The sequence below is a fragment of the Dendrobates tinctorius genome, unplaced genomic scaffold, assembly GCF_039654945.1.
Source record: "Dendrobates tinctorius isolate UK_male_01 unplaced genomic scaffold, ASM3965494v1 ptg000083l, whole genome shotgun sequence".
NCBI classification, from domain to species: Eukaryota; Metazoa; Chordata; class Amphibia; order Anura; family Dendrobatidae; genus Dendrobates; species Dendrobates tinctorius.
Genome location: NW_027361751.1, coordinates 26,231,881 through 26,808,596, shown reverse-complemented (window position 1 = coordinate 26,808,596; position 576,716 = coordinate 26,231,881). Strand labels below are relative to the sequence as shown.

The window sequence follows — 576,716 nt, the reverse complement described above, 5'->3', positions numbered from 1 at the left end:
TTGCTGTTTGCACACTACTGTGCAAACTGATTTTTTAAAAGCAAAAATACTTTTCTTCCTCTTTTCTGCACAGTTACCAAGCGTTCTTTTTTCCACACTTTTGTGTGCAGCAGTCCTGCTTATTAGGCTGCCTGCTGCCATACTTGGACTGAGAGCATCATTGTCAGCCTTCTAAAATCTCTAGGAAGATTCAAATTCTCCCCAATACTATATACACCTTGTACCTTGTCATACACCAGCCAATTTCAGCCTGTTAAATTGAGGTGTAATCTATAGTGGGCCTGAGATAATAGTTCAGCCTCCTAAAATCTCTAGGGAGATTCAAATTCTCCCCGATACTATATACACCTTGTACCTTGTGATACACCAGCCTATTTCAGCCTGTTAAATTGAGGTGTAATCTATAGTGGGCCTGAGATAATAGTTCAGCCTCCTAAAATCTCTAGGGAGATTCAAATTCTCCCCGATACTATATACACCTTGTACCTTGTGATATACCAGCCTATTTCAGCCTGTTAAATTGAGGTGTAATCTATAGTGGGCCTGAGATAATTATTTAGTCTCCTAAAATCTCTAGGGAGATTCAAATTCTCCCCAATACTATATTAACACCTTGTACCTTGTCATACACCAGCCAATTTCAGCCTGTTAAATTGAGGTGTAATCTATAGTGGGCCTGAGATATTAGTTCAGCCACATAAAATTTCTAGGGAGATTCAAATTCTCCCCGATACTATATACACCTTGTAATTTCTCATACACCAGCATATTTCAGCCTGTTAAATTGAGGTGTAATCTATAGTGGGCCTGAGATAATTGATCAGCCTCCAAAAATCTCTAGGAAGATTCAAATTCTCCCCAATGCTATATACACCTTGTACCTTGTTTTACAGTACCATATAGCTGGTGGTATTTTGGGTACATTTTCCCAAAAATGAGGCAGTGGAAGTGGGCGGGGGTTGCCAGCTTGTACTGTTGGTGGTAGTGGTGCATCTGCTGGTAGTGACAATAGCACCTAAGGCAGGAGGTGTTAAGCCTGCATTATCGTCTGGCTCCACAAAGCCTTGAAGGCTCCCTTTTCTGGGAGTAGGTAAACCGCTTTTAAAGCCGGAGCTTCAGGAACAAGTTTTGGCTTACATTGCTGACACAGCCTCCAGCTCTATCTCCTCCTCTTCTGAAGTTTCAAAAAATAAAAGCACTGAGTCATCAGTGGAGGCTCCTGGTCAGGAACAACACCTTTCCTTGTGTCCTTCACCCCTACCAAAAGTGAAGGATGCGGCAGGCCACACTACAGATTACTCATACATGCAATCGTAGAGTTGGAAGGGACCTACTGGGCCATCTGGTCCAACCCCCTGCTCAAAGCAGGATTCGATAAATCATCCCAGTCAGATGTCTGTCCAGCCTCTGTTTGAAGACTTCCATTGAAGGAGAACTCACCACTTCTCGTGGCAGCTTGTTCCACTCATTGATCACTCTAACTGTCAAAAAGTTTTTTCTAATATCTAATCTGTATCTCCTCCCATTCAGTTTCATCCCATTGCTTCTAGTCTTTCCTTGTGCAAATGACAATAAAGTTGATCCTTCTACAATGTGACAGCCCTTTAGATATTTGTAGACAGCTATTAAGTCTCCTCTCAGTCTTATCTTTTGCAAACTAAACATTCCCAAATCCTGCAACCTTTCCTCATAAGACAGGGTTTGCAGACCGGTCACCATTCTGGTCACTCTTTTCTGAACTTGCTCCAGTTTGTTGATGTCTTTTTTAAAATGTGGTGCCCAAAACTGGACACAATATTCCAGATGAGGTCTGACCAAAGAGGAGTAGAGGGAAATAATGACTTCACGTGATCTAGACTGTATGCTTCTGTTAACACATCCTAGAATTGCATTTGCCTTTTTTGCTGCTGCATCACACTGTTGACTCATATTCAGTCTGTGATCTATTAGTATACCCAAGTCTTTTTCACATGTGCTGTTGCTTAGCCCTATTCCTCCCATTCTGTATATGCTTTTTTCATTTTTATTGCCCAGATGTAGTACTTTGCATTTTTCCCTGTTAAAAACCATTCTGTTAGTTGCTGCACACTTCTCCAGTTTATTTATATCTTTTTGAATCCTCTCTCTTCTCTAGTATTAGCTATCCCTCCTAGCTTTGTGTCATCACCAAATTTAATCAGTTTACCCTCAATTCCTTCATCTAAATCGTTGATAAAGATGTTGAACAATACAGGGCCCAGGACAGAGCCCTGTGGTACCCCATTTGAGACATTCTTCCAACTGGATGTGCAGCCATTTACGACCACTCTTTGGGTCCGATCACTAAGCCAGTTATGAATCCACCTAACAGTTGCCTTGTCCATTCCATACTTAGTCATTTTTTCAATAAGGATTGTATGCAGACAGCATTATATTCTTCTTTAGATATGCCTCCCTCTTTCCATTTTATAAACATTTTTTTCTTCCTATTTAGCATGTGCTTAAGTTCTGTGTTCATCCATCCTGGTTTCCATAAATGCTTCCTATTCTTCCCTCTTTTTGGAATTGTTAACAATTGTGCTTTGAGAATTTCATTTTTCAAGATTTCCCATCCTTCCTGGACATTTTTGTCTTTAAGGATATCCAGCCATTGGATCCCTCCAATTCTCTTTCTGAATCCCTTAAAATCTGCCTTTCTGAAATCTAACCTTGACGTCTGAGTCTTCACTGGTCTTCCTCCTCTAGTTATCCAAAATTCTAAAATAGCATGGTCGCTACCTCCTAGGGTCCCAGCCACTTTTACCTCCTCAACCATTTCCTCCCTTTTTATAAGGATTAGATCCAAGGTAGCAGTTCCCCTTGTTTTCTCCCCTACCTTTTGGAAGATAAAGTTGTCAGCAAGAGAGGATAAGAATTTCCTTGACCTGTTAGTCTTGCCTGAGAGAGATTCCCAACAAATGTCTGGATAGTTGAAATCTCCCATGACAACTATGTCATATTTTTTGGAGAACTTGGCCATTTGATGCATAAAGAGTTCATCCATATCTTCAGCTTGCACAGGCGGCCTGTAGGAAATGCCTACAATGGTGTCCTTTCCATTGTTCTGTCCTTGTATTCTTACCCAAACAGTTTCCACAGAACTCCCAGTCTCTGAAGCTTCAATCTCTATGCAGATATACGCGTTTCTAACATACAATGCGACACCTCCTCCTCATTTATCAAGTCTGTTTCTTTCAAACAAGTTGTATCCTTCTAGACTTGTATTCCAATCATGTGTATTGTCCCACCAAGTTTCAGTGATTCCAATGACATCATATTTCTTTTCCTGCGTTAGTAGTTCCAATTCTCCTTGTTTGTTGCCCATGCTTTGTGCATTAGTATAGAAACATTTTAGTTTGTGATTGGTTTCTCTCTCTCCAATTTTTTTATTAATTAGATTATTTTGTCTTTGTTCTTCCTTTCCACTTCTAATAGCAGAGTTCTCAATAGCATTTGTCAGGTGTATGGCTTTTTCTGGTCTTTTGCTTCCCTTCCCATGTTGTTCTAGTTTAAAGCTCTCCTTACTCCATGGAGCTCTTTTCACATACCATGCCTGGGTTATCAAGTCAAATCATGAATTCCCCCGTCCAAGATGAATCTGACATGGAGTGCACTGATGCACAGCCACTGCTAGATTTTTCAGCTGGTACATTCACTCAGAGCACTACATTGTCCTCGCAGTGTACTGAGCCAGAATCTGACCCTGATGAAACTCAGGTGCCCCTTCCCGCATACTATACCACCTTACACGGTGACACAGAGGAAGGTGCTCATGAAATTGAAGAGGAGGTGATGGATGACCCAGTTGTTGACCCAGATTGGCATCCATTGGGGGAAGAGGGTGCCGCTGCCAATAGCTCAGAAGAGTAGGAGGAGGATCCGCAGCAGGAATCGACATCGCAACAGCTGTTATCTGGCAGGCCCGGAGCAGTCCAAAAACGGGTTACAAAAAACAAAAGAGTTGCAGGACAGCTTGGCCAGCTGGTCAAATTAGCACAGCATGCAAGGCCTTAAAATGTCTTCCATAGTAGGAAGAGTGCAGTGTGGCACTTTTTTGAACAAAATCCTAATGATCAGGCAAAGGTTATCTGTAAGAAGTGCGCAAAGTCCTTTAGCCGAGGGAAAAATCTGAGAAATTTGAATACCAGTTGCATGCTTAGACATTTAACCACCATGCACTTGCAAGCGTGGACAGACTACAAAACCTCACGTAACTCATGTGCACCTGCTCTGAATGAAGGTAGTCAGCAACGCTACATCGCTTCCCCCACTGTAAGCCCACCGGTTAGCACACCACCAGCAGCAAATGTTGAGGTGTCGTCGCAAGGCCAAAGCAGTCAGGGAATCACAATGTTATTGCTATGAAAGACTGAATCTAGGCCATCAGCAAGACCATCAACACCATCACCATCACCAACCCTCTCTCAGTCCGCCATGTCCACCGCTAGTTCCACCATATGCAGCTCTCAAGTCCAGCTCACCCTACCAGAGACTCTGAGTAGGACTTGAAAGTACTTATCCTCTCATCCGCGTACACTGTGTTTGAACTCCCACATTGCCAAAGTAATCTCGTTAGTGATGATGCCCTACTGGTTGGTTGAAAGCGAAGCTTTCCGCGAGCTCATGGCCTACGCAGTACCACGCTATGACCTACCAAGTCGGCACTTCTTTTCGCGAAAAGCCATCCCAGCCCTCCACGTGCATGTGAAAGACCGCATTGTCCATGCACTCAAGCAATCAGTGAGTGGACAGGTGCACCTCACAACAGATGCATGGTCCAGTAGGCATGGCCAGGGCCGTTACGTTTCCATCACTGCGCACTGGGTTAATGTGGTGGATGCAGGGTCCACAGGGGACAGCGGCGGTGGGACAGTGCTGCCTAACCCACGGTATAGGAAACAGTTGGCTGTAGGTGTTCGACCCTCCTCCTCCAGAAGCGAAAGCTCATCCACAGAGCGCAGTCGCATGAGCACTCCATCCGCAGCTGCCAGTGTTGCACACGAGGTGTCCCACTATCGAACAGCTAGTGGTAAACGTCAGCAGGCTGTGTTGAAGATGATGTGTTTGGGTGACAACAGACACACCGCGGAGGTACTGGCCGACTACTTGCAGAGACAAACTGAGTCATGGCTGGGCGGTCTACATCTTGAGGCAGGCAAGGTAGTTAATGATAACGGCCGGAATTTTGTGGCAGCCATAGCCCTTTCAAAACTCAGAGACATACCTTGCCTGGCTCACACCTTGAACCTGGTGGTGCAGTGCTTCCTCAATTATTATCCAGAGTTAACAGCATTGCTCCATAAGGTGCGAAGACTGTGCTCGCACATCCGCCGGTCGCCCATACACTCCAGTCGTATGCAGAAGCTGCAGCGATTGCTCCACCTTCCCAAGCACCGCCTAATTATCGATGTTGCAACAAGGCGGAACGTCACCCAGCACATGGTTGAGAGGCTGTGCGAACAGAGGCAGGCTGTAATGGATTTGTGGGAGGATACACGGGCAGGCAGTTTGAGGGCAGACATGGAATTGTCGGGTGTGCAGTGGTCAAAGCTGAAAGACCTCTGTAAAGTCCTTCAGTGTTTTGAGGAATGCACACAGCTGGTAAGCGCAGACAACGCCATCATAAACATGAGCATCCCACTTATGCGTCTGCTCATGCAAACTTTGACGCACATTAAGGAGCAGGCGTCTGCAGCCGAGGAGGAAGAGGAGGAGGGAAGCCTTGATGACAGTCAGCCATTGTCTGCTCAGGGAACTCTCCTGGACGAGGTGGAGGAAGAAGAGGAGAAGGAGGATGATGGGGATGATTATTTAGGGGAGGAGGATGCTTCTCAGGGGGCAAGAGAAAATGATGGCGTCGCAAGGTCAGGTACAGGGTTTGTACGTGACTGGAGGGATGTGGATTTGCCAGAAAGTGCTCCTCCACCTAGCACTCACAGTGCATCATTGACACCTGGAACATTGGCCCACATGTGTGATTATGCCTTGCAGATCCTAAAAAGGGACCCCCGCATTGCTGGTTGGCCAGTATCCTGGATCCACGCTATAAAGGCAAATTCCAAAACATCATGCCACAGGAGAACCTAGAGCTAATAATGGCTAACAAACAAGCAACTCTGGTAACCCGTTTGTTTGAGGCATTCCCAGCACACAGCAGCGGTGATGTTTCTCCCACGAGCCGTAAGGGGCAACATGGAAGAGGTGTTCGTGGTGCACACATCTGAAGTGGCGTTGGAGACAGGGGTTTCATGACAATGTTGTGGACTGATTTTTCAAGTACCGCTCACACGACTGGAATTACTGCATCGATTGAAAGTGACAGGAGACAGCAGTTGTCAACTATGGTTACAAACTACTTCTCCTCCCATATCGAGGTTCTCCCTCACAGGTCATTCCCCTTTGACTATTGGGCCTGTAAACTGGACACCTGGCCTGAATTGGCACAATATGCCTTACAGGAGCTTGCTTGCCCTACTGCTAGTGTGCTATCCGAAAGAGTCTTCAGTGCTGCTGGATCAATCCTGACAGAAAAAAGGACCCGTCGGTTGACCCAAAATGTTGATGATCTAACCTTCATTAAAATGAACCATACATGGGTTTCAAAGGATTCTGTCCCACCTTCCCCTGATGACACATAGGTTGCCAGAAAAATGGCTCGCTTTTGTCCTCCTCTTGCTCGAACTACTCCAATTCCTCCATTTGCAGCTGTTGAATGTCCAACATCAACATATGCCATTTTTTCAACCTCCCTAACTGGGCTGCCTCCCCTACCAGGGCCGGGGTCACTACCTGGCGCACGCATCCGTGCGAGTGCAGTTGCCCTGCACAGGTGGGTGGGCCCACTCTTGGGCGACGGCAGTGGCAAAATGTTAGGCGTCGGATTTCTGTCGCTGCACAGCAAGAATCCCGAGCCTTGCCTCTGCCGGTCTCCCATTCCTCTCCAGCTGCAGATGAAGTTGTTCAGCAAACTCATCGGTGCCGGCGCTCTGCCCAGACCAGCTCCGTGGGTTTGCTTGCTGCTGCCACCTCTGGCACAGCTATGGCAATGCATGCTGCTCAGCAGCGAGATTCTCAGGGACTAAGTCCTCATGTCGGGCCACTGAGCATGCTCGTGGAGTGATCTCCCATTGGAGATCGAAGGTCACATGCTCAGGTCCTGCTCGTGTTTGGATTGGCCCATCCGAGAAGCAAGGAAGGTCCCGGACGCTCGCGGCTATAAAAGGTTTGCATGGCCGCTCGGCCATGCACTAGGATAGCCTGTATTTTCAGACTATAAGGAGTGAGTGGTGTATGCACTTATGAATATCTCTGGTGACTGACTCATTATGAAACCCCTACCCTTCGTACGCATGTGTTGTGCAGCCTAGCCTGCTAGCGCCCAGGCTTAGGTGTAGGTAGGTCAGAGTTGGAGTCAGGCTTTAGTCCACACCAGTGACTCGGCACGCCTCAGTGCGAGTGCTCCACATTCCATAGCCAGTGTCTTTAGCGGCGCTCATGGCAGCGATGCCGCCCGCTCAGTGTGCCTAGAGGGACTCTAACCCCGTGTCCTTGGGGTAGAGTTCTGTGGCCGTTTACTGTGCGCTCTTTTGGCCGGGCTCTGTGAGCTAAACAGGCTCTGGCATTTACTTTCAACGGTGGTGTGACTCTGTGAGTTAACAGAGTTCGCTACTGTTCACATTGGGTGACGTAACCCACGTGTGACTGTTTTCACACCGCTTAAGTCTCCCGCCATTATCTAGCAGCAGTGTACCACCTCTGTACGGTGGACCCCGGGCTGCGAACGCACTTACTACTATTTTATAAGTTGGTGCGTTCTGCCAGCCGTAACACACAGGGTCTCTTATGGTACAATCAAGTGTCTCTGATGGTGGGGGTGCACACCCGCCATCAGACACACTGGCGTACTATGAGGGGCCCTGTGTCAGTACCGCTGCCCACGAGTGAGCCCCCCCTGCTTGCTCAGGGCCTCTGCACTTGCAATACTGCTCCACCGCTGTGTAGTCTGGGCTGTTAAATCCTTCACTGGGACTGCCACTACAAATTTGGTGAAATGATAGATGATGGTTAAGACGTAGCCATGCCCTGTCCTGCTGGGTCTATCTTCAGATGATCAATGGCTTCCATTTGTTATGGATAGAGTTGAGCGAAACGGGTCGAAAAAATTCAAAAGTCGCCGACTTTTGGCAAAGTCGGGTTTCATGAAACGAAACCCGACCCTAGGATGAGGTCGGCCACGAGGTCGGCGACTTACGCGCCAAAGTCGCGTTTCAAAAGTTTGTTTTGCGCTCTTTTTCAGCCAATCAGGATCCACGGACACTGTGGGCAACGTGATGACATAGGCACGGGTCACCACCATCTTTCAGAAGGGCATGCAAGTGATTGGCTTGCTTTGGTGGGCGTCACAGGGGGTATAAAAGGGCGTGCACGCCGACCGCCATCTTACTTCTGCCGATCTTAGTATAGGGAGAGGTTGCTGCTGATTCTGTAGGGAGAGCGTTAGGCAGGGAAGAAGACAAAAAAACTGCTTCTGCTGCTAGCGATTTGGCCTGCACAACACACAAGTCACTGTGTGTGCAGTGCAAGGGGAGGCTATATTGTGGTGTATCAGTGGTGTTGGTTGTTGGGCTGCCTTTTAAGGCTTCCTGACACGCTGGCATTGCTGTTTACCCACTGCTCCGCAAACTGCTTTTTTAAAAGCAATCCAATCTCCCTTATCCTCTCGTCACTTTGGTCACAGGCAGCTGTGCCATCGAGCGTGTCACATAGCGCTCAGATATCAGTGGGCCTCACACCATCCACAAGTGTCCAGTGTCCAAAAGTGTACGCAGAGATTCAAAATCTCCATTATCCTCTCGTCACTTTGGTCACAGGCAGCTGTGCCATCGAGCGTGTCACATAGCGCTCAGATATCAGTGGGCCTCACAGCATCCACAAGTGTCCAGTGTCCAAAAGTGTACGCAGAGATTCAAAATCTCCATTATCCTCTCGTCACTTTGGTCACAGGCAGCTGTGCCATCGAGCGTGTCACATAGCGCTCAGATATCAGTGGGCCTCACACCATCCACAAGTGTCCAGTGTCCAAAAGTGTACGCAGAGATTCAAAATCTCCATTATCCTCTCGTCACTTTGGTCACAGGCAGCTGTGCCATCGAGCGTGTCACATAGCGCTCAGATATCAGTGGGCCTCACACCATCCACAAGTGTCCAGTGTCCAAAAGTGTACGCAGAGATTCAAAATCTCCATTATCCTCTCGTCACTTTGGTCACAGGCAGCTGTGCCATCGAGCGTGTCACATAGCGCTCAGATATCAGTGGGCCTCACACCATCCACAAGTGTCCAGTGTCCAAAAGTGTACGCAGAGATTCAAAATCTCCATTATCCTCTCGTCACTTTGGTCACAGGCAGCTGTGCCATCGAGCGTGTCACATAGCGCTCAGATATCAGTGGGCCTCACACCATCCACAAGTGTCCAGTGTCCAAAAGTGTACGCAGAGATTCAAAATCTCCATTATCCTCTCGTCACTTTGGTCACAGGCAGCTGTGCCATCGAGCGTGTCACATAGCGCTCAGATATCAGTGGGCCTCACACCATCCACAAGTGTCCAGTGTCCAAAAGTGTACGCAGAGATTCAAAATCTCTATTATCCTCTCGTCACTTTGGTCACAGGCAGCTGTGCCATTGAGCGGGTCACATAGCGCTCAGATATCAGTGGGCCTCACACAATCCACAAGTGTCCAGTGTCCAAAAGTGTACGCAGAGATTCAAAATCTCCATTATCCTCTCGTCACTTTGGTCACAGGCAGCTGTGCCATCGAGCGTGTCACATAGCGCTCAGATATCAGTGGGCCTCACACCATCCACAAGTGTCCAGTGTCCAAAAGTGTACACAGAGATTCAAAATCTCCATTATCCTCTCGTCACTTTGGTCACAGGCAGCTGTGCCATCGAGCGTGTCACATAGCGCTCAGATATCAGTGGGCCTCACACCATCCACAAGTGTCCAGTGTCCAAAAGTGTACGCAGAGATTCAAAATCTCCATTATCCTCTCGTCACTTTGGTCACAGGCAGCTGTGCCATCGAGCGTGTCACATAGCGCTCAGATATCAGTGTGCCTCACACCATCCACAAGTGTCCAGTGTCCAAAAGTGTACGCAGAGATTCAAAATCTCCATTATCCTCTCGTCACTTTGGTCACAGGCAGCTGTGCTATCGAGCGTGTCACATACCGCTCAGATATCAGTGGGCCTCACACCATCCACAAGTGTCCAGTGTCCAAAAGTGTACGCAGAGATTCAAAATCTCCATTATCCTCTCGTCACTTTGGTCACAGGCAGCTGTGCCATCGAGCGTGTCACATAGCGCTCAGATATCAGTGGGCCTCACACAATCCACAAGTGTCCAGTGTCCAAAAGTGTACGCAGAGATTCAAAATCTCCATTATCCTCTCGTCACTTTGGTCACAGGCAGCTGTGCCATCGAGCGTGTCACATAGCGCTCAGATATCAGTGGGCCTCACACCATCCACAAGTGTCCAGTGTCCAAAAGTGTACGCAGAGATTCAAAATCTCCATTATCCTCTCGTCATTTTGGTCACAGGCAGCTGTGCCATCGAGCATGTCACATAGCGCTCAGATATCAGTGGGCCTCACACCATCCACAAGTGTCCAGTGTCCAAAAGTGTACGCAGAGATTCAAAATCTCCATTATCCTCTCGTCACTTTGGTCACAGGCAGCTGTGCCATCGAGCGTGTCACATAGCGCTTAGATATCAGTGGGCCTCACACCATCCACAAGTGTCCAGTGTCCAAAAGTGTATGCAGAGATTCAAAATCTCCATTATCCTCTCGTCACTTTGGTCACAGGCAGCTGTGCCATCGAGCGTGTCACATAGCGCTCAGATATCAGTGGGCCTCACACCATCCACAAGTGTCCAGTGTCCAAAAGTGTACGCAGAGATTCAAAATCTCCATTATCCTCTCGTCACTTTGGTCACAGGCAGCTGTGCCATCGAGCGTGTCACATAGCGCTCAGATATCAGTGGGCCTCACACCATCCACAAGTGTCAAGTGTCCAAAAGTGTACGCAGAGATTCAAAATCTCCATTATCCTCTCGTCACTTTGGTCACAGGCAGCTGTGCCATCGAGCGTGTCACATAGCGCTCAGATATCAGTGGGCCTCACACCATCCACAAGTCTCCAGTGTCCAAAAGTGTACGCAGAGATTCAAAATCTCCATTATCCTCTCGTCACTTTGGTCACAGGCAGCTGTGCCATCGAGCGTGTCACATAGCGCTCAGATATCAGTGGGCCTCACACAATCCACAAGTGTCCAGTGTCCAAAAGTGTACGCAGAGATTCAAAATCTCCATTATCCTCTCGTCACTTTGGTCACAGGCAGCTGTGCCATCGAGCGTGTCACATAGCGCTCAGATATCAGTGGGCCTCACACAATCCACAAGTGTCCAGTGTCCAAAAGTGTACGCAGAGATTCAAAATCTCCATTATCCTCTCGTCACTTTGGTCACAGGCAGCTGTGCCATCGAGCGTGTCACATAGCGCTCAGATATCAGTGGGCCTCACACAATCCACAAGTGTCCACTGTCCACAAGTGTGTGCAGAAATTCTAAAACTCCCCTGTCCTATAGACACCTTGTACCTTGTTTTACATTACTATATACACTCACTGGCCACTTTATTAGGTACACCTGTCCAACTGTGTGTTAAGACTTAATTTCTAATCAGCCAATCACATGGCGGCAACTCAGTGCATTTAGGCATGTAGACATGGTCAAGACAATCTCCTGCAGTTCAAACCGAGCATCAGTATGGGGAAGAAAGGTGATTTGAGTGCCTTTGAACGTGGCATGATTGTTGGTGCCAGAAGGGCTGGTCTGAGTATTTCAGAAACTGCTGATCTACTGGGATTTTCACGCACAACCATCTCTAGGGTTTACAGAGAATGGTCCGAAAAAGAAAAAAAATCCAGTGAGCGGCAGTTCTGTGGCCGGAAATGCCTTGTTGATGCCAGAGGTCAGAGGAGAATGGGCATACTGGTTCGAGCTGATAGAAAGGCAACAGTGACTCAAATTGCCACCCGTTACAACCAAGGTAGGCAGAAGAGCATCTCTGAACGCACAGTGCGTCGAACTTTGAGGCAGATGGGCTACAGCAGCAGAAGACCACACTGGGTACCACTCCTCTCAGCTAAGAACAGGCATCTGATGGCTACTTTCAGCAGGATAATGCGCCATGTCATAAAGCTCGATTCATCTCAGATTGGTTTCTTGAACATGACAATGAGTTCACTGTACTCAAATGGCCTCCTCAGTCACCAGATCTCAATCCAATAGAGCATCTTTGGGATGTGGTGGAACGGGAGATTCGCATCAGGGATGTGCAGCCGACAAATCTGCGCCAACTGTGTGATGCCATCATGTCAATATGGTCCAAAATCTCTGAGGAATGCTTCCAGCACCTTGTTGAATCTCTGCCACGAAGAATTGAGGCAGTTCTGAAGGCAAAAGGGGGTCCAACCCCTTACTAGCATGGTGTACCTAATAAAGTGGCCAGTGAGTGTAGTTTGTTGGATTTTGTCTACATTTCTACCAAAAATGAGGAAGGCTGGTGGAAGAGGCCGTGGAATTGGGCGGGGGTTGGCAGCTGGTAATGATGGTGTTGGTGGTGGATCTGATGGTAGTGGCAAGAGCAAAATAGGACCGAATGCAGGAGGTGCTGACCCTGCGTCATCGTCTGGCTACATAAGGCCTCGAACGCTTAGTTTTCTAGGAGTTGGCAAACCGCTTTTAAAGGCAGAGCATCAGGAAAAAGTTTTGTCTTACATTGCTGACTCAGCCTCCAGCTCTATCGCCTCCTCTTCTTCAGTTGTAAAAAGTAAAAGCACTGAGTCGTCATTGGAGGCTCATGTTTATGAACCACACCTTTCCTTGTGTCCTTCACCCCAACCAAGATTGAAGGATGACGCAGGCCATACTACTGATTACTCCATGGAGCTGTTTTCACATACCATGCCTGGATTATCAAGTGAAATGGTGAATTACCCAGGCCAAGATGAATCTGACATGGAGTGCACTGATGCACAGCCGCTGATGGATGATTCTGCTGGTACATTCACTCAGAGCACTACATTGTCCTCGCAGTGTACAGAGCCAGATTCTGACCCTGATGAGACTCAGGTGCCCCTTCCCGCACACTATACCACCATACACGGTGACACAGAGGAAGGTGCACATGACATAGAAGAGGAGGTGATGGATGACCCAGTTGTTGACCCAGATTGGCATCCATTGGGGGAAGAGGGTGCTGCTTCCAATAGCTCAGATGAGGAGCATCCACAGCAGACATCGACATCGCAACAGCTGTTATCTGGCAGGCCCGGAGCACTCCAAAGACAGGTTCCAAACATCAAAAGAGTTGCTGGACAGCTTGTCCAGAGGGTCAAAAGATCACAGCGTGCTAGGCCGCAAAATGTCTGCCAAAGTAGGAAGAGTGCAGTGTGGCACTTTTTTGAACAAAATCCTCATGATCAGGCCAAGGTTATCTGTAAGAAGTGCGCAAAGACCTTTAGCCGAGGGAAAAATCTGAAAAATTTGAATACCAGTTGCATGCTTAGACATTTAACCAGCATGCACTTGCAAGCGTGGACACAACACCAAACCTCAAGTGCCACATGTGCAACTGATCACAACGAAGGTAGTCAGCAACGCTACATTGTTTCCCCCACTGTAAGCCCACTGGTTAGCACAGCAGCAAATGTTGAGGTGTCGTTGCAAGGCCACAGCAGTCAGGGAATCCCACTGTTATATCAACGAAAGACTGATTCTAGGCCATCAGAAAGAACACCAACTCCATCACCATCATCAACCCTCTCTCAGTCCGCCCTGTCCACCGCTACTTCCACCATATGCAGCTCTCAAGTCCAGCTCACCCTCCCAGACACTATGAGTAGGTCAAGAAAGTACTCAGTCTCTCATCCGCGTACACTGGGTTTGAACGCCCACATTGCCAAACTAATCTCGTTTGAGATGATGCCCTTTCGGTTGGTGGAAAGCACAGCTTTCCGCGAACTCATGGCCTATGCAGTACCACGCTATGACCTACCCAGTCGCCACTTCTTCTCTCGCAAAGCCATCCCAGCCCTCCACCATCATGTGAAAGACCGCATTGTCCATGCACTCAAGCAGTCAGTGAGCGGAAAGGTGCACCTCACAACTGATGCATTGTCCAGTCGGCATGGCCAGGGCCGTTACGTGTCCATCACTGCGCACTGGGTTAATGTGGTGGATGCAGGGTCCACAGGGGACATCGGTGGTGGGACAGTGCTGCCTAGCCCACGGTATAGGAAACAGTTGGCTGTAGGCGTTCGACCCTCCTCCTCCTCCTCCTCCTCCAGAAGCGAAAGCTCGTCCACAGAGCGCAGTCGTACGAGCACTCCATCTGCAGCTGCCACTGTTGCACACGATGTGTCCCCCTATCGAGCAGCTAGTGGAAAGCGTCAGCAGGCTGTGTTGCAGATGATGTGTTTGGGCGACAGACACACCGCCGAGGTGCTGGCCGAGTACTTGAAGCGACAAACTGAGTCATGGCTGGGCAGTGTACATCTTGAGGCAGGCAAGGTAGTTAGTGATAACGGCCGTAATTTTGTGGCAGCCATAGCCCTTTCAAAACTCAGCCACATACCTTGCTTGGCTCACACCTTGAACCTGGTGGTGCAGTGCTTCCTCAAAAATTATCCGGAGTTAACAGCCCTGCTCCAGAAGGTGCGAAGACTGTGCGCGCACATCCGCCGGTCGCCTGTACACTCCGTTCGTATGCAGAAGCTGCAGCGATTGCTCCACCTTCCCAACCACCGCCTCATTATCGACATTGCAACAAGGTGGAACTCCACCCTGCACATGGTGGAGCGGCTGTGCGAGCAGAGGCAGGCCATAATGCATTTGTGGGAGGATACACGGCCAGGCACTTTGAGAGCAGACATGGAGTTGACAGGCGTGCAGTGGTCGAAGCTGAAAGACCTTTGTAAAGTCCTTCAGTGTTTTGAGGAATGCACACGGCTGGTAAGCGCAGACGACGCCATCCTAAGCATGAGCATCCCACTTATGCGTCTGCTCATGCAAACTTTGACGCACCTTAAGGAGCAGGCGTCTGCAGCCAATGTTGATGAGGAGGAAGAGGAGGAGGGAATCCTTGATGACATTCAGCCATTGTCTGCTCAGGGACCTCTCCTGGACGAGGTGGAGGAAGAAGAGGAGGAGGAGGAGGAGGATGATGGGGATGATTACTTAGGGGAGGAGGATGCATCTCGTGGGGCAAGTGAAAATGTTGGCGTGGCAAGGTCTGGTACAGGGTTTGTGCGTGACTGGAGGGATGTGGATTTGCCAGAAAGTGCTCCTCCACCCAGCACTCGCAGTGCATCATTGACACCGGGAACATTGGCCCACATGTCAGATTATGCCTTGCGGATCCTAAAAAGGGACCCCCGCATTGCCAAAATGATGAACGATGACGACTACTGGTTGGCCAGCATCCTGGATCCACGCTATAAAGGCAAATTACAAAACATCATGCCACAGGAGAACCTTGACCTAATATTGGCTAATAAACAAGCAACTCTGGTAAATCGGTTGCTTGAGGCATTCCCAGCACACAGCAGCGGTGATGGTTCTCACAAGAGCCGTACGGGCCGGGGGCAGCTTGGTAGAGGTGTTCGTGGTGCACACAGCAGAAGTGGCGTTGGAGACAGGGGTTTCATGACAATGTTGTGGACTGATTTTTCAAATACCGCTCACACAACTGGTAATACTGCATCGATGGAAAGTGACAGGAGACAGCAGTTGTCAACTATGGTTACAAACTACTTTTCCTCCCATATCGATGTTCTCCCACACAGGTCATTCCCCTTTGACTATTGGGCCGCTAAACTGGACACCTGGCCTGAATTGGCCCAATATGCCTTACAGGAGCTCGCTTGCCCAGCTGCAAGTGTGCTATCGGAAAGAGTCTTCAGTGCAGCTGGATCAATCCTGACAGAAAAAAGGACCCGTCTGTCAACCCAAAATGTGGATGATCTAACCTTCATTAAAATGAACCACGCATGGGTTTCCAAGGATTTTGTCCCACCTTCCCCTGATGACACATAGGGTGACAGAAAAATGGCTTGCTTTGGTCCACCTCTTCCTGGTACTTCACCTATTTCGCCTTTTGCATCAGCTGAATGTCCAACATCAACATATGCCACTTTCTAAAACTCCATAACTGTGCTGCCTCCCCCCCCATGGCCGGGGTCACCACCTACCGCATGACACCGTGCGAGTGCCGTTGCCCTGGACAGGTGGGTAGGCCGACTCTTGGGCGCGGGCACTGGCACAGGGTCCCTCATAGTGCAATCAAGTGTCTCTGACGGTGGTGGTGCACACCCGCCGTCAGACACACCGCTGTACTATGAGGGGCCCAGTGCCAGTACCGACGCCCACGAGTGGGCCCCCCTTGCTTGGCCAGGGCCCCAGCATTTGCAATCTTTACCTCTCCCTGCTCCTCCGCTGTGTAATCTGGGCCGTCAAATCCATACTGTGCCTGACACCGTCTGAGCCTGCCTCCTGAGACATATATTTTGAATGTGTACGCTATCCATACATGTTATCCAGGGATACGGTACCCTTTCTAACCTTTGTGCAATGACGTGCAATCCATACTGGGCCTAACACCGTCTGAGCCTGCCTCATGCTGTATAGACATATATTTTGAATGTGTACGCTATCCATACATGTTATCCGGGGATACGGTACCCCTTCTAACCTTTGTGCAATGACGTGCAATCCATACTGGGCCTAACACCGTCTGAGCCTGCCTCATGCTGTATAGACATATATTTTGAATGTGTACGCTATCCATACATGTTATCCGGGGATACGGTACCCTTTCTAACCTTTGTGCAATGACGTGCAATCCATACTGGGCCTAACACCGTCTGAGCCTGCCTCATGCTGTATAGACATATATTTTGAATGTGTACGCTATCCATACATGTTATCCGGGGATACGGTACCCTTTCTAACCTTTGTGCAATGACGTGCAATCCATACTGGGCCTAACACCGTCTGAGCCTGCCTCATGCTGTATAGACATATATTTTGAATGTGTACGCTATCCATACATGTTATCCGGGGATACGGTACCCCTTCTAACCTTTGTGCAATGACGTGCAATCCATACTGGGCCTAACACCGTCTGAGCCTGCCTCATGCTGTATAGACATATATTTTGAATGTGTACGCTATCCATACATGTTATCCGGGGATACGGTACCCTTTCTAACCTTTGTGCAATGACGTGCAATCCATACTGGGCCTAACACCGTCTGAGCCTGCCTCATGCTGTATAGACATATATTTTGAATGTGTACGCTATCCATACATGTTATCCGGGGATACGGTACCCTTTCTAACCTTTGTGCAATGACGTGCAATCCATACTGGGCCTAACACCGTCTGAGCCTGCCTCATGCTGTATAGACATATATTTTGAATGTGTACGCTATCCATACATGTTATCCGGGGATACGGTACCCCTTCTAACCTTTGTGCAATGACGTGCAATCCATACTGGGCCTAACACCGTCTGAGCCTGCCTCATGCTGTATAGACATATATTTTGAATGTGTACGCTATCCATACATGTTATCCGGGGATACGGTACCCTTTCTAACCTTTGTGCAATGACGTGCAATCCATACTGGGCCTAACACCGTCTGAGCCTGCCTCATGCTGTATAGACATACAGTATATTTTGAATGTGTACGCTATCCATACATGTTATCCGGGGATACGGTACCCCTTCTAACCTTTGTGCAATGACATGCAATCCATACTGGGCCTAACACCGTCTGAGCCTGCCTCATGCTGTATAGACATATATTTTGAATGTGTACGCTATCCATACATGTTATCCGGGGATACGGTACCCTTTCTAACCTTTGTGCAATGACGTGCAATCCATACTGGGCCTAACACCGTCTGAGCCTGCCTCATGCTGTATAGACATATATTTTGAATGTGTATGCTATCCATATTAGGTTATCCGGGGATACGGTACCCTTTCTAACCTTTGTGCAATGACGTGCAATCCATTCTGGGCCTAACACCGTCTGAGCCTGCCTCATGCTGTATAGACATATATTTTGAATGTGTACGCTATCCATACATGTTATCCGGGGATACGGTACCCCTTCTAACCTTTGTGCAATGACGTGCAATCCATACTGGGCCTAACACCGTCTGAGCCTGCCTCATGCTGTATAGACATATATTTTGAATGTGTACGCTATCCATACATGTTATCTGGGGATACGGTACCCCTTCTAACCTTTGTACAATGACGTGCAATCCATACTGGGCCTAACACCATCTGAGCCTGCCTCATGCTGTATAGACATATATTTTGAATGTGTACGCTATCCATACATGTTATCCGGGGATACGGTACCCTTTCTAACCTTTGTGCAATGACGTGCAATCCATACTGGGCCTAACACCGTCTGAGCCTGCCTCATGCTGTATAGACATATATTTTGAATGTGTACGCTATCCATACATGTTATCCGGGGATACGGTACCCCTTCTAACCTTTGTGCAATGACGTGCAATCCATACTGGGCCTAACACCGTCTGAGCCTGCCTCATGCTGTAGAGACATATATTTTGAATGTGTACGCTATCCATACATGTTATCCGGGGATACGGTACCCTTTCTAACCTTTGTGCAATGACGTGCAATCCATACTGGGCCTAACACCGTCTGAGCCTGCCTCATGCTGTATAGACATACAGTATATTTTGAATGTGTACGCTATCCATACATGTTATCCGGGGATACGGTACCCCTTCTAACCTTTGTGCAATGACATGCAATCCATACTGGGCCTAACACCGTCTGAGCCTGCCTCATGCTGTATAGACATATATTTTGAATGTGTACGCTATCCATACATGTTATCCGGGGATACGGTACCCCTTCTAACCTTTGTACAATGACGTGCAATCCATACTGGGCCTAACACCGTCTGAGCCTGCCTCATGCTGTATAGACATATATTTTGAATGTGTACGCTATCCATACATGTTATCCGGGGATACGGTACCCTTTCTAACCTTTGTGCAATGACGTGCAATCCATACTGGGCCTAACACCGTCTGAGCCTGCCTCATGCTGTATAGACATATATTTTGAATGTGTACGCTATCCATACATGTTATCCGGGGATACGGTACCCCTTCTAACCTTTGTGCAATGACGTGCAATCCATACTGGGCCTAACACCGTCTGAGCCTGCCTCATGCTGTATAGACATACAGTATATTTTGAATGTGTACGCTATCCATACATGTTATCCAGGGATACGGTACCCCTTCTAACCTTTGTGCAATGACATGCAATCCATACTGGGCCTAACACCATCTGAGCCTGCCTCATGCTGTATAGACATATATTTTGAATGTGTACGCTATCCATACATGTTATCCGGGGATACGGTACCCTTTCTAACCTTTGTGCAATGACGTGCAATCCATACTGGGCCTAACACCGTCTGAGCCTGCCTCATGCTGTATAGACATATATTTTGAATGTGTATGCTATCCATATTAGGTTATCCGGGGATACGGTACCCTTTCTAACCTTTGTGCAATGACGTGCAATCCATTCTGGGCCTAACACCGTCTGAGCCTGCCTCATGCTGTATAGACATATATTTTGAATGTGTACGCTATCCATACATGTTATCCGGGGATACGGTACCCCTTCTAACCTTTGTGCAATGACGTGCAATCCATACTGGGCCTAACACCGTCTGAGCCTGCCTCATGCTGTATAGACATATATTTTGAATGTGTACGCTATCCATACATGTTATCCGGGGATACGGTACCCCTTCTAACCTTTGTACAATGACGTGCAATCCATACTGGGCCTAACACCATCTGAGCCTGCCTCATGCTGTATAGACATATATTTTGAATGTGTACGCTATCCATACATGTTATCCGGGGATACGGTACCCTTTCTAACCTTTGTGCAATGACGTGCAATCCATACTGGGCCTAACACCGTCTGAGCCTGCCTCATGCTGTATAGACATATATTTTGAATGTGTACGCTATCCATACATGTTATCCGGGGATACGGTACCCCTTCTAACCTTTGTGCAATGACGTGCAATCCATACTGGGCCTAACACCGTCTGAGCCTGCCTCATGCTGTAGAGACATATATTTTGAATGTGTACGCTATCCATACATGTTATCCGGGGATACGGTACCCTTTCTAACCTTTGTGCAATGACGTGCAATCCATACTGGGCCTAACACCGTCTGAGCCTGCCTCATGCTGTATAGACATATATTTTGAATGTGTACGCTATCCATACATGTTATCCGGGGATACGGTACCCTTTCTAACCTTTGTGCAATGACGTGCAATCCATACTGGGCCTAACACCGTCTGAGCCTGCCTCATGCTGTATAGACATATATTTTGAATGTGTACGCTATCCATACATGTTATCCGGGGATACGGTACCCCTTCTAACCTTTGTGCAATGACGTGCAATCCATACTGGGCCTAACACCGTCTGAGCCTGCCTCATGCTGTATAGACATATATTTTGAATGTGTACGCTATCCATACATGTTATCCGGGGATACGGTACCCTTTTTAACCTTTGTGCAATGACGTGCAATCCATACTGGGCCTAACACCGTCTGAGCCTGCCTCATGTTGTATAGACATATATTTTGAATGTGTACGCTATCCATACATGTTATCCGGGGATACGGTACCCTTTCTAACCTTTGTGCAATGACGTGCAATCCATACTGGGCCTAACACCGTCTGAGCCTGCCTCATGCTGTATAGACATATATTTTGAATGTGTACGCTATCCATACATGTTATCCGGGGATACGGTACCCTTTCTAACCTTTGTGCAATGACGTGCAATCCATACTGGGCCTAACACCGTCTGAGCCTGCCTCATGCTGTATAGACATATATTTTGAATGTGTACGCTATCCATACATGTTATCCGGGGATACGGTACCCTTTCTAACCTTTGTGCAATGACATGCAATCCATACTGGGCCTAACACCGTCTGAGCCTGCCTCATGCTGTATAGACATATATTTTGAATGTGTACGCTATCCATACATGTTATCCGGGGATACGGTACCCTTTCTAACCTTTGTGCAATGACGTGCAATCCATACTGGGCCTAACACCGTCTGAGCCTGCCTCATGCTGTATAGACATATATTTTGAATTTGTACGCTATCCATACATGTTATCCAGGGATACGGTACCCTTTCTAACCTTTGTGCAATCACGTGCAATCCATACTGGGCGTGAGAACGGCTGGCGAGCTGTTAAGCAAGCTACAGCACCTGTCCAGACAAGTACAGGGATTCCCTAGCGAGGAGACTTATTTGATTGTTTTCAATGTTGGGACAGCAATTTTTGGGGAGCACTATACTCTGGAGAATGATAGATGGGGCCCACCATACACTGGAACATTCCAAAGGTGGACATCAGACACTGGAGCAGCATTTACAGGGCCCATTATACACTAGAGCATTAGAAATGGGGCCCATTATGTTTGGAGCATTATTTGGGCCCATAAGACAGTGAAGCTTCATCCATGGGGACCAACATATACTGTAGCATTATGTGGAGCTCATCATATACTGTTTCAAACATTATATGGGACCAATGATTTTGTATGGAGAAATAGATGGGCCTCGTCATGAGATGTAAAAAGTGAGGTATTTTTCATTGTACTATACCGCTATTTCTCTGCCGTATCGGAGCATGATGAGTTGTGGTATGTGTTAAAGGGGCGCTCTTTCGCCCAGGGCACATGAAAACCTGCAGCCAGCCCTCCCCCCCCACAAATTTAGCCAAATAACCCCCATTTTTCAGTGCGTAACTTGTATTATGAAGTTAATTAAGGTTGACAAGCTTAAGTAAGAAGAATTGATGCTTTTGGCATTCAAATGGGCACTGTAGGTGTGTTTCCTGTCCTCCTCTCACTGCCGACTTTTATTCCCCATTGACTTACATTGGGTTTCGTGTTTCGGGACGACCCCGACTTTTCCCTATAATCGGACGATCTTGCTCGACCCGACTTTTGGAAAAGTCGGGTTTCACGAAACGAAACGCGACCCTAAAAAAACAAAAGTCGCTCAACTCTAGTTATGGATGTCGACTCACAATGAGATGCAGTGGTGGTTTATCATCAGCTTTCACAGTTTTCCTACTCACAGACGTGCGACATTCCTGCCCCAACAGTGTATACTGGCGCACGCTTCGAATACATTACCCTTTTTTCCACTTTTTAGATTCTTGTCTAATCCATACTGAGGCTGTGAGTGTCTTTCTCGGACTCCGGAAATATACATGGAGATTTTTAATGTTTAAACTATGCTATATATACCTGGTATCTGGTGATACTGTACCCTTTCTCAACTTTCTACAATCTACCGTCTGAGTCTGCCTCCTGATTAGAAATGAGCGGTGTTCGAGTCGAACTGTTTTTGCCAAGTTCAAATTCGAGCTGTTTTGGGCTGTGTTCGAGCCGTTCGTCGAAATCGAACACTTTGCTTAAAATTCAGCTGTTCGAGGTTCCGTTCGAGAACGGTTCGTTCACCAAAATCATAACTTTATTTTCACATTAATAATGGTTTTCAATGTTAATAGACAGTTTCATGGCATAGTAGCGGTGTCTGGTAGCCAGCGGTGTAGTACACCTGTCAAGGAGCTACACCGTGTGTGTTTCTACTAATTTTTTACCGCATCTTGTCCAGAAAATCCTTTTGGGCTTTGTAGCACTGTCTGCTACTCAGCAGAGGAGCCCACCCGTGAACCTAGCTATGCCGCCTGTTTATGAAAGAACCAGTTTTTGACTGCATTTAGCCCAGTTAATACTTTGGGCCTAGTAACTGTGTCTGCTACTCAGCAGACGAGCCCACCCGTGAACCAAGCTGTGCCGCCTGTTTATGTAAGAACCATTTTTTAACTCCATTTAGCCCAGTGAATACTTTGGGCTTAGCACCTGTGTCTACTGCTCAGCAGAGGAGCCCACCCGTGAACCTAGCTATGCCGCCTGTTTATGTAAGCACTGTCTGTTACTCAGCAGAGTTGCCCACCCTGAACAAAGCTATGCCGCCTGTTTATGTAAGAACTGTGTGCTACTCAGCAGAGGAGCCCAGCTGTTAAGCAAGCTATAGCACCTGTGGTTTGGACACTTAATTTTTTCACATTCTTTCTGGAATGCCAGTTAGGCCTAATTCCGGAATTCCAGTTGACCTGCACTTACTGGGAAATCCTTGTTCGCGGGGAAGAATTGGAATCCCAGATCCCCATCACTAACGGGGTTCAGCGGGTTATCCGCCCCTGTAAGCGACACACGCTGGTCCTTTCAGTGTAGCGCGAGTGCAGCCCTGGACATGTAAGGGCATGACAGACCTGTTATTGCTCGATCTCGCATGCCAGAGCCTCCCGTGTCCCTCTAGTAAGCTGGACGCAGACCGCGGGGGCATGCCGGAGTCTCATTCGTTAACGGAATTAAGCTGACAAATCGCTAGCACAACTAAAAACGGCCATGCACCACCACCCACAGAATCGAGAAAGCTTGCAATATGTCCATCCTTCCCATGTCTGGCATGGTTGAGGTTGCCCGTGTGGAGTCCAGTTAGGCCGCAGGCTCCACTCCTGGTGGTGCCCTTCTGGACATTCCTTTAAGGTTCAGCTTTGCAACCATACTGCTCCCGGAAACCAAACACTTTGCCTTCATGGACGCTGTTCGGAGGGTCATGGGAATAACGCCGCCCGATCGGCAGTTGGCTTAATTTATGGTGGGAAGTCCGACGGTATATGATCGTCTTCGATTTTAGAATTTTAGAATTTTTTTATTTTAGATTTTTATTCCTGCCTTTCTTGACTTTATAAGGGCATGACATGCCTATATCTGTGTCTCCTCCTCCTCCTTTTACTCCTCCACCTCTTTTCTATATGTAGTTGCCCTTTTCCATATGTTATTTGTGTCTTCTGAGCATTTTGTCTGCTTTGGGACACCTTTTAAGGTATTTTGTATGTGTTTTCTATGTGTTTGCATGTGTTTTTGTTTGCCTGCCATTGTTTTCAATGGGGTTCAACGGTGTTCGTCGAACGTTCGACGAGCATTCGACATACTTGCCTCCTGTTCGACGAACCGAACCGAACGCGAACACTAGCGGGGTGGCTCAACACTACTCCTGATATATAGATGCACATTTTTAATGTTTAAACTATGCTATATATACCTGGTATCTGGTGATACTGTACCCTTTCTGCCAGAAAGTCCTCCTCCACCCACCACTCTAAGTGTATCATTGACACCTGGAACATTGTCCCACATGTGTGATTATTTCTTGCGGATCTTCTTTTTATATTGTGGTGTGATCCATCCTCAGCATGTGAGAGTCTGTGGGTTACTCCTGCAATTTATATGTAGATTTAAAAATTACCCCAACACTGTATACAGCTCTACGCTTGTGATACATTACCCATTTACTGCTTTTTATATTCTGGTCTAATCCAAACTGACCAAGTGAGAGTCTGTTTCTGACTCTGGAAATAAATACTGAGATTGACAATGACCCCTACACTGTATACAGCTGTACGCTTCAGATCCATTACCGTTTTACGGCTTTATATATTGTGTTGCAATCCATACTGAGCCTGAGAGCGTCTGTGTCTGCCTCCTGAAATATATATGGAGATTTAGAATGTTTAAACTATACTATATATACCTGCTATCTGATGATACTGTACCCTTTTTCTACTTTTTATATTCTTGTCTAATCGATACTGAGCCTGTGAGCGTCTCTGTGTGACTCATGAAATATATATGAAGATTTACAATTATCCTTTGATTGTATACAGCTGTACGCTTCTGATACAGTACCATATATCTGAAGTTATTTTGGGTACATTTTCTCCAAAATTTGGAAGTATGGTGGAAGAGGCCGTGGATGTGGGCGTGGGGGGGTCAGCTGGTACTGATGGTGGTGGTGCATCTGCTGGTAGTGGCAAAAGCACAATAGCAGCTAAGGCAAGAGATGTTGAGCCTGCGTCATGGTCTTGCTCTGGAAGGCCTGGAAGGCTACCTTTTCTGGGAGTAGGTTAACCGCTTTTAAAGCCGGAGCATCAGGAACTGGTTTTGGCTTACATTGCCGAAACAGACTCCAGCTAATATGCCCTCCTCTTCTGAAGTTTCAAAAAATGCAAGCACTGAGTCATCAAGTGCTGGCTCCTGGTCAGGAAGAACCCCTTTCCTTGTGTCCTTCACCCCCACCAAAAGTGAATGATGCAGCAGTCCATGTAGCTCTTTCTCACATACCATGCCTGGGTTATCAAGTCAAATCGTGAATTCCCCAGTCCAAGATGAATCTGACATGGAGTGTGAGTCACCAGCCAGGCCAGTGGGGTTAATCGGTACCGGGCCGGTGTCTCACAGGGATGTGTCACATTGGTGGTGGTGACCCGTTCCGTGGCCCTGGGCGTCCATTCTAAGGGGTGAATAACGTTTATAGGTGAATGATACGTGATGCCACCTGTGGTTTCTGATCAGATTTACCAGCGCTGCAGTGTCGCTTCTCTGGGACAGATGTTGTGGTGCAGCTAAGATGTAGAAGCCCTGCACAGGTAGGGCCGTAGTCACAGGGCAGATGAAAGACTTGGTAGATGGTGTGCAGTGCAGGATGTAGCAGAGCCGTGCGCCAGGCGCAGGAGAAAGATGACAGACACAGTCGTGCAGCTCCTTTACCTGTACTTGGTAAGTGCCATCCAGGACCCAGAGTGCAGATGGAGAAGGAGTTGGTCAGCCTGGAAGCAAATTAGGAATTCTCTCTCCACAGAAAGGTAGTGTGGCCTCCGTTCTAGCGCTTATCTGAGGTACTCACAGTACTGAGTTCACTGAAGTTCCCCCTGTTGAATCTCTTTTGGAACTTTCTCATGTGGTAGGCAGCCGTAGCCTTTTTCTTCTGGCTCACCCACGTCGCTGCTGAGGCCTCCGAGCCTTAGTTGGGAGCAGAGCATTTGCAGCTGCTTCTTCCTCCGGTTTCTGCTGCAGGACCGTCAGTGTCCCTACAAACTCGGAGACCGGAATCCGGACCATGCGCTACAGCTAGGAGTGAGCCTTAACTCTGCTCATCCTCCAGCTCCCCTTCTCATGTCCACACACTTCCCTTCCTTTCACAGACTGCCCTAACTTCCCTCCTCCCGACCACAGAGAGCAGCTCCTCAGCAGTCAGGTTCAGAGCTCTCCCTGCTGGCCTGGAGTGGGAACTGTGTTGTGTGTTGGTTTAACTGCTAGAGACATCCTTCGTTGCTCCCAAGCATGACATCTCACTCCCTAGGAGGAAGGTAATGCCACTGTGGCGACCGTACTCCTGGGGGGCGCCACAAGTGCACTGATGCCCAGCCACTGCTAGATGATTCTGCTGGTACATTGACCCAGACCACTACCTTCACCTCGCACTCTGCACAGCCAGAATCTGACCCTGATGAAACTCAGGTTCCCCTTCCCGCATACTATACCACCTTACACAGTGACATAGAGGAAGGTGCAGATGAAAGTGCAGGTTCCTTGAGCAGGTGGGGGGGCATACTCATGGGCGACAGCACTGGCACAGGGCCCCTCATAGTATGCAAAAGTGTCTCTGCTGGTGGGAGGGCCCACCCACCGTCAGACACACGACCACACACCGCCGTACTATGAGGGGCCGTGTGCCAGTACCGTCACCAACGAGTGGGCCCCCCTACTTGCTCAGGATCACAGCACTTGCAAAGATGAAATACTTACCTCTCCCTGCTCCACCGCCGTGACGTCTTCCGCGTTTCCTGACAATGACATTCTGGTCAGAGAGCACGATGACATCACGTCTGTACGCCCTAAACAGTCCAAGTGCAGAGAGATGGAAGCTGGGGACGAAGAGGAGTTTAGAGTACAGGGATTCCCTAGCAAGGAGACTTATTTAATTGTTTTAAAGGTTGGGAGCAATTTTTGGGGAGCACTATACTCTGGAGAATGATATATGGGGCCCACCATACACTGGAGCATTCCAAAGGTGGACATCAGACACTGGAGCAGCATTTACAGGGCCCATTGTACACTGGAGCATTAGAAATGGGGCCCATTATATATGGAGCATTATTTGGGCCCATAAGACAGTGGAGCTTCATCCATGTTGACCAACATATACTGTAGCATTATGTGGAGCTCATCATATACTGTATCGAACATTATATGGGACCAATGATTCTGTATGGAGAAATATATGGGCCTCATTACTCTGTATGGCACACTATGCGGTGGCCATAATACTGTATGGAGTAATATACTGTCCATTTTTGGAGCATTTAAAATGGATATCAGTCATGTGATGCAAGAAGTGAAGTATTTTTCATTGTACTATACCGCTATTTCTCTGCCATATCAGAGGATCATGAATTGTTGCATGTGTTAAAGGAGCCCAGTGACACTGTTAGGCGTCGGGTTTCTGTTGCTGCACAGCGGGAATCCCGAGCCTTACTTCCAGCGGTCTTCCATTCCTCTCCAGCCACAGAGGAGGTTGCTCAGTATGAAAATCTCTGGGGACTGACTCATTATGAAACCCCAACCCTTGGTACGCATGTGTTGTGCAGCTTAGCCTGCTAGCGCCCAGGGTTAGGCGTAGGTAGGTCAGAGTCTGAGTCAGGCTTTAGTCATCATCAGTGACTCAGCACGCCTCAGTGCCCGTGCTCCACACTCCATAGCCAGCGTTTATAGCGGCGCTCGTGGCAGCGACGCCGCGTGCTCAGAGGGCCTAGAAGGACTCTAACCCCGTGTCCTTGGGGTAGAGTTCTGTTTCCGCATGCTGTGGTCTCTTTGGCTGGGCTCTGTGAGTTAAACAGGCTCCGGCATCCACGTTCAGCGGCTGCGCGGCTCTGTGAATTAACAGAGTCCGCTCCTGTTCACATTGGGTGACGTAACCCACGTGTGACTGTTTTTACGCCGCTCTATTCTTCCGCAATTTTCTAGCAGCAGTGTACCACCTCTGCACGGTGGACCCCGGGCTGCGAACGCACCCACTACTACTTTATAATTTGGTGCGTTCCGCCAGCCCTAACAGACACTCTTTGGCCCTGGGCCCACGAAAATCTGGAGCCAGCCCTATCCCCCCCACAACTTTAGCCAAATAACCCCCAGTTTTCAATGCCTAACTATTATTATAAAGTAAATTAAGGTTTACAAGCTTTAGTAATAAGAATTGATGTTTTTGGCATTAAAATGGGCACTGTAGGTGTGTTTCCTGTCCTTCACTCACTGACGACTTTTCTTCCCCATTGACTTGGTTTCGTGTTTCAGTCGGCCTTCAACTTTTCACGATAATCGGCCAATTGCGTTGGACCCGACTTTTGCGAAAGTCGGGTTTCAAGAAACCCAACTCGACCCGAAAAAAGGCAAAGTCGCTCATCTCTAACTGGCAGTGCAGCATTGACACCTGGAACACTGGCCCACATGTGTGACTATGCCTTGCGGATCCTAAAAAGGGACCCCCGCATTGCCAAAATGATGAGGGATGTCGATTACTGGTTGGCCAGCATCCTCGATCCACACAATAAAGGCAAATTACACAACATCATGCCACAGGAGAACCTAGAGCTAATATTGGCTAACAAACAAGCATCTCTGGTAAACCATTTGTTTGAGGCATTCCCAGCACACAGCAGTGGAGCTGGTTCTCCCACGAGCCGTAGTGGGCAAAATGGAAGAGGTGTTCGTGGTGCACACAGCCGAACTGGCGTTGGAGACAGGGGTTTCCTGACCATGTTGTGGTCTGATTTCTCAAGTCCCGCGCACACGACAGCTAATACAGAATCGATTGCAAGTGACAGGAGACAGCAGATGTCAACTATGGTTACAAACTACTTCTCCTCCCATATCGAGGTTCTCCCTCACAGGTCATTCCCCTTTGATTACTGGGCCTCAAAACTGGACACATGGCCTGAATTGGCACAATATGCCTTACAGGAGCTCGCTTGCCCTGCTGGTAGTGTGCTATCTGAAAGAGTCTTCAGTACTTCTGGATCAATCCTGACAGAAAAAAGGACCCGTCTGTCGACCCAAAATGTTGATGATCAACCTTCATTAAAATGAACCATGAATGGGTTTCAAAAGATTTTGTCCCACCCTCCCCTGATAACACATAGGTTGCCAGAAAAAAGGCTCGCTTTTGTCCTCCTCTTCCTATGACGTCTCCAATTCCTCCATTTGCAGCAGCTGAAAGTCCAGCCTACACATCAACATATGCCATTTTTTAAAACACCCAAAATGGGCTGCCCCCCCACCCCAGGCTCAGGGTCAACACCTGCCGCACTCGGGCAAGTGCTGTTGCCCTGAACAGGTGTGTGGCCCAATCCTTGGGCGACGGCACTGGCACAGGGCCTCTCATAGTACAATAAAGTGTCTCTGACGGTGGGGGGGCCCACTCGCCATCAGACACACTGGCGAACTATGAGGGGCCCTGTGCCAGTACCGGCACCCACGAGTGGGTCCCCCCTGCTTGCTCAGGGACACAGCACTTGCAATACTTACCTCTCAATGCTCCACCGCTGTGTAGTCTGCCCAGTTAAATCCGTCAAAGGGACGGCCACTACAAATTTGGTGTACTGATCGATGATGGTTAAGATGTAGCTATGTCCTGTCCTGCTGGCCTCTACCTTCAGATTACCAATGGCTACCATTTGTAATCGACGTCAACTCCCAGTCCGATGCAATGGTGCTTTATGATCACCTTTCACATTTTTCATAGTCACAGACGTGAGACATTCCTGCCACCATTTTTCAATGTGTCCTCTCATGGCAATCCAATAGAATCCCCTACGGCCTGTGGCTTGTGTGTTTTGCACTCCAAAGTGACCATACAGATCATGATAGGCAGTGAGGACCATGTCTACAGCTCTCCCTGTGATCATAAATTGATGGAGACGAGTTACGGTGATGGGATCGACGCAACTGCGATCCAGCAACCCTTTCTTCACTAATTTGCCTTTTAGCTCTATCTACAGTTAAAGTTACTGAGGGTCAGCATCGCCTCTGCGAATTCTCCTGGGAGGTTTTCCCATGATTACAAATTCAAAAACATCTAAAATCACTCGATTTTAAGTCTGTACTTTTATCCATCTACCTTCCTGTAGCGGAGAGTCTGGACTGGCAGACTGACACTGAAATATAAGCGAAGATTTCAAAGTACTCCAACACTGTACACTGGTGTACGTTTCGAATACATTTCTGTTGTGAGTTCATTTTCCCCTTCGTCACTGAGGTCTGGTGAACTCCCTATTCTGGTGAAGGAAGGTAATGAGCCTGATTATCAGGCACCTGAACCTGATGAGGATGACTGGCTGAGTGGAGTCACGGACTGGATATAAGGCTGCCGACGCCCTTCTGCCCTGCGGGTGATTTCTCTGTGGACTTCTAGGACACCAGTCTGATTCCTGCTCCTCTAAGCTAAGTTTTTCTGCTTTGCCTGTTTGCATTAGTGTTTTGTTTTTGTTTTCCTTGCTTTTCTGGATTCTGCCATTCCCTGCTGGGGTGAGCTGAATTTCCTTTTGCCTGTAGCTCTGTCTTCAGAATATTCCTGAGTACTGACATAGCTTCAGGGCCTTTTTCACTGTCAGTCTGTTGGCTCTTATTTTCATATGGTTTTTCACGGATTGCAGACAGCAGCCTTCCTGTCCTTTTCTATCTAGCTAGATTGGGCCCCGTCTTTGCTCAGTCTATCTTTCTGCCTGTGTTAGTGTTTTCATCTTGCTTCACCGTCATTATATGTTGGGGGCTGCCTATTGCTTTGGGGTCTGCTCTGGGGCAGTTTAGTTTTCCCCTTTCTTTCTTTAGGCCTGGCTATTTCTCCGGCTGTGATCGATGGGTCTAGGGCATCGTAGGAACCCCCCACGGCTACTGCTAGTTGTGTTGATAGGTTCAGGGGTCTGCAATCCAATAGCTGCCAACTTCTCTGGTTTTCTGGACTTAGCTAGCATTTCTGTTTTTGCCTCCTACGGTGACTCAATCATAACACATTTCCCTTTTTCTCATTTTTATAGTCGGGTGTAATCTATACTGAGCCTGTGAGAGTTTGTGTCTTACTCTGGTAAAATATAAGGAGATTTAAAACGACACCAACACTGTATGCAGCTGACTGATTGTAAAACATTACCCTTTTGCAAGTTTTTATATTCTTGTGTAATCCATACTGAGCCTGTGAACATCTGTCTGTAACTCCAGAAATATATTTGTAGATTTAAGATTAACCCAACACTGTATACAGCTGTACGCTTGTGATACCTTACCCATTTACTGCTTTTTATATAGTGGTCTAATCCATACTGGGCCAGTGAGAGTCTGTTTCTGACTCTGGAAATATCTACTGAAATTTACAATTACCCCAACACTGTATGCAGCTGTACGCTTCTGATCCATTACCCTTTTACTGCTTTTTATATTGTGTAATCCATACTGACCCTGAGAGCGTCTGTGTCTGCCTCCTGAAAAAAATAAGGAGATTTATAATGTTTAAACAATACTATATGTACCTTGTATCTGGTGATACAGTAACCTTTTCATACTTTTTATATTCTTGGCTAATGCATACTGGGACTGAGAGCATCTGTGTCTGCCTCATGAAATGTCTACGGAGATTTAGAATGTTTAAATATACTATATATACCTTGCATCTGGTCATACTGTACCCTTTTTCAACTTGTCACATTATTGTCAAATCCATACTGAGCATGTGAGCATATGTGTCTGCCTTCTGAAATACATATGGAAATTTTTTTCTATTTTAAGTAGACTATATATACCTTGTATCTGTTGATCCAGTACCCTTTGTGCCCGAAATTCATCCTACACCCACCACTAAAAGTGCGTCATTGACACCTGGAACATTGGCACACATGTGTGATTATTTCTTGCGGATCTTCTTTTTACATTATGGTGTGATCCATACTGAGCCTGTGAGAGGCTGTGTGTTACTCTTGAAATATATATGTAGATCGCCAAATGACCCCAACACTGTATACAGCAGTATGCTTAGGATCCATTCCCCTTTTACTGCTTTTTATATTGTTGTGTAATCCATACTGGGCCTCAGAGCATCTGTGTCTGCCTCCTGAAATAAATACGGAGAATTTGAATGTTGAAACTATACTATATATACCTTGGATCTGGTGATACTGTACCTTTTTTCTACTTTTTTAGTTTGCTGTCGAATCCATACTGGCCATGACAGCGTCTGTGTCTGCTTCCTCAAATATATACGTAGATTTATAATGTTGAAACTATACAATATATCCCTGTTATCTGGTGTTAAAATGAAACGCCACGCAGGGCCAGGGGTTACTCAGTTCCGGGCCTTTCAGGCTCTTTTAAGAGGGAAGTATGTCATGGTGGTGATTGGGACCCTGTCCATGGCCCTGGGTTTCCAATAAAGGAGATAACAGTTCAGATGAGGGGGAAGATGGTATGATAATTAATTTGGAAAAGGGGATCATGACGCCACCCTTGCTACTCGGCTAGGGTAGCCGATGCTGCAATGCAGATCCTCTGTGCCGGTGTTACAGCAGACAAGATGATGAAGCTCTCCACAGGCAGAGCTGTATCCCAGGGCAGTTGAGATGGTGTTTGTGAGCCGTTGACGGTGATGGTGAGTGTAGCGTGTGTAGCAGGCGAGATGTAAAAGCCACCAAGGACGCAGTTGGGTGCAGTTTCTGAGTTTTTCCTCAAAAGTTTTGTGCACAAGATGACCTGGTTGGTACTGTGTCATCCGAGTGAGGGGTCCGGCAAACTCAAAGGTAGATCTGGAACACCTGTTCAAGACTCCTCCTTGTGCATCCTTTCTAGGGCATGTCTGCGCTGATCTCTTCCTTCCTTCCCGCTGTGTGCCTTCGCAAACAGTGTCCCAAGCCGGCAGTCATGGATCACACTGGGCGACGTGAGTCAGGCTCCAGGGTCCTTTATTCCAACTGCTGCCTTTTTGAGTATTGAATGTGGCTGCGACTGAGGCACTTAAAGTTACCTCAGCTTCCGTCTTTCTAGCTGAGCCCTGTATTTCTCCACTACCTTCAGGAGCCACCTTCCCCAACGAGGCCTGGTCCTTCCTTCTCCAGAAACAGTCTTCACAGGTGGCTTCCTGTGCCCCAAGGACCCCTTCCTTCCAGTCTAGGAGCTTGGACAAGATTTTTCTCTCTTCTCTGACCCTTAGCCCCTCACAGCAATCCTCTTACTCTGTCCTGTCACCGACTGACAACTCTCTAGAAAGATCCATTTACCTCAGACTAGCTCCACCCATCAACTGTCAGCTTGCTCTCTCTGATTGGATGCCCACAATCCACTACCTAAGTTCCTCCCACTGTACCTACCTTCCACACTAACCCCCAACACCCTTTCCTAGTCAATCTGGGATGAGGCCATCCTCCCGCCGGGTACACACAGAAAGCACTGACTAACGTGTGTGTGTTGAGTGCAGGGTTAGGAGTCCTGAGTGGTGATCCCTCCTTACCTGAGGGTGGGATGCCACACCTTTGGATGAGGTGCAGTACCTCTGTGGCGACTGTACCCTCAGGGGCGCCATAGTACCCTTTCTCAACTTTCTATATTGTTGTCAGATCCATACTGGGCCTGAGAGCATCTGTGTTTGCCTCCTGAAATGTATACGGAGATTCAGTATGTTTAAACTATACTATATATACCTTGTATCTAGTGATACTGTACCTTTTTGCTAATTTTTATATTATTGTCTAATCCATACTGAGCCTGTGACCATCTGTGTCTGACTCATTAAATATATACGGAGATTTACAATTATCCCTAGACTGTATAGAGCTGTCCGCTTCAGAAACAGTACCATATATCTGCTGGTATTTTTAGCCCATTTTCACAAAAATTATTACGTATGGTGGAAGAGGCCGCGAACGTGGGTGTGGGGGGGCCAGCTGGTACTGAGGGTGGTGGTGGGGCATCTGCTGGTATTGCCAAAAGCACAATAGCAGCTAAGGTAGGAGGTGTTGAGCCTGCATCATCAGCTGGCACAAGAAGGTCTTTAAGGCTCCCTTTTCTGGGAGTAGGTAAACTGCTTTTAAAGCCGGGGCATCAGGAACTGGTTTTGCCTTACATTGCGGAAAAAGCCTTCAGCTCTATCGCCTCCTCTTCTGAAGTTTAAAAAAATGCAAGCACTGAGTCGTCAGTGCAGGCTTCTGGTCAGGAACCACCCCTTTCCTTGTCTCCTTCACCCCCACTAAAAGTGAAGGATGCGGCAGCCCACACTTCAGATTACTCCATGGAGCTATTTTCACAGGCTATGCCTGTGTTATCAAGTGAAATTCTGAATTCCCCAGTCCAACATGAATTGGAGATGGAGTGCACTGAAGCACAGCCACTGCTAGATGATTCTGCTGGTAAATTGACCCACAGCACTACATTCCCCTCGCACTCTACGGAGCCAGAATGTGACACTGATGAAACTCGGGTGCCCCTTCCCGCATACTATACCACCTTACATGGTGACCCAGAGGAAGGTGCAGATGAAAGTGCCGGTTCCCTGAGCAGGTGGGGGGGTCCTACTCATGGGCGACGGCAGTGGCACAGGGCCCATCATAGTACGCAAAAGTGTCTCTGCCAGTGGGAGGACCCACTCGCCGTCAGACATACCGTCGTAATATGAAGGGCCCTGTGCCAGAGCCGTCACCCACGAGTGGGCCCCCCATGCTTGCTGAGGGCCACAGCACTTGCAATACTTACTCCCTGCTCCACCGCCGTGACATCTTCCGCCTATCCTGACAGTGACATTCTGGTTACAGTGCACGGTGACATCACGTCTGTATGCCCTCTACCGAAACAGTACAAGTGCAGAGAGCTTTAAAATGGCAATGCTGAGGAGTCCAGAGTAGAGCAGTGCACAGTGAGGAGAGGTATTTTATTTTTTTAAATGTTGGGAGCATTTTTTGGGGAGCAATATACAGAGGAGAATGATATATGGGGCCCAACATACACTGGAGCATCATCCATTTGGCCCATCACATACTGGAGCATTCCAAATGGGGGACATCAGACACTGGAGCAGCATTTACGGGGCCCATTATACACTGGAGCATTAGAAATGGGGCCCATTATATATGGAGTACAGTTGAGCGAAACGGGTCGGTCAAATTCATAAGTCACCGACTTTCGCTAAAGTCGGATTTCATGAAAGGAAACCCGACCATAGCGTGAGGTCGGCCATGAGGTCGGCGACCAGAGCGCCAAAGTCGCGTTTCAAATTATGCTTCCAGCGCCCTTTTTCAGGCAATGATGGAGGACGTACACTGTGGGCAACGCGATGACATGGGCAGTGGTCACCACCATCTTTGAGAAGGGCATGCAAGTGATTGGCTTGCTTTGTGTGGCGTCACAGGGGCTATATAAGGGCGTGCACGCCGACCGCCATTTTACTTCTGCCGATCTTAGCATAGGGAGAGGTTGCTGCTGCTGATTCTGAATAAGGGAGAGCGTTAGGCAGGGAAGAAGAAAAAAAACTGCTTCTGCTGGTAGCGATTTTCACTGTACAACACAACAGTATGTGTGCAGTGACAGGGGAGGATATATTTTAGTGCATCAGCTCTGTTGGTTATTAGGCTGCCTTATAAGGCTCCCTGATAGTTGCATTGCTGTTTGCACACTGCTGTGCAAACTGCTTTTTTAAAAGCAAAAATACTTTTCTTCCTCTTTTCTGCACAGTTACTAAGCGTTAATTTTTCCACACTTTTGTGTGCAGCAGTCCTGCTTATTAGGCTGCCTGCTGCCATACTTGGACCGAGAGCATCATTGTCAGCCTCCTAAAATCTCTAGGGAGATTCAAATTCTCCCCAATACTATATACACCTTGTACCTTGTCATACACCAGCCTATTTCAGCCTGTTAAATTGAGGTGTAACCTATAGTGGGCCTGAGATAATAGTTCAGCCTCCTAAAATCTCTAGGGTGATTCAAATTCTCCCCAATACTATATACACCTTGTACCTTGTCATACACCAGCCTATTTCAGCCTGTTAGATTGAGGTGTACTGTAATCTATAGTGGGCCTGAGATAATTGTTCAGCCGCCTAAAATCTCTAGGGTGATTCAAATTCTCCTCAGCACTATATACACCTTGTATCTTGTCATACACCAGCCAATTTCAGCCTGTTACATTGAGGTGTAATCTATAGTGGGCCTGAGATAATTGTTCAGCCTCCTAAAATCTCTAGGGAGATTCAAATTCTCCCCAATACTATATACACCTTGTAACTTGTTTTACAGTACCATATAGCTGGTGGAATTTTGGGTACATTTTCCCAAAAATGAGGAAGTATGGTGGAAGAGGTCGTGGAAGTGGGCGGGGGTTGCCAGCAGGTACTGATGGTGGTGGTGGTGGTGCATCTGCTGGTAGTGGCAAAAGCACAATAGCACCTAAGGCAGGAGGTGTTGAGCCTGCGTCATCATCTGGCTCCTCAAGGCCTCGAAGGCTCCCTTTTCTGGGAGTAGGTAAACCACTTTTAAAGCCGGAGCTTCAGGAACAAGTTTTGGCTTACATTGCTGACACAGCCTCCAGCTCTATCGCCTTCTCTTCTGAAGTTTCAAAAAATAAAAGCACTGAGTCGTCAGTGGAGGCTCCTGGTCAGGAACAACACCTTTCCTTGTGTCCTTCATATCTACCAAAAGTGAATGATGCGGCAGGCCACACTACAGAATACTCCATGTAGCTCTTTCTCACATACCATGCCTGGGTTATCAAGTCAAATTGTGAATTCCCCAGTCCAAGATGAATCTAACATGGAGTGTGGGTCGCCAGCCAGGGCAGTGGGGTTAATCGGTACCGGGCCGATGTGTCATGGTGGTGGTGACCCGGTCCGAGGCCCTGGGCATCCATGCAAAGGGGAGAATAACGTTTATAGGTGAATGATACGTGACGTCACCTATGGTTTCAGATCAGATTGACCAGTGCTGCAGTGTCGCTTCTCTGGGACTGATGTCGTGGTGCAGCAAAGATGTAGAAGCCCTGCACAGGTAGGGCCGCAGTCGCAGGGCAGATGAATGAGTTGGTAGATGGTGTGCAGTGCAGGATGTAGCAGAGCACCAGGTGAAGGAGAAAGATGACAGACACATTCGTGCAGTTCCTTTACCTGTACTTGGTAAGTTCCGTCCAGGACCCAGAGTACAGATGGAGAAGGAGTTGGTCAGCCTGGAAGCAAATTAGGAATTCTCTCTCTGCAGATAGGTAGTGTGGCCTCCGTTCTAGCGCTTATGTGAGGTACTCGCAGTACTGAGTTCACTGAAGTTCCCCCTGTTGACTCTCTTTTGGAGCTTTCTCGTATGGCAGGCAGCCGTAGCCTTTTCCTTCTGGCTCACACATGTCGCTGCTGGGGCCTCCGAGCCTTAGTTGGGAACAGAGCATTTACAGCTGCTTCTTCCTCTGGTTTCTGCTGCAGGACCATCAGTGTCCCTACAAGCTCGGAGACTGTAATCCGGACCATGCGCTCCAGCTAGGAGTGAGCCTTAACTCTGCTCATCCTCCAGCTCCACTTCTCACATCCACACACTTTCCCTTCCCTTCACAGACTGCCCTAACTTCCCTCCTCTCAACCACAGAGAGCAGCTCCTCAACAGTCAGTTTCAGAGCTCTCCCTGCTGGCCTGGAGTGGGAACTGTGTTGTGTGTTGGTTTAACTGCTAGAGACATTCTTCGTTGCTCCCAAGCATGACATCACACTCCCTAGGAGGAAGGTAATGCCACTGTGGCGACTATACTCCTGGGGGCGCCACAAGTGCACTGATGCCCAGCCACTGCTAGATGATTCTGCTGGTACATTGACCAGACCACTACCTTCCCCTCGCACTCTACACAGCCAGAATCTGACCCTGATGAAACTCAGGTTCCCCTTCCCGCATACTATACCACCTTACATGGTGACAAAGAGGAAGGTGCAGATGAAAGTGCAGGTTTCTTGAGCAGGTGGGGGGGCATACTCATGGGCGACGGCACTGGCGCAGGGCCCCTCATAGTATGCAAAAGTGTCTCTGCCGGTGGGAGACCCACCGTCAGACACACCGCCGTACCATGAGCGGCCCTGTGCCAGAGCCGTCGCCAACGAGTGGGCCCCCCCTGCTTGCTCAGGATCACAGCACTTGCAAAGTTGAAATACTTACCTTTCCCTGCTCCACCACCATGATGTCTTCCGCGTTTCCTGACAGTGACATTCTGGTCAGAGAGCACGATGACATCACATCTGTACGCCCTCTGCCTAAACAGTCCAAGTGCAGAGAGATATAAAATGGAGATGACAAGGAGTCCAGAGTACAGGGATTCCCTAGCAAGGAGACTTATTTAATTGTTTTAAAGGTTGGGAGCAATTTTTGGGGAGCACTATGCTCTGGAGAATGATATATGGGGCCCACCATACACTGGACCATTCCAAAGGTGGACATCAGACACTGGAGCACCATTTACAGGGCCCATTATACACTGGAGCAAGAGAAATAGGGCCCATTATATATGGAGCATTATTTGGGCTCATGAGACACTGGAGCATCATCCATGGGGCCCATCATATACTGGAGCATTGTAAATGGGGCAGATTATATATGGATCATTATTTGGACCAATCGTACACTAGAGCATCATCCGTGAGGCCCATCATATTCTGGAGCTTTCCAAATGGGGGACATCAGACACTGGAGCAGCATTTACAGGGCCCATTATACACTGGAGCATTAGAAATGGGGCTTATTTTATATGGAGCATTATTTGGGCCCATAAGACAGTGGAGCGTCATCCATGGGGACCAACATATACTGTAGCATTATGTGGAGCTCATCATATACTGTATCGAACATTATATGGGACCAATGATTCTGTATGGAGAAATATATGGGGCTCATTACTCTGCATGGCGCACTATGCAGTGGCCATAATACTGTATGGAGTAATATACTGTCCGTTTTTGGAGCTATTGGAGAATTTAAAATGGATATCAGTCATGTGATGTAAGAAGTGAAGTATTTTTCATTGTACTATACCGCTATTTCTCTGCCGTATCAGAGGATCATGAATTGTGGCATGTGTTAAAGGAGCCCAGTGACTCTATTTGGCCCTGGGCCCACGAAAATCTGGAGCCAGCCCTACCCCCCCACAACTTTAGCCAAATAACCCCCAGTTTTCAATGCCTAACTATTATTATAAAGTAAATTAAGGTTGACAATCTTAAGTAATAAGAATTGATGTTTTTGGCATTAAAATGGGCACTGTAGGTGTGTTTCCTGTCCTCCACTCACTGCCGACTTTTCCTCCCCATTGACTTGCATTGGGTTTCGTGTTTCAGTCGGCCTTCGACTTTTCACGATAATCGGCCGATTGCGTTCTACCCGACTTTTGTGAAAGTCGGGTTTCATGAAACTCGACTCAACCCGAAAAAAGGCAAAGTCGTTCATTTCTAATATGGAGCATTATTTGGGCCCATAACACACTGGAGCATCGTCCATGGGGACCAACATATACTGGAGCATTCCAAATGGGGGACATCAGACACTGGAGCAGCATTTATGGGGCCCATTATACATTGGAGCATTAGAAATGTGGCCCATTAGATATGGAGCATTATTTGGGCCCATAACATACTGGAGCATCGTCCATGTGGACCACCATATACTGTTGCATTATGTGGAGCTCATCATATACTGTATGGAACATTATATGGGACCAATTATTCTGTATGGAGAAATATATGGGGCTCATTATTCTGTATGGCGCACTAGGTGGTGGCCATAATACTGTATGGAGTAATATACTGTCCGGTTTTTGAGCTATTGTAGAATTTAAAATAGATATCAGTCATGTCATGTATAACGTGGCACAGCTGTGTCGGTGCACAAAAGAAGGTTCCCACACCAGTATAGAATAATCAAAAAATTTTTGGCACTCAACTCGTTGCAAAGATGAAGAATTTTTATTTGCAGTCACAAATATAGACGTTTCGGCTGTATCAACTAGCCTTCATCAGTAAACTGGGACCTCGTTATCCTGTAGGAATCTGAGCCTCTTCATCCGTTGGCTGCGGCGGATCCTCTTCTGCGTGGACGTCTTTTTCGTTGATCTAAAAAATGTCCTGAACAATAGTCTCTTCTATCTGTTTCCGAACCCGATGTGGAGGGATCGTTTGAAGACTGTTGCTCAAACTCGTTGCAAAGATGAAGAAAACCCCAGGTGCCACACTAGCGGTGGATGCCGTGTTCACACAGGTCCTGCTGCCACCCACCAACAGTAAGCAAGCTGGCTTCATTAGTCTGCAAGAGTTCCTTGAGTACTCTATCAGTTTTAACCCCTCACTGTCCCTACAGAGACATTTGAAACTACAGCCAGCTGCTGTTCTTACAGCATGAAATTGAGGTTTTCTATGAGTCACAGGATTTAACAGTTTATATACCAGCTCTTACATGGTGGATGGTATCACCTCCAATAGCACCTAATTTACTATTGGTCATACAATATAATGCCCAGAAAATTATAGAGATAGGAGCAGTCTTGTTTACTGATGAAGGCTAGTTGATACAGCCGAAAAGTCTATATTTGTGACTGCAAATAAAAATTCTTCATCTTTGCAACGAGTTTGAGCAACAGTCTTCAAACGATCCCTCCACATCGGGTTTGGAAACAGATAGAAGAGACTATTGTTCAGGACATTTTTTAGATCAACGAAAAAGACGTCCACGCAGAAGAGGATCCGCCGCAGCCAACGGAGGAAGAGGATCAGATTCCTACAGGATAACGAGGTCCCAGTTTACTGATGAAGGCTAGTTGATACAGCCGAAACGTCTATATTTGTGACTGCAAATAAAAATTCTTCATCTTTGCAACGAGTTGAGTGCCAAAAATTTTTTGATTATGTCATGTAAGCAGTGAAGTATTTTTCATTGTACTATACCTATATTTCTGTGCCGTATCGGAGCATTATGAATTGTGGTATGTGTTAAAAGGGCGCACTGACATTCTTTGGCCCAGGGCACACGAAAACCTGGCACCAGCCCTACCCCCCACAACTTTAGCCAAATAACCCCCAGTTTTCAATGCGTAACTATTATTATAAAGTAAATTAAGGTTGCCAAGCTTAAGTAATAAGAATTGATGTCGTTGGCATTAAAATGGGCACTGTAGGTGTGTTTACTGTCCTCCACTCCCTGCCGACTTTGCTTCCCCATTGACTTGCATTGGGTTTCGGGTTTCAGTCGGACCCCGACTTTTCCCTATAGGCGGCCGATTTCGTTCTACCCGACTTTTTAGAAAGTCGGGTTTCATGAAACCCGACTCGACCTGAAAAAAGGAAAAGTCGTTCATCTCTGTTCAAGACCGTATCCCAATATGTAGTATGTGTAATAATGATAATATTGGCAAATTTCGCCAATTAGAAATTTAGTATAGTTCTTCAGATTCTTACCTCATGTTGCTTTCCTCATGTGCAGGCATTGCAGTAGCTTATTTATCCATGGATATCACCACTAAGAGCTGTCTTACTAACTGTCATAAGCATGGATATCTAAGCTACTGCAATGTCATTCACATGGAGTAGTGACATAGCGAATTAGAAAAACTATACTACATTTCTAATTGGAGGTATTTGCTAATATGTTTAATATTACACCTACTACATATTGGTATAGGATCTTGGAGATGGAAATACCTCTTTAACCCCTTTGTGACCTTGGACGTACTATTCCGTCCATGTGCCCTGAGCCCCTATGACCCTAGATGGAATAATACATCATACGTGATCAGCCGCACTCCCCCGTGAGCAGGTGTCAGCTGATTCTCACAGCTGACACCCAGCACTAAGTGCCAGGCATGGTTATGAACCACTCCCGGCACTTTAACCCCCGGCACACTGCGATCAAACATGATCGCAGTGTTCCGGGAGCAGGCAGAGGGGCTGTCAACTGTGACAGCCCCTCTGCCTTTGGATCGGAGACCCCTCGGCATGACGCGGGATCCCGATCGCTCCCATGGTAACCCGATGTCATCATAACGACATCAAATTACCAGAGCTCAGACACTTCCTGTCATGAGCAGTGCATGTCAGGAAGTCTCTGTTGTCAGTGTGCACAGAGTGCAGCGCAGTGTGCACAGAGTGCAGCGCTGACATCTTATATGGCATGCAGATCTGCATGCCATATAAGTGATCAGCCTGCACAAAATGAGTGTCACATAGAGGGATACAGTGTAAAAGTAAGAATGAAATTAAAAAAAATTAAATAATTGTAAAAATATTTAAAAAAGTAACAAAAAATAATAATAAAAAAACAATATTTATTCTATCATTAAATCAATGTGAATGAAAATAAATCTAAATAATAGTAGTACACATATTTAGTATCGCTGCGTCTGTAACGACCTGACCTATAAAACTGTCCCACTAGTTAACCCCTTTAGTGAACACCATTAAAAAACAAGGCAAAAAACCCAATGCTTTATCATCATACCGCTGAGCAAAAAGTGGAATAACACGCGATAAAAAGACAGATATAAAAAAGCATGGTACCACTGAAAATGTCATCTTGTCCCTCAAAAAATGAGCTGCCATATAGCTCCATCACTGGAAAATTAAAATGTTATAGCTCTCAGAATAAAGCGATGGAAAAATAATTATTTTTTCTATAAAATTGTTTTCATTGTATAAAAGTGCCAAAACTGCCTTATAAATTTTTACCACATGCGGAACGGTATAAACGCCCCCCAAAATAAATTCATGAATTGCTGGTTTTGTTCATTCTGCCTCACAAAAATTGGAATAAAAAGTGATAAAAAAATGTCATGTGCCCATAAATAGTACCAATAAAAATGTCAACTCGTCCCACAAAAAACAAGACCTCACATGACTTTGTGGGCCAAAATATGGAAAGATTATAGCTCTCAAAATGTGGTGATGCAAAAACTATTTTTTGCAATAAAAGCGTCTTTTAATGTGTGACAGCTGCCAAACATAAAAACCCGCTGTAAATAGTAAATCAAACCCCCCTTTATCACCCGCTTAGTTAGGGAAAAATAATAAAATATTTTTTTTTTTATTTATTTCCATTTTCCCATTAAGGTTAGGGTTAGGGCTAGAGTTAGGGTTGGGGCTTTAGTTAGGGTTAGGGTTGGGGCTAGGGTTAGGGTTGGGGCTAAAGTTAGGATTAGAGTTGGGGCTAAAATTAGGGTTTGGGTATAAAGGTAGGGTTAGGGTTGGGATTAGTGGAAGGGTTGAGATTAGGGATAGGGTTGGGATTAGGGTTAGGGGTGTGTTAGGGTTAGGTTTGTGGTTAGGGTTATGGTTAGGGTTGGGATTAGGGTTAGGGGTGTGTTTGGGTAAGGGTTGGAGTTAGAATTGGGGGGTTTCCACTGTTTAGGCACATCAGGGGCTCTCCAAACGTGACATGGGTCTGATCTCAAATCCAGCCAATTATGCGTTGATAAAGTCAAATGGTGCCCCTTCCCTTCCAAGCTCTGCCATGCGCCCAAACAGTCCAAAATTTTTGAGAAAACAGCCGCACTCAATTAATGCAAAAAATGAGAATTGCTTTATTTATGCATACAGATATCACCAGGTGCATAAAGGTATGAAATATATTTCAGTTGCAGGCGAAGAGGGTTAACGTCTCGACCAGTAATGGTCTTTCTCAAAACCTCACTGAAAAAATAAACATAAAATATATAAGTATGCTGTACATATGTACACGTGCAAGACCACAATAAAACAAAATGATGACCCCACGTGTAATAAATTACAAACAAATTATATACGTTATATACAAGGCATTGATATACAGTGGGGAAAAAAAGTATTTAGTCAGTCAGCAATATTGCAAGTTCGACCACTTAAAAAGATGAGAGGCGTCTGTAATTTACATCATAGGTAGACCTCAACTATGGGAGACAAACTGAGAAAAAAAAATCCAGAAAATCACATTGTCTGTTTTTTTTTCATTTTTTTGCATATTATGGTGGAAAATAAGTATTTGGTCAGAAACAAAATTTCATCTCAATACTTTGTGATATATCCTTTGTTGGCAATGACAGAGGTCAAATGTTTTCTGTAAGTCTTCACAAGGTTGCCACACACTGTTGTTGGTATGTTGGCCCATTCCTCCATGCAGATCTCCTCTAGAGCAGTGATGTTTTTGGCTTTTCGCTTGGCAACACGGACTTTCAACTCCCTCCAAAGGTTTTCTATAGGGTTGAGATCTGGAGACTGGCTAGGCCACTCCAGGACCTTGAAATGCTTCTTACGAAGCCACTCCTTCGTTGCCCTGGCGGTGTGCTTTGGATCATTGTCATGTTGAAAGACCCAGCCACGTTTCATCTTCAATGCCCTTGCTGATGGAAGGAGGTTTGCACTCAAAATCTCACGATACATGGCCCCATTCATTCTTTCATGTACCTGGATCAGTCGTCCTGGCCCCTTTGCAGAGAAACAGCCCCAAAGCATGATGTTTCCACCACCATGCTTTACAGTAGGTATGGTGTTTGATGGATGCAACTCAGTATTCTTTTTCCTCCAAACACGACAAGTTGTGTTTCTACCAAACAGTTCCAGTTTGGTTTCATCAGACCATAGGACATTCTCCCAAAACTCCTCTGGATCATCCAAATGCTCTCTAGCAAACTTCATATGGGCCCGGACATGTACAGGCTTAAGCAGTGGGACACGTCTGGCACTGCAGGATCTGAGTCCATGGTGGCGTAGTGTGTTACTTATGGTAGGCCTTGTTGCATTGGTCCCAGCTCTCTGCAGTTCATTCACTAGGTCCCCCCGTGTGGTTCTGGGATTTTTGCTCACCGTTCTTGTGATCATTCTGACCCCACGGGGTGGGATATTGCGTGGAGCACCAGATCGAGGGAGATTATCAGTGGTCTTGTATGTCTTCCATTTTCTAATTATTGCTCCCACAGTTGATTTCTTCACTCCAAGCTGGTTGGCTATTGCAGATTCAGTCTTCCCAGCCTGGTGCAGGGCTACAATTTTGTTTCTGGTGTCCTTTGACAGCCCTTTGGTCTTCACCATAGTGGAGTTTGGAGTCAGACTGTTTGAGGGTGTGCACAGGTGTCTTTTTATACTGATAACAAGTTTAAACAGGTGCCATTACTACAGGTAATGAGTGGAGGAAAGAGGAGACTCTTAAAGAAGAAGTTACAGGTCTGTGAGAGCCAGAAATCTTGATTGCTTGTTTCTGACCAAATACTTATTTTCCACCATAATATGCAAATAAAATGAAAAAAAAACAGACAATGTGAATTTCTGGATTTTTTTTTCTCAGTTTGTCTCCCATAGTTGAGGTCTACCTATGATGTAAATTACAGACACCTCTCATCTTTTTAAGTGGTGGAACTTGCACTATTGCTGACTGACTAAATACTTTTTTTCCCCACTGTATACATCAAATTGCATACAATACGCATCCAAATATGAGGGATACCTCATGTGGCAATATAAAGATATGCATGGAGCAGGGAAAAATCAGAGTAACGCAATTCCCTGAATAAAAAAAAATCACAGGAACGGTAGGCTAGATGATCAAACCGGCAGAGAAATGCACTAACCTTTATAGAGAAGAATGGGATGGCACTTATGTGCCCAAACAGTGGTTTACCCCCACATATGGGGAATCAGCATACTCTGGACAAATTGCACAAAAACTTTTGGGTCCCAATGTCTCCTGTTACCCTTGGGAAAATAAAAAATTGGGGGCAAAAAGATCATTTTTGTGAAAAAATGCAATTTTTTATTTTTACGTCTCTACATTATAAACTTTTGTGAAGCACTTGGGGGTTCAAAGTGCTTACCACACGTCCAGATACTGTATGTTCCTTAGGGGTCTAGTTTCAAAACGTTGTCACTTTTGGGAGATTTCGACTGTTTAGGCACATCAGGTTCTCTCCAAATGCGACATGGCGTCCAACCTCAATTCCAACCAATTTTGCATTGAAAAGACAAACGGCGCTCCTTCAAAACAAATTGAATCTGATTGAAATTTTTTATGAAAAAAAGGTAAATGTTCATTTTTTTTAATCATTCCAAAAATTCCTGTGAAGCACTTGAAGGGTTAATAAACTTCTTGAACGTGGTTTTGAGCACCTTGACGGGTGCAGGTTTTAGAATGGTGTCACTTTTGGGTATTTTCTATCATATAGACCCCTCAAAGTGACTTCAAATGTGATGTGGTCCCTAAAAAAATGGTGTTGTAAAAATGAGAAATCGCTGGTCAAATTTTAATTATAACTTATAACTTCCTAACGAAAAAAAAAATTGGCTACAAAATTGTGCTGATGTAAAGTAGACATGTGTGAAATGTTATTTAATATCTATTTTGGGTGACATGTTTCTCTGTTTTAAGGGCAAGAAATTTCAAAGTTGGAAAATTGCAAAATTTTCAAAATTTTTGCCAAATTTCCATTTTTTTCACAAATAAATGCAAGTCATATCAAAGAAATTTTACCACTATCATGAAGTACAATATGTCTCGAGAAAACTGTGTCAGAATCACCGGGATCCATTGAAGTGATCCAGAGTAATTACTTCATAAAGGGACAGTGGTCAAAATTGTAAAAATTGGCCTGGTCATTAACATGCAAACCACCTTTGGGGGTAAAGAGGTTATTGCTCACTCACAAAATAAAAGAACAACAACCATACAATCCCACAATGGGCAGTGCTACGCAATTGACCCAGATCCGTGCCTTGCTTCCCTCACCCTAGTTCTCAAAATTCTGTTGTACTTCACGTGAGGCTTTGCAGATGGTCCAGCGTGATACCATGTGATCATTTGTCTGGGCCTATATAAGGTTCACCAATAGTGTTGAGCAATACCATCCGATATCGTAAAATATCGGATCGGATTGGATCAGACCGATACTCAAAAAGTATCGGATATCGCCGATTCCGATACCGGAAACCAATGCAAGTCAATGGGACAGAAATATCGGAATTAAAAAAAACCCTTTCTTTCCTTGTAGGTTAATTCTACATGAAGAAAAACAACTAAGAATAATGTAGAATGTATTGGGGAGGTGGAGGAGACATTAAAGGCATAGAGATTTAGCCCAATCAAATGGAATAGCAGGAATACATTTTTTTTAAGACGTTCGGAGTTACAAAGATATTGACTATGTTAACCTTTTTTTATATTTTGTCAGATATGTATGTTTCACTACTTCCATGCTCTTCACCTTCTTTTTTACTTCTCCCACACTTTCTCCTTCATGATCCTCAGCAGCAGCAGCATCTTTTTCATCAACTTCTTCTTCACGTTATTCATCTTCTTCTTCTTCACCTTCTTCCTATTATTCTTTTTTTTACATTCTTCATATTCTTCTTATTCAACTATTATTCTTCTTCATATTCTACTTCTTCATCGTCTTCCTATTCTTCTTCTTCATCATATTCTTATTTGTGACGGTCATTCCTGTAGTTGTTATCTATAAAAGTTTGAAGATTACACCTTCCGTTCTGCCTGTCACAAAAGATTTACAACAGGATTTGTCCGCGTTCAGTTTGGCCTGCAGCAGCAGGCATTTTCCAGGGGCACCATGAGGAGGAACGGACTCACCCCCATACACTGCTTAGTCTTCTTCTGCTTATAATTTAGATAATATCTTTTGCTCTGATTTTTAGTCTTATGCTTAATGTTCTTCTGCTTTTTGTTCTTCTGCTTCTTGGTCTTCTGTCTCTTGTTGTTCTGTATCTTGGTGGTTGTCTTCATGTTCTTTGTCCTCTTGGTCATCTTCTTCAGGGTCATCTTTTTGGTCTTCTTCGGGGTGGTCTTCCTGGTCGTCGTCTTCAGGGTCATCGTTTTCGTGGTCTTCGTCTTCTTCGGGATGGTCTTCAGAGTTGTCGTCTTCAGGGTCATCGTCAGGGAGATCCAGAGTGATAACCAAAAACCATTTCCAAAAGCTTGAACTTGGAAATGTAGCAGAAGGTACAAGAAGCCTGAGGAACTGCCGAGAACCAGCTGACGGTACTGGGACCCAGAGGGGCAGCAGAAGGAACAAGAGCCAATGGCACTAGTGAGGACCAGCTGACGGTGCTGGAACCTGGTTACTAAGCAGGAGGTACCTGTGCTTGAAAGCACTACCAAGGACCAGCAGATGTTGCTGGAACTCGAATACCGAGAAGGAGGCACCTAAGCCAAAGGCACTGCCGAGAACCAGCTGACAGTGCTGGAACCCGGATGGGTAGCAGAAGCTGCAAGAGCCAATGGAACTGGCGAGGACCAGCTGACGGTGCTGGAACCTGGAGGGGCAGCAGAAGGAACAAGAGCCAATGGCACTACCGAGGACCAGCTGACGGTGCTGGAACCTGGTTACTAAGCAGGAGGTACCTGTTCTTGAAAGCACTACCAAGGACAAGCAGACGTTGCTGGAACTCGAATACCGAGAAGGAGGCACCTAAGCCAAAAGCACTGCTGAGAACCAGCTGACGGTGCTGGAACCCGGATGGGTAGCAGAAGCTGCAAGAGCCAATGGAACTGGCGAGGACCAGCTGACGGTGTTGGAACCTGGAGGGGCAGCAGAAGGAACAAGAGCCAATGGCACTACCGAGGACCAGCTGAAGGTGCTGGAACCTGGTTACTAAGCAGGAGGTACCTGTGCTAGAAAGCACTAACCAAGGACCAGCAGACGTTGCTGGAACTTGGATACCGAGAAGGAGGCACCTAAGCCAAAGGCACTGCCGAGAACCAGCTGACGGTACTGGAACCCGGATGGGTAGCAGAAGGTACCCATGAAAAACAAAGTTGCAAGGCCGCGAGCCGGCCGCAGTTACCGAAACCCACAGTCCTACAGGGGGTGCTTGTCCTATTGGCACTACGGAGCCAGCCTTTGTTGCCAGATCCCGCAGCCCACGTAGGAAGCCCATAAACTGCAGGCACCATAGACTCGGCTAACCCAAACGCAACATGAGAGGACTACGTATTGGTGGCAAAGTGACGTTGACACTATCCAGAAACAGCAGGCGTGCTGGAAGCAGGCTGGGCAGGAGGGAGTACCCGTGCCAAAGACACTGCCGAGAACCAGCTGACGGTGCTGGAACCCGGAGGGGTAGCAGAAGCTGCAAGAGCCAATGGAACTAGCGTGGACCAGCTGACGGTACTGGAACCCGGTTACTAATCAGGAAGTACCTGTGCTAGAAAGCACTACCAAGGACCAGCAGACGTTGCTGGAACTCAGATACCGAGAAGAGGCACCTAAGACAAAGGCACTGCCAAGAACCAGCTGACGGTGCTGGAACCGGGAGGGGCAGCAGAAGGAACAAGAGCCAGTGGCACTAGCGAGGACCAGCTGACGGTGCTGGAACCTGGTTACAAAGCAGGAGGTACCTGTGCTTAGAAAGCACTACCAAGGACCAGCAGACGTTGCTGGAACTCAGATACCGAGAAGGAGGCACCTAAGCCAAAGGCACTGCCGAGAACCAGCTGACGGTACTGGTACCTGGATGGGTAGCAGAAGGTACCCATGAAAAACAAAGTTGCAAGGCCACAAGCCGGCCGCAGTTACCGAAACCCACTGTCCTACAGGGGGTGCTTGTCATATTGGCACTATGGAACCAGCCTTTGTTGCCAGATCCCACAGCCCACATAGGAAGCCCATAAACTGCAGGCACCATAGACTCGGCTAACCCGACCGCAACACGACAGGACAACGTATTGGTGGCAAAGTGACTTTGACACTATCCAGAAACAGCAGGCGTGCTATAACCAGGCTGGGCAGGAGGGAGTACCTGTGCCAAAGACAATGCCGGGAAACAGCTGGCGGTGCTGGAACCCAGGGAAAATACTACAAACAGAGTGGAGACAGAGGCCTAATTGGAGCAAGTTTAAAATCTGTAGTTGTGTGAGTGTGGACAGAGCAGGAGAAATTGCCAGACACACAGCTGGGGATCAGATTACATTTCTGAACCCCAATAACACTCGAGCATATGTTGACTGTGCAGACGGCACTTCTGAGCAGCAACTGGCGATGTTGAAGCCCAGGGTCAATCAGGGTGTAGACTGAGGCCTAATTTCATCAAGTTTAGTATCTGTTGTAGACTACTGCTGATTTTAAACGTGCTCCAATTAGTCCTCTGGCTCCACTCTGTCTCTAGTAATTACCCTGGCCTCCAACACCGCCAGTTGCTGCTCAGAAGTGCCGTCTGCACAATCAACACTTGTTCCTTTGTTACTGGGGGTCAGTAACGTCAGCTGATCCCCTAATGTGTGTCCGGCAATGTCTCCTGCTGGGAATGTGGACAGAGCAGAAGACATTGCCGGACACACATCAGGGGATCAGCTGATGTTAATGAACCCCAGTAACACAGGAACAAGTGTTGATTGTGCAGACGGCACTTCTGAGCAGCAACTGGCGGTGTTGGAGGCCAGGGTAAATACTAGAGACAGAGTGGAGCCAGAGGCCTAATTGGAGCAAGTTTGAAATCAGTAGTAGTGTGAATGTGGAGGCAGCAGTAGACATTGCCGGACACACAGCAGGGGAGCAGCTGGCGTTACAGAACCTCACTAACACTGGAGCATGTGTTTTTCTCTGTGCAGACGGCACTTCTGAGCAGCAACTGGTGATGTTGGAGCCCAGGGTCAATCTGGGTTTAGGCTGAGGCCTACTTGGAGCAAGTGTAAAATCTGATGTAGTTTGAATGTGGAGGAGCAAGAGATATTGCCGGACACACAGCAGGAGAGCAGCTGGCGTTACTGAACCCCACTAACACAGGAGCTAGTGTTTTTCTCTGTGCAGACAGCACTTCTGAGCAACAACTGGCAGTGTTGGAGCCCAGGGTCAATCATGGAGTAGGCTGAGGCCTACTTGGAGCAAGCGTAAAATCTGATGTAGTTTGAATATGGAGGCAGCAGGAGACTTTGCCGGACACACAGCAGGGGAGCAGCTGGCGTTACTGAACCCCACTAACATTGGAGCATGTTTTTCTCTGTGCAGACGGCACTTCTGAGCAGCAACTGGTGATGTTAGAGCCCAGGGTCAATCATGGAGTAGGCTGAGGCCTACTTGGAGCAAGTGTAAAATCTGATGTAGCTTGAATGTGGAGGGAGCAGGAGATATTGCCGGACACACAGCAGGGGAGCAGCTGGCGTTACTGATCCACACTAACACTGGAGCATGTGTTTTTCTCTGTGCAGACGGCACTTCTGAGCAGCAATTGGCGATGTTGGAGCCCAGGGTCAATCAGGGTTTAGGCTGAGGCCTACTTGGAGCAAGTGTAAAATCTGATGTAGTTTGAATGTGGAGGGAGCAGGAGATATTGCTGGACACACAGCAGGGGAGCAGCTGGCGTTACTGAACCCCACTAACACAGGAGCTAGTGTTTTTCTCTGTGCAGACGGCACTTCTGAGCAACAACTGGCAGTGTTGGAACCCAGGGTCAATCATGGAGTAGGCTGAGGCCTACTTGGAGCAAGTGTAAAATCTGATGTAGTTTGAATGTGGAGGGAGCAGGAGATATTGCTGGACACACAGCAGGGGAGCAGCTGGCGTTACTGAACCCCACTAACACAGGAGCCAGTGTTTTTCTCTGTGCAGATGACACTTCTGAGCAACAACTGGCAGTCTTGGAGCCCAGGGTCAATCATGGAGTAGGCTGAGGCCTACTTGGAGCAAGCGTAAAATCTGATGTAGTTTGAATATGGAGGCAGCAGGAGACTTTGCCGGACACACAGCAGGGGAGCAGCTGGCGTTACTGAACCCCACTAACATTGGAGCATGTTTTTCTCTGTGCAGACGGCACTTCTGAGCAGCAACTGGCGATGTTGGAGCCCAGGGTCAATCAGGGTTTAGGCTGCGGCCTACTTGGAGCAAGTGTAAAATCTGATGTAGTTTGAATGTGGAGGGAGCAGGAGATATTGCCGGACACACAGCAGGGGAGCAGCTGGCGTTACTGAACCCCACTAACACAGGAGCTAGTGTTTTTCTCTGTGCAGACGGCACTTCTGAGCAACAACTGGCAGTGTTGGAACCCAGGGTCAATCATGGAGTAGGCTGAGGCCTACTTGGAGCAAGTGTAAAATCTGATGTAGTTTGAATGTGGAGGGAGCAGGAGATATTGCTGGACACACAGCAGGGGAGCAGCTGGCGTTACTGAACCCCACTAACACAGGAGTCAGTGTTTTTCTCTGTGCAGACGACACTTCTGAGCAACAACTGGCAGTCTTGGAGCCCAGGGTCAATCATGGAGTAGGCTGAGGCCTACTTGGAGCAAGTGTAAAATCTGATGTAGCTTGAATGTGGAGGCAGCAGGAGACTTTGCCGGGCACACAGCAGAGGAGCAGCTGGCGTTACTGAACGCCACTAACACTGGAGCATGTGTTTTTCTCTGTGCAGACGGCACTTCTGAGCAGCAACTGGTGATGTTTTAGCCCAGGGTCAATCAGGGAGTAGGCTGAGGCCTACTTGGAGCAAGTGTAAAATCTGATGTAGTTTGAATGTGGAGGGAGCAGGAGACTTTGCCGGACACACAGCAGGGGAGCAGCTGGCGTTACTGAACCCCACTAACAAAGGAGCTAGTGTTTTTCTCTGTGCAGATGGCACTTCTGAGCAGCAACTGGCAGTGTTGGAGCACAGGGTCAATCATGGAGTAGGCTGAGGCCTACTTGGAGCAAGTGTAAAATCTGATGTAGTTTGAATGTGGAGGGAGCAGGAGATATTGCCGGACGCACAGCAGGGGAGCAGCTGGCGTTACTGAACCCCACTAACACAGGAGCTAGTGTTTTTTTCTGTGCAGACGGCACTTCTGAGCAGCAACTGGCGGTGTTGGAGCCCAGGGATTACAGTTCAGGTGGTAGAAACATGAACACAACAGGAGACCAGGATACTGTTGCCAACCAATTATTTAATCTGGAAGAGGACTGGCAAATTCCAGCGAGATCCAGGCCTTGTTCATTTTCAGAAAAGTAAGCCGGTCGATGTTATCGGAGGATAGTCACGTGCGACGGTCTGTTAGTACACCACCTGCGGCACTAAAGACGCGTTCCGATAATACACTAGCAGCAGGGCAAGCCAGCAACTCCAATGCATACTGGCTAAGCTCTGGCCATGTATTCAGCTTAGAGACCCAAAACTTGAAGGGGGAAGAGCCGTCTGGGAGTACACTGACAGGGCAAGACATGTAGTCTGTCACCATCTGATGGAAACATTGCCTCCTGCTGACTGGAGCCGTCTGTGATGGTGTAGACATTTGTGGCGGGCACACAAAACTTTGCCACATTTGGGCCATACTGGTCTTGCCTTGTGCTGAGGCGCTGCCTCTGCTCCCTCTTTGTGCAGAGCTTCCTCCACTGCCTCGACGCACAGAGCTGCTTTGTAAAGCACTAGCAGCACTGCTCTCGGGTGGAATGGAGAACATGATGGAATGCACCTGTGTGTCTTGGTACTCCCGCATTTTACGCTCCCGGTTAAACGGTGTTATGAGGCTTTGTAAGTTGTCCCGGTAGCGAGTATCTAGGAGGGTGTACACCCAGTAATCAGCCATGTTGAGAATGTGGGCGATGCGGCAGTCATTTCTCAGGCACTGCAGCATGAAATCAACCATGTGCTGCAGACTCCCAACTGCCCAAGAAATGCTGTCCCCTGCTTGAGGCGTCATCTCTGCTTGCTCTGCATCACCCCACCCTCGCTGTACATACTGACTACTAGAGCATTGTGTACATCCCTCCTCTGGAGAGATGTCTTCCTCCTCCATTCACTCCTCCTCATCCTCCTCACAAAGTGTCCCCTGCCTAGGCCTTTGTGAGGAACCATGTTGCGCAGACTGTCCAGAAGCAGATAGTATTTGTGACTCCTCATCCTCCACCTCTTCCAAAACCTCCTCCCTTATTGCTTGCAGTGTTTTTTGAAGCAGGCAGATAAGGGGGACAGTCATGCTGACTAGTGCATCATCTGCACTCGCCATCCGCGTGGAATCATTGAAGGCACGCAAAATGTGGCAGATGTCCTTCATAGAGTCCCACTCAGTGGTGCTGAAGTGTGACCGGCACACAGTGTGACTTGTTTGCGCCTGATGCAGCTGGTACTCCATTACTGCTGCCTGCTGCTCACACAACCGCTCCAACATATGTAACGTTGAATTCCACCTGGTGGGTAGGTCACATATGATGCGATGTTCCGGAAGGCGGAATCGGCGCTGCAGAGCTGCAATGCGCAATCTTGCCATGCTGGAACACCGCAAGTGAGCGCACTCTATGCGGACCTTGTGCAGCAGAGAATCAAGATCCGGATAGTCCCTCAGAAAGCTCTGCACGACCAAGTTCAGCACATGTGCCAGACATGGGATAAGAGTGAGGTTACCTAGGCCCCGAGCTGCCACCAGATTTCGGCCATTGTCACACACTACCAAGCCTGGCTGGAGATTCGCAGGCACAAACCACACGTCGTTCTCCTGCTTGATGGCATTCCAGAGCTCCTGCGCTGTGTGGCTTCGATTCCCCAAAGAAATTAATTTCAGTACGGCCTGTTGACGTTTGGCCACGGCTGTGCTCATATCGGTCTTAACAGGCTCCTGCAGCGCTGATTCTGAGGAACTGGAGTATGAGGAGGAGTCAATGTGTACAGACTGGATTCCTGCAATCCTTGGAGTTGGCAGAATACGTACAGCGCCACTCTCAAGATCTGTACCCAGCTCCACAACATTGACCCAATGGGCAGTGAGGGAAAGGTATTGTCCCTGTCCATGGTTACTGGTCCACGCATCGGTGGTCAGGTGGACCTTGCTACTGATGGCGTTTAGTAGCGCATGTTTAATTTTTCCCTCCACATGCTTTTGCAGGGCAAGGATGGCTAGCCTGCTGAAATAAAAGCGGCTGGGCACGGTGTATTGTGGGACTGCCAATGCCATGAAGTTACGGAAGGTGTCAGTCTCCACCATCCTGAATGAGAGCATTTCAAGGGCCAGTAGTTTTGCAATGCCAGCATTCAGAGCCTGTGCTCGGGGATGGTTTGCCAAGTATGGCCGCCTTTTCTCCCATGCCTGTGCTACCAATGGCTGCAGAGTGGCCTGGGAGTGTGAGGATGACAGGGAACGTGGTGCTGTGGGTGGAATGTCACTGGGTCTCTGGACAACAGTGCCAGAGGTTCTTCCATGGCGATCCTGTGAGGAATCCGAACCAGCTGTGTGTGAGCTGGAGGAAGAGGCTACAACACGAGCTGAAGAGGTGGTAGGTGGTGCTGTAGGTTGGCCTATGTCTTCAGTGCGTCTTTGTAACTCCACCACATGCTTGTTCCGCACATGTTTCCACATATTTGTGGTATTGAGGTTGCTGACACTTTTCCCTCTTTTGACTATCTGATTACACAGCTTGCATTTGACAAAGCAAATGTCATCTGCAACGGTGTAAAAAAAAGACCCCGCACTGCAAGTCCTGGGAGCGCCCATTTTGGGTTTTGGAAGAGGAATGCTCCTAACGGGTGCCGAAGTGGAGGCTACAGGCAACCAAGTCTGCCCCGTCCCTCTCCCTCCTGTTTTGGCCGTTCGGGGAATCTCTTCCTCAGAGCTGCTCCCACCACCTTCCTGTTCCTCACGCCATGATGGGTCAAGGACCTCATCATCTACACTCCCCTCTTCAAACACCTCCTTCTCCTGGGTAGTCTCGCCAGCATAGTATGCACCAGAAAGTGGCACCTGAGTCTCATCATCTGATGCGTACTGAGGTGTGCTGACCATAGGCACTGGACCACCCGCCTCTTCAGATTCAGAGGGACAAAGCAGTTGCGCATCACTGCATACTCCCTCTTTTTCACATTCTAGAATGCTGCTTGGCTGGCCCACTGTTTCCAAGTCAAGAGATTCAGAGAACAGAAGTAGAGATGGCTCCTGTCCTGGGCTCTCTGACTGCCTGGGCAATTTGGCAGGTGGTGAAGAGACAGATGGTTGCTCTTCAGTGCTCTGGCCCTGAGAGGATGTGGAAGTAATTGAAGTCGATGCGTTAGCTGCCATCCATCCCACAACAGCTTCAATTTGTTCGTCCTGCAGCAGTGGGGTACGGCGAGGTCCTACAAAGCTGCGCATAAAGGACTGTTGCCTGGTAAAACTGGGGGATGCTGAGTCACTGTTGCCCGCAGCAGGCACAGAATCCCCATGTCCTCTCCCTGCTGAAACTCCACGCCCACGACCACGTGCCATACTCCCTGCCTTCTTCATCTTGGTAGACTGATAAAGATAGGCAGAAATGTACAAAGGGGGGCTTAGTGTGCTTATTCCTGAACAGCTGCTAACAGGTATAAGAAACACTAATTTTATAAAGTGTGTAGACTACACTTTAATATTGTCATGATCTCAGTGCGGGTTTGACTCACACACGTGGGGTTAATGTCTGGAACCAGTGCTGATGACTGGCATTTCTGGGGTTAAAGGTTGTGATCCGGGTGCAGGCTTACCTGCACACCTGGGGCTATGATTGTGGCCTCTCCCTGGTTCTGGAGGAGGCTTCTTATAGCCTCAGGACGCTCCCATCCCTGTCAGTTATACTTTCGCCCTTGGCATTGTGTGGTGACCCCTGAGTGTGTTAGTGCTGTGTTCTGGTTACTTGATTCTCTGTGTATGACTCGGTCTGTTCCCTGGATATCGCTTTGGATTCTGCCTGGTACCTTATATGTCTGTTTGGTTTTGATCTCTGCTTGGCCCTGATTATCCGCTCTGTCTCCTCCCTGGTACTGTACTGATATCTTGTGTATGACCTTTTGCTTTGTCTGACCTCCCGTCTGTTTATCCCTCCTGTACCTCGTTTGACTGTACTGTACATGACTTCTGCTTTGCCATAATCTGAGTTCTCTGGCTTCTCTGACGCTAAGCCCTGCCCCCTTTCAGTCACATGACCATAGGTCTTGTGCAAGCTTGCTCATTTTCAGTGTCCGCAGGTCCCGTGCCTCTTTACTTTCCAGCGCTGACTGGACCCTGACACTATTAGTTGAAGCACGCCTGGTCACCTCTGCTGCCCTGCTCCCCAGGTAACTTTTAGCACTGCTTCTGTACTCAGGACACGCGCACTGGCTCTATGAGCAAGTGTAGTGCGGTGTCTCTGACAAATATGAGCTAATGCGGTCTACACAACTGTCAAGTGGAGTGTTTGGTGACCTTTATTTACGTGTTTTTTTTCAAAAAAACAAAAAGGATGTGACCAAAGATGTGAAAGCGATAGTATCACAAACTTTTTGGAGCTATTACAATGCAGGAAGATAACCTACAATGCAATAGATGAGGCTCCAAAAAATAGGCTAATACTAATCTGGCTGCGGCTGCAGGGCACAAGCCAGCAAAAAGGCTCCTCTATCTACTCCTATATAGTGTTTGCAACCAACCAATGTAGATGGATACGGATGGAAGCACACTAATAGGAGAAAAAAATCAGGAAAAATGAGCTGCAATAAAACAAAAAAAGGACTATGTATGAGGCAGTGACGCATGCTGAGCAGACTACAACCAGAGGTGGCTGCAGTACACACTACAATGTGAGCTGCACTCAAACACAGAGACCTCACAGACAGCCGTGAACAGTTCAGAGAACTGGGCACTAGCACTGAAAGGCTGCAGAAAGGCTCCGCTGTCTACTCCTATAGTGTTTGCAACCAATGTAGATGGATACAGATGGATGCACACTAATAGGAGAATTAATGAACAATGAGCAGCAATAAAACAAAAATTTGTGACGCACGCTGAGCGGCCTACAACCAGAGGTGGCTGCAGGACACACTACAGCGTGAGCTGCACTCACACAGACCTTGCAGACAGCTGTGAACAGCGCTGCAAGGCAAAAGAAAGCTACAGTGATTGATAATGTAGCCTGGGTAAAGCATAATATTTTTTAGTAAATCGCTATCTCTAACTGTCCCTCAGAGTCTTGAACAGCAGCCTGTCCTTAACTGAATTCACAGCAGAGTGAACCCTAAATGGCGGCAGCGGTGGCTTTTATAGTGCATCATGACATCATTTCAGCAGCCAATAACAGCCATGCCATTAGTTAACAAAACTTAACATGCCTACATGCCTAACAGGATGTGCCCACACTTCTGAGGATTCCGCATTGGCTGAATCAAATCAAACTGGCTCATAGCATTATGGGAACTTCCGATTCCGGTATTTGATATGCACAAAGTATCGGAACTCAGTATCGGAATTCCGATATCGCGAATATCGGCCGATACCCGATATTTGCAGTATCGGAAGGCTCAACACTATTCATCAGGACATACACCTGTGTCTTGATATTAGGACTTCAGTGTGGCTAGACTCTGGTTGCTTTATACACCTGGACCTGCACTGCTTCCTGTCCGTGGTTCCCTCCTCCTGCTTGTCTGCATTCTCCTGGATGTCTCCCACCTGCCTGTGGTTTCCAGTATCCTGCCTGCTTACCTATGGACTCCTCGATGTGTAGAAGGGAAGACCGGGCTGTCAGAGCTGCTGAAGAACTGGGTCCGGAACTGCTGGGGCTGAACCTCCTGTTCCTGGGAGGAACTAGATTGCAGCCGGAGCGAGCCAGTCACCAGGGTGAAAGGGGTGTGGCCAGTCAGTGTGAGGTAAAATGGGTTGCGCGGCAACAGAAGCGGTCTTCCCGACAGAACTTTGATGAGGTACAGACCGCATGCAATGAGAGGGAAATGACAGGCCGTGGCGTGACGTGAAAAGGCGGCATAGTGAGGGACTCACCGATACAGGCGGGTGGCAGGGGAGCATGCACCTGATGGAGCATCACAGCTCTGACATCCAGAGAGGCACACACCAGGCAGGGCATTACAGCGCAGCCCTTCATGTGATGACGGCTGCTTAAAGAAACACGCATTGAGAGGAATCCTGCGGAGATCTTTATTCTTTTGCTCCACAGATATATGGACTAGGGGCTCAGAGGGCAAAACCGGAGACCGCCCACTGCCGCCAAAAGTAGGACCGTGTGCTGGGCATGGACGCCAGCAGACACCACACCAACCGCCACCAGCATCCTGCTACCCACGGGACCTTCAGCGAGTGACAGGCTGCGTAGCCACAGTAAGGGAACTGTTAACCAGAGACTGTTAGTTAAACAACCTGTTAACTTTAGTTAAACAACCATTTATTCAGTTTAGTTTTGTACCCTTTTACCCTGCTATCTCCCTACTGTTGACTAATTAAATATAGTTAACCCCTGCTCTGCAGCATTTGTATTACTGCATCCCAGCATCTGCTTATTACAGATTTATCCTGCCCACCTGCTTGCTTCCCCAATGTCACCTGCCTCCCTGCGCTTTTCAATATTCTGCCTGCCAGCCTGTGGTCTCATGGATGTCTTCCACCTGCCTGCAGTTTCAAGCACACTGCCTGCTCGCCTGCAGTCTCCTGGATGTCCCCCACCTGCCTGTGGTTACCAGCATCCCGCCTGCTTGCCTGCTTTCTCTTGAATGTCTCCCGCCTGCCTGTGGTTTCCAGCATCCAGCCTGCTTGACTTTTGAACTTGGATGTCTCTCGCCTGCCTGTGTTTTCCAGCTTCCATTGATGTCTGTGGCCAGTGTGCCCAATCGGACATTGAGCTTGGAGGATCCATCTCACCTGGTGACCCATACAACTCAACAATGCGTGTGCATTTCAACAATTTAACTTTCATAAGTTATAATTAGGTGTAGCAATTAAATAATATTCTGGTATTTTATATATAAATGCCAATAATAACTGTAGCATGAAGATGATAAACATATATAGTGTGATTTATTAGGATTCTTTCTCACAGAGTTGTTACATTTACCATATGTGCCAGGAAAACTCCCAGCAAATACATTACATACATCTACAGATCTCGATTTACCCAACATGGCTGACGGTTGCATACCTCCTGGTAAACATCTCTTTTTCTGTATGGAATAGTAGCCACAGATTCAGATGTTGCCGATGGTCAGATTTAATACCAAGACTTCAGTGTTCCAGGACAAGAATGCTAAATACTGAGGCACCAAGCTCTCCTTCGTGTATATTGTGTCCATTATTGTATTATTTTTATAATTCTGTATTTTTAACATTTTCTTGCATTTTTTTATACATTACTTATTTTTGCTCTGGGCAAATTGTGTTTTTTTATGAAGAAACACCAGTTCTTTGCTTTCATTAGAGTGTGGTGTTGGCCAGTTTCAAGAGGGATTTTATGTGTGTCTTATGAATATAAATAAATGCTTGGAATTTCTTTTTTATATAACACTGAGTGTCAAAAGGATTGTACTAAATCTTAATAAAACAGATGGTATAAGGCTAGACGAGGGAATTGTAGTTAGAAATTCAAGGATACCCTTGACCCTAAGTTTATTGCAGAGAATGTATTAAGCATTGCCTACAAAGTGAATATCATCAAGAACATCTAGTGCGATAGCTTCGATGTTTACAATGTGTTCACCAGGTAATATGAAAAATTCACAAGCCCATAGGAGATCAATACAGAAAAACAACAGTATATCAAATGTGTAAAAAATGTATATGAGTAGTATGCAAAACACAAAGGTATAAACTGATGCTCCAGTACATGGCTTCTACCTACCATGTACCATTTATACTAGAGACTTCTTTTCTGGTAGAAAGGTCTTTGGGCACCACCTTCCTAGTTTTGAGGGACCGGATTCAACTTTTATCTCTCTACCAACAATACCAATGGCCATGCTTAGCCCTTTCTTCTATGTAGCCAGAGAAAAGATATGTACAGACGCCATTAAAAAAAAAAAATTACTAGAAAACTTTTGAATTTATATTTGAAATATTTTAATGGGTATTTCCAAGTTAGTTAATGGGCAACATTGCAAAGCGGTTGTTAAAATCAACCTAACTTGAAAGTTACATTACTAAAAATCTTTTCCATTCTCAAAAATAGACGGATTTTTAATTGTATTGCTTGTTGCTCACTGGCTAGGCTATCAGCCACCACTGCAGTTTATAAATGTTGACTTGTCTCAAAGGAAAGGAGCACAGCGCTTACAAGCTCTATCCAATAGAACTTGTAAGCGCTACTCTGAAACTGGCTGGATTAGGCCACCTTCAGTACAACTGTGGTCCTCTGATGCTACAGAGGCAAAGCTGTCTGTGTTTGCAACGTCGAGGCTTGCACAGTTCTGACCAGCAGGCATTACCCATTCTGGGAAGGCAATATTGAGAAGACCCCTTTAAAAGGCAATGTCAATGAACTGCTAAATTGCAGAGTGAAAGGACCTAGAATTCAAAAGGTTACATGCACAGATGCCAAAATTTGTTCCGTTGGCATGAATAAATAGAAAATGATTCTATGATTTCTCTTTTAGGGTTTTCATGTTTTAGTTTGCTTTTTTCAGGATGAAGAAATGATGGATAAACATACAATGGACTGTATAATTATTTATACACAAAATCTGTACAAAGATCCAGAAATCCTCATATGCTGTTTTTAACAATTGTGTACTCCCATGTGATGCCATTGAGCCATATCAAGCACAAAGACCTAGGGGCAACCACAACATCAATGTTACGGTTGCACATGGGTCTTTATGTTTGATATGGCTCAATGGCACCACATGGGAGTACCCAAGTGCTATAACTGGTATATGATGAATTTTGACACTAGGTACAGGTTTTGTATCTCTGCCCAGGTGCCTTCAGTTATGTCCTCAGCAGTAAATTGAACACTTTGGTTTACTGTCCGTCTGATTGTGCCTGCTGAGTTTTTTTTTCATCAACGGTTGAGCACTTTGTCTTTTGTTAAACAGTATTTACCATATATTAAAATTCATGGTTCTTCATTTCACAACCGAAAAGAGCTGCACGGGTTTTTGTCTACTTTCCATGCACATCCTTTATTTAGTCTCAGTCCTTCTACTGTCCACTAACAAAGCAATGCCTAGCTCACCCCTGAAAGTTATGGGTTAAGCAGTTTCCAGTAAGTGGGCCATGCTTGAGGGTAATGCAAGTTCCATTTCTTCAGACTGATTAACATATCCTTTAAAGTAGAAGCATCAGGAGGAGATTAGCAGGAAAAAGAAAACTCTTTAAAAGCTTGATTACATCTCCTATGTTCAGTAATCTCTTTAAGAGTGTGCGAATGTAAGATTGTCCAGCTCTACAATTCTCATTTTCTACCATAGAAATTGCAGGAGAAAAGGACATATGGGGAACTCTTCAGTTTATAAGCGAGCCTTTCAAGATACAGCAATTTTATTGGCAATTATTTTTATCCATTACGGCAAAAATAATTTTTGCTAAGGTCAAATAGTGAATAGAAGACAATTGATAGCATATGGTCTTACAAATCTAAAATATTGACTGTAAAATGCCACCTTCATACTTTTCAGATTTTTACATTCTTCCCTTGATTGTGATGTAAATTGAATCTTTATCACATATTCTCTATACCTACCATTCTATTGCTATCCTGGGTGAAGGGAATTAAGCTCTGAATCTGAGATTAAGTGTTGACAGGCATAGAAGCATGGCTTCATTATTAATTTTAAATTAAAAAAGAGCTAATGCAACATTTTGACCCCTTGTTTGTACGATCCCCCTTTGTGAACAAGTAATTGAGTAGTAGTGATGGAAAGCAGATATGGAGTACATAGAAATAGGAAACAACAGGCTGTGTAGTGATTCTTTTCTCTCCTGTGGAAATAAGTCTTCCTGTCTTCAAAGAACTACACAGAGCAAGGGCTCAGATGAGACGATGCAGGATACCAGATGTGAGTATTGTAGATTTTGAGCCCTCTCAGACAGGGTCCTTTCTTCTCCTGTACCAGTCGTGACTTTTATTGTTTAAGATTACTGTACTTATTATTATGTATACCCCTCCTCACATGTAAAGAGCCATGGAATAAATGGCGTTATAATAATAAATAAAAATAATATTGTGTTTTTTGTGCACGGTATACGTTAAATAGTTATGGGAGACATATTTTGGCATTGTGGTGCAGTGACAAATACAATGGATTTATTTGCATCACTATGAGGTCTGTGCATCAGCCCAAAATTAATATCAGCCAGATGGATAAAGTTGTATATGCTATGCCTCATATCTATAGAAAGCGAAAATCATGATCAGAAATAAGGCATCAATATCTACCATTACTATCTCCCACCTGGGACTTCCAGGTGGGAGCTATCCTAAGATTGAGGAGCTCCTATTATTTTATACCTGAACCACATCTTATTTAACAGCCACCATCCGAGTTCATAAGGTATGATACCTGGATAAAGCGGCTTCTGACTTTGAGTCCTTGGAGATGCAGATGGCTGCATCTCCAATTAATCCAATTAGGAAGATCTGCACAATTTCTATGACAATAGGTCTAGTAATTTTCCTATGTTCATTCCTTTTATTTTTATGTGACTGTATATACTGAATTGTCTTGTTCATAAATTGAGTTACACTGACAAGCAAAAGGATGACAATGTTTTGAACTTTTGATTTTCAGACTCAATATTTCATCATCCACTACTGCTTTGAACGTGAGACATCCATCATTTTATAGACAATCATCTTGTCTCATACATAAATTTAACTTGCAACTATTAGTTATGTAGATTCTTGTCATGTCACTGCATTGTTACTGTTTTGCGCCTAAAAATCTAAATTTAAATTTTTATTTTTTCATCAGCATTTTGAAAATCCACCTTTGGATTTTCACACTGCCTGAATCCTTTGGGCATGCTCCCGATCAGATTAAAAAATGTTGACCGAAATCTGATCCTATGTCTCTTATACACATTTCCAAAGTTGGTGCATACTGGTCGACTCATTTGGATATGTATACAGTTTTTACTTCAACTCTACCCACAAGTATTTGATTGAGTTGAGGTCTGGGAACTGTAGGGTTCAATCCATTTCTTCACCAATCTCGACGAATGCTTCGGGTCATTAGTCATGGTTGAACACTATGTTGTCTTTTCTTACCCATAGTACTGGAATATACAAAGGAACTTGTCTTGCAGAATACTCATATATAACTCTGCATTGAGACCACTATCGATCCTGGTCAAGTATTCAACAACTTTGACTGTAAAACAACCCCAAATAATCAGGGATCCTCCACCTAACTTTACAGTTCCTTCAATTTCTTTCTCCATTAGTCCCTCTTTCCCTTGTTTCTTCCAGACGCATTTGAATCAGTCAGGTCCTAGTCTACTGACTTACATCTCATCGCTTCAAGTCAATCGTTTCCAATCTTTTACTGTCCATTTTTTGAAAATTTTTGCAAACTGAAGCCAATGTTTCTTATGACGATATTGAAGTCTAGGCTTCTTCACTTTTTTCAAGACACCATTCCAGACTTTTGTAACATGAGTCCCACGGTGCTTGAATGGACATCTGTGGTCTCACTAATACGAAGCATATGAACCACCTTCACTACCATGTTTGTCATGCCAGAACTGGGAGACCTTGTGATGAGCCCACTTGTTGACTCCGATATTTTGCCTAGATGTCCACCTCTTGGCTTTTGAATTTATGGACGGACTTCATTTCGTATTCTTGCAACTGTCATGGCACTTACATGCTGAAGTTTGACAATTTTCTTGATCAAGAGACCGCTATCAATGAGCCAGATGAGCCTGTTTCTCTTTTCTTGGGAAATCATCTACATGGCTGCTTCTCAATTTGAACTAGTGACCTTTCACTTGGGAATCAACCTAATAACACACTGAGTTATCAGGGAATGTGAAAACAGGTTGCATTTTGTTGTATACTAGAAGAAAAAGATTTCTCCACCACCAGGAGCAAATCAGTAACAATGCAGTGACATGACAAGAATCTGCATAACTAATCATATGCAAAACAGTTGCAAGTCAAATTTATTTATGATATAGCCAAGATGATTACCTATAAAACTATGGTAGTCTCACATTCAAAGCAAGCAGTAGTGGATGGTGAGATATGGAGCATGAAAGTCAAAAGGTCATAACATTGCTACCCTTTTTACTGTCAGTGTATGTGTAATAATGAGAAATGACACAGGTAAAGGTATTGAACACATGATGAAAGAGAGGTGCAAAAAGCCATGAAAAATCATCACACCAGTTGAAACCTATCAGTAATTAGAACGCAATCTGAGCTCTTAGTGAAAAATAATATCAGCTGGTTCAACTAATGGCCTATAAAAAGGTGTCTCTTTACCAAGATGTCATACGAGAAACATCTCTTGATGGGTAAAATCAGTGAGCTGTCTCAAGACATTCTTAGCCTTATTGTTGCAAAATCTAATTAGGCAAAGTTCACATTTGCGGTTGATTCTGCAGCATATCGTCCGCAACCACAAACAATGCAAAAACTCAAGCAAATGCATGGAACCGCAGCATATTCATCATCTTACACATCACGTCAAAAACGCAGTGTTTTATGCGTTTGCATGCGTTTTTGTATGCGTTTGTGGGTTTTTTTGTGCATGCGCTCCATAGGAAAAAAAATTTCCAGGAGATTTTCCTTGACACAAGCCACGCCCAATGGGTGTGTCTCATGGGATTTCTGTATATAGACCCTTGTACAGATGAAATCCTCAGATGCTGTATCCTGCGTCAAGATGGATCTTCGCATGGAGAGTTTCTATCGGAATCTGAATTTGGATATCAACTTGTTTCTTGCCTTTGCCTTTGTTTGTGAGCAAGAATAGAAAAGACAAAGATGGAGAAGGTGGCGTCGGCGCTTTTGGCAACACCTCATTGTTGAAGTCCAGGATAGCCGTGGAGCCTACCACTTCTTATTCAGTGAGCTCCGTGAAAACCTGGAGAAATATTTTGACTACACGAAGATGTCTCAAGAGAGCTTCCGGGATTTGCTGGGTCATGTACAAGGAGCCATCAGCAGGCAGGACACCCAGCTCCGTAGAGCGATTGCTGCTGAGGAATGTCTGCTGGTGACACTAAGGTGTGTAATATTTAAAAATAAATGCCTGTAATAATTATTATTGTTCTGCAATATACTTAATTTATTTCCTTTTATTTTTCAAAACCCCTGTTGTAAATATTATTATTCTGAATATTTTTTTTCTTTCTCTGTTTGCCAGATTCCTGGCTACCGGAGAGAGCCTATCATCTCTCCATTTCCAGTTCTGGATTGGCGTTTCCACCCTTTCTGGGATTGTTGCAGATACCTGCCGGGCTTTGTGGGACGTTCTGCATGAGGAATTTATCCCCCTACCCACCACCGAAATATGGCAGGAAATTGCAGAAAAATTCTGGGAAATTTGTAATTTCCCCAACTGTTTGGGAACAGTGGATGGAAAACATATTCTGATTAAAAACCGGCTTTAAGTGGATCTGAGTACTTTAATTATAAAAAATACTTCTCTATCGTGCTCATGGCGATTGCAGCTGCGGACTGTAGATTTCTCGCCATGAACATTGGTTCTTTTGGCCATGGTAATGACTCCCAGACATTTAAAAACTCTGACATGGGCCAACGGTTGTATGGTAATAATTTTAATTTTCCCCTGCCACGACCTCTTCTCAACACTGAAGGCCCGCCAATGCTATTTGTTGTGGTTGGGGATGAGGCCTTTCAGATGTGTGGAAACCTCCTTAAACCATATTCCAGTTGTGACTTGAACCACATAAAAAGGATTTTCAATTACCGACTGACCAGGGCACGAAAAACTGTTGAGTGTGCCTTTGGTATGCTTGTCTGGAAATGGCGCATTTTAGGGACAGCAATTAATCTAAAAATTGAGACAGTTGATGAGGTGGTCAAGGTGTGTGTGGTTCTCCACAACTGCATAATGACTAAGAGCGTCCAAACTTTGAACTTGATGAGCCTGTTTGTAACCTGTTGCCACATTGCCATCATCACCCTCTGAGGACAGCAAGGGAAGTTGCCCAAATGAGGGACACATTTGCAGCCTACTTTGTTCCTGAGATTGGACGTGTGGCATGGCAAGATGAAATGGTTTATTAAAATGTTTTTGTAATTTCATGTAATGTTATGGACCTGGAATGTTAAAATGTACCTTTAAGTTTTGATGACAATAAAAAAACTCTAGTGAAACACCTGTCCACTCCCTGTCTCATGCAGATTGGGTTATGTCACCCATGCTTTACACTACACCTGTTTTATCTGTCAGTACTATGGTAGGTGACTTCTCATTAGCTTCATCATCTCTTCAGTCTGCATTAATCTATAGTCCAATAGATATAGCACACTGAAGAGATGATGGAGCTAATCCACCTCAAATCTTTACTCACCTGCCCTGCCAGTATCCTGAGTCTACTAGTGCTGACACCTGGGCAGGTGAGTATTGCTGACCCCTGACCCTTTGTACTCTTATTACTTAATTTGTTTTTGGAGGATTTTCAGTCCTCTTTGTGTTTTTGCCACCTCATAGCTCCAGGACAGTGACATGAAGCAAAGCTGCAGTGTAAATCAAAGAAAGAAAAAGAAGAGAAGATTGTGTTTCATGGAGCTATGAGGTGGCAAAAAACACAGTATGTGTAGACGGCGATATGTGTGTTGACGCTGCACGGTGTGTGTTGACGGCGACGAAAGAGACAAAGAACAAGCAGTGACACGGGAAAAACAACACAATTTTATTTCCCCCAAAAATTAACTTTTTACAAAATGAGGGGGAAATGTTACAGACCTGGGGGGTGTGGAGATGGGAGGATTGGCTAGGGGTGGACAATGAAGGGGAAGGGCCTAATAAATGTGTGGGGTCTGGGAGGTCAAGGATGAAAGTAGACACATTAAGAGTGGAAACATGGGACAGGAGAGACACATTGGAAGGGAGAGACAAAGTGGAAAGCACAGACACATTGGGAGGTGAGGGAGGTGGAGGTAGCACAACAGTTCTTTTTTCATGCCTCGTTTCCCGTCTATTCCTCTTGTGTTTTCCATGACTTTGTTGATGACTTTTTCATCTCCTTGGAAGAGTGGGAGTGGTGGGTTCCTTAGGCAAGGTGGTGGTAGTGGACAACCATGCAGGAGCAGGACTCTGCATGTTGGTGGCAGTGGACAGCCATGCAGGAGCATGACTCTGTGTGCTGGTGGCGGTGGATGGCCGTGCAGGAGCAGGACTCGGTGTGGTGGTGCAGTGGCTTTCAACAGCACCCGGCATGGTGGTGGCGCTGTAGTGGTGTGAGGCAGGACTGGGCATGGTGGTGGCTGTACAGGGGTGTGCAGCAGAACTCGGTATTGAGATAAATTGTGTAATTGGTGGCACAGTTGGAAATGCCACATGTAGCTGCGGGTAGAACCGAGTCTGCTGCATAGCCTGAACGTAAGCAGCATTGCAGGCATGCATCACATTCAGCTGGAGTTCAGGTGTAAGATGTTCCGACATGCCCCGCTCTATCGCAGAAAAAAAATGGTGTGCTGGTCTCTCGAGGTTGGCTTCCAGATGGTCAAGGCGTTGGTAGACAGACTGGAAAAGTGTGTCAATTTGTTTCAAACCACTATCCAGTCTATATCCCACCGCCTTCAGGCTATTCTGGAAGACTGAGTTCAAGTGAAGAAACTCAGGCATGTGTGTCCTGTCCGAGGCCTTCTGCCACACCCAACAAAAAAAGAGGCAGAAGCCTTGGACAGGGGAACACCTGAAGGACCAGCTGCCTGTTTTCGCTCCCGGGTGTCCCACAAGGCAACTCGATCCTGCACTAATGAGATCAGGAGGTAGTTGTCCAGGTAAACATCCTCCCATTGTGGAACATAGAAATGAAAGAAAGACATTAATGTTGGAAAGATAAATAAAAAAAAAAAGAGAAAGATAAAACAGTCAAGAAAAAATATAGTCAAGGAAAAAAAAAAACTTACACGCCGTCTTGCCACCGGAACTTGGGCCTCCGTCTACTGCTCCTGCTCCTCTGCACTTTTTGAAGTGTTCTGTAAAAGAAAATACATGATTTTGTCAAATATGTACAGTGAATACTTACCAATCAGTTGCACATGTACTCACTTCATACTCCTGTCCGGTGTGCTCTGGGCTTGAGGCCAGGGTGACGAATGCTGCAAGAGACAGAAATGATTACAGACTGCAGGGAGAAAAACATACACACAGACATTAGCTTGCATACTCACATTTTGTTAAATTCTGTGTCTTCAAAGATCTCTTAAACAGTCTGGAGTCTTCCAATGTCTTCCACAGTTTGGAGAGTACTGGACAATAAGTGCCCATGCACTCTTTTTATACATCTTTGTGTGGGGGGTGGCTTAAACCAGTTCCTGGACATGTTTACTCAGAAAAGTACATACGTACGCAAACGCATGTGCTTGCGTACGCATGCGCTCCCATAGACTGTAATGCATTGTTTAGACGCGTTCCTTCCGCAAGTGTCCGCATGCGCATGGCAGCGGCAATTTGCCGCCTCCAAAATGGCAACATGTTGGGATAGACGCGATCGAAAACCGGTCGAACGCATACAAACACATGTACCTGCGTCCACAACGTAAAAGATAGGAAAACACGACGCATGTGGATGTATGCGTCAGAAACGCTGAGGACACAACCGCAAATGTGAAACCGGCCTTAAGTCATTGATAAGAGAAGAATTTTTTAAACTACTGAAGATCCCAGTGAACACTGTTGGGGCCATAATCTGAAAGTTGAAAGAAGATAATTTTACCATAAACCAGCTACAACCAAGTGCTCCCTGCAACATTTCAGACAAAGGAGTGAAAATAATTATCAGAAGAGTTGTCCAAGAGTCAAGGACCACGTGAGAAGAGCTACACAAAGACTTGGAATCAGCAGGTACAATTGTTTCAAAGAAAACTATAAGTAATGCACTCAACCTCCACGGCCTATATGCAGGCTCATCACGCAAGGCTCCATTGATGAAAAAAAAGCATGTTTAGGCATGTCTAAAGTTTAATCAACAACATTTCGATAAGCCTAAGAAATACTGGGAGAATATAGTCTGGTCAAATGAGACCAAAATTTAACTCTTTGGATGCCATAATACACACCCTGTTTGCAGTTCAAAAGGCACTGCTTATCACCCCCAAAGCACCGAACCAACAGTGAAGCTTACAGGTGGGAACATCATGGTGTGAGGCTGTTACGGCATACAGCACAGTCAAATTTCATATAATTGAAGGTAAGATGCATGGACAATTGTACAGAGTCATTCTTGATAAAAAAAATCTGCTGCCATCTACCAGGATGATGAAGACTAACTCTCATTTTCTGATGAGAATTTCATGTCAATAGCACCTTAAGAAATATATTTACTTAGAAAATTAGTGACGTGGTCAATACTTATTTCACCTGCTGTATATAAAATGTAATAGCTTTGTTCTTCTTGCTTTTTAAATCGCATCCTTGAAGCCTTGTGAGGCCACACATTAGCAGAGCAGCAGAATTATTACCATGATGTAGCACTGCTAGAAGCATAGATTATAAGAGTTGTACAGTGGGGCTTGATGTTGCATCAGTAATGGAATTACAGAATAGTAGAGTTGTTCTACTGAGGCTGATGTATCAGTGCTTGTCTTGAACCAAAGAAAAGCAGAGTTGTACAGTGGAAGAATTAAGTAGTGGGAAGATACTAATCACATGAATACTCAGGCAGCGTCCCACTCAGTGGGATGATATCACAAGAGCGTCAACCCAGCACGCAGCGGAGCGGAGAAACGAGGCCGAAAAGAAAGGAGGATAAAGTATGGAGCATTAGAGCCAGAAGTGGCGAGTAACAAGGATGTTGGGAGTGAAAAGGCTTGCTTTCATTTTCTATCTTCATGAGCACACTGCTCACCTGCCTCCTTTTCTTCATGCTTATTGCGGTGCGAGTGGTCTAGTTCTAGCTAAAAAAAATTCTTGAGCTGCTGGCAAAAAAAAAATGTAGAAAAAGACATGGATTGCACATTTAAAGGTTTTATATTGAACTATTGAGGCTAAGCAACATTTACAAAACTTAACACAAAGTTCTTATTTTAACATTCTGATCAGACTGTATTAAGTCATCTGTCAAGTAACAGCTAATATCTCAGTGGGACATTAACCTAAAAGGTGCAGCAGCATGCGCCAACCACCACAGAAGCAACTCCACACCATCAGAGTGAGCTCCCTGATGCTCCACAACACTCATGCCGAAAAGTTCTTATGGTTTACACAAAAGATCTTTGTTCTTGGCAATTTATCATCCTGTGCGAACAGAACCTGTGCTGCCAAGAACAATGGCAGCCTGTGCACACTGAACAATCCAATTACAGATCGTTCAGTGCCCTCCTGCTGCACGCGTGGTCTGTCTGTGTAACAGGCTGCTAAAAAACTGTCCATCAGCAATCAAGCAGTTGTGCAATGTAAAAGGATCTTAACAGGCAAATTGAAAAGTTGCATGTTTTTACTAGAACTTTGCAAATTTGCTCATTATAGTTGATGGGAAAAGCCTATTAACCCCTTCCTGACCTGTGACGCCACATAGTCATCATGAAAATCGGTGCCATTCAGACCTGTGACGCCTATGTGGTGTCATGGCGGGATCGCGTTCCTGCGGGACAGGTGACCAGGGCCACTGAAATGTCACCCGACCTGCAGGTATGTGGGGGCCTGTACTTTATCCCGTGGGGGTGGCTTTGCCCCTCCATGGCTACGATTGCTCTGATTGGCTGTTGAAAGTGAAACCGTCAATCAAAGCAATCGTAATATTTCACCAATGAAACTTGGTGAAATATTACAATACAGCAATGGCCGATACTGCAATACCATCGGCCATTGGCTGGAGCTAGGTGACCTCTGTGTCACCGCCCCCAGATCTGATTGGAGCTAGCGTCCACGTGACGCTATCCCACCAATCAGATGTGGAGGGGCAGTGTCAACTATGGCTGCCGTCCCCTGCCACTGCTGCTGACCTCGCTGCCAATGACCCCACTGCCGATGACCCCCCCACCGATGACCCCGCCGCTACCACCACCACCTCCGACCGCGATCTGCAGACCACGACCTGCCACCACTACTGCTGTTCACTGGTGCTCCCCTCTTTGCTGTTCTCTGCTCCCCCTGCCCCAGTGTTCACCCCCTCCCTGCCCTGGTGATCACCCCCTCACTGGCCCGACGATCTCCCCCTCAGGGTAAGGGTTAGGGATGGGATTAGGGTTAGGGGTATGTTGGGGTTAGGGTTGTGATTAGGGTTGGGATTAGGGTTAGGGGTGTGTTGGGGGTTAGGGTTGGGGTTAGGGATGTGTTAGGGTTTGAGTTAGAATTGGGAGGTTTCCACTGTTTAGGTACATTAGGGTTAGGGTTGAGATTAGGGTTAGGGGTGGATAAGGGTTAGGGGTGTGTTGGGGTTAGGGTTGTGATAAGGGTTATGGTTAGAGTTGGGATTAGGGTTAGGGGTGTGCTGGAGTTAGGGTCAGGGATAGGTCTCTGTTAGGGTTGGAGTTAGAATTGGGGGGTTTCCACTGTTTAGGTACATCAGGGGTCTCCAAGAGCGACAAGATTCCAGCCAATTTTTTGTTCAAAAATGCTTCTGAGCTCTGCCATGTGCCAAAACAGTGGTTCCCTCCATATATGGGGTACAAACTGGACAAACGGGACAACAACTTTTGGGGTCCAATTTCTCCTGTTACCCTTGAGAAAATAAAAAATTGCGGGCTAAAAAATCATTTTTGAGGAAAAAATGCTTTTTTATTTTCACGGCTCTACGTTATAAACTCCTGAGAAGCACTTGGGGGTTGAAAGTGCTCACCACACATCTAGATAAGTTCCTTGGGGGGTCTAGTTTTCAAAATGGGGTCATTTGTGGGGTGCTCCTATGTTTAGGCACACAGGGGCTCTCCATACGCGACATGGTGTCTGCTAACAATTGGAGCTAATTTTCCATTCAAAAAGTCAAATGGCGCTCCTCTTCTGAGCCCTGTCGTGTGGCCAAACAGTGGTTTATGACCATATATGAGGTATCGGTGTACTCAGGAGAAATTGCCCAACAAATTTTAGGATCCATTTTATCCTGTTGCCCATGTGAAAATGAAAAAATTGAAGCTAAACGAAAATTTTTGTGAAAAAAAAAGTACTTTTTCATTTTTACGGATCAATTTGTGAAGCACCTGGGGGTTCAAAGTGCTCAGAATCAATCTAGATAAGTTCCTTGGGGGATATAGTTTCCAAGATGGGGTCGCTTGTGGGGGAGCTCTAATGTTTAGGCACACAGGGGCTCTCCATACGTGACATGGTGTCCGCTAACGATTATACTCAGGAGAAATTGCGCAACAAATTTTAGAATCCATTTTATCCTGTTGCCCATGTAAAAATGAAAAAATTGAGGCTAAATTAACATTTTTGTTGGAAAAATTAAAATGTCCATTTTTTCCTTCCACGTTGCTTTAGTTCCTGTGAAGCACCTGAAGGGTTAATAATCTTCTTGAATATAGTTTTTAGTAACTTGAGGGGTGCAGTTTTGGGAATGGTGTCACTCTTGGGTGTTTTCTGTCATGTAGGCCCTCAAAGAGACTTCAAATGTGATGTGGTCACTAAAAAAAATGGTTTTGTAAACTTTGCAGGAAAAATGAGAAATTGCTGATAAACTTTGAACCCTTATAACTTCCCAAAATTGTGTTGATGTAAAGTAGACATGTGGGAAATGTTATTTATTAACTATTTTGTGTCACATAAGAATAAAATTTAAAAATTTGAAAATTGCAAAATTTTCAAAATTTTCGCCAAATTTCCGATTTTTTCACAAATAAATGCAAAAAATTGTCTACCTAAATTTACCACTAATATGAAGCCCAATATGTCAGGAAAAAACAATCTCAGAATTGCTAGGATCCGTTGAAGTGTACTTGAGTTATTACCTCATAAAGGGACACTGGTCTGAATTGCAAAAAATGGCCAGGTCATTAAGGTCAAAATAGGCTGGTCGTGAAGGGGTTAATAGAGGAGAGATGCTTATTTACAACATCTATTAATCTTTCTGCTCCGGATGACTGATCAGTGCTGTGTATTACACAGACAGATTTCAGTAGGAAGTATGCAATACTTTGTCCCCTTTGATGGCGCTATCGCTGATTACTTTGAGATAATCTGTGCTGATCTTTTATTATTACAGTGCATTTTGCTAGTACAGATTAATAGTGTAGCAGGCTAAAATGCCAATCCAATTTTGTAATATTTACATATATATATATGGTGACCTCCAACTGATTCAAGGATTTCGAAAACTGATCTCTGCCTTGTAAAGATAGTCAATAGAAATGTCCTACCAATTTCTCTGTTATAAGATCAGTCACTCCCATGAAAAACAATATATTAGGTTATGGCTGTTCATGCCATTCCTAAACTTCTAAATGTAATTTTTTTCTGTTATAAACCTTCATTTACTGCATGTTAATACACAAGAATCTTTACTACTTTCCAAGCCATGATTTATCCCATATCTCTTCTACATGAATTTCCACTATTGAGCAGAGCCGTCTTTAATTAATAGTTCAACCAAGTACAGTTAGAGTCAATGAATTAAAAATTAAAACAAGAATTCTATGACTTCTAGAGTCCATGTAATAGCATTTTAACAAATTCACACCTTTGTCTCTTCACTTTATGTCTGTTACACCATGACATGCATTGGCGTATATAGAAATCATAGCATCTCATAGCAAAAGTTCCAATTGGGGCACCCTCTCCAAAAAATCTCATAGATATATTTGGTGGGGTCATATCTCCAAATTTTTCTAAAGAGGAAATGGACATATATTGTGACACGTACAGAGTAATTAAGTCCCTGTTGAAGACCTTTTGTAAGGATTTCGGATGTTCCATGGAGCCTGTTTTGCCCTTGTTCATGATGGAGTCTGGTACTTCACCCTGTCCTGGAACTTTCTGTCTGTCCTGCTATTTAAGTCCAGGTCAGGAAATCCTCCTTGCCCGAGTATTTTGTTGCTGCCTGCTTCTGAGCTCCCTCCTGGCTTGCCTCTGGAGTCCCTGCTGCTGCTCGTTACTCGGTACTCTGCCTACTGCTCTTACCTATTGTCCTATTTCTAAGACTGTGTCTGTGTGGGCTGCTGTGCGGGACTTGAGCAAGACTTTTCAGCCCAAAAAGGTACTCTTAAGGATTTTCTCCTTGTAATGCTCCACCCGTGTTTTTCTGGACTTCCATGAAAGGTGTCGTCTCCTCTGTCTGCATAGTTCTTCCACACAAAAAGTGCCGGTCGCACTCTTACCTCTAATTACTGCTGGACTTCCACATATCAGTGTCGTCGCATTATAGCTTCTTATTATTGCTGGACTTCCACATATAAGTGCTGTTCGCACTATTTCTTGACTTCCACGTATCAGTGCAGTTCACACTCTCGCGGTATATCACTGCTGGACTTGTTTGCTTTAGCGGACGCGCACCACTATTATGTTTGCTAGTGATTTCTGTTGTGCTGTGCATTTCTCTGTATTTGCAGTAAAGCCTCTGGTAGTTTTTGTTGTATTCTTACTTTGTTAAAATACAGTTTATTTGTCTCAACTTTGGACTCAGATCTATTTTATCCCATGCTATCAGATTCCATAGTACCTATATAATTGTTACGGGATACTCAGGCCAATAAGGAATCTGCTGGGTTAATGTCGGCTGAGACAAAGTTGATTAACTCTTTACAAAGGGACATGGAGGCATTACAAAACAAGGTTGCTAACAGGGAAGCCCATTTTGGGCAGGCACTTCAGGACTTAGGTAATCAAATAACAGCACGGGCGCCTTCACTTCCGGGGCAGCTATCGCCAACTAGCCCTCCCAAGTTACCGCCGTTTAGATTTAATGGAGAATGCTACAAATTTCATGGGTTTATAAATCAATGCATTTTGTATTTTGATGTGCATGCTGCCATCTTCCATACAGATCGATCCAAAGAGTTATGTATAATCATGGTACTTACCTCATGAGAACTCGCTTGGGCAAATCCGCTAATTAAGACTCATGATCCTTGTCTCAATAACCTGGACGATTAACTAGCTGCAGTATCTATGATATTTGATGATCCTAATTGTCGAACTACAGCTGAAACCGCATTGTTGTCATTATGCCAGGGTAAGCGCTCTGTTGATGAATACGCCACTAAATTTAGACGGCTGGCGGTGGATACGGTTTGGGACTGTTATGCTAAATTACCTATTTTTAGGAGGGGACTTTCTAGTGTGATTAAGGATGAGTTAGCCCATGCAGATGCAACTCAAGAGTTAGAGGCATACAGCACTGCGTGTGCATTGACATACATATTGCAGAAGGTAGACAGGAGAAATTAGCTGCCTCTAATCGTGTCTCTATTAACTCTCCCCTTCCTCCTAAAGAACTTGTAGGCAAATCCTCTTGGGAAGTTGAACCAGTTCCCATGCAAGTGGATGCTTTACAGCGGCGTGAGATTAACAAGCGCAGGGAGCATCATTTTTGTGAGAGTTTGGGTTTTTACTGCGGTCAGTCTGATCATTTCCTTATTTTCTGTCCTAAGTGGTCTCGCAAGGTACTAGCCGCTGTAGGGGAGTATGAGAATCAGGATGATGAATCTGTTGATTCTGAGTCCAGTTTTTCTGTGAATTCTGTCTTTCATTCCCTATCTATGACTGCCACTATCAAGGCACGGAAGGATAAAGATACACACTGCTCCCTCCCCATTAAAATCTTGTTGTCGGGACATGGATCTTGTGTGCAGCTATGTTGGATTCTGGGGCGGGGGTAACTTTATGGACCTCACCTTTGCCAACGAACATGGCATACAGGTTCAACAGAGAGCCACCCCAGTAACCATGGAAACAGTGGATGGTTCCCCCTAGTCTCAGGAACGGTGGATCAGGAGACGGTACCTCTGAAGATTTGCATTGAATCCAATCATCAGGAAGTGCTTTCCTTTATGCTAATTTCTTCACATTTTCCTTTAATTCTAGGAATTCTCTGGCAGCAGGCACAGGACCCAATCATCAACTGGGAGACCAAGGAGATCACCTTTCCACCGAAGGATATACCAGTAACAGGTCAGGAAAGTTCTCGGGATATGGAATGTACCACTAAGGTATCTATGTTTCCACCCATTTACAATGAATTTTCTGAGATCTGTGATAAGAGAAAGGCAGATCAGCTTCCTCCTCACAGACCCTATGATTGTCCTATTGAGCTACTCCAGGTGGCAGCTATTCCATTTAAAAATGTCTACCCACTAGCAGCTCCGGAGCTGCAAGCCTTAAAAGAATACATTGACGAGAATCTAGCTAAGGGTTTCATTCATCCCTCCTCATCACGGGCAGGAGCACCCATCTTTTTCGTAAAGAAGAATGATGGAACTCTTAGACCCTGTATAGAATATCGGGAGCTCAACAAGGTAACCATTCGGAACCGGTATCCTTTGCCGTTAATTCCTGAATTGCGGGAAAGTGTACGACACGCCAAGATCTTTTCTATGTTGGATCCTCGAGGAGCTTATAACCTAGTTCAGATCTGCTCTGGGGATAAATGGAAGACAGCGTTTTGATGTCGATATTGGCACTTCAAGTACCTTGTGATGCCTTTTGGTCTCTACAACACTCCGGCAACCTTCCAACACTTGGCTAATAAGATTTTTAGAGATCTGCTAGATCATTTTGTCATAATCCATTTGGATGATATTTTGATTTTTTCCGATTCTTTGCAGGAGCATGAAGAACATGTTAAGACTGTCTTAAGATGCCTGAAAGAGAATCATCTTTACATCGAGCCTGAGAAATGTGAGTTCCATCACACAGAGATTAAATTTCTAGGTTATGTCATCTCGCCATAGGGGCTTGACATGGAGACAAGTAAGATACAGGCTATTCTTGATTGGCCCGTACCAAAAAATGTCAAGGAGGTACGTTTTATCCGGTTCGCTAACTTTTATAGAAGGTTTACTTGTAATTTTTCTGAGATCGTTAGACTCATTGTGCAACTAACCAAGAAGGCAAAAACTTTCTTATGGTGTACACAGGCTCAGGAGGCTTTTGATTGTCTTATATTGTCGCTTATATCTGCACCTTTGTTGATTCATCCTAACCCAGCACATCCTTTCATCGTGGAAGTGGATGCTTAGGATTGTGATCTGGGGGCCATCCTCTCACAAAGAACAAGGGAGAAAGGTCTGCTACTTCCATGTGCTTTTTTCTCTCGTAAACTTTCTGCTGCAGTGAAGAATTATGATGTGGGCGATAAAGAGCTTCTAGCCATCATCGCTGCATTTAAAGAATGGAGACACCATCTGCAGGAGGCAGTACAAGTTATTGTGCTCACAGATCATCATAACCTGGAATTTCTTAGGTCTGCTAGATGTCTTTCTCCATGTCAGGCTCGTTGGAGTTTGTTTTTGAATCAAATTAATTTTGTCATTTCTTACCGCTCAGGTTAACGTAATGGGAAAGCGGATGCTTTGTCCCGAATCCATGCCACGGATTCTGTACCTGGGAACCAATTCAAGACCATTTTGTCACATGCTAACTTTGTTGGAGTCATCCAGAATAAGGACTTATGGAAGACTATTAAGGAAGCCTATGACACAGACCCATTCCTGGCTAACACAACGGATGATGTGAACTTGGTTCTCAAGAACGGACTGTGGGTTTGGGATCAACGTCTTTACGTTCCGAAGGTCGTAAGGCTGCAAGTCCTCAAGATTGTCCATGACTCTAAGTTGGCTGGTCATCGAGGGGGTACAGAAGACACAGGAGTTCCTGAACCGTTTCTTTTGGTGGCCTACCTGTGTGAGGGACGTGAAGAGCTATGTTCACTCTAGTGAGGTATGTGCATGTTTTAAGACTCCTCATGTATCACCTACTGGTTTGCTACAGAAAAGAGAAAAAGAAACATTCCCAGAAAATGGGAACACCCAAATAATCAAAAGATGACAAACTTTATTATAAATACATGCAACAAAAAACAACACTCAATAAAAACATATAAAAACAGACTATGAAAAACTCCATGTATACATATTAGTCCTTAAAACCCAAAACCAACCATGGGTACATTCCGTAATGACAAATTAACACTAAATGCCAAATAATACATTAAGCGGCACAAGGAATGTGAAGTACAAAGTATAAATATTTTTATTCTTACTGAAATTCATATTACATACAATGACACATAGTAGCCTCAAAATATCAAAAAATCGCTGGCAGCTTAGGACAAAAAACACTTCCGCATCCACTACATAAAACATTAACCAGTGCATAAATGGCATAAAATACCCATAGTGTCGGGTAATGGTGGCCTTTGTGAGGTTGTTACCATGGTAGTGGACCATTATTTTAAACCATTGGTAAGGGATTTACCGTCCTACATTAAGGATACAAATTCAGCGTTATGCAGACTTGATGGTATTCAATTGAGTGATGGTGCTACAATGGTGACGGCCGATGTGGAGGCCCCATATATCTCGATACGTCATGAAGATGGTTTGTAAGCTGCATCATGGTATTTAAATGCAACCAATATGGATAAGGATTTGATATCACTGGTATTACAGCTGTTGGAGTATGCACTTACTCACAACATTTTTATTTTTAAAAATGTTGTTTACAGGCAATGTCAAGGGACTGCGATGGGGGCATGTTGTGCCCCATCGTATGCCAACTTATTTCTTGGCCTATGGGAACGCAGGATTTTTGTCACTGATCCTGTATCTCATTCTCGCATTTCACTCGCAAGTGTGACCCTGGCCTTATAGAAACAATCTGACATGTATAATCTGCTTCTGGGTTGACTGCCGGCAATACATGTAAAAATTACCTAAATATCCTATGTGTACCATTATGAGCTGCTGTAGCTCATAGATAAAGCTCCTGCTTACAAACATAGAAAAGTGAGTTGGAGACCTGATGACAGGAGAAGGGAATAAATTAGGTTTAAGTTAGGCACTGAGCAAAGAGGAGTGGCCCCGACTCAGAGGTAGAGCAAGGAGAGCTACGGAAGCCATGAAGATGTCAGAGAGTTGAGTATAGAAGTCGGGACAAAGTAACGAGGTGACGGGACTGAGCCCTCAAAGTGGGACAGTCCCACTGAATCTGGGATGGTTGGGAGCTATGAGTTAATATAATATTGATTTGGAATGAGCTCAATAATAGACAACTCTGTTGTACATTATCTCAATAGTATTTAATGATGGAGGACATTATTTTCTTTAAGAAGAGTGTGAGACAGGGACTGGTGTTACATGTGAGGGTCACTGTATGTTCCCCCAGGATGCACACGGAGGTGCATCGAGGCCATGAGAGGGCATTGCAGTCACAGGCATAGCTGTGGTTGCAATGCAGACTAAAGTGAGTATAGGTCTTGGACATGCTAGTTGTCCAAGCCAGATTTAGGGAAAACCTGCTCTGGGCTTTTGTGTTTGAAACAGACTGCAGTATGGTAGTGGTGCAGTCTGTTTCATTCCCGGCCTGGGTTTTCCAGATTGCTGAAGGCCACAGATTCTAGTTAAAAACCCTGCAGTATTGGGTTTGGGTGTGTCAGGTTGAGTGTCAGTCTGGTGTGTGCTAGAGGGCCGAGCAGTCGGCTCTGCGGTGCTCCAGCTGTGTGAGCCAAAACAAACAAGTGGAGCCAAAGCGGTTCAGGGGCCTGACACCCACAGCTTACACAGCGGTGCAGTCACCTACGGTAACAGGTGTCGGAGGTGGATGGTCTTGTGCCTGGCGGTGAACCGGAGGTAGACTGTCCTGTGCCTGAAGGAGGACTAGCATGTTTAGTGACTGTAAATTGGAGGATATGGTACCCAGCTGTGAACCGGGAGATATCATGTACTGTGTAATTCTGTGAGTAGAAAATGTACACGGTGGTGCAGTCACTCACAGCAACTGGTCTCAAGAGGAGGACTGGCATGTTTAGTGACTGCAAACTGCAGGATATCATGTGCTGTGTAAAGCTGTGAGTAAAGAGACATTAACACAGCGGTGCAGTCACCCACAGCAACAGGACAGAGGTGGACAGGCTTGTTTAGTGACTGAAAGCCAGAGGATATGTGCCCGGCTGCGATCCTGAGGATATTATGCTGTGTTTTTAGGAGTTGAACATTAATGCTGTGAAGTAAACGCATTAAAGAGACTTTTGATTGGAACTTTGCACAGAGCATGGCCGCGTGTGTACAAGGTGTACGGAGCAGAGCCGCATGTGTACGAGGTTTACGGAGTGAAGCCACGTGTGTACTGAGTGGAGCCGTGTGTGTACGATGCATAGAAAGCGGAACTGTGTGTGTATGAGGTGTGCGGGGCTATGCGTGTACAAGGTGTATGGTGGGGAGCATTCATACCTCCCAACCATCTCGATTTTGAGAGAGAGTCTTCCCTGGTCGGGAGCTTACTTTTCCCACGGACACAGGAGTACACGGCAGAGTCCCGAGGAGCACTTTAAAATTTGCACGTAACGTTCCACCGGAAGTGACATGCTGGAAGCTGACTGGAAATTAGGTGATTTCGGGAGGAGATTGTGACGGAACTGTGGAAGCACTTCAGGGAATACTTCAGATCCATCACAGTGTCTCCTCCGACAGGGCGGACAGTGGGATCGCCTTGGACTCGGGGATGTCGGCCATGTGAGCGAATCATGATATGTCCTGCTGTCATGATCCAAGGTGGATCTGACAATTTAAATGGACAAAGTTGAACTTTTTTTCCTTTGGCTAGGTGCCAAAGTGATGTGATTGCCCCCGGTGGCCATTAGAATTCTTACACGTGGTGTTTCATTCTAAGTTGCCCGGTGGTGGTGAGTGGTATCGCACCTTAGTTTTAGGGTTAATGTGCACGCAATTACAAATAAGGTGTTAGGCTCTATAAAAGGGAGCCAGGTGGGTTCAATCACTGTTGGTGATATTGTGTGTTAGTCATTCACAAGGAAGCCTGGGTGAATGAAGGAGCTGAATATGAGTCCTGTGCAGCCCAGCCAGAGGGGACGAGTGGCAGCTAGGTGGTCTGCAAGAAGGGCTGGCATGATGTGGTGGCGTCACAGTTTGTGGTGTCGGCAGGAAGTGCTTGCATGGCTTGGTGGAGTGACGACTATGGAGAGAGTTGCACTCAGCATGCGGGACTTGGTTGCTGAGAGCTTGACTCAGGCATGCTTGACTTTTTGGGCAGAAGCTGAACTCATCTTTGGGACTCTGTTACTGGACTTCTGCAACAGGTGGTGGACTCAGCTCCAAGGCTGCACTATGGTGAAGGATCCAGTTATGGTGATGGATCCGGGTGGAGGAGAAGATGCACACAGGTGGTGGGCTCTGTTGCTAGGAGCGTACGCAACAGAGCAAAGCTAAGTGGTGTTTCCCCTGTTTTGTCATCTTTCCCCATGTGTGTTTTAGTGCAGTGGTGGAATTAGTTTCCGCACCGACCAATTCCCTAGTGAGGGTTTAGGTCAGGACGAGCTAGGGTTTTTAGGTTCCTGTTGCACGCCCGGTGCAGAACCGGGATGGGGAACGTTAGGAGTGCAGGGACACTGGCTCAGGGGAGCTCGGGAGGTCTCCACTTCCCTATTCCCTATCGCAGGACCCACCATTGTTAATGTTACCCAGGTTCCCCTTTATTATTTAAATTCGCCTTACTGGAGGCGGGGTTTCCAGACTACTATATGTATAACGTGTAGTGCCTGAGTTCTCCAGTTGGAGGCGGCGTATCCAGCTGCACGTTTTATTATTTAAATTCGCCCCACTGGAGGCGCTGTATCCAGGGTCACGTGTGTCATATGGGTTCGCCTTGCGGTAGTCGCTGCGTCCAGACACACGTGACCGTGACACCTGCACATGGAGGCTCAGGTGAGCACTACAATGGGAGCCGGGCTGCTTTAGTATCTTTATAGAATCTTTCTTTCTTTCTCTGTTTCTTTCTCTCTCTGTTCTTTCTTCCTCTCTATTCTTTCTTTCTCTTTCTTTATTTCTTTCTTTCTCTCTGTTCTTTATTCTGCTCTGTTCTTTCTTTCTTTCCCCTCTTTCTCTCTAATCTTTCTTTCTTTCTCTCTAATCTTTCTTTCTCTCTCTGTTCTTCCTTTCTCTCTGTTCTTTCTCTCTCTCTGTTCTTTCTTTCTCTATAATGTTGCCCCCTTCATATGATATAATACAGCCCCCCCAAAGAATATAATGTAGCCCCTTCAGAATATAATGCAGCCCACCTCATGGGGTATCATGCTGCCCCCTCATGGGGTATCATGCTGCCCTCCCTTATATGGTTTAGAATCATAGAATCATAGAATCGTAGAGTTGGAAGGGACCTCCTGGGCCATCTGGTCCAACCCCCTGCTCAAAGCAGGATTCGCTAAATCATCCCAGTCAGATGTCTGTCCAGCCTCTGTTTGAAGACTTCCATTGAAGGAGAACTCACCACTTCTCGTGGCAGCTTGTTTCACTCATTGATCACTCTAACTGTCAAAAAGTTTTTTCTAATATCTAATCTGTATCTCCTCCCATTCAGTTTCATCCCATTGCTTCTAGTCTTTCCTTGTGCAAATGACAATAAAGTTGATCCTTCTACAATGTGACAGCCCTTTAGATATTTGTAGACCGCTATTAAGTCTCCTCTCAGTCTTCTCTTTTGCAAACTAAACATTCCCAAATCCTGCAACCTTTCCTCATAAGACAGGGTTTGCAGACCGGTCACCATTCTGGTCGCTCTTTTCTGAACTTGCTCCAGTTTGTTGATGTCTTTTTTAAAATGTGGTGCCCAAAACTGGACACAATATTCCAGATGAGGTCTGACCAAAGAGGAGTAGAGGGAAATAATGACTTCACGTGATCTAGACTGCATGCTTCTGTTAATACATCCTAGAATTGCAGTTGCCTTTTTTGCTGCTGCATCACACTGTTGACTCATATTCAGTCTGTGATCTATTAGTATACCCAAGTCTTTTTCACATGTGCTGTTGCTTAGCCCTATTCCTCCCATTCTGTAAATGCTTTTTTCATTGTTATTGCCCAGATGTAGTACTTTGCATTTTTCCCTGTTAAAAACCATTCTGTTAGTTGCTGCCAACTTCTCCAGTTTATTTATATCTTTTTGAATCCTCTCTCTCTTCTCTAGTATTAGCTATCCCTCCTAGCTTTGTGTCATCAGCAAATTTAATCAGTTTACCCTCAATTCCTTCATCTAAATCATTGATAAAGATGTTGAACAATACAGGGCCCAGGACAGAGCCCTGTGGTACCCCACTTGAGACATTCTTCCAACTGGATGTGCAGCCATTTACGACCACTCTTTGGGTCCGATCACTAAGCCAGTTATGAATCCACCTAACAGTTGCCTTGTCCATTCCATAGTCATTTTTTCAATAAGGATTGTATGAGATACTTTGTCAAATGCTTTGCTGAAGTCAAGATATACCATATCTACAGTATTTCCTTGATCCACCCAATCAGTGATTCCATCATAAAAGGAAATTAAGTTAGTCTGACATGACTTATTAGTTACAAACCCATGCTGACTCTGTTTAATCACTTCATTCTTATCCAGGTACTGACATACATGTTGTTTAATAATTTTGTCAGAAACACCGCACTGAACTTGCTCACTGAGCCAGTGCGCGTGCCCTGAGTAAAGCGAAAGCGTGCTCAAAGATACCTGTGGAGCGGGCAGCAACCGAATAGATGTGTACTTCAGACCCGCATAACCTGAAGCACGTGACTGCTAGAGGCGTGGCCTAAACTCCACAGAGCTAGGAGCTGCAAGACAATTCCTAGCAGAGTAACTGCGAGACAAAGTTACCAAGGGGCAAAGACAGGGAGAATAGTCAGGACGTAGCCAATGAGTCATACACAGAGATAGCTGCAGGGTACAAGAGGGGCGAGCAGAGAGTAGTCAGATCACAGGCAATGAGTCATACACAGATAATAACGCAGTACAAAATCAACAGGCAAACTCACAACAGGAAACAGAATCGTGTCAGAACCATATAAACAAGCTATAGCAATATACAAGCACACGGGGGTCAGCACACTAGGCCAAAGGCAAAAGTATAACTGGCAGGGATTGAAGCTACCCAGAGGTTTATGAAGCTCTCCCAGAACCAGAAAGAGGCCACAATCATTAACCCCAAGTGTGCAGGTCAAAACCTGCACAGAGCTCCAGACATTAACCCCCGGTGTGCAGCTCAAAAACCTGCACTGGAATCATGACAAATTTGTTCAAAGATCTTTCCTGGTATAGAAGTCAGACTCACCGGCCTATAGTTGCCTGGGTCCACCTTCTTCCCCTTTTTGAAGATAGGAACAACATTTGCTCTTCTCCAGTCTTCTGGGACTTCTCCTGTTCTCCAAGAATTTTCAAAGATTATGGAGAGGGGTTCAAAAATTTCTTCTGCTATCTCCTTCAGTACTCTGGGGTGTAATTCATCTGGACCTGGAGACTTGAATTCATTTAGGTTAGCTAAGTGTTTCCTCACTATCTTTCTGTTTATAGATATCCTGGATTCTTCTATTCCCTTAACAGGACAGTGAAGAACAGTTGATGTTACATTTCCTTTCTGAGAGAAAACAGATGCAAAATAGGAATTTAAAAGTTCTGCCTTCTCAACATCCTGTCTTACCATTTCATCATTTTCATCCTGTAAAAATCCTATGGCATTTTTGACTTTTCTTTTACTTTTGACATATCCCCAAAATCCTTTATTATTGCTTTTGACATCTCTTGCAAGCCTCAATTCATTTTCAGCTTTAGTTAATCTGATTTGTGCCCTGCAGGTTCTGCAGACAGCATTATATTCTTCTTTAGATATGCCTCCCTCTTTCCATTTTATAAACATTTTTTTCTTCCTTTTTAGCATGTGCTTAAGTTCTGTGTTTATCATACTACCTGTTAGGCGTCAGGTTTCTGCATCTGCTCTGCAGGAATCCAGACCTTTACATTCTACGTTCTCTTGCTGTTTATCTACTGCAGAGAAGATTGCCTTGCAGCAAATCTCTCCAGGGGCTAAGTCCCTCTGTCCTCCTACTGAGCATGCTCATGAGATGATTTCCCATTGGAGATTGGGAGTCATGTGCTCAGGTCCTGCTCCAGATCTCATTGGTCCATCTCGGAGATCTGGAAGCTTCCGGAAGATCCCGGCTGCTATAAAAAGCGCGCATGGCTGTTCCGCCATGCTCTAGTATAGTCTCTAGTTGCTACTGTGTGAATGATGATGGATGTATGATTCTGGTGAATGACTCATTTGAAACCCCTTCCCTCTGATATTACGTTTGTGGACAGGGGCTAAGCTTAGAGTCAGCGCCAGCGCGCCACTACTGCATCATCCACAGTTGCTGGCGTCCGACATTGCGCTTGTGTACTAGCTTTGTCATCTAGCGGCAGTGTCCTACGCCGCGCTGCAGTTGCAGCCCTCCTTGGCATCCGCAGTTGCGACGTCGCACACATGGTAGGTCTAGACGGACGCAGTTCCGCTGTCTTTGGCTCTGCTCCTGTGACCAGATACCGTGTGTGCATTTATTCTGAGTACTGTGACTCCAACAGGCTCAGCTTTATTGTATTTGTCTTTGTTAGCACCACTGTGACTTAACAGAGATTGCCCTGCGCACCTGGGTAACGTTTAACCCACGTGCGCATTTCCGCCATATTGCTTGCCTGCCACCACTTAGCAGCAGTCATATCATCTACTGCACGGTGGACCCCGAACGGCGAACGCACTTTATTATTATTTTTTTTTAGGGCGTTCCGCCGTTCCTAACATTATACTAGGGCCAGGGTCTGGCTAGTGATGGCAGAACAGCAGCAACTCTTACAGTATATTCAGCAGCTGGAGGGCCGGTTGGCTACTCGAGAGTGCCATCTCAGCTGCGAAATCCACTGAAGCTGCTGTACAGGCAATCGCAGACGCGGTTTCACGTATGTCCAAGTCCTCCCACGTGCCGACAGTTACCCGCCTCCCATTGCCCGATAAATTTTCTGATGATGGCGCCACCTGTAGGGCTTTCGTCAGCCAGTGCTCTATCCAGCTGGAGTTACAGGCTGCGCGATTCCCTACGGAATGGGCAAAGGTGGGGTTTATTGTTTCCCTTCTGGGAGCAAAGCGTTGGAGTGGGCTACGCCACTATGGGAGCGTGGTGACCCAGAGGTTTGGACCGCTGCTCAGTTTTTAACAACTATTAAGCAGGTCTTCCTAGGACCACGGGTCATGCACGACACCTCTCTTCAGCTACTTGCTTTGACTCAGGGATTTCCTCTCGGTTAGTCAGTATGCCATTTGTTTTCAGACACTGGCTTCCGAGCTGGAGTGGTCAGACAAAGCCCTCATCCCTGTGTTTTGGAGAGGCTTGGCGGAGCATGTTAAGGATGCTCTCTCTACCAGAGAGGTTCCTGCAAGTTTGGAAGAGCTGATTGCCATTTCCACCCGCATTGATCTCCGTTTTTTGGAGCGCGGCCTGGAGCGGGCTCAATCCAAACGGAAGGTTACCAACTTTTTTGAGCCTCTGGAACCACCCGAGCCAGTGACTCCACTCCCAGAGCCCATGGAGGTGTCTCGCGCCGTTCTCAAGGCGCATCCGGCGCAAAACTCCATTTGCGGTTACCATTGTCAATACGCTGTTTCTCAGGACAATAGTGCCCCACAATGGCCAAACTCTGTGCCTCCGGGCAAGACTTTTGTCCCTCCCCGCCTTCGGCCGAGGGTTCTCCTGTGGGCACATGCCTCCAGGAGGGGTGGTCACTGTGGCTATATGCAGACCACAAAACTCCTGGTGGGGTCGTATTGGTGGCCGCACAGGACTCGGGACGTTAAAAAGTATATTCGGGCCTGCGCCTTTTGTGCTCGGAATAGCTTCCTTAAACAGAGAGTGGAGACGCCAGCCAACACACTGTGGCATTCCACTTTAGCTTCTGCTCCTGGTGATTTTGCCACCTCCGTTGTCTCCCACGCGTCCCTTCTCAAACCTGGCGACTTTGCCGCCTCTGATGCCTTCCACGTGTCCCGGTTTTCCTTGTCACCTACCGGGACATCAGACTTGCCTTCGGACGGGTCTGAGGCCTATGCCCCTGATGGGCACAAGGTGGTGGATCGGAAGGCTCAGGGAGGAGGGGGCCCTAGGAGGGGGGGTAATGTTAGGCGTAGAGTTGAGCGACTTTTGGTTTTTTAGGGTCGAGTTTCGTTTCGTGAAACCCGACTTTTCCAAAAGTCGGGTCGAGCAAGATCGGCCGATTATAGGGAAAAGTCGGGGTCGTCCCGAAACACGAAACCCAATGTAAGTCAATGGGGAATAAAAGTCGGCAGTGAGAGGAGGACAGGAAACACACCTACAGTGCCCATTTGAATGCCAAAAGCATCAATTCTTATTACTTAAGCTTGTCAACCTTAATTTACTTCATAATACTAGTTACGCACTGAAAAATGGGGGTTATTTGGCTAAAGTTGTGGGGGGGTAGGGCTGGCTCCAGATTTTCATGTGCCCTGGGCGAAAGAGCGCCCCTTTAACACATACCACAACTCATGATGCTCCGATACGGCAGAGAAATAGCGGTATAGTACAATGACAAATACTTCACTTTTTACATCGCATGACGAGGCCCATCTATTTCTCCATACAGAATCATTGGTCCCATATAATGTTTGAAACAGTATATGATGCGCTCCACATAATGCTACAATATATGTTGGTCCCCATGGATGAAGCTCCACTGTCTTATGGGCCCAAATAATGCTCCAAACATAATGGGCCCCATTTCTAATGCTCTAGTGTATAATGGGCCCTGTAAATGCTGCTCCAGTGTCTGATGTCCACCTTTGGAATGTTCCAGTGTATGGTGGGCCCCATCTATCATTCTCCAGAGTATAGTGCTCCCCAAAAATTGCTGTCCCAACATTGAAAACAATCAAATAAGTCTCCTCGCTAGGGAATCCCTGTACTAGTCTGGACTCCTCGTCGTCCCCATCTTCCATCTCACTGCACAGTATTTCAACCTTGCAAGTGCTGTGATCCTGAGCAAGCAGGGGGGGCCCACTCGTTGGCGACGGCACTGGCACAGGGCCCCTGATAGTACGGTGGTGTGTCTGATGGCGGGTGGGCCGAACCTGCACTTTCATCTGCAGCTTCCTCTTTGTCACCGTGTAAGATGGAACTGTATATGGGAAGGGTAACCTGAGTTTCATCAGGGTCAGATTCAGGCTGGGTAGCGTGCGAGGGGAATGTAGTGGTCTGGGTCAATGTACCAGCAGATTCATCGAGCAGTGGCTGGGCATCAGTGCACTTGTGTCGCCCCCAGGAGTACGGTCGCCACAGTGGCATTACCTTCCTCCTAGGGAGTGTGATGTCATGCTTGGGAGCAACGAAGGATCTCTCTAGCAGGTTAACTGATTGGGCGGCGTTATTCCCACGAGTCATGACCCTCCAAACAGCGTTCATGAAGGCAAAGTGTTTGTTTTACGTGGGCAGTATGGTTGCAAAGCTGAACCTTAAAGGAATGTCCAGAAGGGCACCACCAGGAGTGGAGCCTACGGCGTAATTTGACTCAACACGGGCAACCTCAACCATGCCAGCTACAGAACAGATGCACACATTGAAAGCTTAATTCCGTTAACGAACGAGACTCCGTCATGCCCCGCGGTCCGAGTCCGGCTTACTAGAGGGACACGTGAGGCTCTGGCACATGAGATTGGCCAATAACTGGTGTGTCATGCCCTTACATGTCCGTGGCTGCATGTGCGCTACACTGAAAAGGCCAGCGTTTGTCGCTTACAGGTGCAGATAACCCGCTGAACAACGTTAGTGATCTGTGATTACAATTATTACCCGCGAACGATGATTTCCCAGTAAGTGCAGGTCAACCGCAGTTCCGGAATTAGGCCTAACCGTCATTCCTGAAAAAATGAAAAACTTACGTGTGCAAACCACAGGTGCTGTAGCTTGCTTAACAGCTCGCCAGCCGTTCTCTCGCCCAGTATGGATTACACGTGATTGCACAAAGGTTAGAAAGGGTACCGTATCCCCGGATAACATGTATGGATAGCGTACACATTCAAAATATATGTCTATACATCAGGAGGCAGGCACAGACGGTGCTAGGCCCAGTATGGATTGCATGTGATTGCACAAAGGTTAGAAAGGGTACCGTATCCCCGGATAACATGTATGGATATAGCGTACACATTCAAAATATATGTCTATACATCAGGAGGCAGGCTCAGACGGTGCTAGACCCAGTATGGATTGCACGTGATTGCACAAAGGTTAGAAAGGGTACCGTATCCCCGGATAACATGTATGGATAGCGTACACATTCAAAATATATGTCTATACATCAGGAGGCAGGCTCAGACGGTGTTAGGCCCAGTATGGATTGCACGTGATTGCACAAAGGTTAGAAAGGGTACCGTATCCCCGGATAACATGTATGGATAGTGTACACATTCAAAATATATGTCTATACATCAGGAGGCAGGCTCAGACGGTGTTAGGCCCAGTATGGATTGCACGTGATTGTACAAAGGTTAGAAAGGGTACCGTATCCCCAGATAACATGTATGGATAGCGTACACATTCAAAATATATGTCTATACATCAGGAGGCAGGCTCAGACGGTGTTAGGCCCAGTATGGATTGCACGTGATTGCACAAAGGTTAGAAAGGGTACCGTATCCCCGGATAACATGTATGGATAGCGTACACATTCAAAATATATGTCTATACATCAGGAGGCAGGCTCAGACGGTGTTAGGCCCAGTATGGATTGCACGTGATTGCACAAAGGTTAGAAAGGGTACCGTATCCCCGGATAACATGTATGGATAGAGTACACATTCAAAATATATGTCTATACATCAGGAGGCAGGCTCAGACGGTGCTAGGCCCAGTATGGACTGCACGTGATTGCACAAAGGTTAGAAAGGGTACCGTATCCCCGGATAACATGTATGGATAGCGTACACATTCAAAATATATGTCTATACATCAGGAGGCAGGCTCAGACGGTGTTAGGCCCAGTATGGATTGCACGTGATTGCACAAAGGTTAGAAAGGGTACCGTATCCCCGGATAACATGTATGGATAGCGTACACATTCAAAATATATGTCTATACATCAGGAGGCAGGCTCAGACGGTGTCAGGCACAGTATGGGTTTGACGGCCCAGACTACACAGCGGAGGAGCAGGGAGAGGTAAAGATTGCAAATGCTGGTGCCCTGCCCAAGCAAGGGGGGCCCACTCGTGGGCGTCGGTACTGGCACTAGGCCCCTCATAGTACGGCAGTGTGTCTGACGGCGGGTGTGCACCACCACCGTCAGAGACACTTGATTGCACTATGAGGGACCCTGTGCCAGTGCCCGCACCCAAGAGTCAGCCTACCCACCTGTCCAGGGCAACGGCACTCGCACGGTGTCGTGCGCTAGGTGGTGACCCCGGCCATGGGGGGGGGGGGGCAGCACAGTTAGGGAGTTTTAAAAAGTGGCATATGTTGATGTTGGACATTCAGCTGATGCAAAAGGTGAAATAGGTCAAGTCCCAGGAAGAGGTGGACCAAAGCAAGCCATTTTTCTGTCACCCCATGTGTCATCAGGGGAAGGTGGGACAAAATCCTTGGAAACCCATGCGTGGTTCATTTTATTGAAGGTTAGATCATCCACATTTTGGGTTGACAGACGGGTCCTTTTTTCTGTCAGGATTGATCCAGCTGCACTGAAGACTCTTTCCGATAGCACACTTGCAGCTGGGCAAGCGAGCTCCTGTAAGGCATATTGTGCCAATTCAGGCCAGGTGTCCAGTTTAGCGGCCCAATAGTCAAAGGGGAATGACCTGTGTGGTAGAACATCGATATGGGAGGAAAAGTAGTTTGTAACCATAGTTGACAACTGCTGTCTCCTGTCACTTTCCATCGATGCAGTATTACCAGTTGTGTGAGCGGTACTTGAAAAATCAGTCCACAACATTGTCATGAAACCCCTGTCTCCAACGCCACTTCTGCTGTGTGCACCACGAACACCTCTGCCAAGCTGCCCCCGGCCCGTACGGCTCGTGTGAGAACCATCACCGCTGCTGTGTGCTGGGAATGCCTCAAGCAACCGATTTACCAGAGTTGCTTGTTTATTAGCCAATATTAGGTCAAGGTTGTCCTGTGGCATGATGTTTTGTAATTTGCCTTTATAACGTGGATCCAGGATGCTGGCCAACCAGTAGTCGTCATCGTTCATCATTTTGGCAATGCGTGGGTCCCATTTTAGGATCTGCAAGGCATAATCTGACATGTGGGCCAATGTTCCCGGTGTCAATGATGCACTGCGAGTGCTGGGTGGAGGAGCACTTTCTGGAAAATCCACATCCCTCCAGTCATGCACAAACCCTGTACCAGACCTTGGCACGCCAACATTTTCACTTGCCCCACGAGATGCATCCTCCTCCCCTAAGTAATCATCCCCATCATCCTCCTCCTCCTCCTCCTCTTCTTCCTCCACCTCGTCCAGGAGAGGTCCCTGAGCAGACAATGGCTGAATGTCATCAAGGTTTCCCTCCTCCTCTTCCTCCTCATCAGCCTGCTCCTTAAGGTGCGTCAAAGTTTGCATGAGCAGACGCATAAGTGGGATGCTCATGCTTAGGATGGCGTCGTCTGCGCTTACCAGCCGTGTGCATTCCTCAAAACACTGAAGGACTTTACAGAGGTCTTTCAGCTTCGACCACTGCACACCTGTCAACTCCATGTCTGCTCTCAAAGTGCCTGGCCGTGTATCCTCCCACAAATGCATTATGGCCTGCCTCTGCTCGCACAGCCGCTCCACCATGTGCAGGGTGGAGTTCCACCTTGTTGCAATGTCGATAATGAGGCGGTGGTTGGGAAGGTGGAGCAATCGCTGCAGCTTCTGCATACGAACGGAGTGTACAGGCGACCGGCGGATGTGCGCGCACAGTCTTCGCACTTTCTGGAGCAGGGCTGTTAACTCCGGATAATTTTTGAGGAAGCACTGCACCACCAGGTTCAAGGTGTGAGCCAAGCAAGGTATGTGGCTGAGTTTTGAAAGGGCTATGGCTGCCACAAAATTACGGCCGTTATCACTAACTACCTTGCCTGCCTCAAGATGTACACTGCCCAGCCATGACTCAGTTTGTCGCTTCAAGTACTCGGCCAGCACCTCGGCGGTGTGTCTGTCGCCCAAACACATCATCTGCAACACAGCCTGCTGACGCTTTCCACTAGCTGCTCGATAGGGGGACACCTCGTGTGCAACAGTGGCAGCTGCAGATGGAGTGCTCGTACAACTGCGCTCTGTGGACGAGCTTTCGCTTCTGGAGGAGGAGGAGGAGGAGGGTCGAACGCCTACAGCCAACTGTTTCCTATACCGTGGGCTAGGCAGCACTGTCCCACCACCGATGTCCCCTGTGGACCCTGCATCCACCACATTAACCCAGTGCGCAGTGATGGACACGTAACGGCCCTGGCCATGCCGACTGGACCATGCATCAGTTGTGAGGTGCACCTTTCCGCTCACTGACTGCTTGAGTGCATGGACAATGCGGTCTTTCACATGATGGTGGAGGGCTGGGATGGCTTTGCGAGAGAAGAAGTGGTGACTGGTTAGGTCATAGCGTGGTAGTGCATAGGCCATGAGTTCGCGGAAAGCTGCGCTTTCCACCAACCGAAAGGGCATCATCTCAAACGAGATTAGTTTGGCAATGTGGGCGTTCAAACCCAGTGTACGCGGATGAGAGACTGAGTACTTTCTTGACCTACTCATAGTGTCTGGGAGGGTGAGCTGGACTTGAGAGCTGCATATGGTGGAAGTAGCGGTGGACAGGGCGGACTGAGAGAGGGTTGATGATGGTGATGGAGTTGGTGTTCTTTCTGATGGCCTACAATCAGTCTTTCGTTGATATAACAGTGGGATTCCCTGACTGCTGTGGCCTTGCAACGACACCTCAACATTTGCTGCTGTGCTAACCGGTGGGCTTACAGTGGGGGAAACAATGTAGCGTTGCTGACTACCTTCGTTGTGATCAGTTGCACATGAGGTTTGGTGTTGTGTCCACGCTTGCATGTGCATGGTGGTTAAATGTCTAAGCATGCAACTGGCATTCAAATTTTTCAGATTTTTCCCTCGGCTAAAGGTCTTTGCGCACTTCTTACAGATAACCTTGGCCTGATCATGAGGATTTTGTTCAAAAAAGTGCCACACTGCACTCTTCCTACTTTGGCAGACATTTTGCGGCCTAGCATGCTGTGATCTTTTGACACTCTGGACAAGCTGTCCAGCAACTCTTTTGATTTTTGGAACCTGTCTTTGGAGTGCTCCAGGCCTGTCAGATAACAGCTGATGCGATGTAGATGTCTGCGGTGGATGCTCCTCATCTGAGCTATTGTAAGCAGCACCCTCTTCCCCCAATGGATGCCAATCTGGGTCAACAACTGGGTCATCCATCACCTCCTCTTCAATGTCATGTGCACCTTCCTCTGTGTTACTGTGTATGGTGGTATAGTGTGCGGGAAGGGGCACCTGAGTCTCATCAGGGTCAGAATCTGGCTCTGTACACTGCGAGGACAATGTAGTGCTCTGAGTGAATGTACCAGCAGAATCATCCATCAGCGGCTGTGCATCAGTGCACTCCATGTCAGATTCATCTTGGCCTGGGTAATTCACCATTTGACTTGATAATCCAGGCATGGTATGTGAAAACAGCTCCATGGAGTAATCAGTAGTATGGCCTGCGTCATCCTTCAATCTTGGTTGGGGTGAAGGACACAAGGAAAGGTGTGGTTCATGAACATGAGCCTCCAATGACGACTCAGTGCTTTTACTTTTTACAACTGAAGAAGAGGAGGCGATAGAGCTGGAGACTGAGTCAGCAATGTAAGACAAAACTTTTTCCTGATGCTCTGGCTTTAAAAGCGGTTTGCCAACTCCTAGAAAACTAAGCCTTCGAAGCCTTATGGAGCCAGACGATGACGCAGGCTCAACACCTCCTGCATTCGGTCCTATTTTGCTCTTGCCACTACCATCAGATCCACCACCAACACCATCATTACCAGCTGCCAACCCCCGCCCAATTCCACGGCCTCTTCCACCAGACTTCCTCATTTTTTGTAGAAATGTAGACAAAATCCAACAAACTATATAGTAATGTAAAACAAGGTACAAGGTGTCTATAGGACAGGGGAGATTTTGAATTTCTGCAGACACTTGTGGACACTGGACACTTTTGGATTGTGTGAGGCCCACTGATATCTGAGCGCTATGTCACAGGCTCGATGGCACAGCTGTGACAAAAGTGACTAGAGGATAAGGGAGATTTTGAATTTCTGCAGACACTTGTGGACACTGGACACTTTTGGATTGTGTGAGGCCCACTGATATCTGAGAGCTATGTCACAGGCTCGATGGCACAGCTGTGACAAAAGTGACTAGAGGATAAGTGAGATTTTGAATTTCTGCAGACACTTGTGGACACTGGACACTTTTGGATTGTGTGAGGCCCACTGATATCTGAGCGCTATGTCACAGGCTCGATGGCACAGCTGTGACAAAAGTGACGAGAGGATAAGGGAGATTTTGAATTTCTGCAGACACTTGTGGACACTGGACACTTTTGGATTGTGTGAGGCCCACTGATATCTGAGCGCTATGTCACAGGCTCGATGGCACAGCTGTGACAAAAGTGACTAGAGGATAAGTGAGATTTTGAATTTCTGCAGACACTTGTGGACACTGGACACTTTTGGATTGTGTGAGGCCCACTGATATCTGAGCGCTATGTCACAGGCTCGATGGCACAGCTGTGACAAAAGTGACTAGAGGATAAGTGAGATTTTGAATTTCTGCAGACACTTGTGGACACTGGACACTTTTGGATTGTGTGAGGCCCACTGATATCTGAGCGCTATGTCACAGGCTCGATGGCACAGCTGTGACAAAAGTAACGAGAGGATAAGGGAGATTTTGAATTTCTGCAGACACTTGTGGACACTGGACACTTTTGGATTGTGTGAGGCCCACTGATATCTGAGCGCTATGTCACAGGCTCGATGGCACAGCTGTGACAAAAGTGACTAGAGGATAAGGGAGATTTTGAATTTCTGCAGACACTTGTGGACACTGGACACTTTTGGATTGTGTGAGGCCCACTGATATCTGAGCGCTATGTCACAGGCTCGATGGCACAGCTGTGACAAAAGTGATGAGAGGATAAGGGAGATTGGATTGCTTTTAAAAAAGCAGTTTGCAGAGCAGTGGGTAAACAGCAATGCAGCGGTCAGGAAGCCTTAGAAGGCAGCCCAACAACCAACACCACTGATACACCACAATATAGCCTCCCCTTGCACTGCACACACAGTGACTGGTGTGTTGTACAGGCACAATCGCTAGCAGCAGAAGCAGTTTTTTTTTCTTCTTCCCTGCCTAACGCTCTCCCTACAGAATCAGCAGCAGCAACCTCTCCCTATGCTAAGATCGGCAGAAGTAAGATGGCGGTCGGCGTGCACGCCCTTTTATACCCCCTGTGACGCCCACCAAAGCAAGCCAATCACTTGCATGCCCTTCTGAAAGATGGTGGTGACCCGTGCCTATGTCATCACGTTGCCCACAGTGTCCGTGGATCCTGATTGGCTGAAAAAGAGCGCAAAACAAACTTTTGAAACGCGACTTTGTCGCGTAAGTCGCCGACCTCGTGGCCGACCTCATCCTAGGGTTGGGTTTCGTTTCATGAAACCCGACTTTGCCAAAAGTCGGCGACTTTTGAAATTTTTCAACCCGTTTCGCTCAACTCTAGTTAGGCGTCAGGTTTCTGCATCTGCTCTGCAGGAATCCAGACCCTTACATTCTGTGGTCTCTTGCTGTTTATCTACCGCAGAGGAGATTGCCTTGCAGAAAATCTCTCCAGGGGCTAAGTCTCTCTGTCCTGCTACTGAGCATGCTCATGAGACGATTTCCCATTGGAGATCGGGAGTTATGTGCTCAGGTCCTGCTCCAGATCTCATTGGTCCAAGTCGGGGATCTGGAAGCTTCCGGAAGGTCCCAGCTGCTATTAAAAGCGTGCATGGCCGTTCCGCCATGCGCTAGTTTAGTCTCTAGTTGCTACTGTGTGAATGATGATGGATGTATGATTCTGGTGAATGACTCATTTGAAACCCCTTCTCTCTGATATTACGTATGTGGACAGGGACTAAGCTTAGAGTCAGCACCAGCGCACCACTACTACATCATCCACAGTTGCTAGCATCCGACATTGCGCTTGCATACTAGCTTTGTCGTCTAGCGGCAGTGTCCTACGCCGCGCTGCAGTTGCAGCCCTCCTTGGCATCCACAGTTGCGACGTCGCACGCACTGTATGTCTAGACGGACGCAGTTCTGCTGTCTTTGGCTCTGCTCCTGTGACCGGATACCGTGTGTGCATATACTATGAGTACTTGTGACTCCAACAGGCTCAGCTTTATTGTATTTGTCTTTGTTGGCACCTCTGTGACTTAACAGAAATTGCTCTGCGCACCTGGGTGACGTTTAACCCACGTGCGCATTTCCGCCATATTGCTTGCCTGCCACCACTTAGCAGCAGTCATATCATCTACTGCATGGTGGACCCCAAGCGGCGAACACACTTTATTATTATTTTTATTTAGCGAGTTCCGCCATTCCTAACACTACCCCCCTCATACAGGGTATCATGCTGCCCCCCATCATACGGGGTATCATGCTGCCTCCTCCTCATACGGGGTATATCATGCTGCCCCCTCATACGGGTATCATGCTGCCCCCCCATATGGGGCATCATAATCATGCAACCAGGACTCACTATATAAATAAATTTAAAAAAAAATATATACTCACCTCTCCTCCTCGCTCCCACGCTGATTTCGGCGGCGGCTCTGCTCGGATGTCAGGAGCTGCGCTGCAGTCAGACCGGCACACAGCGGGGACGCGATGAAGTGACGTCATCACGCACCCGCTGTGTGTCAGAGGAAGAGGGTAATGATGGGAGACGGAGTGTCATGTGACACTCTCTCTTCCACTATTGCGGCGCTCACTGGGGGGCCGGGCTGACGCCGCAATAATGGCATATATATATACACTCACTGGCCACTTTATTAGGTACACCATGCTAGTAAGGGGTTGGACCCCCTTTTGCCTTCAGAACTGCCTCAATTCTTCGTGGCAGAGATTCAACAAGGTGCTGGAAGCATTCCTCAGAGATTTTGGACCATATTGACATGATGGCATCACACAGTTGGCGCAGATTTGTCGGCTGCACATCCCTGATGCGAATCTCCCGTTCCACCACATCCCAAAGATGCTCTATTGGATTGAGATCTGGTGACTGAGGAGGCCATTTGAGTACAGTAAACTCATTGTCATGTTCAAGAAACCAATCTGAGATGATTCGAGCTTTATGACATGGCGCATTATCCTGCTGAAAGTAGCCATCAGATGTTGGGTACATTGTGGTCATAAAGGGATGGACATGGTCAGCAACAATACTCAGGTAGGCTGTGGCGTTGCAACGATGCTCAATTGGTACCAAGGGGCCCAAAGAGTGCCCAGAAAAAATTCCCCACACCATGACACCACCACCACCAGCCTGAACCGTTGATACAAGGCAGGATGGATCCATGCTTTCATGTTGTTTACGCCAAATTCTGACCCTACCATCCGAATGTCGCAGCAGAAATCGAGACTCATCAGACCAGGCAACGTTTTTCCAATCTTCTACTGTCCAATTTCGATGAGCTTGTGCAAATTGTAGCCTCAGTTTCCTGTTCTTAGCTGAGAGGAGTGGTACCCAGTGTGGTCTTCTGCTGCTGTAGCCCATCTGCCTCAAAGTTCGACGCACTGTGCGTTCAGAGATGCTCTTCTGCCTACCTTGGTTGTAACGGGTGGCAATTTGAGTCACTGTTGCCTTTCTATCAGCTCGAACCAGTCTGCCCATTCTCCTCTGACCTCTGGCATCAACATGGCATTTCCGGCCACAGAACTGCCGCTCACTGGATTTTTTTTCTTTTTCGGACCATTCTCTGTAAACCCTAGAGATGGTTGTGCGTGAAAATCCCAGTAGATCAGCAGTTTCTGAAATTCTCAGACCAGCCCTTCTGGCACCAACAATCATGCCACGTTCAAAGGCACTCAAATCACCTTTCTTCCCCATACTGATGCTCGGTTTGAACTGCAGGAGATTGTCTTGACCATGTCTACATGCCTAAATGCACTGAGTTGCCGCCATGTGATTGGCTGATTAGAAATTAAGTCTTAACACACAGTTGGACAGGTGTACCTAATAAAGTGGCCAGTGAGTGTATATATATATATATATATATATATATATATATATATATATATATATATATATATATTATAGAGATTATTTTTGGCAACAGCGCGGCCTTATGCTGAGGTTCTCTGGTTAGGGGTCACTTAGAAGTTTCATCTCCCCTGAAGCAAAACCCTAGCTACTCGTCTGCCAGAAACGCATGAAGTAAGTGGGAGAAGTATTGTGTAGTTTGGTGCGGATCCTGCAGAAAACAAACACAGTATTTCTGCAAAGTGTGAACAAGGCCTACAAACACAAAAAAAAGACAAATGTTACACAGTGAAGCTACACAAAGATGAGAAAGTTTTTTAGGCTCCAACAGTGAATGAAAGAACATAAATTAAATCTATAGGTCCCATCTAGAGATGAGCAGGAAGCACAGATGACGTCACGCTACCCGAACTAATCTCAAGTGGCACCGGGGATGCTAGAAGGTTAGAGATTTACGGCCTCCCATCAAGCCGCCAGGTAGTACTGACTTGCACGCTGAATCAGAGATCCATGAATCGATCCGCTCATCTCTAGTCCTAACCGTCCTGGATACAGCGAACAGTCCTGGATTTGGGTCTACACCTGGCGGTCTCGGGCATCTGCTGAATTTCCCTTTCTACCACAGCCCCTTTGACAACTCCTTCTGCCAGGGTGGAAAGAAATGGTAAACGGGTGTGGATTGGGATGTGGCACCGCATGATCTGTCCCACTGTTTGTTCTTCAAAGTTGGGAGGTAGGCCCTAACCTAATGGATATTGATTGAAGTATCAAGCCGTAACCACACATTAAACAATGTTAAGTGATAGATAATGCATTTCTATATTCATATATTTGTAGGCATGAGAATCAATACAGGACTCCAATTATACACCACAGGTAGCTATCCAGCAGCGATGGTCGACGCGGAGGCAGCATGGACATTAGGCTCGGTACAATTGTTCTATTACGTGCAGCAATATGTTCTTACACTGAGGAATTAACCAGACTGTGACATTAACAAGGCTGATTGGGGATAACAGTCATGTAATGCTTCGTTCATCTCACGTAGCTGGAATGTGCAGCCACGATCTCCAAGTGCCTATTCATAATTACTGTCATATGCAATCAACCATTGTTGCTATGAGTGCCTCTTCCAGGCTCTCCCCCAGCCATATGTAGATCTTCTGAACTGAAAAGTATGCCAATACATCCAGCCTCGCGTCCTAATCTCACTTTGACCGACTATGTGCAAAACTTTACTGTCCTAATTTTTTTAACTTGTTGTCATGGTTACTCTTAGCCAGCAAGATTGATGGGGGAGTAAAGAACTGGATGCAATAATCTACAGCGTACTTCTAGAAAGCGTATGGAATAAAATAAACAGTACAACTAACGAAACGCTATTATTCCTTCTGTTACATTGCTCTTCACCTGCTCTGGGCCCATACTGTAACTTTGCATTTCTAAGGGGGTATGTAGCGCCTCACAGAGGCACCATGTAACAACACATGGAGTCCATAATACAATGTATGTGGTATTGAAAATGTCACAGCTTTTCCATGCAGAGCTGTGGTCAGAAAATCCACACCAGAATATGTAGTGCCGTACTGAATTTTTCAACACGAAAATTGACCATTCATCTTACATCAGATTCTGTTGCAGATTTGAAGCCACCACAGACATCAAGCTACCGTCAGCCACATTCGGTGATGTCAGTGTATTGTGTATTGGGGACTCCGACTCTTCCCCGACAGATGATGGGGGAGATAAGGATCCGACATGTCCAATTTTTTTTGGACTGCCAATCCTTTTGTTCTCCCTGAGATAAGCCACTCGGGGATCTATAATGCCACCAGCTATTATGTATGGTGCCCCTTACACTATCGCTTTTCAATGTACAGCAGAGAAATCAGAAGGGAAATTTGCCACAAATCCACAGCCAAATTTGTTGGCCTTGTAAATTTTGCTAAATACATTCGATTTGTGGTGAAGTCCACAGGTGGATTTTTCTACCCTGTGAATCCACCCTTAGGGAATTTGTGTACCCTAACACCTGTGGTGTCCCTGAGCAGTTGAGTACACCTTCTCATCTACTTAATTTCCATCTATTGCTGCCTTTTTCCTTTTTTCCCTTGACTGATCGTTCTGTCTGTACAGGAGCTAGAAAAGGGCAGCGATAGATGGAAAACAAATGGAGGGAAGGTGCACTGAACTGCTTGGCAACGTCTAGGGTGCACCAAGTGCCTGTGCTAGATTTGAATTGTCATTTTGTGTTGACATTCTCCTTTAAGGTTGGACTCACACATTTCATACTTGTTGCTCTTACACTTTGATGTCAGTTGAAAGATGCTTTGGCCAATTTTTCGGACAACGGCCTTCTCAGCCAATTCTCCGACACACATGAGAGCTCATTTGGCCGAACGCCCTTGTGTTGTCTATGAAAAAAACATCGACTTACACACTCGGCAGCTTATCTCAGAGAGAACAATTGAATCAGCAGTCCAAAATCAGAAATACACAATAGACATCTCTCTCGACCATCAGTCTGCCAACGTCCTCATCCACATTAGACCATCGGCCAAACCAGTCAATATCAACGGGTGTATGGGGGCCTTTTCACTTTTCTCAGAGTTTACTTTTCATTAGCTATTTAATTAACAGGTGATGGAAAATGCAATTGGAATTCTGTAATAAAGACACCTTTCCCTGAAAAATGAAAGGGTTGTCCATATGAAAAAGGTTGACTCATATAAAACTATAACAGAAGTGATACTCTCACAGATCCAGGCAGCCCCTGTTCAGATGCGTTCTGGTCCTATCCCGACAAATGAGAAATGGTAGTGGATAAAAGCCTTGAGGAAAAAGACCCTCAAGAGTCACTTTTCAAAGCTACAGATAATGTAAAACCATACTGCATATTAAAAGAGAAAAGCCTATTAAAGATATGACTGAGTGATATGGGTTTTACCCTAGTGTTAACTGCCACTGATATGGTTTCCACCCTATTGCCAAGTTCTAGTAATGCTATGATGACATTGCAATATTATCAGCAGCTGTTAACAGCCATGGAGCCATATGCGGGAGTCCTGAGCCACTAGAAAGGGTGCACTGATATAGGGCATTGTAGAAATCTACGATAAGCTCTCACAATGAAATGAATGGTGGAATATTTTTGTTGTTCATGCATCGCTCTGTGATGCTGAAGCAGGTGACATACTCTAGGGCTTATCCCATATTTCCAAACCAGCAGCTAAGCTAAGATTCAGACAGATGGTAAAGGGTCATGAGAGCTACGGCAGTCATATATGCCAACCTACTTCATTAGTGCATATGGTCTTCCGCCAAACTCAGCCAGTATTCCGCTGCTGTTACTAAAGCAGTATAATAATGTTATCTGCTCAGCACAGCAGGCGGTATTGATATGGGATTTAATACACATGCCAACTGTAGGCATGAATATACATATACGATACATGCCAATACACACTGGATTGTCAAATTTGTGCCAAAACCATCATGGTAACATACAACGAGTAACATTAATTAAGTGCATTCATTACAAATGTATGTACATGCGTGTTATAGTCAGAGCTGAGGGCAACAGGTTCAAATTCTAATGTAACCCAAGGTCTTACCACCCCAATAGTCATGTATTTATAGAATCCCGAAATTAGAAGATCTTCCTGAATGTTTTCTCAGGGCTATTACTTTTAAAAGAACCAAAAAAAAATTAAAAAGAGTTTCATTACTTAGTCAAGGTGATATAATATACAAAGGCTATGTTTACACGTTGCTTTTTTTTGCTGCATTTTCTTCTGCAGTTTAAACCTGATCTCTGGGCAGTAAAAAAAGGTGCAGCCAATACGCAGGTTTTGCTGCATTTTTTTACTGCCTTTCTTGCTGCGTTTTTGCACTTACTCATTGCTTTCCATGGGTGAATAAATGTTACAAGAATTAACATGCTTCAGATTTCAAAAACCAAGGCAGTATTCCAATTCAGTCTGGAAAAAAAATAAGTTTGGGCATGAGATTTCTGAACTCACAGAGCTTTTGCTGATACTGCAAAAAGCAGCTTTAAATTTGTATTTAAAAAATGTAGAAAAAAAAACTTTGCAAACACGCAATGTGTGAACAAAGCCTAACAGTGATGTAGGATAGGCCTCACAGGGGTGGACATACCATTGTTGCAACCTGTAAATTTGCACAAAGGGTCAAGAAGTCACATCCATCTCCAAAGCAGCCCATGAAGGGGTGCATTATAATGAACTATTGAATTTTAAAGGGCCCACATACTGTTCTAGTAAAGTTCACATGGCTTCTTCTTGTGTCTGACATCACCCGGGCTCTTATTTGCCCTTACAGATTGGCCAATATCTCGGTAGAGTAGAAGAAAGTCAGATTATTGGACTTTACCATTAAAGTTTTTTTCCTGTCTCTCCCAAACAAACAAGCAACAACTCGGGCTTCTGTGGTTGTCACGATCCCACTGCTGCCACCAATATGTCACAGACCCACCGCTGACACCGGTATGTCACGGACGGAGGGATGTGACGCACTGCTGACACATGGCTATAACAGGCACAGGGGGGCTTATCTTAGTTATCCCACCGCTAGCACCATGTGATAAAAAACAGCAAGCTGGTCTTGCCCTAATAATTTATCGCAGGGGTTATTTTGGATGCCCCACCACTGCTTACAATCTTCCACAAACTGCGGGGATTTATGTTTATCGCACTTTCTCAGTTCCCCTTTGGAACTCGCAGCTCTCTGATGCCTCCCTTATCTTCAGGTCAGTCAGGGAACTACACCTAGGATAATTAGCCGCTGGACGGGCTGCTTGTTGTGCACGGGTGATTAGACCACTGCAGTGAGGGAATTATCAATGCTTTGGCAGCAGCCACCCAATCAGCTTATAAAACCCCTCTGTCACTGCCAGCTAGCCCAACCAACCAAAGCACACCATGTTGCCACCAGCTCCAGATTTCTCTGCTTACGTTATAGACTTAATAGAGGGGTTCGAAGCCAACCCAATCAGTAGCGTAATTATCTTAAAGGCACGTGTTCATTTTTAGAGCATGAAGACAGACTAATAAGTTTTAGAATTTATTCCCAAAAAAGGCAGGCAGTGATACACTGGTAAAAATGTTACAAAGTTGAGACATTAGATATGTACAATGCAAATATAAAATAAAAGGGATTAACATAGATCAACACTTACAGTTGCTTAGATGGTCTGTAGGCTAGCCATGTGGGGAGGAAGCAGGGCCACATGTTGCCCTGCATCTAGGGTCCTTTAGGCATGAAAACCTCCAGCTCGACTGACTAATTTCAGGGGGGGATTACCTTATTGATTTGGGTTTGTGACATCATAAAAGGGGCCATCTGGGGTCGGTCCTCCCCCCTTCTCTAAGTTACACTTCTGACTACAAAACTTAATGACTATATCTCGCAGAGGGTACCTCATATAAACACGTACATGGTATCATTCTTTTTAGTTTGTTGAATGCAATAATTCAAAACCAAACATGCAGTAATTATGACACACCATTTAGGATGAACCTATTTGTCAGTTTCCTGGGGTGCTAGACCCTTGAAAATTATGGGCCAGAATGCTGGTTTCGTGCATTTTGCAGAAATGTAATTTTCATGTTTTTATCATAAAAGCGCCACGTTTTATGACCGAATGATTAGATCTCACTTATTTTGTATGAGGGTAGCTGAGCACATGGTTCAGAGACAAAGAGACCCCCCACAGTTAGGCAGGAAGGAGCTCACACTAGGGATTCAGGTTAGACTGGTTTTGTGTGAGCCGAGGGGGTGGGAGAGGAAGGGGGTTTGCAGCTGCGTGACAGGCAGGGTCGCATCTGCAGTGTAACAATGGGAGATTCTGGAATGTTCCAGCAAAGCCATAACTTATCATTACAGTGGTTTCATACAATTTTCCTACAATATACTCTTTCAATGGGGAGAGGCCAATGCCAGACATTCCAGAACAAAAGAATAGGGTGTTGGCTTTTGAATCATTAAAGAAACTCTTTAGTCAAGAGGACATAAATCAATTAAGGACACTATCATTACAGTGTGCATAATATGGAGGAAGAGAATAAGATGTAGCCGTTCTGACAGAAATTTAGAAACTATGGCACATGAAGCGATATTACCTGATCACGTGGGAAAATAGAACTGGCCAATAATGGGAGCAAGATGTCCTTATACTCCCCATCGTTTCATTACTTAGTCACAATGATCTAATATATGAACAGATAATGGTTGTGTGATGTAAGGTATGCTTCCTGTGGCCAGTTCACATCTAAAACTGATTTTTGTACTCCTCTTCCTCTTTTCCATCATCAATTAACTATATCTGAATGTGTGGCCAGGCAATAACAATAGAAGCTTAGTCAACCTAAAGGGCTTGTCCAAATTTGGCACAAAAGTCTGTCTGTAGTCACTCATACCTTTTCAAAACATACTTGTCTATCCTCCTTGTTGGCCATGAACAAGGTCCACTGGCTGAAACGTTGGCATACTTGCACAGACCTGGTAATATGAAATAAATATGTTTTCTCCTGCAATTGGAAGTGTCATGGTATTTTCTTCACCTTTATTAGATTTAATTTACCATTGAGCACCCGTCTATATTCACCCTTGAGTGCCTACCATATTTACCTTGTGTATGTGACTACAGACTTGTGCATCCTCACATTCCATACTTGCGGTGACATAACTACCATCCAGTCTCGCACTGGAGAATCCTGGCAGTGTGCAGTACACATATCGTCTCATAAAAGTGACTGCAGACTTCCATGAAAAATCTGGAGAACCATTTTAAAGGGAACCCAATCAGCAGGATTGTACACATTTACCTAGACACAGTGTCAGGTTGGCGCCGTTATACTGTTTTGAGTTAATGATATGCTCGTGCTCCTGGGCGGCCTGTGGGGGGTCTTCATGTGGTGCTCTGATTAGGTATTCATAAGCATGGCTTCTGACAGGTCGCTGATCCGTCACTGACCTGCCCCCTATTTTATATAATGAATATTATATTTTTTTTTTTTTAAATCCCCATCTGCAGGCAGGCGCCAGCATTACAGCATTATTGCATCTATAATATGTATTTAATTTTAAAAAAATCGGTCTGAAAATGGCGCCGGCCGAGCTTGCGCAGTAGCAGCTATCGGCGATTTACAGTAAAGGAATCATCTCACCCAATTTCCTCATTTCCTCTTGGAGCTCAATACCAGGATACTCCAGTATTTCAGGGTATCCCCATTTCATAACCAGGGCAGTGGGACGCCCTCCCAGGGCTGTGGGGTACTCAGTACCGGGCCGGTATCAGCGGGATGTGTCACAGCAGCGGGGACCCGGTCTGTGGCCCTGGGCGCCCAAGTAATGGGGGAATGTAATGGTTTGGATGAATAGTTCATGACGCCACCTGTGGTGCTCAGCAAGGGAGATGTTAGGCCAACGCTGCATGCAGATCCTCTGGGACTGATGGTATGGTGCAGCAAAGATGTAAAAGCTCCCCCCAGGCGAAGATGTAGTCCCAGGGCAGTGTAGCAGTGTAGATGTGGTTGGCACGGGGATGTAGCAGTGCCGGAAGGGTAGGAAGCAGACAAAGACACAGCGGGGTGCAATTTCTGTACCTTTACTTGATAAATGCAGTCAAGGGTCCTGATTACAGATGGTACCGGAGCAGGCTAGCCTGGACGCAACTCAGGGATTCTCTCTCAGCAGATGGGCTGTGCAGTCTCCTTCCTAGCGCTTATTTGAGTGAAGTACTCCTAGTACTGAGTTACACTGAAGTTCCTCTCAATTCTCTTCTATTCTCACTCCTCGTATGGCAGGCAGCTGTAGCCGCTATTCCTCTCTTGGATCACTCCGTGCTGTTGTGGCTCCGAGTCTTAGATGGGGGTAGTGCATTTACAGCCTCCTACTCCTCTGGTGTCTGTTGCAGGACCGTTAGTATCCGTACAACCGTGGAGACTAGGCTCCAGTTCATGCGCTCTCACTGTGAGGGAGCTCTCTTTCCTCAGCTCAACCTCCAGCTTCTCTCCACACATCTGCACACGTGGACCTCCTCACACTAACTGACCACTCCTTCCTCTTGGCCCTCAGAGCGCACTCCTCCCCTTAATTCCAGTTCCGAGTCCCCCCTGCTGGCCTGGAGTGGAACTGTGTTGCATGTATAGGTTAACTGCGAGAGAGACCCTTCATTGCCTCCAAGCCTGGCATTACCCTCCCTGGAGGAAGGCAAAGCCACTGTGGCGGCCATACTCCTGGGGGCGCCACAGCAGCATCTGGCCAAATAAATGCACTATTATAGGATACACTTTATTAATCCCGAGGGAAATTATGGTATTACAGAGCTCTGTAATTATGCTCTGTAAGACTGGTTTCACACTTGCGTTTTTTTGCGCTGTTTTTTAGCGCAAAAAAACACATGCGTTTTTTTCCCTATACTTTAACATGGGTGCGCATAGTTGCGCATACACATGCGTTTGTATGTGCATGCGTTTTTTTGTAGCGTGTGCTCGGCGCACAAGATGCATCCTGTTGCATTTTTTGTGCGTCCGACTTGCCCCCCAAAAACGCATGCGCACGCAATGCGGTTTTTTTTACAGCAAAACACCCACTATAGTCTATGGGTGCACATACACATGCGTTTTTTGCGCATACATGCGCATTACAATGCGCACGTATGCGCAAAAAAAGCATGCTTTTTTTAAAAAAAGTACCAAAACCCGCAAAAAAACACACAAAAATGCATGATGCGTTTTTTCATGCGTTTGTGTGTGCAAAAAATGCGCAGCAAAAAAACGCAAGTGTGAAAGTAGCCTAAGAGCTGTTATAGCCCAGAAGACCCTAGATGCACTCACCCTTACAAGGACAGTCCACAAATGACCCAAAGGAAATCTTGCCCTATATACCCCTACTGGCTTCCCAAGGTGTTTCCTCCTGTGTGGTTTTATCAAGGGAGCATGCTAGGACCATATTGCTTTGGGAGGCTGGGTCTGTCTTAGTCACCCCAAATTAAGGTATAGGGAAAGGCTTGTTTGATACATAGCTGAGTTGTTATTAGATTACTTTTTAAAAACTTCAATAAACCAAGCTATCTACAGTATATTGAGAATCAATTTATTTGATATCTATGGCGCCCTTATAAATAATGGGCGGATATTAAAAAGTGTTCAATGAAAAGCTTTATTATGACTTGTGTTACATTTATATTTTCTGCCTCAGGTAAGAATAAGTAGTTAAAAAATGAAAAGGATAATCTTACTAATGTAACCTTCTTTAAAATAAAACTGTGGAGAACCGTGTCTGACCACTTATTTCTATAAAGGATGTGACGGAAATAGTCTATGACATCTTGCTGTCATCACATCCGTCATCTGCAGATGGGGCTCCTCATATACCACTTGCACAGGGGGCATATGTCACTGTTCACACCTGCTCTCAAAATGATTTTGTGTTATATAATTAAACTGAAGCTTGTATGATTAAAGAACTTATGACTTCTTAGGCTGCAAGTCCACGATTTATATTATATACTTCACCAATTTTGTACTGGAATTCAGTGGAAGCTGCTGAACCTCTTCATGTCTCTGCTTTCTTCAGGAAGAATTTTTGATAAAGATAATCATGACACCCTCCAACACGTGGATTACAGAAGCAGCATCCCCTAAAACCATTCTGTGACTCACAGAGATGTACATAGAGGCAGACATACTGTAAAAAAGGTCTTTACATGACCCCCTAGTGCTGTCTATATACCATGCGCATGACGCCTAAATGTACAGTATGCATTTAGAGGTTACTAGATGAAGTAAGTAGAAAACATTCATTAATCATGCTAAAGCAATTTTCCAGAATTTTACATTGAAAGCCTAGTTTTAGGACTACAACATTTCCAATGTATTAAAACCGGGTTGTGAAACCAAACTTACATGCATAGGAAGCAAATGTCAAAAGGATTTTTACTTAAACCCCTCCTTTAGCTTAAAAAGGACCTTTCATCATTTTTTTATGATGCACGATGTAATAGCGGCTTCAGAGGGGAATAAAACTTATATGTCTTTTTTTATATTGCTTCTCATTTGTGGATATATTGATATATTTGCAATTAAAGAAAAAATGCAATAGATAAGACAAGTGACGCGTAGCAGAATTGTCATTATGGGAGAGGGATAGACATAAATATTGGAACAGTTCATAGATAAGGAGTCTGGATATTTTATTGTCCTCTGATTGGGATCTGGTTCTGTGTTGTGATGCCCCTACAAAGTCTTAAGGGGGCTTTACACATAGCGATATCGCTAGCAATATCGCTAAAGCATCACCGATTTCGTGACGCAGCAGCGATATTGCTAGCGATATCGCTATGTGTGATACTTACCTCCAACCGGCTCCCCCGCTGGCTATCGCTGATCGCGCGAGATCGTCCAGGTTCATTTCTCGTCGGCTGCTTCCTGCTGGCGCCGAAGAGCGACGCGTGGACGCGGGCAGGAGGACGTCATCATCGCCGCGCCTGAAAGGTAAGTAAGGACCGCTGCTGCGTCGCTACATCGGTGGTGAGATCTGCCGGTTTGGCAGCTCACTAGTGACCATTTAGCGATGCAACAGCGATCCTGACCGGGTCGTATCGTTGTCGGGATCGCTGGTGCATCACTAAATGTAAAGGGGCCTTTAGGAGCAAATTGCTTAATTGATGTAAAAAGAACCAGCTCCCAATCAGAGGACAATAAAACATCCAGACTTCTTATGTATGAACTGTTCCAATATTTATCTCTATCCCTCTCCCATGACAATTCTGCTTCACGTCACTTGTCTTATCTATTGCATTATTTCTGTGCTGTGTTGTGCATAAATATGTGATTCTTCAGATTTTGTATTAGTCTATGCCTGATGAAGAGACCTGAGTAGTCTCGAAAGCTTGTAATTTGTTACCATCTTTTCAGTTAGCCATTAATAGGTATCAACCACTGAGGACTCTCAATTCTGAATATTTTTCTATCTACTGGCTAACACGGTACAAAGATATTCATCTTTCCTGAATCACATGCAAGGGAGAAATACCACCACACCATAACCAGACCACATATCACCACCACATAGTGACCGAACAATAACAAATACGATGATGGGGCTGATTAGCATATTTTAAGCATTTTTGGCCATCTTTTTTACAGGTCTTTTCATACTTTTTTATAAATTCATTAAACAATTAAGAAAACTCTTTTTTTAACGCAAAAACGATGACAAAACAATCAAATACACAACCGGGTAGCTTTGAGACATCTTTTTCTAGCCTTTTCCTTTGGGTTCAATTTCACTGCGCAACAACTTTCAGAGAAGTTCTTGTCCACTGAGAAAATGTTATTGTATCTTATAGATTTTGATATGCTGAACACAAATATGTGCTTCAAAAGTCTGTATCACATAAGGTTTTTAACGCCTTCATGACCAGATCTTTTTTCGATTTTTTGTTTTCATTTTACGCTCCCTTTCTTTCCAAAGCCATAACTTTTTTACTTTTCCATAAATATGGCCATTTGAGGGCTTGTTTTTTGTGGGACAAGATGTACTTTTGAACGACACCATTGGTTTTACCATGTCATGTACTCAAAACGGGAAAAAAATTCCAAGTGCGGTGACATTGCAAAATAAATGCAATCCAACACTTGTTTTTGTTTAGCTTTTTTGCTAGGTTCACTAAATGCTAAAACTGACCTGCCATTATGATTCTCCAGGTCATTATGAGTTCATAGACACCAAACATGTCTAGGTTCTCTTTTATCTAAGTGGTGAAAAAAATTCCAAAGTTTGCTAAAAAAATGCGCAATTTTCCAAGACTCGTAGCTTCTCTATTTTTCCTGATCTAGGGTTGGATGCAGGCTTATTCTTTACGTGCCGACCTGACATTTTTAATGATACCACTATTGTGTAGACACATTCTTTTGATTGCCCGTTATTGCATTTTAATGCAATGTCGTGGTGACAAAAAAAAAATAATGCTGGAGTTTTGATTTTTTTATCGCTACGTCATTTAGCGATCAAGGGTAATTTTTTTTTATTGATCGTGCAATACTGAATGCGGCGATACCAAATATGTGTAGGTTTGTTTTTTTTTATTGTTTTATTTTGATTGGGGCGAAATGGGGATGATTTGAACTTTTATGTTTTTTTGTTCTTTTTTATATTTTTAAACATTTTTTTTTACTTTTGGCATGCTTCAATAGCCTCCATAGGAGGCTAGAAACTGCAATAGCGTGATCTCCTCTGCTACATAGAGGTGATGTCAGATCACCTCTATGCAGCAGAATTAAATTACAGGCTTGCTATGAGCACCATCCACAGGGTGGCGCTCATAGCAATCTGCCATCAACAACCATAGAGGTATCGAGGAGACTTCTGGTGGTGATGGTAACACAGCGATGACCCCCGATCACGTGACGTGGGTCGTCGCTGCGTGTATTTCCGGACCGGCATCCAGAGGTGCATTTAAATGCCCGCTGTTGCAATTCCACTCGCGCCTATTGCGGGCACATGTCAGCTGTTAAAAACAGCTGACATGTCGCGGCTTTGAGGTGGGCTCACCGCCGGAGACCACCTCAAAGCGAGGGATACTGCCAGCTGACGTACTATTCTGTCAGCTGGCAGTAAGGGGTTAATAACAGTTTATAGTCTACATTATGATGTCCGAGACACTACATTCTTGTGCATCAAGGTCAGTATCAAAAGCAATTGTTCAAAAGTGTTTTGCAGACGACTTTCTTTTATAATCCGTGTTAGATGTTTCTCAAATAAGATTCCAGCAATAGTCAGCCAGCATTGACATACTCCACTTTCCCTGGTACCTTTTCTCCATCAGCGCAATGTCTTGGTGAAATCTTTCACCGTGTTCATCGCTAACAGCACCAAAATTGGCTGGAAAAAAGTCCAAGTGAGAATGTAGAAAATGCATTTTTAATGACATATTGCATTTCATTAAATGATATGCTGTGAGCATGTTATCCATGAGTTGTTCAAAGTTCGGTGCCCTGCTGTTGCCAAGGAAGTTGAAGGTCACTTCTTTAAAGGCTCTCCATGCCACTTGTTCAACACCTTGCAAAAGACCATCAAAACTACTGTCATTCATTATATCTCTGATCTGTGGGCCAATAAAAATAACTTCTTTAATCTTTGCATCACTTATTCTTGGAAGTTTCTGTCGCAAGTAAGAAAAGGCTTCTGATTCTTTGTTCATTGGTTTGACAAAATTCTTCATAAGCCCAAGTTTAATATGCAAAGGAGGGAGAAATATCTTTGCTGGATCAACGAGAAAATTATGTTTAACATTCTTTTGTCCAGCAACCAGGTTTTCACAGAGTGTCCAGTCCTTTCTGAAAGAGTGCATTTCTCATGCACCACTGTCCCACTCACAAATAAAACAACAATACTTGGTATATCCAAGCTGCAGTCCAAGAAGAAGTGCAACAAGTTTTAGATCACCACATATGTTCCAGTTATAATTTCTATAATTAATGTGGATCAACAGTAATTCCATATTCTCATACATTTCTTTCATGTGTACGGCATGTCCAATAGTTATAGAAGGATAGATATTTATGTTGTGTTAAAACAGCCTTCAGACTTAAAACTAACGAGACAATGAACAGTCGCCTTTCCTTCGGGTCATATTCGCATCCAAGAGCACCAAACAACCCCAATATGTCGTTGCAAAAGGTTAAACTGTTGACATGGTTGAAAAATTGATTAAGGTCTTCTTGACAACTGCGAAAAACAGAAACTCTTGTTCCTGGTAATAAGAGCTTCCTTTCTTGTAGACTTGGTCCCAATAATTCTGCCTTCCTCTTTGACAATTTCAAATATCTGACTAAGTCACTCAGATCAGCTTGACTGGACAGATGTGGATTAGATGTAGAAGGCTCAAAGTCTGGGTCTGCAGCAGTTTCATTTTCCACTGACATTGTTAGTTCATCTTCGTCATCCTCTATTGTCCATACTTTGGGCGGCTTTGGAACACAAAGATTTTCATTGTGTGGCACTGATCTTATGGATGAAGGAAGATTAGGATATTCTATTGATTTCTTGTTCTTTGCTGAATATCCTGTTACATTTGTAAGGCAGAACTAGCAATCTGTCACATGATCTCTCTGCTCTCTCCAAATTATTGGGACAGCAAATGGCATTGAATGTTGTGATCCATTCAGCCATGCGCTAAGTATTTCAGTATTGTCTTTTGATTCCTCCCCTGCCTAGGAGATGTGGTATGCTCCGTACACTGTCAGCCAAATGATTTACTGCACCTGCTCGGAATTTGCAGAATAATAAGTGCTTGCATATGTGTAGATCAGCAATTTATGTTATTTCAGTGGGAAATTCAGAATGTACTGCTTAAGAAAAAGTTCATATATGAGTTTTTAGAATTACAACAGAATATTATAATGTTTCGTATAATTTCTCAAAAACCTTACGTGATAAGAAAAATCTGAAGTCATTTCTGAAATCAGCATGGAAAAATTTATCAGACACACTCAAAATTGTCCGAGGGACAAAACCTTTGTAACACAGTGTTTTTAAATAGAACCTGCCAGGTCCTTCATGCCCTCCAACCCACCAGCATTTGTGTATTTATTGCTAAATTCAATGCCTAACCAGACCTTTTATCTTGTTAGTCTAGTCTAGACTAGTCTGGGGAAGCAAACGCCCCATCGACTAGTCAAAGGACTAATTTGCATAAGAAAAACAGAGGTTATAAATACTTTTCTTCAACATATGTTTAAGTGACTGACAGGATAAAGGGCTGGTTGGTCAGGGAATTTAGCAATAAATACACAAGTGCTGGTGTGGGTTAAAGGGTATGGGGAACCTGACAGGTTACCTTTAAGTATTCAGCGACTAACAGAATGCCAGAAAAATGTATGTTACCTTTTTTAAATGCTTGGCGTGCAGAAAATGACATAATGTAATGTGAGGTAGCGCTGTCATTCAAGGTTGGGGGACACTCGCTTGGCAGCCACACAATCAGATCCAGCTCGGGTTTTCATAAGCCATAAGATAGTCCATGAGGTTTATTTGTCATCATAAACCACAGCAATATAAACAGCATTACAGGATAGCGTCCATTACACAGGCTTTTCAGCCTCTTCCTTATCTCACCCACGTCATGGTTCCCACATGGCTGTTTCTCCAGGCTGCAGACATCCACTCACTCCTCAGGGACTCTCAGACACTGGCCACCATTACACACACAGCCGCTCCACAGGCTGTTAGAGAGGAGATCCTTCTCCTCACGGGACCTTCCAAACTGGACCAATCAGGTCCCAGCATTCAACTACATGTGACCTACCCTAGCCATATTATATGGTCTATAGCCATGCCCACCGGGTCACGTGACTGTGACCTCATCACAGGTCCTTCACACACTCACATAGCCTTTTAATACAGGCATTTTCAGACACACCCCTGGGTGGGTTTGTAGGTAACCAGAACCAGCCCATCTCTCTAGTTACTTGAAGACTTCTCCCTTATACTTAGAAACAACACCTCAGCAATGATATTGCTGATCACACATACACAAGCCTCCATCTCAAAGCCACCGACTTTGAGATACATAACTATCCTTCAGGATTCTGCCACTCATCCGTTCTCTTGGGACATCCACACAGTGCACCCTAGTGGACACAGTGGTCATTACACCACAGTAAACATAACCTTATATGCAAAATCCAGAACATTTTCTCTAAATGTCTAGATTTATTCTACTTATTAAAAACCTACGATGTTGTGGCGGTGAGGGTAAGGGGTAATTCTCAGTTATTATAATATTAAACTTTTCTGAAAACATCTTCAGAAAACAGAAACATTAATTTAAAATAATTGAAATACATTTACAATTAGTTCTAAGGATTTAAATCTATTAAAAATGGACGCTGTATTTTCCTACACAATCCAAGAGGTTGACATTATTCCCCTCAGCAAGAATATTCTAGATGAATTTATTGAAAAGGACGTAGCCACCAGCACTTTTGGCAGAAGGACATTGATGGGTGAAGAATTTCTAGATATATGGGTCATATGTGAGATTGCCCTATTCTAAGCAATAAGATATATCTTTAGGCTGTATGTGCAAATGAATAAAGCCTGGAATGAGTGAGGGAGATGCCTCCAAGAGGCTATATTACCAGGAAGAATTAATACATTATGAAAATCAGAAGTAGTAGCTATTTTCTGTAGCTTTGTAGAATGATATTAGACTATTGCTGTCAGTAAGAGTACATCTCATCAATGCTTAATTGTTTACATGCCCCGGAGCAACCATTTAATGGACACATGGGCGCTTATGCACTTTACACATTAGAGCTTATTGTTCTTGAATTAAGTCTGTCTTTTTCTAAACACTGCACCACATTGGAATGTGGGCCATTATGGCTGCAACTGGTTGGCACCTTAACATTGCAATGAAGACAGGATAGAGGACTGGAATGTGACCACATGGAGCCAAGGTCTCAGAGCAAATAGAGAAGAAATGCAAGTTCTACAAGTGTCTGTAGGGCAAGGCAGGAGCAAAGACAAGAGTGGGCTGAGGTCTACATCCGGATGTTAAACTACTGGCCACTGACACACTCAAGAGGCTAGTCAATGGGCAGAGTCCAGAAGTAGATCTAGGCTATCAAGCAAAAATATACCTGTCACGGTCACTTGTGTTTGGACGCAGCGAGTACTGCAAGGCGAACCCATGTGACGCACGTGACCCTGGATACACCGCCTCCAGTGGGGCGAATTTAAATAATAAACACATGCAGCTGGATACACCGCCTCCAACTGGCGAATTTAGATATTACACATATATAAGTCTGAAAACCCCGCCTCCAGTAAGGCGAATTTAAATAATAAGGGAAACCTGGGAAACATTAACAATGGTGGGCCCTGCGATAGGGAATAGGGAAGTGGAGACCTCCTGAGCTCCCCTGAGCCAGTGTCCCTGCACTCCTAACGTTCCCTATGCCGGTTCCGCACCGGGCGCGCAGCAGAAACCCTAGCTCGCCCTGACCTAAACCCTCACTAGGGAATTGGTCGGTGCGGAAACTAATCCCACCACTGCACTAAAACACACATGAGGAAAGATGACAAAACAGGGGAAACACCACTTAGCTTTGCTCTGTTGCGTACGCTCCTAGCAACAGAGCCCACCACCTGCGTGCATCTTCTCCTCCACCCAGATCCATCACCATAACTGGATCCTTCACCATAGTTCAGCCTTGAAGCAGAGTCCACCACCAGTTGCAGCTGTCCAGTTACAGAGTCCCAAAGATGAGTTCAGCTCCTGCCCAAAAAGTCCAGCATGCTTGTGTCCAGCTCTCAGCAAACAAGTCCCGCATGCTGAGTGCAACTCTCTCCATAGTCGTCACTCCACCAAGCCATACAAGCACTTCCTGCAAACACCATAAACTGTGACTCCATCACGCCATGCCAGCCCTTCTTGCAGACCACATAGCTGCCACTTGTCCCCTCTGGTTGGGCTGCGCAGGACCTATGTTCAGCTCCTTCCTCACCCAGGCCTGCTTCCCAAATGGCGAACACAATATCACCACCAGTGATTGAACCCACCTGGCTCTCTTTTATGGAGCCTAACACCTGATTTGTAATTAAGTGCACATTAAACCAAAGAAACTAAAGTGCACTACCACTCACCACCACCGGCAACTTAGAATGAACGACACCACGTGTAATAATTCTAATGGCCACCGGGGGCAATCAACCCACTTTGGCACCTAGCCAAAGGAAAAAAAGTTCACTTTGTCCATTTAACTTGTCAGATCCAGCCTGGATCATAAAGTCTGCACCTCCCAGGGATAGTTAATGGCGAGAGTTGAGATTTGTCCCTACTCCCCCGCAGCATACCTGCTGCACACACCTGGAGGAGAAGGGGACAGGAATATGGAGGAAATATACACTCGCTGGTCTCCTTCCTCCAAACGACAAGGAGGGGGCAGCCTCTTCGGTGGTATAGAAGATTTGGCATGAGCCCCGCGGACTATAACACCAGTCTGCTCACTACAGGGACTTACCCCTTCACCTCGGGGAACCCCAGACAGCACCATGGGGATCACCAACTCCACCCACTTGTCTGGTTACGTCCACCTGTATGAACAAGTCCCGCTCCCCAGCAGTGATTCTAGGGGGCTTTTACCAAAGCTGCAGGGACATGGAGAAAAATACACTCACTGGTTGCCTCCACATGACCAGGAGGGGGCGGCTTCTTCAATGGTATGGAAGATTTGGCGTGAGCCCCACGGACTATACACCAGTCTGCTCACTACAGGGATGTACCCCTTCACCTCGGGGAACCCCAGACAGCACCATGGGCTCACCAACTCCACCCACCTGTCTGGTTACATCCACCTGTATGAACAAGTCCCGCTCCCCAGCAGCGACTCAAGGGGCTTTTGCCAGACCCACAATTTGCCGAAGCCGCCATTTTGATTTCCTGGTTACCTGAGCAGAGGCCCCAGACCCTGATAACTGCTGCTGCAGCGGCTCTAAACACCTTGCCGCTCCCCACTCACCTCAGTGAGGCCCGGCAGCAATTACTCAGCGGTCTCCACATGGCCAAAGTTCACCAGAGAAAAAAAATGTAGGGTTGGTAATAATGTCATGGTCACGTGTGTTTGGGCGCAGCGAGTACCGCAAGGCGAACCCATGTGACGCACGTGACCCTGGATACACCGCCTCCAGTGGGGCGAATTTAAATAATAAACACGTGCAGCTGGATACACCGCCTCCAACTGGCGAATTTAGACATTACACATATATAAGTCTGGAAACCCCGCCTCCAGTAAGGCGAATTTAATTAATAAGGGAAACCTGGGAAACATTAACAATGGTGGGCCCTGCGATAGGGAATAGGGAGGTGGAGACCTCCTGAGCTCCCCTGAGCCAGTGTCCCTGCACTCCTAACGTTCCCTATGCCGGTTCCACACCGGGCGCGCAGCAGGAACCTAAAAACCGTAGCTCGCCCTGACCTAAACCCTCACTAGGGAATTGGTTAGTGCGGAAACTAATCCCACCACTGCACTAAAACACACATGAGGAAAGATGACAAAACAGGAGAAACACCACTTAGCTTTGCTCTGTTGCGTACGCTCCTAGCAACAGAGCCCACCACCTGCATGCATCTTCTCCTCCACCCAGATCCATCACCATAACTGGATCCTTCACCATAGTGCAGCCTTGGAGCAGAGTCCACCACCAGTTGCAGCTGTCCAGTAACAGAGTCCCAAAGATGAGTTCAGCTCCTGCCCAAAAAGTCCAGCATGCTTGTGTCCAGCTCTCAGCAACCAAGTCCCACATGCTGAGTGCAACTCTCTCCATAGGCATCACTCCACCAAGCCATGCAAGCACTTCCTGCAAACACCATAAACTGTGACTCCATCACGCCATGCCAGCCCTTCTTGCAGACCACATAGCTGCCACTCGTCCCCTCTGGCTGGGCTGTGCAGGACTCATGTTCAGCTCCTTCCTCACCCAGGCCTGTTTCCCAAATGACGAACACAATATCACCACCAGTGATTGAACCCACCTGGCTCTCTTTTATAGAACCTAACACCTGATTTGTAATTAAGTGCACAGTAAACCAAAGAAACTAAAGTGCACTACCACTCACGACCACCGGCAACTTAGAATGAACGACACCACGTGTAATAATTCTAATGGCCACCGGGGGCAATCAACCCACTTTGGCACCTAGCCAAAGGAAAAAAGTTCACTTTGTCCATTTAACTTGTCAGATCCAGCCTGGATGATGACAATACCTAACAAGAGACAGACAAAAAACTAAATCGACTAGATGGCTGGAGGCAAGGTCCCCAGGAGGAGAGGGGTGGACAAGGCTAGAATAGAAGAGAAAGGAAACCTGGGAAAGAACATGGTGGTATATGTAGAGATACTGTATTTATGACAAAATTCGAATTTGCTAAATTGCGTAGATTTTACTAGGAAATTTAATTTGCAGCAAAGTGATGCTCCACAAATTGAATGTTGCCTATTAGACTCTGGGGTCCAGACCCAGAACATAATAGACAGAGAATGTAAAAAATAAAAATATATGCCTAATACACACCTCACTGCTCTTCTGTCCAGTCACCCATGCTGCCTCCGATACCCACTGCCCGTCCGCCCACACCTCAGGGACTCTCCTTTCCGCAGTTACATGTCTGTGTTTTCACTCCAGAACAGGACTTCCATCCTAACCCATTATAACAAAAAGACACGTCACTCCGATAATTAGATGAGGGCTGCTCAGAACAGGATACCAGTCCCAATAAATCATATAAGAAAAAAATCCGGCACTCCCGAATGCAAAAAGAAGTTCCTTTTTATTTTTCACAGCTTAATAATCCACATGATGTACATTCAATAACGTTTCGGTCTCTATAATGGACCTTCTTCAGACATGTGGAGCTGTGAGGATCGCCATGTGCAGAAAAACATGCGCTGTCAGTTGTATGCTGCCATAATAAGAAGTGCGCACTTCTTATTATGGCAGCATACAACTGACAGCGCATGTTTTTCTGCACGTGGCGATCCTCACAGCTCCACATGTCTGAAGAAGGTCCATTATAGAGACCGAAACGTTATTGAATGTACATCATGTGGATTATTAAGCTGTGAAAAATAAAAAGGAACTTCTTTTTGTATTCCATCCTAACCCAGGCCATTGAGGTCATGGCACATTCTAGAGTGAAAATGTCAGCGCATATCTGCGATGATCAAAGGCCCTGAGAGCCACAGGGTGCGGATAACAGCACTAGGTGAGCAATGAAGTGAGTATTAGGTTCTTTATAATTTTTTAACTTTTTACTTTCCCCTTTCTGGAGAATATGGATTTTTGTAAAATTCAAGTAGAATTCAATTTTATTCAAATAAATTTGCTCATCACTAAGTTTAAAATGGCTCCATTTCATCACTTGCATTTATTTTTAAGTCATTTTAATTTTTTTCAGAAACAAACATTTTCGGGCCAATATATCATGATGGCACAAAAAATCATGAAGAGATCCAGTATGAGAATAAAATATCAAATTTTATTGAAAAAACATTAAAAATATTATAAAATTGCAAAAATGCCCAGCAGGAGGCGCTCAAAACATTCATACCATTAGTTATTATAGTCACACAGACAAATGTGAATTCTTGTACATCAGTAATTATAAAAAATTTCCAACAAGAGTATAATATCTCTATAAATGTAGAGAATATTCACACCACAGTATTGAAAAATACTGCAAAAAATGTCGAGATGCACCCGAGGGAGTACGTGTAGTACGATTTTGAGCATCATAAATATGCTCCAATAAACGTTTACGAAGCGAATGCGTGGTGTATCCCACGTACTGCAGACGGCATTGTTCGCAGCAAATGAGGTACACCAGATTAGTACTACTGCAATTCATGAGAAAGTTTATCACCATAGTGGTTTACCCCCACATGCGGGGTATCAGCGTACTCAGGACAAATTGCACAATAACTTTTAGGGTGCTGTTACCCTTGGAAAAATAAGAATTGAGGGTGAAAAGATCATTTTTTTGGAAAAAATATGATTTTTTAATTGTACAGCTTTATGTTATAAACTTCTGTGAAGCCCTTGGGGATTCAAAGTTCTCACCACACATCTAGATAAGTTCCTTAGGGGGTCTAGTTTCCAAAATGGTGTCATTTGTGGGGGGTTTCCACTGTTTTGGTACATCAGGGGTTTTCCAATCGCGACATGGTGTCTGTTCTCAATTCCAGCCAAAAACGTCAAATGGCGCTGCTTCCCTTCCAAGCTCTGCCATGCGCCCAAATAGTGGTTTACCCCCACATGTGGGGTATCAGCGTACTCAGGACAAATTGCACAATAACTTTTAGGGTCCTGTTACCCTTGGGAAAATAAAAATTGGGGTGAAAAGATCATTTTTGAGGAAAAAATATGATTTTTTAATTGTACCGCTGTACATTATAAACTTCTGTAAAGCCCTTGTGGGTTCAAAGTTCTCACCACATATCTAGATAAGTTCCTTGGGGGGTCTAGTTTCCAAAATGGTGTCATTTGTGGGGGGTTTCCACTGTTTAGGTACATCAGGGGTTTTCCAATCGCGACATGGTGTCCGATCTCAATTCCAGCCAAAAACGTCAAATGGCGCTGCTTCCCTTCTGAGCTCTGCCATGCGCCCAAATAGTGGTTTACCCCCACATGCGGGGTATCAGCGTACTCAGGACAAATTGCACAATAACTTTTAGGGTGCTGTTACCCTTGGAAAAATAAGAATTGAGGGTGAAAAGATCATTTTTTTGGAAAAAATATGATTTTTTAATTGTACAGCTTTATGTTATAAACTTCTGTGAAGCCCTTGGGGGTTCAAAGTTCTCACTACACATCTAGATAAGTTCCTTAGGGGGTCTAGTTTCCAAAATGGTGTCATTTGTGGGGGGTTTCCACTGTTTTGGTACATCAGGGGTTTTCCAATCGCGACATGGTGTCTGTTCTCAATTCCAGCCAAAAACGTCAAATGGCGCTGCTTCCCTTCCAAGCTCTGCCATGCGCCCAAATAGTGGTTTACCCCCACATGTGGGGTATCAGCGTACTCAGGACAAATTGCACAATAACTTTTAGGGTCCTGTTACCCTTGGGAAAATAAAAATTGGGGTGAAAAGATCATTTTTGAGGAAAAAATATGATTTTTTAATTGTACCGCTGTACGTTATAAACTTCTGTAAAGCCCTTGTGGGTTCAAAGTTCTCACCACATATCTAGATAAGTTCCTTGGGGGGGTCTAGTTTCCAAAATGGGGTCACTTGTAGGGGGTTTCCACTGTTTAGGTACATCAGAGACTCTCCAAACGTGACATGGCGTCCGATCTGAATTCCAGCCAATTTTGCATTGAAAAAGTCAAACGGCGCTCATTCCATTCTGAGCTCTGCCATGCGCCCAAACAGTCATTCCCCCCCACAAATCCAGTATCAGCGTACTCAGGACAAATTGCACAATAACTTTTGCAGTCCAATTTCTCCTGTTACCCTTGGTAAAATAAAAAAAATTGAACCTGAAGTATTTTTTTTGTGAAAAAAAGTTAGATGTTCATTTTTTTTTAAATATTCAAAAAAATTCCTGTGACGCACCTAATGGGTTAATAAACTTCTTGAATGTGGTTTTGAGCACCTTAAGGGGTGCAGTTTTTAGAATGGTGTCACTTTTGGGTATTTTCTATCATATAGACCCCTCAAAGTGGCTTCAAATGTGATGTGGTCCTAAAAATAAAATGGTGTTGTAAAAATGAGAAATCGCTAGTCAACTTTTAACCCTTATAACTTCCTAACAAAAAAAAATTTTGGTTCCAAAATTGTGCTGATGTAAAGTAAACATGTGGGAAATGTTAGTTACCAAGTTTTTTGTGTGCCGTATCTCTGTGATTTAAGGGCATAAAAATTCAAAGTTGGAAAATTGCGAAATTTTCAAAATTTTTGCCAAATTTCCGTTTTTTTCACAAATAAACACAAGTTATTTGAATGAAATTTTACCACTAACATGAAGTACAATATGTCACGAGAAAACAATGTCAGAATCACCGGGATCCATGGAAGCGTTCCAGAGTTATGACCTCATAAAAGTACAGTGGTCAGAATTGTAAAAATTGGCCCGGTCATGAACGTGCAAACCACCCTTGGGGGTGAAGGGGTTAAAACAAAAAAGGCACCAAATACACAAAAAAGGCAAAGATGAATCAGTTACAGTATGTGTTTAGTAAAGTGTTTTTGTATGTAATTGCCAAAATGTTGTCTTCTAGCTACTTCTGCAGCCAGGAGTCTTGTCATAGTATGTGAGCAGATCTTACTGTCCTGGCAAAAGCTGACTTGTCATTTTAAAGGGCGTTACCACACACCAGAAACACAGCAAATTTTAAAGACATCGAAATTACTGTGTTTTACATTATGGGAGGTCCATAACAGAAATGCAAAAGGAAATATACTTTAGGTATTAAAAACTACTCCAACAATACAAGGCTACGTTCCCAAGATGAGCTTCTCTGCACCTACTAAGTAAAATACTTGTGTTTTTTTCAAAAATATGCAACTCATGAGGGGAACATAGCCTTAGTGATCCCATTGTCCAAATCAATATTCTGTACATTTCAAAGTAGGTTTCTCTACATCTGGTGAGTTCCTTTCACTTTATTGCATATTACATATGGTTATTCCACTATGGAATATTGGCTTCGACAGGCCTTCCTGTATCTACAGTATTGATTTCTGAAATTATGGTCTCATACAGGTGAGCATATTAAACGGACAGTAAATTGATGAATGTTATTCAGTAGGGCTATTCAGATGATCGATTTTTCTCTTGACCAACTGTTCCGACCGTCCATCAGAAAAAGATCGCAGCATGCATTTTCCTCTGAGTCCCGGATGAGACTCATCCATTCAAGTCAAAGGGTGCATAAGAAAAATGGAATCCCACAAAGAACATCCGTAAGGCATCTGATTTTTATGAATACATCTCTTTTATAGACCTAGGAAACTGTATTTTATCATTTCCATTTTTGTAATGTAGATGTATAAAAGAGAAGTTCGAAAATAACCATAAATAAAAGGATTTATTAAAAGCAATTTACACAACATGTTTCAGGCTGCATCCAGACTTCATCACGTGTTACACCAGAAGAAGACTGGATGCAGCCGAAATAAGTTGTGTAAATTGCTTCTTTATAAACACTCTTATTTATGGTGAGTCAATGACTTTCCATTTTTACAGTCTGGGTGCGCCTATTATCTGGTTTAGTTTTCCTTGATTATTTCCTGTCGGAACTGATCGTAAAGAAGACTTCTGCATTTCTGCATTTCACCTGGATGAAATACTTACAAAGTACACTACATGGAGTTGTGCCCAAAACTTCAAAACCACATCAGTGAGAGTTTTCTGTTTCTTTCTTTTGGATTTATTTAGCAATATTTTCAATATTACAACACTCAGATAGCATTATATTATCTCCCCTTTTCCTTTAAGAAAAATCTCTCCACTATATGGACTTAATGTAAATGTATGAAAATGGATCGCACACGGATGTCACATGGATGTAAAAATCAGACACACAAGTGAAAATTAGTTGAAATTTGTCCAAGTTGAATGAAACGTGCACAAGTTTTCATGCTCTCATCTGCAGCCGACCTATAGGACACTCTTATTTCCATGAAAGTATTTTTATAATTAATTAATTTCACTGCTTCCATTCTACTTACCTGTATTATCCTAATTTTGGGGGGATATCATTATTGACTTATCATCGTAACCCAATGGTTGTGTTATATCAAACCTTATTTTTCATGCTACTGTGGCGCCCCTGGGGCTCAGTCGCCACAGAGGTACTGCACCTCCTCCTGAGATGTGGTGCCCCACCATCCAGTTAAGTTGGAGGCTCCTGACCACGCTCCAACACTCGCATCCCACACAACACAGTAGTTCATCAAAGCCACATTGCGGCTCCCTGCTTGGAGTGTAGCAGAGCACCTTTGGTGGCTCCCTGCTTGAAACACTAAACATGCTGGGAGGCAGGTGGAGTTAGAATACATAAGAGAGCGGGAAGGGATAGGATTTCAGGTCAGTCAGTTAGAGAGTCACTCAGAGAGGAGTGAGGAGAGAAGATCCCTGAGAGAGAGGGATGGAGGAAGGAGTGCTGCAGCTGCCTCAGTGATCTGAGCCAGCTGGCACAGGAAAGGAAAGAAGGAGAAAGACATTGAACAGAAACCTGATCTTCCATAAGAAGGAAAGACAAGTACGGAACGTAGGAGTAAAAGGGAACAGAGGACATGGGTAAGAGGAAGAACCCTGCCTAGAAGTTCTAAGCACAAGGCCGGGGCCTGGTCCCCAAGGTTGTATGGACACTAATGGTTCTGCAGCAGACACCGGTGGAGTAGTGGGCTGTAAATGCACTACTCCCATCTAAGACTTGGGGCACAACAGCAACATTGATAGAGAGCCGGGACTCAGGAGTAAGAAGTCCCCGAAGCAGGCTACAGCTGTCTGCCATACAATTAGAGTTCTTGGGAACATCTGTTAGGAGGCACTCCAGTGTAACTCAGTACTGGGAGTACTTCACACCTAAAGGCGCTAAAAGAGGAGACGTTCAGAAAGGCACACATTGGCTGAGTGTTGGAAGGGAGCATTCCATCTGGCCTGGAGGTTGATTGAGTCCCGGACCCGGAGGACACAGCACGGAGGCAGGCACCGGTGTGTACTACAGACTGTGAGTAAAGCTTTTGAACTGCAAGCCCTGGTGTCCTCCATTCATTCCAACGCCAACACCCCTGGTACTGCTACATCTGGGTACCAGCTTCTACACCATCTGCGCCTCTCCTCTACCCCTACATCTACACTGCCCTGGGGCCGCAGCTCAACCTGTGGGGAGCTTCACCATCTTGGCTGCAACACACCACCAGCCCCAGAGGATCTGCATGCAGCGTCGGCCTAACATCTCACTTGCCGAACACCACAGGTGGTGTCACAAACTATTCATCTAACTACATTCCACCACTATTGAAATCCCCCTGTTTGCCATGGAACCCCAGGGCCACGGGCCGGGTCACAGCTTCCGTGACAACTCCCATTGAGATCAACGGGCCCGGTACCGAGAACCCCGCTAGCCCTGGCGGGCGTTCCACTACTATGCATAATAGAGACAGAAACAGAAGTAATAGGTAATTATCTGCTATTTTTCCTCAACAGGGCATTGATATCAGTTTTATTCTAAATTTGATAGCTGGCACAGCGAGAGGTAAATGAATTCACTGATTAGCTTAGCCAGTACTTCATAAATATAAATTCACCAGTTCAGTGATATTTTTTTTTTAGTGTAAAATATATTTGATAGATGAATAAGTATGGAAACATTGTATAATGTAAAATAACACAACATGGTATAAATAAAGGAATATTTCATAAGATGATTTAATATAGAAGCGACTCACATAAGGAGCATCAGCTGTGAGACACAGGGAATGTATCAGCAGAAAATGACCTATTTTTAAATTAGGTTTTTGTATTTTATATTATTTTTTATTCATACCATTCATTTTATTTGACCATTTTATCAATAATAAGAAAAAACAGGATAGATGTCAGCTTACCAGCATAGGTGTGTTCTCCCCATGTAATCAAAAGCCACGCATGGATCAGGGTAATGCAGCCGCAGCATAATCCAGCCAAGAAAGGTAAGATCCAGCGAAAATACTAGTTTACTGCTATAAAATATAACTTTTAATCCAAGTTGATTATATATTATTTTAATCAGCTTGGATTAAAAGTTAAATTTTATACCAGTAACCTAGCCTATTCACTGGATCTCACCTTTCTTGGCTGGATTTTTATCAATAATGAGATAGATAGATAGATAGATAGATAGATAGATAGATGATAGACAGATAATAGACAGATGATAGTTGATAGATAGTCCAAAAGTTCAAAATAGAGAGTCCAAAAGAATCAGAGGCAGCACACCAGTCATGATGAAAAATGGAGCTATTTAATCAGCCCAAATTGGCGACGTTTCGGTCCCAACAATACGGAACTTTCTCAAGCAACTATTGTTAGGACCGAAACATTGCCACATTGGGATAATTAAATGGCTCCATTTTTCATCATTAATGGTGTGCTGCCTCTGATTCTTTTGGACTCCTATTATTAGGCTGTGTGCCCATGTAGCGTTTTTGATGCGTTTTTCGGGGTCAAACCGCATCAAAAACGCTTAAAAGAAGCATCCCATTCATTTAAATGCATTTTGGCCTTTTTGTGCCAATGGATGCGTTTTTTACCGCCAAGGAAACGCTTAGCAGTAAAAAACGCAGCATGTTCATTAATTTCCGCTTAGGTCCGCGTTTTTGGCTATTTCCTATAGTCCAAAAGACACGCGGAAAAAAAATGCATAAAAAAGTGCGTTTTTTGCACAAAAAACGTGCAAAAATCGTGGAAAAAACGTGCGGAAAAAACGCGCATTTTCTGGGAAGGAGAACCCGTTTCCTGAGCGTTTAAAAAACACTACGTGGGCACATAGCCTTAAGGATTGGTATTTGCCATGGGGGCCTTGCACCCACTTTTCTCTTTTTCTTCTTTTTTGTGCTGCTTTATTTTTTCCTATTTTAGATAGATAGAGAATTTTTCATTTTTATGAAGCATTTCTAATTATGATTTTTTATTCAAAACCTTCCAAATATCATTTTATGAATGTCTCAGAAATCACTCTTTACCACATGTATCTTACATAGCTCACTGGACAACATCACTTACTGGCATCAGAACGCAAAAAACACTGGTTTGAATCCAGTTTATACAAATATAGATTTTTATATTTACATATATATTTTTTTATTTCATTTTTTTAGATAATATAAAGAATTCTTGTTCTTGTAGCATGTTAAGGCAAAACAGTTTCATTCCACATAAATTCTTTTGTATATGAATATATCTTTATGGCTCTTTTAAAAAAAATTAGGGAGGTTGTTATAATGGTTAAAGGTGAATTTTAACATTTCCTGTGCCCCTTAGGCACCATTATTTGAATGAGACTCATTTAAAGATGTTTGACTGTTAATGTGTCTACATGTGGTTGCATCCTGAAGAAGAAGTATGTCAACTTTGAAACACACTTAATACAGTTCTGTGTATCCTGGAACAAATAATCAGTTTATAAGCAGCGCGGAAAATCTATGTTCTTCTTCCACTATCTTCCAGGTGTTTTTGATATAAGTGGTCGATTACGCTTGATGACAACAGGAACTCGAAAAGCAAGAGCAACAGAAGGGAAACACCTATTGGCCAGAATTTTGGAGTGATTTTTTTTTGGGGGGTAAGACAACATCAATTTTTGAGAAAGTGATTTACAAATGACTTATCCTATCATCTAGAAAATGAGATCAAGGTGTCTGAAAGTACAATAATCATTTAATGGGAAGTACAAATTGCTGTTATTCTACTAGAGAGTGTTTTACATTTTCATGAATCTGAGCTGCGTAAATTTGTAAAATATGAGCGCTTTTTTTAGGCAGAGGATCAGCAGGCTTTGTAATAGAAATGTCTATGTATCTTGAAATGTTTGCTTAGATTTACATCTCTATTTACCTTTATGACTCCAATGCTTGAATTTACGATAGTTTCAGCTTTTTATAGAGAAGCTATTTAGGCTCATGACAATAAAATGATATTTTTTAGATTGAAATTTGAAAGATGCTGCTTCATATAATGAATTAGTCCCGGTGCGTAATTACAGGATATAAGAAAATCATAATAGGCTAAACATATTATTTATTAGACTAACAAAGACAAAAGTAAATTAGCAGACAGAAGAATCAGATCAGCAGTTAAGTTACAGGAAAGAAGATAGACATTTCATAGATCTGTTAAATGTATAAAACAGTCATTTCAAACTCCATTTTAAAACTAGTAATTGGGCTAATTTTTATTAGTATTATGATGTAATGTGACCCCTCACAAATATATCACTTAATATTCCAAGAAAAATATGAATTTTTGCCTCCAAACCACCCTGTTTTTCGCAAAATTTTCATTTGAGGAAGATTCTTTAGGCGTTCCTCAGAAGTTGGGACTAAAAATTTCCTCGATATGGAAATTCAACATTTTGAAGTAATTCTCCATTAAAAATGTTAAATCTAATAAAAGGTTTACTTCCAGAATCAAAACTTTTTCCCTAGAAATCCCCAAAAATACAATTAAGAAGTACAGCCCCATCTTGAATGGAGAAAAGGGCCACATGTAAGATCTTAGCTCAATTCATTGTTGTTGGGACTGCAAGAGAAAGCTGAGTACAGCGTAAGGACTAAAGGACTTAAATAGAGTTTTCACAAGATTATTAGTTATGATCTATCCTATCGATTTGCTGGACCCAGTCCAAGTGACCTGGGCAGTCATTTCTGGCGCTGGACGGGAGCCCTAAGAATCACCTCCTATCCCCTTGCATCCACAGATTACTGACCTTGCTGATGGACTTGGTCCTGTGAATCAATTTTCACTAAACCTACTATCCACAGGTAATTAGAAATAGGCCCTTCTAATTGTGTGTGGGACTGCTGGAAAAAGCCGCATACTGTGATGGTCAACGTGTGGCTGGACACACCGCCTCCAGCAGGGGGAATTTCTCTTACACACGTGACCCTGGATACACCGCCTCCAGTAGGGTGAATTTAAATAACATAACGTGCAGCCGGATACACCGCCTCCAGCAGGCGAATTTCAGAATTACACGTGCAACTGGATACACCGCATCCAGCAGGGCGAATTTAAATAAGGGGAAACACCAGGGAAACTGATACAATGGAGGGCCCTGCGATAGGGAACGGGGACATGGAGACCTCCTGCACTCCCCTGAGCCAGTCTCTACACTCCTAACAGTCCCTATACAGGCTCCGCACCTGTCACCGAGCTGGAACCTAAAAACCCTAGCTCGCCCTGCACCTAACACTTTCTAATGAAATAGACGGTGCAGAAACTAATCCCACCACTGCACTGAAACACACATTGAAGAAAGTGACAAACAGGGAAATACCACTTAGCTTTGCTCTGTTGCTCTTGCTCCCAGCAACAGAGTCCACCACCAGAATGCAGCTTTCCTCCTGAATAGCTGCCACCAAGCTCTGTCAGAGCTACAAGGAAATCCCCTCAGTGACGCCTTCCACACCAGGACTCTGACTGTGCTGCAAAGAACTCTCTCTAGCTCCTTCCTCCACCAAGGATTGTTGCAAATGACCACTATCACCAACAGTGATTGCAACACCTGACACTCTTTTATAGGTAAGAGTCAGCAATCACACCTGCTTCATAATCACGTGCACTAAACTAAAGTAACCAGAGTGCAATGACCCTAACGGCCACCGGGGACAAAACTAAAACTGGAACCACCACAGTGCAATGACCCTAATGGCCACTGGGGGGCAAAACTATCTTTAAGCACACAGCTTAAGGGAAAAAAGGTTATTTGTGCATTTATCTGTCATAATCCAACCTGGATCATGACACATACAAGGCTTAATTATTTCCGGCCATCCCATAAACAATGAATGGAATGGAGGTTGAGCATGTTCCACTTTCGCTGTGTTCAATTGAGGCTCTGTAAAGGCTGTAAGGATTGTTAGATTGTTAGAGGTCCCATCAGCTGAAACTTTTGGGATCAATAAACTCAGGGGCAGACATATCATTGGTGCAACCTGTGCATCCACACAGGGACCCAAGAGCTAAGGGGGCCCATTTTGACCTTCAAAACAGGTGGAATTATACATTATTATGAGCTATTGGGCTGCGAAGGGGCCATATACTGTTCTTGCTTGTGTCCGCCAGTGAGTAAACTATTTGTCTATCCTATGGATAGGAGAAGACTTTTAATTTTGGAAAAAACCCTTTAATTTCTCGATATTTCCAGTAGTCCCATAGATAAGGAATGGAGCAGAGGTTGAGCTTGTTTTACTCCTGCTGTGTTAAAATGAGGCTCTGAGGTTTGCTTGGGGTCCCATCAGCCGAACTACTGGGGATCAGTAAGCTATTTGCCTATCTTTTTAATGGGGGATGACTTTCAATCTTGGGAAAACCTTTTTTAATAGGTATGAGCTTTGATTACCGTTCTTTCATTCTGGTTCTCGGAAACTAGGGCTAAAATATTGATGCCTACTAAGTCTGATAAAAGGGTCTTCCTGCCTACATTATTACGAATCTGCAACTCAGGACTAGGTTAGATAGGGGAGAAGCTGACCCTGCACTAGGACTAGGCTGTAACCGTATGATGGAGTGGGCAACCTATTCCTTGTGAATAGGCCCACCAATATTTCCTAGACTAAACTCAAATGAAGACCTATAGGTATGGGGAAGGGAATCCCTGAAGTCTAGGAACTGGGACCAAAAACAGGTAAGCTCATAGTAGGAAAATAGCAGGAGCTGCAGAAACGAGTGGAAAACCAAAACAAAACTGGCAGAACTAGAGAACCCAGAACTACACAAAATCACACACAGAAAGCAAACTAGGCACCTAGCCAGAACACTAGCAGATTAACACTGTTGTCCAGCGAGGACTGGGAGGCAGGTGCTGGGTAATAAAAGATGATACAATCACCTGACCTAAGACTAACCCAGCACCAGAGGAAAAAGACCAGCAGCTAGAAAACCACAACAAGATGGCGGATGGTCAAAATGAAATAGATTCTAACATAAATAAATTGTCACATACCCCACCGATCATCAGAAAAGTGATGCTTGCCATTCTTCCCTAGTTCTCTCCTCTCTTCTTTACTCCATTAAAGTCCTGCTTGCCATAGGATTGGTTGTGGGACATTACTCCACTGTTCTGGTGATTGGTTGGGTTCATTCAGTATATAATGAGAATTCATGTAGACTGGAATAGCCATCTACAGAGGACATGTCACCAAATGTTTGTTTTTTGGGGGTGTAGTTTTTTAGGGGTATAGATGTTTTTTACATTTAAATCCACCATCCATACAGTTCCAGAGATGTGGGTTTTTTATTCTACGATCTAATGTTTATGGTCTTATGGTTTAGCAAGGGGGCATGGCTCACAAAGTAATAATGTAGAGCGGCCTAAAGACACAACCCCAGAAAATCATGTGAGCAATGCCCTAAGATTTGCACTAAAGCAAAAATTATTAATAGATGAAAAATAAACTTATTTTTGGACCCATTTGCAGATTTTAAAAAAGGAAAAAAAGCCTAAAAAATAAAGCAAAAAACTGTCCACTTCTAACTTGGTAACAGGTCCTCTTCAGCTCGAGTCTTTTGCTGAAGATCTGAATCGATGAAAAGGAGAAGTATTCTTTTAACTTCTCTGGGGTTAGCTCATTATTTTTTTCAGCAATCCTCAGTTTCCAGTAATTGTGAAACATTTTATTACTATTGTCATATTCCAGAATATGAAATCTATTGATATTCAATTATACATGATAATATGAAGAAGTTTAATCCAATAACATTGAGGAGAATATTTTATTTGTCTTATTCCTTAAAATATTGCTCAGAGTATACAGACAGCATTCCAGGATGTCTCATGGAAGATATAAACAGCTGAAATTGCACATACTCAGTGTATCTTATAAAGATCATTTACAAGCAGAGGACAAGATAATTGAACAGTCATTCTTTATAATGTAATTGTTTTTTTCCAAAAGACACCAAAGAAAACTTTACAATGATGAAATTACAGTCTTATTATTTAATAAAAGGAAGCTTTTAGGCAAGCCGCAAGACGGTGCCAATGCTACATGACTGTCCAAAAGGTTTACAGATCAATCAGGATTTGCTCCATTGATTCTTAAGTAGAAGGAAATGTTCCTGTGGGCATTATTTCAACAGTACATATAAAAAAAACACATACATATTTCTTTCTTGACGTTAATACCGCAATTTCTAGATTTCTTTAAAAACGATACTCTGGGGCAAGTTGTAGAGTAATATTTTGTTACCACCTTTCATTCACCCCTAAGGGTATGTGCACATGCTGCGGATTCTGCTGTGGATCCACAGCAGTTCCGCAGGCATTGTACAGTACCATGTTAGCCAATGGGATTTCAAAACCGAAACCGCAGTGCTCACGGTGCGGATTTTTCCGCACGGATTTGCTGCAGTTTTAAATCCGCAGCATGTCAATTCTTTCTGCGGATTCCACAGAGGTTTGACACCTGTTCCATTGTCCAGGTGTCAAACCGCAGGGGAAAACCGCAGACTAAGGCGTCACACTAGAGAGGAATACGGACGAGTGAGAGGCGATAAAAAAACGCATTGCCCACGGACCAATGATTCTCTATGGGGTAGCTCCCATCAGCCGTATTTTTCTCGTGTATTTTCTACGGTCCATGCCAATCGCAGCATGCTGCGATTGTCAGCGTATCACAACCATAGTACGCCAATGCAAGTCTATGGGTGCGCTAAAAATATGCATTACACACGGACCACACGTGTGACTTGCGAGAAATACGCACCCGGTGTCTTTTAGAAAAGCCGGCAATTCAGTGGGCTGTACAGTAAAATTACACTGACAGGTTTAATAAAGAAACGAAAGAATAGATCTAGACACAAAGAATACATATATATATATATATATATATATATATACACGTCATTGAGACACATATATATTTATATATTGATATTTCACAGAGTTCTTCATAGCAGAATAGCCGCTAATTCAATTGTCGGCTTCTGTCAAATCATTCCCCAACCCGACATGAAATGACACATGGTTGTTATGATGAGTCACCGAAAGAGGAAAAAACAAAATACCAGCTAAGTCCAGAAAAACCAGAGAGGTTGGCAGCTATCGGATTGCAGACCCCTGGACCTATCCACAACAACTAGCAGTAGCCGTGGGGGGTTCCTACGGTGCCCTAGACCCCTCGATCACAGCCGGAGAACTAGATAGCCTAAAGACAGAAAGGGGAAAAACTAAACTGCCCCAGAGCAGACCCCAAAGCAATAGGCAGCCCCCAACATATAATGACGGTGAAGCAAGATGAAAACACTAACACAGATAGAAAGATAGGATGAGCAAATGATGGGGCCCAAGCTAACTACATAGGACAGGATAGGAAAGCTGCTGTCTGCCATCCGCAAAAACCCTATCAAAATGAGCCAACCGACTGATAGGAAAAACAGGCCCTGAAGTCGCTAGGCTTCAAAAGACTATATCAGCACTCAGGTATATTCTGAAGACAGAGCAAAAGATAAACAGATCAGAGACAAAAATGGAATTCAGCTCACCCCCGGCCGGGGATGGCAGAACTCCCAAAAAACAAGGCAAAACAAAACTGAAGAGTACAAAGCTGAGCAGAAAAACTTAGCTTTGAGAAGCAGGAATCAGACTGGTCTCCAAGAATCCAGCAGGAAAATCACCAGCCAGGAAGAAGGGCGTCGGCAGCCCTATATCCAGTCCTCAATTCCAGCCACCCAGTCATCATCTAGCTGCCCAGGTGTTTGATAATCAGCCTCACTACTTTCCTTCACCAGAGGAGGGAGTTCATCAGACCTCAATGGTGAAGGGAAAAATGAACTCACAACAGTACCTCCCCCTTGAGGAGGGGTCACCGAACCCTCATCCATGCCACCAGGGCGATCCGGGTGAGCCCGATGAAAGGCATGCACCAATCGTTCGGCATGAATATCAGAGGCAGAGACCCAGGAATTATCCTCCTGACCATAACCCTTCCACTTAACCAAATACTGGAGTCTCCGTCTAGCCAGACGGGAATCCAGTATCTTCTCTACCTCATATTCCATGTTACCTTCAACCAATATAGGGTCAGGAGGTGCCACCACAGGAACTACTGGTTCAACAAACCTCTTCAACAAGGACTTATGAAACACATTATGAATTTTAAATGTGACATGAAGAGCCAACCGAAAAGAGACCGGATTAATAATCTCCAAAATCTTGTAAGGTCCAATAAATCTAGGCTTAAACTTAGGAGAAGCCACCTTCATAGCGATATTTTTTGATGACAACCAAACCATATCGCCCACCTTAAACAGGGGACCAACGGTCCTATGCCGGTTGGAAAACCGCTGGGCCTTTTCCTGGGAGAGAGACAACTTATCCACTACTTGGTCCCAGATCTGGTGCATTCTCTCCACCACAGTGTCAACACCTGGGCAGGCAGAAGGCTCCACCTGCCCTGAAGAAAATCGAGGGTGAAAACCAAAGTTACTAAAAAAAGGTGACATCAAAGTGGCAGAACTAGCTCTATTATTTAAAGCAAATTCGGCCAAGGGCAAAAATGAAACCCAATCATCCTGATCAGCGGAAATAAAACATCTCAAATACGACTCCAAGGTCTGGTTTGTTCTCTCCGTCTGCCCATTGGTCTGAGGGTGAAACGCAAAGGGGAAGGACAACTGAATTCCCAGCTTGGAACAGAAAGTCCTCCAAAATCTAGACACAAACTGAACTCCTCTGTCAGATACAATGTTCTCAGGAATCCCGTGCAAGCGAACCACCTGTTGCAAAAACAAGGGCACCAACTCAGAGGAAGATGGCAACTTAGGGAGTGGTACAAGATGGACCATCTTAGAGAATCTATCACAAATCACCCAAATAACAGTCATTCTCTGAGAGACAGGCATATCAGAGATAAAATCCATTGAAATATGGGTCCATGGCCTCCTGGGCACCGGCAAAGGCATCAACAAGCCACTAGAGCGAGAAGAAGGTTTAGACCGGGAGCAAGTCCCACAGGACTGCACAGAATTCCTGACATCATGAGACAAGGCGGGCCACCAAAAAGACCGACTCACCAGATCTCTAGTACCAAAAATACCTGGATGACCAGCCAATGCAGAGCAATGAACTTCAGACATCACTCTCTTCCTCCACTGGTCAGGAACATACTACTTTCCACTGGGACAACGCTCAGGTTTGTCCTCCTGAAAATCTTCCAGAGCACGTCTCAAATCGGGCGAGATGGCAGAAAGAACTACCCCTTCGCCTAAGATGGTAGCAGGCTTAGTCACAACAGGAGAATCAGCAAGGAAACTCCTAGAGAGGGCGTCTGCCTTGACATTCTTAGTGCCCGGAAGAAAAGAGACCACAAAATCAAAATGTGTGAAAAACAAGGCCCACCTAACCTGTCTAGGATTCAAGCGCTTGGCCGACTCCAGGTAAATCAAAATTTTGTGGTCAGTAAGGACCACGACTTGGTGTTTGGTTCCCTTCAACCAATGTTTCCACTCCTCAATTGCCCATTTCATGGCCAACAGTTCCCGATTCCCCACATCATAGTTACGTTCGGATGGGAAGAACTTTCGGGAAAAGAAAGCACAAGGATTCTGTCAGAGACACCGCACTGAACTTGCTCACTGAGCCAGTGCTCGTGTCCTGAGTAAAGCGAACAGTGCTCAAAGATACCTGTGGAGCGGGCAGCAACCGAGTAGATGTGTACTTCACACCCGCAGGACCTGAAGCACGTGACTGCTAGGGGCGTGGCCTAAACTCCACAGAGCTAGGAGCTGCAAGACAATTCCTAGCAGAGTAACTGCGAGACAAAGTTACCAAGGGGCATAGACAGTGAGAATAGTCAGGACGTAGCCAATGAGTCACACACAGAGATAGCTGCAAGGTACCAGAGGGGTGAGCAGAGAGTGGTCAGGTCACAGGCAATGAGTCATACACAGATAGCTGCAAGGTACAAGAGGGGCGAGCAGAGAGTAGTCAAGTCACAGGCAATGAGTCATACACAGATAATAACGCAGTACAAAATCAACAGGCAAACTCACAACGGGAAACAGAATCGGGTCACAACCATATAAACAAGCTATAGCAACAAACAGGCACACGGGGGTCAGTACACTCGGCCAAAGGCAAAAGTATAACTGGCAGGGATTGAAGCTACCCAGAGGTTTATGAAGCTCTCCCAGAACCAGAAAGAGGCCAAAATCATTAACCCCAAGTGTGCAGGTCAAAACCTGCACAGAGCTCCAGACATTAACCCCCGGTGTGCAGCTCAAAAACCTGCACTGGAATCATGACACCCCCGGTGTGCAGCTCAAAAACCTGCACTGGGATCATGACAGTACCCCCCTCTCAACGGGGGGCCTCTGGACCCCCAGGCTTCCCCGGGTACTTGGCATGGAACGCCTGAACCAGGCAATCTGCATGTACCGAGCGAGCAGGGACCCATGAGCGCTCTTCTGGACCATATCCCTTCCAGTGGACCAGGTACTGCAAAGAGCGGCGCACCTGCCGAGAGTCCACAATATGTCCGACCTCATACTCCAATTGACCCTCCACCAGCACTGGAGGAACAACAGTCTCAGAGTTCTCTTTGACAGATCCTGCTGGTTTCAACAGAGACTTATGGAACACATTAGATATTTTTAAGGAGGCGGGGAGACGCAACCTATATGCCACAGGGTTGACTATCTCCATAATCTCGTACGGACCAATGAACTTTGGTCCCAACTTAACTGATGGTACCTTTAAGTTGATGTTACGCGTGGAGAGCCAAACCTTTTCTCCCACCTGAAAAATGTCTCCCGAAGCTCTCTTTTTGTCCGCAAAATATTTGTATCTCCCCTGGGCTCGAGAGATATTACGCCGGACTTCAGCCCAGAGGTTTTTTAACCGTTGAACGGACCCCTCTGCTCCTGGACAACCGGAATCCACCCGAGAAAACTCCCCAAAATGCGGATTAAAGCCATAGTTAATCAGGAATGGGGACATGTTGGTGGACTGACTCACCCAGTTGTTAAAAGCGAATTCAGCCAACGGTAACGCATCACACCAATCCTCCTTTCTGGCGGAGGTCAGACACCTGAGAATTTGTTCCAGGGATTGATTGGTGCGTTCTGTCTGACCATTACTCTCCGGGTGATATGCCGACGAGAAGGAGAGTGAGATGCCCAATTTCATACAGAACGCCCTCCAAAATTTGGCCACAAACTGCACACCTCTGTCAGACACAACATTCAGGGGTACCCCATGCAATCGGACCACATGCTGCACAAACAATCTTGACAACGTTTCTGCTGAAGGTAATGCTGCCAAGGGAATGAAATGGGCCTGTTTAGAAAACCTATCCACCACCACCCAGATCACGGTATTGCCCCTGGAAGGTGGAAGGCCGGTAATAAAATCCATGGAAAGATGAGTCCATGGCCTATCAGGAACCGGTAAAGGTATGAGTTCCCCAGCCGGTCGGTTATGCGAGCTTTTGGAACGGGCACATATGTCACAAGCAGAAACAAATTCCTTGACATCGGACCTTAATGAAGGCCACCAAAAACCCCTGGCTACTGCCTCTCTAGTGGCCATGATACCTGGATGAGCACTAAGCCTAGAATCATGAAACTCCTGCAGAAGTCTAGGCCGCAATGAATCTGGAACAAACAGTTTATCGCTTGGCCTGGTTGCCGGAGCTAGGGCTTGAGCCCTTAGGATTTCTTGTTCCAACTCAGTTGAGACCCCCGCCACTACCACCCCTGGGGGAAGAATGGAGGACGGCGGCTCAGGGGGAGACACTGGATCAAAACTTCTGGACAGGGCATCCGTTTTAACATTTTTGGACCCCGGTCGAAAAGTAATTGAGAACTGAAATCGTGAAAAAAAAAGTGACCAACGGGCCTGTCTAGGAGTAAGCCTCTTAGCAGATTCAAGGTATGCCAAATTTTTGTGATCCGTGACAACCGTGATAGGGTGAGCCGCCCCTTCCAAAAAGTGCCTCCATTCCTCAAACGCCAGCTTGACCGCAAGAAGTTCTCTATTGCCTACATCATAGTTTTTCTCAGCTGAAGAGAACTTCTTGGAGAAGAAGGCACAGGGTTTGAGATTGGTAAGGGTGGCCGGACCGTGGGACAGCACAGCCCCCACCCCCACTTCAGAAGCATCCACCTCCACAATGAATGGTTTGGACGGGTCAGGTTGCACCAACACGGGGGCAGACATGAAACATTTCTTAATCGCTGAGAAGGATTCCTTAGCGAGTACAGACCAATTTTTTACATCAGCTCCCTTCTGGGTAAGATCTGTGAGTGGTTTCACCACTTGTGAGAAACCTTTAATGAATCTCCGGTAATAGTTCGCAAATCCTAAGAAGCGCTGGAGCCCCTTGAGATCTCGAGGCTGAACCCAGTCAGCGATCGCCAGCACCTTCTTAGGATCCATACGAAACCCCTCAGAGGACACAATCAACCCCAAAAAAGACAGCTCCTGTACAAAAAATGAACATTTTTCCAATTTGGCGAACAATTGGTTCTCCCTGAGTCTCTGGAGAACTGTCTTTAGATGTTGCAAGTGAGATTGACTGTCAGGGGAATACACCAAAATATCATCCAAATAAATAATAACAAAACGGCCTATTAGATCAGAAAACACAACATTGATGAAATTTTGGAAAATAGCGGGTGCATTAGTTAAGTTGGGACCAAAGTTCATTGGTCCGTACGAGATTATGGAGATAGTCAACCCTGTGGCATATAGGTTGCGTCTCCCCGCCTCCTTAAAAATATCTAATGTGTTCCATAAGTCTCTGTTAAAACCAGCAGGATCTGTCAAAGAGAACTCTGAGACTGTTGTTCCTCCAGTGCTGGTGGAGGGTCAATTGGAGTATGAGGTCGGACATATTGTGGACTCTCGGTGGGTGCGCCGCTCTTTGCAGTACCTGGTCCACTGGAAGGGATATGGTCCAGAAGAGCGCTCATGGGTCCCTGCTCACTCGGTACATGCAGATCGCCTGGTTCAGGCGTTCCATGCCAAGTACCCGGGGAAGCCTGGGGGTCCAGAGGCCCCCCGTTGAGAGGGGGGTACTGTCATGATCCCAGTTCAGGTTTTTGAGCTGCACACCGGGGGTGTCTTGATTCCAGTGCAGGTTTTTGAGCTGCACACCGGGGGTTAATGTCTGGAGCTCTGTGCAGGTTTTGACCTGCACACTTGGGGTTAATGATTTTGGCCTCTTTCTGGTTCTAGGAGAGCTTCATAAACCTCTGGGTAGCTTCAATCCCTGCCAGTTATACTTTTGCCTTTGGCCGAGTGTACTGACCCCCGTGTGCCTGTTTGTTGCTATAGCTTGTTTATATGGTTCTGACCCGATTCTGTTTCCCATTGTGAGTTTGCCTGTTGATTTTGTACTGCGTTATTATCTGTGTATGACTCATTGCCTGTGACTTGACTACTCTCTGCTCGCCCCTCTTGTACCTTGCAGCTATCTGTGTATGACTCATTGCCTGTGACCTGACCACTCTCTGCTCACCCCTCTGGTACCTTGCAGCTATCTCTGTGTGTGACTCATTGGCTACGTCCTGACTATTCTCACTGTCTATGCCCCTTGGTAACTTTGTCTCGCAGTTACTCTGCTAGGAATTGTCTTGCAGCTCCTAGCTCTGTGGAGTTTAGGCCACGCCCCTAGCAGTCACGTGCTTCAGGTCCTGCGGGTGTGAAGTACACATCTACTCGGTTGCTGCCCACTCCACAGGTATCTTTGAGCACTGTTCGCTTTACTCAGGATACGCGCACTGGCTCAGTGAGCAAGTTCAGTGCGGTGTCTCTGACATTCCGGACCCAAGTTACCTAAGGCTCGATTGTTCAATTTGTCTGGGCCTGCAGCACCATCTTTGCACATGAGGAAAATTGTACCTGAAGGTCTGGGTAGCCTCCTCGATTACTACCCAGACCTAGTCGTTTCCCGCCATCTTGGAGGATGACGGACAGGAGGATGGGTGTGATGCGTTACCGTTGGCTGAATTCGCTTTTAACAACCGGGTGAGTCAGTCCACCAACATGTCTCCCGAAGCTCTCTTTTTGTCCGCAAAATATGTGTATCTCCCCTGGGCTCGAGAGATATTACGCCGGACTTCAGCCCAGAGGTTTTTTAACCGTTAAACGGACCCCTCTGCTCCTGGACAACCGGAATCCACCCGAGAAAACTCCCCAAAATGCGGATTAAAGCCATAGTTAATCAGGAATGGGGACATGTTGGTGGACTGACTCACCCGGTTGTTAAAAGCGAATTCAGCCAACGGTAACGCATCACACCAATCCTCCTGTCTGGCGGAGGTCAGACACCTGAGAATTTGTTCCAGGGATTGATTGGTGCGTTCTGTCTGACCATTACTCTCCGGGTGATATGCCGACGAGAAGGAGAGTGAGATGCCCAATTTCATACAGAACGCCCTCCAAAATTTGGCCACAAACTGCACACCTCTGTCAGACACAACATTCAGGGGTACCCCATGCAATCGGACCACATGCTGCACAAACAATCTTGACAACGTTTCTGCTGAAGGTAATACTGCCAAGGGAATGAAATGGGCCTGTTTAGAAAACCTATCCACCACCACCCAGATCACGGTATTGCCCCTGGAAGGTGGAAGGCCAGTTATAATGTCAGAGACACCGGACTGAACTTGCTCACTGAGCCAGTGCGCGTGTCCTGAGTAAAGCGAACAGTGCTCAAAGATACCTGTGGAGCGGGCAGCAACCGAGTAGATGTGTACTTCACACCCGCAGGACCTGAAGCATGTGACTGCTAGGGGCGTGGCCTAAACTCCACAGAGCTAGGAGCTGCAAGACAATTCCTAGCAGAGTAACTGCGAGACAAAGTTACCAAGGGGCATAGACAGTGAGAATAGTCAGGACGTAGCCAATGAGTCACACACAGAGATAGCTGCAAGGTACCAGAGGGGTGAGCAGAGAGTGGTCAGGTCACAGGCAATGAGTCATACACAGATAGCTGCAAGGTACAAGAGGGGCGAGCAGAGAGTAGTCAAGTCACAGGCAATGAGTCATACACAGATAATAACGCAGTACAAAATCAACAGGCAAACTCACAACGGGAAACAGAATCGGGTCTGACAGGGAATTCTGTATGTCCTTTTAATATCAATGTATTTCTGGGGTCTTACATGCATACTCTGTATATGAAAATGCTGTCTCATGATAATGATTACCTATAACCTTATTCTTCATAAGAAATTGTACGTGATGGATAAACTGTTTACTGCACCCAGTTGGACATTGAAACTACACGTCCACATGCTAGGTGTGACATCGGCGGCTATGCCCGCCGATGCCCCTTCCAGAGCAGCGCGCACCGCAGCGCTTCCCTACCTGCGCGCCCCGTCCGGCCTCGCGCCCGTCGTCCACGCTCCCTCACGGCGGCTCCTGGCTTCCGCTCTCTGTCACGCGCGCGCCCCCTCCCCTCCTCTGTCTCCAGCGGTGGGCGGCGCTGAGGGGTCGGCCTGGCACACGCACTTCCGGGGGCTGGTATATTTCAGGCGTCCTCGCTGTTAGGAGGACGCCTGATGATTGTGTAGCAATCTGGCCCCTACAGTTCTTCTGTAGTTAGTCCTATCTCTGCCCATTCTTCCTGCCTGTCTCTGTGTCGTCCTCCCCGCTCCCCCCAGTCGGTCCAGGTTCTCCGGTTCCTCCATTCCTCGTTCCGTCCCCTGTCTCCAGTTTGCCTTTTTTCCTCCTCTTGCCATTCCGTATCTAGCCCTTCTCTGAGCCACCTGTCCCTGTTAGTATATTGTCCGCTGCTTCTCTAGGCCTTTTGTTGGTGGAGCCGTCCCTCTTGGTTCCGGCTGTCGCGCCTCCGTCCTCTGTGGTCCTGCCCCAAACGGTCCCTGTATAGGGGTCGGTCTTCACCTGGCGTGCTCGACCCGGGGGCTCCGGATCCGCGATCCAGAGGGTCCACTCTCTGACATAGTTTTCGTCAGCACTACAGTATCATCAGGCCATGGACCCCGCCGGTGCCGCGGCGGCCACTCAAAAGGAACTGCTTTTCCTAAGGGAGAATCAGACCCGTATCATGTCATTCATGAAGTCCATGGACACCCGGCTCTCCGCCTTGCAAACCACTGACCCAGCGCATGCACCCCTCTTAGTCAGTCTCCAGCAGGAGCTCGCACAGCAGCGCGATGCGCAATCTCACATTTTGGGGTATATGGCGTCCGTGGATGATCGGCTGCTCTCTTTGCAGTCCTCAGCGGCCGCTTCTAACCAAGCCCGGGACGCTGTCTCTTTCCCTCCTCCCCGTCTTGGTAAGCCGCCTAGGTACTGTGGGGACCCAAAATTATGTAGGGGATTTTTAAATCAGTGCAGATTGCACTTTGATCTCCTTCCCCAACAATACCCCACGGACCGTGCCAAGGTGGCCTTTATTATCTCCCATCTAGAAGGGGAGGCGCTGGCTTGGGTGAATCCGTTGTGGGAGAGGGATGACCCGGTGGTGACTAACATCCAGAGTTTTTTGGAAACGTTCCGTAAGGTTTTTGATGAACCCGGACGCCTTGCTTCCTTGCTTCCTCTACAGAGGCCCTTTTTAACCTCTGCCAGGGGTCCCTTACTGTAGGGCAATACGCCATCCGTTTCCGGACCCTGTCCTCGGAGCTGGGGTGGAATAATGAGGCCCTGGTTGGTGCTTTTTGGAGAGGCCTTTTTTGTAAAATCAAAGACGAGTTGGCCGGGCGTGACCTCCCAACCACCCTGGAGGATCTCATCTCCCTGGCTACCCGTATTGACCTGCGTTTTCAGGAACGCGCTAGAGAGTCAGCCAGGGAGAGGAGGTCCTTTAGGTTATACCAAGCTCCCATTCCGCGCACCGTTGCCCTTCCTAGTAACCCTGTTCCCGAGCCTATGCAGGTGGATCGCATCAAGCTGTCCGAACAACGCCGTAAGGAGAGGATGACTAAGGGACTCTGCCTATATTGCGGAGGGGCCAATCACTTCGTTCGCACTTGTCCTGAGAGACCGGGAAACGCATCCGCCTAGGCCAGGTAGGAGAGGGCCCCCTAGGTAATCTGACCCCCTCTCTCCCACTTACTCTTTCAGCTCTGCTTATTGCAGGTCGGGGGCGTGGCTCTGTGGAGGCGTATGTGGACTCGGGCGCAGCAGGCAACTTCATCCGCCAGGAGGAGGTTGACAAACTCCAGATTCCCGTGGTCGTCCTAAGTAACCCTCGAGCAATCACCTCCGTCGATGGCAAACCTCTTCCTGGGCTCATTACCACGGTTACCATTGAAGTAAAGCTACAAATTGGCGCACTTCATTCTGAGAAGATTGCCTTCTATGTCCTGCCTCAATTATCCCATGCCATTCTCTTAGGACTTCCTTGGCTTAGGCGGCATGAGCCAGTCATCGACTGGCGCTCCGGAGAGATCCTACGTTGGGGGCACCCCTGCCATGCCAGCTGTTTACGTACCCTGGTTCGTTCCCATCCTCAGCTTAGGCCAACGGACCTCCCCGGCCTTCCTGCTCCATACCACGCCTACGCTGATGTTTTCTGCAAAAAGGAGGCGGATTCCCTGCCCCCGCACCGGCCCTACGACTGCCCCATCGACCTGATTCCTGGAGCGGTTCCTCCCAGGGGTAGAACTTACCCTCTTTCTCCTGCCGAAACCTCTGCCATGACGGAATATATCCAAGAAAATCTGTCCAAGGGGTTTATCCGGAAATCCTCCTCTCCTGCGGGCGCAGGTTTCTTCTTCGTCCGGAAGAAAGACGGATCACTGCGGCCTTGCATTGATTACCGGGGCCTAAACAATATCACCGTAAAAAATCGTTACCCCCTTCCGTTGATTCCTGAGCTCTTTGACCGTCTGAGAGGAGCCCGGATCTTCACGAAGTTGGATCTGCGGGGAGCCTACAATTTGGTCCAGATCCGTGCAGGGGATGAGTGGAAAACGGCCTTCAACACCCGTGACGGGCATTATGAATACCTGGTTATGCCCTTCGGCCTCTGCAACGCTCCCGCTGTATTTCAAGAATTTATCAACGAGGTATTCCGGGACCTACTCTACTCTTGTGTGGTCATCTATCTTGACGACATTCTCGTTTTCTCGCCTGACTTGTCCTCCCATCGCAAAAGCGTACGCTTGGTCTTGCACCGCCTTCGAGAGAACCAACTCTACGCCAAGATTGAGAAATGCCTCTTTGAGCAGTCGTCACTGCCCTTCTTGGGATATGTCGTCACCGATTCCGGCCTAAAGATGGATCCCAAAAAACTCAGTGCGGTACTCAAGTGGCCCCGTCCAGTGGGGATTAAGGCCATCCAGCGATTTCTTGGGTTCGCAAATTATTACCGTCAGTTTGTGCCTCACTTTTCTACGGTTACCAAACCCATCACGGCCTTGACCCGCAAGGGAGTGAAGCCCAACAGCTGGTCCCCTGAAGCTGAAAACGCTTTCCAAGCCCTGAAACGTTCCTTTGCGTCAGCACCCATTTTGCATCGGCCTGTGACCAGCAGGCCCTTCGTCCTGGAAGTGGATGCCTCCTCCACTGGAGCTGGAGCAGTCCTGTCCCAGCAGGCTTCATCCGGACGGTTGGTTCCTTGCGGCTTCTTTTCTAAAGTCTTCTCACCGGCGGAGTGCAACTACTCCATTGGAGACCGAGAATTACTGGCCATTAAGATGGCTTTGGCTGAATGGCGGTATTTACTCGAGGGGGCTGTACATCCCTTTACCATCCTCACTGACCACAAGAACCTGGCGTACCTACAGTCTGCCCAAAGACTCAATGCCCGGCAGGCCAGATGTGCCCTGTACTTCTCCCGCTTTGACTTCCAACTTCATTTTCATCCTGGTAATAGGAACATCAAGGCCGATGCCCTTTCCAGGTCATTACAGTCATCGGAGAAGGAAGAAGTCCCATCCCATATTATCGAGCCCACCAAAATGATCACCGTGGCCCCTGTGAATTTTGCTATTCCTCCGCCCGGTAAGACTTTCGTCCCTCAAAACAGACGTACGGAGGTGTTGGGCTGGGGGCATTCCTCCGAGATTGCAGGGCACGTTGGGTCTAAAAAGACTCTCCTACTGCTGTCTCGGTATTACTGGTGGCCCACGCTTCGCCAGGATGTGATGGACTATGCTGCCTCGTGCACAATCTGTGCCCAGAACAAGGTGGCTAGGACCTTGCCCGCCGGTCTTCTTCACCCATTGCCAGTTCCTGAGGCCCCCTGGCAGCAGATCGCCATGGATTTTGTAACTGATTTACCCCGCTCAGCCGGATGTACCACCATCTTAGTCGTAGCAGATCGTTTTTACAAAATGGCCCACTTCATTCCCTTACCAGGACTACCATCCGCTCCGAAGTTGGCCGAGATCTTCATCCACCAGATCTTCAGGCTGCATGGTCTTCCTCAGCGGATTCTGTCTGATCGGGGGGTCCAGTTCACCTCCCGCTTCTGGAGGGCTCTCTGCCGGCTTATGGGAACATCTCTCGACTTCTCCTCCGCATACCATCCTCAGACCAACGGGCAAGTGGAGCGAATTAATCAGGTGTTAACCACCTACCTACGTCATTTCGCCAACGCCCATCAGGACAATTGGGTCGCGCTCTTACCTTGGGCTGAATTCTCGCACAACAATCATCCCAGCGAATCTACCACCAAGTCACCTTTTTTTGTGGTAACCGGTCAAAACCCAAGTATTCCGTTACCTTTCTCCACGTCTACAGGAGTACCCGCAGCCGATTCTCTTGCTAAAGAATTCTCGCAGATTTGGAGAGAGACCAGGGACGCGCTCAAGGGTGCCAACAACCGAATCAAGAAGCATGCAGACAAAAGACGGAGGGACGTGCCTCCGTACCATCCAGGTGACAAAGTCTGGCTTTCAACTCGACATATCCGTCTGAGAGTTCCCTCTTATAAGCTGAGTCCTCGGTACATTGGGCCGTTTGAAGTAATTGGACGCATTAATGAGGTGGCTTACAAACTGAGGTTGCCTGCTTCGCTCCGGGTTCCCAACGCCTTCCATGTCTCGCTCTTGAAACCTGTAGTCCTGAATCGGTTCCAACCAGTTTCCATCGTCCCTCCTTCACCTGTTATCTCGGACAACGTCTTCGAGGTCAAAGACATCCTGGCTATGAAAAGAGTCCGGGGTAAGACCCTTTTTCTTATCGATTGGGTGGGTTTTGGTCCCGAGGAACGGTCCTGGGAACCCCGGGAGAATGTCAATGCTCCCCAGATTCTGAAAAGGTTTTTTGCCAATCTCAGTAAGAAGGGACGTAAGGAGAGGGGTACTCTGACATCGGCGGCTATGCCCGCCGATGCCCCTTCCAGAGCAGCGCGCACCGCAGCGCTTCCCTACCTGCGCGCCCCCGTCCGGCCTCGCGCCCGTCGTCCACGCTCCCTCACGGCGGCTCCTGGCTTCCGCTCTCTGTCACGCGCGCGCCCCCTCCCCTCCTCTGTCTCCAGCGGTGGGCGGCGCTGAGGGGTCGGCCTGGCACACGCACTTCCGGGGGCTGGTATATTTCAGGCGTCCTCGCTGTTAGGAGGACGCCTGATGATTGTGTAGCAATCTGGCCCCTACAGTTCTTCTGTAGTTAGTCCTATCTCTGCCCATTCTTCCTGCCTGTCTCTGTAGCAAAATAAAGAATGGAATCTCCAGCGCTGGACTTCAGTTAAAAATACATCATTTATTGTAAATTCTTAAAATAGAACAGAAAAAAATATGGATAAGGACATACAGGCAGATGGGGTCTCTGGTGGTCTCTGTGTCGTCCTCCCCGCTCCCCCCAGTCGGTCCAGGTTCTCCGGTTCCTCCATTCCTCGTTCCGTCCCCTGTCTCCAGTTTGCCTTTTTTCCTCCTCTTGCCATTCCGTATCTAGCCCTTCCCTGAGCCACCTGTCCCTGTTAGTATATTGTCCGCTGCTTCTCTAGGCCTTTTGTTGGTGGAGCCGTCCCTCTTGGTTCCGGCTGTCGCGCCTCCGTCCTCTGTGGTCCTGCCCCAAACGGTCCCTGTATAGGGGTCGGTCTTCACCTGGCGTGCTCGACCCGGGGGCTCCGGATCCGCGATCCAGAGGGTCCACTCTCTGACATAGTTTTCGTCAGCACTACACTAGGTAGATACTGGGGCCATGAATACTTAGTAAGACAGGTTAATGAGGCTAATGGAGCTATAACTGTCATGAGGCTAGATTAATGAGAATAATATTGGGGTCTTGTGTAATTTACCCAAGACCTATTAAAGCTTTCAGCACGTCTACACAAATACTAATAATTAACAGCCGAGTACAATCTGATTGGTTAACGAATATGAATATGATTGGTTGGAACCATTTATGCTTACTGTTGAATGATCAATTGTCCAATGAAATGTGATGATGTAATGTTACCGCCTACTCAAATGAGCATATAAGCTACCTAATTAAATCAGGAAAGGGGGAACATCCTGCAGATACATACCCTGTCTCTGTGTGTGTTTGTTCTCCGCTACTCGAGTAGGCTTCAGATCAAAATCTGGCAACCTTCCAGCATATCGATCTCCCATTGAGAGATAAAGATCAAATCACAAACTCATCAGTGGCGTCCCTGGGTGGGCTGGTTACAACAGAAGACCCCAGTATCCTGAAATCCGGCACCCGCAGACTGAAGGCCTAGAGGACACACAGATCAAAATCACCGGTGAAGGTAAGAGCCATTGATTCTTACAAATTCTGTGTCTCCCCTCTGCTACATGCTCTGAACCGGCTTTTGGGGTACAGTATAGTCTGTCTTCTTAAATACCAGCGCTAAGAACCGTAGAATATCCTTGTGATACATAATACGTATGCTGGAGGGAGAAACCTAAAAGCTGCTACGTATGATTGCGCATGAATGATTGAACCAACCTTGAGGGTACTAGGAATTCTTTACTGTGTTTTTGCCCCTTGGGAGCGTCTCTCCATGGTAACTGGCTTGCCAGGATTCATGTGAGGACACGTCTCTGGCGGCATACGCATAAAGAAGGCTGCGTACGTCCTCTTGGAGAGTGCTAGAGGTACTATTAAAACGCCGTTACAGACAGGATAGGTCTATCCACCTTCTATTCTGTCTGATACGCACAAACTGCCCTCTAATGGTGCTAAAGAACTTTGAGGTAGTAGGGATTACATTAGCCTGCATACTAATGATAGCTTTAGTCTTCTGGTTGATAAATAAGATCTCTGAGTATACAAGGCTCAGCAGGTTTAGTTGAGGGAAAAGATTTTTACTGGGCTAATAAGAAAATTTGGGTCATATTAGTCTGCCTATAGTTAATTGGATTTGCTCTCTGGTATATATAGGTTTATTATAACTGTAGAGAAGTGCCATCTCATACTGAGTACGTAGAGATTTAGTGTTAGGTGACCAGGTGGGTCACGAGGTCTGGCCGGACCACTAAATAGTTAACCTTCTTATCAAGGTTCCCATGGGTTTGATGCCTATCAACTGATCAGTTTCAGTTTAGGACACGCAAGTTCAAACAGTGAGCGGGAACCTCTTATAACAACGGGACGCAGTCTATGTATCGAATTGGTGTAGTACAGTCGGCATAGATATTGCTAAGCAGGAGTGATAATGAAGTAGACTTGTTGAGATGTGGGCACACAGTAATAGCGTATATTAAGAGAATAAGTGAATAGCAACCAGAGAAAGAGGCAGATAGAGAGATATGGTCTAGGTGCGGCCTGTACATTGAGTTAGCGAAGTGCAGTCAGTACGGGTCCGCAAGCCATAGGCATTTTACATTTTAGGACAAGCCAGGAGAATTTTTCGCCCCAATACAGTCAAGTATCAACCAGAAAACATAGATAGGATTTTTAGCAGGAGCACCAGGAGGTAATAAGCTTAAGGAGTTAACAGTTTACTGAATCTGTGTGAAGGAATGTGAATGACCTTTGAGACTCTCTGCTGATAAGTGGAAGTGCATGATCTCATGTGTGAAATTCTGTTGTATTGCTTGCCGTGTGTGTGTGTGTGTGTGTGTGTGCCAGATATTCCATGAGAAAATGTCGTGCCCTAATTGCACATTTGGATTAATGTTGATTATATCTCCTGAAGGTTGGAGAATTGTCAAAATTATACCAGGAGGGTATATCCAACAGCTCACTGGTTTTGGATTTCTGTCAGACAGATTTCCAGAGTATAAAGTATTTAGGCTCAATGTGCATGGTATTCCTGCAACTCCCTGGGTCGACGGAATTTCATTAAGTGACATAGAAAATTATAATCTTGTCAGATGTCCATTAAATAATGGGCAACCAGAGACGTACCTGGTTGAAGCGCAGCTTGCAGCTTTGCTCACTGGATTCACATTATAGCATAATACGTATTTGTAGAAGGTATACAGCTAGTTTTTCTTAATGTCAAGTTTTTTTTTTTTTTTTAGAATGCATGTTGATAAGAAGAAAAAGGAGAGGCAGATGGTTCAAGGTACAACGTTGCCTTTGACTTGAACCAGTGTTAGATATCCATGGAAGGCAATTGTCAGGTAGCAAAGATAAGGAATGCTTTTAGTATGTGTTAGAGAGAAGAAAAAAAAAAGAGGAAATCCCGTTATATGTGTAATGGAAATCCACCACTCTGCCCCCTATTCGGTATTAATATGGTGATTTCCAAAGGGGGGAGAAGAGAGGAGAGTCAGCTATTTTTAAATATTTTTAATCCATAAAGGTATCTCTCATTAATCTGGATTTTGAGTTTTTCTTTCCGGAAGGTCCAAGAACCTGGTTGTATGGCGATCACACAGCATGAGATAGTAGAAAGCAGAACCACTCCTCCCTCATAACTCTACAGGGGAGGTGGAGTTGACGGCACTCATTGAGGCGTTTAGGGGGCTTTAAGGTAAGCAAGACACCACATATACAAGTCATTGTTTTCAGGTGAACCCACAACTGCAGCCCCATATGGGGAGAAAAGGTCTTTTCTTACATCAACAGGCCCTGGAAGAGGTTGCCATAGTGGAAGTGAGGGTACATATGAGAAGGAACCCGTGGAGCACGAAGCAAACAAAGTGGCTGGGAATCAGCCAGAAGACCAAGGTACTGGGAGACCCCTGAGGCGCCTCCACTGGTCATGGTGAGCATTAAAGATAACCAGTTAGACTTAAGTATCTTACAGGCTCTGACTCGGTCACCAACCGGGGAAGAGACTGAAGTCTGGTCGGAAGCTGGAGCTCAGAACCGTGGATGGTGGGACAGTGGGTATGTTTGCCAAAATCCTTGCACCATGTGATGGCTCATGACTCAACGCACGTGAGTGAAGACAAAAACTATGTGCTCTGAAGAAAGATGCTGGGTCCACCTGTTTAGCTTTACATTAACATAGATTAGATGCGCACAACACAGATAGACTAGAAAGATGCCATAGACATACACGTGCGCCTGGGCCCTCCTATCCGTTTCAATGACTGCAGATTGACTTCATACAGGCTGCCCAAGGTAAGATGTATGAAGTATGTGCTCGTGTGTGTTGATCTCTTTTCAGGGGACTGGAGGCCTTCCTGATGTCAGAAGCTACCACAACTGAGGTACTCTCTTGTCCACATAGATGTTGTAACTATTTGACAACCCCTGCAGCAGGTCCGGAGTCCAAATGGGACTCCCATTTGTGTACAAATAAGTTTTTGATTCTATTTTAGTTAATCCAGACATTGGTTGCTGACCAAAAGACACGAAGACCACTGGAGCCACTGGTTGATGGTCCCCGCTAAGCCACATCCGTAGAGTTAAACGGAAGACCGGTCTACACAAGCTACTATGAGGTCCTGGAGTGGAAGAATATGGGTCCTGTCCCTGATGATGTTGGCAGCTCTACTGCAAGAAGGACAACTGGACGAGACACTTCAGAATAGCACATCAGTAACCTTGTGGTTTGACACCAAGGCAGCAACAGCTACATTTAGGGTGGACTTGTGTCGGATAGTGAAGTGTCAATGGAATCTTAAATTTGGGAAGAAGAGTAGCAACCCCAATTATAAATACCTAACAGGAGTTGAAGGGGCGGTGGTATATATCTGTGTAACTAGACCTGGAAATGAGAACTGTAATTCTTGGTCAGATGCAGCTTGGAACACGGGAACGTCATGGGGGTATAAGCCAGAGGAAGCCATGACTCGTGTTAGTTCATCAGGAAAGCCTCTCCTCAAGAGGATGAATATTGCTGTATCCATTCCAAAATGGGGTTGTGATCCAGAGGTTTTGGACTGGAGATTCTCTTGCAATCCTCTCCTTATAACACTGGATGAACCCTCTCTTGGAGATGAAGGTCTCTATGTATTGGGACTGTATACCCCAGGTAGACAGGTTCAGCAGGGAACATTTTGGTTAAAAGCTGTTCCTGCACAGGACAAGGAACAAGAGGAGGACAAACCCCAAAGGTCAGGAGAAATGTTGGATGTTGATGGAATTGGAGAATTAGGCTATGAGGAGAAGTTAGCCGTAGAAACAGGCTACACAGAGAGGAATGAATGGTTGCTATGGATGAAGTATACTACAGAGCAAAATAACAAAACTGATTGTATTGCATGTGCAACCGCTAGGCCCCATTTAGGGACTATTCCCCTCAGATATTCAGAACAGGATCAAGTAGACTTACAGTGTATTCTAGCTTTGTATAATGCCACATATGACCCTAGTGATAATGTTCTGTGTCAATCTCTATCAGTCCGGTATCCAATAGCAAAAATTGATCAGGTACCACCTAGAGTTTATGCATATCCAGGTGACTACACTTGCTTCCTGAGAACAGGACCAGGAAGATGGGTAGGAAATCTAACTTCAGAGTTTTGTCACAACACCATCCCAATAAATACAGATACAGGAGGTTTTAAAGCCAGTTGGTTTCAAAACCAAACTATAGCAAGGAGTGACATATGGTGGTTATGTGGAGATATGAAATTGAGGCCTAGGTTGCCACCAAGTTGGGTTGGCAGCTGTGCTCTAGTTCAAGTGCTCATGCCATTTAAAATAATTTCATCAGAAGAGATTAAAGGAGGTGGAATGAATGTTGAAACCCTACACAGAAATAGAAGGTCAGTACCTGCTGGGTCCTTTGATCCTAGAGTTTATATAGACAATATAGGGGTACCCAGAGGGGTACCGGATGAGTACAAGGCCAGGAACCAGATAGCAGCAGGTTTTGAATCAATTTTCTTTTGGTGGGTGACAATTAATAAAAATGTGGATTGGATAAATTATATTTATTATAATCAGCAAAGGTTTATAAATTACACAAGGGATGCAGTAAAAGGGATAGCTGAACAATTAGGCCCAACTTCTTTAATGACACATCAGAATAGGATGGCTTTGGATATGTTGCTAGCGGAAAAAGGGGGCGTGTGCAAGATGTTTGGAACGTTTTGCTGTACCTTCATCCCCAATAATACAAGTCCAGATGGGAGTATCACCAAGGCGTTGGAGGGTCTTACATCCCTGTCCGAAGAATTGGCAGAAAATTCGGGTATCAACAATCCCTTCATGGACTGGTTGGAATCCTGGTTCGGTAGATGGAGTCATCTTGTGTCCAGCCTCCTCATCTCTCTGGCAGTAGTAGCAGCAGTACTTGTGACCTGTGGATGCTGCTGCATACCATGTATCAGAGGACTACTTCAAAGATTGATTGATGCGTCTATTACTAAAACTATGTATATTACAATGAAACCTTACAATAATGATTATGAGCAAATGGTTTGAGGTTGAGAATTAGATATGATCTCCCTTTCCCTATGGGGAATTCGGCAGAAGAAGGGTTAGGAAGTCCGACACTGGCATTAGGCCTTTGAATGTACCTATATGTGAATGGTAGAGTCATATCTGTTCTCAAAAGGGGGGACTGACAGGGAATTCTGTATGTCCTTTTAATATCAATGTATTTCTGGGGTCTTACATGCATACTCTGTATATGAAAATGCTGTCTCATGATAATGATTACCTATAACCTTATTCTTCATAAGAAATTGTACGTGATGGATAAACTGTTTACTGCACCCAGTTGGACATTGAAACTACACGTCCACATGCTAGGTAGATACTGGGGCCATGAATACTTAGTAAGACAGGTTAATGAGGCTAATGGAGCTATAACTGTCATGAGGCTAGATTAATGAGAATAATATTGGGGTCTTGTGTAATTTACCCAAGACCTATTAAAGCTTTCAGCACGTCTACACAAATACTAATAATTAACAGCCGAGTACAATCTGATTGGTTAACGAATATGAATATGATTGGTTGGAACCATTTATGCTTACTGTTGAATGATCAATTGTCCAATGAAATGTGATGATGTAATGTTACCGCCTACTCAAATGAGCATATAAGCTACCTAATTAAATCAGGAAAGGGGGAACATCCTGCAGATACATACCCTGTCTCTGTGTGTGTTTGTTCTCCGCTACTCGAGTAGGCTTCAGATCAAAATCTGGCAACCTTCCAGCATATCGATCTCCCATTGAGAGATAAAGATCAAATCACAAACTCATCAGGTCAGAAACATATAAACAAGCTATAGCAACAAACAGGCACACGGGGGTCAGTACACTCGGCCAAAGGCAAAAGTATAACTGGCAGGGATTGAAGCTACCCAGAGGTTTATGAAGCTCTCCCAGAACCAGAAAGAGGTCAAAATCATTAACCCCAAGTGTGCAGGTCAAAACCTGCACAGAGCTCCAGACATTAACCCCCGGTGTGCAGCTCAAAAACCTGCACTGGAATCATGACACCCCCGGTGTGCAGCTCAAAAACCTGCACTGGGATCATAACAGATTCATTTTAGATGTCACAGGATCTTTTTGGGACAACACCGCTCCTGCACCAATCTCAGAAGCGTCCACCTCCACCTGAAACGGGAGTGAGACATCAGGTTGCTGCAAAACTCCTGAAAGGAAGAAACAGCCTCCGGAGACCAATTCAGCACATCAGCACCCTTCCTAGTCAAATCCGTCAATGGCTTGGCAATACCAGAAAAATTAGCTATAGATTTCCAATAAAAATTAGCAAAACCCAAAAACTTATGGAGGGCCTTCAAAGAAGTGGGCTGAACCCAATCATAAATGGCCTGTACCTTGGCCGGGTCCATTTCAATAGTTGACGGAGACAAAATAAATCCCAAAAATGAAATCCTCTGTACCCAAAAAGGCATTTCGATCCCTTGACATACAGGGAATTCTCCCTCAAAATCCGGAACACAGTCCGAACATGTTCCACATGAGAGTCCCAATTCTTGGAGAAGATCAAAATATCATCCAGATAGATAATCAAAAATGTATCCACAAAGTCTCGGAATATATCGTTCATGAAGCACTGGAAGACAGAAGGGGCATTAGTGAGCCCAAAAGGCATCACCAGGTACTCAAAATGTCCCTCCGGAGTATTAAACGCCCTCTTCCATTCATCCCCATGCTTAATGCGAATAAGATTATACGCCCCCCTGAGGTCAAGCTTGGTAAACCAGCAAGCACCTTTAACTCTGGAGAATAGATCAGAAATCAGGGGTAACGGATACTGATATTTAACAGTAATTTTGTTGAGGGCACGATAGTCAATACAAGGCCTTAATGAACCATCCTTTTTAGCCACGAAAAAAAAAACAGCACCTAAGGGTGAAGAGGATGGTCTAATATGACCCTTCTCCAATGCCTCCTTAATATAGGATCACATAGCCTCGTGCTCGGGTACAGATAAATTGAAAAGCCGACCCTTGGGGAATTTACACCCCGGGTTCAGCTCAATTGCACAGTCATAACTCCTATGAGGAGGCAAAGACGCAGACTCATTCTCACTAAATACATCATAAAAGTCAGCCAAATAGTCAGGAACATCATGCGACTGGGGAGAGGTGGAGAAAACAGGAGCATCACTAAGGGCACACCGACAACCCCAACTCACCACCGACAAAGATTTCCAATCCAGAACTGGATTACGGATTTGCAACCAGGGAAACCCCAGAACAATGGTATCATGCAAATTATGCAACACCAAAAATCTGCAATTTTCTTGATGGTCTGGGGCGACCCGCATTACCACCTGGGTCCAAAACTGAGGTTTATTCTTCGCCAAAGGAGTAGCATCAATACCCCTCAAAGGGATAGGCGTCCGCAGGGGTGTCATAGGAAATCCACAACGTTTAGCAAAATCCAAGTCCATTAGGTTCAGGGCTGCTCCCAAATCCACAAAAGCCTTGGCGGAAAATGTGGACAGGGAGCAGATCAGAGTAATTGCCAGAAGAAACTTAGGTTGAACACCACCCACAGAAAACGTGTGTGCACAACGTTTCTCTCGTTTAGGGCAGACAGAAATACAGTCATGGCCAAAAGTTTTGAGAATGACACAAATATTAATTTTGACAAAGTCTACTGCTTCATTTTTTATAATGGCAATTTGCATATACTCCAGAATGTTATAAAGAGTGATCAGCTTGACAGCAATTACTTGCAAAGTCAATATTTGCCTAGAAAATGAACTTTATCCCCCAAAACACATTTCAACATCATTGCAGCCCTGCCTTAAAAGGACCAGCTAACATCGTTTCAGTGATTGCTCCATTAACACAGGTGTGGGTGTTGATGAGGACAGGGCTGGAGATCAATCTGTCATGATTAAGTAAGAATGACACCACTGGACACTTTAAAAGGAGGCTGGTGCTTGGCATCATTGTTTCTCTTCTGTTAACCATGGTTATCGCTAAAGAAACATGTGCAGTCATCATTGCACTGCACAAAAATGGCCTAACAGGGAAGAGTATCGCAGCTAGAAAGATTGCACCTCAGTCAACAATCTATCGCATCATCAAGAACTTCAAGGAGAGAGGTTCGCTTGTTGCCAAAAAGGCTCCAGGGCGCCCAAGAAAGACCAGCAAGCGCCAGGACCGTCTCTTAAAAGTGTTTCAGCTGCAGAATCGGGCTACCAGCAGTGCAGAGCTTGCTCAGGAATGGCAGCAGGCTGGTGTGAGTGCATCTGCACGCACTGTGAGGCGGAGACTCTTGGAGCAAGGCCTGGTCTCAAGGAGGGCAGCAAAGAAGCCACTTCTCTCCAGAAAAAACATCATGGACAGACTGATATTCTGCAAGAGGTACAGGGAGTGGACTGCTGAGGACTGGGGTAAAGTCATTTTCTCTGATGAATCCCCTTTTCAATTGTTTGGGATATCTGGAAAACGGCTTATTCGGAGAAGACCAGGTGAGCGCTACCACCAGTCTTGTCTCATGCCAACTGTCAAGCATCCTGAAACCATTCATGTGTGGGGTGGCTTCTCAGCCAAGGGAATGGGCTCTCTCTTTGTCTGGCCTAAAAACACAGCCATGAATAAAGAATGGTACCAGAATGTCCTCCAAGAGCAACTTCTCCCAACTGTTCAAGAGCAGTTTGGCGATTAACAATGCCTTTTTCAACATGATGGAGCACCTTGCCATAAAGCAAAGGTGATAACTAAATGGCTCAGGGAACAAAACATAGAGATTTTGGGACCATGGCCTGGAAACTCCACAGATCTTAATCCCATTGAGAACTTGTGGTCAATCATCAAGAGACGGGTGGACAAACAAAAACCTTCAAATTCAGACAAAATAAAAGCATTGATTTTGCAAGAATGGACTGCTATCAGTCAGGATTTGATCCAGAAGTTGATTGAGAGCATGCCAGGGAGAATTGCTGAGGTCCTGAAGAAGAAGGGTCAACACTGCAAATATTGACTTGCTGCATTAACTCATTCTAACTGTCAATATAACCTTTTGCTACTCATAATATGATTGCAATTATATTTCTGTATGTGATAAAAACATCTGACAAACACAAATAAAAACCAGAGGGCAGCAGATCATGTGAAAATATAATATTTGTGTCATTCTCAAAACTTTTGGCCATGACTGTAATATGTGAGGCATCTCCACAAAAAAAAACACAGCTTATTACGCCTTCTGAACTCCTGACGTTGTGCCCTAGACAAAACTCTATCACATTGCATAGGTTCAGACATTTGTTCAACAGGTGGCAACATCTCTCGTGTAGTTTAGCGTTCACGTAAACGCCGATCCACCTGAATGGCTAATGACATAGAATTGTCAAGACCAGAGGGAACAGGAAATCCCACCATAGTATCTTTTACAGTTTCTGACAAACCCTTCCGAAAGAGGGCTGCCAAGGCACCATCATTCCAGGTAATAAGGACCGCCCACTTTTGGAATTTTTGACAGTACAACTCTGCCGAATCCCGACCCTGGCTTAATGCCAACAGGGTCTTTTCAGCCTGATCAATAGCATTAGGTTCATCATACAAGAACCCCAAGGCTTGAAAAAATGCGTTCACATTATTCAGAATAGGATCATCAGGTTTCAAAGAAAACGACCAATCCTGGGGATCGCCGCGCAGCAAAGAGATGACAATTTTAACCTGCTGCGCGGAGTTCCCCGACGAGTTAGGCTTCAAGGCAAAAAATAATTTACAATTATTCTTGAAATTCAAGAATTTAGACCGATCCCCAAAAAACACATCAGGAGTGGGAATCTTTGGTTCAGCCGCATGTGAATGAGAAAGATAGGCGGAAATTTTTTGTACAATTCTCTCCTGCTATTGAGTACCCTAGGATCTGCGGTATGGCTGGTGATTCTGTTATGATGAGTCACCGAAGGAGGAAAAAACAAAATACCAGCTAAGTCCAGAAAAACCAGAGAGGTTGGCAGCTATCGGATTGCAGACCCCTGGACCTATCCACAACAACTAGCAGTAGCCGTGGGGGGTTCCTACGGTGCCCTAGACCCCTCGATCACAGCTGGAGAACTAGATAGCCTAAAGACAGAAAGGGGAATAACTAAACTGCCCCAGAGCAGACCCCAATGCAATAGGCAGCCCCCAACATATAATGACGGTGAAGCAAGATGAAAACACTAACACAGATAGAAAGATAGGTTGAGCAAATGATGGGGCCCAAGCTAACTACATAGGACAGGATAGGAAAGCTACTGTCTGCCATCCGCAAAAACCCTATCAAAATGAGCCAACCGACTGATAGGAAAAACAGGCCCTGAAGTCGCTAGGCTTCAAAAGACTATATCAGCACTCAGGTATATTCTGAAGACAGAGCAATAGATAAACAGATCAGAGACAAAAATGGAATTCAGCTCACCCCCGGCCGGGGATGGCAGAACTCCCAAAAAACAAGGCAAAACAAAAACAAAGCTGAAGAGTACAAAGCAGAGCAGAAAAACTTAGCTTTGAGAAGCAGGAATCAGACTGGTCTCCAAGAATCCAGCAGGAAAATCACCAGCCAGGAAGAAGGGCGTTGGCAGCCTTATATCCAGTCCTCAATTCCAGCCACCCAGTCATCATCTAGCTGCCCAGGTGTTTGATAATCAGCCTCACTACCTTCCTTCACCAGAGGAGGGAGTTCATCAGACCTCAATGGTGAAGGGAAAAATGAACTCACAACACATGGTCTACATACAGTAAACCATTTCATTTCATGTTATTTTTTTATATGTCCCTGGCTAATAATTAGATGAGGGATTGTGTGCAAAATTTGGGAGGTGTAGGTGTTAACTTAAGGGGTTAATTCGCTGTAAAAAAATGCGTGGGCTCCCGCTGTAATTTGTCAACCAGAGAGGTAAAGCAGGTGAGTGAGGGCAGATTTTAATAGCCATGAGAGAGACCATTGTTTTTGCCCCCCCCCACCCCGGCTACAAAAATCTGGCCCCAGACTCCCCAGAAATGGCGCATCTATAAGATGTGCCAATTCTAGCACTTATCCACTCTATTCCCATTGCCCTGTAGCGGTGGCGAATGGGTTAATATAACAAAGGGTTAATGTCACCATTCGATTGTAAGGTGACATTAACCCCTTTCCAACAATGGACGTAATATTCCGTCCATGTGACCTGGGACCTAAGTCCCATGGACGGAATATTACATCATAGCTGATCGAGGCCAGGTGTCAGCTGATTATCACAGCTGACACGGGGCACAATGTGTCAGGGGCGCTCACGGACCGCCCCGACATGTTAACCCCTGGTACACCACGATCAAACACGATCGCGGTGTACAGGAGGTTAAAGGGAAGCATCGGCAGGGAGGGGGCTCCCTTCATGCTTCCCTGAGCCCCCCCCCCCACAGCAGCGCAATGTGCAGTGCTGCTGCGGGGGGGGCTCCATCCCTGCTGGTCCCCGAATCCAAGATGGCGACGGGGACCTTTGGGGGCCTGCAGGGAGCTGGCTTCCTCATGCCTGCAAAGCACAGGCAAGGAGGAAGCCTGCAGCACTGCCTGTGACAGATCGCTGATCTGTCACAGTGATCTGTGATGTGACAGATCAGCGATCTGTCACAGGACAGTGATGTCCCACCTGGGACAATGTAACAAAGTAAAAAAAAAAAAAGTGTAAAAATAATTTTTAAAAAATCGCTAAATAAATTGAAAAAAAAATATTCACTAATAAATTCATTTTTTGGAAATAAAAAAAAACAAAACAATGAAAGTACACATATTTGGTATCGCCGCATCCGTAATGACCCGCCCTATAAAACTGTCCCGTTAGTTAACCCCTTAAAAAATAAAAATAAAAAACGAAGCAAAAAATAATCATTTATTATCATACTACCGAACAAAAAGTGCAATAACGCACGATCAAAAAAACGCATATAAATATCCATGGTACCACTGAAAACGTCATCTTGTCCCGCAAAAAACAAGCCACCACACAGTGTCATCAGCGAAAAAATAAAAAAGTTATAGCTCGCAGAATAGAGCGATGCAAAAATAATTATTTTTTTATATAAAATTGTTTTCATTGCATAAAAGCGCTAAAACATAAAAAAAAGACATACATGAGGTATCGCTGTAACTGTACTGACCCAAAGAATAAAACCACTTTATCAATTTTACCACACGCGGAACGGTGTAGACCCACCCCCCAAAAGAAATTCATGAAACACTGTTTGTTCATTCTGCGTCCCAAAAATCAGAATAAAAAGCGATCAAAAGATTTCATGTGCCCAAAAATGATACCAATAAAAACGTCAACTCGTCCCACAAAAAATAAGACCTCACATGACTCGGTGGGTCAAAATATGGAAAAATTATAGCCCTCAATATGTGGTGATGCAAAAACTATTTTTACAATAAAAAGCGTCTTTTAGCGTGTGACAGCTGCCATGCATAAAAACTGCCATAAATAGTAAATCAAACCCCCCCGTTATCACCCCCTTAGTTAGGGAAAAATAATAAAATTTAAAAAATGTATTTATTTCCATTTTCCCATTAGGGTTAGGGCGAGGGCTAGAGCTAGGGTTAGGGCTAGGGTTAGGGCTGAGATTAGGGTTAGAGGTGTGCTGGGGTTAGGGTTGGAGTTAGAATTGGGGAGTTTCCACTGTTTGGGCACATTAGGTGCTCTCCAAACGCAACATGGCGTCTGATCTCAATTCCAGCCAATTCTGCGTTGAAAAAGTCAAATGGTGCTCCTTCCCTTCCAAACTCTGCCATGCGCCCAAACAGTGTTTTATCCCCACATATGGGGTATCAGCCTACTCAGAACAAATTGCAAAACAACTTTTGGGGTCCAATTTCTCCTGTTACCCTTAAGAAAATAAAAAATTGGGGGCAAAAATATCATTTTTGTGGAAAAAAAATGTTTTTTTTTTTATTTTCACGCCCGGGCGTTACAAACTTCTGTGAAGCACTTGGGGGTTCAAAGTGCTCACCACACATCAAGTTCAGTGGGGGGTCTAGTTTCCAAAATGGGGTCACTTGTGGGGAGATTAAATAGTTTAGGCACATCAGAGGCTCTCCAAATGCACATGACACCCGCAGACCATTCCATCAAAGTCTGCATTCCAAAAAGTCACTACTTCCCTTCCGAGCCCCAACGTGGGCCCATACAGTAGTTTTCTCCCACATATGAGGTATCAGCATACTCAGAACAAATTGGACAACAACTTTTGGGGTCCAATTTCTCCTGGTACCCTTGGGAAAATAAAAAATTGGCGACTAAATGATCATGTTTGTGGAAAAAATACGATTGTTTTATTTTCACGCCCGGGCATTATAAACTTCTGTGAAGCCCTTGGGGGTTCAAAGTGCTCACCACACATCTAGATAAGTTCCTTAGGGGGTCTAGTTTCCAAAATGATGTCATTTGTGGGGGGTTTCCACTGTTTAGGTACATCAGGGGCTCTCCAAACGCACATGACACCCGCAGACCATTCCATCAAAGTCTGCATTCCAAAACGTCACTACTTCCCTTCCGAGCCCCGACGTGTGCCCATACAGTAGTTGTCTCCCACATATGAGGTATCAGCGTACTCATGACAAATTGGACAACAACTTTTGGGGTCCAATTTCTCCTGGTACCCTTGGGAAAATAAAAAATTGGCGACTAAATGATCATGTTTGTGGAAAAAATACGATTGTTTTATTTTCACGCCCAGGCATTATAAACTTCTGTGAAGCCCTTGGGGGTTCAAAGTGCTCACCACACATCTAGATAAGTTCCTTAGGGGGTCTAGTTTCCAAAATGATGTCATTTGTGGGGGGTTTCCACTGTTTAGGTACATCAGGGGCTCTCCAAACGCACATGACACCCGCAGACCATTCCATCAAAGTCTGCATTCCAAAACGTCACTACTTCCGAGCCCCGACGTGTGCCCATACAGTAGTTGTCTCCCACATATGAGGTATCAGCGTACTCATGACAAATTGGACAACAACTTTTGGGGTCCAATTTCTCCTGGTACCCTTGGGAAAGTAAAAAAATTGGGGACTAAATGATCTTGTTTGTGGAAAAAATACGATTTTTCCAAAATGGTGTCATTTGTGGGGGGTTTCCACTGTTTTTGTACATCAGGGGCTTTCCAAATGTGACATGGCGTCTGATCTGAATTCCAACCAATTTTGCATTGAAAAAGTCAAACGGCGCTCCTTCCCTTCTGAGCTCTGCCATGCGCCGAAACAGTGGTTCCCCCCACATATCAGGTATCAGCGTACTCAGGACAAATTGCACAATAACTTTTGCAGTCCAATTTCTCCTGTTACCCTTGGTAAAATAAAAAAAATTGGACCTGAAGTAATTTTTTTGTGAAAAAAAGTTAAATGTTCATTTTTTTAAACATTCAAAAAATTCCTGTGAAGCACCTGAAGGGTTAATAAACTTCTTGAATGTGGTTTTGAGCACCTTGAGGGGTGCAGTTTTTAGAATTGTGTCACTTTTGGGTATTTTCTATCATATAGACCCCTTCAAATGTGATGAGGTCCTTAAAAATAAAATGGTGTTGCAAAAATGAGAAATCGCTGGTCAATTTTTAACCCTTATAACTTCCTAACAAAAAAAAATTTTGGTTCCAAAATTGTGCTGATATAAAGTAAACATATGTGAAATGATACTTATTAAGTTTTTTGTGTGCCGTATCTCTGTGATTTAAGGGCATAAAAATTCAAAGTTGAAAAATTGTGACATTTTCAAAATTTTCGCCAAATTTCTGTTTTTTTCACAAATAAACGCAAGTTATTTGAATGAAATTTTACCACTAACATGAAGTACAATATGTCATGAGAAAACGGTGCCAGAATCACCGGGATCCATGGAAGCGTTTCAGAGTTTTTACCTCATAAAGGGACAGTGGTCAGAATTGTAAAAATTGGCCCGGTCATGAACGTGCAAACCACCCTTGGGGGTTAAGGGGTTAACACCATCTGGCATAGGTGGTACCTTAAAACAATACTCCTGTAGACAATATTACCGCATATCTATACCATACTTGACAATGCTCCTCGAACAACTGGGTGACTTCTAAGACTCCCAGAGGAGATGGCAAATTATCACCTGTATCCATAAGATGCAGATACTGTTGAAAATCTATGGTGAAGCGTATAGGTTACTCTGTAAGGCTGCAGGCGGCCTATCAGAGGTCTGGAGCAACGGACGACATCATCTGGCGCTATATTATCACTAAAGTATACTATTACTGTGATACTGAATTGTGTATAAGTTTACTTGAGCAATTGGAATATATGTGCCAACAAAACACTATTTGAATGCTGAATGTGGCTAATTATTGTGCTTTGAAGAAACCACTATCTTGTAATCCGAACGCTGCTAACTTCTTATTATTATTCAGTTGATTTCCGCAATTAATGCGGCCCGGACCGCTACACGCACAGACTCCGTTGAGGTGTCGTTTCAAAGCCAGCGTCCACGAGAGGTGTGCTAAGTATTTTTCAATGGGGAAATGTTACCACAGTCAAAACGTGCCCTGAGGCGATTGAAATGGCAGTTGAGCTCATTGATATGTGCAGGCAGACCCAGTTACCATGCCAACGCCTACGAACTTCACATGACCTCTCCAGGACACAGTTTCTAGCAGATAATATCACCTTTTAAAGTGAAACCCACAGCACAAATGCAAATCTAGCTTCATCACATGACGCATGCCCTGAGAGAGAATGTGCGCCAAAGTGGATTTAGAAGCCCAGTGGGCAAAACTAGCTCTTAAAGGGACGACGCGCCAAAGTGATTCTTAAAGGGCCGGCGCGCCAAAGTGATTCTTAAAGGGCCGGCACGCCAAATCGAAAGCTGAGTGACCCCAGGCTCCAAATCGGAGGCTTAGCCACCCCGGCCTACAAATCAGAGGCGGAGCCACCCTGGCCTCCAAATCGGACCCAGAGTGGCCCCGCCCACCAAATCGGACCCAGAGTGGCCCCGCCCACCAAATCAGACCCAGAGTGGCCCCTCCCACCAAATCAGACCCAGAGTGGCCCCACCAACCAAATCGGACCCAGAGTGGCCCCACCCACCAAATCGGACCCAGAGTGGCCCCGCACAACAAATTGGACTGTAAGGGGCCCCGCCCACTAAATTGGACCCAGAATGGCCCCGCCCACTAAATCAGACCCTGAGTTGCCCCGCCCACCAAATCAGACCCTGAGGGGCCCCACCCACCAAATCAGACCCAGAGTTGTCCCACCCACCAAATCGGACCCTGAGGGGCCCCGCCCACCAAATCGGACCCAGAGTGGGCCCGCCCACCTAATCGAACCCAGAGTGGCCTTGCACACCAAATTGGACCGTAAGGGGCCCCACCCACCAAATTGGACCCAGAGTGGCCCCGCCCACCAAATCAGACCCTGAGGGGCCTTGCCCACCAAATCGGACCCCGAGGGGCCCCACCCACCAAATCAGACCCAGGGTGACCCCGCCCTCCAAATCAGACCCAAAGGTGCCCCACCCCCAAAATCTGACCCTGAGGAGCCCCGCTCACCAAATCGGACTCTGAGGGGTCCCATCCACCAAATCGGACCCAGAGTGGCCCCACACAGCAAATCGGACTGTAAGGGGCCCCGCCCACTAAATTGGACCCAGAATGGCCCCGCCCACTAAATCAGACCCTGAGGGGCCCCGCCCACCAAATCAGACCCTGAGGGGCCCCACCCACCAAATCGGACCCAGAGTGGCCCCGTCCAACAAATCGGACCCAGAGTGGCCCCGCACACCAAATTGGACCGTAAGGGGTCCCACCCACAAAATCGGACCCAGAGGGGCCTCATCCACCAAATCGGACCCCAAGGGGCCCCGCCCACCAAATCGGACCCCAAGGGGCCTCGCCCAGCAAATCGGACCCTGAGGGGCCCCACCCACCAAATCGGACCCAGAGAGGCTCCGCTCACCAAATCGGACCCTGAGGGGCCCCACCCACCAAATCGGACCCTGAGGGGCCCCGCACACCAAATTGGACCCTGAGGGGCCCCACCCACCAAATCGGACCCAGAGTGGCCCCGCCCACCAAATCAGACCCTGAGGGTCCCCACCCACAAAATTGGACAGTGAGGGGCACGCCCACAAAATCGGACCCTGAGGGATCAAATCCACCAATTCAAGCCCTGAGGAGCCAAGTCCACTGAATCGGACCCTGAGGGGCTGGGCCACAAAATCGAAGAAGCCCAGCTGTTAATCAAGCTACAGCACCTGTGATTTGGACACTTAATTTTTTCTGTAATGCCGGTTAGGCCTAATTCAGGAATTCCGGTTGACATGCACTTGCTTGGAAATCCTCGTTCGCAGGGAAGAATTGGAATCCCAGATCCCCATCACTAACGGGGATCAGTGGGTTATCTGCACCTGTAAGCGACACACGCTGGACCTTTCAGTGTAGTGCGCATGCAGCCCCGGACATGTAAGGGCATGATAGACCTGTTATTGATCATTCTCGCATGCCAGAGCCTCGCGTGTCCCTCTAGTAAGCTTGACGCGTACCGCAGGGGCATGCTGGAGTCTCGTTTGTTAACGGAATTAAGCTGACAAATCGCTAGCACAACTAAAAACGGACATCCACCACCACCCACAGAATAGACAAAGCTTGCAATCTGTCAATCTTTTCTGTAGCTGGCATGGTTGAGGTTTCTCGGGTGGAGTCGAATTAAGCCACAGGCTCCACTCCTGGTGGTGCCCTTCTGGACATTCCTTTAAGGTTCAGCTTTGCAACCATACTGCCCCCGGAAACCAAACACTTTGCCTTCATGGACGCTGTTTGGAGGTTCGTGGAAATAATGCCGCCAGATTGGCAGTTGGCCTAATTTATGGTGGGAAGTCCGACGGTATATGATCGTCTTCGATTTCAGATTTTTACTGTTTTTTGGTATTTTACATTTTTATTCCAGCCTTTCTTGAATTCATAAGGGCATGACATGCCTATATTTGTGTCTCCTCCTCCTTTTACTCCTCCACCTCTTTTCTATATGTAGTTGCCGTTTTCCATGTGTTATTTTTGTATTCTGAGCATTTTGCCTGCCATTCTTTTCATTTTTGTGTTCGACGTTGTTCGTCAAACGTTCGACAAACATTCGACGAACTTGCCTCCTGTTCGACGAATCGAACTCGAACACTAGCGGGGTGGCTCAACACTACTCCTGATATATAGATGTACATTTTTAATGTTTAAACTATGCTATATATACCTGGTATCTGGTGATACTGTACCCTTTTTGCCAGAAAGTCCTCCTCCACCCACCACCTTAAGTGTATCATTGACACCTGGAACATTGGCCCACATGTGTGATTATTTCTTACAGATCTTCTTTTTATATTGTGGTGTGATCCATCCTGAGCATGTGAGAGTCTGTGGGTTACTCCTGCAATTTATATGTAGATTTAAAAATTACCCCAACACTGTATACAGCTCTACGCTTGTGATACATTACCCATTTACTGCTTTTTATATTCTGGTCTAATCCAAACTGACCAAGTGAGAGTTATTTTCTGACTGTGGAAATAAATACTGAGATTGACAACAATGACCCCTACACTGTGTACAGCTGTACTCTTCAGATCCATTAACATTTTACGGCTTTTTATATTGTGCTGTAATCCATACTGAGCCTGAGAGCGTCTGTGTCTGCCTCCTGAAATATCTACGGAGAGTTATAATGTTGAAACTATACTATATATACCTGCTATCTGATGATACTGTACACTTTTTCTACTTTTTATATTCTTGTCTAATCCATACTGAGCCTGTGAGCGTCTCTGTGTGACTGATGGTATATATAGGGAGATTGACAATCATCCTTTGACTGTATAGAGCTGTACGCTTTTGATACAGTACCATATACTGTATCTGATGTTATTTTGTGTTCATTTTCTGCAACATTTTGAAGTTTGGTGGAAGAGGCAGCGGACGTGGGCGTGGGGGGGCCAGCTGGTGCCGATGGTGGTGGTGCATCTGCTGGTAGTGGCAGAAGCACAATAGCAGCTAAGGCAGGAGGTGTTGAGCCTGCGTCATGGTCTGGCTCCGGAATGCCTGAAAGGCTACCTTTTCTGGGAGTAGGTTAACCGCTTTTAAAGTCGGAGCATCAGGAACTGGTTTTGGCTTACATTGCCGAAACAGACTCCAGCTAATATGCCCTCCTCTTCTGAAGTTTCAAAAAATGCAAGCACTGAGTCGTCAAGTGCTGGCTCCTGGTCAGGAAGAACCCCTTTCCTTGTGTCCTTCACTCCCACCAAAAGTGAATGATGCAGCAGGCCACACTTCACATTAGTCCATGTAGCTCTTTCTATCATACCATGCCTGGGTTATCAAGTCAAATCATGAATTCCCCAGTCCAAGATGAATCTGACATGGAGTGTAGGTGGCCAGCCAGGGCAGTGGGGTTAATCGGTACCGGGCCGGTGTCTCAGAGGGATGTGTCACATTGGTGGTGATGATGACCCGTTCCGTGGCCCTGGGCGTCCATGCAAAGGGGTGATCAGATTGATCGTCACTGCAGTGTCACTTCTCTGGGACAGATGTTGTGGTGCAGCTAAGATGTAGAAGCCCTGCACAGGTAGGGCCGTAGTCACAGGGCAGATGAAAGAGTTGGTAGATGGTGTGCAGTGCAGGATGTAGCAGAGCTGTGCGCTCTGGCGCAGGAGAAATATGACAGACACAGTTGTGCAGTTCCTTTACCTGTACTTGGTAAGTGCCATCCAGGACCCAGAGTACAGATTGGAAAGGAGTTGGTCAGCCTGGAAGCAAATTTGGAATTCTCTCTCTGCAGATAAGTAGTGTGGCCTCCGTTCTAGTGCTTTTCTGAGGTACTCACAGTACTGTGCTCACTGAAGTTCCCCCTGTTGACTCTCTTTTGGAACTTTCTAGTATGGCAGGCAGCCATAGCCTTTTCCTTCTGGCTCACACACGTCACTGCTGGGGCCTCCGAGCCTTAGTTGGGAACAGAGCATTTACAGCTGCTACTTCCTCCGGTTCCTGCTGCAGGAACGTCAGTGTCCCTACAAACTTGGAGACCGGAATCCTGACCATGCGCTCCAGCTAGGAGTGAACCTTAACTCAGCTCATCCTCCAGCTCCCCTTCTCACGTCCACACACTTCCCCTTCCCTTCACAGACTGCCCTAACTTACCTCCTCCTGACCACAGAGAGCAGCTCCTCAGCAGTCAGGTTCAGAGGTCTCCCTGCTGGCCTGGAGTGGGAACTGTGTTGTGTGTTGGTTTAACTGCTAGAGAGATCCTTCACTGCTCCCAAGCATGACATCACACTCCCTAGGAGAAAGGTAATGCCACTGTGGCGACCGTACTCCTGGGGGCGCCACAAGTGCACTGATGCCCAGCCACTGCTAGATGATTCTGCTGGTACATTGACCCAGACCACTACATTCCCCTCGCACTCTACACAGCCAGAATCTGACCCTGATGAAACTCAGGTTCCCCTTCCCGCATACTATACCACCTTACACGGTGACAAAGAGGAAGGTGCAGATGAAAGTGCAGGCTCCTTGAGCAGGTGGGGGGGCATACTCATGGGCGACGGCACCGGCACAGGGCCCCTCATAGTACTCAAAAATGTCTCTGCCTGTGGGAGACCCACCGTCAGACACACCGCCGTACTATGAGGGGCCCTGTGCCAGTGCCGTCGCCAACGAGTGGCTTCCCCTGCTTGCTCAGGATCATAGCACTTGCAAAGTTGAAATACTTAACTCTCCCTGCTCCACGGCCGTGACATCTTCCGCGTTTCCTGACAGTGACATTCTGGTCAGAGAGCGCGATGACATCACGTCTGTACGCCCTCTGCCTAAACAGTCCAAGTGCAGTGAGATGGAAGATGGGGACGACGAGGCGTCCAGACTAGCACAGGGATTCCCTAGCGAGGAGACTTATTTAATTGTTTTCAATGTTGGGAGCAATTTTTGGGGAGCACTATACTCTGGAGAATGATATATGAGGCCCACCATACACTGGAGCATTCCAAAGGTGGACATCAGACACTGGAGCAGCATTTACAGGGCCCATTATGCACTGGAGCATTAGAAATGGGGCCCATTATATATGGAGCATTAGTTGGACCCATAAGACAGTGGAGCTTCATACATGGGGACCAACATATACTGTAGCATTATGTGGAGCTCATCATACACTGTTTCAAACATTATATGGGACCAATGATTCTGTATGGAGAAATATATGGGCCTCATTACTCTGTATAGCGCACTTTGTGGTGGCCATAATACTGTATGGAGTAATATACTGTCCATTTTTGGAGCTATTGTAGAATTTAAAATGGATATCAGTCATGAGATGTAAGAAGTGAAGTATTTTTCATTGTACTATACCGCTATTTCTCTGCCATATCAGAGGATCATGAATTGTGGCATGTGTTAAGAGCCCAGTGACACTCTTTGGCCCAGGGCCCACGAAAATCTGGAGCCAGCCCTACCTCCCCACCAACTTTAGCCAAATAACCCCCAGTTTTCAATGCCTAACTATTATTATAAAGTAAATTAAGGTTGCCAAGCTTAAGTAATAAGAATTGATGTTTTGGGCATTAAAATGGGCACTGTAGGTGTGTTTCCTGTCCTCCACTCCCTGCCGACCTTGGTTCCCCATTGACTTGCAATGGGTTTCGTGTTTTAGTCGGCCTTCGACTTTTCACGATAATCGGCCGATTTCGTTCGACCCGACTTTTGAGAAAGTCGGGTTTCATGAAACCTGACTCAACCCGAAAAAAGGCAAAGTCGCTCATCTCTACTGTTGGGTAGTCCTTGGTGCAAGTAACAAAAAAATGCAAAAACTGTCAAAACACAAAAATTAATGTGCACATTTAATATTTGTAAAAAAAATAGAAAACAATATGATATTACATAAACTACCAAATTCTAGTAAGGTAAATGTCATGGCTATTAATATATGTCTTTATGTTTCCCACCTACCACCGTTATAAAATTTCCATAAACGAGCACAATAAAATAAAAATGATTACAACAAAATATCGCAACAATTATCTTGTTTCTAGTAAAATGGTAAGAAGGTCAATGTCTGGCTCTTATGCGTTCAGGAATGTATTGTCGGATGGGGTTAGAAGCCAGAGTCGAGTGTTTATAGGGGATGGTGCTGGCAGAAGCTTTGCTTTACTTGAGCTTAAATTTGGTCTAAAATCGTATGAACAGATGTTTGGGAAGATAACAGGATATTTAGAAAGAGAGATTAAGGGCACTATTCTGCTCGAATGTTCCATGGCTTCTGTGCACGGACGCCCACAAACAGGCTTCTGCACCTGGTGACCTATTTTTATTAGAGCACTACAAAGGAAGAACCAATGAGAAGGATACTTATTTCACAGACCTATAAGTTTCATGACCATCTTCATATTCCAGGAAACTGTTCCGTGACGCGGAGTCGTCATTCTGTATAAACATATTTCCACGTATTCTCTGGCAGATGGCACTGCCACTTACTATGAATAGTTAATAAGACAGTGACATGGCAAAATTATACCAGGAACATGCATATATGACTGAGAAACATGGGCCAGATGTTGTGTAGTATCAAAACAGAAAGAAGAGGGGCGGCTGGACGTCTGGATTTCCTTTATCCAGATAATAGTACTGCATGTAAATCATGATCTTTTTTTCAGTAACAACTGCACAGTCTAGCGGAGGAAGGGGACACACAATGGGAATAAAAACACTTTACGTTTTTCATGTAAAGAACAAATATAACTAACGAATGAAACATTTATCTTAAGGTTTGTCTTGCGTACATTTACTGGGCACTTGCATATAATCTATTGTTTTCAGTTATCAGTCATTTAAAGCTGCTACAATTGTTCAGCGAAGGAGAATTCTACATAAATATTACTACTTTACATGACATATTTCTAGCTCTTATAACCTCCAAAATAATTGAGGCCCTATTCACAAGTGCATTTGTGCCCGTTTTGCTTCGTGTGTCCATTTATAACATCCGTGTGTCATCTGTTTTTCACATACTCTAGAAAAAAGCTGAGAGGCCCAAGAAGGATTTTGTAAATGGTCACAAGTTTTGTATAAATCAATAGTACAAGCGACTATAACAAATTTTGTAATATACTGTATCTTGAAGAGAAAACTGCTCCTTTCATCACTTATAGGCCACTTTTTCCCCACACCACTGCCTCCTGTATTCACAATCCACTCTAAGAAACTCAGAGCAAGATGGGCTGCCAGCACAGTGAAGTACCAGGTTACACATCCTACTTTACCCTATGTGGAGAGGTGGGGTAGGAGGAATAAGGAGCTCTGGCCAGTCTCCAGGCTGGAGACCAGGCCACCTATGATATTCTCATGGCAGAACATCGCAAATAAGCTGCAAAACATCAACGAGAGCACGAGCACAACAACAGATGCTTCAGCTCCAGCTCCAGCTGCAGACCCCAGCACATCGCAAGTCCCCTGAGATCCGGATCCTGAAGCTGGAGAACTTCCGTCTGCTGGATAAAGAACGGGACTTGGACACTTTTTTGCTGGCATTTGAAAAAACGTGCCATCAACACTGCCTGAAGACTAGTGGGTCCGGTTCTTAATCCCTCGCCTGGTAAGGTAAGGCCCTGGAAATCTTTGGATACCTGCTTAGCAAGACCACCCTTAGCCATGAGGATATTAAGCAGGCTCTGGTCCGGCAGTACAACTTGACCCCTGAGATGTACCAGAAGGAGCTCTGGTGAATGCAGTCAGGTCCTGCAGAGAACTGGGCCAATCACATGCAGGCCTTACTGAGAGCAGTTGACCAATGGACCACGGGGCTGGAGTTCACCATTGTCCAGCAGCTGAAGGAGCTCATCGCAACTGAGCAGTTTTTGTGGAACTGCCCGGAGAACTTCCAGCAGTACCTCCGTGACAATGGGATGGAGTAAGATGAACGCAGTGCCTCCTGTCCCTGCCCCCAAGCTCAAGTGGGCACCTGCCCATGCTTCCCTCTCCATGTCACTGGGGAACCTTCGACTGTGTCTCCTCTGCAGACAGCCAGGACACTTTAAAACCATGTATCTCCAGTGCCAGAAGTTTGGGTTCCCGTCCCAGAAACCATCCACTGTTGTGTGTGGGTGGGGGTGTTGGGAGGTCTCTTGACAACCTGCAGCCTGTTACCATAGGCCAGGCCATAGCCACCTGACTACGAGCCACCAGCGCTGAGAATAACTATTGTGCAGCCTGAGATGGTATCCCCACAGGATTTCATACTTGTTAAAACCTTCATCAACGGGATTGCAAGCATCGAACCAGCGCTGCCCGTCGCCAAGGTATATTTGGACTGGGGCGTTGGGAGGGGAGTGTGGAAGGTGGGGGTAACCTCGAATATTTCAGCAAGTGCTTTGCTTGGGACAAACTTGGGGTGGCTACTGTTCCAGTATGTGGTCGCTAAACCCCCAAGGCTTGATCCTCCTGACCAAAACATAATGTACACCCCTGTTGATGTCAATGTGAATAATGTGCCTACTGATTGGGATCTAGGGTGGGTGATGTACTGTGTCCTTCTCCCCTCCAGAGGGAGAAGATTAATCAAGCCAGCTGTGATAATGTCTCTAAGTGTGACCAGCAGGCTGGCTGGAACAGTTTGTTCAGTGAAGGTTGTCATAGAGGGGACAGACAGGGGGCAGACAGCGGAAGGGGGGGAGCATGCAATTGAGGGTGGGGCAGTCCCAGGGGAGGTAGGGCTCTCAGGTAAGACCTCATTGCAGGGTTCCTCCACAACCGGGATGTCAGAGGGCCAGGTTACTCAGTCTGGACAAGCGACTTAGTCGGAAGCAGAGAAGTGAGCGCTACCCGCGTTTGCAGCCACCGTGGCTGCTGTCACGTGCAGTGGTACAGCTTGGGGCCCCTGGTGGTCCGACAGCTTTCCCTCTTTCGACCAAGTGGCTGCTGGGTCAGATGGAGACCAGGGAACTGACTGAAGACGTGGCAGTCTTGTCTATTGTGGCCATATCCAGTTAGGGGTTTCAGGCGGCGTTGGAGGCCAACGACAGCCTAAAAGCTCTTAAGAGGCACAGCCTCCCTCGAACTCAGACCTCAAGTGGGTGGTCTGGGATTAAGGACGACTGTACAGGGTAACAGTCCAGCGTGGATTACCAGAGGTGTGGCCCAGGGACCGACAATTGACAGTACCCTATCCGTTCATGGCAGAGTTGTTGTAGATTGTGCATGAGATTGTGACAGCCGGACACCTGGGGGTCATCAAGACCAAGGACAGGCTTGTCCAGCATTTCTACTGGCCAAAGATGGGGGCCGATGTGGCTGCCTAATGCCGTTCGTGCGACACCTGTCAGAGGGTGGGGAAGGCGGGGCGGTGCCCCAAAGTCCCACTAGTAACTCTGCCAATCATTGAAGAGCCTTTCAGGAGAGTGACTGTGGATTTGGTTGACCCGATGGCCACTCTCAACAACTTCGGGAATCACTTTCGTACTGACAGTAATAGACTATGCCACCCGGTACCCCGTAGAGTAGCCTTATCATCCATTTGGGTGAACAAGGCGGCCACCGCCTTACTGAAGATTTTCTCCCAAGTGGGTTTTCCCCAGGAAATGCTCACCGACCGGGGGACCCAGTTCATGTCACAGCTGATACAGGTACAACATCTGATGACCAGCCCGTACTACCTACAGAACATTGGACTGCGAGAACGGATCAATCACACCTTGAAGCAAATGCTTAAGATGTTGGTTGACTCCCACGGGCGCGACTGGGAGCAGTACCTCCCAAAGCTGCTATTTGCCTACCAGGAGTTTTCACAGGCCTCAACAGGGTTTTCCCTCTTTGAGCTCCTGTATGGACAATGTGTATGGAGGGCCCTGGATCTGGTGAAAGAGATCTGGGAAGGAGACTTAGCCACTGGAGTGTTGGTCGTTGAGTATGCAGTGCACTTCCGGGACAAGATGCAGGTAATGATGAGCGAATATACTAGTTGCTCGGGTCTCCCTGAGCATGCTCAGCTGGTCTCTGAGTATTTTGACGTGCTCGGAGATTTAGTTTTCATCACCTCAGCTGCATGATTTGCAACTGCTGGACAGCTTGAATACATGTGTGGAATGCCTGTTTGTTAGGGAATTCCCACATGTATTCAGCCTGTCTACAAGTCGCAAATCATGCAGTTGAGACGACAAAAACTAAATCTCCAAGCACGCCAAAATACTTGGAGATCACCCGAGCATGCTCAGGGAGACCTGAGCAACAATGCTACTTGTCCATTGCTAGATGCAGGCCTTGGCACAGCTAGCGCATGATAATATGATGCGAGCCCAGGCCAATCAGAAGTGTTGGTACGATCAGAACGCTTATGAGAGGACCTACTAGATGGGTCAAAAGATGTGGGTACTATTCCCAGTACCCCAGGACAAGCTTCAGGCGGCCTGGGAGGGCCCATATCTCGTACACCAGCAACTCAATGCCTTAACGTACCTGGTCATCCAGGAACACACCTGGGGAAGGTGGAAGGTCTTACATGTGAACATGATGAAGGACCATCATGAGTGGGAGGCCTGTGCCCTCACCATGTGGAATCTGCCAGAAGAGGGAGAGGCTGAGACCCTCCCGGATATGCTCACCAAGGTTAAGGAGGGTGGGACCATTGAGGATGTGAAGGTTTGCAACCAGCTCTTGTCAGACCAAAGGTGCTAGCTGTGGGCAACTTTACACCCCTTACTGGATTTGTTGAGAAACAAGCCCAGAAGAACAAATTCGGCTATCCATCACATGGACATCGGGGATCACCCCCAATCCAACGTTCAGCATAATGGGTCTCGCTGGAGGTGCAGCAGAATATGCGCCAGGAAATTGATGAGATACTGAAGCTGTGGGTCATCCAACCATCCAACAATGCTTGGGCCTCGCCTGTAGTTCTTGTCCCAAAGAAGGACCAGACAACCCGGTTTTGTGTGGACTACTGGAGGGGTCAACGCTGTCACAGTCACCACTGCGTACCTAATGCCGTGCATCGATGATCTGCTACAACAGTTGCCTAGGGCCCAGTACCTGACCATCATGGATCTGAGCCAGGGATATAGGCAGATTCCCCTGACCCCCGAGGCACGAAAATGCTCTGCCTTTATTACCCCATTTGGAATGTATGAGTTCACAGTGATTCCATTCGGGATAAAGAATGTCCTTGCCACTTTTCAGCGGATGGTCAACACGCTTCTCAAGTGACTTGAAGGGTACGTGGCCGCGTACCTGGACGACATAGCCATCTTCAGTCCCACCACCTGGAAGGATCACTTAGAGCATCTGGCACAGGTGCTTGGGTGGATCCATCGAGCATGCCCAGTGCTGGCTGGGCATGATTGAAGTCCACCATCTGGGACACCGGGTTGGCAGGGGGCTCTAAAGCTGGAGGCTCGGAAGTGGATGCTATCGCATTCTGGCCCAACCCCAGGACCAAGAAACAGGTGTTGTCCTTCTTGGGCACCGCTGGATACTATAAGAGGTTTGTCCGACACTAGCCTGGCAAAGCCCCAACCAACCTCACCAAGAAGCTGCCCTCCGCAGTTGATTGGACCAACGACTGCCAGACGGCCTTCTGAGTACTAAATACCGCCATTTCCAGCTTCCCGCTACTACAGGCAGCCGACTTTAACACGCTGTTTTTAGTACAGACCGACACCAGTGACTTTTGCCTTGGTGATGTGCTCAGCCAGGTTGACACTATGGGCCATGAACACCCCGTTTTGTACCTGAGTCACAAGCTCTTGCAAAGGGAAGTGGCCTACTCCACGATGTAGAAGGAATGTCTGGCAATAGTGTGGGCCCTGCAGATTCTGCTGCCATACTTGTATGGACACCAATTCACTGTGGAAACGGACCACAATCCCCTCAGCTAGTTCCACAAAGTATCCAGATCCAAATGGGAGATTGCTACGCTGTACCACTTCACCATTCGTCACAAGAAGGGCCGTTACCACGGAAATGCCGACGGGTTATCATGACGAGGGGAGGTTGCGGATGGACGTGCGGGGAAACACCTGAAAGTGCTGCCCCATAGCTCCCTCTAAAGGGGGAGGTGTGAAGAACTTTGGAGATATAATTCCATGTCAATCATGGAATGGAATAAAAATCCTTCAGCACGTCCAATGGAAACATGACACCTGGTCAGCTTCAAACAAAGGATTCACACCCCAACCAGCTAGCTGGTATGCAACCTTCCACTGGTAGACCCCCTGTGGATCCAAGCCATGTGACCTGAGTCCTTTGTTCAGCCAGCTAGGGTTTCATAAAGCAGTTATGGAAATACTATACTTCCTAGCTGTACATCATGTATTTTTCCGAAATCTTGAGAACAGGACAAGTGCCTGCCTGGGTGTCAAGCCATTCTAACACACGGGAAAGGAGATGCATAGAACAGCCCATAGCAGCTATATATCAAAATTGTGTTTAATCTCTGTGAGTAGCAGGGGCTTGGTCAGATCCAATGGTGCAAAAACCGCTGGCCTAGGACCATCCAGAAAGGAGTTAGGATCTTTCATAAGTTTTGGGAGATTTATCTCCAAACTTCCAGAAGAGGGGATTTAGTTTCAGCCCAGAGGGCAGAAGGGGACTGATTCAGAGGGTTAAATGCTTGTGTGAAGCATATCTGTGGTGCCCCCAGGAGTATGGTCACCACACTGGCTTTGCCTTCCTCCAGGGGAGGGTAATGCCAGGCTTGGAGGCAATGATTTGTCTCTCTCACAGTCAATCCATACATGCAACACAGTTCCACTCCTGGCTAGCAGGGGGAGCTCTGACCCAGGATTCAGGGGAGGAGTGCTCTCTGTGGGCCAGGAGGAAGGGGAGGGAGTTAGTCTGTGGGGGGTGAAGTGTGCAGACGTGGAATGAGAAGCTGGAGGGTGAGCTGCAGAAGGTGAGCTCCCTCAGCTTGAGAGCGCAGAGAACTGGAGTCTGGTCTCCATGGTGGTACAGATACTAACGGTCCTGCCACAGATACCAGAGAAGTAGGAGGCTGTAAATGCCCTACTCCCAACTAAGACTTGAGGCACAACAGCAAACCGATAGAGAGCCGGGGATTCAGAGAGAGAGGAGTCCCAGAGAGAGAGAGGCTACAGCTGTCTGCCGTGCAAGTGGAGTTCTAGGAACATCTGACAGGAGTCACTTCAGAGTAACTGAGTACTGGAGCGCTTTACACTACACAAGCGCTAGGAAGGAGACTGCACAGCCCGTCTGTGAGAGAGAAACCCTGAGTTGCTTCCAGGCTAGCCTGCTCCAATACCATCTGTAATCGGGACCCTGGACTGCAGTTATCAAGTAAAGGTACAGAAATTGCACCCCACTGTGTCGTGTCTGCTTCCTACCCTGTCGGCACTGCTACATCCCCGTGTCAACCACCTGTACACTGCCCTGGGGTTACAGCTTCACCTGTGGGGAGCTACACCATCTTAGCTGCAACACACCATCAGCCCCAGAGGATCTGCACGCAGCGTTGGCTAACATCTTACTTGCCAAACACCACAGGTGGCGTCACGAACTTTCCTTATAAACTACATTCCGAACATCACTGCCATTGATATTGGGTGCCCAGGGCCACGGTCCGGGTCACTGCTGCTGTGACACACCATCTCCCTGACACCGGCCCGGTACCGAGTACCCCACAGCCCTGGGTGAAGTGAGGGCGACCCATATACTATTGCTTTTTTTCTTTGGAGGTCACGATGACAAGTCGTGTGAGAACAAGCCACACACAAATTTGACCACAAGCCTCCCATATGGCAGCCCCTCCCTTGCAAGTCAGGTCTTTCATCTAATTGTAACTGACCATTGTGTATATACTGTATAGTGTTCTCTTAAGGTGATTTAATGTATAATTTAACCTTGGGCTACTCTTTTATCTCTATCCACACATCCGTTACTCTGCCTAATTTCACATGCTACTGGAGGAGGGTTTCTGGCCCGATATAACTCTGTTAACAGACCAGGCATATATCAAACAAGGAACTGGTTGCAGTCCTACCGGACTGATAAGGCTCTATTTCACTGGTGCTAGTGAAAGGGGCCTCTCAGCCTGTCAGGGTTCTGGGCGAGTGTGGTGCCATGTCCGTGACTGTGTGGGCCACCTTCTATCACTCCCTGTGTCTCCTTGGCCCCATGTAGACAGGGGCGTGTCAGTGTAAAACTGTGCCAAGCTGACCATACGTGTCCCCTGGGGGTGCATAACATCACTTTGGCACAAGCTGGGAGGTCTTATCACGTGATCCTGCTAATGTAATAATGATGTCAGGGGGTGGCGTGGTGTGGATCCTTCATGTTTCATCACATGCATCATTGAACATCATGTGTGCATGTCGCTGTAACGATGACTTTGTGTTAGGCTAGGTTCACATTTAGACGAGCTGCGGAAGGCTGCAGACTTCCTCCGTGAAGCTCCGCCCACTGCCGCACCTCCTCTGTTCGGCTCCACCTACATCTGCATGTGGCCTGCAAACCTATCTTTAGCATTGGGTACGCATCAAAATTGCAACTTGATGCGTTCGACGCGGGTCGCCACATTGTCAAAACGACGTATGCGGAGGCATTCGTGTTATGAATGAGTCACCGTTAGTGTTGAGCATTCCGATACCGCAAGTATCGGGTATCGGCCGATATTCGCTGTATCGGAATTCCGATACTTAGTTCCGATACTTTTTTCATATCGAATACCGGAATCGGAAGATCCCATAATGCTAGGAGCCCGCTCGATTTGATTCAGCCAATGGGGATCCTCAGAAGTGTGGGCACATCCTGTTAGGCATGTAGGCATGTTAACTACTGGCATGGCTGTGATTGGCTGCTGAAATGATGTCATGATGCACTATAAAAACCGCAGCAGCCGCCATTTCGTTTTCACTCTGCTGTGAATTCAGTTAGGGACAGGCTGCTGTTGAAGACTGTGAGGGACAGTTAGAAATAGCGATCATCAAACATATCTATTGCTCTACCCAGGCTACATAATCGACCACTGTAGCATTTTTTTAGCCCAGCAGCGCTGTTTTAATAGCTGTCTGCAAGGGCTGTGTGAGTGCAGACCCACGCTGTGTAGTGTGTCCTGCAGGCACATCTGCTTGTAGGCCGCCCAGCGTGTGTCTCTGCCTCATACATATTTTTCTTTTATTGCTGCTTTTTTTTTCCTCCTGTATAGTGCGCTTCCATACGTATCCATATACGTTGGTTGCAAACACTAAAGGAGTGGACAGCGGAGCCTTTCAGCAGCCTATCAGTGCTATAGCCCATTTCTCTGCACTGTCTGATAGGTCTCTCTGTGTGTGAGTGCAGCTCACGTTGCAGTGTGTTCTACAGCCACCACTGGTTGTAGTCCGCTCAGCGTGCGTCACTGCCTCATACATAGTCCTTTTTTTGCAGCTAATTTGTCCAGATTTTTGCTCCTATATTAGTGTGATTCCATCCGCATCCATTGTCATTGGTTTGTTGCAAACACTATATAGGATTAGATAGAGGAGCCTTTTTGCTGGCTTGTGCTCTTCAGGGCCAGCCAGACTAGTATCACCCTATTTTTTGGAGCCTCATCAATTGCATTGTAGGTTAGCTTCCTGCATTGTAATCGCTCCAAAAAGTTTGTGATACTATAGCTTTCAAACTTTGGTCACATCCTTTTCTTTCCCCCCCCCCAAAAAAAAGGAAATAAAGTTCACCAAACACTCCACTTTAGAGTTGTGTAGGCCACATTAGATCATATTAAAGTGTAGTACACACACTCTTAGCCAAATTAGTGTTTCTTATACTGGTTAGCAGGTGTTCAGGAATAAGAACACTAAGCCACCCCTTTTTTACTTTTCTGCCTATCTTTATCAGTCTACCAAGATGAAGAAGGCAGGGAGTAAGGCACGTGGTCGTGGCCGTGGAGTTTCAGCAGGGAGAGGACGGGGCGATTCAGCAGGGAGAGGACGTGGGGATTCGGTGACTGCTGCGGCCACCAGTGACCCGGCATCCTCCACTTTTACCAGGCAACAGTCCTTCATGCGCAGCTTTGTAGGACCTGGCCGTACCCCACTGCTGCGTGACGAACAAATTGAAGCCGTTGTCGGATGGATGGCAGCTAACGCATCCACTTCAATGACTTCCGCATCCTCTCAGGGCCAGCGCACTGAAGAGCAACCATCTGTCTCTTCACCACCTGCCAAATTGCCCAGGCAGTCTGAGAGCCCTGGACAGGAGCCATCTCAATCTTTACTTCTGTTCTCAGAATCTGTTGGCTTGGAAAGAGGTGGCCAGCCAAGCAGCATTGTAGAGCATGAAGAAGAGGGAGTATGCAGTGATGCGCAACTGCTTTGTCCCTCTGAATCTGAAGAGGCGGGTGGGCCAGTGCCTATTGTCAACACACCTCAGTGCTCATCTGATGATGATGAGACTCAGATGCCAATTTCTGGTGCGTACGGTGCTGGCGAGACAACCCAGGACCAGCCGGTGCTTGAAGAGGGGAGTGGAGATGATGAGGTCCTTGACCCATCATGGCGTCAGCCACAGGAACGTGGTGGGAGCAGCTCTGAGGAAGAGATTCCCCGAATGGCCAAAAGAGGAGGGAGAGGGCGGGGGCAGACTTGGTTGCCTGTAGCCTCCACTTTGGCACCCGTGAGGAGCAATCCTCTTCCAAAACAGAAAACGGGCGCTCCCATGACTTGCAGTTCGTGGTCTTTTTTTGTCACAGTTGCAGATGACATTTGCTTCGTCAAATGCAAGCTGTGTCATCAGAAAGTTAAATGAGGGAAAAATGTGAGCAACCTCAATATCACAAATATGTGGAAACATGTGCGTACCAAGCAGGAGGTGGAGTTACACAGACACACTGAAGATATACAGGCCAACCTTCAGCAGCACCTACCACCTCTTCAGCTCGTGTTGGGGCCTCTTCCTCCAGCTCACACACAGCTGGTTCGGCTTCCTCATTGGAACGCCATGGAAGAACCACTGCCACTGTTGTCCAGAGACCCAGTGAAATTCCACCCACTGAACCACGTTCTCAGTCATCAGCACACTCCCAGGCCACTCACCAGCAATCGGTAGCTCAGGCATGGGAGAAAAAGCGGCCATACTCGGCAAACCATCCCCGAGCACTGGCTCTGAATGCCGGCATTGCCAAACTACTGGCCCTTGAGATGCTGTCATTCTGGCTGGTGGAGACTGACACCTTCTGGAACTTGATGTCATTGGCAGTTCCACAATACAATGTGCCCAGCCGCTTTTATTTCAGCAGGCAAGCCGTCCCTGCCCTGCAAAAGCATGTGGAGGGAAAAATTAAAAATGCACTACTAAACGCCGTCAGTAGCAAAGTCCACCTGACCACCGATGCGTGGACCAGCAGCCATGGACAGGGACGATACCTTTCCCTCACTGCCCATTGGGTCAATGTTGTGGAGCCGGGTACAGATCTGGAGAGTGGCTCTGTACGTATTCTGCCAACTCCAAGGATTGCAGGAATGCAGTCTGTACATATTGAGTCCTCCTCCTACTCTAGTTCCTCGGAATCAGCACTGCATGAGCCTGTTAGGCCAGATATGAGCACAGGTGTGGCCAAACGTCAACAGGCCATCCTTAAATTAATTTATTTGGGGAATCGGAGCCACACAGCACAGGAGCTCTGGAATGCCATCAAGCAGGAGAGCGATGTGTGGTTTGTGCCAGCGAATCTCCAGCCAGGTTTGGTAGTGAGTGACAATGGCCGAAATCTAGTGGCAGCTCTGGGCCTAGGCAACCTCACTCACATACCATGTCTGGCACACGTGCTCAATTTGGTCGTGCAGAGCTTTCTGAGGGACTATCTGGATCTTGATGCACTGCTGCACAAGGTTCGCCTAGAGTGTGCTCACTTGCGGCGTTCCAGCATGGCAAGATTGCGCATTGCATCTCTGCAACGCCGATTCCGCCTGCCAGAACATCGCATCATATGTGACCTCCTACCAGGTGGAATTCAACGTTACATATGTTGGAGCGGTTGTGTGAGCAGCAGGCAGCAGTAATGGAGTACCAGCTGCATCAGGCGCAAACAAGTCGCACTGTGTGCCGGACACACTTCACCACCACTGAGTGGGCCACTATGAGGGACATCTGCCAAGTTTTGCGTGCCTTCGATGACTCCACGTGGATGGCCAGTGCAGATGATGCACTAGTCAGCATGACTGTCCCCCTTACCTGTCTGCTTCAAAAAACCTTACAAGCACTAAGTGAGGAGGTCGAGGATGAGGAGTCAGAAATGCCATCTGCTTCTGGCAAGTCTCCGCAACGTGCTTCCACACAAAGGCCCAGGCAGGGGACACTTAGTAAGGAGGATGACGAGGAGTCAATGGAGGCGGAGGAACACATCTCTCCAGAGGAGGGAGGTACACAAGGCTCTAGCAGTCAGTGTGTACAGCGAGGGTGGGGTGATGCTGAGCAGGCTGAGATGCTGCCTCAAGCTGGGGACAGCGTTTCCGGTCCAGTTGGCAGTCTGCAGCACATGGTTGATTTCATGCTGCAGTGCTTGTTAAAGGACCGCCGCATCGCCAACATTCTCCATACAGCTGATTATTGGGTGTACACCCTCCTAGATCCTCGCTACCGGGACAACTTACAAAGCCTCATACCACAGTTGAACCGGGAGCGTAAAATGCTGGAGTACCAAGAAACACTTGTGCAGGCCATCACGTTCTCCATTCCCCCCGCAAGTGTTGCTGGTAGTGCTTTTCAAAGCAGCCATGTGGGTAGAGGCAGTGGAGGAAGCTCTGCACAAAGAGGTAGCAGAGGCAGTGCCGCAGGACAAGGCAAGGCCATTATGGCCCAAATGTGGAAAAGTTTTGTGGGACCGCCACAAACGGCTACATCATCACAGACGGCTGCAGTCAGCAGGAGGCAACGTTTCCGTCAGATAGAATCATAGAATCATAGAATCGTAGAGTTGGAAGGGACCTCCTGGGCAATCTGGTCCAACCCCCTGCTCAAAGCAGGATTCGCTAAATCATCCCAGTCAGATGTCTCTCCAGCCTCTGTTTGAAGACTTCCATTGAAGGAGAACTCACCACTTCTCGTGGCAGCCTGTTCCACTCATTGATCACTCTAACTGTCAAAAAGTTTTTTCTAATATCTAATCTGTGTCTCCTCCCATTCAGTTTCATCCCATTGCTTCTAGTCTTTCCTTGTGCAAATGAGAATAAAGTTGATCCTTCTACAATGTGACAGCCCTTTAGATATTTGTAGACAGCTATTAAGTCTCCTCTCAGTCTTCTCTTTTGCAAACTAAACATTCCCAAATCCTGCAACCTTTCCTCATAAGACAGGGTTTGCAGACCGGTCACCATTCTGGTCGCTCTTTTCTGAACTTGCTCCAGTTTGTTGATGTCTTTTTTAAAATGTGGTGCCCAAAACTGGACACAATATTCCAGATGAGGTCTGACCAAAGAGGAGTAGAGGGAAATAATGACTTCATGTGATCTAGACTGTATGCTTCTGTTAATACATCCTAGAATTGCATTTGCCTTTTTTGCTGCTGCATCACACTGTTGACTCATATTCAGTCTGTGATCTATTAGTATACCCAAGTCTTTTTCACATGTGCTGTCACTTAGCCCTATTCCTCCCATTCTATATATGCTTTTTTCATTTTTATTGCCCAGATGTAGTACTTTGCATTTCTCCCTGTTAAAAACCATTCTGTTAGTTGCTGCCCACTTCTCCAGTTTATTTAAATCTTTTTGAATCCTCTCTCTCTCTTCTCTAGTATTAGCTATCCCTCCTAGCTTTGTGTCATCAGCAAATTTAATCAGTTTACCCTCAATTCCTTCATCTAAATCGTTGATAAAGATGTTGAACAATACAGGGCCCAGGACAGAGCCCTGTGCTACCCCACTTGAGACATTCTTCCAACTGGATGTGCAGCCATTTACGACCACTCTTTGGGTCCGATCACTAAGCCAGTTATGAATCCACCTAACAGTTGCCTTGTCCATTCCATACTTAGTCATTTTTTCCATAAGGATTGTATGAGATACTTTGTCAAATGCTTTGCTGAAGTCAAGATATACTATATCTACAGCATTTCCTTGATCCACCCAATCAGTAATACCGTCATAGAAGGAAATTAAATTAGTCTGACATGACTTATTAGTTACAAACCCATGCTGACTCTGCTTAATCACTTCATTCTTATCCAGGTATTGACATACATGTTGTTTAATAATTTGTTCAAAGATCTTTCCTGGTATAGAAGTCAGACTCACCGGCCTATAGTTGCCTGGGTCCACCTTCTTCCCCTTTTTGAAGATAGGAACAACATTTGCTCTTCTCCAGTCTTCTGGCACTTCTCCTGTTCTCCAAGAATTTTCAAAGATTATGGAGAGGGGTTCAAAAATTTCTTCTGCTATCTCCTTCAGTACTCTGGGGTGTAATTCATCTGGACCTGGAGACTTGAATTCATTTAGGTTAGCTAAGTGTTTCCTCACTATCTTTCTGTTTATAGATATCCTGGATTCTTCTATTCCCTTAATAGGACAGTGAATAACAGTTGATGTTACATTTCCTTTCTGAGAGAAAACAGATGCAAAATAGGAATTTAAAAGTTCAGCCTTCTCAACATCCTGTCTTACCATTTCATCATTTTCATCCTGTAAAAATCCTATAGCATCTTTGACTTTTCTTTTACTTTTGACATATCCCCAAAATCCATTATTATTGCTTTTGACATCTCTTGCAAGCCTCAATTCATTTTCAGCTTTAGATAATCTGATTTGTGCCCTGCAGGTTCTGCAGACAGCATTATATTCTTCTTTAGATATGCCTCCCTCTTTCCATTTTATAAACATTTTTTTCTTCCTTTTTAGCATGTGCTTAAGTTCTGTGTTCATCCATCCTGGTTTCCTTAAATGCTTCCTATTCTTCCCTCTTTTCTGAATTGTTAACAACTGTGCTTTGAGAATTTCATTTTTCAAGATTTCCCATCCTTCCTGGACATTTTTGTCTTTAAGGATATCCAGCCATTGGATCCCTCCAATTCTCTTTCTGAATCCCTTAAAATCTGCCTTTCTGAAATCTAACCTTGACGTCTGAGTCTTCACAGGTCTTCCGCCTCTAGTTATCCAAAATTCTAAAATAGCATGGTCGCTACCTGCTAGGGTCCCAGCCACTTTTACCTCCTCAACCATTTCCTCCCTGTTTATAAGAATTAGATCCAAGGTAGCAGTTCCCCTTGTTTTCTCCCTTACCTTTTGGAAGATGGTGACAGACTACTTGTCTTGCCCTGTTAGTGTACTCCCAGACGGCTCTTCCCCGTTCAAGTATTGGGTCTCTAAGCTGGATACATGGCCAGAGCTTAGCCAGTATGCATTGGAGGTGCTGGCTTGCCCTGCTGCCAGTGTATTATCGGAACGTGTCTTTAGTGCTGCAGGTGGTGTGGTAACAGACCGTCGCACACGCGACTATCCGCCGATAATGTTGACCGGCTTACTTTTCTGAAAATGAACAAGGCCTGGATCTCACCTGAATTTGCCAGTCCTCTTCCAGAATAAATAATTGGCTGGCAACAGGATCCAGGCCTCCTGTTGTGTTCATGTTTCTATGACCTGAACTTTATTTCCTGGGCTACAGCAATGCACGTTGTTGCTCAGAAGTGCTGTCCACACAGACAAAACACTCGCTCATGTGTAAGTGGGGTTCGGTAACGTCAGCTGATCCCCTGCTGTGTGTACGGCAAACTCTCCTGCTGCCTACAACTTCTGACTACCTCTGATTTAATATGTTCTCTGATTTGCCCTCTGTCTCCACTCTGTTTTGAGTATTTCCTCCGGCCTACAACACCGCCTGTTTCTGCTCTCAAGTGCCGTCTGCACAATCAACACTTGTTCCTGTGTTACCTGAGTCCTGTAACATCTGCTCATCTCCAGAGGTGAGTCCGGCAATGTCTCCTGCTTTGTCTACATTCCCACTACTTGTAGTGGAAAAGTGGACAGAGCAGGAGACATTGCCTGACTCACCTCTATGGAGAAGCTGCTGTTACAGAACCCCAGTAACACAGGAACAAGTGTGGGTTGTGCAGACGGCATTTCAGAGCAGCAACTGGCGTGGTTGGAAGCCAGAGGAAATACTCGAAACAGAGTGAAGACAGAGGCCTAATTGGAGTACGTTGACAGTTAGTAGTAGTCTAGAAACAATCTAAAACTGCCACCAATGTTGGCCTCAACCTACTACCTGATTTTCCCTGGGCTCCGACAACGCCAGTTGGTGCTCAGAAGTGCTGTACGCACAGACAAAACACTCGCTCATGTGTAAGTGGGGTTTGGTAACGTCAGCTGATCCCCTGCTGTGTGTATGGCAAAGTGTCCTGCTCCCTCCACAGTCAAACAACCTCAGATTTACACCTGGCTCCAAGTAGGCCTCGGCCTACTACCTGATTTTCCCTGGGCTCCGACAACGCCAGTTGGTGCTCAGAAGTGCTGTCCGCACAGACAAAACACTCGCTCATGTGTAAGTGGGGTTCGGTAACGTCAGCTGATCCCCTGCTGCGTGTACGGCAAACTCTCCTGCTGCCTCCAAATTCAAACAACGTCTTATCTTAAACTGCCTCCAAGTAGGCCTCAGCCAACAAAATGACTATCTCTGGGCTCCAACATCGTCAGTTGTTGCTCGGAAGAGCTGTCCACACAGAAACAAACACTCGTTCATGCGTAAGTGGGGTTCGGTAACGTCAGCTGATCCCCAGCTGTGTGGAGGGAAAACTGCTGCTGCCTCCAAATTGTAACTACTTCAGATTTAAACATTCTCTGATTTGGCCTCTGTCTCCACTCTGTCTCTAGTATTTCCCCTGACCTCCAACACCGTCAGTTCCTGCTCACAGTTGCCGTCCACGCATTCCACACTTGTTCCTGTGTTCCTGGTGTTCTGTTACGTGAGCAGATCCCCCAATGTGTGTCCGGCACTGTCTCCTGCGCTGTCCACCTTCCCACTGCAAGTGGTGGGAATGTGGACAGAGCAGGAGACAGTGGCAGACAAACATCAGGGGATCTGCTGACATTACAGAACACAGTAACACAGGAACACGTGTGGATTGGGAAGACGGCTACTGTACGCATAAACTGGCGGTGTTGGTAGTCACATGAAATCCTGGAAACAGAGTGGAGACAGATGCCTAATTGGAGCACGTTGACAGTCTGTTGTAGCCTACAAACAATCTAAAACTGCCACCAAGTAGGCCTCGGCCTACACCATGATTGTCCCTGGGCTCCAACAACGCCAGTTGGTGCTCGGAAGTGCTGTCCACACAGAAAAAAACACTTGTTCATGTGAAAGTGGGGTTCAGTAGCGTCAGCTGATCCCCTGCTGTGTGGAGGGCAAAGTGTCCTGCTCCCTCCAAAGTCAAACTACCTCCGATTCACACCTGGCTCCTAGTAGGCCTCGGCCTGCACCATGATTGTCCCTGGGCTCCAACAACGCCAGTTGGTGCTTGGAAGTGCTGTCCACACAGAAAAAAACACTCGTTCATGTGAAAGTGGGGGTCAGTAACGTCAGCTGATCCCCTGCTGTGTGGAGGGCAAACTGCTGCTGCCTCCAAATTGTAACTACTTCAGATTTAAACATTCTCTGATTTGGCCTCTGTCTCCACTCTGTCTCTAGTATTTCCCCCGACCTCCAACACCGCCAGTTCCTGCTCACAGTTGCCGTCCACGCATTCCACACTTGTTCCTGTGTTCCTGGTGTTCTGTTACGTGAGCAGATCCCCCAATGTGTGTCCGGCACTGTCTCCTGCGCTGTCCACCTTCCCACTGCAAGTGGTACGAATGTGGACAGAGCAGGAGACAGTGGCAGACACACATCAGGGGATCTGCTGACATTACAGAACCCCAGTAACACAGGAACACGTGTGGATTGGGCAGACGGCTACTGTACGCATAAACTGGCGGGGTTGGTGGTCACATGAAATCCTGGAAACAGAGTGGAGACAGATGCCTAATTGGAGCACGTTGACAGTCTGTTGTAGCCTACAAACAATCTAAAACTACCACCAAGTAGGCCTCGGCCTTCACCATGATTGTCCCTGGGTTCCAACAACGCCAGTTGGTGCTCGGCAGTGTCTTTGGCACGGGTACTCACTGTTGCCCAGCCTGGTTCCAGCACGCCAGCTGTTTCTCGGTAGTGTCAAGGTCACTATGCCAACAATCCGTTGTCCTGTCGGGTTAGCCGACTCTATGGTGCCTGCAGTTTAGGTGACTCCTATGTGGGCTGCGGGAACTGGCACTGAAGGCTGGATCCGTAGTGCCAATGGGACATGGACCCCCTGTAGGACTGTGGGTTTCGGTAACTGCGGCCGGCTTGCGGCCTGGCTACTTTGCTTTGGATGGGTACCTTCGGCTACCCACCCGGGTTCCAGCACTGTCAGCTGGTTCTCGCCAGAGCCTTTGGCCTAGGTGCCTCCATCTCAGTATCCGAAGTCCAGCACAGTCAGCTGGTCCTTGGTAGTGCTTTTTAGCACAGGTACCTTCTGCTTAGTAACCGTGGTCCAGCACCGTCAATTGGTCCTCGGTAGTGCCATTGGCTCTTGTTCCTTCTGCTACCCATCCGGGTTCCAGCACTGTTTGCTGGTTCTCGCCAGAGCCTTTGGCCTAGGTGCCTCCATCTCGGTATCCGAGGTCCAGCACCATCAGCTGGTCCTTGGTAGTGCTTTTTAGCATAGGTACCTTCTGCTTAGTAACCGTGGTCCAGCACCGTCAGTTGGTCCTCGCTAGTGCCATTGGCTCTTGTTCCTTCTGCTACCCATCCGGGTTCCAGCACTGTCTGCTGGTTCTCGCCAGAGCCTTTGGCCTAGGTGCCTCCATCTCGGTATCCGAGGTCCAGCACCGTCAGCTGGTCCTTGGTAGTGCTTTTTAGCATAGGTACCTTCTGCTTAGTAACCGTGGTCCAGCACCGTCAGTTGGTCCTCGGTAGTGCCATTGGCTCTTGTTCCTTCTGCTACCCATCCGGGTGCCAGCACTGTCAGCTGGTTCTCGCCAGTTTCTCAGCCTTCTTGTACCTTCTGCTACATTTCCAAGATCAAGCTTTTTGAAATTGTCTTTGGTAATCCTTATTGATCTCCATGACGACGACCCTGATGACGACGACCCTGAAGACCACACCAAAGAAGACCAGAAATATGACCCAAAATAATAAGACCAAGAGGACAAAGAACATGAAGACAACCACCAAGATACAGAACAAAAGACAGAAGAACAAGAAGCAGAAGAAGCAAAAGCAGAAGAACAGAAAGCAGAAGAATATTAAGCATAAGACTAAAAATCAGCATAGAAGAAATCAAAATTATAAGCAGAAGAAGACTAAGCAGTAAATGGGGGTGAGTCCGATCCTCCTCGTGGTGCCCCTGGAAAATGCCTGCTGCTGCAGGCCAAACTGAACGCGGACAAATCCTGTTGTAAATCTTTAGTGACAGGCAGAACATAAGGTGTAATCTTATAACTTTTATAGATAAGTACTACAGGAATGCCTGTCACCATAAGAAAATGAAGACAAAGAAGAATAGGAAGAAGATGAAGAAATAGCATATTAAAATTAATAATAGCTGAATAAGAAGAATATGAAGAATGGAAAAAAAAATTAATGGGAAGAAGATGAAGAAGAAGAAGATGAATAAGGTGAAGAAAAAGTTGATGAAAAAAATGCTACTGCTGCGGATCATGAAGGAGAAAGTGTGGGAGAAGTACAAAAGAAGGTGAAGAGCATGGAAGTTGTGAAACATACAAATCTGACAAAATATAAAAAAGGTTAACATAGTCAATATCTTTTTAACTCCGAACGTCTTGAAAAAAAAAATTGGAATTAATGCTATGCCATGTGATTTGAATAAACCACTATGCCTTTAATGTCTCCTCCACCTCCCACAATACATTCTACATGATTCTTATTTGTTTTCAATTATATTAGCCAACAAGGAAATAAAGGGCTTTTTTAAATTCCGATACCGGAAGTCCCATTGACTTGAATGGGACTTCCGGTATCGGAATCGGCGATACCCGATATTTTTTTCGTATCGGGCGATACCATCCAATACGATATTTTGGGGTATCGAACGGTATCTCTCAACACTAGTCACTGTGGGAGGAAAAAATTGAAATACTAGCTAAGTCCAGAAAACCAGAGAAGTTGGCAGCTATCGGATTGCAGACCCCTGAACCTAACAACAACAACTAGCAGTAGCCGTGGGGGGTTCCTACGGTGCCCTTGACCCCTCGATCACAGCCGGAGAACTACATAGCCTAAAGACAGAAAGGGAAATCTAAACTGCCCCAGAGCAGACCCCAAAGCAATAAGCAGCCCCCAACATATAATGACAGTGAAGCAAGATGAAAAAACACTCACACAGATAGAAAGATAGGCTGAGCAAAAGATGGGGCCCAAGCTAACTAAATAGGACAGGATTGAAAAGCTGCTGTCTGCAATCTGCCAAAAACCCTATCAAAACAAGAGCCAACAGACTGATAGGGGAAAAAAGCCCTGAAGACGCTAGGCTTCAAAAAGACTATATCAGTACTCAGGTATTTTCTGAAGACAGAGCAAAAAGGAATTCAGCTCACCCCAGCAGGGAATGGCAGAAATCCAGAAAAACAAGGCAAAACAAACCAAAACACAAATGCAAAAAGCAGAGCAAAAAACTTAGCTTTTGAGGAGCAGGAATCAGACTGGTCTCCTAGAATCCCTCAGAGAAATCACCCGCAAGGCAGAAGGGCGTCGGCTGCCTTATATCCAGTCAGCAATTCCAGTCACCCAGTCATCATCATTCTGCTCAGGTGCTTTGTAATCAGCCTCACTACCTTCCTTCACCAGAAGAGGGAGTTCATCAGACCTCAATGGTGACGGGGAAAATGAACTCACAACACATTCGCATACATCCGCACGGCCTTTGTACCCAATGCTAAAGATAGGGTACGCAGGCGGCAGTCCGTTGTAGGCGGAGCTGAACAGAGGAGGTGCGGCAGTGGGCGGAGCTTCACTGAGGAAGTCTGCATCCCTCCGCAGGTCAGCCATCCGCAAATGTGAACCTAGCCTAAGACTTACTAAATCAGAAGTAATGCTATAGTATACCCATCTTTGATTGACAAAGGCACATAAACTACATAACTAATGATCACAACAGAAAACCATAGTATAGAGTGCCAAAATAAAATACAATTTATTTAAAGAAAATTAAAAATACATTCACAATAAAAATGTCCAAGGTAAGCTGCATTCCCAGCAGGGAAGACCATACAAGCTTAATACTATCCAATACCAAGAGTGTTGATATAGTTTAATATACTTAGAGCCTAAAGTGACTAGTGCAGAATAGAGGGATTGAATGTTCCCAAAGTATAAGGCTCATAATAAAGCAACTGTAAAAAGCACTTACATGGGTGGAGAGTCTCTATGCGGCGTCCCTGCTGCCCCAATGCACGTTTTGTTTTTTTGTCAGGAAAAATTATGGGAAAAATTATGTCACGTATGCCAGGAATTTTGGAAAACTGCAGCAAAAAGAGTGCCACTGTCACAATATGGTCACAAATGTGTAGACACATGTGAAATTGGTTATGACATACCGTACAAGCCTAAGGCCGAAAACAAACCATCAGAAGGCATTTTCAGAATGTCAGACGTCCAGCTACGGTACTACTGTAACCTCACACCACCGCTGTTGAAAGCTATCAATGTGCAGAAAAGCAAGGCAATGGAGGTCTACCCTCTTCAGCGATGGGTCCTGTGCTTTGTGTTAAATGCAAAGATAGCAAGAAATTGATTTGGTGAACACATGGACAACACCATGAAGAGGCCTTCACGAGGAAACGTTACATCTATCCATCTCCCAGGTTTATAATGTGGAGTGGCATAATATATGGGAGCCTTATCCTCATCTAACATATAGTACCAGCTAGGCAATATAGTGATTTGGTCATGCAACCAGTGGTACAGCCATTTTTCCAAAGTGTCTCAAGAATCCTTTTGCAACTTGACAACACGAGGCCAAATGTTGCTACTAAATATGCTACCACGACCTGCTGCGTCTGCGTATTTGTTTCCTATCAAGCACAACTGGAACAGAATTGGTAGGCAATTACAAAAGGAGCTGCAGCTGTGTATCTTGATGATTTACCCAAATGCATTCAGCGTGGCAGAACAATCCTCAGACAACAATTATCATCAATGATAGCAGGCAAGGCGTTTAAGTCTGTGTACTTCTGAATGTAGTATTCATACTCAAAACTTTTGTTTTCATTTTCTCCATCACTTGTATACCATCATCGTGTCTCTCAAAACCACGGATAGCAAGAAGAACAAATAAATCGATTTAGAAACAAATCAAGCCAGACATGTCAAGGATCAAAAAGCTATATCTTTCCTACTTTGGACACCTGATACGAAGAGAGCAATCGCTAGAGGAGGACATCAAGGACAGAAGAATAGAAGGAACAAGGCAAAGAGGTAGACCAACAACCTGCTGGCTAGACACTATAAAGATAACGGTGGAGAAGACCCTGGCGGACGTGTCTAGGCTTGCACAATATCGATCTTCCTATAGATTGTTCATCCAACAAGTTGCCATGGCTCGAGATTGAGCCAAAGACCATTAAAAAAACAAACAAAAAGTAAATAGTCTATCCATCCTGGGATTTCAATAATTCCACAACTTTTCCTTGTTGGTGTTGCAATTTCACTGTTTAGGAGTGTTATACTATGCAAAGCGAATACTTCATACCTTCCTCTTCAGATTTGAAGAGTAAAGTGTGAAGGTTGTATCAAATTATTATTATTTATTATTATAGCGCCATTTATTCCACGGCACTTTACATGTGAGCATCAAATGTAATGTTATAACAAAGTTTTGTCTCCATCCTTAGGGAGGCCTCTATATACACATATATACGGTACATTCATAGCATAGAAATGTTTACTTATCCGTTATTGGGGGATTAAATATCATGTGACCTTCTCCTAGCAGGAAGCTAAGCGCAGTGTGTGACTGTGCTGGGTAGGTGAAATCTAATATTATCGTAATTACTGAACTATATGCGTCTGTCCTCCTGTGGTTTCCCAAACAGCTGACGGCAGCTTTGCAAGAATAGGTACGTGTACATTGTTACGTCACCTGATCTGCAGGGCAAAATGCTTCGTTTTCCTATAAAATTCTGTAGAAATTCTAATAGAGACATGCAGAATTGTGACATAATGGGATATACATGTAGATATATGGCGGTGAGATGCCGTATGGAGCCCTGCAGCCCCATAGTTTACAATATACTAATATAGTAATACCTTCAGGCTGTTCCAGCATCAACCTGATGTGATCTGCAATGTACAGTTCTGCTGTGAAACTGCAAGTCCCAAAAATTGCACTACTCAGTAGACTGCTTGAAGTTGTAAGATTGGAACAGCTGGAAGCTGTAGGGCGCAGATCAGTGCTGCACGCTGCCTGAATATGGGAATCAGGAGGGCGAGATCTAGTGCTGCATGCTCTTCTGCTATACCGGTACATGAGAGGGCACAGGCAGCCACCATGGCCGCTTCTGAGATACAGCTCTGGCAAAAATTAAGAGACCACTTCCAAATGTTCAGCTTGTCTGATTTTCCTCTTTATAGGTATATTTTTGAGTAAAATGTAAATTGCTCTTTTATTCTATAAACTACTGACAACATGTCTCCGAATTTCCAAGCACTAAACTTTGTATTTATTTTCAGATAATGAGAAATCGTCAAAATAACAAAAAAAATGCAGTGCTTGCAGACCTCAAATAATGCTAAGAAAACAAGTTCATAATCATTCAGAAACAACAATACTATTGCTTTAACTCAGGAAGAGTTCAGAAATCAATATTTTGTGGAATAACCATGATTTTTAATCACAGCTTTCATGCGTCTTGGCATGCTTTCCACCAGTCTTTCACACTGCTTCTGGGTGACCTTATGCCACTCCTGGTACAAAAATGTAAGCCGTTCTTCTTTGTTTGATGGCTTGTGACTATCCATCTTCCTCTTGATTACATTCCAGAGGTTTTCAATGGGGTTCAGGTTTGGAGATTGGGCTGCCCATGACAGGGATTTGATATGGTGGTCTCTTAATTTTTGCCAGAGCTGTATGTCAGCATACATTAATATGCCCCAAGACCCCTATCATAAGTTCAATTTTCTTTAACATATACCCATCAAAATCTATGGGGCTCCGTAACTTTTGCAAAAAAAAAAAACAACAAACAAAGACATTTCCATTTTTGATCCAAGTCACTGATCAAACTCACCCATGTAAGTCTAGGAGTCGGTGAAAAACTAACAATGCTTTTATGGCACCCTAGCTACCTTTGTGGGCTGCCCGTCCGTTATTTTTTGCATGTTAAAAATGTAATAAAATACTATGCTAATTTAAAATGGTCGATTTTAATGGTAAAAGCTGACACACAGACCACACACTGCTGAAACTCTGATCTAAAACAATGATGGAGACCAGTTTTTCATATACAGGAAAAACGGACTCATTAAACTGTCCTAAGGCTAGATTCACACGATGCATCCACACCACGGCCCAGGCTGCCCTGCGATGCTGTCAGATTCTCAGTGACATGCTGATTGCGGTGATGGGCTGCAGCTGCATCAAGGGCACACCTCGACCATAAAGTCCTGTGTTCTATATGAAAAAAAACAGACTTACTAAAGGGATTCTCCAACTGACATTTTTTAACCCCTTAACCACCGGAGCTTTTTTCGGTTTTGCGTTTTCGTTTTTCGCTCCCCTTCTTTCCAGAGCCATAACTTTTATATTTTTCCGTCAATATGGCCGTGTGAGGGCTTGTTTTTTGTGCGACGAGTTGTAGTTTAGAACGACACCATTGGTTTTACCATGTCATATACTAGAAAATGGGAAAGAAATTCCAAGTGCCGTGAAATTGCAAAAAAAGTGCAATCCCACAGTTGTTTTTGTTTGGCTTTTTTATTACGTTCACTAAATGCTAAATCTGACCTGCCATTATGTTTCTCCAGGTCATTGCGAGTTCATAGACACAAAAAATGTCTAGGTTCTTTTTTTACTGAAGTGGTGAAAAATTTTTTTACAAACTTTGTTAAAAAAATTGCGCCATTTTCCGATACCCATAGCGTCTACATTTTTTGTGTTCTCGGGTTAGGTGAGGGCTTATTTTTTGTGTGCCGAGCTGATGTTTTTAATGATACCATTTTGGTGCAGATATGATCTTTTGATTGCCCGTTATTGCATTTTAATGCAATGTCGTGGCGACCAAAAAAACGTAATTCTGGCGTTTTTACTTTTTTTCTCGATACGCCATTAAGCGATCAGGTTAATCCTTTTTTATTAATAGATCAGGCGATTCTGACAGCGGCGATAAAAAAAAAAAAACAAGCATAGACATATTTTGTAATAGTTTTATTTTGAATGGGGTGAAGGAGGGGTGATTTGAAGTTTTATTTTTTTTATATATTTTTAAAATCATTTTCTTTTCTACTTTTGGCATGCTTCAATAGTCTCCATGGGAGACTAGATCCTGCCACAACCCGATCGGTTCTGCTACATAGAGGCAATGATCAGATCGCCTCTATACAGCAGATTTACTCACTTGCTATGCTGCTCATAGAAAACTGGCACTGATAACCATAGAGGTCTCCAGGAAACCTCCGGTTGTCATGGTAACACACCGGTGACCCGCGATCACATGACGCAGGTCACCGGTGTGCGTATTTCCTGCGCGATAGCCGGAAGCGCTTGTTAAATGCCGCTATCAGAGTTTGACAGTGACATTTAACTGGTTAATAGCTGTGGGTGGATCGCAATTCCACCCACGGCTATTGCGGGCCCATGTCAGCTGTTCAAAACAGCTGACATGTCCCGGGAAAAATGTGGGCTCACCGCCGGAGCCCACATCAAGGAGAGGGAGTCTGACATAGGTGTAAATGTATGCCCAATGTCGGAAAGGGGTTAAAGGTCTTAGACTGCCCCCAAGTCTATGTGCCTTACGCGCCTGCCATAGATGCCCCTTACCTGACACTACTTCACCCAGTTATGTGTACCTTCCATAGGTGCCTGAAAGCCATGATTATTCAATATTACGTCCCAAAAACAGCATTGACCTCAGAATCCCTGACAAGAATGACACAGTCACCCTCTAACACTGCCACCATTCCCCTCTAAAAGTGCCAAAGTAGCCGGAACGGGTCTTCACTGACGTAATGTTCCATGATGAGACGTTGTTACTCCACATCAGCCACCCAAGTAATGATATCAGTGTGGTAGCTGCCATGGGCATAGGCGGACATCATTTCATAACAACTTTATGCAAAGTCTACCTCATAGGTAGAAAACATGTAGATGCCTGCGGTGTCTCTTACTCTAGTGAAGTATAGCAAGTGGGCAGTTTCCACCAGAATAGCATGTCGCTACTTTTAACTGCTTCAAGGGTTGCAAACCCTGAAGTGGTTGAAAGCAGTGACATAACATAGAGGAAGGGCATTATGCTCATTTTATGAATCACTTTTCCAAGCAGATTTCACACGGAATCCGCCTGAAAATGACATTGTGGGCACATAGCCTTAGGATGCAAAATTTTGTAAGGCTACTTTCACATTAGGGTTTTTTTGCGCAGCGCATCGTGCACAATAGAAACACATGCAAAAAACGCATCATGCATTTTTGCATGCATTTGCGTTTTTTATGCGCATTCATTCTCTAGAGGTTAAAACCAGTGTCTACACATTTTTATGCCAAAAAGGCATGCGCACGAAAACGCAGACGAACGCATGTCCATGCGCACGCCTGTGTTCCCATAGACTGTAATGCGTTATTTTGTCGAATTCCGTGCCCATGCGTTTTTTTTATGCCTTTCAGCTGACCCAAAAATGCAACAGGATGTGTCTGGCGCACCTAAGCGCACACCTTGAAAAAACGCATGTGCATGAAAACGCATATGAACGAGTGCAAAGGCAAGACTATGCGCCCCCATGTTAAACATAGGTACGCATGATGCATGCGCATAGACGCACACGATGCGCTGCGCAAAAAAACGCTAATGTGAAACCAGCCTTAGTTAAAGTCTTTCATGAGATTTTACAATAGAAACTGTATACATAGATCTCTTAGACCAGATTAACTTTGCACTTCCAGTTTTACAAGGAAACTATTATAGTGGAGGACTCTGCAGTTCAATAATTTTTCTAAATCATTCTATTACACTTTTCTGCTGACAGCCTGCAGCATGGACCGCCTGAAATCTGGGTTGTGGCCTGCATTAAACTAGGCAGCATCCTGTTTGTCACATTAGCTGCTGTCTTCATTGCGTAAGCGGACTACAAGAAATACAGGGTGCACTACACAAATAGACGTAAATAGCCTATAGATGGGTGCAGCACCATGCATGAATGGGAATATACTAGAAAACAAAGAAAAGATCAATGCAAGGAAATAGCGCACTCCAGAAGAAAATTATGCAAAAAAAAAAATAATAATTTATTAGCTCAGTGGCATATAAAAACACGCAAAATGATTAAAAACATTTAAAAAACAGTACAAAAATGACACAACCACATCCCTAGGATAAATCACGTATATATAGGGGCTCTCCCTGGTCTCGGGACTATTCCCCCTTTTACTATAGACACGCTCGACTCTTTGGCTTGACCCTCTGACTGCTCGACATTGGTGATATACTGTACATTGAGGACATGTCTCATTTTTGATGCCGAGTGCCGACTAAAGTATACTTACCTCTATGTTGCTGATAACCTGCAGCATGAACCACTCAATGTCTTTGCTTTGGGCTACATTAAAATATGCAGCGTCCTTCTCCTGCTACTAGGCTAACGTCTTCAGTGCAAAAGCAAGCGTCATAGGATTCTACTGCGCTCACTTACGCAATGAACTAGAAAACAAAGAAAAGATCAATGCATGGAAAAGGCGCCCTCAATGGAAGAGCACATCCAGATATAATGAAAAGAACACCATGACACTTCCTTTAAAGCGAACCTGTCAGCAGGATATTGCTAAGTAAATTATAGGCATTGTCATATTGATATTTTTACATTGATTAAAATTATACATAGCAACCTAGTTAGCAAGGCCTATATTGCATCAGAATAAATCCCCAGATCTATGTCTTTCCAAAAAACCTAATAACTGTAAGATATAATATTGTTATGCTCCAGGAAGACATCCAGGCCTCTCTTCAACCCCTCGACAGAGCTAGCCATCACCTCCTCAGGCAAGGAATTCCAGATTCTCACTGCCCTAACAGTAAAGAATCCTCTTCTATGTGGATGGAAAAACCTTCTCTCCTCCAGACACAGAGAATGCCACCTTGTGACTGTGGCACCCCCAGGAGTACGGTCGCCACAGTGGCATTACCTCCCTCCTAGAGAGTGTGATGTCATGCTTGGAAGCAATGAAAGGGTCTCTATATCAGGTAGTCCAGCACACAGCACAGTTCCTACTCCGGGCCAGCAGAGGGAGCTATGAACCAAACTGCTGAGGATCTGCTCTCTGTGGTCAGGAATAGGAAGCTAGTTAGTTGATGCAGAGAGAGGGAAGAGTGTGGACGTGTGGAAATGAGCTGGGGACTGAGCTGGAGTCAAGCTCACCCCTAAGCTGAAGCGCATTGACCGTATGCCGGAGTCTGAGGCTGTGTAGATACTAAAGGTCCCACAGCAGAAATCGGAGAAGCAAGAGGCTGTAAATGCTCTGTTCCTAACTGAGACTCGACGACACAGCAGCATCGTGTGTGAGACAGAGAGGGCTACACCTGCCTGTTGTCAGGGGTGCTTCAGCAGCCCTGCCAGCTCAAGTAACAAGGACACAGATAGAGTGCACGTGAAGGACTCTTACCCGCAGCTACGGGAGTCCTGGCGTCTAAAATGGGTAGGAGCAGAGTAGCTTGAGGACCTGTGGGAGGTGGAGCAATGATGAAGAGCTAGGTGCGCACAGGACCTAAGATCATGTGACTGCAGGGGCCGGGCTTAGCGTCCTACTGCTGCAGATGATATAGTATACGCGCTACAGGAATACTGAAGTAGAGTAGAGGGGAACTCAGGTCAGGCAAGCCTGGAGGTCATACACAGGGCGGGCAGCGAGGTACAGGAGGGATAATCACAGAAAGGTCAATACGTAGCCAGGGGTCATACACAGAGCAGGCAGCGAGGTACAGGAGGGATAATCACAGAAAGGTCAATACGTAGCCAGGGGTCATACACAGGGCAGGCAAAGAGGTACAGAGTCAGAATACAAGAAACGTTAACCGTGACAGGACCGATTCAAACACCAAGCAAGCATACGAAGACAGGCATGAAGCACAGACAGAACAGGGTCAGGCACACTCAGCTAGGAGTATAAACGACAGGGGACGGCTCCTCCATGAGGCTATAAGAACCCTCCCCAGATCCATAGAGAGCCTTCCCAGATTAACCTCTGCACCGCTTAACCTGGAGCCTCGGTAAACCATGACACCTGTTATGCGAGTGGAGTTCTAGGTAACAGACAGAAAGAGGAACTTGTGTGGAGTTTAGAACCACAAGTACTTCAGAATAGCACTAGAAAGGAGACCTCACAACCCATCTGCATACAGAGATTCCCAAGTTGCTTCCAGGCCGACTAACTCCTATACCATCTGTAATATGAATCCTGGACTGTACCTACAAAGCACAGTAAAAGGTAAAGGAAACTGCATTCTGTTGTGTTCTTTGAATTCTCCCTGCAACCCCTTCAGCACTGCTACATCTCTGTGCCTGAATCCTACATCATCTACCTCAACATCTATTACAACTGCCCTGGAACTACAGCTCTGCCTGTGGAGAGCTATTACACCTCGACTGTATCATACCGTCCGTCCCAGAGGATCTGCACTGCAGCGCTGGTCCCCTTCTGACCAGATACCACCCGTGGCATCACGAATACTCTTTACAAAAACTTTTATCTTCATCATCCCCTGTAAACCCACTTCCATTGGACGCCCAGGACTACGGACCGGGTCACCACCGCTGTGACACTGTCCCTTTAAGATACCGGCTCGGTACCGAGTATGCCACTTGCCCTGGCGGGTGCTCCATGACCATCACATTCCTTGGTATAAACAGATACTCAGAGAGATATTTGTATTGTCCCCTTATATAATTATACATGGTTATTAGATCGGCCATCAGTTGTCTTTTTTCTAGACTAAATAATCCTAATTTTGCTAATCTCTCTGGGTATTATAGTTCCCTCATCCTTTTTATTAATTTTGTCACCCTCCTTTGTACTTACTATAGTTCCATTATATCCTTCCTGAGCGCCGATGCCCAAAACTATACACAGTACTCCATGTGCGGTCTAACCAGGAATTTGTACAGAGGCAGTATAATGCTCTCATCATGTGTATCCAGGCCTCTTTTAATGCACCACATGATCCTGCTTGCCTTGGCAGCCGCTGCCTGGCACTGGTTGCTCCAGGTAAGTTTTTCATTAAGGCTTTTTTTACACTTGCCGTGTTTTTCCCGGTCGTTTTTGCGGCCCCAATGCATTTCTATGTTTGATCTCAGTGTGCCAGAGGTTGATGTGCCCGGAGCGGTCCGTGACCGCCCCTGACACATAGTGCCAGGTGTCAGCTGTGATAATCAGCTGACACCCAGCCGCGCTCAGCGGCACCCCCCCGGGAGCGCCGCTGATCGCTTAGACATACTATCCCATCCCTGGTCATACGGGACCAGGTACCATGGATGGGATGGTATGTCTGATGTCAGAAAGGGGTTAATTTAGGATTTTCTTTGTCTCTCAGCATTTCACCTAGCATTTTATTTTCGACTGTGAATACCATGTAGAAGAAGGTGTGTAATATATTAGCTTTTTCCTCGTCATCTACAACCATTCTTTCTTCAATTATTTAAGGTGAAGAAATCAGTCTTGAGGTTCTTGTGTAGTGTTAGAAGTTTTCAGATAATGAAATGCTCATGCTGCGGGGAGAGTCTTATCTTCCTGCTCTAAGCCAAAGAAACCAAGGAAGGACAGGCCCACAGGCCGCCCCGAAGCACAAACGGTCTGTCTGTCTCTCGGTCTCTATTATGAGGATGGTTTCTCTGGCGTAGAGCAGGAAGATAAGACTCTGCCTACAGTCCTGCCCTGGAGCATGGGCATATCATTAACTGAAAACTTATAACACTGATTATACAAGAACCACAAGACGGATTTCTTCACCTTAGGTATCATTTCAATCAGTGTGATAGTGCCAACCTGACAGTGCCTGCAGTTTTCTTAGCAAAATCCTGGTTTGCTTTAAGTGATTAAATGAAGATTTATTTCACATCAGCAGGTCTGTGCAGGGCCAACGTTTTTGTCCATTAGACATTGTTCACAGCCTATGAAAATCGCATGAACACTTTTGTAAGCATATACTGTATACATGTAAATTATGTAATACAAATTAAAGAAAAAACAACATGCAGCCTATCAACGCTGGCTTCACTCCATTTTTGGATGAATCAGACATCAAAAGGAAATCAGAGCTGTGGCTGGCCACTCACTTCCTCTTTTCCTCTTAATGGTTGATTCGTTCGATAGTGGAGATTGGGAATCCAGCTGTAATCAGTGCGTGACTAGTTATCCTGCAGCACCAACACTTGGAAAATGCGATATAACATAGAGCTCATTCAAATCAATGTGTTGCCCGCGCAATACAGGACGGGACAAGTTCTCCAGAGTAAGAGATGCTCCTCAATCCCCTCTCGATTCTGATGAAGACATGATGATCTCTGAGAATTGTCTTATTGGGTATTTATAATGGGTTTTCACCATTGTTAATCCTGGATACTGATGGTATTTGCATTTTTGTTTGCTTTACAGAGTATATAAAGTAGTAAAATGAGCTACACCAACACAGCAGTCCTTTTACGTTGCTGGAAATGCAGAAAGTTTGTATCAAACTCAGCATGTATCATCAATGATGAAGAATGGACCCACATTCAGGTCAGTACTGGATTTACCATAATGTACTTCTCTAGTGCTGTTCTATAATTAATGAGCCATTGGACTCTACCTTCTGCTTTGAAGGAGTTTTTGGCAACAAAGGGCCATATTCTTCAAGGTATTTTTGCCAAAATTCTGCAGTAAAGCACTTTCAACCCCTTTACCCCCAAGGATGGTTTGCACGTTAATGACCGGGCCATTTTTTACAATTCTGACCACTGTCCCTTTATGAGGTCAAAACTCTGGAACGCTTCAACGGATCTTGGCGATTCTAAGATTGTTTTCTTGTGACATATTGTACTTCACTTTAGTGGTAAAACTTCTTCACTATAACTTGTGTTTATTTATGAAAAAAATGGAAATATGGCAAAAAGTTTGAAAATTTTGCAATTTTCCAACTTTGAAATATGTGACACAAAATAGTTACTAAATAACATTTCCCACATGTCTACTTTACATCAGCACAATTTTGGAAACAATTTTTTTTTTGTTAGGAAGTTATAAGGGTTAAAAGTTGACCAGCGATTTCTCATTTGTACAACAAAATTTACAAAACCATTTTTTTTAGCGACCACATCACATTCAAAGTCACTTTGAGGGGTCTATATGGCAGACAATACCCAAAAGTGACACCATTCTAAAAACTGCACCCCTCAAGTTACTCAAAACTACATTCAAGAAGATTATTAACCCTTCAGGTGTTTCACAGGAGCAGAAGCAACGTGGAAGGAAAAAATGAAGATTTAACTTTTTAGTCACAAAAATGATCTTTTAGCAACAATTCAACAATTTGTTCTGAGTGCGGTGATACCCCATATGTTGGGGAGAACCACTGTTTGGGCACACGACAGGGCTTGGAAGGTAAAGAGCGCCATTTGACTTTTTCATCCTAAAATTGGCTGAAATTGAGATTGGGCGCCATGCTCTGTTTGGAGAGCCCATGATGTGCCTAAACAGTGGAAACCCCCCCACAAATGACTCCATTTGGAAACTAGACCCCCTAAGAAACTTATCTAGTTGTGTGATGAGCACTTTGAACCCCCAAGGGCTTCACAGAAGTTTATAATGCCCAGGCGTAAAAAAAAAAAAATCATATTTTTTCCACAAACATGATAGTTTAGCCCCCAATGTTTTATTTTCCCAAGGGTAACAGGAGAAATTGGACCCCAAAAGTTGTTCTCCAATTTGTCCTGAGTATGTTTATACCCCATATGTGGGGGGGAACCATTGTATGAGTACATGGCAGGGCTCAGAAGGGAAGGAGCGCCGTTTGACTTTTTCAATCTAAAATTGGCTGAAATTGAGATCGAACGCCATGTTCCATTTGGAGAGCCCATGATGTGCCTAAACAGTGGAAACCCCCCACAAGTGACCCCATTTTGGAAACTAGGCCCCCTAAGGAACTTATCTAGATGTGTGGTGAGCACTTTAATTCCCCAAGGGCTTCAAAGAAGTTTATAACGCCCAGGCGTAAAAAAAAAAAAAATCCTATTTTTTAGCCCAAAAAATGATCTTTTAGTCCCCAATTTTCCCAAGGGTAAAAGGAGAAATTGGACCCCAAAAGTTGTTGTCCAATTTGTCTTGAGTACGCTGGTACCCCACATGTGGGAAAAAACTGTTTAGGCACATGTCGGGGCTCTAAAGGGATTTAGTGACGTCTTGGAATACAGACTTTGGTGGAATGATCAGCGGGCGTCATGTTCCGTTTGCAAAGCCCCTGATGTGCCTAAAAAAAAACCACAAGTGACATCATTTTGGATGCCCCCTTTGGAACTAATCTGTTTCCTGCAAAATAAATTAGTAGTGCATGGAGGTGTGGTACAATTTGAAGCAATCCTTCATACACAGGCCAAGTTTTTTGGGGCAGGTGTCGCAATGGTAAATGATGTCCTTGCGTACTCCCCTTTAGTAACACACTCGGCACCTTTTTTGCTGCTTACCTTTTCTACCAGTTGGAGGGACCACCCCCCAGAAAAAGCTGACCTGGTACGATACAGGCACCTTTAGTTACAGAAGTACTGGGGCCAGCTACTTCCCGAGTGCCAAACATCAGGGCCTAAACCACTACCTCCTGGAACTGAAGGTACGACGTATCGGTGTGGTGTGCACATCGTGACAGGAGGAATGCATTGAGCATTGCCATTTGTACGATATGCACGGCCAGCTTTTTTGTACCACACCCTGGCCTTTCTGAAAGCATAGTATGGTTGGAGGAGTTGATCGGAGAGATCAACGCCCCCCATGTTTTTGTTGTACCCCACTACACAGGTCGGTTTGCTGACCTGTGCAGAGGTACCCCATACACTGCTGAGGGCGCAGCCATCACCGTGTATGGTGGTCAAGAGAAGGATATCCCTCCTGTCCTTGTACTTGACCACCAGCAGGTGGTCGCTACATTGGGCTCTGCTCTCTCCTTTTCTGAGCCAAAGTAACATCTTTGGGAGGCCTCTCTGATTTTTGCGGACAGTACTGCAGGCTGCGGAACCTCGCGCAGAGAGGGATTTGTAGAGTGGGACGCTGGTATAAAAGTTATCGGTGTAGAGGTGATAACCTTTATCCAGCAGTGGGTGCACCAAATCCCTCACAATTTTCCCACTCACTCCCAGGTCAGGAGGACACTCAGTGGGTTCAATCCTGGTGTCCTTTCCTTCGTACACTCTAAACCTGTGAGTGTACCCTTAGGTACTCTCACAAAGTTTATAGAGTTTGATTCCGTACCTGGCCCTCTTACTGGGCAGGTATTGACGGAATCCGAGCCTTTCCTTGAAATGAACCAAGGACTCATCCACGCAGATGTCCCTTTTGGGCACGTACACTTCAGCAAACTTTTTGTTGAAGTGTTCGATGACCGGCTGAGCTTTGAGCAGACGGTCAAAGTTGGGGTCATCTCGTGCGGGACACTGTGCATTATCGGTATAATGCAGAAATTTGTGGATGGCCTCAAAACGCATCCGGGCCATGGCCATTCTGAATCCTGGAGTGTTGTATAAAATATCAACACTCCAATATTGCCGAATTTCCAGCTTCTTCAGTATCCCCATGTGGAGGACCAGGCCTCAAAACTGCATCATTTCAACTGCGTCCACAGGAGACCAGTTAGAATAGAATGAACCAGAGTTTTTGTACCAAAAATTGATGAGTGTACAAATTAGTTTGCTCCACCATGAGGTTAACAAAATCCTCAGAGAAAAAGACTTTGGGGGGGATGAAGCTAGATTATGGGGGTGAAGCTAGATTGGGCAGGGATCAGGGATCAGGCAACACTCACAGTTGTAGGGTTATTCTTTCTTCTTTCTTCAGCAGGGATTGTGGTACTACAGGCTGCTGTGGCATCACAATAACCAGCACACCAGGAGATCCAGCAGCAGTATGACCGCTCTGTAGGGAATCCTCAGCTAGTGTGAGGACCCCTGCAGAGCTGCCATACAGGTCATAGGCAGGTCAAGGACAGGTCACAGAGTGGTCACATTGCTGTTGTGACCTGTTATTGATGGGATCGAATGATTACATCGATGCCACCAATCCCTGCTTTGCCTGGTGACCATGGCAACCACCTAGGATCGGAGCTCACAGCTCTGATTCCAAGGCAAGTCATGGCCAGGTCACCAGCAGGGCACAGAGCGGTCACAGCGTGACCGCAGCTGTGCCCTGTGATTGGCACGATCGACGATGACATCGATCATGCCAGTCAGCTCCTATAGGCCCTGCTGGGCCTGTATCAGGCTCCAGCCTAGGATCCGTGCTAATACAGCACCGATCCATGCCAGTACTGGCAGGACACAGCAGCGGTATACCGCCGCTGTGCCCTGAGATTGATGCGATCGGCGATCGCGCCAATTTGGGGGGGGTTGCCGATGCCTGCATAGTTCTGGGTTATCTATGTCCCGGAACACAGCAAAATACTTCCAGGACATAGTTAACCAGTGCATGTGCAGTAATGCTTTTAGGCTTTGCTCGCAGTTGGGCAAAGCATACTGCGTGTGCGCGAGGCAAGATTGCATTGCACACGCGCGGACTATGGCGGACACCTACTCCAATTCCAGAAAATATTGTGGACGGCGGCCACGGATGGGGAGGAGGAATGGATAGGAAACACCACCCATCAGACCAGACTGAAGTCATTTAAATAGCCCACCAAATTCAGGTGACAGATTCCCTTTAAAGGTCCTAGGTTGACTCCTGAACAACAACCTCATAGCATTATCCCTTTTCCACCAAGCTTTACAGTTGGCACAATGCAGTCATGTAGGTAATGTTCTCCTGTCATTCTCCAAACCCCAGACTTTTCATCCATCAGATGCCAGACAGAGGAGTGTGATTCATCACTCCACAGAATATGTTTACACCGCTAGAGAGTCCAGTGGTGGCATACATTGCACTGCTCCATCCAAAGCTTGGTGTTGTGCTTGAAACCCTTTGTCATAAAGCTCCGGGGCTCAGTTTCTGCGTGGGTGATAATGTGAGAGGAGGTTTGGTCTATGCAATTTTTGAGTCAGCAGTGGCGACTTTTATGAACTATGTGCCTTAGCACTTGACCCGGCTCTGTAAATTTATGAGGTCTCAATTTTATGGATGAGTTACTGTGGTTCATAAACTCTCCCACCTTTTAAAAGCACCACTACTAGCAGACTGTGGACTATTAAAGAGGAAGAAACTTCATTAAGTGACTTGTTACAATGATGGCATCCTATTACAGTACCATGCTCAAATTAAGTAAGCTTTTTAGAATGAGCCATTTTAAAAAGGTTAGTAATGGCAGACGGCATGGTTAGGGACTGGATTTTATACACCAGTGGCAATGGGTAGGAGCAGACTGGACCAGAGGGCAGATGAATCCCAGGCCAGTTCCATAATAACTGTTTAGGGCTGTCTGGCCCCCGTGTGCCTTCTCAGCATGTATCTTGAACACATCATAATCTATAACAGGCGCGGCGCGATGTGGCTGCAGATGATGCAAAGCAAGGCACCTGACATAAGTCGGTCCTATACAGTTACTAGGCTAGCAGTTGTTTAGGGCCACGAAGTCCTTTATCGGTGTTGTATCTTTAAATCTGCATTTGCAACAAAATCTGTAGTATTTGTCCCACACAGCAGCACGCTATATTCATATGTTGAAGATGCCTTCTGCTATCCTCGACATAGGAGTGCGGGACTGAGAGGAGTGATGTATTGCAGGAGCAGGCTACACTGTATATTGAGGGGCTGAGGAAAGAGCTATACAGCGGCATATGGTTTTATATTGAGGTGCTGTGAGGAGGGATATACTGTAGGAGGGGGCTGCATATACTGTAGAGGGGCATGGAGGAGTTATGTACTGCAGAAGAAGAGTGTACTGAGAGGGGTTGAGAGGAGCAATGCTCTACAGGATAGGCTGTGTAGAGAAGGCTCTGAGAGGGGTAATTACTGCAGAATAGAGATGTATACAGAGATGCTGAGAGAAGTGATGTACTGCAGGATGGGGCTGTGTATAGAGGGGCTGAGAAGAATGTTTTACTGCAGGATGATATTGTACATATAGTGGCTGAGAGGAGTAAAAAATATCACAATCTGAAACACATACCCATGCTCAGAACACCTTTTCATGTTATAGGCTGGAAAGAAGGGCTATTGGGATGGGAGAAGTCATTATCCATGGCTGGGTGTGATGACAGGTGAAATCAATTATTTGTACAGTAATACTAAGGAATGTCAGTGTGCTATGGGCTGTCAGTGTGCTATGGGCTTATAAGATTCTCACACTTTCGGCAGCGATCAAGTGGTTAAGTATGTAATTATGAACTTGAAGTGTGTGACCCTTCCGCAGGATTTCACGCCAGCAAATTCAACTGGGAGCTAGAAAACCCTGCAGATATTTAATGCATTAACGCTGTCCTTGTCACATGTCATTAAGCACTAAGAAAATTACATTTGTATTAGCACCGCACATTAAAAACAAGTGTAGGCAGGCTTGAAAAGTGCGATTTCATGGATGGGACAGGCAAATAATCCACAAATACCGATACTCTGGAACAATGGAATCAGCGCTCATGCTTTAATTTGTTGTACTTATTGTTATTCCTATGCGTCACTGTGGCTCCTGGGGTGACTTAATTTATACCAAATTGCTCTTAGAAACAGATGTTTAAATGTACGTGAAAAATGACATTTTAGCTGCAAATGTATCTCTAGCAAGCTAAATATGGAAAGAACTATATGTATTATTACTATTGCAATTGCATGAATATTGAGTACAGAGGTGTAATGTAAAAAGTCGTTCAGATCTTTGATAGTAATGACCAATCCTTAGGATAGGAGAACAGTATCAGATCAGTAGTGGTCAAACACCCAGCAGCCCTACGGATCATATGGATCAGCTTTTAGCAGATCCCACAGTGGCCGAGTAACAACCAGTGTACAGTGCTGGAACAGCACAGCTCCATACACTGTGTAGTGGCCATTCTCAGTATTATAGCTGGGCCCTTACTGAAGTGAATAGGACCTGAGCTGCAGTACCCACGAATGGTCACTACACAGTGTACAAAGCTGTTCTGTTTCACTCTGTACAATGGTTCTTGCGGAGCATGGGCATATGTCAGGCACTGGCTTTATGATTTCAGCCATACAGTGGGGAAAATAAGTATTTGATACACTTGACGATTTTTCAAGTTTTCCCACCTGCAAAGAATGGAGAGGTCTGTAATTTTTATCGCAGCTACACTTCAACTGTGAGAGACAATCTAAAAATAAAAACCAGAAAATCACATTGGATGATTTTTAAATAATTAAAGAGGATTTTATTGCCTGAAATAAGTATTAGATCACCTACCAACCAGCAAGAATTCTGGCTCTCACAGACTTGTTAGTTTTCCTTTGAGAAGCTCTCCCACTCTGCACTCATTACCTGTATAAAAATAACACCTGTCCACACACTCAATCATACTCCAACCTCTCCACCATGGCCAAGACCAAAGAGCTGTCTAAGGACGCCAGATACAAAATTGTAGACCTGTACAAGGTTGGGATGGACAATAGGCAAGCAGTGTGGTGAGAAGGCAACAACTGTTAGTGCAGTTAATAGAAAATAGAAGAAACACAAGGTGACTGTCAATCTTCCATGGTCTGGGGTTCCATGCAAGATCTCGCCTCGTGGAGTAAGGATGATTCTGAGAAAAGTCAGAAATCAGCCCAGAAGTACACAGGAGGACCTGGTCAATGACCTGAAGAGAGCTGGGACCACAGTCTCAAACATTACCATTAGTAACACACTACTCAGTCATGGATTAAAATCCTGCAGGGCACGCAAGGTCTCCCTGCTCACACCAACACATGTCCAGATGCGTTTGAAGTTCGCCAATGACCATCTGGATGATCCAGAGGAGGCATGGGAGAAGGTCATGTGGTCAGATGAGACCAAAAGAACTTTTTGATATCAACTACACTTGCCGTGTTTGGAGGAAGAAGAAGGATGAGTACAATCCCCAAAACACTGTCAAAAACGTGAACAATGTTGGGGCGGATACATGATGCTTTGGGGGTGTGTTGTGAGTTCATTTTCTGGTCTACCAGTTGTGAGTTCTCCTTCCAGGCTCCCTTTGGTGGTAACAAGAGGTAGTTAGGCTGATTTAATCAGTAGAGATCTGCCACCTGATAATGAGGATGACGATTGGACCTCAGGAATCTCAGGTTCGATTTAAGACAGCCGACGCCCTACTCTGGTGCTGGTGATTCCTTCTGCTTGTCAGGTCTTGGTTCTCAGCTCTGTTCCAGTCAGCTCAAGCTAAGTTTCTCTGCTAATGTTCACACTTGATATTGTTGTTCTATTCAGTTTTTTGTGTGGTCAGCCAGCCCCAGCTGGGGCTGTGCTGAATTTCCACTCTTATTCATCTGTATTTACCAATTTGCTTTTTGTCCCTTATTAGATTGGCCTCTTTTTGCTCTGTCTCAGAATATTTCAGAGTGCTGATATAGTGGGAGAAGTCTAGTGACTTCAGGGTTAATTTTGTTATCAGAAGTGTTGGACATTATTTTGTAGGGTTTTGGGCAGATTGCAGACAGTGTCTTTCCTTTCCTCTCCTTTCTAGTTAGTTTGGGCCCCATCGTTTGCTCAGCCTATTTTCCTGCCTGTGTTTGTGTTTTCATCTTGTTTCACCGTCAATACATGTGTGGGGGCTGTCTATTCCTTTGGGGTCTGCTCTGGGGCAGCTAGTTTTCCCCTTTTCTTGCTTTAGGCTTATTTAGTCCTCCAGCCATGACGAGGCGTCTAGGTTCATCGTAGGTACGCTGCTGCTAGTTGTGTGGTTAGGATCAGGGATCTGCAATCTGCATAGTTACCAACCTCTCTGGTTTTTCTGGGCTTAGCTTGGTTAGGTTTTTTCCTCCTCGGTGACCCATTCATAACAGAATTACCAGCCATACCGCAGATTCTAGGGTACTCAAAAGCAGGAAAAAGTTGTTAAAAAAAAAAGTGGCAGAATTTTTTTTTTTTATATATGTATTTTTTCCTTTTTTTCTTTGGGGCCGTAGGAGGAATTTTTTTTTCCCTAATGGAGATTAAGCAATTGTCTGATCGTGTGGAGCAACTTGCTGCTGAAGTGCAGGGAATTTCCACCTACCTCATTCAGTCACATGCTGCTGAACCTAAGATCCCTACTCCTGATGTGTTTTCTGGGGAACGGTCTAAATTTCTCAATTTTAAGAATAATTGTAAATTATTTCTTTCCTTGAGGCCTAACTCATCGGGGAGCTCTGCGCAGCAGGATAAATTGTCATCTCCTTGCTGTGCGGCGATCCCCAGGATTGGGCTTTTTCTCTGACACCTGAAAATCCCATTCTGACTAATGTGGATGCATTTTTTCAAGCCTTGGGGTTGTTGTATGATGAACCTAATGCTGTTGATCAAGCTGAGAGAACCCTCTTGGCATTAAACCAGGGTCAGGTTTTTGCAGAATTATACTGTCAAAAATTCTGAAAGTGGGCCGTCCTTACTACATGGAATGATGATGCCTTGGCAGCTCTCTTTCGGAAGGGTTTATCAGAGACCGTAAAAGATGTTACGGTGGGATTTCCTGCTCCCTCTGGTCTGGATGATTCTATGTCATTAGCCAATCAAGTTGATTGGCGTTTATGTGAACATAAAACTACACGGGAGGCGCTGCCACCTTTTGAACAAACATCTGAACCTATGCAATGTGATGGGGTTTTGTCTAGGGCGCAACGTCAGGAGTTTAGAAGGCGTAATAAGCTGTGTTTTTTCCGTGGAGATGCCTCTCATACTATTTCTGTCTGCCCTAAATGAGAGAAACGTTTTGCACACACATTTGCTGTGGGCAGTGTACAACCTAAGTTCCTTTTGGCAATTACTCTGATCTGCTCCTTATCCACGTTTTCCACTAAGGCTTTTGTGGATTCAGGAGCAGCGTTGAATCTGATGGATTTGGACTTTGCTAAACGTTGTGGTTTTTCCATGACGCCTCTGCGGACGCCTATTCCTTTGAGGGGTATTGATGCTACTCCTTTGGCGGAGAATAAACCTCAGTTTTGGACCCAGGTGATAATGCGAGTTACCCCAGACCACCAAGAAAATTGTAAATTTTTGGTGCTGCATAATTTGCATGATACTATTGTTCTGGGTTTTCCCTGGTTGCAAACTCATAATCCAGTTTTGGATTGGAAATCTGGGTCTGTGGTAAGTTGGGGTTGTCAGTGTGTTCTTAGGGACGCTCCTGTTTTCTCCACCTCTCCTCAGTCTCATGATATTCCTGATTATCTGGCCAATTTTTCTGATGTATTTAGTGAGAGTAAGTCTGCATCTTTGCCTCCTCATAGGAGTTATGACTGTGCAATTGAGTTGATGCCTGGGTGTAAATTTCCCAAGGGTCGGCTTTTCAACTTATCAGTACCCGAACATGATGCTATGGGATCCTATATTAAGGAGTCATTGGAGAAGGGTCATATTACACCATCCTCGTCACCTTGTGCTGTTTTTTTTTGTGGCCAAGAAAGATGGTTCATTAAGACCGTGTATTGATTACGTTCCCTTAACAAGATGACGGTTAAATATCACTACCCGTTACCTCTGATGTCTGATTTATTCACCAGAGTTAAGAGTGCCTGCTGGTTTACTAAGCTTGACCTCAGGGGGGCGTATAATCTTATTCGCATCAAGCACGGGGATGAATGGAAGACGGCGTTTAATACTCCGGAGGGACATTTTGAGTACCTGGTGATGCCTTTTGGGCTCACTAATGCCCCTTCTGTTTTCCAGTCCTTTATGAATGATATTTTCCGTGACCTTGTGGATAAGTTTTTGATCATCTATCTGGATGATATTTTGATCTTTTCTAGTGATTGGGATTCTCATGTGGAACACGTCCGGACTGTGTTCCGGATTTTGAGGGAGAATTCCCTGTGTGTTAAGGGATCGAAATGCCTCTTTGGTGTACAGAGGATTTCATTTTTGGGATTTATCTTATCTCCATTGACTATTGAAATGGACCCGGCCAAGATACAGGCCATTTTTGATTGGGTTCAGCCTACTTCTTTGAAGGCCCTCCAGAAGCTTTTGGGTTTTGCTAATTTCTATTGTAAATTTATAGGCAATTTTTCTGGTATTGTCAAACCACTGACTGATCTGGTCAAGAAGGGTGCTGATGTGCTGAATTGGTCTCCTGAGGCTGTCTCAGCATTTCAGGAGCTTAAGCGGAGATTTACTTCAGCTCCGGTTTTACGGCAACCTGATGTCTCACTTCCATTTCAGGTGGAGGTAGATGCTTCTGAGATTGGTGCAGGAGCTGTTTTGTCCCAAAAAGACCCTGTGACTTCTAAGATGAATCCCTGTGCCTTCTTTTCTCGAAAGTTCTCCCCATCTGAACGCAACTATGACATGGGGAATCGGGAATTGTTGGCCATGAAATGGGCATTTGAGGAGTGGAGACATTGGTTGGAGGGAGCTAGACATCAAGTTGTGGTCCTCACCGATCACAAGAATTTGATTTATCTGGAGTCGGCCAAACACTTGAATCCTAGACAGGCTAGATGGGCCTTGTTTTTCACGCGTTTTAATTTCATAGAATCATAGAATCATAGAATCGTAGAGTTGGAAGGGACCTCCTGGGCCATCTGGTCCAACCCCCTGCTCAAAGCAGGATTCGCTAAATCATCCCAGTTAGATGTCTGTCCAGCCTCTGTTTGAAGACTTCCATTGAAGGAGAACTCACCACTTCTCGTGGCAGCCTGTTCCACTCATTGATCACTCTAACTGTCAAAAAGTTTTTTCTAATATCTAATCTGTGTCTCCTCCCATTCAGCTTCATCCCATTGCTTCTAGTCTTTCCTTGTGCAAATGAGAATAAAGTTGATCCTTCTACAATGTGACAGCCCTTTAGATATTTGTAGACAGCTATTATGTCTCCTCTCAGTCTTCTCTTTTGCAAACTAAACATTCCCAAATCCTGCAACCTTTCCTCATAAGACAGGGTTTGCAGACCGGTCACCATTCTGGTCGCTCTTTTCTGAACTTGCTCCAGTTTGTTGATGTCTTTTTTAAAATGTGGTGCCCAAAATTGGACACAATATTCCAGATGAGGTCTGACCAAAGAGGAGTAGAGGGAAATAATTACTTCACGTGATCTAGACTGTATGCTTCTGTTAATACATCCTAGAATTGCATTTGCCTTTTTTGCTGCTGCATCACACTGTTGACTCATATTCAGTCTGTGATCTATTAGTATACCCAAGTCTTTTTCACATGTGCTGTCACTTAGCCCTATTCCTCCCATTCTATATATGCTTTTTTCATTTTTATTGCCCAGATGTAGTACTTTGCATTTCTCCCTGTTAAAAACCATTCTGTTAGTTGCTGCCCACTTCTCCAGTTTATTTAAATCTTTTTGAATCCTCTCTCTCTCTTCTCTAGTATTAGCTATCCCTCCTAGCTTTGTGTCATCAGCAAATTTAATCAGTTTACCCTCAATTCCTTCATCTAAATCGTTGATAAAGATGTTGAACAATACAGGGCCCAGGACAGAGCCCTGTGGTACCCCACTTGAGACATTCTTCCAACTGGATGTGCAGCCATTTACGACCACTCTTTGGGTCCGATCACTAAGCCAGTTATGAATCCACCTAACAGTTGCCTTGTCCATTCCATACTTAGTCATTTTTTCAATAAGGATTGTATGAGAGACTTTGTCAAATGCTTTGCTGAAGTCAAGATATACTATATCTACAGCATTTCCTTGATCCACCCAATCAGTAATACCATCGTAGAAGGAAATTAAATTAGTCTGACATGACTTATTAGTTACAAACCCATGCTGACTCTGTTTAATCACTTCATTCTTATCCAGGTATTGACATACATGTTGTTTAATAATTTGTTCAAAGATCTTTCCTGGTATAGAAGTCAGACTCACCGGCCTATAGTTGCCTGGGTCCACCTTCTTCCCCTTTTTGAAGATAGGAACAACATTTGCTCTTCTCCAGTCTTCTGGCACTTCTCCTGTTCTCCAAGAATTTTCAAAGATTATGGAGAGGGGTTCAAAAATTTCTTCTGCTATCTCCTTCAGTACTCTGGGGTGTAATTCATCTGGACCTGGAGACTTGAATACATTTAGGTTAGCTAAGTGTTTCCTCACTATCTTTCTGTTTATAGATATCCTGGATTCTTCTATTCCCTTAATAGGACAGTGAATAACAGTTGATGTTACATTTCCTTTCTGAGAGAAAACAGATGCAAAATAGGAATTTAAAAGTTCAGCCTTCTCAACATCCTGTCTTACCATTTCATCATTTTCATCCTGTAAAAATCCTATAGCATCTTTGACTTTTCTTTTACTGTTGACATATCCCCAAAATCCTTTATTATTGCTTTTGACATCTCTTGCAAGCCTCAATTCATTTTCAGCTTTAGCTAATCTGATTTGTGCCTTGCAGGTTCTGCAGACAGCATTATATTCTTCTTTAGATATGCCTCCTTCTTTCCATTTTATAAACATTTTTTGCTTCCTTTTTAGCATGTGCTTAAGTTCTGTGTTCATCCATCCTGGTTTCCTTAAATGCTTCCTATTCTTCCCTCTTTTTGGAATTGTTAACAATTGTGCTTTGAGAATTTCATTTTTCAAGATTTCCCATCCTTCCTGGACATTTTTGTCTTTAAGGATATCCAGCCATTGGATCCCTCCAATTCTCTTTCTGAATCCCTTAAAATCTGCCTTTCTGAAATCTAACCTTGACGTCTGAGTCTTCACAGGTCTTCCGCCTCTAGTTATCCAAAATTCTAAAATAGCATGGTCGCTACCTCCTAGGGTCCCAGCCACTTTTACCTCCTCAACCATTTCCTCCCTGTTTATAAGGATTAGATCCAAGGTAGCAGTTCCCCTTGTTTTCTCCTTTACCTTTTGGAAGATAAAGTTGTCAGCAAGAGAGGATAAGAATTTCCTTGACCTGTTAGTTTTGCCTGAGAGAGATTCCCAACAAATGTCTGGATAGTTGAAATCTCCCATGACAACTATGTCATATTTTTTGGAGAACTTGGCCATTTGATGCATAAAGAGTTCATCCATATCTTCAGCTTGCACAGGCGGCCTGTAGTAAATGCCTACAATGGTGTCCTTTCCATTGTTCTGTCCTTGTATTCTTACCCAAACAGTTTCCACAGAACTCCCAGTCTCTGAAGCTTCAATCTCTGTGCAGATATACGCATTTCTAACATACAATGCGACACCCCCTCCTCGTTTATCAAGTCTGTTTCTTGCAAATAAGTTGTATCCTTCTAGTCTTGTATTCCAATCATGTGTATTGTCCCACCAAGTTTCAGTGATTCCAATGACATCATATTTCTTTTCCTGTGTTAGTAGTTCCAATTCTCCTTGTTTGTTGCCCATGCTTTGTGCATTAGTATAGAAACATTTCAGTTTGTGATTGGTTTCTCTTTCTCCAATATTTTTTTTAATTAGATTCTTTCGTCTTTGTTCTTCCTTTCCACTTCTAATAGCAGAGTTCTCAGTAGCATTTGTCAGGTGTATGGCTTTTTCTGGTCTTTTGCTTCCCTTCCCATGTTGTTCTAGTTTAAATCTCTCCTTACAAGTGTAGCAAGGCGACTTCCAAATACCTGCTTTCCAGTCTTCGTAAGGTGCACCCCATCTCTAGCAAGTAGTCCATCGTATAAGTAATTCACTCCGTGATCCAGAAATCCAAATCGTTGCTGACGGCACCATCGACGTAGCCAGTTGTTCACCTGCAGAATCTTATTCCACCTCCTTGTTCCATGGCCATCCACTGGGAGGATGGAAGAGAAGACCACCTGCGCTCCCAGTTCTTTCACTTTCTTGCCTAAGTCTTCAAAGTCTCTGCAGATGGTTTCCAGGTCGTTTCTTGCGGTGTCATTTGTCCCCACATGTAGTAGCAGGAATGGGTAGTCATCTGTAGGTCTGAAGAGTCCGGATATCCTGTCAGACACATCTTTAATTTTTGCACCTGGAAGACAGCACATTTCTCTTGAAGTTATATCCGGTCTGCAGATAGCGGCCTCTGTTCCTCTCAACAGGGAATCCCCCATGACCACCACTCTCCGTTTCTTCTTCACAACATTTTTCTTTCTCCATCCAGGAGGACTCTGAGGGCGTACAAGGTTGCTGTTTGTTGGCAAAGTCTTATCCTGATGTATTTCTTCATCGTTTTCCTGCGTGAGAGCCTGGTACTGGTGGTCTCTTTTCTTCCGGTCACTAAGAATGTTAAGGCAGACGCCCTTTCTAGGAGTTTCTTTGCCGATTCTCTTAATGTGACCGAGCCTACTACCATCCTCGGTGAGGGGGTAGTTCTTTCTGCCATTTCGCCCGATTTGAGACGCGCCCTAGAGGAATTTCAGGAGGATAAATCTGAGCGTTTCCCAATGGGAAAATTGTATGTTCCTGACCAGTGGAGAAGAGAGTGATGTCTGAAATTCATTGCTCCGCATTGGCTGGTCATCCAGGTATTTTTGGTACCAGAGATTTGGTGAGTCGGACCTTTTGGTGGCCTGCCTTATCTCGTGATGTCAGGAATTTTGTACAGTCCTGTGGGACATGTTCTCGGTCTAAACCCTGTTCTCGTTCTAGTGGGTTGCTGATGCCCCTGCCGGTGCCCAAGAGGCCATGGACCCATATCTCAATGGATTTTATTTCTGATCTTCCTGTCTCTCAGAGAATGACTGTTATCTGGATGATTTGTGATAGATTTTCGAAGATGGTCCATCTTGTACCACTCCCAAAGTTGCCATCTTTCGCTGGGTTGGTGCCCTTATTTTTACAACAGGTGGTTCGGTTACATGGGATTCCTGAGAACATTGTGTCCGACAGAGGAGTTCAGTTTGTTTCCAGATTCTGGAGAGCCTTTTGTTCCAGTCTGGGAATTCAGTTATCCTTCTCCTCCGCGTTTCATCCCCAGACCAATGGACAGACTGAAAGAACAAACCAGACCTTGGAGTCTTATTTAAGATGTTTTATATCTGCTGATCAGGATGATTGGGTCTCATTTTTGCCCTTGGCCGAATTCGTGCTGAACAATAGAGCTAGTTCTGCCACTTTGATGTCACCCTTTTTCTGTAATTTTGGGTTTCATCCTCGATTCTCTTCAGGGCAAGTGGAATCTTCATCCTGCCCAGGTGTGGACACTGTGGTTGAGAGAATGCAGCAGATATGGGACCAAGTGGTGGATAAGTTGTCACTCTCTCAGGAAAAGGCCCAGCGATTTTCCAACCGGCATAGGACCATTGGTCCCCGGTTTAAAGTGGGTGATATGGTTTGGTTGTTGTCCAAGAATATTCCTATGAAGGTTGCATCTCCAAAATTTAAGCCAAGATTTATTGGACCTTATAAGATTTTGGAGATTCTTAATCCTGTTTCTTTTCGATTGGCTCTTCCAGTTACGTTCAATATCCATAACGTATTTCACAAATCTCTGTTGAAGAGGTTTGTTGAGCCAGTGGTTCCTATGGCAGCACCTCCTGACCCTGTGTTGGTTGAAGGAAATGTGGAATATGAGGTAGAGAAAATATTGGATTCTCGTTTGGTTAGACGGAGACTCCAGTATTTGGTCAAATGGAAGGGTTATGTCCAGGAGGATAATTCTTGGGTCTCTGCCTCTGATATTCATGCCAATAGATTGGTTTGTGCTTTTCACTGGGCCCATCCTGATCGGCCTGGTGGCGTGGATGAGGGTTTGGTAACCCCTCCTCAAGGGGGGTACTGTTGTGAGTTCATTTTCTTATCTACCAGTTGTGAGTTCTCCTTCCAGGCTCCCTCTGGTGGTAACAGGAGGTAGTGATGCTGATTTAATCAGTAGAGATCTGCCACCTGATAATGAGGATGACGATTGGACCTCAGGAATCTCAGATTGGATTTAAGAAAGCCGACGCCCTACTCTGGTGCTGGTGATTCCTTCTGCTTGTCAGGTCTTGGTTCTCAGCTCTGTTCCAGTCAGCTCAAGCTAAGTTTCTCTGCTAATGTTCACACTTGATTTTGTTGTTCTATTCAGTTTTTTGTGTGGTCAGACAGCCCCAGCTGGGGCTGTGCTGAATTTCCACTCTTATTTATCTGTATTTACCAATTTGCTTTTTGTCCCTTATTAGATTGGCCTCTTTTTGCTCTGTCTCAGAATATTTCAGAGTGCTGATATAGAGGGAGAAGTCTAGTGACTTCAGGGTTAATTTTGTTATCAGAAGTGTTGGACATTATTTTGTAGGGTTTTGGGCAGATTGCAGACAGTGTCTTTCCTTTCCTCTCCTTTCTAGTTAGTTTTGGCCCCATCGTTTGCTCAGCCTATTTTCCTGCCTGTGTTTGTGTTTTCATCTTGTTTCACCGTCAATACATGTGTGGGGGCTGTCTATTCCTTTGGGGCCTGCTCTGGGGCAGTTAGCTTTCCCCTTTTCTTGCTTTAGGCTTATTTAGTCCTCCGGCCGTGACGAGGCATCTAGGTTCATCGTAGGTACGCTCCACAGCTGCTGCTAGTTGTGTGGTTAGGATCAGTGATCTGCAATCTGCATAGTTACCAACCTCTCTGGTTTTTCTGGGCTTAGCTTGGTTAGGTTTTTTCCTCCTCGGTGACCCATTCATAACAGGGGTGCTTTCTGCAGAGGGGACAGGATGACTGCACCGTATTGAAGGGAGGAAGGATGGGGTCATGTTTCTCGAGATTTTGGCCAACAACCTCCTTCCCTCAGTAAGAGCATTGAAGATGGGACGTATCTGGGTTTTCCAGCCTGACAATGACCCAAAACATACAGCCAGAGCAACTAAGGAGTGGCTCCGTAAGAAGCATTTCAAGGTCCTGACCTGAATCCAGTAGAAAATCTTTGGAGGGAGTAACTCAGTATTATCCAGCGACAACCCCGAAACCTGAAAGATCTGGAGAAGATCTGTATGGAGCAGTGGGCCAAAATCCGTGCTGCAGTGTGTGCAAACTTGGTCAAGAACTACAGTAAACGTCTGACCTCTGTAATTGCAAACAAAGGTTTCTGTACCAAATATTAAGTTCTGTTTTTCTATTGTATCAAATACTAATGTCATGCAATAAAATTCTAATTAATTATGTAAAAATCATAGAATGTGATTTTCTGGATTTATTTTTAGATTCTGTCTCTCACAGTTGAAGTGTACCTACGATAGAAATTACAGACCTCTCCATTCTTTGTAGGTGGGGAAACTTTCAAATTTGGCAGTGTATCGAATACTTATTTTCCCCACGTTTAACTCTGAAAAGCTGCAATTTTTCAGATAATAACATGATTCAAAAATCACCGGGGACCAAGCTGCATGAAATATTTGTCAGACTGGTGGGTCCCTTTCCCCTGTGAGTTCTCCCCACCTGCTCCCCTGAAGTGACAAGTCTCTTCATGCGTGTGCACACGGTTAGAGACCTGTCAGTCACTGGCAGCTTGTGGGGAGAAGCCACAGGGGACCCGCCTGTCTGACTGTTCTATCGTGCATCTCAATCCATGTCTGCTTCTAAACTATGATTTGGAACGCTGGAGTGTTTCAGAGTTAAACCTATATGACTGAAATCATGCCGCCAGCACCTGCCTATGGATCGGGTAGCATGTATCAGCTCTCAGGTTCTTTTTAAGACTGACAAAGTACACTATGCTCATTCCTTCTAAAATGGTCACAGGTTTTTATGAGTAAAACCATCAACACCTACATAATTAGATATTGTGACTCTTGATGGTGTAGCATCTAGGAATCCACTAAACAAACTTTGAGATTTGAGAACCAGGGAGATTTGACAACTATTCCATTAGTCCTGAAGTTCTCCCTATTCCAGGAGTATTCACAACTATGCTTATAGAACACAGAGCATTGTACAATATATATATAAAATATATAATAGTCCTGAGGCCTATGAAACCAGTGTTATGTACTAAAAGTAAAAGAACACTATTAAAACATCTTTCAGGCATCTTAAAAAAAATCATAAACAGTGTTCCAGAAACTGCCACATTGATATTTGTGGTATGAGTTTCATCCATATGTCACCAGAGTGTGGTACGAATTTCATCAGTGAGTCAGCAGAGTGTAGTACGAGTTTTAGCAGTGTGTCAGCAGAGTGTGGTACGAGTTTCATCAGTGTGTCAGCAGAGTGTGGTACGAGTTTACTGATTGTGTCAGCAGAGTGTGGTATGAGTTTCATCAGTATGTCAGCAGAGTGTGGTGTGAGTTTCATCAGTGTGTCAGCAGAGTGTGACACGAGTTTCATCATTGTGTTAGCAGAGTGTGGTACGAGTATCATCAGTGTGTCAGAAGAGTGTAGTACCAGATTCAGCAGTGTGTCAGCAGAGTGTGGTACGAGTTTCTCCAGTGTGTCACCAGAGTGTGATTCGAGTTTCATCAGTATGTCAGCAGAGTGTGGTACGAGTTTCATCAGTGTGTCAGCAGAGTGTAGTACCAGATTCAGCAGTGTGTCAGCAGAGCGTGATGTGAGTTTCATCAGTGTGTCAGCAGAGTGTGATGCGAGTTTCATCATTATGTCAGCAGAGTGTGGTACGAGTTTTATCAATGTATCAGCAGTGTTCTACGAGTTTCATAGGTGTGTCAGCAGAGTGTGGTACGAATTTCATCAGTGTGTCAGCAGTAGTGTTGAGCGATACCATCCGATATCGTGAAATATCGGATCGGTTTGGATCGGACCAATACCCAAAAAGTATCGGATTTTGCCGATTCCGATACCGGAAACCAATGCAAGTCAATGGGACAGAAATATCGGAATTAAAATAAACCCTTTCTTTCCTTGTAGGTTAATTCTACATGAAGAAAAACAACTAATAATAAAGTAGAATGTATTGGGGGAGGTGGAGGAGACATTAAAGGCATAGAGGTTTAGCCCAATCAAATGGAATAGCAGGAATATTTTTTTTTTTTTAAAGACGTTCGGAGTTACAAAGATATTGACTATGTTAACCTCTTTTATATTTTGTCAGATATGTATGTTTCACTACTTCCATGCTCTTCTCCTTCTTTTTTACTTCTCCCACACTTTCTCCTTCATGATCCTCAGCATCAGCAGCATCTTTTTCAATAAATTCTTCACCTTATCCATTTTCTTCTTCTTCACCTTCTTCCTATAATTCTTTTTTTTTTACATTCTTCATATTCTTCTTATTCAACTAATATTCTTCTTCAACTATTATTCTTCTTCATATTCTACTTCTTCATCTTATTCCTATTCTTCTTCTTCATCATATTCTTATTTGTGACAACAGGCATTCCTGTAGTTGTTATCTATAAAAGTTTGAAGATTACACCTTCCGTTCTGCCTGTCACAAAAGATTTACAACAGGATTTGTCCGCGTTCAGTTTGGCCTGCAGCAGCAGGAATTTTCCAGGGGCACCACGAGGAGGAACGGACTCACCCCCATACACTGCTTAGTCTTCTGCTTATAATTTAGATAATATCTTTTGCTCTGATTTTTAGTCTTATGCTTAATGTTCTTCTGCTTTTTATTCTTCTGCTTTTTGTTCTTCTGCGTCTTGGTCTTCTGTCTCTTGTTGTTCTGTATCTTGGTGGTTGTCTTCGTGTTCTTTGTCCTCTTGGTCATCTTCTTCAGGGTCATCTTTTTGGTCTTCTTCGGGGTGGTCTTCCGGGTCGTCGTCTTCAGGGTCATCGTTAGGGAGATCCAGAGTGATAACCAAAAACCATTTCCATAAGCTTGAACTTGGAAATGTAGCAGAAGGTACAAGAAGGCTGAGGAACTGCCGAGAACCAGCTGACGTGCTGGAACCCGGATGGGTAGCAGAAGGAACAAGAGCCAATGGCACTAGCGAGGACCAGCTGATGGTACTGGAACCCGGTTACTAAGCAGGAGGTACCTGTGCTAGAAACCACTACCAAGGACCAGCAGACGTTGCTGGAACTCGGATACCGAGAAGGAGGCACCTAAGCCAAAGGCACTGCCGAGTACCAGCTGACGGTGCTGGAACCCGGATGGGTAGCAGAAGCTACAAGAGTCAATGGAACTACTGAGGACCAGTTGACGGTGCTGGAACCCGGAGAGGCAACAGAAGGAACAAGAGCTAATGGCACTACCGAGTTCCAGCTGACGGTGCTGGAACCCGGTTACTTAGCAGGAGGTACCTGTGCTAGAAAGAACTACCAAGGACCAGCAGACTTTGCAGGAACTCGGATACCGAGAAAGAGGCACCTAAGCCAAAGGCACTGCTGAGAAACAGCTGACGGTGCTGGAACCCAGATGGGTAGCAGAAGGTACCCATGAAAAACAAAGTTGCAAGGCCACGAGCCGGCCGCAGTTACCGAAACCCACAGTCCTACAGGGGGTGCTTGTCCTATTGGCACTGCAGAACCAGTCTTTGTTGCCAGATCCCGCAGCCCACATAGGAAGCCCATAAACTGCAGGCACCATAGACTCGGCTAACCCAACCGCAACACGACAAGACAACGTATTGGTGGCAAAGTGACATTGACACTACCCGGAAACAGCAGGCGTGCTGGAACCAGGCTGGGCAGGAGGGAGTACCTGTGCCAAAGACAATGCCAGGAAACAGCTGGTGGTGCTAGTCCTAGTAGTGGGAATGTGGACAGAGCAGGAGACATTGCCGGACACACATCATGGGATCAGCTGACGTTACTGAACCCCAGTAACACAGCAACAAGTGTTGATTGTGCAGACGGCACTTCTGAGCAGCAACTGGCAGTGTTCGAGGCCAGGGTAAATACTAGAGACAGAGTGGAGCCAGAGGCCTAATTGGAGCACGTTTAAAATCAGTAGTAGTGTGAATGAGGAGGCAGCAGCAGACATTGCCGGACACACAGCAGGGGAGCAGCTGGCGTTACTGAAACCCACTAAGACTGGAGCATGTGTTTTTCTCTGGGCAGACGGCACTTCTGAGCAACAACTGGCGTTGTTGGAGCCCAGGTTCAATCAGGATTTAGGCTGAGGCCTACTTGGAGCAAGTTTTATATCTGATGTAGTTTGAATGTGGAGGCAGCAAGAGATTTTGCCGGACACACAGCAGGGGAGCAACTGGCGTTACTGAACCCCACTAACACTGGAGCATGTGTTTTTCTCTGTGCAGACGTCACTTCTGAGCAACAACTGGCGTTGTTGGAGCCCGGGTTCAATCAGGGTTTAGGCTGAGGCCTAATTGGAGCAAGTTTTATATCTGATATAGTTTGAATGTGGAGGCAGCAGGAGACTTTGTCGTACACACAGCAGGGGAGCAGCTTGCGTTACTGAACCCCACTAACACTGGAGCATGTGTTTTTCTCTGTGCAGATGGCACTTCTGAGCAACAACTGGCATTGTTGAAGCCCAGGTTCAATCAGGGTTTAGGCTGAGGCCTAATTGGAGCAAGTTTTATATCTGATGTAGTTTGAATGTGGAGGCAGCAGGAGACTTTGCCGGACAAACAGCAGGGGAGCAGCTGGCGTTACTGAACCCCACTAACACTGGAGCATGTGTTTTTCTCTGTGCAGATGGCACATCTGAGCAACAACTGGCGTTGTTGGAGCCCAGGTTCAATCAGGGTTTAGGCTGAGGCCTAATTGGAGCAAGTTTTATATCTGATGTAGTTTGAACGTGGAGGCAGCAGGAGACTTTGCCGGACACACAGCAGGGGAGCAGCTGGCGTTACTGAAACTCACTAACACTGGAGCATGTGTTTTTCTCTGTGCAGACGGCACTTCTGAGCAGCAACTGGCAGTGTTGGAGCCCAGGGTCAATCATGGAGTAGGCTGAGGCCTACTTGAAGCAAGTGTAAAATCTGATGTAGTTTGAATGTGGAGGGAGCAGGAGATATTGCCGGACACACAGCAGGGGAGCAGTTGGCGTTACTGAACCCCACTAACACAGGAGCATGTGTTTTTCTCTGTGCAGATGGCACTTCTGAGCAACAACTGGCGTTGTTGGAGCCCAGGTTCAATCAGGGTTTAGGCTGAGGCCTAATTGGAGCAAGTTTTATATCTGATGTAGTTTGAACGTGGAGGCAGCAGGAGACTTTGCCGGACACACAGCAGGGGAGCAGCTGGCGTTACTGAAACTCACTAACACTGGAGCATGTGTTTTTCTCTGTGCAGACGGCACTTCTTAGCAGCAACTGGCAGTGTTGGAGCCCAGGGTCAATCATGGAGTAGGCTGAGGCCTACTTGAAGCAAGTGTAAAATCTGATGTAGTTTGAATGTGGAGGGAGCAGGAGATATTGCCGGACACACAGCAGGGGAGCAGTTGGCGTTACTGAACCCCACTAACACAGGAGCTAGTGTTTTTCTCTGTGCAGATGGCACTTCTGAGCAACAACTGGTGGTGTTGGAGCCCAGGGATTACAGTTCAGGTGGTAGAAACATGAACACAACAGGAGACCTGGAAACTGTTGCCAACCAATTATTTATTCTGGAAGAGGCCTAGCAAATTTCGGCGAGATCCAGGCCTTGTTCATTTTCAGAAAAGTAAGCCGGTCAACGTTATTGGAGGATAGTCACGTGCGACGGTCTGTTAGTACACCACCTTCGGCACTAAAGACGCGTTCCGATAATGCACTAGCAGCAGGGCAAGCCAGCACCTCCAATGCATACTGGCTAAGCTCTGGCCATGTATCCAGCTTAGAGACCCAAAACTTGAAGGGGGAAGAGCCGTCTGGGAGTACACTGACAGGGCAAGACATGTAGTCTGTCACCATCTGACGGAAACGTTGCCTCCTGCTGACTGGAGCCGTCTGTGATGGTGTAGACATTTGTGGCGGGCACACAAAACTTTGCCACATTTGGGCCATACTTGCCTTGCCTTGTGCTGAGGCGCTGCCTCTGCTCCCTTTTTGTGCAGAGCTTCCTCCACTGCCTCGACGCACAGAGCTGCTTTGTAAAGCACTAGCAGCACTGCTCTCGGGTGGAATGGAGAACATGTTGGAATGCACCAGTGTGTCTTGGTACTCCCGCATTTTACGCTCCCGATTCAATGGTGTTATGAGTAGAGTTGAGCGATACCAGCCGATACTTGAAAATATCGGATCGGAATGGATCGGCCGATCTTAAAAAAAAGTATTGGTATCGCCGATTCCGATACCGGGAACCAATGCAAGTCAATGGGGCCAAAATATCGGAATTAAAAAAAACCCTTTCTTTCCTTGTAGGTTAATTCTACATGAAGAAAAACAACTAAGAATAATGTAGAATGTATTGTGGGAGGTGGAGGATACATTAAAGCCATAGAGGTTTAGCCCAATCAAATGGAATAGCAGGAATTAAACTTTTTTTTTAAAGACGTTAGGAGTTACAAAGATATTGACTATGTTAGCCTCATTTATATTTTGCCAGACATGTATGTCTTCTTCTTCTTTCTTCTTCTTTCTTATTCTTCTTCCTTTTTTAACCTTCTTCTTATTCTTCTTATTCCTTTTTTTACCTTCTTCTTCTTCTTCTTATTCCTTTTTTTACATTCTTCTTCTTCTTCCTTTTTTTACATTCTTCTTCTTCTTCCTTTTTTTACATTCTTCTTCTTCTTCCTTTTTTAAATTCTTCTTCTTCTTCCTTTTTTTAAATTCTTCTACTTCCTTTTTTTACATTCTTCTTCTTCTTCCTTTTCTTACATTCTTCATATTCTTCTTATTCAACAATTATTATTCTACATATTCAACTTCTTCATCTTCTTCCTATTCTTCTTCATCATATTCTTATTTGTGTCAGGCATTCCTGTAGTTGTTATTTAGAAAAGTTAGAAGTTTACACCTTCCGTTCTGCCTGTCACAAAAGATTTACAACAGGATTTGTCCGCGTTCAGTTTGGCCTGCAGCAGCAGGCCTTTTCCAGGGGCACCACGAGGAGGAACGGACTCACCCCCATACACTGCTTAGTCTTCTTCTGCTTATAAATAAGATAATATCATTTGCTCAGAGTATTAGTCTTATGCTTAATGGTCTTCTGCTTTGTTTTTTTATGCTTCTTTGTCTTCTCTCTCTTGTTGTTCTGCATCTTGGTGGTTGTCTTCCTGTTCTTTGTCCTCTTGAACCAGCAGACGGTACTGGCACCCGGAGGGGCAGCAGAAGGAACAAGAGCCAATGGCACTACCGAGGACCAGCTGACGGTGCTGGAACCCGGTTACTAAGCAGGAGGTACCTGTGCTACAAAGCACTACCAAGGACCAGCAGACGTTACCGGAACTCGGATACCGAGATGGAGGCACCTAGGCCAAAGGCTCTGCCGAGAACCAGCTGACGGTGCTGGAACCCAGATGGGTAGCATAAGCTGCAAGAGCAAATGGAAATAGCGAGGACCAGCTGACAGTGCTGGCACCGGGAGGGGTAGCAGAAGGAATAAGAGCCAATGGCACAACCGAGGACCAGCTGACGGTGCTGGAACCCGGTTACTAAGCAGGAGGTACCTGTGCTACAAAGCACTACCAAGGACCAGCAGACGTTGCCGGAACTCGGATACCGAGATGGAGGCACCTAGGCCAAAGGCTCTGCCGAGAACCAGCTGACGGTGCTGGAACCCGGAGGGGCAGCTGAAGTTACCCCTGAAAAGCAAAGTTGGCATGCCGCAAGCTGGCCGCAGTTACCGAATCACACAGTCCTGCAGGGGGTGCTTGTCCTACTGGCACTACGGAACAAGCCTTTCTTACCAGAACCCGCAGTCCACATAGGAAGCACCTAAACTGCTGGCACCCTAGCCTCGGCTAACCCAACCGCAACACGACATGGCAACTTGGGGTGGCAAACTGACATTGACACTTCCCGGAAACAGCAGGCAGGGCTGGAACCAATATATAAAACAAAACCATACGGAACCAAATGTATATCCCAGTAGAGTCGCCCACTATGTAGTGCCGTCTCAATGGGAAATGGACACTCCAGCATAACATATTAAACAGAGAAAAAAAAGGGGAGTACAAGTCCAATATCATAAAAATAAGCAAAGTTTATTAAACATGTAGTACTGACAGTTACATAAATGACAAAAGATATATAAAGGATCAGATAAGTATCTGCTGCTTGTTAGTCCTAAGAATTGACAAAATAAAGTGCTTAGTGCCTGTAACAAATATGGGCCATACTTGAGGGATATAAAGGTAAGAGAGATCCTAACAGGTGCGCATCCTGAAAAAATCACTATCCCAAGCCATAGTGCTTACCCATATTGAACTCTGCCAAGGACCACAAGCAGCGCCGCCACCGACGCGCGTTTCGCCTCTTTTTCAAGGTGCAAACTTCAGACGGGCCCGGACATGTACAGGCTTAAGCAGTGGGACACGTCTGGCACTGCAGGATCTGAGTCCATGGTGGCGTAGTGTGTTACTTATGGTAGGCCTTGTTACATTGGTCCCAGCTCTCTGCAGTTCATTCACTAGGTCCCCCCGCGTGGTTCTGGGATTTTTGCTCACCGTTCTTGTGATCATTCTGACCCCACGGGGTGGGATTTTGCGTGGAGCACCAGATCGAGGGAGATTATCACTGGTCTTGTATGTCTTCCATTTTCTAATTATTGCTCCCACAGTTGATTTCTTCACTCCAAGCTGGTTGGCTATTGCAGATTCAGTCTTCCCAGCCTGGTGCAGGGCTACAATTTTGTTTCTGGTGTCCTTTGACAGCTCTTTGGTCTTCACCATAGTGGAGTTTGGAGTCAGACTGTTTGAGGGTGTGCACAGGTGTCTTTTTATACTGATAACAAGTTTAAACAGGTGCCATTACTACAGGTAATGAGTGGAGGAAAGAGGAGACTCTTAAAGAAGAAGTTACAGGTCTGTGAGAGCCAGAAATCTTGATTGCTTGTTTCTGACCAAATACTTATTTTCCACCATAATATGCAAATAAAATGAAAAAAAAAACAGACAATGTGATTTTCTGGATTTTTTTTTCTCAGTTTGTCTCCCATAGTTGAGGTCTTCCTATGATGTAAATTACAGACGCCTCTCATCTTTTTAAGTGGTGGAACTTGCACTATTGCTGACTGACTAAATACTTTTTTGCCCCACTGTATATTTCAAGTATGATACGACCGAAGGATAAGTGTGTCTCTTAGGGCTCCATCTTCTTCTTGGTAGCTGTGCAAAACCGCTGAACCTAGATATTTCTCCCGAAAAGGATTCTGTGATAGCTGGACAATGAGGAAACAAAACTCCAAGTAGCAAGATTCACAGGTAGATGACTACGGGCAAAAAAGAATATAGAAAGCATTAAAATCATACAAATATATACAATAAAAACAAAAATGAATTTAAAAAGGGTGGATTTTTTTGGGGAATGCAGAGAAGCAGGAAAAAAGAAGAAAAAAGGCCAAAAAGAGTCTCATAAGAAAGACGCGAAACCCAGGGACTCATTGAGTCCCTGCGGGGTCATGGTACCAAGGATAGTTATCCATCTACACTCATTCTGGGCAAGGAGACGTCTAATGTCGCCGCCCCTGATCCCAGTCTGAATGTGCTGGATACCCCTCACCATGAAAGTTTTTGGATTACAGTCATGATGAGATTTATAGTGTCTCGGAATAGTTTTTAATTGAGATATATCTTGTACATCTGCCGCCGCCATAATGTCACGGACATGTTCTCGAATTCGCACCTTTAGCTGGCGAGACGTCAAGCCAATATATATTTTTGGACATCCACAGGTGGCATAATAGACCACCTGGGTAGTATTACATGTAATATACTGGCGAATAGAGAAAGTGCGTGTTCCGTCCGCTGACTGAAACGAGGAAGTCCGCAGGACATTCCTACAGGCGATACAGTGTCCACAGGGAAAACACCCCTGTGGCGGTCCACGAGAATCAAAGAAGTTCTTTCTTTGGGGAACATAGTGGGAATGTGATAGTATGTCTCCTAGATTAGGACTCCTCCGATGTGTCATCACTGGGCGCCTTGACACAGATCCTTTCAAACTGGGTTCAGATTGTAGAATATCCCAGTGTTTCTCGAGACATTGTCTCATCGTGTCCCACTCACCATTAAAAGTTGAAACAAATCTTACTGTGTCACATGATTTTTTTTTCTTTGATGGAGGATTTAAAAGAGTAGATCGTACTGATTTTTTCGCTCTGTTATAGCCCCTTTTTAGACTCCGATGGCTATAACCCCTTATAAGAAATCTTTCTTTAAGATCCTCAGCCTGCCGTTCAAAACTAATGTTAGAAGAGCAAATGCGCCGCATGCGCAGAAATTGTCCAATTGGGATGGCCCTTATTGTGGAATAAGGATGACAAGACCGTGCATGCAGCAGTGAATTGACGGAAGTGGGCTTCCTATAGACATCTGTCTGCAAATGTAAGTGGGAATCCACAACAATTTTGATGTCAAGGAAGTCCACCTCCGCTTGGCTGCAATTATAAGTCATTTTAATGTTGAACCTATTCAAATTCAACTCTTCCATGAAACATTGGAGCTGATGTTCTGACCCCTGCCAGATGATGAACACATCATCTATATAGCGAAGCCAGCACTGCACACCGTCCGCGGCCTGAGCGCCCTCCCCCCCGAAAATCTCCCTCTCCCAGAAACCCAGGAATAGACCCGCGAAAGAAGGCGCACAGGCCGCGCCCATGGCAGTGCCGCATCGCTGAAGATAAAATGTTTCTTTAAAGATAAAAAAGTTGTGGGACAGAATATACTCCAACAGCTCCAAGATCAAATCACACAAAGGGCCATCCCAATTGCTGCCCCTCAAGAAGAAACGACAGGCTTCGAGACCAGAGACCATCATGATGGCGTATGCACGTGTATAGAGACTCTATATCAGCTGTAACAAGTAGCATATTGGGTTCAAGAAACATCCCATCAATCCTAGCCAGGACATCCATCGTGTCACGGGCAAAGGAGGGCAGTGCTTCTACCAAAGGTTTGAGGTAATGATCGATAAATTTGCAAACTGGTTCACACAGCCCTCCAATCCCCGACACGATTGGGCGTCCCGGTGGATCTAAGGGATTTTTATGAATTTTAGGCAAGAAGTAGATGGTGGGGATTTTCGGAAATTTTGTCAGTAACCCGTCATGAACTTTTTTGGGGATAATACACTTATCCAACGCCACAGAGAGGATTTCCGCCAGGCCGGCTGAGAAGTCTTTCACGGGATTATGATCTAGTCTAGAGTAAGTTCTCCCATCCCTCAGCTGTCTAAAGGCCTCCTTTTCATACATGGCACTAGGCCATATTACTATGTTCCCCCCTTTGTCCGCTGATTTAATCACTATGTCTTGGTAAGATCGTAATTCATTCAAAGCTATACGTTGTTTGGCGGTCAGATTGTCGGATCTCCGCCTAGTGGAGATCTTTTTAAAATCTTCGACAACTAACCTAGTGAATATATCCACTGATGGACAGAGGGACAAAGGGGGGAACCTAGTGGAGCGGGGCAAGACAGATGAAGGAAAATTAACTGTGGGACCAACCTCCTGTTCCCTTAGTAAATCCTCCAAAACTGCCAATGCTTCATCCTCCATCTGGCTGTTGGTGATGGGCTCCTGCCTTTCCCCACCATACAGCTTCTTGCAAACCAATTTCCGTGAGAATAAATAAAGATCCTTTATGGCTGTAAAGAGATCAAATTGATTGGTGGGTGAAAAAGTAAAATCTTTTGATAGCACCTCAATCTGAGCTGGAGTGAGATTATGGGTGGAGAGATTGATTACCTGAGGGATCTGATTCTTAACCTTTTCTGTTTTTTTGGAAGACACAGTGCCCTTAGGCTTATTAGTTTGGGAATCACGATTGACCCCAAGACGTGCCTCCACAGACTTGGAAGTTGATCTTACAGATCCATCACTTGAAGTAACCGAAGTGGTTGATGTAGATCTCTTTCGATAGTAATTTCTAGGTCTTTTGGGTTTACGATTCCATCGATAGACGGAGTCAGATTGATAATCACTCATATCTCTCTGGAACTTCTGGGTTTTTACTTCACAAATCTCCTTTTCCCATTTTATAAATTCTGTATCCAGCTCTCGGTTGAGGGCCGTCAATTCATCTCCTGTCATATCCTTTTTGAGTGAATTTTGTAAGTCCTCGATTTCACTGTCGAGGGTTGCAATGGTTTTCTTATTTAATTGGATTAATAACTCCATAAAACCATTAGAGCAACCACTGGCTAAATCCTCCCACTTCTGTCGTATATTGATATCCTCAACCAAAAAAGAGGGAAAAACTTGAACCCGTAGGCCACGTGGAATCAAGCCCTTCTCAATGTATTTGTTCAGGAAGGCACAGTTCCACCAAACCTTGGTGCGTCTATTCAAAAGAGATTTTAACCTTCTGCCTGCCTCTCTGACATCCCTACCACCACATGCCACATTTGCTCCGGTATTCTCTTTGAAAACTTCATCAATATGAGATAACCATGCCTGCTCCCGTGCCTTATAGTCCATATGGGGCTTTGAACGGGTTGCTGTGAAAAACACAGAAACAATTAGAGCAAAGAAAATACCCTTAAAATACATAATAATTTAGGCCTGTGGCTTCATGGGAATGTGGACAGAGCAGGCGACATTGCCGGACACACATCAGGGGATTAACTGACCGGACTGAACACCTGTAACACAGGAACAAGTGTGGATTGTGCAGATGCCACTTCGGAGCTGTAACTGGCAGGGTTGGAGGACAGGGGAAATACGAGAGACAGTGGAGCCACAGGCCTAATTGGAGCACGGTTAAAAATCAGTAGTAGTAGGACTGTGTAGGCAGCAGGAGACTTTGCCATCCACACAGCAGGGGATCAGCTAGCGTTACTGAACCCCACTGAGACACGGGAGCAAGTGTCTCTTTCCGTGTGGACGGCACTTCCGAGCTACAACTGGCTGTGTTGAAGCCCAGGAAATAGGAGGGTGTAGGCAGAGGCCTACTGTCTTTGGAACGCGGAGACAGCAAGAGAGACTGCCATCCACACAGCAGGGGAACAGCAGACGTTACTGAACCCCACTGAGACACGGGAGCAAGTGTCTCTTTCCGTGTGGACGGCACTTCCGAGCTACAACTGGCTGTGTTGAAGCCCAGGAAATAGGAGGGTGTAGGCAGAGGCCTACTGTCTTTGGAATGCAGAGACAGCAGGAGAGACTGCCATCCACACAGCAGGGGAACAGCTGACGGTACTGAACCCCACTGAGATATGGGAGCAAGTGTCTCTTTCCGTGTGGACGGCACTTCCGAGCTACAACTGGCTGTGTTGAAGCCCAGGAAATAGGAGGGTGTAGGCAGAGGCCTACTGTCTTTGGAATGCAGAGACAGCAGGAGAGACTGCCATCCACACAGCAGGGGAACAGCTGACGTTACTGAACCCCACTGAGACACGGGAGCAAGTGTCTCTTTCCGTGTGGACGGCACTTCCGAGTTACAACTGGCTGTATGAAGCCCAGGAAATAGGAGGGTGTAGGCAGAGGCCTACTGTCTTTGGAATGCGGAGACAGCAAGAGAGACTGCCATCCATACAGCAGGGGAACAGCAGACGTTACTGAACCCCACTGAGACACGGGAGCAAGTGTCTCTTTCCGTGTGGACGGCACTTCCGAGCTACAACTGGCTGTGTTGAAGCCCAGGAAATAGGAGGGTGTAGGCAGAGGCCTACTGTCTTTGGAATGCGGAGACAGCAGGAGAGACTGCCATCCACACAGCAGGGGAACTGCAGACGTTACTGAACCCCACTGAGACACGGGAGCAAGTGTCTCTTTCCGTGTGGACGGCACTTCCGAGCTACAACTGGCTGTGTTGAAGCCCAGGAAATAGGAGGGTGTAGGCAGAGGCCTACTGTCTTTGGAATACGGAGACATCAGGAGAGACTGCCATCCACACAGCAGGGGAACAGCTGACGTTACTGAACCCCACTGAGACACGGGAGCAAGTGTCTCTTTCCGTGTGTACGGCACATCCGAGCTACAACTGGCTGTGTTGAAGCCCAGGAAATAGGAGGGTGTAGGCAGAGGCCTACTGTCTTTGGAATGCAGAGACAGCAGGAGAGACTGCCATCCACACAGCAGGGGAACAGCTGACGTTACTGAACCCCACTGAGACACGGGAGCAAGTGTCTCTTTCCGTGTGGACGGCACTTCCGAGCTACAACTGGCTGTGTTGAAGCCCAGGCAAAATCTGGGTGTAGGCTGAGGCCTACTGTCTTTGGAATGCAGAGACAGCAGGAGAGACTGCCATCCACACAGCAGGGGAACAGCTGACGTTACTGAACCCCACTGAGACACGGGAGCAAGTGTCTCTTTCCGTGTGGACGGCACTTCCGAGCTACAACTGGCTGTGTTGAAGCCCAGGAAATAGGAGGGTGTAGGCAGAGGCCTACTGTCTTTGGAATGCAGAGACAGCAGGAGAGACTGCCATCCACACAGCAGGGGAACAGCTGATGTTACTGAACCCCACTGAGACACGGGAGCAAGTGTCTCTTTCCATGTGGACGGCACTTCCGAGCTACAACTGGCTGTGTTGAAGCCCAGGAAATAGGAGGGTGTAGGCAGAGGCCTACTGTCTTTGGAATGCAGAGACAGCAGGAGAGACTGCCATCCACACAGCAGGGGAACAGCTGACGTTACTGAACCCCACTGAGACACGGGAGCAAGTGTCTCTTTCCGTGTGAACGGCACATCCGAGCTACAACTGGCTGTGTTGAAGCCAAGGAAATAGGAGGGTGTAGGCAGAGGCCTACTGTCTTTGGAATGCAGAGACAGCAGGAGAGACTGCCATCCACACAGCAGGGGAACAGTTGACGTTACTGAACCCCACTGAGACACGGGAGCAAGTGTCTCTTTCCGTGTGGACGGCACTTCCGAGCTACAACTGGCTGTGTTGAAGCCCAGGCAAAATCTGGGTGTAGGCTGAGGCCTACTGTCTTTGGAATGCAGAGACAGCAGGAGAGACTGCCATCCACACAGCAGGGGAACAGCTGACGTTACTGAACCCCACTGAGACACGGGAGCAAGTGTCTCTTTCCGTGTGGACCGCACTTCCGAGCTACAACTGGCTGTGTTGAAGCCCAGGAAATAGGAGGGTGTAGGCAGAGGCCTACTGTCTTTGGAATGCAGAGACAGCAGGAGAGACTGCCATCCATACAGCAGGGGCACAGCTGACGTTACTGAATCCCACGTGAGACACGGGAGCAAGTGTCTCTTTCCGTGTGGACGGCACTTCAGAGCTACAACTGGCTGTGTTGAAGCCCAGGAAATAGGAGGGTGTAGGCAGAGGCCTACTGTCTTTGGAATGCAGAGACAGCAGGAGAGACTGCCATCCACACAGCAGGGGAACAGTTGACGTTACTGAACCCCACTGAGACACGGGAGCAAGTGTCTCTTTCCGTGTGGACGGCACATCCGAGCTACGACTGGCTGTGTTGAAGCCCAGGAAATAGGAGGGTGTAGGCAGAGGCCTACTGTCTTTGGAATGCAGAGACAGCAGGAGAGACTGCCATCCACACAGCAGGGGAACAGCTGACGTTACTGAACCCCACTGAGACACGGGAGCAAGTGTCTCTTTCCGTGTGGACGGCACTTCCGAGCTACAACTGGCTGTGTTGAAGCCCAGGCAAAATCTGGGTGTAGGCTGAGGCCTACTGTCTTTGGAATGCAGAGACAGCAGGAGAGACTGCCATCCACACAGCAGGGGAACAGCTGACGTTACTGAACCCCACTGAGACACGGGAGCAAGTGTCTCTTTCCGTGTGGACGGCACTTCCGAGCTACAACTGGCTGTGTTGAAGCCCAGGCAAAATCGAAGGGTGTAGGCAGAGGCCTACTGTCTTTGGAATGCGGAGACAGCAGGAGAGACTGCCATCTCCACAGCAGGGGAACAGCTGGCAGTGCTGAACCCCACTAACACTTGAACGAATGTGTTTGGCTCTGTGGAGACGACACTTCTGAACACCAACTGACGCTGTTGGAGCCCAGGATTAGGCAAGGAGCAGGCTGGGGCCTACTGGATTTTGGCAGGTGTAGGCAGCAGGAGACTTGCCATCTCCACAGCAGGGGAACAGCTGGCAGTGCTGAACCCCACAAACACTTGAATGAATGTGTTTGGCTCTGTGGAGACGACACTTCTGAACACCAACTGACGCTGTTGGAGCCCAGGATTAGGCGAGGAGCAGGCTGGGGCCTGTTGCTTTTGGCAGGTGAAGGCAGCAGGAGACTTGCCATCTCCACAGCAGGGGAACAGCTGGCAGTGCTGAACCCCACAAACACTTGAACAAATGTGTTTGGCTCTGTGGAGACGACACTTCTGAACACCAACTGACGCTGTTGGAGCCCAGGATTAGGCGAGGAGCAGGCTGGGGCCTGTTGCTTTTGGCAGGTGAAGGCAGCAGGAGACTTGCCATCTCCACAGCAGGGGAACAGCTGGCAGTGCTGAACCCCACAAACACTTGAACGAATGTGTTTGGCTCTGTGGAGACGACACTTCTGAACACCAACTGACGCTGTTGGAGCCCAGGATTAGGCGAGGAGCAGGCTGGGGCCTGTTGCTTTTGGCAGGTGAAGGCAGCAGGAGACTTGCCATCTCCACAGCAGGGGAACAGCTGGCAGTGCTGAACCCCACAAATACTTGAACGAATGTGTTTGGCTCTGTGGAGACGACACTTCTGAACACCAACTGACGCTGTTGGAGCCCAGGATTAGGCGAGGAGCAGGCTGGGGCCTACTGGATTTTGGCAGGTGTAGGCAGCAGGAGACTTGCCATCTCCACAGCAGGGGAACAGCTGGCAGTGCTGAACCCCACAAACACTTGAACGAATGTGTTTGGCTCTGTGGAGACGACACTTCTGAACACCAACTGACGCTGTTGGAGCCCAGGATTACGCATGCCGCATGCAGAGGCCAATGGGCAGCGGTTTTTATGGAGGTTGTTGACTACTACTGATTCTAACCATGCTCCACTTAGGCCTCTGGCTCCACTGTCTCTACTATTTACCCTGGCCTCTAACCCCGCCAGCTACATCTCTGAAGTGGCGTCAGCACAATCTACACTTGTTCCTGGGTTACTGGTGCGCAGTCCCGTCAGTTGATCCCCTGATGTTTGTCCGGCAAGTTCGCCAGCTCTGTCCTCATTCCCACTACTGGTTATGGGAATGTGGACAGAGCAGGAGACCTTGCCGGACACACATCAGGGGATAAACTGATGGGACTGAGCCACAAGAACACAGGAACAAGTGTAGATTGTGCTGACGCCACTTCAGAGATGTAGATGGCGGGGTTGGAGGCCAGGGGAAATAGTAGAGACAGTGGAGCCAGAGACCTAAGTTGGGCACGGTTAAAAATCAGTAGTGGATTGAATGTTGATGGAGCTGGTGACTTTGCCGTCCACACAGCAGGGGATCAGCTGGCGTTACTGAACCCCACTAACACGGGAGCTAGTGTGTTTCTCTGTGCAGACGACACATCTGAGCGACAACTGGCTGTGTTGAAGCACAGGGATTATAGTTCAGGTGGTAGAAAAATGAACACACCAGCAGACCTGGATACAGTTGCCAACCACTAATTTAGTCTGTAAGAGGAATGGCAAAGTCTTTTGAGATCCAGGCCTTGTTCATTTTCAGAAAAGTCAGCCGGTCAACATTATCGGAAGATAGACGCGTGCGACGGTCTGTTAGTACACCACCTGCGGCACTAAAGACGCGTTCCGATAATACACTGGCAGCAGGGCAAGCCAGCACCTCCAATGCATACTGGCTAAGCTTTGGCCATGTATCCAGCTTAGAGACCCAAAACTTGAAGGGGGAAGAGCCATCTGGGAGTACAGTGACAGGGCAAGACATGTAGTCTGACACCATCTGACGGAAGCGTTGCCTCCTGCTGACTCGAGGCGTCGCTGATGGTGTAGACAATTGTGGTGGACACACAAAACTTTGCCACATTTTGGCCATAGTGGTCTTGCCTTGTGCTGCGGCGCTGCCTCTGCTCCCTCTTTGTGCAGAGTTTCCTCCACTGCCTCGACGCACAGAGCTGCTTTGTAAAGCACTAGCAACAATGCTGTCGGGTGGAATGGAAAACATTATGGACTGCACCAGTGACTCTTCGTACTCCCGCAGTTTACGCTCCCGGTTCAACGTTGGTATGAGCCTTTGTACGCTGTCCCGGTAGCGAGGATCTAGGAGGGTGTACACCCAATAATCAGCCGAGACGAGAATGTGGGCGATGCGGCGGTCGTTTCTCAGGCACTGCAGCATGAAATCAACCATGTGCTGCAGACTCCCAACTGCCAAAGAACCGCTGTCCCCTGTTTGAGGCGTGACCTCGGCCTGCTCTGCATAACCCCACCCTCGCTGTACATACTGAGTAGAGGTTTGTGTACCTCCCTCCTCTGGAGAGATGTCTTCCTCCTCCATTGACTCCTCCTCATCCTCCTCACAAAGTGTCCCCTGCCTAGGCCTTTGTGAGGAACCACGTTGCGCAGACTGTCCAGAAGCAGATGGCATCCTCCACCTCATCCTCCACCTCTTCCAATACCTCCTCCCTTAGTGCTTGCAGTGTTTTTTGAAGCAGGCAGATAAGGGGGACAGTCATGCTGACTAGTGCATCATCTGCACTAGCCATCCGCGTGGAATCATCGAAGGCACGCAAAAGGTGGCAGATGTCCTTCATAGAGGCCCACTCAGTGGTGCTGAAGTGTGACTGGCGCACAGTGTGACTTGATGCAGCTGGTACTCCATTACTGCTGCCTTCTTCTCACACAACCGCTCCAACATATGCAACGTTGAATTCCACCTGGTGGGTAGGTCCGGAAGGCGGAATCGGCGCTGCAGAGCTGCAATGCGCGATCTTGCCATGCTGGAACGCCGCAAGTGAGCGCACTCTATGCGGACATTGTGCAGCAGTGCATCAAGATCCGGATAGTCCCTCAGAAAGCTCTGCATGACCAAGTTGAGCACATGTGCCAGACATGGGATGTGAGTGAGGTTGCCTAGGCCCAGAGCTGCCACCAGATTTCAGCCATTGTCACACACTACCACGCCTGGCTAGAGATTCGCTGGCACAAACAACACGTTGCTCTCCTGCTTGATGGCATTCCAGAGCTCCTGCGCTGTGTGGCTTTGATTCCCCACAGAAATTAATTTCAGTATGGCCTGTTGACGTTTGGCCACGGCTGTGCTCATATCGGTCGTAACAGGCTCCTGCAGCACTGATTCAGAGGAACTGGAGTATGAGGAGGAGTCAATGTGTACAGACTGGATTCCTGCAATCTTTGGAGTTGGCAGAACACGTACAGCGCCAATCTCAAGATCTGTACCCGGCTCCACAACAATGACCCAATGGGCAGTGAGGGAAAGGTATCGTCCCTGTCCATGATTACTGGTCCACGCATCGGTGGTCAGGTGGACCTTGCTACTGACGGCGTTTAGTAGCGCATGTTTAATTTTCCCTCCACATGCTTTTGCAGGGCAGGGACGGCTTGCCTGCTGAAATAAAAGTGGCTGGGCAGGGTGTATTGTGGGACTGCCAATGCCATGAAGTTACGGAAGGTGTCAGTCTCCACCAGCCTGAATGAGAGCATTTCAAGGGCCAGTAGTTTTGCAATGCCAGCATTCAGAGCCTGTGCTCGGGGATGGTTTGCCGAGTATGGCCACCTTTTCTCCCATGCCTGTGCTACCGATGGCTGTAGAGTGGCATGGGAGTGTGAGGATGACAGGGAACGTGGTGCTGTGGGTGGAATGTCACTGGGTCTCTGGACAACAGTGCCAGAGGTTCTTCCATGGCGATCCTGTGAGGAAGCCGAACCAGCTGTGTGTGAGCTGGAGGAAGAGGCTACAACACGAGCTGAAGAGGTGGTAGGTGGTGCTGTACGTTGGCCTACGTCTTCATGTGTCTTTGTAACTCCACCACGTGCTTGGTCCGCACATGTTTCCACATATTTGTGGTATTCAGGTTGCTGACACTTTTCCCTCTTTTGACTTTCTGATTACACAGCTTACATTTGACAAAGCAAATGTCATCTGCAACTGTGTCAAAAAAGGACCACGCACTGCAAGTCCTGGGAGCACCCGTTTTGGGTTTTGAAAGAGGAATGCTCCTAACGGGTGCCAAAGTGGAGGCTACAGGCAGCCAAGTCTGCCCCCTCCCCCTCCCTCTCCCCCCTGTTTTGGCCGTTTGGGGAATCTCTTCCTCAGAGCTGCTCCCACCACCTTCATGTTCCTCACGCCATGATGGGTCAAGGACCTCATCATCTACACTCCCCTCTTCAAACACCTGCTTCTCCTGGGTAGTCTCGCCAACACAGTACACACCAGAAAGTGGCACCTGAGTCTCATCATCTGATGCGTACTGAGGTGTGCTGACCATAGGCACTGGCCCACCCGCCTCTTCAGATTCAGAGGGACAAGGCAGTTGCGCATCACTGCATACTCCCTCTTCTTCACATTATAGAATGCTGCTTGGCTGGCCCCCTGTTTCCAAGCCAAGAGATTCAGAGAACAGAAGTAGAGATGGCTCCTGTCCAGGGCTCTCTGACTGCCTGGGCAATTTGGCAGGTAGTGAAGAGACAGATGGTTGCTTTTCAGTGCTCTGGCCCTGAGAGGATGTGGAAGTAATTGAAGTCGATGCGTTAGCTGCCATCCATCCGACAATGGCTTCAATTTGTTCGTCCCGCAGCAGTGGGGTACGGCGAGGTCCTACAAAGCTGCGCATAAAGGACTGTTGCCTGGTAAAACTGGGGGATGCTGAGTCACTGGTGCCTGCAGCGGGCACAGAATCCCCACGTCCTCTCCCTGCTGAAACTCCACGCCCATGACCACGTGCCTTACACCCTGCCTTCTTCATCTTGGTAGACTGATAAAGATAGGCAGAAAAGTACAAAGAGGGGGCTTAGTGTGCTTATTCCTGAACAGCTGCTAACAGGTGTAAGAAACACTAATGTGGACAACACTTTAATATGAGCTAATGTGGCCTACACAACTGTCAAGTGGAGTGTTTGGTGAACTTTATTTACGCGTTTTTTTTTCAAAAAGACAAAAAGGATGTGACCAAAGATGTGAAAGCGATAGTATCACAAACTTTTTGGAGCTATTACAATGCAGGAAGGTAACCTACAATGCAATAGATGAGGCTCCAAAAAATAGGCTAATACTAACTAATCTGGCTGTGGCTGCAGGGCACAAGCCAGAAAAAAGGCTCCTCTATCTACTCTTACAGTATATAGTGTTTGCAACCAACCAATGTAGATGGATACGGATGGAAGCACACTAATAGGAGAAAAAAATCAGGAACAATGAGCTGCAATAAAACAAAAAAAGGACTATGTATGAGTCAGTGACGCACGCTGAGCGGACTACAACCAGAGGTGGCTGCAGAACACACTACAACGTGAGCTGCACTCACACACAGAGACCTCACAGACAGCCGTGAACAGTGCAGAGAACTGGGCACTAGCACTGAAAGGCTGCAGAAAGGCTCTGCTGTCTACTCCTATAGTGTTTGCAACCAATGCAGATGGATACGGATGGATGCACACTAATAGGAGAATTAATGAAAAATGAGCAGCAATAAAACAAAAATAAATATGTATGAGGCAATGAGGCAGTGATGCACGCTGAGCGGCCTGCAACCAGAGGTGACTGCAGGACACACTACAGCGTGAGCTGCACTCATAAAGACCTTGCAGACAGCTGTGAACAGTGCTGCAATGCAAAAGAAGCTACAGTGATTGATAATGTAGCCTGGGTAAAGCACAATATTATATAGCAAATTGCTATCTCTAACTGTCTCTCAGAGTCTTGAACAGCAGCCTGTCCCTAACTGAAGTCACAGCAGAGTGAACCCTAAATGGCGGCGGCGGCTTTTATAGTGCATCATGACATCATTTCAGCAGCCAATCACAGCCATGCCATTAGTTAAAATGCCTAAATGCCTAACAGGATGTGCCCACACTTCTTAGGATTCCTCATTGGCTGAATCAAATCAAACTGGCTCATAGCATTATGGGAACTTCCGATTCCGGTATTCGATATGCAAAAAGTATCGGAACTCAGTATCGGAATTCCGATACCGCGAATATCGGCCGATACGCGATATTTGCAGTATCGGAATGCTCAACCCTAGTCAGCAGAGTGTAGTACGAGTTTTAGCAGTGTATCAGCAGAGTGTGGTACGAGTTTCCTGAATGTGTCAACAGAGTGTGGTATGAGTTTCCTCAGTGTGTCAGCAGACTGTGGTACGAGTTTAATCATTGTGTTAGCAGAGTGTGGTACAAGTTTCATCAGTGTGTCAGCAGAGTGTGGTACGAGTTTCATCAGTGTGTCAGCAGAGTGTTCTACGAGTTTCATCAGTTTCTCTCAGATGAGAAAAAATTTTTTTTCTCCAGCTTCTCCTATGAACAAGTCCATGATTTTTTTCCACAAGTCAATAGATCAGTATTAGGGATGAGCAAGTAGTGAAATACTCGGACTCGCTGTACTCATTACGAGTACCTCCTAATACTCGGGTACTCGTAATGAGTAGCGAGTCCAATGTAAGTCTATGGGAAATGAGAGTAATGGGCTGTGTGTGTGTGCTGGGCGGGGAATGTGCGAAGACTGTGTCGGGCTGTGCGGGACTGTGCCGGGGTGCGGGACTGTTCTGGGCTGTGCAGGTACTGTGCGGGGACTGTGCAGGGCTGTGCGGGGACTGTGCTGGGCTGTGCAGGTAGTGTGTGGGGACTGTGCCGGACTGTGCGGGACTGTGCATGGCTGTGCGGGACTGTGCTGGGTTGTGCAGGTACTATGCTGGCCTGTGCGGGGACTGTGCTGGGCTGTGCGGGGACTGTGCCGGGCTGTGCGGGGACTGTGCCGGGCTGTGTGGGGCTGTTCGGGACTGTGCAGGACTGTGCTGGGCTGTGCGGGGACTGTGCTGGTCTGTGCGGGGACTGTGCTGGTCTGTGCGGGGACTGTGCTGGTCTGTGCAGGTACTGTGTGGGGACTGTGCCGGGCTGTGCGGGACTGTGCAGGGCTGTGCGGGACTGTGCTGGGTTGTGCATGTACTATGCTGGCCTGTGCGGGACTGTGCTGGGCTGTGCGGGGACTGTGCCAGGCTGTGCGGGGACTGTGCCGGGCTGTGCGGGGACTGTGCCGGGCTGTGTGGGGACTGTGCCGGGCTGTGCGGGACTGTGCAGGGCTGTGCGGGACTGTGCTGGGTTGTGCACGTACTATGCTGGCCTGTGCGGGACTGTGCTGGGCTGTGCGGGGACTGTGCCGGGCTGTGCGGGGACTGTGCCGGGCTGTGCGGGGACTGTGCTGGGCTGTGCGGGGACTGTGCTGGGCTGTGCGGGACTGTGCGGGACTGTGCCGGGCTGTGCAGGACTATGCTGGGCTGTGCGGGGACTGTGCTGGGCTGTGAGGGGACTGTGCTGGGCTGTGAGGGGACTGTGCTGGGCTGTGCGGGGACTGTGCTGGACTGTGCTGGGCTGTGCCGAACATTGCGAGGCGAGCAGTGAAATATTCGCGAGGATTGGAGTACCACGAGTACCGCATTACTCGCCGAGTACCGAATCCTAACGAGTATACTCGCTCATCCCTAATCAGTATCAGTAGATTGACTTTTTCACAACTCCCCCATCAATATCGGACATGCCTCAGTGATATTGTGCGGACCACTCAGCCCAAAGAAAAAACTGGACCTGTGACCTACCTCAAAGGCCATCATAGGTGCAAGTGTTATCTGTGAAAAACACGGACAGCTCTGGTATGATAAAATTTGACGTCTGAATGAGCAACAAGTCATGAGTTTTGCAATTTGCAAGGGATCTTTGCAATATGGCTGTTTATTTGGGGTTTCATTTTTACACCAAAAATAAGACCTCTATAATTACATCAATACACACACTTGTTTTTTGACATCAGGCAGTCATAGCCTTTATTTTTTAATGGGATACTAAAAGAATATCTGTCCAATGTATGTGTAGTAACCGAAAAATGTAACAAATTTCCACGTAGACCTCTCAGTTGTGTGTGCATCCAGCCTTCAGCTGTAATAGTCTTTCTTTTAGTGCTGTTCTATTACACCGAGGGCATTGATGTTTAAAATAGCCCTATGTCAGGTTTTCTCGCTGAAATGACTGTTTATGAAGTGGCTTGTTGGCAGATAAAAGGACATATTTTTCCTTACAGTCCTATTCATTGAGCAGAGCGGGTCACGGTTCCCTTAGTTATGCCTGACCTGACAAAAACTTACTCATTCTTTTCATTGTACCCTATAAAATGGACGATTTCTGCCTACGCAGCCGTCTCATACTGTCTGCCACTGATCTGATTCCACCAATAGTCTGAAAGAACAGCTGTTTTCTATTGATACTAGAAAGCAAATCACGTGTTTCCCCTTTATTTCTCCTGACTGACGTTGAACCATCTAATTTTCTCCTAATATTGTATTTAATGACAAACTTAATTAGATGTAATCAGAACAATGCCGTTTCCATTGTAAATGCCAATTAGTGATATAATTAAATTATATTAATTATGTTCTTTTTGTAGAAATCCCACAAATCAGACGAGCCAGCCCTTTCATCATACTCCAGCTTAGCTGAGCTATGGCCACCTCTCTCTGATTCTTATCCCTTGTAGTTTCATATCCCAAGAACCGCAAATCCATCTCTAATTAGGTTTAAAGTCAAAACTTCTCAAACAATACAAGAGAACATTAGAAAAACAGGGACTTTTGGGATTAGACTGCCTGGCATGCTTATCTTTAAAGTGCTTAATTATATGATGCGGCTGTGATAGGGACTTGTCGTTTTTCAGAACTGCTTTATTGAACTACATCTAAAAGATTATTTTTCCCTTTTTTGCACTTCTAGGAACTTTTGGATCAATCTGTACATCAGAAAACCTGTAATATATGGCACCTGGAGGCTGACGCAAGCCCTGACTGGATAAAAAAGGAGATGGAAAAGGTAGTGTGTGTATATTTGCTTCGTTAGTCTTAGGGCTGCAATATATCCAAATGGTAATCAACTGATCCACCCTGCATGTATTCACTCCATTCACTGTTAGCAAGCAGCCTGAATGGTACAACTCCCCAACTCTGCTGGCTGTCATTTCTGGTGCAATATATCCAAATGGCAATCAACTGATCCACCCTGCATGTGTGGCGCCCCCAGGGGTATGGTCGCCACAATGGCATTGCCTTCCTCCTGCGAGGGTGATGTCAGGCTTGGAAGCAAGGAAGGGTCTCTCCAGCAGTTTATCTATACATGCAACACAGTTCCCACTCCAGACCAACAGAGGGAGCTCCGAACCAGGATTGGGGGAGGAGCGCACTCTGAGGGCTAGGGAGGGAACAGTAGTTAGTGTGAGGAGGGTGAAGTGTGCAGACGTGGAGAAGGAGCTGGGAGATCGAGCAGAGAGGAAAGGCTCATCTTCAGCACAGCGCATGATCTGGAGCCTGGTCTCCATGGTTGTATGGATGCTAATGGTCCTGCAGCAGACACCAGAAGATTAGGAAGTTATAGATACTCGACTCCCACCTAAGACTTGGAGGCACAACAGTACGGTGTGAGCCAAGAGAGAAATATCGGCTACAGCTGTCTGCCATACGAGGAATTCTGAGAGACGATAATAAGGAGGAACTCCAGTATAACTCAGTACTGGATGTACCTCAAGTGAGTGCTAGGAAGGAGACTGCACAACCTACCTGCTGAGGGAGAGAGCCCTGAATTGCTTCCAGGCTAGCCTGCCCTTGTACCATCTGTAATCAGGACCCTGGACTGCATTTGCCAAGTAAAGGTAAAGAAATTGCACCCTGTTGTGTCCTTGCCTCCTTCCTGCTACTTCCCCGGCACCACTACATCCCTGTGCCTACCACTGCACCCTTCCCGCAACGCACATCTACACTGCCCTGGGGCTACAGCTTCACCTGTGGGGAGCTTTAACAACTTTGCTGCACCATACCATCCATCCCAGAGGATCTGCATGCAGCATCGGCTTAACAACTCCCTTACCGAACACCACAGGTGGCGTCATGAACTATTCATCTAATCCACCACATTCCACTATGCAAATCCCCCTTTCACTTGGGCACCCAGGGCCACGGACCGGGTCACCGCTGCTGTGACACCTTCCCCTCTGAGTTACCGGCCCGGTTCCGAGTACCCCACAACCCTGGGAGGGCGACCCACATGTATTCACTCCATTCACTGTTAGCAAGCAGCCTGAATGGTGCAACTCCCCACCTTTGCTGGCTGTCATTTCTGCCGCAATATATCCAAATGGTAATCAACTGATCCACCCTGCATGTATTCACTCCATTCACTGTTAGCAAGCAGCCTGAATGGTACAAGTCCATACTTCTGCTTGCTGTCTGTCTTCTGCTGCTTTACCATTTTGCTAAATATTTTATTGTGCCTGCTAAAGCTCTGGTAAAATTCATTTGTTGCACTGTATTTAATACTTACTGCTTTATATCCATGACTGGGGCCTCTCTAGATCTTATCAGGTGGAAGGCGCTATAGCATATTTATGCAGTCTGGTCTAGTGCCTTTGATCATCTATCCACCCCATGGTGTGCTGGCCACAGCTGCCAAATTATCCCAAAACAGCTCCCACAATCCCTCTCTTCTGATCCTTTGGCCTATATATGTAGTTATTCCTAAGGGGAAGCACGCAGTGTGGGGTGCAGCATGCAAGCATCCCATAAGCAAAGCATCACAGAAGCTAAGCATCAAGAAAATGGCAGTTATCCATGGCAGTTAATCAGGGCAAGAGTCAGGTAACCCACACTTTGCTCTCCCCTTTAACCATGTGCTTTACTTCTATCCTCCTGTGCTCCCTTGCCATCCACATTCACAACCCCATCCCTCCTCCATCACCACTCATGCACATCAACCCCTCTATATTACCCTCTCCCATGTACAGCTCCCATGCACTCCTCACCTTCCTGAGAAACTTCAGCCCATCTTGCCCAAACACATCGCAGAAAAAAACTACTTATAATTCCAACAACTATTTGCTCTTTATCTTCCTACTTCTACTGATTTCAGGGGACATCTCCCCCAACCCTGTTCCACCATCCCCCAACCTCAACCACTACCCTACCTCATATCAAAACCATAATAATTTTATTAAGATTACTTGCATGCCCTCATCTCCATCTTTTAATTGTGCCCTCTGGAATCCACGGTCTGTTTGTAACAAGCTTCCTTTCCTGCACAATTACTTTCTGAACAACTCTCTTAATCTGTTGGCCCTCACTGAAACCTGGATTCAGGATTGTGACACTGTTTCTGCTGCTGCCATTTCCTATGGTGGCATACAATTTTCTCATTCCCCGACACCCACAAACAGACATGGTGGTGGAGTCGGCATACTCCTGTCCCCACAATGCACTTTCCAGGTCATTCCCCCAGTTCCATCACTCATATTCCCTTCTTTTGAGGTCCACACTATCAGGCTCTTCCATCCCTTCTCCCTCAGAGTAGCGGTCATATACCCCCCAGGCTCACCCACCCACTTCCTTGACCACTTTTCAGCCTGGCTGCTGCACTTCATGTCCTCAGAACTACCAACTCTAATCCTGGGAGACTTCAACATCCCCATTAACAGCCCTACTTCCACATCTGCATCCCAGCTTCTATCACTAACCACCTCTCTAGGCCTCTCGCAGGTTTCAACCTCTGAGACACACAAGGACGGTAACACCCTTGATCTGGTCTTTGTTCGGCTCTGTTCAATCTCCCACCTAAATAACTCACCGCTTCCACTCTCTGACCACAACATTCTCTCCTTCACACTCAGAAATCTTCACCCACTCCAGCTCACTCCTACCTACCACACAGTCAGAAATCTACAAGCCATTAACCCTCAGACACTTTCAGACTCCCTACTCTCATCACTGTCCCTAATCTCTTTTTCCTGTCTGATCTGGCTGTTCATCACTACAGCGACACTCTTAGAAGCACCCTTGACCAAGTAGCTTCCCTCACTCTCAGAACCTCCAAGCACAGAGTAAAACAGCCCTGGCTCACATCACAAACTCAACTTCTCCAACGATGCTCTAGGAGTGCTGAACGCCTATGGAGAAAAACCCGCACACCAGAAGATTTCATCCACTTCAAATTTATGTTAAGAACCTATAACGCTGCCCTTCACCTCGCCAAACAGACCTACTTCACCACCCTGATCTCCTCACTAGCCAACAACCCCAAGAAACGTTTTGACAACTTTCACTCACTCCTCAGGCTGAATGCACAAGCCCCTATCACAGACATTTGTGCTGATGACCTGGCCTCCCACTTTTCAGAAAAAATAGATAATATCCGTCAGGAAATCTGCTCCCAACCACCAAGTGCTGTGACTCCCATCCCTTCCTGCATCTCCCCTGGCTCACTTTCCACATTTGATCCCATCACAGAAGAAGACGTCTCCAGACTCCTCTCTTCCGACCACATGCACTACCGACCGCATTCCCTCACATCTCCTCCAGTCTCTCTCTCCAGTCGTCACAACTCACCTAACTGCAATCTTTAATCTTTCCCTCTCCTTGGGCATTTTCCCATCCTTCAAACACGCCATCGTTACTCCATTACTAAAGAAACCCGCTCTCGACCCATCCTGCATAAACAACTACAGACCAGTCTCCAATCTCCCCTTGATCTCTATACTTTTGGAGTGCCTTACCCGTTACCTCTCCACTCACTCCCTTCTAGACCCTTCACAGCCCGGCTTCCGCCCCCTACATTAGACTGAAACTGCACTCATCAAAGTGACCAATGACCTTCTGACAGCAAAATGTAACCATGACCACCCTCTGCTCATTCTTCTCGACCTACCTGCAGCTTTTGACACTGCTGACCACCATCTCCTACTCTCTAGGCTCCAGTCACTAGGCATTAAGGACACTGCTCCCTCCTGGCTTTCTTCCTATCTTTCTGACCGCTCCTTCAGTGTTTTGTTCTCTGGCTCCACGTCATCTCCTCTTCCTCTCGCTGTCGGGGTACCTCAGGGCTCAGTCCTTGGCCCCCTTCTCTTCTCTCTCTACACAGCCCCAATTAGACAGATCGTTAGCAGATTTGGCTTTCAGTATCATCTTTATGCTGATGACACATAACTATATACGTCATTCCCCGACCTTACCCCCGCTGTACTACAGAATGCCAGTGACTGTCTGTCCGCAGTCTCCAACATCACGTCTGCTCTCTATCTGAAACTCAATCTCTCCAAAACTGAACTTCTGCTCCTGCCGTCTACTAACCGGCATGCTGTCTGGGTGTTATGTTTGACACCAATCTCTCCTTCACATCCCATATACAATCTCTTGCCCGCTCTTGCCACTTACACCTAAAGAACATCTCTAAAATCCGCCCTTTTCTCACCATGGAAACAACAAAAGCGCTCACTGTAGCATTGATCCACTCCTGCCTGGATTACTGCAATGCTCTATTAATTGGCCTCCCCATTACTCGTCTATCCCCTCTCCAGTCCGTACTTAATGCAGGAGCCAGGGTCATCTATCTGGCTAAACGGTACTCGGACACGTCTGCTCTTCGTCAGTCCTTACATTGGCTGCCCATTCATTATAGGATCCAATTCAAAGTACTTGTTCTCACCCACAAAGCTCTCCACAGTGCAGCACACCCCTACATCTCCTCCCTCATTTCTGTCTATCGGCCTAACCAACCGCTGCGCTTTGCAAATGACTTTCGACTAACCTCTGCACTAATCTGTACCTCCCACTCCCGACTCCAAGACTTCTCCCGCGCTGCGCCAATCCTCTGGAATGCTCTACCTCATGAAATTGGGACTATCCACAATTTTCATAGTTTCAAGCGCTCCCTCAAAACACATTTGTTTAGAGCGGCCTATGACGTTCACTAATCAAAGTCATTCTATGTGTAAGTGTGCATGTCCAGTGAATGGGCTATCTCCATCCATCCCTCACTCCCTCAAGATGGTTGGACCATCATTGTAAATACACCATTGTAAATACACACCTGTACTTTGTATCTCCCCCACCTCATTGTAGATTGTAAGGTCTCACGAGCAGGGTGGTCTTATTTTGCTTTAATTATTGTATTGTTAATGTTGTTACTCATGTCTTGTGTTTTGAAACTGTTAAACTGTAAAGCGCTGCGGAATATGTTGGCGCTATATAAATAAAGATTATTATTATTATTAGGGCTCATGCAAAAAGATTGTATTTCAGTTCCACAGAATCTCTGAGCTATACAGAGCTATAATATAGCATACCTAATAATAATATTTTTTATTTCTATAACGCCTTATCCAAGCACGTTCGCTCATCAATAATAGTTAGATTAGTGAAGTGAGATTATAAACTAGTCTAAAGTAATGTGTTATTAGGGCACGCTTGAAACTTTAAATGAAACAGATTTTCTGGGGTAGTGCATTCCGACAGCACGAGAGAAGTTCTAGAGACAGAAGTGGGAAGTTCGGATACAGAGAAAGTTACGGGCCCCTCTGTATATCTCTGACTCTCTGACACAGAGTTTTCTTCTGTTTTTTTTTGTGCCATTTTCTGCTAATTCCAATATGATATCTTTCTCCAGAAGCATTGCTTTCCAGGAAACAATATCTCAAGGATATAACGCCTTACCTGTGTATTACCCTGCAGTATATGGTGCTGGGACTTTGTGTGCTTTTTAGTACCTGGTTCTGACAAAGCTTCATGCTAACTTTACACATAGCAAAACTGATAAAGCATGCATTAGGCTGCTGGGCATCATAGGCCCACGTGAATGTGCCACTGATATGCCTAAGAACAATGTAAAATCTTCTTCGGTTGATGGGATCAGTTACATTGGATCTAAAAATCATAATTTATGGCATTGTCTCTCTCCTTGTATGAATGTGCTGCCAACATAGTGTACTAGGACCAAATGATCGCATTGATGATATTCGGTCCCATATAGCTCGAATCTGCCCATGTGAAAATGCCATAAATGATTGTAGATTTACTAATTATATTGTTAATATCTGCTTGAGTCATAATAAAAATAGGCTAGTTGAGTGAAATTAAATATCCCCACATGAATATAAAGATTTTTTATTTAGAAATAACTAAAAATACAAAAAAAATTAAAAAAGAGCAAGGTAGTTTTGAAAAAGGAGGGATGGATGACAATGAAGAAAAAGTAGTCCAACTCCAGACACAAGTCTGATAGCAGCCTGATTATAATGGGTAATATAGAATTAGCCTTGCTATAAAGACCTACACATAAATGCATGTATATATCATCTAAAAGTCTATAGTATAACATAGCAATGAGCAGTATTGGAGATACATACACATCCAAACATAAAATACCAATAAAAGGAAGTGTATACAGTTGTGGCCAAAAGTATTGACACCCCTGCAATTCTGTCAGATAATACTCAGTTTCTTCCTGAAAATGATTGCAAACACAAATTCATTGGTACTATTATCTTCATTTAATTTGTCTTAAATGAAAAAACACAAAAAGAATTGTCCTAAAGCCAAATTGGATATAATTCCACACCAAACATAAAAAAGAGGGTGGACAAAAGTATTGGCACTGTTCGAAAAATCATGTGATGCTTCTCTAATTTGTGTAATTAACAGCACCATTAACTTACCTGTGGCACCTAACAGGTGTTGGCAATAACTAAATCACACTTGCAGCCAGTTGACATGGATTAAAGTTGACTCAACCTCTGTCCTGTGTCCTTGTGTGTACCACATTGAGCATGGAGAAAAGAAAGAAGACCAAAGAACTGTCTGAGGACTTGAGAAACCAAATTGTGAGGAAGCATGAGCAATCTCAAGGCTACAAGTCCATCTCCAAAGACCTGAATGTTCCTGTGTCTACCATGCGCAGTGTCATCAAGAAGTTTAAAGCCCATGGCACTGTGGCTAACCTCCCTAGATGTGGACGGAAAAGAAAAATTGACAAGAGATTTCAACGCAAGATTGTGCGGATGTTGGATAAAGAACCTCGACTAACATCCAAACAAGTTCAAGCTGCCCTGCAGTCCGAGGGTACAACAGTGTCAACCCGTACTATCCGTCGGCGTCTGAATGAAAAGGGACTGTATGGTAGGAGACCCAGGAAGACCCCACTTCTTGCCCCGAGACATAAAAAAGCCAGGCTGGAGTTTGCCAAAACTTACCTGAAAAAGCCTAAAACATTTTGGAAGAATGTTCTCTGGTCAGATGAGACAAAAGTAGAGCTTTTTGGACAAAGGCATCAACATAGAGTTTACAGGAGAAAAAAAGAGGCATTCAAAGAAAAGAACACGGTCCCTACAGTCAAACATGGCGGAGGTTCCCTGATGTTTTGGGGTTGCTTTGCTGCCTCTGGCACTGGACTGCCTGACCGTGTGCATGGCATTATGAAGTCAGAAGACTACCCACAAATTTTGCAGCATAATGTAGGGCCCAGTGTGAGAAAGCTGGGTCTCCCTCAGAGGTCATGGGTCTTCCAGCAGGACAATGACCCAAAACAAACTTCAAAAAGCACTAGAAAATGGTTTGAGAGAAAGCACTGGAGACTTCTAAGGTGGCCAATAGTGTTGAGCGATACCATCCGATATTCAGAAATGTCGGATCGGATTGGATCGGCCCGATACCCCAAAAAGTATCGGTATCGCCGATTCCGATACCGGAAGTCCCATTCAAGTCAATGGGACAGAAATATCGGAAGTAAAGAAAACCCTTTCTTGCCTTGTACATCCTGTTCGGGAGGGGGGAAGATTGTGGGCGGTGCGTGGGCAGACACTGTGCGTTTCTGTGTGTGTGTGCGGGCGGGGTCTGTGCGGGCCTCTCGGGGGTCTGTGCTGACTGTCGGGGGCCTGTGCCGGCTGCCGGTGGTCTGTACGGGCCTCTCGGGGGTCTGTGCCAACTGTCGGGGGCTTGTGCCAGCTGCCGGGGGCCTGTGCCGGCTGCCGGTGGTCTGTGCGGGCCTCTCGGGGGCCTGTGCTGGCTGTCGGTGGTCTGTGCCGGCTGCCGGGGACCTGAGCCGGCTGCCGGTGGTCTGTGCGGGCCTCTCGGGGGCCTGTGCTGGCTGTCGGTGGTCTGTGCCGGCTGCTGGGAGCCTGTGCCGGCTGCCGGTGGTCTGTGCGGGCCTGCCGGGGGTCTTGTGTGTGTGCAGGCATCGTCCAATGGGACTACAAGTCCCATCGGGCGATGCCTGCTACAATGACAGTGATTGACACATTAGCCAATGATGGGACAGTAGTAGTCCCATCATCCGGCTAATGTGTTGAATGTGTTGAACAAAAAAAAACATACTACATACATACTACATACAGTCATATGTTAAAGTTTGGGCACCCCTATTAATGTTAACCTTTTTTCTTTATAACAATTTTGGTTTTAGCAACAGCTATTTCAGTTTCATATATCTAATAACTGATGGACTCAGTTATATTTCTGGATTCAAATGAGGTTTGTTGTACTAACAGAAAATGTGCAATCTGCATTTAAACAAAATTTGACCGGTGCAAAAGTATGGGCACCCTTATCATTTTCTTGATTTGAACACTCCTAACTACTTTTTACTGACTTCCTGAAGCACTAAATTGGTTTAGTAACCTCATTGATCTTTGAACTTCATAGCCAGGTGTATCAAATCATGAGAAAAGGTATTTAAGGTGGCCACTTGCAAGTAGTTCTCCTACTTGATTCTCCTATGAAGAGTGGCATCATGGGCTCCTCAAAACAACTCTCAAATGATCTGAAAACAAAGATTATTCAACATAGCTTTTCAGGGGAAGGATACAAAAAGTTGTCTCAGAGATTTAACCTGTCAGTTTCCACTGTGAGTAACATAGTAAGGAAATGGAAGAACACAGGTACAGTTCTTGTTAAGCCCAGAAGTGGCAGGCCAAGAAAAATATCAGAAAGGCAGAGAAGAAGAATGGTGAGAACAGTCAAGGACAATCCACAGACCACCTCCAAAGACCTGCAGCATCATCTTGCTGCAGATGGTGTCACTGTGCATCGGTCAACCATACAGCACACTTTGCACAAGGAGAAGCTGTATGGGAGACTGATGCGAAAGAAGCCGTTTCTGCAAGCACGCCACAAACAGAGTCGCCTGAGGTATGCAAAAGCACATTTGGACAAGCCAGTTACATTTTGGAAGAAGGTCCTGTGGACTGATGAAACAAAGATTGAGTTGTTTGGTCATACAAAAAGGCGTTATGCATGGAGGCTAAAAAACACAGCATTCCAAGAAAAACATTTGCTACCCACAGTAAAATTTGGTGGAGGTTCCATCATGCTTTGGGGCTATGTGGCCAATGCCGGCACCGGGAATCTTGTTAAAGTTGAGGGTCGCATGGATTCAACTCAGTATCAGCAGATTCTTGACAATAATGTGCAAGAATCAGTGACGAAGTTGAAGTTATGCAGGGGATGGATATTTCAGCAAGACAATGATCCAAAACACCGCTCCAAATCTACTCAGGCATTCATGCAGAGGAACAATTACAATGTTCTGGAATGGCCATCCCAGTCCCCAGACCTGAATATCATTGAACATCTGTGGGATGATTTGAAGCAAGGCTGTCCATGCTCGGCGACCATCAAACTTAACTGAACTGGAATTGTTTTGTAAACAGGAATGGTCACAATTACCTTCATCCATGATCCAGGAACTCATTAATAGCTACAGGAAGTGACAAGAGGCTGTTATTTTTGCAAAAGGAGGATCTACGAAATATTGATGTCACTTTTATGTTGAGCTGCCCATACTTTTGCACCGGTCAAATTTTGTTTAAATGCAGATTGCACATTTTCTGTTAGTACAATAAACCTCATTTGAATCCAGAAATATAACTGAGTCCATCAGTTATTAGATATATGAAACTGAAATAGCTGTTGCAAAAACCAAAATTGTTATAAAGAAAAAAGGTTAACATTAATAGGGGTGCCCAAACTTTAACATATGACTGTATATACTACATTTATACAACATACATACATACTACATACATGCTACATATATACTACATTCATACAACATACATACATACGACATACATACTACATACATACTACATATATACTACATTCATACAACATACATATGTACTACATACATGCCACATATATACTGCATTCATACAACATACATATATACTACATACATACTACATATATACTACATCCATACAACATACATATTACATACATGCTACATATATACTACATTCATACAACATACATACATACATACTACATACATGCTACATATATACTACATTGATACAACATACATACACACTACATACTACATACATGCTACATATATACTACATTCATACAACATACATACATACTACATACATGCTACATATATATATATACTACATTCATACAACATACATATATACTACATACATGCTACATATATACTACATTCATACAACATACATACATACTACATACATGCTACACATACAGTGGGGAAAAAAAGTATTTAGTCAGTCAGCAATAGTGCAAGTTCCACCACTTAAAAAGATGAGAGGCGTCTGTAATTTACATCATAGGTAGACCTCAACTATGGGAGACAAACTGAGAAAAAAAAATCCAGAAAATCACATTGTCTGTTTTTTTTTCATTTTATTTGCATATTATGGTGGAAAATAAGTATTTGGTCAGAAGCAAAATTTCATCTCAATACTTTGTGATATATCCTTTGTTGGCAATGACAGAGGTCAAACGTTTTCTGTAAGTCTTCACAAGGTTGCCACACACTGTTGTTGGTATGTTGGCCCATTCCTCCATGCAGATCTCCTCTAGAGCAGTGATGTTTTTGGCTTTTCGCTTGGCAACACGGACTTTCAACTCCCTCCAAAGGTTTTCTATAGGGTTGAGATCTGGAGACTGGCTAGGCCACTCCAGGACCTTGAAATGCTTCTTACGAAGCCACTCCTTCGTTGCCCTGGCGGTGTGCTTTGGATCATTGTCATGTTGAAAGACCCAGCCACGTTTCATCTTCAATGCCCTTGCTGATGGAAGGAGGTTTGCACTCAAAATCTCACGATACATGGCCCCATTCATTCTTTCATGTACCCGGATCAGTCGTCCTGGCCCCTTTGCAGAGAAACAGCCCCAAAGCATGATGTTTCCACCACCATGCTTTACAGTAGGTATGGTGTTTGATGGATGCAATTCAGTATTCTTTTTCCTCCAAACACGACAAGTTGTGTTTCTACCAAACAGTTCCAGTTTGGTTTCATCAGACCATAGGACATTCTCCCAAAACTCCTCTGGATCATCCAAATGCTCTCTAGCAAACTTCAGACGGGCCCGGACATGTACAGGCTTAAGCAGTGGGACACGTCTGGCACTGCAGGATCTGAGTCCATGGTGGCGTAGTGTGTTACTTATGGTAGGCCTTGTTACATTGGTCCCAGCTCTCTGCAGTTCATTCACTAGGTCCCCCCGCGTGGTTCTGGGATTTTTGCTCACCGTTCTTGTGATCATTCTGACCCCACGGGGTGGGATTTTGCGTGGAGCACCAGATCGAGGGAGATTATCAGTGGTCTTGTATGTCTTCCATTTTCTAATTATTGCTCCCACAGTTGATTTCTTCACTCCAAGCTGGTTGACTATTGCAGATTCAGTCTTCCCAGCCTGGTGCAGGGCTACAATTTTGTTTCTGGTGTCCTTTGACAGCTCTTTGGTCTTCACCATAGTGGAGTTTGGAGTCAGACTGTTTGAGGGTGTGCACAGGTGTCTTTTTATACTGATAACAAGTTTAAACAGGTGCCATTACTACAGGTAATGAGTGGAGGAAAGAGGAGACTCTTAAAGAAGAAGTTACAGGTCTGTGAGAGACAGAAATCTTGATTGCTTGTTTCTGACCAAATACTTATTTTCCACCATAATATGCAAATAAAAGGAAAAAAAAACAGACAATGTGATTTTCTGGATTTTTTTTTCTCAGTTTGTCTCCCATAGTTGAGGTCTTCCTATGATGTAAATTACAGACGCCTCTCATCTTTTTAAGTGGTGGAACTTGCACTATTGCTGACTGACTAAATACTTTTTTTCCCCACTGTATACTACATTCATACAGCATACATACTTACTACATACTACATACATGCTACATATATACTACATTCATACAACATACAAACATACTACATACATGCTACATATATACTACATTCATACAACATACATACATACTACATACTACATACATGCTACATATATACTACATTCATACAACATACAAACATACTACATACATGCTACATATATACTACATTCATACAACATACATACATACTACATACTACATACATGCTACATATATATACTACATTCATACAGCATACATACATACTATAGACATGCTACATATATACTACATTCATACAACATTCATACATACTACATATATACTACATTCATACAACATACATATATACTACATACATACTACATATATACTACATTCATACAACATACATACATACTACATGCTACATATATACTACATTCATACAGCATACATACTTACTACATACGTGCTACATATATACTACATTCATACAACATACATACATACTACATACATGCTGCATATATGCTACATTCATACAACATACATACATACTACATACTACATACATGCTACATATATACTACATTCATACAACATACATACATACTACATACTACATACATGCTACATATATACTACATTCATACAACATACACATATATATATATATACACACATATATACTACATACAGACTACATATATGCTACATTCATACAACATACATACATACTACATACAAGCTACATATATACTACATTCATACAACATACATACATACTACATACTACATACATGCTACATATATACTACATTCATACAACATACATATATACTACATACATGCTACATATATACTACATTCATACAACATGCATATATACTACATACCTACTACATATATACTACATTCATACAACATACATTCATACTACATACTACATACATGCTACTTATATACTACATTCATACAACATACATACATACTACATACATGCTACATATATACTACATTCATACAACATACATATATACTACATACTACATACATGCTACATATGTAGTATGTATATATGTTGAATGAATGTAGTATATATGAAGCATGTATGTAGTATGTAGTAGGTATGTATGTTGTATGAATGTAGTATATACGTAGTATGTATGTAGTATATATGAATGTAGTATATATGTAGCACGTATGTAGTATGTATGTATGTTGTATGAATGTAGAATATATGTAGCATGCATGTAGTATATAGTATGTATGTATGTTGTATGAATGTAGTATATATGAAGTATGTATGTATATATATGTATGTTGTATGAATGTAGTATATATGTAGCATGTATGTAGTATGTATGCATGTTGTATGAATGTAGTACATATGTAGTATGTATGTATTATGTAGTATGTATGTTTGTTGTATGAATGTAGTATACATGTAGTATGTATGTAGTATGTATGTTGTATGAATGTAGTATATATGTAGCATGTATGTAGTATGTAGTATGTATGTACTGTATGTTGTATGAATGTAGTATATATGTAGTATGTATGTATTATGTAGTATGTATGTATGTTGCATGAATGTAGTTTATATGTAGCATGCATGTAGTATGTAGTATGTATGTATGTTGTATGAATGTAGCATATATTTAGTATGTATGTAATATGTATGTATGTTGTATGAATGTAGTATATATGTAGCATGTATGTAGTATGTAGTATGTATGTTGTATGAATGCAGTATTTATGTAGCATGTATGTTGTATTAATGTAGTATATATGTAGTATGTATGTAGTATGTAGTATATATGTATGTTGTATGAGTGTAGTATATATGTAGCATGTATGTAGTATGTAGTATGAATGTATGTTGTATGAATGTAGTATATATGTAGTATGTATGTAGTATATATGTATGTTGTATGAATGCGGTATATATGTAGCATGTATGTAGTATATATGTATGAATGTAGTATATATGTAGCATGTATGTAGTATATATGTATGTTGTATGAATGTAGTATATATGTAGCATGTATGTAGTATGTATGTAATATGTATGTATGTTGTATGAATGTAGTATATATGTAGTATGTATGTAGTATGTTTCTTTTTTTTTTTTTACATTCAACACATTAGCTGTATGATGGGACTACTACTTTCCCATCATTGGCTAATGTGTCATTCACTGTCATTGTAATAGGCATCGCCCGATGGGACTTGTAGTCCCATCGGACGATGCCTGCACACACACAAGACCCCCGGCAGGCCCGCACAGACCACCAACAACCGGCACAGGCCCCCGAGAGGCCCGTACAGACCACCGGCAGCCGGCACAGGCCCCCGAGAGGCCCGTACAGACCACCGGCAGCCGGCACAGACCCCCGAAAGTCGGCAAAGACCCCCCGCAGTCAGCACAGACCCCCCGCAGTCGGCTCAGACCGCGCATCATGATGCGCACAGACCGCGCATCATGATGACATTATTTCAGCAGCCAATCACTGCCACAACAGTGGCTCATTGCATTATGGGGACTTCCGATACTGGTATCCGATAATGAAAAATTATCGGTACTCGGTATCGGAATTCCGATACAACGAATATCGGCCAATACCCGATATTTGCAGTATCGGACTGCTCAACACTAGTGGCCAACAATGAGTCCAGACCTGAATCCCATAGAACACCTGTGGAGAGATCTAAAAATGGCAGTTTGGAGAAGGCACCCTTCTAATATCAGGGACCTGGAGCAGTTTGCCAAAGAAGAATGGTCTAAAATTCCAGCAGAGCATTGTAAGAAACTCTTTGATGGTTACCGGAAGCGGTTGGTCGCAGTTATTTTGGCTAAAGGTTGTGCAACCAAGTATTAGGCTGAGGGTGCCAATACTTTTGTCTGGCCCATTTTTGGAGTTTTGTGCGAAATGATCAATATTTTGCTTTTTTCTTCATTCTCTTTTGTGTTTTTTCATTTAAGACAAATTAAATGAAGATAATCATACAAAAGAATTTGTGTTTGCAATCATTTTCAGGAAGAAACTGAGTATTATCTGACAGAATTGCAGGGGTGTCAATACTTTTTTGCCACAACGGTATGTAATATTTTTTCAATATATGATATGGTAATACAGGGTGAAAAGATACATATGCAAGTATAGAAAAGGAGGCATGTTCCGGTATAAGTATATCCATGCACTGGAAAGTACCTGATAATAAGGAAAAAAAGCCTCCTAAAAACTATAACAGACACAATGTTAGGGCTGGTGGAACGCACCAAATAATAAAAGATGATAATAAGGTGCGTTTGCAGCCCGGGGTCCACCATGCAGAGATGGCAAACTGCTGCTTGATAATGGCGGACGCTGTTTGGCAGTATAAAAGAAGAACACACGCAGATTAACATTACCCGATGTGTACAGGAGCGGACTCTGTTACCTCACAGAGCCGCACTACCGAGGAACATAAATGCCGGCGCCTGTTTAAACTCACAGAACTCGGCAAGGGAGTGCTCAGTAAACGGTCACAGAACTCAGCCCCAAGGACACACGGTCAGAGTCCCTCTAGACCTACCAAGCGTGCGGCGCCGCACCTGCGGAAGCCACTAATGGACGCTGGCTACCGTGAAGTGCCGACCATGTGCACTGTGGCGTACAAACAAAGCCACCGGTGGACTCTGATGCCAGTTTCTCACTCTGCACCCTACCTGCACTTCAGCTTGGGCACTTAACAGGCTAGGCTACACAACACATGCGTACCAAGGGTAGGGGTTTCATAATGAGTCATTCACCAGAGACATTCATACATGCATACAACAATCACTCCACATGGTCTATAATCTTTCTATACCTTTTATAGTTGCAGCCTTCCGGGAACTTCCTGGTGGTCCAATCGGAGCAGCAACAGGACCTGAGTATGTGACCTCTGACCTCCAATGAAAGGTCGTCCCACGGGCATGCTCAGTAGGAGAAAAGCAGGACTTAGTCCCAGGAGCGTCTGCTCGCTGCTGACTCATGCATGGTACAATAGCTGAGCCTGGAGGAGCAACCAGACGCCTAGCTGTTGAGTTCATTTTCCCCTTCACTACTGAGGCCCGAGGAACTCCCTCTTCTGGTAAAGAAAGGTAGTGAGCCTGATTATCAAACACCTGAGTCTGATGATGATGACTGGCTGAGTGGAGTTACTGACTGGATATAAGGCTGCCGACGCCCTTCTGCCCTGCGGGTGATTTCTCTGTGGGATCCTTGGAGACCAGTCTGAATTCCTGCTCCTCTAAAGCTAAGTTTTCTGCTCGGCTTTTTGCATTTGTGCTTAGACTTTGTTTTGCTTTGTTTTTCTGGATTTCTGCCATTCCCTGCTGGGGTGTGCTGAATTCCTTTAGCTCTGTCTTCTGAAAATACCTGAGTGCTGATTTAGTTTTTGAAGCCTAGCTGCTTCAGGGTCTTTTTCATATCAGCTTGTTGGCTTATGTCTTTGATAGGGTTTTGGCAGATTGCAGACAGCAACCTTCCTTTCCTGTTCTGTTTAGCTAGCTTGGGCCCCATCGTTTGCTCAGCCTATCTTTCTATCTGTGAGAGTGTTTTTTCATCTTGCTTCACCGTCATTATATGTTGGGGGCTGCCTTTTACTTTGGGGTCTGCTCTGGGGCAGTTTAGATTTCCTTTTCTGTCTTTAGGCTATTTAGCGCTCTGGCTGTGATCGAGGGGTCTAGGGCATCGTAGGAACCCCCCACGGCTACTGCTAGTTGTGTTGATAGGTTCAGGGGTCTGCAATCTGATAGTTGCCAACTTCTCTGGTTTTCTGGACATAGCTTCTATTTTTGTGTCTGCCTCCTACGGTGACTCAATCATAACACCTAGCATTTGCCTGGGTAAGACACAGGGACTGACGTCTCTGCTGAGCAGGAACCTCTGCGGCTGCAGAAGAATGGGAGACCGCAGAGGACATGGCTCGAGATTCCCCTTTTGCAGGGGGGAAACTCAACGCCTAACATTACCCCCCTCCTAGTGCCCCCCCCAGGGACCCCCTTGCTCAAAAGCTGCAATAAGCTGAGGAGCACAAATGTGTTCTACAGGCTCCCAAGTCCTGTCCTCTGGACCATGTCCCTTCCAGTCCACTGTTGTGAATTCATTTTCCCCTTCACTACTGAGGCCCGAGGAACTCCCTCTTCTGGTAAAGAAAGGTAGTGAGCCTGATTATCAAACACCTGAGTCTGATGATGATGACTGGCTGAGTGGAGTTACTGACTGGATCTAAGGCTGCCGACGCCCTTCTGCCCTGCGGGTGATTTCTCTGTGGGATCTTTGGAGACCAGTCTGAATTCCTGCTCTTCTAAAGCTAAGTTTTCTGCTCGGCTTTTTCATTTGTGCTTTGTCTTTGTTTTGCTTTGTTTTTCTGGATTTCTGCCATTCCCTGTTGGGGTGTGCTGAATTCCTTTAGCTCTGTCTTCTGAAAATACCTGAGTGCTGATTTAGTTTTTGAAGCCTAGCTGCTTCAGGGTCTTTTTCATATCAGCTTGTTGGCTTATGTCTTTGATAGGGTTTTGGCAGATTGCAGACAGCAACCTTCCTTTCCTGTTCTGTTTAGTTAGCTTGGGCCCGGTCTTTGCTCAGTCTATCTTTCTATCTGTGTGAGTGTTTTTTCATCTTGCTTCACCGTCATTATATGTTGGGGGCTGCCTTTTACTTTGGGGTCTGCTCTGGGGCAGTTTAGATTTCCTTTTCTGTCTTAAGGCTATTTAGCGCTCCGGCTGTGATCGAGGGGTCTAGGGCATCGTAGGAACCCCCCACGGCTACTGCTAGTTGTGTTGATAGGTTAAGGGGTCTGCAATCTGATAGTTGCCAACTTCTCTGGTTTTCTGGACATAGCTTCTATTTTTGTGTCTGCCTCCTACGGTGACTCAATCATAACAGAATCACCCGCCATACCGCAGATCCTAGGGTACTCAATAGCAGGAAAGAATTGTAAAAAAAAAGTGTATATTTTTTCCTCTATATCTCTGAGGCCGTAGGGGGAATTTTTTTTTTTTTCTCAATGGAGATAAAGCAATTGTCTGATCGTGTGGAGCAGCTCGCTGCAGAAGTGCGGGGAATTTCCGCCTACCTTGCTCATTCATATGCTGCTGAACCAAAGATTCCTACACCTGATGTATTTTTTGGGGATCGGTCTAAATTTTTGAATTTCAAAAATAATTGTAAATTATTTTTTGCCTTGAAGCCTAACTCGTCAGGGAGCTCCGCGCAGCAGGTTAAAATTGTCATCTCTTTGCTGCGTGGCGATCCCCAAGATTGGGCGTTTTCTTTGAAACCAGATGATCCTATTCTGTCTAATGTGAACGCATTTTTTCAGGCCTTGGGGTTGTTGTATGACGAACCTAATGCCATTGATCAGGCTGAAAAGACCCTGCTGGCATTGAGCCAGGGTCGTGATTCTGCAGAATTGTACTGTCAAAAATTCCGAAAGTGGGCAGTACTTACTACCTGGAATGATATTGCCTAGGCTGCTCTCTTTCGGAAGGGGTTGTCAGAAGCCGTAAAAGATACTATGGTGGGATTTCCTGTTCCCTCTGGTCTTGACGATTCTATGTCATTAGCCATTCAGGTTGATCGGCGTTTGCGCGAACGCAAAGCTGCACGAGAGGTGTTGCCACCTGTTGAAGATATGTCTGAACCTATGCAATGTGATAGAGTTTTTTCCAGAGAGCAGCGTCAGGAGTTCAGAAGGCGTAATAAGTTGTGTTTTTTCTGTGGAGATGCCTCGCATATTATTTCTGTCTGTCCTAAACGAGAGAAACGCTTTGCACACACGTTTTCTGTTGGTGGTGTTCAACCTAAGTTTCTTCTGGCTATTACTCTGATCTGCTCCCTGTCCACATTTTCCGCCAAGGCTTTTGTGGATTCGGGAGCAGCCCTAAACCTAATGGACTTGGATTTTGCTAAACGTTGTGGATTTCCGATGACACCTCTGCAAACGCCTATCCCTTTGAGGGGGATTGATGATATTCCTTTGGCTAAAAATAAACCTCAGTTTTGGACCCAGGTGGTAATGCGGGTCGCCCCAGACCATCAAGGAAATTGCAGATTTTTGGTGTTGCATAATCTGCATGATACTATTGTTCTGGGGTTTCTCTGGTTACAAATTCATAATCCAGTTTTGGATTGGAAATCTGTGTCTGTGGTGAGTTGGGGTTGTCGGAATGCCTTTAGTGAGGCTCCGGTGTTTTCCACCTCTCCTCAATCGCATGATGTTCCTGATTATTTGGCGGACTTTTATGATGTATTTAGTGAGAATGAGTCTGCGTCTCTGCCTCCTCATAGGAGTTATGACTGTGCAATTGAACTGAGCCCGGGGTGTAAATTTCCCAAGGGTCGGCTCTTCAATTTATCTGTACCCGAGCACGAGGCTATGCGATCCTATATTAAGGAGGCGTTGGAGAAGGGTCATATTAGACCATCCTCGTCACCCTTAGGTGCCGGGTTTTTTTTGTAGCCAAAAAGGATAGATCATTAAGACCTTGTATTGATTATCGTGCCCTCAACAAAATTACTGTTAAATATCAGTATCCGTTACCCCTGATTTCTGATCTATTCTCCAGAGTTAAAGGTGCTTGCTGGTTTACCAAGCTTGACCTCAGGGGGCGTATAATCTTATTCGCATTAAGCATGGGGATGAATGGAAGACGGCGTTTAATACTCCGGAGGGACATTTTGAGTACCTGGTGATGCCTTTTGGGCTCACTAATGCCCCTTCTGTCTTCCAGGGCTTCATGAACGATATTTTCCGAGATTTTGTCGATAAATTTTTGATTATCTATCTGGATGATATTTTGATCTTCTCCAAGGATTGGGATTCTCATGTGGAACATATTCGGACTGTGTTCCGGATCTTGAGGGAGAATTCCCTGTATGTCAAAGGATCTAAATGCCTTTTTGGAGTACAGAGGATTTCTTTTTTGGGATTTATTTTGTCCCCGTCAACTATTGAAATGGACCCGGCCAAGGTACAGGCCATTTACGATTGGGTTCAGCCCACTTCTTTGAAGGCCCTCCAGAAGTTTTTGGGTTTTGCTAATTTTTATCGGAAATTTATAGCAAAATTTTCTAGTATTGCCAAGCCATTGACTGATTTGACTAAGAAGGGTGCTGATGTGTTAAATTGGTCTCCGGAGGCTGTTTCTTCCTTTCAGGAGCTGAAGCGAAGATTCACCTCCGCCCCGGTTTTGCGGCAACCTGATGTCTCACTTCCGTTCCAGGTAGAGGTGGATGCTTCTGAGATTGGTGCAGGAGCTGTTTTGTCCCAAAAGGATCCTGTAACATCTAAAATGAATCCCTGTGCTTTCTTTTCCCGAAAGTTCTCTCCATCTGTACGTAACTATGATGTGGGGAATCGGGAACTGTTGGCCATGAAATGGGCATTTGAGGAGTGGAGACATTGGTTGGAGGGAGCTAAGCATCAAGTAGTGGTCCTCACTGACCACAAGAATTTGATTTACCTAGAGTCGGCTAAGCGCTTGAACCCTAGACAGGCTAGGTGGGCCTTGTTTTTTACACGTTTTGATTTTGTGGTTTCTTTTCTTCCTGGAACTAAGAATGTCAAGGCAGACGCCCTCTCTAGGAGCTTCTTTGCTGATTCTCCTGTGATGACCAAGCCTGCTACCATCTTAGGCGAAGAGGTAGTTCTTTCTGCCATCTCGCCCAATTTGAGACGTGCTCTGGAAGAGTTCCAGGAGGACAAACCTGAGCATTGTCCCAGTGGAAAGTTGTATGTTCCTGACCAGTGGAAGAAGAGAGTGAGATGTCTGAAGTTCATTGCTCTGCTTTGGCTGGTCATCCAGGTATTTTTGGTACTAGAGATCTGGTGAGTCGGTCTTTTTGGTGGCCCTCCTTGTCTCGTGATGTCAGGAATTTTGTGCAGTCCTAAATCGTGTTCTCGCTCTAGTGGGTTGTTGATGCCTTTGCCTGTCCCCAAGAGGCCATGGACCCATATTTCAATGGATTTCATCTCTGATATGCCTGTCTCTCAAAGGATGACTGTTATTTGGGTGATTTGTGATAGGTTCTCTAAGATGGTTCATCTTGTACCACTCCCTAAGTTGCCGTCTTCCTCTGAGTTGGTGCCCCTGTTTTTACAACAGGTGGTTCGCTTGCACGAGATTCCTGAGAACATTGTATCTGACAGAGGAGTCCAGTTTGTGTCTAGATTTTGGAGAACTTTCTGTTCCAAGCTGGGAATTCAGTTGTCCTTCTCCTCTGCTTTTCACCCTCAGACCAATGGGCAGACAGAGAGAACAAACCTTGGAGTCATATTTGAGATGTTTTATTTCTGCTGATCAGGATGATTGGGTTTCATTTTTGCCCTTGGCCGAATTTGCTTTAAATAATAGAGCTAGTTCTGCCACTTTGATGTCACCTTTTTTTTGTAACTTTGGGTTTCATCCTCGATTTTCTTCAGGGCAGGTGGAGCCCTCTGCCTGCCCAGATGTTGACACTGTGGTGGAGAGAATGCACCAGATCTGGGACCAAGTGGTGGATAAGTTATCTCTCTCCCAGGAAAAGGCCCAGCGGTTTTCCAACCGACATAGGACCATTGGTCCCCAGTTTAAGGTTGGTGATATGGTGTGGTTATCATCAAAAAATATTGCTATGAAGGTGGCTTCTCCTAAGTTTAAGCCTAGATTTATTGGACCTTACAAGATTTTGGAGATTATTAATCCGGTCTCTTTTCGTTTGGCTCTTCCTGTCACATTTAAAATCCATAATGTGTTCCATAAATCTTTGTTGAAGAGGTTTGTTGAACCTGTTGTTCCGGGGGTGGCACCTCCAGACCCTGTATTGGTTGAAGGTAACATGGAATATGAGGTAGAGAAAGTACTGGATTCCCGTCTGGCTAGACGGAGACTCCAGTATTTGGTTAAGTGGAAGGGTTATGGTCAGGAGGATAATTCCTGGGTCTCTGCCTCTGATATTCATGCCAAAAGATTGGTGCGTGCCTTTCATCGGGCTCACCCTGATTGCCCTGGTGGCGTGGTTGAGGGTTCGGTGACCCCTCCTCAAGGGGGAGGTACTGTTGTGAGTTCATTTTCCCCTTCACTACTGAGGCCTGAGGAACTCCCACTTCTGGTAAAGAAAGGTAGTGAGCCTGATTATCAAACACCTGAGTCTGATGATGATGACTGGCTGAGTGGAGTTACTGACTGGATATAAGGCTGCCGATGCCCTTCTGCCCTGCGGGTGATTTCTCTGTGGGATCCTTGGAGACCAGTCTGAATTCCTGCTCCTCTAAAGCTAAGTTTTCTGCTCGGCTTTTTGCATTTGTGCTTAGACTTTGTTTTGCTTTGTTTTTCTGGATTTCTGCCATTCCCTGCTGGGGTGTGCTGAATTCCTTTAGCTCTGTCTTCTGAAAATACCTGAGTGCTGATTTAGTTTTTGAAGCCTAGCTGCTTCAAGGTGTTTTTCATATCAGCTTGTTTGCGTATGTCTTTGATAGGGTTTTGGCAGATTGCAGACAGCAACCTTCCTTTCCTGTTCTGTTTAGCTAGCTTGGGCCCCATCGTTTGCTCAGCCTATCTTTCTATCTGTGTGAGTGTTTTTTCATCTTGCTTCACCGTCATTATATGTTGGGGGCTGCCTTTTACTTTGGGGTCTGCTCTGGGGCAGTTTAGATTTCCTTTTCTGTCTTTAGGCTATTTAGCGCTCCGGCTGTGATCGAGGGGTCTAGGGCATCGTAGGAACCCCCCACGGCTACTGCTAGTTGTGTTGATAGGTTCAGGGGTCTGCAATCTGATAGTTGCCAACTTCTCTGGTTTTCTGGACATAGCTTCTATTTTTGTGTCTGCCTCCTACGGTGACTCAATCATAACACCTAGCATTTGCCTGGGTAAGACACAGGGACCGACGTCTCTGCTGAGCAGGAACCTCTGCTGCTGCAGAAGAATGGGAGACTGCAGAGGACATGGCTCGAGATTCCCCTTTTGCAGGGGGGAAAACTCGACGCCTAACATTACCCCCCTCCTAGTGCCCCCCCCAGGGACCCCCTTGCTCAAAAGCTGCAATGAGCTGAGGAGCACGAATGTGTTCTACAGGCTCCCAAGTCCTGTCCTCTGGACCATGTCCCTTCCAGTCCACTGTTGTGAATTCATTTTCCCCTTCACTACTGAGGCCCGAGGAACTCCCTCTTCTGGTAAAGAAAGGTAGTGAACCTGATTATCAAACACCTGAGTCTGATGATGATGACTGGCTGAGTGGAGTTACTGACTGGATATAAGGCTGTCGACGCCCTTCTGCCCTGCGGGTGATTTCTCTGTGGGATCCTTGGAGACCAGTCTGAATTCCTGCTCTTCTAAAGCTAAGTTTTCTGCTCGGCTTTTTCATTTGTGCTTTGTCTTTGTTTTGCTTTGTTTTTCTGGATTTCTGCCATTCCCTGCTGGGGTGTGCTGAATTCCTTTAGCTCTGTCTTCTGAAAATACCTGAGTGCTGATTTAGTTTTTGAAGCCTAGCTGCTTCAGGGTGTTTTTCATATCAGCTTGTTGGCTTATGTCTTTGATAGGGTTTTGGCAGATTGCAGACAGCAACCTTCCTTTCCTGTTCTGTTTAGTTAGCTTGGGCCCCGTCTTTGCTCAGTTTATCTTTCTATCTGTGTGAGTGTTTTTTCATCTTGCTTCACCGTCATTATATGTTGGGGGCTGCCTTTTACTTTGGGGTCTGCTCTGGGGCAGTTTAGATTTCCTTTTCTGTCTTTAGGCTATTTAGCGCTCCGGCTGTGATCGAGGGGTCTAGGGCATCGTAGGAACCCCCCACGGCTACTGCTAGTTGTGTTGATAGGTTCAGGGGTCTGCAATCTGATAGTTGCCAACTTCTCTGGTTTTCTGGACGTAGCTTCTATTTTTGTGTCTGCCTCCTATGGTGACTCAATCATAACAGTCCACCATGTAGTTCTTTTTACCTAGTACCATCTTGCACCGAATAATGGCATTCACCTCATAATCTTCCGTAGATGAGCCCGATGTCACGGCAGTTGACTCGGAAAACCAGGACCTGTGAACAGGTTTTAGAAGGGACACGTGAAAGGTGTCGGTGATACCAAGGCATGGAGGAAGAGCCAGGTGATGTACCACAGGGTTAGCCTGCTCCAGGACCTTGAAGGGACCTATAAAACGAGGCCAAAACTTATTGAACTCAACTCGCAGCCTGATATTCCGGGCGGATAGCCACACTAGGTCACCAGGAGCAAAGGTCGGAGTGGGTTGCCAGTGAGCATCGGCTGAGGCCCTCATTCTCTCCTTGGAGGCCTGGTTGTTATCCTCTGTGCGGTCCCAAATCTCACGTGCCTCCACCACCCAGTCTGCCACCCTAGAGTCAGTGGAAGACATGGGCATTGGCACAGGAACCTGCAGATGCTGGCCGTAGTTAAGGAGAAATGGGGTCGGCTACGGCGTTGTTCAGCACAAACTCTGCTGACGGTAGCAAGGACACCCAGTCATCCTGCCTGGCCGAAACAAAATGTCGCAGGTGTGTGACCAGGGGCTGGTTGGCCCTCTCTACCAACCCATTTGTCTCGGGATGGTAAGCTGAAGAGAGATTCAGCTCAATGCTGAGTAGCCGGCAAAGTTCTCTCCAGAACCGAGACGCAAACTCAGGACCCCGATCACTGACAATTTTGTCTGGCATACCATGTAGGCGTAAAACATGCTTTATAAACAATGCCGCTAAGGCCCATGCAGAAGGTACCCGAGGGAGAGGCACCAGGTGCACCATTTTGGAGAAATGGTCAGTGACTACCCAGATAATGGTGCAGCCACGAGACTTGGGTAAGCCCACCACGAAGTCCATTCTGACAATCTCCCAGGGCCTGTCTGCCACCATCCATTGACGAGAACAATTCTTGGCGCAGGAGACACACGCCCAAATATAATCTCCATCATCACGGGCAAAATGCAGCCACCAGTACGTCCTCACCAGGAGCTCAGAAGTCCTCTTGGTCCCAAAATGTCCACCCACCCTGGACGAGTGAGCCCAAGAGAGAACCTCCGGTCACAAATTAGCTGGAGCGAAAGTCTTTCCCGGGGGCACAGACTCTAGCGAAATCGGGGCCACAGTTCTCTGGCTCTCTGAAGGGACAATTAACCGAGGCTCCTCCTCCTCTGATGACGCTATGGAGGGGGAGAGAGCGTCGGCCCGAATGTTCTTCTCCCCGGAGAGAAAATGGAGCAAGAAATGGAACCGGGAGAAGAACAGGGACCATCTAGCCTGGTGAGAATTTAGCCGCTGGGCGGTTTGTAAATAAACCAAATTTTTGTGGTCAGTGTAGACTTGGAAGGGATAGCGAGCCCTCTCCAGGAGGTGTCTCCATTCAGAAAAGGCCAAATTCATGGCTAGCAACTCCTTATCCCCGATGGAATAGTTCCTCTCCGCCGGTGAGAAGGTCTTAGAAAAGAAGAAGCAAGGATGCTTCCGACCTTGAGCATCCTTTTGGAACAGGACTGCTCCAGCACTGACAGACGAGGCATCCACCTCCAAAATAAATGGTTTATCTACATCAGGGCGATGTAAAATGGGAGTGCTAGCGAAGTGAACTTGATGGAGAGGAAGGCCTTGGAGACCTCCTCCGACCACAATTTAGGATTCACTCCCTTCTTGGTGAGGGCAACCAAGGGAGCTACCAAAGTTGAGAAGTGGGGAATGAATTGGCGGTAGTAGTTAATAAATCCCATAAAGTGCTGCACCGCTTTGAGGGAATGAGGCTCCTGCCAATCCATCACCGCCTGTAGCTTGGCAGGATCCATGGCCAATCCCTGAGCGAGGATGATATAGCCCAGGAAAGGCAAGGACTCCTGCTCAAACACACACTCTCCAACTTGGCGTAGAGGGAGTTTGCCCATAGGAGTTCGAAGACCTTGCAAACATCACTTCGGTGGGAGTCTATATCTGGAGAGTAGATGAGGATATCATCCAGAGAGACTACAACCGAGGTAGTGAGCATATCCCGGAAGATGTCGTTCAAAAAGTCTTGGAAGATGGCAGGAGCATTACAGAGCCCAGAGGGCATCACCAGGAATTCATAATACCCATGCCTGGTGTTAAATGCCATCTTCCATTCGTCCCCCTCACGGATGCGAATCAGGTTGTATGCATCCCGCAGATCTAGCTTAGTAAAGACCCTCGCTCCCTGCAACCTATCAAAAAGCTCTGATATCAGGGGCAAAGGGTACTTGTTCTTAACGTGATGGCGTTAAGACCCCTGTAGTCTATGCATGGACGTAGTTTTCCGTTCTTCTGCACGAGGAAAAACCACGCCCCTGCAGGTGACTCTGACTTCCCAATAAAGCCTCTTGCCAGATTCTCCCAGATGTACCGAGACATTGCCTCCTTCTCTGGGAGAAAGAGAGGATAAATTCAACCCCGGGAGGCTCAGCACCAGGAAAGAGATCAATAGGGCAGTCATAGAGGCGATGAGGTGGAAGGGTCTCCGCCGCCTTCTTGGAGAACATGTCCGCATAGGACCAATAGTGTTTGGGAAGAGGAAAGATATATGAGTACCACAGTATTAGCAACCTGGACGCACGCCCTCTGACTTCTACCCACACAGGATTTACTCCATCCCAGAATTCTCCCTGAGGACCACTCTATATGAGGGGAGTGATAACGTAGCCACGGCATCCCTAAGAGGACCTCATCAATTCCTTCGGGAATGACTAGCAGGGAGATGATCTCCTGATGGGAAGGAGACATGGATAAAGTAAAATGGATGGTCTGATGGGTTATCTGTGATGGTAGTGTCAACCCATTTATCACCTGTATTGTCACTGGCTTGGCGAGCATAACTAGTGGAATTGCGAGCCGTAGGACGAAGGCAGAAGACATGAAATTGCCCTCTGACCCGGAATCCACACAAAGCTCTACCACGTGGGTGGATGGGCCAATAGAAACTGTCCCCTTAAAGGTCAACTTAGAAGAAGGTGCTGCTGTGTTTAGTGAACCAGCTCCCAAGGTCACCAAATGAGGACGCTCTCCCAGTTGCCGAGGACATCTGAAGGCAAGATGTCCTGACTGCTGGCAGACATGACAGACCATGCGTGCACGAGCGGTCCGGGACTTGGGTCCCGCTCGAGACGTCTCATTGCCACAATGCCTGGACATGAGATTCCAGAGGTTTGGCGAAGGTAGTAGCCAGACGAAACCTCTGCCTACACTTGGCTCGCTCCAACCTTCGCTCGTTAAAGCGGAGGTCGATGAGAGTAGATACTGCTATCAACTCCTTCAGTGTGGTGGGAATCTCCCTAGTGTCCAGGGCATCCTTCACATGGTCAGCCAGCCCCTTCCAAAATTAGGGTTTTATCCGGCCACTCCAGCTCAGAAGCTAGAGTCCGGAAGTGGATGGCAAAATGACTGACCATGGACGCCCTGTCCGACAGGAGGGATATTATAAACCCTGCCTGAGCCCGCTCTGAGGGGAAACATGCAGCCAGGAGCTCAAGCTGTATTGCACACTGGCTCAGAAATCCCCTACATGACTTACTATCACCAGAAAATGTATCTGGCAGTGGGAGGCGGGATAATGTCGGAACAGGGGTAGCAGTGGACAAAGTAGCTGCAGCCACACTAGCAGCCTGAACAGCTACTGAGGTAACATCCACGGCTGAGGTTGTGGGCTTGAGGGCTGCCAACCTGCCCTCCAGCTGCTGGATGTACCGCTGCAGTTGCTGTTCGTCCACCATTACTAGCCAGACCTTGGCTCTAATATAATGTTAGGGCTGGTGGAACAGACCAAATAACAAAAGATGATAATAAGAAGAAGTGGAAAGGAAGAACAAAGACAAAAGAATCTAATTAATAAAAATATTGGAGAAAGAGAAACCTATCACAAACTAAAATGTTTCTATACTAATGCACAAAGCATGGGCAACAAACAAGGAGAATTGGAACTACTAACACAGGAAAAGAAATATGATGTCATTGGAATCACTGAAACTTGGTGGGACAATACACATGATTGGAATACAAGACTAGAAGGATACAACTTATTTGCAAGAAACAGACTTGATAAACGAGGAGGAGGTGTCGCATTGTAAGTTAGAAACGCGTATATCTGCACAGAGATTGAAGCTTCAGAGACTGGGAGTTCTGTGGAAACTGTTTGGGTAAGAATACAAGGACAGAACAATGGAAAGGACACCATTGTAGGCATTTACTACAGGCCGCCTGTGCAAGCTGAAGATATGGATGAACTCTTTCTGCATCAAATGGCCAAGTTCTCCAAAAAATATGACATAGTTGTCATGGGAGATTTCAACTATCCAGACATTTGTTGGGAATCTCTCTCAGGCAAAACTAACAGGTCAAGGAAATTCTTATCCTCTCTTGCTGACAACTTTATCTTCCAAAAGGTAGGGGAGAAAACAAGGGGAACTGCTACCTTGGATCTAATCCTTATAAACAGGGAGGAAATGGTTGAGGAGGTAAAAGTGGCTGGGACTCTAGGAGGTAGCGACCATGCTATTTTAGAATTTTGGATAACTAGAGGCGGAAGACCTGTGAAGACTCAGACGTCAAGGTTAGATTTCAGAAAGGCAGATTTTAAGGGATTCAGAAAGAGAATTGGAGAGATCCAATGGCTGGATATCCTTAAAGACAAAAATGTCCAGGAAGGATGGGAAATCTTGAAAAATGAAATTCTCAAAGCACAGTTGTTAACAATTCCGAAAAGAGGGAAGAATAGGAAGCATTTAAGGAAACCAGGATGGATGAACACAGAACTTAAGCACATGCTAAAAAGGAAGAAAAAAATGTTTATAAAATGGAAAGAGGGAGGCATATCTAAAGAAGAATATAATGCTGTCTGCAGAACCTGCAGGGCACAAATCAGATTAGCTAAAGCTGAAAATGAATTGAGGCTTGCAAGAGATGTCAAAAGCAATAATAAAGGATTTTGGGGATATGTCAAAAGTAAAAGAAAAGTCAAAGATGCTATAGGATTTTTACAGGATGAAAATGATGAAATGGTAAGACAGGATGTTGAGAAGGCTGAACTTTTAAATTCCTATTTTGCATCTGTTTTCTCTCAGAAAGGAACTGTAACATCAACTGTTATTCACTGTCCTATTAAGGGAATAGAAGAATCCAGGATATCTATAAACAGAAAGATAGTGAGGAAACACTTAGCTAATCTAAATGAATTCAAGTCTCCAGGTCCAGATGAATTACACCCCAGAGTACTGAAGGAGATAGCAGAAGAAATTTTTTAACCCCTCTCCATAATCTTTGAAAATTCTTGGAGAACAGGAGAAGTGCCAGAAGACTGGAGAAGAGCAAATGTTATTCCTATCTTCAAAAAGGGGAAGAAGGTGGACCCAGGCAACTATAGGCCGGTGAGTCTGACTTCTATACCAGGAAAGATCTTTGAACAAATTATTAAACAACATGTATGTCAATACCTGGATAAGAATGAAGTGATTAAACAGAGTCAGCATGGGTTTGTAACTAATAAATCATGTAAGACTAACATAATTTCCTTCTATGACGGTATCACTGATTGGGTGGATCAAGGAAATGCTGTAGATATAGTATATCTTGACTTCAGCAAAGCATTTGACAAAGTCTCTCATACAATCCTTATTGAAAAAATGACTAAGTATGGAATGGACAAGGCAACTGTTAGGTGGATTCATAACTGGCTTAGTGATCGGACCCAAAGAGTGGTCGTAAATGGCTGCACATCCAGTTGGAAGAATGTCTCAAGTGGGGTACCACAAGGGCTCTGTCCTGGGCCCTGTATTGTTCAACATCTTTATCAACGATTTAGATGAAGGAATTGAGGGTAAACTGATTAAATTTGCAGATGACACAAAGCTAGGAGGGATAGCTAATACTAGAGAAGAGAGAGAGAGTATTCAAAAAGATATAAATAAACTGGAGCAGTGGGCAGCAACTAACAGAATGGTTTTTAACAGGGAGAAATGCAAAGTACTACATCTGGGCAATAAAAATGAAAAAAGCATATACAGAATGGGAGGAATAGGGCTAAGTGACAGCACATGTGAGAAAGACTTGGGTATACTAATAGATCACAGACTGAATATGAGTCAACAGTGTGATGCAGCAGCAAAAAAGGCAAATGCAATTCTAGGATGTATTAACAGAAGCATACAGTCTAGATCACGTGAAGTCATTATTTCCCTCTGAAAAGAGCGACCAGAATGGTGACCGGTCTGCAAACCCTGTCTTATGAGGAAAGGTTGCAGGATTTGGGAATGTTTTGTTTGCAAAAGAGAAGACTGAGAGGAGACTTAATAGCTGTCTACAAATATCTAAAGGGCTGTCACATTGTAGAAGGATCAACTTTATTCTCATTTGCACAAGGAAAGACTAGAAGCAATGGGATGAAACTGAATGGGAGTAGACACAGATTAGATATTAGAAAAAACTTTTTGACAGTTAGAGTGATCAATGAGTGGAACAGGCTGCCACGAGAAGTGGTGAGTTCTCCTTCAATGGAAGTCTTCAAACAGAGGCTGGACAGACATCTGACTGGGATGATTTAGCGAATCCTGCTTTGAGCAGGGGGTTGGACCAGATGGCCCAGGAGGTCCCTTCCAACTCTACGATTCTATGATTCTAAGGTGCGTTCACAGCCCAAGGTCCACCGTGCAGAGATGGTAAACTGCTGCTTGGTAATGGCGGACGCTATATGATGGTATACAAGAAGAACACACGCGGGTTAACCTCACCCGGTGTGTACAGGAGCGGATTCTGTTACCTCACAGAGCCGGACTACCACGGAACATAAATGTCGGAGCCTGTTTAAGCTCACAAAGCTCGGCAAGGGAGCGCTCAGTAAACGGTCAAAGAACTCAGTCCCTCTAGACCTACCAAGCGTGCGGTGCCGCACCTGCGGACGCCACTAATGGACGCTGGCTACCGTGGAGTGCCGACCACGTGCACCGTGGCATACAAACAAAGCCACCGGTGGACGCTGATGCCAGTCTTTGACTCTGCCCCCTACCTGCACCTCAGCCAGGGCGCTTAACAGGCTAGGCTACACAACACAAGGGTAGGGATTTCAAAATGAGTCATTCACCAGAGACATTCATACATGCATACAACACTCACTCCATATGGTTTATAATCTTTTTCTATATTAGCGCATGGCCGGGAGGCCATGCGAACCTTTTATAATTGCAGCCTTCCGGGACCTTCCTGGTTGTCCAATCGGAGCAGCAACAGGACCTGAGCATGTGACTTCCGACCTCCAATGAGAGGTTGTCCCACGGGCATGCTCAGTAGGAGAAAAGCAGGACTTAGTCCCAAGAGCGTCTGCTCGCCGCTGACTCATGCATGGTATAATAGCTGAGCCTGGATGAGCAGCCAGATGCCTAGCATTAGTCTGGGCAAGACACTGGGACCGACATCTCTGCTGAGCAGGAACCTCTGTGGCTGCAGAAGAATGGGAGACCACAGAGGACATGGCTCAAGATTCCCCTGGTGCAGTGGGGGAAATTTGACACCACACACACAGCCAAAGGAAAAAAAACCCTAATAATAATACTTAGTGACATACTCAGTAGCTGTATGGAGTCATCATTTCTGTGCCTAAAATATGCGCTTCGTCAGGAGATGTCATTGATTCACAATAAGATAGAAATCAAATACACCTGTGATCTTCTTAACTTAGAATAAATATAGTATTTCATTTTACCCGTTCAAAAACTCCATTTTCTTCCATTCATGGCCAGTAGCATTCTGTTTTGAGAGCTCTAACATTTTTTCTCATTCAGATATTCAAATGATTTTTGCCTCTATGCAATATATCTTATCAGAGAAATATGCTTCTTTCTCCACTTTGATCCACTTCTCTTCTCCTCTGCCACTAAGCATAGTGATTCAGAAGAGGTTGTCTGAGTATTTGATTACCCCTTTAACTTGCTCAACATTAATGCGGTTATTCTTACACATGAGCCCAGGGTTTATTTATGAACAGATGCAGTATCATGGCCTATGTAGATATGTTGAAGGATATTGTTCATTTTGGTCATATATTTAGCATATTACACATGGAAGGTTATTACCTTGCTGTAGGACATGGCCACTACTAACATTGTAATGCTTTTTCTGGCAACTTCTATGTGGTTAAGTTCTTCTCTTGAAGCTCATTGAAAAGTGGGCTGTTTGCTGACCAGCTTGCGTTTCACATAAAGCACATCAGGAAAGAGGATTGTTTTGTAGAAAAACAAAGCATCAATGTAGCTCTATTATGTTGTAGTATAGGATGACCTGCCCAACTCTTCTCTACTTTCAGGAAAACTGGACGACGGGTAAGCTGCACTGTCCATACTGCAGAACACGTCTCGGGGCCTTTAACTTTGTTGACAGCACCAAATGCTCCTGTGGCAGGCTCGCAGTCATTCGTCTTTGCAAGAGCAAAATTGATGTGGACATTACTGTGAAAAAACTATGCCAGGCTTCATCTGCTTCTAAATGTTTTACACATTTTGACAAGAAATTTAGACGTGGAATGGCGGAACATCAAAGCAGAAATTGGATCATGGGCAGATTTATGACTGTCCCTGGAACATTAGTGGATGCATTGTGCCTTGAAGTGTCCGAATATGTCAAGCCAAGGTTTAGAAAACCTTACATCACCTTCAGTGTTAAGAATGATAATTCAGCGTTATGGGATCAAAAGGTAAATTTTAGTAGAAATATGCTCTATAGGAAATCAAATAGTTTGGATTTGGACAGAACAGAAAAACTTCCCGTCACAAAAGAGACCTTTATTGTAAAGCGAAGACCACCAGGAGTTTCATTATTGAGCTCAGTTGGAGCTGGTGATAATAATACCAATAACAACTCACATATGTTCGACATTTCACTAAGATTTGCAAAGCCACAGTCAAGAAATGCCGAAACATTTTACAACAGAGCAAGTCCTGGTGTTTCAGGTGTTGAAGAAACCATAGGACTGTCTTCATCTCAAGTGACAATCATTCCTGTAGAACCATCAGATGGTGATGAGGGTGTTGTGAACCCAGTAGATGTTTCCACTCTGATTATGGAGCCACCGCTCCCATCATCAACTCCTGCTAATCAACGCTTAAGCAAGAGAGAAATGAACAGACTGAAGAACCTGAGAAGAAAGCAGAAGAAGCGTGAGAAGTGGTTACTTGGGCAGAAACAGGTGAGTACGGTATAATCCATGAACATACCGTAATGCTTGAAGCAATGTAGCAGATACAAACTTTGGGGGCTATATTGTTCATATAGTCTTGATCATTCTCTGAGTATTTTGATCCATATCCTCCAATGTAAAACTAAAAGCCATTCCCAGTGGCCATTGTCTTACATGGTGGTCATTCAGATAAATCGTTACCTGTGTAATGGATGGACAGCTTGAGCACGCCTGAATAACAGCCACTCATACATAGAAGTTAACTTTTAATTGTGGCAATAACCCTTTATCATTCATCAATAAGATAGGTGATAAATCGTAAATTACTGAAGGTCCAACTGCTGAGATCCCCCCTCCGACCCCTCCAAATATGCAGAGAATGGAGCTCTAAAATGCCCCATCCGAATGGAGCGGTGTCCGTGCTTAGGTGTAACCACTTTATTTATTTTCTAATGGGACTGCGGGAGATAACTGGGTCCAGCACTCAGCTTTTTTCAGCACTCCCAAAAATAATGAGTAGAGCAATTCAGAGTCCCATAGGATAGGGGATATGTTTAAATTATGTGAGTAGCCCTTTACGATAAGTAGAAGGTATCTTCACATCAGCACGCTCATCATCTTGCACATCTGCAATGGCAGCAGATGAAATAGCCTTGGAAAATAAGATCTGAGTACTGGATGAGAGACAAGTACCAGATACAATTCTTTGCCAAGACTCTTAGGGTATGTGCACACGCTGCAGATTGGGGTGCGGATTTGGCCGCGCGGATTTTGTAAAATCCGCAGGTAAATCTGCAGGTCAAAAGACCTGCGGATTGCTCCTCGATTTTGCCCTACAGTTTCTCATCTCCACAATGGAGGAGATGGCAAACCGCAGCGGAATCCGCAGAAAGAATTGACATGTCAATTCTTTCTGCGGTTTCAAAACCGCGGAAAAATCCGCACCATCTGCACTGCTTTTTTTATTCCCATAGGGAATAATGGTACTGTACACCGCAGCCAAATCCGCTGCGGAACCGCAGCAGAATCCGCAGCGTGTGCACACACCCTTACACTACACAGCAGTTCACTGTTCTGCTAGAGGGGGTTCTCAAGTAGGACATCCGTTCAATAATATCTGTAGGTAATGCAAGTCCTTTAAATGTTGTCGTTAGGGTGAATTAAGACGTCCATGATACACGGATATTTCATACATGAGGCTGTTAAGTTTCGGTCAGGAGATTCGGGCCAAGTCTGTGCATCACGCTGTATATATGGACTGTGTTTCATGAACGTCAAAATTCGCCCTAAGCCCATAAAAAACAAAGTTGAAATATTACTGATAATAATGCAACAGCCTTGGTATGGGGCTATTCCGTTCACTGTTATGCACCCCCACGCAGTGTCCACAGCCGATTGAATAACCACAGACAACAGGTCTCTGGGATAACAGCTGCTTTACTTCAGCAGAACGGGGAGAAATAACATGGAGTTATGGTAACAGTTCACATGGGGAATCCACGGCCAATACAGTTCAGGATTGGATTCTGACATAGAATTGAGGTTCTGGAGCTTTAAAGGGAAGGTGCCATCCCAAAACAAATTTTTCAGCAATTGAAAAAATGTAAAGAATTAATGTTTACATTTTCTTAAAAAATATTATCATTTGTTTTTAATTTTGTAAAATATGAAAAATAATTTTAAAAAGTTTGGCATTTCCACTTGTTAAAACTAGGGGGAGCAGATACTGAAATTTGGCACAAAAACCTAGTGTACAACTAGCTCACATTACTGTCCTGCAGTGGGCGTACAGTGTCCATGATGTTTGATTTTGATATATGATCATGCCCTAAAATGGACACTGTATGGGCGGAATCTGCTGACATGGGTGTGGTGTCACTCCTCTCCTCCCCTACTGGGTGCTTGCTAAGGGAAAAGAGAGGAACACAGTGAGCAGCCATTTTGATGGGGCCTGCAAAGTTATACTGACTGTCTTTTCATGTAAAGTCTGGATCAGAACAGGTCACCAATCAGCAGAAATGTTTCCTGGATTTCTGTGGAACAGACAAGAAGACGGTCCATCCATGTGTATAAAACACAGCGCTCTATGTATAATCCCTGGCACCGACCAGGGTGCCCCCCACAGACCAGCACACTGCTCTCCTGAAATACTCTGTGCTGCTGTCACCCTGCTCCTTCCTCCATATATCAGGCCCCTGTCGCCTCGCTTTCACACATCGCCAGGAGAGGATCTGAGGAGAGGTATGGGGTCTTCGGTCACCGAGGATGGCAGGCAGCAAGGATTCTGGGAGCAGGGTGACAGCAGCACAGAGTATTTCAGGAGAGCAGTGTGCTGGTCTATGGGGGGCACAGAGAGAGATATATGGTGGAGGGAGCAGGGTGACAGCAGCCCAGAGTATTTCAGGAGAGCAGTGTGCTGGTCTATGGGGGGCACAAAGAGATATATGGTGGAGGGAGCAGGGTGACAGCAGCACAGAGTATTTCAGGAGAGCAGTGTGCTGGTCTATGGGGGGCACACAGAGATATATGGTGGAGGGAGCAGAGTGACAGCAGCACAGAGTATTTCAGGAGAGCAGTGCGCTGGTCTATGGGGGGGCACAGAGGGAGATATATGGGGGAGGAGCAGGGAGACAGCAGCACAGAGTATTTCAGGAGAGCAGTGCGCTGGTCTATGGGGGGCACAGAGGGAGATATATGGGGGAGGAGCAGGGAGACAGCAGCACAGAAATCCAGGAAACATTTCTGCTGATTGATGGCCTGTTCTGAGCCAGACTTTGCATGCAAAGACCCCATTCCCCTCCTCAGATTCTGTCCTGGCGATGTGTGAAGGCGAGGCGACAGGCGCAGTCCGGGGTGACGCTGGGAAGCAGGCTGGGGGAAATGTAGCTATACAGTAACGATAAAAATGAGACCCCTCTCTTCAGCTGCCTCACCAGCCCTCCCCTGACTGCACCTATTACCCCTGACCCGTGTGCAGGTGCTCAGCCAGAACCACCCTAGAATGGGTCCGCTTTTAGCAGATCACAAATAATACCGCCATATACTTCACACACAATGCCGCCATAAAGATCATACACAATACCACCATGTAGATCACACAAAAAACCAGCAGGGTGACAGCAGCACAGAGTATTTCAGGAGAGCAGTATCACACGGCAGAGGATTAGATACACGGCTCAGCAGACAGTATCACACAGGATAGTAATAGATACACGGCTCAGCAGACAGTATCACACAGGAGAGGATTAGATACACGGTTCAGCAGTCAGTATCACACAGGAGAGGATTAGATACACGGCTCAGCAGACAGTATCACACAGGAGAGGATTAGATACACAGCTCAGCAGACAGTATCACACAGGAGAGGATTAGATACACGGTTCAGCAGTCAGTATCACACAGGAGAGGATTAGATACACGGCTCAGCAGACAGTATCACACAGGATAGTAATAGATACACGGCTCAGCAGACAGTATCACACAGGAGAGGATTAGATACACGGTTCAGCAGTCAGTATCACACAGGAGAGGATTAGATACACGGCTCAGCAGACAGTATCACACAGGAGAGGATTAGATACACGGCTCAGCAGACAGTATCACACAGGAGAGGATTAGATACACGGTTCAGCAGTCAGTATCACACAGGAGAGGATTAGGTACACGGCTCAGCAGTCAGTATCACACAGGATAGGATTAGATACACAGCTCAACAGTCAGTATCACACAGGAGAGGATTAGATACAGGGCTCAGTCAGTATCACACAGGATAGGATTAGATACACGGCTCAGCAGACAGTATCACACAGGAGAGGATTAGATACATGGCTCAGCAGTCAGTATCACACAGGAGAGGATTAGATACACGGTTCAGCAGTCAGTATCACACAAGAGAGGATTAGATACACGGCTCAGCAGACAGTATCACACAGGAGAGGATTAGATACACGGTTCAGCAGTCAGTATCACACAAGAGAGGATTAGATACACGGTTCAGCAGTCAGTATCACACAAGAGAGGATTAGATACACGGCTCAGCAGTCAGTATCACACAGGAGAGGATTAGATACACGGTTCAGCAGTCAGTATCACACAAGAGAGGATTAGATACACGGTTCAGCAGTCAGTATCACACAAGAGAGGATTAGATACACGGCTCAGCAGTCAGTATCACACAAGAGAGGATTAGATACACGGTTCAGCAGTCAGTATCACACAAGAGAGGATTAGATACACGGCTCAGCAGTCAGTATCACACAGGAGAGGATTAGATACACGGTTCAGCAGTCAGTATCACACAAGAGAGGATTAGATACACGGTTCAGCAGTCAGTATCACACGAGAGGATTAGATACATGGCTCAGCAGACAGTATCACACAGGAGAGGATTAGATACACGGCTCAGCAGTCAGTATCACACAGGATAGGATTAGATACACAGCTCAGCAGTCAGTATCACACAGGAGAGGATTAGATACAAGGCTCAGCAGTCAGTATCACACAGGATAGGATTAGATACACGGTTCATCAGTCAGTATCACACAAGAGAGGATTAGATACACGGTTCATCAGTCAGTATCACACAAGAGAGGATTAGATACATGGCTCAGCAGTCAGTATCACACAGGAGAGGATTAGATACACGGTTCAGCTGTCAGTATCACACAGGATAGGATTAGACACATGGCTCAGCAGTCAGTATCACACAGGATAGGATTAGATACACGGCTCAGCAGTCAGTATCACACAAGAGAGGATTAGATACATGGCTCAGCAGTCAGTATCACACAGGAGAGGATTAGATACACGGTTCAGCAGTCAGTATCACACAGGAGAGGATTAGATACACGGTTCAGCAGTCAGTATCACACAAGAGAGGATTAGATACACGGTTCAGCAGGCAGTATCACACAGGATAGGATTAGATACATGGCTCAGCAGACAGTATCACACAGGAGAGGATTAGATACATGGCATAGCAGTCAGTATCACACAGGATAGGATTAGATACACAGCTCAGCAGTCAGTATCTCACAGGATAGGATTAGATACACGGCTCAGCAGTCAGTATCACACAGGATAGGATTAGATACACGGCTCAGCAGGCAGTATCACAGGAGACAGTATTACAGATATGCCCACACTGGAGACAGAGAAGGAGGACAGTGGAGCTGGAGCAGGAAGCACGGTGCAGAAAGTGGAGCTCAGCAGATAGCATTGGGCTACAGTAAAATGGCGCCCAGCCACACCTACAGCAGTGAATGGTGCAGCCCACAGGGGCGTGCCCAGTTCCCTGCTAATGAGGCTGCATGGTGGGGTCGGGAGCCGGCCGCAGTCTCCTATGTCCAGGGACGGCCATATTTGCAGACTGTATGAGTCCTCCACAGATCTGCAAATCAAGATGGCAGCGCCCAGTGGCTACATTAAAACATTATTACAAACAAACCATAAATCCTAGTTAGTACAACATTTGCTGAAACAACATGTTTTGTTACTTACTCTTTTTTTGCAAATTATATAAAATTGCAGCACCTTTCCTTTAAGAACCGGGATTAGTTAGGAGCAGTACTTGCAAGTAATTAAAAGAAGTTCAAAGTCTCTTGGTGGCATAAAGGCAGAAGAGGGAATATATGGCAATATGTACAGACCTGAAATCCCATATTCATTTTCTCAGCTGGTCACGGTACGTGCAGAAATATACTTGAAGTAAATAACGGATACTTGCGGTGAGGCGGGGGACCCTCGATTTCCTCAACACGCAGAGAAATAGGTTCTTCTGTACACATTTAGTGCGACCTAATGCTGGAGAAGCACGCATTAAACCAGACAGCAGGGATGCAGGGTTAAAAGTCTTCAGCCATCTTGGCTGTAGAAGTCAGGAGAAGATCCAAGGCATTAGGCCTGTCCTGAGATGAAGAGATGGATGAACCTCCAGGCTTGCAGCCTGGAGGGGGTCGGGAGACCCCTCACATGAGGTCTGCTCTGGGTCACATCTTGAACCAGACTCCTCGGGGAACCTTTCAGAACCCTCTCTTGTCTCCACAGAGACTGGAGGTAGCTTCTCCCATTGAGCCTTGGTGACAGGGTCACTGACCAATAGGGTAACTCTCAATTCTTGTGTCAGACTTCACATTATGAGAATAATATGTAAATCATGAATAAATGAGATTAGTGAGTAATGGATTCATTTAAACCATATAACAGTAAAAGGATAACTTAGGGGTGAGTTGAAGTGTACAAAAGCTACTCGTGGTCCAGGGTTACTTAAAGGGACATATCAAGTCTGGACCTGGTCACTACAATAAGGCATCTGACTCATGACTTTTGGACATGGATAGACCCCCACTCCACCCTAAAACGACCATAACTACAGTAAACCTAGACACTGGAATAAATACACAAAACACATTATTTTGGTTGTCAAAATGGCCACAGCTTTATTTAAATCACAGGATGAAAACAATCAAAGTAGGAGTCAGGTGAAGTGCTAGCTAGAGTTGAGCGACTTTTGGTTTTTTAGGGTCGCGTTTCGTTTCGTGAAACCCGACTTTTCCAAAAGTCGGGTCGAGCAAGATCGTCCGATTATAGGGAAAAGTCGGGGTCGTCCCGAAACACGAAACCCAATGTAAGTCAATGGGGAATAAAAGTCGGCAGTGAGAGGAGGACAGGAAACACACCTACAGTGCCCATTTGAATGCCAAAAGCGTCAATTCTTCTTACTTAAGCTTGTCAACCTTAATTAACTTCATAATACAAGTTACGCACTGAAAAATGGGGGTTATTTGGCTAAAGTTGTGGGGGGGGGAGGGCTGGCTGCAGGTTTTCATGTGCCCTGGGCGAAAGAGCGCCCCTTTAACACATACCACAACTCATCATGCTCCGATACGGCAGAGAAATAGCGGTATAGTACAATGAAAAATACCTCACTTTTTACATCTCATGACGAGGCCCATCTATTTCTCCATACAGAATCATTGGTCCCATATAATGTTTGAAACAGTATATGATGAGCTCCACATAATGCTACAGTATATGTTGGTCCCCATGGATGAAGCTCCACTGTCTTATGGGCCCAAATAATGCTCCAAACATAATGGGCCCCATTTCTAATGCTCTAGTGTATAATGGGCCCTGTAAATGCTGCTCCAGTGTCTGATGTCCACCTTTGGAATGTTCCAGTGTATGGTGGGCCCCATCTATCATTCTCCAGAGTATAGTGCTCCCCAAAAATTGCTGTCCCAACATTGAAAACAATCAAATAAGTCTCCTCGCTAGGGAATCCCTGTACTTGTCTGGACTCCTCGTCGTCCCCATCTTCCATCTCACTGCACAGTATTTCAACTTTGCAAGTGCTGTGATCCTGGGCAAGCAGGGGGGGCCCACTCGTTGGCGACGGCACTGGCACAGGGCCCCTGATAGTACGGTGGTGTGTCTGATGGCGGGTGGGCCGAACCTGCACTTTCATCTGCAGCTTCCTCTTTGTCACCGTGTAAGATGGAACTGTATATGGGAAGGGTAACCTGAGTTTCATCAGGGTCAGATTCAGGTCGTGTAGCATGCGAGGGGAATGTAGTGGTCTGGGTCAATGTACCAGCAGATTCATCGAGCAGTGGCTGGGCATCAGTGCACTTGTGTCGCCCCCAGGAGTACGGTCGCCACAGTGGCATTACCTTCTTCCTAGGGAGTGTGATGTCATGCTTGGGAGCAACGAAGGATCTCTCTAGCAGGTTAACTGATTGGGCGGCGTTATTCCCACGAGTCATGACCCTCCAAACAGCGTTCATGAAGGCAAAGTGTTTGTTTTACGTGGGCAGTATGGTTGCAAAGCTGAACCTTAAAGGAATGTCCAGAAGGGCACCACCAGGAGTGGAGCCTACGGTTAAATTCGACTCCACCTGGGAAACCTCAACCATGCCAGCTACAGAACAGATGCACACATTGCAAGCTTAATTCCGTTAACGAACGAGACTCCGTCATGCCCCGCGGTCCGAGTCCGGCTTACTAGAGGGACACGTGAGGCTCTGGCACATGAGATTGGCCAATAACTGGTGTGTCATGCCCTTACATGTCCGTGGCTGCATGTGCGCTACACTGAAAAGGCCAGCGTTTGTCGCTTACAGGTGCAGATAACCCGCTGAACAACGTTAGTGATGGGGATCACTGATTACAATTATTACCCGCGAACAATGATTTCCCAGTAAGTGCAGGTCAACCGCAGTTCCGGAATTAGGCCTAACCGTCATTCCTGAAAAAATGAAAAACTTACGTGTGCAAACCACAGGTGCTGTAGCTTGCTTAACAGCTCGCCAGCCGTTCTCACGCCCAGTATGGATTGCACGTGATTGCACAAAGGTTAGAAAGGGTACCGTATCCCCGGATAACATGTATGGATAGCGTACACATTCAAAATATATGTCTCAGGAGGCAGGCTCAGACGGTGTTAGGCCCAGTATGGATTGCACGTGATTGCACAAAGGTTAGAAAGGGTACCGTATCCCCAGATAACATGTATGGATAGCGTACACATTCAAAATATATGTCTCAGGAGGCAGGCTCAGACGGTGTCAGGCCCAGTATGGATTGCACGTGATTGCACAAAGGTTAGAAAGGGTACCGTATCCCCAGATAACATGTATGGATAGCGTACACATTCAAAATATATGTCTCAGGAGGCAGGCTCAGACGGTGTTAGGCCCAGTATGGATTGCACGTGATTGCACAAAGGTTAGAAAGGGTACCATATCCCCAGATAACATGTATGGATAGCGTACACATTCAAAATATATGTCTCAGGAGGCAGGCTCAGACGGTGTTAGGCCCAGTATGGATTGCACGTGATTGCACAAAGGTTAGAAAGGGTACCGTATCTCCAGATAACATGTATGGATAGCGTACACATTCAAAATATATGTCTCAGGAGGCAGGCTCAGACGGTGTCAGGCCCAGTATGGATTGCACGTGATTGCACAAAGGTTAGAAAGGGTACCGTATCCCCAGATAACATGTATGGATAGCGTACACATTCAAAATATATGTCTCAGGAGGCAGGCTCAGACGGTGTCAGGCCCAGTATGGATTGCACGTGATTGCACAAAGGTTAGAAAGGGTACCGTATCCCCAGATAACATGTATGGATAGCGTACACATTCAAAATATATGTCTCAGGAGGCAGGCTCAGACGGTGTCAGGCCCAGTATGGATTGCACGTGATTGCACAAAGGTTAGAAAGGGTACCGTATCCCCAGATAACATGTATGGATAGCGTACACATTCAAAATATATGTCTCAGGAGGCAGGCTCAGACGGTGTCAGGCCCAGTATGGATTGCACGTGATTGCACAAAGGTTAGAAAGGGTACCGTATCCCTGGATAACATGTATGGATAGCGTACACATTCAAAATATATGTCTCAGGAGGCAGGCTCAGACGGTGTCAGGCACAGTATGGATTTGACGGCCCAGATTACACAGCGGAGGAGCAGGGAGAGGTAAAGATTGCAAATGCTGGGGCCCTGCCCAAGCAAGGGGGGCCCACTCGTGGGCGTCGGTACTGGCACTGGGCCCCTCATAGTACAGCGGTGTGTCTGACGGCGGGTATGCACCACCACCGTCAGAGACACTTGATTGCACTATGAGGGACCCTGTGCCAGTGCCCGCGCCCAAGAGTCGGCCTACCCACCTGTCCAAGGCAACGGCACTCGCACGGTGTTGTGCGCTAGGTGGTGACCCCGGCCATGGGGGGGGAGGCAGCACAGTTAGGGAGTTTTAGAAAGTGGCATATGTTGATGTTGGACATTCAGCTGATGCAAAAGGCGAAATAGGTGAAGTACCAGGAAGAGGTGGACCAAAGCAAGCCATTTTTCTGTCACCCTATGTGTCATCAGGGGAAGGTGGGACAAAATCCTTGGAAACCCATGCGTGGTTCATTTTAATGAAGGTTAGATCATCCACATTTTGGGTTGACAGACGGGTCCTTTTTTCTGTCAGGATTGATCCAGCTGCACTGAAGACTCTTTCCGATAGCACACTTGCAGCTGGGCAAGCGAGCTCCTGTAAGGCATATTGGGCCAATTCAGGCCAGGTGTCCAGTTTAGCCTAATAGTCAAAGGGGAATGACCTGTGTGGGAGAACATCGATATGGGAGGAAAAGTAGTTTGTAACCATAGTTGACAACTGCTGTCTCCTGTCACTTTCCATCGATGCAGTATTACCAGTTGTGTGAGCGGTATTTGAAAAATCAGTCCACAACATTGTCATGAAACCCCTGTCTCCAACGCCACTTCTGCTGTGTGCACCACGAACACCTCTGCCAAGCTGCCCCCGGCCCGTACGGCTCGTGTGAGAACCATCACCGCTGCTGTGTGCTGGGAATGCCTCAAGCAACCGATTTACCAGAGTTGCTTGTTTATTAGCCAATATTAGGTCAAGGTTCTCCTGTGGCATGATGTTTTGGAATTTGCCTTTATAGCGTGGATCCAGGATGCTGGCCAACCAGTAGTCGTCATCGTTCATCATTTTGGCAATGCGGGGGTCCCTTTTTAGGATCCGCAAGGCATAATCTGACATGTGGGCCAATGTTCCCGGTGTCAATGATGCACTGCGAGTGCTGGGTGGAGGAGCACTTTCTGGCAAATCCACATCCCTCCAGTCACGCACAAACCCTGTACCAGACCTTGCCACGCCAACATTTTCACTTGCCCCACGAGATGCATCCTCCTCCCCTAAGTAATCATCCCCATCATCCTCCTCCTCCTCTTCTTCCTCCACCTCGTCCAGGAGAGGTCCCTGAGCAGACAATGGCTGAATGTCATCAAGGATTCCCTCCTCCTCTTCCTCCTCATCAACATTGGCTGCAGACGCCTGCTCCTTAAGGTGCGTCAAAGTTTGCATGAGCAGACGCATAAGTGGGATGCTCATGCTTTGGATGGCGTCGTCTGCGCTTACCAGCCGTGTGCATTCCTCAAAACACTGAAGGACTTTACAAAGGTCTTTCAGCTTCGACCACTGCACACCTGTCAACTCCATGTCTGCTCTCAAAGTGCCTGGCCGTGTATCCTCCCACAAATGCATTATGGCCTGCCTCTGCTCGCACAGCCGCTCCACCATGTGCAGGGTGGAGTTCCACCTTGTTGCAATGTCGATAATGAGGCGGTGGTTGGGAAGGTGGAGCAATCGCTGCAGCTTCTGCATACGAACGGAGTGTACAGGCGACCGGCGGATGTGCGCGCACAGTCTTCGCACCTTCTGGAGCAGGGCTGTTAACTCCGGATAATTTTTGAGGAAGCACTGCACCACCAGGTTCAAGGTGTGAGCCAAGCAAGGTATGTGGCTGAGTTTTGAAAGGGCTATGGCTGCCACAAAATTACGGCCGTTATCACTAACTACCTTGCCTGCCTCAAGATGTACACTGCCCAGCCATGACTCAGTTTGTCGCTTCAAGTACTCGGCCAGCACCTCGGCGGTGTGTCTGTCGCCCAAACACATCATCTGCAACACAGCCTGCTGACGCTTTCCACTAGCTGCTCGATAGGGGGACACATCGTGTGCAACAGTGGCAGCTGCAGATGGAGTGCTCGTACGACTGCACTCTGTGGACGAGCTTTCGCTTCTGGAGGAGGAGGAGGAGGGTCGAACGTCTACAGCCAACTGTTTCCTATACCGTGGGCTAGGCAGCACTGTCCCACCACCGCTGTCCCCTGTGGACCCTGCATCCACCACATTAACCCAGTGCGCAGTGATGGACACGTAACGGCCTTGGCCATGCCGACTGGACCACGCATCAGTTGTGAGGTGCACCTTTCCGCTCACTGACTGCTTGAGTGCATGGACAATGCGGTCTTTCACATGATGGTGGAGGGCTGGGATGGCTTTGCGAGAGAAGAAGTGGCGACTGGGTAGGTCATAGCGTGGTACTGCATAGGCCATGAGTTCGCGGAAAGCTGTGCTTTCCACCAACCGAAAGGGCATCATCTCAAACGAGATTAGTTTGGCAATGTAGGCGTTCAAACCCAGTGTATGCGGATGAGAGACTGAGTACTTTCTTGACCTACTCAGTGTCTGGGAGGGTGAGCTGGACTTGAGAGCTGCATATGGTGGAAGTAGCGGTGGACAGGGCGGACTGAGAGAGGGTTGATGATGGTGATGGAGTTGGTGTTCTTTCTGATGGCCTAGAATCAGTCTTTCGTTGATATAACAGTGGGATTCCCTGACTGCTGTGGTCTTGCAACGACACCTCAACATTTGCTGCTGTGCTAACCGGTGGGCTTACAGTGGGGGAAACAATGTAGCGTTGCTGACTACCTTCGTTGTGATCAGTTGCACATGTGGCACTTGAGGTTTGGTGTTGTGTCCACGCTTGCAAGTGCATGCTGGTTAAATGTCTAAGCATGCAACTGGTATTCAAATTTTTCAGATTTTTCCCTCGGCTAAAGGTCTTTGCGCACTTCTTACAGATAACCTTGGCCTGATCATGAGGATTTTGTTCAAAAAAGTGCCACACTGCACTCTTCCTACTTTGGCAGACATTTTGCGGCCTAGCACGCTGTGATCTTTTGACCCTCTGGACAAGCTGTCCAGCAACTCTTTTGATGTTTGGAACCTGTCTTTGGAGTGCTCCGGGCCTGCCAGATAACAGCTGTTGCGATGTCGATGTCTGCTGTGGATGCTCCTCATCTGAGCTATTGGAAGCAGCACCCTCTTCCCCCAATGGATGCCAATCTGGGTCAACAACTGGGTCATCCATCACCTCCTCTTCTATGTCATGTGCACCTTCCTCTGTGTCACCGTGTATGGTGGTATAGTGTGCGGGAAGGGGCACCTGAGTCTCATCAGGGTCAGAATCTGGCTCTGTACACTGCGAGGACAATGTAGTGCTCTGAGTGAATGTACCAGCAGAATCATCCATCAGCGGCTGTGCATCAGTGCACTCCATGTCAGATTCATCTTGGCCTGGGTAATTCACCATTTGACTTGATAATCCAGGCATGGTATGTGAAAACAGCTCCAAGGAGTAATCAGTAGTATGGCCTGCGTCATCCTTCAATCTTGGTTGGGGTGAAGGACACAAGGAAAGGTGTGGTTCATGAACATGAGCCTCCAATGACGACTCAGTGCTTTTACTTTTTACAACTGAAGAAGAGGAGGCGATAGAGCTGGAGGCTGAGTCAGCAATGTAAGACAAAACTTTTTCCTGATGCTCTGGCTTTAAAAGCGGTTTGCCAACTCCTAGAAAACTAAGCGTTCGAGGCCTTATGTAGCCAGACGATGACGCAGGGTCAGCACCTCCTGCATTCGGTCCTATTTTGCTCTTGCCACTACCATCAGATCCACCACCAACACCATCATTACCAGCTGCCAACCCCCGCCCAATTCCACGGCCTCTTCCACCAGCCTTCCTCATTTTTGGTAGAAATATAGACAAAATCCAACAAACTATATAGTAATGTAAAACAAGGTACAAGGTGTCTATAGGACAGGGGAGATTTTGAATTTCTGCAGACACTTGTGGACACTGGACACTTTTGGATTGTGTGAGGCCCACTGATATCTGAGCGCTATGTGACAGGCTCGATGGCACAGCTGTGACCAAAGTGACTAGAGGATAAGGGAGATTTTGAATCTCTGCACACACTTTTGGACACTGGACACTTTTGGATTGTGTGAGACCCACTGATATCTGAGCGCTATGTGACAGGCTCGACGGCACAGCTGTGACCAAAGTGACTAGAGGATAAGGGAGATTTTGAATCTCTGCACACACTTTTGGACACTGGATGGACACTTTTGGATTGTGTGAGGCCCACTGATATCTGAGCGCTATGTGACAGGCTTGATGGCACAGCTGTGACCAAAGTGACTAGAGGATAAGGGAGATTTTGAATCTCTGCACACACTTTTGGACACTGGACACTTTTGGATTGTGTGAGGCCCACTGATATCTGAGCGCTATGTGACAGGCTCGATGGCACATCTGTGACCAAAGTGACTAGAGGATAAGGGAGATTTTGAATCTCGGCACACACTTTTGGACACTGGATGGACACTTTTGGATTGTGTGAGGCCCACTGATATCTGAGCGCTATGTGACAGGCTCGATGGCACAGCTGTGACCAAAGTGACTAGAGGATAAGGGAGATTTTGAATCTCTGCACACACTTTTGGATACTGGATGGACACTTTTGGATTGTGTGAGGCCCACTGATATCTGAGCGCTATGTGACAGGCTCGATGGCACAGCTGTGACCAAAGTGACTAGAGGATAAGGGAGATTTTGAATCTCTGCACACACGTTTGGACACTGGATGGACACTTTTGGATTGTGTGAGGCCCACTGATATCTGAGCGCTATGTGACAGGCTCGATGGCACAGCTGTGACCAAAGTGACTAGAGGATAAGGGAGATTTTGAATCTCTGCACACACTTTTGGACACTGGATGGACACTTTTGGATTGTGTGAGGCCCACTGATATCTGAGCGCTATGTGACAGGCTCGATGGCACAGCTGTGACCAAAGTGACTAGAGGATAAGGGAGATTTTGAATCTCTGCACACACTTTTGGACACTGGATGGACACTTTTGGATTGTGTGAGGCCCACTGATATCTGAGCGCTATGTGACAGGCTCGATGGCACAGCTGTGACCAAAGTGACTAGAGGATAAGGGAGATTTTGAATCTCTGCACACACTTTTGGACACTGGACACTTTTGGATTGTGTGAGGCCCAATGAATATCTGAGCGCTATGTGACAGGCTCGATGGCACAGCTGTGACAAAAGTGACTAGAGGATAAGGGAGATTGGATTGCTTTTAAAAAAGCAGTTTGCGGAGCAGTGGGTAAACAGCAATGCAGGAATGTCAGGAAGCCTTAGAAGGCAGCCCAACAACCAACACCACTGATACACCAATATATAGCCTCCCCTTGCACTGCACACACAGTGACTGGTGTGTTGTGCAGGCCAAATTGCTAGCTGCAGAAGCAGTTTTTTTTTCTTCTCAGCAGGACAAAAAAAAAAAATTGGGATTGCTTTTAAAAAAGCAGTTTGCGGAGCAGTGGGTAAACAGCAATGCAGGAATGTCAGGAAGCCTTAGAAGGCAGCCCAACAACCAACACCACTGATACACCACTATATAGCCTCCCCTTGCACTGCACACACAGTGACTGGTGTGTTGTGCAGGCCAAATTGCTAGCAGCAGAAGCAGTTTTTTTTTCTTCTCAGCAGGACAAAAAAAAAAAATTGGGATTGCTTTTAAAAAAGCAGTTTGCGGAGCAGTGGGTAAACAGCAATGCTGGAATGTCAGGAAGCCTTAGAAGGCAGCCCAACAACCAACACCACTGATACACCACTATATAGCCTCCCCTTGCACTGCACACACAGTGACTGGTGTGTTGTGCAGGCCAAATCGCTAGCAGCAGAAGCAGTTTTTTTGTCTTCTTCCCTGCCTAACGCTCTCCCTACAGAATCAGCAGCAACCTCTCCCTATACTAAGATCGGCAGAAGTAAGATGGCGGTCGGCGTGCACGCCCTTTTATACCCCCTGTGACGCCCACCAAAGCAAGCCAATCACTTGCATGCCCTTCTGAAAGATGGTGGTGACCCGTGCCTATGTCATCACGTTGCCCACAGTGTCCGTGGATCCTGATTGGCTGAAAAAGAGCGCAAAACAAACTTTTGAAACGCGACTTTGGCGCGTAAGTCGCCGACCTCGTGGCCGACCTCATCCTAGGGTCGGGTTTCGTTTCATGAAACCCGACTTTGCCAAAAGTCGGCGACTTTTGAATTTTTTCGACCCGTTTCGCTCAACTCTAGTGCTAGCACATTGTGATTCTCAAGTACTGTGATATCCCCAGCTGTATGACATACAGAACCAGGACAGACAGCCATAAAGGGGCAGCACGCACTGGCTTGCCATTCAAGCAGAGCCAGTAAACTCTGACGGTTACAGGCCGTGGGGATAAAGCTGCTAAGGCAGAAAGGGGCACCAGGCTGGAGAATAGAGCAAGCAGTCATCAGCTCAGCAGGACCATCCTCACGAAGGATCCAGGGTCTATGACCGGGGTGGGAGTCATTAAGATGGCACTCCTGGCACTTTTCCCAGTTGGAACCGGATGATGGGCTGACAGGGAGCTGGTGACACAGGAAGTACGAATGGGACACGAATTATCCACGGAGACAGCAGGGATTGCTGGGAGAACAGAAGGAGAGGCTACAGAAGGAATGGAGTCTGCCCGGAGGGCAGGGAAAATGCAGGATATGAGGCTCCGTGTGAATCGTGCTGCCAAAGTGATGAGTGCCTGTGTTATCAGTAAAGTTGAACTGTTTGAAAAGGACTGTGACTCTGCAGTGTTTTATGGAACATGGAAAAATGAAACCAGAATGACAGTAACCGTAAGTGTTCTGCTGCACGGGCAGCCAAAGGAACTTTGCATCTCATCTGTGGGGTGCCAGGGTGTGGGAACAGACCAGCCCATTGCCACGACTACCACCCTGGCCACATTACACACACCTGAAAAGAATGCACGGCAGAGTGCACTTTTTCTCTGTCGTCACCATTATAATCTATGACCCCAGCAGCTTATACGTCCAAATCCCGTTTTGCTGGCGGTTTGAATGTAATTCCCGACGGGGACAATGAACCATTGTTGGTGAGTTTATAATGTAGAACATAAAAAATATTTTAATATAATGACAAAAGGAGTTTCACACTGTAATTAAATTAAAGTTTAATTTAAAAAGAATCTGTAAGGAAATGAAAGCTATTAACCTGCAGACATAGGGTTAATCTGCAGGTTAATAGTGTTTTGAAGCTGTCTGATGCCTGCACTGAGAGTGCGGCTGCCCAGGAAAAACTGAATTTTATTCTGGCAGTCTCGGGCTTTCAGTCATTTGGGTAGGCTGTTGCAGCTTCAGACACCACTCAGTGCATTGGGAGCATTGGTTGTAGCCGTACCCCCGGGCACTGACTGACGGGCGACTCAGCATTAGAGCCATCTGTCAGTCAGTGGTGGAGTGCGGTTTCAGCCACTGCTCACTGTGCACTGAGTGGTGACTGAAGCCATGTCCACCCATGCCTATGACTGAAAGCTTATCCTGCTGGTGGGAATTAACTTAATTTCCTTCCAGCAGCAGGGTTTTCAGTGCAGGCACTGGACAGCTTCAGAACGCTATTAACCTGTAGATCATCCCCATATCTGCAGGTTAAGGCTGTGTGCCCACGTAGCGATTTTTAAGCGTTTTTGCCACGATTTTTGGCGCGAAAACGTTTAAAAATCGTGTACAGAATGCCCCCCATGCATTCCTATGGCATTCCGCACATGCTGTGCTAATGCTGCACTTTTTTCCGCGGCGGAATCGCATCGCGGAAAAAATCGCAGCATGCTCATTCTTTTGTGCGGAATCGCAAAGAATTGCCGCGATTCCGCACCCATAGGAATGCATGAGAATCACTTACTTCCCGCATGTGGCTATGCCCACCATGCGGGAAGTTAAGCGTGTCATGTGCGGTTGGTACCCATGGTGTGGAGGAGAGGAGACTGTCCTCCAGGCCCTGGGTACCATACCCCTGTAAAAAAAAGAATAAAAAATAAAAAATCGGGGTATATTTACCTTCCGATGTCCCGCGCTGCATTCCCGGCCTAAGCGTTCCCAGTAATGCATTGCGGCACGGTCCAGTGATGACGTAGTCTCACGTGACTCTAGCGGTCTCGCGAGATCGCTATAGCAATGCGAGACTACGTCATCACAGGTCTCGCAAGGCATTACTGGGAATGCTGTGGCCCGGGAATGCAGCGCAGGACGCCGGAAGGTAAATATACCCCGATTTTTTTTATTTTTTTTAGCATTTTAACATTCTATCTTTTACTATTGATGCCGCATAGGCGGCCTCAATAGTAAAAACCTGGTCACACTTGTCAAACACTATGTTTGACGAGTGTGACCAACCTGTCAATCACTTTCCAAGCGATGGACACTTTTGGATTGTGTGAGGCCCACTGATATCTGAGCGCTATGTGACAGGCTCGATGGCACAGCTGTGACCAAAGTGACTAGAGGATAAGGGAGATTTTGAATCTCTGCACACACTTTTGGACACTGGACACTTTTGGATTGTGTGAGGCCCACTGATATCTGAGCGCTATGTGACAGGCTCGATGGCACAGCTGTGACCAAAGTGACTAGAGGATAAGGGAGATTTTGAATCTCTGCACATACTTTTGGACACTGGACACTTTTGGATTGTGTGAGGCCCAATGAATATCTGAGCGCTATGTGACAGGCTCGATGGCACAGCTGTGACAAAAGTGACTAGAGGATAAGGGAGATTGGATTGCTTTTAAAAAAGCAGTTTGCGGAGCAGTGGGTAAACAGCAATGCAGGAATGTCAGGAAGCCTTAGAAGGCAGCGCAACAACCAACACCACTGATACACCACTATATAGCCTCCCCTTGCACTGCACACACAGTGACTGGTGTGTTGTGCAGGCCAAATTGCTAGCTGCAGAAGCAGTTTTTTTTTCTTCTCAGCAGGACAAAAAAAAAAAAATTGGGATTGCTTTTAAAAAAGCAGTTTGCGGAGCAGTGGGTAAACAGCAATGCAGGAATGTCAGGAAGCCTTAGAAGGCAGCCCAACAACCAACACCACTGATACACCACTATATAGCCTCCCCTTGCACTGCACACACAGTGACTGGTGTGTTGTGCAGGCCAAATTGCTAGCAGCAGAAGCAGTTTTTTTGTCTTCTTCCCTGCCTAACGCTCTCCCTACAGAATCAGCAGCAACCTCTCCCTATACTAAGATCGGCAGAAGTAAGATGGCGGTCGGCGTGCACGCCCTTTTATACCCCCTGTGACCCCACCAAAGCAAGCCAATCACTTGCATGCCCTTCTGAAAGATGGTGGTGACCCGTGCCTATGTCATCACGTTGCCCACAGTGTCCGTGGATCCTGACTGGCTAAAAAAAGAGCGCAAAACAAACTTTTGAAACGCGACTTTGGAGCGTAAGTCGCCGACCTCGTGGCCGACCTCATCCTAGGGTCGGGTTTCGTTTCATGAAACCCGAATTTGCCAAAAGTCGGCGACTTTTGAATTTTTTCGACCCGTTTCGCTCAACTCTAGTGCTAGCACATTGGGATTCACAAGTACTGTGATATCCCCAGCTGTCTGACATACAGAACCAGGACAGACAGCCATAAAGGGGCGGCACGCACTGGCTTGCCATTCAAGCAGAGCCAGTAAACTCTGACGGTTACAGGCCATGGGGATAAAGCTGCTAAGGCAGAAAGGGGCACCAGGCTGGAGAATAGAGCAAGCAGGCATCAGCTCAGCAGGACCATCCTCACGAAGGATCCAGGGTCTATGACCGGGGTGGGAGTCATTAAGATGGCACTCCTGGCACTTTTCCCAGTTGGAACCGGACGATGGGCTGACAGGGAGCTCATGACACAGGAAGTACGAATGGGACATGAATTATCCACGGAGACAGCAGGGATTGCTGGGAGAACAGAAGGAGAGGCTACAGAAGGAATGGAGTCTGCCCGGAGGGCAGGGAAAATGCAGGATATGAGGCTCCGTGTGAATCGTGCTGCCAAAGTGATGAGTGCCTGTGTTATCAGTAAAGTTGAACTGTTTGAAAAGGACTGTGACTCTGCAGTGTTTTATGGAACATGGAAAAATGAAACCAGAATGACAGTAACCGTAAGTGTTCTGCTGCACGGGCAGCCAAAGGAACTTTGCATCTCATCTGTGGGGTGCCAGGGTGTGGGAACAGACCAGCCCATTGCCACGACTACCACCCTGGCCACCTTACACACACCTGAAAAGAATGCACGGCAGAGTGCACTTTTGCTCTGTCGTCACCGTTATAATCTATGACCCCAGCAGCTTATACGTCCAAATCCCGTTTTGCTGGCGGTTTGAATGTAATTCCCGACGGGGACAATGAACCATTGTTGGTGAGTTTATAATGTAGAACATAAAAAATATTTTAATATAATGACAAAAGGAGTTTCACACTGTAATTAAATTAAAGTTTAATTTAAAAAGAATCTGTAAGGAAATGAAAGCTATTAACCTGCAGACATAGGGTTAATCTGCAGGTTAATAGTGTTTTGAAGCTGTCTGATGCCTGCACTGAGAGTGCGGCTGCCCAGGAAAAACTGAATTTTATTCTGGCAGTCTCGGGCTTTCAGTCATTTGGGTGGGCTGTTGCAGCTTCAGACACCACTCAGTGCATTGGGAGCATTGGTTGTAGCCGTACCCCCGGGCACTGACTGACGGGCGACTCAGCATTAGAGCCATCTGTCAGTCAGTGGTGGAGTGCGGTTTCAGCCACTGCTCACTGTGCACTGAGTGGTGACTGAAGCCATGTCCACCCATGCCTATGACTGAAAGCTTATCCTGCTGGTGGGAATTAACTTAATTTCCTTCCAGCAGCAGGGTTTTCAGTGCAGGCACTGGACAGCTTCAGAACGCTATTAACCTGTAGATCATCCCCATATCTGCAGGTTAAGGCTGTGTGCCCACGTAGCGATTTTTAAGCGTTTTTGCCACGATTTTTGGCGCGAAAACGTTTAAAAATCGTGTACAGAACGCCCCCCATGCATTCCGCACATGCTGTGCTAATGCTGCACTTTTTTCCGCGGCGGAATCGCATCGCGGAAAAAATCGCAGCATGCTCATTCTTTTGTGCGGAATCGCAAAGAATTGCCGCGATTCCGCACCCATAGGAATGCATGAGAATCGCTTACTTCCCGCATGTGGCTATGCCCACCATGCGGGAAGTTAAGCGTGTCATGTGCGGTTGGTACCCATGGTGTGGAGGAGAGGAGACTGTCCTCCAGGCCCTGGGTACCATACCCCTGTAAAAAAAAGAATAAAAAATAAAAAATCGGGGTATATTTACCTTCCGATGTCCCGCGCTGCATTCCCGGCCTAAGCGTTCCCAGTAATGCATTGCGGCACGGTCCAGTGATGACGTAGTCTCACGTGACTCTAGCGGTCTCGCGAGATCGCTATAGCAATGCGAGACTACGTCATCACAGGTCTCGCAAGGCATTACTGGGAACGCTGTGGCCCGGGAATGCAGCGCAGGACGCCGGAAGGTAAATATACCCCGATTTTTTTTAGCATTTTAACATTCTATCTTTTACTATTGATGCCGCATAGGCGGCCTCAATAGTAAAAACCTGGTCACACTTGTCAAACACTATGTTTGACGAGTGTGACCAACCTGTCAATCACTTTCCAAGCGATGCTTCAAATCGCTTGGAAAGTGCTTGAATATCGCACATGAAAATCGCGGCAAAATCACGATCATAATCGCGGTGAAATTGCGCGGGAAAAAAACGCGCGATTTCTGGGAAGGAGTCCGGTTTTTGGTGTGCGTTTTAAAACGCACCGTGGGCACATAGCCTAATAGTGTTTTTTCCCTTTTAAGTAGTTGTCAGAGATTGCAACTGTTCAGCAGAGTTGTTTGCAAAAAAGCAACATGTTCCTGTAGTGCGGCTTTTCACCACCAGCCAGTCCTCATATCTAAGACCTTTTATCTAGGTACTGTCCTACCTTGCTGTTTATTTACTGTATGTCATTCTTCATTGAGGATTTTTGCAGAATAGAAGTGGGGGTGCAGAAGATATTTTGGTGCCAGCAGGTGACATTTTTATTTTTTTAAATAAAATAAATACAATTAAAAACATTTTATTAGAAAAATATTAAAAAAATAATTTGTGATAATACTGTAGATAATACTGTACGTTTAAAGCCATTTCTGGGGCTATTATACAGTTAGACTCATACTTAAAATGTCTTTTTAAATTTAATATGTGAAAAACCCCACCCTGTGAGGCCTCTTTCACACTTCAGTTTTTTGTATCAGTCAAGACCCACCAAAAGGACGGATGGCGGATCCGTCTGTTGTAGTACTGATGACAACGGATGGCACCCATCCGTTTTTTTGACGGATCCGACAAATGAAGAATTGTAAAGGAACCGCGAGAGCGAGTTTTTTTCTTTTTGTCCGGCACCCAGAAAGAATTTCAGGTTAAATGAGTGTCTGGAGGATCCGCCACAGAAAAAAACGTTGCAAGCTCCGTTTTGAAATCTTTGAGGATGGTAATGGACAGGAACTTTTGGCGGATCCGCAAAAAAAACGGATGCAACGGACGGCAATCCGTCACAATCCGCCAATAATGGAAGTCAATGGGGAAAAAAAACGGATCCTCAAAAGAAAATTGCGGATCCGTTTTTTTCAAAACCTGGCGGATTGTGACTGATTGTAAAAAACTGAAGTGTGAAAGAGGCCTAAGGTTGCAGCATGTCACACAGCTTCGAGCTGTAAACTATACAGCGATTCTCAGACTGGACAACACTTACCTGTGCAATGTAGCCAGAGGGGGCAGCACTGGTGCTGAGTGCAAGGAGGGACACGGGAGACTACTGTCATCAGGATTTTATACCCCAAACTAATAGCGTATATATAAAGGCTCTTTAAAGCCTTAACTTATAGAAATCTATTTTGCCGATTTAGAGAAATCCATAGTTGAAATTGTATGCCAATTAGCTGCAAGTGCAGTGGGCATGGCCTGCACCCAGCTCTCCTGCATCTTTGCTTTTTCCCCACCTCTTGCCTGCCTCCTGTCTCTGACTGACAGGTCACTGTAACATAAGTGATTTAGAGACAGGAGGAAGGAAGCAGGGGGGAATATTGAAGGGAAGCAAGAGAGCTGTAAATGCAGCACCTGCCCACTGTACTTGCAGCTAGTTAGCATACAATTTCATCTATGGATTTTTTGACATCATCAAAATGGATTTCTACAAGAAATGTAAAGATTTAAAGAGCTTTTATATACTTGGTAATAGTTTGGGGTATAAAACTCTGATGACAGGTTCTCTTTCAGTTACAACAGCTGGTTGTTGTAACTTGATTTAGACAAGAGATGGAAGAGGTGGGAGATCAGCGAGAAGCTCAGGCAAGAAGCCTGTTCCCTCGTAAAGGGAACCTGTCACATAAAAAAAATGCTATAAACCTGAAGTTTTGGGGTAAATCTGCAGGTTAATATCATTCTAAGATGAGAAAATCTTTGAGAGCCCCATTGTCAGGAGTAAATGAACTTTATTCCTCCCGTCAGCCTCAGGCTTTCAGTCATAGATGTGGGCCGATGCAGCAACTATCACCACTTAGTGGATAGTGAGTGGCGCCTGTAGCTGTGCCCTTGGCACTGAGTGACAGCTGGCTCTAATGCTGTTTGGTGACTGAAACTGTGAATCGCCCCCATGGATGAAAGCCAAACACTGCTGGCAGGAATAAACTTAATTTTCTCCCAGCAATGGGGCTCTAAGCAGGTTCAGAATGCTATTAACCTCATGGTTGCAGGTTAACACTATTTTTTCATGTGACAGGTTCTCTTTCAGTAAAAATGAAAAAGTTATGGCTGCTGCAACTATGAATGAATAAACAAAAAAATAAATCCTTAGATCCAAACTGTTCCCGTTAAAGCAGATCAAACCACAATTTGGATCTACGCTTTTCAGTCTCAGGTGTCTGCTGAATGTCCCTCATGGTCACCGCCCCTCTGACATCTCCTCCTACCAGGAAAGATAGGTGTAGCTTGGGGTGTGGCTATTGGCATGGTTAGAATTTACCATAGCGCATTCCATGCGCCACATAGTTTGTATCTCTTTCTGTTCTGTGAAAGTTGGAGGTTATTCTCCAAATTATCTCTGGTTCTGCCATCCATGGAAGCCTATAAGACCCTGCTAGCAATGTTGCATTGCAATGTATTATATCAGCGATCAATCTGGCAAATATTCAGGTGACTAAATAATAACGTAAAAAAAAAAAAAAAATGCATTACAGAAGTTAAAAAAAATATATTTTTTTTAGGTTCTTCATTCCTGGAAAAATATTAAAAAAAACTCTACAAATTTTGTATCGTGAATTGACTAGGAAAAAAAATAAAAAAGTCACATAAATGCGTTATGCCACTAAAAGCTATAGTTCATCCTGCATAAAGCAAGCCTTCTCACAGCTCCACCAAAATACAAAAGTGGCCGCTCTTACAGTATGACAACAGATGAAAACTTATAAAAATAACAGTAAGTAAAAAAATAAAAAATTATAAGCATTATTATGACTCAAACTATAAATGAGTCTGCTATTTATCCCGCCAGGTGACCACTGTGAAAATAAAAAATAAACTCATATTGCCTGTCAAAAAAATGGAGGAAAAAAAAAAAAAAAAAAAAAAAAAATCACATGCACTTCAAAATAGTGCCAATTAAAAATTCATCTCGCACAAAACAAGCCTTCTTACAACCCCATCAACAAAAAATAAAAATGTTGTGCTTTTTTTTTTCTTAAAAGAACGTATTCTTTTGTAGAAAACTAATAAAATATAAAAAATATATACATATCATAGCGTTCATGACATCCTGAAGTATAATAATATGTTGTCGGGGGGAAAAAAAAAAAAAAATACTGACAGAATTACTTGTTTTTTTGTTCTTTTTGCGTCCACAAATGTAAAAAAAAAAATCAAAACAGCAAAATCTTCCCCAAAATAATGTTAGTGGAAACTATAACCTGTCACATAAAAAGCCCTGGCACACCTCCATCTATGAAAAAAATTAAAAAAAAAAAAGTTATGGGTCTTAGAATATGACAACACAGAATGAATAAGTTCTCTGGAAAAAAAATCTGATTTTATTGCAAAAAAATAATAATAAAATATAAAGAGACTACATATATTTGGTATCACTGTGTCCGTAAAGACACACTTTAGAGACTGAGCATGCTATTTATCCCACTTAGTGAGCATAATAAAAAAAAAAAAATTGCTTTTTTTTGTCACTCTGTCTCATAAAAGTGAAATAAAAAGCAATGAAAAGGTCACATACGCCAAAAGAATACCAATAAAAACTACAATTTGTTCTGCAAAAGATATAAGCCCTCAAAAGAAAAATAAAACGGATATGTCTCCAAGAATAGAGTGACGGAAAAAAGTAGTTTTTTCCTGGTTGTTTTTTTTTTTTTTTTTTTTTTTTTTAAGGGAAGGTGCCACCAGTTTTCTTGTGGTTTGTTTTTTTGTGAAATTAAGCTTGAAATAGTAATTAAAATGTATTAATGCAATGTTTGCGCTGTTTGAAAACATTTCTGTATAAAAAATATTATATAATGTTTTACAAATATATTGTATATAATTACCACTAGGGGGAGCATTTTCCATTTTAGACCTCAAGCAGCTATAGTAAGACTTAACAGCTTTACTGTTAGCTGGAAAATTGGGGTAGTAACTGCTGACATCACCATTATCCTCCCCTTTTGGGTGTTCTAGTACTCCTGAGGCAGAATGAAGAGTAGCATCACAGGGCAGCGCCATTTTGTGAGTGACTGCCCTATTATCTGCTATCACTAACAGTTACTGCATCAGAAGCACAGCTGGTTTACAGAGGAGCAAAAGACAGTGGACACAGCAGCATTGTGGACCTGAGGAAGAGTCTGGTGTGTATGGAGCAGCATTAAGGAGCAGGAGCTGTGATTCATCCCTCAGTAAGATAAGATACAGAGCTGCAGGTCTGCAGTGAATGGCCAGGCATTGTGGAGGGGGGTGAGAGATACATGTAATCTGGCTGAGCTGAGCGAGACATATTGAGACTGATGAGAGAGACATATGTAGTATGCTGAGGGCTCCATGAAAATGGCAGCAGAACACTCCCACTACTGTGAATTGTGCAGCCCACAGAGGCATGCCCACTTCACCGCAGTGACTTCTCCATTATAATAGATAGGTTCGGCATCGGTCTGTTATCTCCTATGACCATGGAGTGCCGTATTATGACACCGAAAGTGTCGTGTTGCTACTGTGAAAGCAAGATGTCAGCCCCCAGTGTCTTCTTTAAACTCCTATAACACATGGAATATGTTTCAAATGCAATCAAAACTTGGTTATAACAGCATGTTATGCCACATTACATTGATTTATTAATGATCTACAAACGCGGTACCTTCCCTTTAAGTAACGCTACACTGCAAACATAACAATGCAGGAATAATTATACATTTGGTTATGCATTAATCTCGCCAAGGACAACATGTGTATGTTCTCCCCGTGTTTGTGTGGGTTTTCTCCAGTTTCTGCCCACACTTCAAAGACATACTTGTAACGTACTGCTTCAGTGTAGTACAGCGCAACCTCCATCAGGGGGTAGTAACAGAGCAACAGCACAGGTGTCACAGGTATTGAAAGAGTGGTCAGATTAGCCAAAGTCAGCAACTGTCAGGAGCAGAAATACCAAGGGAGACAGCAAGTGCGTAGTCAGGGACAAGCGAGAAGTCGGGACCTACCAGAAACATGGTATCAGAAACGTAAGACGTAAGCAGTTGTCAAGGTGCAAGTCAAAGGGTCAAAGCCAGTCGAAAAGTGTGGTATCAGAAACAGAAAAACCAGAAGCAGAGTCCAGAGAGCAAACTGGGTCATACAAAAGTCCAGGTAATCAGGGGCAGAAGGAACACTAAAGGAATACAGGTCAGCGGCACTAGCTTGGAAGCTTGCAATATAGCTGACGCTGGCCCGCAGGCTACAGAGGACTGAAATAGCCCAGCCCGCTCCAGAACGAGGCAGAGGGGATTAACCCCCGCATGACCAGTCCAAAGAGAAGACAGCAGAAAACAAACTCTGGACTGGATCATGACAATACTGATAGAGAATTTACATTGTGAGCCCCAACGGGGACAGTGATGATGTCTGTAAAGCACAGTGGGATACGATGGGCTATATAAGTGAGTAAAATAAATAAACTTATCTGCAGAAAAAATGATACGTCACATATACGACATAGTCAGTGCTGAAAATAAGGTTAAACTTAATCGCAAAAAAATTTACAGCTTTCACTTTTTGCCCTCCACTACACATTTATTCTTTGAGGAACCTTTTGGCGTCACAATGTCAACTAGATCACTTGAAAAATGCCTTTTAGCTACCAAAATGGGGTCAGTTACGAGTGTTTTCAACTGTGCTAATACCTAAGGGGCTCTGCAAATGGAACATGATAACATGATGACCAGAAACCATTCCAGCCAAATTTTCCCTCCAAAAGCCAGATGTGCCATCTTCTGAGCCTTGCTGTGAGCCTAAAAAGTAGTGTACGAACACATATAGGGTCGTACTCAGAAAAAGAGCAGTAATAAATTGCCAGGTACATATTCTCATATTACCCGTTGGGAAAATTAAAAAAATAAATAAAACTCATGTATAAAAAGCTTTGAAAAGTCACAAATTTTTGGCACAACATGAGGTTGCACAAAATTTAGCATTTTTTGATGTTTTCATGTCATTTTTGCCCAGCTGCATCATGGGACATGACAACCCCCTGCTCATCAATTTCATGATAAGCGATGACGTTCCTTATGTACGGAGGTTGACCGGACCATGGGTACTTGCATGCTGGGTCCGGAACTAGAAAGGCTGCATCCTCTGTTCCTGGGGGACAGCTTTGAGGAGGTGGACCTTCCCCTGGAGCCTGAGGGAAGCCTAAGTGGGAGAGACCTTCCTGCAGACCCAGAGAGGCGAGGAGAGACAGGTAGAAAGTGCACGCAGCTGCCGGCATATAAAAAGGAAAAGCACACGAAGGACAGCAGTTTGGTGCGAACGCAGAGCAGAGCGGTGAGCGGTGCGACTGCCCCTTCCCCCACCGCACCGAGTACAGGCACTGTGGCAGGGTCCGACCGGCTCTACATCTCTACTGGCATTGCTCCTACTAGCCAGTTTCCTACTCCACACTGATGAGGGGCAATACCCCGAAACAGCTGTCTGTGGATGGATACCATGTTTTGGCATAGGTGGTTTCCTTCATTGGAGACTGCCCTTCCCGTGGTTGTTCCTTCCCGGGGAAAGACCTGGCTAGTCATTGCTTGCGTTGAGAAACATGTGATGGTGTCTCCGCGGCTGTTGATTTACATGCTTTTGCATATTTCCCATAAGGGATGGGGGCATTGCTCTAGATCACTGCGTTGAGAAACATGTGATGGTGTCTCCGCAGTGTTGGATGTTGATCTCCATGAGGTCACTCATCCTTATGTTCATAGCCTTCACTAGGCATTGCTCCTACTAGCCAGTTTCCTACTCCACACTGATGAGGGGCAATACCCCGAAACAGCTGTCTGTGGATGGATACCATGTTTTGGCATAGGTGGTTTCCTTCATTGGAGACTGCCCTTCCCGTGGTTGTTCCTTCCCGGGGAAAGACCTGGCTAGTCATTGCTTGCGTTGAGAAACATGTGATGGTGTCTCCGCGGCTGTTGATTTACATGCTTTTGCATATTTCCCATAAGGGATGGGGGCATTGCTCTAGATCACTGCGTTGAGAAACATGTGATGGTGTCTCCGCAGTGTTGGATGTTGATCTCCATGAGGTCACTCATCCTTATGTTCATAGCCTTTCACTAGGCATTGCTCCTACTAGCCAGTTTCCTACTCCACACTGATGAGGGGCAATACCCCGAAACAGCTGTCTGTGGATGGATACCATGTTTTGGCATAGGTGGTTTCCTTCATTGGAGACTGCCCTTCCCGTGGTTGTTCCTTCCCGGGGAAAGACCTGGCTAGTCATTGCTTGCGTTGAGAAACATGTGATGGTGTCTCCGCGGCTGTTGATTTACATGCTTTTGCATATTTCCCATAAGGGATGGGGGCATTGCTCTAGATCACTGCGTTGAGAAACATGTGATGGTGTCTCCGCAGTGTTGGATGTTGATCTCCATGAGGTCACTCATCCTTATGTTCATAGCCTTTCACTAGGCATTGCTCCTACTAGCCAGTTTCCTACTCCACACTGATGAGGGGCAATACCCCGAAACAGCTGTCTGTGGATGGATACCATGTTTTGGCATAGGTGGTTTCCTTCATTGGAGACTGCCCTTCCCGTGGTTGTTCCTTCCCGGGGAAAGACCTGGCTAGTCATTGCTTGCGTTGAGAAACATGTGATGGTGTCTCCGCGGCTGTTGATTTACATGCTTTTGCATATTTCCCATAAGGGATGGGGGCATTGCTCTAGATCACTGCGTTGAGAAACATGTGATGGTGTCTCCGCAGTGTTGGATGTTGATCTCCATGAGGTCACTCATCCTTATGTTCATAGCCTTTCACTAGGCATTGCTCCTACTAGCCAGTTTCCTACTCCACACTGATGAGGGGCAATACCCCGAAACAGCTGTCTGTGGATGGATACCATGTTTTGGCATAGGTGGTTTCCTTCATTGGAGACTGCCCTTCCCGTGGTTGTTCCTTCCCGGGGAAAGACCTGGCTAGTCATTGCTTGCGTTGAGAAACATGTGATGGTGTCTCCGCGGCTGTTGATTTACATGCTTTTGCATATTTCCCATAAGGGATGGGGGCATTGCTCTAGATCACTGCGTTGAGAAACATGTGATGGTGTCTCCGCAGTGTTGGATGTTGATCTCCATGAGGTCACTCATCCTTATGTTCATAGCCTTTCACTAGGCATTGCTCCTACTAGCCAGTTTCCTACTCCACACTGATGAGGGGCAATACCCCGAAACAGCTGTCTGTGGATGGATACCATGTTTTGGCATAGGTGGTTTCCTTCATTGGAGACTGCCCTTCCCGTGGTTGTTCCTTCCCGGGGAAAGACCTGGCTAGTCATTGCTTGCGTTGAGAAACATGTGATGGTGTCTCCGCGGCTGTTGATTTACATGCTTTTGCATATTTCCCATAAGGGATGGGGGCATTGCTCTAGATCACTGCGTTGAGAAACATGTGATGGTGTCTCCGCAGTGTTGGATGTTGATCTCCATGAGGTCACTCATCCTTATGTTCATAGCCTTTCACTAGGCATTGCTCCTACTAGCCAGTTTCCTACTCCACACTGATGAGGGGCAATACCCCGAAACAGCTGTCTGTGGATGGATACCATGTTTTGGCATAGGTGGTTTCCTTCATTGGAGACTGCCCTTCCCGTGGTTGTTCCTTCCCGGGGAAAGACCTGGCTAGTCATTGCTTGCGTTGAGAAACATGTGATGGTGTCTCCGCGGCTGTTGATTTACATGCTTTTGCATATTTCCCATAAGGGATGGGGGCATTGCTCTAGATCACTGCGTTGAGAAACATGTGATGGTGTCTCCGCAGTGTTGGATGTTGATCTCCATGAGGTCACTCATCCTTATGTTCTACACCAGCAGATGACATGGCTCCTAAAAACCATAAATGATTGTGGAAACTTCACACTAGACCTCAAGCAACTTGGATTGTGTGCCTCTCCACTCTTCCTCCAGACTCTGGGACCTTGATTTCCAAATGAACTGCAAAATTTACTTTCATCTGAAAACAACACCTTGGACCACAGAGCAACAGTCCAGTTCTTTTTCTCCTTGGCCCAGGTAAGACGCTTCTGGCGTTGTCTATTGGTCATGAGTGGCTTGACACAAGGAATGCGACACTTGTAGCCCATGTCCCGGATACGTCTGTGTGTGATGGCTCTTGAAGCAATGACTCCAGCAGCAGTCAACTCCTTGTGAATCTCCTACAAATTTTTGAATGTCCTTTTCTTAACAATCCTTTCAAGGCTGCCGTTATCCCGGTTGCTTGTGCACCTTTTCTACCACACTTTTTCCTTCCACTCAACTATCCATTAATATGCTTTGGTACAGCACTCTGTGAACAGCTAGCTTCTTTAGGAATGACCTTTTGTGGCTTACCCTCCTTGTGGAGTGTGTCAATGACTGCCTTCTGGATATCTGTCAAGTCAGCAGTCTTCCCCGTGATTGTGGAGCCTACTGAAACAGACTAAAGGCCCTTTTACATTTAGCGATGCACCAGCGATCCAACCAGCGATCCGACCCGGTCAGGATCGCTGGTGCATCGCTAAATGATCGCTAGTGAGCTTTCATACAGAAAGATCTCACAGCGATGCAGCAGCGACGCAGCGCACGATACTTACCATTCACACACAGCGATCCTGCGTCCTCCCGCCCGCCTCCACGCGTCGCTGGATGTCACAGCAGGAAGCCCAGCAGGAAGCAGACGACGAGAAATGGAGCCGGACATTCTCGCGCGATCAGCGATGAGCAGCGGGGGAGCCGGTCGCTGGTAAGTATCACACATAGCGATATCGCTAGCAATATCGCTATAACGTCACAAAACCAGTGACGTTTTAGCGATATTGCTAGCGATATTGCTTAGTGTAAAACCCCCTTTAAGGACCTTTTTAAATGCTTAGGAAGCCTTTGCAGGTGTTTTTTGTTATTCTAATTTACTGAGATAATGACTATTGAGCTTTCATTAGCTGTAAGTAGCGATGGGCGAGCGCGAAAATGCACGGGTGCTCGTTGCTCGGGTCAAACAAATTGGAATACTCAGGTACTCGGACAGAACAAAGAGCCCAATGTAAGTCTATGGGAGACCCGAGCATTTTTACCACGATCCCCCCGGGGGTCCTTTTAAGGTCTAAAAACATCTTAAAATGATGGAAACACTGCTCAAATGACATGGGGACATCATGGGGATCGCCCCTGGAAGCATTTCTGACTCCTAGTTCACAGCTTTAAATAATGTTGTCAGAGTTTCATGCCATTTTTACCGATGCACCAAAAAACATACCAAAACGAAACCAAAACGGATTTTGCTTGGAAATATGTTAAGGTACATCCTTTCCAGGTTAATGACTTGTATATAAGGAAAAATAATTAACCCCAGACCAAAATGTTCCTCCCCCACTTGGGCTATGTTCAGATGCAGCGTTTTTGAAGCATTTTTCAACTTTAACATTGCTTTCATCCAATACAAATGCATTTACTTGGAAATATCATTGTAACATTTAACAGCCCTAGCTGGTCATGTGGTGTGTGACACAGATGTAATAACGTGTAGGTGCAGAGTAAGTCACCACGGGACAGAGACAAACCAAAAGTTACAGGGTTTATTTACAGGGGACAAAATCTCCTCGCAGGGAGAAAACAGTAGGGATTAAACTGGTAAGGTTATAGCGATTTAACAGTTTATGTAAACTAGACAAAGTTATCAAACAGTAAAGCAGGACAATGATAATTAACGGGTAATCTTGCAACTTATCTGTCTGAAGAAATCTTGCTTGAAGGGTCATCTTCTCCAACATAGGCACCGACAGCAGCGGCACTTGTTGTCTCTGTAAACGTTGTAGTCTCTGTAAACGCTGTAGTCTCTGTAAACGCTGTAGTCTCTGTAAATGCTGTAGTCTCTGTTAGGAGGTAGCTGGGACTGGGACCTCTGGGGTCAAGGAGAAAGGCAGGGGGATGCTGAGCCAAACGGGGTTTCCCCTGCTATGAGTCTGTGCACTAAAACCAACAGTCTCTCCGCCGGAACGATACTCAGTTTTTAGTTAAGTATCTCTGCCGGAGTCAGGGGTTCTGACCTGTCACCGCAGGCACCGGGGCTGCGCGCGCATCTCCATCTCTGCACGGTTAGGAGGACGTATTCTTCTAGTCAATGGGGACTCAGCATCCACGTACTCATGGACAGCAGGACAGCAGTGTTTATGTAACGTCCTCCTGTCTTATCCCTCTGACATAGAGTTCTCTCTCTTTCACTGCGTGCGGCTGCGACCTGCTCCATCTGCTGCCCACGCTGCTCTGCGTTGCGCGTGCTCCCCTTTTGCACCCTCAGCCTGCACTGCTTCCTGTCCAGCACAACTTCCCCTTCCCCACTGCTACTGACAGGCTCATGATGCAGTTGGTCCAGGTCCAAAAATCTTCCCCCCGGCAACCATGCTGCCCATCTAAATGGTTCCGGACACGGAGCAGAGAAGGTAACCCCCTTACACATAAGCAGATACATCTTGTTTCATTTTTTATGAATGAGGGACTCAAAGTCACAGAGCCTATTTTTACTGGGGCATCAGGCGGCATTAATCTTCTTAAAGGGCCATTTGTTGTGAATTTCCTTGCTCGTACTTCTGAGCTGGAGCTCCCTCTGGTGGTTACTGGGAGTAGTGGAGCTGGCCAGTGTGATGGAAGTTTGCCACCTGACAACGACGATTGGGAAACTGGGATTACTGGCTGGGAGCATATAAGTGAGCAGGCTTCCCTTAATGGTTGCTGGTGATTTCCTCCTTGTGTATTTTGAGCTCTTCAGTCTCCTGCCTGATCTGCATGGTACAGTTAAGTGATTCTTTTGCTAATCCTTTGCATCTAATCGTGTTTTTTTTGCTTTCTGCTTTGTTGCAAGGGTTCAGCGTACTCCCTGCTGGGGGCAGTGCTGGGCCCCGCTCCATATGTTACAGCTTGTGTCAGTTTGTTCAGTCTCCTGTTATATTAGTATCTTTAGCTTTGCTTCCAGTTCACACCAGAGTGTTGATCTAGCGGGGTGAGGTGTGTGGCCTCAGGTTTTTGTATATCAGATGTGTTGGATTTTTTAGGGTTTTTGCGTGATTTCAGACAGTATCTTTTCTGTCCTGTCCTATCTAGACAGTTTGGGCCCCATCATTTGCTCAGTTTATTTTCTGCCTATGTTTGTGTCTCATCTTGTCTCACTGACAATATATGTTTGGGGGCTGTCTATTTCTTTGCGAATCTGCTCCGGGGCAGTTTAGATTTCACTTTTCTGGCTTAGGCTTAGTAAGTTCTCTGGCTGTGCAGAGGCATCTAGGGCATTGTAGGAACAATATTGCTAGTTGTGTTGTTACGATCAGGGTCTGCAATCCGCTGAGTTACCAACCTGTTGTGAGTTCATTTTCCCCTTCGCCGTCGATGTCTGATGAACTCCCTCTTCTGGTGAAGGAAGGTAGTGAGGCTGATTACCAAACACCTGATCTTGTAGATGATGACTGGGTAACAGGAACTTCTGACTTGATATAAGGCAGCCGACGCCCTTCTGAGTCACTGGTGATTTCTCTGCTGGATTCTTGGAGACCAGTCTGATTCCTGCTTCCCAAAGATAAGTTTTTGCTCTGCTATTGAACTTATTAGTTTTGTTTTGTTTACCTTGTTTTTTGGAGTTCAGCCATCCCCGGTCAGGGGTGTGCTGAGTTCCATTTTTGTCTCTGTTCAGTTTGTCTCTTTGCTCTGTCTGCAGAATTTACCTGAGTGCTGATGTAGTCTTTTTGAAGTCCTAGCGACTTCAGGGCCAGTTTTTCCTATCAGACTGTTGGGACATTTTTTGGTAGGGTTTTTTACGGATTGCAGGCAGCAGCTTTTCTATCCTGTCCTTTTTAGTTAGCTTGGGCCCCATCGTTTGCTCAACCTATCTTTCTATCTGTGTTAGTGTTTTCATCTTGTTTCGCCGGATTGTTGTGAGTTCATTTTCCCCTTCGTCACTGAGGTCTGGTGAACTCCCTATTCTGGTAAAGGAAGGTAATGAGCCTGATTATCAGGCACCTGAGTCTAATCAGGATGACTGGCTGAGTGGAGTCACTGACTGGATATAAGGCTGCCGACGCCCTTCTGCCCTGCGGGTGATTTCTCTGTGGACTTCTAGGACACCAGTCTGATTCCTGCTTCCCTAAAGCTAAGTTTCTGCTTTGCCTGTTTGCATTTATGTTTTGTGTTTGTTTTGCTTGCTTTTCTGGATTCTGCCATTCCCTGCTGGGATGAGCTGAATCTCCTTTTGCCGGTTGCTCTGTCTTCAGAATATTCCTGAGTACTGACATAGCTTTTTTGAAGCCTAGCGTCTTCAGGGCCTTTTTCACTGTCAGTCTGTTGGCTCTTATTTTCATAGGGTTTTTCACGGATTGCAGACAGCAGCCTTCCTGTCCTTTCCTATCTAGGTAGTTTGGGCCCCGTCTTTGCTCAGTCTATCTTTCTGTCTGTGTTAGTGTTTTCATCTTGCTTCACCGTCATTATATGTTGGGGGCTGCCTATTGCTTTGAGGTCTGCTCTGGGGCAGTTTAGATTTCCCCTTTCTTTCTTTAGGCCTATTTAGTTCTCCGGCTGTGATCGAGGGGTCTAGAGCATCGTAGGAACCCCCCACGGCTACTGTTAGTTGTTGTGGATAGGATCAGGGGTCTGCAATCCAATAGCTACCAACCTCTCCGGTTTTCTGGACTTAGCTTGTATTTTTGTTTTTTCCTCCTTCGGTGACTCATTCATAACACCAAGCTCTCTGGTTTCCTGATGGCTTAGCCTGTTCCTTCCTGCCATCCTCCTCAGTGACCCATTCATAACAGAATCAATAGCCTAAACTGCAGACTCTAGGGTACTCAAAAGAAGGAAAGAATTGTTAAAAAAAAAAAAAGTGTCAGAATTTTTTATATATTTTTTCTTCTTTTTCTCTGGGGCTGTAGGAGGATTTTTCCTTAATGGAGACTAAGCAATTGTCCGATCGTGTTGAGCAGCTCGCTGCTGAAGTGCGGGGAATTTCTGCCTATCTCGCTCAATCATCTGCTGTAGAACCAAAGATGCCTACTCCTGATGTGTTTTCGGGGGATCAGTCAAAATTTTTGAATTTTAAGAATAACTGTAAACAATTTCTTGCTTTGAAACCTAATTCATCTGGGAGCTTGGTGTAGCAGGTTAAAATTGTCATCTCCCTGCTGCGCGGTGATCCCTAGGATTGAGCTTTTCTCTGACACCTGGAGATCCCATTCTGGCTAATGTAGATGCGGTTTTTCAGGCCCTGGGGTTGTTGTATGATGAACCTAATGCTATTGATCAAGCTGAGAAAACCTTATTGGCATTGAACCAGGGTCAGGATGCTGCGGAGTTATATTGCCAGAAGTTCCGAAAGTGGGCGGTCCTTACTAAATGGAATGATGATGCCCTAGCAGCTCTCTTTCGGAAAGGTCTGGCAGAAACCGTAAAAGATGTCATGGTGGGATTTCCTGTCCCCTCTGGTCTTAACGACTCCATGTCATTAGCCATTCAAATTGATCGACGATTACATGAACGTAAAAGTACGCGAGAGGCGGTGCTGCCTTTTGAACAAACTTCTGAACCCATGCAATGTGATAGGGTTTTGTCTAGGGCGCAACGTCAAGAGTTGAGAAGGCGTAATAAGTTATGCTTCTTTTGTGTGGACGCCTCCCTTATTTTTTCTGTCTGCCCTAAACGAGAAAAGCGTTTTTCTCACTCATTTGCCGTGGACAGTGTACAGCCTAACTTCCTGTTGGCGGTTACCTTGATCTGCTCCTTGTCTACATTTTCTGCTAAGGCCTTTGTTGATTCAGGAGCAGCTTTGAATCTGGTGGATCTTGACTTAGCCAAATGTTGTGGTTTCCCCATGGTGCCCCTGCGGACCCCTATTCCCTTGAGGGAGATTGATGCTACCTCTTTGGTGGAGAATAAACCCCAGTTTTGGACCCAGGTGATAATGCGAGTCGCCCCGGTCCATCAAGAGATTTGTAAATTTTTGGTGTTGCACAATTTACATGATATTATTGTACTGGGTTTTCCTTGGTTGCAAACCCATAATCCTGTTTTGGTTTGGAAATCTGTGTCTGTGGTGAGTTGGGGTTGTCAATGTGTTCTTAGTGACACTCCTGTTTTCTCCACCTCTCCCCAGTCTCAAGATATTCCTGACTATTTGGCTGATTTTTCTGATGCACTTAGTGAGAGTAAGTCCATGTCTTTGCCTCCTCATAGGAGTTATGACTGCGAAATTGAGTTAATGCCCGGTTGTAAATTCCCCAAGGGTCGGCTTTTCAACTTATCAGTACCTGAACATGATGCTATGCAATCTTATATCAAGGAATCATTGGAGAAGGGTCATATCAGACCATCCTCTTCGCCTTTGGGTGCTGTTTCTTTTTGTGGCCAAAAAAGATGGCTCAATAAGGCCATGTATTGACTATCATTCCCTTAACAAAATCACTGTTACATATCAGTACCTGTTACCCCTGATTTCTGATTTATTTTCCAGAGTTAAAAGTGCTTGTTGGTTTACCAAATTTGACCTCAGGGGGCATATAATCTTATTCACATCAAGCATGGGGATGAATGGAAGATGGCGTTTATTACTCCGGAGGGACATTTTGAGTACCTGGTGATGCCTTTTGGGCTCACTAATGCCCCTTCCGTCTTCCAATCTTTTATGAACGATATTTTACGGGACCTGATTGATAAGTTCTTGATCATTTATCTGGATGATCCTTTGATTTTTTCCAATGATTGGGATTCTCATGTGGAACATGTCCGGACTGTGTTCTGGATTTTGAGGGAAAATACTCTGTATGTTAAGGGATCGAAATGTCTTTTTAGTGTACAGAGGATTTCGTTTTTGGCATTCATTTTGTCCCTGTCTGCTATTGAAATGGACCTGGCCAAGGTACAGGCCATTTATGATTGGGTTCAGCCCACTTCTCTGAAGGCTCTTCAGAAGTTTTTGGGTTTTGCTAATTTCTACAGTAAATTTGTAAGTAATTTTTCTGGTATTGTTAAACCTCTGACGGAGTTGACCAAAAAGGGAGCTGATGTGGTGATTTGGTCTCCAGAGGCCTCGGTCTCGGCATTTCAGGAGCTTTAGCTGAGATTCACTTCTGCTGCCTTTCTTCGGCAACCTGATGTTTCACTCCCATTTCTGGTGGAGATAGATGCTTCTGAGATTGGTGCAGGAGCCGTTTTGTCTCAAAGAGATCCAGTAACCTCTAAGATGAATCTCTCTGGCTTCTTTTCTCGAAAATTTTCTCCATCTGAACGTAACTATGACGTGGGGAATCGGGAATTGTTGGCCATGAAGTGGGCATTTGAAGAGTGGAGACATTGGTTGGAGGGAGCTAGACATCAAGTTGTGGTCTTCACCGATCACAACAATTTCATTTATCTTGAATCAGCCAAGTGCTTGAATCCTAGACAGGCTAGGTGGGCCTTGTTTTTCACGCATTTTAATTTTGTGGTCTCCTTTCTTCCGGGCACTAAGAATGTTAAGGAGGACGCCCTTTCTAGGAGTTTCTTTGTGGATTCTCTTGATGTGACCGAGCCTACTACCATTTTATATGAGGGTGTAGTTCTTGCCTCATCTTGTTCTAACCTGATTGGTTATATGGAGAGACTCATGATGTGTCTATTTTAAACTGATTTAATAAAGAAGAATTTTGAGCAGCTGGAGCTGAACTTTCTCCTTTCCTAATTGTTGACCTCGGTCTGTACGGAGCTCCGTGTTACTGCTTCTGCTTACTGGTGAGCTGGCTTCCCTTTTCGTTCATCATTATTCACGTAGTTCTTTCCGCCATCTCTGCCGATTTGAGATGTGCCCTGGAGGAATTTCAGAAAGATAAACCTGAACGATGCCCTATGGGAAAATTATATGTTCCTGACCAGTGGAGGAGAAGAGTAATGTCTGAAATTCATTGTTTCGCATTGGCTGGTCATCCAGGTATCTTTGGTACCAGAGATTTGCTGGGTCGGTCTTTTTGGTGGCCTGCCTTATCTCGTGATGTCAGGAATTTTGTGCAATCCTGTGGGACTTGTTCTCAGTCCAAGCCCTGTTCTTGTGCTAGTGGTTTGTTGATGCCCCTGCCAGTGCCCAGGAAGCCATGGACCCATATCTCAATGGATTTTATTTCTGATCGCCCTGTCTCTCAGAGAATGACTGTTATTTGGGTGATCTGTGATAGATTTTCTAAGATGGTTCATCTTGTACCACTCCCAAAGTTGCCATCTTCTTCTGAGTTGGTGCCCTTGTTTTTACAACAAGGTTCATTTGCATGGGATTCCTGAGAATATTGTATCGGACAGATCTGTCCAGTTTGTTTCCAGATTTTGGAGAGCTTTTTGTTCCAAACTGGGAATACAGTTGTCTTTCTCCTCTGCATTTCATCCAATGGGCAGACGGAGAGAACAAACCAGACTTTGGAGTCCTATTTGAGATGTTTCATATCTGCTGATCAGGATGATTTGGTCTCATTTTTGCCCTTGGCCGAATTTGCGCTAAACAATAGGGCTAGTTCTGCCACTTTGATGTCTCCTTTCTTCTGTAACTTTGGGTTTCATCCTCGATTTTCTTCGGGGCAGGTGGAAGCTTCTGCCTGGCCAAGTGTGGATTCTGTGGTAGAGAGAATGCAGCAGATTTGGGACCAAGTAGTGGATAAGTTGTCCCACTCTCAGGAAAAGGCCCAATGGTTTTCCAACCGGCATAGGACCATTGGTCCTCTGTTTAAAGTGGGTGATATGGTTTGGTTGTCATCAAAACATATTCCCATGAAGGTTGCATCTCCAAAATTCAAGTCAAGATTTATTGGACCTTATAAGATTTTGGAAATCCTTAACGCCGTTTCTTTCCGTTTGGCTCTTCCAGTTACGTTTAAGATTCATAACGTTTTTCATAAATTTTTGTTGAAAAGGTTTGTGGAGCCAGTAGTTCCCATGGCGGCGCCCTCTGATCCTGTACTGGTTAAGGGTAATTTGGAGTATGAGGTAGAGAAGATATTGGATTCTCGTCTGGCTAGACGGAGACTTCAGTACTTGGTCAAGTGGAAAGGTTATGGCCAGGAGGATAATTCTTGGGTCTCTGCTTCTGACATTCATGCCAAGAGATTTATTCATGCTTTACACTGGGCCCATCCTGATTGGCCTGGTGGCGTGGATGAGGGTTCGGTGACCCCTTCTCAAGGGGGGTACTGTTGTGATTTCCCTTGCTCAGACTTCTGAGCTTGAGCTCCCTCTGGTGGTTACTAGGAGTAGTGGAGCTGGCCAGTGTGATGGAAGTTTGCCACCTGACGACGATGATTGGGAATCTGGGATTACTGGCTGTGAGCAGGCTTCCCTTAGTGGTTGCTGGTGATTTCCTCCTTGTGCATTTTAAACTCTTCAGTCTCCTACCTGATCTGCATGGTTCAGTTAAGAGATTCTTTTGCTAATCCTTTGCATCTAATCTTGTTGTGCCTTTTTTTTGCTTTCTGCTTTGTTGCAAGGGTTGAACGTACTCCCTGCTGGGGGCAGTGCTGGGCCCCGCTCCATATGTTACAGCTTGTGTCAGTTTGTTCAGTCCCCTGTTATACTAGTATCTTTTGCTTTGCTTCCAGTTCACACCAGAGTGCTGATCTAGCGGGGGTGGTCGTGTGGCCTCAGGTTTTTTGTATATCAGATGTGTTGGATTTTTTAGGGTTTTTGCGTGATTGCAGATAGTATCTTTTCTGTCCTGTCCTATCTAGACAGTTTGGGCCCCATCATTTGCTCAGTCTATTTTCTGCCTATGTTTGTGTCTCATCTTGTCTCACTGACAATAAATGTTTGATGGCTGTCTTATTTCTTTGGGGATCTGTTCCGGGGCAGTTTAGATTTCACCTTTCTGGCTTAGGCTTAGTTAGTTCTCCGGCTGTGCCAAGGCGTCTAGGGCATTGTAGGAACGCTCCACGGCTGCTGCTAGTTGTGTTGTTAGGATCAGGGGTTCGCAATCTGCTGAGTTACCAACCTCTCTGGTTTTCTGGTGGCTTACCCTGTTCCTGCCATCCTCCTCAGTGACCCATTCTTAACAGCCATTATTAAACAGTGGGTCTCCTAAACTGTTATAGCCTATGCAGTGATTGGATGGGCTGCCAAGAATTACGATGCACCCCAATACCCCTTTCATGAAATGTGCAGGAGGGCTTTCATAAATATTGCATTGAATGCAAGGCCTGCCCTGCTACCAAGTCATATGCACCCCAATATGCCTTTTGAACCCAGGTACTGGATGGGCCCAGGAAAATCTACTTCACATTATTCATTTTGTACTTCCATTCCATTTTCTTATGCATTGACTACAAGGCCTGCCCTGCTGCCAAGTCATCTGCACCCCAATATGTCTTTGAACCCAGGTACTGGATGGGCACAGGAAAACCCACTTTGCATTATTCATTTTGTACTCCCATTCTGTTTTCAGTAGCTGTGAGTCTGGACTACATATTCCTCACCCTTATCCTCCTTTCTCTCACCATGCCAAGTGCCTGGAAAAAACTGATCCCACACTTGGACACTCCGAAGAGATGTTTACTTTTCCATTTATGGATTCGGGCCTCTTGTCCGGTCAACTTGAAGGGGGCAAGAGGAGATCGCATGTAGTGATGCCCAAATATTTGAGCAGCTATGGTCACACGAAGGTGATGGTGGGAAAGTGTCACAAGAGGTGGACGATGATGAGACACAATTGCCAGAAAGTCAGTATGAGGACCAGGGTGCGGAAGTGGAAGAAGAGGTGATGTTTGATATAGTAAATGACCCAACCTGGTAGGAGGACATGCAGAGTGAGGACAGAAGCACACAGGGGGAGGGAGGCATAGCACCCCAACAGGCAGGAAGAAGCAGTGTTGTGACCACAGACAGAAGGCGGGCAACCATTCCCTGTAAAACCATCACAATGGAAGTTGCCAATACAACTGCTAGGTCTTCCTGAGTCTGGTTGCTTTTTAAAGACTTTGCCGATAAACCCAAGAAGGCCATTTGCACCACCTGCCAAGTCAACATTAGCAGGGGTAGCAAGACTACCAGCCTGACCACCACCAGCATAATCAGGCACATGGCAGCAAAGCACCCGACTTTGTGGGACGAACCCCAGGGTCCAGGAACAGTGTCTGCGGGTGACACTACTGCTTCTTCTGCTGTTGTGCGTGCAAGCCAATCCCCTGCCCATAGTGCATGCGAAGATGCCTCCTGCTTTGCAGCTGTGGTTGCACACACTCAACTACCACCATCAGCAAGCATGTCCACGTCCTTGTCTTAGCACAGTGTTCAGTTGTCCATACCCCAGTTCTTGGAACGCAAGCACAAATACGCAGCCAACACCCCAAATGCCACACTACTAAATTCACACATTTTGTGACTGCTTGCTAGTGAAAATGGAAGGTTTCCGCAACCTGATGGCAGCGGCCATCCCTCAGTACTCGGTCCCCAGCCACCACTATTTCTCCCGGTGTGCCATCGCCGCATTGCACAAGCACGAGTCCCATAACTTTAGCAGTGCCCTCAACAATGCAGTTACTGGGAAAGTCCACCTTTCCATGGACACGTGGAAAAGTGCTTGTGGGCAGGGATGTTACATCTCGCTGATGGCATACTGGGTTAACATAGTGGAAGCCAGAAACCAGTCGGACCTAGGGATGGAACATTTCCTCCAGACGCCAAGGATTGTGGGCCCTAGGTCAATCAGGGTTGCCCTCACAGTCTACAGCTCCTGAACCTCATCCTCTTCCTCTTCAGCCTCCATCTACGAAATGACCACATCAGTCACAAGCTGGAAGCACTGCACCACTGCCTCAGCCAAGCGGCAACAGCCTGTATTGAAGCTTATATGCTTAGGTGAGAAATTGCGCAATGCTGAAGAGTTGTAGACAGCTCTAAAAGAGCAGGAAGATCTGTGGCTGACACCGCTGAACCTACAGCCAGGCATGGTCCTGTGTGGCAATGGCCAAAACCTGATGGCGGCTCTGAGGCGACTCGAGCTCACACACGTACCATGCCTGGCCCATGTGTTTAACCTAAGGACAGGGAGGAGGAGGACAGTATGGTCAGTCATCCTCTTGGTGAGGACACGGAAGTCTTGCCTGTTAGCAGTCTGGCACGCATGGCTGAGTTTGTTACACTTCCTTTCCCATGACCCTCTCATTCTCAAAATTTTGTGTGACAGTCATTACTAGTTGGTGACACTTCTAGACCCACACTACAGGGAGAACTTTCTGTCTCTTATTCCCGAGGTGGACAGGTCTACTAAAATGGGGCAGTACCAGAAGGCCTTTGTTGCTGAATTATTAAAAACAATTCCCACTTGAAAACGTTGGCGGCAGAGGTCACAGTTCATTGGACAGCCAAGAAGTACAGGTGAGAGAGACACAACTCCAATCCAGCAGAGGCAGGCAACACTGGCAAAGTACTGGGAGAGTTTTCTTAGACCCTCCCATCTCACAGGCTCTGAGGCACGGGGTACTCTCACAAGGAGTGCAAAGTTTGGGAAGATGCTGAGGGACTACCTTGCTGACTGTACCAACGTCCTCCATGATTCCTCTGTGCCTTGTAATTATTGGGTATCCAAGCTGGACTCGTCGCATGAACTGGATTTCTACGCCTTGGAGGTCCTGCCCTGCCGGTAGCGTTTTGCCAGGACGGGTTTTTAGTGACACTGGTGGAATTATAACTGATAAGCGCATCCGCCTGTCAACTGAAAATGCTGACAGGCTGACTCTTATAAAAATGAACAAGGGCTGGATTGGGCCAGACTTCTCAACTCCACCGAATGATACAGTGTATTTTTTTGGGAGGTCTATTCTCACATGGGTATATGCATCCTGATTTTGGTTATTTGCTGTTGTTTTCCTCTTTCTCCTCATCCTCATCCTCCACCACCATATTACCAGGGTGACCGTGGTCCGTGATGCAACATCCAGATTATTTTTTAAAAGGGTGTTTATGATGCCCATAACATGAAATTTTATACAGTATGTTCATGTATACCCCCAGGGGTAAATGTTTGTCAGCCCATACACTTAGTGTATGGGCATTACAAGTATAGGAGACCCGCTCCTTTATAATGGGAACATTTTTTATGAAACCCACCTCCGCGTCTCATCAAAGGGCTATTGGGGTGTGTCCAAATTTCTGGCAGCCAGTGCATTCACTGCATAGGCAAACAGTATGGGAGACCCACTTCCGAATAATGGGAAAATTGTGTTATGAGGCCCTTCTCCACATCTCTTCCAAGGGGTATTGGGGTGCGCCAAAATTTGTGGCAGCTCTGGAATTCACTGCATAGGCAAACAGTATGGGCGCCTCACCCCCTTTTGTGCCTCCGTCCCCTGCTGGGACCCCCAGCATGGAGTGGGCTGCTTTCCCATGGAACCTTCCTTCCCCCGGTATCTCTCGACCAATCCAACCAGTTCATTGGCATTCCGGGGATCATCCTGGGCAACCCAAGTCTGTACCGGCCTCAGCAGGGAGTGCACAAATCGGTCCATCACCACTCGTTCTTCTGGTTGCAGCCATTTGTAAACCAGGTGCAACAGGTCAAACATTTGGGAGCGCGGTTGTTTGTCCCGGTGATACGCCCAACAGTGAACCCGCTGTGCCCTGAGATTCATTGTTATTCCCAAGCCTGCAAGCATCTCCGTTTTTAGCTTGCCATACTCTTTAGCATCCTGCAAAGCTAAATCATAGTATGCTTTCTGGGGTTCCCCCATCAAGTATGGCGCCATTACCTCTGCCACTGCTCTGGCAGCAATTTCTCCCTCTCGGCGACCCTTTCAAACACCGTCAGGAAAGCGTCAACATTGCAATTTTCCAATGTAGGTTCTTCAGCCTCAAAACTGCAATTCTCCATTGCAGGTTTTTCAGGCTCAAAACCGCAATTCGCCAATGCCGGATCTTCAGCCTCAACATTGCAATTCTCCATCATAGATTCTTCATCCTCAACACTTCCAGGTATTCAGCCTCAACACTGCAATTCGCCATTGCCGGGTCTTCAGCCTCAACACTGCAATTCAGCAGTGCTGGGTCTTCAGCCTCAATACTGCAATTCGCCACTGCTGGGTCTTCAGCATCAACACTGCAATTCAGTGCATAGGCAAACAGTATGGTAGTACCAACTTCCTAATAATGGGAACATTGCTTTCAGGGGGTCATCCTGTACGTCTGTTCAAAGGGTTATTGTGGTGCATCTAAATTTGGGGCAGGACAGGCCTTGCAGTCACTTCATGGACAAACACTATGAGAGTACCAAATTCCTAATAATGGGAACATTGCTTTTAGGTGGCCATCCTTTAGGTATGTTCAAAGGGGTATAGGGGTGCGTCTAAATTTGGGGCAGGGCAGGCCTTGCATTCACTTCTTGGGCAAACACTATGGGAGTAACAGCTTCCTAATAAAGGGAACATTGCTTTCAGAGGGTCATCCTGTACGTCTGTTCAAAGGGTCACTGAGGTGCGTCCAAATTTGGGGCAGTTGTTGCATTCACTGCCTAGGCAAACAGTATGGGAGTACCAACTTCCTAATAATGGGAACATTGCTTTCAGGAGGCCCTCCTGTACGTCTCTTCAAAGGGGTATTGGGGTGCATCCAAGTTTTCGACAGCCCTTCCACTCACTGCATACGCAATAACAGTATAGGAGACCCACTGTTTAATAATGGGAACAACAAAGCATAGCCTGCTGATTGCTTTCTAAGAATAGTGAGGGCTGACTGCTGGCCCTTTAAGAATAGTAAAGGCCGCCTGATGGCCCTATAAAAATATGCTTGTTGACTATCAGAGTCCCTCCTTCATAATTGAAACAGGATGTGTCTGATGTGTCACACACCACATGGCCACATAAGGTTGTAAAATATTAAAATGACATTTCCCTGTGAATGCATTGGTCTTGGTTGAAAGCAATGCTAAGGGCTCATCCCCATTTGTGATAAAAAAAAGGTCCAATTTCAGGATCAAAAATTCGGACGAGTGCTATGCGAGTGTAATGCGATTTCTGTGCGATTTTTCCATATGACATGCGTATGGCATGCATATGCAATCCCTATGCAAGGCGATTTTAACATGAGGTTTTACATAGAGCAGTTCTCTCCATGTAAAAACTCTTGTTAAAATAGCATTGTAAAAAAAACTGTACACAACATTTTAAAACAATAGAATCTTCAAAACACATACATACACATAGATAGATATAGTAAAAGGCAGCAGATGCCACATACAGTAAAGAATGGAATAGGTTAGAATAGATAGAATAGATATATACACGTAGAATAGGTGTATGTATACAGTGGGGCAAAAAAGTATTTAGTCAGTCAGCAATAGTGCAAGTTCCACCACTTAAAAAGATGAGAGGCGTCTGTAATTTACATCATAGGTAGACCTCAACTATGGGAGACAAACTGAGAAAAAAAAATCCAGAAAATCACATTGTCTGTTTTTTTTTTCCTTTTATTTGCATATTATGGTGGAAAATAAGTATTTGGTCAGAAACAAGCAATCAAGATTTCTGGCTCTCACAGACCTGTAACTTCTTCTTTAAGAGTCTCCTCTTTCCTCCACTCATTACCTGTAGTAATGGCACCTGTTTAAACTTGTTATCAGTATAAAAAGACACCTGTGCACACCCTCAAACAGTCTGACTCCAAACTCCACTATGGTGAAGACCAAAGAGCTGTCAAAGGACACCAGAAACAAAATTGTAGCCCTGCACCAGGCTGGGAAGACTGAATCTGCAATAGCCAACCAGCTTGGAGTGAAGAAATCAACTGTGGGAGCAATAATTAGAAAATGGAAAACATACAAGACCACTGATAATCTCCCTCGATCTGGTGCTCCACGCAAAATCCCACCCCGTGGGGTCAGAATGATCACAAGAACGGTGAGCAAAAATCCCAGAACCATGCGGGGGACCTAGTGAATGAACTGCAGAGAGCTGGGACCAATGTAACAAGGCCTACCATAAGTAACACACTACGCCACCATGGACTCAGATCCTGCAGTGCCAGACGTGTCCCACTGCTTAAGCCTGTACATGTCCGGGCCCGTCTGAAGTTTGCTAGAGAGCATTTGGATGATCCAGAGGAGTTTTGGGAGAATGTCCTATGGTCTGATGAAACCAAACTGGAACTGTTTGGTAGAAACACAACTTGTCGTGTTTGGAGGAAAAAGAATACTGAGTTGCATCCATCAAACACCATACCTACTGTAAAGCATGGTGGTGGAAACATCATGCTTTGGGGCTATTTCTCTGCAAAGGGGCCAGGACGACTGATCCGGGTACATGAAAGAATGAATGGGGCCATGTATCGTGAGATTATGAGTGCAAACCTCCTTCCATCAGCAAGGGCATTGAATATGAAACGTGGCTGGGTCTTTCAACATGACAATGATCCAAAGCACACCGCCAGGGCAACGAAGGAGTGGCTTCGTAAGAAGCATTTCAAGGTCCTGGAGTGGCCTAGCCAGTCTCCAGATCTCAACCCTATAGAAAACCTTTGGAGGGAGTTGAAAGTCCGTGTTGCCAAGCGAAAAGCCAAAAACATCACTGCTCTAGAGGAGATCTGCATGGAGGAATGGGCCAACATACCAACAACAGTGTGTGGCAACCTTGTGAAGACTTACAGAAAACGTTTGACCTCTGTCATTGCCAACAAAGGATATATCACAAAGTATTGAGATGAAATTTTGTTTCTGACCAAATACTTATTTTCCACCATAATATGCAAATAAAATGAAAAAAAAACAGACAATGTGATTTTCTGGATTTTTTTTTCTCAGTTTGTCTCCCATAGTTGAGGTCTACGTATGATGTAAATTACAGACGCCTCTCATCTTTTTAAGTGGTGGAACTTGCACTATTGCTGACTGACTAAATACTTTTTTGCCCCACTGTATGTGTGTATATACACTCACTGGCCACTTTATTAGGTACACCTGTCCAACTGTGTGTTAAGACTTAATTTCTAATCAGCCAATCACATGGCGGCAACTCAGTGCATTTAGGCATGTAGACATGGTCAAGACAATCTCCTGCAGTTCAAACCGAGCATCAGTATGGGGAAGAAAGGTGATTTGAGTGCCTTTGAACGTGGCATGATTGTTGGTGCCAGAAGGGCTGGTCTGAGAATTTCAGAAACTGCTGATCTACTGGGATTTTCACGCACAACCATCTCTAGGGTTTACAGAGAATGGTCCGAAAAAGAAAAAAAATCCAGTGAGCGGCAGTTCTGTGGCCGGAAATGCCATGTTGATGCCAGAGGTCAGAGGAGAATGGGCAGACTGGTTCGAGCTGATAGAAAGGCAACAGTGACTCAAATTGCCACCCGTTACAACCAAGGTAGGCAGAAGAGCATCTCTGAACGCACAGTGCGTCGAACTTTGAGGCAGATGGGCTACAGCAGCAGAAGACCACACTGGGTACCACTCCTCTCAGCTAAGAACAGGAAACTGAGGCTACAATTTGCACAAACTCATCGAAATTGGACAGTAGAAGATTGGAAAAACGTTGCCTGGTCTGATGAGTCTCGATTTCTGCTGCGACATTCGGATAGTAGGGTCAGAATTTGGCGTAAACAACATGAAAGCATGGATCCATCCTGCCTTGTATCAACGGTTCAGGCTGGTGGTGGTGGTGTCATGGTGTGGGGAATTTTTTCTGGGCACTCTTTGGGCCCCTTGGTACCAATTGAGCATCGTTGCAACACCACAGCCTACCTGAGTATTGTTGCTGACCATGTCCATCCCTTTATGACCACAATGTACCCAACATCTGATGGCTACTTTCAGCAGGATAATGCGCCATGTCATAAAGCTCGAATCATCTCAGATTGGTTTCTTGAACATGACAATGAGTTCACTGTACTCAAATGGCCTCCTCAGTCACCAGATCTCAATCCAATAGAGCATCTTTGGGATGTGGTGGAACGGGAGATTCGCATCAGGGATGTGCAGCCGACAAATCTGCGCCAACTGTGTGATGCCATCATGTCAATATGGTCCAAAATCTCTGAGGAATGCTTCCAGCACCTTGTTGAATCTCTGCCACGAAGAATTGAGGCAGTTCTGAAGGCAAAAGGGGGTCCAACCCCTTACTAGCATGGTGTACCTAATAAAGTGGCCAGTGAGTGTATATATATATAGATAGATAGATATATGCCACACACACACACACATATATATATATATATATATACCGTACTTTTCGCTTTGTAAGACTCACTTTTTTCCCCCAAATTTGTGTGTATGTGTGGTGAAATGTATGCTGAGGGTGGTATATGTGTTGAAGCATGTGGTAGTGTGTGGCACATTTTGTGTGTGTTCATATCCCCGTGTGTGGTGAGTATCTCATGTCAGGGCCCCACCTTAGCAACTGTACGGCATATACGGTTTGGTGCCATCACTCTCATTCTTTAAGTCCCCCTTGTTCACATCTGGCAGCTGTCAATTTGCCTCCAACACTTTTCCTTTCACTTTTTCCCCATTATGTAGATAGGGGCAAAATTGTTTGGTGAATTGCCTCACAACATAGCCTATGACGCTCTCGGGGTCCAGACGTGTGACTTTGCAAAATTTTGTGGCTGTAGCTGCGACGGTGCGGATGCCAATACATACATACACTTTTTCCCCATTATGTAGATAGGGGCAAAATTGTTTTGTGAATTGGAACGCTCGGGGTTAAAATTTTGCCTCACAACATAGCCTATGACGCTCTCGGGGTCCAGATGTGTGACTGTGCCAAATTTTGTGGCTGTAGCTGCGACGGTGCGGATGCCAATCCCGGACATACATGCATACATACATACATACACACCCACATTGAGCATTATGTATTAGATATTTGAGAGAGATATAGATAGCAGAACAGCTGTTAATTCATTTGTCGGCTTTTGTAAAATAAATGCAAAAGCCGACAGGATATGAGACATGTTTTACATACAGTAAACCATTTTATTTCATTTAGTTTTTTATATGTTTTTGAGTAATAATTAGATTAGGGCATGTGTGGAAAATTTTGGACATGTAGGTGTTAAATTAAGGGGTTAATTCTTTGGGGGAAAAAAATCGGTAAAATCGCAACCAGAGAGGGAAAGCCAGTGAATGAGGGCAGATATTAATAGCCTTGAGAGGGACCATTGATTTTGCCCCCCCCGGCTACAAAAATCTGCCCCCCCGGCACCCCAGAAAAAGGCGCATCTATAAGATGCGCCTTTTCTGGCACTTAGCCTCTCCATTCCCATTGCCTTTAGCGGTGGCTAATGGGTTACTATTAATGGGTTAATGTCACCTTGCTATTGGAAGGTGACATTAAGCCGGATTAATAATGGAGAGGTGTCAATAAGACACCTCTCCATTATTAACCCTAGACTAGTAAAGGGTTAAAAAAACACACACAAACATTAATTAAAAATTCTATTAATGAAATAAAGACACCAAGTTTTTGACCATATTTATTCCTCTGCTAATCCATAAAGCAACAATATACTTACCTCTCTGCTGGTCAGTCAGGTCCCCCGCTGCAATCCATCAGAAGGGGTTAACTGGTTTACAACGGGACCAGTGCTAATGTGACCAGCCCCGCTGTAAACCACTGCTACAATGAATAAGTTCATCTCTGCGCAGCCTCCCCTTATAATCTATTATAAATACATATATACGTGTTTGTGTCACTGACATGTATATATCTACAGTATGTATTCTATGTACATATATCGCTTCTATCTATTCTTTTCTGAGCTGTCAGTGTGATTATATTGTATAGCCGCATATGGATTGCCGGCTTTTTAAAGGACACCAGTGCGTATAAATCGGACAGCACTTGCATGGTCCGAGTGCTGTCCGATTTTTTTATCGCACCCATTGACTTCTATTGCGATCCGATTTGCGATCACAATCGCAGCACGCTGCAATTTTTTCTCCAGCCCGATCTTGATCCGAGCTGGAAAAAAAAACCACTGATGAGAACACAATCATAGATTAACATTGGTACGAATTCAATCCGATTTTTTCTCAGATTGAATTAGTCCGATTTCATCGCAAGTGAGCATGGGCCCTAAAGTTCAAAAACGCATAAAAAACGCTACGTGTGTTTTTGGTTATTTATTTTGTCTTATATACAAGTCATTACCCTGGAAAGGATGTTCCTTAACATATTTCCCAGGAAAATCCATTTTTGTTTCGTTTTTGTATGTTTTATTGTGAATCTGTAAAAGTGGCGTAAGACTCTGACAACATTGTTCACAGCCGTGACCTGGGAGTCAGGATTGCTTGCAGGGGTCTTCCCCATGCTGTTTCCATGTCATTTGAACACTGTTCCCATCCATTTCCGTAATGTATAGTCCCTCTAAAGACCCCCTACGGGGGACTGCAGTAAAAATGCTCGAGTTTCCCATAGACTTACATTGGGCTCGTTGTTCTGTCCGAGTACCCGAGCATTCCAATTTGCTCGACCCGAGCATTTTAGTGCTTGCTCATCACTGCTATTAACCACTGTCCTCCAGCTAATTCACACTGCTCCTAACCACTGTCTTGGCCATGGGGGGATTGCAGCATGGGGGTCACTTTTCTGGCCATTATTGGTTGGTTCCGAGTTGTCAGATTCCCACTGAACTAGTATTTATCTAGGAGATGATAAAAAACGCTTTTCGTCATCCGAATGCAAAATTCAGTTTTAATTGTGATGCTAGAAAAATATTCAGAATTGAGAGTCCTCAGTAGTTGATACCTTTTAATGGCTAACTGAAAATATGGTAACAAATTGCAAGCTTTCCAGACTACTCAGGTCTCTTCATCAGTCATTGACTAATACAAAATCTGAAGTCACATATTTATGCACAATACAGCCTAGAAAAAATGCAATAGATAAGACAAGTGACATGAAGCAGAACTATCAATATGGGAGAGGGAGAAGCATAAATATAAACATTGGACCAGTTCATAGATAAGGAGTCTGGATGTTTTATGGTCCTCTGATTGGGGTCTAGTTTTGTGTTGTGATGCCCCCACAAGGTTTTAAAAGGAAATTCCTTTAGGCCTCTTTCACACATCAGGTTTTCGCCTTCAGGCGCGATCCGGCGCTTTTGACAGAAACCGGATCCGGCGAAATGCAATGCCGGATCCGGTTTCCCCCCCCATTGACTTGCATTTGCGCCGGATCGTGCCGGATGGCCATGCGTTTCATCCGGTTTTCGCCGGATCCGGCAATGTGTCCGGATCCGGCGTCTGGAAAAAATGTCTACTGTAACGTTTTTTGTCTCCGGCGAAAAAGCCGGACACGCCGGATCCGGCGCGTCCGGCTTTTTCACACAATGGAAGCCTATGAGCGCCGCAATGCGCCGGATCCGGCGAAAGCCGGATCCGGTGGTCGGATCCGGTTTTTTTGGTCTGAGCATGCTCAGTAGCCACAAGGGTCAATTTTAAAAACCGGATCCGGCGTAATCCGTCGAAAAACGGATAGAAAAACGGATGAACCGGATGAGACGGATCCGGTTTTGTCTGTCAAGAAAAAGACGGATCCGGCAGAAAACCGGATCCGTCACATCCGGTTTTACAAAACATTTGCCGGATCCGGCTTTCCGGCACGACGCCGGATCGCGCCTGACGCCGAAAACCTGATGTGTGAAAGTAGCCTAATAGATGTAAAAAGACATAAATCCATGCGACACATTCATTCCAGCACCGAGAGTGTCAAAGGTCGTCATAAATTTGTACTCCCAAACTCGTCTCTCTCTCTGAGATGTGAAGTTACCTTTCAATACCAGTAATTTCATATCCACGTTGCTGTGATCAGGGATACAGAAATGTTTTGGCACAGGTAGATCCAATCTTTTTTCTCTTATTGTGTGACGATGAGCATTCATCCTTGTTCTAAGCTTTTGCCCTGTCTCCCCCACATACAGACCCCCAGTTGATGAAGAGACCTGAGTAGTCTCGAAAGCTTGCAATGTGTTACCATCTTTTCAGTTAGCCATTAAAAGGAATCAACCACTGAGGACTCTCAATTCTGAATATTTTTCTATCTACTGGCTAACACGGTATAAAGATATACATCTTTCCTGTCTCAATTGTGATGCTACAAATTTATCACATTTAATCGTCTCTTGTAACATTTCCAAAAGATTACAGCTCGTATTTCCACCTTGCAGATCGCTAAGGAGAATTTCAACAGCCATTAATTACAAGATATGTCTCCTTTTACATATATTAATCAATGTTGCACCAATTACCAGCAACACATACCCCAGTTTTAAACCTGATAACATTTACTCCAATACGTCACCAATTATGTTCTAAATCCTACAGCCTATATTACACAATGGCCACTCATTATTTTAGGCAATTTATTTCTAGCTCTGTACAGGCAGACATCACAGTAAACTCTGTAAATGATTGGTGTTGGTCCTTACAAATATACAACACCTGTCTTATAGGCCTCTCAAGATCTTTAGGTGAAATGTTTATTTATTAACAGTAGAGGGCACCAGAGTTCACGCTTCAGAAGCCATAAATATCCCAGAAATCACAAGCTCTCCAATCTCTGTGAGATCACATCTTTGCTGAACGGGCTGGTTTCTTACCAGATAAAATGTTAGCTTAGAAAAAAACAATAATGACATCAAGATAATAAATAATAAAACAGAAACGTATTGAAGTTTCTTTCTTTTATTTCTTAAATGTATGTGCAAAAAATATATTCTTTTTGGGGATTGAGGTCAGCGCATATAAGTCACTTGCAGCCAAGGACAGTACGTCAGCGTCCACGCCGCTTCTTTCCCTAAGAAGGCATCATTTAGACGTCATTTTTTTATGTATGAGAAAATCGGACCAATTATTTTGATTAGAGATTGATCAGACTCTGATAAGTTTGATCAGCATTTGATTGAAGTTTGGGCCGAGATTCATCAGTTTTTCTCATTCGTTGAGATAAGAAAAAGAAAAGTTTCGCCTCCTTCTCTCTGACAGTCTGCAAAAATCGGATCGCACTCTGATGTCATCCATAAAATTGCATTGCCGATTTTGGTCTGACGCTTGGCTCAATATAAAGCTTGTCTCTGTGATTTTCCAAGGACAACTTGGTCCACAAAAAATCATGACCATGAGTATGGCTCCATAGACGAACCCAGGTACAAGTGCTAACCACTGTTAGCTCTCGTACACAAAAATTGGACTTTTTGGAAGTCCATCTAGTTGAACCCATATCCTATCCTAACCTGCCCTAACATGTTGATGCAGAGGAAGGCAAAAAAAACCCATGTGGCAAACAGTAAGCTTCACATTGGGGAAAAAAATTCCTTCCCGACTCCACATACGGCAATCAGACTAGCTCCCTGGATCAACGTAATATTAAGGAAACTAGTGTATATACCCTGTAATATTATACTTTTCAAGAAAGGCATCCAGTCCCTTCTTAAATTTTAGTAGGGAATCACTCATTGCAACATCATATGGCAGAGAGTTCCATAGTCTCACTGCTCTTACAGTAAAGAATCCGCGTCTGTGAGTATGCTTAAACCTTCTTTCCTCCAGATGTAGAGGATGCCCCCTTGTCCCCGTCACAGGTCTAAGAGTAAAAAGATCATTAGAAAGGTCTTTGTACTGTCCCCTCATATATTTATACATTGTAATAAGGTCACCCCTAAGCCTTCGATTCTCCAAACTAAATAACCCCAAGTGTAATAACCTGTCTTGGCATTGCAGACCCCCCTAATTCCCTAATAACCTTGGTCGCTCTTCTCTGCACCCGCTCCAGTTCAGCTATGTCTTTCTTATACACCGGAGTCCAGAACTGTACACAGTATTCTAAGTGTGGTCGCACTAGTGACTTATATAGAGGTAAAATTATGTTCTCCTCATGAGCATCTATGCCTCTTTTAATGCATCCCATTATTTTATTTGCCTTTGCAGCAGCTGCCTGACACTGGCCACAAAATGTGAGTTTGTCGTCCACCCATACACCCAGGTCTTTTTCAGTGACTTTTAAAAGGAGAAAGCAGTTCATTTGATGCAGTGAGTAACCGGAAACAGAGAAAGTTTTAGCAAGTGTTTACTAAACAATCAACAACAGTAATACTCCTCACAGGGAGGTAAAGACAATGACAAAGAGAATATATAAGATATACGGGACACTTATCGGCTGAAATTCTGACAGGGGGAAGGCTGGAATATCTCCCGGCGGCATCTCAAACGATACACAAAGTCTCTGGCTCTGCTCCGAAGAAACGAGTAACACTGCCACCCGACAGTGCTGAAGGATTCAGTCCTCTTTGTCGTTAGTATGCTGGAACGTGGAAACAGTCCTTTGCATGAATGTCCCAGGAATGGCGCCGAGCATGGGTCGCAAGCACGTGCACTAGCCACACAATCTGCAGTCTCTCGGAGTAGTCTCTAGGCTGTTGTAATGGTATTTCGGGTGAAGCAGAGGTATTCAGTGGTTTGGAAGCAGATGGTACAGTGCCTTGCGAAAGTATTCGGCCCCCTGCAACTTTTCAACCTTTTCCCACATATCATGCTTCAAACATAAAGATACCAAATGTAAATTTTGGTGAAGAATCAACACCAAGTGGAACACAGGGGCGGACATATCATTGGTGCAACCTGTGCAGCCACACAGGGTCCCAAAAGCTAAGGGGGCCCATTTATATCTTCAAAGCAGGTGCAATTTTGCATTTTTAGGAGATATTGGGCTGCAAAGGGCCCATGTATTGTTCTTGCACAGGGGCGCTTTTCTGTCTGTGTCAGCCAGTGGTGAAACACAATTGTGAAGTTGAACGAAATGTATTGGTTATTTTAAATTCTTGTGGAAATTAAAAAACTGAAAAGTGGGGAGTGCAATATTATTCAACCCCTTAACTTAATACTTTGTTGTGCCACCTTTTGCTCGATCGGATTCAAGTCCAGACCTGAATCCAATCGAGAATCTGTGGAAAGAGCTGAAAACTGCTGTTCACAAACGATCTCCATTAATACTCACTGAGCTCGATCTGTTTGCCAAGGAAGAATTGGCAAGAATTTCAGTCTGTCGATGTACAAAACTGATAGAGATGTACCCCAAGCGACTTGCAGCTGTAATCGCAGCAAAAGGTGGTGCAACAAAGTATTAAGTTAAAGGGGCCGAATAATATTGCATGCCCCACTTTTCAGTTTTTGAATTTCCACACAAATTTAAAATAACCAATAAGTTTCATTCAACTTCACAATTGTGTCCCACTTGTTGTTGATTCTTCACCAAAAATTTACATTTGGTATCTTTATGTTTGAAGCATGATATGTGGGAAAATGTTGAGAAGTTCCAGGGGGCCGAATACTTTCGCAAGGCACTGTAACTCAATAGCGTCAGGGGTAATTTCCAAGTCAGCACACGAAGGCCTGGAAACTCATCGGTAGGAGCTGCGGAGAGGGAGTCAACTGTCTCCTGTCGCCTTCCCACCAAGTCTGACCCGTTCCCGAGCTCAGGCCCCCTTAAGTACCCCATGCCCCCTGCTGTCTGTCCTGATGGTCTCTCCCTCCCAGAGGAAATCTTCCCCGCTAGCAGTGGTGACAGCCTCGATAGTTCCGGCCTTAAAAGGCACTACACACCGCTGACTCTGCCCTGTCTCACCTTCTTACACCCCTCCACTCTTTTCACTCATCATTCCACGGGCGAGAAATCTGGAAGACAACTAGGGAGTTAATCTACGGTTTCAGCTGTTTGCCGCCAAATGAATTGGTCTTGATTGTACCAAATGGGGGGCTGGCCGGCCATTGTTTGTTCGGAGCGACGTGGATTGGAAGGAAGAGTGGAGTCTTCTGGTCGAGGCAAGACCGAATCTTAATTCGCCGTAACGTTTTCTCCAGGAGTCTCAGGACCTTGACCCGCGATCGTACTTTCAGATGGTTGTTCGGGACCTTCTTCCTCCACAATCACAAGAGGCACTTCTTCAGAAACTTTGGGAGCTTCTTCCCTCTGCATGGGTCTTCAGAGAGGCATGGCCAGAGGATATTCCTATGGACCACTCTGGTGGGCGCATTCTCTTCTCCTTCTGGAAAAACTTCATACACAGGTCCTTCCACACCAACTCGATGCTTCACTCTGTATGGCCTACTCTCCTGTCGGTTTTCCAACTTGTCACGGGGATGTTTACCCGCACCAACACTCCATCACCCACCTGAAGATCTGTCCCCCGGAGAGGAAGTTTCTCTACATGTTCCAGCTTCCGAAGCCAGGTCAGCACCAGAAGGTGCAAGGTCTGTAGCCGGTGATGATGTTCTCGGACCCAGGTAGACAACCCCTTCGGTGGGTAGTCCTCCCCTGTTCCAGCTCCATGATGTGTCTCCCTGCTCTGTCGAACAACAAGGAGTAAGGCGTGTGGCCGGTGGTTTGATGGACTCGATTGTTATAGATCCACACAAGTTCAGAGATGTATTCTGGCCACCTGGCCTTTCGATCATCTTCCAGAGTCCTTAACATCTGAATCAGGGTACGGTTGAATCATTCGCAGGCCTCATTTCACTGAGGATGATATGGTGTGGTATGTGACCTGTGGAACAGGTAGATCTGTTGCAATTCATCCTTCACTTTGCCCAAGAAACATGCTCCCTGATCTGAATAGATCCACTGTGGTCACCCGTACACCTGAATGAAGTGTTTGCTGATAGCAAACGCAGCTGTCTCAGCTGTCTGATCTCGGGTGGGCGTCACCACGCAAATTTTGTGAAATGGTCTACCATCACTAGGCAATGGTCATATCCCTGATGGTCTGGCCCAACTGTCAAATAATCAACAGTCAATAGTTCCAGGGGAGCGGAGGTTACTATCATCTGCACAGGAGCTCGCTGTTCAGGGGGACTTGGCCAACTCACAGGCCCAACAGAGCCTATAAGCCTCTTTGACCGCCACTCTCAATTGTGGATGGCAAATGAACCATTGGAGCCACTGAAACATTTTCTCAAGGCCGAAGTGAGCCCCCCTCTCATGAGCTTCAGTAGCCAGCGTAGGTAGCACTGTTTCCGGTATCACCACCTGCCAGAATGCTCCCAGTTCTTCGCGGAGTTGCACCTTCTGGTATAGCAGTCCATTTCTCATCTGCAGCCGCTCCCACTGCCGGAAGATCTTCAACGCTTCTGGGGTCAAAGCACTTTGCTGCTCTGGACTAGGCAGCTCCCACACCATCACCCAGTGCCTAAACAAAGCGAGTTCACGATTCTGATCTGTAATTGGACCCACTCATCCCAAGATCTTCCCAATACTCCTCCATGGCGAAGGGTTTGTATCTGGTCCAGCGTGGCTGCCTCTGTCCCAGCGATCATTTGAAATTGGGGAACCCCCCCTCCAGAAATTCATCCCTACTCTTTCCCGGAGGTGCATGTTTTGCTCTAGATAGGGCGCGTGTGTGTTCTCTGCTCCTCTCCTATAGGCAATTCGGTACCGGAACTTTGCCATCATGGCCACCCAACGTTGTACTAAGGCGCTTAGCTTGGCATTATCCAGGTGCGCCAATGGGTTATTATTAGGGATGAGCGAGCATATTTGTGGGTATTCGGTACTCGAACCAAAGGGAGTATTTCACTACTCGCCTCACTATTCGGTTCTCCCACCCAGCAGTTGCCAATCACAGTAATGCCGCACCCTTCTTGGTTGTGGGTGGCATTGCTATGATTGGCTGGCCATCCAGCTTCCTATGAGTCATCAATCATAGCCTGGCACTAAGCCCTGCCTGCGCCACCATTTTCTGCACATTGCATGCAGAACACAGCTAGTGTAGGGAGAATGTTAACCGCTGCTAGAGAGAGTTGTGTTTTTTGGTTCAAATCAGCCAGAAATCCTCTGTGAAACCCAAAAGCTCTTTTCAGAGCTGAAAGTATAAGGTCAGGGACCGAGTAGTGACCATTTTCCCAGCTTTTTTTTTTTTAGGTCACATTTACCCCTGCAGGGCAGGTTTCTTGTGCTGCTGCATTCACAGCAAATAGCACGCACGGTACTGCACAACTGACACGCAGCCAGCACCACTGTCTTGTGTGGTGTCTGGGGTGCGTATTCTTGTTTTAAACCTCAGGGCATTTTTTGTGCTGCTGCCGTGCTGCGTTCACATAATAACAGCAAATAGTACACACGCACGGTACTGCACAACCGACACGCAGACAGCACCACTGTCTTGTGTGGTGTCTGGGGTGCGTATGCTTGCCTTAAACCTCTGGGCAATTTTTTAGTGGCAGCACCGCTGTCTTGTGTGGTTCCTGGGGTGCGTAATCTCACCTTAGACCTCAGGGCAATTTTTTTTCTACTGCTGCGGTGCTGTTTGTAAAACACAAAGCAATACTAGGCTGTAGTGCTACCTTCCACAAAGCACTAACTGCTCCTTGTTCCTCAATATCTGCATCTGAACATCTGCAACTATGACAGAAAAATCCCAAATTCCTAAAAAGGCTGTTGTGAAGGGACAGGGACGTGGACGTGGGGTAGTTGGTGCCCAAAAAGGCACAGAGTCTGGGAGATTGAAAAATGTTGATGCATCTAGTCTCCTGGCAAAATTTCCCGGTCTGGAGCATAAACGGGCCTGGAAGTCAGAAGAACAAGTGCAGATACTGTCTTGGATGGCTGACAAGGCCTCCACGAAATGTTCTAGCAGCACCCCATCGTTCATGACAAAACAATCTACTGTCCATACAGATAACGCTGCGTCATCCTATTCTCAACCTGTTCCTAGTTCATCACCCGGTCAGGAGTCACAGGAAACATTTGACCCCAACCTTGGTCACTCCAAGGATCTGTTTGGTCCATTTTCTTTTGTTGCCTCTGGCCTCTCACTGTGCGACATTGAAGAGGAACGTGAGGGGGTATCGTTTCTTGAAGATGGCCAAATATTTGAAACCCCACGTCCAGAAGAAAGCCACTTTCATCCACGTGATATACGGGGTGAAGAGGTGGAGGATGATGGTGATGACACACAGTTGCCATCTGTCCAGTTGCCAATATCAACACGGAAGGAGGATGACGAGGTGGTCGATGATGAGGCCATCGATCCGACCTGGACCGTTGGCACGCATAGCCAGCACAGAGGATGAAGGTGCATACGTAGTACCAACAAAGGCACTAAGGGCTACTGGTTTGAGCAGAGTGCGAAGTGTGTCAACTGTTGCCAAGAGCAATCCCTCTGTGCCCCAAGTCAAGGCAAGGGTGCGTTCAGCCGCTGTCTGGAAATTTTTTTCCGATAGTCCTTCTGAACCAAATGTTGTCATCTGTAGCATCTGCCATAGGAAGCTGAGCAGAGACCAGGGCAAAGGCAACCAAAGCACCACCAGTATGCGGAAACATATGGCAGCCAAGCACCCTAGTCGGTGGGCTGAACAACAGGGCACCAAATCAGTGTCTGCAACTGCGGGTCAAACCACTGCCATGTCGCCTGTGATACGGCCTCACCAATCTGCTGGGAAGGAAGCAGGTGATCATCATACCTCTTGCTCACAAGCTGCGGTTGCACAGACACAGGCCACAACAAGCTCATCCACTTGTTTGTCCCAGGAAAGCGTCCAATTGTCCATGCCCCAGATGTATGAAAGGAGGCCTAAGTACCAAGCCACGCACCCACAAGCACAAATACTGAATGCGCACATTGCCAAGTTGCTAGCCGTGGAGATGTTGCTGTTTAGGCTTGTGGGGACACAGTCTTTCCGTGATCTTTTGGCTGTGGCTGCCCCACGATACTCAGTTCCCAGCCGGCACTATTTTTCCCGCTGTGCTGTCCCCGCGTTACACCAGCACGTCTTAAACAATCTAAAGCCTGCTCACACGCCTCATCATATATGTCCAGTCTCCCCTCTTCCTCCTCCTCCGCCTCATCATCCTATGCTGAATTACCCTCCACATCACTCTCAAGTTGGGAGCTGTGCAGCAGCGCATCGGCAAAGTGGCAAAACGCTCTGCTGAAGCTGATCTGCTTAGATGAAACACCACACACTGCAGCAGAGCTGTGGCAAGGAATAAAACAGACCGATCAGTGGCTCTCCCCACTGCAACTCCAACCTGGTCTGGTTGTCTGTGACAATGGGCTTTAAAGCTCGGGAAGCTGTTACACGTGCCATGCTTGGCTCACGTGCTGAACCTGGTGGTGCAGAAATTTATAAAAACATACCCTGACTTGCCATACCTACTTGAGAAGGTGCACCGTATTTGTGCCCATTTCCGCCACTCCCCAAGCGCTGTTGTCGGTCTTGCAGCACTTCAAAAGCAATTTAATTTGCCAAACCACAGACTGATTCGCAACCTGCCAACACGGTGGAACTCAACATATTTTATGTTGGCAAGGGTAAGTGAGCAGCAGGGGGCACTTTCTGAATTGCAGCTTAAGCATGCCCATCACACTGAGACTCAGCCAAGACACATAACAACTGTCGAGTATGTGTGGATCGCTGATATTTGTGAGGTGCTTGATAACTTTGAGTACTGCACCAAGCTTGTGAGCGGTGATCAGGCTATTATCAGCGTAACCATCCCTATGCTATGTCTGCTGAAAAAAATCGCTGCAGAATCAAAAAGTGGAATCTTTGCGTGCCCAGCAGCTGGTATGGAGCAAAATCTCACAATGGGTGATCCTACCCAGCCCAGCCAATATCATCAGGTAACATTGGGGGATGAAGAGGATGATGAAAATGAGGAGGGAGAGGACTTCTTTTTCAGTGGTACCGAGGGGACACCTCATGCTACAGAGGGGAATCCGAACCCCAGCTTCATGTCTGTCCAGCATAGGTGGGCTGAAGAGGAGGAGGTGGAGGAGGAGAGTCAGTGTGAGGAGAGGATGAGTATTGTTCCTCTTTCAGGGGTCACAGAACATTTGCCTCTTTGCAGCTTGGCACACATGGCTCACTTCATATCTGACTGTCTGTGCCAAGACCCTCGCGTAATCCACATTTTCAATAGCAACCTATACTGGTTGGCCACCTTTCTAGACCCATGGTACAAGGACAAATTTCTTTCGCTACTGTTGCAGTCACCAAGGGGTTTCACAATGGAATCCTTTAAGAAGGTCGTTGTCGATATTTGATGGCAACAGCACCCTCAGACACCACTGCTAGCAGAGATACCAGCTCTGTGCAATAGCATGCATTATTGGGGAGAGATACGCCAAGCAGGTCCAAAAGAGGTGGTGATAAAATGTCCACAAACTGGGGCATCTTCAATAAACTGGCTAATCACCAAGGACTAGCTGCAACAGTAGCAATGTCAAGGAGGGAGAAGTTGAACAAGATGGTCAACGACTATCTAAGTGACCATACCTGTGCCCTTCCTGACGCTTCTGTACCGTTTAATTACTGGGTATCCAAGCTGCATAGTTGGCCCGACCTCTCCTTCTATGCCTTGGAGGTGCTGGCCTGCCCTGCTGCTAGTGTGATGTCAGAGCGTGTTTTCAGTACCGCTGGGGCAATCATCACAGATACACGCACACGGTTGACAACAGAGAATGCAGACAGGCTGACTCTGATAAAATTTAACAAGGACTGGATTTCGCAACAGTATTTAAGCCCTCCAGATGACAGAATCAAAACCTAAAGTCACCCAACACGTTTTTTTTTAAAAATTGGTGATCACATCCATCCCATTCCCTTCCCATACATGCCCTTTTTCTTCTTCTTACACATGTTTTCAAAACCTGCTTCTGACACATGTACCTCATGGTCAATAAGCTAAAAACAATGTTACGTTAATTAATATTTCCCATCAGAGGCACTTGTGATGAGAGAGAGACCCTTCTTCCTTCATCAACCATGCTATCATGCCCCTTGGGCTAATTTTTGGAGACACTATTGCTATGCCTGGACACTGGGCATGGTCACCTCAATGCTGTAGTCCGACTCCTAGCTTCATCATAATTGTTTGGCCCTTCAGACCTGGCTTGCTTCCTGCATGAACTATGATACAGCCCCATGGGCTAATTTTTGTAGACACTATTGCTATGCGTGGACACTGGGCATGGCCACCTCTATGCTAGTAGTCCGACTCCTAGCTTCATCATAATTGTTTGGCCCTTCAGACCTGCCTTGCTTCCTTCATCAACCATGATACAGCCCCTAGGGCTAATGTTTGGAAGACACTAAATCCATGCCTACACATTGGGCAGTGGCACAACAAGGAAAGTAGTCCAAGTTTTATAATTGTGAATCCCTTGTGATGATGATGATGATGATGGGTGGCTTCTTCCTGCGTTAACCATAACACAGCCCCTACCCCTAGGGCAGATTGCTCTCCTTACACCACTTACACACTTAGGTGTCAGTAGATTGCCTCCATCATCACTCACTCTTACGGTACTCCTTCTGATATATCACTGGCACTGCGTAAGTGGCGTACGAGTCCCGCTCTTCCGGCAAAAAACCAAAGGACTTAAAATAGTGTTTATACATTCTAGTGAAGCAGTGGGGTAAAAACAATCATGCAGCCCCTGACCAGGTGCCCCCATGTTATATACATTTGTTTACAGCATACATTTTTAACATTTACACATTTTTTAGCGTTTTCCTTAGCCCCCAGACCGCTTTGAAGGGTCCAGCAGACAATTACTCGCATTTTCCATTGACTATCATTGGACTCCCTATTCATACCGAATACCCGAGTATTAGGGTATACTCGGTACGAGTATAGCGAGTCCGAATACTTCAGTACTCGCTTATCCCTAGTTATTATCGGTACGTACCAGCATCTCCGAGCCAGACAGGTATTCTGCGAATCGCTCCGTCATAGCCAACACCAACGCCAGCAACTCCAGCTCGAAGGAGCTGTAATTGTCCGGCTTGCGCTCGGAATCATGGTGGGACTGACTAGCATAGGTGATCACCCTATCTCTCCCTTCCCGCACCAGCGACAACACTGCTCCAATTCCGTGCAAGCTGCCGTCAGTGTGGAGAATGAACGGTAAAGAGAAGTCTGCATAAGCAAGTACTGGGGCCTCGGTTAGTGCTTTTTTTAGCTCACAGAACGCCTTCTCCTGCCTTTCTTCCCAGTGAATGGATCTACCCTTCACATTTGGGGGTACTTCCTTCAGGAGTTCGAGCAACGGTTGTACCACCCGAGTAAAGTTCTTCACAAAACGACGGTAGTATCCCGTTAGTCCTAGGAATGCACGTACATCCTTCAAGCTTTCTGGAGTGAGCCAATCTCTGATCACCGCAATCTTCTCTTGTGATGGTCTCACTCCCTCAGCGGAAACAATATGCCCCAAGTACTCGATCTGAGTTCGGGAACAGGTAACACTTCTGGGGTTTCACTTTTATCCCATACCTCTGCAGACGGCTCAGCACCTGCTCAAGTCTCTGTAAATGGTCTTCAAACGAGGTGGCGTACACAATGATGTCATCCAAGTTGATAAGGGTGGCCTCAAAGTTCAAGTCGCCCAGACACCTTTCCATCAGCAGTTGGAACGTACCGGGAGCATTGGCCAAGCCGAACGGCATTCGGTTGAATTCAAAGAGGCTCTTGGGGAGTATGAAGGCAGTCTTCGCCTGATCCTTTTCAGACATGGGCCCATGCCAGTAGCCACAGGTGAGGTCCAGCGTGGAAAAGAATTTGGCCTTGCCCAATGCAGACAGAGACTCCTCGATCCGGGGTAGAGGGTATGAATCCCATACAGTACAGGCGTTAGGCTGGAGTCACACACAACGTCAAAAAAATCGGTCCGAATTTGATGGACCACAATCTCACAAATGTTTCATGAACAGTGATCCATCTGTCATCAGATTTTCATGCGAGGATGCGATTTTATCTCATCTACCCATCTGTTTGACATCCAACTGACATCCCTCGAGATTTTGTCGGCGTCTTGCAAAATGGACATATAATGGAGCTCGATGACAGGTTCAAACACAACCAAAAGAATAGATATAGACACATAGAATACATATATATATACACATGTCATTGAGACACACACACACACATATATATATATATATATATATATATATATATTTCATAAAGTTCTACAAAGCAGATTAGCCGCTAATTGAATTGCCGGCTTCTGTAAAATCATTCCAAAACCCGACATGAAATTACACATGGTTTACATACAGTAAACCATTTAATTTCATGTTTTTTTTTGTATGTCCTTGACTAAAAATTAGATTAGGGTTTGTGTTTAAAATTTGGGACATGTAGGTGTTAACTAAAGGGGTTAATTCGTTGAAAAAAATTGCATGGGCTACCGCGGGTGAGTGAGGGCAGATTTTAATAGCCTTGAGATGGACCATTGTTTTTGCCCCTCCCCCCGGCTACAAAAATCTGCCCCCAGAAAAGGTGCATCTATAAGGCTGTGTTCACACACAGCATTTTTTTAGCGGTATTTTTAGCAGTTTTTCCAATAAAATCGCTAAAAATAAGTTTCCCATTCATTTCTATGCATTTTGCACTTTTTGTGCATATTGATGCGCTTTTTTTACCGTGAAAAAACGCATCGCGGTAAAAAATGCAGCATGCTCATTAATTTCGTGGATTTTTCTGCGTTTCTGGCTATTTCTATGCGTTTTGAAAACGCGCAGGAAAAAAACACATAAAAACCGCGCGCTTTCTGCGCAAAAAACACACAGAAAAGGCACAGAAAACGCGCAGAAAAAAACGTGCGGTTTCTGGGAAGGGAGTCAGGTTTTCCAGCAGAAATTTTCTGCTGCGTGTGCACCTTTTCTGGCACTTAGCCTCTCTATTCCCATTGCCCTGTAGCGGTGGCTAATGGGTTAACATTAATGGGTTATTGTCACCTTGCAATTGGAAAGTGACATTAAGCCGATTAATAATGGAGAGGTGTCAATAAGACACCGCTCCATTATTAACCCTAGACTATTAAAAGGTTAAAAAAACACGCACAGACATTAATTAAAACTTATTTTAATGAAATAGACACCAAGTTTTTGACAAGATTTATTCCTCTGCTAATCCAAAAATAAACCATCAACCTCTAACAAAAATAAAAGAAAAAGGCAACCATATCCTTACCTCTCCTCTTCTCAGTCATGTCCCCCGTGTCATGATCCATGCTGGATCATGACAGATAAAAGCACTGGTAACCTTTTTTTTCTTTGAGCTGTTTGCTCAGGTTTGGTTTTGCCCCGGTGGCCACAAGTGTCATTGCACTTGATGTTTTCTGTGCTTAGAGATAGTTTTGCCCCAGTGGCCAGAATGATCATTGCACTGGTGTTTTTAGTTCTAGTTTGCCCCCGGTGGTGGTTAGTGTAATTGCATGGGAATCACTGACGTGTGTTTACTCAATAAAGGTGTGTCAGTTGTGCTCACTCACGTTGGTGATATTATTATTGTTGGTCTTTTCCAACCATGCGAGGTGGAGAAAGGAGGGAGCTGGAGGAGAGTCCAGGGTGGCTCATTCAGAGTCCTGGAGTGGCAGCTATGGTGTCAGTGAGGAGTTTGTGTAAAGCATGGTGGAGTGGCAGCTATGGTGTCAGTGAAGAATTCTTGCAAAGCTTGGTGGAGTGGCAGCTATGGAGTAGAGCTGCACTCAGTTTGCTAGACTCTGTTACTGGTAAGCTGCACTCAGGTGTTGGACTCGGTTGCTGGACAGTTGCATTCAGGTGCTGGATTCTGTTGCTCCAAGGCGGCACTCAGTGCTGGACGCTGTTGCTGTAAAGCTGCACCCAGGTGTTGGACACGGTTGAAGGAAGATGCACTCAGGTGTTGGACTCTGTTGCCAGGAGCAAGTGCATCAGAGCAAGCTAAGTGTTTCCCTGTTTGTCACTTTTCCTCATGTTGGTGTTAGTGCAGCGGTGGGGCCAGTGCATGCGCCACCCAGCTCCCTAGCAAGGGATAGGTGTAGGGTGTGCCAGGGCTACAGGTTCCTGAGCGGTGCATGGTGCAGAACCGGCATAGGGAACGTTAGGAGCATTAGGGACACTGACTCATGGGAGTGCAGGAGGTCTCCAAGTTCCCGTTCCCTATCGCAGGGCCCACCGTTGTTATCTGTTTTCCCTTTCTCCTGTGTCTTGTTGTATTAGTTACCGGCCTACGGGCCGTGTCACACTGGACAATTACACGTGCCACGTCCTCTTGTATTAGTTACCGGCCTGCTGACAGTGTCACACAGGATGGGGCACGTGACACCCCGCTGCAATCCATCAGAAGGGGTTTAGTTGTTTAGAACTTGACCGGTGCTAATGCGACCAGCCCGCTCTAAACCACTGCCAGGATTAATTATTTCATCTCTGTGCAGCCTCCCTGGCTGCCCAGAGATGAGCTAATGAGTGTGGGAAAGTTTCTGCATTTTTTCCCACGCTCATCAGTTCAACACAAGTCAGCCAGGGGACTCCGCGCAGCCTCACTGATGTTCCTGGCTGACCTGAGATCCCTCTCTGTTCCCCTAATAATTGAGTCCCCCACTACCAGCACCTGTCTGGCCTGCCCTGCTCTCCTATTTTCCCAATAACTGTCAGACACTCCTCCAGCTTTCAGAGGACATGCCTTGCTGCAGCAATGCTACCCCTGTACTGACACTCCCCTCATCTGACAACTTAGCAAACTTATTGGGGTGTGCCAGATCAGGACTAGCCTCCCTGGTGCTCTTCCCTCTACCCTGCCTTCTAACTGTCACCCAGCTTGCTGCTTCACTGTCCTGCAGCTCCAACCTAGCATCCTCCCCTCATCTATCCCATTGAGCGTCTGCTCTGTAAGCAGAAGACTCCATGTTGTCTATGGATCTCAGTGTTGCCAGCTGCACATTTAGATCCAGTATCTGGGCTTCCAAATGCACAACTTGCTCAAATCTCGCACAGCAGTATGCACCCTCACAGCAGGATTGAATACATGTGGCAAGATGTACACTGAATGGCATTGGCAATAGAGTTGAGCGAAACAGGTCAGTCAGATTCAAAAATCGCCGACTTTCGCCAAAGTCGGATTTCGCCGATCGAAACCCGACCCTAGCATGAGGTCTGCCATGAGGTCACCAATCAGTGCGCCACAGTCGCATTTCAAATGATGCTTTCAGCACATTTTCTCACCCAATGATGGAGGACGCACACTGTGGGCAACGCGATGACATGCGCAGCGGCCAGCACCATCTTGGAGAAGGGCATTGAAGTGATTGGCTGGCTTTGTGTGGCGTCACAGTGGGTATAAAAGGCTGTGAATGCTGACCGCCATCTTACTTCTGCCGATCTTTCAATAGGGAGAGGTGCTGCTGCTGATACTGAACAGGGAGAGCGTTAGGCAGGGAAGAAGAAAAAAAAACTGCTTCTGCTGATAGCGCTTTTCACTGTACAGTTAGTGTGCAGTGGAAGGGGGGGATTTTTGTTGTGTGCAGCAGCGCTGGTGGTGATTAGGATGCCTTTCACTCCAAATTTTATTATTTTGTCCTGGTGAGTTACTGAGCATTCATTTTTTCACACACCATCTAGCGGTGTACGCTCCTCACACACTACCGTGTACCGGCTGGTATCACGGACAAATAGAAGCTATCTGGGTGTGACTCTGGAAGAAAAAGCCAAGGAGTTTGTCCGTTTTTACAGATCTACACCTTAGAGTCGTGTCCGTTTTTAATACAGTTTTGTATAACTGCTGTTTGATCATGGTCAAAACTAGACAGAGACAGCGTGTGTCAGTCCGTATACAAATACACGGAGCTTGACAATTTTCCATACACACACCGTACAGCGGTGTACGCTCCTCACAAACTACCGTGTACCGCCTTCTAGCACGGACAAATAGAAGCTACCTGTGTGTGACTCCGGAAAAAAGCCGAGGAGTTTTTCCGTTTTTACAGACCTACACCTTAGAGTCCTGTCCGTTTTTCAAACAGTTTCTTATAGCTGCTGTTTGATAACAGTCAAAACTAGACAGAGACAGCATGTGTCAGTCCGTATACAAATACACGGAGCCTGACAATTTTACATATACACATTGTATAGAGCTGTCCGATTCTCCAACAGTATTGTATATCTGCCGTTCGCATGACAGTCACTTTTATACCCAGTCAGCGTGTGTGAGTGACACTCCGTAAATACATATACGGAGATTGTTAGTTGCACAAAAATCATATACAGCTGTACACTTCTGATACAGTTCCGTATATCTGCTTGTTGGATTATGGTCCAATACATACTGTGAGAGCGTCTGTGACTAACTTAATATATACGTTTATTTAATTTGTTTAATACACCTTACACAGCTGGACGCTCCTCATACAGTACCATCTTTCTGCTAGTATTTTTGGTACATTTTCCCAAACATGAGGAAGTATGGTGGAAGAGGCCGCGGACATGGGCAAGGGGGCGCAGCTGGTACTGATGGTGGTGGTGGTGCATCGGCTAGTTCTGGCAAAAGCACAATAGCAGCTAAGGCAGGAGGTGTTGACCCTGCATCATCCTCTGGCCCAAGAAGGCCTGTAAGGTTGCCTTTTCTTGGAGTAGGAAAACCGCTTTTAAAGCTGAAGCATCAGGAACAGGTTTTGGCGTACAATGCCGAAACAGCCACCAGCTCTATTGCCTCCTCTTCTGAACAGTCGAAACCTGCAAGCACGGAGTCGTCAGTGCAGGGTTCTGGTAATAAAAATCCCCTTTCCTTGTGTCCTTCACCCCCACCAAAAGTGAAGGATGCGGCAGCCCACTCTTCAGATTACTCTATGGAGCTCTTTTCACATGCCATGCCTGGGTTATCCAGTCAAATCCTGAATTCCCCAGTCCAAGATGAATCTTACATGGAGTGCACTGATGCACAGCCACTGCTAGATGATTCTGCTGGTACATTGCCCCACAGCACTACATTGCCCTCGCAGTCTATTGAGCCAGAATCTGACCCTGATGAAACCAAGGTGCCCATTCCCGCATACTATATCACCTTGCATGGTGACACAGAGGAAGGTAAAGAGGAAGGTGCAGATGACTTTGAAGAGGAGGTGATGGATGACCCAGTTCTGGACCCGGATTGGCATCCATTGGGGGAGGAGGGTGGTGCTGGAAATAGTTCAGATAAGGAGAAGGATCCGCAGCAGGCATTGACATCGCAGCAGCAGTTATCTAGCAGGCCCGCAGCTGTCCTAAAACGTGGAACAAAAACTAAAAGAGTTTCAGGACAGCTTGACCAGACGGTCAACTTAGCACAGTGTGCAAGGCCAGAAAATGTTTACCATAGTAGGAAGAGTGCAATGTGGCACTTCTTTGTCCCAAATCCTACTGATGAGGCAAAGGTTACCTGTAAGAAGTGCGGAATGACCTTTAGCCGAGGTAAACAACTCAGAAATTTGAATACCAGTTGCATGTTTAGACATTTAATCAACATGCACTTGCAAGCGTGGACGGACTACAAAACCTCAGGTAGCACATGTGCACCTGCTCCGACTGAAGGTAGCCAACAACGCTCCATCGCTACCCCCACTGTAAGACCACTGCCACCATTAAGCACACCACTAGCACTAAATGTGGAGGTGTCATCGCAAGGCCAAAGCACTCAGGGAATCACAATGGTTTTGCAACACAACACTGAATCTAGGCCATCACCACCAATACCATCACCAACCCCCTCTCACTTCATCCGGTCCACCGCTACTTCCCCCATATGCAGCTCTCCAGTCCAGCTCACCCTACCAGACACTCTGAGTAGGACAAGAAAGTACTCATCCTCTCATCCGCGTACACTGTGTTCGAACGCCTACATTGCAAAACTAATCTCATTAGAGATGATGCCCTACCGTTTGGTTGAAAGCGAAGCTTTCCGTGACCTCATGGCCTACGCTGTCCCACGCCATGACCTACCCAGTCAGCACTTCTTTTCTCGAAAAGCCATCCCTGCCCTCCACCGGCATGTGAAAGATTGCATTGTCCATGCACTAAAACAGTCAGAGAGTGGAAAGGTGCACCTCGCAACAGATGCATGGACCAGTAGGCATGGCCAGGGCCGTTACGTGTCCATCACTGCGCACTGGGTTAATGTGGTGGATGCAGGCTCCACTGGGGACAGCGGCGGTGGAACAGTGCTGCCTTGCCCACGGTATAGGAAACAGTTGGCTGTAGGCTTTCACTCCTCCTCCTCGTCTATCAGCGAAAGCTCGTCCACAGAGCGCAGTCGCACGAGCTCTACATCCGCAGCTGGCAGTGTTGCACACGAGGTGTCCCACTATCGAACAGCTAGTGGTAAGTGTCAGCAGGCTATGTTAAAGATGATGTCTTTGGGCGACAACAGACACACCGCTGAGGTACTGGCTGACTGCTTGCAGCGACAAACACAGTCATGGCTGGGCAGTCTACATCTTGAGGCAGGCAAGCTAGTCAGTGATAACGGCTGTAATTTTGTGGCAGCCATAGCCCGTGCAAAACTCACACACATACCTTGCCTGGCTCACACTTTGAACCTGGTGGTGCAGTGCTTCCTTAATAATTATCCGGAGTTAACATCCCTGCTCCATAAGGTGCAAAGACAGTGCTCGCACATCCATCGCTCGGCCGTACACTCCAGTCGTATGCAGAAGCTGCAGCGATTGCTCCACCTCCCCAAGCACCGCCTAATCCTAGACGTTGCAACAAGGTGGAACTCCACCCTGCACATGGTTGAGAGGCTGTGCAAACAGAGGCAGGCTGTAATGCATTTGTGGGAGGATACATGGGAAGGCAGTTTGAGGGAAGACATGGAATTGTCGGGTGTGCAGTGGTCAAAGCTGAAAGACCTCTGTAAAGTCCTTCAGTGTTTTGAGGAATGCACATGGCTGGTAAGCGCAGACGTCACTATCATAAGCATGAGCATCCCACTTATGCGTCTGCTCATGCAAAGTTTGATGCACATTAAGGATCAGGCGTCTGCAGCGGAGGAGGAGGAGGGAAGCCTTAATGACAGTCAGCCATTGTCTGGTCAGGGAACTGTCCTGGACGAGGTGGAGGAAGAAGAGGAGGAGGGGGATGATTATTTTGGGCAGGAGGATGTTTCTCAGGGGGCAAGAGAAAATGTTGGCGTTCCAACGTCAGGTACAGTGTTTGTGCGTGACTGTAGGGATGTGGATTTGCCAGAAACTGCTCCTCCACCCACAACGGGCAATGTATCATTGACACCTGGAACATTGTCCCACATGTGCGATTATGCCTTGCGGATCCTAAAAAGGGACCCCCGCATTGCCAAAATGATGAGGGATGACGACTACTGGCTGACCAGCATCCTCGATCCACGCTACAAAGGCAAATTACACAACATCATGCCACAGGAAAACCTAGAGATAATATTGGCAAGCAAACAAGGAACTCTGGTAAACCGTTTGTTTGAGGCTTTCCCAGCACACTGCAGCGGTTCTGGTTCTCCCACGAGCCGTAGTGGGCACAATGGAAGAGGTGTTCATGGTGCACACAGCAGAAGTGGCGTTGGAGACAGGGGTTTAATGACCATGTTGTGGAATGATTTCTCAAGTACCGCTCACACGACTGCTAATACTGCATCGATTAAAAGTGACAGGAGGCAGCAGTTGTCAACTATGGTTACAAACTACTTCTCCCATATCGATGTTCTCCCTCACAGGTCATTCCCCTTTGACTATTGGGCCTCCAAACTGGACGCCTGGCCTGAATTGGCACAATATGCCTTACAGAAGCTCGCTTGCCCTGCTGCTAGTGTGTTATCTGAAAGAGTCTTCAGTGCTGCGGGATCAATCCTGACAGAAAAAAGGACCCGTCTGTCGACCCAAAATGTCACAGACGTGTGACATTCCTGCCACCATTTTTCAATGTCTCCTCATGCCAATCCAATAGAATCGCCTACGGCCTGTGACTTCTGTCTTTTGCACTCCAAAATGACCAGACACATCATGATAGGCAGTGAGGACCATGGGTACATCTCTCCCTGTGATCACAATTTGATGGAGATGAGTAACGGTGATGTGATCCACGCTACTGCGATAAAGCAATCCTTTCTTAACAAAGAACCTTTTCGCTTTCTCCACAGACACCATAATTGAGGGTCTGCATTGCCTCTGCAACATCTACCGGGAGGTTTTCCCGCGATGAGTAATTCCAAAATTTCTGCTAACACTCGACTTTGCGTCTATACTTGTATCCATGTAGTTTCCAGTAGTGGAGATTCAGTACTGGCTTACTGAGATAGAAATATATACGAAGATTTAAAAGTACCACAAAACTGTATACTGGTGTACGCTATGAATACCTTTCCCTTTTTCTACTTTTTTAATTCTGGTGTAATACATAGTGAGCCTGTGAGTGTCTGTGTCTGACTCCGGAATTATAGACGGAAATTTAACCCTAGACTGGACACACCTGGTATGTGCTGATACAGTACCTTGTTTCAAAAATTTGTATTAAGGTATCATCTGTAGGATAACCAACTGTGGGGGGGACCCTCTTCTTGCCGCAGACAAACACGAGACTGAGACAGAGTTTGTATTGAACAGGTCCGTTTTTAGTGCCCATCCTTCTGTCGACAACAGCAATTCACCACAGCTGTTTCACATTTCTCTGTACACAGGCCCTGGTACCTTCACTTCCTTTGTAACTATAATCGTGGCGTCCTCTGTGGCTCTTCCACTGTGGCTGGCCTAGGCCCAACCACCACAGCGCTGCACCAGTCTGAGCACACCGTCCATATGATAACCCCAGGCCATCTTTGTCTGCGGCTACCATCCTCTGGGCCACCCCCCCGTGACCGCCTCAAATGTCAGTCCTCTCTGGAGCCTTTCCACTGTCTCTCTTTCCTCAGCAGAACTTCCTCTTTACTGTGCTCCCTTCGCTGACTGACTCTTCCAGAACCTTCCCTCAGCCTTTTATACTTCCAGTTCTGGTAACTCCGCCCACCATCACCTAACAATTTTTCTGACCAATGGCAGTTATTCAGTCCCACTAATACACTCTCCACTGCCCTCCAATGGGCAAGCTAAAACACTGCACCCTTTCTCTTTATCTTAGCGGTTTCACACCTACACTGCACTACACCTCTGCTTCTCACTACAGGCTGGCTTGTCTGTCAGTCCACCTTCCCTACATCATCCATAGTGAGTGAGCGTGTGTGGGTTACGCCTTCTATATACAGTATACGGTGAATCAGAGAAACAAATTTTTACACTATACTCGATACAGCTTGTATCTTGTTATACAGTACCTTTGTACGACATTTAGCATTACGGTCAAATCCATACTGTGTAAGCGTCTGAGAGTGACTATTGGACTATTTATACGGAGATTTCAATTGTACCCTAAAAAATATATACTTGCTATCTTGTTATCCAGGACCTTTTTTACAACATTTTTTATTATGGTCAAAACCAAACTGAGTGAGCGTCTGAGGGTGACTATGGAAATATATACCGATATTTTCAATTTGGCCAACACTGTATACAGCAGAACGCTTCTGATACAGTAACCTTTTTAGCTATTTAGATTCTGGTGTAATCCATAATGAGCCTGTAAACGTTTGTCTGTTACTCCGGCAATATATTTGGAACTTTAAGATTACCCCAACACTGTATACAGCTGTATGCTTGTGTTACATAACCCATTTACAGCTTTTCATATTCTTGTGTAATCCATACTGGGCCTGAGAGCGTCTGTGTATGCCTCATGAAATATATATGGAGATTTACTGTTATCCATAGACTGTATAGAGCTGTACGCTTCTGATACAGTACCATATATCTGCTGGTATTTTGCGTCCATTTTCCAAAACATGAGGAAGTATGGTGGAAGAGGACGTGGATGTGGGCATGGAGGGCCACCTGGTACTGATGGTGGTGGTGGTGCATCTGCTGGTAGTGCCAAAAACACAATAGCAGCTAAGGCAGGAGGTGTTGAGCCAGCGTCATGGTGTAGCTCTGGTAGACCTGTAAGGCTCCCTTTTCTGGGAGTAGGTAGACTGCTTTTAAAGCCTGAGTATCAGGAACTGTTTGTGGCTTACATTGCTGAAACAGCCTCCAGCTCTATCGCCTCCTCTTCTGAAGTTGTAAAAAATGCAAGCACTGAGTCGTAACTGCAGGCTTCTGGTCAGGAGCAACCCCTTTCCTTGTGTCCTTCACCCACACCAAAAGTGAAGGATGTGGAAGCACACACTTCAGATTACTCCATGGAGCTCTTTTCACATACCATGCCTGGGTTAATTAAAAATAGGGCCCATCATGTACTGGAGCAATGTAAATGGGGCAGATCAGACACTGGAGCAGCATCTAAGGGGCCTATTATACACTGGAGCATTACAAATGGGGCCCATTATATATGGAGCATAATTAGGGCCCATGATACACTGAAGCATCATCCATGAGGCCCATCATGTACTGGAGCATTGTAAATGGGGCAGATCAGACACTGGAGCAGCATCTAAGGGGCCCATTATACACTGGAGCATTACAAATGGGGCCCATTATATATGGAGCATTATGTGGAGCTCATCATATAATGTATGGAACATTATATGTGATTAATTATTTGGTATGGGGAAATATATGGGGCCCATTATTCTGTATGGCGCACAATGTGGTGGCCATAACACTGTATGGAGTAATATACTGTCCTGTTTTTGAGCTTTGTACAATTTAAAATAGATCAGTTATGTCATGTAAGCAGTGAAGTATGTGTCATTGTACTATACCTATATTTCTGTGGCGTATCGGAGCATCATGAGTTGTGGTATGTGTTAAAGGGGCACACTGACACTCTTTGGCCCAGGGCACATGAAAACCTGGAGCCAGCCCAACCCCCCCACAACTTTAGCCAAATAACCCCCAGCTTCAGTTATAAGAATTGATGTTTTTGGCATTGAAATGGGCACTGTAGGTGTGTTTACTGTCATCCACTCCCTGCCGACTTTGTTTCCCCATTGACTTGTATTGGGTTTCGTGTTTAAGTCGGCCTCCGACTTTTCCCTATAATTGGCCGATTTCGTTCGACCCGACTTTTGCGAAAGTCGGGTTTCATGAAACCCGACTCGACCCGAAAAAAGGCAAAGTCACTCATCTCTAATTGGCAATAGTGGAGCACATTCCTAATGGTGATTGCACCAGACAGAAAAGATAAGTAAAAATAAATAAAAAGTATTAATAAAATATAACAGCAATTCAGTAATTTCTCCCTTGGAAATTCCCTGAATCCAAAGTCACTGAATCACAAGTCACACACTTACCACCGTTCGCAGTTAAGCTCCGATCACACTCAGCTTGCTCACATTCGCTGAAGCAGAAGATTTAAAAAGTTTTTTTTTCTTCACCAGCAAACCACCCTGCTGCCTGCTTCTCAATGCACTTTCAAAACGCAATGGAACCGGAAACTGTATACTTAGAATGTATTGTACTCTCCGGGCTTTATATATTAGTGACTGTCCCCAATCATACTGATTCTTTAATACGGCCAAGTCTTTTGTGTAATTTTTGCTGCAATGTTTGAAGAATCAACTTTCAATCTGCATGTATAAATGAAACCCCCCACGATCATTAAATGATCCCCTATTGCTAAACAAGAAAAACTGGCATTTGAAAAGAAGGATACAAAGAAACTTAAACTGGACTTAAAAGGGAAATTAAGAATGCCCGTGAGGCGTTCCAAATTAAATAAAAAATAAATTGTCATACAACAATTCCATGGAGGTGTGGTCGGGCATGAAGCAGTTAACTTGGTTTAGGGCAAGGCGGGAGCATGGGGAAGTGGAGCTGCCCATGGCTAATGAAATGAATGAGTTTTTCAACAGATTCACCAACACATGCACAACGTCATCAGGGATGGGGGATGGCGCAGGGGAACTATCAGCAGCATTGACATTGGGGGATAAACTGTCTGCTTTCACTGTCTCCCCAAGCGATGTGAGGAAACAGTTTAGTAAACTAGTCATTGGCAAGCAGCTGGGCCTGATGGCCTCAGTCCACGTGTCCTCAGAGCGTGTGCAAACCAACTGTGTACTGCTGTGGAAGACCACCTGCCTGGTGTCGGTTCCCAAGGTCACTTTTCTGACTTCCCTACACGACTATCATCCAGTGGTCTTAACATCGCATGCTATGAAGTCGTTGGAGAGAATAGTACTTGCCTACTTGTGTCCGAGAGTGAGCGCCTACACTGACCCCCTACAGTTTCCGTACCAGCAGAGATTGGGGGTGGATGAAGCGGTAATGTCTCTGCTACATACAGTACATTCATTCTTGGACAGTGATGGAACTGCAGTGCGTGCCATGTTCTTTGACTTATCAAGTGCTTTCAATACCTTACAGCCGCCCTTACTTACGAAATCAGTTGACTGATATGGCAGTAGATGAGGGGATGGTGAACAGGATAAACGACTACCTGACGGACAGGCCACAGTTTGTAAGGAAGGGGGAGGTGGTATCTAGCAGTGTATGGAGCAGTGTTGGAGCCCCTCAGGGTACAGTGTTGTCACCCTTCCTATTCACATTGCATACAGCTGACTTTCAGTATAAATCAGATCTCTAGCACCTCCAAAAATTCTCAGATGACTCTGAGTGATTGTAGGAGGAATTGAGGGGGACAGGGGGGAGGAGGAATATAGAAGGGTGGTTTCTGACTTTGTGGATTGGTGCCAGACTAACTGTCTAGAACTAAATGTAAAGAAAACCAAGGAGTTGGCGGTGAGTTGTACAAGGAAAAAAGGATGATTACTTACCGATCACTATTGCTGGCCAGAAGGTGGAGATGGTTGAGAGCTACAAATATTTGGGGGTCCACCTTGACGGTAAACTTGATTGGAGGTGTCATATTGAGAAGGTTTACAATAAGGGAATGAGCAGACTGTACTTTCTATGGAAGCTCAGGTCTTTCAATGTGTGCAGTAAAATGCGCAAAATGTTTTACCAGTCCGTTGTGGCAAGCGCCATCTTTTTTGCTATCATTTGCTGGGTCAGTAGTGTGCAAGTAGCTGAACAAACTTATCAAGATGGCAAGTGCGGCTGTTGGCCTCCATCTTAACCCTTTTGAGGAGGTAGTGGAAGATAAGATTCAGATGAAGTGTAGGGCTACAATGAACAATAATACACACCCACTATACAAACTGTTCTTGAAGCAGAAGAGCATATTCAGCAGTCCTACTTCGGTGCAAGAAGGAGAAATTCAGCAAATCGTTTGTGCCTACTGCTATGGGGATATATAACAATTTCCTAAGGGTGAAAGACGACGATGACCTATGGCTGGTGCACTAATTGCAATGATCAGAGATTTAAGTACCTGCATTCACCCAAATTTGTTTGTTACGTAATGTGGTTAGTCATGTGCAAGATCTGTGTCTAGTAATTACTCTATGTAATGCTGTTTGTAATGTTTGAAATGCTGTTTGTAACGCTGCTGTAATACCATAATTTCCCTCAGGATGAATAAAGTGTATTGGATTGTATCGTATCGTATGGATGCTTACATTTAAAGGGTAATTCTTAAATCAGCCGTTCATGAAGGAGACAGAGGTAACTTTGCGCCAGCCACAAGATGGCAGGACAAAGGTAACAGCCGAATTGCGCTTTGCTATTTTCGTGACTCGCATTTACTTTCACAGGAGAAGTCCTATTGTGGCCAGCGCAGTGAAAGATATTCCCGACGTCGCAGCTATGGTGATTAACCCTTTAATGTGGTCATTATGCCAAGTTATAGAGACATTGTGTAACACATAGCAGCCAATCAGATCACATTTTTTGCTGTAAAACTTTGACTCAAAGAATGAGATCTGTGATCTGATTGGTTGCCATAGGCAAATGCTTTTTACAAAGAACTATAACGATACGGTGGCAGGCCGCAGATTTAGGCTTCCTTCCCCAATGAGTATCTGCTGAATTTTTGATGTTGCAAATTTTCTGTTTTTTTTTTTTTCCATTGAGTTTTTATCATGTTTTTGACTCTGCATTTTTTTTCTCTTGCTCGTACGTTATGTTTTAAACAAAATTGCTTTGTTTTTGATACTTACTTGTATTTCGATTTGAGAAAACCTTATTGATACAGTCATTTGCTTATTACATATGTTTTTTACCTGCGAATTTCCCACATCTAATGCAATTCTATAGGGCAAACCACACATAAAACTCAGCATACCCGCAAGAGAATGCAAAGCGGGTCATTTTACATAGTGTAAAAAAAAAAACACACAAGGCATGAGATTTCTATGAATTCCATCCATTTTGCTAGAACTATAGACGCTGTGTTTTTTGAGTAGCAAATATGAATGTCAAAATACCACCAAAAACTCATAGTAACCTAGGACTATGGCGTACACTGTTTTGCTATCCGTTGTAAGGACTTCTGCAGGGCATTGTGACAGGCACTGTTTTATGAACACTGGTGCCTGTAGCAAGGGCTAACGTAGGAATACTATTATGTGGCAATAAGATGACAATCTGATTATCTGTGCACTGATAGATTTAAAGAGGACCTGCTTTGTTTTATTCAATTCTTGTATTACCCATATTGAGGGCCTGTGTTAGGGGGAGGCAAACTAGGCATTTGTCTAGGGCCTCCCAGCCACCAGCATGCCACTAATAGCAGCACACTACGCAGCCATGTGTCAGGGGGGCCCAGTGCATCCCCCGCATTCAATCGTATCAACATCTTAGATGTTAATACAGTTAGAAACAATGATGGATGCAAGCACGTCAGCTGAAGCTCCCTCTCCCATCATTCCCCCTCTGCCTCTAACGCAGCAGGTGCACTAAGATGACACTTAATTTAGCATCATGCTGTGCCAGGCCATCAAGCTGCTGAGAGCAGAGCAACGATAAGTAGTGTATTTCTATGTCAGTGACTATGTATTTGTTAGGTGTCGGGTTCCTGCAGCTGCACAGCAGGAATCCAGAGCCTTGCATCCAGTGGTCTCCCATTCTCCACTGACCTCTCAAGAGCCTGCACAGCAATCTCAGCGTCTCAGACACTCTGCTCAGACCAGCTCTGTAGGACTGGTTGTCGCTGCCACCTCTGGGTCAGCAATAGCAGCGCAGGCTGTCCTGCAGCAAGCCACTCCAGAGGCTGTCCTCTCGTCCCGCTACTGGGCATGCTCATGAGACGATCTCCCATTGGAGATCGGGAGTCACGTGCTCAGGTCCTTCTCCTGATCTTATTGGTCAATCTCAGAGATCTGGAAGGTCCCTGCAGCGCACGGCTATAAAAAGTATAGACTCTTCTTGCTAGATGTGTGTGAATGGTGATGGATGTATGATTCTGGTGACTGACTTATTAAGATTTCCCTCCCTCTGATATTACACATGTGGATAGGGAACTATAGAAAGCGTAAGCACCAGTCAGTGGCAAACCTTAGGCCACTGTGCACACAACACCTCTACACTAGCGTCCGGTGGTGTCACGTCTCTCATGGCACTATCGCATAGCGGCTGTTTCTGCCACCGCGCTGCATTCAGCAGCACTTACTGGCGTCCGCAGTAGCGACACCGCATGCACGGTAGGTCTAGACAGACACCGTCCCCTGTCTTGGACCCTGTCCTTGGACCTGATACCGTGCGTGCAATTTCGCTGAGACCTGTGAGTCTAACAGGCTCGGTGTTTATGTTACAGCGCCTCTGTGAGTTAACAGGGTCCACTCTGCGCACATCGGGTGACGTTGAACCCGTGCGCATTATACCGCCATATAGCGCGTCTGCCATTGTCTAGCAGCAGTTTTAACACCTACTGCATGGTGAACCCAGGGTGGCGAACGCACTTTCTATTATTTAATATTTAGTGCGTTCCGCCGTCCCTAACATTATACTAGCGCCAGGGTCTGGCTAGTAATGGTGGACCAACAGCAGCTGCGGCAGTACATTCGGCAGCTGGAGGGCAGGTTGGCGGCTCTCGAGAGTCCCACCTCAGCTGCGAATGCTACTGCGGCCGCTGTTCAGGCAGTCGCAGAGGCTGTCTCACGTATGCCCATGCTCACACCGGCACTGACATTATCCCGCTTCCCGCTGCCCGACAAGTTTTTGGGTGACAGCGCCACCTGTATGGGATTTGTGAGCCAGTGCTCTATTCAGCTTGAGCTACTGGCCACACGGTTCCCTACAGAGCAGGCTAAGGTGGGGTTTATTGTCTCCCTCCTGTCGGGCAGGGCGTTAGAGTGGGCTACGCCATTGTGGGAGCGTGATGACCCCGTGGTTCTGAGCGCCGCTCAGCTTCTCACATCCATTAAGCAGGTCTTTTTGGGACCACGGGTCACTCACAACAACTCTCTCCAACTATTAGCCCTAACACAGGGGTCCCTCTCGGTCAGCCATTACGCCGACCGATTCCGGACATTGGCTTCCAAGCTGGAGTGGCCTGATAAGACACTCGTCCCTGTGTTTTGGAGAGGGTTAGCAGAGTGTGTCATGGATGCTCTAGCAACCAGAGAGGTCCCCACAACTCTGGAGGAGTTGATTGCCTTTTCCACCCGCATTGATCTCTGGTTTACGGAGCACGGGCTGGAGCGTGCGCAATCCAGGCGAAGGGTTATGTTGGCTCCCACCTTCTCCGAGCCGCTAAAATCTCCCATTCAAGAGCTGATACCTTCTGAACCTATGGAGGTGTCTCACGCCGGTTCCAAGCCGCGTCCGGTGTGAAGCTCCGCACGTTGTTACCAGTGCTGGCAGTTTGGTCACTCGGCTAACACGTGTTCACTGCGGTTGAAAAATTGATCACGTCCAGTGGTCGAAGGTGGGGGTCTATCAGTTATGAAACCTTTCTCTCTCAAATCGGTATTCCGTGGGACCTTAGATAGCGGAGCTTCCACCTGGGAGGCAGAGGTCACCGTGGATTCCAGAGCAGAAGGGAACTTTATGTCCTCGTCCTTCGCCCAAAAGCACGCTATTCCGCTGGTGTTACTGCCCCAACCCTTGACCATCAGGGTGGTTAATGGTGCACCTTTACCATCTCAGGTTACCCACCAGACAGCACCACTCGGGCTCTCAATCTCACCATCCCACCGTGAGATTTTGTCCATGTTCATTTTGCCAGATGGCATCGACCAGGTGCTTCTCGGAGTTCCCTGGTCCGTTGCCATTCCCCTCATATTGATTGGGCTTCGGGGAATATACTGGGTTGGAGCAAGGACTGTGAGGGAAGTGCCTGCGGATCTCTCCGCGCTTCCCAAAACATACCACCAGTACGCGGACGTCTTCTCTAAAAAAATCTGCGGAGACACTTCCGCTGCACCGTCCGTACGATTGTCCGATAGATCTATTTCCAGGCACGGAACCACCTAGAGGCTGCGTGTATCCGCTATCACTCCCCAAGACAGAGGCTATGTCTCAATATATCCGGGAGAACCTGGCAAGAGGTTTTATCAGAAAGTCGGTGTCGCCGGCTGGTGCAGGGTTCTTCTTCGTGCAGAAGAAGAGTGGAGGGTTACGTCCCTGCATTGACTACAGAGGTCTCAACACCATAACAGTTAAAAACAAGTACCCTCTTCCGTTGATCTCTGAGTTATTTGACAGGTTGTGAGGGGCCCGGATCTTTACAAAATTACGAGGGTGTACAACCTGATCCGCATTCGCGAAGGAGACGAGTGGAAGACAGCCTTTAATACCAGGAATGGCAACTAAAAATATCTGGTCATGCCCTTCGGCCTCTGTAATGCGCCTGCTGTCTTCCAGGATTTTGTTAACGACTTCTTACGTGATATGCTCTCTACCTCAGTGGAGGTCTATCTGGATGACATCCTCATCTTTTCGCCAGATTTGACGCCCCACCGGAGAGAAGTCTGCAGGGTATTCGATCGTCTGCAGGCGAACTCTCTCTTCGCCAAGTTGGAGAAGTGCCAGTTTGAGCAGGAGTCCTTGCCATTCCTGGGCTATATCATCTCGGCCCAGGGGTTGGCTATGGATCCTGCCAAATTGCAAGCGATAATGGACTGGCAGGAGCCCCATTCACTCAAAGCGGTGCAGCGCTTTTTGGGGTTCGTCAACTATTACCGCCAGTTCATTCGCCACTTCTCCACACTGGTAGCTCCTCTGGTTGCCCTCACTAACAAAGGAGCTAATCCCAAGGCTGGGTCAGAACAGGTCTCCAAGGCCTTCTCATCTCTGAAGACCTATTTTTCTGGCTGTTGTGAGTTCATTTTTCCCTTCACCAGTGAGGTCTGATGAACTCCCTCTTCTGGCGAAGGAAGGTAGTGAGGCTGATTACCAAACAGCTGAGCAGGTAGATGATGACTGGGTCACAGGAACTAATGACTGGATATAAGGCAGCCGACGCCCTGCTGCCTTGCCGGTGATTTTCCTGCTGGATTCTTGGAGACCAGTCTGATTTCTGCTTCTCAAAGCTAAGTTTTGCTCTGCCTTTTGTACACTTTAGTTCTGGTTTTGTTTGCCTTGTTTTTTGGAGTTCAGCCATCCCCGGCCGGGGGTGAGCTGAATTCCATTTTTGTCTCTGATCTGTTGATCTCTGGCTCTGTCTTCAGAATATACCTGAGTGCTGATATAGTCTTTTTGAAGCCTAGCGACTTCAGGGCCTGTTTTTCCTATCAGTCTGTTGGTTCATTTTTGGATAGGTTTTTGCGGATGGCAGACAGCAGCTTTTCTATCCTCTCCTATTTAGTTAGCTTGGGCCCCATCATTTGCTCAACCTATCTTTCTATCTGTGTTAGTGTTTTTCATCTTGCTTCACAGTCATTATATGTTGGGGGCTCCCTATTGCTTTGGGGTCTGCTCTGGGGCAGTTTAGATTTCCCCTTTCTGTCTTTAGGCTAATTTAGTTCTCCGGCTGTGATCGAGGGGTCTAGGGCACCGTAGGAACCCCCCACAGCTAGTGCTAGTTGTTGTGGATAGGCTCAGGGGTCTGCAATCCGATAGCTTCCAACTTCTCTGGTTTTCTGGACTTAGCTATTATTTTTGTTTTTTCCTCCTTCGGTGACTCATCCATAACAGCCGGCGCTCCCATCTTACATAGTCCCGATGTGGATAAACCTTTTATCCTAGAGGTGGATGCTTCTTCCGTCGGTGCAGGAGCAGTCGTTTTTCAGAAGGATGCTCAAGGTCGGAAGCATCCCTGCTTTTTCTTCTCAAAGACCTTCTCACCGGCGGAGAAGAACTACTCCATCGGGGACAGGGAGCTGCTAGCAATGAAGTTGGCCCTTTCCGAGTGGAGACATCTCCTGGAGGGAGCTCGGTTTCCCTTCCAGGTGTATACGGACCATAAAAACCTGGTCTATTTACAAATGGCCCAGCGCTTGAACTCTCGTCAAGCTAGGTGGTCGCTCTTCTTCTCCCGCTTCACCTTGCACTATCTGTCTGAGAGAAGAACGTCCGTGCAGATGCTCTCTCTGCTCGGTGGTTTCAGTGGAGGAAGAGGAGGCTGAGCCTCTGCTAATTCTCCCTACTAAGAGTTTCAGGACCATGGCCCCAGTTGCTCTAGAGTCAGTGCCGCCAGGCAAGACCTTTGTCCCTCCTCAGCTACGGCCGGAGGTTCTCGCGTTGGCACACGCGTCCAGGGTGGATGGTAACTTCGGCAATAAGCGGACCACAGAACTCCTGGCAAGGCCTTATTGGTGGTCGCACATGGCCCGGGACACAAAGGAATACATACAGGCATGCGTCTCATGTGCATGGAACAGGTCCTCTAGACAGAGGCCGGCTGGGTTACTGTATCCTCTGCCAGTGGCATACACACCTTGGGAGATCACGTATGAAAAAAGAGAAAAAAAAAACGCGGGCGGCACCGCTGTTACCATTAAGCTTCTAGTGGTGTGCGGGACCTGTTGAAGCACTGTGGTAGCGCGAAACGGCCTTTGTCAGCTGTTTTCCCTCTCCTGTTATCACTCCCCCGGCCGACATGTATAGCATGTGCCAATAAATCTAACACTTTTTCCATCAGCTCCAGGAGTGCGGTCCTCTTTTCTTCTTGGATATAATCAGACCTTGGGAGATGGTTGGCATGGATTTTGTGGTTGGCCTGCCCAAGTCTGATGGCAGTACGGTCATCTGGGTGGTCACCGACCATTATTCTAAAATGGTGCATCTGGTGCCACTCGCGCAGCTGCCTTCCGCTCGTGGTTTTGCCACACTGTTCATAAAACATGTATTCCGTTTGCATGGCATGCCGGACAAAAATTGTTAGTGACCGAGGTCCCCAATTCGCATCTCGGTTTTGGAGGGAGCTCTGCAGTTTACTCAGTATTGAGCTAAATCTGTCCTCCGCTTATCATCCCGAGACAAACGGGTTGGTTGAGAGAGCCAACCAAATTCTGGTCACATACCTGCAACATTTTGTCTCTGCCAGGCAGGATGACTGGGCATCCTTACTACCATGGGCTGAATTTGCCCTGAATAATGCAGTGGCTGATTCCACTGGTCAGACGCCGTTCCTTCTTAATTACGGCCAGCATCCGCACGTCCCTGTCCCGATGCCAGTGTCCTCCACTGATTCCAGGGTGGCAGACAGGGCAGTGGAGGCTCGCGACATTTGGGATCACACCCAGGATGCTATTCGAGCCTCTAAAGAAAGAATGAGGGCGTCCGCCGTCACACATCAGCGCCCGGCTCCAACCTTTTCGCCCGGTGACTTGGTGTGGCTCTCTGCTCGAAATATCAAGCTGCGGGCCGAGTCCACTAAGTTCGCGCCGCCATACATTGGACATTTTAAGGTTCTCGAGTGAATCAGCTCGGTGGTCTACCGCCTGGCTCTTCCACCACATTTAGCCATCTCTGACATCTTCCACATGTCCCTTCTCAAACTTGTTCACATGGCCCGCTTCTCCGAGTCATCTACCTAGCCATCAGACTTGTCTTCAGATGAGTTTGAGGTTAATGCCATTGTGGGACACAGGATTGTGCGTGGCAAGAAATTTAATTTGGTGGACTGGAAGGGTCATGGTCCAGAGGCCCGGACCTGGGAGCCAGTGCAGAACACCCACGCTCCGCTCCTGATCACGGCCTTTGAGCGTAGAGAGGCTCAGAGTGGGGCCTAGGAGCAGGGGTAATGTTAGGCATCAGGTTCCTGCAGCTGCACAGCGGGAATCCAGAGCCTTGCATCCAGTAGTCTCCCATTCTCCACCGACAGCTCAGGAGTCTGCACAGCAATCTCAGCGTCCCAGACGCTCTGCTCAGACCAGCTCTGTAGGACTGGTTGTTGCTGCCACCTCTGGGTCAGCAATAGTAGTGCAGGCTGTCCTGCAGCAAGCCACTCCAGAGGCTAAGTCCTCTCATCCCGCTACTGGGCATGCTCACGAGACGATCTCCCATTGGAGATTGGGAGTCACGTGCTCAGGTCCTTCTCCTGATCTGATTGGTCCATCTCAGAGATCTGGAAGGTCCCGTCAGTGCACGGCTATAAAAGGCCCGCATGGCCGCTCGGCCATGCGCTAGTATAGACTCTTCTTGCTAGATGTGTATGAATGGTGATGGATGTATGATTCTGGTGACTGACTTATTAAGATTCCCCTCCCTCTGATATTACGCATGTGGATAGGGAACTATAGAAAGAGTCAGCGCCAGTCAGTGGCAAACCTTAGGCCACTGTGCACACCGCACCTCTACACTAGCGTCCGGTGGTGTCACGTCTCTCACGGCACTATCACATAGCGGCTGTGTCTGCTGCCGCGCTGCATTCAGCAGCACTTACCGGTGTCCGCAGTAGCAACACCGCACGCACAGTAGGTCTAGACGGACACTGTCCCCTGTCTTGGACCCTGTCCTGTGACCTGATACCGTGCGTGCAATTTCGCTGAGACCTGTGAGTCTAACAGGCTCGGTGTTTATGTTTATGTTACAGCGCCTCTGTGAGTTAACAGGGTCCGCTCTGCGCACATCGGGTGACGTTGAACCCGTGCGCATTATACCGCCATATAGCGCATCTGCCATTGTCTAGCAACGGTTTTAACACCTACTGCACGGTGGACCCCGGGCAGCGAACGCACTTTCTATTATTTAATGTTTAGTGTGTTCCGCCGTCCCTAACAGTATTGGCTATAATACTGTGGACTGTGGGGCTGCATTATACTCTGTGGGGTGGCTGCATTATATTGTATGGGGTGGCTGCACTATACTCTATGGGGGGCTACATTATATTTTATGGGGTGGTTGTATTATACTCTATGAGAGGGCTGCATTTTATTCTATGATGGGGGCTGCATTATCCTCTATGAGGGGGCTGCATTATATTGTATGGGGTGACTGCATTTTAATCTATGTAGTGGCTCCATTATATTGTATGGGGTGGCTCATTATACTCTATTGGGTGACTGCATTATACTCTATGAGGGTGCTGCATTACATTCTATGGTGTGGCTGCATTGTATTCTATGTGGTGGCTGTATTATACTCTATGAGGGGGCTGCATTATACTTTATGAGGTAGCTGCATTATTGTCATGGTCCTGTCAGCACCTGCGTGCAGCCACCACTGAACAGGGACTCACCCACACTGCAGAGGGGCCCGGGGTCAGATACGGCCGGGAAGCTCAGGCAAACAGGACCTGGAGACGTTGAAGTTAGCAAGCAGTGAAGGGCCTACGGTCATGTGACTGCAAGGGGCGGGGCTTAGCGTCCTGCTGCCAGAGATCGGCAGGACACTATTACAGGAATACTCAGGTCAGACAAACGGGGTTATACACAGAGATAGCAGTAAAGTACCTGGGATGAGACAGAATGGATAGTCGGGGCCAGGCAGTGGTCAAAGCCAAACAGACATAGAAGGTACCAAGTAGAATCCAACCAGCAGTATCCAGAGAACAGACCGAGTCGAAACCAAAGTATCAGGCAGAACAAGAAAAAAGCACAAACACACTCAGGGGTCAACACACTCTGCCAAGGGCGAAAGTATAACTGACGGGGATTGGAGCTTCCTCAGGCTATAAAAAACTTTCCCACAACCAAGGAGAGGCCACAATAATAAGCCCCAGGTGTGCAGGTAAAAGCCTGTACTGGGATCATAACATTTAACCCCAGAAGTGCAGGTCATCAGCACTGGTTCCAGACATTAACCCCAAGCGTGCGGGTCTAACCCGCACTGAGATCATGACAATTATATTCTATGAGTGAGCCTGCATTATACTTTATGAGTGGGCTGCATTATATTCTATGGGGTGGCTGCATTATAGTTTATGGGGTGGCTACATTATACTCTGTGAGAGGGGCTGCATTATACTCTATGTGTTTTGTATTTCATTTTGGACATACTGTTACTGTCTACAAGATAGAGGCACTGTTACTGTAGAATTGGGGGAAAAGTGGAAATGAGGCTTTAGAAGTGATCAGCCGTAGATGTCTGTGTGCTACATTTTGCCGAGACGGTCCCTGGCAAGAAAAAGTCAGTGGTCTGTGCCGGATATAGAAACAAAGAGAAAATAAATTACTTCAATTGGAGATGTCACTGGTGAGTACCTGGAGTTACCTGTGCTATATATACTGACACCTTCTACTATACGATCATTGTATAAGAATGATATCAGCGTTAGTACAATGATTTTTATTAATATGGTGGTATTATTCAGTCACTATTTGTGATAATATGTGGTGAAGTTGTGGTGGTAATTGTTTCTAATATAGGGTATTACTGGTAATATTGGTCTTGGTACAGAGGACTTTACAGAGTAATAGTATGGAGAATATGGACTTATCGTACATCCTGGTCACACACCAGTTACATTTTCAAGATCTCTGGACCGGACCGAACACCTTCCAGGGTTTTTATCAGTTCTAGCAACACAGAGTTGGTAGATACGTAGCATGGCTAGTAGGAGCCAGGTAGCAAAGCTGTGTTTGGTCTCAATGCGTAACGGGGGCCCGGCAGGATCCGATGGCACCAAAACCGCCTCCCTAGGACTGTCCATTAAGGACTTATGACCCATGTTCAGTTTTGGAGTTTTTAACCGCCAAAGTGCTGGAGGGGAGTAACCCAAAGGGGATGAAGGCTAGTGTAAGCCCATGTGGGCTCTCTCTCTGTTATGCTTGCGGTTTACTGTGAAGTTGGGGACCATGTTGAGTAGCATACTATGAAGGACCTAGGAACCAGCTGGCTGCCCATGTGCCCATGCCCCCTGTGGCCCAGCACACACATGGTCAAAAATCAACCCGGTAATTAACATGGTCCATCTGCTTACATCTTTTGTACTATGACTATTTGTATTTGCATATCTGACCATTGTATATGTATAACCATCGTGTATATAGTGTATTGTCTAGTATGCCCTTAAAGTGATTAAATATATAATTTAATCTTTTGCTTCTCTTTTATCTTGATCCACGAATCCACACGTTTCTGGCCCGATATAATCCAATTAATGGCACGGGCTCATATCCAACGAGGAACTGGTGGCAGTCCTACTAGGTTGGCAGCGCTCTGTTTCACTGGTGCTAGTGAAAGTGGCCTCTCAGCCTGTCAGAGTTGTGAGCGAGTGTGGTGCCGTGTCAGTAACTGCATGGGGAACTCCTCATTCCTCCTTGGGCCCGTGTGGACAGGGGGTGTCTGTGTAAAACTGTGTCAAGCAGACCTTACGTGTCCCCAGGGTGTGTGGTTGGTGAAAGTGGGGAGACCACACTAAGTGATCCTTCTGATGTAACAGTGACATCGGGCTGGGTGGCGAGGTGTTGGTTCATCACAGTAACTATATGACTATTATTTAGATTTACTTAGAAAATCTTATCGCCATTTTTTGTTAGTGTTATATATTGTATTTGTATTACTTTTTATGGGGGTCTAATACATACTCTTTCAATGTTACTGGGGCCCAAGTTTTGCTTTGCAGCACATACAGTTGTGGCCAAAAGTATTGACACCCCTGCAATTCTGTCAGATAATACTCAGTTTCTTCCTGAAACTGATAGCAATCACAAATTCTTTGGTATTATTATCTTCATTTAATTTGTCTTAAATGCAAAAACACAAAAGAGAATGAAGCAAAGAGCAAAACATTGATCATTTCACACAAAACTCCAAAAATGGGCCAGACAAAAGTATTGGCACCCTCAGCCTAATACTTGATTACACAACCTTTAGCCAAAATAACTGCAACCAACCGCTTCCGGTAACCATCAATGAGTTTCTTACAATGCTCTGCTGGAATTTTAGACCATTCTTCTTTGGCAAACTGTTCCAGGTCCCTGATATTTGAAGGGTGCCTTCTCCAAACTGCCATTTTTAGATCTTTCCACAGGTGTTCTATGGGATTCAGGTCAGGACTCATTGCTGGCCACCTTAGAAGTCTCCAGTGCTTTCACTCAAACCATTTTCTAGTGCTTTTTGAAGTGTATTTTGGGTCATTGTCCTGCTGGAAGACCCATGACCTCTGAGGGACACCCAACTTTCTCACACTGGGCCCTACATTATGCTGCAAAATTTGTTGGTAGTCTTCAGACTTCATAATGCCATGCACATGGTCAGACAGTCCAGTGCCAGAGGCAGCAAAGCAACCCCAAAACATCAGGGAACCTCTGCCATGTTTGACTGTAGGGACGTGTTTTTTTCTTTGAATGCCTCTTTTTTTCTCCTGTAAACTCTATGTTGATGCCTTTGCCCAAAAAGCTCTACTTTTGTCTCATCTGACCAGAGAACATTCTTCCAAAACGTTTTAGGCTTTTTCAGGTAAAATTTGGCAAACTCCAGCCTGGCTTTTTTATGTCTCGGGGTAAGAAGTGGGGTCTTCCTGGGTCTCCTACCATACAGTCCCTTTTCATTCAGATGCCGACAGATAGTACGGGTTGACACTTTTGTACCCTCGGACTGCAGGGCAGCTTGAACTTGTTTGGATGTTAGTCGAGGTTCTTTATCCAACATCCGCACAATCTTGCGTTGAAATCTCTTGTCAATTTTTCTCTTCTGTCCACATCTAGGGAGGTTAGCCACAGTGCCATGGGCTTCAAACTTCTTGATGACACTGCAAACAGTAGACACAGGAGCATTCAGGTCTTTGGAGATGGACTTGTAGCCTTGAGATTGCTTATGCTTCCTCACAATTTGGTTTCTCAAGTCCTCAGACAGTTCTTTGGTCTTCTTTCTTTTCTCCATGCTCAATGTGGTACACACAAGGACACAGGACAGAGGTTGAGACACCTTTAATCCATGTCAACTGGCTGCAAGTGTGATTTAGTTATTGCCAACACCAGTTAGGTGCCACAGGTAAGTTATAGGTGCTGTTAATTACACAAATTAGAGAAGCATCACATGATTTTTCGAACAGTGCCAATACTTTTCTCCACCCTCTTTTTTATGTTTGGTGTGGAATTATATCCAATTTGGCTTTAGGACAATTCTTTTTGTGTTTTTCAATTAAGACAAATTAAATGAAGATAATAATAACAAAGAATTTGTGTTTGCAATCATTTTCAGGAAGAAACTGAGTATTATCTGACAGAATTGCAGGGGGGTCAATACTGTAGGACTCTAGTTACGCCACTGTTTGCCGCAAAACTTCTTTTTGCTCTCTGTTTCTCAAGAAACTGCTTCCACCCAGATACTGTCAATAAACAGCCCTAATGACTTAAAGGGGCTATCTGCTTTCTATAGCAAGAGTTTCTTATTGCACTAAGATGTTAGAAAAATCACAATTGAAAATCTCGTTCACTGCAGTAGAATGATGTAAGGCAGGGCACCCATTAAAATGAATTGATTTCAGTCCTGCAGTCCTTCAGTGCCAAGATCTGGCTGGAATTAGCTAATAGACTTGTCATTGGGCCACCGCAGTATATCAGAATGTTATGCAGTGTAACATTATGCAGTGTTTCCACCCAAAATCTAAAAGGTGTGATACATTCTTAAACCAGAAGTTTGGTAACTATGATTATTTAAATTGCCTTTTTTAGTGTTTACATTTTTTATATTTTTTTGTTTTAGTGTTTCTGCCATTTTTTGTTAAATAGACATCAGGAAATGCATTTTGGTTATTACTTTGTCAGCATGTTCCGTGTGTCCCATCAGTAATGTGACAGTTTTACAATGCTCTCCTGAAACACCAATTTAATGACCACCAATCTGGATGCCACCACTAAGCAAGAAATTTGACAGTTTATCTGGAATATCCATAACTACTTTGTCAGCACTAGTGATGAGTGAACGTTCTCGGAAAAGGTCCGAGCATGCTCGCGTGCTAACCGAGTAACTTCGGCGTGCTCGAAACATATGTTTGAGTCCCTGCTCCTGCATGTCTCACAGCTGTTTAACAGCTGCAACACATGCAGCCATTGCCTGTTTGTTGGGTAATCCTTGCATGTGTTGCAGGTGTCAAACAGCCATGAGACATGCAGGCGCAGGGACTCAAACATATTTTTCAGGCCCGCCAAAGTCACTCGGTTAGCATCCGAGCATGCTCGGGTAACACCTTATGTGAAATGCCATAATACTTTTTTGTATCACAGCGACAGTGACCAGGATGATAACACAGAGGGATCAGAGACAGCAACATGCACAGACGGAATGCAGCTGGGCACAAAGGGACAGCACCAGATCACTAAGAGGCAGCAGTAAGGCCCAGAGAAACAGGGTGAAAGCACAGAAAGACTGTGTCAGAGTGTAAAGGGACAGCAGCAGGGCACAAGAGGGCAGCAAGGCACAAAGGGACATCAGCAGATCACAGAGGGGTAGCAGTAGGGCAGAAATGGATAGCATCAGATCACAGAGGGGCAGCAGTGGGTCACAGAGGAACATGGTGAAAGTACAGAGATACAGAGGGACTGTATAAGAGCGCAAAGGGACAGCAGCAGGGCAAAGGAGGATAGCAGCAGGGCACAATGGAACAGCAGTAGCTCACAGAGGGGTAGCAGTAGGGCACCAGGGAACAGGGTGAAAGCACAGAGGGACTCTGTCAGAGCACAAAAGGACAAGAGCAGGGCACAGGAGGATAGCAGCAGGGCACAGAGGTACAGCAGCAGATCACAGAGGGGCAGCAGCAGGGTACAGAGGAACAGGGTGAAAGCATAGAGGTACTGTGTAAGACCATAAAGGAACAACAACAGGGTACATGAAGATAGCAGCAGAGCACAGAAGTACAGCAGTAGAGCAAAAAGTTGCAGCAGTAGGGCACAAACGGACATTGGCAAAGCACAGAGGTGCCACAATAGACAACATGGCGACAGCAGCTGAGTGGCAGGAAACGCACAGTGAGAAGTAGAAATTCAGAACATCATCTGTAAATCAGGAAAAAGGTGGCATTGACATATGCCTAATCTGACACTGTCCTCTCTTAGTGGACAATGTCAGAGAAGGGAATGTTCATTCCAGGTTAGGCCTGTTTCACACATCCGTTTGTGACCATCAGTCAAGATCCGCCGATTTGAAAAAAAAACGGATCAGCCATTTTTCTTGGCGGATCCGTTTTTTTCCTCATAGACTTTATCGGCGGATCTTGACGGATGGTCGTCCGTTCATATCCGCTTTTGTACGGACCGCCAAGATTTTGGCGTCCGCTCAGCGGCCCGGACGGAGCATGTAACGTTGTTTTGTTCTCCGGATCCGCTATTTACTAAATTAACCCGCATTTCTGTCTGGCTGCTGGATAAAATCTCTCTCTCTCTCTCCTCCACGACATACCCCTCCACATCGCCGCTGCTGATCTCTCTCCTCCACGATATACTCCTCCACATCGCCGCTGCTGTCCCGCGAGATCTCTCCTCCACATCACCGCTGCTGTCCCGCGAGATCTCTCTCTCCTCCACATCACCGCTGCTGTCCCACGAGATCTCTCTCTCCTCCACGACATACTCCTCCTCATCGCCGCTCCTTTACGGCAACTTCTCCACGACAGAGCACCTACTGATGCCGCGACCACCGCTGCTGCTCCCACTACTTCACCGCTGCTGATCCCGCCGTGCCCACAGCTCCCGTGTCACCATGCCCGCTCACAGACAGCGCTACATCGCCGGTATTTTTCCTTTTTTTTTTCACAGGCGCGGTTCCTTTAATTTTTCAACTTCGGCGGATCCGTACATCCACCGATCCGCTGTCCCCCGTTTCTGTCAGTCCGCCTGAGGATCTGTTTTCCGCTATTTTGGCGGATTCGGACTGACAGGAAAAACTGAAGTGTGAAACAGGCCTTAGGAGTAGAATTCCAGGATGCCCAACTAATGGTGTTGATATGATATTTCACAGTAGCTTTTGAAAGTAGTGACTTTTCATTCATGATTATATGGTCATTTTAGTTTTGGGGTGAATTCCTCTCTAAAGAGCTTTCTACTAAAGACAGACCATTGGTTTTGATGTAGACTGTGTGATAATTCATTTCTTCTGTTGATCATTGCTGCGTGTGAAGGCTGACTTATTTTAATTATTTCCTAAACATGCAAACATGGCCTTAGAGGGAAGATGGTTTAGCTACTGAAATGAGCCAATCAGCTAGCCTCCCTTATACACAGAGCTTCTTGTGTGGCTTCGTAACCAGTTCTATCCTATATCAAACCCAATGTGAGAGTGGAGTAGATAAGACGGGACATCACAGCACATTGTAAAAATAAAGGGTAGATTAGTAAGGTCCATTAAATCACATGTTAAACACAATAAACATGTTTTTGTTATACTGGATTACCCCTTTAATTGTCTTAATACGCTAATGCATGATTAAGATTAAGAATGCATTGTATCACTAGAATCTCTGCATCCCTGGCATGTAGGGTAGGAGTAGGCATACTGCTGTTTTAAAAGAAAAGCAGTCTGTAAGAGGGGGGCATGGGGACAGTCTGTATTACAGAGGGGAGCAGTCTGTCAGAGAGAGGGAGTGCTAAAGGAACAGTCTGTATTACAGAGGGGAGCACTCGGCAAAAAAGGGGGCCATGGGAACAATCTGGGTTATAGAGGGGAGCAATCTATGAGAGAGAGAGGGGCATGGGAACTGTCTGTATTACATAGGGGAGCACTCTGTGAGAGAGAGGGGGCCAAGGGAACAAAAGGGATGTCGTGCTCACGCCCTGACTGGTGGGCGCGAGCCAGGGGGTAGTGGCCCCACTGTGCCACAAACCAGACTACCCTGGAAGGGGTGTGTCTAAGACAGCTGCCTTGGTTTTCACTGGAGCCTCTGATGGTAAGGTCAGGCTTGTGTGGCAGACAGCTGCCAGATGCCACTCCAGGGTGGTGTCTGGCTGTGGCTGCTGATCCCACTTGGGGAGACGAAGCACTAGGACAGGTGCGAGCAACAGGCACGACTGGCAGATGAGCATGGCTGATACTCGGACGAGTAGGCAGGCAAGCACGGGTGAGACACAGGGCAGACGGGCATGGCTGAGAAACAGGGCAGGCAGGCACAGCTGAGACACAGGGCTGGCGGGCACGGCTGAGACACTGGACAGACGGGCACGGCTGAAACTCAGGGCAGGCGGGCACAGCTGAGACACAGGGCAGGCAGGAGTGGTGTATGGAAAAGGTAAAGTCCTGTTCACACAGCAGGTGCAGGTACTGGTACTGGCAGGAAGGAATGGTGTATGACCGAACAGGTAGAGACCTGTTCACACATCAGGCGAGGAACTGCAAAGCTGCGGTGAGGAGTTGTAGTCAATAGCAAGAGTCTCTGCGGCAGCAGAAGCAGAACCGCGAGGGTGTGGAGCACAAGCAGAGCCGCAAGAGTACGGAGCACAGGCAGAGTCACAAGAATACAGAGCAGGCAGAGCTGCCAGATTGCGGAGCACAGGCAGAGCCGCAAGATTGCTGAGCACAGGCAGAGCCGCAAGATTGCGGCGCTCAGACAGACAGGACACAAGACACAGCAGAGAAAGAAGCCACAGACGAGGAGACAGAGGTAGGACAGAGTTCATACAAGGTAATGGTACAAGACAAGGTAAAGGAACAAAAACACAGGGACCAGGCTATTCTGCCTCCTGGAGGGTGGCAAGGACAAGTACAAGACAAGGTCAGGAACAATAGTACAGAGACCAGGATATTCTGCCTCCTAGAGGGCGGACGGATACAAGGCAAAGGCAAAGCTAGGAGTGAAGCCTCTAGAAAAGGCAAAACACAGAACAAGACCTGGCAACTCAGCAGCAAGACAGTAACTGAGTTTAAACATTGCACAGGCTGTTTTCACTGGGTGGAGCTGCCCTAAATACTAGAGGCCTCTTGGGAATTGGTCAGGGACACATTAGACAGGTGCACCCTGACTCCATAAGAGAGTTCTGGCGCCGCCCCCCTATGCACACAGCCAGAAAGCTTGCAGAGAGCAGACAGGAAGCAAGAGGCACAGAGCATGGATCTGGCAGCAGACAGAAATCACAGCATGACCTAGAGCAGTGAGTAAGATGGTGTGCAGAGAATGGGTGGCCATGCAGTGATGCCAGCTAGGTTACAGGGGAGCAGCCTGTGAGTGAGGGGACCATGGGGAACAGTCTGTATTACAGTATAAAAGGGAGCAGTCTGTAAGAGATAGGGGACATGGGAACAGTCTGTATTACAGTTGGGAGCAGTCTGTGAGAAAGGCAAGATTTATGAATTTCCCATTTACTAAATGGAAGAACTTGTAACATTACTCATGAAGCTTGTAATATCTGGTCTGTTAGTGCTGAAAGTTACAGGCAGCTGCACCCTTTGATCATAGGGGGGTAACATGCTAGCACTTTTGCCCCAGAATTAATATGATTATCAGCTACACCCCTGTCTATAAGTATATTCCAAAAATGAAGAAATTTAATAATGCTTGTATACCAGAAGCAAAACTAGAAGTTTGTGCACTCCAATGTAAAATCAGTGAGGGCGCTCCATCTGCCCCTGGCCACTTACAGTACTGGTGTCTTTTTATTTGGCAGAGTGGTATATGCCTCACTTAGACATCAGAGCTGGGGTGCAACTGCTATATCTGCATCCCCATAGATAATTATATTCATTTTGATACATTGAAACTGTAATCCTATGGTTACATTTTCAGCCACCTCATATTAAATTGGCTGCATTTTCCACTGCAGCAGTTGAAGGTTATAGATCTCTATTAAATAAATTGGCACTAAGCGAGCCCAATGTTAATCATATTGTGTATAGTAAATAATAAATTATGACTCTAAAAAGCAAATGATCAGACATAATATAAATTGAGCTGATTTAGCTGCTGCCATATTTTCTAGTCTGTTTGGCTTTACTCCAGATCTAGCGGTACAGAATGGGATTTTTTTTTGTTTACATCAAGCTTTCCTCCTGTTTCCTAAATCTTTTGCATGGCCTATATAGGATAACCAAATGCAGGGTCTTTAGGTGTTCCCCCAATATTTTCCTATATTGTAAGTTTTTTTGTCCTCTTAGTCATATTGTCTACTAAAGGAAATGCAACTCTTCAAAAAAAAACTCTGCTGACAGTGGCAAGTACATGGAACTAAAGGAGAGGCTGAGGAACAGGCGGTCAACCCATATTTAAATGCCACCTATTTCATTTAATCTACAGCCGATTACAGAAATGTGGTAAATTAGTGAAGAAATTTACACTTACTGCAACTGTGATGAAACCATTCACGAAAAAGTCAATTTCTTTGTGCATTATTTTCTTCGGTTGCATTAAAAACAGTGGTATTGATTGTGGCACTTAAAAGCACTTTTAATTATTAATTTAGTTTTCCCTGGCAGCGAAAAAATAGTTCTCACTGAAGGGTCTAAAGAAATATGAGCCTGTGTATCAGGCTGAGCTCTTATCTGCCTTTTGGAATTCGTCTGATGTCATAAATTGTAAGCAGGGGGCACACTGGCCAAACGCTAATGTACTTTGTATTGTAGAAGCACAGATTCTGGATCTACTTAAAGGAAGACTAAATCCAAAAACAAATGCTAAAGTTAAACAAAAAATATAGTTGTCCCCAGTGTTCGTCTGCAGCCTTTCTGCATGATCCTGAAAAAGTCAACTTTGAAGTAGATATCCTGCAGAAACTTTTGTACTTAATCTCTTGTTGATCAGTTCCATCTTTAACTGGCGGCTGGTTGAACCATGGGTACCTGCATGCCTGGTTCGGAACTGAATGGGCTGTATCCTCTGTTTCTGGGGGGAAGCCTGAGGGAGGCGGACCTTCCCCTGCTGCAGGAAGGAAGGAGAGGAGAGACGTAGTTTCCTGCTGACAGAAGGGGGCGGGTAGAGCCCAGAGAGAGCACACTGACACAGGGGAATAAGATGGAAGAGCACGCGCTGCAGCAAGGGTTGGCGCCAAGTAAGTGCAGCGCGCAGAGCAGAGGAGAGCGCGCTCTGCTTCCCCCTTCAGAAAGTGCTGACCCTGTGACAGGCCGTGCTGCTGCTGCCCAGAATAGGAGCTGTGGTGCTGGGGGAATTAGCTGTGCCAGCAGAGCGGAGTGTGCAGAGCTGTGCCAACAGAGCGGAGTGTGCGGAGCTGTGCCTGATGAGCGGAGTGTGCAGAGCTGTGCCAGCAGAGTGTGCGGAGCTGAGCCAGCATAACGGAGCGTGTAGAGCTAAGCCCGGTGCTGTACACTAGCAGGCAGTGAGTACCGTGCCCACTTTACCCAAGAGTGACCGTATACTCAAAAGAGACCTCCTGCTGAGGACTGAGACAGACCAACAGTACGCAGTGAGCACCTTCTGTGTAAATGTGCACCCGCCAGCCTCCGTGACCGGTGGAGTCTCCCTTGACAAGTCTGAGACAGTCGCTAGTGCGTGCAGGCCGGCATGCGCAGTGACAGATCTGAGCCTCTGAGAGTAGTAGCTGGATTGACCAAGGAGTGCAGCACTGTCTCTGTGGTGATTTGTGACTAAGAGTGATGAGAGCAGGACCCCCGCTCACCGCCCTGCATCCTGTTGTTTTCCCTGGAGGCTGTTTCTTTATCGTAGACAGAGACTTGAGAGACTGCATATGCCGCTTTTGTCGGTGCTACCGCTGGATTCCCGCCTGTGAGAGACTGCGACGAGATGACCCGCGCCGCTGTTGCCGGTGCCACTGTTGGAACCCTGTGTAGGTAACAGCAGGTACGCAGGATGAAGTGACGAGTGTCACGTTTCCGCCAGACTTAGGGCCTGCTGTTCCGGTCGCGGCCACTAGGAGGCGCCGGACCGCCACTTTATCGTCAGACTCAGGGACGGCTGTTCCTGCCTCGGCCACTGGAAGGGGCCGTGGTTCTGTCACGTCAGGCTCAGAGCCTACTGTCCCGGCTTTAGCCTCTAGGAGGCGCCGGTCTGTCACGTCGCCGTTAAATTCTGGGTCTGCTGCTCCTGTCGCGGTCACTAGGAGGCGCCATGGCTCGCCCGGGAGTTATGGTGCTGACAGAGTAAGGGCACCTGCGCAGGCATCTGGTGGACGCAGGCTCCACCCCTCTGTCAGTCATCAAGAGGTTACTGCATCTCCATCTGGCCTGGTCCTGGGGGCGGTACTGATGACATCATCAGTCCAGGAACCTATGAGGGGTGACCTGATCCCTGAAATACCTTGGGACTGGTCTTGCAAGCCGCCGGATATATTCTTGGTTCCCCTGTGTGTTGCTGTGTGAATTACTTTCTGACTGACTGACTTTGGCCTGGACTTCTGACTCTCCTTCTGCCTAACGATTCTGTACCTCTGCGACTCTCCTGGTTTATGACTTTCGGCCTGAATCTGACTCTGCTTCTGCCTAACGATTCTGTACCTCTGCTACTCTCCTGGTTTATGACTCTCGGCCTGAATCTGACTCTGCTTCTGTCTACCGTTTTTGTACCATTGCTGCCCGACTGGTTTAGACCCGCATATCTCCACGTTTGTGTCCTGTATTGGAACACCTTTCTGACGACCGTCCTGCTCTGGTCACTGCTCCTACTCAGACAGCGCCTCCTGGGCTCTGCTATAAATCCAGATCCCTGTATAGGGGTAAAGGGTATCAGTGTTTCTCGGGGTGTTGTCTTACTGCAGCCCAGACTTGCAGGCAGACGTCACATTATATCCGGCCATATAAAAAAAAACTGCTTCTTGTGTATATATCCAGCATATACAAAAGCAGTCATTTTGGGGATGCCATGGCTACGCCAGCATAATCCAGTCATCGACTGGCACCTAGGCGATGTTATACGCTGGAGTTCACACTGTCACGAAAACTGCATGTCGCTAACAGTAAACCAAGTTAAAGTTAAACCCCTCCACATACCGTTTGCCTTCAGAGATTTTGAGGATGTCTTTTCTATTGCAAGATCTGAAAAGCTACCCCCTCACAGAAAGTATGATTGCCCTATAGATCTGATTCCAGATGCCCGTCTCCCTAAAGGGAGAATATTTAATCTCTCAGGTCCAGAGTGTCAGGCTATGAACGAGTACATAGCAGATAGCTTAAAAAAGGGGTTTATTAGACCGTCCATTTCACCAGTTGGAGCTGGCTTCTTCTTTGTAGAAAAGAAAGATGGTGGTCTCAGACCCTGCATTGATTACCGGGAATTGAATGCAATCACTATAAAGAACCAGTACCCGCTTCCACTCATCCCTGATCTTTTTAATCAGCTAATGGGAGCCCGTTGGTTTACTAAACTGGACCTCCGGGGGGCATACAATCTAGTCCGCATAAGAGACGGGGATGAGTGGAAAACAGCCTTTAATACCCCTCTTGGCCACTTTGAGTACCTGGTAATGCCCTTCGGACTCAGTAACGCACCTGCCGTGTTCCAGCACTTTGTAAATGACATTTTCAGGGACATTTGTGGGGTGTATGTCGTCGTGTATTTAGATGACATTTTGATTTATTCTGCTGACCCTGTGACACATGCTCAGCACGTTCGCTCTGTACTGCAGAGACTGCGAGAACACTCCCTGTTTGCTAAACTGGAGAAATGTGTTTTTTTTGCGGAGGAGGTACAATTTTTAGGATATGTGGTTTCAAGCACAGGCTTCCGTATGGATCCTGCCAAGATCCAACCTATTAAAACTTGGGTGCAACCCAAGTCGCTAAAAGCGCTGCAGCGATTTTTAGGGTTTGCAAATTATTACCGAAAATTCATCAGGGGTTTCTCCGAAATTGCTAAACCACTCACGGATTTGACCCGAAAAGGGGCAGACGTGACCAATTGGAACCCTGAGGCAATTCAGGCTTTTGCTACGTTAAAAGAGTGCTTTGTAGCCAACCCAGTTTTGGTTCAGCCTGATCTGGACCGCCCGTTTATTGTAGAGGTGGACGCCTCTGAGGTCGGAGTTGGAGCAGTGCTGTCGCAAGGCACTGCATCACTCACTCAGCTTCGCCCATGTGCCTTTTTCTCCCGCAAATTCTCTGCCACTGAGAAGAATTACGATATAGGTAATCGGGAGTTATTGGCGATCAAATGGGCCTTCGAGGAATGGCGCCACTTCCTCGAAGGCGCCAAACATAAGATCACTGTGATTACAGATCACAAGAATCTGACTTACCTGGAGTCAGCTAAAAGATTAAATCCTAGACAAGCGAGGTGGGCCTTGTTCTTCTCTAGGTTTGATTTCTTAATAACCTTTCGTCCTGGTACCAAAAATGTGAGGGCTGATGCTCTCTCTCGAAGTTTCTGCCCCTCACAGGCTGAGGACTCGGAGCCAGTTCCAATACTGGCCAATGGTATTGTTGTGTCGGCTGTGTCTCTGGACCTTCTGGAGGAGATCCGTAGGTCCCCAGAACCAGCCCCTGACTCGACGCCCCCCCAGAAATTGTTTGTTCCAGCGCCGTTTCGCCTACAAGTTCTGAAGGAGTCGCATGACTCCGTCCTGGCAGGCCATCCTGGGGTCAATAATACCGCCAGACTTGTGACTAGGAGTTTTTGGTGGCCAACGGTAGTTAAGGACTGCAAGGATTATGTATTAGCTTGTGAAATCTGTGCTCGCGCCAAGTCCCCTCACAATCGGCCTGCCGGCTGGCTCCAGTCCTTGCCCGCTCCAGAGAGTCCATGGACCCACATCTCCATGGACTTCATTACTGATCTACCACCCTCAGAGGGGAAGACATGCATCTGGGTGGTGGTGGACAGGTTCAGTAAGCAATGTCATTTCGTTCCCCTCTCTGGATTACCTAATTCAGAAACTCTGAGTAAGTTGTTTATTGTTCATGTAATAAGGCTGCATGGCGCTCCAGAGAATATCGTGTCCGACCGAGGTACCCAGTTTGTTTCCAAATTCTGGAGAGCATTCTGCAAACGTATTGGTATTGAATTATCCTTCTCCTCCGCTTACCACCCTGAGACCAATGGTCAAACGGAGCGTACCAACCAGGCTCTAGAGCAATATCTTCGCTGCTATGTCTCGGAACATCAGTCTGATTGGGCGGAACATCTCCCATTAGCTGAGTTCGCTCTAAATAACCAGTACCAGGAATCTATCAAAACCACCCCGTTCTTCTGCAATCATGGTTTGCACCCACGTTTTGGTTCATTTTTGGCTAAGATGTCGGAGCTTCCGGGAGTAGAGAATTCCATACGTCACTTAAGGACAGTCTGGTCGGAGGTGAACACAAACTTGAAAGGGTCCCAGGTAAGGCAGGCTTCGGCCGCAAATAAACGGAGGTCCACAGGGCCGCACCTAGGAGTTAGGGACAAAGTTTGGCTGTCTACCAGAAACATTAAGCTTTAGGTGCCATCTGCCAAACTGGGGCCCAGGTTTATTGGTCCCTACGAGATATTAGAAGTAATTAACCCGGTAGCCTTTCGTTTAAGGCTCCCTCAGTCTTTTAAAATTCCTAATGTTTTCCACAAATCCCTTCTCAAGGTGTACCGCTCCCCAATTCATCCCGTCCAGTCCCCTCCTCCTCCAGTTTTGGTCAAGGGTGCCTTGGAGTACGAAGTCCAGGGCATCCTTGATTCCCGTTTAGTGAGAAAGTCTGTGCAATATTTAGTTCATTGGAAAGGCTATGGCCCAGAGGAGAGGTCCTGGGTCCCCGCTAGTGACATTCATGCCAAGGGGTTGATTAGAAGGTTTCACCTCCTTCACCCTGATAAACCGGGTTTTGAGGGTCCAGAGGCCCCTCTTGGAGGGGGGGGTACTGTCACGTTTCCGCCAGACTTAGGGCCTGCTGTTCCGGTCGCGGCCACTAGGAGGCGCCGGACCGCCACTTTATCGTCAGACTCAGGGACGGCTGTTCCTGCCTCGGCCACTGGAAGGGGCCGTGGTTCTGTCACGTCAGGCTCAGAGCCTACTGTCCCAGCTTTAGCCTCTAGGAGGCGCCGGTCTGTCACGTCGCCGTTAAATTCTGGGTCTGCTGCTCCTGTCGCGGTCACTAGGAGGCGCCATGGCTCGCCCGGGAGTTATGGTGCTGACAGAGTAAGGGCACCTGCGCAGGCATCTGGTGGACGCAGGCTCCACCCCTCTGTCAGTCATCAAGAGGTTACTGCATCTCCATCTGGCCTGGTCCTGGGGGCGGTACTGATGACATCATCAGTCCAGGAACCTATGAGGGGTGACCTGATCCCTGAAATACCTTGGGACTGGTCTTGCAAGCCGCCGGATATATTCTTGGTTCCCCTGTGTGTTGCTGTGTGAATTACTTTCTGACTGACTGACTTTGGCCTGGACTTCTGACTCTCCTTCTGCCTAACGATTCTGTACCTCTGCGACTCTCCTGGTTTATGACTTTCGGCCTGAATCTGACTCTGCTTCTGCCTAACGATTCTGTACCTCTGCTACTCTCCTGGTTTATGACTCTCGGCCTGAATCTGACTCTGCTTCTGTCTACCGTTTTTGTACCATTGCTGCCCGACTGGTTTAGACCCGCATATCTCCACGTTTGTGTCCTGTATTGGAACACCTTTCTGACGACCGTCCTGCTCTGGTCACTGCTCCTACTCAGACAGCGCCTCCTGGGCTCTGCTATAAATCCAGATCCCTGTATAGGGGTAAAGGGTATCAGTGTTTCTCGGGGTGTTGTCTTACTGCAGCCCAGACTTGCAGGCAGACGTCACATTATATCCGGCCATATAAAAAAAAACTGCTTCTTGTGTATATATCCAGCATATACAAAAGCAGTCATTTTGGGGATGCCATGGCTACGCCAGCATAATCCAGTCATCGACTGGCACCTAGGCGATGTTATACGCTGGAGTTCACACTGTCACGAAAACTGCATGTCGCTAACAGTAAACCAAGTTAAAGTTAAACCCCTCCACATACCGTTTGCCTTCAGAGATTTTGAGGATGTCTTTTCTATTGCAAGATCTGAAAAGCTACCCCCTCACAGAAAGTATGATTGCCCTATAGATCTGATTCCAGATGCCCGTCTCCCTAAAGGGAGAATATTTAATCTCTCAGGTCCAGAGTGTCAGGCTATGAACGAGTACATAGCAGATAGCTTAAAAAAGGGGTTTATTAGACCGTCCATTTCACCAGTTGGAGCTGGCTTCTTCTTTGTAGAAAAGAAAGATGGTGGTCTCAGACCCTGCATTGATTACCGGGAATTGAATGCAATCACTATAAAGAACCAGTACCCGCTTCCACTCATCCCTGATCTTTTTAATCAGCTAATGGGAGCCCGTTGGTTTACTAAACTGGACCTCCGGGGGGCATACAATCTAGTCCGCATAAGAGACGGGGATGAGTGGAAAACAGCCTTTAATACCCCTCTTGGCCACTTTGAGTACCTGGTAATGCCCTTCGGACTCAGTAACGCACCTGCCGTGTTCCAGCACTTTGTAAATGACATTTTCAGGGACATTTGTGGGGTGTATGTCGTCGTGTATTTAGATGACATTTTGATTTATTCTGCTGACCCTGTGACACATGCTCAGCACGTTCGCTCTGTACTGCAGAGACTGCGAGAACACTCCCTGTTTGCTAAACTGGAGAAATGTGTTTTTTTTGCGGAGGAGGTACAATTTTTAGGATATGTGGTTTCAAGCACAGGCTTCCGTATGGATCCTGCCAAGATCCAACCTATTAAAACTTGGGTGCAACCCAAGTCGCTAAAAGCGCTGCAGCGATTTTTAGGGTTTGCAAATTATTACCGAAAATTCATCAGGGGTTTCTCCGAAATTGCTAAACCACTCACGGATTTGACCCGAAAAGGGGCAGACGTGACCAATTGGAACCCTGAGGCAATTCAGGCTTTTGCTACGTTAAAAGAGTGCTTTGTAGCCAACCCAGTTTTGGTTCAGCCTGATCTGGACCGCCCGTTTATTGTAGAGGTGGACGCCTCTGAGGTCGGAGTTGGAGCAGTGCTGTCGCAAGGCACTGCATCACTCACTCAGCTTCGCCCATGTGCCTTTTTCTCCCGCAAATTCTCTGCCACTGAGAAGAATTACGATATAGGTAATCGGGAGTTATTGGCGATCAAATGGGCCTTCGAGGAATGGCGCCACTTCCTCGAAGGCGCCAAACATAAGATCACTGTGATTACAGATCACAAGAATCTGACTTACCTGGAGTCAGCTAAAAGATTAAATCCTAGACAAGCGAGGTGGGCCTTGTTCTTCTCTAGGTTTGATTTCTTAATAACCTTTCGTCCTGGTACCAAAAATGTGAGGGCTGATGCTCTCTCTCGAAGTTTCTGCCCCTCACAGGCTGAGGACTCGGAGCCAGTTCCAATACTGGCCAATGGTATTGTTGTGTCGGCTGTGTCTCTGGACCTTCTGGAGGAGATCCGTAGGTCCCCAGAACCAGCCCCTGACTCGACGCCCCCCCAGAAATTGTTTGTTCCAGCGCCGTTTCGCCTACAAGTTCTGAAGGAGTCGCACGACTCCGTCCTGGTAGGCCATCCTGGGGTCAATAATACCGCCAGACTTGTGACTAGGAGTTTTTGGTGGCCAACGGTAGTTAAGGACTGCAAGGATTATGTATTAGCTTGTGAAATCTGTGCTCGCGCCAAGTCCCCTCACAATCGGCCTGCCGGCTGGCTCCAGTCCTTGCCCGCTCCAGAGAGTCCATGGACCCACATCTCCATGGACTTCATTACTGATCTACCACCCTCAGAGGGGAAGACATGCATCTGGGTGGTGGTGGACAGGTTCAGTAAGCAATGTCATTTCGTTCCCCTCTCTGGATTACCTAATTCAGAAACTCTGAGTAAGTTGTTTATTGTTCATGTAATAAGGCTGCATGGCGCTCCAGAGAATATCGTGTCCGACCGAGGTACCCAGTTTGTTTCCAAATTCTGGAGAGCATTCTGCAAACGTATTGGTATTGAATTATCCTTCTCCTCCGCTTACCACCCTGAGACCAATGGTCAAACGGAGCGTACCAACCAGGCTCTAGAGCAATATCTTCGCTGCTATGTCTCGGAACATCAGTCTGATTGGGCGGAACATCTCCCATTAGCTGAGTTCGCTCTAAATAACCAGTACCAGGAATCTATCAAAACCACCCCGTTCTTCTGCAATCATGGTTTGCACCCACGTTTTGGTTCATTTTTGGCTAAGATGTCGGAGCTTCCGGGAGTAGAGAATTCCATACGTCACTTAAGGACAGTCTGGTCGGAGGTGAACACAAACTTGAAAGGGTCCCAGGTAAGGCAGGCTTCGGCCGCAAATAAACGGAGGTCCACAGGGCCGCACCTAGGAGTTGGGGACAAAGTTTGGCTGTCTACCAGAAACATTAAGCTTTAGGTGCCATCTGCCAAACTGGGGCCCAGGTTTATTGGTCCCTACGAGATATTAGAAGTAATTAACCCGGTAGCCTTTCGTTTAAGGCTCCCTCAGTCTTTTAAAATTCCTAATGTTTTCCACAAATCCCTTCTCAAGGTGTACCGCTCCCCAATTCATCCCGTCCAGTCCCCTCCTCCTCCAGTTTTGGTCAAGGGTGCCTTGGAGTACGAAGTCCAGGGCATCCTTGATTCCCGTTTAGTGAGAAAGTCTGTGCAATATTTAGTTCATTGGAAAGGCTATGGCCCAGAGGAGAGGTCCTGGGTCCCCGCTAGTGACATTCATGCCAAGGGGTTGATTAGAAGGTTTCACCTCCTTCACCCTGATAAACCGGGTTTTGAGGGTCCAGAGGCCCCTCTTGGAGGGGGGGGGTACTGTCACGTTTCCGCCAGACTTAGGGCCTGCTGTTCCGGTCGCGGCCACTAGGAGGCGCCGGACCGCCACTTTATCGTCAGACTCAGGGACGGCTGTTCCTGCCTCGGCCACTGGAAGGGGCCGTGGTTCTGTCACGTCAGGCTCAGAGCCTACTGTCCCAGCTTTAGCCTCTAGGAGGCGCCGGTCTGTCACGTCGCCGTTAAATTCTGGGTCTGCTGCTCCTGTCGCGGTCACTAGGAGGCGCCATGGCTCGCCCGGGAGTTATGGTGCTGACAGAGTAAGGGCACCTGCGCAGGCATCTGGTGGACGCAGGCTCCACCCCTCTGTCAGTCATCAAGAGGTTACTGCATCTCCATCTGGCCTGGTCCTGGGGGCAGTACTGATGACATCATCAGTCCAGGAACCTATGAGGGGTGACCTGATCCCTGAAATACCTTGGGACTGGTCTTGCAAGCCGCCGGATATATTCTTGGTTCCCCTGTGTGTTGCTGTGTGAATTACTTTCTGACTGACTGACTTTGGCCTGGACTTCTGACTCTCCTTCTGCCTAACGATTCTGTACCTCTGCGACTCTCCTGGTTTATGACTTTCGGCCTGAATCTGACTCTGCTTCTGTCTACCGTTTTTGTACCATTGCTGCCCGACTGGTTTAGACCCGCATATCTCCACGTTTGTGTCCTGTATTGGAACACCTTTCTGACGACCGTCCTGCTCTGGTCACTGCTCCTACTCAGACAGCGCCTCCTGGGCTCTGCTATAAATCCAGATCCCTGTATAGGGGTAAAGGGTATCAGTGTTTCTCGGGGTGTTGCCTGGCTGCAGCCCAGACCCGCAGGCGGACGTCACAACGAGACGCAAGACTGAGCTGAACTTTGGGAAGAAAACTTTTATAAATTTAAGCCACTAGGGCTATGCTAAGCAACCAAAACACAATAACAGCTATTGTCCTTGCAGGGACTCTGCACAAACAAACACTTTCAAAGAGAACACGACTAACCCGGCAAAGGCCGGTTGCTATAGGGCCACGATATGGCCGACTACGGGTCCTTATTTCCTATAGTGTCACTTATCCGTCCTGACGACCCTCGGCGTCTCTGATGAGGCTGCTTTGGTGTCGCAGCCACTGGGCCCAGCAGCTGAAGATCTGTCGTAGTCTTCGGGCGCCCCAGCGCCCAGGAGGAGTTGGGGCACAACAGGCCCTGACGGAGTAATTTGATGAGGTAATCCCCTGTAGAAACAGTGGGGTTCGGCTCGTAAGCGAGTTTAATGAGACTCCAGTCCCAAGCAGGGTTGTGTCGCAGTTACCAGGAGTGGCGGTTGGCAAGCCACGTGCACGGCCTGGGCCTAGGCAAAGAGTTTCTCTGTAGGTGAGGAGTAGGCCCCAACTGCCGACTACAGCGGGGTGACTTCAACTGCGGGTGATGATGAACAGGCCGCAGCCGTGGGCTGAAGCGGGGCGGTAGTGGGCAGGCCGCAGCCGCAGGCTGGAGTGAAGCGGCAGCGGCTGCGAGAGGCAGCGGACAGGCCGCAACAGGCTGGAGCACAGCGGTAACAGCTGCGGACGACCGTGGGGAGGTAGTGACCCCGGATTGGAGTGAAGCGGCAGTATCTTGTTGGTAAGTTCAGCGCTTACTCTCCGCAGGCCACTGTAAGTCTCCCCTCTGCCACTGGTCTCCTCTCTGGTCACTGTCTGTCACTCTGGTTCTCTCAAAGTCCCACAGTCTCTTGCTTCGTGGCATAAGCACATGTCCCATAACATCAGTCGTGCCCTCACGAACACTGTTACTGGGAGGGTCCACTTAACCACGGACACCTGGACAAGTGCTTGTGGCCAGAGAGGCTACATTTCCCTGACAGCACACTGGCTGAATATTGTGGAAACCGGGACCCAGTCTGACCCTGGGATCGAACACGTGCTACCGACAGCAAGGATTGCGGACCCAGGTTCAATCAGGGTTTCCCACACCTTCTATAGCAGTTCCTGCAACTCCTCCTCCTCACCCTCCACCTCCAAAATGTTAACAGCAGTCGCAAACTGGAAGAACTGTAGCACTGCATCGGCCAAGTGGCAACAGGTTCTGCTGAAGCTAATCTGCTTAGGTGACAAACTGCACTCCACCACAGAGTTGTTAAAAGGTCTTAAAGACCAGACTGATTGGTGTCTCTCGCCCCTGAACCTACAACACATACCATGTCTGGACCGTTTTCTCAGACCCTCCCATCGCCCAGGTCCCCAATGCACGAGGTACTCTGACAAGGAGGGAAAAGTTTTGGAAGATGTTGAAGGAGTACCTTGCCAACCAAACCAGTGTCCTTTGTAATTCCTCTGTGCTATACAACTGTTGGGTATCCAAGCTAGACACGTGACATGAACTGTCTCTGTGCTTTAAAGGTCTTGGCCTTCCCTGCCACTAGCATTTTGTCAGAGCAGGATTTTAGTGCTGCTGGGGGTTTTATAAATGATAGGCGCATCTGCCTGTCAACTGAAAATGCTGACAGGCTGACTCTTATCAAAATGAGTAAAGTCTGGATTGGCCTAGACTTCTCAACAAGTCCGTATGATCATATGACAGCAGCGGTACATTAACCCAAATCCAGTGGGTTTTTTTCTGGTCTTTCTCCATGCACCCCTTCTCACCCAAACATACTGTAGGTATATGCTTCAGGATTTTGTCTTTTTTTGTGTCATCCTCCTCCACCACCATATCAATGTTTCTTCAAAGGGGTATTGGAGTGTCTACTTCTAATGTTTGACATCCCTCGCACTTAGTGAATACACATTACCAGTGTAGGAGACCCACTCCTTAGTAATGGAAAAAATGCTCTTCTGAGGCTCCACCTTCTAGTTGACCAAATGAGCCTGAGGGTTCTATTAGTTGTAAGGTAGCACTTGTTATACGTGTTGGGGACACTCGCTAGGCAGCCAAATAACCAGATCCGGTTTTCCATAAAACATCATCAGTTCATGCGGTTTATTCAGGCATCATAAACCATAAACAGCCTCAGAAACTTCATATCAACAGCATAGCGTCCATGACAGAGCTCCACTCTGTTAAGCTTGTACTCACACAGGTTATGCAATGTCCATTGCGCAGCATTTCTAGCCTCAAAGTTATCTCACTCCGTCAGGGTTACCTCATGGTTGCTTCATCACACTGCATACGCTCATTCTCTCTCCCTGGGAACTGTCAGACACTGGCAGCCATTAAACACAGCGTCCTTCAGAAAGGCAGACACATCTTCCAGCGAGACCTTCCAAACGGACCAACCGGGTCCAAGCATTCACTCATGTGACCTACCCTGGCCACCTTATATGGTCCGTAGCCACACCCACCGGTTCACATGGCTATGACCTCATCACAGGTCCTACAGGCATTCATACATTTTTTACTATGGCATTCTAGACACACCCCTGGGTGGATTTGTAGGTAGCTGGTCTCGCCCGTCTCACCAGCTACCTGGAACGCTCTCCCTGACACAGTGTAACAGAAGCTCAGCAGTACCTCTGCTGACCAACACACATGTTCAAGCTTCCATCCCAAGGCCACCCACCTTGAGATACATAACAGTCATTCAACATCTTGCCACTCATCCTCTCACCTGGGACACCCACACAGCGCCCCCTAGTGGACACAGTGGTCACTACACCACATAGTTTATTGCCTGGTTGTGGGCTGTCAGGTGGTTGTCACATAGGGAGTTCTCACACTGCATACAAGATTTCCCAGCCGGGACAGGAGACTTTGTACAGTAAATACAGAAGATCCTGGTCTCCTCCATATCAGGCTGTATAGATGCAAAATGCTTCACTATATTCTCCAGCACAGTTGATGAAATAACAGTCCTTAATGCTGCTACAATAAACTTATAGCTTTTTTCAGAGCTAATTCGAATACATTCTATTCTCTAATAATATTGCTCTTATCGGCAATTTGTGTAGGGTGAGCTGTTGCAGTAGTGATAGTGTATTACAGGCATTTAGTCAGGAATTATTGTCTTAAAAATATGTAGGCCTCATTCCATTTACAGTAAACAGTAGAATGATATGCTTTACAAAAAAGCTCTCTCTTGGTCTCATCTGTCCACAAGATTCTAAACATAGAGGGGACCGCCTGCTGACCATCTATAAATTGTGAGGGCCGCTTGCTGACCCTTTACAATTTGAGTGACAGCTGCCTGATGGCCCTCTAACAATAGTGAGGGCCGCCTGATGGCACTCTACAAATAGTGAGGGCCACCTTTTGACTTTCAGAGACCTTCTTACATAAATTAAACAGGATATGTCTGATCTTGTCTCACACACCACATGGCTAGATAAGGTAGTAAAATGTTAAAATTACATTTCCTGGTGAATGTTTTTTTCACCATTGAAAGCAATGCAAAAGTGTAAAACTGCAGCAAAAACACTACGTGTGAACATAGCTCAAGGTGTGGAGGAGTTTCTTTTTTTGCCTTATATACAAGTTATTATCCTGGAAAGAATGTTTATTAAAATAGATTTTACTGGAAAAAATATTACCTTTTGGTTTTGTATGTTTTATTGTCAGTCGTAAAAGTAATATCCTGACAATATTGTTCCCAGGAACAACCAGGGATTCAGAGATGTTTCCAGGAGTCTTCCCCATGCCATTTCAGCACTTTCAGTTTCCATCAATTTGAGCAATTTTAGACCCCTCCAGACCTCCGAGGAACCGCCCGAAAAATGCTCTAGGTTCCCATTGACTTCCATTATACTCATTACTCCAGTCGAGCACCCAAGCATTATGATTTGCTCGAGTTGAATAACGAGCACCCTAGCATTTTACTGCTCGCTCATCACTAATCATTATGTACAACTGCAGACATGGCAGAGGGGGGAGGCTTCTGCTGCAGCCAATTGTCTTACAGCCTCACACAGGAACTGAAGGAGGAGCAGGGGGGATGGGTTAGGCTGGTTTCACATTAGCGCTTTTTAAGCGCACGCACGGCCGGGGGTAGCTCCGCCCCCGAGCCGGCTCTCTGCCCGGCGTGCCCGCCCCTTGCTTGTAGCGCCGCCTCCTAGCGCACAGCGGCGCCTGCGATCGGCGCACCCTATCTTTAGCATAGGGTGCGCAGATCGTGCGCAGGCCGTGCGCTAGTTGCGCTTTGACTTGCGCTGCGCACTTTTGACGGTGCGCCGTGCGCGCCAAAATCAAACTTTTCGGATTTTGGCGCGCACCGTCAAAAGTGCGCAGCGCAGGTCAAAGCGCAACTAGCGCATGGCCTGCGCACGATCTGCGCACCCTATGCTAAAGATAGGGTGCGCCAATCGCAGGCGCCGCTGTGCGCTAGGAGGCGGCGCTACAAGCAAGGGGCGGGCACGCCGGGCAGAGAGCCGGCTCGGGGGCGGAGCTACCCCCGGCCGTGCATGCGCTTAAAAAGCGCTAATGTGAAACCAGCCTTAATCTCCTCAAACAAAGAAGGTATGTTTCTTAACTTCAATTGTAGACTGGAATTAAAAAAAAGAATCAGAGAGTAAAATTAAGGGAGGAATTGCTAGAATACTTTTGTAAAAAGTGCTTTATAATAGTATACACTGAGATTGCTGTGACAGTCTTAAGTAGGGGAGGAGGTCCTCATACGGTCTCTGAAACTGGGACCCTAACTATTCTTGTCCCAGGGGTACTCTTGATGGTAGAGAGGCAAGAGTCTCTGACCTTACTATGCTCCTGTTAATCCCTGAAATGTCCCCTCCCCCACCACATAGAGCCTGGGACAGAAATGTAATGTGAACAAGACAAAACCGGGATAACATAAAACCTTTATCATTCAAAAGCACCAACCAACAATAAGAAGGAGCATAGGTAGGAATAAATTAACTGGTAACAGGGATCAGGAGATAAACACACATGTACAACAGAACACCTCTACAACAACATCTCTCCAAAACACTAAGCTTAAGCACACAGCACAGGAAGACAAATCTCCAATAGCAACAACAAACTCCTATTTAGCAGAGCGTCTCATAAGAGTAAGGAAGCATAGCTTTCCCTGGCAAGACAGAGAGGGTCTGGCCACGTTTTATAGGAAGAGTTATCAAACAGATTAGTAGCAGTTGAAATGGAGTTGCATGTTTCTGACCAGCATAGAAAGGGTCATTAGCCTCTTCATCACATAAGGAAGCCAAGTTCATTTAATATGGGATCCAAGCACACAAAAATGGAAGATCTGCGATTCACAATACGCAGTGATCGTCTACCCCCAGATCTCCCAACTTGGCGTGACACATCACATAGGATACACAGAAACTTTTTCTGCATACACATCACATAGGATACACTGAAACTACTGTATATATCACATAGGAAAAACTGAGAATCTGCTGTATACATCACATAGGACAAATTGAGACTGCTGCATACTGTACATCTCATAGGATAAACTGAGATACTCCTATGTTATGATTAGGTCACCGAGGAGGATAGCCGGGGAATAAGCTAGGCAACCAGAAAACCAGAAAGGTTGGTAACTTAGCCGATTGCAGACCTTTAAACCTAACAACACAACTAGAATTAGCGTACCTACGATGCCACAACACGCCTCGGAACAGACAAAGAGTTAACTAAGCCTAAAGCAAGAAAGGGGAAAGCTAAACTGCCCTGGAGTAGAACCCCAAAGGAATAGATAGCCCCAAACATATATTGCCGGTGAGACAAGATGAGGCACAAACACAGGCAGAAAATAGAGTAAGCAAATGATGGGGCCCAAACTGTCTAGATAGAACAGGACAGGAAAGATACTGTCTGCAATCACGCAAAAACCCTAAAAAATCCAACACGTCTGATATGCAAAAATACTGAGCCCACACGACCTCTCCCTCCACTAGATCAGCATTCTGGTGTGAACTGGAAGCAAAGCAAAAGATACTGATATAACAGGGGACTAGCAATACTGAACAGACTGACATAAGCTGTGACATAAAGTTGTGGCCAAAAGTATTGACACCCCTGCAATTCTGTCAGATAATACTCAGTTTCTTCCTGAAAATTATTGCAAACACAAATTCTTTGGTATTATTATCTTCATTTAATTTGTCTTAAATAAAAAAACACAAAAGAGAATGAAGCAAAAAGCAAAACATTGATCATTTCACACAAAACTCCAAAAATGGGCCAGACAAAAGTATTGGCACCCTCAGCCTAATACTTGGTTGCACAACCTTTAGCCAAAATAACTGCGACCAACCGCTTCCGGTAACCATCAATGAGTTTCTTACAATGCTCTGCTGGAATTTTAGACCATTCTTCTTTGGCAAACTGTTCCAGGTCCCTGATATTTGAAGGGTGCCTTCGCCAAACTGCCATTTTTAGATCTCTCCACAGGTGTTCTATGGGATTCAGGTCAGGACTCATTGCTGGCCACCTTAGAAGTCTCCAGTGCTTTCTCTCAAACCATTTTCTAGTGCTTTTTGAAGTGTGTTTTGGGTCATTGTCCTGCTGGAAGACCCATGACCTCTGAGGGAGACCCAGCTTTCTCACACTGGGCCCTACATTATGCTGCAAAATTTGTTGGTAGTCTTCTGACTTCATAATGCCATGCACACGGTCAAGCAGTCCAGTGCCAGAGGCAGCAAAGCAACCCCAAAACATCAGGGAACCTCCGCCATGTTTGACTGTAGGGACGGTGTTCTTTTCTTTGAATGCCTCTTTTTTTCTCCTGTAAACTCTATGTTGATGCCTTTGCCCAAAAAGCTCTACTTTTGTCTCATCTGACCAGAGAACATTCTTCCAAAACGTTTTAGGCTTTTTCAGGTAAGTTTTGGCAAACTCCAGCCTGGCTTTTTTATGTCTCGGGGTAAGAAATGGGGTCTTCCTTGGTCTCCTACCATACAGTCCCTTTTCATTCAGACGCCGACGGATAGTACGGGTTGACACTGTTGTACTCTCGGACTGCAGGGCAGCTTGAACTTGTTTGGATGTTAGTCGAGGTTCTTTATCCAACATCCGCACAATCTTGCGTTGAAATCTCGTGTCAATTTTTCTTTTCCGTCCACATCTAAGGAGGTTAGCCACAGTGCCATGAGCTTTAAACTGCTTGATGACACTGCGCACGGTAGACACAGGAACATTCAGGTCTTTGGAGATGGACTTGTAGCCTTGAGATTGCTCATGCTTCCTCACAATTTGGTTTCTAAAGTCCTCAGACAGTTCTTTGGTCTTCTTTCTTTTCTCCATGCTCAATGTGGTACACACAAGGACACAGGACAGAGGCTGAGTCAACTTTAATCCATGTCAACTGGCTGCAAGTGTGATTTAGTTATTGCCAACACCTGTTAGGTGCCACAGGTAAGTTACAGGTGCTGTTAATTACACAAATTAGATAAGCATCACATGATTTTTCAAACAGTGCCAATATTTTTATCCACCCTCTTTTTTATGTTTGGTGTGGAATTATATCCAATTTGGCTTTAGGACAATTCTTTTTGTGTTTTTTCATTTAAGACAAATTAAGTGAAGATAATAATACCAAAGAATTTGTGTTTGCAATCATTTTCAGAAAGAAACTGAGTATTATCTGATAGAATTGCAAGGGTGTCAATACTTTTGGCCACAACTGTATGGAGCGGGGTCCAGAACTGGTCCCAGCAGGGAACAATGCTGAACCCACACAGCAAAGCAGAGAGCAGAGAAAGGCAAAAACTGGATCAAATACAAAAATGATTCCAGCAAGCAAATAACTTATCTGAACGATGCAGGACCAAGCAGGGGACAAGCAGACTTCAAAATGCACAGGAAGAAAACCAAATCACCAGCAACAACTGAGGGAAGCTTGCTCACTTAAATCTCAGTCTGTAACACCTGACCTCCACTCATCCTCTTCAGGTGATTGACTTCTGTCAACCCGACCAGCTCTACTACCTGCAGCAACCACCAGTTGGAGCCCAAACTCTGAAGTCAGGTCCACAACACTGCTATATATGTCACATAGGATAATTTGAGACTTCTATATGCATCACACATATGATACACCATGATTACATTATAATTATGACATATGATACATCGAGACTGCTGTCTACATCACATAGAATACAATGAGACTCTGCTGTATATATTTCACAGGGGATACTTTGACGACCAGGAAGGTAACGTCCGAGAGTGGACCCTCTGGGTCACGGAACTGGAGCTCCTGGGGGCGAGCGCGCCAGATGGAGCCGAACCCTATACAGGGACCATTAGGGGCAGACCCTCGGAAGACAGATACCGCGACAGCTAGAACCAAGAGGGGCACTTCAAAGGACCAGAGAGGGACTGGCGGAACCAGAGCACAAGACGAACCAGGGATACAGGACGGGTCAGACACAGGGGGCGGAGTACAGGACTGAGTGCGGAGTGCAGGACTGAGTAGTAAGTAGAGGACGGAGGACGGAGTACAGGACTGAGCATGGGGTGCAGGACTGAGAGCGGAGTATAGGACGGAGTACAGGAGTACGGGACTGAGTGCGAAGTGCAGGACTGAGTACGGAGTACAGAACGGAGTACAGGAGTACGGAACTGAGTGCGAAGTGCAGGACTGAGTAGGAAGTACAGGACGGAGTACAGGACGGAGTACAGAACTGAACAAGGAGTACAGGATGGAGTACAGAACTGAACAAGGAGTACAGGACTGAGGCAAGGTAGGAATATAGAGAGAGTTGCAGGGAAGAACCCCTACAACTTGGCCAGAGTACCGCAAGGTACAACACACGATAATCAGGCGTCTCCACCATCTTGGAGACGCCTGATATAGCACGTGCTGCAGTCTGATTGGGCGGCCAGACCTCTGGACGGGCGCTGTAGGGTTAAGGAATCTGCAGAGCGCGCGCCTGCGACCTAGAGCGAGTGCACGTGACCACCACGCGCCGGGAGGATGGGAGCGAGGAGGAGGCGGGCACAGCGTGGCGAGCTGAGGGCAGGTGAGTACAGGTGGCGGCGGGCCCTGCCGCTGCTGGAACGGTGGCGGTCACTGCCGCCGACGTGACAGTACCCCCCCTTTACGTCTCCCCCTCCTGAGGTTGGACAAAGCTTCCTTAAAAGAAGAGGATCATTAATATTTTCTCTAGGTTCCCAAGACCTCTCCTCAGGACCAAAACCCTTCCAATCGATAAGGAAGAAAGTTCACCCCCGAACTCTTTTCATGGCTAAAATATCTCTTACCTCAAAGATGTTATTGGCCCCTACTGGCTGAGGGGAAGGAGGTGGTATCGGGCGATACCGATTAAGAACAACAGGTTTAAGGAGCGAGACATGGAAGGCGTTAGGGAGGCGGAGTGAAGCCGGCAACCTCAATTTATATGCCACGTTGTTAATGCGTCCAAGAACCTCAAACGGACCGATGTACCGTGGACCCAGTTTGTGAGAGGGCATCTTTAGGCGGATATGCTTAGTTGACAGCCAGACTTTGTCGCCAGGTTGGTATGGCGGAAGGTCCCTGCGTCTCTTGTCAGCATGTTTCTTAATCCGGATACTGGATTTTTCAAGTGCCTCTCTGGTCTCCCTCCAGACTTGAGAAAACTCGGAAGAAAGCGCATCCGCTGCGGGAACACCAGAAGGCATGGAGAGAGGTAGCGGAACACCAGGATTCTGGCCAGAAACCACGCAGAACGGCGTTTTAGTGGTGGACTCATTAGGATGGTTGTTATGGGAAAACTCTGCCCATGGCAGGAGGGACACCCAGTTGTCTTGATGTGCGTTAGAAAAGTGACGCAGGTAGGCTGCCAATACCTGGTTGATCCGTTCCACTTGCCCATTGGACTGAGGGTGATAGGCAGGGGAGTAATCCAGAGATATACCCATGAGTTTGCTGAGCGCCCTCCAGAATCGGGAGGTAAACTGGACCCCTCGATCAGAGACAATTCGTTGAGGGAGTTCATGAAGCCTGAAGATCTGGTGGATGAAGACCTTGGCCAATTCAGGTGCCGTGGGTAATCTGGGCAGTGGGATAAAATGGGCCATTTTGGAGAAGCGATCGACCCCTACTAGGATAGTAGTACACCCGGAAGAGCGAGGTAGATCAGTAATGAAGTCCATACCAATCTGTCGCCAAGGGGCCTCAGGAGGAGGCAGAGGGTGAAGCAGGCCGGACGGCAGACTTCTTGGTACTTTTTTCAGAGCGCAAGTCCTGCAGCAGGCTATGAAATCTGTCACATCTTGGCGAAGAGAAGGCCACCAATAGTAGCGTGAGAGGAGGCAGAGGGTTTTCTTGACCCCGACGAGGCCCGCAATCTTGGAGGAATGCCCCCAGTCTAGGACTTCCGACCTCTTATTCTGTGGGACGAAGGTCTTGCCCGGCTGAATGGGGCAGAGCGTCACGGGTGCCATGGTGATAACTTTGGCAGGCTCAATGATATAAGAAGAAACCTCCTTAATCTCAGGTGACTGCAAGGACCTGGATAGGGCATCCGCCTTGATGTTTCTGTCCCCAGGTCGAAAATGGAGTTTGAAGTCAAAACGGGAGAAATATAGCGACCACCTGACCTGCCTGGAGTTGAGCCTTTGCGCAGACTGAAGATACGCCAAATTCTTGTTGTCCGTGAAGATTATGAATGGATGGACCGCCCCCTCCAGAAGATATCGCCACTCCTCCAGAGCCATCTTAATGGCCAGTAATTCCCGATCTCCAATTGAATAGTTGCATTCTGCGGGGGAGAATGATTTAGAGAAGAACCCACAAGGCACCAAATGGCCAGAAGATGTCCGCTGGGAAAGGACCACCTCCGCTCCAGTGGAGGACGCATCCACCTCTAGGATGAAGGGCCTATTGACTAACGGCCGGTGTAAAATCGGGGCGGTAGCAAAGGACCATTTCAAGGCAAGAAAGGCCTCTTCAGCCTCTGGAGTCCAGACATTTGCTTTGGTCCCTTTTCAGGTCAGAGCGGAGATGGGCTTTGTCACTGAAGAGAAGTGGGGAACGAACTGACTGTAATAGTTTGCAAAACCCAGGAACCGTTGGATGGCTTTTACTTCGACCGGACGTGGCCATTTGAGTACAGCAGACAACTTCTCGGGGTCCATCTTCACCCCGGAGTCCGTGATAATATACCCTAGGAAGGGCAATGAGGTTTGCTCGAACAGTCATTTCTCTAGTTTAGCATAGAGTCGGTTTTCCCGTAGGCATTACAGAACCAGCCGAACACTCCTCCTGTGGGTGGATAAGTCAGGCGAAAAGACGAGAATGTCATCTAGATATATGACGACACATGAGTACAGTAGGTCTCGAAAGATCTCATTAACGAACTCCTGGAAAACCGCCGGGGTATTGCAGAGTCCAAAAGGTATAACCAAATACTCATAATGGCTGTCCCTAGTATTGAAGGCTGTCTTCCACTCATCCCCGGCACGGATTCGGATCAAGTTATAGGCTCCCCGCAGATCCAATTTGGTAAAGATCCGGGACCCTCTCAAACGGTCAAAGAGTTCAGGGATTCGCGGGAGAGGATACCTATTTTTGACTGTGATACTGTTCAAGCCTCGGTAGTCAATACATGGCCGAAGGGATCTGTCTTTGTTCCGGACGAAAAAGAACCCTGCTCCAGCAGGGGAGGATGACTTCCGAATAAAACCCCGAGCCAAGTTTTCCCGGATGTATTCAGACATGGCCGCGGTCTCTGCCGGAGACAGTGGATAAGTTCTTCCCCTGGGGGTAGTAGCTCCTAGAATCAGCTCAATTGGGCAATCGTAGGATCGATGTGGCGGCAGGGTCTCAGCCTCTTTTTTGCTGAAGACATCGGCGTACAAGTGATAAGCCGTAGGAAGCCCAGGAAGATTGGTAGGAGCGTGCTGCGGACCAGGACGAGATACCGACAACAGGCAATGTTCATGGCAGGAGTGTCCCCAGTGGAGGATCTTCCCAGAATGCCAGTCCAGAACGGGCTCATGTAGGCGTAGCCATGGTAGGCCGAGGAGCACGGCGTGGGACAAATTAGGCAGAACATAAAAGGCGATCTTTTCTCGGTGAAGAGCTCCAACTTGTATCTTCACATCGACAGTGACCATGGTGATGGGTTCAGGTAGTGGTTTGCCATCCACAGAGGCGATGGTGCGTGGATTCTCTAGAGTAACCACTGGAATCCGGAATTGGTCCACTTCCTTGAGCCGGATGAAGTTAACAGCCGCACCCGAGTCCACATACGCCTCCACAGATCTACGCTCCCGACCTAAAACAATTAAAGCCAAAATGGTGAGGGGCATAGAAGAATCAGTGTCACCTAGGAAGGCCTCTCTTACCTGGCCTAGGTGGAGGCGTTTCCCAGCCTCACTGGGCAAATACGCACAAAATGATTGGCCCCGCCACAATAAAGGCATAGCCCCTGCGTCCTTCTCTCCCTGCGTTGTTGCTCGGACAACTTTACTCGGTCCACTTGCATGGGCTCGGGAGCGGAATTACTAGAAGACGCCGGGGAGCGGGGAATAGGCGCTTGATATAGCCTAAAAGGTCTCTTCTCCCTAACTGACTCCCGGGAGCATTCCTGAAACCGTAAATCTATATGGATGTCTAGGGATATAAGATCTTCCAGTGTGGTAGGAGTGTCTCAGCCGGCAAGCTCATCTTTTATTTTGCCGGAGAGTCCCCTCCAAAAGGCCCCGACCAAGGCCTCATTATTCCACCCCAGTTCAGAGGGCAGTGTCCGAAAGCGGATGGCATACTGTCCTTACGGTGAGAGAACCCTGGCGAAGATTGAAAAGAGCCTCAGTAGTGGAGGCTACACGTCCAGGCTCGTCAAATACCCTGTGGAAAGTACCTAGGAAGTTCTGTATGCTAGATACCACCGGGTCTTCTCTCTCCCACAGGGGATTTACCCAAGCTAATGCCTCCCCCTCAAGATAGAAAGGAAAAAAATACAGGGCGCATCCACTGTGTAAAATCCGTATCAAAAAACACATTAACAGAGAAAAAGGAAGGTGCTCACCTATTGGGGTTGTGAGAAAGTCACAACACCCATAAACGCATGAGAAGCAGCATCAAGTCTGCACAGGGTCCTAGGACAAATTTGCAAAAACGGCGTGAAAGTGCAATGAGGACTGCGCTTGCTTCTGGTGGAGTACAAAGTTCTTTATTCAGCCAACGCGTTTACTGAGCCTACTGGCTCACTTCATCAGGGCAGATTCATCTGCTCTGATGAAGTGAGCCAGTAGGCTCAGGAAACGCGTTGGCTGAATAAAGAACTTTGTACTCCACCAGAAGCAAGCGCAGTCCTCATTGCACTTTCACGCCGTTTTTGCAAATTCCCCCTCAAGATGAGACACAATAAAGGCTACTTTGGCTCGATCAGAGAGGTATTGCTGAGGCAGGAGCTCAAAGTGCAACCGGCTCTGGTTTAGAAACCCCCGACACAACTTGGGGTCGCCGTTAAATCTGGGAGGTTTCCCCAAGCGTGGTGACGGGTGAGATACGGGGTCCCGAGGTAGAGCTGAAGCGGCAGCAGAGGACTGTCAGGACAGAAGTCAGTGGTCCACGGATGCCATGTAGCTCAGAATGTGGGATTGGGCGTCAAGCTGCTTCGCAAGCTCCTGTTGGAGTCCCGCTAGCAACGGGGCGTTCCATGGATCAGCAGTTTGTAAGGCGGAAAGGCGGATGTCCATGGATTTCATAAAGGACATTATTCTGGTCTGGTTCTCACGCAAAAAGAGCAATTCTTTCTGCGTGGCCGCCGAGGCGCTAGCAGGGTCCATGGCCTGATTATGCTATGATGACCAGGAAGGTAACTTCCGGGAGTGGACCCTCTGGGTTGCGGAACTGGAGCTCCCAAGGGCGAGCGCGCCAGGTGGAGCCGACCCCTATACAGGGACCATTAGGGGCAGACCCTCGGAAGACAGATACCGCGACAGCTAGAACCAAGAGGGGCGACTCAAAGGACCAGAGAGGGACTGGCGGAACCAGAGCACAAGACGAACCAGGGATACAGGATGGGTCAGGCACAAGGGGCGGAGTACAGGACTTAGTGCAGAGTGCAGGACTGAGTAGGAAGTATAGGACGGAGGACGGAGTACAGGACTTAGCATGGGGTGCAGGACTGAGAACGGAGTATAGGACGGAGTACAGGAGTACAGGACAGAGTGCAAAGTGCAGGACTGAGTAGGAAGTACAGGACGGAGGACGGAGTACAGGATGGAGTACAGAACTGAACAAGGAGTACAGGACTGAGGCAAGGCAGGAATACAGAGAGAGTTGCAGGGAAGAACCCCTACAACTTGGCCAGAGTACCGCAAGGTACAACACACTATAATCAGGCGTCTCCACCATCTTGGAGACGCCTGATATAGCACATACTGCAGTCTGATTGGGCGACCAGACCTCTGGGCAGGCGCTGCAGGGTTATGGAACCTGCAGAGCGCGCCGGCAACTTAGAGCAAGTGCACGTGACCACCACGTGCCGGGAGGATGGGCGCGAGGAGGAGGCGGACACAGCGTGGCGAGCTGAGGGCAGGTGAGTACAGGCGGCGGTCACCGCCGCCGATGTGACAGATACACTGATACTTTGATGTGTTCATCACATAGGAAACACTGAGATAGTAACTCCCAGAACATAATTTTTCCTCTGATGTTAATGCTATAGGAAGGTTGAACTCTGCAGTCAGCAAAGCGTTGGTGACTTCTATTTACTAGGCACCTTAGTGACCCCGCTCTTTAACTTTATGTGGTCTCTACTTCATGGCTGAGATCTTTGGTGCTTGCTTCCATTTTTCAATACCACTCATGGGGTATGTGGTGAGATACTGTATTTTTCGGATTATAAGACGCAATTTTTTTCCCCCAAATTTGGGGGGGAAAACGGGTGCATCTTATAATGCGGATATACCTTACTGGTACCGTTGCTGCACGCCACAGGCTGGTATGAGGGGGTGTCCGGCGGTGCTGCGGGTGCCCGGAGGTGCTGCAGGGGTGTCCGGTGCTGCTGCGGATGTCTCCGGTGCTGCGAGGGCTCTGTGGACTTTTTGTGAAAGGTCAGAGCCCCTGCATTTCTATGGTTTCCTATGCGATGGACTCCGGGAAAATGACCGCCGGGGGCGGCGCATGCACAGATGGAGAGTTCGGCACCAAGATCTTGGGAGATGAGATTTCAGCACTGAAATCTTATCTCCCAAGATCGGGGTGCCGAGATCTCCATCTGCGTCGCCCCCAGTGGCCATTTTCCCGGAGTCTACCGCATAGGAATCCATGGAACTGGAGACACCCGCAGCAGCACCAGACACCCGCAGCGGCGTGCCGCACATTGGAACACCCCCCTCATCCCAGCCTGCAGACTGCAGCATCAGCCCACTCCTGCGTCCTCCAGCAGCAACCCTGGGACCCCGCTTCACTGCAGCCACCACCCCGGTAAGCAATAAGACACATAGATTATAAGAAGCACCACCATTTTATTTGAAAAAATTTTTCCTATTTTTCTCCTCAAAATTTGTGTTGCATCTTATTATCCGGAGCATCTTATAATCCGAAAAATGCGGTATTTGGGAGAGAAGAAAATTACAAGATTGTGTTGGTATCAGTGAGCTCTTTAGAATTAACCTTTCTCTTGCAAATGTTAGTAAAGACAGGTGACATGTTGAGGAGCTGGATGTTATACAACTACAGTGTATGGCAATGGGACTGAATTAAAAACCTGAATTAAGTGATTAAGAGGTGTGCTGTTACTTGTCCCTACAGCACATCACAGTGGTTTGGGCATCATTGCGTAAAGCCCCCGTTACACATAGCGATATCGCTAGTAATATCTCTGTAAAGTCACCGATTTTGTGACGTAGCAGCGATATTGCTAGCAATATCGCTAAGTCTGATACTTACCTCCGACCGGCTCCCCCGCTGGCTATCGCTGGTCGTGCGAGAACGTCCTGGATCATTTCTCGTCGGGCGCTTCCTGCTGGGCTTCCTGTGGCGCCGACGAGCGACACGGGACGCGGGCGGGAGGACATCAGGATCGCCGCGTCTGACAGGTAAGTAGCGACCCCCGACCCCAGTGATGTCGCTGGTGAGATCTGCCTGTGTGGCAGCTCACTAGCGACCACTTAGCGATGCACCAGCGAACCATATCGTTGTTGGGATCGCTGGTGCATCGCTAAGTGTAACGGTACCCTAAGACGAAAGTCTCCTTTACATTGTAAAAGCCACGTTCAGGTCACACAGAGCACAATGTGACTCAGAGTCAGAAAAGCAGTCATTAAAAAAAGGAGCAGAACGGCGCTGGTTCCCGGAGAAGACACTGGTAAGTGAGTATAACTGACACACTGACTGTTACTACATACACATATACACAGATTTAGAGAAAAAAGTTGGAGAGCTTCTTTTAGTCTCTAATTAATCGCTAGTAGATGAGGAATATACACAGTTGGTTTGATTTACTGACCCCAAAGTCCTGGAGATAATTGTAGGCGTAGAGAGGAGGCTGATACTGACAGGGAGAGGTTCTGTGAATTAGAGAAGAAATGTATGATGAAACAGACTGAAACTTTGCAGATTAGGGTAAGGTTTGCATTGTATTATTTGTGTGATAGGCAGCCAATAGAGTCAGTGACAGAGTGCGCTATAGGGGGGTGGGGGCATTTTAAGAGCGGGAAGAGCGTTAGATATTATGCAGCAACGAATAGGATACATCGGTGAAGTGTTTGCTTTTCAGCAGGACGCAAAGGAGGGGATACAGTCATCCAGCTGGTATAAGAAAGGGATAGATAGGTTTTTCACTTGTAGAAACACACATTACACATATCAGTAAGACTAAATATATATACACACATATATATATATATATACACACACACACACACAACAAATTGCACAGTATGAAATGAACAGAGGAGTAACTGAAATTCTTTTCTAGAAGCTAAGCCAAGAATATTAGTTATAAGTGAGTCAGTGAACAGATAAAGCCTGTCTGATTAATGACCTATTGTTCAGTAATAACGCTTCTTCTATTCCCATTAATAGTTACCTACTTAAATATCTAAACCTGCACATCTAGGAGTTCTGCTCTGGAAAAGTTAGTAAAACATTGATCCGTTTGTACAGACGGTTGTGTGATTTATGGTCTCATAGGAAGTAGATTCAGACTGTGTAGTAATTACAATCTGGATTTTTTTTTTTTTAAATATTGAAGGAAAATACATACTAAGGCATACTCGTACTCATAGCTTATATTTGGTCACCAAACAATAGAAGGTAAATGGGGCAAGCGAGATATCATCCCCCCTCTTTCTAATACTACAACTAGTATTGAATTCCTTAATCAAATATTCCCTCCTTCTAGTGAACAGCAACTGATTGTGGCCATACTCATTGGACTCATGTGAACAACCAGGACGACTATATATCGTGTACGATATGTTCAGCTGATGTTTATTTGATCTTTGTCAGGACAAAAAAAGATTGGACATATTGAATTTTAACATGCCCTGTTCTTTGTTCTTAAAGTAGATAAGAACTGTTTAGCAGAAGCTTACTCCATGCTCCCCAGTTAGAACACATGCCCACATTGCCAGAGTGTCTATGTATGGTAGGTCTTTAGGAATAAGTGTCGGCCAACAGCCGTTACATGGTTACGGGCAATTTCCACCATTCTATAAGTATGGATCCAAACTCATTTAGGTGGAACATTGACAAAGATTAATTCATCTAAACATTTTGTTTGATTTATTGAATTGCTTGATCTTTTTTAAAAAATAACAGTCAAGGAAATTGTCCCTGGGGTAAGAAGTTGATTTTTCTCTTTCTGTCTGATTTGATGTCCAGGTGACATATAATCCATGTGTATAGATATTCAGATAAAGAAAACTCATGAAATACAATGTGACCTTTTGATCTACAGAGAAAAGCCTTGGTTGTTTTAGGTTCCTTAACTCTCTTAGGCTGTGTGCACACGCTGCATATTCCGCTGCGTTTCCGCTGCGGTTTTGGCCGCGGCGGACACGCAGCAGTTTTAGCTGCAGTGTACAGTACCATTCATTTGAATGGTAAAAAAAAAACGCTGTGCCGACGCTGCGGAAAAAACCGCGCGGATTTGCTGCGGTTTTGAATCCGCAGAAAGAATTGCATGTCAATTCTTTCTGCGGAAACCGCTGCGGGTTCCTATCTCCACCATTGTGGAGATAGTGAATCTGCAGGACCAAACCGCAGGCAAAACCGCAGATAATCCGCAGGTCTTTGGACCTGCGGATTATCTGCGGTTTTTGCAAAATCCGTGCGGATTTTTCCGCAGCGGATTCCGCAGCGTGTGCACGTACCCTAAGGCACCGATCTTTATTAGATCCCGGATATACTGTATCCTAATATCTAGTCCACACCTCAGGTTAGATACATCCAAAACTAACTAACCACGGAGGATTCTCTTGTTCTCCTGTGGACCAGTCCAAGACTGCACCTAACAATGCCTTCTTTGTTAAATTATGTGACAAACTACAGGAATGGCATCCTTCTGTAATAATTATGGGAGATGCTCTAAATAATTGACATGACTTCTTTCTAAATTAATCACCCCCAGCAGCTAAAACAGGTTTATCCCCAATCCTTGACTTTATTGATTAGACAATCTAATTGAGCAACTTTGTCATCCCACCAAGGGACTACATGTACCACTCCCAAGTACATATTCATTCTAAGTTAGATTATTGGCTCCTTTCTCTTGACTTGATACATACATACAGTACAATACCATGTCAATCCAACAAACACCACTCTCCGATCATGCACCTACAATTCTGGTCTTCGACCTACCGACACATAGATCAGCAACACATAGGTGACATATTCTTTGATACCTATGCAGTTCTGATGACTTTAAATGCTACTTAGAGGCAGACCGAGAAGAATATTTAGAAGATAATGTTATCCATTTGGATGATATTAATCTTTTCTGAGGCGCAGCCAAACCAGCAATTAGCGGTCATATTGTTTCCTATGTGTCTAGATGAAAAGAGAAACTGACTGCATCCTCTCGCCTACTACTTTCTAATCTCACCACTGCTTAAAGGGGCTTAAAAACATTAGGGATCCCAAAAGCTAAAGAACATTATATAGAAGCTCAAATAGTATTAGACACTATACTTTATGAGTAGGCAGCAGCACAAGTAACTTATCAAAGCAATAAATACTTCCTTTGGGGCAACAGGCTGGGAAGGCAATTGGCTTCATTCACTAAGCCCTTTAAATCTCAATTAAAATTTGCTGCAATCTTCACCTTGGAGGTGGGAGATGGATGGGGGGAAGTGAGACAACATCCAAAAATCTTTGAGGTATTTTGCACATATGTTGCTGATCTTTATGGTCACCAGCTTGACTCTCATGCAAGCAGCATAGAGTTTTTTTAGATGGGTCAGCCACAGTATCTCCTATGTGATGTAAATGCACTATCCACGGTGTCTCCTATAGGATACAGCAGTCTCAGTATCTCCTAAGTGATGTATACAGCAATCTCAGTGTATCCTATGTGATGTAAACATCAGTCTCAGGGTCTCCTATGTGATGTGTATATACAGCATTCTTGTTGTCTTCAGTGTGATGTGTATATATAGCAGTCTCGGTGTATCCTATGTAATGTGTATACAGTAGTCTTGTTGTCTCCTATTTGATGTATATACATCAGTCTCAGTGAATCATTTGTGATGTATATACACCTTTGTTATGTTATGTATACAGCAGACTTCCCACACTGCTTGAGTTCTGTAAAAACAGCGTGAGCAGTTACGAATTTCCCTCTTTGAGGAAAGAGACCTGTACTGTAATATGCATCTGTGTTTGGAATAACGGGGAAAACAATTGCTTCTGTGATTTCAAGCATCCAGATTTTCAACCTTGGGAAACCACAGAAATTTAATATCAACCGGACTTATGGATATACAATGGGTGAAATAAGTATTATACACGTCACTAATTTCTTAAGAAAATATATTTCTAAATGTAATATTGACATGAAATTCTAATCAGACATCAGTAACAACCCATCCAATCCACACGAGCAAAGAAATCACTCTATAGATGTCCATAAATTAAGTTATGTGTTATAATAACTTATTCTCCATTTATACAGTTAGCCATTCTCTTCTCACCTGAACAGAATTAGGGGTGATGAGTGTGGCTGTGACCCATTGAAACCTCTCAACAAAACTAATTGTCAGACCCAGGAGAGAAAACATGTATTGTAAGTTTGTACAAATGGCAACTCCTCTGTCAGAATGTCTCAAAGATCCAATCTGTAAGACGTTTCTGTATTAAATATCTTTTATTTTTGGATTGTTTTTGCTTTGTGTGTATGTCTTTTTGTTATTTTCATCTTTTCGAAACTTTGTAAGCACTAGACCCTTTGTCATATATTAACTCTAGAATGTAATAAGTTTGTACCTTGCTGCTCTAAACAAACCTACAACTTCATAAACGGAATCTATATAGACTGGCTGCTTTGCCCTGTATATGCAAGTGTGGTGCCCCAGAGGGTTCAGTCGCCACCAAGGTACTGCACCTCATCCAGAGGTGTAGTATTCCGCTCTCAGGTAAGGAGGGGACATCACTCAGAACCCACACACCAGCACCCAACATCAGATCTCTCAATCGACGGGGAGAGCTGTGTAGAGGGTGTAGGTGGGGAAAGTGGTATGCAGTGGTCTGAGAATCCAGAGAGCAGTCTGTTGGAGGAAGAGGAAGGAGGCAGACACTCTACGGGGGGGGGGGCTGAAGCTGAGAGCAGCTTGTCCCCAGACTACAGAAAGTGAAGTGAAGAAGGACGGAAGAGAGAGAGATGCTCTAGAGGTGGAAAGGAAGAAGAGGTCTTAGGGGCACAGATTGTGATCTATCTGTGGGGCCCGCATCCACCGGCGTGGTCGGTGGAGGGACCAGGTCGCAGTTAGGGGACCGGCCCCAAAACTAGTGGAGGAACTAAGGACTCAGCTAGGAAACCGGAGACGGTAGGCATTGCAAGTGCTACAGCCACATCCATACATATTCGCCGTAAAGGCAGACATATAGGATCCAGGGTTCTAACCAACGTTGCCCGACAAGATCTGAGTCTGCTGTCTTGTGACACTTTGTGTGAAGACGCAGGGTAGGAGAGGTGGTAGCCAGCATAGTGAGATGGCCAGGAAATGAACATCTGAAAGGGGGTACTGATACGGTGTACCCCAATCTACCTGGGAGCTGACTGGATCACGGACCCTAAGAACACAGCACCCCGGCTGGAGATTGTAACATCTGAACTGTGAGTAAAACCTGTGAAGACTGCACACTGCTGTGTCCTCCAATTAATTATTGTGTCACAAGCCCTGCACTACAACCACCATAATCACCATCTATTACACCATAACTGCCCTGGGAAATAGCTCTGCCTGTGGAGAGCTGTACCAACTCTGCTGCATCACCAACTACCCCAGTGGACTGAATCCGCAGTGTCGGTTAACACCTTACTTGCAGAGTACCACAGGTGGCGTCACGAACTATCATATAAACTTTATTCCCCTTTATTTATCATTTTCATTTGACGCCCAGGGTCAAGGACCAGGTCACTGCTGCCGTGACACATCCCCTTAAGAACCGTCCCGGTACTGAGTATCCCCACGGCCCTGGCAGGTGCTTCACAAGAGTACAAGCAGTATACCTGTTGGGTGCTTTGGAAAGCTGGGTTTGCATGTGTAGTAGTGTGTTACCCATGGTAGACGTCTTCGTGGCCTAACAAAAAGGCAATTTTATGTTAGGTTGAACAATAAGAAATGTTCACTTGTTGCCTGCTCCTGGCCCAATGGATATTAATCAGTGCGCACTAAAGAAATCACAACAGAGACACAGTCGGATATAACCTCTCTTTGATCAATCTATGGCACAGCTCCAAGAGCAAGAGAGAGAGAGCTTTATTAATCCAAACATAGGTTTATATATCCCCGTAAGGGGGCTCGGTTAACTCTAAAATGGGAGTGTTCGGATGTATTCCATTGGTTAGTGGGTTGGGCAGTGAGCTAGTCCATGGGAAGATCCATGAGGTCATCAGGCTGGGTTGGTCCATGAGGTCATCAAAGTGGGTGGATCCATGAGGTCATCAGTGTAGGCGTCATCGTGGGCGGATCCATGAAGCACATGGTGTGTTGTGAAACAGGAAATGGCAGCCATCTCTAGTGTCACACTTTGATCTGAAAAAGCTCAAGTAAGGTGAAATAATACACTTTGTGGGTAGTTCCTCTCAATCTCTTATGTCTTGAGTTTAATTAAGTATTTGATCTTAAGGCTCTCCTCAACATTTATAGCTCTAATTACAGTAAATCTGATGTGCAATTATAAAAACATAGAATGTCAGATATATACAGTAAACTATGACCATAGACTTCTCTGCCATATCATTTAGCTTGCAGCCACTGTCTACTGTAGTTGTGGTCATGATGTGTGTCTGAGCCAGAAAAAAAAGCTATTTTTTCCAACTCTAATGAAAAATAACCACTTAGTTTGATCAGACTTCATTTTGGCATTATCTTTTACTACTCTACAATAATTACTCGCTTCCGCTTGAAGTATCAAGATTCTCCAAAGATAACTCAGCTGTTTACTCTGGTAATGAACCAAGTAGAGGATTGTCTTTCATACCCATCTCCAACTCAGTACTGTGCATCCACATTTGACTCTGTTTTCAGAGATGGGAGATTGAGCGGATGTGTGATTGATGCCTTCTTGGAATACAAAAAGCAAAAAACACAAATATCCTGAACTAAAAGGTAGGAAAACCATCCTGTCTGGCCTAAGCTTTTACTAGTGGTTCAGCCGCTCGACCCTTGTTCACATTTACGTCACTTGGCAAGTGAAAAGGTTTTAAATACTAGAGTAGGGACTGTCCCACAAGGGTTGCCGTGACGTGGCGGGATGGCTTGTACATTATTTTGATCAAAATTATGTTTACTAAATACCCTTATTATTATTATTACTACCTTCATGCATTATTTGCAGTTTATTTTTTACCTTTTAGTTCAGGATATTTGTGTTTTTTTGCTTTTTGCTTTCTCTGGTTAATGGTCATGTGTTAATATGCACTTACATTGTGCATACACATTAATTTACTTTCTCAGTTCAGATTCATTTTTTATTTTTTTTCTTCTTGGAATACAGTAGGCTCAGCTCATTATCTATATGACAAATGTGCCAGTTCTTGTGGAGCATCAATCACTGTTGGCCACATTCAGAGGAGATCATGTTAGCGATGTCCTAGCCACTCTACTATGCAGATGTCTGCAACCAATTATTCATAATCGGCTTAATCCAGGTTGGAAAAGTCTCCTTTCCACTTGCTAATGGCAGCTCTACAGTGATACATGGATCTGTTCTTCCCCAGCTTCCCACTCATTCCCCTTATTGCTGGGAATGTATAATAACCAGGTTTCACATGACGTTGTGACATGCCTGTTAATTCTGTGTTAAATTGACTCACGATGCTAGTAAGGGTTTATGAGTCATTAGATGCTAGTGTGAAATTACTTTGTGTCCAAAAGCCATCACATCTAGGATCTTCTTTTTTTCAATAGATCAATAAATCCTATCATACAGCCACAGAAGACGACAATGAGCTTATCAAAGACAAGGAGAGCTACACATGCGCTGTGTGCCTAGATGTGTATTTCAACCCCTACGTATGTTATCCATGTCGCCACATTTTTTGTGAGTCATGTTTACGGACACTGGCGAGAGACAATCCTGCAAGAACTCCATGTCCACTTTGCAGATCGATTATAACAAGAGTACACTTCCATTCAGGTAACGCAAATTTGTGACTTTTGGATCATATGTTAAAATGCTTTTCATTACATGCTAACATACTTACCAATAGTTTAATCCACAAATTGGAAAAAATGTGTAAGCTCCACCATCAGAAACTCTTTGAAATGCTCAGCTCATGAAAAATTTGAAAGGAGGAGGAGAAATCTTCTTCTTCTGTACAGATCATGGGACAGTGCTATAAAGAATACAGAGTTGTTGGCAAATCTGCACAGTATAAACTGTAAGATGCCATCACACAGGATGGAAAAATCCATTGCAAATCCTTCTGTAGATTTCACCACAAATCCTCAGCAAATTTCCAGCGTAATCCGCATGCGTAATATACATCTTTTTGCAGATTTAGAGTGAAATGTGTGATTAATTTTGAGGGAATTCTACTAGTGATGAGCGAGCATGATCAGATAAGGTGTTATCCAAGCACCCTCGTGTCTTAATCAGGCATTTTCAGCATGTTCGAGTCCCCGCAGCTGCATGTCTCGCGGCTGTTCGACAACACATGTAGGGAATGCCTAACAAACAGGGAATCCCTGCATTTGCTACGGCTGTCACACAGCTAGGAGGCATGCATCCGCGGGCACTCGAACATGCTGAAAATACTTGATTGGGACACAAGCGTGCTTGGATAATACCTTATTCGAGCACGTTCGCTCATCACTAGTAGATTCGCTAAAATCCACAGCAACAGCCACATGTTACATACAGTATGTGGATTTTATCATGGACAACAGCAGCAGAAATTGAAATGCTGCGGATTCTAAAATAGTCACCGCAGTACGGAGAGGAGTGATGTCCCAGCGATCCCACCAACGATCCGACATGGATGGCTGATCGCTGGCGAGAAGAGTTGAGCGACTTTTGGTTTTTTAGGGTCGCGTTTCGTTTCGTGAAACCCGACTTTTCCAAAAGTCGGGTCGAGCAAGATCGTCCGATTATAGGGAAAAGTCGGGGTCGTCCCGAAACACGAAACCCAATGTAAGTCAATGGGGAATAAAAGTCGGCAGTGAGAGGAGGACAGGAAACACACCTACAGTGCCCATTTGAATGCCAAAAGCATCAATTCTTCTTTCTTAAGCTTGTCAACCTTAATTAACTTCATAATACAAGTTACGCACTGAAAAATGGGGGTTATTTGGCTACAAACTGTGGGGGGGGAGGGCTGGCTCCAGGTTTTCATGTGCCCTGGGCGAAAGAGCGCCCCTTTAACACATACCACAACTCATCATGCTCCGATACGGCAGAGAAATAGCGGTATAGTCCAATGAAAAATACCTCCCTTTTTACATCTCATGACGAGGCCCATCTATTTCTCCATACAGAATCATTGGTCCCATATAATGTTTGAAACAGTATATGATGAGCTCCACATAATGCTACAGTATATGTTGGTCCCCATGGATGAAGCTCCACTGTCTTATGGGCCCAAATAATGCTCCAAACATAATGGGCCCCATTTCTAATGCTCTAGTGTATAATGGGCCCTGTAAATGCTGCTCCAGTGTCTGATGTCCACCTTTGGAATGTTCCAGTGTATGGTGGGCCCCATCTATCGTTCTCCAGAGTATAGTGCTCCCCAAAAATTGCTGTCCCAACATTGAAAACAATCAAATAAGTCTCCTCGCTAGGGAATCCCTGTACTTGTCTGGACAGGTGCTGTAGCTTGCTTAACAGCTCGCCAGCCGTTCTCACGCCCAGTATGGATTACACGTGATTGCACAAAGGTTAGAAAGGGTACCGTATCCCCGGATAACATGTATGGATAGCGTACACATTCAAAATATATGTCTCAGGAGGCAGGCTCAGACGGTGTTAGGCCCAGTATGGATTGCACGTGATTGCACAAAGGTTAGAAAGGGTACTGTATCCCTGGATAACATGTATGGATAGCGTACACATTCAAAATATATGTCTATACAGCATGAGGCAGGCTCAGACGGTGTTAGGCCCAGTATGGATTGCACGTGATTGCACAAAGGTTAGAAAGGGTACCGTATCCCTGGATAACATGTATGGATAGCGTACACATTCAAAATATATGTCTATACAGCATGAGGCAGGCTCAGACGGTGTTAGGCCCAGTATGGATTGCACGTGATTGCACAAAGGTTAGAAAGGGTACCGTATCCCCGGATAACATGTATGGATAGCGTACACATTCAAAATATATGTCTATACAGCATGAGGCAGGCTCAGACGGTGTTAGGCCCAGTATGGATTGCACGTGATTGCACAAAGGTTAGAAAGGGTACCGTATCCCTGGATAACATGTATGGATAGCGTACACATTCAAAATATATGTCTCAGGAGGCAGGCTCAGACGGTGTTAGGCCCAGTATGGATTGCACGTGATTGCACAAAGGTTAGAAAGGGTACCGTATCCCTGGATAACATGTATGGATAGCGTACACATTCAAAATATATGTCTATACAGCATGAGGCAGGCTCAGACGGTGTTAGGCCCAGTATGGATTGCACGTGATTGCACAAAGGTTAGAAAGGGTACCGTATCCCTGGATAACATGTATGGATAGCGTACACATTCAAAATATATGTCTATACAGCATGAGGCAGGCTCAGACGATGTTAGGCCCAGTATGGATTGCACGTGATTGCACAAAGGTTAGAAAGGGTACCGTATCCCCAGATAACATGTATGGATAGCGTACACATTCAAAATATATGTCTATACAGCATGAGGCAGGCTCAGACGGTGTTAGGCCCAGTATGGATTGCACGTGATTGCACAAAGGTTAGAAAGGGTACCGTATCCCTGGATAACATGTATGGATAGCGTACACATTCAAAATATATGTCTCAGGAGGCAGGCTCAGACGGTGTTAGGCCCAGTATGGATTGCACGTGATTGCACAAAGGTTAGAAAGAGTACCGTATCCCCGGATAACATGTATGGATAGCGTACACATTCAAAATATATGTCTATACAGCATGAGGCAGGCTCAGACGGTGTTAGGCCCAGTATGGATTGCACGTGATTGCACAAAGGTTAGAAAGGGTACCGTATCCCCGGATAACATGTATGGATAGAGTACACATTCAAAATATATGTCTATACAGCATGAGGCAGGCTCAGACGGTGTTAGGCCCAGTATGGATTGCACGTGATTGCACAAAGGTTAGAAAGGGTACCGTATCCCCGGATGACATGTATGGATAGCGTACACATTCAAAATATATGTCTCAGGAGGCAGGCTCAGACGGTGTTAGGCCCAGTATGGATTGCACGTGATTGCACAAAGGTTAGAAAGGGTACCGTATCCCTGGATAACATGTATGGATAGCGTACACATTCAAAATATATGTCTATACAGCATGAGGCAGGCTCAGACGGTGTTAGGCCCAGTATGGATTGCAAGTGATTGCACAAAAGTTAGAAAGGGTACCGTATCCCTGGATAACATGTATGGATAGCGTACACATTCAAAATATATGTCTATACAGCATGAGGCAGGCTCAGACGGTGTTAGGCCCAGTATGGATTGCACGTGATTGCACAAAGGTTAGAAAGGGTACCGTATCCCTGGATAACATGTATGGATAGCGTACACATTCAAAATATATGTCTCAGGAGGCAGGCTCAGACGGTGTCAGGCACAGTATGGATTTGACGGCCCAGATTACACAGCGGAGGAGCAGGGAGAGGTAAAGATTGCAAATGCTGGGGCCCTGCCCAAGCAAGGGGGGCCCACTCGTGGGTGTCGGTACTGGCACTGGGCCCCTCATAGTACAGCGGTGTGTCTGACGGCGGGTGTGCACCACCACCGTCAGAGACACTTGATTGCACTATGAGGGACCCTGTGCCAGTGCCCGCGCCCAAGAGTCGGCCTACCCACCTGTCCAGGGCAACGGCACTCGCACGGTGTCGTGCGCTAGGTGGTGACCCCGGCCATGGGGGGGAGGCAGCACAGTTAGGGAGTTTTAGAAAGTGGCATATGTTGATGTTGGACATTCAGCTGATGCAAAAGGCGAAATAGGTGAAGTACCAGGAAGAGGTGGACCAAAGCAAGCCATTTTTCTGTCACCCTATGTGTCATCAGGGGAAGGTGGGACAAAATCCTTGGAAACCCATGCGTGGTTCATTTTAATGAAGGTTAGATCATAGAATCATAGAATCGTCGAGTTGGAAGGGACCTCCTGGGCCATCTGGTCCAACCCCCTGCTCAAAGCAGGATTCGCTAAATCATCCCAGTCAGATGTCTGTCCAGCCTCTGTTTGAAGACTTCCATTGAAGGAGAACTCACCACTTCTCGTGGCAGCCTGTTCCACTCATTGATCACTCTAACTGTCAAAAAGTTTTTTCTAATATCTAATCTGTGTCTCTTCCCATTCAGTTTCATCCCATTGCTTCTAGTCTTTCCTTGTGCAAATGAGAATAAAGTTGATCCTTCTACAATGTGACAGCCCTTTAGATATTTGTAGACAGCTATTAAGTCTCCTCTCAGTCTTCTCTTTTGCAAACTAAACATTCCCAAATCCTGCAACCTTTCCTCATAAGACAGGGTTTGCAGACCGGTCACCATTCTGGTCGCTCTTTTCTGAACTTGCTCCAGCTTGTTGATGTCTTTTTTAAAATGTGGTGCCCAAAACTGGACACAATATTCCAGATGAGGTCTGACCAAAGAGGAGTAGAGGGAAATAATGACTTCACGTGATCTAGACTGTATGCTTCTGTTAATACATCCTAGAATTGCATTTGCCTTTTTTGCTGCTGCATCACACTGTTGACTCATATTCAGTCTGTGATCTATTAGTATACCCAAGTCTTTTTCACATGTGCTGTCACTTAGCCCTATTCCTCCCATTCTATATATGCTTTTTTCATTTTTATTGCCCAGATGTAGTACTTTGCATTTCTCCCTGTTATACACATTTTGGGTTGACAGACGGGTCCTTTTTTCTGTCAGGATTGATCCAGCTGCACTGAAGATTCTTTCCGATAGCACACTTGCAGCTGGGCAAGCGAGCTCCTGTAAGGCATATTGGGCCAATTCAGGCCAGGTGTCCAGTTTAGCGGCCCAATAGTCAAAGGGGAATGACCTGTGTGGGAGAACATCGATATGGGAGGAAAAGTAGTTTGTAACCATAGTTGACAACTGCTGTCTCCTGTCACTTTCCATCGATGCAGTATTACCAGTTGTGTGAGCGGTATTTGAAAAATCAGTCCACAACATTGTCATGAAACCCCTGTCTCCAACGCCACTTCTGCTGTGTGCACCACGAACACCTCTGCCAAGCTGCCCCCGGCCCGTACGGCTCGTGTGAGAACCATCACCGCTGCTGTGTGCTGGGAATGCCTCAAGCAACCGATTTACCAGAGTTGCTTGTTGTTTAGCCAATATTAGGTCAAGGTTCTCCTGTGGCATGATGTTTTGTAATTTGCCTTTATAGCGTGGATCCAGGATGCTGGCCAACCAGTAGTCGTCATCGTTCATCATTTTGGCAATGCGGGGGTCCCTTTTTAGGATCCGCAAGGCATAATCTGACATGTGGGCCAATGTTCCCGGTGTCAATGATGCACTGCGAGTGCTGGGTGGAGGAGCACTTTCTGGCAAATCCACATCCCTCCAGTCACGCACAAACCCTGTACCAGACCTTGCCACGCCAACATTTTCACTTGCCCCACGAGATGCATCCTCCTCCCCTAAGTAATCATCCCCATCATCATCCTCCTCCTCCTCTTCTTCCTCCACCTCGTCCAGGAGAGGTCCCTGAGCAGACAATGGCTGAATGTCATCAAGGATTCCCTCCTCCTCTTCCTCCTCATCAACATTGGCTGCAGACGCCTGCTCCTTAAGGTGCGTCAAAGTTTGCATGAGCAGACGCATAAGTGGGATGCTCATGCTTAGGATGGCGTCGTCTGCGCTTACCAGCCGTGTGCATTCCTCAAAACACTGAAGGACTTTACAAAGGTCTTTCAGCTTCGACCACTGCACACCTGTCAACTCCATGTCTGCTCTCAAAGTGCCTGGCCGTGTATCCTCCCACAAATGCATTATGGCCTGCCTCTGCTCACACAGCCGCTCCACCATGTGCAGGGTGGAGTTCCACCTTGTTGCAATGTCGATAATGAGGCGGTGGTTGGGAAGGTGGAGCAATCGCTGCAGCTTCTGCATACGAACGGAGTGTACAGGCGACCGGCGGATGTGCGCGCACAGTCTTCGCACCTTCTGGAGCAGGGCTGTTAACTCCGGATAATTTTTGAGGAAGCACTGCACCACCAGGTTCAAGGTGTGAGCCAAGCAAGGTATGTGGCTGAGTTTTGAAAGGGCTATGGCTGCCACAAAATTACGGCCGTTATCACTAACTACCTTGCCTGCCTCAAGATGTACACTGCCCAGCCATGACTCAGTTTGTCGCTTCAAGTACTCGGCCAGCACCTCGGCGGTGTGTCTGTCGCCCAAACACATCATCTGCAACACAGCCTGCTGACGCTTTCCACTAGCTGCTCGATAGGGGGACACATCGTGTGCAAGAGTGGCAGCTGCAGATGGAGTGCTCGTACGACTGCGCTCTGTGGACGAGCTTTCGCTTCTGGAGGAGGAGGAGGAGGGTCGAACGCCTACAGCCAACTGTTTCCTATACCGTGGGCTAGGCAGCACTGTCCCACCACCGCTGTCCCCTGTGGACCCTGCATCCACCACATTAACCCAGTGCGCAGTGATGGACACGTAACGGCCCTGGCCATGCCGACTGGACCATGCATCAGTTGTGAGGTGCACCTTTCCGCTCACTGACTGCTTGAGTGCATGGACAATGCGGTCTTTCACATGATGGTGGAGGGCTGGGATGGCTTTGCGAGAGAAGAAGTGGCGACTGGGTAGGTCATAGCGTGGTACTGCATAGGCCATGAGTTCGCGGAAAGCTGCGCTTTCCACCAACCGAAAGGGCATCATCTCAAACGAGATTAGTTTGGCAATGTGGGCGTTCAAACCCAGTGTACGCGGATGAGAGACTGAGAACTTTCTTGACCTACTCATAGTGTCTGGGAGGGTGAGCTGGACTTGAGAGCTGCATATGGTGGAAGTAGCGGTGGACAGGGCGGACTGAGAGAGGGTTGATGATGGTGATGGAGTTGGTGTTCTTTCTGATGGCCTAGAATCAGTCTTTCGTTGATATAACAGTGGGATTCCCTGACTGCTGTGGTCTTGCAACGACACCTCAACATTTGTTGCTGTGCTAACCGGTGGGCTTACAGTGGGGGAAACAATGTAGCGTTGCTGACTACCTTCGTTGTGATCAGTTGCACATGTGGCACTTGAGGTTTGGTGTTGTGTCCACGCTTGCAAGTGCATGCTGGTTAAATGTCTAAGCATGCAACTGGTATTCAAATTTTTCAGATTTTTCCCTCGACTAAAGGTCTTTGCGCACTTCTTACAGATAACCTTGGCCTGATCATGAGGATTTTGTTCAAAAAAGTGCCACACTGCACTCTTCCTACTTTGGAAGACATTTTGCGGCCTAGCACGCTTTGATCTTTTGACCCTCTGGACAAGCTGTCCAGCAACTCTTTTGTTGTTTGGAACCTGTCTTTGGAGTGCTCCGGGCCTGCCAGATAACAGCTGTTGCGATGTCGATGTCTGCTGTGGATGCTCCTCATCTGAGCTATTGGAAGCAGCACCCTCTTCCCCCAATGGATGCCAATCTGGGTCAACAACTGGGTCATCCATCACCTCCTCTTCTATGTCATGTGCACCTTCCTCTGTGTCACCGTGTATGGTGGTATAGTGTGCGGGAAGGGGCACCTGAGTCTCATCAGGGTCAGAATCTGGCTCTGTACACTGCGAGGACAATGTAGTGCTCTGAGTGAATGTACCAGCAGAATCATCCATCAGCGGCTGTGCATCAGTGCACTCCATGTCAGATTCATCTTGGCCTGGGTAATTCACCATTTGACTTCATAATCCAGGCATGGTATGTGAAAACAGCTCCATGGAGTAATCAGTAGTATGGCCTGCGTCATCCTTCAATCTTGGTTGGGGTGAAGGACACAAGGAAAGGTGTGGTTCATGAACATGAGCCTCCAATGACGACTCAGTGCTTTTACTTTTTACAACTGAAGAAGAGGAGGCGATAGAGCTGGAGGCTGAGTCAGCAATGTAAGACAAAACTTTTTCCTGATGCTCTGGCTTTAAAAGCGGTTTGCCAACTCCTAGAAAACTAAGCGTTCGAGGCCTTATGTAGCCAGACGATGACGCAGGGTCAGCACCTCCTGCATTCGGTCCTATTTTGCTCTTGCCACTACCATCAGATCCACCACCAACACCATCATTACCAGCTGCCAACCCCCGCCCAATTCCACGGCCTCTTCCACCAGCCTTCCTCATTTTTGGTAGAAATGTAGACAAAATCCAACAAACTATATAGTAATGTAAAACAAGGTACAAGGTGTCTATAGGACAGGGGAGATTTTGAATTTCTGCACACACTTTTGGACACTGGACACTTTTGGATTGTGTGAGGCCCACTGATATCTGAGTGCTATGTGACAGGCTCGATGGCACTGCTGTGACAAAAGTGACTAGAGGATAAGGGAGATTTTGAATATCTGCACACACTTGTGGACAGTGGACACTTTTGGATTGTGTGAGGCCCACTGATATCTGAGCGCTATGTGACAGGCTCGATGGCACTGCTGTGACAAAAGTGACTAGAGGATAAGGGAGATTTTGAATATCTGCACACACTTTTGGACACTGGACACTTTTGGATTGTGTGAGGCCCACTGATATCTGAGCGCTATGTGACAGGCTCGATGGCACTGCTGTGACAAAAGTGACTAGAGGATAAGGGAGATTTTGAATTTCTGCACACACTTTTGGACACTGGACACTTTTGGATTGTGTGAGGCCCACTGATATCTGAGCGCTATGTGACAGGCTCGATGGCACAGCTGTGACAAAAGTGACTAGAGGATAAGGGAGATTTTGAATATCTGCACACACTTTTGGACACTGGACACTTTTGGATTGTGTGAGGCCCACTGATATCTGAGCGCTATGTGACAGGCTCGATGGCACTGCTGTGACAAAAGTGACTAGAGGATAAGGGAGATTTTGAATATCTGCACACACTTTTGGACACTGGACACTTTTGGATTGTGTGAGGCCCACTGATATCTGAGCGCTATGTGACAGGCTCGATGGCACTGCTGTGACAAAAGTGACTAGAGGATAAGGGAGATTTTGAATATCTGCACACACTTTTGGACACTGGACACTTTTGGATTGTGTGAGGCCCACTGATATCTGAGCGCTATGTGACAGGCTCGATGGCACTGCTGTGACAAAAGTGACTAGAGGATAAGGGAGATTTTGAATTTCTGCACACACTTGTGGACAGTGGACACTTTTGGATTGTGTGAGGCCCACTGATATCTGAGCGCTATGTGACAGGCTCGATGGCACAGCTGTGACAAAAGTGACTAGAGGATAAGGGAGATTTTGAATTTCTGCACACACTTGTGGACAGTGGACACTTTTGGATTGTGTGAGGCCCACTGATATCTGAGCGCTATGTGACAGGCTCGATGGCACAGCTGTGACAAAAGTGACTAGAGGATAAGGGAGATTTTGAATCTCTGCACACACTTTTGGACACTGGACACTTTTGGATTGTGTGAGGCCCAATGAATATCTGAGCGCTATGTGACAGGCTCGATGGCACAGCTGTGACAAAAGTGACTAGAGGATAAGGGAGATTGGATTGCTTTTAAAAAAGCAGTTTGCGGAGCAGTGGGTAAACAGCAATGCCAGCCTGTCAGGAAGCCTTAGAAGGCAGCCCAACAACCAACACCACTGATACACCACTATATAGCCTCCCCTTGCACTGCACACACAGTGACTGGTGTGTTGTGCAGGCCAAATTGCTAGCAGCAGAAGCAGTTTTTTTTTCTTCTCAGCAGGACAAAAAAAAAAAATTGGGATTGCTTTTAAAAAAGCAGTTTGCGGAGCAGTGGGTAAACAGCAATGCCAGCCTGTCAGGAAGCCTTAAAAGGCAGCCCAACAACCAACACCACTGATACACCACTATATAGCCTCCCCTTGCACTGCACACACAGTGACTGGTGTGTTGTGCAGGCCAAATCGCTAGCAGCAGAAGCAGTTTTTTTGTCTTCTTCCCTGCCTAACGCTCTCCCTACAGAATCAGCAGCAACCTCTCCCTATACTAAGATCGGCAGAAGTAAGATGGCGGTCGGCGTGCACGCCCTTTTATACCCCCTGTGACGCCCACCAAAGCAAGCCAATCACTTGCATGCCCTTCTGAAAGATGGTGGTGACCCGTGCCTATGTCATCACGTTGCCCACAGTGTCCGTGGATCCTGATTGGCTGAAAAAGAGCGCAAAACAAACTTTTGAAACGCGACTTTGGCGCGTAAGTCGCCGACCTCGTGGCCGACCTCATCCTAGGGTCGGGTTTCGTTTCATGAAACCCGACTTTGCCAAAAGTCGGCGACTTTTGAATTTTTTCGACCCGTTTCGCTCAACTCTACTGGCGAGCTGTCACATAGACAGCCCTTCCAGTGATCAGGAACAGCGAGCAAGCTGGTTTCTAATGTAAACATAGGGTATCTAAGAGCCGCGGCTCCTGGATACCCGCTGTTTACATTAGAATCCAGCGTCGCTGATCGCTTTTCTCTCCCTGCCTCACGCAGCAATCTGTGCTGGCCAGAAGGAGACCAGCGATCAAAAAATGGCCCAGGACGATCGAGCACGATCAGCGATCCCCGGCGGGGGGGGCGGATGCTGATCCCCATCACACACAGCGATCTCGCTGTGTGTGATGGGGCCTTTCTCCACATCGGTAATAGATCGTTCAGTGCACATAGACTGCCATTTTTGTCGGCAGCACTAGGCTTGTTTACATAAGATGATATGCTGCTGAGACCGATGATCCATTATGCAGCACAAAAGATCATTTCACTCAGCGAATGAGGTGTTTAGCTGACGAAAGTCAGGTCATCGGTAGACTGTTTTGACTGCACTTTTATCGTGAACAAGCTTTTTTAGGAATGCTCACTCACAATAATAGTGCAGTGTAAATGGAGACTTAATGTAAATCAGGCCAGTAGTGACTGATAGGACCTTGCAAAATCAGATAGCAATTAGTGATGAGCGAGTATGCTCGTTACTCGGGTTTTCCCGCACATGCTCGGGTGTCCTCCGAGTATTTTGTCGTACTCGGAGATTTAGTTTCTGTCAACGCAGCTGTATGATTTGTGGCTGCTGGACAGCCTGTATACATGTGTGGATTGCCTATTTGTTAGGGAATTTCTACATGTATTCAGACTGTCCAGCAGCCACAAATCATGCAGCTGCGTTGACAGAAACTAAATCTCCGAGCACGCCAAATACTCGGAAGACACCCGAGCATGCTTGGAAAAACCTGGAGGAACGAGTATACTCGCTCACTAATGTGTTTATTTCCACTCATGTGAAAAGGTAGTCAAAAAGTGTTATATATCATCTTAGACTGGGTTTACATTAGGTTTTTGCTTTGCGTCCATGTCTTTGGTTGGGGTTTCCATCTGAATCACCGTAAAATGGGATTCAAACTAGAATTCCCAACTGAGCCATAAAGCATAATGATGAGAAAATGGAAAACGGTCTTAGGAGCGCAGGAAAGAGACTCAGACAAGAGATGGGTTTGAACCACAGCGCATTTCGACGGAGGATCCATCTTCATCAGGTGGAAGTTTATTAATGACATAGGGGATGGGGTATTTAAATGGGAAGCAGCCAGTCACAACAGTCAAAACAGTCACATGTTATGATAGTCACATGTTACGACGGGATGACATCATATATTATAATCAAAAAGGAGATAAAAACAACCTATATAAAACGAGAGATAAAGTTAATCAAGTTTTAAATGCATAAAATATGCAAAAAGGAGCAATAAAATAAATCTAGATAAAAATAAATAAAATTATTAACAGGTTATTAGACCAGTAAAAGGACCAATAAAAAAGCGAGAACCCATATTAATAATAAAAGCATGTAAACAATGGTATCTAAGTAAAACGCACTGATGATAAAAAGGCAAATAAAGTTATCTGGTCACTTTATCAATAGTTAAATTCAGACCTTCAGGGGCAAGTGTGTCAAGCTTGAATATCCTAAAGCTTTCTCTATTGATTAAACCGTTCAGCGATCAGCCACGGTATCAGGTATGTGGTCAATAATCGTTAGTTTCAAAGTTTTTGGATTTTTTTTTTTGATGCACAGTTAAAAAATGATTAGAAAGGCTGTGCAGGAGAAAGCCATTTCGGATATTCTGTCGATGCTTGTTCAATTTAGCATGCATCGTTTGTATGGTTCGACCTACGTACTGCAGGCCGCAACCACATTCAATCAAGTATACCACAAAAATGGATTGACAGTTAACATGAAAATATGAGGTACCTGTAGTGTTGGATTTAAATTCATGTACCCCATTTAAAATGGAGGTGCAGCAAAGACATTTGGGGGCTCTACATGCATAGCAACCAGGGTTCAGAGAAATTGGGAGAGAGGATAGGGAGCCTGAACTCAAGGTGGTGTTGCTTGGTGCAACAAGATTCCGTAACATGCTGTTTCTGCGGAATACTGTTCTAGATCGGGGGGGAATATGCTTGGCCAAAACAGGGTCCCCTTTCAGGATGAACCAGTATTTGGTAAGGAGCTTCTTAATCAACCCATAGGATTGGTTGAAAGTGGTAATGAAACTCCATCTACCTAGATCTGTACCAGAAGAACAAGTGGTTTTATTACTCATAATCTTGCTTATACAGTCTGTGTGAAAGATTTGGCTCTCAGGAATGCATTTTGGACCAATTTTTTTAGGGTACCCTTTCTGCTGAAACCGCTGTTTCAAAACTTTTGCCTCCTCAATAAAGTCAGTATCCTCTGTGCAATTTTTTCGTATACGTAAATATTGCCCATATGGAATGTTCTGAATCCACTTGGGTAGATGACCACTGCTGAATCTGAGGTAGCTGTTAACGTCTACTTCTTTAAAATGTGTGGTGGTGAAAAACCGTCCCAATTTGTCAACATGTACCACAGGTCCAGGAATTGGATGGACGTAGTGGAGATATTAGCTGTGAAGCGGAGGCTCCAGGCATTCAAATTTAGATTGCGGATGAATTCAAGAGCTTCCTCCTCTGTGGCGGTCCAGATAATGAACAGATCATCTATAAAGCGTCGATAAAAGGCTATTTTGCCCAATGCCAGGTCGGACTGCGCGATGAAGAGAGATTCAAATGCCCCATTGAAGAGATTTGCATAACTGGGGGCGAATCTCGTTCCCATCGCACAGCAAAAGAAGGAATGTTCAAAAGAAAATACATTATTATTACGCACAAAACGAATAGCATTTTTTAGAAATTCCCTTTGAAGAGAGGGCAATAATGCATCATTGGAAAGGAATTGGTCTACAGCCTCTATGCCTCGATCATGAGATATATTCGTATAGAGTGCTTGAACATCCATTGTGACAAGAAGGCTATTAGGAATAGGTGGTATTCTTTGAAGGGAGTTTTGAGTTCCCCTCTTAATAAATTAATTCCACATTAGCTCTGATTGTGGTCAGAAATTAAAATCTACGCCGGGTTTGAACTGGAATGGATTTTCAATACAATTTGCATCAGTGGCGATTGCCCATGCTCGCTTTTGCTAAGACTCAACCACTTTTTTAAAGAATATACTACTGCCCTTAGCATCAAGGGAATGATAAATTCCCACTTGACTTTACTGACACCGTTTGGCACTGTGAAGCCATGCATTTTCTGCACAATCCATTATGGAACCCGAGTTTCCACTTTTGCATCATCTGTCCATATTACATGACGGTAAAGTGCATGGCACAGTAGAGATTACAACTTTGCTACTTGGCTTCAAGCAGAGCTTGCATTAATCTTGGGTGTTTGGAAAAAATAATTGACAGCCAACAGCTATCCAAAATCTATCTCCAGCTTTGGTCTTGCCTAGATGAAAACTGATGGCTGTTAATTCTGTTATTGTGGCTCTGTTTTTAGATTTTTTGCCAATCTGCTCTGAACGTATCTTTGATTGTTGGTATCGTTCCAATGGATCTTAGATGATGGAGCATGATGTGATGAAGACAGTTCAGATTATTTCATTTTGATGGTGAAGGTCATGCATAGACTGATCATGGTGGTAATACTCTGAAGTGAACCAAATACTGCACAAGCAACATTGGGTTAAACGTGAAATAAAAATAGTTTGCTAAAGCCGGTGTGATATACTGCTTTTAAAGCGTGTCATATTCGTTAAATACAATTTATGCGACCATACTAAATGCACTGTTATACAGAATAGTGCTGAATCATCAAGTCTTGGTGGTGCTGGCTGCCAGCAGATTGTATAACGGTATTACTTTGGAACATGACCTCATTTCTATCTGTTTAATTACAGATCTCAGCAAATGTTCTGTTGCATTCTTTCCAAATGACTATCTTAAAAGAAAGCAAAGTTTTCAAAGAGAAAATTGTGCAAAATGGCCTCTGCCCAACTGCAACAGACTATTCGGAGTCTTTGGAGGTAAGACTTTAAAGTGTTTAAAGTTATATAAGATATTTATCTACCTATTTATCCATCTATCTAAAGAATCCAAAAAACGTAAGTAGCATGCCATAGTATATACACTGAAAACGTTCAAAATTGTATTTGTCCATTTGAAAAATGCCAATGTTTTGGCTCAGATACATTGAGCTTTTGTCACGCATCCCCATAAAAATGGGTTATTCTCATTATTAAAATTTATCAGCCAACCAAAAGATTGGTGGGGTGGGAGGCGACCACTATGACTCTGCATCAATCCCAATAGTGAGAGGCTAAAATTCTCTATTGGAGTGAAGCTATAGCTGCCCATTTGTGCTACCATTTAGTTGTCTATGGCAGGGCTTCTCCAACTTTTTTTTTATAGGCACCTTGCTGCCTCGCTAGACAGTCTGAGGTCACACCTGCTCCCCATCAAATGAATAAACAAGATGCCTGGACCTCAAAATTTGTTGTGGAAGTTCATGACAAAATTAAAAATAAAGCTCAATGTACCTGTTGTCTGCTAAACACCTTGTAAGGTTAAATTAGTAGATGTGGCTCTCAGTTGCTATCAAGGACAGGCTTAGCACAAGATGCTAAGATCCCAAAGGCTGTCCTAGCCTTAACCCTTTAATCCCTGTTAGGATTATGGACTTACACCGGGTTCCGTGGGTTGGGGCATTGGAGCTAGCTCTTGACCAATGGCGCAGATGCCAAGAGTGTTCAGGTAGCCGGGTCCAAACCACGAGGGCAGAAAAAGCATCAAATCTGAAGACACAAGAGTAGTTAGTAAACATGCAGAGGTCAAATTAGAAAGCAAATACACAAGACAGGACTGAACTAGAGGAAAACAAAGCTATATCTGGCAGTTTCCAGCTGATTACTCCAGCTGGTCAGTACAAGCACCCATATGGCCAGACTAAACGTCACTGCAGGTCCCAGCCACACTAATCTTAGCAGCTGGACAGAACTTGCACCGCCCAGAGCTTCTGGTTCCGAAGTGTCCTCCATCACCAGTGCCACTCAAAGAATGAATGTGGTGGCGCCTATAGACAGAAGCAGATATTACAAGAGTAAGTAATGGAGTAGATGTGACAGTAGAAAATGCTAAGCTAGAGTTTGCTGCAGCTGGAGAAAGGAATATGCAGTTTATCACCAATTACTTAAATGTATTTTATTGGGATTTCACACAATACACAAAGCAGCTAGTATTTGTGAAGTGTAAAGGAAATGATACAAGGTTTTCTAAATATTTGAAAAATATACTGTATATCTGTAAATTGTGACAAGCATTTGTTTTCTGTGCCACAGAGTAAATACTTATTAGCACCACCTTTGGCTGCAATTACTCCTGCAAGTATTTTTGGGGTGTGACTCTACAACTTTTACACATCTAGAAGCTGCATATTTTGCCCTTCTTTTCAAACTACCTCTCGGTAAGTGATATTGGAGAGCATCTGTGAACCGACATTTTCAAGTCTTATCACAGATTCTCAGTGTGATTTACGTCTGGACTTCGACTGGGTCATTCAAACACATGAATATGCTTTCATCTAAACCACTCCATTGTAATAGATTTAGGTTAGTTGCCTAGCTGGAATATGAACTTGCGAGCCAGTTTCCAGTCTTTTGCAGCCTCTAATAGGTTTTCCTCCATGATTGCTCTGTATGTAGCTCCATACATTTTCCCATGAATTCTGACTAGCTTTCCTGTTCCTGCTGAAGAAAAGCAGTCCCACAACATGATGCTGCCACCACCATGTTTGACGGTGGTTATGGTGTTTTCAGGGTAATCTGCATTCTTTGCTTTCCTGCACTTATCACTCTCCACAAGGAGAAACGTTACCCATTAGATTCCAGTCTTAAGATTCTCCCCTAGCCAAATTAGATCTCATACTTTGCACTGATGAAGGCAATACCCCGAGACACCATGTTTGCAAATTGAAATTCAGGTTTGAATTTAATTCTAAGTCATATGCCAAGGTTTGTTAAATGACTGATATTGACCATTAAGATTGCTACTTCCAATAGGTGGCAAAAGAGTTCTAGTCCTTTTCCTGTCTAAAGAGGCAATTTGCATATTTAGTTTCCCAGAGGAGCATGCATGGCGCATAAGTCTCCTGATTTTCACATACTAAGCCTAGCTTGTCTCTCTCCACAAGGAGAAATGTTACCCATTAGAGCCCAGTATTTTGCAATTAGCTCAGACATTTCTGTTTTTATCTGATCTGACCAAAGCACCTTCTTCCACATACTTGCTGTGTCGAATACATGGATTTTTGCAAACTGCAAACAGGACTTTTTATGGCTTGCTTTAAAAAATGTCTCTTTTTTTTTTTCTTCCATAAAGGCCAGATTCGTGGCATATATGAATAATAGTTGTCCTGTGGAAACATTCTCCAGTCTGAGTTGTGGATCTCTGTAGCTCCCCCAAAGTGACCCATAGCCGCTTGGCTGCATCTCTAATTAATGCTTTCCTTGCTTGGGATGTCAGTTTAGGTGATGGCCATGTATCGGTAGGTTTGCAGTTGTGCAATATTTCTTCCATTTTTGAATGATGGATTGAACAGTACTCTGAGATGTTCAAAGCTTGGGATATTTTTTTAAAACCTAACCCTGCTTTACTCTTCTCCACATCTTTATCCCTAACCTGTCTGGTGTATTCCTTGGTATTCATGACACTGTTTGATCACTAATGTTTTCAAACAAACTTCTGAGATCTTCACAGAACAGCTGTAATTACACGCAGATGGAATCGATTTACTAATTATGTGACTTCTGGAGGCAATTGTTCACTCAGGATTTTATAAGGGTATCAGACACTTCACAAATATTTACTACTTTGTGTTTTGTATATCACATAAATTCCCAATAAAATAAATTTAAGTTTATCGGTATAACATGAAAAACTGTAGAAAAGTTCATGGGGTAAGACTACTTTTTCATAGCACTGTAAATCAGACAAACACTTAATACCCTCATAGGTGTCCCTGCATAATGAAAAAGTGTTTTGTTCATGTCCCACGCTTCATGTAAATTGCACATTCCAGTCCAAGGGACAAATACAGATAGTGATCAACGCTGCCCCAGTCCCTTCAAATGCCACCTCATGCATCTTGATGGAAGTGGATGACATAGCCTACATCATCCACATAGTGCTCAAAGTCTCGAGCCTATTCAGTTGAAACCGAGACCTGCACAAGTACACTTCACTATACCGTATGGCGGAGCGAAGTCATATAATGCTTCACTTCCACGTCATCAGCTCCCTGTTAAATAGGGAAGAATGAGGTACACCAGTGCAGGTCTGTGACTTGAGCGCTGTGTAGTTGGCGTAGAAGACTTCATCCACTTCCATCAAGATGCAAGAAGTGGTGTTTTAAGGACAGGGGCGACACTGAATGCTGTCTGGATTTGCCCATTTGCATGCTTTAGAAGGTCATGGGCGTGGTTCATAAGGTATAAAACTGGTGACAAGTTCTTCTCAACATACAACCTCAAAGTTAAGGCAAAAGTATCCATTGCCTATATTGGGCCATGACATGTGGCAATAGTGCAGGTGCTTCTTGCAAAGTTAGAATATCATCAAAATGTTAATTTTATTTCAGTTCTGCAATTCAAAAAGTGAATGTCAAGATCCAGACAAGGTTTTGAGTCCTGTCTCTCCATGTTCCCGGTCTGGTCATTTTAGGGGTTAACTTTTCTGTCACGCTACTCTCACCTGGGGGCGGGACCGCGGGCCCAACATCACCATTTCCGGTACCGCGGCCGCTCCGGGGCTTCCGTCGGGTGCGCACGCACACCTCTCGTACCTAGTTCCATGGCTGCGCAATGTTCTTGGTGCGAACGCGCACTCTTCTCAGCTCTGTCTCCAGTCTGTTCCTCTCTATGGTCCTGGAGGACCTGACCTGGAAGTCCAAGTGCTCATGTGCTATATCAGGCTACCTCATCCTATGGGAGGTGACTGATTATTGTTGTGCTTCCTGGCTTGGTCTGCTTGGTCCTTGCCTGGTTGTGCACTGTATTCGGGTCCTCTGCCTTGCGCTCTGTTCCTGTACTCTTCCTTGTGCTCTGTTCCTGAACTCTGACTTGTGCTCCATTCATACACTCTGCTCTGTGCTCTATTGTGCGTCTTTGCACATGCTCTGCCTCTGCTCTGTGGTCTGTCTAACTCTGTACTCTGGCATGCTCCTTTGCACGCGCCCTGCTTTGCTCGAACCCGATCATGCTTGTCTGTGCATGCCATACAAGACCTCGTGTACCCGCCTTGCACTATTCTGTATCTAGCGCACTCCCGTGTACATGCCTTGTATTGTCCTGTACTCTCTGTGCTTCCGTACACTTGCCCTGTACTGTCCTGTACCCTGCGTGTCCCTGTGTCCATGCTTTGCACATTCCCTGTTGCTATACACTCTCACTCGTGTCTCCCGTGAGCCGGTCACCTGCTGCCAGCAGTCGTGATACCTTACCCCCTTGGGCTTGCCCCTGACACTCCCTGTATAGGGGGTGGTCCTCACTAGGTCAGCTCGCCCAGGGAGGGTTGGTGCCATGACCCAGAGGGTCCACTCTAGGAGTCATCACAGTATAATCAGGCCACGGACCCCGCTGTTACCACGGCCTTCACCCAAAAGGAACTGGTGTTCCTATGGGAGAGTCAGACTAGGATTGTGTCCTCTCAGAAATCTATGGAGTCCCGTTTGTCGGCCATACAGTCCTCTAATCAAACTAGGATTATGGCCTTTCTGAAATCTATGGAGTCCCGTTTGTTGGCCATTCAGTCCACTGACCCTGGGAGTACTTCCCAGTTGGCCACTCACTCAGCAACGCGACACCTAGGCCCATATCCTCAACTAAATGGCGTTGGTAGATAACCGGCTCCTTTCTTTACAATCTATTGCCTCTGTTTCTTCCTCAGCCTTGCACTTGTTACCCCGTCTATGCAAACCACCCTGATATAGTGGTGATCCCAAATTGTGTTGGGGGGTTTTTGAACCTCTGCCGGTTACATTTTGAGCACTTACCGCAGCACTATCCCACTGATCGTGCTAAAATATCCATTATGGTTTCACACTTGGAGGCGGAGGCGTTAGCATGGCTGAATCCCCTCTGGGAGCGTGATGATCCACTCGTCTCTCTGCTTTCCACCTTTTTGAACACCATACGCAAGGTGTTTGACGTGCTGGGTCATCTGGCTTCCACCACCGAGTCCCTCTTTAACCTCCATCAGGGTACTCTATCAATAGGACAATATGCCATCCGTTTTCGCAGCTTGTCCTCCGAAATAGCTTGGAACAACGAGGCCCTCGTAGGGGCCTTTTGACGTGGCCTGTCCAGTCGGATCAAAGACGAACTGGCAGGCCGGGATACCCCCACCTCTTTAGAGGATCCGATCTCTCTTGTGACACGCATTGATCTGCGCTTCCAAGAGCGTATCTGTGAGGCAGACAGAAAGAGAACATTCCCTCGTCTCCCTCCGTCTACTTGCAGTCCTCCTCATTCGTGACCCATGCCTTCTTCTGCGGCCCTCGCTTCTGAGCCTATGCTGGTGGACCGTTTCAAGATGGCCGAACGGCGTTGCAAAGAGAGGTTCACTCAAGGACTCTGTCTTACTGTGGGAGTCCTTCTCATCTCCTTCGCTCCTGTTCCGAGAAACCAGGAAACTTCTCTGCCTAGGAGTGGTAGGAGAGGCCTCTCTTGGTGTACGTGATTCCTCTCCTCTCCTGATCGTGTCTGTTCTGCTGAATTTGGACTCCAAGCGTTATTCTGAAGAGGCTTATATAGACTTAGGTGCAGCAGGGAACTTTATTAGGCTCGAGGCGGTTAAAAATTACCGGATTCCTGTCAGATCCCTGGAGACTCCTCGGATGTTTGCTTCGGTCGATGGTAAACTCTTGCAGGAGACTGTTACCCACATCACTGAAGAAATTGAGATGCAGATTGGAGCCTTGCACCGAGAGAAGATCTCCTTCCATGTCTTGTCGACTATGTCCCACAGGCTTCTTCTTGGTCTCCCTTGGTTACGGACTCATGAGCCAATCCTGGACTGGCGGTCGGGTGATATACTCCGTTGAGGACCATCCTGTCAGAAGAAGTGCCTGCTGTCTCTCCATCCGATGAACTCTACCTGTCTGTCCTAGGCACCTACAGGTCTGCTGTCGACTTACTGGTCTTTTGCAGATGTCTTTGACAAGAAGGATGCCGAGACACTGCCTCCACATCGACCATACGACTGTCCAATTGACCTCATTCCTGGCTCTACCCCACCCAGGGGTAGAATATACCCGCTATCTCCTGCTGAAACCCAAGCTATGTCGGAGTATATCCAAGAGAACCTAGCCAGAGGTTTCATCCATAAGTCCTACTCACCCGCAGGAGCAGGATTTTTCTTTGTCAAAAAGGACGACTCCCTCCGTCCCTGCATAGACTACCGTGGGCTGAATGACATCATGTTCAAGAACAAGTACCCACTGCCACTGATCCCAGAACTCTTTGACTGGTTAAGAGGAGCACGAATTTTCACCAAGTTGGATCTTTGTGGGGCCTACAACTTGATCCGTAATAGTTCTGGTGACGAGTGGAAGACCGCCTTTAACACCCATGATGGTCACTACGAGTACTTGGTCATGCCCTTCGGCCTCTGATCAATGCCCCAGCGGTATTTCAGGAGTTCATGAATGATGTCTTCCCCGGGATATGCTGTACTCCTGCGTGGTAGTCTACCTGGATGATATCCTCATTTTTTCTCCAGATCTGTCTGCCCACAGGAAAAATGTGCGCTTGAGGGAGAACGGCCTTTATGCCAAGCTCGAGAAATGTGTCTTCGAACAGACGTCCTTGCCATTTTTGGGTACATTATCTCGGACTCTGGTCTATGCATGGAACCGGCAAAAGTGTCTGCCATTCTCGACTGGCCACGGCCCCATGGAGTGAAGGCAATCCAATGCTTCTTGGCTTTGCGAACTACTATCGGCAGTTTGTTCCCCATTTATCTTCATTGGTTCGGCCTATCGCATCCCTCATCTGCAAAGGAGCTAACCCGAATGCTTGGCACCCTGAGGCAGAAGACGCTTTCCAGTCCTTGAAGCAAGCCTTCGCCTCTGCTCCAGCGCTTCATCGTCCTGAGGTTAGTAAATCTCTCACTCTCGAGGTGGACGCATCCTCTACCGGGGCCGGTGCAGTTCTTCTGCAGAAGTCTTCTTCTGGACTCCTAGTCACCTGTGGCTTCTTTTCTAAAGTATTCTTCCTGACTGAGCGAAGCTACTCCATTGGCGACAAAGAGCTTTTGGCCATTAAGTTGGCCTTGGAGGAATGGAGATACTTACTGGAGGGTGCCATGCATCCATTCAAGATCTTCACGGACCATAAGAACCTGGCATACATCCAGTCTGCACAAAGGCTCAATCCCCGGCAAGCCAGGTGGTCTTTGTCCTTCGCCCGCTTTGACTTTGAACTCCATTTTCGGCCCAGCGATAAAAACGTTAAAGCAGATGAGTTATCAAGGTCTTTCCAGTCGACTGATACTGAAGAGGAACCTGCTCATATCATCGACCCGCCCGGGTAATTATCATGGCTCCTATCAAGTTAACCACAATACCTCCAGGAAGAACCTTTTGTGGTTGAGAACAACCGAAAACAAGTGTTAAACTGGGGGCATTCGTCCAAGATTGCCGGCCACGTTGGTGTCAAGAAGACTTTTTACCTGATATCCCACTACTGTTGGTGGCCATCCACTTCCCAGGATGTCAAAGACTGTGGCTTCTTGTCCTTCCTGCGCCCAGAACAAGGTACCCAGACAACCACTCTCCGCTCTTCTGCTCCCGCTTCCTGCACCGTCGGCTCCATGGCAGCACATAGCCAAGGATTTCATTACCGTTCTGCCTCGTTCCTCCGGCTGTACTGTGATCCTAGTGGTTGTAGACCGATTCTCGAAGATGGCCCATTTTATTCCTCTTCCCGGTCTACCCTCTGCTCCTGAAATGGCGAAGATCTTCATTTCACACATCTTCAGAATTCATGGCTTCCTTCTGCACATCGTGTCAGACAGAGGGGTTTAATTCACTTCCCGGTTTTGGAGAGCTCTTTGTGTACTTATGAAGGTGACACTGGACTTTTTCCGCCTATCACCCCCAAACTAATGGGCAGGTGGAGCATACCAACCAAATCCTTACATTCTACCTCTGGCACTTTTCAAATGTTCATAAGAACGACTGGGTCAGTCTACTCCCTTCTGCTGAGTTTGCCAACAATAACCACTCCAGTGAATCATCCACAAAGTCTCCCTTCTTCATCGTCTACGGACAGCATCCCAGTGTGCCTCTACTGGTACTTCCTGTCTTGGGGGTGCCTGCGGCCGACTCTGTCCATGAAGTTCTCCAGGGTATGGCAGGAGACCAAAGCTGGAAGATGGAAGAGGCCAGGAGCCATTTGGTGAGCTGCATTTCTTGCTACATGTTCACAGATTTACCAGTGGAAAAGCCAAACTTCACATGCCACAAATGCAAGCTTGTGTCCCTGTTGGAGGAAAAGTTGCAAAATCTCGAAGAGAGGTTAGCTACGTTGAAGATCATTAAGGAAGGTGAAGAGTTCTTGGACAGAGCAGAATTATCTCTTCATGTTACAGAAAGAGAAGAAATTCGAAGTGCACCTGAAGAAACAGAGGAATGGAGACATGTGACCCAGAGAAGCAGGAGGATCAGGAGGCAGTCAGCACCCATACTGCTCAGAAACCAGTACCAGGCTCTCACGCAGGAAAACGATGAAGAAATACATCAGGATAAGACTTTGCCAACAAACAGCAACCTTGTACGCCTTCAGAGTCCTCCTGGATGGAGAAAGAAAAATGTTGTGAAGAAGAAACGGAGAGTGGTGGTCATGGGGGATTCCCTGTTGAGAGGAACAGAGGCCGCTATCTGCAGACCGGATATAACTTCAAGAGAAATGTGCTGTCTTCCAGGTGCAAAAATTAAAGATGTGTCTGACAGGATATCAGGACTCTTCAGACCTACAGATGACTACCCATTCCTGCTACTACATGTGGGGACAAATGACACAGCAAGAAACGACCTGGAAACCATCTGCAGAGACTTTGAAGACTTAGGCAAGAAAGTGAAAGAACTGGGAGCGCAGGTGGTCTTCTCTTCCATCCTCCCAGTGGATGGCCAAGGAACAAGGAGGTGGAATAAGATTCTGCAGGTGAACAACTGGCTACGTCGATGGTGCCGTCAGCAACGATTTGGATTTCTGGATCACGGAGTGAACTACTTATATGATGGACTACTTGCTAGAGATGGGGTGCACCTTACGAAGACTGGAAAGCATGTATTTGGAAGTCGCCTTGCTACACTTGTAAGGAGAGCTTTAAACTAGAACAACATGGGAAGGGAAGCAAAAGACCAGAAAAAGCCATACACCTGACAAATGCTATTGAGAACTCTGCTATTAGAAGTGGAAAGGAAGAACAAAGACGAAAGAATCTAATTAATAAAAATATTGGAGAAAGAGAAACCAATCACAAACTAAAATGTTTCTATACTAATGCACAAAGCATGGGCAACAAACAAGGAGAATTGGAACTACTAACACAGGAAAAGAAATATGATGTCATTGGAATCACTGAAACTTGGTGGGACAATACACATGATTGGAATACAAGACTAGAAGGATACAACTTCTTTGCAAGAAACAGACTTGATAAACGAGGAGGGGGTGTCGCATTGTATGTTAGAAACGCGTATATCTGCACAGAGATTGAAGCTTCAGAGACTGGGAGTTCTGTGGAAACTGTTTGGGTAAGAATACAAGGACAGAACAATGGAAAGGACACCATTGTAGGCATTTACTACAGGCCGCCTGTGCAAGCTGAAGATATGGATGAACTTTTTATGCATCAAATGGCCAAGTTCTCCAAAAAATATGACATAGTTGTCATGGGAGATTTCAACTATCCAGACATTTGTTGGGAATCTCTCTCAGGCAAAACTAACAGGTCAAGGAAATTCTTATCCTCTCTTGCTGACAACTTTATCTTCCAAAAGGTAAGGGAGAAAACAAGGGGAACTGCTACCTTGGATCTAATCCTTATAAACAGGGAGGAAATGGTTGAGGAGGTAAAAGTGGCTGGGACCCTAGGAGGTAGCGACCATGCTATTTTAGAATTTTGGATAACTAGAGGCGGAAGACCTGTGAAGACTCAGACGTCAAGGTTAGATTTCAGAAAGGCAGATTTTAAGGGATTCAGAAAGAGAATTGGAGGGATCCAATGGCTGGATATCCTGAAAGACAAAAATGTCCAGGAAGGATGGGAAATCTTGAAAAATGAAATTCTCAAAGCACAGTTGTTAACAATTCCGAAAAGAGGGAAGAATAGGAAGCATTTAAGGAAACCAGGATGGATAAACACAGAACTTAAGCACATGCTAAAAAGGAAGAAAAAAATGTTTATAAAATGGAAAGAGGGAGGCATATCTAAAGAAGAATATAATGCTGTCTGCAGAACCTGCAGGGCACAAATCAGATTAGCTAAAGCTGAAAATGAATTGAGGCTTGCAAGAGATGTCAAAAGCAATATTAAAGGATTTTGGGGATATGTCAAAAGTAAAAGAAAAGTCAAAGATGCTATAGGATTTTTACAGGATGAAAATGATGAAATGGTAAGACAGGATGTTGAGAAGGCTGAACTTTTAAATTCCTATTTTGCATCTGTTTTCTCTCAGAAAGGAAATGTAACATCAACTGTTATTCACTGTCCTATTAAGGGAATAGAAGAATCCAGGATATCTATAAACAGAAAGATAGTGAGGAAACACTTAGCTAACCTAAATGAATTCAAGTCTCCAGGTCCAGATGAATTACACCCAAGAGTACTGAAGGAGATAGCAGAAGAAATTTTTGAACCCCTCTCCATAATCTTTGAAAATTCTTGGAGAACAGGAGAAGTGCCAGAAGACTGGATAAGAGCAAATGTTGTTCCTATCTTCAAAAAGGGGAAGAAGGTGGACCCAGGCAACTATAGGCCGGTGAGTCTGACTTCTATACCAGGAAAGATCTTCGAACAAATTATTAAACAACATGTAAGTCAATACCTGGATAAGAATGAAGTGATTAAACAGAGTCAGCATGGGTTTGTAACTAATAAGTCATGTCAGACTAACTTAATTTCCTTCTATGATGGTATCACTGATTGGGTGGATCAAGGAAATGCTGTAGATATAGTATATCTTGACTTCAGCAAAGCATTTGACAAAGTCTCTCATACAATCCTTATTGAAAAAATGACTAAGTATGGAATGGACAAGGCAACTGTTAGGTGGATTCATAACTGGCTTAGTGATCGGACCCAAAGAGTGGTCATAAATGGCTGCACATCCAGTTGGAAGAATGTCTCAAGTGGGGTACCACAGGGCTCTGTCCTGGGCCCTGTATTGTTCAACATCTTTATCAATGATTTAGATGAAGGAATTGAGGGTAAACTGATTAAATTTGCTGATGACACAAAGCTAGGAGGGATAGCTAATACTAGAGAAGAGAGAGAGAGGATTCAAAAAGATTTAAATAAACTGGAGAAGTGGGCAGCAACTAACAGAATGGTTTTTAACAGGGAGAAATGCAAAGTACTACATCTGGGCAATAAAAATGAAAAAAGCAGATATAGAATGGGAGGAATAGGGCTAAGTGACAGCACATGTGAAAAAGATTTGGGTATACTAATAGATCACAGACTGAATATGAGTCAACAGTGTGATGCAGCAGCAAAAAAGGCAAATGCAATTCTAGGATGTATTAGCAGAAGCATACAGTCTAGATCACGTGAAGTCATTATTTCCCTCTACTCCTCTGGTCAGACCTCATCTGGAATATTGTGTCCAGTTTTGGGCACCACATTTTAAAAAAGACATCAACAAACTGGAGCAAGTTCAGAAAAGAGCGACCAGAATGGTGACCGGTCTGCAAACCCTGTCTTATGAGGAAAGGTTGCAGGATTTGGGAATGTTTAGTTTGCAAAAGAGAAGACTGAGAGAAGACTTAATAGCTGTCTACAAATATCTAAAGGGCTGTCACATTTTAGAAGGATCAACTTTATTCTCATTTGCACGAGGAAAGACTAGAAGCAATGGGATGAAACTGAATGGGAGGAGACACAGATTAGATATTAGAAAAAACTTTTTGACAGTTAGAGTGATCAACGAGTGGAACAGGCTGCCACGAGAAGTGGTGAGTTCTCCTTCAACGGAAGTCTTCAAACAGAGGCTGGACAGACATCTGACTGGGATGATTTAGCGAATCCTGCTTTGAGCAGGGGGTTGGACCAGATGGCCCAGGAGGTCCCTTCCAACTCTACGATTCTATGATTCTATGATTCTATGCTCTTGAGAAAGCACGTGACAGGATGAAACTACACGCTGACAAAAGGCGCATGGACATTCCTCCGTATCTCCCTGGTGACAAGGTGTGGCTTTCCTCCAGATACATTTGCCTTAAGGTACCATCTTACAAACTGGGTCCGCTGTGTGGACACAGTTCACACTTCCACCAGAAGGACTCCAGATAACTAAGAACATCATTCCCACTGCCTCTCCATTTGTAAGAAAATGCTAATTCGATTTTCTTGACTTATCTTTAGGAGGCATCACACCTCCCACAAATGTCCTACTGTAGTATCCCTTAAATGTTGGCTTGTATCCTAAGTCATACTACAAGACTCGTTAAAGGGTTGATTGTGACTTGTAGGATCGCTACTACCAATAGGTGGCGCTGTAGAGTAAAAGTCCTCTTTCTTTCTGAAGAGGCAATTTGCACCTTAAATGTTGTGCTTTTTTCTTATTAATCCATTTGTTATCTTGCCTGAAGAAGGAGCCTCTGTGCTCTGAAAGCTTGCAAACATATTGTTTTCTGGTTAGCCAATAAAGGTATCACTTTGAGAATACTTTTGTCATCATTGGGCGGAAAAGTATTCAGATCGATTTTTCTGGCTAACATGGTACCACAATATAATCTATTATTGTACATCATTATTTTTAACATACAAATAACACAAAGGTTATCATGATTCAGAACACATATGTCACAAAAGCTTATCTCCCCTAAAGGGATCCTCACCGATCAGCAGCACAGGGCGCTATTATCCCCGTTAGAGCACATTCTTGACCACTGTTTTACGCATTCTTTGCAGGGCTGTGGGAAAAATGCCGAGCGCAGAACTCAGCAGCTCCATTAGGAATGAATGAATGAGTGAGTGAATGAATGAAGTGGCAGCTGAAAATGTGCACTGCCTCTCCTAATTGGGAACAAAAGCTCTGTTGATCAGTGATGGTCCTAGCAGTCTGACCCCTACTGATCAATAACTTATCACCTATCCAGTGGTTCAGGCCCATGAGTGTTGCTGGTCACGGATTGACGTCTCCTCTCTACCTGCAATAGCCAGCCTTCCTGTCTGGCTAAGCATGGATGGTGTCTACTACATCATCCACCTAGTGCTGCAAAACTTGCCCCCATTCAGTAGATATACAGATCAGCACAGGCACGCCTCACGCTATTCTATGGGACCTGACTAACACCGGCACCATGGTATGTGCATTACAGGACTTTGTTCTACACTTAAGAGGGCAGAGAGTGCTTGGTGGATGACGTAGAGGATGTCATCCACGATCATCAAGAAAGGAGATTACATGGAGAGAGGAGGTCCTAGCCACAGACCAGCGACACCCATTGGGCCAGACCGCGCCGATTAGCATACTGCGTGAGAGAATTATAATTGGTATTATTATAGGTCTGCGAAAAGTGGAATCTTATATTGCAGAAGACTTAAATGTGGGGCTTTTACTTTATATGGGTAAAACCTGGTGATAGGGTCCCTTTAAGTAAGGACACATTTGCATACATCAAGGCTATGCATTTGAAGTAAATGTCGCAAGATTTTCTCAGTGTATATGTTATGAACAGTGCCTTATAAATGTAATATATCGTTTTCATAATTTTTTTTTATTTTTGTTCGCCAGTACTTTTTATGACTACAATTATGCTCCATTGTAGATTTCAGGAGACGCATAGATCCAGTAGGAAGAAGGCAGTTTCTACATGGGGAACACAGACTTGACTTTGAAGATGAGAGCCGTGGTTGGAGATTTGACCTGGACATGATCATTATATACATTTACTCAGTGAACTGGGTCATTGGATTCATTACATTTTGTCTTTTGTGCTATTTTTTCTTTCTCTCATTTTAGGACAACATATCTGCTAGCCATAATAAAAAACTGTTCTAGCTGCAAAAGTGTCCATACTGCTCTGTATATTTGCAAATGTATAGCAACAAAAAGCATTAGGGATATTCTCAGATAATAAAATATTGCTTTGCTTGAACTCGGGTTGATTCAGCAGAATTGAAAGGGATGTTTAGAAAATTTATTTTAATATGTCGGGACCAGTATGCGCCATGTGAATGCAGCTTAGTGATTCTAATGGGGTCAGAGGGACCCAGCGCTCCATGTGTTACTCAGACGGCCCATTTATTCAAGTGATTTATTATAATTTACCTGGTTTACTCCTTAAATGGTCACTGTTATTTCAACAAACACAAATCAATAGTACAAGCAAATAGAAGAAATGTTGTGACACACAGTCATGAGAAAAAACTAAGTACACCCTCTTTGAATTCTATGATCTATGATCTAGAGGCTTTTTCAGGACACAATGTAAAAGCCTCTAGCCCTTAGAAAATCTTAAAACCAGGTGTGAACAGCACATGACAAATTACACTTTGCCATTATATATTTGACAAACACTAACCAAAATACAGAATATTGGGCCGTTCTAAAAAATAGCAGTGTCTGCATTTTTAAACTCACAACATGTATTTTTTGTCGATTTAGCATTCCTTTGAATCACTAACCTAATATTTAGTTGTTACCCACAGTTTTTTAGAAACGGCTTCACACCTATGTTCCATAGATTCAAGAAACTTCTGGCCCCTGTCACCTGTTATTCCAGCCCAGGATGCATGGACTACATCCCACAATTTTTTGGCATTTGTTGGCTTTGCCTCAGAAACAGCATTTTTGATGTCACCCCACAAGTGCTCTATCGGATTATGGGCTAGCCATTCCATATCCTCAATTTTGTTGGACTGGAACCAATCTTTTGCTCATTAATTTGTGTGTATAGGGTCATTGTATTGTTGAAACATCCATTTCAAGGGCATATCCTATTCAGCGTAAGGCAACATTACCTTTTCAAGTATTTTAATATATGCAAACTGGTCCATGATCCCTGGTATGCGGTAAATAGGTTCGGCATCATAGTAAGAGAAACATGCCCATATCATGAAGCTTGCACCACCATGCGTCACTGTCTTCAGAGTATAATGTGGTTTGAATGCAGAGTTTGAGGGTCATCTGATGAACTGTCTGCAGCATTTGCACCCAAAAAGCACAATTTTACTTTCATCAGTCCAAAAAATGTTTCACCATTTGTGGGGACTTCTTGATAAGAGATTAGCTTTACAGGTGTCTTCTAACTATCACAGTGCTCACAGGTAACTTGAGACTGCCTTTGTCCATCCTGGAGCTGATCATTGGCTGAGCCTTTGCCATTCTGGCTATTCTTCCATCAATTCGAATGGGAGTTTTCTATTTTCTTCCACATCGTTTTCTTCCGCTTTCCATTTTAAAGCATTGGAGATCATTTTAGCTGAACAGCTTATCATTGTCTGCACTTCTTTATAAGTTTTACCCTCTCCAATCAACTTTTTAATCAAAGTATTCTGTTCTTCTGTACATATTTCTCAGGCTTTCAAGGAGAAAGGCATGTACGACATGTCCTGGCTTTACCCTTAAATAAGGACCACCTGATTCACAGCTGTTTCTTCACAAATGATTGAGTTCACTAATTGATCTCCACATTGCTATTATTTTGAACACACCACCTTTCAATTACTTATTCTAATACACAGACTCAAAAACTTGCAGATCATGAATGAGAAGTCTGGTGGTTTTCTTAGAATCTACTGCTCCAACTCGTAAATTGTTTAACATGTGGTAATAAAATTTCTACCAAAAATAGTGATTAATCTGGTTAGTCATATGGGACTGCTATTATTTTGAACACCACTTTACATAGCAGTATTAATTGAACACAGCTTTATAGACATTATCGGTACTGTCCCCATAATCTAGAATTTTCTATCATTATGTCTTTGGAGTGTGGGAGGAAACCAGATTACCTGGGGGAAATCCACACAAACACTGGGAGAACATACAAACTCCTTGCAGATGTTGTCCTTGGTTGGAATTGAACCCAGGACCCCAGCGCTGCAAGACTGCAGTGCTAACCACTGAGTTCTTTAAGCTTTTGGGCATTTGTTTATGCTTTCAATTCGGTTGAGGCCTGAACTTTCACTTTACCATTGCAAAAATTATTTTACATCCATTCTGATGTAGATTTGCATGTGTGTGGGGGGGATAATTGTCCTATTTCATGACCCATGCTGCTACGTGTGATGTGCATCACACTTAGTTTGGGGCTGCAGGCTTCTTTATTTGAGTCCAGGAATTCATCTTCTGGAACCAGGGCAGCAAGAAATCCAGGAGATGCAAGGTTCATAAAAACAACCAAACTTTTACTTGTTGAATAGCAGTATTTACAGGCAGATGTAGATGACAAGGCCCAACTGGTTATCATCCTTCCCACACATACCAGATACAATTTCATCCCTGGTTCTTGGCATAGGTAGAATGTTTTTCTCCACTGGCTTCTCTAGCTCTAAGGAGTCTTATCCACCACTAGCAGTATATTTGTATTGCGGGTCCCCGATGTCCATGTCGAAGTTGCTCCAGGCCATTAGACAAAATCACACGGAAAGGTATTTTCGGCAATCCACTGCCCCGAGTATTAAGCCCACACTGTCCCTAGCAGCCTCTTGACTGAGGCCTGCTACTTCACACACTGACTGGCCTTGTCACTTCCAGAACTTCCACTATTTCTCAACTATTTCTCAGTTCCCAGCCCCCACCACTGCTTCATAAGACCAACTCCCTGTATGGGGGTTAAAGAGTGAAGGCTAGAGTAACCACTGGATTCTGGTAAATGGAGTGTAATAATTATGAAGGTACTCTGGAATCTGATGGCATGGGATAAAACGAATTTGAGACCAAAGTTGAGGCAAATAAATTGTATTTAACAAAGCAATGAGTATAACAAACTAACAGAGACAATCCTGCAATTACATCGACGTGCACAGCACAAAATGGCATTGTCCAGCAATAATGATAGCAGGGCTCAACCGATAATATAAGCAGGTCCAGCAGTTAAATGAAGCAGAGTGCGACCGGCACTTATACGTGGTAGTCGACAAATATGCGTACAGTAGAGCCAACACCTTTCATGGAAATCCAGAAATATGCAGGTGGTGTCAGCAAGGAGAAGGTTTTTTAGTGGTCATATACCGGCCCCCAGGCTCACCCACCCACTTCCTTGACCACTTTTCAGCCTGGCTTCCGCACTTCATGTCCTCGGAACTACCAACTCTTATCCTGGGAGACTTCAACATCCCCATTAACAGCCCTACTTCCACATCTGCATCCCAGCTTCTATCACTAACCACCTCTTTCGGCCTCTCACAGCTCTCAACCTCTGCGACATACAAAGACGGTAACACCCTTGACCTGGTCTTTGTCCGGCTTTGCTCAATGTCCTACTTAAATAACTCACCGCTTCCCCTCTCTGATCACAACATTCTCTCCTTCATGCTCACAAATCTTCGCCCACCCCAGCACACTCCTACCTATCACACATTCAGAAATCTACAAGCCATTAACCCTCAAACATTTTCAGACTCCCTACAATCTTCCCTGTCCCCAATCTCCTCTTTTTCCTGTCCTGATCTGGCTGTTCATCACTACAACAACACTCTTACAACCACACTTGACCAGGTAGCGCTCCTCACCCTCAGAACCTCCAAACACAGAGTAAAACAGCCCTGGCTCACATCGCAAACTCAATTTCTCCAAAGATGCTCTAGGAGTGCTGAACGCCGATGGAGAAAAACTTGCAAACCAGAAGACTTCATCCACTTCAAATTTATGCTAAGAACCTACAACTCTGCCCTTCACAGACCTACTTCACCACCCTGATCTCCTCACTAGCCAACAACCCATAGAAACTTTTTAACACCTTTCACTCCCTCCTCAGGCCAAAAGGACAAGCTCCTATCTCAGACATTTGTGCAAATGCCTGGCCTCCCATTTTATAGAGAAAATAGATAATATCCGTCAAGAAATCCGCTCCCAACCACCAAGTGCTGTGACTCACATCCCTTCCTGCATCTCCCCTGGCTCACTTTCCACATTTGATCCCATCACAGAAGAAGAAGTCTCCAGACTCCTGTCTTCTTCTCGCCCAACTACATGCACTACCGACCCCATTCCCTCACAACTCCCAGTCTCTCTCTCCAGTCATCACAACTCACCTAACTACAATCTTTAACCTCTCCCTCTCCTCAGGCATTTTCCCATCCTCCTTCAAACACTCTATCATTATTGCATTATTAAAGACCCATCCTGCACAAACAACTACAGACCAGTCTCCAATCTCCCCTTCATCTCTAAACTCTTGGAGCGCCTAGTCTACTGCCGCCTTACCCGTTACCTCTCCACTCACTCCATCCTAGATCCTTCACAGTCTGGCTTCCGACCCCTACATTCGACTGAAACTGCACTCATCAAAGTGACCAATGACCTTCTGACAGCAAAACATAACGGTGAACACTCTCTGCTCATTCTTCTCGACCTTTCTGCAGCTTTCGACACTGTTGACCACCGTCTCCTACTCCATAGGCTCCAGTCACTAGGCATTAAGGACACTGCTCTCTCCTGGTTCTCTTCCTATCTTTATGACCGCTCCTTCAGTGTTTTGTTCACTGGCTCCACGTCATCTCCTCTTCCTCTCACTGTCGGGGTACCTCAGGGCTCAGTCCTTGGCCCCCTTCTCTTCTCTCTCTACATGGCCCCAATTGGACAGACAATCAGCAGATTTGGCTTTCAGTACCATCTTTATGCTGATGATTAGAGTTGAGCGAAACGGGTCGAAAAATTTCAAAAGTCGCCGACTTTTGGCAAAGTCGGGTTTCATGAAACGAAACCCGACCCTAGGATGAGGTCGGCCACGAGGTCGGCGACTTACGCCCCAAAGTCGCGTTTCAAAAGTTTGTTTTGCGCTCTTTTTCAGCCAATCAGGATCCACGGACACTGTGGGCAACGTGATGACATAGGCAGGGGTCACCACCATCTTTCAGAAGGGCATCCAAGTGATTGGCTTGCTTTGGTGGGCGTCAAAGGGGTTATAAAAGGGCGTGCACGCCGACCGCCATCTTAATTCTGCCGATCTTAGCATAGGGAGAGGTTGCTGCTGCTGATTCTGTAGGGAGAGCGTTAGGCAGGGAAGAAGAAAAAAAAACTGCTTCTGCTGCTAGCGATTTTGCCTGTACAACACACCAGTCACTGTGTGTGCAGTGCAAGGGGAGGCTATATTGTGGTGGATCAGCGGTGTCGGTTGTTAGGCTGCCTTCTAAGGCTTCCTGACAGCTGCATTGCTGTTTACCCACTGATCTGCAAACTGCTTTTTTAAAAGCAATCCCAATTTTTTTTTTTGTCCTGCTGAGGTACTGAGCGTGCATTTTTTCACACCATACAGCGGTGTACGCTCCTCACACAGTACCGTGTAACGGCTGTTATCACGGCCACAGTGAAGCTATCTGTGTGTCACTCTGTGAGAATAAGTCGAGGACATGTTCCGTTCTTACAGACCCGCACCTACTAGTTTTGTCTAGCTTTCAAACAGTTAAATATATTTGCTGTTTGATCACATTCAAAACTATAGAGAGACAGCGTGTGTCAGTCCGTATACTTAAAAAACACGGAGCTTGACAATTTTACGTACACCGGACAGCCGTGTACGTGCACGCTCCTCTCAGTACCGTGTAACGGCTGTTTTCACGGCCACAGTGAAGCTATCTGTGTGTCACTCTGTGAGAATAAGTCGAGGACATGTTCCGTTCTTACAGACCTGCACCTACTAGTTTTGTCTAGCTTTCAAACAGTTAAATATATTTGCTGTTTGATCACATTCAAAACTATAGAGAGACAGCATGTGTCAGACCGTATACTTAAAAAACACGGAGCTTGACAATTTTACGTACACCGGACAGCCGTGTACGTGTACGCTCCTCTCAGTACCGTGTAACGGCTGTTATTACGGCCACAGTGAAGCTATCTGTGTGTCACTGTGGAAGGATAAGTGGAGGACTTGTTCCGTTCTTACAGACCTACACTCTAGGGAGATTCCTATTCTGCCCAATTCTACATACACCTTGTAGTTTGTGATACACTAGCCAATTTCTGCCTGTGACATAGCGCTCTGATATTCAGTGGGCCTCACACAATCCAAAAGTGTCCAGTGTCCACTAGTGTGTGCAGAAATTCAAAATCTCCCTTATCCTGTAGTCACTTTTTTCACACCTGTGCCATCGAGCCTGTGACATAGCGCTCTGATATTCAGTGGGCCTCACACAATCCATAAGTGTCCAGTGTCCACAAGTGTGTGCAGAAATTCAAAATCTCTGTGATCCTGTAGTCACTTTTTTCACACCTGTGCCATTGAGCCTGTGACATAGCGCTCTGATATTCAGTGGGCCTCACACAATCCAAAAGTGTCCAGTGTCCACTAGTGTGTGCAGAAATTCAAAATCTCCCTTATCCTGTAGTCACTTTTTTTACACCTGTGCCATCGAGCCTGTGACATAGCACTGTGATATTCAGTGGGCCTCACACAATCCATAAGTGTCCAGTGTCCACAAGTGTGTGCAGAAATTCAAAATCTCCCCTGTCCTATAGACACCTTGTACCTTGTTTTACATTACTATATAGTTTGTTGGATTTTGTCTACATTTCTACAAAAAATGAGGAAGGCTGGTGGAAGAGGCCGTGGAATTGGGCGGGGGTTGGCAGCTGGTAATGATGGTGTTGGTGGTGGATCTGATGGTAGTGGCAAGAGCAAAATAGGACCGAATGCAGGAGTTGTTGAGCCTGCGTCATCGTCTGGCTCCATAAGGCTTCGAAGGCTTAGTTTTCTAGGAGTTGGCAAACCGCTTTTAAAGCCAGAGCATCAGGAAAAAGTTTTGTCTTACATTGCTGACTCAGCCTCCAGCTCTGTCGCCTCCTCTTCTGAAGTTGTAAAAAGTAAAAGCACTGAGTCGTCATTGGAGGCTCATGTTCATGAACCACACCTTTCCTTGTGTCCTTCACCCCAACCAAGATTGAAGGATGATGCAGGCCATACTACTGATTACTCCATGGAGCTGTTTTCACATACCATGCCTGGATTATCAAGTGAAATGGTGAATTACCCAGGCCAAGATGAATCTGACATGGAGTGCACTGATGCACAGCTGCTGGTAGATGATTCTGCTGGTACATTCACTCAGAGCACTACATTGTCCTCGCAGTGTACAGAGCCAGATTCTGACCCTGATGAGACTCAGGTGCCCCTTCCCGCACACTATACCACCATACACGGTGACACAGAGGAAGGTGCACATGACATTGAAGAGGAGGTGATGGATGACCCAGTTGTTGACCCAGATTGGCATCCATTGGGGGAAGAGGGTGCTGCTTCCAATAGCTCAGATGAGGAGCATCCACAGCAGACATCGACATCGCAACAGCTGTTATCTGGCAGGCCCGGAGCACTCCAAAGACAGGTTCCAAAAATCAAAAGAGTTGCTGGACAGCTTGTCCAGAGGGTCAAAAGATCACAGCGTGCTAGGCCGCAAAATGTCTGCCAAAGTAGGAAGAGTGCAGTGTGGCACTTTGTTGAACAAAATCCTTATGATCAGGCCAAGGTTATCTGTAAGAAGTGCGCAAAGACCTTTAGCCGAGGGAAAAATCTGAAAAATTTGAATACCAGTTGCATGCTTAGACATTTAAACACCATGCACTTGCAAGCGTGGACACAACACCAAACCTCAAGTGCCACATGTGCAACTGATCACAACGAAGGTAGTCAGCAACGCTACATTGTTTCCCCCACTGTAAGCCCACCGGTTAGCACAGCAGCAAATGTTGAGGTGTCGTTGCAAGGCCACAGCAGTCAGGGAATCCCACTGTTATATCAACGAAAGACTGATTCTAGGCCATCAGAAAGAACACCAACTCCATCACCATCATCAACCCTCTCTCAGTCCGCCCTGTCCACCGCTACTTCCACCATATGCAGCTATCAAGTCCAGCTCACCCTCCCAGACACTATGAGTAGGTCAAGAAAGTACCAATTTCAAAAACAATTTAAGCGGGCACCATCAATAAATAGTACAAAAATATAACCTAGTGGGATCACCAAATTTACATAGAGATACTATAGATTCTAAATTGATGAAAGACTATGCAAAGAAATAATTTAGGATCACCACACTAATAACTAGTAATTGTGAAAAAATCATGAATTTTTATTGTACATCAGGTCATGAAACACTACACACAATAAAAACATTTAAAAACAAGGCAAGGGACTATAACAAACAAGAGGTCCCATAGTCCACAATATGTACACCAACTGCCTGGACAGTATACAAATCACATATAAATCACTATTTAGTAGTAGTATGCTGCTGGTTGTTCCATTTAGGTAAGACCATAGGTTATGTAAAACAAAACCTGATACACAGTGGTTATAGTATACTCAGGTAGAGTGTAATATCATATCAAGCATAATACCTGAGTGTATGAGTGTATCATACACTCACCTTGAGGAAGACACCTCGTGTGTCGGAACGCGTGGGTTTCTTTATGCCACCTGATGGGCTGCCTGTCTGACTGCTGACTGGGATGACTGGGTGACCGGACTCTGATACTTACCCTGATAGGGAAATGGTGATGTATAGCTATACTTTAATCAGGGCTAGTGCATCTCTCAGTATTTCACTTCTGATCTGCTAGAGCCACTGACTACTAGGATCAAACATATTCTTTGTGTGGTCATTTATTCAGGTATTATGCTTGATATGATATTACACTCTACCTGAGTATACTATAACCACTGTGTATCAGGTTTTGTTTTACATAACCTATGGTCTTACCTAAATGGAACAACCAGCAGCATACTACTACTAAATAGTGATTTATATGTGATTTGTATACTGTCCAGGCAGTTGGTGTACATATTGTGGACTATGGGACCTCTTGTTTGTTATAGTCCCTTGCCTTGTTTTTAAATGTTTTTATTGTGTGTAGTGTTTCATGACCTGATGTACAATAAAAATTCATGATTTTTTCACAATTACTAGTTATTAGTGTGGTGATCCTAAATTATTTCTTTGCATAGTCTTTCATCTATTTAGGTCAAGAAAGTACTCAGTCTCTCATCCACGTACACTGGGTTTGAACGCCCACATTGCCAAACTAATCTCGTTTGAGATGATGCCCTTTCGGTTGGTGGAAAGCGCAGCTTTCCGCGAACTCATGGCCTATGCAGTACCACGCTATGACCTACCCAGTCGCCACTTCTTCTCTCGCAAAGCCATCCCAGCCCTCCACCATCATGTGAAAGACCGCATTGTCCATGCAATCAAGCAGTCAGTGAGCGGAAAGGTGCACCTCACAACTGATGCATGGTCCAGTCGGCATGGCCAGAGCCGTTACGTGTCCATCACTGCGCACTGGGTTAATGTGGATGCAGGGTCCACAGGGGACAGCGGTGGTGGGACAGTGCTGCCTAGCCCACGGTATAGGAAACAGTTGGCTGTAGGCGTTCGACCCTCCTCCTCCTCCAGAAGCGAAAGCTCGTCCACAGAGCGCAGTCGTACGAGCACTCCATCTGCAGCTGCCACTGTTGCACACGAGGTGTCCCCCTATCGAGCAGCTAGTGGAAAGCGTCAGCAGGCTGTGTTGCAGATGATGTGTTTGGGCGACAGACACACCACCGAGGTGCTGGCCGAGTACTTGAAGCGACAAACTGAGTCATGGCTGGGCAGTGTACATCTTGAGGCAGGCAAGGTAGTTAGTGATAACGGCCGTAATTTTGTGGCAGCCATAGCCCTTTCAAAACTCAGCCACATACCTTGCTTGGCTCACACCTTGAACCTGGTGGTGCAGTGCTTCCTCAAAAATTATCCGGAGTTAACAGCCCTGCTCCAGAAGGTGCGAAGACTGTGCACGCACATCCGCCGGTCGCCTGTACACTCCATTCGTATGCAGAAGCTGCAGCGATTGCTCCACCTTCCCAACCACCGCCTCATTATCGACATTGCAACAAGGTGGAACTCCACCCTGCACATGGTGGAGCGGCTGTGCGAGCAGAGGCAGGCCATAATGCATTTGTGGGAGGATACACGGCCAGGCACTTTGAGAGCAGACATGGAGTAGACAGGTGTGCAGTGGTCGAAGCTGAAAGACCTCTGTAAAGTCCTTCAGTGTTTTGAGGAATGCACACGGCTGGTAAGCGCAGACGACGCCATCCTAAGCATGAGCATCCCACTTATGCGTCTGCTCATGCAAACTTTGACGCACCTTAAGGAGCAGCGTCTGCAGCCAATGTTGATGAGGAGGAAGAGGAGGAGGGAATCCTTGATGACATTCAGCCATTGTCTGCTCAGGGACCTCTCCTGGACGAGGTGGAGGAAGAAGAGGAGGAGGAGGATGATGATGGGGATGATTACTTAGGGGAGGAGGATGCATCTCGTGGGGCAAGTGAAAATGTTGGCGTGGCAAGGTCTGGTACAGGGTTTATGCGTGACTGGAGGGATGTGGATTTGCCAGAAAGTGCTTCTCCAACCAGCACTCGCAGTGCATCATTGACACTGGGAACATTGGCCCACATGTCAGATTATGCCTTGCAGATCCTAAAAAGGGACCCCCGCATTGCCAAAATGATGAACGATGACGACTACTGGTTGGCCAGCATCCTGGATCCACGCTATAAAGGCAAATTACAAAACATTATGCCACAGGAGAACCTTGACCTAATATTGGCTAATAAACAAGCAACTCTGGTAAATCGGTTGCTTGAGGCATTCCCAGCACACAGCAGCGGTGATGGTTCTCACACGAGCCGTACGGGCCGGGGGCAGCTTGGCAGAGGTGTTCATGGTGCACACAGCAGAAGTGGCATTGGAGACAGGGGTTTCATGACAATGTTGTGGACTGATTTTTCAAGTACCGCTCACACAACTGGTAAAAATGCATCGATGGAAAGTGACAGGAGACAGCAGTTGTCAACTATTGTTACAAACTACTTTTCCTCCCATATCGATGTTCTCCCACACAGGTCATTCCCCTTTGACTATTGGGCCGCTAAACTGGACACCTGGCCTGAATTGGCACAATATGCCTTACAGGAGCTCGCTTGCCCAGCTGCAAGTGTGCTATCGGAAAGAGTCTTCAGTGCAGCTGGATCAATCCTGACAGAAAAAAGGACCCGTCTGTCAACCCAAAATGTGGATGATCTAACCTTCATTAAAATGAACCATGCATGGGTTTCCAAGGATTTTGTCCCACCTTCCCCTGATGACACATAGGGTGACAGAAAAATGGCTTGCTTTGGTCCACCTCTTCCTGGGACTTGACCTATTTCGCCTTTTGCATCAGCTGAATGTCCAACTTCAACATATGCCACTTTCTAAAACTCCCTAACTGTGCTTGCTCCCCCCCCATGGCCGGGGTCACCACCTAGCGCACGACACCGTGCGAGTGCCGTTGCCCTGGACAGGTGGGTAGGCCGACTCTTGGGCGCGGGCACTGGCACAGGGTCCCTCATAGTGCAATCAAGTGTTTCTGACGGTGGTGGTGCACACCCGCCGTCAGACACACCGCCGTACTATGAGGGGCCCAGTGCCAGTACCGACGCCCACGAGTGGGCCCCCCTTACTTGGGCAGGGCCCCAGCATTTGCAATCTTTACCTCTCCCTGCTCCTCCACTGGGAAATCATCGTTCGCGGGTAATAATTGTAATCAGTGATCCCCATCACTAACGTTGTTCAGCGGGTTATCTGCACCTGTAAGCGACAAACGCTGGCCTTTTCAGTGTAGCGCACATGCAGCCACGGACATGTAAGGGCATGACACACCAGTTATTGGTCAATCTCATGTGCCAGAGCCTCACGTGTCCCTCTAGTAAGCCGGACTCGGACCGCGGGGCATGACGGAGTCTCGTTCGTTAACGGAATTAAGCTTGCAACGTGTGCATCTTTTCTGTAGCTGGCATGGTTGAGGTTTCCCAGGTGGAGTCGAATTTAACCTTAGGCTCCACTCCTGGTGGTGCCCTTCTGGACATTCCTTTAAGGTTCAGCTTTGCAACCATACTGCCCACGTAAAACAAACACTTTGCCTTCATAAACGCTGTTTGGAGGGTCATGACTCGTGGGAATAACGCCGCCCAATCAGTTAACCTGCTAGAGAGATCCTTCGTTGCTCCCAAGCATGACATCACACTCCCTAGGAGGAAGGTAATGCCACTGTGGCGACCGTACTCCTGGGGGCGACACAAGTGCACTGATGCCCAGCCACTGCTCGATGAATCTGCTGGTACATTGACCCAGACCACTACATTCCCCTCGCACGCTACACGGCCTGAATCTGACCCTGATGAAACTCAGGTTACCCTTCCCATATACAGTTCCATCTTACACGGTGACAAAGAGGAAGCTGCAGATGAAAGTGCAGGTTCGGCCCACCCGCCATCAGAGACACCACCGTACTATCAGGGGCCCTGTGCCAGTGCCGTCGCCAATGAGTGGGCCCCCCCTGCTTGCTCAGGATCACAGCACTTGCAAGGTTGAAATACTATGCAGTGAGATGGAAGATGGGGACGACGAGGAGTCCAGACTAGTACAGGGATTCCCTAGCGAGGAGACTTATTTGATTGTTTTCAATGTTGGGACAGCAATTTTTGGGGAGCACTATACTCTGGAGAATGATAGATGGGGCCCACCATACACTGGAACATTCCAAACGTGAACATCAGACACTGGAGCAGCATTTACAGGGCCCATTATACACTAGAGCATTAGAAATGAGGCCCATTATGTTTGGAGCATTATTTGGGCCCATAAGACAGTGGAGCTTCATCCATGGGGACCAACATATACTGTAGCATTATGTGGAGCTCATCATATACTGTTTCAAACATTATATGGGACCAATGATTCTGTATGGAGAAATAGATGGGCCTCGTCATGAGATGTAAAAAGTGAAGTATTTTTCATTGTACTATACAGCTATTTCTCTGCCGTATCGGAGCATGATGAGTTGTGGTATGTGTTAAAGGGGCGCTCTTTCGCCCAGGGCACATGAAAACCTGGAGCCAGCCCTACCCCCCACAACTTTAGCCAAATAACCCCCATTTTTCAGTGCGTAACTTGTATTATGAAGTTAATTAAGGTTGACAAGCTTAAGTAAGAAGAATTGATGCTTTTGGCATTCAAATGGGCACTGTAGGTGTGTTTCCTGTCCTCCTCTCACTGCCGACTTTTATTCCCCATTGACTTACATTGGGTTTCGTGTTTCGAGACGACCCCGACTTTTCCCTATAATCGGCCGATCTTGCTCGACCCGACTTTTGGAAAAGTCGGGTTTCACGAAACGAAACTCGACCCTAAAAAACCAAAAGTCGCTCAACTCTACTGATGATACACAATTATATACATCATCCCCCGACCTTACCCCCGCTGTACTACAGAACGCCAGTGACTGTCTGTCCGCAGTCTCCAGCGTCATGTCCGCTCTCTATCTGAAACTTAACCTCTCAAAAACTGAACTTCTTCTGCTCCCGCCATCTACTAACCTCCCTAAATCTGACATTTCCCTCTCCGTGGGTGGCACCATAATAACACCCCGGCAGCAGGCACGCTGTCTGGGTGTTATGTTTGACACCAACCTCTCCTTCACATCCCATATACAATGTCTTGCCCGCTCTTGCCGCCTACACCTAAAAAACATCTCCAGAATTCGCCCTTTTCTCACCATGGAAACAACAAAAACCCGCACTGTAGCATTGATCCACTCCTGCCTGGATTACAGCAACCCTCTATTAATTGGTCTCCCCGCCACTCGACTTTCCCCTCTCCAGTCCATACTTAATGCAGCAGCCAGGGTCATCTACCTGGCTAATTGGTACTCGGACGCGTCCGCTCTTCGCCAGTCCTGACATTGGCTGCCCATTCATTATAGGGTCCAATTCAAAGTACTTGTTCTCACCCACAAAGCTCTCCACAGTGCAGCACCCCCCTACATCTCCTCCCTCATTTCTGTCTATCGGCCTAGCCGACCGCTGCGATCTGCAAAAGACTTTCGACTAACCTCTGCACTAATCCGCACCTCCCACTTCCGACTCCAAGACTTTTCCCACGCTGTGCCAATCCTCTGGAATGCTCTACCACAAGAAATTAGGACTATCCACACTTTGCACAGTTTTAGGCGCTCTCTCAAAACACATCTATTCAGAGCAGCTTATCACGTTCACTAATCAGTCATTTTATGTGCAAGTGTGAGTATGTAGTCCATTCACTATCTCTGTCCCCCACCTTCTCAAGATGGCTGGACCATCATTGTAAATACATCATTGTAAATACACACCTGTACTTTGTATCTCCCCCACCTCATTGTAGATTGTAAGCTCTCACGAGCAGGGTCATCTTATTTTACTTTAATTACTGTATTGTTAACGTTGCTACTTATTACTTGTGTTTTGAAACTGTTAAACTGTAAAGCGCTGCGGAATATGTTGGCGCTATATAAATAAAGATTATTATTATTATTATTTAATGTACTTCTTTTTTGGGCTGAAAAGTCCCGCTCAAGTCCAGCACCGCAGCACCCAACAAACACAGTCTAAGAAGTAACATTCAGATAGTAATATTGTCAGAAACTCTTAAAGATCACAGTAGAACCAGAAACGTATAGCTCCTCTCCTCCGAAGTTTGGACAAAAGGTAACCACCGCCAGGATCAGGAACCAGCTCAGAGTTCTGAAGGCAGCTGGAAGTGATGAGGCAGAGCACCAAGTAAACAAGCAGCAGCAGGAACTCCATAGGCAAGCCACGAGGAAACAGCACACAAAATACTCAGGCAAGGAGGATCTCCCAACCCAGACTAAATTAGTAGAACAGACAGGAAGATCAAGGACAGAGCAAAGTATCAGACTCCATCTTGGACAAGGGCAAAACAGGCTCCATGGAACATCCGGAAACCTTACATGGAGTGGCTAGGGCCAAGCCTTTTTGTTGAAGCCATTTCTGGAGCTTCCAAGTGACTATGACAAGTGACCCCCCCACTATACCTTTATTCAGCAGAGTTGTGAGTGCGGCAGCACTAGGAAATACAGGACTAAGCTGGTAATAGTAATTTTACTGAATAGCAGTCTGGTGCAGATTAACAAAAACATCTGATACCTGGCTTGAGCAGAACCAAGTAGGAAATATGGCTTGACTCCAGGAAAGCATGTGGTCACAGATTGCTCTGCTACCTAATACTCAGGTGGTACACAACTGTGTGAGCCAGCCTTTAAAGCCTTGGATAATGAACATAGTAAGTTAACATAGACTAGCACAGAATGACCCAGCCTAAGGGGATGGAAGCAAAGTTTGGTACTGGAGTTGGAACAGATGAGCAATAGTTCAAAGGAGGGAATCAAATGGACATGAATGAATCTACTCAGGTGACTCTGGTCCAGCGTCCTTTTTAGTGACAGCATGCAGCTACACTGGAGGCCCACTAATTTCTTACCTTCTTGCATCCCCATTACAACATTTTAATTCAGCTATAACAACACTCTGATCAAACTCTGATCAAAATAATTTGTCCGGTTTTCTCATATGTGGAAAAAACAGATGTCTGAATGAGGCCTTAAATTCAACATGGCGTAATCAACTATACATTTTATTCATCCTAATGTGATGAATGGGATGCAGACGGCTGCCAACAGTAGTAGTGAAGCACTGTGTTACTAAAATTATTTTTGCAATATTTTATCCTACTCACAAACGATCCGTAAAATCATAGCATTAAAATATATGCATGGCACTTCACCCAAGTTGAGTTTCACTTGAACCAAATTATTCTGGGTCGTGCCTGCAAAAATAACCAGTCTGAGTACAGACTGCTATTTATGAACTTACTGTAAATCTTCTGTCATGAGTGAATCACGTCCTCCTGGAAGATCTGGGGTAGAAAATCACTATGTATTGTGAATCGCATATCTTTCATTTAGCCCATGTGTTTGTGTTTCATATTAAATGAATTTTGTTTCCTTTGATGCTGAAGAGGTTAAAGACCCTTTCTATGCTGGTTAGAAACTTGCAGCTCTATCTCACAGCTGTTCCTGACCTGGTCATTTCTTCTCCCTGTAAACCGGGCGAAACCTTCTCTTCCTCATCAGTGAAAGTTTTACTTCCTAACTCCTTGGAGTCACTGTGCAGTGATGGAGATTGCTGTTGCTGCCGGAGATTGTTGCATGCTGTTTTTGGGTGTTTGCTTTCCTCATTGTCTATTTCCATTTAATTTGTACATTTCTACCCTTCCCTCTGAACCTTTTCACCTTTTGTGAGTGTTTGGTATTTATGTTAGTTGTGTTTTGTTATCCCTTTTTGTCCTACTTGTTTATACACTAGCATTTCTGTCCCAGGCCTCCTGGGGGAGGGGTGTCAGGGACAGCTTATGTTATAACAGGAGAACAGTAAAGCTGGTGGCCCAAACTGCCTCACTTTAGTGGTACTAATGGGAGCAGGGATAGTTAGGTTCCCAACCCTAAGGACAGCACAGGGCCACTTTCCCTTTTTACATACAGTCACAATGTGACATTTTCCGACTTAAACTCAACAGCCTCAAATGCATATATGAAGCTGTTGAGTTCTGGTCCAGAAACCCACAGCCAGTAAGTACTCGTATCGCAATACAAAGATATGTGAAACCTGCCTATATATGTACGCCCCAAAAAATGCATAAATAGGCATTAAAATAAAGTTATGAGTCTGAAAAAAAATACTTCAGCTGTATGGGTAAAACTTGATGTAATCAGTTCATTATTTTCAGCCACATAAAATTGGTTACAAATGGTCTGCTAATGCCATATGCGAGGGGTGTTCATTAAAAATTTCCCCTGACCCACTTCCTGTGGACTGAGAGCAATGAAACGGCACAGTTATTAGTCCTTCTCTTCATAGGTGACACACACAGCTCCCATCTCTTTAAGCAACTGTAAACACATCGCTTGTAGAAGTCGACAGGTTGCTCCAAAAACCACGTTGTGAATTCGGAAATCAGAGTCTCATCATCTGGAAAATGCTTGCTCTTCAAAAATAACTTCATTGTTGGAAAGAGGTGGAAGTCTGATGATGTGAGTTCGGGTGAATAAGGGAGATGCGGTAGAATTTCAAAGCCACAGGAACATGCTTCCATTTGGGGAGCATGCTTCCATTTGGGCAACATGTGAGTTGTGAACTGGTGCAGTGTCTTGCAGAAGGCGGACACCTTTGGTCAGCATGCCACGTCTCTTGGTTTTGATGGCCTCACACAGTTTCCGCAGCAGTGAAGCATAGTATGATCATTGTACACTTTGCTATGAAATCAATCAATACTACTCCGTGCTGGTCCCAAAATACTGTGATCATGACCTTGCCTGCCACATGTATCATCATTGGAGGCGGGGAGTCATGATACTTCTATTGCATCGACTGGACTTTTAGTCTCAGGATCATAGTGATGGACCCAGATTTCATCCTGTGTGATCAGTCTGTTGAAAAAGTCCTCCTGGTTTCCATGGCACATTGTCACTAGAGCCTGAGAGCATTCAACTCGTTCCTGCTTATGGAAAGGAGTGAGCAGCCGGAGAATCCAGAGAGCGGATACCTTATGCATGTGAAGATGATCTTGGATGATTTTTTCCACACACTGCACACTAATCTTGACATTTTGGGCTACGTGGTTGTGCAGCGATTTTTCAAAATGGCGACCTCCACTTGCTGGATGGTGTGTTCATCAATAGCAGAGCGAGGTCGCCCTGGAATTGGAGCTGTTTGCATAGAAGTCCAACCACATTTGAATTGACGGTGCCAGTTCTTGACTACATCATATGATAGGGAATCATCACCATAATCCTCTTTCATCTCAGCGAACGTCTCCTTTGTTGTGCGGTCTTTCAAGTAAAGGAACTTGATGACTGCTCTGTATTCCACTGGGCCATTATCAAACCTTACACCACTTCAGCACCTATAAAATCAAGACAGTTCTGAGTTACAAATTGGCACGTAACCTACAGAGACTTATATCATTACACATGTGCAGTTTCAGCGTCCTGTGATAAATGGAAGTGGGTCAAGGGACATCTTTAATGAACGCCCCTTGTACTTTACTTTCAGGCAGAGAAAGGCTTTTTAGTTCTTACTTTCGAGCATCTTTTGGATCAGGGTTGCCAACTTTAACAGCTTTTCAAAAATTCACAGAGAGACACAATTTTTTACGGACACATTGGAAAACCATAATAACCATAAAATTATAAGTAATATGTGTCTACAGCCCATAATTCAGATATGAGGATATTAGCTGCATTCACTATGAACGGTAAAATGATGATAATACAGTACAAATTATCTGTATAAATTTCATTAGCCTCAAAAAATGACAAGACGCCTCAATTTTTTTTACGGTCAAGGTAGAAAAGTGTCATATTTTTACAGAGTGTCCAGGAATTACTGGATGGCTGGCAACCCCATTTTGGATGGAGGAAACATCATTATCTCAAAAAGGCATGGCTTTTCCGGGGAGCCAATCCCTGCAACTAGATCTGAGAAATATGAAATAAGAGATTTCTGCATCCATTGAAAAAACATTTTCTAATGTAATGCATCTATCCGAGTGAAGCACACAATGGAGTTTCATGAAAAATACTATGTGCACTACATGGCCAAATTCATGAGACCACCTCCTAGCGGCATTACATCTCTATCATTATGTTTAGCTGATCACTGCATGTGTTAACGATATTTTGGTTTAGTATCTGTCTGTGTTGTCATTCTGCTTCTTCCTCACAGATCATTAGAACACAATCGGCATTTGCATCGTGCAATCAGATTTATGGGTAGAGAAATGCTTACACAGCTACATCTGCTGGTTGTTGAAAACTACAGTACAGTTGCTCTGGTATAATAAAAAGAACTTGTAATGGAATGGAAGTTTCATACAAGGCAGATATATTATAAATTCATAGTATAAACAAGGAGATTACAATGATCCCTCGACATACGATATTCTGAATGTGCAATAAATTCAATGTACAATGACTTCTCATGGTCAAAGGAGAGAAAAAAATAGAAATTAGGAAATAAGCCTCACCATGTGATGTATAGTTGGGTGCTTCTTAATAGTGCAGCCAGGATCCAAGAAAGTTGACCATCGGATACATTTAGAAAAAAGAAGAGAAAAAAGGATCCATAGGCTGGATACAAATAAAATTTGCTTTTTATTTTATTCCATTAAAAGGGAAAAAAGTGTCCAGACAGATTACAAATAATCCAACATTCTAACTTCTCATGGTCCTTTAGAGTTGAGTGAAGACTGAAAGGTCCTGCATCAGCTAATCATTGTTACTCTTTTTACAGCCTAAATTCCAAAAAGTCGGGACCAAAAAAACAAGAAAGCAATGATTTGGAAATCGCAAATAATCATATTTTATTCACAACTGAAAGTAGAACACAGATCAGAAGTTGAAAGTTGGACATTTGTCTTTCAATTTGAAAAAAATTAACTGGTTTACATATCTCGAAAAAGTATGGACAGAGTTAACCAAAGGACTTAAAAAATAAGTCTTGCTAATGAAAAACAGTTGGAGATTCAATTTTCAACTAAGTTACATGACTGTGTATGAAAAGAGCATGTTAGATAGGCAGAGTCTCTTGGAAGAAAAGATGGTCAGAGGTTCACCATTCTGTTAACAACTACGTCTAACAAGGGTGGAAATTTCAGAAAAATTTTACTCAATGTAAAATAGCTAAACTTTGAGTATGACACCATCGACAGTACATAATATCAAAATAATAACAAAATCAAATGATTCAGAGATTCTGGAGAAATACATGTACACAAGGGACAAAGACGATGGTCAATATTGGATGCTCCTGATCTACAGGCCCTCAGGCGGCACTGCATTACAACAGGCATGATTCAGTTGTACAAATCACTGCGTCAGCTCAGAAAAACTAGAAATCATTGACTGTGAGCACTAGGGTGACCGCAAAAAATCGATGTCGGAATTTTGTCCGTCTGGACCCCACAAAACGATTCCCCTTTCCAGATATTGAGACAGCCAAAATTTGAGCTCGATCAAACGACGTTAACCTGTGCCGCTCGTCGCTCAAAGTTTGAAAAAATCCAAATTGAGGTATTTTAAGATTTAGGTATTTTGCATAGTCTGTTAGACTATAAAGAATGTGACAACATTGCAGAAATAGCCCTGACCAAATTTTCGAACCATTTGTGGTATTTGAATGCAGAGTTGGTGGGATTATCGTTTTTTGATCCCACCATTACAGACAATGAAAAGTTGTTAATGGCTAATAAATTGCTCAGTAGCACAGATGAACCATCAGAGCACGCTAGGGTTGTAAATCCAAAAGTTAGGAAAGAAAAATTAAAAGAGGTAGGAAGTAACCGACTTTAACGACCTTCTGACAAAAGATGAAGAACAAAAGCAATATGTCCTGCAAGTTGTAAGCAAATGCCGAGCATTAGAGTTGAGCGACTTTTGCTTTTTTAGGGTCGCGTTTCGTTTCGTGAAACCCGACTTTTCCAAAAGTCGAGTCGAGCAAGATCGTCCGATTATAGGGAAAAGTCGGGGTCGTCCCGAAACACGAAATCCAATGTAAGTCAATGGGGAATAAAAGTCGGCAGTGAGAGGAGGACAGGAAACACACCTACAGTGCCCATTTGAATGCCAAAAGCATCAATTCTTCTTACTTAAGCTTGTCAACCTTAATTAACTTCATAATACAAGTTACGCACTGAAAAATGGGGGTTATTTGGCTAAATTTGTGGGGGGGGAGGGCTGGCTGCAGGTTTTCATGTGCCCTGGGCGAAAGAGCGCCCCTTTAACACATACCACAACTCATCATGCTCCGATACGGCAGAGAAATAGCGGTATAGTACAATGAAAAATACCTCACTTTTTACATCTCATGACGAGGCCCATCTATTTCTCCATACAAAATCATTGGTCCCATATAATGTTTGAAACAGTATATGATGAGCTCCACATAATGCTACAGTATATGTTGGTCCCCATGGATGAAGCTCCACTGTCTTATGGGCCCAAATAATGCTCCAAACATAATGGGCCCCATTTCTAATGCTCTAGTGTATAATGGGCCCTGTAAATGCTGCTCCAGTGTCTGATGTCCACCTTTGGAATGTTCCAGTGTATGGTGGGCCCCATCTATCATTCTCCAGAGTATAGTGCTCCCCAAAAATTGCTGTCCCAACATAGAAAACAATCAAATAAGTCTCCTCGCTAGGGAATCCCTGTACTTGTCTGGACAGGTGCTGTAGCTTGCTTAACAGCTCGCCAGCCGTTCTCATGCCCAGTATGGATTGCACGTGATTGCACAAAGGTTAGAAAGGGTACCGTATCCCTGGATAACATGTATGGATAGCGTACACATTCAAAATATATGTCTATACAGCATGAGGCAGGCTCAGACGGTGTTAGGCCCAGTATGGATTGCACGTCATTGCACAAAGGTTAGAAGGGGTACCGTATCCCCGGATAACATGTATGGATAGCGTACACATTCAAAATATATGTCTATACAGCATGAGGCAGGCTCAGACGGTGTTAGGCCCAGTATGGATTGCACGTCATTGCACAAAGGTTAGAAAGGGTACCGTATCCCCGGATAACATGTATGGATAGCGTACACATTCAAAATATATGTCTATACAGCATGAGGCAGGCTCAGACGGTGTTAGGCCCAGTATGGATTGCACGTCATTGCACAAAGGTTAGAAAGTGTACCGTATCCCTGGATAACATGTATGGATAGCGTACACATTCAAAATATATGTCTATACAGCATGAGGCAGGCTCAGACGGTGTTAGGCCCAGTATGGATTGCACGTCATTGCACAAAGGTTAGAAGGGGTACCGTATCCCCGGATAACATGTATGGATAGCGTACACATTCAAAATATATGTCTATACAGCATGAGGCAGGCTCAGACGGTGTTAGGCCCAGTATGGATTGCACGTCATTGCACAAAGGTTAGAAGGGGTACCGTATCCCCGGATAACATGTATGGATAGCGTACACATTCAAAATATATGTCTATACAGCATGAGGCAGGCTCAGACGGTGTTAGGCCCAGTATGGATTGCACGTCATTGCACAAAGGTTAGAAGGGGTACCGTATCCCCGGATAACATGTATGGATAGCGTACACATTCAAAATATATGTCTATACAGCATGAGGCAGGCTCAGACGGTGTTAGGCCCAGTATGGATTGCACGTCATTGCACAAAGGTTAGAAAGGGTACCGTATCCCTGGATAACATGTATGGATAGCGTACACATTCAAAATATATGTCTATACAGCATGAGGCAGGCTCAGACGGTGTTAGGCCCAGTATGGATTGCACGTCATTGCACAAAGGTTAGAAGGGGTACCGTATCCCCGGATAACATGTATGGATAGCGTACACATTCAAAATATATGTCTATACAGCATGAGGCAGGCTCAGACGGTGTTAGGCCCAGTATGGATTGCACGTCATTGCACAAAGGTTAGAAGGGGTAACGTATCCCCGGATAACATGTATGGATAGCGTACACATTCAAAATATATGTCTATACAGCATGAGGCAGGCTCAGACGGTGTTAGGCCCAGTATGGATTGGACGTCATTGCACAAAGGTTAGAAGGGGTACCGTATCCCCGGATAACATGTATGGATAGCGTACACATTCAAAATATATGTCTATACAGCATGAGGCATTCTCAGACGGTGTTAGGCCCAGTATGGATTGCACGTCATTGCACAAAGGTTAGAAAGGGTACCGTATCCTTGGATAACATGTATGGATAGCGTACACATTCAAAATATATGTCTATACAGCATGAGGCAGGCTCAGACGGTGTTAGGCCCAGTATGGATTGCACGTCATTGCACAAAGGTTAGAAGGGGTACCGTATCCCCGGATAACATGTATGGATAGCGTACACATTCAAAATATATGTCTATACATCAGGAGGCAGGCTCAGACGGTGTCAGGCACAGTATGGATTTGACGGCCCAGATTACACAGCGGAGGAGCAGGGAGAGGTAAAGATTGCAAATGCTGGGGCCCTGGCCAAGCAAGGGGGGCACACTCGTGGGCGTCGGTACTGGCACTGGGCCCCTCATAGTACAGCGGTGTGTCTGACGGCGGGTGTGCACCACCACCGTCAGAGACACTTGATTGCACTATGAGGGACCCTGTGCCAGTGCCCGCACCCAAGAGTCGGCCTACCCACCTGTCCAGGGCAACGGCACTCGCACGGTGTCGTGCGCTAGGTGGTGACCCCGGTCATGGGGGGGGAGGCAGCACAGTTAGGGAGTTTTAGAAAGTGGCATATGTTGATGTTGGACATTCAACTGATGCAAAAGGCGAAATAGGTGAAGTACCAGGAAGAGGTGGACCAAAGCAATCCATTTTTCTGTCACCCTATGTGTCATCAGGGGAAGGTGGGACAAAATCCTTGGAAACCCATGCGTGGTTCATTTTAATGAAGGTTAGATCATCCACATTTTGGGTAGACAGACGGGTCCTTTTTTCTGTCAGGATTGATCCAGCTGCACTGAAGACTCTTTCCGATAGCAGTATTACCAGTATTCGATGCAGTATTACCAGTTGTGTGAGCGGTATTTGAAAAATCAGTCCACAACATTGTCATGAAACCCCTGTCTCCAACGCCACTTCTGCTGTGTGCACCACGAACACCTCGGCCAAGCTGCCCCCGGCCCGTACGGCTCGTGTGAGAACCATCACCGCTGCTGTGTGCTGGGAATGCCTCAAGCAACCGATTTACCAGAGTTGCTTGTTTATTAGCCAATATTAGGTCAAGGTTCTCCTGTGGCATGATGTTTTGTAATTTGCCTTTATAGCGTGGATCCAGGATGCTGGCCAACCAGTAGTCGTCATCGTTCATCATTTTGGCAATGCGGGGGTCCCTTTTTAGGATCCGCAAGGCATAATCTGACATGTGGGCCAATGTTCCCGGTGTCAATGATGCACTGCGAGTGCTGGGTGGAGGAGCACTTTCTGGCAAATCCACATCCCTCCAGTCACGCACAAACCCTGTACCAGACCTTGCCACGCCAACATTTTCACTTGCCCCACGAGATGCATCCTCCTCCCCTATGTAATCATCCCCATCACCCTCCTCCTCCTCCTCCTCTTCTTCCTCCACCTCGTCCAGGAGAGGTCCCTGAGCAGACAATGGCTGAATGTCATCAAGGATTCCCTCCTCCTCTTCCTCCTCATCAACATTGGCTGCAGACGCCTGCTCCTTAAGGTGCGTCAAAGTTTGCATGAGCAGACGCATAAGTGGGATGCTCATGCTTAGGATGGCGTCGTCTGCGCTTACCAGCCGTGTGCATTCCTCAAAACACTGAAGGACTTTACAAAGGTCTTTCAGCTTCGACCACTGCACGCCTGTCAACTCCATGTCTGCTCTCAAAGTGCCTGGCCGTGTATCCTCCCACAAATGCATTATGGCCTGCCTCTGCTCACACAGCCGCTCCACCATGTGCAGGGTGGAGTTCCACCTTGTTGCAATGTCGATAATGAGGCAGTGGTTGGGAAGGTGGAGCAATCGCTGCAGCTTCTGCATACGAACGGAGTGTACAGGCGACCGGCGGATGTGCGCGCACAGTCTTCGCACCTTCTGGAGCAGGGCTGTTAACTCCGGATAATTTTTGAGGAAGCACTGGACCACCAGGTTCAAGGTGTGAGCCAAGCAAGGTATGTGGCTGAGTTTTGAAAGGGCTATGGCTGCCACAAAATTACGGCCGTTATCACTAACTACCTTGCCTGCCTCAAGATGTACACTGCCCAGCCATGACTCAGTTTGTCGCTTCAAGTACTCGGCCAGCACCTCGGTGGTGTGTCTGTCGCCCAAACACATCATCTGCAACACAGCCTGCTGACGCTTTCCACTAGCTGCTCGATAGGGGGACACATCGTGTGCAACAGTGGCAGCTGCAGATGGAGTGCTCGTACGACTGCGCTCTGTGGACAAGCTGTCGCTTCTGGAGGAGGAGGAGGAGGCTCGAACGCCTACAGCCAACTGTTTCCTAGACCGTGGGCTAGGCAGCACTGTCCCACCACCGCTGTCCCCTGTGGACCCTGCATCCACCACATTAACCCAGTGCGCAGTGATGGACACGTAACGGCCCTGGCCATGCCGACTGGACCATGCATCAGTTGTGAGGTGCACCTTTCCGCTCACTGACTGCTTGAGTGCATGGACAATGCGGTCTTTCACATGATGGTGGAGGGCTGGGATGGCTTTGCGAGAGAAGAAGTGGCGACTGGGTAGGTCATAGCGTGGTACTGCATAGGCCATGAGTTCGCGGAAAGCTGTGCTTTCCACCAACCGAAAGGGCATCATCTCAAACGAGATTAGTTTGGCAATGTGGGCGTTCAAACCCAGTGTACGCGGATGAGAGACTGAGTACTTTCTTGACCTACTCATAGTGTCTGGGAGGGTGAGCTGGACTTGAGAGCTGCATATGGTGGAAGTAGCGGTGGACAGGGCTGAGTGAGAGAGGGTTGATGATGGTGATGGAGTTGGTGTTCTTTCTGATGGCCTAGAATCAGTCTTTCGTAGATATAACAGTGGGATTCCCTGACTGCTGTGGCCTTGCAACGACACCTCAACATTTGCTGCTGTGCTAACCGGTGTGCTTACAGTGGGGGAAACAATGTAGCATTGCTGACTACCTTCGTTGTGATCAGTTGCACATGTGGCACTTGAGGTTTGGTGTTGTGTCCACGCTTGCAAGTGCATGCTGGTTAAATGTCTAAGCATGCAACTGGTATTCAAATTTTTCAGATTTTTCCCTCGGCTAAAGGTCTTTGCACACTTCTTACAGATAACCTTGGCCTGATCATGAGGATTTTGTTCAAAAAACTGCCACACTGCACTCTTCCTACTTTGGCAGACATTTTGCGGCCTAGCACGCTGTGATCTTTTGACCCTCTGGACAAGCTGTCCAGCAACTCTTTTGATGTTTGGAACCTGTCTTTGGAGTGCTCCGGGCCTGCCAGATAACAGCTGTTGCGATGTCGATGTCTGCTGTGGATGCTCCTCATCTGAGCTATTGGAAGCAGCACCCTCTTCCCCCAATGGATGCCAATCTGGGTCAACAACTGGGTCATCCATCACCTCCTCTTCTATGTCATGTGCACCTTTCTCTGTGTCACCGTGTATGGTGGTATAGTGTGCGGGAAGGGGCACCTGAGTCTCATCGGGGTCAAAATCTGGCTCTGTACACTGCGAGGACAATGTAGTGCTCTGAGTGAATGTACCAGCAGAATCATCCATCAGCGGCTGTGCATCAGTGCACTCCATGTCAGATTCATCTTGGCCTGGGTAATTCACCATTTGACTTGATAATCCAGGCATGGTATGTGAAAACAGCTCCATGGAGTAATCAGTAGTATGGCCTGCGTCATCCTTCAATCTTGGTTGGGGTGAAGGACACAAGGAAAGGTGTGGTTCATGAACATGAGCCTCCAATGACGACTCAGTGCTTTTACTTTTTACAACTGAAGAAGAGGAGGCGATAGAGCTGGAGGCTGAGTCAGCAATGTAAGACAAAACTTTTTCCTGATGCTCTGCCTTTAAAAGCGGTTTGCCAACTCCTAGAAAACTAAGCGTTCGAGGCCTTATGTAGACAGACGATGACGCAGGGTCAGCACCTCCTGCATTTGGTCCTATTTTGCTCTTGCCACTACCATCAGATCCACCACCAACACCATCATTACCAGCTGCCAACCCCCGCCCAATTCCACGGCCTCTTCCACCAGCCTTCCTCATTTTTGGTAGAAATGTAGACAAAATCCAACAAACTATATAGTAATGTAAAACAAGGTACAAGGTGTCTATAGGACAGGGGAGTTTTAGAATTTCTGCACACACTTGTGGACAGTGGACACTTGTGGATTGTGTGCGGCCCACTGATATCTGAGCGCTATGTGACACGCTCGATGACACAGCTGCCTGTGACCAAAGTGACGAGAGGATAATGGAGATTTTGAATCTCTGCGTACACTTGTGGACAGTGGACACTTGTGGATTGTGTGCGGCCCACTGATATCTGAGCGCTATGTGACACGCTCGATGGCACAGCTGCCTGTGACCAAAGTAACGAGAGGATAATGGAGATTTTGAATCTCTGTGTACACTTGTGGACAGTGGACACTAATGGATTGTGTGCGGCCCACTGATATCTGAGCGCTATGTGACACGCTCGATGGCACAGCTGCCTGTGACCAAAGTGACGAGAGGATAATGGAGATTTTGAATCTCTGCGTACACTTTTGGACACTGGACACTTGTGGATTGTGTGCGGCCCACTGATATCTGAGCGCTATGTGACACGCTCGATGGCACAGCTGCCTGTGACCAAAGTGACGAGAGGATAATGGAGATTTTGAATCTCTGCGTACACTTTTGGACACTGGACACTTGTGGATTGTGTGCGGCCCACTGCTATCTGAGCGCTATGTGACACGCTCGATGGCACAGCTGCCTGTGACCAAAGTGACGAGAGGATAATGGAGATTTTGAATCTCTGCGTACACTTTTGGACACTGGACACTTGTGGATTGTGTGCGGCCCACTGATATCTGAGCGCTATGTGACACGCTCGATGGCACAGCTGCCTGTGACCAAAGTGACGAGAGGATAATGGAGATTTTGAATCTCTGCGTACACTTGTGGACAGTGGACACTTGTGGATTGTGTGCGGCCCACTGATATCTGAGCGCTATGTGACACGCTCGATGGCACAGCTGCCTGTGACCAAAGTGACGAGAGGATAATGGAGATTTTGAATCTCTGCGTACACTTTTGGACACTGGACACTTGTGGATTGTGTGCGGCCCACTGATATCTGAGCGCTATGTGACACGCTCGATGGCATAGCTGCCTGTGACCAAAGTGACGAGAGGATAATGGAGATTTTGAATCTCTGCGTACACTTTTGGACACTGGACACTTGTGGATTGTGTGCGGCCCACTGATATCTGAGCGCTATGTGACATGCTCGATGGCACAGCTGCCTGTGACCAAAGTGACGAGAGGATAATGGAGATTTTGAATCTCTGCGTACACTTTTGGACACTGGACACTTGTGGATTGTGTGCGGCCCACTGATATCTGAGCGCTATGTGACACGCTCGATGGCACAGCTGCCTGTGACCAAAGTGACGAGAGGATAATGGAGATTTTGAATCTCTGCGTACACTTTTGGACACTGGACACTTGTGGATTGTGTGTGGCCCACTGATATCTGAGCGCTATGTGACACGCTCGATGGCACAGCTGCCTGTGACCAAAGTGACGAGAGGATAATGGAGATTTTGAATCTCTGCGTACACTTTTGGACACTGGACACTTGTGGATTGTGTGCGGCCCACTGATATCTGAGCGCTATGTGACACGCTCGATGGCACAGCTGCCTGTGACCAAAGTGACGAGAGGATAATGGAGATTTTGAATCTCTGCGTACACTTTTGGACACTGGACACTTGTGGATTGTGTGCGGCCCACTGATATCTGAGCGCTATGTGACACGCTCGATGGCACAGCTGCCTGTGACCAAAGTGACGAGAGGATAATGGAGATTTTGAATCTCTGCGTACACTTTTGGACACTGGACACTTGTGGATTGTGTGCGGCCCACTGATATCTGAGCGCTATGTGACACGCTCGATGGCACAGCTGCCTGTGACCAAAGTGACGAGAGGATAAGGGAGATTGGATGGCTTTTAAAAAAGCAGTTTGCGGAGCAGTGGGTAAACAGCAATGCCAGCGTGTCAGGAAGCCTTAGAAGGCAGCCCAACAACCAACACCACTGATACACCACAATATAGCCTCCCCTTGCACTGCACACACAGTGACTTGTGTGTTGTGCAGGCCAAATCGCTAGCAGCAGAAGCAGTTTTTTTGTCTTCTTCCCTGCCTAACGCTCTCCCTACAGAATCAGCAGCAACCTCTCCCTATGCTAAGATCGGCAGAAGTAAGATGGCGGTCGGCGTGCACGCCCTTTTATACCCCCTGTGACGCCCACCAAAGCAAGCCAATCACTTGCATGCCCTTCTGAAAGATGGTGGTGACCCGTGCCTATGTCATCACGTTGCCCACAGTGTCCGTGGATCCTGATTGGCTGAAAAAGAGCGCAAAACAAACTTTTGAAACGCGACTTTGGCGCGTAAGTCGCCGACCTCGTGGCCGACCTCATCCTAGGGTCGGGTTTCGTTTCATGAAACCCGACTTTGCCAAAAGTCGGCGACTTTTGAATTTTTTCGACCCGTTTCGCTCAACTCTACCGAGCATTATATTCTGACGTTTCAAAAACTACTTTAACAAAAGCTCTAGAATAGATTAGATAACTATGTAAAATTATCAACTCATGTAGGTTAGCGTGCTCTGATGGTTCATCTGTGCTACTGAGCAATTTATTAGCCATTAACAACTTTTCATTGTCTGTAATGGTGGGATCAAAAAACGATAATCCCAACAACTCTGCATTCAAATACCACAAATGGTTCGAAAATTTGGTCAGGGCTATTTCTGCAATGTTGTTGTCACATTCTTTATAGTCTAACAGACTATGCAAAATACCTAAATCTTAAAATACCTCAATTTGGATTTTTTCAAACTTTGAGCGACGAGCGGCACGGGTTAACGTCGTTTGATCGAGCTCAAATTTTGGCTCTCTCAATATCTGGAAAGGGGAATCATTTTGTGGGGTCCAGACGAACAAGATTCTGACATTTTTTCCCCCCATATGAGATCCGGTCACCCTAGTGAGCACAGATCGCTGTGCAATTCACAAGTCAAAGATCTTTCTTCCAAGAAGCTACATATCTGATGTCATGGGAGTGCATTAGGGACTATGGCATGGACAGCATCTTGAAAGGCACTCTCATTTCTTAGCATTATATAGAGGTTTTAGACGGACATATGCTCCCATCCAGACAACTCCTATTTCAGGGAAGACCTTGCACAAAAACCACACACTACATCTATCACAACAGCATGGCTTCACAGAAGAAGAGTGAAGAATCGTCCGCCTGTAGTCCAAACCTTACAACAATAGAAAACATTTGTTGCATTATGAACACATGTATAAAACATAGGGTACTTTGTTGACATTTTTTGTTACAAAAAAATCATAAAAGCCACCCCACAGCGACAAGGCGGACCCAATCAGGATGGACCCTAACTCTTATAACTCATCTCACTATGTGAGTGAGGCCAGACCTCAGAATAGATGGGGCTGAGACATGGCCCTGACCCAACATTTTTTAAATCTGTTGATGCCATCAATTTCTTAATGCATTTTTTTCTTTCAAATGAAATGGAAAAATATCTAACTTTCACCTGCTGATCTACATGTTCTGTTGTGAATAAATGTGGCTATAAGAGATTACCAAATCATTGCATTCTTGTTTTCTTTACATTTTACACAACGTTCCAACTTTTTTGGCAATGATTTTGCATATGTTATTGCTCATTGGCTATATAGTGTACTGCCCAATGTATCTGAATTTCTACTACTACCAGTGTACAAATAGTACTGTATCATCAAGGAATGGTGGCTGGCAAGTTGGAAAGTGGTGTAAAATTTCTTGTGTGCACACTATACTACTTTTTTTCAAAAGGGGCAAACAACCCAAACAGCTGAACTCAACAGCACAAAGCTCAGCATAAACCCTACAGGGCAGGCTAAAGCCTGGCCCCTTCACCAGCTTTCAGCACATTGTGGTCACAATGCACAAAAGAACCCACATTAGAAAAGCCCAACCACCTGGTGAAGATGAGACATACAGGCAGGATCAATATACCAGATATCTGGGAACGGGATTCAAAGATCTCCAGACACAAAGGATATGGTAAGTTCCAATCAATGTAGAAAATCATTACCAGTTTCCACCTTCTCTTTTCTCATCGCTCTTTGTTCTTATTTTATTTTGACATTTTGAGAGTTTTGGAATCAATTAACATTTTTCACAATAGTTATGGCTTCAAGATACAATGGTTATGCCAAGACCACAGTATATTGTATGTTGTACGTATGTATTGTGGTTTCAACATCACGGACAGTGATAATACAGATACAATCTGCAGAATACTTTGTACATACTGTATATGGTTATCAATTTGTCACTTATCACAGTATCTTCATGCTATTCCTGTGCATATAATTTATTTGTTTAAAGGGAACCTCTCATGTCCTTTTTAGCACGTAAACTGTCCCCTTTGTGTTGTTACTGATGCAATATGCATCACTAAGGCTGGTTTCACATTCGCGCTTTTTAAGCGCACGCACGGCCGGGGGTAGCTCCGCCCCCGAGCCGGCTCTCTGCCCGGCGTGCCCGCCCCTTCCTTGTAGCGCCGCCTCCTAGCGCACAGCGGCGCCTGCGATCGGCGCACCCTATCTTTAGCATAGGGTGCGCAGATCGTGCGCAGGCCGTGCGCTAGTTGCGCTTTGACCTGCGCTGCGCACTTTTGACGGTGCGCCGTGCGCGCCAAAATCAAACTTTTCGGATTTTGGCGCGCACGGCGCACCGTCAAAAGTGCGCAGCGCAGGTCAAAGCGCAACTAGCGCACGGCCTGCGCACGATCTGCGCACCCTATGCTAAAGATAGGGTGCGCCGATCGCAGGCGCCGCTGTGCGCTAGGAGGCGGCGCTACAAGGAAGGGGCGGGCACGCCGGGCAGAGAGCCGGATCGGGGGCGGAGCTACCCCCGGCCGTGCGTGCGCTTAAAAAGCGCGAATGTGAAACCAGCCTAACACGACTTTTTTCTTCATTAAAAAGAGCGGTCTAATCATGTGCAAAAAGCACTTTATATAGTTAGATTGTACCTGGTTATTTAGTCATAGGGGTGTGCTTCATTTCAGTCAGTCACAGTAGGCTTCGCCCACACAATTTGAATGATGTTCCCAGGGTTGCAGCGACATCACTCGAATCCACTTTGAAAAATCCTGAGCTTGCGCAGTTTATCGTGGAGCTGGGCTTGCGCAGTGTTGATCGGGGAGCCGTGCATGCACCACGATTGTTCTAATTGTGTGTCCCAGACACCAGTCCACATGTCACGGGTATACCACGACAGATAGGAGCCAGAACACCGCAGTGTCTAATTTCTCCTACTCCTGCACTGATTAGAAGCACTTCACCTTCATACTAAACGGTAAAGGTTTCTTTTAGGAGTGCAGGGGTGAATCTGCTCAGTTTACAGCTCCTGGAAGTTTTCCTGCATTAAGGCTCAGCTGCTTACTGTAAGCCACTCCTATCTCCTATATAATCTGGGCCCTGTCTAGAACTCATTTTCAGAGCAGCTTCTGCAGGGGGCATAACAACAAGTTATTGTGCTCAGAGATCATCGCAATCTGGAATTTCTTAGATCTGCTAGATATCTTTCTCCACAACAGGCTCGTTGGAGTCTATATTTGAACCAATTTAATTTTGTCATTTCGTACCGCCCAGGTTCACGTAATGTTAAAGCAGATGCTTTGTCCCGAATCGATGCCAAAAATTCGGTACCTGGGACCCCGTGTAAGACCGTCTTGTCTGATGCCAACTTTCTCTGAGTCACTCAGAATAAGGACTTATGGAAGACCATTAAGGAGGCCTATGACCCATTTCTCGCCAACCCAACTGCTGATGTGAACTTAGTTCTCAAAAACGGTATGTTGGTCTGGGATCAACGTTTATATGTTTTGGAGACATAGGAATGACACAGGAGTTCCTCAGTTGTTTCTTTTGGTGGCCTATCTGTCTGAAAGACGTGAAGAGCTACGTACTCTTTTGTGAGGTATGTGCACGCTTTAAGACTCCTCGTGTATCACCTACTGGATTGCTACAACCATTACCCATCCCCATTCGCCCTTGGGGGTCTATTTCTATGGACTTTATAGTAAAATTGCTCATCTCAGGGGGAAAAAATTCTATTTTGGTGGAAATAGATCACCTTACTAAGGCTTCCCAAATCTTCCCTCAGCCAAAAAGACAGTAGATTTGGTCATCCAGAATGTGTTCCGGCTGCATGGAGTTCCGGACTAAATCATCTCGGAACAGGGAGTGGAGTTTACGTCTAGATTCTGGAAGGGCTTGGTGTTAATGTTTGTCTGTTTTCTGCGTATCATTCTCAGACTAACGGGCAGATGAAACAGACTAATCAGACTCTGGAACAGTATCTTCGATACTATATCAGCCATTCGTAGGATGACTGGTTGGAGTTGTTAGCAGAATTTTGTTACAACTCTCAGAGTTCACCTACTAAGGTAACACTCTTCTTTGCCAACCTGGGTTATCATCCCAGTATTTTTCCCAGATCCCCGATCGATGCACTGGTTCCTGCAGTTCATGAGAGGTTGGCGACAATGAGACAGAATTTGGATACCCTGAAGGAGTCACTATCTACTGCACAGGAGAGATATAAAAGATCTGCCGATAGGTTGAGGAGGCCTGCACCTATGTTCTAGGTAGAGGGCTCAGTGTGGTTATCCACAAAAAACTTGAGATTGAACGTTCCATCACAGGAACTGTGACAAAAATTCATCGGCTCGTTCAAGATCTCTGGGATTGTGAATTCCGTTGCCTGTCGTCTGTAGTTATCACGGACCGTGAAAGTACATCCTGTGTTTCACGTCTCCCTATTAAATCAGTGTCTCCAAATACTTTTCAGGGTCATATTATGCCTCCTACTCACTGTCACGTTTCCGCCAGACTTAGGGCCTGCTGTTCCGGTCGCGGCCACTAGGAGGCGCCGTACCGCCACTTTATCGTCAGACTCAGGGACGGCTGTTCCTGCCTCGGCCACTGGAAGGGGCCGTGGTTCTGTCACGTCAGGCTCAGAGCCTACTGTCCCGGCTTTAGCCTCTAGGAGGCGCCGGTCTGTCACGTCGCCGTTAAATTCTGGGTCTGCTGCTCCTGTCGTGGTCACTAGGAGGCGCTATGGCTCGCCCGGGAGTTATGGTGCTGACAGAGTAAGGGCACCTGCGCAGGCATCTGGTGGACGCAGGCTCCGCCCCTCTGTCAGTCATCAAGAGGTTACTGCATCTCCATCTGGCCTGGTCCTGGGGGCGGTACTGATGACATCATCAGTTCAGGAACCTATGAGGGGTGACCTGATCCCTGAAATACCTTGGGACTGGTCTTGCAAGCCGCCGGATATATTCTTGGTTCCCCCCGTGTGTTACTGTGTGAATTACTTTCCGACTGACTCTGACTTTGACCTGGACTTCTGACTCTCCTTCTGCCTAACGATTCTGTACCTCTGCTACTCTTCTGGTTTATGACTTTCGGCCTGAATCTGACTCTGCCTCTGCCTAACGATTCTGTACCTCTGCTACTCTCCTGGTTTATGACTCTCGGCCTGAATCTGACTCTGCTTCTGTCTACCGTTTTTGTACCATTGCTGTCCGACTGGTTTAGACTTGCATATCTCCACGTTTGTGTCCCGTATTGGAACACCTTTCTGGCGACCGTCCTGCTCTGGTCACTGCTCCTATTCAGACAGCGCCTCCTGGGCTCTGCTATAAATCCAGATCCCTGTATAGGGGTAAAGGGCATCAGTGTTTCTCGGGGTGTTGTCTTACTGCAGCCCAGACTTGCAGGCAGACGTCACATTATATCCGGCCATATAAAAAAAAACTGCTTCTTGTGTATATATCCAGCATATACAAAAGCAGTCATTTTGGGGATGCCATGGCTACGCCAGCATAATCCAGTCATCGACTGGCACCTAGGCGATGTTATACGCTGGAGTTCACACTGTCACGAAAACTGCATGTCGCTAACAGTAAACCAAGTTAAAGTTAAACCCCTCAGCCCAGACCTGCAGGCAGACGTCACACTCACCCTGTGTTGGTTGATGGACAAGAACAATTTGTTGTAGAGAAGATTCTGGACTCTAGAATCCACAGAAATCAGCTACAATACCTCATCAAGCGGCAAGGATATCCATCTAAGGAGAACTCTTGGGAGCCAGTGAGTAATATCTGTCCTCCTCAAAAGATTACTCTGTTCCTTAGAAGATATCCTGAAAAACTTGGTCCTGGATCGTCCTGAGGCTGCTTCTGAGCTGGGAGTATTGAAAGTATTCCAAACTTTCCTTTGTGCCTGTTCGTCCTTATCCAAGATGGAGTCTTGTATCTCACCTTGCCATGGAACTTCCTGTCTGTTCTGATTATTTAAGTCCGGGCTGTGTGTTCCTCTTTGCCTGAATATTTTGTTGCTGTTGGCTCCTGAGCTCTTGCCTGTCTACTGGTGCTGCTGCTTGTTACTCGGTGATCTGCTACTCCACGTTATGCTGCCTACAGTTCTCTGTGAATCTCCCTGACTCTGTCTGTGCTTAACTACTATCTGGACTTCTAGTGTGGAAATATTTACCTCTGGATCTGCTGTGGCCTGTAAAGAATCCTCACATCACCATCTCCTCTAGGCCTGTGTTTGTTGGGCTGCGGTGCTGGACTTGTGCGGGACTTTCAGCCAAAAAATGTATATATAGTGACTTTCTCCTCTTAATGCCACTCCCCTATAATGCTGGTCTTCTACGCTTAAGTGCCGTGTGCATTTTCACCCATATGATTGCTGGACTTTAAGACTTTAGTGCCATGTGCGTGCTCATTCATAATATAGCTGGACTTCTCTATTAAACGCGGTGTGCTTACTCTCATACTTACTGCTGGACGCCCACGTTTAGTACCTCGTGCACACCTGCGTCATATTACTGTTTGACTGGTTCATGCTAGTGGTCACGCACCGCTCTTCAGTTATGCTGGACATTTCCATATTGTGCTGTGCATTTGCTACTGTTGCAGGAAGTGCTCTGTTAGTTTTGCTTTACTTGCATCATTCTATATTGTGCTGTGTTTTCATTACTATTGCAGGAAGTGCTCTGTTTGTTTTGTTTCTCTTGTTAATATACTCATTTGCATCTTCAGTCTCAGTTTGTTATTATCCCACGCCATCAGATTCCGTAGTACCCATATAATTGTTACAGTTATTGGTGGTTGTTCTTTGAGAAGACATATGGTGGATTTATCTATGGCTGTTGCTAGGTTTTGGGTGTGTGATAACTCACCTTTTTCTGCTACTTTGGTTTAATCATATCCTCCACTCCCTGGTGTATTCCTCTGTTGTTTGAGTATATTTATTTGATTGGTATTTTTCATTATCCTTGTTCATATTACCTGGTTAGTCTAGTTGGTGTTTTACGGTACACTACTACTCCCTGTTTCCCTGGGTGGGGGAGGGTACAGATTGAGGGCAGAATCAGGAGCTAAGGCAAGGTATGTGGCCACGGCATCTTCACCATTAGAAGTAATATAGGGAAACAGGGAGAGCTAGGGCGCCTCTAGATTAAACAGGGAAGGAGCTCCTGGTCACCAGGTTGTGGTGGAAGGGGGAATAGGCTTGGTGTTTAAGGTATAAGTGGGGTAGGTGGTAAATAATATTACTGAAAGCTCTACTGAACAAATACCAGCTCGTCCTATCCAAAGACAACTGACAACTTCTGTTACTAGATGGGCTACTTGACTCCCTTTCTTTGGCAGCTGCACAGAAGTATGCATTGTAGATGAGAGCCAGATAGAGCATGTGCTCCAGTGGAGGACAAGCACTGCATCAAGTGGCTTTTCTTTTTCTTACTCCACCTTAACATCACACACAGTATAGTCCTCAGGGGTGGCACCCCAATTACCCTTGTTTCCCCCACGTCACAACTCTCCAACCGCCGAACTGAGTGTGGGGAATGGGTGAGTCTGCAGAGATGTTCACACATTCTGTTCCATGGGCATCAGAGGTCTGCTCCAAAGATTCATAGAATTAAGAAGAGGAAAGTATCTGCACCGATGGCCAAAATTTTTTCAGTTGGATCCAGACTGGACAAAGTAGGGTCCGAGCAGAATCCAAACCCTTACTACCAGATGTTTACTCCCATGGGTGGAGGTGAACTTGATGAGACTCAGATATCTGAGGTGCACTGTGGACTGTACTGTGCTGTCAGTAGAGTTGAGCGAAACGGGTCGAAAAAATTCAAAAGTCGCCGACTTTTGGCAAAGTCGGGTTTCATGAAACGAAACCCGACCCTAGGATGAGGTCGGCCACGAGGTCGGCGACTTACGCGCCAAAGTCGCGTTTCAAAAGTTTGTTTTGCGCTCTTTTTCAGCCAATCAGGATCCACGGACACTGTGGGCAACGTGATGACCTAGGCACGGAACACCACCATCTTTCAGAAGGGCATGCAAGTGATTGGCTTGCTTTGGTGGGCGTCACAGGGGGTATAAAAGGGCGAGCACGCCGACCGCCATCTTACTTCTGCCGATCTTAGTATAGGGAGAGGTTGCTGCCGATTCTGTAGGGAGAGCGTTAGGCAGGGAAGAAGACAAAAAAACTGCTTCTGCTGCTAGCGATTTGGCCTGCACAACACACAAGTCACTGTGTGTGCAGTGCAAGGGGAGGCTATATTGTGGTGTATCAGTGGTGTTGGTCGTTGGGCTGCCTTTTAAGGCTTCCTGACACGCTGGCATTGCTGTTTACCCACTGCTCCGCAAACTGCTTTTTTAAAAGCAATCCAATCTCCCTTATCCTCTAGTCACTTTTGTCACAGCTGTGCCATCGAGCCTGTCACATAGCGCTCAGATATCAGTGGGCCTCACACAATCCACAAGTGTCCAGTGTCCAAAAGTGTGCGCAGAGATTCAAAATCTCCATTATCCTCTCGTCATTTTGGTCACAGGCAGCTGTGCCATCGAGCGTGTCACATAGCGCTCAGATATCAGTGGGCCTCACACAATCCACAAGTGTCTAGTGTCCAAACGTGTGCGCAGAGATTCAAAATCTCCATTATCCTCTCGTCACTTTGGTCACAGGCAGCTGTGCCATCGAGCGTGTCACATAGCGCTCAGATATCAGTGGGCCTCACACAATCCACAAGTATCCAGTGTCCAAAAGTGTGCGCAGAGATTCAAAATCTCCATTATCCTCTCGTCACTTTGGTCACAGGCAGCTGTGCCATCGAGCGTGTCACATAGCGCTCAGATATCAGTGGGCCTCACACAATCCACAAGTGTCCAGTGTCCAAAAGTGTGCACAGAGATTCAAAATCTCCATTATCCTCTCGTCACTTTGGTCACAGGCAGCTGTGCCATCAAGCGTGTCACATAGCGCTCAGATATCAGTGGGCCTCACACAATCCACAAGTGTCCAGTGTCCAAAAGTGTGCGCAGAGATTCAAAATCTCCATTATCCTCTCGTCACTTTGGTCACAGGCAGCTGTGCCATCGAGCGTGTCACATAGCGCTCAGATATCAGTGGGCCTCACACAATCCACAAGTGTCCAGTGTCCAAAAGTGTGCGCAGAGATTCAAAATCTCCATTATCCTCTCGTCACTTTGGTCACAGGCAGCTGTGCCATCGAGCGTGTCACATAGCGCTCAGATATCAGTGGGCCTCACACAATCCACAAGTGTCCAGTGTCCAAAAGTGTGCGCAGAGATTCAAAATCTCCATTATCCTCTCGTCACTTTGGTCACAGGCAGCTGTGCCATCGAGCGTGTCACATAGCGCTCAGATATCAGTGGGCCTCACACAATCCACAAGTGTCCAGTGTCCAAAAGTGTGCGCAGAGATTCAAAATCTCCATTATCCTCTCGTCACTTTGGTCACAGGCAGCTGTGCCATCGAGCGTGTCACATAGCGCTCAGATATCAGTGGGCCTCACACAATCCACAAGTGTCCAGTGTCCAAAAGTGTGCACAGAGATTCAAAATCTCCATTATCCTCTCGTCACTTTGGTCACAGGCAGCTGTGCCATCGAGCGTGTCACATAGCGCTCAGATATCAGTGGGCCTCACACAATCCACAAGTGTCCAGTGTCCAAAAGTGTGCGCAGAGATTCAAAATCTCCATTATCCTCTCGTCACTTTGGTCACAGGCAGCTGTGCCATCGAGCGTGTCACATAGCGCTCAGATATCAGTGGGCCTCACACAATCCACAAGTGTCCAGTGTCCAAAAGTGTGCGCAGAGATTCAAAATCTCCATTATCCTCTCGTCACTTTGGTCACAGGCAGCTGTGCCATTGAGCGTGTCACATAGCGCTCAGATATCAGTGGGCCTCACACAATCCACAAGTGTCCAGTGTCCAAAAGTGTGCGCAGAGATTCAAAATCTCCATTATCCTCTCGTCACTTTGGTCACAGGCAGCTGTGCCATCGAGCGTGTCACATAGCGCTCAGATATCAGTGGGCCTCACACAATCCACAAGTGTCCAGTGTCCAAAAGTGTGCGCAGAGATTCAAAATCTCCATTATCCTCTCGTCACTTTGGTCACAGGCAGCTGTGCCATCGAGCCTGTCACATAGCGCTCAGATATCAGTGGGCCTCACACAATCCACAAGTGTCCAGTGTCCAAAAGTGTGCGCAGAGATTCAAAATCTCCATTATCCTCTCATCACTTTGGTCACAGGCAGCTGTGCCATCGAGCGTGTCACATAGCGCTCAGATATCAGTGGGCCTCACACAATCCACAAGTGTCCAGTGTCCAAAAGTGTGCGCAGAGATTCAAAATCTCCATTATCCTCTCGTCACTTTGGTCACAGGCAGCTGTGCCATCGAGCCTGTCACATAGCGCTCAGATATCAGTGGGCCTCACACAATCCACAAGTGTCCAGTGTCCAAAAGTGTGCGCAGAGATTCAAAATCTCCATTATCCTCTCGTCACTTTGGTCACAGGCAGCTGTGCCATCGAGCCTGTCACATAGCGCTCAGATATCAGTGGGCCTCACACAATCCACAAGTGTCCAGTGTCCAAAAGTGTGCGCAGAGATTCAAAATCTCCATTATCCTCTCATCACTTTGGTCACAGGCAGCTGTGCCATCGAGCGTGTCACATAGCGCTCAGATATCAGTGGGCCTCACACAATCCACAAGTGTCCAGTGTCCAAAAGTGTGCGCAGAGATTCAAAATCTCCATTATCCTCTCGTCACTTTGGTCACAGGCAGCTGTGCCATCGAGCCTGTCACATAGCGCTCAGATATCAGTGGGCCTCACACAATCCACAAGTGTCCAGTGTCCAAAAGTGTGCGCAGAGATTCAAAATCTCCATTATCCTCTCGTCACTTTGGTCACAGGCAGCTGTGCCATCGAGCCTGTCACATAGCGCTCAGATATCAGTGGGCCTCACACAATCCAAAAGTGTCCACTGTCCACAAGTGTGTGCAGAAATTCTAAATCTCCCCTGTCCTATAGACACCTTGTACCTTGTTTTACATTACTATATAGTTTGTTGGATTTTGTCTACATTTCTACCAAAAATGAGGAAGGCTGGTGGAAGAGGCCGTGGAATTGGGCGGGGGTTGGCAGATGGTAATGATGGTGTTGGTGGTGGATCTGATGGTAGTGGCAAGAGCAAAATAGGACCGAATGCAGGAGGTGCTGACCCTGCGTCATCGTCTGGCTACATAAGGCCTCGAACGCTTAGTTTTCTAGGAGTTGGCAAACCGCTTTTAAAGGCAGAGCATCAGGAAAGAGTTTTGTCTTACATTGCTGACTCAGCCTCCAGCTCTATCGCCTCCTCTTCTGAAGTTGTAAAAAGTAAAAGCACTGAGTCATCATTGGAGGCTCATGTTCATGAACCACACCTTTCCTTGTGTCCTTCACCCCAACCAAGATTGAAGGATGACGCAGGCCATACTACTGATTACTCCATGGAGCTGTTTTCACAAACCATGCCTGGATTATTAAGTGAAATGGTGAATTACCCAGGCCAAGATGAATCTGACATGGAGTGCACTGATGCACAGCCGCTGATGGATGATTCTGCTGGTACATTCACTCAGAGCACTACATTGTCCTCGCAGTGTACAGAGCCAGATTTTGACCCCGATGAGACTCAGGTGCCCCTTCCCGGACACTATACCACCATACACGGTGACACAGAGAAAGGTGCACATGACATAGAAGAGGAGGTGATGGATGACCCAGTTGTTGACCCAGATTGGCATCCATTGGGGGAAGAGGGTGCTGCTTCCAATAGCTCAGATGAGGAGCATCCACAGCAGACATCGACATCGCAACAGCTGTTATCTGGCAGGCCCGGAGCACTCCAAAGACAGGTTCCAAACATCAAAAGAGTTGCTGGACAGCTTGTCCAGAGGGTCAAAAGATCACAGCGTGCTAGGCCGCAAAATGTCTGCCAAAGTAGGAAGAGTGCAGTGTGGCAGTTTTTTGAACAAAATCCTCATGATTAGGCCAAGGTTATCTGTAAGAAGTGTGCAAAGACCTTTAGCCGAGGGAAAAATCTGAAAAATTTGAATACCAGTTGCATGCTTAGACATTTAACCAGCATGCACTTGCAAGCATGGACACAACACCAAACCTCAAGTGCCACATGTGCAACTGATCACAACAAAGGTAGTCAGCAACGCTACATTGTTTCCCCCACTGTAAGCACACCGGTTAGCACAGCAGCAAATGTTGAGGTGTCGTTGCAAGACCACAGCAGTCAGGGAATCCCACTGTTATATCAACGAAAGCCTGATTCTAGGCCATCAGAAAGAACACCAACTCCATCACCATCATCAACCCTCTCTCAGTCCACCCTGTCCACCGCTACTTCCACCATATGCAGCTCTCAAGTCCAGCTCACCCTCCCAGACACTATGAGTAGGTCAAGAAAGTACTCAGTCTCTCATCCGCGTACACTGGGTTTGAACGCCCACATTGCCAAACTAATCTCGTTTGAGATGATGCCCTTTCGGTTGGCCTATGCAGTACCACGCTATGACCTACCCAGTCGCCACTTCTTCTCTCGCAAAGCCATCCCAGCCCTCCACCATCATGTGAAAGACCGCATTGTCCATGCACTCAAGCAGTCAGTGAGCGGAAAGGTGCACCTCACAACTGATGCATGGTCCAGTCGGCATGGCCAGGGCCGTTACGTGTCCATCACTGCGCACTGGGTTAATGTGGTGGATGCAGGGTCCACAGGGGACAGCGGTGGTGGGACAGTGCTGCCTAGCCCACGGTATAGGAAACAGTTGGCTGTAGGCGTTCGACCCTCCTCCTCCTCCTCCTCCTCCAGAAGCGAAAGCTCGTCCACAGAGCGCAGTCGTACGAGCACTCCATCTGCAGCTGCCACTGTTGCACACGATGTGTCCCCCTATCGAGCAGCTAGTGGAAAGCGTCAGCAGACTGTGTTGCAGATGATGTGTTTGGGCGACAGACACACCGCCGAGGTGCTGGCCGAGTACTTGAAGCGACAAACTGAGTCATGGCTGGGCAGTGTACATCTTGAGGCAGGCAAGGTAGTTAGTGATAACGGCCGTAATTTTGTGGCAGCCATAGCCCTTTCAAAACTCAGCCACATACCTTGCTTGGCTCACACCTTGAACCTGGTGGTGCAGTGCTTCCTCAAAAATTATCCGGAGTTAACAGCCCTGCTCCAGAAGGTGCGAAGACTGTGCGCGCACATCCGCCGGTCGCCTGTACACTCCGTTCGTATGCAGAAGCTGCAGCGATTGCTCCACCTTCCCAACCACCGCCTCATTATCGACATTGCAACAAGGTGGAACTCCACGCTGCACATGGTGGAGCGGCTGTGCGAGCAGAGGCAGGCCATAATGCATTTGTGGGAGGATACACGGCCAGGCACTTTGAGAGCAGACATGGAGTTGACAGGCGTGCAGTGGTCGAAGCTGAAAGACCTTTGTAAAGTCCTTCAGTGTTTTGAGGAATGCACACGGCTGGTAAGCGCAGACGACGCCATCCTAAACATGAGCATCCCACTTATGCGTCTGCTCATGCAAACTTTGACGCACCTTAAGGAGCAGGCGTCTGCAGCCAATGTTGATGAGGAGGAAGAGGAGGAGGGAATCCTTGATGACATTCAGCCATTGTCTGCTCAGGGACCTCTCCTGGACGAGGTGGAGGAAGAAGAGGAGGAGTAGGAGGATGATGGTGATGATTACTTAGGGGAGGAGGATGCATCTCGTGGGGCAAGTGAAAATGTTGGCGTGGCAAGGTCTGGTACAGGGTTTGTGCGTGACTGGAGGGATGTGGATTTGCCAGAAAGTGCTCCTCCACCCAGCACTCGCAGTGCATCATTGACACCGGGAACATTGGCCCACATGTCAGATTATGCCTTGCGGATCCTAAAAAGGGACCCCCGCATTGCCAAAATGATGAACGATGACGACTAATGGTTGGCCAGCATCCTGGATCCACGCTATAAAGGCAAATTACAAAACATGATGCCACAGGAGAACCTTGACCTAATATTGGCTAATAAACAAGCAACTCTGGTAAATCGGTTGCTTGAGGCATTCCCAGCACACAGCAGCGGTGATGGTTCTCACACGAGCCGTACGGGCCGGGGGCAGCTTGGCAGAGGTGTTCGTGGTGCACACAGCAGAAGTGGCGTTGGAGACAGGGGTTTCATGACAATGTTGTGGACTGATTTTTCAAATACCGCTCACACAACTGATAATACTGCATCGATGGAAAGTGACAGGAGACAGCAGTTATCAACTATGGTTACAAACTACTTTTCCTCCCATATCGATGTTCTCCCACACAGGTCATTCCCCTTTGACTATTGGGCCGCTAAACTGGACACCTGGCCTGAATTGGCCCAATATGCCTTACAGGAGCTCGCTTGCCCAGCTGCAAGTGTGCTATCGGAAAGAGTCTTCAGTGCAGCTGGATCAATCCTGACAGAAAAAAGGACCCGTCTGTCAACCCAAAATGTGGATGATCTAACCTTCATTAAAATGAACCACGCATGGGTTTCCAAGGATTTTGTCCCACCTTCCCCTGATGACACATAGGGTGACAGAAAAATGGCTTGCTTTGGTCCACCTTTTCCTGGTACTTCACCTATTTCGCCTTTTGCATCAGCTGAATGTCCAACATCAACATATGCCACTTTCTAAAACTCCCTAACTGTGCTGCCTCCCCCCCCATGGCCGGGGTCACCACCTAGCGCACGACACCGTGCGAGTGCCGTTGCCCTGGACAGGTGGGTAGGCCGACTCTTGGGCGCGGGCACTGGCACAGGGTCCCTCATAGTGCAATCAAGTGTCTCTGACGGTGGTGGTGCACACCCGCCGTCAGACACACCGCTGTACTATGAGGGGCCCAGTGCCAGTACCGACGCCCACGAGTGGGCCCCCCTTGCTTGGGCAGGGCCCCAGCATTTGCAATCTTTACCTCTCCCTGCTCCTCCGCTGTGTAATCTGGGCCGTCAAATCCATACTGTGCCTGACACCGTCTGAGCCTGCCTCCTGAGACATATATTTTGAATGTGTACGCTATCCATACATGTTATCCGGGGATACGGTACCCTTTCTAACCTTTGTGCAATCACGTGCAATCCATACTGGGCCTAACACCGTCTGAGCCTGCCTCATGCTGTATAGACATATATTTTGAATGTGTACGCTATCCATACATGTTATCCGGGGATACGGTACCCTTTCTAACCTTTGTGCAATCACGTGCAATCCATACTGGGCCTAACACCGTCTGAGCCTGCCTCATGCTGTATAGACATATATTTTGAATGTGTACGCTATCCATACATGTTATCCGGGGATACGGTACCCTTTCTAACCTTTGTGCAATCACGTGCAATCCATACTGGGCCTAACACCGTCTGAGCCTGCCTCATGCTGTATAGACATATATTTTGAATGTGTACGCTATCCATACATGTTATCCGGGGATACGGTACCCTTTCTAACCTTTGTGCAATGACGTGCAATCCATACTGGGCCTAACACCGTCTGAGCCTGCCTCATGCTGTATAGACATATATTTTGAATGTGTACGCTATCCATACATGTTATCCGGGGATACGGTACCCTTTCTAACCTTTGTGCAATCACGTGCAATCCATACTGGGCCTAACACCGTCTGAGCCTGCCTCATGCTGTATAGACATATATTTTGAATGTGTACGCTATCCATACATGTTATCCAGGGATACGGTACCCTTTCTAACCTTTGTGCAATCACGTGCAATCCATACTGGGCCTAACACCGTCTGAGCCTGCCTCATGCTGTATAGACATATATTTTGAATGTGTACACTATCCATACATGTTATCCGGGGATACGGTACCCTTTCTAACCTTTGTGCAATCACGTGCAATCCATACTGGGCCTAACACCGTCTGAGCCTGCCTCATGCTGTATAGACATATATTTTGAATGTGTACGCTATCCATACATGTTATCCAGGGATACGGTACCCTTTCTAACCTTTGTGCAATCACGTGCAATCCATACTGGGCCTAACACCGTCTGAGCCTGCCTCATGCTGTATAGACATATATTTTGAATGTGTACGCTATCCATACATGTTATCCAGGGATACGGTACCCTTTCTAACCTTTGTGCAATCACGTGCAATCCATACTGGGCCTAACACCGTCTGAGCCTGCCTCATGCTGTATAGACATATATTTTGAATGTGTACGCTATCCATACATGTTATCCAGGGATACGGTACCCTTTCTAACCTTTGTGCAATCACGTGCAATCCATACTGGGCCTAACACCGTCTGAGCCTGCCTCATGCTGTATAGACATATATTTTGAATGTGTACGCTATCCATACATGTTATCCAGGGATACGGTACCCTTTCTAACCTTTGTGCAATTACGTTCAATCCATACTGGGCCTAACACCGTCTGAGCCTGCCTCATGCTGTATAGACATATATTTTGAATGTGTACGCTATCCATACATGTTATCCAGGGATACGGTACCCTTTCTAACCTTTGTGCAATCACGTGCAATCCATACTGGGCCTTACACCGTCTGAGCCTGCCTCATGCTGTATAGACATATATTTTGAATGTGTACGCTATCCATACATGTTATGCGGAGATACGGTACCCTTTCTAACCTTTGTGCAAACACGTGCAATCCATACTGGGCCTAACACCGTCTGAGCCTGCCTCATGCTGTATAGACATATATTTTGAATGTGTACGCTATCCATACATGTTATCCGGGGATACGGTACCCTTTCTAACCTTTGTGCAATCACGTGCAATCCATACTGGGCCTAACACCGTCTGAGCCTGCCTCATGCTGTATAGACATATATTTTGAATGTGTACGCTATCCATACATGTTATCCAGGGATACGGTACCCTTTCTAACCTTTGTGCAATCACGTGCAATCCATACTGGGCCTAACACCGTCTGAGCCTGCCTCATGCTGTATAGACATATATTTTGAATGTGTATGCTATCCATACATGTTATCCGGGGATACGGTACCCTTTCTAACCTTTGTGCAATCACGTTCAATCCATACTGGGCCTAACACCGTCTGAGCCTGCCTCATGCTGTATAGACATATATTTTGAATGTGTACGCTATCCATACATGTTATCCAGGGATACGGTACCCTTTCTAACCTTTGTGCAATCACGTGCAATCCATACTATGCCTGACACCGTCTGAGCCTGCCTCCTGAGACATATATTTTGAATGTGTACGCTATCCATACATGTTATCCAGGGATACGGTACCCTTTCTAACCTTTGTGCAATCACGTGCAATCCATACTGGGCCTGACACTGTCTGAGCCTGCCTCCTGAGACATATATTTTGAATGTGTACGCTATCCATACATGTTATCCAGGTATACGGTACCCTTTCTAACCTTTGTGCAATCACGTGCAATCCATACTGGGCGTGAGAACGGCTGGCGAGCTGTTAAGCAAGCTACAGCACCTGTCCAGACAAGTACAGGGATTCCCTAGCGAGGAGACTTATTTGATTGTTTTCAATGTTGGGACAGCAATTTTTGGGGAGCACTCTACTCTGGAGAATGATAGATGGGGCCCACCATACACTGGAACATTCCAAAGGTGGACATCAGACACTGGAGCAGCATTTACAGGGCCCATTATACACTAGAGCATTAGAAATGGGGCCCATTATGTTTGGAGCATTATTTGGGCCCATAAGACAGTGGAGCTTCATCCATGGGGACCAACATATACTGTAGCATTATGTGGAGCTCATCATATACTGTTTCAAACATTATATGGGACCAATGATTCTGTATGGAGAAATAGATGGGCCTCGTCATGAGATGTAAAAAGTGAGGTATTTTTCATTGTACTATACCGCTATTTATCTGCCGTATCGGAGCATGATGAGTTGTGGTATGTGTTAAAGGGGCGCTCTTTCGCCCAGGGCACATGAAAACCTGCAGCCAGCCTTCCCCCCCCACAACTTTAGCCAAATAACCCCCATTTTTCAGTGCGTAACTTGTATTATGAAGTTAATTAAGGTTGACAAGCTTAAGTAAGAAGAATTGATGCTTTTGGCATTCAAATGGGCACTGTAGGTGTGTTTCCTGTCCTCCTCTTACTGCCGACTTTTATTCCCCATTGACTTACATTGGGTTTCGTGTTTCGGGACGACCCCGACTTTTCCCTATGATCGGACGATCTTGCTCGACCCGACTTTTGGAAAAGTCGGGTTTCACGAAACGAAACGCGACCCTAAAAAACCAAAAGTCGCTCAACTCTAGCTGTCAGGGCAGGAAGAAGAGGATGGCTTTCAGGGTGAGGAGTGGGAGAACAGAAAGGATGAGGAGGAGGTTGTAGATCCCACTTGGTGTGAATCCAGAGGCACACAGCTAAGTAGCTCAACAAAGGAACTGGAGGAGGAAGATGAGGAGGTTACGATGCAGCTTTCCGCACAGATAAGGAGTGAATCAACTTCGACAAGCAGTGCATCCTCAGTCGCAACTCTGACTGTGGGCAGCAGAAGTCATGAGTCGGTGTTATGGAAATATATATGTATTTCATATAGATCTCACTTGCCTGCTATAGGCTATATACTCATGTACTCTTATATAGGCTATATACTGCTATATTCTCATATATACTGCACACGGATACATATTCACAGTTTGAACCTTATAACTAGTTGGTGGAAATAACCTGCTACCCAATCATCTCATTATCTTGTGACTTGAGAAATATCTAGCAGACATAGGGAATGAGGAACTTAGGCCAGGTGGTCCGGCCGATATTGGAGACTTGCTGACAAGTGCAAGACTCTGGACAGTAAATCACGTGGTGTCTAAATAACCCCAGGTCGGACACCCATATATGTTCATGCATTTAAACTGACCAATTAGCTAAGAAGTAAAGCCTTTATGTTAATGAGTAACCACTCCTTTATACGAACTGATAAAAGTCCATATATGAATAAAGTTTCCAGAGTTCTGCTGGAATGAGTTGTTGCTAACTAAGTGTAGCTTCCTCTTTTCCTTTGAGCACTCAATAAGACACTGTCTAATCAGGACAGGCCACAGTACGCACAGGGGTAAATCTACCCAAATCAAAAATAAATCCACATCATCGGTAGTGTAGTTGGTAGGGGCAGCAAGGTCTGCCTAGCCTGGGCCTTTTTTCAGACCGCAAAGGATGATCCAATTCAGGTTATATGCCAACTTTGTAAAAACGACTCAGTAGAGGCAAAAATTCCAAAAATTTGAATGCTGCATGCATGAACCAGAACATGCGCGATCAACATGCAATAGTCGGGGAATCTCACTGTGCTAAAATGAGGCGTAGCAAGCCTCAACAACCACCTGCTGGCCCATGGACTGCATCTGTTGCTTCTTCCTACTTTGTCACCATGGCAAGTGTTCTCACACAGGTCTCCGACTCCAGAACCTCCACTTGTTTACCTGCTACAGTCAGGGTGAGTGACCGATCTCAGACACCAAGCACACCACATCTTTCTCAATCTACCATAACATTTCTGTCTGCACCTCATTCAGTCCAGTGATTTGCCCTGTTCACCCTACTCCACCCTCTCTCAGCTCAGCAGCTAGTCCTCGGTCTCGCAGTTTAAAATATTGTTTCCCCCTACACATGCCAAAGCTAAGAGCTTGAATTTCACCATCTCCAATCTGTTGGCAGGGAATTGCTGCCTTTCCACCTGGTGCATACCAACAGTTTCTGAAAGCAGATGGCCATCACAGTCCCCCAGTACCAGTTGCCCAGTCGCTATTACTTCTTTAAGAAAGCTGTGCCTGTGCTACATCAGTATGATGCAGACAACATCATCCACTCCTTGAAAAAAATGTATGTCTGACAGGGTGCATTTCACCACTGACACCTGGATGAGCAAACATGGCCTTGGGCATTACATCTCATAGACTAGGAACTGGGTGGCTGTGGGGGTAGGTGGGGAAGGAGCTGCTCCACAAGTCTTGGAATCCACAAGGCTTGTGTGACAAACCTCTCTATTTAATATTTCCTCCACCTTCTTTAGGGTCTCCACCTGCGTCCTCAACTTCTCCCTTAATGAGATATGTGTTCCAACAATGTAGAGAGAATCCTCCCCAACTTCATACTGTGTAGCCAGGGCTCACTGCAAATTCTCTGCCACAATGTCGGCCTGGATGCACTGCTGCAGAAAGCACGGTCATTGTGTTCTCATTTCCACCATTTGCACCCCATGAGTCAATGACTTGCATCAGTACAGAGGTCTTTTGGCCTACTGGTTGATATGCGATGTGCCAACATGGTGGAATTCCACTTTGCACATGTTGCAGTGATTGAGGCAGGAACGATGAGCCCTGGTACAGTATGTAATTTTGCATAGCCTGAGCAAACACAGTACGGACGTTGTTAAAATTATGCTTGCGGAGTGGGCAGAGATGAAGATGAAGGACCTCTGCACCCTTCTGCACAGTTTAGAAATGGCTACTAAGATAGTTCGCGCTGACAATGCCATCATCAGCATCACTATTCTGGTCATCTATATGCTGGAGCACACTTTCAACAGCCTGCGGGAGGAGGTGATGTTCCCAGAGGAAAAGGAGGAAGCAGAGGAGGATGCAGAAGGGATAACAATAACACTGAGTTCCAGTCTGTCATCGCACAGGTGGGTGCCATGGCAGGGTGGATTACAGTGCTCGAGAGGGGCTCATGGTATCAGATAAACTGTTAGTGAGGGTACAGGAGCCGAGGAACAGATGGAGGAGGAAGAGGTGATGTGCACGCAACAGACAGGAGATGAAGAGGCTAATGATCCCCTTTCTGTTGTCCGTACATGACAGTAGGGGACATAGGAAGCAAACTTGAGTGTTATCCCACGATCAACACACCATGGACTGGGACATCTTGTAAGGACCCGATGCATTAGCACCTTCTTGCTGCAACATGATGCCCATATTGTTAAGATTAGAAATAGTGCTGGGTACTGTATTGCCACTCTGTTAGATCCGTAATACAAAAGTAAATTTTGCAAGATGCTGGAAAGAGACGCACGCATGCTGGAGTGTCAAAATGCTTGTAGACAATTTTAAGAGTGGTTTTCCCAAAGTCGTCAACTCAAAAACATTAGCAGCAGCAACAGTGTAAGTGGCGGAACCAATTTCTGTGAGTCGTTTCACACATTTTTTTAGACCAGTCCGTGCACCAGCAGAACAGAATACAAGTCTGGTAGGTTGTGAACAACTGGAGAGGATGGTGCAGGAGTATCACAAGCTCAGTATCAATGTCATTGGGGGGGTTGGACACTTTTTCATTTTGCTCTTCAAGAGTAGAAGAGTGGCCTGAGCTCACCTGTTACGCCTTGGAGGTTTTGTCATCATGCCCGACGGCCAGAATGTGTCTTTAGCACTGCTGCTGATGTCCTGACAGATAAGAGCATCCGGCTATCCCCTGAAATTGTAGACCACCTAATTTTCATCAAGATGAACAAGTCATGGATCTCCAATGACCGTTGCAGACTGGGCAGACTAGGTGATGGTGTAGTTTTTAGTGTGCTGCATTGATCTCGCGTTATTGCAGTCTGTGACACCTTTGTCCTGGCTTCTGTGGCTGCTATGCTACTGCTGATGATGTTACTAACAATTTTTTGAAATGTGGAGACTTCATGTTGAGTCTCCATCTGATGGGTTTCCTGAAGTGGAAGGGGTGTCAGAGCCCCATTATACTATTTCTACTTTGGTGAAATTTATGCCACTTTTCCTTTTCCTGGTGTCTGTCTTTTTAGGCATGCATACTGTACAAGCGTGGCCGCCACAGTTTTGTGCACTTCTGAAAAGAAGGACTCCACTGAACAGAGGCCAGATGGAGTCCAGAATAATTCTGCTGCCTCATTATAGAGAGTGACTCCCTTCTGGGTTTCATCTGAATCACGTCACTTGGAGATTTAGATGGAAACTACAATATAACTGCTCAGTGTAAAGTTTCGGATAAATGTAATCCCAAATGTTATGTAAAATGTTCAACTCAATCCACAAAAAAAGCAAGTCTCCACTCAGATCTGTTATCTGTTAATGGAAATATAGGGGGCATCAACGTTACTGGTAGTACAAATGCTCTGGAAAAGCGCTATAGCTCCTCACCCCCCAAAAGAAATTCAGCAACTTCAGAGCTCACAAATCCAAATGCTACTCTTTTTTGAGTTCCAGTGTGCATCCACAGGTTTGGCATTTCTGTAGCGATGACAACTCATCTAATTTACTGGTGCTTCTCTACAGAAGCATGAGATGGGAACCACAGTATACTGGGCACTGCAATGTACTGGAGACTGCAACTTACTGGGCACTACAATGGCAATTTGCAATTTTCACTCAGCGACATCCATTGATGCTTATTTCTGGAAAACTCACATCTGTAGAAAAATTCCCATAGGGGTATCTTTTGCAAAATGGGGTCTCTTGAGGAGATATTCTGCTCTTCTACCACATAAGGGCTCTGTATATGGAGTCCGTAAACTATTCTAGGAAAATCTTCGATCCAGGAGACAAATAGTGCTACATCCCTCCAGAGTCTCGCCGTGTGCCTAAGCATTACTGTACAGCCACATATGGGGTATTTCTATATTCAGCAGACTTTGTGGGAAACATTTTTACCCATTTCCCAGTGTGAAATTATAAAATCTGGGGCTAATACTTAATTTTGGTGGTAAAAATGTATTATTTTTTCTTCACTGCCCCATGGTATAAAATTCTGTGACACACCCATGGTATCAATATGATCATTGCATCCCTCGATGAATTTATTGAGAGGTGTAGTTTGTAAAATGGAGACATTTATGGGGGGTTCTGCTGTTCTGGCACCTCAGGGGCTCTGAAAATTTGACATAGCACTCCCAAACCCAGTCCGGCAAAATCTGAACTCCAATATGATGCGTCTTCCCTTCTGAACATTGCACTGTGCCTCAAAAGTAGTTTTTGACTACATATGAGATATGGGTGTACTCAATAGAAATTGCACAGCACATTTTGGGGTTCATTTTATCCTGCTATCCTTGTGAAAATGGAAAAAAATTGGGGCTAAAACATTTTTGTGGGGAAAAAATGTTTTTTTTTTTAATTCATTTTCACATATTAACATTGTAAACTTCTGTGAAGCACCAGTGGGTTCAAGGGGGGATACTGCTTAGGCACATCAGTGGCTCTCCAAACTCCACATGGCATCTGCTAACAATTCCAGCAAATTTTGCCTTAAAAAAGTCAAATTGTGCTCCTGCTTTGCTTGTGAAAATGAAAAAATGTGGGGCTAAAACAACATTTTTGTGGGAAAAATATTTATATTTTTTTGTCATTTTTACAGTTCAACATTGTAAAATTCTGTGAAACAGCTGTGGGTTCAAGGTGCTCATCACACATTTGGATAAATTCTGAATCCTGCAATGCACCCAAACAGAAGTTTTCCCTCCCTTTCCTCCACATATGGGGAAACTGCGTACTCAAGAGAAATTGCAAAACAAAATGGGAAAATGTTATTTTTTTTATTTTCGAGGCTCAACGTTATAAACTTCTGTTAAGCACCTGGGAGTCCAAGATGCACACCACACATCTAGATAAAGTCCTTGAGGGGTCTAGTTTCTAAAATGGGGTCACTTGTGGGGAAATTCCACTGTTAATGCACATCAGGAGCTCTACAAACACGACATGGCATCCACTCTTGATTCCAGCCAACTTTGTGTTCAAAAGGTCAAACGGTGCTGTTGTCCTTCTTAGCCTGCCGTGCACCCAACAGTAGTTTTTCACCACATATGGGGTTTCAACGTACTCAGGAGAAGTTGCTCAACCAATTTTGGGTTAAATTTTCTTCTGTTACACTTGTGAAAATTTAAAATTTTGGACTAAAATAACATTCTTGTGGGAAAATTGCGACTTTTTATTTTCATGGCTATACTTTGTAAACTTGTGTGAAGCACCTGGGGGTTCAAGGTGCTCACTACACATCTATATACATTCCTTGATGGGTATACTTCCAAAATGTGGTCAATTGTGGAGAGTTTCCACTGTTTTAAGCACATCAGGGGCTCTCCAAATGTGACATTGTGTCGATTTCAGCCATTTTAGCATTCAAAAAGTCAAACGGTGCTATTTCCTTTCCAAGCCCTGCCATGCACCTAAACAGTAGTTTCCCCCTCATTTTCTCCTCTTACCCTTGTGAAAATAAAAAATATGATTCTAAAGTAAAATTTTTGTGTTCATTTTTTCTTTCCATTTTGCAATAATTCCTGTGAAGCACCTGAAAGATTATTAAACTTTTTGAACGTGGTTTTGAGGGGTATGGTTTTTAGAATGGTGTCACTTTTGGGTATTTTCTGTCATATATTCCCCCAAAGTCACTTCAAATGTTATGTGGTTCCTAAAAAAATGGTTTTGTAAATTTTATTGAAAAAAACTGAAATAGATGGTCAACTTTTAACCCTTCTAACGAAAAAAAAATATGTAAACTAGAAATGTGGCATATGTGACTTATTAACTATTTTATGTGAAATAACTCTCTGGTTTAAGGGCGTCAGAATTCAAAGTTTGAAAATTACTAAACTTTCAAAATCTTTGCCAAATTTCCAAGATTTCACAAATAAATGCCAGTCATATTGAACAAGTTTTACCACCATCATGAAGTTCAATATGTCACAAAAAATCATCACAGATTCAGTGGGATCCGTTCAAGAGTTATTGCCACATAAATTGATACTGAAATCATAACTGCCTTATATCTTTTTTAATTGCACATCACCCATACTAAAATAAGACACTAATCAAAAAAGAATGATTCAGAAGATTATAAGTGTTCAGAATCTAATTGTGACTTACATGATGTATGATGCCCGGACCACATTCCTCCACCCCCAACGCGTGTTTCATCCCACACTTCTTCAGGAGACCCCTGTCTTATTTTAGTATGGGTGATGTGCAATTAATGAGTGGAATGCATTGATATACTGTCTCTTTGCTCTGTCTTTGGTACGGGAAAAAAGATATTAGGCAGTTATTTAGCCTCACATCAAGCACATGCACTTTCTTATATTTAATTCTAATATTTGACACTACGCTTTATTTCTAATTTTATTAAATAATTAAATTATCAATAATTTTGATTCAGTATTTATTAATTAATATCATGATATGTATGTTTTATGATGCCCTATACCATATTAGTTCCTCAAATTGGAGGCATTTTCGTGTTTTGTGATTGTGGTAGTTTATTATGTAATAAAATTGAGTATATAATTTTAATTGGTTGTTCTTGTGCTTTCTGGTGACCTCTTAAGACTCCTTTGAGTTGAAACGCGTTGGATTTTTTACCATCCACTGGGGTATCCACTACCTGTAACATGCTCTTTTAACAAAACGAAATAAAGGAATATTTTTTATAACTACCTTCCTGCCTGAGATCGCTGGAGATTACTGTGTTTGGACTTAATTCTAAAGATAGGGTACGCAGGCTGAATGCCGATGGAGGTGGAGCTGACCGGAGGATGAGCGGCTGTGGGTGGAGCTTCATGGAGGAAGTCCGCAGCCTCCGCAGCTCCTCCATACGCAAATGTGAAACCGACCTAACATGAACTCACAGCTGAACGAAGAGGGCCATTAATGATATGTATTTTTATTGAATATGAGCTAAAAGCTCATTTAAAACCAATAAATGAATTCAAAGTGAATATAGTAGCAGAATGCCAAGCAGGGGGGTGTAGCTAATACGTCCTGGTGAAATGATATAGTATGTGTATTCAATATATTGTGACCTGGAATACCAAATAAATAGAGTATACTATATACATCAGTGGTAACCTAACATGAAAAAAAATAATGATGTGGACAAGGTACAGAGATTTCATCATAAGCAGCTTTAAATGGACAGAATTTAATATATCAATTAGAGTATAATGTATTACTGCTATTCAAAAGCTGCCAGGATTTAAAAAAAAAAAACACTTATAGTGAGCTATGCAGTACAAATAATTATAGGCAGAGTGGTATTTTTTTTTCCAAAGTATGAAGAATAGCAAAAAACAGAGGGCCCGTTACCTTAATGAGTGCAAGGAAGAAGCTGAATTGTGAAATGTGCGTTAGGGTGAGGGGGGAATGTCTGGTTCGTACATTGTTCTCACTAAGGTAACAGCTACACCCACTTACTGGGCACTCTGCTACTATATTCACTTTGCATTTCATTTATTTATTATTCAATAAAGATTCTTATCATTAATAGTATTCTTCATTCGGCTGTGATTTCATGTTAGTCTGCAATTGGGTTGAGTCATTTGTTTGAAGTGCCATTTTCTAGATATTTTGAACATTATTGTATTAAATGATTGCATAAATCATCTGACAGGTTCCCTTTACAGTGCTGCTATTGATATATAGCAAAGGTCCTATGAACCTCCATAGACATGGTCCAAGGTCAAACATTATCCTCTACACTAGTGAAAGTGATAGCTTTGACGTGAAGCCCAATACATTTTTGCAGATTTTCTAGAAGCAAAGTTTTAGCACTGACCATCAAGGCAAGAGTACTAGAAGCACACAGAGAGCATTGTACACATTTAAAGGGGTTAAGTAAAAATGTTCCTTGTTGTATTTATTACTCTTTGCTAACTGGTACTGCTACATGTTTACATGTATTACTGCACGTATGACATGGTACTGCTACCCCTTATGGGTATTATCTTTCTTTTTGTCTTCACGTTTTACTGTATTATTAAGTTTACTTGCACATAGTTGTGATAATGTTTACTGCATTTCATGGTTTGTCATTTATAGTATAGGGAAAGCGTAGTGCTCTGTTTGGGACACTAGAGGGGGGCACTCTAGTGTATAGAATTCGTAGCCGGATTGGTTTAAGTGTAGGAGGGGTTGCCGGGAGTTAAGGCAAGAGAAGAAGTGATGTTAGTTGAGACGGGGCCAGGGTGCCCGAAGTGTCCACATGGGCTATAGGCCCAGGACGGTTTGGCAGCCACGCAACGTTAAGCAGCAACAGCCCACATTATCCATGGCCACTGGACATCAATACAGTGAGCCAGTACAGTAGAGAGAAGATGTGGCGACTCATAGCCTGGGTGGAGGCCTTTCGAGTGGGAGTCGGTTGGAGTGAGGAACAGAAGGAAGTTGAAGCTAAGCAGGGAGCGGTGCAGATGGGTCGGATTCTTTTCTAGAGACAGCCAAACCGGGTGGTGGATGATTTCAAGTATGGGGTGAAACAGGCAGAAGGAATTGTCATCATGGCGAGGTTAGGCCAGGAATAAACTGGGAAGCAGTCTAAGACAGTCCGGTCCGGACGTGTGCCGTATAGAAGCGTCAGCATAGTAGGGAGAGGTGAGGAAGCCAGTGAAGTTCAATGTGTATCCCATGATGTGCCAACTGTGGATATAATGTGTGAAGTTATAAGTAAAGAAAACGCTCAAGTTACTCTGGACTGTGCCTCAATTACTGGGAATCGCCTCGGAGAAGGGCCAACACCGCTTGGGAAGTGCCCAGGGGGACCCGGACCTGAAGCACAGTTACGCTGAAGAGTGAAGCGCAATTCTCTGTGAGGGAAGGTCGGGACACTGATGCTTTAGTGTCTCTGGCCACGACTATAGTCCTGGCCTCCTCTTACACACACACACACCCTTTTTTAAACCATATCTCCACTATTTCTCATCCACACATCTACCACACCTCCAAATGTGCATCTGAGCACAAGCTCACCAAACCTTCTCTCCATCCGGTTTTAGAAAACTTTGCATGTGCCTGGGAAATTTTCTACTGTACCAGGAGTCTAAGAGGTCTCCCGATGATGAGATATGTCATTTAATGTGCCCCAAATACAATTTTATGTGACAAAATGTAACTCACAATAACAAGGCACAAGTGAGTTGTCAAAGATTTTAAAAATATGACTGCTTTGTTTTATAAACAGTGCCATACATGTCTATCAGTTGTATATGATATTGCAGCTTGACTGGACTGAAATGAATGCAACTGAGCTGTAATACAACATACAATCCACATACACGTATGGTGCTATTCCTAAAAAAAAAAAATCTGCCATGTTTTGCTAATTTCGCACAACCCCACTGGCCAATTTAATTTGAGCCAATCAATGAAGTCAATTGCATAAGTCTGTGGGCGCTCATTGCAGCTTTTCTGATCAATAGTATCTTATATTTTCTGCAATCCTTGTTCAGCTTTATCCTAGAATTGAAAATATCAGCAGAGACCTTCACATGCAGGAAGGTTTCTAACGCTCATAGAATGAGATGACACAAATGAAAATCTCTACCATTCTATGTAACATAAAATGTTGTTCTAGAGCTGGAGTCAGTGATGTGTGTATTCATTTAATTACACGGTACAATGCTAGTGTAGATTATAGAATGGCTGAAGCTCTCCGAGAAAGCAGGGAACCTCAGGATGTTTTACACACACGTCTCATTCGCCTTACCTAAGCAGCATTCTCTGCAACAACACAATACACAAGAGCTGTATTTAAAAAATCAACTTCCATTGAATGTGTAAATTAATATTACATTCTTGGAGTGTATATTACAGTTCCCAGATCACTGCCAGAAGATACTGCTGCCGAGAGCCTGGGAAGAATGTTATACTTTCAATGGAGAACCAGAGGTATTACTTCTGGACCATAATGGAAAATCTATACCAGTAGCCCAACCATCCAAGTGCTATTAAATGTAAGGGTTGTCCTTACGGATGTGTGACCTGTGGTGAAGCAAAGGGCTCATGACTCTTAGAAAGTCTAAAGGGCATGGCCTTATTTACAGCTTCCAGTGCTCCAACCAGTTTCTATTCCTCCCAAGTTCACCTACGTCACATTGACCTGAGCGCGTTGCACTGAAGGTGATCCCAAAGGTCTCCAAGGGTCAATACAAAATAGCTTCCTCAGATGAGAAAGACTCTTCTGTCCAGTCCTTTATCCCAGTGTACTAAAAAAAAGAATTCCTTGAACTGTATTGTGCATAATATGAAGAGTAGAAAATGGCGCAAGGGTGGACATCCCATTGGTGCAACCTGTGCAGCCGCACAATGGCCCAAGAGACGAGGAGGCCCACTTCCACAGACATTATATCCACATTAAATGCTCCTCTAGAGCTACACCCACCACGCTGACAGTGACACATGGCTATCCACTGATTTTGAATTTGCATACAAAGAAAACTGCAAATTACCTTCCTCTTTGGCCAGAATTTTTAGCCCCAAGTTATGCACTATCTGGTCAAGTGACATCCAACCCCTGCTCAACAAAACAGCCAAACCGTAAATCAACCACCGGTTCTATGATCAAGCCTGCACTGGTTTCCAGTTCACTGCCACTGTAATAGATATACATTTAAACAGTCCTTTTTAACTAATGGTGTTAACATATCAAATGCTGTTAAGAAGCTTCTCGTGATTCAAACAGATATACAGAATACATGTACAGTATCTCTCCCCATATACTGTATTTCTGTACACCATGTGATGCAGTGACCCCTGTGACAGCTAGGGTGCACTGTATGGGCTGCCCAGGACATGCATGCAGGTGTTTCCTTTATTGTGATGGGGAAATGGTGAGTGACAGGATTGTAAATGGCCGATATGTATCACAAGGGTGGGTGCCTTGTGATGGAAGCTGGAATATGTATTAATCAGCAGAGATATACTGCTGAGGATTTGTTGCTGTGTATCAGGGAAGCTTCTCGGTGACTTGGGGAGATGGGTGGGACCAGTCACCTACAAACCCACCCAGGGGCATGTGTCTGAACACCAAAAGTAAAGCCTGTGTGTATGTGGCTGTATGTGTGAAATAGGACCTTTTGGTGAGGTCATAACCATGTGATCCATGCCTCACCTATGGGTGTGGTTATGGACCATATAATGTGCCTGAGGTCTGGTCACATGAGAGAGTGTGTATCTGAATGGTTCAGGGTGCAAGGTCCTGGAGCGTCAGTGTTGGGAGATTCTGGGAGAAGAATCAGATCCCTGGAGCATGTGCTGTAACCTTGGACCTGGTGAGGCGTGAGTGTTGGATGGTCTCAGGAGGGGACGGACGTCCTGAATAGCACCCGCTGAGGCCCTGGACCTGGTGGCCAGTGTGTTGGGAGACTCTGGGAGGAGGGTTGATCCCTGAATAGCACCCATGAGGCCTGTGTGTTGGACGGTTCCAAAGAGCGGACGGACGTCCTGAATAGCACATAGACAGGCCACATGTGTTTGCAGAGTCAGTGACACTGCATTGGGGGAGCTACCATCCGTCTGTGGATCTGGACTGTCAGGTGGCCTGGTGAGCAAGGCATTATCCGGGATGGTGATCCCAGTTCAGAAGCTTCCCTGAGAGAGAGAGAACTGATGGGAGTCAGCGTGCAGAGCAGGAGCTCCTAAGAGGTAACCCCCGACAGGGGGAAATAACTGTTGGTGTTTCTGAGGTTTTATGAACAATAATGAACTGTTTGGCGTGCGGTCACCCACGGTCACTGGACAGAGAGGTCCAACGTGTTTAGGGACTGCAAGGAAAAGCTATAACCTGTGAATGTTCTGGACTATGTGTTAAGCCTGTGAAGTGTAATATGGCCTACAGCGGTTTATGATGGTTGAATAAACCAAAATGGACTGTTCATGTGAAAAAACCTGTGCCTGACCCTATTAATCTGCTACCAAGTGGGTGTCCCCCAACACTAACAATAAGCGCTACCTTACAACCATTATGTATCACCCTTTCTGTACAATCAGCCCTCAAAGAAAAGAAGATATAGTAAATCCTATACATTGCTTTAACGTAGTATAGCATGCATATTGTATGCATCTGTGTGGTATACAGTATACACGAAAATTAAGTAACTTAAGCTAGGTTCACATTAGCATTTGAGTCCACAGCGTATCATCCGCATGCGTAGACGCTTGCCAAAACGCATGTTTACGCAGTGTTTTTTTTATGCGCATCATCTTACGTATGACAGAAAAAATGATGCGTGTGCATGTATTTGTATGCGTTTTTGCATGCGTTTGTGTTGTTTATGCGCATGTGTTTGATATGACACCAGACAAAAATGGGCGTGTCTCATGGGATTTCTATATATATTGAAGAACGCATGAGTATCGAACGCATGCATACGCATGTCCTTGCGTACCAATGCGTTCCCATAGACAGTAATGCAGTCTTTTGCGCACTCATGCCTGCGCATATTTGAAGGATTTTTGACGGCTCAAAAAATGCAACATGTTGCGTTCACTGGACACCCTGCGTACACCATGTTAAATATATGTTTGCATGGCGCATGTAGATCTATGCGGATCAAACGCTTTGCACACAAACGCTAATGTGAAAGCAGCCTTAAACAGTATTCAGGAAGACAAATTAATTTTCGCTGTTTATTTATATAGACAGGGTTGGCCATTTATCCATATAAATCAATATCCATATACACCTAAATAAAATGGGAATGGTTGGTGATATCAACTTCCTGTTTGTGGCACATTAGTATATGGGAGGGGGGGAAACTTTTCAAGATGGGTGGTGATCATAGTAGCCAATTTGAAGTTGGCCATTTTGGATCCAACTTTATTTTTTCCAAAGGGAAGAGGGTCATGTGACACATCAGACTTACTGAGAATTTCACAAGAAAAACAATGGTGTGCTTGGTTTTAATGTAACTTTATTTTTTCATGAGTTATTTACAAGTTTATGACCACTTATAAAATGTGTTCAAAGTGCTGCCCATTGTGTTAGAAGTGATCAGCCTGCACAAAATGAGTGTCCCATAGTGGGACACAGTGTAAAAATTGGAATGAAATTAAAAAATATATTTTAATCAATTGTAAAAATATGTAAAAAATAAGAATAAAAAATCAATATTTATTCAATCAATAAATAAATATTTACAGTAAATTAAAAAGTAAACAATAAAAGTACACACATTTAGAAATGACCCGACCTATAAAACTGTCTAACCAGTTAACCCCTTTAGTGAAAACCATTAAAAAAAGTCAAAAAAACAATGCTTTATCATCATACCGCTGAACAAAAAGTGGAATAACATGCAAGATGGGTATCAATAAACGTGGTACAGCTGAAAACATCAACTTGTCCTGCAAAAAACAAGCTGCCATATATAGTTCCATGACCGGAAAAATAAAAAAGTTATAGCTCTCAGAATAAAGCGATACAAAAATAATTATTTTTTCTATAAAATAGTTTTTATTGTATAAAAGCGCCAAAACATAAAAAAATTATATAAATGAGTTATCGCTGTCATCCTACTGATATGAAGAATAAAATTGCTTAATCAATTTTACCACAAGTGGAACTGTATAAGCGCCCCCCCAAAAAGAAATTCATGAAATGCTGGTTTTTGTTAATTCTGCCTCCCAAATATCGTAATAAAAAGCGATCAAAAAATGTCATGTGCCCGAAAATGGTACCAATAAAAACTTCAACTCGTCCTGCAAAAAACAAGACCTCACATGACTCTGTGTGCCAAACTACGGAAAAAATATAGCTCTCAAAATGTGGTGATGCAAATACTACTTTTTGCAATAAAAAGCGTCCTTTAGTGTGTGACAGCTGCCAAACATAAAAACTCGCTATAAAAACCCGCTATGAATAGTAAATCAAAACCCCCCTTTATTACCCCCTTAGTTAGAGTTAGGGTTAAGGTTAGGGTTAGGGTTGGGGCTAAAGTTAGGGTTAGGGTTGGGGCTAAAGTTAGGGCTAGGGTTGGGATTAGAGTTAGGGGTGTGTTAGGGTTAGGTTTGTGGTTAGAGTTATGGTTATGGTTGAGATTAGGGTTAGGGGAGTGTTGGGGTTATGGTTGGAGTTAGAATTGTCGAGTTTACACTGTTTAAGCACATCAGGGGCTCTCCAAATGCGACATGCGTCTGATCTCAATTTCAGCCAAATTTGTGTTGAGAAAGTCAAACAGTGCTCCTTCCCTTCCGAGCTCTGCAATGTGCACAAACAGTGGTTTACACCTATATATATATATATATATATATATATATATATATATATATATGGTATCATCATACTCAGGACATATTGCACCACAACTTTTGCGGACCAATTTCTCCTGTTACCCTTGGGAATATAAAAAATTGAGGCGAAAAGATCATTTTTGTGGAAAAAAATAAGATTTTTTATTTTAGTGGCTCTATATTATAAACTTCTGTGCTCACCACACAATAAGTTCATTAGGGGGTCTAATTTCCAAAATGGTGTCACTTGTGGGGGGGTTTCCACTGTTTAGGTACATCAGGGGCTCTTCAAATGTGACATGGCGTCTGATCTCAATTCCAGCCAATTTTGCATTGAAAAGTCAAACGGCGCTCCTTCCCTTCCGAGCTCTGCCATGCGCCCAAACACTGGTTTACCTGCATATATGGGGTATCAGCGTACTCAGGACAAATTGTACAACAACTTTTGTGTCCAATTTCTCCTGTTACCCTTGGTAAAATAAAACAAATTGGATCTGAAGTAAATTTTTTGTGAAAAAAAGGTAAATGTTTACTTTTTTAAACATTCCAAAAATTCCTGTGAAGCACCTGAAGGGTAAATAAACTTGGTGGTGTCACTTTTGGGTATTTTCTATCATTTTGGTTCCAAAATTGTGCTTATGTAAAGTAGACATGTGGGAAATGTTATGTATTAACTATTTTGTGTGACATATTTCTCTGTTTTAAGGACATGGAAATTCAAAGTTGGAAAATTGCGAAATTTTCAAAATTTTCACCAAATTTCCATTTTTTTCACAAATAAACACAAGTCATATCAAAGAAATTGTACCATTATCATGAAGTACACTATATCGCGAGAAAACAGTGTCAGAATCACTGGGATCCATGGAAGCGTTCCAGAGTTATTACCTCATAAAGGGACAGTGGTCAGAATTGTAAAAATTGGCCCGGTCATTAACATGTAGACCACCCTTGTGGCTAAAGGGGTTAATCCATTCTTGATGGAATTGCATATAAAATGTTTTATCAATCGGATCAGTTATTGGTCAATTTAACTTCCCTATCAGCCAGGAGTTATGAATAGATATTGATTTAGTTTAAATTGGAAGTCTGAACCTGCTAGGAACGGTAAATTATGCATGAGGTCTACAATTTATTGTTCATCCCATGCCAGTAATAAAGCCTGTATAGCAGAAGTGAGAAGGATTATGGTCATGGGCCAGGAGAACGTTGCTAGGAAAAAACAGTAATTAAGCAAAACAGAATTTAATTCTTGTGAGTGGTCTTACTCAAGAGTCCCTTTTATCAGACAACAGTTAATTGAAGAAACATTTAATGTGAAAAAAATAACCTAGGTCCAATGTATTATCTGTTTTAGGGCCTCATGACAGTGACACTCTAAAGCGGAATTCAACAACAGTATTTGAATAACATCAATAAGACATAATGCCATACATGTCATTAATCAGAATGTCTCTTTAAAGCATACCTTTCTGTTCAGATTATAAATAACACGAGTTCTAGCCATAAAATTACTTCACTCCTATTTTTTCAACAACTTTCCCCTTGTCATACTTCATCTTCTATTTTCGGTTGTCCCAAGGCTAGTGGATGGAGACTAGCTGCTATGATATCTCCCATAAAGAAGAGATGATCTTGCTCCCTTATCATTCTGTAGCACACGTTCAGAAGTAGCAGCAGTAATATGGAGGATATTATCCAGCAGTACTGAGCAATGCAGCTGTGAATCCAGCAATGAGGGTAACTTTAAATAATTACTAGAGCTTTCAGTAGCAGCAGCGTTCTCTTTGTGAGTCTCTGCCTCCATATATCTCTCTTCCATGGCTTCCATCTGTCTTCTCTTTAACCATCAGCTCCGGCTCAGACCGCAATGCAAAACATTTAATACGTTCCCTCAGTGAGTTGAAAATTAATTTTGTCTCTCAAGATGGATTTCATCTGCATTTCTGAGTGAATGACTACTAAAGGTGAATAAATGACTGATACAGTAAGTGGAGAAAGGAGAATTTTTCTTTAATAAAATATATTCCAAAGTTTCTTATATAGAAATATAGAAAAAAAAACCTTAAAACCAACAAATTTATTTAATATTCACATAAATTGTAAAAATTGACAAACAGAACAAAATATGATAAAAATATCTAAACCCTATTAAGATACTAAGTCACCCCTATCCTTTCATCTGCCTGTCGGCAGATGTTGGCACCCTACTGTACATGAGAAATGGCGCCCCCGCTCCACGGCAGCTGTCTCTAAGCAGACCTAGAAATCCCTGCGATATGTCTTTAGATAAACAGGGAATAACAGTCATTCAATATATAAGGTATGACATGCTATCTAGACAGACTTCGTGAAAAATGGGTGAATAATTATGAAAAATAGCTGAGTCCTTTCAGGAATGTATATAGAATTTGATAGAGACAAATAATAATGTCCGGAGTGACTAAAGTTTTATGATATAAGCCTTAATGTGCAGCAATAAAAAGTTATTTATAGTCTTAACAAAGACCTCAGTCGGAATAATGCTATACACTATTTGGAGTATATACCTTAATAATAGATTTTATAACTACACTTATCGATAATGCTCCACAAGTAGATGAGAAGCACTTCCATAAATGTCTATCATGCAGACTTGAGCAGCATCATCAGACAGATATATTCTTATTCTATATTCAAAAGCATATCCTATAGGCACGTCATAACACAAATAATGCTTAGCAGCTAAATCCACCCATCAACATATAAAGTGCTTGTGTTCTGTGCAATAGATACCATGATCATTATACTTATAGAGATTAATGGGCTACGTGTTGGGGAGAATATCATCTTGACCTCCATAGACATTGAGGCGTTGTACAGTAGCATACCTCATGCCCCAGGTTTGAAAGCATTGCAACATTTTCTAAGCACAAGAGCATTCAAATGTAGGAGGTACAATGCATTTATAGGAACACTTCTCCATTTTGTATTGAACCACAATTACTTCATTTTTAAAGGTAAGCACTTCCACCAGCTCAGGGGCACTGCGATGGGGAACCTCTGTGGTCCCGCATACCCTAATTTATTCTAGGGTTGATGAGAGGACACCAACGTCTTCGGTGAGCAGAATGCATGGTGGAACTCACATATCAGCCTTTGGACAAGATTCATGGATGACATTTTCATTTTATGGTCTGGCACAGAGGTTGACTTTTTGAGTTTTTTCTTCTGCATCAATGAAAATGATCTAGGGCTCAAGTTCACCTCTAAACACGATGCCAGCAAGATTACCTTCCCTGTCCTCAACATAAGAAAAGCTGGGCAGGGTTTTCTCAGGACAGATACATATCATAAATCCACGTCCAACAACAGTCTCTTAAAATGGGATAGTCATCATCCCCCCAGGATTAAAATGAGGCATAATGAAGGGTCAGTTCCTTTGTATTGGCAGGAACTCTTCCCATATTGAAAATTTTTCAGACACAGGCGATGGATTTAAACATGAGATTTTCTGAGAGTGGGTACCCTCCCCAGATTCTGAAAGAGGCATATGGTTATGCATGTAATCAGGATAGAGAATATCTTATCCAGTCAAACAGGGTCAAAAAAGATGACAACCATACCAGGATCATTGGGACCTACGATAAACAAAATATACAGTGTCTGCTGTCTAATCCTGATTTAGAGGATGCCTTACTGAGATCTCCCTGTGGTAACATATAGGAGGGGTAGATCAATAAAGGAAAGACTCGTGCATAGTCTGTATAAGAGGGCACTCATCAGAGGAATCGGGTTAAAAAGAAGACCATGCGGCTTCTCAAGATGTGATACTGCTGTATTTGCAGGTGTATTTGCAAATCATTCTCCAGCTCGGTGTCTGGTAAGACATTTTTCATCAAGGATTTCTACAATTGTAAAACATCTGGGATGGTGTATAATGCCACATGTACCTGCCCTCTAGATTACATTGCAAAAACGACTAAGGGTGGGGGAATACCTAGGGGATATTCGACATCAACGGGACACCCCGATCACCTGCTGTATAAAACAAGTGCATCGTGGGAAAATTGGACAGATCACCTTTTGCATCATTAAGGAGTTAAGATTATGACAAGGAAAGGTGAATTTGATAGACGTATTTTGCAAAAGGAATGTGAGATGACTAGTGTTGAGCATTCCGATACCGCAAGTATCGGGTATCGGCCGATATCAGCGGTATCGGAATTCCGATACTTAATTCCGATACTTTTTTCATATCGGATTCCGGGATCGGAATCGGAATAGGAAGTTCCCATCATGCTATGAGCCTGCTTGCTTTGATTAAGCCAATGGGAATCCTCCGAAGTGTGGGCACATCCTGTTAGGCATGTAGGCATGTTAACTATTGGCATGGCTGTGATTGGCTGCCGAAATGATGTCATGATGCACTATAAAAGCCACCGCAGCCGCCATTTCTGGTCACTCTGCTGTGAATTCAGTTAGGGACAGGCTGCTGTAGAAGACTGTGAGGGACAGTTAGAAATAGCGATTCTAAAAACAATATTGTGCTTTATCCAGGCTACATAAACCACCACTGTAGCTTGCTTTTCCCTAGCAGCGCTGTTTTCACAGCTGTCTGCAAGGGCTGTGTGAGTGCAGCTCACGCTGTGGAGTGGGTCCTGCAGCCACGTCAGGCTGTAGGCCACCCAGTGTGATCACTGCTGCCTCATACATCTTTTATTTTTTGAGCTGCATTTTTTAAATAATTTCAATCTAGTGTGCTTCCATCCGTATCCATATACGTTGGTTGCAAACACTAGTAGTAGACAGCGGAGCCTTTCTGCAGCCTTTCAGTGCTAGTGTCCACTTTGCTGCACTGTTCACGGCTGTCTGAGAGGTCTCTGACTGTGTGTGAGTGCAGCTCACGCTGAGTAGTGTGTCCTGCAGCTACGTCTGGCTGTAGGACGCTCAGCGTGCGTCACTGCCTCACACATATTTTTATTTGAGTGCAGCTCATTTTTTCTTCTATTAGTGTGCATCCATCCGTCTCCATCTACGGTGGTTGCAAACACTATATAGGAGTACACAGCGGAGCCTTTCTGCAGCCTGTCAGTGCCAGTGCCCACTTAGCTGCACTGTTGACGGCTGTCTGAGAGGTCTCTGACTGTGTGTGAGTGCAGCTCACGCTGAGTAGAGTGTCCTGCAGCTACGTCTGGTTGTAGGACGCTCAACGTGCGTCACTGCCTCACACATATTTGTCTCTGAGTGCAGCTCATTTTTTCTTCTCCTATTAGTGTGCATCCATCCGTATCCATCAACATTGGTTGGTTGCAAACACTATATAGGAGTAGATAGAGGAGCCTTTTTTTCTGGCTTGTGCCCTGCCGGCGCAGCCAGATTAGTATTACCCAATTTTTTTGGAGCCTCATCTTTTGCATTGTAGGTTACCTGCCTGCATTGTAATAGCTCCAAAAAGTTGGTGATACTATCAGTTTCAATTCTTTGTTCTCATACTTTGAGTTTGTTTCAAACAAAGAAACCACATAAAAAGTTCACCAAACACTACATTTTGAACTTGTGTAGGCCACATCAGCTCCTATTAAAGTCTAGTCCACACACACACACTTCATAAAATTAGTGTTTCTTGTACCTGTAACCAGCTGTTCAGGAATAAGCACACTAAGGCCCCCCTTTGTCCTTTTTTGCCTATCTTAAGCAGTCTTGCAAGATGAAGAAGGCAGGGAGTAAGGCGCGGGGGCGTGGGCGTGGGCGTGGAGTTTCAGCAGGGAGAGGACGTGGGGATTCTGCAGGGAGAGGACGTGGGGATTCTACAGGTAGAGGACGTGGGGATTCTGGGCCTGCTGCGGGCACCAGTGGATCAGCATCCCCCAGTTTTAGCAGGCAACAGTCCTTTATGCGCAGCTTTGTAGGACCTCAACGTACCCCACTGCTGCGGGAGGAACAAATTGAAGCCGTTGTCGGATGGATGGCAGCTAACGCATCGACTTCAATTACTTCCGCATCCTCTCAGGGTCAGAGCACCGAAGAGCAACCATCTGTCTCTTCACCACCTGCCAAAGTGCCCAGGCAGTCAGAGAGACATGGACAGGAGCCATCACAATCTCTACTTCTGTTCTCGGAATCTGTTGGCTTGGAAAGAGGGGGCCAGCCAAGCAGCATTCCTGAATGTGAAGAAGAGGGAGTATGCAGTGATGCGCAACTTCTTTGTCCCTCTGAATCTGAAGAGGCGAGTGGGCCAGTGCCTATGGTCAGCACACCTCAGTACGCATCAGATGATGACGAGACTCAGTTGCCACTTTCTGGTGCGTACGGTGCTGGCGAGACAACCCCGGAGAAGCAGCTGTTTGAAGAGGGGAGGGAAGATGATGAGGTCCTTGACCCATCATGGCGTGAGCAACAGGAAGGTGGTGGGAGCAGCTCGGAGGAAGAGATTCCCCTACCGGCCAAAACAGGAGGCAGAGGGAGGGGGAAGACTTGGTTGCCTGTACCCTCCACTTCGGCACCCGTTAGGAGCATTCCTCCTTCCAAAGGCAAACCGGGCGCTCACAAGAGTTGCAGTGCGTGGTCCTTTTTTGACACAGTTGCAGATGACATTTGCTTTGTCAAATGCAAGCTGTGTCATCAGAGAGTCAAAAGAGGGAGAAATGTCAGCAACCTCAATACCACAAATATGTGGAAACATGTGCGCACCAAGCACGAGTTGGAGTTGCAGAGACACCCTCAAGACGTAGGCCAACGTACAGCACCACCTACCACCTCTTCAGTTCGTGTTGGGCCCTCTTCCTCCAGCTCACACACTGCTGGTTCGGCTTCCTCACAGGATCGCCAAGGAAGAACCTCTGCCACTGTTGTCCGGAGACCCTGTCAGATTCCACCCATAACAGCACGTTCCCATCCATCACAGCCATCGGTAGCACAGGCATGGGATAAAAGGCGCCCTTACTCGGCAAACCATCCCAGAGCACAGTCTCTGAATGCTGGCATTGCCAAACTTCTGGCAGTTGAAATGCTGTCATTCAGGCTGGTGGACACTGACACCTTCCGGGACTTAATGGCATTGGCAGTCCCCCAATACAACGTGCCCAGCCGCTTTTATTTCAGCAGGCGAGCCGTCCCTGCCCTGCAGAAACATGTTGAGGGCAAAATAAAACATGCGCTACTAAACGCCGTTAGTAGCAAGGTCCACCTGACCACCGATGCGTGGACCAGTAACCATGGACAGGGACGATACCTTTCCCTCACTGCCCACTGGGTCAATGTTGTGGAGCCGGGTACGGATCTGGAGAGTGGCGCTGTACGTGTTCTTCCAACGCCACGGATTGCAGGACTCCAGTCTGTACACATAGACTCCTCCTCCTACTCAAGTTCCTCAGAAACAGCAGAGCAGGAGCCTGTTACGACCGATATGAGCACAGCCGTGGCCAAACGTCAACAGGCTGTACTCAAATTAATTTCTTTGGGGAATCGAAGCCACACAGCGCAGGAGCTCTGGAATGCTATCAAGCTGGAGAGCGATGTGTGGTTTGGGCCAGCGAATCTCCAGCCGGGCTTGGTAGTGTGTGACAATGGCCGAAATCTGGTGGCAGCTCTTGGCCTAGGCAACCTCACACACATCCCATGTCTGGCACATGTTCTTAACTTGGTCGTGCAGAGCTTTCTGAGGGACTATCCGGATCTTGATGCACTGTTGCACAAGGTCCGCATAGAGTGCGCTCACTTGCGACGTTCCAGCACGGCAAGATCGCGCCTCGCTGCTCTGCAGCGACGATTTGGCCTTCCAGAACATCGCATCATATGTGACCTACCCACCCGGTGGAATTCAACGTTACATATGTTGGAGCGGTTGTGTGAGCAGCAGGCAGCAGTCATGGAGTACCAGCTGCATCAGGCGCAAACAAGTCGCACTGTGCGCCGTTCACACTTCAGCACCATTGAGTGGGCCTCTATGAAGGACATCTGCCTCGTTTTGCGTGCCTTCGATGAATCCACGCGGATGGCGAGTGCAGATGATGCACTAGTCAGCATGACTGTCCCCCTTATCTGCCTGCTTCAACAAACACTGCAAGCACTAAGGGATGAGGTTTCAGAAGAGGTGGAGGATGAGGAGTCCCAAATGCCATCTGCTTCTGGACAGTCTGCGCTACGTGTTTCCTCACAAAGGCCTAGGCAGGGGACACTTTGTGAGGAGGATGAGGAGGAGTCGATGGAGGAGGAAGACATCTCTCCAGAGGAGGGAGGTACACAAACCTCTACTCAGTATGTACAGCGAGGGTGGGGTGATGCAGAGCAGGTCGAGGTCACGCCTCAAACAGGGGACAGCGGTTCTTTGGCAGTTGGGAGTCTGCAGCACATGGTTGATTTCATGCTGCAGTGCCTGAGAAACGACCGCCGCATCGCCCACATTCTCGTCTCGGCTGATTATTGGGTGTACACCCTCCTAGATCCTCGCTACCGGGACAGCGTACAAAGGCTCATACCAACGTTGAACCGGGAGCGTAAAATGCGGGAGTACGAAGAGTCACTGGTGCAGTCCATAATGTTTTCCATTCCACCCGACAGCATTGTTGCAAGTGCTTTACAAAGCAGCTCTGTGCGTCGAGGCAGTGGAGGAAACTCTGCACAAAGAGGGAGCAGAGGCAGTGCCGCAGCACAAGGCAAGACCACTATGGCCCAAATGTGGCAAAGTTTTGTGTGTCCACCACAATTGTCTACACCATCAGCGACGCCTCGAGTCAGCAGGAGGCAACGCTTCCGTCAGATGGTGTCAGACTACATGTCTTGCCCTGTCGCTGTACTCCCAGATGGCTCTTCCCCCTTCAAGTTTTGGGTCTCTAAGCTGGATACATGGCCAGAGCTTAGCCAGTATGCATTGGAGGTGCTGGCTTGCCCTGCTGCCAGTGTATTATCGGAACGTGTCTTTAGTGCCGCAGGTGGTGTACTAACAGACCGTCGCACGCGACTATCTTCCGATAATGTTGACCGGCTGACTTTTCTGAAAATGAACAAGGCCTGGATCTCCAAAGACTTTGCCATTCCTCTTACAGACTAAATTAGTGGTTGGCAACTGTATCCAGGTCTGCTGGTGTGTTCATTTTTCTACCACCTGAACTATAATCCCTGTGCTTCAACACAGCCAGTTGTCGCTCAGATGTGTCGTCTGCACAGAGAAACACACTAGCTCCTGTGTTACTGGGGTTCAGTAATGCCAGCTGATCCCCTGCTGTGTGGACGGCAGAGTCACCAGCTCCATCAACATTCAAACCACTACTGATTTTTAACCGTGCCCAACTTAGGTCTCTGGCTCCACTGTCTCTACTATTTCCCCTGACCTCCAACCCCGCCATCTACATCTCTGAAGTGGCGTCAGCACAATCTACACTTGTTCCTGTGTTCCTGTGGCTCAGTCCCATCAGTTTATCCCCTGATGTGTGTCCGGCAAGGTCTCCTGCTCTGTCCACATTCCCATAACCAGTAGTGGGAATGAGGACAGAGCTGGCGAACTTGCCGGACAAACATCAGGGGATCAACTGATGGGACTGAGCACCAGTAACACAGGAACAAGTGTAGATTGTGCTGACGCCACTTCAGAGATGTAGCTGGCGGGGTTGGAGGCCAGGGTAAATAGTAGAGACAGTGGAGCCAGAGGCCTAAGTGGAGCATGGTTAGAATCAGTAGTAGTCCACAACCTCCATAAAAACCGCTGCCCATTGGCCTCTGCATGCGGCATGCGTAATCCTGGGCACCAACAGCGTCAGTTGGTGTTCAGAAGTGTCGTCTCCACAGAGCCAAACACATTCGTTCAAGTGTTAGTGGGGTTCAGCACTGCCAGCTGTTCCCCTGCTGTGGAGATGGCAAGTCTCCTGCTGCATTCACCTGCCAAAATCCAGTAGGCCCCAGCCTGCTCCTCGCCTAATCCTGGGCTCCAACAGCGTCAGTTGGTGTTCAGAAGTGTCGTCTCCACAGAGCCAAACACATTCGTTCAAGTGTTAGTGGGGTTCAGCACTGCCAGCTGTTCCCCTGCTGTGGAGATGGCAAGTCTCCTGCTGCCTTCACCTGCCAAAATCCAGTAGGCCCCAGCCTGCTCCTCGCCTAATCCTGGGCTCCAACAGCGTCAGTTGGTGTTCAGAAGTGTCGTCTCCACAGAACCAAACACGTTCGTTCAAGTGTTAGTGGGGTTCAGCACTGCCAGCTGTTCCCCTGCTGTGGAGATGGCAAGTCTCCTGCTGCCTTCACCTGCCAAAATCCAGTAGGCCCCAGCCTGCTCCTCGCCTAATCCTGGGCTCCAACAGCGTCAGTTGGTGTTCAGAAGTGTCGTCTCCACAGAACCAAACACATTCGTTCAAGTGTTAGTGGGGTTCAGCACTGCCAGCTGTTCCCCTGCTGTGGAGATGGCAAGTCTCCTGCTGCCTTCACCTGCCAAAATCCAGTAGGCCCCAGCCTGCTCCTCGCCTAATCCTGGGCTCCAACAGCGTCAGTTGGTGTTCAGAAGTGTCGTCTCCACAGAACCAAACACATTCGTTCAAGTGTTAGTGGGGTTCAGCACTGCCAGCTGTTCCCCTGCTGTGGAGATGGCAAGTCTCCTGCTGCATTCACCTGCCAAAATCCAGTAGGCCCCAGCCTGCTCCTCGCCTAATCCTGGGCTCCAACAGCGTCAGTTGGTGTTCAGAAGTGTCGTCTCCACAGAACCAAACACATTCGTTCAAGTGTTAGTGGGGTTCAGCACTGCCAGCTGTTCCCCTGCTGTGGAGATGGCAAGTCTCCTGCTGCATTCACCTGCCAAAATCCAGTAGGCCCCAGCCTGCTCCTCGCCTAATCCTGGGCTCCAACAGCGTCAGTTGGTGTTCAGAAGTGTCGTCTCCACAGAACCAAACACGTTCGTTCAAGTGTTAGTGGGGTTCAGCACTGCCAGCTGTTCCCCTGCTGTGGAGATGGCAAGTCTCCTGCTGCCTTCACCTGCCAAAATCCAGTAGGCCCCAGCCTGCTCCTCGCCTAATCCTGGGCTCCAACAGCGTCAGTTGGTGTTCAGAAGTGTCGTCTCCACAGAACCAAACACGTTCGTTCAAGTGTTAGTGGGGTTCAGCACTGCCAGCTGTTCCCCTGCTGTGGAGATGGCAGTCTCTCCTGCTGTCTCCGCATTACAAAGACAGTAGGCCTCTGCCTACACCCTCCTATTTCCTGGGCTTCAACACAGCCAGTTGTAGTTCGGAAGTGCCGTCCACACGGAAAGAGACACTTGCTCCCGTGTCTCAGTGGGGTTCAGTAACGTCAGCTGATCCCCTGCTGTGTGGATGGCAGTCTCTCCTGCTGTAAACTCATTCAAAATACAGTAGGCCTCTGCCTACACCCTCCTATTTCCTGGGCTTCAACACAGCCAGTTGTAGTTCGGAAGTGCCGTCCACACGGAAAGAGATACTTGCTCCCGTGTCTCAGTGGGGTTCAGTAACGTCAGCTGATCCCCTGCTGTGTGGATGGCAGTCTCTCCTGCTGTAAACTCATTCAAAATACAGTAGGCCTCTGCCTACACCCTCCTATTTCCTGGGCTTCAACACAGCCAGTTGTAGTTCGGAAGTGCCGTCCACACGGAAAGAGACACTTGCTCCCGTGTCTCAGTGGGGTTCAGTAACGTCAGCTGATCCCCTGCTGTGTGGATGGCAGTCTCTCCTGCTGTCACCTCATTCAAAATTCAGTAGGCCTCTGCCTACACCCTCCTATTTCCTGGGCTTCAACACAGCCAGTTGTAGTTCGGAAGTGCCGTCCACACGGAAAGAGATACTTGCTCCCGTGTCTCAGTGGGGTTCAGTAACGTCAGCTGATCCCCTGCTGTGTGGATGGCAGTCTCTCCTGCTGTCACCTCATTCAAAATTCAGTAGGCCTCTGCCTACACCCTCCTATTTCCTGGGCTTCAACACAGCCAGTTGTAGTTCGGAAGTGCCGTCCACACGGAAAGAGATACTTGCTCCCGTGTCTCAGTGGGGTTCAGTAACGTCAGCTGATCCCCTGCTGTGTGGATGGCAGTCTCTCCTGCTGTCACCTCATTCAAAATTCAGTAGGCCTCTGCCTACACCCTCCTATTTCCTGGGCTTCAACACAGCCAGTTGTAGTTCGGAAGTGCCGTCCACACGGAAAGAGATACTTGCTCCCGTGTCTCAGTGGGGTTCAGTAACGTCAGCTGATCCCCTGCTGTGTGGATGGCAGTCTCTCCTGCTGTAAACTCATTCAAAATACAGTAGGCCTCTGCCTACACCCTCCTATTTCCTGGGCTTCAACACAGCCAGTTGTAGTTCGGAAGTGCCGTCCACACGGAAAGAGACACTTGCTCCCGTGTCTCAGTGGGGTTCAGTAACGTCAGCTGATCCCCTGCTGTGTGGATGGCAGTCTCTCCTGCTGTCACCTCATTCAAAATTCAGTAGGCCTCTGCCTACACCCTCCTATTTCCTGGGCTTCAACACAGCCAGTTGTAGTTCGGAAGTGCCGTCCACACGGAAAGAGATACTTGCTCCCGTGTCTCAGTGGGGTTCAGTAACGTCAGCTGATCCCCTGCTGTGTGGATGGCAGTCTCTCCTGCTGTCACCTCATTCAAAATTCAGTAGGCCTCTGCCTACACCCTCCTATTTCCTGGGCTTCAACACAGCCAGTTGTAGTTCGGAAGTGCCGTCCACACGGAAAGAGATACTTGCTCCCGTGTCTCAGTGGGGTTCAGTAACGTCAGCTGATCCCCTGCTGTGTGGATGGCAGTCTCTCCTGCTGTAAACTCATTCAAAATACAGTAGGCCTCTGCCTACACCCTCCTATTTCCTGGGCTTCAACACAGCCAGTTGTAGTTCGGAAGTGCCGTCCACACGGAAAGAGATACTTGCTCCCGTGTCTCAGTGGGGTTCAGTAACGTCAGCTGATCCCCTGCTGTGTGGATGGCAGTCTCTCCTGCTGTAAACTCATTCAAAATACAGTAGGCCTCTGCCTACACCCTCCTATTTCCTGGGCTTCAACACAGCCAGTTGTAGTTCGGAAGTGCCGTCCACACGGAAAGAGACACTTGCTCCCGTGTCTCAGTGGGGTTCAGTAACGTCAGCTGATCCCCTGCTGTGTGGATGGCAGTCTCTCCTGCTGTCACCTCATTCAAAATTCAGTAGGCCTCTGCCTACACCCTCCTATTTCCTGGGCTTCAACACAGCCAGTTGTAGTTCGGAAGTGCCGTCCACACGGAAAGAGATACTTGCTCCCGTGTCTCAGTGGGGTTCAGTAACGTCAGCTGATCCCCTGCTGTGTGGATGGCAGTCTCTCCTGCTGTAAACTCATTCAAAATACAGTAGGCCTCTGCCTACACCCTCCTATTTCCTGGGCTTCAACACAGCCAGTTGTAGTTCGGAAGTGCCGTCCACACGGAAAGAGATACTTGCTCCCGTGTCTCAGTGGGGTTCAGTAATGTCAGCTGATCCCCTGCTGTGTGGATGGCAAAGTCTCCTGCTGCCTACACAGTCGTACCACTACTGATTTTTAACCGTGCTCCAATTAGGCCTGTGGCTCCACTGTCTCTCGTATTTCCCCTGTCCTCAAACCCTGCCAGTTACAGCTCCGAAGTGGCGTCTGCACAATCCACACTTGTTCCTGTGTTACAGGTGTTCAGTCCGATCAGTTAATCCCCTGATGTGTGTCCGGCAATGTCGCCTGCTCTGTCCACATTCCCATTATCGGAATGTGGACAGAGCAGGCGACATTGCCGGACACACATCAGGGGATTAACTGACCGGACTGAACACCTGTAACACAGGAACAAGTGTGGATTGTGCAGACGCCACTTCGGAGCTGTAACTGGCGGGGTTGGAGGACAGGGGAAATACGAAAATCAGTGAATCCACAGGCCTAAGTGGAGCTTGGTTCAAATTAGTAGTCTACAACCGATCTTAAAATTTCTTCAATGCAGCCTAAGCCTGCTCCGTGCTTGTCCCTGGGCTTCAACACAGCCAGTTGTTGCTCGGAAGTGCCGTCTTCACAGAGTAAAACACTAGCTCCTGTGTTTGTGGGGTTCAGTAACGTCAGCTGTTCCCCTGCTGTTTTGATGGCAATCTGTCCTGCTGCCTCCCAATTGACAGCACATCAGGCCTCAGCCTGCTAAGTGCTTGTCCTGGGCTCCAACATCGCCAGTTGCTGCTCATAACTGACTTTGGCACGGGTACTCCCTCCTGCCCAGCTTGGTTCCAGCCCTGCCTGCTGTTTCCGGGAAGTGTCAATGTCAGTTTGCCACCCCAAGTTGCCATGTCGTGTTGCGGTTGGGTTAGCCGAGGCTAGGGTGCCAGCAGTTTAGGTGCTTCCTATGTGGACTGCGGGTTCTGGTAAGAAAGGTTTGTTCCATAGTGCCAGTAGGACAAGCACCCCCTGTAGGACTGTGTGATTCGGTAACTGCGGCCAGCTTGCGGCATGCCAACTTTGCTTTTCAGGGGTAACTTCTGATACCCCTCCGGGTTCCAGCACCGTCAGCTGGTTCTCATCAGAGCCTTTGGCCTAGGTGCCTCCATCTCGGTATCCGAGTTCCAGCAACGTCTGCTGGTCCTTGGTAGTGCTTTGTAGCACAGGTACCTCCTGCTTAGTAACCGGGTTCCAGCACCGTCAGCTGGTCCTCGGTTGTGCCATTGGCTCTTATTCCTTCTGCTGCCCCTCCGGGTGCCAGCACTGTCAGCTGGTCCTCGCTATTTCCATTTGCTCTTGCAGCTTATGCTACCCCTCCGGGTTCCAGCACCGTCAGCTGGTTCTCGTCAGAGCCTTTGGCCTAGGTGCCTCCATCTCGGTATCCGAGTTCCGGCAACGTCTGCTGGTCCTTGGTAGTGCTTTGTAGCACAGGTACCTCCTGCTTAGTAACCGGGTTCCAGCACCGTCAGCTGGTCCTCGGTTGTGCCATTGGCTCTTATTCCTTCTGCTGCCCCTCCGGGTGCCAGCACTGTCAGCTGGTCCTCGCTATTTCCATTTGCTCTTGCAGCTTATGCTACCCCTCCGGGTTCCAGCACCGTCAGCTGGTTCTCGTCAGAGCGTTTGGCCTAGGTGCCTCCATCTCGGTATCCGAGTTCCGGCAACGTCTGCTGGTCCTTGGTAGTGCTTTGTAGCACAGGTACCTCCTGCTTAGTAACCGGGTTCCAGCACCGTCAGCTGGTCCTCGGTAGTGCCATTGGCTCTTGTTCCTTCTGCTGCCCCTCCGGGTGCCAGTACCGTCAGCTGGTTCAAGAGGACAAAGAACAGGAAGACAACCACCAAGATGCAGAACAACAAGAGAGAGAAGACAAAGAAGCATAAAAAAAACAAAGCAGAAGAACATTAAGCATAAGACTAATACTCTGAGCAAATGATATTATCTTATTTATAAGCAGAAGAAGACTAAGCAGTGTATGGGGGTGAGTCCGTTCCTCCTCGTGGTGCCCCTGGAAAAGGCCTGCTTCTGCAGGCCAAACTGAACGCGGACAAATCCTGTTGTAAATCTTTTGTGACAGGCAGAACGGAAGGTGTAAACTTCTAACTTTTCTAGATAACAACTACAGGAATGCCTGACACAAACAAGAATATGATGAAGAAGAATAGGAAGAAGATGAAGAAGCTGAATATGTAGAATAATAATTGTTGAATAAGAAGAATATGAAGAATGTAAGAAAAGGAAGAAGAAGAAGAAGAAGAAGAAGAAGAAGAAGAATGTAAAAAAAGGAAGTAGAAGAAGAAGAAGAAGAATGTAAAAAAAGGAATAAGAAGAAGAATGTAAAAAAAGGAAGTAGAAGAAGAAGAAGAAGAATGTAAAAAAAGGAAGTAGAAGAAGAAGAAGAAGAATGTAAAAAAAGGAAGTAGAAGAAGAAGACATACATGTCTGGCAAAATATAAATGAGGCTAACATAGTCAATATCTTTGTAACTCCTAACATCTTTAAAAAAAAAAGTTTAATTCCTGCTATTCCATTTGATTGGGCTAAACCTCTATGGCTTTAATGTCTCCTCCACCTCCCACAATACATTCTACATTATTCTTAGTTGTTTTTCTTCATGTAGAATTAACCTACAAGGAAAGAAAGGGTTTTTTTTAATTCCGATATTTTGGCCCCATTGACTTGCATTGGTTCCCGGTATCGGAATCGGCGATACCGATACTTTTTTTTAAGATCGGCCGATCCATTCCGATCCGATATTTTCAAGTATCGGCTGGTATCGCTCAACTCTAGAGATGACCTTTAGGCTTGACTCATTGGCGCCGAAGGGCTTTAATGACGTGTTGTCCTATGGATGCTTCGCGTAGTGGATGCCTGGTGTTGCCCTCTATGGCCAATATGATTTTCTGGACAGTTATGCACTTGCCATGCAAATGAGTTCATATTCTGTGGATTCTCAATCAAATATTACACATAAGATATCTTATTCTCATAAATTATGCAATTTATACTTATCTTTTACCCACCTTCCACCATCTTTATTATGGTATGGTAGAGGACTGTTATGTTATCAACTAGGGGTGAAAAAGAAAAAGTTTGTACATCTTGAGATATTATCTAATTTACATCTGAAAGTATGAGTCTTATCACTACTGTCTATGTTTGGTATAGGAATGTAGGTGATTCTTTATTATGAAATTGATACCTGCCTATACTGATATCTAAGTTCTTATGTTTTGATTACACTGACAATAACATGCACATACAGTACATTGTATTAGAGATCAGTCAGAAATAAACTCCTCACAATGTGCTAACTGGGGCATTCTTCACAGTGTGTGGTTGCAATGTGATTGAGATGTACCTTGAGTCACACAAAATGCCCTTTTCGATTTAGCATGATACATGGCATTAGGCCGCAGGTGATGCCTTAATATATGCGGCTCAATAGGAACCAGTACGCTATACCAGGTGTGACGTAGTTCGCTTACCGGCCGTGGTGTATTAAACGATTGGTGTAAAAAGATCTGCACATAACTGGAAGTGATCACTACACCTGGAGCACTGAGACATAAAGAACTGAACTATGTCACTTCCGGTCCTGCGCGTTGCCTCACACTCATCCCGGTTAAACATTGTTAAATGTAAATGTTCCACTCTGTACATATGGTTATGTATCTTAAGTCTGCTATGTGTCCATTGTATATAGGGAGAGTGCAGTACTCAAGTTAGCCCACTAGAGGGGGCACATTAGGACTAAATAGTAAAAGGATAGCAACTAGTTAAATTAGGAGGGGTCAACTGTGGGTAAGTTGTAGGATTTCCTGAATTCTTGTCTGTAGGGCCTGGGAGCCCGGACAGGGCAGGTGGACCCCGTAACGTTAAGAAAGGAGCTCAGTCATCCGGGGCCTGGTGGCAGAAGGTCACAACAGTGGGAGAATGCAGGGCAGCTCCAATATGTGGCAGCTAACTATGTGGGCTGATGCCCTTTTGTCTGGGGCAAAATGGACAGGGGAACTCCTGAAGATAGTTAGGCTGACCCGAAGGAACACTGCGGTACCGGACGAGTCGGTACGACCCTGGAGCATTCTGGAAGTAGTGAGGGAAAGCATAGGAAAGGCAAAGAATGTACTCTGTGATGATCCCTGTGATGTAACTGTGACTGATCTGGACGTACTGAGAATGGAACCAAGTAAAGTTGTTTATGTTAAGTTGGAACTGGACTCCGTCTTTCTTTGTGTGAGTCCGACAGGAAGCAAACCTCAGTATATCAGAGAGGATCCGAATGGATCCAAAAAAGGAAAGAAAGGTATGTTGCAAAGGGGACATTGTGTGCGTGTGGAGGGAAACCAGGATGTGATTGAGCAATCTTTGAGTTCTATTTTCCCTTTTTCTGTCTGTCTTGTTGTTGTCCCTCTATCTGTGTTGTTTGTAAAGCAGGAAAGTGAATGCACTAACACAGAGGCGCAGAGCAGGGTTAACTGGGGTTTGATTTACTTATTACACGGTGGATTCTCCTCACAGGGAAGTACAGAGATAAACAGGATTTTTTCTAACTATAGAATGCAAATAATGAGGTAACTTTAAGCAACAGTTTAAGCAGGTACTGATTCCACTTAACGCGAGTCCGGTGTTGATCGTTTCTTTATGGTTGAGAGATGGAAGCCGGCTGATGCTGGTCTTGCAGTCTTCAGGCTTCCCAGCCCAACAGATCTGCTCCAACTCTTCTGGCGGCAGTGGACGGTCACCGGCTTGATCCACTGAGCCCCTAGTCCATCACTCTGCCCTCCGCACCCGGGAGCCATTTACACCAGATCTCCCGCTCGGCGCACTCTGCAGTCAGGAGTCATGTGCCTGTGCCTCAGTCTTCCACTCGACAAGCTCTTTACTGCCCGTCCGGCGGAATTCTCCAGTCCTTCCTGCTGTAAGGATTCCAGACTTTCCTTTGTGCCTGTTTACCCTTATTCAAGATGGAGTCTTTTATCTCACCCTGTCATGGAACTTCCTGTTTGTTTTGTGATTTAAGTCCGGGTCGTGTGTTCATCTTCGCCTGAGTATTTTGTTGCTGTTGGCCTGTCTACTGGTGAACTCCCTGCTGCTGTTGCTCGTTACTCGGCTCTCTGCCTCTCCATGCTCTGCTGCCTACAGTCCCCTGTGTGTCTCCCTGATAACTGCTATCTGGACTTCTAGTGAGGAGCTGTTCGCCTCTGGATCTGCTGTGCCCAGAAAGGAATCCTGGCGTCACCATATCCTCTTGGTCTGTGTTTGTGTGGTGGCTGCGGTGCTGGACTTGTGTGTGACTTTCAGCCCAAAAGGTACATGTGGTGACCTTCCCCTGTTAATGCTACTCCTGTGTATTGCTGGACTTCTACGTCTTGGCGCTATGTGCATTGTCACCTATATGATTACTGTACTTCTACACGTTAGTGCTGTGTGTGTGCTCATCCATAATATAACTGGACTTCCTCATTAAGGTCCATGTGCTTCCTCTCGTATATACTTCTGGACTCTCAGTGCACACGTGCATCCTATTACAGTTGGACTGGTTCATATTAGCCGTCGCGCCCCACTCTTCAGTTTCACTGGACATTAATATATTGTGTTGTGTTTTCGTTACTATTGCAGGAACTGCTCTGTTAGTTTTGCTACACTTGCATCATTCTATATTGTGCTGAGTTTTCAGTACTATTGCAGGAAGTGCTCTGTTAGTTTTGTTTCACTTCTTAATAGTGTTGAGCGATACCATCCGATATCGTGAAATATCGGATCGGATTGGATCGGACCGATACCCAAAAAGTATCGGATATCGCTGATTCCGATACCGGAAACCAATGCAAGTCAATGTGACAGAAATATCGGAATTAAAAAAAACCCTTTCTTTCCTTGTAGGTTAATTCTACATGAAGAAAAACAATTAAGAATAATGTAGAATGTATTGGGGAGGTGGAGGAGACATTAAAGGCATAGAGGTTTAGCCCAATTAAATGGAAAAGCAGGAATTAATTTTTTTTAAGACGTTCGGATTTACAAAGATATTGACTATGTTAAGCTTTTTTGTATTTTATATTTTGTCAGATATGTATGTTTCACTACTTCCATGCTCTTCACCTTCTTTTTTACTTCTCCCACACTTTCTCCTTCATGATCCTCAGCAACAGCAGCAGCAGCATCTTTTTCATCAACTTCTTCTTCACCTTATTCATCTTCTTCTTCTTCACCTTCTTCCTATTATTCTTTTTTTTTACATTCTTCATATTCTTCTTATTCAACTATTATTCTTCATATTCTACTTCTTCATCTTCTTCCTATTTTTCTTCTTCATCATATTCTTATTTGTGACAATCATTCCTGTAGTTGTTATCTATAAAAGTTTGAAGATTACACCTTCTGTTCTGCCTGTCACAAAAGATTTACAACAGGATTTGTCCGCCTTCAGTTTGGCCTGCATCAGCAGGCATTTTCCAGGGGCACCACGAGGAGGAACAGACTCACCCCCAAACACTGCTTATAATTTAGATAATATCTTTTGCTCTGATTTTTAGTCTTATGCTTAATGTTCTTCTGCTTTTTGTTCTTCTGCTTTTGGTCTTCTGCTTCTTGGTCTTCTGTCTCTTGTTGTTCTGTATCTTGGTGGTTGTCTTCATGTTCTTTGTCCTCTTGGTCATCTTCTTCAGGGTCATCTTTTTGGTCTTCTTCGGGGTGGTCTTCCGGGTCATCTTCTTCAGGGTTATCGTTTTCGTGGTCGTCGTCTTCTTCGGGGTGGTCTTCAGGGTCGTCATCTTCAGGGTCGTCGTCAGGGAGATCCAGAGTGATAACCAAAAACCATTTCCAAAAGCTTGAACCTGGAAATGTAGCAGAAGGTACAAGAAGGCTGAGGAACTGCCGAGAACCAGCTGTCGGTACTGGAACCCGGATGGGTAGCAGAAGCTGCAAGAGCCAATGGAACTAGCGAGGACCAGCTGATGGTGCTGGAACCCGCAGGGGCAGCAGAAGGAACAAGAGCCAATGGCACTACCGAGGACCAGCTGACGGTGCTGGAACCCGGTTACTAAGCAGGAGGTACCTGTGCTAGAAAGCAATACCAAGGACCAGCAGACATTGCTGGAACTCAGATACCGAGAAGGAGGCACCTCAGCCAAAGGCACTGCCGAGAACCAGCTGACGGTGCTGGAACCCGGATGGGTAACAAAGTGGCAAGGCCGCGAGCTGGCCGCAGTTATCGAAACCCACAGTCCTACAGGGGGTGCTTGTCCTGTTGGCACTACGGAACCAGCCTTTGTTGCCAGATCCCGCAGCCCACATAGTAAGCCCATAAACTGCAGGCACCATAGACTCGGCTAACCCGACCGCAACATGACAGGACAACGTATTGGTGGCAAAGTGACATTGACACTACCCGGAAACAGCAGCCGTGCTGGAACCAGGCTGGGCAGGAGGGAGTACCTGTGCCAAAGACAATGCTGGGAAACAGCTGGCGGTGCTGGAACCCAGGGAAAATACTACAAACAGAGTGGAGACAGATGCCTAATTGGAGCAAGTTTAAAATCTGTAGTTGTGTGAGTGTGGACAGAGCAGGCGAAATTGCCGGACACACAGCTGGGGATCAGATGACGTTACTGAACCCCAGTAACACAGGAACAAGTGTTGATTGTGCAGACGGCACTTCTGAGCAGCAACTGGCGGTGTTGGAGGCCAGGGTAAATACTAGAGACAGAGTGGAGCCAGAGGCTTAATTGAAGCAAGTTTGAAATCACTAGTATTGTGAATGTGGAGGCAGCAGTAGACATTGCCGGACACACAGCAGGGGAGCAGCTGGCGTTACTGAACCCCACTAACACAGGAGCTAGTGTTTTTCTCTGTGCAGATGGCACTTCTGAGCAGCAACTGGCAGTGTTGGAGCCCAGGGTCAATCATGGAATAGGCTGAGGCCAACTTGGAGCACGTTTTATATCTGATGTAGTTTGAAAGTGGAGGCAGCAGGAGACTTTGCCGGACACACAGCAGGGGAGCAGCTGGCGTTACTGAACCCCACTAACACTGGAGCATGTGTTTTTCTCTGTGCAGACGGCACTTCTGAGCAACAACTGGCGGTGTTGGAGCCCAGGGTCAATCATGGAGTAGGCTGAGGCTTACTTGGAGCAAGTGTAAAATCTGATGTAGTTTGAATGTGAAGGGAGCAGGAGATATTGCCGGACACACAGCAGGGGAGCAGCTGGCATTACTGAACCCCACTAACACAGGAGCTAGTGTTTTTCTCTGTGCAGACGGCACTTCTGAGCAGCAACTGGCGATGTTGGAGCCCAGGGTCAATCAGGGTTTAGGCTGAGGCCTACTTGGAGCAAGTGTAAAATCTGATGTAGTTTGAATGTGGAGGGAGCAGGAGATATTGCTGGACACACAGCAGGGGAGCAGCTGGCGTTACTGAACCCCACTAATACAGGAGCTAGTGTTTTTCTCTGTGCAGACGGCACTTCTGAGCAACAACTGGCGGTGTTGGAGCCCTGGGATTACAGTTCAGGTGGTAGAAACATGAACACAACAGGAGACCTGGATACTGTTGCCAACCAATTATTTATTCTGGAAGAGGACTGGCAAATTCAGGTGAGATCCAGGCCTTGTTCATGTTCAGAAAAGTAAGCCGGTCAACATTATCAGAGTATAGTCGCGTGCGACGGTCTGTTAGTACACCACCTTTGGCACTAAAGACGCGTTCCGATAATACACTAGCAGCAGGGCAAGCCAGTACCTCCAATGCATACTGGCTAAGCTCTGGCCATGTATCCAGCTTAGAGACCCAAAACTTGAAGGGGGAAGAGCCGTCTGGGAGTACACTGACAGGGCAAGACATGTAGTCTGTCACCATCTGATGGAAACGTTGCCTCCTGCTGACTGGAGCCATCTGTGATGGTGTAGACATTTGTGGCGGGCACACAAAACTTTGCCACATTTGGGCCATACTGGTCTTGCCTTGTGCTGTGGCGCTGCCTCTGCTCCCTCTTCGTGCAGAGCTTCCTCCACTGCCTCGATGCACAGAGCTGCTTTGTAAAGCACTAGCAGCACTGCTCTCGGGTGGAATGGAGAACATGATGGAATGCACCAGTGTGTCTTGGTACTCCCGCATTTTACACACCCGGTTCAACGGTGTTATGAGGCTTTGTAAGTTGTCCTGGTAGCGAGGATATAGGTGGGTGTACACCCAATAATCAGCCGTTTTGAGAATGTGGGCGATGCGGCGGTCATTTCTCTTCTCTTCCTCAGAGCTGCTCCCACTACCTTCCTGTTCCTCACACCATGATGGGTCAAGGACCTCATCATCTACACTCCCCTCTTCAAACACCTGCTTCTCCTGGGTAGTCTCGCCAGCATAGTGAGGTGTGCTGACCATAGGCACTGGCCCACCCGCCTCTTCAGATTCAGAGGGACAAAGCAGTTGTGCATCACTGCATACTCCCTCTTCTTCACATTCTAGAATGCTGCTTGGCTGGCCCCCTGTTTCCAAGCCAAGAGATTCAGAGAACAGAAGTAGAGATGGCTCCTGTCCAGGGCTCTCTGACTGCCTGGGCAATTTGGCAAGTGGTGAAGAGACAGATGGTTGCTCTTCAGTGCTCTGGCCCTGAGAGGATGTGGAAGTCATTGAAGTCGATGCGTTAGCTGACATCCATCCGACAACGGCTTCAATTTGTTCGTCCCGCAGCAGTGGGGTACAGCGAGGTCCTACAAAGCTGCACATAAAGGACTGTTGCCTGGTAAAACTGGGGGATGCTGAGTCACTGGTGCCCGCAGCAGGCACAGAATCCCCACGTCCTCTCCCTGCTGAAACTCCACGCCCACGACCACGTGCCTTACTCCCTGCCTTCTTCATCTTGGTAGACTGATAAAGATAGGCAGAAAAGTACAAAGGGGGGCTTAGTGTGCTTATTCCTGAACAGCTGCTAACAGGTATAAGAAACACTAATTTTATAAAGTGTGTGGACTACACTTTAATATGAGCTAATGTGGCCTACACAACTGTCAAGTGGAGTGTTTGGTGAACTTTATTTACGTGTTTTTTTTTCAAAAAAACAAAAAGGATGTGACCAAAGATGTGAAAGCGATAGTATCACAAACTTTTTGGAGCTATTACAATGCAGGAAGGTAACCTACAATGCAAGATGAGGCTCCAAAAAATAGGCTAATACTAAGCTGGCTGTGGCTGCAGGGCACAAGCCAGAAAAAAGGCTCCTCTATCTACTCCTATATAGTGTTTGCAACCAACCAATGTAGATGGATACCGATGGAAACACACTAATAGGAGAAAAAAATCAGGAAAAATGAGCTGCAATAAAACAAAAAATGGACTATGTATGAGTCAGTGACGCACGCTGAGCAGACTACAACCAGAGGTGGCTGCAGAACACACTACAAAGTGAGCTGCACTCACACACAGAGACCTCACAGACAGCCATGAACAGTGCAGAGAACTGGGCACTAGCACTGAAAAGCTGCAGAAAAGCTCCGCTGTCTACTCCTATAGTGTTTGCAACCAATGTACTGTACCAATGTACAGGTATGTCCATCCACCCAGCTCTCCTGCTCTCCTGCTGTCTGTCTATGAAGGACACACAGTGCGTCACCCAGCTTTGCACATAGACTTGCCTCTGCACCTAGCATTCACATGGTATGTCCATCCACCCAGCTCTCCTGCTCTCCTGCTGTCTGTCTATGAAGGACACACAGTGCGTCACCCAGCTTTGCACATAGACTTGCCTCTGCACCTAGCATTCACATGGTATGTCCATCCACCCAGCTCTCCTGCTCTCCTGCTGTCTGTCTATGAAGGACACACAGTGCGTCACCCAGCTTTGCACATAGACTTGCCTCTGCACCTAGCATTCACATGGTATGTCCATCCACCCAGCTCTCCTGCTCTCCTGCTGTCTGTCTATGAAGGACACACAGTGCGTCACCCAGCTTTGCACATAGACTTGCCTCTGCACCTAGCATTCACATGGTATGTCCATCCACCCAGCTCTCCTGCTGTCTGTCTATGAAGGACACACAGTGCGTCACCCAGCTTTGCACATAGACTTGCCTCTGCACCTAGCATTCACATGGTATGTCCATCCACCCAGCTCTCCTGCTCTCCTGCTGTCTGTCTATGAAGGACACACAGTGCGTCACCCAGCTTTGCACATAGACTTGCCTCTGCACCTAGCATTCACATGGTATGCCTTTCAGCTAACCCCAGCTTACCCCAGTGTTATTTATGACCTTGTTTACTCTGGCTTGATCATATACATCTGGTCCACTCTTAATTGTCTGGCCAAGATGAGCAGAGACCACTCCTCTCTGCTTCACACCTGACTGCACTTAGTTGTACATATATTGCAGAGTACAAGTCTGCATAGACTTCAGTCTGCATTGTGATTGCTATAAGTGTGTGCTAGAAGTGTGAAGATTAATTTAAGAATTAAAACCAGAATTGAACCAGAAGGGAACTGAAGGTAACTGGACACAGTCACTGTAAACAATGTTTCTGTTTGTTTTCACTTTCACCCCAATAATCCTTCACTTTCTGCTAATTCCCCTAATCCCTACTCCTAGTAAGGAACTGTTCATCTCTTCTTCAATCCTCCCCATCCACCTCACCTCCGCCTCAAAACTGTTCCTTAACATACAATCCTCTGTCTCCAAACACAGACAGCCCCCTCATGCCCTCTCCTGCTCCCACCTGCTAACACTTTCTCTGCTCCTTCTCACTGCTGGTGATATCTCTCCAAATCCTGGTCCTCCTCACCACATTCCCACAGTCATTTCTACCTCCCATCCACGCTCTATCACAACCTTCCGTAACCTCTCCAACCTTATACCCATTCACCCAGCCCCCGCTTCCCCAGTCCCACTAACAGGAGCTCTGTGGAACGCTCGCTCTGTCTGCAACAAGCTTTCCTACATCCATGATCTTTTTGTTACTACCAAACTCTCCTTCCTCGCCATCACCGAAACCTGGCTCACCCCTTCTGACACAGCCTCTCCTGCTGCACTTTCGTATGGCGGCTTCCACCTTTCTCACACCCCCCGCCCCAGCAGCAAACATGGTGGAGGAGTTGGTTTTCTCCTGTCAGATACCTGCTCCTTCACCCCAATCCCACTGCCACCCTCTGTTACCCTCCCTTCCTTTGAGGTGCACTCTGTGCGCATCTACTCCCCCTCCAACTGGCTGTCATCTACCGCCCCCCAGGGCCAGCCACCACCTTCTTTGACCACTTCACCACCTGGTTACTTCATTTCCTTTCCGCGGACATCCCTACTATCATCATGGGCGACTTCAACATCCCCATTGACACTTCCCTCTCAGCTGCCACTAAACTTCTATCTCTCACTTCCTCCTTCGGCCTCACTCAATGGTCTTCTACAGCCACCCACAAAGATGGCCACACACTGGACCTCATCTTCACCCGCCTCTGCTCCCTATCTAACCTCTCTAACTCACCTCTTCCTCTCTCTGACCACAACCTGCTCACATTCTCCTCCCTCTTCACTCCATGTCTACAATCCCCACCCCACAAACTTTCACACCCTCGCAGGAATCTTAAACACCTTGACCTACACTCATTCTCCGAATCCCTCCTCCCTCTTACAGATATAAGTTCCTTACACAATGCGGATGACGCTGCCGCTCTATATAACACCACAATAGCTGTAGCTTTGGAATCCGCTGCCCCACTTACACATACCAAAACTCGCAAAATCAACAGACAGCCCTGGCACACCAGCCTGACCAAAGAGCTGAGGCGAGCTTCCAGGGCTGCTGAGCGCAGATGGAAAAGATCCCACTCCAACGAGCATTTCATCGCATTCAAACAGTCCCTCACTACTTTCAATACCACACTCGCCACAGCTAAACAAACCTACTTCTCATCTCTCATATCCTCCCTGTCTCACAACCCTAAACAGTTATTCAACACCTTCAATTCTCTCCTCCGCCCCCCAGCACCTCCTCCCTCCCCACTCATCTCAGCTGAAGACTTTGCCTCATTTTTCAAGCAGAAAATTGATAACATCAGGGACAGTTTTGGTCAGCAACCCCCAGAGCCCTTCCTCCCGACTTCCCAGCCCTCCACCTTCAAAACCAACTTCTCCACCATTACAGAAGATCGACTCTCCACTCTACTCTCAAGATCACATCTCACCACCTGTGCACTCGACCCGATCCCATCCCACTTCATCCCAAACCTCACCACAGTCTTCATCCCAACCCTAACCCATCTCTTCAACCTATCACTAACAACTGGTGTTTTCCCCTCAAGCTTTAAACATGCCTCCATCACACCTATCCTCAAAAAGCCCTCTCTTGACCCATCCTCTGTATCTAGCTATCGCCCTATATCACTTCTCCCATACGCCTCCAAGCTACTGGAACAACACGTCTACCTTGAACTGTCCTCCCATCTCTCTTCTTGCTCCCTCTTCGACCGCTTACAATCTGGCTTCCGGTCACACCACTCCACTGAAACTGCCCTTACTAAGGTCACCAATGACCTCTTAACTGCCAAGAGCAAGCGACACTACTCTGTCCTCCTCCTCCTGGACCTGTCGGCTGCCTTTGACACAGTGGACCATTCCCTATTATTACAGACCCTCTCATCCCTCGGCATCACAGACTTGGCCCTCTCCTGGATCTCATCATACCTAACAGACCGGACATTCAGCGTCTCCCACTCACACACCACCTCCTCACCTCGCCCCCTATCTGTCGGAGTCCCACAAGGTTCAGTCCTAGGGCCCCTGCTGTTCTCTATTTACACCTTTGGCCTGGGACAGCTCATAGAATCTCATGGCTTTCAGTATCATCTTTATGCTGATGACACACAGATCTACATCTCTGGACCAGATATCACCTCCCTACTAACCAGAATCCCTCAATGTCTGTCCACTATTTCATCCTTCTTCTCCACTAGATATCTGAAACTCAACATGGACAAAACAGAATTCATCATCTTTCCCCCATCTCACGTGACCCCCCCTACGAACCTATCAATTACAGTAAATGACTGCCCACTCTCCCCAGTCCCACAAGCTCGCTGCCTCGGAGTAATCCTTGATGCTGATCTCTCCTTCAAACCACATATTCAAACCCTTTCCACTTCCTGCCGACTTCAACTCAAAAATATTTCACGCATCCGTTCATTCCTCACCCAAGAATCTGCAAAAACCCTAGTCCATGCCGTCATCATCTCTCGCCTTGACTACTGCAACCTCATGCTCTGCGGCCTCCCCTCAAACACTCTCGCACCCCTCCAATCTATTCTAAACTCTGCTGCCCGACTAATCCACCTGTCCCCCCGCTATTCCCCAGCTTCTCCCCTCTGTCAATCCCTTCACTGGCTCCCAATTGCCCAGAGACTCCATTACAAAACCCTAACCATGACATACAAAGCCATCCACAACTTGTCTCCTCCATACATCTGTGACCTCGTCTCCCGGTACTTTCCTGCACGCAACCTCCGATCCTCACAAGATCTCCTTCTCTACTCCCCTCTTATCTCCTCTTCCCACAATCGCATACAAGATTTCTCTCGCGCATCACCCCTACTCTGGAACTCTCTACCACAACATATCAGACTCTCACCTACCATCGAAACCTTCAAAAAGAGCCTGAAGACCCACCTCTTCCGACAAGCCTATAACCTGCAGTAACCACCGATCGACCAAACCGCTGCACGACCAGCTCTACCCTCGCCTACTGTATTATCACCCATCCCTTGAAGATTGTGAGCCCTCGCGGGCAGGGTCCTCTCTCCTCCTGTACCAGTTATGACTTGTATTGTTTAAGATTATTGTACTTGTTTTTATGTATACCCCCCTCACATGTAAAGCGCCATGGAATAAATGGCGCTATAACAATAAATAATAATAATAATAATAATAATGTACTGTATATGGATACGGATGGATGCACACTAATAGAATTAATGAAAAATGAGCAGCAATAAAACAAAAATATGTATGAGGCAGTGACGCACGCTGAGCGGCCTACAACCAGAGGTGGCTGCAGAACACACTACAGCGTGAGCTGCACTCACACAGACCTTGCACACAGCTGTGAACAGCACTGCAAGGCAAAAGAAAGCTACAGTGATTGATAATGTAGCCTGGGTAAAGCACAATATTATTTAGCAAATCGCTATCTCTAACTGTCCCTCAGAGTCTTGAACAGCAGCCTGTCCCTAGCTGAATTCACAGCAGAGTGAACCCTAAATGGCGGCGGCGGCTTTTATAGTGCATCATGACATCATTTCAGCAGCCAATCACTGCCATGCCATTAGTTAACATGCCTACAAGCCTAACAGGATGTGCCCACACTTCTGAGGATTCCTCATTGGCTGAATCAAATCAAACTGGCTCATAGCATTATGGGAACTTCCGATTCCGGTATTCGATATGCAAAAAGTATCGGAACTCAGTATCGGAATTCCGATACCGCGGGGGTCTGTGCCGGCTGCCGGGGGTCTGTGCAGGCCTGCCGGGGGTCTGTACGGGCCTGCTGGGGGTCTGTATGGGCCTGCCGGGGGTCTGTGCGGGCCTGCCGGGGTTCTGTGCTGGCTGCCGGGGGTCTGTGCGGACTGCCGGGGATCTGTACGGGCCTGCCGGGGGTTGTGTATGTGTGTGCAGGAATCGTCCGATGGGACTACAAGTCCCATCGGGTTATGCCTGCTACAATGACAGTGATTGACACATTAGCCAATGATGGGACAGTAGTAGTCCCATCATCCGGCTAATGTGTTAAATGTAAAAAAAAAATATATATATACATACTACATATATACTACATACATACTTCATATATACTACATTCATACAACATACATACATACTACATATATACTACATTCATACAGCATACATACATACTACATACATACTACATTTATCACAAATATTCCTATAAATGATGGATGCACAAAATATACCACCTCTTTAACTCTAGAAACTATGCAACACACTCATTTTCAAGCTAATTATAGCTGAAAAAAACACCGAGTATTTTTAGCAAAATATAAACAATTTTATTGAAATATATATATATTCTGACACTAGGCAGCACATTTCTCTCTAGAATCCCTTGATAGTCTTGAGATTTCATTGTACCCTGCACAGATTCTAGACACTCTGTGCCAGATGCAGCAAAGCAGGCCCAGAACATAACAGAGCCTCCTCCATGTTTCACAGTAGGGACAGTGTTCTTTCCTTGATATGATTCATTTTTCCATCTGTGAACATAGAGCTGCTGTGCATTGCCAAAAAGTTCAATTTTTGTCTCATCTGTCCATAGGACATTCTCCCAAAAGTTTTGTGACTTGTCAACATGTAGTTTAGCAAAGTCCAGTCTGGGTTTTTTATGATTTTTTTCAACAATAGTGTTGTCACGCTGCAGCATAGCAGGAAAATGCAGAGTAATGCAAACTCCACTAGATGGCAGCAGAGTGGGCTGAAATCCTGATCAGAGCAGACCAGCAGAACTGCAGCGAGGCTACCACCAGGTGGCAGCAGAATAATCAGACAAGCCGGGTCGATACCAGAGAGTAGTGTAGTACCAAGGGGAAGTCCAAACACAGAGGAGCACCAAAAGGTCAGTACCGGTCTATAGCAGAAGTACCAAAAGGAAGAGACAGAATCAGGTCAGAGACAAAGCAGAGTTGAATACCGGGGAATCCAAACATACAGGGACACATAGAGTCAGGACAGGTAGGAGAGGAGTGCACAGACACAGGCAAATATCAGCTAAACGCAGCAGGACAAATCAGGACTACACCAGAGCCAGCTACACACACTGTAGGCAGGAAATATAACTGGCACTGCCTGCAGAATGCAGGGTATAGAAATAGCAGACCTGGCACAGGAACGAGGCAGAGAAAGTTAACCCATGACATGACCAGACCGGGAAAGGAGAGACAAAACACAAAACCCGGTCTGGATCATGACAATACCCTCCTCTCAAGGTAGGGGCACTGGACACCCAGGATTCCCAGGACAATGTGCATGAAAGTCTGAACCAACTGATCAGCATGGACTGATCGCGCCGGGACTCAAGATCGATCCTCAGGACCATAACCCCTACAATGTACTAAGTACTGAATCAAACTGCGAACCAACTGAGAATTGACAATACGTTCAACTTCATACTCAGCTTTTCCATCCATAGAAACAGGAGGCGGAGGGGGTGGAGACCCAGCAGAGGATGGTACAAATGATTTAAGATGGGGCTTATGGAACACATTGGGGATACGAAGCGATGAAGGTAAGCTAAACAAAAGGCAACTTGGTTGACAACCTCAATGACCTCATAAGGACCAATAAACTTGGGACCCAACTTAACAGAAGGAAGTTTCAGACGTATGTTCTTGATAGACAACCACACTTAATCTCCTACCAGAAACTTAGGTCCTACAGATCGTCACTTATCAGCAAAATGTTTCTGTTTGCCATAAGCCACCCCAATGTTCTGCTGAACTTCCCTCCAAACCTCCCCCAGCCATTGAACTGCCAAATCAGCCCCTGGACACCCCAAATACATCCTGGAAAATTCACCAAAATTGGGGTGAAATCCATAGTTACTGAAAAACAGAGAGGTGCAGAGGACTGATCAACCCGATTATTAAATGCGAACTCAGCCACGGGCAACGAGCAACACCAATCATCCTGCTGGGACATGGCAAGACATCGCAAAATGTGTTCCAGTGACTGATTGGTCCTCTCCGTATGACTAGGGAAGAGCGAGTACTGAAGTATTCAGACTCGCTATACTCGCACCGAGTATACCTTAATAGGGTATTCGGTACGAATAGCGAGTCCAATGATAGTCAATGGAAATTGCGAGTAATTGTCTGCTGAACCCTACAAAGTAGTCTGGGGGCTGAGGAAAAGGCTAAAAAATGTGTAAATGTTAAAAAATGTATGCTGTAAACAAATGTATATTACATGGGGGCACCTGGTCAGGGGCTGCACAATTGTTTTTACACCACTGCTTCACTAGAATGTACAAACACTATTTGAAGTCCTGTGGTTTTTTGCCGCAAAAGCGAGACTTGTACGCCACTTACGCAGTGCCAGTGATATATCAGAAGTGCCGCAAGAGCAAGTGATGATGGAGGAGACCTTCTGACAGCTAAGTGTGTAAGTGGTGTAATGAAAGCAATCTGACCTAGGGGCTGTGTTATGGTTAACGCAGGAAGTAGCCACCCATCATCATCATCACAAGGGATTCACAATTATAAAGCTTGGACTACTGTCCATGTTATGCCACTGCCCAATGTGTAGTTAACCAAAACAACAGAAGCCTAATAGGCAAGATGCTCCATGAAAAGACCATCCAACAAAGAAAAAGAAGCAAAGCCTAAAATTACAAGCTTTATTAGAAATGTAATAAAATATCACAAAATCCATTAATGCGCATTCCCGTGGCTTTATTGTTTGCCTGGGAAATCATGAGACTGTTATGTATGTAGCACTGCTTTTTACCCCACGTGCGGGTTTTTTTGTGTGTCTGTTCCCCGTACAATCATGTCTATTAATGGATTTTGTGATATTTTATTACATTTCTAATAAAGCTTGTAATTTTAGGCTTTGCTTCTTTTTCTTTGTTGGATGCCCAATGTGTAGGCATAGATATTGTGTCTTCAAAACATTAGCCCTAGGGGCTGTATCATGGTTGATGAAGGAAGCAAGGCAGGTCTGAAGGGCCAAACAATTTTGATAAAACTAGGACTAGCACAGAGGTGGCAGTGCCCAGTGTCCAGGCATAGCAATAGTGTCTCCAAAATTTACCCCAAGGGGCTGTATCATAGTTGATGAAGGAAGCAAGACAGGTCTGAAGGGCCAAACAATTATAATGAAGCTAGTACTACTAGCATAGAGGTGGCAGTGCCCAGTGTTGAGACATAGCCATAGTGTCTCCAAAAATTAGCCCAAGGGGCTGTATCATAGTTGATGAAGGAAGCAAGACAGGTCTGAAGGGCCAAACAATTATTATGAAGCTAGGACAACTAGCATAGAGTGACAGTGCCCAGTGTCCAGGCATAGCCATAGTGTCTCCAAAAATTAGCCCAAGGGGCATGATACCATGGTTAATGAAGGAAGAAGGATCTCACTATCATCACAAGTGCCTCCGATGGGAAATATTAATTAACATAACATTGTTTTTATCTTATTGACCATGAGGTATATGTGTTAGAAGCAGGTTTTGAAAACATGTGTAAGAAGAAGAAAAGGGGCTTGTATGGGAAGGGATGGATGTGATCACCAATTTAAAAAAAAACGTGTTGGGTGACTTTAGGTTGGGATACTGTCATCTGGAGGGCTTAAATACTGTTGCAAAATCCAGTCCTTGTTAAATTTTATCAGAGTCAGCCTGTCTGCATTCTCTGTTGTCAACCGTGTGTGTGTATCCGTGATGATTGCCCCAGCGGCACTGAAAACATGCTCTGACATCACACTAGCAGCAGGGCAGGCCAGCACCTCCAAGGCATAGAAGAGGTCAGGCCAACTATGCAGCTTGGATACCCAGTAATTAAATGGTACAGAAGCATCAGGAAGGATGCAGGTATGGTAACTTAGATAGTCGTTGACCATCTTGTTCAACTTCTCCCTCCTTGACATTGCTACTGTTCCAGCTAGTCCTTGGTGATGAGCTGGTTTATTGAAGATGGCCCAGTTTGTGGACATTTTACCACCCATTAATGCATGCTGTTGCACAGAGCTGGTATCTCTGCTAGCAGTGGTGTCTGAGGGTGCTGTTACCATCAAATGATCAACGGCCTTCTTGAAGGATTCCATTGTGAAACCCCTTGATGACTGTAACAGTAGCGAAGGAAATTTGTCCTTGTACCGTGGGTCTAGAAAGGTGGCCAACCAGTATAGGTTGCTATTGAAAATGTGGATTACGCGAGGGTCTTGGCACAGACAGTCAGATATGAAGTGTGCCATGTGTGCCAAGCTGCAAAGAGGCAAATGTTCTGTGACCCCTGATGGAGGAACAATACCCATCCTCTCCTCACACTGACAATCTTCCTCCACCTCCTCCTCTTCAGCCCACCCATGCTGGACAGACATGAAGCTGGGGTTGGGATTCCCCTCTGTAGCATGAGGTGTCCCCTCGGTACTGCTGAAAGAGAAGTCCTCTTGCTCCTCATTTTCATCATCTTCATCCCCCAATGTTACCTGATGATATTGGCTGGGCTGGGTAGGATCACCCAATGTGAAATCTTGCTCCATACCCAACTGCTGGGCACGCAAAGATTCCATTTTTTGATTCTGCAGCGATTTTTTCAGCAGACATAACATAGGGATGGTTACGCTGATAATAGCCTGATCACTGCTCACAAGCTTGGTGCAGTACTCAAAGTTATAAAGCACCTCACAAATATCAGCGATCCACACCCACTCGACAGTTGTTATGTGTCTTGGTTGAGTCTCAGTGTGACCGGCATGTTTAAGCTGGTATTCAGAAAGTGCCCTTTGCTGCTCATTTACCCTTGCCAACATATGATATGTCGAGTTCCACCGTGTTGGCAGGTTGCAAATGAGTCTGTAGTTTGGCAAATTAAATTGCTTTTGAAGCGCTGCAAGACCGACAACAGCGGTTGAGGAGTGGTGGAAATGGGCACAAATACGGCGCACCTTCTCAAGTAGGTATGTTTTTAGAAATTTCTGCACCACCAGGTTCCGCACATGAGCCATGCATGGCACGTGTACCAGCTTCCCGAGCTTTAAAGCTGCCACCAGGTTACGCCCGTTGTCGCAGACAACCAGACCAGGTTGGAGTTGCAGTGGGGAGAGCTACTGATCGGTCTGTTGTTTTATTCCTTGCCACAGCTCTGCTGCAGTGTGTGGTGTTTCACCTAAGCAGATCAGCTTCAGCAGAGCGTTTTGCCACTTTGCCGATGCACTGCTGCACAGCTCCCAACTTGGGAGTGATGTGAAGGGTAATTGAGCATAGCAGAAAGCAGGCAAGTGAAACACTACAGAAAAGAACAGAGAAGAAAAATTAAACTTGTTAAGAGCCAAACAAAAAAAATAAAATTAATAGTAGTAATAGTAGTCCAACAGCACAGCAGTCAGGCAGCACAGATCAGGGACAGCAGCACAGCGCTGGGACAGCAGCACAACACCGGGACAGCAGCACAACACCGGGACGGAGAAATCCTGGACAGGAGAACTGAAAGGCCAATACCACACCACTGGAACGCCAAAGTCTTGTAGAGGAGAAATGAGGGTCAGTACCACAGCACCAGAATGGAGAAATCCTGGACACGAGAACTGGAGGGCCAATACCACACCACCGGAACAGAAAAATCCTGGACAGGAGACACAAGCCACAACAGTAGTCCAGGACAGGAGCAGAAACCAGTCTACAAGGAACAGAAAAAAAATTAGTACAGAGTACAGACTGCAGAGACAGACAGACATTTTCAAAGCTTCTATACTTACATAGACATAGTCTTGTGCTCACATCCAGAGTCTGGAGAGTAATGGCCTAGCACTGGCCACACTTCTTTTTATACAGCTGGCAATTAGCAGGTGGTGAAATCACTTCCTGGACCTGCTCATTCTGAAGTACGCATGCGAATCGAACGCATGCGTACGCATGTCCTTGAGTACCAATGCGTTCCTATAGACAGTAACGCGTTGTTTTAACGCACTCATCCGCATGCGCATGACTGCGCATAATTGGCGCCTCAAAAATGCAACTTCTTGTGTTCACCAGACACCGCCGCACACCGTGAAACGACGCATGCATACCCATCCACATGCGAACTGATGTAAACTCAAGTCCCTGCGTACACAATGTTAAATATATGTATGCATGATGTATGCGGATCTATGCGGATCATACGCTGTGCACAGATACTTTAATGTGAAACCAACCTAAGTACATCAACTACACTTTCAAAATACTTTTGTTAAAAATGTTGTTCTGGATTCAATGGCTCATCCATACAGTTTAACACGGTTATTGCTGCATTACAGTGGTATGCTAATGTACAAAAAGTGTAGAAATATAGTTCAGAATTAGATTAATCATCCATACACTATTACGTGCTTTCTGTCACATTTTGATGGTATATAACAGTTGGTATATAACAGTAGAAAAAAGCGTTAAAAAATATAGCTTGTTTCTTCACATTTCTTACCAATACACTATTCTGTGTTCTGGGGTACTTTTTTTAATAAATAAAACTCCAAAAAAGTTTATAAGTTTTGCTGAGTTACATTTTTCAGCCATACAGTATTATGTGTTCTTGGGTATATTTTGCTGGTATATAATCCCAAAAAAAACTTGTTCAAAAATTTATCAGTATTATATTGCTCACCTATAGACTATTCCATGGTCTGGAGTCCATTTCGATGGTATATAACCCTCAAAAAACATTTTCAAATTTTTATCATTATTGCTCATCTATGGGGTATAAAATCTTCTTGGGTACATTTCTTTGGTATAGAAGCCTCAAAAAACTTGTTCAAAAGTGTATTGATATTATATGGCTCACCAATATACTATTCTGTAGTCTTTAAGTACATTTTGTTGATAAATAAACCTCAAAAAACTTATTCAACGTTTACAATAATTGTATTGCTTACCCATAGGGCATTATATCTTCTAGTGTACATTTAGTTGCTGTATAAGCTTTCAAAAACTTGTCTAAAATATATTGTTATTATATTTGTTCACCTATAGACTATTCTGTGGTATGAAGTACATTTCGTTGGTGTAAAAAACCTCAACAAACTTGGTCAAAAATGTATTAGTATTGTATTGCTCATCCATAGAGTATTACATCTTCTTGGGTACGTTTAGTTGCTACATAAGCCTCAAAAAACTTGTTCTAAATTTTAGGCTGTGTGCACACATTGCAGATTGGGTGCCTTTTTGTCGCATTTTTTAGGTGCAGATTTGTGACAAAACCTGAATCAAAACCAGATGACAGCAAAGTGAATGAGAAACCTAAAGTGTCATGCACTTGTTAAGTCTTTTTGACTTGCAGATTTGATGCAGAAAATAATCTGCATCATGTCAATTCTCTGCATTTCTACCATGCGTGTGCCCTTATCGGTATTATATTGCTCACCCATAGACTACTCTGTGGTCTGGAAAACATTTCCTTGGTATATAACCCTCAAAAGTGCATCTTTATGAGTCTAGCAGTACCAATATATGACATTTTGAACAGAATATGTATGAGGCCCTCTTTTATGTCTAATACAAGGTGTATGTGAGTCCCTTATTTTTGGCAGTTCTTGCTTCCTTCATAAATTAAACTGAAATTTACTATCTTTTAATATAAAAAAAATTGGTTTACTTAAAATTTAAAATTTTGCTTTATATACAAGTCTCTTAACATTTTTTTCCTGTAAAATGAAATTTCTCATAGGTTTGGAATGTTTTATTGTCAGTCCTTAAGGACATGTGCACACGTTGCGGATTTGGCAGCAGATCCGCAGTGGATTTGGCCCTGCGGATCCGCAGCAGTCTTCCATGCAGTGTACAGTAGCATGTAAACCTATGGAAAACAAAAACCGCTGTGCACATCCTGCGGAAAATTCCGCTCAGAAACGCAGCGGTTTATTTTCCGCAGCATGTCAATTCTTTGTGTGGAATCCGCAGCGTTTATACACCTATTCCATTATAGGAATCTGCAGGTGTAAAAACGCAGGCGCAATCCGCACAAAATCCGCAGGGAATTCGCAGGTAAAACGCAGGTCATTTTACCTGCGGATTCTGCAGAATACGAGGGGAAATATCCACAATGGAATCCGCAACGTGTGCACATACCCTAAAGTGGAGTAAAAGTGTGACACCATTGTTCTCAGCAGCGATCTGGGAGACAGAAATGGGTCCAGGGGTCTTCCCCATGCTGTTCTCCTTCCATTCAGCACTCTTGCCATTCATTTGAACATTTTCACTGCCCCCCAGACCTCTTTGTAGGGTCTGCTGGAAAAAAAGCTTGGCTTTTCCATTGACTCACATTATACTCATTACTCGAAGCGAGCATGCAAGTATTAGGAGCAGTGGTTGTAGTGGTAATCTGTTCTATCTGCGATCATCTCTGGTGATGAAATTCTTTTCAACTTTGTCAGCCAACAAACCTTTTGTCATGTGTTGGTCCTGCAAGAGGAAAAATAGGCATATGACAAACTGGCACAAATTCACTAGGACTCTCCATTAGAACATGTTGCGGTCTCACCTGGGAAAACAAATTGGCCGGCAATGTGAGCAAGGTTCATGCTGTCTTCCTATATCTCTTCATGATTGGTTTTATGGTAGCCTGGCATCAGAAATGCATTGCACATCTAGAATTAGCAAGCTTTGCCCAGTCTTCCTTGCAGTAGCATTCCAAATATGTCAGACTGTGAGGGTGATGCGCCACAGAGGCCATGGGATACTCGGCGCCGGGCCCGTTGATTTCAATGGGAAATGTCACAGCGGCTGTGACCTGGTCCGTGGCCTCAGGCGGTCATGTAGAAGGGGTAGAATTTGATGGGGATAAAGTTTATGTAGTGATTCGTGACGCCAGTGTGATGTCACAGGTGACTGGATACTCCGCCTCTAGCAGGGCGAATTTCTATGACACCCGTGACCCTGGATACACCGCCTCCAGCAGGTCGAATTTAAACAATGTAACATGCAGCCGGATACACCGCCTCCAGCAGGCGAATTTCAATAATTACACGTGTATCTGGATACACTGCCTCAAGCAAGGCGAATTTACAGAGTTAAGGGAAACACCAGGGAAACCGATACAATGGAGGGCCCTGCCATAGGGAATGGGGACGTGGAGACCTCCTGCACTCCCCTGAGTCAGTGTCTCTACACTCCTGATGGTCCCTAGGCAGGTTCCGCACCTGGCGACGAGCAGGATACCTAAAAACCCTAGCTCGCTATCCCTTTCTAATGAATTGGACGGTGCAGAAACTAATCCCACCACTGCACTAAAACACACATAAGGAAAGCTACAAACAGGGAAAAACACTGCGTAGCTTTGCTCTGTTGCTATTGCTCCCAGCAACAGAGTACAACACCAAAGTTCAGCTTCACCCCTGAAGCTCGACACCTGAATTCAGCTTCCGCCTGAAGCTATTACACCAGAGCTCCCCTGAGCTGTCAGGAACTCCTCTCTGTAGTTCCTTCCTTCACCAGACTTGGTTGGAAATGAGCAATATCACCAACAGTGAGTGAGACCATCTGACTCTCCTTTATAGACAAGAGCCAGAGCAATCGCACCTGCTAGTGATTCCCGTGTAATAAAACTAGCCACCACCGGGGGCAAAACTAGAACTAAAGACACCACTGAGTAATGACCCTAATGGCCACCGGGGGGGCAAACCTAGCTTTAAGCAAACAGCTTAAAGGAAAAAAAAGGTTACTAGTGTTTTTATCTCTCACAATCCAGCATGGATTGTGACAGCCAGTTGGAGTGATTGACTGTAGTATAGCCGCCATTGCAGATGATCCCTAGGGGAGTAGATGGTGATGGCAGTGCAGATGTTAAAACCCTCTCCAACCAGGGCAGGACCCCCAGAGATGGGGATGCAAGTAGAAGGCACAGTGTGATAAGGCAGGAGACAAGGAAAGTCACTTTAGTATTTACTGTAGTTCAGGTGCATTTCAGAGGAGATATTACAACTCTCCTCAGGTTACAGTCTGCTCTCGAGAATGGGAGTTATCTTTCTCTTTGCTGTGACTCAGTGTAACTTCCTGCTATTCTAATCCCTTCTGCGACCAAGGCTTTCTGGAGTTTAGAACTTCCCAGTATTGTATTTACTCACTGTGTATTTCACCTTCAGCAACTTGCAGTTTGAATCCTTTGTGACGCAGCTCAAGTTCCCACTTGCACTGTCCTTCACTGATTCCAGGTTATTGCCATATTTCTAAGGGAAAACACCTTTCTGCTGGTTGTGTAATCCCACGCAGTCTCTCAGCTTACCACCCAGCTCTGAAAGCATGGATGATCTAGGGACTGGTTCCCTGCTTTTTAGCTCTTACTCCTGGATCAGCCACATGTCATCATGGCGTCCAAGTGTACTTCCTCCTTCTTTACACACTGAGAACAACCACTCGGCCCCTCCCCCTCCAAGTTAGGGCATGTCTGCAAAGCTCTCAGCTCCAGACAAATGAGGGAATGAGGCAAATTGTGTTTGTGTGTTGTGGAATGTAGCAAATTGGTATGAATCCTATACTTAAAACATAACTTTTAATTATGCCTTTAAAATACAACCTTAGTTGTCCACAAAACTTAAAAAGAAAACGTGCTCACAGTGCTCGTGTATAGTGCTCTCGTTAAAAACAAACCGTGTTATACCACTTCCATATCATATGGCCCAAGACAACACAAGCAATTATTACCATGTGTCTGAATGTCACCTTATTTCATATATATATATGACCATATGACTCCTGGAGGGTCCGTTCCTGGACCTATACAAATATTTACATCCTTAAGGCCTCTAGGTCTCTATTGGTAGTATTATTCTTTTAAATATATATATCCACCCCATAGAACAGACCAATTTAAATAGTGCTTTGAGATCAGAATAGCGTGACATAGGTTACATAATGCTCATGGCACACAATATATCAAAGTGTATATCCCCACAAAAATATTGTCTTTTTGTGCTCAACTGGCCATCTTATTATTGAAACCGCTGTACTTATCTGAAACTTGCGCTTGTATCAGAGGAAAATGACCAGATGCAGTGCGTCTATACTGCCCATAGTGCTGGCCCGAACTCCACGCCTGTCACCCAACGCGTTTCGTCTTTCCAAGACTCATCAGGGGTATCCTGACATCCTAACCTGGCGCATAGGTCAGCATACCCCCGCTTTATAGAGTGTTGTGGAATGTAGCAGAAAAAGTATAACTCCCATTGCTCACAAAACACATACTAAACAGTACATATTTAACCCTTTTGTGGCTGTAAAGACGCAGGGCGCCACATTCCCCCTAGTTAAAGGTAGCACGTCCTCGGGCTACACAAGTAAAATAAGCATATAACAAAAGACATAACAGCTAACTTGAGTATAAGTAAACAGTCCCAGTAACTGAGTTGAGTCGTGGATTACAGCCCAAAACCACTTCGGATTGTTTGGATCGTCCCTGAGTGCAGCTGCAGGACACACAGACCATAATAGAACATTCACTGCACTGGCTGTTTTAGATGGCTTCCTGCCAAAGCACGATGAACAGTTTTTTTTCTCAAGTTGAAGAGTCTTTACAAGAGTTCTTGTAGTAGAAAAAGGCATAATAACTAGTGAAATCTCACATTAGTCCATGTGGGCACAATTTCTTTTTTTATAACGTTACCTAAAACAAAGTTCAATTTTAGTACAACTCAAACTACCTTATTAATCTTAGACTATTTTACAAATCATTTCTATAAATCATTTCTATAGCGAGAAGGGGTTTGGCCCTCTGTGCTATGCTGTGATCTGTGCACGATAGGAATACTAGGCAGCTTCCTACGAATCTTTGAACCTACCATGGGTACAATAGGTTCACTGCTGACTGTGGGCTAGTTTTCTGATTCTTCCTCATGCACAGTGTTAGTGGTTGGCATTAGCGATTCATTTCTTCCAGAACAATTTGGTGTCTCTGGTAAAGACTAGAGATGAGCGACTTTGCCTTTTTTCGGGTCGAGTCGGGTTTCATGAAACCCGACTTTCGCAAAAGTCGGGTCGAACGCAATCGGCCGATTATTGTGAAAAGTCGAAGGCCAACTGAAACACGAAACCCAATGCAAGTCAATGGGGAAGAAAAGTCGGCAGTGAGTGGAGGACAGGAAACATACCTACAGTGCCCATTTTAATGCCAAAAACATCATTTCTTATTACTTAAGCTTGTCAACCTTAATTTACTTTATAATAATAGTTAGGCATTGAAAACTGGGGGTTATTTGGCTAAAGTTGTGGGGGGGTAGGGCTGGCTCCAGATTTTCGTGGGCCCAGGGCCAAAGAGTGTCACTGGGCTCCTTTAACACATGATACAATTCATGATCCTCTGATACGGCAGAGAAATAGCAGTATAGTACAATGAAAAATACTTCACTTCTTACATCACATGACTGATATCCATTTTAAATTCTCCAATAGCTCCAAAAACAGACAGTATATTACTCCATACAGTATTATGACCACTGCATAGTGCGCCATGCAGAGTAATGAGCCCCATATATTTCTCCATACAGAATCATTGGTCCCATATAATGTTTGATACAGTATATGATGAGCTCCACATAATGCTACAGTATATGTTCGTCCCCATGGATGAAGCTCCACTGTCTTATGGGCCCAAATAATGCTCCATATATAATGGGCCCCATTTCTAATGCTCTAGTGTATAATGGGCCCTGTAAATGCTGCTCCATTGTCCGATGTCCCCCATTTGGAAAGCTTCAGCATATGATGGGCCTCACGGATGATGCTCTGTCTAGTGTACGATTGGTCCAAATAATGCTCCATATATAATCTGCCCCATTTACAATGCTCCAGTATATGAAGGGCCCCATGGATGATGCTCCAGTGTCTTATGGGCCCAAATAATGCTCCATATATAATGGGCCCCATTTCTAATGCTCCAGTGTATAATGGGCCCTGTAAATGCTGCTCCAGTGTCTGATGTCCACCTTTGGAATGCTCCAGTGTATGGTGGGCCCCATATATCATTCTCCAGAGTAAAGTGCTCCCCAAAAAGTGCTCCCAACCTTTAAAACAATTAAATAAGTCCCCTCGTTAGGGAATCCCTGTACTCTGGAATCCTCGTCGTCCCCATCTTCCATCTCTCTGCACTTGGACTGTTTAGGCAGAGGGCGTACAGACGGGATGTCATCGAGGTCTCTGACCAGAATGTCACTGTCAGGAAACGTGGAAGACATCATGGCGGTGGAGCAGGGAGAGGTAAGTATTTCAACTTTGCATGTGCTGTGATCCTGAGCAAGCAGGGGAGGGCCCACTCGTTGGCGATGGCACTGGCACAGGGCCCCTCATAGTACGGCGGTGTGTCTGACGGTGGGTCTCCCACAGGCAGAGACATTTTTGAGTACTATGAGGGGCCCTGTGCTGGTGCCGTCGCCCATGAGTATGCCCCCCCACCTGCTCAAGGAACCTGCACTTTCATCTGCACCTTCCTCTTTGTCACCATGTAAGGTGGTATAGTATGCGGGAAGGGGAACCTGAGTTTCATCAGGGTCAGATTCAGGCTGTGTAGAGTGCGAGGGGAATGTCGTGGTCTGGGTCAATGTACCAGCAGAATCATCTAGCAGTGGCTGGGCATCAGTGCACTTGTGGCGCCCCAAGAGTACGGTCGCCACAGTGGCATTACCTTCCTCCTAGAGAGTGTGATGTCATCCTTGGGAGCAACGAAGGATCTCTCTAGCAGTTAAACCAACACACAACACATTTCCCACTCCAGGCCAGCAGGGAGAGCTCTGAACTTGACTGCTGAGGAGCTGCTCTCTGTGGTCGGGAGGAGGCAAGTTAGGGCAGTCTGTGAAGGGAAGGGGAAGTGTGTGGACGTGAGAAGGGGAGCTGGAGGATGAGCAGAGTTAAGGCTCACTCCTAGCTGGAGCGCATGGTCCGGTGTTGTGAGCTCATTTTCTCGTTAACCTTTGATGTCCGATGAACTCCCTCTGCTGGTGAAAGGAGGTGGTGAAACTGATTTGGATGGGAGAGACCTGTCACCTGAACAGGTGAATTGCGATTGGACATCCGGAATCTCTGAGTGGATATAAGGCAGCTGACGCCCTGTAGGGTTGCTGGTGATTTCTCTACTCTGAGCTCTGGCCTCCAGTTCAGTTCCTGTCTTCTAAAGCTAAGTTTTGCTCTGTTATTGTTCCATGAGATTTTGTCTGATTTGCTTAGTTTTGTGTTCAGCCAGCTCCGGCTGGGGCTTTGCTGAATTTCCATTTTTGTCCCTGATCAATTAATTCTCTTTTGCTCTGTCTTCAGAATATATCGGAGTGCTGATATAGGGATTTTGAAGTCTAGTGACTTCAAGGCCGTTTTTCCTATCAGACGTGTTAGGACATTTTTGGTAGGGTTTTTGCGGATTGCAGTCAGCATCTTTTCTGTCCTTTCCTATCTAGTTAGTTGGGCCCCATCGTTTGCTCTGCCTGTCTTTCTGTCTGTGTTTGTGTTATCTTCTGTTTACACCGTCAATACATTTTGGGGGCTGTCTATTGCTTTGGGGTCTGCTCTGGGGCAGTTTAGATTTCCCCTTTCTTTCTTTAGGGTTATTTAGCTCTCCGGCTGTGACGAGGCATCTAGGACCATGGTAGGAACGCTCCACGGCTACTGTTAGTTGTTGTGAATAGGATCAGGAGTCTGCAATCTGCTAGCTACCAACCTCTCCGGTTTTCTGGACTTAGCTTGCATTTTTGTTTTTCCTCCTCCGGTGACACATTCATAACAGTATCACCAGCCATACCGCAGATTCTAGGGTACTCAATAGCAGGAAGGAATTGTAAAAAAAAAAAAAGTGTCAGATTTTTTTTTTTTAATGTATATTTTTTCCTCTTTTTCTCTGGGGCCGTAGGAGGAATTTTTTTTTTTCTTAATGGAGATTAAGCAATTGTCTGATCATGTGGAGCAGCTCACTGCTGAAGTGCGGGGAATTTCCACCTTTCTTGCTCATTCACATGCTGCTGAACCAAAGATCCCTACTCCTGATGTGTTTTTTGGGGATCGGTCTAAATTTTTGATTTTTAAGAATAATTGTAAACTATTTCTTGCCTTGAAGCCTAACTCATCGGGGAGCTCTGCGCAGCAGGTTAAAATTGTCATCTCTTTGCTGCGTGGCGATCCCCAGGATTGGGCATTTTCTTTGACACCTTATGATCCTATTCTAACTAATGTGGACGCATTTTTTCAAGCCTTGGGGTTGTTGTATGATGAAGCTAATGCTACTGATCAAGCTGAGAAAGCCTTGTTGGCATTGAGCCAGGGTCAGGATTCTGCAGAGTTGTACTGTCAAAAATTCCAAAAGTGGGCGGTCCTTACTACCTGGAATGATGGTGCCTTGGCAGCTCTCTTTTGGAAGGGTCAGAAACCGTAAAAGATACTATGGTGGGATTTCCTGTTCCCTCTGGTCTTGACGATTCTATGTCATTAGTAGTGTTGAGCATTCCGATACCGCAAGTATCGGGTATCGGCCGATACTTGCTGTATCGGAATTCCGATACCGACTTCCGATATTTTTTCAATATCGGAATTCGGCATCGGAATCGGAAGTTCAAAGTTGATTGACAGCCTGACGTCATCATGATGCGCGGTGTGTGCGCATCATGATGCGCCGTCATTTCGGGCCTTCCGGGGGTCTCTGCCGGCCTGCCGGGGGGCTGTGTGGACTGCCCGGGGTCTGTACCGGCCTGCCGGGGGGCTGTGCCGGCCTGCCGGTGGTCTGTGCACCCTGTGGGGGTTTGTACCGGCCTGCCGGGGGGCTGTGCCGGCCTGCCGGTGGTCTGTGCACCCTGTGGGGGTCTGTACCGGCCTGCCGGGGGGCTGTGCCGGCCTGCCGGTGGTCTGTGCACCCTGTGGGGGTCTGTACCGGCCTGCCGGGGGGCTGTGCCGGCCTGCCGGGGGGCTGTGCTGATGTCCGGGGGTCTGTGCAAGCATCGTCCGATGGGACTACAAGTCCCATCTGGCGATGCCTGCTACCATGACAGTGATTGACACATTAGCCAATGATGGGACAGTAGTAGTCCCATCATCCGGCTAATGTGTTAAATGTTAAAAAAAAAAAAATAAAAAAAAAAAATACTACATACATACTACATACATACTACATGCATGCTACATACATACTACATGCTACATACATACTACATGCTACATACATACTACATATATACTACATGCATGCTACATACATACTACATGCTACATACATACTACATATATACTACATGCATGCTACATACATACTACATGCTACATACATACTACATATATACTACATGCATGCTACATACATACTACATGCTACATACATACTACATATATACTACATACATACTACATACATGCTACATACATGCTACATACTGCATGCTACATACATACTACATACATACTACATGCATGCTACATACATACTACATACATACTACATACATGCTACATACATACTACATGCTACATACATACTACATATATACTACATACATGCTACATACATACTACATATATACTACATGCATGCTACATACATACTACATATATACTACATGCATGCTACATACATACTGCATGCTACATGCATACTACATACATACTACATACATACTACATGCTACATACATACCACATATATACTACATACATGCTACATGCTACATACATACTACATACATACTACATACATGCTACATACATACTACATATATACTACATGCATGCTACATACATACTACATATATACTACATGCATGCTACATACATACTGCATGCTACATGCATACTACATACATACTACATACATACTACATGCTACATACATACCACATATATACTACATACATGCTACATGCTACATACATACTACATACATACTACATACATGCTACATACATACTACATATATACTACATGCATGCTACATACATACTACATATATACTACATGCATGCTACATACATACTGCATGCTACATGCATGCTACATACATACTACATACATACTACATGCTACATACATACCACATATATACTACATACATACAATACATTCATACATTACATACATAGACATACAGTACATATAACATAGAGTAACATACTTACCAATACTTGTCACATTGTTCCCCGAAGCCATTGTCTTTTCCGGAATAAATATTAACATAACAAACCACAAAAATACTCACCCACGATCCGAAGCAGTCCACGAGTGTGTCCCACGACGATCTTGGGTAGAGAACTGCAGCATCAGATGATGCTGCCGTTCTCTACGGGCTGCAGGAATCCAATGATGGAAGGTAGGTATCCTTCCGCACTGTATTCCTCCGCCACTTAAAAAAAAAAAAAAGTCCCTAGTCTCACTTTATGCCATTGCGGCGTGGGAAATTCCCACACAGCAATGGCATAAAGTGAGACTAGGGACTTTTTTTTTTTAAGTGGCGGAGGAATACAGTGCGGAAGGATACCTACCTTCCGTCATTGGATTCCTGCAGCCCGTAGAGAACGGCAGCAACAGCTGATGCTGCAGTTCTCTACCCAAGATCGTCGTGGGACACACTCGTGGACTGCTTCGGATCGTGGGTGAGTATTTTTGTGGTTTGTTATGTTAATATTTATTCCGGAAAAGACAATGGCTTCGGGGAACAATGTGACAAGTATTGGTAAGTATGTTACTCTATGTTATATGTACTGTATGTCTATGTATGTATTGTATGAATGTATTGTATGTATGTAGTATATATGTGGTATGTATGTAGCATGTAGTATGTATGTAGTATGTATGTAGCATGCATGTAGCATGCAGTATGTATGTAGCATGCATGTAGTATATATGTAGTATGTATGTGGTATGTATGTAGCATGTAGTATGTATGTAGCATGCATGTAGTATGTATGTAGTATGTATGTAGCATGCATGTAGTATATATGTAGTATGTATGTAGCATGTAGTATGTAGCATGCATGTAGTATATATGTAGTATGTATGTAGCATGTAGTATGTATGTAGCATGCATGTAGTATATATGTAGTATGTATGTAGCATGTAGTATGTATGTAGCATGCATGTAGTATATATGTAGTATGTATGTAGCATGTAGTATGTATGTAGCATGCATGTATTATATATGTAGCATGTATGTAGCATGTAGTATGTATGTAGCATGCATGTAGTATATATGTAGTATGTATGTAGCATGTAGTATGTATGTAGCATGCATGTAGTATGTATGTAGCATGTAGTATGTATGTAGCATGCATGTAGTATATATGTAGTATGTATGTAGCATGTAGTATGTATGTAGCATGCATGTAGTATATATGTAGTATGTAGCATGTAGTATGTATGTAGCATGCATGTAGTATGTATGTAGCATGCATGTAGTATGTATGTGGTATGTATGTAGCATGTAGTATGTATGTAGCATGCATGTAGTATATATGTGTTATGTATGTAGCATGTAGCATGCATGTAGCATGCATGTAGTATGTATGTAGTATGTATGTGGTATGTATGTAGCATGCATGTAGTATGTATGTAGTATATATGTGGTATGTATGTAGCATGTAGTATGTATGTATCATGCAGTATGTATGTAGCATGCATGTAGTATGTATGTAGTATATATGTAGTATGTATGTTGCATGTAGTATTTATGTAGTATGAATGTAGCATGTATGTAGTATGTAGTATGCATGTTGTATGTATGTAGCATGTATGTAGCATGTAATTTTTTTTTTTTTTTTTTTTTTTTTTTACATTCAACACATTAGCCGGATGATGGGACTACTACTGTCCCATCATTGGCTAATGTGTCAATCACTGTCATGGTAGCAGGCATCGCCCGATGGGACTTGTAGTCCCATCAGACGATGCCTGCACAGACCCCCGAAGCCTGCACAGACCACCAGCAGGCCGGCACAGCCCCCCGGCAGGCCGGCACAGCCCCCCGGAGCCTGCACAGACCACCGGCAGGCCGGCACAGCCCCCCGGCAGGCCGGCACAGCCCCCCGGAGCCTGCACAGCCCCCTGGCAGGCCGGCACAGCCCCCCGGCAGGCCGGCACAGCCCACCGGAGCCTGCACAGACCACCGGCAGGCCGGCACAGCCCCCCGGCAGGCCGGCACAGACCACCGGAGCCTGCACAGACCCCCTGGCAGGCCGGCACAGCCCCCCGAAAGGCCCGTACAGACCCCAGAGAGGCTGTACAAGGCAAAAACAGGGTTTTTCTTATTCCCATACCGGAAGTCCCATAGACTTGAATGGGACTTCCGGTATCGGAATCGGCGATACCGATACTTTTTTTAAAGATCGGCCGATCCATTCCGATCCGATACTTTGAAGTATCGGACGGTATCGCTCAACTCTAGTTATTAGCCATTCAGGTTGATCGGCGTTTACGTGAACGTAAAATTACACAAGGAATGTTGCCACCTGTTGAACAAATGTCTGAACCTATGCAATGTGATAGAGTTTTGTCTAGGGCGCAACGTCAAGAGTTCAGAAGGCGTAATAAGCTGTGTTTTTTCTGTGGAGATGCCTCTCATATTATTTCTGTCTGCCCTAAACGAGAGAACCGTTTTGCACACACATTTGCTGTGGGTGGTGTACAATCTAAGTTTCTTCTGGCAATTACTCTGATCTGCTCCCTGTCCACATTTTCCGCTGAGGCTTTTGTGGATTCAGGAGCGGCTCTGAACCTGATGGACTTGGATTTTGCTAAATGTTGTGGGTTTCCTATGACACCTCTGCGGACGCCTATCCCTTTGAGGGGTATTGATGCTACTCCTTTGGTGTAGAATAAACCTCAGTTTAGGACCCAGGTGGTAATGTGGGTCGCCCCAGACCATCAAGAAAATTGCAGTTTTTTGGTGTTGCATAATTTGCATGATACCATTGTTCTGGGGTTTCCCTGGTTGCAAATTCATAATTCAGTTTTGGATTGGAAATCTGTGTCTGTGGTGAGTTGGGGTTGTCGGTGTGCTCTTGGTGACGCTCCTGTTTTCTCCACCTCTCCCCAGTCGCATGATGTTCCTGACTATTTGGCTGATTTTTATGATGTATTTAGAGAGAATAAGTCTGTGTCTTTGCCTCCTCATAGGAGTTATGACTGTGCAATTGAGCTGAGCCCTGGGTGTAAATTTCCTAAGGGTCGACTTTTCAATTTATCTGTACCCGAGCACGAGGCTATGCGATCCTATATTAAGGAGTCATTGGAGAAGGGTCATATTAGACCATCCTCTTCACCCTTGGGTGCTGGGTTTTTTTTCATGGCCAAGAAAGATTGTTCATTAAGGCCTTGTATTGACTATCGTTCCGTCAACAAAATTACTGTTAAATATCAGTATCCGTTACCCCTGATTTCTGATCTATTCTCCAGAGTTAAATGTGCTTGCTGGTTTACCAAGCTTGACCTCAGGGGGGCGTATAATCTTATTCGCGTTAAGCAGGGGGATGAATGGAAGACGGCGTTTAATACTCCAGAGGGACATTTTGAGTACCTGGTGATGCCTTTTGGGCTCACTAATGCCCCTTCTGTCTTCCAGTGCTTCATGAATGATATTTTCCGGGACTTTGTGGATACATTTTTGATCATCTATCTGGATGATATTTTTATCTTTTCCAGGGATTGGGACTCATTTGGAACATGTTCGGACTGTGTTCCGGATTTTGAGGGAGAATTCCCTGTATGTTAAGGGATTGAAATGCCTTTTTCGTGTACAGAGGATTTCATTTTTGGGATTTATTTTGTCTCTGTCAACTATTGAAATGGACCCGGCCAAGGTACAGGCCATTTATGATTGGGTTCAGCCCACTTCTTTGAAGGCCCTCCAGAAGTTTTTGGGTTTTGCTAATTTTTATCGTAAATTTATAGCTAATTTTTCTGGTATTGCCAAACCATTGACTGATTTGACTAAGAAGGGTGCTGATATGCTGAATTGGTCTCCAGAGGCTGTTTCTTCCTTTCAGGAGCTGAAGCGGAGGTTCACTTCTGCTCCGGCTTTGCGGCAACCTGATGTCTCACTCCCGTTTCAGGTAGAGGTGGATGCTTCTGAGATTGGTGCAGGAGCTGTTTTGTCCCAAAAAGATCCGGTAACATCTAAAATGAATCCCTGTGCTTTCTTTTCCCGAAAGTTCTCCCCATCCGAACGCAACTATGATGTGGGGAATCGGGAACTGTTAGCCATGAAATGGGCATTTGAGGAGTGGAGATATTGGTTGGAGGGAGCTAGACATCAAGTCGTAGTCATCACTGACCACAAGAATTTGATTTACCTTGAGTTGGCCAAACGCTTGAATCCTAGACAGGCTAGGTGGGCCTTGTTTTTCACACGTTTTGATTTTGTGCTCTCTTTTCTTCCTGGCACTAAGAATGTCAAGGCAGACACCCTCTCTAGGAGTTTCTTTGCTGATTCTCCTATTGTGACCAAGCCTGCTACCATCTTAGGTGAGGGGGTAGTTCTTTCTGCCATCTCGCCCGATTTGAAACGTGCTCTGGAAGAGTTTCAGGAGGACAAACCTGAGCGTTGTCCCCTTGGAAAATTGTATGTTCCTGACCAGTGGAGGAAGAGAGTAATGTCTGAAGTTCATTGCTCCGCATTGGCTGGTCATCCAGGTATTTTTGGTACTAGAGATTTGGTGAGTCGGTCTTTTTGGTGGCCCGCCTTATCTCGTGATGTCAGGAATTTTGTGCAGTCCTGTGGGACTTGCTCCCGGTCTAAACCTTGTTCTCGCTCTAGTGGGTTGTTGATGGCTTTGCCGGTGCCCAGGAGGCCATGGACCCATATTTCAATGGATTTTATTTCTGATATGCCTGTCTCTCAGAGAATGACTGTTATCTGGGTGATTTGTGATAGATTCTCTAAGATGGTCCATCTTGTACCACTCCCTAAGTTGCCATCTTCCTCAGAGTTGGTGCCCTTGTTTTTGCAACAGGTGGTTCACTTGCATGGGTGTTGTGAGTTCATTTTCCCCTCCGTCACTGAGGCCTGGTGAACTCCCTATTCTAGTGAAGGAAGGTAGTGAGCCTGATTATCAGACACCTGGGACTAATGAAGACGATTGGCTGAGTGGAGTCACTGACTGGATTTAAGGCAGCCTACGCTCTTTCTGCCCTGCGGGTGATTTCTCAGTGGACTCTTGGACACCAGTCTGATTCCTGCTCTCCTAAAGCTAAGTTTTCTGTTTTGCCTTTTTACATCTAAGATTTGTTTTTGTTTTTCTTGCTTTTTGGATTCTGCCTCTCCCTGCTGGAGTGTGCAGTGTTCCGTGAGCTCTGTCTTCTGAAGGTACCTGAGTGCTGATTTAGTTTTTGAAGCTTAGTTGCTTCAGGGCCATTTTTATATCAGCTTGTTGGCTTTTGTCTCTGATAGGGTTTTGGCAGATTGCAGACAGCAGCCTTCCTATCCGTTCCTATCTAGGTAGTTTTTGGGCCCCGTCTTTGCTCAGCCTGTCTTTCTGTCTGTGTAAGTGTTTTCATCTTGCTTCACTGTCATTATATGTGGGGGGCTGCCTATTGCTTTGGGGTCTGCTCTGGGGCAGTTAGTTTTCCCCTTTCCTTCTTTAGGCCTATGTATCTCTCCGGCTGTGATCGAGGGGTCTAGGTCATCGTAGGAACCCCCCACGGCTACTGCTAGTTGTGTTGATAGGTTCAGGGGTCTGCAATCTGATAGTTGCCAACTTCTCTGGTTTTCAGGACTTAGCTAGCATTTCTGTTTTTGCCTCCTACGGTGACTCGATCATAACAGAATCACCCGCCAAACCGCAGATCCTGGGGTACTCAATAGCAGGAAAGAATTGTGTTAAAAAAAAAAAAGTTGTGTGTATATTCTTTCCTCTATATCTCTGAGGCCGTAGGGGGAATTTTTTTTTTTCTCTCAATGGAGATAAAGCAAGTGTCTGATCGTGTGGAGCAGCTTGCTGCTGAAGTGCGAGGAATTTCCTCCTATCTTGCTCGTTTGCATGCTGTTGAACCAAAGATCCCCACACCTGATGTATTTTTTGGGGATCGATCTAAATTTTTGAGTTTCAAAAATAATTGTAAATTATTTTTTGCTTTGAAGCCTAACTCGTCAGGGAGCCCCGCGCAGCAGGTTAAAATTGTCATCTCTTTGCTGCGCGGCGATCCCCAGGATTGGGCGTTTTCTTTGAAACCAGATGACCCTATTCTGACTAATGTGAACGCATTTTTTCAAGCCTTGGGGTTGCTGTACGAGGCACCTAATGCTATTGATCAGGCTGAAAAGACCCTGTTAGCATTGAACCAGGGTCGAGAATCTGGAGAGTTGTACTGTCAAAAGTTCCGAAAGTGGGCGGTCCTTACTACCTGGAATGATAGTTCCTTGGCTGCTCTCTTTCGGAAGGGTTTGTCAGAAGCCGTAAAAGATACTATGGTGGGATTTCCTGTTCCCTCTGGTCTGGACGATTCTATGTCTTTAGCCATTCAGGTTGATCGGCGTTTACGTGAACGCAGGATTACACGAGAGATGTTGCCACCGGTTGAACAGACGTCTGAACCTATGCAATGTGATAGAGTTTTGTCTAAGGCGCAACGTCAGGAATTCAGAAGGCGTAATTAGCTGTGTTTTTTCTGTGGAGATGCCTCACATGTTATTTCTGTTTGTCCTAAACGTGAGAAACGCTTTGCACACACATTTTCTGTTGGTGGGGTTCAGCCTAAGTTTCTTTTGGCGATTACTCTGATCTGTTCCCTGTCCACATTTTCCACCAAGGCTTTTGTGGATTCGGGAGCAGCGCTAAACCTAATGGACTTGGATTTTGCTAAACGTTGTGGATTTCCGTTGACACCTCTGCAGACGCCTATCCCTTTGAGGGGGATTGATGCTACCCCTCTGGCAAAAAATAAAACCTCAGTTTTGGACCCAGTTGGTCATGCGGGTCACCCCAGCCCACCAAGAAAATTGCAGATTTTTGGTGTTGCATGGTCTGCATGATGCCGTTGTTCTGGGGTTTCCCTGGTTGCAGATTCATAATCCAGTTTTGGATTGGAAGTCTGTGTCTGTGGTGAGTTGGGGTTGCCGGTGTACCTTTAGTGAGGCTCCATTTTTTTCCACCTCTCCTCAGTCGCATGAGGTTCCTGACTATTTGGCGGACTACTATGATGTATTTAGTGAGAATGAGTCTGCGTCCTTGCCTCCTCATAGGAGTTATGACTGTGCAATTGAACTAAACCAGGGGTGTAAATTTCCTAAGGGTCGGCTCTTCAATTTATCTGTACCCGAGCACGAGGCTATGCGGTCCTATATTAAGGAGGCGTTGGAGAAGGGTCATATTAGACCATCCTCTTCACCCTTAGGTGCCGGGTTTTTTTTTGTGGCCAAGAAGGATGGTTCTTTAAGGCCTTGTATTGATTATCGTGCCCTCAATAAAATTACTATTAAATATCAGTATCCGTTACCCCTGATTTCGGATCTATTCTCTAGAGTCAGAGGTGCTTGCTGGTTTACCAAGCTTGACCTCAGGGGGGCGTATAATCTTATCCGCATTAAGCAGGGGGATGAATGGAAGACGACGTTTAATACTCCGGAGGGACATTTTGAGTACCTGGTGATGCCTTTTGGGCTCACTAATGCCCCTTCTGTCTTCCAGTGCTTCATGAACGATATTTTCCGAGACTTTGTCGATAAATTTTTGATTATCTATCTGGATGATATTTTGATCTTCTCCAAGGATTGGGATTCTCATGTGGAACATGTTCGGACTGTGTTCCGGATCTTAAGAGAGAATTCTCTGTATGTCAAAGGATCAAAATGCCTTTTTGGAGTACAGAGAATTTCTTTTTTGGGATTTATTTTGTCTCCGTCAACTATTGAAATGGACCCGGCCAAGGTACAGGCCATTTATGATTGGGTTCAGCCCACTTCTTTGAAGGCCCTCCAGAAGTTTTTGGGTTTTGCTAATTTTTATCGGAAATTTATAGCAAAATTTTCTAGTATTGCTAAACCATTGACTGACCTGACCAGGAAGGGTGCGGATGTGTTGAATTGGTCTCCGGAGGCGGTTGCTTCCTTTCAGGAGCTGAAGCGTAGATTTACCTCCGCCCCGGTTCTGCGGCAACCTGATGTCTCACTACCGTTCCAGGTAGAGGTGGATGCTTCTGAGATTGATGCAGGAGCGGTGTTGTCCCAAAAGGATCCGGTAACATCTAAAATGAATCCCTGTGCTTTCTTTTCCCGTAAGTTCTCTTCATCTGAACGTAACTATGATGTGGGGAATCGGGAACTGTTGGCCATGAAATGGGCATTTGAGGAGTGGAGACATTGGTTGGAGGGAGCCAAACATCAAGTTGTGGTCCTCACTGACCACAAAAATTTGATTTACCTAGAGTCGGCTAAACGCTTGAACCCTAGACAGGCTAGGTGGGCCTTGTTTTTTACACGTTTTGATTTTGTGGTCTCTTTCCTTCCTGGAACTAAGAATGTCAAGGCAGACGCCCTCTCTAGGAGTTTCTTTGCTGATTCTCCTGTGGTGACCAAGCCTGCCACCATCTTAGGCGAAGGGGTAGTTCTTTCTGCCATCTCGCCCGATTTGAGACTTGCTCTGCAAGAGTTCCAGGAGGACAAACCTGAGCGTTGCCCCAGTGGAATGTTGTATGTTCCTGACCAGTGGAAGAAGAGAGTGATGTCTGAAGTTCATTGCTCTGCATTGGCTGGTCATCCAGGTATTTTTTGTACTAGAGATCTGTTGAGTCGCTCTTTTTGGTGGCCCACCTTGTCTCATGATGTCAGGAATTTTGTGCAGTCCTGTGGGACTTGCTCCCGGTCTAAATCTTGTTCTCGCTCTAGTGGGTTGTTGATGCCTTTGCCGGTCCCCAGGAGGCCATGGACCCATATTTCAATGGATTTCATCTCTGATATGCCGGTCTCTCAAAGAATGACTGTTATTTGGGTGATTTGTGATAGGTTCTCTAAGATGGTTCATCTTGTACCACTCCCTAAGTTGCCATCTTCCTCTGAGTTGGTGCCTCTGTTTTTGCAACAGGTGGTTCGCTTACACGGGATTCCTGAGAACATTGTATCTGACAGAGGAGTTCAATTTGTGTCTAAATTTTGGAGGACGTTCTGTTCCAAGTTGGGAATTCAGTTGTCCTTCTCCTCTGCTTTTCACCCTCAGACCAATGGGCAGACAGAGAGAACAAACCAGACCTTGGAGTCGTATTTGAGATGTTTTATTTCCGCTGATCAGGATGATTGGGTTTCATTTTTGCCCTTGGCCGAATTTGCTTTAAATAATAGAGCTAGTTCTGCCACTTTGATGTCACCTTTTTTTTGGAACTTTGGTTTTCACCCTCGATTTTCTTCAGGGCAGGTGGAGCCTTCTGCCTGCCCAGGTGTTGACACTGTGGTGGAGAGAATGCACCAGATCTGGGACCAAGTGGTGGATAAGTTATCTCTCTCCCAGGAAAAGGCCCAGCGGTTTTCCAATCGACATAGGACCATTGGTCCCCAGTTTAAGATTGGTGATATGGTGTGGTTATCATCAAAAAATATTGCTATGAAGGTGGCTTCTCCTAAGTTTAAGCCTAGATTTATTGGACCTTACAAGATTTTGGAGATTATTAATCCGGTCTCTTTTCGTTTGGCTCTTCCTGTCACATTTCAGATCCATAATGTGTTCCATAAGTCCCTGTTGAAGAGGTTTGTTGAGCCAATTGTGCCTGAGGTGGCACCTCCGGACCCTGTATTGGTTGAAGGTAACTTGGAATATGAGGTAGAGAAAATTCTGGATTCCCGTCTGGCTAGACGGAGACTCCAGTATTTGGTTAAGTGGAAGGGTTATGGTCAGGAGGATAATTCCTGGGTCTCTGCCTCTGATATTCATGCCAAAAGATTGGTGAGTGCCTTTCATCGGGCTCACCCTGATCGCCCTGGTAGCGTTGTTGAGGGTTCGGTGACCCCTCCTCAGTTTGTCTCTAGATTTTGGAGGACTTTTTGTTCCAAGCTGGGAATTCAGTTGTCCTTCTCCTCTGCATTTCTCCCTCAGACCAATGGGCAGACGGAGAGAACAATCCAGACTTTGGATTCTTATTTGAGATGTTTTATCTCTGCTGATCTGAATGATTGGGTTTCATTTTTGCCCTTGGCCGAATTTGCTTTAGATAATAGAGCTAGTTCTGCCACTTTGATGTCACCTTTTTTTTGTAACTTTGGGTTTCATCCTCGATTCTCTTCAGGGCAGGTGGAGTCTTCTGCCTGCCCAGGTGTTGACAATGTGGTGGAGAGAATGCACCAGATTTGGGACCAAGTGGTGGATAAGTTGTCTCTCTCTCAGGAAAAGGCCCAGTGGTTTTCCAACCGGCATAGGACCATTGGTCCCCGGTTTAAGTTGGGTGATATGGTTTGGTTGTCATCAAAGAATATCGCTATGAAGGTGGCTTCTCCAAAGTTTAAACCTATTGGACCTTACAAGATTTTGTAGATTCTTAATCCGGTCTCTTTTCGATTGGCTCTTCCTGTTACATTTAAGATCCATAACGTGTTTCATAAGTCTCTGTTGAAGACGTTTGTTGAGCCAGTGGTTCCTGTGGTGGCACCTCCTGACCTTGTAATGGTTGAAGGTAATGTGGAATATGAGGTTGAGAAGATACTGGATTCTCGTCTGGCTAGATGGAGACTCCAGTATTTGTTTAAGTGGAAGGGTTATGGCCAGGAGGATAATTCTTGGGTCACTGCATCCGATATTCATGCCGAAAGATTGGTTCGTGCTTTTCATCGGGCCCATCCTGATCGGCCTGGTGGCGTGGATGAGGGTTCGGTGACCCCTCCTCAAGGGGGAGGTACTGTTGTGAGCTCATTTTCTCGTTCACCTTTGATGTCCTATGAACTCCCTCTGCTGGTGAAAGGAGGTGGTGAGACTGATTTGGATGGGAGAGACCTGTCACCTGAACAGGAGGATTGCAATTGGAAATCCGGAATCTCTGAGTGGATATAAGGCAGCCGACGCCCTGTAGGGTTGCTGGTGAATTCTCTGCTCTGAGCTCTGGCCTCCAGTTCAGTTCCTGTCTTCTAAAGCTAAGTTTTGCTCTGTTATTGTTCCATGAGATTTTGTCTGATTTGCTTAGTTTTGTGTTCAGCTAGCCCCGGCTGGGGCTTTGCTGAATTTCCATTTTTGTCCCTGATCGGTTAATTCTCTTTTGCTCTGTCTTCAGAATATATCGGAGTGCTGATATAGGGATTTTGAAGTCTTGTGACTTCAGGGCCGTTTTTCCTATCAGACGTGTTGGGACATTTTTGGTAGGGTTTTTGCGAATTGCAGACAGCATCTTTTCTGTCCTTTCCTGTCTAGCTAGTTGGGCCCCATCGTTTGCTCTGCCTGTCTTTCTGTCTGTGTTTGTGTTTTCGTCTGTTTTCACCGTCAATACATGTTGGGGGCTGTCTATTGCTTTGGGGTCTGCTCTGGGGCAGTTCAGATTTCCCCTTTCTTTCTTTAGGCTTATTTAGCTCTCCGGCTGTGACGAGGCATCTAGGACCACCATAGGAACACTCCACGGCTACTGTTAGTTGTAGTGAATAGGATCAGGGGTCTGCAATCCGCCAGCTACCAACCTCTCCAGTTTTCTGGACTTAGCTTGCATTTTTGTTTTTTCCTCCTCCGGTGACTCATTCATAACACTCTGCTGGAACAGGAGCATTTGGCATATGGGACAAAGCATCAGCATTGGCGTTTTTAGTGCCAGCTTGGCATTTAATGACGAATTCATAATTGGACAACCGAGCCATCGATCTTTGTTCCAAGGCGCCGAGCCTGGCAGATTCCAGATGGGTTAACGGATTGTTGTCCATTTATATGGTAGATTTGGATGAGGCCAGATAGTGCTTGAACCTCTCGGTCACTACCCAAACGATGGCCAAGAATTCTAGCTTGAAGGAGCTATAGTTGGTAAGGTTCCTCTCAGTAGGAGGAAGCTTCCGACTGGCATAAGCAATGACTTTCTCCTTACCCTGCTGCACTTGAGATAGGACAGCTCCTAACCCAACATTGCTGGCATCGGTGTGCAGGATAAATGGCTTATCATAGTCTGGGTACGCTAAGATCTCTTCTCCCGTAAGTGCTTGCTTAAGGCTGTTGAATGATTCATCCAACCTAGCATTCCACACAATCAGAGGACTCTTGCCTCTGGCCTTTTTGGATTCGCCAACTAGGGGATCTTGAAGTGGGGCTGCCAATTTAGTAAAGTCTTTGATAAAGCGTCTGTAGTACCCCACTGGGCCTAGGAATTGTCTGACCTCATGGATGTTGGTGGGTACCTGCCAGTCTCTGATGACAGTGACCTTGTCTGGGTCGGGTGCTACTCCTTCTGAACTCACGACATGGCCTAAATACTGCACTTTGGGCTTTAGGAGATGACATTTAGATGGTTTTACCTTTAAGCTGAAGTTGGACAACGCCTCCAAGACCTCTGCCAGGTGTTGCAGATGTTCCTCATAGGTCCTGGAATATACAATCACATCATCCAAGTACAATAGCACAGTCTCAAAGTTCATATGTCCCAGGCAACATTCCATAATTCTCTGAAAGGTCCCAGGAGCACAGCTCAATCCGAATGGCATGTAGTTAAATTCACATAGCCCCATAGGAGTAGTGAACTCAGTTTTTTCTTTGTCTGCCTCAGCAACAGGAACCTGCCAGTACCCGCTGGTTAAGTCCAAAGTGGAGAAGTTCCTAGCTGATTTTAATGCTGCTAGGGACTCCTCTACGCACGGTAAGGGGTATGCATCTTTGTGAGTAATTTTGTTAAGCTGTCTGTAATCTACACACATGCGCATTGTACCGTCTTTCTTTTTGACTAACACCAGGGGAGCTGCCCAAGGACTGTCGCTCCCTGATTACCCGTGCTTGTTTCATTTCTCTTAGAATACCTTTTGCACATTGATAATGAGGTGGAGGTACAGGACGATACCTTTCTTTAATAGGTGAGTGATCTCCTGTGGGGATGTTATGTTGAAACCCTTTTACCTGCCCAAAATCTAAGGGATGCTTACTTAAAACCCTCTCGTATTCTTGCACCACCGCTGCACTCCATTTTTCTGATGTACAGGAGTGGAGTCGGTGCCAATATGTATCTTTTGGAACCATTCCTCCGTGTGAATAGAAGAGCCATTGCCATCCGTCGCTTCTGACGGAGTCAAGGGTTCTACAGCCTGAATATCATTGTTACTGACTGTGAACAGTTCGGCTACGGTTGCATAACGGGGAAAGCAAGCTTCCTCCTCTCCACAGTTCAGAACATGTACCGGAACCCTGCCCCTTTTAACATCAACAATTCCCCTGGCCGTCAGCACAGTAGGTCTGCTATCTGAGTAGACTGGTTCAAGGAGAGCTTGGTAGTCCCATCCTCTGATGCCTATGGCTGCTCTGCACCAGATGAGGGTCTCACTCCTAGGGGGAAGCATAATGGAATAGGGATCACTCACCCTTAGGCTACCAATCTCTCCATCAGTTAACACCACCAGCTGTTGCTGCACAAGGGCCTTGATATCTTTATTGAGGGCATGCTGTTCTTTGAACGGGGCCGACTCGGCTATGTCTTTCGGAATGGTGATGAGCTCACTTAAACAATTTTCAATCACATTTGTGCCCAATGTTATGATAGGTGGACACTCTCCTCTTTCCACCTCTACCACCACAAGACCTTGAGCCTTGAGCTCCACCTTCCCCACTTTAATGACAACCTCTTTGTACCCCACCTGTGTCAGAGGTTGACCATTACTGGCTATTAATGACAAGTTACCATCAGGAAGTTGGGTGAAATCAGTCTCAGTCCAATATCTTTGGTACAGTGTGTGAGGCATTGTGGTTAACTGTGATCCAGTGTCCAGGAGGGGGGTGAAGGGGATATCATCCACTACCACAGGTATAAGTGGACATCCTCCAACATACCTATTTTTCCAGTTAGTTGGACCAGATTGTCTTACTCCTGGGGGGTGGTCCTCACCCCCAGGGGTCGCCCATTTAAAGGACATTCTCTTTCAATGTGATCCACCTTATTGCACCGTCTGCAGATGGGTTTCCCAGAAGAATCAAATCGGTCTGTTGTTCTCCTGCCACTGCGAGTCAGTCGTCGCTGATTTTGTGGAATTCTCTTTGGCCGTCGCCATGGGAGATCATCCGGACTTGATGCTAGTTGGATCCTCTCTGTGGGGGTACAAGTCTGGAGAGTCTGAACAGTTTTACATAGACCAGCAATATTTTTAGTCAGTTCCTGTACTTGCAGCCGTAAATCTGCAATAGAATCATCAACTGGAGTCTGCACATGCTGTACGACAGGCACCTGTGGTGAAGATACTGCCCCCTGGTGGTACGCAACTGCTGGATGTTTAACTGGCTTAGTGCAGACATAGGTAGATTCTCTTAAGATACGGATCGATCTGTCCTTAAACTGAACAAAATCTATGTCAGGGTTCTGTAATGACATCATGCGAAGTTGTGCCTTACTGGAGTCAGACAGAATACCGTCAATAAACTGTTCTTTCAGCGTTTTGTTCTCATCTCTTACACTGTCTGGATCAATTTGTTTAATGGCTTGCAGTTCCTCCTGTAGGTTAAGGGCATAGTCTCTGTCAGTGTCCTGTGGTTTTTGTCTGCAGCTGAAAAATCGCATCTTTATTTCTGAAGCAGTAAGGGTGTCAAAAGTATCCTTTAGCTTAGCAAAAATGTCTTTTACAGTCTTTTTATCAGTTGCTGGCCAAGATTTAACTTCTCTCTGAGCAGCGCCACTGAGCTGACTTGTAAGTATACTGACTTTCTGCTCCTCTGACATAGGGTAAATTTCAAACCTGCTGCGCAGCTTTGCTTTAAAGTCACTTAAGGTGTGCAATTCACCATTGTACTGTGGCAGCCATGTCGCACCCGGTATATAAGGCATGGTGAGAGGTAATATGGGAGCTGCAGCTGCTGCAACCTGAGCGTCGCCGGGATTAGACATCTTTCCCCCTTAGTTAACCTTTGCAGGGGTGTGACTCACCGTTTCAGTTGCTGCAGGTCGTTGCTCCTGTAGGACTTTAGGCACGCATGGATATCCTGTCCAAATCCTGTTTGTAGATGCCAAGAATGACGCGCCCCAGAAGCCGTGGGATACTCGGCGCCGGGCCCGTTGATTTCAAAGGGAAATGTCACAGCGGCTGTGACCTGGTCCGTGGCCTCAGGTGGTCATGTAAAAGGGGTAGAATTTGATGGGGATAAAGTTTATGTAGTGATCCAGTTGGAGTGATCGACTGTAGTATAGCCAGCACTGCAGATGATCCCTGGGGGAGTAGATGGTGATGGCAGTGCAGATGTTAAAACCCTCTCCAACCAGGGCAGGACCGCCAGAGATGGAGATGCAAGTAGAAGGCACCAAGTAATAAGGCAGGAGACAAGGAAAGTCACTTTAGTATTTACTGTAGTTCAGGTGCAGTTCAGAGGAGATATTACAACTCTCTTCAGGTTACAGTCTGCTCTTGAGAATGGGAGTTATCTTTCTCTTTGCTGTGACTCAGTGTACCTCCTGCTATTCTAATCCCTTCTGGGACCAAGGCTTTCTGGAGTTTAGAACTTCCCAGTATTGCCTTTACTCACTGTGAATTTCACCTTCAGCAAATTGCAGTTTGAATCCTTTGTGACGCAGCTCAAGTTCCCACTTGCACTATCCTTCACTGATTCCAGGTTATTGCTGTATTTCTGAGGGAAAACACCTTTCTGCTGGTTGCGTAATCCCACACAATCTCTTAGCTTACCACCCAGCTCTGAAAGCATGGATGATCTAGGGACTGGTTCCCTGCTTTTTAGCTCTTACTCCTGGATCAGCCACATGTCATCATGGCGTCCAAACATACTTCCTCCTTCTTTACACACTGAGAACATCCTCTCGGCCCCTCCCCCTCCCAGTTAGGGCATGTCTGCAAAGCTCTCAGCTCAAGACAAATGAGGGAATGAGGCAAATTGTGTGTGTGTTGTGGAATGTAGCAGAGAAAGCATAACTCACATTGCTCACAAAACACATACTAAACAGTACTTATTTAACCCTTTTGTGGCTGTAAAGACGCAGAGCGCCACAAGGGTATTTACTGTGTACAGCCTTTTTCAGGTCACCCACAGATTTTCAATTGACTTCAGGTCGGGACTAGGACTTGGCCATTTCAAAACTTTGATTTTCCTCTGGCAAAGACAATCTTTGCTTAATTTGGAGGTATGTTTAAGCTCGTTTTTGTGCTGAAAGGTAAAATTTATCTTCATCTTAAACTCTTTAGCAGAGGCCTGAAGGTTTTGATGCAAAATTGACTGATATTTGAAAATGTTCATAATTTCCTCTTCCATCACTAAAGCTGTTATATCAGTTTGAAAAAAAACAGCCCCAAATCATAATACTGCCTCCCCCATACTTCACTGCGGTTGTGGTGTTCTATTGGTTTTATTCAGTGTTGGCTTTGCATCAAACATAAACCTTAAGAAATGAACTGGAATATAAGTTGGTATGCATGCAACATGTAGGTCCATGTTCATACTGGCTACTAAACAGACAAAACCTAAGATAAAAACAAAGTGAGCAAATGCCCTTCAATAAATAAATAAATAAACAGCAATAGTGTATGACAATAACATAACTTTGATTTAAAAAAAAAAGTAAAAGTCATCCCACCACGTCAGTGACGCTATTCGGGACAATTCTAATCTATAGTAATAAAACCTTATCATATGTCAAATGACATAAATGTGAATAAGGGGCAAGCAGAACGGAGACCTCGACTAATGGACTCCCAGCAATGGGGAGCTATATAAATGCCAAACATACCTTAAAGAATTATTGCTAAAAAGTTCAACCTTGGTCTCATCAGACCATAACATGTTTTTCTCAAATGCTTCAGGAAGACGATGTAGAATTTGGTAAATCTTAGTGTGACGACCAGGAAGGTAACGTCCGAGAGTGGACCCTCTGGGTCGCGGAACTGGAGCTCCCAGGGGCGAGCGCACCAGGTGGAGCTGACCCCTATACAGGGACCGTTAGGGGCTGACCCTCGGAAGACAGATACAGTGACAACTAGAACAAAGAGGGGCGGCTCAAAGGACCAGAGAGGGACTGGCGGAACCAGATAACAAGACAAACCAGGGATACAGGACAGGTCAGGCACATGGGGCGGAGTACAGGACTGAGTGAGGAGTACGGACTGAGTGCGGAGTGCAGGACTGAGTAGGAAGTATAGGACAGAGGACGGAGTACAGGACTGAACATGGGGTGCAGGACTGAGAACGGAGTACAGGACGGAGTACAGGACTACGGGACTGAGTGCGAAGTGCAGGACTGAGTAGGAAGTACAGGACGGAGGACGGCGTACAGGACGGAGTACAGAACTGAACAAGGAGTACAGGACGGAGTACAGAACTGAACAAGGAGTACAGGACTGAGGCAAGGTAGGAATACAGAGAGAGTTGCAAGGAAGAACCCCTACAACTTGGCCAGAGTACCGCAAGGTACAACACACGATAATCAGGCGTCTCCACTATCTTGGAGATGCCTGATATAGCATGTGCTGCAGTCTGATTGGGCGGCCAGACCTCTGGGCGGGCGCTGCAGGGTTAAGGAACCTGCAGAGCGCGCGCCCGCGACCTAGAGCGAGTGCACGTGACCACCACGCGCCGGGAGGACGGGAGCGAGGAGGAGATGGGCACAGCGTGGCGAGCTGAGGGCAGGTGAGTACAGTCGGCGGCGGGCCCCGCTGCTGCTGGAACGGCGACGGTCACCGCCGACGATCGTGACAATACCCCCCTTTACGTCTCCCCCTTCTGAGGTTGGACAAAATATTCCTTAAAAGAAGAGGAGCATTAACATTTTCTCTAGGTTCCCAAGACCTCTCCTCAGGACCAAAACCCTTCCAAATCGATAAGGAAGAAGGTTCGCCCCAAACTCTTTTCATGGCTAAAATATCTCTTACCTCAAAGATGTTATCGACCCCTACTGGCTGAGGGGAAGGAGGTGGTACCGGGCGATACCGATTAAGAACAACAGGTTTAAGGAGCGAGACATGGAAGACGTTAGGGACCCGAGTGAAGCCGGCAGCCTCAATTTATAAGCCACGTTGTTAATGCGTTCAAGAACCTCAAACGGACCGATGGACCGTGGACCCAGTTTGTAAGAGGGCACCTTTAGGCGGATATGCTTAGTTGACACCCAGACTTTGTCGCCAGGTTGGTATGGCGGAAGGTAATGGGCCATTTTGGAGAAGCGATTGACCACTACTAGGATAGTTGCACACCCGGAAAAGCGAGGTAGATCGGTAATGATGTCCATACCAATCTGTCACCAAGGGGCCTCAGGAGGAGGCAGAGGGTGAAGCAGGCCGGACGCAGACTTCTTGGTACTTTGTTCAGAGCACAAGTCGTGCAGGAAGCTATGAAATCTGTCACATCTTGACGAAGAGAAGGCCACCAATAGTAGCGTGAGAGGAGGCAGAGGGTTTTCTTGACCCTGACATGGCCCGCAATCTTGGAGGAATGCCCCCAGTCTAGGACTTCTGACCTCTTATTCTGTGGGATGAAGGTCTTGCCCGGCGGAATGGAGGAGAGCGTCACGGGTGCCACGGTGATAACTTTGGCAGGCTCAATGATATAAGAAGAAACCTCCCTCAGTCTCAGGTGACTGCAAGGACCTGGATAGGGCATCCGCCTTGATGTTTCTGTCCCCAGGTCGAAAATGGAGTTTGAAGTCAAAACGGGAGAAATATAGCGACCACCTGGCCTGCCTGGAGTTAAGCCTTTGCGCAGACTGAAGATATGCCAAATTCTCGTGGTCTGTGAAGATTATGAATGGATGGACTGCCCTCTACAGTGCCATCTTAATGGCCAGTAATTCCCGATCTCCAATTGAATAGTTGCATTCTGCGGGGGAGAATGATTTAGAGAAGAACCCACAAGGCACCAAATGGCCTGAAGATGTCAGCTGAGAAAGGACCGCCCCTGCTCAAGTGGAGGACGCATCCACCTCTAGGATGAAGAGCCTATTGACTAACGGCCGGTGTAAAATCGGGGCGGTAGCAAAGGACCGTTTCAAGGCAAGAAAGGCCTCTTCAGCCTCTGGAGACCAGACATTTGCTTTGGTCCCTTTTCGGGTCAGAGCGGAGATGGGCTTCGTCACTGAAGGGAGGTGGGGAGCGAACTGCCTGTAATAGTTTGCGAAACCCAGGAACCGTTGGATGGCTTTTACTCCGACCAGACATGGCCATTTGAGTTCAGCAGACAACTTCTCGGAGTCCATCTTCACCCCGGAGTCCGTGATAATATACAATAGGAAGGGCAATGAGGTTTGCTCGAACAGGTATTTCTCTAGTTTAGCATAGAGTCGGTTTTCCCGTATGCGTTGCAGAACCAGCCGAACACTCCTCCTGTGGGTGGATAAGTCAGGCGAAAAGACGAGAATGTCATCTAGATATATGACGACACATGAGTACAGTAGGTCTCGAAAGATCTCATTAACGAACTCCTGGAAAACCGCCGGGGCATTGCAGAGACCAAAAGGCATAACCAAATACTCGCAATGGCCGTCCCAAGTATTGAAGACTGTCTTCCATTCATCCCCGGCATGGATTCGGATCAAGTTATAGGCTCCCCGCAGATACAATTTGGTAAAGATCCGGGCCCCTCTCAAACGGTCAAAGAGTTCAGGGATTAGCGGTAGAGGATACCTATTTTTGACTGTGATACTGTTCAAGCCTCGGTAGTCATTACATGGCCGAAGGGATCCGTCTTTCTTCCGGATGAAAAAGAACCCTGCTCCAGCAGGGGAGGATGACTTCCAAATAAAACCCCGAGCCAAGTTTTCCCGGATGTATTCAGACATGGCCGCGGTCTCTGCCGGAGACAGTGGATAAGTTCTTGCCCTGGGGGGAATAGCTCCTGGAATCAGCTCAATTGAGCCATCGTAGGATCGATGAGGTGGCAGGGTCTCAGCCTCTTTTTTGCTGAAGACATCAGCGTACAAGTGATAAGCCGTAGGAAGCCCAGGAAGATCGGTAGGAGCGTGCTGCGGACCAGGGCGAGATACCGACAACAGACAATGTTCATGGCAGGAGTGTCCCCAGCGGAGGATCTCCTCAGAACGCCAGTCCAGAACGGGCTCATGTAGGCATAGCCATGGTAGGCCGAGGAGCACAGCGTGGGACAAATTAGGCAGAACATAAAAGACGATCTTTTCTCGGTGAAGAGCTCCAACTTGTGTCTCGACCTTGACAGTGACCATGGTGATGGGTTCAGGTAGCGGTTTGCCATCCACAGAGGCGATGGTGCATGGATTCTCTAGAGTAACCACCGGAATCTGGAACTGGTCCACTTCCTTGAGCTGGATGAAGTTACCAGCCGCACCCGAGTCCACCTACGCCTCCACAGATCTACGCTCCCAACCTAAAACAATTAAAGCCGAAATGGTAAGGGGCAGAGAGGAATCGGTGTCACCTAAGAAGGCCTTTCTTACCTGGCCTAGGTGGAGGTGTTTCCCGGCCTCAAGTACGCACAAATTGATTGGCCCCGCCACAATAAAGGCATAGTCCCTGCGTCCTTCTCTCCCTGCGTTGTTGCTCGGACAACTTTACTCGGTGCACTTGCATGGGCTCGGGAGCGGAATTACTAGAAGACGCCGGGGAGCGGGGAATGGGAGCTTGATATAGCCTAAAAGGTCTCTTCTCCCTAACTGACTCCCAGGAGCGTTCCTGAAACCGTAAATCTATATGGGTCACTAGGAATATACAGTCATATGTAAAAGTTTGGGCACCCCTATTAATGTTAACCTTTTTTCTTTATAACAATTTTGGTTTTTGCAACAGCTATTTCAGTTTCATATATCTAATAACTGATGGACTCAGTTATATTTCTGGATTCAAATGAGGTTTATTGTACTAACAGAAAATGTGCAATCTGCATTTAAACAAAATTTGACCGGTGCAAAAGTATGGGCACCCTTATCATTTTCTTGATTTGAACACTCCTAACTACTTTTTACTGACTTCCTGAAGCAGTAAATTGGTTTTGTAACTTCATTGAGCTTTGAACTTCATAGCCAGGTGTATCAAATCATGAGAAAAGGTATTTAAAGTGGCCACTTGCAAGTAGTTCTCCTATTTGATTCTCCTATGAAGAGTGGCATCATGGGCTCCTCAAAACAACTCTCAAATGATCTGAAAACAAAGATTATTCAACATAGCTTTTCAGGGGAAGGATACAAAAAGTTGTCTCACAGATTTAACCTGTCAGTTTCCACTGTAAGGAACATAGTAAGGAAATGGAAGAACACAGGTACAGTTCTTGTTAAGCCCAGAAGTGGCAGGCCAAGAAAAATATCAGAAAGGCAGAGAAGAAGAATGGTGAGAACAGTCAAGGACAATCCACAGACCACCTCCAAAGACCTGCAGCATCATCTTGCTGCAGATGGTGTCACTGTGCATCGGTCAACAATACAGCGCATGCATAACGCCTTTTTGTATGACCAAACAACTCAATCTTTGCTTCATCAGTCCACAGGACCTTCTTCCAAAATGTAACTGGCTTGTCCAAATGTGCTTTTGCATACTTCAGGCGACTCTGTTTGTGGCGTGCTTGCAGAAACGGCTTCTTTCGCATCACTCTCCCATACAGCTTCTCCTTGTGCAAAGTGCGCTGTATTGTTGACCGATGCACAGTGACACGATCTGCAGCAAGATGATGCTGCAGGTCTTTGGAGGTGGTCTGTGGATTGTCTTTGACTGTTCTCACCATTCTTCTTCTCTGCCTTTCTGATATTTTTCTTGGCCTGCCACTTCTGGGCTTAACAAGAACTGTACCTGTGTTCTTCCATTTCCTTACTATGTTCCTCACAGTGGAAACTGACAGGTTAAATCTCTGAGACAACTTTTTGTATCCTTCCCCTGAAAAGCTATGTTGAATAATCTTTGTTTTCAGATCATTTGAGAGTTGTTTTGAGGAGCCCATGATGCCACTCTTCATAGGAGAATCAAATAGGAGAACTACTTGCAAGTGGCCACTTTAAATACCTTTTCTCATGATTTGATACACCTGGCTATGAAGTTCAAAGCTCAATGAGGTTACAAAACCAATTTAGTGCTTCAGGAAGTCAGTAAAAAGTAGTTAGGAGTGTTCAAATCAAGAAAATGATAAGGGTGCCCATACTTTTGCACCGGTCAAATTTTGTTTAAATGCAGATTGCACATTTTCTGTTAGTACAATAAACCTCATTTGAATCCAGAAATATAACTGAGTCCATCAGTTATTAGGTATATGAAACTGAAATAGCTGTTGCAAAAAACAAAATTGTTATAAAGAAAAAAGGTTAACATTAATAGGGGTGCCCAAACTTTTACATATGACTGTAAGATCCTCCAGGGTGGTAGGAGTGTCTCGGCCGGAAAGCTCATCTTTTATTTTGCCGGAGAGTCCCCTCCAAAAGGCCCCGACAAAGGCCTCATTATTCCACCCCAGTTCAGAGGACAGTGTCCAAAAGTGGATGGCATACTGTCCTACGGTGAGAGAACCCTCCTGGCGAAGATTGAAAAGAGCCTCAGTGGTGGAGGCTACACGTCCAGGCTCGTCAAATACCCTGTGGAAAGTATCTAGGAAGTTCTGTATGCTAGATACCACCGGGTCATCTCTCTCCCACAGGAGATTTTTCCAAAGCTAAGGCCTCCCCCTCATGATGGGACACAATATTGGCTACTTTGGCTCGATCAGAGGGGTATTGCTGAGGCAGGAGCTCAAAGTGCAACCGGCACTGGTTTACAAACCCCCGACACAACTTGGGGTCGCCGCTAAAGCTGGGAGGTTTCCCCAAGCGTGGTGGCAGGTGAGATACGGGGTCCCGATGTAGAGCTGAAGCGGCAGCAGAGGACTGTAGGGACAGAAGTCGGTCGTCCACGGACACCATGTAGCTCAGAATGTGGGACTGGGCGTCATGCAGCTGCGCGAGCTCCTGCTGGAGTCCCGCTAGCAACGGGGCGTTCCCTGGATCAGCAGTTTGTAAGGCGGAAAGGCGGGTGTCCATGGATTTCATAAAGGACATTATTCTGGTCTGGTTCTCACGCAAAAAGAGCAATTCTTTCTGAGTGGCCGCCGAGGTGCTAGCAGGGTCTATGACCTGATTATGCTGTGATGACCAGGAAGGTAACGTCCGAGAGTGGACCCTGTGGGTCGCGGAACTGGAGCTCCCGGGGGCGAGCGTGCCAGGTGGAGCCGACCCCTATACAGGGACCGTTAGGGGCAGACCCTCGGAAGACAGATACCGCGACAGCTAGAACCAAGAGGGGCGGCTCAAAGGACCAGAGAGGGACTGGCGGAACCAGAGCACAAGATGAAACAGGGATACAGGATGGGTCAGGCACACGGGGCGGAGTACAGGACTGAGGAGTACGAGACTGAGTGCGGAGTGCAGGACTGAGTAGGAAGTATAGGACGGAGGACAGAGTACAGGACTGAGCATGGGGTGCAGGACTGAGAACGGAGTACAGGACGGAGTACAGGAGTATGGGACTGAGTGCGAAGTGCAGGACTGAGTACGGAGTACAGGATGGAATACAGGAGTACAGGACTGAGTGCGAAGTGCAGGACTGAGTAGGAAGTACAGGACGGAGGACGGAGTACAGGACGGAGTACAGAACTGAACAAGGAGTACAGGACTGAGGCAAGGCAGGAATACAGAGAGAGTAGCAGGGAAGAACCCCTACAACTTGGCCAGAGTACAGCAAGGTACAACACACGATAATCAGGCGTCTCCACCATCTTGGAGATGACTGATATAGCACGTGCTGCAGTCTGATTGGGCGGCCAGACCTCTGGGCGGGCGCTTTAGGGTTAAGGAACCTGCAGAGCGCGCGCCTGCGACCTAGAGCGAGTGCACGTGACCACCACGCGCTGGGAGGACAGGAGCAAGGAGGAGGCGGGCACAGCGTGGCGAGCTGAGGGAAGGTGAGTACAGGCGACCGCTGCCAACGAGACACTTAGCCAAGCTTGGATGGTTTTCTTTGTAAGAAAAAGCTTCCATCTTGCCACCTTACCCCACAGGCCAGAGATATGACGAGTAAGGGAAATTGTTGTCACATGCAGTACACAACCTTTCCAGAAATTCCTGCCTCTCAGCAGCCTCCCGTATCAATTTTCTTCTTGTCTTTTCATCAATTTTTGAAGGATGGCCAGTACTAGGTAATCTCATTAGTATGCCAAATTTAAGCCACTTCCTGTTGACCACTTTCACAGTTTTCCATGGTCAGTGTTTCATATCTAATGCGTTTGAATTTTTTTTACCTTTCCCCTGACTGATAACTTTCAACAATGAGAGTCTTTTGCTGTGTTGTAAGCTTTTTACAGACAATGGCTTTTACTGTAAAATGCAGCTAACAAAATGTCAGCAAAATCCTCCTAGAACAGCTAAACTTTACACAGGGTTAATCAGAATCACTGTAAATGATCACTGCTATGTAATGACTAATATTTAACATGAGTTTGAATGTGATTGGCTAATTCTGAACACAATCACATCTCCAATTATAAGAGATTGTTCACACTTATGCAGCCACATTATTGTAGCTAACTCATTTCAGTTTGTTTCTAAATCGATATTTAAAGATTATGGGGTACAACAAAAGGTAGAAAAAGTTCTAAAATGATTCCTTTGGTATGATCTTTTTACATGGCAAAAACCTAGCATTTTAACTGGGGTGTGTGGAATTTGTATATGCACTGTATATATGGGTCTATGTGGCCATCATAGTGTGTATAAGGATGCTATAGGGTCATCATACTGTATATAGTGAGTTTTGAGGGCCATCATACTGTAAATAGAGAGCTATAGCTATGGAAGCTAAACATGGTGATATTTGTGGGGAACTCAAACTGTATATAGGGGAGCAGCACATGGGGAGCTCAGGGGACATTATTACTGTAAATGGGGGACTCAAAGTGAACACTTTTTTTGGACACTCGCTTAGGGCATTAATAATTTCTCAGTGGGAATTTTACCATTAAGTGGGCACACACTGGGCACTGAAGGTCCAGTAACTGACAAGTATGGCAGTAGAAGGCTTGACATTGGGGCCACAGTGGGATTAGGAGTTGGGAATAGTTAGAGACGGTGTTGGAAATGAGAGAACTCAAATATGTCTTTGTTGTAAAATCTGAAGATTAGTCATAGCTGGAAGAAGTTGTTATGTCGGTCTGAATGGAGAAAGACAAGAAAAGTGGACAACTTTCATCAGAAGGAACGTCAGCTGTAAATCACTATCTATAACTATACTGTAATCTCTTAGTTTGGTCTGCAGGACAAATATCTACCAATATATAGTCACCATATGGTGGTAATATTGGTGCTAGTCTTTGTATAGTCACCATATGCTGGTAATATTGGTGTTAGTGTTTGGATTAACTCGCTTGGCTACGATATTGAGGCACACAGGAACACTTTTGCTTAAAGTAACAGTCTGTGTGGTTTATTTCCTTCATAAACCAATGTCACATGAACACAAGGCAAACAGTCTTACATCAGACAGATGACTTCTTAATGTCCATAGTAGAGCTTCGCTCTCTCAGGCCTGTGGGCACACAGGCTGTGCCATGTCCTGCACGCATGCAGCGTCACAATGTAAAGCATACAAAGTCTCTTACTGACCCCGGTCAGCGTTACTCACAGTTTATCCCTCACGGGTTATCAGGGAAGCGGCCGCGTTGGAATCACTGTTCCAGACAGTGCCTTGCTCACTAGGCCGTCTACAGTTGCAGAGCCACAGCCGGGCAGTAGCTTCCCTACACAGAGCCGTCACAGACTCTACCAGGTCCGGGCCTCTCCACGTGCTCTTCCAGAAAGTTCAGTCCCAGACACTTCCAACACACACAGGCCTTCCGGGACCTTGCACTCTGACCACTCAGAAACAAACACACAACCCATGTGACCAGACCTCAGTCACACTATATGGTACATGACCACACCCACAAGTGAGGTATGGATCACATGGTCATGACCTCACTACAAGTCCTATTACATACAGCCCGACACATACAGGTTTTATCATGGGCGTTCAGACATACACTCACATGCATATTCTGAGTAGAATATACAGCGCCCCCTAGCTTTAACAGAGGTTACTGCACCACAATAGTGATATATTCAGTAATAGCGTGGTTATCTACTGAGGTTCCCTCATACCCAAGATTAAATTGCATCACCATACAAGGGGTGTTCAATAAGTTATCTACCACAGCATGTTCTGTCATTGCTAGAGAGCCGAACTTATCTGTGCATGTTGAGATATGTCTAGAAATGAAACATAGAAAGTAGAAGTTCAGTCTGATGAAAGCGCTGGAACTGACAGGATGGCAAGTGCAATACAGTGTAGCTTTACAAAGAAAATGAGGGATTTGTAGCTTCATTCCATGATTATATTCCTTACAAAGGAAGAAAAGAAGCAGAGAGACATTCATGAAAGGATGATTGCTGTATATGGTGATGATACACCTTCCAACTACCAATCAAAGTTTTGGGCTACCAATTAAAGATTGAAGATGAACCCCATTCAGGGTGTTGTGTTTAAGCATCTTCAGAGGAAATATGCCTTAAAGCAGAGGCATTGATTTTGGAAGATCATTGGGTCAACATTTTTGTTGTAGCTCATGAATTAGGCATTATAGTTGGCACGGTTTCCAGTATCATTCCTGATATTTTGATGATGTCAAAGGTCAGTTCCCGGTGGATGCCATGAATGTTGACGCTTGAGCAAAAAAAAAGGCACCAGCAATTTAGCCAGGAGATTTTAGACATTACTTCAAGGCAATTTTTTGCCCAGCAGCCAGCAAAAAAGATCATGGCAACAATTATATGCTTCAAAAATATGTTTAAACAATTTAGGCATTACATGAAGAAATCAAAGAGAAGTGCTACGGAAAGTTGTCGGCAGATGTGTTACTGCTTCACGACAGTGCACCAGCTCACAAGTCTCGCAAATCATAATGCTATCAGAGAATGCAGCATCATGGAGCTTAACCATCCACCCTACAGTACAGACCTGGCTCCCAATAGTTACTTTCTATTTTGGAACCAGAAGAATTTTCCTGATGATAATGCAGTCAAAGAGGCAGTAATAGGGTTCTTGGAGCAGCAAGAGTCCCCATCTATTCTGAGGGTATCCGATCACTGGTAGCAAAAAGAAATAAGTGTGTTGACGTCAAGAGGGATTTCATTGAAAAGTATTAAGTTCAATGTCCTCAGAAACTTTTGTTTTCATTTTTTGGTAGATAAATTATTGAACACCGCTCATAGTAAACATAGTTACCTGGTTAGTGGCCCAGAGAAATGTTTCACTCACCCCCTCCCACCCATACTGAATTTATTGCTATGCCTTTGATTCTAGCCGTTGGAATTTCATTAGCTGTTCTTCTTGTTTGGTAGGGATATAAGCAGCTGCCAAAGAAGTCGTGCAGCGCCCCTTTCATGGAAAACATAGGAACACAGCCAAATTGATGTATGGTGAAGTCAGAAGAGATAGGTGTCCGCCAAATGTTCGTTCAGCCAATAGCTATTGAATGTATGGCAGTCTTCAGTTTTTGGGGTTAGGTTTATACTACAACTAAATGTTCTAATACCTACATTTCCTGAAAACATTCACTCTGCTCATTGCAAATGAATGGAGGAAACCGTAAGACAAAGCTCTTAGCCTCCAAACCACAGAGGCCAAGGATTCAGTAGGACAGCTCTGTATTTCTGATTTCAGTACTGAAACAATAACTTGCAATCATTCATTGTGTCTGACTTGTTTTCTCTAGAGAAGATCTCTGACTTTGCACAGAAAGGAATAAGACATCTAAAGGGAACCTGTCACCAGATTTGTGCTTCCAAACAATGTATCATAGGGTTCCTGGGTTATTGTATTCTGAAAAGGGACGATGTTTCAGAGAAAACAAAAGTTTGAAAACCCAGTGGGGCAATATAGGCAGAGACCCGACTAGTCTAGATCAGCCCCTCGGCCAACTTCTCCCTGTTCCACTCCAATTGATTGACAGGTCTATTTATATACACACATAGGAGAGACCTGTCAGTCAGCTGCAGCATTACAGGCTTTTCAAACTATGTTTTCTCTGAAACGCTCCAGTGTGGTTCAGGCAGTCTGAAGGTAGTGACAGGGTCCCACTAAGTGAAAACTCACATGTATCTACCCTTTAGTGGAATAGAAATAATTACAGAACAATATAAGTGATGTGTGCTTTATTATAGAGTGCATTGTGTTGCACATTAAATGGTCAGTTCTTTAATGTGCATTTTTTGCAGCATCAGCTAAAACTCCTGTATTTTTCGTTGCAGATTTTCTGCACTTTATATTTCAAAGGGTGAATTCCTCGTGATATCTGCAGTATTAATATCACGCTGAGTATTTCAAATCCGCAGTTCCAGTCAATTTATGCTGCAGATTTTATTAATGTATGCATGAAATTTTGTGAAACGCTGCTCTGTTGTCTATGTTTCAGTGCTGTTCTTGGGGTTTAGGGAGATCCACTTCGGTATTCATATCAGGAAAGCAGAGAGTTCCTATCCCTCCACCCTACCACTTTATGTGGGCATATGATGACAGGGGGCTTGCTATCAAGGTGAATAAATAACTAAGCTAGACACCTTTTCCATAATGGTCCATACAGAGAAAGAAAAGGGGGTTAGCTTCCCGAATAAACTGCGCAAGACAGGCAGCCTCCTTCATATATGACTCCAGGTAAAGCCGGGATCACACTACCATGTGTGATGTGAGAAATTCACACGAGTCTCTAGCATCAACACGCGGCACTGCCGCCGGCACTCAGGGCAAGAGCTGCATGTATTTCTATGCAGCTGCAGTTCCATCCTAAGTGCCGGTGGCAGCGCCGGGTGTTGATGCGAGAGACTCGTGTGAATTTCTCACATCACACACGGTAGTGTGATCCCGGCCTAAAGGTAGCTCTCAGCTTTATCAAAATGAATACAAAAGTGGATATTCCTGGAACAACACTAAATTTGCGACAATGGATCAATATTCATAATTAGTGTTGAGTGATACCTTCCGATATCGTGAAATATCAGATCGGATTGGATCGGACAGATACCCCCAAAAAATCGGATATCGCCAATTCCGATACCGGAAACCAATGCAAGTCAATGGGACAGAAATATCGGAATTAAAAAAAACCCTTTCTTTCCTTGTAGGTTAATTCTACATGAAGAAAAACAACTAAGAATAATGTAGAATGTATTGGGGAGGTGGAGGAGACATTAAAGGCAGGAAGTTTTCTTTACTATTGCAGGAAGTGCTCTGTTAGTTTTGTTTCACTTCTTCTTAGTGTTGAGCGATACCATCCGATATCGTGAAATATTGGATCAGATTGGATTGGACCGATACCCAAAAAGTATCGGATATCGCCGATTCCGATACAGGAAACCAATGCAAGTCAATGGGACAGAAATATCGGAATTAAAATAAACCCTTTTTTTCCTTGTAGGTTAATTCTACATGAAGAAAAACAACTAAGAATAATGTAGAATGTATTGGAGGAGGTGGAGGAGACATTAAAGGCATAGAGGTTTAGCCCAATCAAATGGAATAGCAGGAATTAATTATTTTTTTTTAAGACGTTCGGAGTTACAAAGATATTGACTATGTTAACCTTTGTTATATTTTGTCAGATATGTATGTTTCAGTACTTCCATGCTCTTCACCTTCTTTTTTACTTCTCCCACACTTTCACCTTCATGATCCTCAGCAGCAACAGCAGCATCTTTTTCATCAACTTCTTCTTCACCTTATTCATCTTCTTCTTCTTCACCTTCTTCCTATTATTCTTTTTTTTTTTACATTTTTCATATTCTTCTTATTCAACTATTATTATTCTTCCTATTCTTCTTCTTCATCATATTCTTATTTGTGACAGGCATTCCTGTAGTTGTTATCTATAAAAGTTTGAAGATTACACCTTCCGTTCTGCCTGTCACAAAAGATTTATAACTGGATTTGTCCGTGTTCAGTTTGGCCTGCAGCAAGCATTTTCCAGGGGCACCACGAGGAGGAACGGACCCACCCCCATACACTGCTTAGTCTTCTTCTGCTTATAATTTAGATAATATCTTTTGCTCTGATTTTCAGTCTTATGCTTAATGTTCTTCTGCTTTTTGTTCTTCTGCTTCTTGGTGTTCTGCTTCTTGGTCTTCTGTCTCTTGTTGTGCTGTATCTTGGTGGTTGTCTTCATGTTCTTTGTCCTCTTGGTCATCTTCTTCAGGGTCATCTTTTTGGTCTTCTTTGGGGTGGTCTTCAGGGTCGTCGTCAGGGAGATCCAGAGTGATTACCAAAAACCATTTCAAAAAGTTTGAACTTGCAAATGTAGCAGAAGGTACAAGAAGACTGAGGAACTGCCGATAACCAGCTGACGGTACTGGAACCCGGATGGGTAGCAGAAGGAACAAGAGCCAATGGAACAACCGAGGACCAGCTGATGGTACTGGAACCCGGTTACTAAGCAGGAGGTACCTGTGCCAGAAAGTACTACCAAGAACCAGCAGACATTGCTGGAACTCGGATACCAAGATGGAGGCACCTAAGCCAAAGGCACTGCCAAGAACCAGCTGACGGTGCTGGAACCCGGAGGGGCAGCAGAAGGAACAAGAGCCAATGGAACTACCGAGGACCAGCTGAAGGTGCTGGAACCCGGAGGGGCAGCAGAAGGAACAAGAGCCAATGGCACTACCGAGGACCAGCTGACAGTACTGGAACCCAGTAACTAAGCAAGAGGTACCTGTGCTAGAAAGCACTACCAAGGACCAGCAGACGTTGCTGGAACTCAGATACCGAGATGAAGGCACCTAAGCCAAAGGCACTGCCGAGAACAAGCTGACGGTGCTGGAACCCAGAGGGGCAGCAGAAGGAACAAGAGCCAATGGAATTACTGAGGACCAGCTGACGGTGCTGGAACCTGGAGGGGCAACAGAAGGAACAAGAGCCAATGGCGCTACTGAAGACCAGCTGACGGTACTGGAACTCTGTTACTAAGCAGGAGGTACCTGTGCTAGAAAGCACTACCAAGGACCAGCAGACGCTGCTGGAACTCAGATACCGAGATGAAGGCACCTAAGCCAAAGGTACTGCCAAGAACCAGCTGACGGTGCTGGAACCCAGATGGGTAGCGGAAGGTACCCATGATAAACAAAATTGAAAGGCCGCGAGCCGGCCGC

General features: G+C 46.0%; 1 protein-coding gene across 2 annotated transcripts; it reads left to right on the top strand.

The window, feature by feature from the left end:
- The first annotated feature begins 192,348 nt into the window (after positions 1-192,348).
- On the top strand, positions 192,349-437,235 carry RNF180 (ring finger protein 180). Of its 2 annotated transcripts, none has more exons than XM_073584256.1 (7): positions 192,349-192,609; positions 201,986-202,108; positions 244,290-244,385; positions 276,783-277,661; positions 408,070-408,298; positions 422,752-422,877; positions 436,906-437,235. In XM_073584256.1, the coding sequence occupies exons 2-7, from the start codon at positions 202,004-202,006 to the stop codon at positions 437,097-437,099; spliced, it is 1,629 nt and encodes a 542-aa protein (XP_073440357.1). In that variant the 5' UTR covers positions 192,349-192,609; positions 201,986-202,003; the 3' UTR covers positions 437,100-437,235. The 2 variants fall into 2 exon arrangements, with proteins under 2 accessions (XP_073440357.1, XP_073440356.1); XM_073584255.1 differs by lacking the exon at positions 192,349-192,609 and adding an exon at positions 193,123-193,250.
- The last annotated feature ends 139,481 nt before the right edge of the window (positions 437,236-576,716 follow it).

Bases quoted from the DNA above. Each gene is read 5' to 3' on its own strand.
- RNF180 (XM_073584256.1), top strand. From the start codon at position 202,004: ATGAGCTACACCAACACAGCAGTCCTTTTACGTTGCTGGAAATGCAGA. The intron at 277,662-408,069 runs GTGAGTACGGTA...TTTTTTCAATAG, and splicing joins GGTTACTTGGGCAGAAACAG to ATCAATAAATCCTATCATAC. The intron at 422,878-436,905 runs GTAAGACTTTAA...GCTCCATTGTAG, and splicing joins ACTATTCGGAGTCTTTGGAG to ATTTCAGGAGACGCATAGAT.